General features: G+C 41.5%; 23 protein-coding genes, 3 long non-coding RNA genes, 1 other non-coding gene and 1 pseudogene across 44 annotated transcripts in view; 15 read left to right on the top strand and 13 right to left on the bottom strand.

The window, feature by feature from the left end:
* The window catches only part of nexn (nexilin (F actin binding protein)), an 18315-nt gene extending 4117 nt beyond the window's left edge, over positions 1 to 14198 (bottom strand). For both annotated transcript variants that reach the window (XM_061825158.1, XM_061825159.1), the window contains exons 1-9: positions 14173 to 14198; positions 12838 to 13167; positions 12553 to 12750; positions 10667 to 10751; positions 10445 to 10593; positions 3823 to 4023; positions 3563 to 3736; positions 2070 to 2261; positions 230 to 421 (exon numbers count right to left, since the gene is read on the bottom strand). In XM_061825158.1, the coding sequence (XP_061681142.1) occupies positions 230 to 421; positions 2070 to 2261; positions 3563 to 3736; positions 3823 to 4023; positions 10445 to 10593; positions 10667 to 10751; positions 12553 to 12750; positions 12838 to 13131 (1485 nt within the window). In that variant the 5' untranslated portion in view covers positions 13132 to 13167; positions 14173 to 14198. The remainder of the gene's footprint in view (positions 1 to 229; positions 422 to 2069; positions 2262 to 3562; positions 3737 to 3822; positions 4024 to 10444; positions 10594 to 10666; positions 10752 to 12552; positions 12751 to 12837; positions 13168 to 14172) is intronic.
* A 5917-nt stretch (positions 14199 to 20115) lies between these two features.
* On the top strand, positions 20116 to 31901 carry tab3 (TGF-beta activated kinase 1 (MAP3K7) binding protein 3). The gene is made up of 7 exons (XM_061825005.1): positions 20116 to 20325; positions 20900 to 21092; positions 22246 to 23491; positions 26692 to 26852; positions 26956 to 27049; positions 29585 to 29668; positions 31014 to 31901. Exons 2-7 carry the CDS (start codon positions 20991 to 20993, stop codon positions 31157 to 31159), a joined length of 1833 nt encoding a protein of 610 aa, XP_061680989.1. The 5' UTR covers positions 20116 to 20325; positions 20900 to 20990; the 3' UTR covers positions 31160 to 31901.
* A 2052-nt stretch (positions 31902 to 33953) lies between these two features.
* tmem47 (transmembrane protein 47) lies at positions 33954 to 47022 on the bottom strand. Its single transcript, XM_061825006.1, has 3 exons — positions 46631 to 47022; positions 36027 to 36167; positions 33954 to 35317 (listed from the first exon to the last, which is right to left on the bottom strand). Exons 1-3 carry the CDS (start codon positions 46854 to 46856, stop codon positions 35139 to 35141), a joined length of 546 nt encoding a protein of 181 aa, XP_061680990.1. The 5' UTR covers positions 46857 to 47022; the 3' UTR covers positions 33954 to 35138.
* Positions 47023 to 51027: 4005 nt separating this feature from the next.
* prrg1 (proline rich Gla (G-carboxyglutamic acid) 1) lies at positions 51028 to 59805 on the top strand. 2 transcript variants are annotated; one of them, XM_061825489.1, is made up of 5 exons: positions 51028 to 51322; positions 52016 to 52056; positions 52705 to 52865; positions 56488 to 56920; positions 56997 to 59805. In XM_061825489.1, exons 2-5 carry the CDS (start codon positions 52047 to 52049, stop codon positions 57149 to 57151), a joined length of 759 nt encoding a protein of 252 aa, XP_061681473.1. In that variant the 5' UTR covers positions 51028 to 51322; positions 52016 to 52046; the 3' UTR covers positions 57152 to 59805. The 2 variants fall into 2 exon arrangements, with proteins under 2 accessions (XP_061681473.1, XP_061681474.1); XM_061825490.1 differs by lacking the exons at positions 51028 to 51322; positions 52016 to 52056; positions 52705 to 52865 and adding an exon at positions 52874 to 54920.
* Positions 59806 to 62094: 2289 nt separating this feature from the next.
* cpox (coproporphyrinogen oxidase) lies at positions 62095 to 68259 on the bottom strand. Of its 2 annotated transcripts, XM_061826190.1 has the most exons (8): positions 67773 to 68259; positions 67547 to 67673; positions 66769 to 66912; positions 66166 to 66276; positions 65902 to 66043; positions 64987 to 65205; positions 63175 to 63279; positions 62095 to 63097 (listed from the first exon to the last, which is right to left on the bottom strand). In XM_061826190.1, exons 1-8 carry the CDS (start codon positions 68133 to 68135, stop codon positions 63013 to 63015), a joined length of 1296 nt encoding a protein of 431 aa, XP_061682174.1. In that variant the 5' UTR covers positions 68136 to 68259; the 3' UTR covers positions 62095 to 63012. The 2 variants fall into 2 exon arrangements, with proteins under 2 accessions (XP_061682174.1, XP_061682173.1); XM_061826189.1 differs by having other exon boundaries at positions 62109 to 63097; positions 67547 to 68259.
* Positions 68260 to 68698: 439 nt separating this feature from the next.
* On the top strand, positions 68699 to 75723 carry ccdc181 (coiled-coil domain containing 181). The gene is made up of 6 exons (XM_061825269.1): positions 68699 to 69048; positions 70052 to 70164; positions 70560 to 71420; positions 72328 to 72474; positions 73254 to 73411; positions 73485 to 75723. The coding sequence occupies exons 2-6, from the start codon at positions 70063 to 70065 to the stop codon at positions 73654 to 73656; spliced, it is 1440 nt and encodes a 479-aa protein (XP_061681253.1). The 5' UTR covers positions 68699 to 69048; positions 70052 to 70062; the 3' UTR covers positions 73657 to 75723.
* Positions 75724 to 75872: 149 nt separating this feature from the next.
* Positions 75873 to 145442, bottom strand: p3h2 (prolyl 3-hydroxylase 2). 2 transcript variants are annotated; one of them, XM_061826373.1, is made up of 16 exons: positions 144915 to 145442; positions 144127 to 144795; positions 97843 to 97995; positions 96144 to 96333; positions 93072 to 93203; positions 89237 to 89364; positions 85075 to 85164; positions 84678 to 84718; positions 83418 to 83503; positions 83222 to 83349; positions 82590 to 82685; positions 82345 to 82495; positions 80927 to 81044; positions 80700 to 80775; positions 77054 to 77194; positions 75873 to 76889 (listed from the first exon to the last, which is right to left on the bottom strand). In XM_061826373.1, exons 2-16 carry the CDS (start codon positions 144595 to 144597, stop codon positions 76797 to 76799), a joined length of 2094 nt encoding a protein of 697 aa, XP_061682357.1. In that variant the 5' UTR covers positions 144598 to 144795; positions 144915 to 145442; the 3' UTR covers positions 75873 to 76796. The 2 variants fall into 2 exon arrangements, with proteins under 2 accessions (XP_061682357.1, XP_061682356.1); XM_061826372.1 differs by having other exon boundaries at positions 144127 to 145442.
* A 478-nt stretch (positions 145443 to 145920) lies between these two features.
* On the bottom strand, positions 145921 to 168050 carry LOC133504150 (claudin-1-like). Of its 3 annotated transcripts, XM_061826382.1 has the most exons (10): positions 167993 to 168050; positions 164734 to 164791; positions 152900 to 153076; positions 152658 to 152798; positions 152492 to 152579; positions 151903 to 152324; positions 151413 to 151577; positions 149477 to 149555; positions 149216 to 149406; positions 145922 to 149120 (listed from the first exon to the last, which is right to left on the bottom strand). In XM_061826382.1, the coding sequence occupies exons 6-9, from the start codon at positions 152096 to 152098 to the stop codon at positions 149241 to 149243; spliced, it is 606 nt and encodes a 201-aa protein (XP_061682366.1). In that variant the 5' UTR covers positions 152099 to 152324; positions 152492 to 152579; positions 152658 to 152798; positions 152900 to 153076; positions 164734 to 164791; positions 167993 to 168050; the 3' UTR covers positions 145922 to 149120; positions 149216 to 149240. The 3 variants fall into 3 exon arrangements, with proteins under 3 accessions (XP_061682364.1, XP_061682365.1, XP_061682366.1); XM_061826380.1 differs by having other exon boundaries at positions 145921 to 149406; positions 167993 to 168043; XM_061826381.1 differs by lacking the exons at positions 164734 to 164791; positions 167993 to 168050 and having other exon boundaries at positions 145921 to 149406; positions 152900 to 155075.
* Positions 168051 to 168266: 216 nt separating this feature from the next.
* ccdc50a (coiled-coil domain containing 50a) lies at positions 168267 to 193919 on the bottom strand. 3 transcript variants are annotated; one of them, XM_061826376.1, is made up of 13 exons: positions 193575 to 193919; positions 187451 to 187513; positions 183982 to 184111; positions 178289 to 178382; positions 177647 to 177737; positions 174731 to 174911; positions 174048 to 174643; positions 173260 to 173408; positions 172195 to 172239; positions 171647 to 171817; positions 171078 to 171160; positions 170862 to 170971; positions 168267 to 170160 (listed from the first exon to the last, which is right to left on the bottom strand). In XM_061826376.1, the coding sequence occupies exons 1-13, from the start codon at positions 193627 to 193629 to the stop codon at positions 170141 to 170143; spliced, it is 1788 nt and encodes a 595-aa protein (XP_061682360.1). In that variant the 5' UTR covers positions 193630 to 193919; the 3' UTR covers positions 168267 to 170140. The 3 variants fall into 3 exon arrangements, with proteins under 3 accessions (XP_061682360.1, XP_061682358.1, XP_061682361.1); XM_061826374.1 differs by having other exon boundaries at positions 174048 to 174911; XM_061826377.1 differs by lacking the exons at positions 174048 to 174643; positions 174731 to 174911 and having other exon boundaries at positions 193575 to 193907.
* Positions 193920 to 196798: 2879 nt separating this feature from the next.
* Positions 196799 to 200083, bottom strand: LOC133504152 (uncharacterized). Its single transcript, XR_009795913.1, has 2 exons — positions 199950 to 200083; positions 196799 to 199835 (listed from the first exon to the last, which is right to left on the bottom strand). It is a non-coding gene; the product is annotated as an uncharacterized LOC133504152 (long non-coding RNA).
* Positions 200084 to 202230: 2147 nt separating this feature from the next.
* On the top strand, positions 202231 to 205220 carry LOC133503470 (platelet glycoprotein V). The gene is made up of 2 exons (XM_061825146.1): positions 202231 to 202365; positions 202983 to 205220. The coding sequence occupies exons 1-2, from the start codon at positions 202344 to 202346 to the stop codon at positions 204773 to 204775; spliced, it is 1815 nt and encodes a 604-aa protein (XP_061681130.1). The 5' UTR covers positions 202231 to 202343; the 3' UTR covers positions 204776 to 205220.
* A 1786-nt stretch (positions 205221 to 207006) lies between these two features.
* lrrc15 (leucine rich repeat containing 15) lies at positions 207007 to 218000 on the top strand. 2 transcript variants are annotated; one of them, XM_061826379.1, is made up of 3 exons: positions 207007 to 207259; positions 208533 to 208652; positions 213874 to 218000. In XM_061826379.1, the coding sequence occupies exon 3, from the start codon at positions 213881 to 213883 to the stop codon at positions 215579 to 215581; it is 1701 nt and encodes a 566-aa protein (XP_061682363.1). In that variant the 5' UTR covers positions 207007 to 207259; positions 208533 to 208652; positions 213874 to 213880; the 3' UTR covers positions 215582 to 218000. The 2 variants fall into 2 exon arrangements, with proteins under 2 accessions (XP_061682363.1, XP_061682362.1); XM_061826378.1 differs by lacking the exon at positions 208533 to 208652.
* Positions 218001 to 221138: 3138 nt separating this feature from the next.
* On the top strand, positions 221139 to 224419 carry LOC133503559 (carboxypeptidase N subunit 2-like). Its single transcript, XM_061825270.1, has 2 exons — positions 221139 to 221196; positions 221285 to 224419. Exon 2 carries the CDS (start codon positions 221294 to 221296, stop codon positions 223538 to 223540), a length of 2247 nt encoding a protein of 748 aa, XP_061681254.1. The 5' UTR covers positions 221139 to 221196; positions 221285 to 221293; the 3' UTR covers positions 223541 to 224419.
* Positions 224420 to 224613: 194 nt separating this feature from the next.
* On the top strand, positions 224614 to 228478 carry LOC133504081 (carboxypeptidase N subunit 2-like). Its single transcript, XM_061826266.1, has 2 exons — positions 224614 to 224757; positions 224848 to 228478. Exon 2 carries the CDS (start codon positions 224856 to 224858, stop codon positions 226392 to 226394), a length of 1539 nt encoding a protein of 512 aa, XP_061682250.1. The 5' UTR covers positions 224614 to 224757; positions 224848 to 224855; the 3' UTR covers positions 226395 to 228478.
* Positions 228479 to 233501: 5023 nt separating this feature from the next.
* On the top strand, positions 233502 to 236128 carry LOC133504083 (uncharacterized). The gene is made up of 3 exons (XR_009795896.1): positions 233502 to 233598; positions 235717 to 235893; positions 236015 to 236128. It is a non-coding gene; the product is annotated as an uncharacterized LOC133504083 (long non-coding RNA).
* An 18216-nt stretch (positions 236129 to 254344) lies between these two features.
* pex5la (peroxisomal biogenesis factor 5-like a) lies at positions 254345 to 380775 on the top strand. Of its 2 annotated transcripts, XM_061824991.1 has the most exons (15): positions 254687 to 254698; positions 320542 to 320646; positions 340552 to 340663; positions 345289 to 345486; positions 347956 to 348079; positions 351271 to 351364; positions 351593 to 351622; positions 354118 to 354213; positions 365277 to 365393; positions 368559 to 368702; positions 374252 to 374322; positions 376312 to 376530; positions 377589 to 377754; positions 379269 to 379426; positions 380542 to 380775. In XM_061824991.1, the coding sequence occupies exons 2-15, from the start codon at positions 320578 to 320580 to the stop codon at positions 380741 to 380743; spliced, it is 1800 nt and encodes a 599-aa protein (XP_061680975.1). In that variant the 5' UTR covers positions 254687 to 254698; positions 320542 to 320577; the 3' UTR covers positions 380744 to 380775. The 2 variants fall into 2 exon arrangements, with proteins under 2 accessions (XP_061680976.1, XP_061680975.1); XM_061824992.1 differs by lacking the exon at positions 320542 to 320646 and having other exon boundaries at positions 254345 to 254698.
* LOC133504179 (5S ribosomal RNA) lies at positions 315053 to 315171 on the bottom strand (annotated as a pseudogene).
* Positions 380776 to 386004: 5229 nt separating the features above from the next.
* Positions 386005 to 388863, bottom strand: LOC133503394 (uncharacterized). The gene is made up of 3 exons (XR_009795729.1): positions 388392 to 388863; positions 386830 to 386917; positions 386005 to 386091 (listed from the first exon to the last, which is right to left on the bottom strand). It is a non-coding gene; the product is annotated as an uncharacterized LOC133503394 (long non-coding RNA).
* A 540-nt stretch (positions 388864 to 389403) lies between these two features.
* On the bottom strand, positions 389404 to 449125 carry usp13 (ubiquitin specific peptidase 13). 3 transcript variants are annotated; one of them, XM_061824990.1, is made up of 21 exons: positions 448565 to 449125; positions 442989 to 443114; positions 440284 to 440344; positions 437569 to 437690; positions 435624 to 435766; positions 433656 to 433840; positions 431881 to 431978; positions 431611 to 431801; positions 427710 to 427781; positions 426887 to 426959; positions 423449 to 423574; positions 420026 to 420179; positions 416979 to 417153; positions 416824 to 416912; positions 415018 to 415140; positions 406922 to 406945; positions 406447 to 406590; positions 400165 to 400337; positions 395906 to 396095; positions 392701 to 392785; positions 389404 to 391805 (listed from the first exon to the last, which is right to left on the bottom strand). In XM_061824990.1, exons 1-21 carry the CDS (start codon positions 448673 to 448675, stop codon positions 391709 to 391711), a joined length of 2562 nt encoding a protein of 853 aa, XP_061680974.1. In that variant the 5' UTR covers positions 448676 to 449125; the 3' UTR covers positions 389404 to 391708. The 3 variants fall into 3 exon arrangements, with proteins under 3 accessions (XP_061680974.1, XP_061680972.1, XP_061680973.1); XM_061824988.1 differs by having other exon boundaries at positions 426854 to 426959; positions 448565 to 449124; XM_061824989.1 differs by having other exon boundaries at positions 426866 to 426959; positions 448565 to 449124.
* Positions 394064 to 394136, top strand: trnat-ugu (transfer RNA threonine (anticodon UGU)). Its single transcript has one exon. It is a non-coding gene; the product is annotated as a tRNA-Thr (tRNA).
* A 630-nt stretch (positions 449126 to 449755) lies between the features above and the next one.
* ndufb5 (NADH:ubiquinone oxidoreductase subunit B5) lies at positions 449756 to 456898 on the bottom strand. Of its 2 annotated transcripts, XM_061824650.1 has the most exons (8): positions 456357 to 456898; positions 455360 to 455442; positions 453806 to 453872; positions 453673 to 453734; positions 452363 to 452469; positions 451882 to 452034; positions 451722 to 451775; positions 449852 to 449965 (listed from the first exon to the last, which is right to left on the bottom strand). In XM_061824650.1, exons 1-7 carry the CDS (start codon positions 456658 to 456660, stop codon positions 451745 to 451747), a joined length of 807 nt encoding a protein of 268 aa, XP_061680634.1. In that variant the 5' UTR covers positions 456661 to 456898; the 3' UTR covers positions 449852 to 449965; positions 451722 to 451744. The 2 variants fall into 2 exon arrangements, with proteins under 2 accessions (XP_061680635.1, XP_061680634.1); XM_061824651.1 differs by lacking the exons at positions 451722 to 451775; positions 451882 to 452034 and having other exon boundaries at positions 449756 to 449965.
* Positions 456899 to 456982: 84 nt separating this feature from the next.
* On the top strand, positions 456983 to 460888 carry mrpl47 (mitochondrial ribosomal protein L47). Its single transcript, XM_061824649.1, has 7 exons — positions 456983 to 457308; positions 457608 to 457753; positions 457848 to 457908; positions 457987 to 458083; positions 458182 to 458312; positions 460047 to 460142; positions 460238 to 460888. Exons 1-7 carry the CDS (start codon positions 457139 to 457141, stop codon positions 460347 to 460349), a joined length of 813 nt encoding a protein of 270 aa, XP_061680633.1. The 5' UTR covers positions 456983 to 457138; the 3' UTR covers positions 460350 to 460888.
* Positions 460889 to 461229: 341 nt separating this feature from the next.
* On the bottom strand, positions 461230 to 479623 carry actl6a (actin-like 6A). 2 transcript variants are annotated; one of them, XM_061824647.1, is made up of 16 exons: positions 479484 to 479623; positions 476399 to 476475; positions 474807 to 474981; positions 464753 to 464853; positions 464581 to 464678; positions 464430 to 464462; positions 464208 to 464308; positions 464049 to 464120; positions 462952 to 463058; positions 462649 to 462738; positions 462500 to 462561; positions 462084 to 462198; positions 461917 to 461997; positions 461706 to 461801; positions 461545 to 461631; positions 461230 to 461457 (listed from the first exon to the last, which is right to left on the bottom strand). In XM_061824647.1, the coding sequence occupies exons 1-16, from the start codon at positions 479506 to 479508 to the stop codon at positions 461377 to 461379; spliced, it is 1401 nt and encodes a 466-aa protein (XP_061680631.1). In that variant the 5' UTR covers positions 479509 to 479623; the 3' UTR covers positions 461230 to 461376. The 2 variants fall into 2 exon arrangements, with proteins under 2 accessions (XP_061680631.1, XP_061680632.1); XM_061824648.1 differs by lacking the exons at positions 464208 to 464308; positions 464430 to 464462 and having other exon boundaries at positions 464049 to 464143.
* aldh7a1 (aldehyde dehydrogenase 7 family, member A1) lies at positions 479600 to 483783 on the top strand. Its single transcript, XM_061824646.1, has 2 exons — positions 479600 to 479739; positions 481835 to 483783. Exon 2 carries the CDS (start codon positions 481840 to 481842, stop codon positions 483460 to 483462), a length of 1623 nt encoding a protein of 540 aa, XP_061680630.1. The 5' UTR covers positions 479600 to 479739; positions 481835 to 481839; the 3' UTR covers positions 483463 to 483783.
* Positions 483784 to 490364: 6581 nt separating this feature from the next.
* Positions 490365 to 514436, top strand: LOC133503918 (guanine nucleotide-binding protein subunit beta-4). Of its 2 annotated transcripts, none has more exons than XM_061825917.1 (10): positions 490365 to 490587; positions 501838 to 501934; positions 502099 to 502137; positions 504547 to 504653; positions 505992 to 506055; positions 506185 to 506347; positions 507695 to 507761; positions 509868 to 510069; positions 511795 to 512011; positions 513809 to 514436. In XM_061825917.1, exons 2-10 carry the CDS (start codon positions 501878 to 501880, stop codon positions 513913 to 513915), a joined length of 1023 nt encoding a protein of 340 aa, XP_061681901.1. In that variant the 5' UTR covers positions 490365 to 490587; positions 501838 to 501877; the 3' UTR covers positions 513916 to 514436. The 2 variants fall into 2 exon arrangements, with proteins under 2 accessions (XP_061681901.1, XP_061681902.1); XM_061825918.1 differs by having other exon boundaries at positions 501740 to 501934.
* A 4579-nt stretch (positions 514437 to 519015) lies between these two features.
* Positions 519016 to 535047, bottom strand: mfn1b (mitofusin 1b). Its single transcript, XM_061825916.1, has 18 exons — positions 534912 to 535047; positions 534298 to 534450; positions 533116 to 533251; positions 532725 to 532887; positions 532297 to 532421; positions 531739 to 531847; positions 530773 to 530880; positions 530267 to 530420; positions 529146 to 529213; positions 527177 to 527298; positions 526903 to 527029; positions 525816 to 525920; positions 525110 to 525212; positions 524651 to 524877; positions 523037 to 523216; positions 522720 to 522916; positions 521269 to 521403; positions 519016 to 520791 (listed from the first exon to the last, which is right to left on the bottom strand). Exons 2-18 carry the CDS (start codon positions 534443 to 534445, stop codon positions 520722 to 520724), a joined length of 2277 nt encoding a protein of 758 aa, XP_061681900.1. The 5' UTR covers positions 534446 to 534450; positions 534912 to 535047; the 3' UTR covers positions 519016 to 520721.
* On the top strand, positions 534422 to 551944 carry plaat1 (phospholipase A and acyltransferase 1). Of its 3 annotated transcripts, none has more exons than XM_061825921.1 (5): positions 534422 to 534485; positions 544679 to 544728; positions 545115 to 545247; positions 549379 to 549647; positions 550545 to 551944. In XM_061825921.1, exons 2-5 carry the CDS (start codon positions 544702 to 544704, stop codon positions 550644 to 550646), a joined length of 531 nt encoding a protein of 176 aa, XP_061681905.1. In that variant the 5' UTR covers positions 534422 to 534485; positions 544679 to 544701; the 3' UTR covers positions 550647 to 551944. The 3 variants fall into 3 exon arrangements, with proteins under 3 accessions (XP_061681905.1, XP_061681903.1, XP_061681904.1); XM_061825919.1 differs by lacking the exon at positions 534422 to 534485 and adding an exon at positions 534631 to 534703; XM_061825920.1 differs by lacking the exon at positions 534422 to 534485 and adding an exon at positions 535313 to 535372.
* A 94-nt stretch (positions 551945 to 552038) lies between these two features.
* On the top strand, positions 552039 to 564878 carry ftsj3 (FtsJ RNA 2'-O-methyltransferase 3). Its single transcript, XM_061825914.1, has 21 exons — positions 552039 to 552172; positions 552299 to 552404; positions 553505 to 553551; positions 553629 to 553708; positions 554125 to 554224; positions 554679 to 554873; positions 554993 to 555108; positions 555788 to 555892; positions 556012 to 556112; positions 556199 to 556285; positions 556353 to 556502; positions 556732 to 556867; positions 559518 to 559705; positions 559833 to 559965; positions 560050 to 560131; positions 560384 to 560516; positions 561139 to 561236; positions 561343 to 561445; positions 563908 to 564091; positions 564182 to 564276; positions 564371 to 564878. The coding sequence occupies exons 1-21, from the start codon at positions 552106 to 552108 to the stop codon at positions 564627 to 564629; spliced, it is 2565 nt and encodes an 854-aa protein (XP_061681898.1). The 5' UTR covers positions 552039 to 552105; the 3' UTR covers positions 564630 to 564878.
* Positions 564879 to 576716: the final 11838 nt, after the last annotated feature.

Genomic DNA, 576716 nt, shown 5'->3' with positions numbered 1-576716 from the left:
GATGTAGAACAACACATCAAAACAAGGATGGACATAAAGTTAGATTGTACACTGTGAAAGCAAGCACAGAATTTACAGCTCTCCTAAATAGTGTTCAAAAGCTATTTTCATTTGATTTATGAGTGAACTATATGGTCCTCTGTATAAAAGTCCCTTTAAAGTGATTAAAGCGAAAGGAATGAGTGACTGATTCCAAACACAGCCGTAATCTTTGGGCGTGAGGACTTACCATGCTTTTGCGTGCCTCAGCAAAGAGTCTCTTCTCCTCTTCCAGTCTCTTCTTTGCCTCGTCCTCTGCCTTCTTCTGCTCTTCTTCTCTTCTCTGGCGCTCAAGCTCCTCAAAACTGGCACAGATCTTTCCGGGTTCGCTGCCCTCTAGGTTCAATAAGGCCATCAAAGCCTCGTCATCCTCGTCGACAAGCTGTGTGATGACAAAAAGGAAATTTGAACAGTCTAGTCTACAACATATGGACTAAAGTATTGAGACAAACCTCTTAATTGGTCACATACTCTAAAGGATCTGCTGTATCTTAATCCTTTATCTCACCATGATATATTTGACGGGCATACACACGACTGCAGTGAAGAGAGCCACAGACACCAATCAAACCCCTCAAGCACAATGGAATGAATGAATGAAATAGTTTGATCGCACCATACATTTTACTTGTACTTGAGCATTTATGTTAAAAAGAAAAAGATACTTTTACCCTTTTAATATGATTAACTTGCCACTTGCTACTGTTGTTTGCGCATTAATGCTTGTGTGATCTATTTTTAGACTTCATCTTCAACATCCATATAGAAAGTCCACGTATTTGCTCAGATCCAACATAACTTAGTCATTTGACTCCAATTTATCAATCAGACACTACAAGGCAGTCACATGACTGCACGCAAAGCCTTCATGAGCCAATCAAGATGACTACTTCCACCCATCCATTTTCTGAGCCATTTATCCTCACGAGGGTCACGGGAGTGCTGGAACCTATTCCGGCTATCATCAGACAGGAGGCGGGGTACACCCTGAACTGGTTGCCAGCCAATCGCAGGGCACATGGAGACAGGCAACAGTCGCGCTCAGAATCACACCTACAATTTAAAGTGTCCAATGAATGCATGTTTTTGGGGACGTGGGAGGAAACCGGAGTGCCCAGAGAAAACCCATGCAGGCACAGGGAGAACACGCAAACTCCATACAGGTGGGGCTGGGATTTGAACCCCAGTCCTCAGAACTGTGAGGCCAATGCTCTACAGCAGTGGCATCATGCAAATTTTTGTATGGATGAATTTGACTGGCTTTGTCCTGTCCTCAAATTGAAAGAACACCTTTGGATTGATTTTCGAGTACACAGTGAGACAGGCTTACTTGTCCGCCACCAGTGTGTGACCTCACAAATACAATATGCTTCTGGAAGAATGTGCAAAAATTCCCATTGACCTAAGCTTATACCTTGTTGAACCCCTTCCCACAAGAGATGAAGCTGTTATAACTCCAAAGGGTAGATGAACATAATATTAAATACATTCAGAATGCGATATAACTTCAAATTGTATGTGAGTTAAGACTGGTGAGTGAACACCTTTGTCAGTATACAAGTAATTAGTCTCTGTCTTCAATGAACGTGATGTGCATATTTTTGGAATATGTGAGGAAGCCAGAGTAGCCAGCAAAAACCCACAAAGGCAAGGAAAGAATATCCAGCAAAAACCCACAAAAGCAAGATCAAAGGAAAGTGGACCCAAACCCCACATAGAAATGTCTAAGCCAAGTTCAAACCTGGAGCCTCAAAACCGTGAGGCAGATGTGCTCGCCGTTATTCTACTGTGTTGCCCTGAAAGCATACAACAGTCCCTAATGTGAAAATAAATGATAAGATCCCAATTCAGAGGAAAGTAAGCAGTCCTGATGGATTCATGTATTGGTTAAGAAGTATGTCTCGAATATAAATTGTATTTTTAAAAACGTGGAATAAATGTTCTAAGGTGTTAGATAATACAAGACAGAATCAAATTCTCTTTGAACCCAGATGATACTTCAGTTGTATTCAATTCCAGCAAGTATTTACCATGCTCTTCCTGGCTTCTGCAAAAGCTCTTCTCTCCTCTTCCATTCGTTTCTTGGCCCCCTCTTCAGCTTTCTTGCGCTCCTCCTCAACCCGCTGCCTCTCAAGTTCTTCAAAGCTCAACCTCAATTTTCCAGGCCGAACGTTCTCCTTGTCGTCTGGGGGTGGTGCCTGAGGGCCTTCCTCATCTTCTTCCTGGAATGACACAAACAGGCTGCAAGCATGTATTAACCATGCAGAAATGATACTCTCACTGGCCACAACATTACGCACACCAACTTAATAAGGCCAAGTAGAAAAACTTCTGAACTGCGGTAACAGTCTGTTTTCTCAAGAAGTTAAAAGTGTGCGTGTGTGTGTAGTTCAGTTCTACACTATACTGCAACCACATTGATGACCCCGTTTTGCTCCTGTGTCCTGCCTGCCCCTCAGATCTTTTAAATGCATTATCAGAATCCGAATCAGCCTTAATCACCAAGTATGTAACAACACACAAGGAATTTGTTTCCAGCAATCGGTGGCGCCCGGGTACAACATTCACGTTGAGTATTGAGAAGAAGAGCAAACAAAGTAACAAGAACGAAGAACAGTAGACATTCAATTATTAGGTAAGTATACCTTATAAGATTCACACTTGTGCAAAGATGCAGTCTTCTAGCATTAAGAGCAGTCAGAGTGGGTCAACCCCTCACATTATGTTAACCTTATGCATTGTGCCCTTACCCGTTCGTGGTTCGCAGTTATAGCCCAGTGTAATGACTATTCTGCAAAGGGTGCAAGTTATACACACACACACAAACATTTTTTTCATCCACTGATCTATGTGGGGTGATGAGAGTTGGGTCAGGAAGGCATGGCTGTGGGGTAACAATGCTTGGCAGCCCTAACCTACCTACCATCCTCATGGGCCAGTCAAGATTTAACTGCACTTCACCACTCAGGGGCGAGTTATTCACAGAGTAAGATCATTGATTGCCAGTTGCCAGTGGTAGGGCACATCGAGCAATGAAATTTGGTCAGGTGCACATGAGGGTTTAGGCCCTTGTGCCCTGCTCCAGGTGGCCAATTTTGAGGAAGATCAGTGGGGCTGGTGGACCACCCTGAGTCCCTCATTGTGGATGGTGTCCATTGACCAGGGAAACCCTTTTTTCACAGAGTGTAGCACTACTGTCCCATACAACACACTATATTATATTATCTTTTCACTGTCTTCGCTTTTTATTTTTTGGGTCACTTCCCTATAAAACTTTGTTCGGTCCGACTGAATCTTCAATAAAAAGCCATCAGAATATAAGGAATCACAGTGGCATCTTAAAAACTCCACTGTGGCACAGTAAAACTGTTATTTAATGTGTTAAATTTCTCAGTTGATAAAACAATTGTAATTCTAAATGCAAAGTATGGAATGTTTGATAACTATATTTTGTCCAAGGTTATTTTGTCAGGTCTCTGGAACCCAAAAAAAAAAAAAGAGGCTGTATTAAATTTAGATTTACCAATCCCAATCGGGCCTCTTCAAAAGCTTTTTTCTCCTGCTCCAGGCGGCGCTTGGCTTCCTCCTCAGCTTGCTTTCTCTTCTGCTCCTGCCTTTCCCTCTCCAATTCTTCAAATGTCATCTTCAGCTTTCCTGGAGACATCTGCGCCTTCTCCACAGTCTTTTCCTCTTCCTCCTAACAGGGAAAAAAAGACAAGAAAGAAGATTTGAAGCTAGTTCTACTAGTGTAGCTTCGCTATTAATTTGCCTTTATGTCTTAACCTCTGGGACAATCGAGCGTCGCTTGGCCTCCCTGAAAGACCGTCTGTTTTCATCATAGCGTCTCTTCTTTTCTTCCTCAGCTGACTTCTTTAGCTCCTCTTCTCGACTCTTCTCCATGTCCTCAAAGTTCATCTTGATTCTGCCTGGAGCTCGGGATGCCTTAGCAGGAACCACCCGAACCAGGATGGTGTCATCTCCTTCCTATAATTTACAGTTTTTATCATTAGTCTGGTGCTACCCATGAGTCAAAAGCTTTATTAACTGAACATGGTACTATTTTACTAAATGACTTCATTTACTATAACGCTGTCATGCACATTGGCCTAGCAATTAACACGTCAACCCATAGTTCAAATCCCGATTATGTTCCATTGTGAATTTCCTTGAGATACTCTCGGGTCTTTCCACATTTCTAAAAATGTGTATGTTTTGAAAATGTTTAATTATAGACGTGAATGTGAGTGTCAATGTTTGTTTCTCAATATGTGCCCTCTGGCTGACAATCAATTCAGGCTGTATCACACCGCTTTCCCAAAATCAGTTGGGATAGGCTTCAGCTCACCCGTAATACTCACGAGGAGGCTGTCATATGTTTAAAATAAAAATCAAAGCATTTGACCCAACGGTAGCATATACAGGCTGAATGGGAGGGGTCCAGTAACTGATCCTTGTGGGACCCATAAGTGATTGCCATTCAATTAGATTAAACAATTCCAATGGTTACAAAATAACACCATTCCTCCAGGTCGGGCCTGAACCATTTAAGGCTTGTTCCATTCAGTCGTACCCACATTTCCAGCTTGTTCTGCAGTATGTTATGATCTGCAATATCAAAACCCGCACTGAGATCCAACAATACCAGAATTGACATCTTTCCTGATTTTGTATTCAAACTTATATTATTTAACAATTATATAAGAGTACAGTTCTTACTGTCTTCTTCTCTTCCTTTCGGCTTGTCCCGTTAGGGGTCGCCAAAGCATGTCATCTTTTTCCATCTAAGCCCATCTCATGCATCTTCTTCTCTAACACCCACTGTCCTCATGTCCTCCCTCACAACATCCATCAAGATTTTCTTTGGTCTTCCTCTCGCTCTTTTGCCTGGCAGCTCCATCCTCAGCACCCTTCTCCCAATATACTCATTCTCTCGCCTCTGAACATGTTCAAACCATTTAAATCTAACTCATCAGAGTTTGTACTGTGATGAGTTTTAAAAGCTAATTGAAATTTGGAAAACAAAAACTCTAGAACTCAAGAAATTGCGGAGTTGATTAAAATTACAACAATCTTGGCTATGAAAAGGTAGATTTGAGATTCTTCTATAGCTTGCTGACATGAAAGCAACCAGATTTTGTATTTTGTTTTTAGAAGTGGTTTGATGGCAGTTACTTTAAAAGCTTTAGGAAACTCGTCTGACTGAAGTGAGCATTTGATTATATGCTGCTGTAAATCAATGAGCGCAGAGTTCTCAACAATGTTAAAAAACAACACTCAGAACAAGAATTTAAACTAAGAGTCAGAATTACCACAGGTATGTGAGGACAAAAACTTAAAAAAATTTAAATACTAATGAATTAATAAAAATAGGCAGCACAGTGCAGCAGCTGTAGAGCATTGTCCTCTCAGTTCAAATCCCACCCCCACCCATGTGTGCATTTGCATGTCCTCCCTGTGCTGGAGTGGGTTTTTTGCAGCCACTCTGGTTTCCTCCCACATCCCAAACACATGCATTAATTGTTGACTCTAAATTGACCATAGGTGTGATTGTGAATGCGGCTGTTGTCCGTCTCCATTTGCCCTGCAATTGGGTGGGAACCAGTTCAGGGTGTACCCTGCCTTATGCCCAATGGAACCTGAGATAGGCTCCAGCACTTGACCCTTGTGAGGATAAGCAGTTCAGAAAATGGATCGATGAATAAAAATAGAAGTTGAGCTTGTGTTCTGGTACACAGGATTGCATCTGCAAATGTGCATATTTGCTTCACAGTTCATTTTGCAGATTTTGATAGGAGAATATGCAAAATGCAAAGATAAATTCAGCACCGATCAGGTTCATGAAAATGAATAAACTGTGAGGTGGCACGGTGGACCAGCTGGTAAAGTGTTGGCCTCACAGTTCTAAGGTCATGGGTTTGATCCTGGCCCCACCTGTGTGGAGTTTGCATGTTCTCCCCATGCCTGCGTGGGTTTCGTCCAGGCACTCCGGTTTCCTCCCACATCCCAAAAAACATACAACATTAATTGGACACTCTCAATTCCCCCTAAGTGTGATTGTGAGTGTGGCTGGTTTTTTTTTTTCTTTTTGAGGCTGAGTTCTACTTCGTGAGGACGGATTGTATAAAGGGCTACATGACAAGTTTGCGGCAAACTTCACAGTCAGAGTACATTATACATAAAATATTTTTGTTTAATTTTATGATTATATTAAACATTTCATGTAAGTCAGATTGAAAATTTAAAGCACAAATAATAATAATAATAATAATAATGATGACAATGAGAGGCCCCATGGCTCAGTGGTTAGAGCATTGGTTTGGTAAACCAGGGGTTGTGAGTTTGTATGCCACTGGGCCCTTCACTCCCCGAGAGCAGTTGCGTCAGGAAGGGCATCCGGTGTAAAAACTGTGCAAAAAAAATATGACCATTCATCTGAGATGTCACTCTCTGGCAACCCCTAACGGGACAAGCTGAAAGAAACATAATAACTAAATAGTAACTGTGCTGTTTTTTGGACATGCCTTGCAGACGCCTTAAGTGGCCCTTGCGAGCAACCATGCGACCCCTAGCATAGAGCCTTGAAACTTTGACATAGTTGTCATATCACCTTATTGCTACTTGACTACTAGTGGCACGATGGAGCAACTTGTGAGAGCGTCTGCTTTACATTTCTGAGGACAGGGATTTAAATCCCAGCCCCACCTGGGTGGGGTTTGCACGTTCTCCTCGTGCCTGCATGTTTTTTTTTTCCGGCACTCTGGTTTCCTCCCACATCCCAAATACATGCATTAATTGGAGACTCTAAATTGCCACTAGGTGTGATTGTGAGTGTGAATGGTTGTTTGTTTCTATGTGTCCTGTGATTGGCTGGCAACCAGTTCAGGGTGCACCCCGCCTCTCACCCAAAAATAGCTGGGATAGGCTCTAGCACTACCACGACCCTCCTGAGGATAAGCGGCTCGTAAAATGGATGCACCAACCATTAATTTAAGAAATGTCATGTCAGTTACATATAATACATAATTGTGTGGCTGAGCGTGTTAGGCTGAGAGGGTAACTGTTGACTTGGTGTGACCATTTGCAGTGTGTCAGTGTGATTGACAGTCAAAGATAAGACAGTCTAATTTGGTCACACGGGGAAAAGGTCCATCGCCACAGGGAGGTGTGGAAAAACTGTTGCCAGTCACATTCTGTCTACACCTCAAAGTTCTGGGAGTGTGCTATTTCACTTGTTTTCTATATGAACAGCTCAACTCTAAAACTTAGCAGGACACAAATGAGACAATAATAGGTCAAGGTAATATTGGAGGTAGAAAATGATCCCTTTGCAAGCACATAAAATCTCGCAAGCTTTTGCTTTCGCAGTATCGGCAAATTTTGGGAAACTTTTAAGAAAAATGAAAAAATGGAAGTGATAGTGAGAAGAACTTTTGAGTTCCTGATACCAAAAGGTTGCTGTGGCCCTTGTTTATGTTTTCATCGCACTCATCAGTTAAGGGCATGGTAAATGGCATTGATTGTGTTAATTATTGCCACAACTGCTTGTATTTCAAGCATCATTCATCCATCCATTTTTCTGAGTCGGTTATCCACACAATGGTCGCGGGAGTGTTGGAGCCTACCCCAGCAGGTACCTTCGGGCAAGAGGTGGGGTAAACCCTGAACTGGTTGTCAGCAAAATCACAGGGCACATAGAGACAAACCACGGACCGAGCATTCAATATTTTATTTTCTAATCTAAATTGAAAAATATTTTTGATACTTTTAAAAACCTAACCCTCCAGCCAGGTGAGGCAATTGAAAAATGATTTGTATTTGCAATGCCAACCTGGCTGCGGACAGCCTTTGAGGTACAGAGTTGTATTATATCCAGGTATATTTCAATAAATTAGAATATCCACCCATTCATTTCTTTTCTTCACGAGGGTCGCAGGCGTGCTCGATCCTATCCCAACTATCTTCATGCGAGATGCAGGGAACACCCTAAAATGGTCACCACCCAATCACAGAGCACATATAAATACTCAGTACACAAACTGAGCATACAGTATGTAAGTATACATAGTCAATGAACAAGATATTTAAATTGACACATTGATCTATTTTGTGATCGGATCAGAGATTATTATCTACTTTTAAACTATCTGATGGGTCGTGAAAATCCTAATCCTGTAAAGCCTATTATAGACAGGTACATTTTAATAAATTTGAGTATTCTATTTCCTGAAGCCATCTATCTATCTATCTATCTATCTATCTATCTATCTATCTATCTATCTATCTATATCTATCTATCTATCTATCTATCTATCTATCTATCTATCTATCTATCTATCTATCTATCTATCTATCTATCTATCTATCTATCTATCTATCTATCTATCTATCTATCTATCTATCTATTCACCATTTGCTAGGAATGTTGTATTATTTAACTCGTTGCTATTTCACATTGTAGAGTCTTATGTCCATTTGCTTCTGTTTTGCTTTGTTTTCCTCTGTTGTCTGCAGCCATGTGGGCATTGCAAATGTGTTAAGGTTCAACAAATGAATAAATTATGTGGCTCCATAGACTGCTCTTAAATTTAACAGGAGGAGGTGTGAAGTATTTGTGATATGGAGAAGTATTTTCATGGGAGGATAAAAAAAAAAGACTGTACATTGCAAACACTTATTTTTCAATGTAAGGTGTCTTGGCTTACAATTACTGGCTGCATGCTAACACAATACAGTATATACTTTTGATTCATCCATTACAGATACAAACCCAGATATTCTTATAAACACCTAAAGAGTATTTGCATTACACTTAATTGCACCGACACAACAAATGCACAACATATCAACATGGGCTCCATTGGGAAGTTCCCTCGAGACGTGCTCTCTGCACCCCCAAGCATTCGGTTAAGTCAGACCATTGTTGGTGTGTTTGTGTGCTACCCAATACAAGTAAAACGGCCACATTCAATATGGTGGATGTACTGACGTATCCCTATCAATAGTCAACACGTTTATAAATAAAGCTTCAGAAAATGGAGTACTGAATTTCTGAACAGACCCCAAATATCGAGACTAAAATAAGATTGGTTTAAGACAGCATGACGTCACCACAGGAAGCAGTTTTGGCCACAAAACATGGGGACGAAACTTGCTAACTCTTCTGCGTCCACGTTAAGGAGACCCCAGGAGAGCCCACCACCGAACTTTCACCAAACTTGTTGTTTGACTTTACATTTTTTAATAAATTGTTAATCTTTTTTTCTGGCCTAAGATATTGAAATAGTACCTCGACTAGAAAAAAAAAGGTTTGCACGGTCAGCAGATTAAACCTAGACCATGACTTTTTCCCTTTTTCCAGTTTCTAACAACCCATGCCTGCTTGGGCTCAGACCTCCACTCCTTAGCAGAACCCATTCGGTCAGCATGGTTTGCCCAGCCTGCTCATTGTCCACCTACTGCAACTTGGCAGGAAGCCTCACACCCCTCAACCTCAGCCAAAGATGATGCACATGCCTACTTGGGGGCAGACGTCTGCTCCATAGTGGAATTGAGTCAGTCAGCGGTGGAACTTGACTCCACAACAACAACAGATCTCGCTCGATCAGTGATTTACCATGTTGCATTTTGCGTATTTTTATCCTCTTGTTTTGAGCCATGTGTAAATGAATGAATGAAAAAGTACATGAATGCAGAGCCCTATCAACCAAACCCCGTTCATCAGCACAGCTCCCTCTCCCACGCTCAAAGCGTTCCTAGTCGCTTTAGGAGGACCCTATCAACCAGGAGGCACGAAATAATCCAGGGAGATCCTTTCATACTATGGTAGTTTTTTCAGTGGGGAATACAGGAACTCAAGGAACCAGAGTAGCTAGGGAAGTTCTTGCAAAGGTTCCTGTGGTGGGAAAGCTAATGGTTCTTAAATGTTGTTTTAACAGTTAAAAAAAAAAAAAAGAGTTTTAACAAAAACTACTGGACAGAAGTAGTCCTGTTTTCACTTAACAATGAGAATAAATCTTTTTTTGACACAGAACCTACCAGAGGTATTCTCTCAACTTGCTACAAATATGGTGCACTTTAGTTTAATAGAAGAAGAAATAAGGGTAAAGACGTAGCATGGTAACAGCTTGTAATCACCTGTCTGGCACTATTACATAACCATAGTAGACTGTCTGAAGGCAAGAAAACACACTTAGCTTGGTTTTGATGACAACGCATTTCCTTTTCAGTACACCATTTCTGTCTAAATATACAACAAAATAAAAAACAGCCCGAGCGAGAAATTTTAGTTTTGATCGTAAATGGTACTTTAGACTAGCTCATCCACTAAGCATCTGAGGCTTATATAAATTATTATGGATTTTACCTCCTAGCTTGGACAAGCTCCACTTTCTCAACTTGTACTTACCTCAGCTGCCTTCTTGGCCAATTCCCTTTTGATTTTGTCTTTTTCCATGTTGTCCTGGGTTTCCCTCCGCTTTCTCTCACCTTCCATCTTCTTCCTCTCCCCCTCTTGCCTTTGCTTTTCCATTTCAGCAAACTTCCCCTTTACACTACCTGAGGATTCAAGAGGATGATCTCACATTTTCAGATTTTGGATTCCAATTCTTTTGTCAATTAAGTGTCTCACCTGTGATTTTGGGGACGTAGGATTTCTCCACTTTTGCCGGCTTCACTTCTTCTTCCTCATCGCTGGAAGCAAGAAGTTCTTTTATCTGGTGGGGATCAGTGGGAAAAAGAGTGAGTGTTTACACTTTAGATGGGATCATCTCCTCGATCGCTCAGGAGCCATGCTGCTCTCTGCAAGAAGAGGTCTAATCCCTGATAATAACTGGGTCATGTGACCTGCAGGTAGGCTTTTGATTGGGCTGTTGCGGTGAGAGGAGATGAGCGTACTCTGTGTGTCCAGCCTGGCCAGTTAGTGAAGGGCAGGGGACATGGACATTTGTTCTGCTCGAGTATCACTGATAATCCGCTCTTATCGTCAGTGTATTAATGCTTTTATTTCATCACTGTCAATCTCAGACACAATAGTCTCAACAGGACATCCGCATCGCTACCATTTTAATTTGGAGCCTTGAAAATTGGTATTCATCATTACATGAGCGTCTATTTTGCCAATGACCAGAGCAAGCATCCTTTACCTCTCAGAAATCTTCATACCACTAGAATCTCCCTTTTTTCTGTGACCTAATAATGAATGATTAAACTTTTTTTTTAGAGTGGCTTCCTTGTGTTTTTTACATGGTTGCTATTATTCTGATTTTGACTCTCAGTCAGATGAGATAGGGTGCAGCTCACTTCCGATCCAAATGAGGATAAGCAGGATAGAATATGGATGGAGTGATGGAAAGAGGCACACTAGTGCTGTGGTTAGCACATCTGCCTAAAATTCAAGAGCTTTGGGATGTGCATGATGAGCATTATGGAAAATGGATGACTGAACAGATTATTTTAACAGCAAATTGGACATTAAAGCATATCATGTGTTAATCATGCACTCTCTGTGTTTAGGGATTCTACTGTGCAGGGTGTCCCAAATCATTAATTCTCCATAAAACAATGGGTTTATGTTCCAGACCAGACAGCCAAAACACTTAACAAGCAGTATAAAAAAGTAGAACAATTGTTATAACAATGATCTGCCGTACAGCAGGACTGTGAAGCCTGAACCAAAATATAACAAAGGACGACTATAAACACTTTAATTATATGGATTAGTGCTATCAAATTGCCTCCTGGCAAAATGATTTTCTGTCCCTTATGCAGTTCAGCGCTAGTTTGACAAGCTTTATGGTTGTCACACTACTCCAAGAATTAGTCAAATTTATGCAAACCATGGCAAATTTCTCATTGCAAGCTCTGTTCTTGACAAACCATGCAGTGGAAGTCCTGAACTTCTACAACAAGCGTTTTCACACAGCCAGGAAAAGTCTATTGAGATGGCTGCAATGCAACGCCATAAAGAAAAGACCAATTTGGTTGATGCTTCGGGAAGTGATAAAGCTTTTTTCAGGTTGTTCAGCATCATAATTTTACATAAGAAGAGAGAAAGTTGCTATGCATAGCATAAACCCCTGAAGGTGTGTGCCTGGCATAAAGCCTCTCAAAGGGACACTTGACTCCATCCGGGACAGAAAAAACTCTTTCCAGGGAGCAATCGTTGAATCCTGCTCCAATGTCAATTGTTGAGCCATGGGCAAGGGAATATGAAGATAAAAAAAAATGCAGATCATCAGCTATTCAAATGTTGATGACTTAATGTCTGTTCGTAAGATACCTGAAAGGAGACAGAAAACAGAAAGGGACGTGCAGAGATATATTCCCTTTCAGATTAGAAGTCAGAAATATGTGAATATATCACAAAATCACATACAATTATGTAAACAGAGGAAGCAATGTGTGTTATATGTCACAAGGTCTCACAGATAGTGGGGGCATGGTTGGCGGGCCTTGCTTCATCCATCATGCCATGTAAGACACACTCCCAGGTTAGTGGGCTTATCGGGCTTTGACCTGTTGCTTCCTGCGGTTCCACTCCCTCTCCTTGATGTACTGCTCTTTCCTCTTCTGCTGCTCGTCCCTGTTCCTCTGCCGGCTGCGCTCCTCCCTGGCCTTCTGCAGAGCCTCAAACTTTCCCGTCACATCGCCCTTGTCTTTGTTCGTGTTGGGTATGTAGCTTCTGGCCACGGGTTTTCTGGAACTGAGCAGTTTCTGCAGTAGTAAAATGGACTGATAAGAAACTTGTGAAGCTCAGTGATTGGTTAACATGAATGGTAATACATTTCATTGTTGTCTCACCTCCTTTTTAAGCATAACATCAGAAATATTTTTCTCAGTTGAGTCAGGTGGGGCTTCCTCTGACTCAGCAGCCTTAACAGTTTTCCTTCTTCTATTCTTATCACCACTATCCTTCTCCCTTCCCTTCTGTTCCGTGCCATTCATTTCTGGAACCCCAGTCTTTTTGTCCAGCACATTTGTCATCGCTTTGCTTTTTAGCCCATCATTCTTGGCGTCTGCATCACTCCCGTGTTCATTTTTACGTCGGACACCTTTCAAGCCGATCACAGCCTCAACTTGTGCCACCTCAGCCATTTTTGGACCACAGTGACAAGTTGGTTCTAATGTGGGCTGCAAAACAAAATGAGAACAGCACAAATCAAAAATAACTTTTTTCTCAACCTTTGAAAATATGATACAAAAAGCTTCCACCTTCTCCAGGATATGTTTTTCTTTTTCCAGTTTCTTTTGTGGGGCATGATTTTTCGTAGAAACGCCACAATTTCAATAAAGTGTCCCAACTAAGTCGGGGAAGACTTCAATGGTATCATGCTGTTAGCTGCTATCTTTAGCCCATTTTGGGGGCTGGGGTGACATGTGATCATTGCTATTTCTGTTTAGTGATAGGCAGTTGCACAGAGCTCATACTGGCACCCACATGTCGCTCCACAGGCCCTTGACAAAATGTCCAGACGAAGACCCAGACTACCAGATGACTGAGGACCAAAGGTCGGCCATCACTAAAACTGCCATTGTTTATTTGTGATCCAAGGTGGTGGGATGCAATTAATTAGTAAACAGCATATCATAAAAACAAAACTATTCTTACTGCATATTCAAATTCAGTCTTTGGGATATATATACATACATATAAAAAAAAATATATATATATATATAGATATATATATAGATATATATATATATATGTATATATATATCTATATATAAAACTAACACTTTCAACATCATCATTAGTGATTGGCTAGGATATTTCACATGATTTTGCGAATAGTGACCCCTGTGGAATCCATTCATGAGTTACTAAATATGATTTTCTTATATTAACTTTATATAACCTTTACACTTGTCTGCAATCAAATTTGTAGTTTCTAAGTGGAACAAAGCTTATTGTAGCAGAACAACTTTCCAAACACTACACTGACACACAGTCGCAATCATAAGTCATTCAAATCGACAATTTTTTTTAAACCAATTATTCACCTCAGTATAATAACACAAAGTATACTTGCATAAAATTTATATGTTACATTTAGTTTTAAAATTGGGTTTCTTTTGCCATTTACAATTACATGTAGCTTGGAACCTATTTGTGATAAGATAAAATTGTGAATTTACCTCTTAGCAACTGTTTTTGTTTTGTTTTGTTTTGTTTTTTTTCAAAAAGAAAAAAAATAATCCTCGAACACGTCCGTGTGGAGCCAAAGCAGACCAGTCCACTGGAGCACTGAAGAGTGGAGCGGCCGCTGTCGGTGACATGCACTTTCCATAAAAAAGTTGGTGACTTTCTCGTGTCCACTTCAGCTGTTGCCTTACGCGCGTGCACGCCCACAGACGCCCGTCCCGTTTGCCTGAAGTCGCAGCTGCAAAAATACCTGAAGCCTAAAATACAACATCCACATATCTGGACCCGTATGCTGTTTTGTTTTAATATTCACATTCTCATTATTTTGGATAACTGTATTACCAATGTTGTCATTCGTTTTATTTAAGCACAAGTTTAGTTTAATGTTAGCCATAATGCAGTATCTACAGTTAAAAGTTAATATGGATGAGAAAATCACCTATGTATCCATTTTCAACAACCCTTATCCTGGTTAGGGTTGAGCAACGCTGGAACCTATCCCAGCTGACTTTGGATGAATGGCCGACTACACCCTGAACTGGTCACCTGTTCGTCACAGGACAAAGGGACGCACGCCATCCCTGAGTGGGAACTAAACCCAGGCTGCTGCAACAGTCAGGGGAGTGTACCCACTACACCAGTGACCTGTGAGAAAATCATCCATCCATTTTCTGAGCCACTTATCCCCACGAGGGTCACGGAAATGCTGGAGTCAACTCTAGCTGTCATTGGGCAAGAGGCAGAGTACACCCTGAACTGTTTGCCAGCCAATTGCAGGGCACATGTAAACATATAACAGTCACACTCACAATCATACCGAGGGGCAATTTAGAATCTCCAATTAATGCATGTTTTGGGGATGCAGGAGGAGAACATGCAAACTTCTAACAGGCCGGGATTTGAACCCCAGTCCTGAGAATTGTGAAGCCAACGCTCTACAGCTGTGCCACCGTAATGCCTGGGGAAATCAAATCAAAATGATGAGTGCTGGAGCCTATCCCACCTGTCAACAGGCAGGCAGGAGGCAGAGTACACCCTGAACTGGTTGCCAGCCAATTACAGGGCACATGGAGACAGACAACAGTCGCAATCACACCTCGGGGCATTTAGAGTGTCCAATTAATGTTGCATGTTTTTGGCATGTGGGAGGAAACCAGAGCTCCCAGAGAAAACCCACGCAGGTGTTACGGGCCTCAGGTTTTGAGGCCAGCGTCACAAAATTGATTTTTTTTTGTTGTTGTTGCTTTGAACTGACCTCTCTTACCACTCCTCTTGAAACCCTGGAAAACAGAAGTGATGAGAAGGAGAGACAAAGTTGTTACTTCTTCCCCGGAAAGTATATTCTTTATTACAAGTATTGTACAATTTCAAACACATCACAAACACATTACCTTCTTTTAAAGTCAACTTTCCATCTCTAACAATTGTGCTTTGACCATGGCTTTTGACCAAAGCTGTTGTCACAAAGTGAAAGTTCTCTCCTCCAAAGACATCTCAATTCTACATTGGATTCATCTTCTTTAAACTGGCGAGTTACTTTTATTATAACTATTTATTAACTACTGCTGAGCACTCAACATTATACTATACTAGAACAGAACAAAAAGTCATATTAACGGGTTGCAACGCCACGACCCACACTTGCTCCATCCATTCGAGCGTCACTGCTGTGAATTGTCCGCTCCTTGGGTGTACATCGGCCATTCATCAATACAGTACAGAAACACATCATTCAAGGATAACTGTTTAGGACAGTGTTTCACACAACCACCTCTCCTGGAAAGCATAAATGATGAGAAGGAGAGAGCCAATTGTTACTTCTTCCCCGGAAAGCATTTTCTGGAGTAAGAAGGAAGATTCCCACCCCATTTATGCATTGCCGTGGACCAATCCCGGTCAACTCTTGTCCCCACCCCACCCCCTGCCATCACAGTAGTAGTTAGCTCAATATGATTGTGAAACCAAAACAGCAATTTGTATATCTTAAGCCTCGAGTCTGACGTCAGCTGAAGGTTCACATTCATGTATAGAGATCGTGCACCTACATCATAAAATCACGTGATTTTTGTTTATGTCACCATATTACGGTCAAAGAAAGCATTATTGAAAGTTAATTCTGTTGAGACGAAACGAAAATATGTCTGATATCACGACATCCAGAGTTTTGTCCGATACCGTTAAACATTTAGAACGTGATAACAACAAAAGGAGGAAAAATTAGGAATGGAAAAATTAGAGACACTTAAATGAACTTTTTTTCGGCTTGTCCCGTTAGGGGTCGCCACAGTGTGTCATCTCAGAGGAACACTCATATTTGTTTGGCGCAGTTTTAACTCCAGATGCCCTTCCTGACGCAAGCCCTCCTGGGGAGTGGAGGCCATAGTGAGAAACAAACTCACAACCTGCTTTGCCAAACCAATGCTCTAAACACTGAGCTATGGGGCCCCTAAACACTTGGCGTAGAGGATCCAAAAATTAATGCCAAAGTTGATGTTTTCGCTGATAAGAAATTTGACGGTTAATTCGCTTCCCAGTCTTGGACAACTGGATCTACACATGTATCTGGTGAGTAAGTGGTCAAGATTTTCACGGAAGAGTTTGAAAGCGTATAAATATCTGGACACATACAAATACTTTTTTGCTGGATCTGTTCTCAATCAGGAATAAATCCCACATAGTGATAGACCCACTCAGATTTTTTTTTAATACAAATACTGGTTTTACACAAACTCGCATTCATGAACTATGATTAGAAAAAAAAAAATTAGGATAAGGAGTCGTCTCCTCCGTACACTGAACCGTATTGCTGCTACATGTTAACCTTCGTAAATCTCTCCGTGACAGAGGGTGTATTGATTTTTTAAATACGCATTCTTCTCAAATGAGTCATTTTAGCATTATATATACTTTTTGATAATTTGAGATTGAGAAGAATAATTCCTACCTAAAATGAAATGATCGCTACACAGGTGTGTGTGTGTATTTTGGTTAGGCACAATCCATCATGTTTAATAGCTGAAATCCATTGATCTTTTCTGGTCTTTTTAGCTGGTATTCTACAGAATGATATCTTTGAAGAACTGTCTCGTCTATTGTGACAACCAACAGCACAACTGGTCTCGGGCATTGTGAAAAATATGCTCCGGTTCAGCGACTCCCGTACTGCCGAGCACCTTTGTTTGACCGGCAATCCATCAATCAAATTACACTACATTATTATTATAATTCAATAGTACTCAAGTTTAGTGCCGTCTGAGAGTCAGAAAGGTGACATTTTCCCCCAACGTCTGAAAGTTCATGCTTGGCTCCATCTTCTTTGCTGAGGGGCAGAAGGGACAACAAGGCTGCGGCTTTAAATAGCATCACAGCTGTGGAAGCTAATCAAGACAGTAGGACAGCTAAACTGAGTCAGATGGCCTCTTCCTCTCAGCTGCTGGAGGACACCAACAGGCGGCAGCCTCACATTGTCTTCTTCTTATAGTGGTACACCCCCACACCTACCCTCCCACACACACACACACACACACGCACACTGACTCAGTTTACAGAAGGGTCTTGGAGATGGACTTCACTTTGCACATAATGCACTATTCAACATGTTACATGTCCAGGATCACTAACTCCACAGCACTGGCTAAAAAGGCTCAACGGTGGCTCTGCTTCCTGTGGAGACGACAAAGAGCGAGTTTTTTGTTTTTTTTTGTGACAACCTAACCCTAACCCTCTTGCAAGTAGGTCTCCCAGTTCAAGAGGATTCTTACATTTCCATGAGATTCAAGATGCACCACGGAAAATAGAGCCCTCACTCATCAAATTTCACTGTCACGTCCCATCGGAAATGAGAGTAGGACCCAAATGCAGGAACTCGGAAGACACAAGGTAGTTCAAGAAGAGACACGTTTATTATACGAAGAGGTAGGGGATCGAGCAGGCAGTCCGGTGCAGCAGCGGTAGTTGGGACGTCGGGCGAAGAGAGCAGGTGAGCGGGCAGGCAGGAGTCGGTACACGGGAGAACGATCAAAGCAGGCAGAAGTATCAAAGGAGTCAGGCTTACGGGGTTTGTCGGAGAACAGGCGAAGGTCGGTACACACGGGTTGTCTATCTGGGATACGGGATTACTCGAAAGGGACATGAAGCTCAACAAACTGGCGCCGACCAGTCGTTATCGGGGTCATATAAATATGCCGGATGATCAGCCCGCATGAGGCGCAGGTGTGTGCCTCCCAATCAGCGCAACCGCACTGGCACCCGCACAGCCCGGGCTGGATCATGACATGATCCTGCCGCTTCAGCACGAGCTGTGCGGCTGCGCTGATTGGGAGGCACACACCTGTGCCTCATGCGGCCTGATCATCCCCCGTATATATAGGACCCGGTGACAACTGGTCCTCCGCCAGTTCGTTGAGCTTTATGTCCCGTTCCAGCACTCTCGTAATCCTGATTGATCCTGTGTGTACCGACCTTCGTCCGTTCTCCGACCAACCTTGCAAGCCTGACTCCTTGATCCTTCTGCCTGTGTGGATTGTTTCCCCGTGTACCGACTACTGCCTGTCCGCTCATCTGCTCTTCGCCCGACGTCACAACTACCACTGCTGCACCGGACTGCCTGCTCGATCCCCGACCCCTGCATACAATAAACGTGTCTCTTCTTGAACTACCTTGCGTCTTCCGAGTTCCTGCATTTGGGTCCTACCCCCGTTTCCGATGGGACGTGACAGATCATGACATTCACATGTCTATATGGAAGCCAAAGGACACATTCTGACTGCGCCCACACCACCCAGATTCGCGCAGACCGCTCTGCCCAGCAAGGTTTGTGCTGGGACGAAACTCAAGATGCCCATGTCACGTAGTAAACGCCTACACAGCCCACTATCTCCACAATTCAGCTTAGTTTATTTTCAATTTATGTTCGAACACACACATGCCTTTAGAAAAAAATCTCTAAATTCACTTTCCATGTTCTTTACACAAGTCACGACGAAACATTGCATTGCCCTCCAACATGGCAGTCGTTACCGTGCCCAGATGTGTAAGCCATCAAAACTGTCTGTTGTAGTTGAAACGTTCGAAAACAAATAATTCCTGTATGGCATTTGTGGGCACATGTGATTGTTATGGCCCTATGAAGACATCCAAAGAAACATCTCTGGATGGATCAAAATGGTTTGAGAACCACTGTTTTGATCCAAGCAAAGTTCTCATAATTACTAACCAAAGAAGCTTTGAGCTATATACCAATTCAATCATAGTCTCAGTAATCAACTAAAGTAGACATCTGTAAGAGGAATAAATAAACTTATTTTAAATTATTGTAACGAGACTGGTGATTATCCACCTAGGACCAAAAATAAGTATTTGATTACAAACGACATTAAAAATCTAACATAATTACTATCCTGCAAACCGTCACAAAACTACATTTAAAAGTGACATTGATGTAAATTGCTCTTTTTGCGGAAGCCACCCAGAAACAGTTCAACGCCTGTTCTGGATCTGCTCACACTCTGACTTTTAGGTTTTTCATTTAACCTAGCATGCGTGTTTTGGGGATGAAACTAGGGAGGAAGGAAGAACATGTAAACTCCACATATATGGGGCTGGGATTTGAACCCCAGCACTCAGAATTGTGAGGCAAATCCTCTAATTAGTCGGGGAACATTTCAATATATTTGTCAAAATTATTATTATTTTTACAAAGTTATTATTATTATTACGTATTTTTCATGACTAATGAGTAATTAAGGACAAAATATTGTATTCATAAATGGAAGTACAATTAGAAAGTTACTTTAATACAATGTATATACAATGATATACAAACAATATCAAAAAGGCTCTCATTACGAAATATGCCTGAAACTTGCTCACTTGAACTGTGTACGTAAAAGCACATCACGCATGCGCACATTTGGAGCGCAAGCATTTTGAACAACTTCCTAGTCCGGGAAAGCCAATTATCGCGAGAGGACAACATCCCCGAATGCAATGCAGTCCAGTGGCAGGGGCCTAGTGGAATGTGAAACTACAAGTTGTATTGCCTCTACTTATTTTTGACAACACCCTCTACACTATTTTTGAGACAGCACAACTCCCCCTCAGAACTCTGCTATGTTTCGACGCATTCAGGAAGCTCTTTAAAAATGGTACGTTTCACGATGTAGTCACGAACTAGCGCTTGCTAGTATTAGCATGAATCTTAGACAGTCTATCAACAAGCCGAGCATTTGACAGCTGAGCAACACACTGAGGTATCATTAGCATTCGATTCAAGTAGACACAGTAGTTAATCCCATTCGAGCTGGTAGACCACTTAGGGAAAACTTCACAATTCACATCTGTGGTTTGCGGTTGTTGGCTTGCTCGGGGCAGTTTTACAGCACTTTTATTTTCGGAGATATACGAAGGCGAGCTTGTAGTGATCCGGTTAGTTAGCTAGCTGTGGCATGTCGTAGTTGCTTGGTGCAACAAGGCAGTCTAACAATCAACAAGCTAATTTTAGATACACTTTGATGCAAATTAGAGATCAGTAGACTTGATAAACTGATCCTTTTGAGACTAAAAAATATAAGACGTGCCTTTCAACCTATAAATTGGTCTATTTGCTACCCAGTTTCAGATGACTCACTGTGTGCCACAACACTTGACAGCCAGCTCGTTTTAAGATCATTTCTGCACGCATTAGCAGTGACAGTGTTTGTCTCCTGTTCACCATGTCAGCCTCCTTAGGCGATGAGAGGACATCGGCCATTTGAGTTTCTGCGCCTGTGGGATCTTTGACTCGGTGGATTGGTGGGTGTGTTGGGTCAGGATGGCGCAAGGGGGATCTCAGATGGATTATCACATGCTGCAGGACCTCAAGCAGCGCTTCCCTGAGATCCCAGAAGGAGTGGTGTCCCAATACCTTCTGCAGGTACATGGAGAAACCGTAAACATGTAAAGAAATCATGTATCCATACCCAGTGTACTTTGAGAAGCATAAATTTACTGAACATGTTATATGGTGCACCTGCACAATTTCAGGCCGGATTTCCACTACAGGTCTGATTTCCCAATTCCAATGATCATGCCTATTTCCATTTTTGGAGTTTATAATTCCATATACATTTCAAGTGACGCATACCAGTTATAGCTGTGTTTACATTAGCAAAGCTTAAACAAGGGCCCTCATGCACGGATACCCAACTCACATGTAAATAACGCCGTGCGAGTCAATACTGAGCAGTGACAACATGGAAGTAAGTTTACAATCGGTTCCCGGTGGCTTCAACAGCCCAAGCTTGCCGGGAGAAAAATTGTTTTATCAGTTTTGTCCATGGGGCCCCAAAACAGCATTGGTGGGGCTACCTGAAATATAATGTAAATGTGGCTAAATCCACTGTCATTATCATATGTATTTTCAAGACTTTATACCAAATAGATTGGCCTGATCGGTATTGGTAAAAATTAGCATTTTATTTTTACGTTATCATAAGTTGCGTTAGAGGAGTGGGTAGAAAAAGACAGAAAAGCATAATGCTAATTGCTAAGGTAATGCGTCATGAAGTAGCAAAATGCCAAAACATAAGCGACTGCATGAAAAAAAAAAAAAGCAATTGCGTGATACAGCTTGTTACATAGCCCTGTTTGGAACCTCTTTATAGGGGAGCTTAACCAAGTTTGAACCACAAAATGACAAGCAATGGCAATAAAATAATTTACAGCCTCACAAGATGCACTCTGAACCAGAAATTACAATGTCACTGGAGACATTATCTGAAAAGACAGCCATCTTAAATATAGATTGCTTATATTAAATATTTGTAGTATAAAATAAGTTTATTAGTCCTGCAATGATTACATTTCCATCATTTCAGTAGCTATTTTGGATAAAGGAAATATAAGTAAATAACATTAAAGGGCATGCTGTAGCTGTGTTGTCTTGTCTCTTGGTCTCGGCTAACTAGTTGAGACATTGGTAGAGGCAATACTTTACCATGAGGGAAAGGATTTGGTACTGCCATGCTGTAGTAAATATTGCAACACTGACTTCCACTAAATTGTTGAGTTTGTGCCGTCTGTTTTAGAACAACAATAATCTGGATCTCTGCTGCCACCTTCTGGCCCAGGAGAGTAATCGATACCTTTACGGTGAGTTCCATCATAGCCCAGAAGAGGTGCGCCTTGGTCGAAATCACATGCTGCACATAAGTCTGGGCTACCCGGGCTCGGAATCATGCAAGCCAAATGGAGGAGCCACTGGGGCGGGGCGATCCATCGTTCACAGCACAAGTGACAGTCACATCGAACCCCAGAGACCCAGCTACCCTGAGCCACTGTCGGCCCCCGCCACCATGGCCCCTTCCCCAGGTTACAATCCTTTTTTCATCACTGACCAGAGCCGTTCAGCTAGCACTCCCACTCCTCCACCCACAGTTCAGGGTATGTCCCCCACGTTCTCCCCTATCACGCGCTATACCATGAACCCTATCACAGTTACGCTTTCACAAAGTATACCCAATGCGCCAAAAGCTCTGCAGATACCCCCCGGGCACTATGCCAACAGCAGCAACACAACTCTTTATATTCGACCCTCACCCTCCCAGAGCCCACAGCCTTCACCGTGGTCCTCCTCGGGCACCTCTGTTTATCACCATCCGCAGTCTCCATATAGTACCCCCACTTACGGCTCGCCTTACAGCTCCCCTCAGCATCAGCCCCAACCCCAGCAGGCATCCCAGCATCAGCAGTATGTTTTCCTCCCCATTACATCTCCAACCCTTCCCAATCTGCCCTACCATCACCAGCAACAACCCCAGCAGCAGCCCCCTGTTTACAGGCCCTATCACCAAAAAAGCTCCCATAAGAACCAGATAGAGATTACTCTGGAGGGCCCAAGGCCTCGGAGCAACTCCCCTGTTCATACCCCCCATGGGCAGGCAGCACTTTATATGGCTACCAGTCCGTCACCCGGCTCCCCTTCGAGGGGTGTCTCGATGACCGGACCTACGGGACCATCACCCTTCCACCCCGGAATTTACTTGCCTCAGCAGGTCCCCGTAAGACCTCGGCCCACCTCTTCACCTCAGCCGGGCCAGTCGGCCTACACGTTCAAAATCAAGGTGTCCCCTGGAGGGCAGGCCCAGAGACCACCCAGCTCGCCTCCTGTGGCAGAGGCGGAATCACTGCTCAACATCGTCGACCAGGGGGCAAGCAGCGCTGGCCCTCCACCCATCCTCCCAATCTCGGCTCTACCAGGGAACGTAGCCAGTCAGTTGCAACAGATACCCCGACGATCAAGCTCAGGATCTGATGACTATGCCTACACTCAAGGTATGGGACTGATTGTTTCATTTGTGAAACCGTTGATGTGTGCTGTTATTGGAATTGACTGGAAGTAATGGACGATTAACTTGAACATTGAGTGCAAAGAGGGTGTCTATAAATGCTTAAAATGAAGGCCTAAACATGACAATCCTTGATTCTGATCTGCACATTTTAAACACACTGCGGATGATATAAACATTTTCTTTAAAAATCTTTGTGTAATGTTTTGCAAATTAGGATTTTGTGTTTTAGTGTACCAAAGATCACAACCAGCTATATTTGTATAACTGATTATGATAGAATGTTCAAAATGCATAATTTGTAATAATATTTTAATTTCTACTTCTCCTAGGGAAATCAAATCAAGTAGGCTACGTATTGAAAACTAAAATACTAATAATTAAAATTCATACAACATGTTAAAAAGGGTTTTACACTCATTCATTCATTCATTTTCTGAGCCGCTGAGCTTCACAAGTGTGGCAGGGGTGCTGACACCTATCCCAGCCATCATCAAGCATGAACCCGTGTACACCCTGAACTGGTTGCCAGCCAATCGCATGGCACATAGAGACAGACAACACTTGGACTCACAATAACACCGAGAGCCAATTTAGAGTCTCGAATTCATGCATGTTTTTGGGGATGTGGGAGGAAACCGGAGTGCCCGGAGAAAACCCAAGCAGGCACCAGGAGAACATGCAAACTCCACACAGGCGGGGCAGGGATTTGAACCCCGGTCCTCAGAACCGTGAGGCCAAGAGTCTCACCAGTTGCTCCACCATGCCGCCAAGAATTTTACAAAGGTTCAGAAATGATCAATATGTGTACTGCCTGTGACACGGCTCAAGTTTTGCTTTTTGACTCCCCGTTTGAATTCATGACATGGCCAATCTGCTTTCCATTTTTTTTTTTTTTTCAATGACCTCAAATGCATGCAGAGTTCACACTTGTTGACAGTGTTCGAGCATAAATCTCAGTCCTCACCCTCAAAAGAAAAATAAATCATTAAAATAACACTTAACAAACATATTTAATATTAAACGTGTTTTTTACACATCTCAAATCTTTGAGCATGGCCAAGGTATCACACTATAGAATCACTTTTTTTTAATAGCGTGTGTTTAAGTGCTACATTTTTTTGGCGCAGATAGGAATTGAATTAATCAGTTTACATAAATACAACCTACAAGCTGTTAGTAACCTGTGTAAAAATACTGTCCAAAAATCATTTTTGAATTATTGGGGGGGGGGGGAATCTGATATAACTTTGACCCAACCCATGTGGCCCACTATTTATTCATGAGATTAAGAAGTTTTACATTTGTTCAGTATTACCTTTTAAAAGATCTTAAATTTGGCATTCTTAAACGTAGAAATTATGTAAAAGCAAGTAAATTGGAAAGCTCAGTTCATGTTAATTGGCTTCTGTTGTGATATTGGTAAAAGCAATACACTATATAGTGGTAGGTACTTTGAGATACAACTATAATTTGTCCTGTGACTGAGCTCTTACCTCAAGCTGCTCTTATGTCAAAGCGACTTTCCCCATTGAAATTTATTTAGATGCATTATTCCCTTGCAAGCCCCAAAATGCCACCCCATTTTTTATTTTTGAGTGTAGTGTATTTTTAAATAACAAATGTCGTATAAAGACATAAAAGAGAATGGAAACAACGTAACTGCTTTTATAAAATGCACTTACATTGGAGATGAGGCAACTTTTGGTGACATACTCTTGGAGGGTGGAGAAGGCAGATGGAGGATGTTTGTGGGGGAGGTGGTTGCTTTGTCACATTTGGTTACTTATTCTCTTCTTAATTGCAACACTCTTTCTGAACTTAATTTGTATCTCTTCATTTAGCTACACTAATGCTACTGTACACTAAATTAATTAACTTAATTGCTACTGTACCCGTGTCGAAGGAGGTTTGTTTCTGCCTTTATTTGACTGTTTCTGAAATGTGTAAGGCAATACATGACCAATTGCAATTTTTTCTGGATGTTTCTTCACCACAAACTCCAAAACTTTCTCCTACATTGCCAATACGTCCTTTATTCATCTTAGTGGTAGAGATAACCTCATCTGTCTCCTCGTCCCAACTCTCATTCTTACCCTGGTACATCCATAGCTCCTCTAATTCTGCCGTCGTCAGCGCCGTGACTTCGAAATAATTTTCACCCCCTTGCTGGAATTAACGACTTGGATTCCTTCTGCTTGATAATTGTACACATATCTGTAACTGTACCCATTTGGTTTAGGATTGTAGAGTGGATTGGGGTGGGGGCGGTATAAGGTAGACTAGGCGGGAGAGTGAGTGTGACCGAGCAGCAGGTTGTTGGTAGAAAGTTCGCTGTGGTGTTTTCACTTGTACTAAATGCAAAATAACAAAACGAGAGCAGAGCGGCACAAAGATGCTACCGAGCAGAGGTGCACACGTGGAAAGACCAAGTGAGGGTCGAAAAGCTGAGCGTAACATGTGGCAGTCCCTCATATTTGAAAAATATACGAGTGTGGTCAGTCATGCCCGCAGATATAAAGTCACGGGTGTGGTCCACCAGTCATGCCCGCAGATATAAAGTTGTGGGTTTTGTTTGTAACTATGAGTCTACCCCTTTAAGAGCGGAGGGGGGGCGGTGTCAGGTAAACTAGGAAGTAGAAGTTGGCTGAGCAGCGTGTGCTTCCGTGTTTAAAAAAAAAAAAAAAAGACGTCAGCCCGTGGTCCACTGCACAGGGTCGTTTTTCATGTACACTGAGAGTGCGCGACAATTGCACAGTGGCCCAGCTTAGAGGGAACATTGGTCAAAACTACACAAAATAAGCAACGTCTTTCAATAACTATGTATTTCTGCTCGTAACAAATTTTATATGTTTGATTTTTCATGCTCGACTGCAGATTTGCGAGTGCAATGGCGCGTGGGTGCATACGTAAGGTTGGTACCTTGACATATGTATTGTATTTAAGGAGAATGTTGTTGTGATTCTACAGCACAGGTGTACTATCCTAGGGTATCTTTTACAGTGTACTGGTAAGTGTAATTGTAGCTTGCAGTTATTACTTAGTTTAGCTTGACAAATGATTTAAACGAAAATAGATGATTAAACCGCGGGTGATGTGATGGTTATGTATCTTGTGCATTTTCATTTACGCTGTCTTTTTTTTCTCCCTTAATTATCACTTTCCCATCTAATTGTTTCCCTCCAGCTCTTCTGCTCCACCAGCGGGCCAGGATGGAGCGTCTTCTGAAGGAGTTGCTGCTCGAGAGGCAGAAACTGGAGCAGCTCAAGTCTGATGTCAACAACATGGAATACGATGCGCTTCAGAGACGCTTCCGAAGAGTCAGTTCCACCAACCTTATTCCGAGAGTGCGTGATTGAGAACCTTATTCCAGCCTTTTAAAGTAGCATCCCTAATGTAGACACTGAATAAGATTTGTCTGTGGTCGTGCCTTTGCATTATCCACTGCAGCCTGACGAGATGACTCGATTGCGAAGTCTTAACAGACAACTTCAGATTGATATCGACTGCACCTTGAAGGAAACAGATTTGCTGCAGTCCAGAGGTATACACACACATACGCACAAACAAAATATGCAACAGCACCCATAACCCTGAACAACAACTCTGAATTGTTTGTAAGTGATGGCATTTTAAACAGCCGACCCCAGACGCAGACACTTGTGTCCCAAGTGATGGATGAAGCTTCATCCTCAGACAGTTGGAGCATTCCAAAGTCTTCCGATGATCCGTAACGGGAATTAGTCTGGTCCACGGGTGATTGCTTACTGGGTCAATGACCACCATGTGGCTGCTGTGTATCACCGCTCTCACCATCGTCTCCTAACAGCGGCACATAGATCAACTGCAGCGTTTTTTGTGTAAGGAGCAGCCCATTTAAATATGATTAACGACATTCCAAAATGTATTCATTCAAATTAATTCTTTCAGATGTCGCAGCGTTTTTAATTTCAAGAGCATTTTTTTTTTCTTTGTGTGTTGAGGTGTCCAATTAAAACTGCTTTCAGCCGGGCTTAAGGAGATATTACCAACTTAATCTTCGACCTGCGGTCTGAGGAAAAAAAAATTATCCATCTCATCTTAAAATTCTAAAATCAATTCAAACCTCAGAAAATGTCATAATATATGGTCAACAACATTAGTGCATTCATGTAGTATGCCCTGGATAGGTCTCAAAATCTATTTAAATATTTATTTAAAATACCATAGACCAGGGGTGTCAAACTCATTCTAGCTCAGGCGCCACATGAAGGAAAATCTCTTACCAAGAGGGCCAAACCATTAAATCATGGCCTATATACTGTATACCAAGTTATTTATTTTATAGCTTAAAAAGAAAAAAAAACAATATTTTCCATGTATTAATACAGTCAAGTACAAGCCCAATATCCGTATTGATCATAAAACATTTCAAGTTTTCTTTTTATTCTTAGGGAAAAGAATACACAATCATACAATGCCTGTTATTCACAGAAGTTTACCAGGGTGTCATTTCTCAGGCAGAAATGTATATAAAAATAACAATTCTGTTTCCTAACCAAGTGCAAGAAGAGTTTGCTGTCATAATACTGCATAATAACTTTGTTGTGCCCTAGCACCTTTTTGTTCAAGTTAATCAGGGGCTCTTTGACGTCCACCATAAATGCCATGTCCTGCATCCATTCTGCGGAATGAAATCCTAACACTGGTTTGGCCTTTTCTTCCATAAACTGTCCAATTTCTTCTTGTAAATCAAAGAAATGCCTCAGCACAGCACCTAGGCTTAAGCACCTTACCTCAATGTGATATGGCAGGCCATAGATGTGGTCTTTTTCTCTGAGAAGGCTGTTAAACTGATGGTGATTCAGGTTTCTGGAAATTGGAACAGTTTTGATGACCATCTTATCCATCTTTAATGACTTCCAACACAAAGCCTCCTGTTGCAACATACAGTGAATGGTCAAAAAAATCCCGTCCTCCATTTGCTGATTGCACTTTCTCTCTGAATTTTGTCACAACACCCATTTTTTTCCCGATCATTGATGGCGCACCATCTGTAGGCAGACTGACAGCCCGGCACCCACACTATGACGAGTGCAGGGAAATTATCAGCTGCTGTTGTCGTAGCACCCTCTCCACAAAATCTCCAGTGACGGTCACTGTGTCATATACACCTTGGATTAAAATGGCCAGTTGTGCAACGTTTGTAATGTCTGTGCTTTCATCAATTGGAACTGAAAATGCAATAAATGTCTTGACTTTGTGCGGTAACTAGCTATACAAATCTGCTGAAAAATCGGAAATCCCAACTGCAGCCTGAAATCTGCTGCCTTCATCATTCGTGTTTTTCCAAATTCAGCCTCATTAAATGGTTTTGAAGCCGCTGCGATTTCGTGAGCAATGACGTAGCTTGTCTTCACAGCACCTATGTCTCTGCTGTGAGTAAACAATAGACCGCTGTTTCTTCGGACCCGCCAACAGTTCACCTTCTTTCTTCTCCGCTGTCCTTCAAAGTTGTCATATTAGGTGGCATGCAGACTCAAATAGTGGTGACGAAGGTTATATACTTTCAGCACTGCAACATGCTGTGAAGACATCACACAGCTTTCCCATTCACTTCCGTGAATAAATAGGGTAACCATTTTTCTTGGAACGCGGTGCACTCTAAGTCCACTTTTCTTGTTTTTTGACAGACATATTGGGACAATGAGGGTGCCAAAGCACAAATTAAAAGTACTGTACCATAGAAGCTGTAATAAATAGCGGGGCAAAACACATAGCAGCTCATCCAGACTGCGTGTTTGACCTACTTACTCTGCCCCGTTATAAATGGCTTGCTTACTGAACACAGTTGTTTTTATGCCCTCCATTTAATGCAATCAGTACAACAGTCGCTTTACTTGAAAAATTGCAGCTCATTTTGTTTCCATGTCCATCCCATCATTTTATACTTTGCAAAATCGCCTCCTGGGCCTGATTAAACCGGTTTGCAGACCGGATCTGGCCCATGGGCCGTACGCTTGACACCCCTGCCTTAGACTCATGTCAACATGTCACATGGCCTGACTACAAATGTCCCTGCAATCTTCTTTGTCCACAGGGAAGTTCGACCCACAAGCAATGAACAACTTTTATGACAACATTCAGCCTGGGCCAGTGGTGCCGCCCAAGCCAGGAAAGAAAGGTGAGTGGTGGTACCACTTGCAAGTTTTGGCTTCTTGCAGTCCTCCACAATTCACTGTCTTGCTCCGTCAGTGTACAGCGCTTTGATCCACACAACAGAGAGACTTATGGGAAAGATAACCATTTGTTGTGGTCACTAGCCCAGAAGTTAACTTGCGAGCTAACAAGTTAGCAAGTTAAGGAGCCTAACAGATCCCTCCATCGTAATGTCATGTACAATAGCAGCGCCTGTTATCATATATTCTTTATTTTCTAATATGGAATGGTAGAAAAGGCTTGATTAAGTGATATTATTCAAATAGAAAAAAATAATCACCAACAGCAGTTTTAGACAAAACTCCACCATTATTAACGAATGGGTTTCATAAAGTAACGTTAAAAATAAGAATGTACTACAGTTGAATGAAGTCATTGAAAATTGTTAGATGTCCTGAAAAATAGCCAAAATCTAACTACAAAAATAGATTTCCAATCGTCATTATTTTGAAAGATATAAGTGCGCAAGTTCAATGTAATATTTGTTAGCTTGTCTTGTCTTGTTTTTTTTCCCCCCTTTGTTTCAGCGTTGACCTGGCAATTGTGGAAAGAAATGAAGAAAGAAATAAAGGCTGTGATGTGTTTGAAAATGAAATAGATGTAATTCTATGTGAGTTTAGTTTGACAACGAACCTCAACTGGAGTGTCAATAAATGATTTTACGCAAGCAACATTCACTTTTACTCGTTGCTGTGTTAGCACCTTGGCAGCCTGTTGTGATCACATGGGCTTTGTTGCTGGGTAGAAGTGCTGAATGGACGTGAAATGGACCGCTTTAATAAGAGGTTAAATTCGGTAATATTTTTATTCCTCCGACATCTGACTAATTTACAATCTCAAAGATCGGATGGCAACACCCTCATTTCGCAATTTACTCCATTCATTTTTCCACTCTGGGTATGTAGTGAATTCAGTCTCCTCTTCTGCCATTGACTTCACACAAAGAGACAACTTCTACTCAGACGAAGAACAATTCAAATGCTCTTCCACTCGATGGCAGAATGCGCAATGTCGACAGGACCATGACAACTTTGGGGGGAAGAAAAAGCAGTTGAAAGATCTTTATGTGCGGCCGTTTTCAATTGGTGTGTGTTTTTCATTTTTGCGGTTGACTGAACAGGTCCACACCTTAGATATATTTGTCCTTGTAACTCATCAAGTTTTGTCTCTCATCCCAAAGCAAATAATTAAAATACTAAAGGCTTGGAACTTTGTAAACAACAAAAGTTGAGGGACTACTATTTGTTTTTCACATACAGTCTTGACTGGAAATACTCTTAATGGTGTGTTTCTCCCTGAATGTGTACCAGAAGGGGACCATTGCCCTAAGCCAGTGCCGGGGCCACAGAGGGACGAGGACTTTGAAGGCGCTCAGTGGAGCTGCGACAGCTGCACCTTCCTCAACCATCCTGCTCTCAACCGCTGTGAACAATGCGAGATGCCGCGCTACACCTGAGCTTAATGCCACACCGTCATGCGCCAGTACCTCCTAAGCCCATCACATCCCCTACTGGTCTTTGGCTACCGTAAGGTCCAACCCTCTTGAATCTCCAGGGTTTTTTTTATTTTTATTTTTATTTTTATTTTTTTGGCCCTACCCAGAGGACCTCACCTCAATCCTATTTAAGACCCTTTTACCTGCTGAGGAAGAGCCACAACGCATCCCCGTCCTTTCATCCTGCTCTTATATCTGCTACTCCTGTGCACTTTGATTTTAAAAACAGATTTTCAGGGGGGTTGGTGACTCCAATGGCAAATGAAATAAAAGGAGATACAAGCTAAGACTGTGACAGTGGCTGTCATCGGGCATCCAAAAGGTCAAAGCAAATTGGGACAGAGAAGAAATTGTGCTATACCGGAAAACATTCCACACAGAAAGAGGAGCTATTCTGTTTACGTGACCATATCCATTCCTGAACTCTAAATGCTCTTAAATCCAGGAATTGTCTGTTTCTCTCTTTCTGACATCGGAATAATGAAAACAAGGTTATTAAAGGTCTGATTAATGCAAATGTAGACTTTACACTGTATTTGGCTCTGTGTTAGAGCTGAAAAAAAGAACACTAAAAACATGCATATGAGTATATTACTTGTACTTTTATGCATGTCACCCTGTGTTACGTGCTAAAAAGATAATTTCCTGTGTGGATGCCTCAACTTGCTGTACTTAATAAAGGAGCGAATGCTATGTGACTTGACCATGATGAGCTGCCATGTCTGCATGGAGTTGTTTGAGTGACCGGGTGCTCGTTCCACACAAAGAACCACGTCATGTCCTGGCGCGTGTTTATTCTCTGTCTCTAAGGCAGTGATAACCAAAGGATGGTAGGAATGCACTACATTTTCTCATTTCCATTTACTCGTGTAGCTTACGCGGCACAATCATCTGTAGACCGCTTGCTACTTTCATAAAATAATTGCGTGCGTGTTCTATTGCGGGCTCTATTCTAACTTTCTAGTTCGACTTTTGCAATGGGCGCCGTGTGACTCCAATCGTACATTACCAAGTGATGTTTGACTCAAGTTCGCCAATCAAATGACACAAAGTCTTATGTCTGCACACAAAATCTTTTATTGGGCTTGCAGTAAATTACAGATATTTTGGCAACATTAAACCCGTTGTATTGTGACAAGTATCTAAGCCTCATTGGGTCTGTTGTTGGTTTTGGGCACTTGAAAATTGAAATGGTAGGGAGGTATGTGTGGACTTGTATTGAACATGAGTTTGATCTATATTTTCAACTCAATTAACAGATTCATTTTTACTTATTCTATTTAACCAGGTGAAAGACCAGTTAAAAACAGAACATCTCTTTTGCAATGGTGACCGGGGTAAGAAGGCAGGAAGTAAAACATCATGTCCAACTCAATCAGGTTCAAGTTTATCTCGGTTTATTTTCACCTCACCCTCTCAAAAAGATGCAAAAATAAATAAAATGATGTGTACAAATTTTACATCTTATTAAAGGTTCTGTATTTTGTCTATTTAGACTTCCACAGATTGACTGTCTGACATGGGCTTAATATAAAAGTGTCTTAATTTCATTTAAAAAGAAAAACATTGGTTTTGTCATAAGAGCTACTTCTGTTTGATCCCCTTTTGGATCTGATTAGTTGCCTCCATGTGGAAAAGCCCCTTGTGAAAGCCTGTTATGATGATTCGCTCAAGAGCAGAAAAGGAAGGCGATCTTCGCTAATGACGTAGATAAGTGGAAATGACCTGATTTCAGACCTCACGGCAGAAAAGCGTCTAACCCTCACAAATGTGTGGACAATTTTAATTCATATTTCACTTTTACCGAGGCACCATAGAGATATTACATCCCAAATAAATGTACACAAAAGGGGGGGGGGCAGTTTGACAAAATATCACCCCTTTAATAATATAGCAAGTTTTAAAATTCTTTTAAATCCACAAAATCGGACATCTGACCCACTGAAATCTTGTTTGTTTCTGTACTTAACAATTGAAAAAATGTACTATAGTCTAAAACCATTTCTTGGAGCTGAATTTATTTTACAAAATTTTCATTTGTTAGACTGTAATATTCAAGGATATATTTTTTCTCATTGATATTTTATATATTTTTTCATGTTCATGTTCTGAATTAATACATCAGAAGTTATTAGTCACTGAGTACTTTCTTATTTGAGTAATTATTTGGGTGGCTACTTTTTATTTTTATGTGGGTCATATTATTCTGAAGTAACAGTATTCTTGAGTACAATATTTAGCTCCTCTACTCAATGGCCATTGGAATTTAGGTATACTGTTGTCAAGGAGTTTACAATTGTGGGTTTTATTATTAAATGACTGATATTCTTGGCAACAAAATAGTTTAAAATATTGATGGCATGTAGACAACTGAAAATAAGTTGCATTCCACATAGATCAAAACAGTGCCGTTGAATACAATTTGTATAAATGTAAATACCAGACAAAGATACCCTAAGTTAACGTAGAATGAACTTTTTAATAATTCAATTTATTAAGGGGGGATCTATTCAAAGCTGTCCGACCTTTCGTCAAAAAGTAATGAGCATTTTTTTCACGTCGCTGTATTGTAATTTGTATCAACAACAGGAATAAACATTTCATTTGTATAGTGCAGTTTATGAAGGGAACTTAATCTCACAGAATGATTTTTGGATCGGCTACAGCTCAGTGATCAATCCCGTGAAGACCAGCGTGATAGAAAATAGATGAATTGATTCCCTGCATGTGTGCTTATAATGAAACATCTGGACTATTTTGTTTGTCATTACACTTTAATTCATTAATCCCCATGTATCAATATCCCATGTTCATTTCTTCCTTACAGTCCCTGTCAAAGTTATCCAGTTACTGCTTTATTACACAATCTTCATGCACCGGGCAATGTATTTGATACAACAGTGTATCATGCACCAACGACTATACACGGTACACTAGTACGGAAAACTACTAACTACAATGATTCTCTTTGACACTCACAAGGTGGCATCACATGAGGCGGTGTATAAGTGTGCAAGATGCAGCACACATGATCATCTACCAACTTCACCAGTTCCGATTTTAATATACAAAAATACAACACCATCATAACAAGTAGAGATATGCTGCTGCCGAACAGTTTGTGAGAAGACCACAAGTCATGTCGCATTTCCTTAGGTCTGAGGCTCCTTTTGCTTGTAACGTCCTCAGGATGTCATCTCAATGGGGCATTTTCCTTCCTGGAGCTATTCAATCCCCGATTAGGGGATTGAATTGATTTTCCGCTGTTATTTTCAATCTTCACTGTGAGTCGACCCATTCATATCCACATGGGGTCGATGGATCCATCTGTTTGGCCCAGATTGCCTGACTGTTAAGACCTACCAGAGCGCCACTTAAAGGGGAGGCCAACATACACAACCATGCTAGACACATTGATTACTCAGTTCATTAATCAACTCATTAAAAAAAAAAACTCAACTCCTTCAATTTGAATTATTCATTTAGCATCAAGATTTTTAACAGTTTTATACTTCCAGCTGTTTATCAGAATGTTGTGCACAAAAGGCCGACATCAAGCCACAAATGGAGGAATGGACACACGTGAACATTGTACAGAGTCTGCAGAGGAAAGTGAACGCTGTTACTTCGGGAATGTGGAAGTCAACCCCACTTCATTCAATTTTCACTTCCTGTAGGTGGACTGAACACATGACCGAATACTTTTGTCTACGTTGTGTAACTGAGTGATGCTGTTTGCTCAAAAATGTCTGATTTGGGATCCTTTTTTCCCCTCACCTGTTTTTCATTCAAAATCCCAAAGATGGAATGTGAGAGAGTCTACTGTTTGTAATAAGACTCATAGGAATGTCTTTCAAATAGTTTGTTTTGCTGAAATTCTGCCCCATGGTCATGCGGTGTGACTGAAAGTTCAAGATGCCGTTGTGTTCCCGTTCTGCGTTTAATAGTAGTCTTCGTAGTTCTTGGAATTGAGGCAATAGAGGATGGCGCCTCCAAAGGAGAAGATGGTGGATCCCCATCCCAGGCCATAGCCCCAGTTGAACTCGTGGTACACCCTCAGGGTGATCGCCTCGATGAACTTGATGGGGAACAAGACCAGGCTGCACGTTTGGAGCACCACTGGAAAGAAAAGTGGGAAAGGGGCATTGTTTACATGCACACTCGGCGGTACACTTGCACAATCTCACATTAGATAGAAGATCTGACTTTGTGCACTTTGGCTGGATATTAATGCTCATAGGTGTAGATTAATGACCGATGAGCACATCTGCCTTACAATTCTGAGGACCTGGGTTCAAACCCGGCCTTGCCTGTGTTGGTTTTCTCCAGGTACTTTTTCTTCTCAAAAACATGCATGCTTTGTTTACTAAAAAGTCTAAATTGTTTATTTATATGTGCCCTCTGATTGGCTGGCGACCAGTTCATGGTGTCCCTCCACACATGGAAGTCTTATATGTAATATAATTGATTTATTTGTTCAATATAGGCACTATTATTGGGATGGTGCTTTCCATTCATTTCGTTTTGACACAAAGTAATTCTCAATATATCTAAAGCTGTTTCTAATATATTTGGTTTGTCATACAATGCTACTAGAGGGTCTCAATATAAGAAAACCTTTCTACAAGACTTCTACAATAATCACAATATTGTTGAATAAACTATTTCAAACTGTACATTATTATCTTTTTTTTTTTTTGCCTCCTTGGAAGGATTACCTTAGCGTGTGTAAAGTTTACCTAATTAAGTGTCCTCCTGCAAAATGAGAGGGTTTTTTTTGTGTGTGTGCCTCTTTTTTCAGTTTTCACATTGTAGATGATTTGTCTACCTGCAGAGAAGAGCATGATGGCCACGGGCTTGTAGCAGCGACTCCTGGAATTGGAGCAGAGGGACAATAGGGCCACGAGGAAGGAGACCAGCGTGAGTACGGCACCTCCGAGCAGCAGGGCCAGCGTGGCGATCTGCCAGTCTACATGGCCACAGAGAAGCAGGTTGGATTGAGATAGGTAATGCCTGGATCAGACTACAGGATTTTAACCCCATTATTGGACCTATTAGCTGTCGCGAGTTTTTACCCGGATCGCACTTGAGATAATTTGCCGGGAATGACAAACTTTCTCCAGTGTGACATACAATAATCCAAGACCAACAATTTGGCCGTATTGTATTAAACGGTACGTAAACATACTTTAAGCAGACCTTGAATGGAGAGTCCAAAATGTCATCTTTTGACCACTTGCTCACACCACACATTTTTTTCACCCTCTTTTACGGTGGTATCGGAATACATGTCATGTTGTGCTGCCATTGCCTGACCAAGATAGCGCAGGATTTTGTGACAGTAGTCTGAAATAGTGCAATGGTGAAAGACCAACATTGTCTGTAGTCTGAGCCCGATATTAGGCGAAAGTATGTGATGGCTTGTAACATTTTGACACGCGCATGTGAACATGAGCACGCTGCTTTCACTGCTTCAGTGCAGGAGGCCAATCCGTGCCGGAAAGAAAGAGAAAACACGAAGCGTATCTGTGAGGTGACTCAGATCATGAGTAACCATCCCACCTGACAAATGCCAGCTCAGCAGCGTTCTCAGCATTTCATTAAGGGAGGGGGGGAGAGATCTGACAGATCACTACTGCTTCCCGTCCTTACTGGAAACTGAAATCAAACTAGGAAGCAAGCTCCTATATTCTCTCTGTCAGAGGTAGTATCAGAGTCACAACACAGCCTGGGCTGGGTGACTGCGGCAAGGTGGCTCAGCTGGTAAAGCGTTGGCCTCACAATTCTGAGGTCCCAGGTTCAATCCCGGACCCGCCTATGTTGAGTTTTCATGTTCTCTCCATGCCTGCGTGGGTTTTCTCCGTGCACTCCAGTTTCCTCCCACATTCCAAAATCATGCAACATTCATTGGACACTCTAAATTGCCCCTAGGTGTGATTGAGAGTGCGGCTATTTGTGTACCCTGCGATTGACTGGCAACCAGTTCAGGGTGTACCCCGCCTCCTGCCAGTTAACAGCTGGGATAGGCTCCAGCACTCTCTGCGACTCCCATGAGGATAACCGGCAAAGAAAATGGATGGACGGATGGATATATATAGATATAGATATATATATATATATAGAGAGAGAGAGAGAGAGAGAGAGACATATAACAGCACGTTGGATCAGGTGGTAAAGCGTTGGCTGTATGGAGTTTGCATGTTTTCCCCGTGCCTGCTTGGGTCACGATTAAGGATGCCAGTCCGAGCCCAACTAAAGACCATGCACTAAATTCCGAGTTTGCTCCCTGGAGGTGCTTTTCAAAGTCATAACTTTCACTTGCCACTTGTTTGTATTTAATAAGTGAAAGAAAACGGTTACAATAAAAATATATTTTTACCATTTAACATTATTTCAGTTCTTGTTGGATTGCGGTTGATACCGCAGGTGTTCCTAACGCTGTGACCAGTGAGTGTAAAGTACATTGGCCATGTATTGAAGCAAAGTGTCTGCGATGTGCTGCTTTACGGGCCTAATTATCCATGGCTTGTTAACTGTTGATATGTAGACCAGGTCTCCTCAGCCTGGACTGAAGAAAGAGGAGCGTTGCATGTAAACAGGTGCTGAAAGCCATTTAAAGAAAAATCTCTGCAAAGAAATCAACCACATAAAAACACTTGGGAGGCCAGGGAGTTGTTCCAGAGAATATTTCTGTTCTTTTGAGGCAGAAAATGATTTAAACCTCCGGCGGCAAATTGATGGAACGTAAGCCGCTTAAAGTATAGTTCCCACTCTTGTGGGAGGGAAACCAAGGGGCCTTGCGGCTGAAATATAAACAAACACTAACTGCTTTTGTCCAAATATGGTCCATGCTCAAGTGTTTATAATAGACCCTCTCACCACAGGATGTTAAGAGTAAGTCCTCAAAAAACAGAGCAATCTTTCCCTCCGGTTTACAATAACACGTAGCCTGCCCTATCATTGTAAAGGTCTGAGTGGCTTGACCCCGAGGGTGTTCCGACCCGCCGCTGGCGAATGACACTCGGAGTTGTGTAAACATAGTTGAGAAATTGTGTCACAAGAAAGGAGGCTGTAGAAAGCTAAATTATCCTTACACTTACACTTTGAATAGCCAACATTTCTAACAGACGACACTCGGAAACTGAATGGTCTTGTAGTACTTTGACGAAAAACTCAAACGACAGTATGGTACCAAAAACAAAAAAAAACCTATCCATCTGATGTCTGGATTTGTATAGAGCTTTTCATAATTTAATGTTTGGTGTACTACAGTAAAGAGACGGCATTGGCGGAGGTAGACTTGTTGAGGCGGGCCAGGTCTAAAATGGTGGAGCCGAGTGGCTGAATTCAGCTACCTGTGCGATATTCCCTCGCCAAGTGATGATTTTTCCATCACAACTTTCGATAAGCTATAACACTAACTACACCACCACAGTAAGCTAAATAATTTCAGACAATTGATCGCTCACCTCCCAGTTCCTACATGTCAAGAGTATACGACACTTTGTATTCTTTTGTTTAGCTTAATTGTGTGTCTATACCCTTTTGCAAATGTATTGCTTATACTGAGGACAATATTGCTAAAAGAGGCACAAAGTGTAACGTTTTTTTTTACTTTACTTTTTTGAGTTTTGAAGTCATTCACATGTTTTACTCTTAGAGATTATGTGCACAGGGCTTCCTCTTTTTACAATAGAACTCTGTTCTGATGGCCAGATGAATTTATGTCTGAACCAGCTGTAGTTTATCCCCAAAATACACAAACACAATAATAAAGTAATGATTTGTAGTTTATTGCAAGTTCTTCAAAAAACTGCAACTACTGTGCAATCACCTGAATTTGTGGTAAAAACTTCACATGGATGATTACTGCCAATGGCCAAAATGTCTTCTCGTTATCAATACTATGTTTGTAAAAGGGTATCGACACAGAATTAAGCTAAAGAAAACTCCAAAACAAATTTGAGATGGTGTCGCAAACATGAAGCTGGTTACCGATCATTTTCATTTGCTCAGGGACTGCCCACAGTTTGGAGTCTGCAGCCCAAAAAAAAAAAATGTCTGAGAAATATTTTTGGCAGAGATTTTGCTTCAAGTAAGAGTTTTTAGCCCCCCTACCATTGTGCTGGTATTCGTTTACTGTGGAATATCATCAAACATTTCTACCATGAGCTACACCAGAGATTGTGAACTTCACAAACTCCTGCAGAGTTTATACAAAAGAGGAACTGTAAAGTGTTAATTTCCCAATTCCTGCATGCGTCCTAATACTTTTTTCTCTCTCAAGTGTCCGCCTCTGTGGGTCAATTTGGTGCCTACAGCTCCATCGTGCTTCGAGACTGCGGCGTCAAGCTTAAGTCTTATCAGTGAGCAGGATGCAGCGAGTCCTCTCGTTTCAGATTTGGAACAGGCAAACACAGCAATCGCTTGCGCGCTTAAAGGCTTGACAAGCGAGAAAGTGCCAAACAATTAATCTCTAGCCGGTCTGATGACAGATGGAAAAGGAGATACCTAACTCAGTCAGTCTGAGCATTAACTTATTGGGGGGTGGGGGGAGTCCTCCTGGGCACCAATTTAGTGTTTCTTGCGCACAAAAAAAAGGCGTAAGATGTGTGACAATGAAGAGCCTCAAGTCGAACTGTCTCTTTCTCTCTCTCTCTCTCACACACACACCCACTGCAGTAAACAGGAAGACGTTCGGTTAAGCGAAGAAGCCCACACCGAAGCCTTAACCCCTTCCAGATTGCTGAGACAATCGCCCAAATGCAGAACCACTAGCGCTAACGATGGCACGATGGATCTTCTCGCACGCCGTCTTCACATTCACCCGATCATGTCACACCCGCTTGATATCCAGACATACTGCGCTCTTCTTACAGGAGCCTCACACATTCCTCCTTGATTCGGAAGGTGGCATGGGAAAACTTTAAGTGCTCAAGGGCCATGTTTGATTTAAAAAAAAAAATTGACACGTATATATATATAAAGAGAGAGAGAGAGAGAGAGAGAGAGAGAGAGAGAGAGAGAGAGAGAGAGAGAGAGAGAGAGAGAGAGAGAGAGAGAGAGAGAGAGAGGGCAGCACGGTGGTGCAGCTGGTAAAGCATTGGCCTCACAGTTCTGAGGACTCGGGGTTCGATCCCAGCCCCGCCTGTGTGGAGTTTGCATGTTGTCCCCGTCCCTGTGTGGGTTTTCTCCGGCCACTCTGGTTTCTTCCCACATCTCAAAAACATGCAACATTAATTGGACTCTCTAAATTGCCCCTAGGTGTGATTATGATTGTGATTGTTGTCTGTCTCTATGTGCCCTGCGATTGGCTGCCAACGAGTTTAGGGTGTACCCTGCCTCCTGCCCGGAGACAGCTGAGATTGGCTCCAGCACTCCCACGACCCTCGTGAGAATAAGATGCAGAGAAATTGGATGGATATATATTCACACATTCATGTGACAAAACGACTTGTTCTTGTTTTGTCATTTAAAACAAATTTGTTAACCAATATTTAATGACATAAATGAAGAAAAAACATTCTAAACAGTGTTACCTTGACTTCAGAGTGCCCCAAAATGTTGCGGAGACTATATTTGAGTTAGAAGTGAACTTGAGATATGCATTCATCACTGACACACTCCGAGCTATTTATTGAACAGGACAAACAGTCAAATGCAAAATGAGAAATTTGCAAGGTGCGGCTGCTTGCCACTACTCACACCCGGATGCTCACACACACACACTAATCGGCCAACCCGAGCTCAGATTCTGATGACGTTAACGATGGCATGCCCTTAAAGACGTGCATCCAACACATGAATACTACTGCATGTAGAATAATTGCACTTATAAAACAAGTTCACATTACAGTATACTACATGTTTATTATGTATAAAACAGTGCTATTTTCCCTAGACACTTGACAATTTTTTTGGGTGGGGGGCGAGAGCAGAGATTTTATCCAAGTCATTTTCACTGGGGAAAATGTATTTGCTATATGAATAAATTGAGTTAGGAACTTGGTCACAGATTATTATTTTTTTTTAAATCCACGTAGTAATTAAAGCACGAGCAATACCAAGCAAGCAGTCAGGAGCACTGTTAACAAGCCTCGATTAGCCACGGCTGCTAAATTGGGAGCATGACTCAAACGTAATGGAGTGTTACTACAACACTAAATGGTATCATTTTGTAAATTTACAATCAATCAAAATCAAAAAGTGGAGATAAATATACCGATAGAGCAGAAATGTTGCTAATTCCATGTCCCTTCTGAATCCTCTCAGCTGCCTGAGGTCCCTTCTCTCCACTTCTTTTTGCTAGTCTTATGACCAGTTGTTAGCAAATGAGGGATGGGCTTTTTTATTATTTATGTATTTTTACTTTCTGGTGGTGGATATTCCACTACAGTTTCAGCTAAGCACCTGAAACCCAAGGGAACAATTGAGCGTGAGGCTGTTCCCACGAGTAATCGAGAAACAATTGGCATCTGGTCAATCACAACCTTAAAGCAATTAAAAAAAAAAAAGAAGGGTGAATGCAACACATATTACAGGACTCTTGATATTGTAAATGCCCGATGGGCCGAGATATACAAGAATGCAGGCCCTCATTGGCCTATCGCTGTATCATCCATAAATCCAATTTCTTTCCTTTATATATGTGTGTGTGTGCCCTGTTGGGATGTTAGATCAAGCACAATGGAGAATCTGCATCCCCTTTATTGCGGAACAATTTTACCGTGTCACACTGGTGTTTGTAAGGTTTCTCTGTTTCTGTGATTTCTGAGTATCTTAATTCAAGTTTATTAAAGATCACACTCGATCAGTTGAACAGAAAATAGATTTTGGGGGGGGGCAAAGACAAAGCACTAAGTAGGAATAGAATGAGAAAAGTAAATCCTTCCATATCTACGACAAAGAAACATTAAAAATGGATGTTGCATGAGACTGTAAGCGCTACACCTTGTGAAGGAAGGACAGGACAAGATAGGACAGGACAAGGACAGGAGAAGAAGCATGCAAGACAAGGACCATGAACCCGGCTATACAGCTGAAATATGGTGGAACTGACAAAGTGAATTATAGAAGTTTGTGAACAAGTATATAAGTGTGTGTGGGGGGGGGGGAACATCAGCAATTCACATATACATCAGTTATTTGTTGTAATAAGTTAGTGGTCCCACAGCCAGTGTAAGAATCTCGGGGGTGTGCACCTACAGAGACCTGCAAGTGAATTCACACTGTTGTGCATGCAAAAAGATGGACAGAAATATCCTACAATCGTGCCTGCTATGCAAAAGCTAAGGACCCCACTCAATCCACCGAGGACAGGACCGGGAGAAGGGGTCCGCTCGAGAGCAACCCTGTGGACGGGACACGTCCCACGCCGAGGGACCCAGGACGGTCTGCCGGCTCCTCCATGGTGCCCTGACAACTGGCCTCTCTGGCGTGGCTGCAGGGACCCAATGCCGCCATCCCGCCTCCACCACCACCCCACACGCCCCACCGACCCAATTTCATTCTAAAAAGTCGCTTATGCTTTCTCCTTCATACTCATAGTTGATGAGTGAAAGGGAACATATTTAGCACAGCCAACTTTTTCAAGTATTTAGAATCTAAAAGCGTGTCCATGTTGCCTTAGTAAATGTGGAATATTAAGTCAAAATTGTCCATGCCTTCCAGGGTTCCAGAATTTTTTTCTGCCAAGAGGCCCAATATACTGTATTTTCCGCACTATAAGGCCCACCGCATTATAAGGTGTATAGAATAGACGCGACAGTAGAGGCTGCGGTTGCATTATGCATCCATTAAATGGAGCTCCACTAAAGGCTCAATATTGATCCATATATAAGGTGCCCCCGTTGGCTTTTGAGAAAAATTAAAGGCTTTTAGATGCAACTTATAGTGTGGAAAAGGCGGTATACAAGGTCATTCAAATTTCTCGACTTATCTATGTCATTAGCGAAAATCTATCCAGTGCTGTCAACAGAAGAAACACATGTGTGCTGACAAGTTGGCGTTCTCCACGGAGGCGACCAATCTTATCCAAATATGGACAAAGCAGATACAAAACTTGTACAATCATGAGCAGCTTTTAGTGAGCCCTATTGTTGTCACTCGTGAGACAAAATTTTCAATGACAGTTTTCTTCTAAATCCAAAGTTAGCGAGTCACTCTGTGGAGGTCTAAGAAGCCAAAATACATGAGCTTTAAACCGCTGAGTGGACAGCCAGTGGATCAAAGTAACAGGATTTGTTTAATGCCCAAAGCGTGACACCGAGGGGCGAATAACGGCGGGACACGAGGTATTGTTGGGTCTGATAGCTGCACTGGGATTCCAATCAATAAATCTCTCTGAGTTTGGGCACCCAGAGGAAATAGCTGCTTGACTGTTTGCTGTTGGTAAGCCGACACAAGAGGTTAGACATATTTATAGGGTACCACGGTGTACTTCTTCTCTGCAAGTTGGCGGCCTGCCTGACCCCCACTTAGTGAACTCTTAAAAGGGGAAGACAACAGTTTGTCAGACAAACAGAAACACTGTTCACGGCTCGGCACAAAAGCCCAAACATAAGCAGAAGTACTTGAAAGGAGAGGACTTCCAGATGAGGTTGGATACAGGACAACCTCCAAGGTCCAAAACATTGCATTCCACAACACTGGCCATTTGTTTGTATTGCCACTTTTTCCACGTCGGAAACAAAAGTAAAACTACAAAATGTCAATTCCAAGTTTTAACGGTCAACCCCAGAAAACCTGGAAAATGTTATTTGAACCATTATACAAATATTTAAAAAAGGCTATTCACTGAAGACTCAACTACACTAAAATAAAACCATTAAAATAAAAATGTTTTCAAACATTTAGGTGTGTTATTAAGAATGTTGTTCCTTTCCAGTTCAGGTTTCTATAAAGCCAAATAAATTATTTTTTTGTAGTCCATCAATTGAATGAATTGTATAGTAATAAATTAAAAAGTAATAAATAATCCCATCTAAAATGTGTTTTCAATTTATCTATTTAAAGATAAAGTTCATGAAATACATACTGTATTTTTTTTTTTTAATGTGGTTCTCATTCCTGCGGTGGGCTGGCGACCAGTTCAGGGTGTGCCCAGCCTCCTCCCCTATGTTAGCTGGGTTGAGATGGGACCCTTGTGAGGATAAGCCGATCAGAATATGGATGGATGGTTTTAATTAGTTTAACAGAGTCCACATTCTTTTTTCCTCATATTATTTTTGTATTTTATTATCGTCACGCAGCCAGAAAAAGATGCGTGTCCCACTTTCCAACATCACAATGAATTCCATTTAGTCTTTTATGGCCAAATAAATCTAATCCAAACCTCACTGGGTTTTTTTGTTTTTTTTCCCCCCATTGAGGCGTCCCATCCGTGGCACCATCCGAGCAAGCACCGCCACTGACCACACACATAAAAGCCAAAGAAAAAGCAAACCACACTTTTCCTAATCTTTCATCTACTCATTTTGAAAGTTTGTTTTATAACCTTTAAACTCTTGTTTCTTTTAAAGGTTTTATTGCATGTGTGTTATGTTTTGTTAGTCTTAGTCTGAGATATTTCCCAGATGGTACACAAGCAGTACAGTAGTGATCAAAATAGTCATTAGGCGTCTCACACAGGGCATCATTCAAGATAAAACTGACACTAACCAACCGCATAAACCCCCCAAAAAGCAAATCATACTTGTCTTTTTACTAATCCTTTTAAAGTTCAACTTTTCTGTCAAAAAATGACATGCAACATATTTGACATAAAACAGTTACAGAAAAACAGGAATACGTTTGGTTCTAAAAAATCGTGCAGGCTGCCTTAAAAGGAGCTATGGGGCTGAATGGTCCATAGTTCACTACTAGAGTCATTTGTTTTGTACTTTTTGCTCATTAAAATGAAGCTGCCAGTCATTTCCAGTCAGATCAAATGGTTTTGGAGCAATTGGTGAATAAGTCATTGCCCTTGGGACGCTACATTTTCATCGGCATGTCTCGGTGTCACGTCAGGGGCAGAAGTGGAGACCAAATTCACTGCATAGTCGCTATAATCAGAGGAATTTACTGGACTGTCACGTGGAAGTATTTATGGTAGATATGTTGTGGCTGTCGGGTGGAATGCCATCCATCCATTTTCTTAGCCGCTTATCCTCACAAGGATTGTGGGGAGTGCTGGAACCTATCTCAGCTGTCAACGGGCAGAAGGCGAGGTACATCCTGAACTGGTTGCCAGCCAATCGCGGGGAACATAGAGACAACCCAGCCGCACTCCCGAGGCTCCAATTAATGTTGCAAGCTTTTGAGATGTGGGAGGAAACCCGGGTGCCCGGAGAAAAGCCACACAGACAGGGGGAGAACATGCAAACTCCACACAGGGAGGGTTTGGATTGAACCCAGGACCTCAGAACTGTGAGGCCAACGCTTTCCAGCTGCGTCACCGTGCCGCCGGGTGCAATCCCCGAATTTCCAAAATGACAATTTTCAGGAAATATATATATTTTAAAAAACTATGACCATGTTCACCAATGAAAATGGTCAACAGAGCTGCTTATCATTGGCTTCTTACGCTGACATCACAGCCCAAGCAAGTTTTCGACTGCTATGTATGTAAATAATAAGCCTAAAATAAATACGGGGAGCGTGGGGGGATTGTTTCTGCAGACATCTTTTTGAAGTCCACATCTATAAGTGCCAATGTTCACACCGTGAGAGGGGATCTTATCAATAAGCAATTTTGTGTCCAGCTGCATTGTTGCTCCATTCTGTTAATTTCAATCATAACTACTAGAGTAACTACAATATAGTAACTTGTTACCACTTCGTTGTTCCATGCACCTGGATTACAATTGACAACTCCAGATCCTTAACAGTGAAAAATGAGCATTTCTGGAGTCTTGCACTTGTTTCCCAGGATACTAATCTCCAGGCATCTGGATCTCTGGGGGGAGTCCTCCGACTCCGAGTTGGCCTCGCTTGTGGGCCAGGGAGGGGACACACAAAAGGCTCATTTTGCCAGTAACAAAAGGCCGTAGGAAACCCCAGCTGGCCTCGATGAATTCCCACATCATTCCCTAGACAAATATTTCAAGAAAAGCTTAGAGCACATTTAAATAGAATGGTGTCCCAATCTCACCAGTCTTTGATTACACGCTCCCCCTACCCCCCCAAAAAATAAAAAATTAAGTTTATTTCCCACGTGAGCTGCCTATTGCTAACTCTTCTCTTTCAAGTGCAAACATTTAGCCAATTATTTCAAGTCATTTAGTAGCAGTCTCTTGTGGGTGATCTTCCATAATTGGAAAACCATCTGCACATTTTCGAGCACTTCTTCCACCCTTATAGTCATTTTAATATGAATAGAGATTTTACTTCACTCAATTATTAAAAAAAAAAAAAACAACAACAATACCGAAGCGTTTTCAATGCGCCCCTCACCTGTGGCCAGCGTGCTGTTGCAGGACCACTCCGCCGAGCTGACGGGCTTCCAGCAGGATTTCCACAAGGACAGGTAGTACTGGTCGTCCGCCGTGACCCACGCCGGACTCAGCACAGCACCCCAGTCCAGGCACAGGGCGAGGAAGACGCAAAGCAGCCCCACCAACTTCAGGGGCGTCAACGCCGACACGCGCACCTCCTCTGTCCCGCTCACGGATGAAGACATGTCGAAGGTGTTTTAGGCGTTCAAGAAACGCATCGGGGTGCACGCCGGCCTGACTTTTAGCACTTGGACGACTTCAAGTGGTGGCCTTCTGCTCTCTGGACAGCGTGTTGTGGTTCTCGGGATGGAGCTGCCCCGACTCCGGTGGACGTTCGCGCCGCTTCTGCTGCTGAGGAGGACAACGAGACTGCTGAAATAAGACGCGATGCTACCCCCTCCAGATCCTAGAGCCCACCATGTTCAGTGGATAGAAAATGTCTGCACACTCCTGTTAAAATGCGCGGGGGGGGGGGGGGGGGGTGTTTTTATCGTAAAAATGAGACGACAAATCAGTTAAAAATGTTTGCCATCACTAATGTGACATGAAACTTGCATGACTCAAATTTAGATCAAATACAGAGGGTAACTAAAAATAAGCAACCGAGATAAACTTGCACAAGTGTGCCCACCTTCTTATAACTGGGATCTTGCTGTGTTCACGATTAACCAATCGTGGTGAAACTTCTGATAAATGAGAGTCTGCGCAAAACCGACACAATTTAAAGATTAATTTCCAGCTCTTAAGAAAAAACTTCTTACCATTCATGCTAAACTGCCTGTATGACCTGACAGTAGAATAATTTTTAAATTAAAAAAAGACATTTAATTATTTTAAAACTGTGCACAGAGAGTCAAAAATAGCCAATCAGAGAGTGTTGTGACAACAGGCATGACTTTGCACACGCCCACCATGCATATGCAACATCACGGGGACATACTGCAGCCTCTCAGAGAGCAGACTATATCATTTCTTGGCTGGATTATTTAATTCCAGTTAGCAAGAACAGTTAAAAAGAAGGAATTGGACAGCTCTCAAGACATATCAAGGGTGAACATTTCTAACAAAGGTGTCCTATAAACAGACAGCTGCATGGTTGAGTTTAGAAACCTAATGCAGATTGTCACATCACAGTTCTCACAAACTCTTTGGATAAGATGATCACCTCTTGTATCTTTGATTTTACATTTTAAAAAAATACAACACCAAAGCAGAAACATGTCAGTTGTGGCCGACCGTGAGGCGCATTCTGAATCTGTCCCGGCTTGGGAGACGCAGTGTCCCTGACTCCACGTCAAATCCAGTGGTTCACTGATACACTCTCAGCCCTCCGAGTTGCACTCTGAGGCAGTCAGGTGAGTGCGGCAAACCGATCTCTTGATGGATCAATTTTGTTGTAATACTGCACAAGTTGATTGAGATGCGGGTGTTTCTTTGGGCAGACATGAGATGGAAGGGACGTGCGTTTGCATGGCGACCTAAATGAGGCTACATTCATGTCTTGCCAGCAATTCAAGAACCGTATACTTTATTGTCTCTTTGAAAGCCCTTTAATTAAGCATAAATGAATTCCATTTGTTACAGTTGGCTTTTCTTGACATTTTTGTAGGCACGTTACATGACAAGCCATGGTCCAGAGAGAGTTTCCACAGGTTTGTAGGGATCTACGCTAATGGTTGAAAAAAAAAAAAAAATCAAATCCAGAATCAACTTTAGTTGATACTGGTCAAAGTTAACCTTTAAAGGTTACTGTGTCTACATTTTGTTTAAATTTTGTTTTAGAAAAAGTCATTAAGTCAGTGAAATAATTATCTTTTTTTCGCTGTCAAATCTCAAAACAGTTCAAGTCTGCCTCAAACAGAACCCAAAGTGTAACAATTGTGTATGTTGATCCAACCATTTTCTGAGCAGTTTAGGGAGAGGGGGAAAGAAAATCCCTAACGCATCCCACACCATAATGTAATCAATTAGGATAATCCTTTAGAGTCATATGATAAGTGGGCTTTTGCTGAATTTACTTACAATCTGGGGACTCCTATTAATAAAAGGAAAATTGGAATCTACTGTAGAGCTCCACCACACATACGCATGATGCTAGCTTGGCTTCCGGTTTGTCGAAATTGTCACTACTGGGATGGCAATCTTTCCATTGCCTGATACAGAACAGTAAGCAAAAGCAAAATCGTCGGAATGTTAACTAGCAACCCCTATTTTTTTTCTTCCACAAATGTCAAAAAGCAGTGAAGCGTGTGAAGTGTAAAGCTCCTTAGTTCGGTCATAAGAGAGGGTGAAGGTGAAATGGGGGAGGGGAGGGGCAGTGTATAGCATACAACTGTAGTAGAGTGGTTTATGCCATCAGTAACACTCAAATAATACTCAGTAATACTCAAAACAATACTAAGTGAAATTGGTGACCTGGATAACGGCTTGGCTAATTTCCTAAAAGATGCTTTAAGGGGGAAATGTATTGACATTGAGCAAATGAAGCAATAAACTGGACTGACTATCACCGATTCAGACTGTGGTTGCTGGGGTAACCATATTTCAATTTACAGTATGTCCTTTTGGTCGCTAAAATTAAAAACAATTTAAATTAAGAGGACTTGAATGCTACAACTACCTACTTGATATGTCTGGTGTTTGTTATGGAGTAGATACCACCAAATACTTATACAGTGCTAATATTTTGATTGATCTGTTGTTGTGTTATGCCTACAGAAATCCATACATCTCTGTCAGTGGCGTAATGCCACATAAATTCACATAATATTGAAAGTTGAATTGAATCAACATTCGGTAAACCAGCCCAATTTAATTAACATATTTCACAGTATCATTTTCACAAAGTAAAAATAAATAGGACCACAGAAATAATACTAAAAAAAAAAAAGTGCCCGTACATTTTTATCCAAATGTGGTGCAAGAAGGACCCACTGCACATTGTTGAGGGTCTTGATTAAGATACAGATTTAAGAGTTCATGTTTACCATTTCAGTCATAATAATTAAATCGGGAAAGACGCTTGTCTTTTGTCATTTTAATGAAATCTTTGCAACGAGTGAGAGTCAATAGAGGAACCTGCAGTTGCTTTAAGTTTGGTCCCATCTCTGAAGAACATCGAAGAACACAGTTAAACTAAAACAATAGGGAGTCAAGAAAGAAAGGCCAATTTACAGTTATCTTGTCCTTGAGAGAAAAAAGAGGCTGGTAGGGCAACTGAGAAGGGGGGAACAATTCAGCTAATAGGTACATTTGAAAAAGTCACACAAGAACAAAGAACCCTTGAATTAAATCAAATCACACAAAAACTATGGGATGGAACATTTAACATAACCTGCTTCCTGTGGAACGTCTCGTGACCGTACGCAGAAAACATGTTTGCGGACTTCCTGTGATAAGTCCGCATACTTGACAAATCGACCCCACTCAGACACGTTCGTTTGTACATTCATACATGTATCTGCGTGCCAGCCAGTGGCGTAAAATAATGATCAATTAATTGCTTCTGATAATGACTCAGAGGGTGTCATGTCCACCTTTCACAAACTCGTGAATGCTAAATGTCCGTTCCACCCCACAGGTCCGTGGAGCTCGTGCGCCTTGCTCTGTTGAACTGAATGTAGAAGCGGTTTGTGCATAATCTCTATTGTCCAACAAATTAAAAAAAAAAAATGTTGCAGGTGAAAATGCCGAGTGGGTAGCAACTCTGGGAAACCACTAGTTCACAGTACACCAGGAGAGCAAAAATGAGAATGTAAAGCCCTAGAGACACCTGTTTTGTGTTTGGACTTCTGGACAATAGCATGCCAATCCAAACAAAAAGAACTTCAGACAGTTGTCAGTGTTGTGTGGATGAAAATATGGAAGACGAAAAGTGCTATGGGCATCAATCAGACCCTAACCCTATAGCAACGCTGTCATTAAATTCATTCTCTGGAACCTCAGAAGGAGAAGAAAAATGGACAAAACCTCTCCCTTGGCATATCTTGAGTTTCTGATCTGGTTTGATGAAATTATTCTACTCTTTTTCGATTTGGTTTAAAAATGAAAAGTATACTTTTTCTGAGAATGTTGTGTGGAATTTCTCAAATCCCTTCATCACTTTATGTCAATTGCTTGTATTTATCTGTTGTATATTTAAGTCAATATCTTTGGGGAAAGAAACACAGGCCAGTGCAGTTTTACGCGACTGCAACAGTGAAATATATCAACAAATGATTCCTTGTGGCACAGTTTCAATTGATTCAATACTCCTTTCAATAGTGCTTTTCCCCAATACTTTTCAATCGGTGTCTTTTCAGTCTCTGCAAAACATTTGATTCAAGTCTTGGATTGCTGCTCTTATTTGTTGCGATGACGTGCCTAAACGCGTCCGTTCGGTAGCTTCATGTATGTTATTAGCTGGGTAAATCCGGGAGGAGCTCGGGGGAGAGCCGCTACATGTTTTGCACGTTTTTAATTGATGTCCAATTGCTGTCGGCGGCCCGGCGCTCTGTCCTGTCCCTTTAATAAACCGAGGAGCGGTTCTTCTGACTCCCCGAGGACGCATGCGCGATGAACATAGCACCACTCGGTCAGTGGGGGGTGGTGGGGCCGAAGGGAGAGGGGACGACGATGCTGCCGTAAATGCACGTCCGGGGGAGCCGCGAAGGTACGTGATTTTACTTCAGTATTCTATTTACAGACACCGACTGATAAATGAACTACACCTCATCTCAACATTTCAATAACATTTGAGACGGAGTTCTGGCGCACCCTCCCAAAATCACCCCCTCGGTTGTCAAGCCTCAGCCCCGTTTTGCGACGTATAGTGACGGGGGAGGGAGCCAGCTAGCTGCGGCGCATCTTTTTCCGTACCAAAATCAAACCCAAACATCAAGTAGTTGTCGTTGTGTAACAGGGAGCGTTTTGCTTTTGATGTCCCTTGCCGCTGCTTGCCGTTTGGGTTTGTGCGGTTCTCCGAAGCCGCGGACGAGTCAGCTTGTCCAGCGGCCGCCATTGGTCACTCACACTGGGGCGACGGATGTCTCACCATTCTGACATTGACGCCACCTTTCTCGAAATGAAATTCATGTCGTCATTATTCACATCCCTTTTCTTGACGGAGTGTCCTCGTTCGGGTAGCGAGTGACTATAATTAGTAACCTAAATTTGTCATTTGTTGCAGCGATTCTAACAGTCTTCCTCGGGGCAGCTAACCCAGTTTAAACCAGTGTTCTTCTGCAGGGGAGAATTTGTGTGTGTGTGAAAGAGAGAGAGAGAGAGAGAGTGGGGGAGAGACGCAGTTAATTGTTGTCCTGAATTTTATCAGCAAATTCAAAAATGTTGTGTTTATCCTTCGTAGATAAATCACCCCAGGCAGACTCACAGGAAACATGGGGAGTGGTACGTTTGCATTTACACTCACTCAATTTACACTCACAATCCATCACCGATAATGTACTTACCACCCCACGTCGTCTCTGTTTCTTTTCTAATGTGTCAGTTTTCAACAGTATTTGTCAAACTCAGCTCGCTCTTTCTGGTTGTTGTTTTTTTTTTGTATGTTTTTGTTTTTCCAGCATTCAAGTCTCCTTCTAACTGTCACGAGTTTCCCGTTTTCCTGCATCATGTGTTTGTTTTTGGATCACATTTCTGAGTCACATGAATGTCATTACACATTATGAAAACAGCATGCCAGACAGTGCATGTCTCTTATCTAAATGTGAGAAACAGAGCTGATCTGTTATCAAGTTCATCTCCAACAGTTTGATGAGGGATGGCAGGATGCCAAAATTAAGAGCTTTTGTTAGTATGCAGAAAAAGTGGGCACCGGATAAGCTTTGTTTCCGTCAGCACCCCCTACCCCTTTTCCTCTTTTTGTTTGTATCGTTGTCCTCTTTTTGTTCTGAACAAACCACTCGGCGAAAACACTTTCTTTGCTCGATTTCTTCTTGTCCTCCTCCCCACTGTTTCCCCTTGCCGAGTCGCTTGTTTTCATACATTTCCTCACAATTTGCAAAATCTCCTGTCTCTGTCCCACCCCGACCCCAGTGTTCCTGCCGGCGGACGCGGCCCATTCGGTGCTGCGGCGGTTGCCCAGGGCCAACTTCCTGTTTGAGGAGATAAAGCAGGGCAACATCCAGAGGGAGTGCCGCGAGGAGACCTGCACCTACGAGGAGGCCCGCGAGGCTTTCGAAAACGACGATAAGACGGTGAGATGAGGATGAGGATGATGATGATGATGATGATGCTTTGCTGAAAACTGCAACGCTTCCGCTTTCAAAAGATTCACAAGTGGCAAAGTAGGACACAAATTACCTGACACACTTTTTGGATCACTACCTTAACGTGAACTGCCAACAAGTAACCATACACAAAATATGTCAGGGCTTTTGTCTCCTTTCCTATTTATAAATATGATAGGATAGGAAGCGAGGAGGCACCGTCCTATAACCACTATACTCAGCTATAGAAAAAAAATTGATCACTGTGAATTTTAGTTTCACTCGTTATCAATAACAATATCACATAACTGCCAAGGTATTTTTAGAACTGGCTTGTGGGTTACCCATGTGGTCCTTTGCAGCGACCAGTGGGCACCATGTTAGTGATCCTATTCCAAGTACTATGAACTACCGACAGCAACAATCCCAAATTCCACACATGAATATTGTCAATTAACACATGGATTAGCAGAAAATAAAAAATAAGCAAATAACAATACTTTTTTCCCCCCATTTTGATTTTTGCTTTCTTATTTAACCGGATGGATCAAGAACGGGATGTCACACAAATTAACTGCAATAAAGTGTGTATAAATAGTGTATATTGGCTACACTGGGCGACTGGTGAACACATTTTCCACAGTTCCGAGGACGTGGGTTCAAATCCGACCTCGCCCGTGCGGAGTTTGCGCATTCTTCCCGTGTGGATTTTCTACGGGTATTCAGTTTTTCCTCCCACATCTCAAAAACACACATGGTAGGTCAACTGAAGTCTCTAAATTGCCCACAGATTTGAGTGTGAATAGTTGTCTGTATGCGATTGGCTGCTACACACACTCAATAATAGGGTGTTACCCCACTTGAGTGAGGACTTGAGAAAATGGATGGATGGATGGATGGATGGATGGATGGATGGATGGTGGATGGATGGTATCCTTCAGTGGTAACATCACCAAAAAAGCCAAGACAAAGCAGAAGACTTATATCCTGTGCTTGGTGAGATGAAATCATCCAGGTCAATGGCATTGTTAACGATGTAATGTAGTGTTTAAGGTGGAATTTTGTATTTGCATTTTCACAGTAAATAGATATCAGGGTGACGACATCCAGTTGTTAGATGGAGCTAGCAGTGTGGAAAAAAATACTGTATTACTCAGCAAAGTTGACCACAAAAATTGGTTGATGCAAAGATTTCTTCCTCAGGGCAATAATAAGCATTCTTACAAACATATTTGCGCTGTCCGGAACAATTTGGCCACTGGCCATGTTTATCACACAGATATTCGTTGCACATGGACGCACTGTTGGGCCAGTGGAAAAACAGAAGTGATTTTTAAGACGCTATTAAACGTGTAATTTACAAATAAGATGTATGAATGAGCTCAATGGTAGTTGTTTTCTTTTTCTTTACTTAAAATGGTAATCACTAGTGCACTAATGCTAATTACGAACCCTTTATAACCGTTGGTACCACACACTCGGTACCAACATGCAGTTTAAGGATAGAGGTCCAGCCATCCTACAGTAAATATTACATTGCATGTTAGTAGTCCAAAAAAAAAAAAAAGAAATCCTTTAAATATTTGTTTTTGATGGGGGGTGGGGGGGTTACGCATACTTAATGAAATATCCATAGGATAATCAATTCTAAAAGATTCTGTGGTGACAGCCCTAGATGGACTAATTAAACAAACTTAGTTATTTTTTTCAATGAATTTGCATAATGGATAAACTGTGTTAAATGGGATAAAGCAAAATCACTATTTTTATTGCGAATTATGTCATATGAAGGTAATGGGTGTTGGAACATCTTAAAAATAGATTTTTTTTTTGTTAAGGTTCTTCAATTTGACCTTGCAATATATGAAAAAGCCTGATCTACATTATAAGTGCCTTGGGTCCAAATCACAATGTGAAATCCTACACTACCATTCATATGTGGAATGTGGCTGTTTTTTCAGGAAGTGATGATTATCAGCAGGAAGAAGAGCCAGGTGCATGATGCTGCTGCTTCTATTTGCTCTCTACTATTGTTGGCAGCTGGTGAGCTTTGTCATGTTGCTGAACGCACACAATCGCGTCGCTTACGTCATTTGAGGGCCTTTTTGGGGTGATTCAGGATGATTCAGGATAGAAGTATTTATGAAGCGGACACCCCCCTCCTCGAGCCATCACCTTATCATGGTGGAGGGGTTTAAGTATCTCAATGATACTAGGAGATAGGAGGTTTTATGTCCTAGGGTCATCCAACTATTCACGTTCACACCTACAGGCACTTTAGAGTCGTCATTTGGTAACATGGTTTAAATTACGTCAACCAGCACTGTTGATTCTGAAGGCCCTGGGCAGGTTTGATTGCCGTGGAAACATGCAGAGACGCTGAAATCTGTTTGAACATGAAATCTGATAATAACATACTGTGAGGCAACATGATTTGTGATGTGTTTTGAGTTGTGATCACGAATCTCAGAGCACAACTGTCTTATAATTTGGGTTCTAAATGTACATCAGTGGTTCTAATAGTGTTTAGGCCTGCAGAGAAGGCGTTGCTGGCCTTGATGGCTAGCAAAGCCTTAAAGGTCCACTATCATGAAATGCATGATTTTTAGTATTCATGGGGAAAAAAAGGCAGCCAGAATGAGCCCATCCATTTTTTCACCACAAAACATGATTTTGACGTATATGGCTTTTTTTAACTCCCGCCATAAAAATCCTCTCGAGGGATTTGTTTTTGAGAAGAAGCATGAAGTGACCTTAACAGCAGTTGCGCACTCAAGCCGTTTCATATGTTTATACTAGTTTTACCTGTTGGAAGGTAGCTCTTTGTTCCTTCGTGTTAGCCAAAAGGCCGGCTCGTTGTATTGCTGGATATTATTCGAACTCTCGGGAGGATGGATTTAGTCTTCATACTTTTAAAAAAGAGCCGGTTCGTCATGAAAAATGGATTGCACAGGTGCAAAGGACGAGAGCTTCATGGGTTACAAATGACAGGTAGGTGTGTATACAGCTACTAAAAAAATAAACAATAGTGGGAGGGGGGGGACGTAATCCTCTCATAACATAACAAAAAATGTTCTTCTGCGTCGTCTCGCTCGCGACAGCTTGTTCGCTGGCGACAACTTCCACGTTGACCCCGACGCTGAGGTGGCTTGGTCGAGTGCGGGAGGAGAAAGGAGCTCTCCTCCCCGGCCGGCACGGGTCCTCCTGAGTACGCTACATACTGTCGGGGACTCTATGGTTAGTTAGTACTGAGCCGGGTATCATCAAAATATGTCTCGAAATGATAGCGTAATATCGCCCAGGTCATGTCACTCAATTGTGAGACATTCTCTTCTTCGAAAATAACTTCCGTGTTGCATAGCAAGTTGCCACTACGTGTTTTCAATGGCGAGGAGCTGCTGATGATGTTGCAGGCAATATGGCGACCACTTAGATGTTGAATGAAACTTCCGCAACTTGGCACATGGATGACACGCTTTCCGCTCATATTTACATTTTCGTATGGACATTGAAGTGAATAATGTTACATGTATTTTTCAATACAATAGCTATTTTATAACGTTTATAGGCATGACAGTGGAGCCTTAATGTCTGCTGTGCTCGTCCACAGAGGCGCTTCTGGGAGGAATATGTGCGCGAAAGCAGCCCCTCAGGTGGTCTGGAGTCAGTGGTGGGCGGTGTACACTCCCTGTACCTGATCGTGCCGCTGCTCACAGTGGTGTTCATCGTAGTGGCTGTGGCCGTCGTCGTGTTTTGCTGCCACTCCCGCAAGCGCTCGCAGCGCAGCCCCGGCCTGGGTCACTCTCACCATGACCACGTCCTTTCGGTGGTCTCTGTGGACCGCTGGGGGGGTGATTATCACCACGGCGACCGATCAGAACTCAGCATCCACAGCAGCTCTGTGGGGTACCCGGGTTCAGAGGCCGCGTCCGGTCGGGGTAGCGCCGGCGACCATCCGCCGTCATACGAGGAGGCGGTGGGGCATGCCGATGTTCACTTGGAGACGGAGCCACCGCCGCCGTACGAGGACATCATCGACACCGGTAACACAGGCGGACCCGGAAACCGTGGGAAGTAAAACAGATTACCATTTTAACGTCACAATGTGGTTTCTGCCAGCACTCGACATTTGCACTAACCTTTGGAAGGAAGCACAAAGTGAATACAGCAACACCAAATCCAACAAACATCTGTGCTGTCACACGGAAGCAAGTGACTCAAGTCGAACCTCTGATGAGGATAAAATAGGAAAAAAAATGGGTGTGGCATACTGACGATTTAAGTCTATGCTACAGGACTCGCGCTTTACTCACGGTCAGTGCCAAGTAATTCATTCAACCTTGCTTGCACAGTTCAGAAACAGCATAACAGACGGCTTTATCTACTCAGTAATGCCGCTTTATTCAGGAAATCAGGATCTAAAGCTAACTTACAGCATGCACATTCCACATGGGTAAGTGTTGATAGAAAGTCATTTGAGCAATTCTTCAGAATCTCAAGCTTCACTATTCATCGTACAAGTGTATGTCGTCCCATTACTGCAGATAAAAATGTAAGAATCCTGTGCCAGATAGATATTTACAGTGGCGCGAAAAAGCATTGGCATACTTCTCAAATGCTTACATTTTTGCATAGTTTCTCCATTTTAAAAGATTATCAGACAAATACAACACAGATGAACTTAAAATGCTCTTTTTAAATGGTGATTCCATTTATTAAGGAAAAAAATATTCAAAATTACGTGGCCCCGTGCGGAAAGAGTAACGGTTCTCTAAACCTAATAATTGGTTGGGCCATCCTCAGAACGTGCAGAATTGTTTAAGTTCAACAAAAATGGAGGGTGTTCGTGCATGAACGGCCATTTCAAGCTCAAGCCACTGCTTTTCAATTAGATTCAAGTCTGGACTTTGACTTGGTCACTCCAAAACCTTCATTTTGTGTTTTAAGCCATTCAGAAGTTGACTTGCTGGTGTGTTTATTCTGCTGCTGAACTCAAGTGCGCTTCAACTTAAGATCACCAACAAATAGTTGAACATTATTTTTGAGGATTGTCTGTTAAAGGGCAAAATTCATGGTTCCATCAATCATAGCAAGTTGTCCAGGTCCAGAAGTTGGAAAGTACTACCACCACAATTTCTGACTGTTGGTTTTATGAAATGCTGTGGTACATTTACACCAGACGTAGAGAGACACACAGCTTCTAAAAAGATCTCAGCCTGTTTTGGCCTTCATTATAGATACTGTACTGCCTTGTCTTCATTATCCAGCAAGGTCCAGGACATGGTAGTTTGCTTTTTTTGTCCACGCTAGTAAGACAATCCAGTGTCCAGTACAACTACTAGGTTGTACAAACCCATGTTTTTCACACTACTGTATGACATTTCTAAACTAGCTGGGCATCTATAATACGAGTGAGGTAAAACCTCCCGAGTTCACAACTGAATGCTACTAGTACTACTAGTAACAGTAAGTAGTATTTGTATTAGCTAACATCCAGTGGTGCGCGGATGCCAATGGCTGCATATTTTTTCCTCCCTAATAATGTAGTTGTCCTACTAGTGAGCAGAAAATTAATTCAGTAGGAGAGAAAATGTGACGAATAAGACACAGTAGTCTTACTATTGAGGACAAAGATATTGAATAAATGCTCAAATGGCTTACCATACGGTTATCAGTAATCACAACTGTTGTGCAATTTGAAGGGAATCTAACTTGATAGACAATTGTAAAGAGGGTTCACGGTGGGGTGGGGTGTGTCATATCCATGTTTGTGTCTTATGTGAAGATGAACCATCTTGCAACTGTGAAAATCTTCCCTGTGCTCCAAAGCTTCACTGCTTTGACGCCATGCTGGATGACAGCGCCTCCATAAAGGTCTTTTTAGGAGGCGCTGCAAAGGAAAATGGGAAACGAGGCAACAGAGCCGGAAGCTTTGGGGAACACGTTCTCAGGGAAGATCGTGTATATTTAATGCCACAATGGACAAAGTCCATGTAAAGCATGTGTAATGTCTCAGTGTATATATAAATACTTTATGTATAGTCTGTTGAAAGTCAAATTACAGTGAGATTGCTTTTTACTGCTTTTGAATGTGTCAAAGCTAACAAAACTGTCATAGCTGATAACTTACTAAATGAAGGCACTTGTGTTGTAGCTCATAATGAGGCCGTTAGACAAAAACTCAGACCTAATTTGGACTTTGCCAGTTCTAATGGCCTTAAGAAAAGTCATAAAATGTTGTTTTTATTCTCACCGAGTGTAAGAGGGATTTGCCTTGAGGCTAATATGTGTGCCTGAATGTATCATTTGAAAACAGACTGGACTACGGGTGTCAAACTCAAGGCCGAGGGGCCAGCGCCTTATCCTGAGCGCTCCATCATTTTATGTGGCCAGCTAAAGCAGATCTTGTGGATAGTTCATTTTTATGGCTAAATGGATTTATTCTTTTCATTGTCCTAAAATTGCAAAATATATTAAAAGATATCCTAGAATGATAAACAAATCTATGTCATAATATGAGGTGTTTATACATTTTTATGGCTTTCTGTTTTCAGTCATCGTGGCCTTCTGAGGGAAACCTTAACATAAATGCAGTCCACAATAATTTTGACACCCGTGGTAGACTGAACAATAGTTGATGGACCTAGGCACACTTATGCAATATTGTTACATACATCAAATGCAATTTATTGTAATATAGAGATACACTGAGCACTATTTTTTTTTTTAAGCAAGTTGACGTGAATCTCAGCACTCACTACACAACCTTGAAGTGAGTTGTGTTGGTAGCCATTAAACTCAGAGCTCGCTGTTACAGGATGCATTACATATAATAATGCAAAGCAAAATGCAAGGGAACCTGTAGGAAAATCTTTATTAATATCTACAAAAGTGTGGATTGATTTGTAATAAAAACATTTCACGTCGTGTTTGTGTCATGTTTCTTCCACTCAATCATCAGACAGATGTAATTTAAGATACGTTGTTTTGAATGATAAATAAACTATTAACTCCAAGGATTTGGAACTACTGGTCACGGATCAATCCTGGAGTATACAAAATCCATGGTGGACTGTGTTGTTAAGATCTCAGCTACGTACTCACCCACCTTAACTATTGGTCATAATATCAGTGTAGAGCATCTTGAGAAGCACTATATGTTCAATGTATTATCATTATTATAATTAAAAACCTTTAATAATCACATTGGAGACAGAGGGATGATATGTGTATATATATCCATCAATTTTCCACAGCGCTTATCCTTACGTGGGGCACAGCCACGCTGGAGCCTATACCAGCTGACTGGTATTAATTAAAAAGTAATTTTTAATGTGCGTGCTCAATTTCATTTGCTTGACTGACTCATCAAGCAATTAGGTTTGACAAACGGACGCTAATGAAAGGGCCCTCCGGAGAAAATGGCAAAAATAACTCAAGTACATTCACTGCATAATACAGACCTTCTCCCAAAATTTAGAATAAAGTATCTTGGAAAAGTTCATTTCCATAATTCCTTTCAAAAGTTTTACTCTCATAGAATATAGATTAAGTGAACACAATTACAACAATTTCACGTATTTGTTTATTTTTGTATGATTTGGGCTTCCAGCTGATAAAACCCACAAAATCAGGCATTGAAAAAAATTTGAATATGGTGACGAAAACAGCCCAAATTGTACAGGTCATCTACTAAACTCCAAGCAACTGTCCAGTGCAGGTGTTGGGAAACTGCCTTTTTAAATCCAAGGTTACCCTAACAGTCTACCGGTATGTTATTGACAATTAACATATCACTTTGAACGTATTTTGAATGATTTAATATGACCCTAATTTCTTTCCTTTTTTTCTACAAAAACTGAAAACTTTTAAATTTTTTGGAATTCCCGATTTCATTGGTTTTATGAACGGGAAGCCCAAATTATGTGAAAAAATAAAATAAAATACTTGAAATTGTTTAAATTGCGGGCCCTGAATCTTTAAGCTATGAAAGTTTAACTTTCTTAATGGAATTATGAAAAAAAAGTTTCCATGATGTCCTAATTTTTTTTGGGAAAGAAAAAATTAGATCTAAAAAAAATTAGATGGTTAAAATTATGATAACTCTATATCATTCCTTGCGCGAACAAATAACAATCGTACTATTTGGCCGTGAATTTCCACACGAGTCAATCATAGCAGCTGAGTTCATTGCATAATCCTTGTTCTAATACATCTCTCCTTGGTGACTCACGAGCGAATTAGTTCAACGAACGAATAATTTGTTGCTGACAGCTGATGCTAGCTGCTGATTGGTCATTCACTGAAAATTCCAAGACTGAATGACGGTACACCGCATCTCTCCTTCGGCGCAGCTGAGCTCAATTGGTAAAAAATACAGTGAAGAAAATAAGTATTTGACCACCCTGTTATATTGCAAGCTCTCCCACTTAGAAATCATGGAGGGGTCTTAAATTTTCATTGTAGATGCATGTCCACTGTGAGTGAGATAATCTAAAAAGAAAAATCCATAAATCACAATGTACGATTTTTTAACGATTTATTTGTGTAATACAGCTGCAAATAAGTATTTGAACACCTGTCTATCAGCTAGAATTCTGATCCTCAAAGACCTGTTAGTCTGCCTTTAAAAGTCTACCTCCATTCCATGTATTATCCTAAATCAGATGCATCTCTGTGACGTTGTTAGCTGCATAAAGATACCTGTCCACCCCATACAATCAGTAAGACTCAAACTTGTAACATGGCCAACACCAAAGAGCTGTCCAAAGACACCAGGGACAAAATTGTACAACTCCACACGGTTGGAAAGGGCTACGGAGAAATTGCCAAGCAACTTGGTGAAAAAAAAGGTCGACTGTTGGCACAATCATTAGAAAATGTAAGAAGCTAAACATGACAGTCAATGTCAATCGGAGGGGAGCACCATGCAAGATATCACCTCCTGGGGTCTCACTAATCCTTAGAAAGGTGAGGAATCAGCCCATGACTACATGACAGGACTTGGTCAATGACCTGAAAAAGATCTGTGTGGAGGAGTGGGCCAGAATCCCTCCTGCAGTGTGTGCAAACCTGGTGAACAACTACAGGAAACGTTTGACCTCTATAATTGCAAACAAAGAGTACTGTACCAAATATTAACATTGGTTTTCTCAGGTGTTCAAATCTTTAATTCCAACTGTATCATACAAATAAATCATTAAAAAATCATACATACATTGTGATTTCTGGATTTTTCTTTTTAGATTATCTCTCTCACAGTGGACATGCACCTACGATGGCAACTTCAGACCCCTCCATTATATCTAAGTGGGAGAACTTGCAATGTAGCAGGGTGTTCAAATACTTATTTTCTTCATTGTAAAAGTCCCACCATCACAAATCACTTCCCTGTTCATATATAATGTTTTAAATACAATTGTATAGAATTCCTATACGATATATTCCGTTGTAGACCCGGTTGGCCTTGAAAATGCACGTCTGTCATATCCACAGTCGATGGGTGTTTTGAAATGAGTTTTGTCGCATTGCAATATAAACAATAATAAAACAACACTCAAAAAAGTATAATTTAATTGAAAATCGGGATAACAGTGACAATAATAAACAATACCAATTGTAGTAGACAGAGAAGAATGTGTGAATATATGTAATTTTAAATGTGCCCTACGATTGCCTGGCAACCAGTTCAGGTTGTTCCCCACCTCCTGCCCGAAGATAGATGGGATAGGCTCCAGCACTCCCGCGACCTTTGTGAGGATAAGTGGCTCAGAAAATGGACGGATAATTATTGCATACCGAAAAAAAATTGGTGGCAGAACACTGCAGCAGTCCCGTTTCCTCTCCCAGCTGAATTCCTCACAGTGGCAGACAAGCTACGGCGAGCTACATTTAGCCTCAAGATAAAGGGACACGTCAATGTGAGATAACCAACAGCAGGCACAATGGCCAAGAAGCAAATGTACATTTGGGTTTTTTTTTTTTTTTTGCCTTTTATTTATTTATTTTTTTTTTAAATTCAACTTAGCCATTCGGTGATTTACAACAGCAATTAGACAAAAAAAAAAAAAAAAAACGTCAAGGAACAACATGGATGTTCCGTTCACATTGCCATTTAAACATGTCTACACAGAGCTCACAGCCACTCCTTTGGGTTTCGTAACACCTCCAACATCTCGGCCTCCCTGGTACCGTGAGCGGGCTCGTGCATGTACTCCCACCTGAGTATGAAGCTCGACTCAGTTACTAAGCGACGCTCGCGGCTCCTCGAGGGCTTTGATGCTGCTGCGCGGCTTACCTTGCAGTGAGGGGCAGGGACATGAGGATGCTCTCGATTCGGGATCCCGGTGTGGCCAAACCGAACTTCACTCCCCGGTCGTAAACCAAGTTGAACTCCACGTACCTGAAGCAGGGGGCTCGTTTCAAGCACATTCCAACATTCTGCACATAAATGATAATTCAGTGGCACAACTAGAGCGGTACTAATTAAAGACTATTTGGAAACATGAAGATTGATGTACAAATACTACAATAATATCCTCTACTACTATAGTTAGAAAATATCTTTATACTTTTAAGTACTATAAATATCAGAATTTTGCGAAAGCAGGTATTACAAAAATATGCAATATAGTGGCGGTACATTGTACAGTACTTTGTTCACATTTGTGACTCCCAAATTTATGTGGTTGTTAATTGTGTGGTATAGATACATTTTTACACAATTGCTACAGCGTGCTCGCGACCCGCGTTTGGAGAAGCACTGCAGAAAATGGATGGATGCTTTAAAAGTTCCAAAACTGATAAGAATCTGATGGTGATGTGACAAAACACAGCATTTTATTTCAATCTCATAATATGATTTCAGCACAGTGGACTAAAAGTTCTGAGAACCGGGGATCAGATTCCGGCCCGGGCTGTGTGTAGTTTGCGTGTTCTCTCTGGGCCTGCCTGGCTTTTCTCCAGGCACATCCCAAAAACTTGATTTGTAGGTTGATTGAAGACTCTAAATTGCCCATAGGTATGATCGTGAGTGGGACTGTTGTCTGTCTCCATGTGCCCTGGCTGGCAACCAGTTCTGTGTGTACCCTGCCACCTACCCGCATAGAGCTGGGACCGGCTCCAGCACTCCTGCGACCCTTGTGAGGATAAGAGGCTCAAATAATGGAAGGATGAACAGGACTTCACTCTTGAAAATATAGAAATTTACTCTTTGAAAATTATGACAATCTTGAAAAAAAAGTCTTTATCGTAAAAATTCACCAATCTCAGAAATATTGCTATATTGTTGTAAATTTACATTATTAGTCAAAAATATGCCGATTCTTATTTAGACTGATTCTGATCTTGAAAATGTAATGTTTTGTAAATTTACAATGTTAATCTTGAATTTACACACTCATCTTCAAAATATGACTATTTTTGTAAAATTACGTTACCTTTGAAAATACTATAATTTTATCTTAATTAAAATGTTAATTGTGAAAATATGATTTGAAATTACATGAATCTTGACAACATACCACGTTTTTAACTTGTATGTAAAGTAAATGACTTTATTCTTGTAAAATACGACACTAAAGTTCAAAATATACAATTTTTATTTTATAAAACAGTATGACATTTTTTAAATGACGTTTAATTCAGCCATCCATCTATTTTCTGAGCCTCTTCAAAAAAATTTTATTTTTATGATTTAATTTAATTCTTGTAAAACTAAGACAAACTCACAATTTTATGACTTGTTCAAAATATTTCCCACTTTATTCTTGTAAAATTCTGACATTCTCAAAATGATTGGCGCTTTGGTTTAACTTCAAAATGAGAATTTATTCTTGTAAAATTATGCCATGAAACTCTAAAAGATCCTATTTAATCTTAAAATTATGACTTTGGGGTTGTTAAACATTGAAATTGTTTTCAAAAATATACAACCGCTGTATCTTGGGGAAAATGACTACACATAATGACAATGTTCATTTAAAAAAATGTGACTATTCTTATAAATCATTGAGTCGTTGAGATTATAAGAGTTTAACCTCAGACACCCCCCCCCCCACGACCCCCCTTCACCGCCTTTCAGGGTGGCCCTAATACGTGGAAGACTTACCTCCCTCGTCGCACCTGCTGCCAGTCCTTCTCCTGGTCAGTGAAAGCATCGTCGAGGTGTTTGTAGACGATGGGGAGGTAGCAGGGCACCACGGTGCGGGCACAGCTCTTGACGAAGCCGAACGCCTCCTCTTGACTGGGCCCGTCTAGGTCGTCGAAGAAGATGCCGCCGATGCCTCGAGTCTCTCCTCTGTGCCGGACGTAGAAGTATCTGTCACACCTGAAAGACACCACAAGTTGACACGATCATAATCACAACATGCATTTCGGAAATGTGAAGGGCTACAAAAATAATTGCCTGTGGCAACATTATTTATAGTTAAGCTTAACATCGACCATCTCGTGAAACTCAAAACAAGCCAATGCCATCCATTTTCTAAAGAGTGTAAAGTCCGAGATCACAGATCATTTTTTTGTGGATTCAGCGCATCACAGATTGTTGTGTTCTATTAGCTATATCGTCAGAATTTGCTGTGATTACTTATTGCAGATTCACATCGCGATAAGTGTGAGGCAGAAGAAAAAAGTGCTTCAAGCGAGAGAATGTCCAAAGTTTAGGATCATTTCAATCATCAATCTTTGTAATTCTATGCCTTTCTTACGTAGAAAACATGATACTAAGTACAACTGCAATAATAACCAAAATGTTAAATAATCCCATCAAAATTGGATGCCACTATCTTTGTAATTTTGACACAGCCATTTTATTTGATGTCATTATATTTAAGAGGTGCTCATAATAATCTTTGCAATAAATGCTGACTCGAAATTATTTGACAACAGAATCTTCCTTTTGATCGCTATAGTCGTAACGGTCCTTTCCTACACCACGGTGTTATCTACATAATGCAGCAAGGAAACACCCTCAGCCTCCCACGTGATGACATCACACCCACGGACGCGCATCTCCGTGTACCATTTCTTAAAGTCCGGGTAGTACTGCGGGTGGTGCTTGTCACAGGCCTCCTTAAGGGTGTTGTGGAAGTGAAAGGCGTCTTCTTTATTGACATACACAGGAGTCAGATCTGTGCCGCCACCAAACCACCACTGTTTGCGGCCTACAACACACACACACATGGGAGGAAGGAGACAATGGCTGGTGATTCTTTATGAGCTCAATGGAGTCAAGGATACCGAGACGCAGCTGCTGACGTCAGGGAGCAGACAACGGCACCCTCACCGTCTTCCTCCTCGATCTCAAAGTATCTGTAGTTGAAGTGCACTGTGGGGATGTGCGGGTTCTTGGGGTGGATTACGGAGCTCACGCCCATGGCACAAAATGGCAATTTCCCTAAGAGAAACAATTGAAATCTGATATTATTTTATTAAAAAAAAAAAAACCACCTAATAACAATTCTGACACAGCGACAGCAATGTAGTTGAATTGTTAGCAAAATAAATAGTGACATGGTGAACTGCTCATCGTTTGACGATATTTGGGCAAGCGATGGTTTCTGCAAGCAGCAGCATACGTGCTGAAAAGAACGAGACAGCCCGTCACAAAGAATGGAAGCCACCAACAACAAAAGCCTGTTAACGCTTGCTCAAACACCAGATTTTGTCATTAAAACACACGATAAAAGGCCCAGACGGCCAAAGTGTCATTAGGTGACAGTATCACTTGGCAAATACCGTCCACTTACCCAGTTCCTTTAGGATTCTTCAAGTAGTTTAACGTCATTTTAATGTTATTTTACCATAGTCACTGTCCATTTTGTTGTGTTTGGAAGTTAGAAATGGTAAACTCTCACTTCAAACGGTTTACAAAGCCAAAGATGCTTACCATCTTTCCCTTTGAGGACCTTGCCCCTGCTCTTCATCTGCCTGGCCGCCTCTTCAGTTAAGTTTCCAAACACCACCGACACGTTGACTCCAGCTTTCTCAAACACCTTTCCATCCTGCATCACGCAGCTGATCCCACCGCCACCTGAAACGCAACCCTACGCTGTTTTCATGCATGCAATAATCACTAAAATATTATTCAATAACTGCAGAACGTTTACATGAATGTTGAAATGCTGACGCTGAAATGAAATGCCATAGAGTTTAGTGAAATGTGGAACGTGAGAATTGGAAAACTGAAAATTCCTGAATTATAGCACAACTGCCTAACGAGAATCCCAAAAATCTATGCAATTGATGAGGATTTTACATCTTCTTCAGTCACTGTATGCTGTATGTGCAAGTTCGAAATCTTTTTTTTTGTTTTTGTTTTTTATGAGAATGACATACACTACTCACATAAAATTAGGGGTTTTAGCGTTGGGGTGAAATTTGAGGATGACCCCAAAGTGCACGACAGAATACCCTTTGCCGGTGATCTTAACCTCTAAGTTTTGGAATGGCCAACATTTTACTCTACATTTTGGTGTCTAACAAGAAGCTGAACTGAAAAATTCACAACAGCCGTTTGCTCCAAGAGTCGACCAATACATTTTGAAGGACGTACACTTGATTGCCTCTGTGTGACACCATGAGCTCAATGGCCACTTCCCTCCAAGAACACCGTGTTAGAACCCTGGAAACAGCTTCAAGCAAATGCATACGACAACGTCTCCTACCTTCTGTTCTTTCCCAGCGATCCACCTTGAACGTCCCACCGTCCACCTCCTGCAAAGCTTTGCAGAACTCGGCCTGCGTGTCCATGATGAGCATCTCCATCCTGGTGCACATCTCGCCTTTCCTGCCCTGCAGCACGGCGACGTCAGTGACGGGAGGAGACATAAATCCCCGGCATCTCGTCGAGATTTCTCCTTCCCCCTCGTCGTCGTCGACCGATCGGGGTACCAGAGTCGCCATCTCGGCCCGCTGGAAGTGGTTGACGTTGGCCACGAAGCCCACGACGGCTGCGGCTGCGCTGATCACCGCCGCTCCGCTCAGCGCTAGGACTCCCCGCCTGCTGCTTCGACCGCCGGCTGCCGACCTGCCTACGGTCCCTTGGGACGTGAACCGTACCCCCGCAGTCCTGGACGACCATGTTGTCAGTGGCAAAGTAATGCGAGAATACCGAGACGAATGACACTCTCCAGACTTTGACAGCCCCTTTAAATTGGAAATAAAAGATTGCCTCGTCGTAACCTGTGCTGCATTCTTAACGAGTACGATAGCGGCCATTTTTTTGTAAAGTAAAGCCACTCGTTGTATTAGCATCACTTGCTTCTTTGTCGCTAATGAGCGCAAACAAACTAGCAAAACATTACCAGAAGTTACAGGTTCAGATAACAGTTTGACGTCCAGGACTAGGAGGAACACGCACTTCCGTGATAGTGAGCGAGGCATCTTGGGAAATGTGTTTTTCACACCTAACTAGCATTTAGCCTTCCCCTGTATGCAAACTCAAAGTCCCACAATGCCCTGGGAAGAAAGCAACGTTACATTCAGGGACTCACGCGTGTACTGTACAAATGTCATGAAGAACGCCCACTAATGGTTAGATAGATAGATAGATAGATAGATAGATAGATAGATAGATAGATAGATAGATAGATAGATAGATAGATAGAGATAGATAGATAGATAGATAGATAGATAGATAGATAGATAGATAGATAGATAGATAGATAGATAGATAGATAGATAGATAGATGTCCAACGTGGCACTGGAAATGATTAATGACAAATATGCCTTTACAGTGAGATGCCTATTTTCGTTAAATTTTTGAGTGTATCCAATGAGTTGGGGCAAATTTGCTATTTTAACGCACAATACTATCAATGTAGGGACTTTGTAAATATTCACATTGTTTTGGTGTAGCTATTCGATGACATATCATAAAGTACAAAATGACAGCACGAACCAACCGAAAGGTTGCGATACTTTTCACCGTGTTTATTGTCCTCTGTGCGCATGCGCGAACGTAAGTGTTGTCAGTCTCTATGGCGACGGGACACTTAATGCTTTTAGGGTTGTAGACAGCGAGAGATTATGTGGACCGCACAGGTGTCGCTCCGCAGACGGACAGGCTTGGTGCATATGCGACTCACTTCCATGTTGGACAACAGCACGTTCGCATGTTTGCTTCCACCGTTTTTACTCTTCGGAATATTAACACAGCAAGTAGAGGTGAGGTGACAAACGTTTTCTTTTTCATTCATCGTCTTTCCCGTGAAATCCCTCCCTGGCCCGCTGTTGAACTTTTAATTATGGTATAATCCTGTAATTGTATTTATTTATTTTGAACCAAGCAAAGCAATAACATGTCATGAATAAGATGTCAAAAATTAAAGGCCCTTCAAAACTGTTTGCACAACGTTTCAACACGCTGTAAAAACACGCAATATCGCAAAGTTGTCAAATAACCTATTAACGTTGCATGTTTTTAAAAATAAAGATTTAACTCAACATATAACATGCAACATCGTTCTATGTTGCCCATAAGGTACTTGACAAGATAGAGTGGGTGCTTAGCAAAAAAAAAAGAAAGTAAAAAAGTGACGACAAAAATTGAAGTAATGAAAAATAGAACAGGAGCTGAATAAATAAATAATACGTTAACATTAAATCATATTGTGTGATTACAATATGCTGTAATTTCTTTGTGTTGGTGTTTCCTTTATTTCTTGATTTATACAAAACCATTTCTTGTCATCATACAGCTAACAAATACAGCATGTCACATTATAACACGCCTACAGTACTGCTACCAACAATAATAACTTGGGTTTGTATTTATTTTGATACTCATCTATTGATATGAACGTGTGTACACATATACAAGATGTAGAATGACCGCAACATAGTTTCATGGGATTTGCAGTATCTGGGAGTGTCTATGAAACTGAGCCTAAAGGCAACATTTCAGATGCATTGGTTACCATTTCTTTCCTTACATTCCAAAGTCTTTTTTTTTTTTTTTTTTTTTAAAAAGGAATAACATTACCAAGCGTGGGCTCAATTCCACATTGACTGGAGACGAGCGTTGTCTTTGTCTCGGCTTAAGTCTACCGGTTCAAGCCTTGCAATCCCAAACGGGATAAGCGCCATCGCAAATGGAAGACATATGAAACAACATTCACAAAAAGTTCGATGAAGTACATGATACAGTACAGCATTTGATCTTCTCTAGGCCCGTAGATCATGAGCGAGGCGGTGTGCACGAGACCCCAGGATGTTTACGAGGATGACTTTGAGAAGGATCTGGACTGGCTGATCAGTGAGGAAAGTCGCAGCGAGGAGCAAGTAAGTTAAGCAGCTGCAGCCGTGACATCCTTACACCGTACTGCAGTACGAATGAATATGCTCGACATACCAATCGTGGGGAACCAAGCAAAATGTTGACAGAAAATGAATGGACGAATTGAAATATTTTACATTAAAAAACATCTCAGCCTACGTCACAAAAGGTTGATACTTTATTCACCTTCGGCTGTCTTGTGGAAGAACGTTTCGTTGTTCTGCTCATCACGATACGACGCAGATGTACATTCGATACAGTGGATATGAAGAGTGGTTGAAAAGCAGCAGGTGCATGATTTATTAGTTTTCATTTTTCATTGTAACCCATTTGTGTTCCAAATCAGTCATGTGCCTTGAGCTCCAAATTTTTCTCACCTGTGTACTCCACACGTTTCCAGGGTCCTGACTACAAGGACATTGAGGCGGACATTGACAAAGAGCTGGCCGAGGGTGAGAAACGACATCAAGCCAACGAGAGACGCAACGATTCCGAGGAAAAGGAGGACAATGGAGACAGGTGGCCCTCACCGATGGAACCGCTCGAGTACGACTCAGACGGAGACGGTCCGAGTAAGTCCTTTCTCATGGCGGCGCCTCCCTTGGGCGCAGGTGAGCAGACCGATGAAGAGAAGAAGTACATTCTGGAGAAAATCCAACAAGCCAACCGGGAACTGCGGGATCAGGAAGCTCCAAATGTCAGCCGCAGGCGAAGGCTTCAGTTTAAAGAGACGGTGGTGACCTTGGTGGTGCCCCCGTTGCAGTTTGAGAGTGTCGCTGCAGAGGCAGAAGGGACGGAGATGGACATGTCAGGGAAGCTGTCTGAGCTGAAATTGTCTCCTCGAGAGGAGCATAGCGGGGGAAGGGGAGATGTAGGGCTGAAGGAGGGACAGGTCCTCGTGGAAAAAGATGGCAGGTTTGACCTCGTCAGCCTCAAAGAGGTGGAAAATCATGGCCTCCTACCTCCGCTTGCACAGGAGCAGCCGGGCGGCCCCAGGAGAAGCCCCGCCGCCGGCCCCTCGCCTCGTTCCCCCGCCGGAGCTTTTTCTCTCTTCCAGGGGTCCGATCACCAGCGGGCGCCCAGACCTCCGGGAAGGCCCAGCTCGGCCTGCCACGGCCAAAGAGGAGCCCAGAGGAGAGACACCAAGAGGCGGGTGCAGTCGGCCGCCGGGACGCCTTTGCAGGCCACCTTCAAGCTCTCGCCTCAGCAGAAGGAGCTGCTGCACAAGGCCCAGGAGAGGAAGGAGAAGTTAGCCAGAGAGGTAATGACGATCACTTGTTAAACAGTGAGATCATTTGTGGAAGACAGGGACCGAGCTCTGCCCTCAATAGATCCACAAGTCATTGATAACACCCCTAAAACTGCTTGTATTTCAAAACTGACACACACTTACCATAGCGCCACCTCCTTGAGTAATATACACATCTGTCTGTCTTACACTCCCCCCTAGTGGTTGACATGGGCACACCAGAAGGAGCAGCAAAATGGATGTTGTGACAAAAACTGCGTAATTCTTTAAAACTCCTATTCAATTACATTATTAGTGTACAATTTCATAAAGAACAATATTAGAGAGCGCTTAAGCCCGAAAACAGCAGGGATAGGCTCCAGCACGCCTGCAAACCTTGTGAGGCTAAGGGTTTCCGAGAATGGATGAATTTGATTTTCACTTCAGCAAGTGATCCACGAAACTGCTGTAAAAAAATAAAATAAAATAACATTTTAAAAAAATTATATATATATATATATATATATATATGTGTGTGTGTGTGTGTGGTGTGTGTGTGTGTGTACTACAGTGTACATGTGTTGCTCCACCCTTTGTGTTCAAATGTTATTTTTTTTTTTTAAAACTGATAAAACCACAACAGTGATATCATTCCTCATCCCGCCTTTGACATTTTGTCTTCTTTTTTAGCTGCCTAATAATTTTAAGGTACTTTTTAATTATTTTTGATTATCTGCCAAAATGCTGCTTGTGTAGTGAGTTGCGTACATTGCCACAATGCCACCATATAGCGCTCGCATCTGAGATTTTTCTAGTAAAAGAAAAATAAAAGTGGCTACATGACACCTTTTTTTTTTCAAGACTAAGGTGCCACCAGATGACGCCAAAGCAATTCTCATATGTCACACTGTCATTCAAATACTCCAATGTTTGGTGTCAGGCTGAGCAGAAGAAGCTCGAGGAAGAGGAGCAGAAGAAGCAAGAAAACGAGATGGCTTTCAAGGCCTGGCTGATGAGGAAGCGAGAGCAGCTGCACCAGGAGAGGAGAATCCGCAGAGCTCGGGAGATGGAGAGGATGACTCCTCAGGTAATTACAGTACCAAATACGGAAAGCTCTTATGAGTTCAGAATGTTCCTTTTTGGTGCTCATGCAACGCAAACATTTGCAGCTTTTAACAGTTTGCCGGTCTTTATTAAGCCAAGAAACCTTAGTTTCTATATTGGAAAATCTCACAGCAAACCACCAAACAAAAATGTCAAAATAAGTATACATTACGTATATAGCGTATCTGAGGGAGGACTGACTGACAGTGCCTCCAATTTACGTACTTGTATACAAGCAATGAAAAGGTCACCTTCTGGCTGAGCATTTTATAGTTGTTCCTGTTTATTCTTCTTTGAAATCACTGATTGCTTTATTGAAATCATGGTGGGACGGTGGTGCAGCAGTAGAGCGTTGGCCTCATAGTTGTGAGGACTGACGTTGAAATCCCAGTCCAGCCTGTGTGGAGTTTGCATGTTCTCCCCATGCCTGTATGGGTTTTGTCCAGGTACTCCAGTTTCCTCCCACATCACAAAAACATGCATTAATTGGAGGCTCTCAATTGCCCATAGGTGTGATTGTGAGTGTGACTGTTGTCTGTTCCATGTGCCCTGGAACCAATTCAGCTTCCCCGCGGCAATTGTGAGGATAAGTAGCAAAGAAAATTGCTGGCTGGATGGGCTTAACATGAGAATCAATCCTGAAAAATGTAGTTAACTAAAAATAATTTTCAACTCCATCATAAACTAGGGACTGAATATGAATGCTGATTTGAAGACAAAACACAACAAAATGTAGACATTTTGTTTTTGTTGTTGTTGCAGAAGGACTTGAGTGATCCCGAGGAGGCCTTCCGGCTGTGGCTGCGGAGGAAGCAGGAGCAGCAGCAGCGAGAGAAGCAGCTGGTGCAGCTGAGGAGGTTGGAGGAGGACAGCGGTTACTTTTTACGCAGCCGAGAGGAGTGCGAACGTGCCTTCAAGCTGTGAGAGCCTCCGCATTCTTTCTTTGGCTGCACCCGCAAACGTGCTGTGAACCTTGAGAGCGTCTTCCTTCAGGTGGCTGACCCGGAAGCAGGCGGAGAAGCGAGAGGAACAGCGGGCGGCTCGGGAGCGCGTGCGCAGGTTCGTCCTGGAGGAGCGGCGGGCACGACGGATGCGCGACCTGGCGTGCGCGGCCGGCGACGCCAGGACGTTCCGATTCACGGATCAGCTGACCTGTCACTTCTGAAACATGACATCCAGCACCCGTCAACTTTATTTCGTCCATCGTCCTTTTTTCTAGAATATTCACGTCCTCATTAGGCTTACAAGTCAACTGCAGCCAATCCAAGGTGACTTGGGTGAGAGGCTTGGTAGCACCTGGACTGGTTGCCAGTCAATCACAGCACATATTCACATGTATGGATCATTTAGAGCAGGGGTGTCATGGTCCAGATTGCAGTTCCGGTTTCCCTCCGAGGGCCGTTATTACTGTGAGACCATAAAATTGTTTAATCGTCTCATCATATATACACGTGAAATTTATGAAGTAGTTTTGGAATCAGAAATCAAGAGTGATGGGGTTTTCAACTATTGTTCGTGTTTGGTAACACCAACATGCTAGCAATATCTCAGTGTTATCATTTTATGATCTCATCATTTGAAATCTTAGTACAGAGTTTAGCAAGAATCGTGGAAGTTGACACGTGATCTGCCTTTGCGGGCCACATAAAATCATGTGGTGGGACGGATCTGGCCCCCAGGCCTTGTGTTTGACACCCGTGATTTAGAGTCATAAATTCACCTAACACAAATGTTTTGTCTGTAGTTTGATGTCAGACAAACAAGTCCAGATTTGGAAGAATCTAAACAATATTCCGGAAGAAGCCGGTGTCAAAGGTCATTCAGCAGCTTGTCTATTTATGACAATCATAATGGAATGCAGCGGCACGGTGGATCAACTGGTAAAGCGTTGGCCTCACAGTTCTGAGGACCCAGGTTCGATCCCCGCCCTGCCTGTGTGGAGTTTGCATGTTCTCCCTGTGCCTGTGTGGGTTTTCTCCGGGCACTCTGGTTTCCTCCCACATCCCAAAAACATGCAACATTAATTTCACACTCTACATTACCCACAGGTGTGGCTGTTTGTCTCTATGTGCCCTGCGATTGGCTGGCAACTAGTTCAGGGTGTACCCCGCCTCCTGCCCGATGACAGCTGGGATAGGCTCCAGCACTCCCCGTGACCCTCGTGAGGATAAGCGGCGAAGAAAATGGGTGGATGGATAATGGTATGCGTAGTTTCGAGTTTTTGAACAGTGCGGCGTGAACTACTTTGTACAAAAATACGTTTACTTATTTTATATTTGCTTTTTTTGTGTCCGTATATTCACTAATTATGCCTTTACCTCTATAAAACTGCATTCAAATGTGAATTCAATATCATTGATCTCCATCTTAAGCTAAATATACTAATACACACTTTCGTAGGACAACTTTGGCACGCTATTCCGTCCCCAACATGTTACTAGTCAAGCAAAAGTATGCACTAGTTGACAACCTTGTGCAATCAGTGCTCACAGTTGTTCTTGTAGTGTCTTCGTCCTCAATAGTAACAATCAGGGCACAAGTAGAACAACTAAGGTGCACTAAGTGAATGACGGTGGCTTAAAAGCTACTAGTGAGGCAAACATTTGCCCTTGTTGACATCTGTGCAGTTCTAGTACTATTAGTAAAGAGCTTAATGTTACACTAACTAGTAGAATTTTATGTCAGAAGCAGTACCAGTAGTGCATACAGTAGTTATCAACTTGTGCATAGTTTTGGCTCTTTTGTACAGTGAGTACAGCAGTTTACTAGTAAGGTTAAAATGCACACTAGTAGCCTGAATTATTGTTATGTTTTTTTTACAATGAGAGCCTTGAATTGTCTTTCCAGTGAACACAAATGTAGGTTTACATTTTTTTTCTTTGGAGCCAGACCCCTGTCATGTTCGGAAATGTATGTAGAGTATTTCTGTACTTTAGTATTATTGTGTTTTTATACATCTCCTTTGATTGCCAGTAATTTCTCACGAAAGATTACTTGGCTTCTTACAGCAAGTTCAATTCACATTTTTTTTTAGTTTCATGAATGACAAACATTTAAGAGAGCTCTCTCTCACTCTCTTATAAAGGGCTTTTTTTTTCAATGACTTCAGGTTTTTCTGAGCTGTTTTCTTAAAGCGCATTCACCACAGTGACCTCAGCATACGCACGTACATTAGAGTTCAATTATAAACTTCAAAAGAGCTGATGGATGTTGATGTGATAGTTACCCATGTAACTATACTGTATATACGTTTAAAATATAGAATACATCAAATCTGTCAGAGCAGTTTGTGAAAATATTCAAGGACAATTATGTATGTAAAATTACAGTCTGAAAGTGAAAACCAAATAAAAATGACATATCAATACTAACTGTCTATAATTTATTCAAGCCCGTAAACGTACAATTTTGTGCATTTCATCATTAAATATCAGTGAAGACAAAAGTGTTGCAATTCAGCCAACTGGCGTAAAGCTCTGAATCTCTGCTGCAGAACAACAAACAATATATACGACGAGTATTTCCCCATTGAATTTACAGTGCATGACTCTGTCCATCACCTGTATATCAACACACATTCAAAGTATCATATTTCTTGAAACAGAAATGATTGATCTTTTATGATAAAAAGCTTCCCATATTAAATCCAGACAGTCATGACAGCAGCTGTCTATGCATTAAAACATAAATTAAAAACAATGAAAAAAAACACATTTCCCCCCTAACTCGACTGACGGAAGTACCGAGTCCATGATTATTATAAATATATATAGGATATTCAGAACACATCTCTTTAAAATAGTGCTAGTACAAATCTAAATAAGGAGACAGTGCACCGTTTACTTTGAGGACAACAATTACTGGCATGGACATAATAAAAATAAACCAACTATTTTGGACATGCAAACTGCCTGCTTATCAAGTATTATTGACCTGTCCCTAATCATTGATGTAGTGATGTACTCTACATAGTGTTTTTCTCATAAAACTAATATCTTGAAGTCCAAAGTAACAACCTAAAGCGGGAAAAATACCCCCCCCTTAACATTTTCACAGATTGGTGAGACATAGAGGAACGCACACAAAAAAGAAAAAAAAAAACAGCAAACGCACACTCCAGCACTCGTGTGCAGACCCACAAACACACAAAAAACAAACAACCACCCCCCACACACACACATAAAAATTATCCCATTGTCATTGAACCTGCACTCAAAATCGTACAAAAATAGATTTGTTTTTGATTTAAAGACAAATCTCACAATAAATAAAGTCATCAACAAAGAGATGAGGTTGAAGCTACATCTACAGTTCATCTTTGGGGTTGATGTCGAGGCCGTGAGTCAGCACAGACTGTGTGACCCAGGTCTGGATCACCTCATCTGCCTGCAGTCTCTCCTGCACAAACAACAAATGCACAGTCAGCGTCTGGCTCTGTTTCGAAAGAAAGGTCAAGTAGAACTGCTTTCGTCTCGATTATGTCAAGTTCCTGACCAGCTTTCTTGAAAAAGCTGCGATCACATGTGCGTACAAGGATGGGACTTTCAAAAAGAAGGCCGTACCATTTCCCTGAATAGAGGGTCCAAGGTGAACCACAGAGCCACAGCACATCTCCGCCCATTGGTGACAGCCTTCACGCCGTGCGGATTCTCCCCGCCGGACGAGAACGCCACCACCCTGCCACACTTGGGCTTCACTGTTGCCTGGAGACCAAGGTTCACATTGAATATGTATTTCAAAGACTATTACATAGCATTCTTAGTAAATATTCTGTAAAAAAATGGAGTGAAAGTTATAATAATTTAATAACAATAATATACATCACAAACCGTACATATCTGAGTCAAGGCAGGTGAGCGGATACTTTAAGCAATGTACTAAATAGATATATAGTCTTCCTGCACTCTTCTTCTTCTTCTTCTTTTCCTTTCGGCTTGTCCCGTTAGGGGTCGCCACAGCGTGTCATCTTTTGCCATCTTAGCCTATCTCCTGCATCTTCCTCTCTAACCCCAACTGCCCTCATGTCTTCCCTCACCACATCCATAAACCTTCTCTTTGGTCTTCCTCTCGCTCTTTTGCCTGGGAGCTCCATCCTCAGCATCCTTCTACCAATATACTCACTCTCTCGCCTCTGAACATGTCCAAACCATCGAAGTCTGCTCTCTCGAATCTTGTCTCCAAAACATCCAGCTTTGGCTGTCCCTCGAATGAGCTCATTCTAATCCTATCCAACCTGGTCACTCCGAGCGAGAACCTCAACATCTTCATTTCTGCCACCTCCAGTTCAGATTCCTGTTGTTTCTTCAGTGCCACTGTCTCTAATCCGTACATCATGGCCGGCCTCACCACTGTGTTTTATAAACTTTGCCCTTCATCCTAGCAGACACTCTTCTGTCACATAACACACCAGACACCTTTCGCCAGCTGTTCCAACCTGCTTGGACCCGTTCTTCACTTCCTGACCACACTCTCCATTGCTCTGTATTGTTGACCCCAAGTATTTGAAGTCGTCCACCCTCGCTATCTCTTCTCCCTGTAGCCTCACTCTTCCCCCTCTACTTTTCTCATTCACGCACATATATTCTGTTTTACTTCGGCTAATCTTCATTCCTCTCCTTTCCAGTGCATGTCTCCATCTTTCCAATTGTTCCTCTGCATGCTCCCTGCTTTCACTGCATATGACAATATCATCTGCGAACATCATGGTCCAAGGGGATTCCAGTCTAACCTCATCTGTCAGCCTATCCATTACCACTGCAAACAGGAAGGGGCTCAGAGCTGATCCCTGATGCAGTCCCACCTCCACCTTAAATTCCTCTGTCACACCTAAGGCACACCTCACCATTGTTCTGCTGCCATCATACATGTCCTGTACTATTTTAACATACTTCTCTGCCACACCAGACTTACGCATGCAGTACCACAGTTCCTCTCTTGGTACTCTGTCATAGGCTTTCTCTAGATCCACAAAGACACAATGTAGCTCCTTCTGACCTTCTCTGTACTTTTCCACGAGCATCCTCAAGGCAAATAATGCATCTGTGGTACTCTTTCTAGGCATGAAACCATACTGTTGCTCGCAGATACTTACTTCTGTCCTGAGTCTAGCCTCCACTACTCTTTCCCATAACTTCATTGTGTGGCTCATCAACTTTATTCCTCTATAGTTCCCACAGCTCTGAACATCCCCTTTGTTCTTAAAAATGGGAACTAGAACACTTTTCCTCCATTCTTCAGGCATCTTTTCGCCCGCTAGTATTCTGTTGAATAAGTTGGTCAAAAACTCCACAGCCATCTCTCCAAATTGCTTCCATACCTCTACCGGTATGTCATCAGGACCAACTGCCTTCCCATTTTTCATCCTTTGTAATGCCTTTCTGATTTCCCCCTTAGTAATCATTTCCACTTCCTGGTCCTTCACTCTTGCCTCTTCAACTCTTCCTTCTCTCTCATTTTCTTCATTCATCAACTTCTCAAAGTATTCTTTCCATCTATTTAGCACACTACCGGCACCAGTCAACACATTTCCATCTCTATCCTTAATCACCCTAACCTTCTGCACATCCTTCCCATCTCTATCCCTCTGTCTGGCCAACCTGTAGAGATCCTTTTCTCCTTCTTTCGTGTCCAACCTGGTGTACATGTCTTCATATGGCTCTTGTTTAGCCTTTGCCATCTCTACCTTTGCCCTACGTCGCATTTCAAACCCTAACTCCTTTCGCCTCTCCTCAGTCCTCTCAGTATCCCACTTCTTCTTCGCTAATCTCTTTCCTTGTATGACTCCCTGTATTATGGGGTTCCACCACCAAGTCTCCTTCTCCCCTTTCCTACCAGATGACACACCAAGTACTCTCCTGCCTGTCTCTCTGATCACCTTGGCTGTCGTCGACCAGTCTTCCGGGAGCTTCGGTTGTCCATCGAGAGCCTGTCTCACCTCTTTCCGGAAGGCCGCACAACATTCTTCCTTTCTCAGCTTCCACCACATGGTTCTCTGCTCTACCTTTGTCTTCTTAATCTTCCTACCCACCACCAGAATCATCCTACATACTACAATCCTATGCTGTCGAGCTACACTCTCCCCTACCACTACTTTACAGTCAGTAATCTCCTTCTGATTACATCATCTGCACAAAATATAATCCACCTGCGTGCTCCTACCTCTGCTGTTGTAAATCTTCTGGAAATAAGTGTTCACCACAGCCATCTCCATCCTTTTTGCAAAGTCCACCACCATCTGCCCTTCAAAGTTCCTTTCCTGGATGCCGTACTTACCCATCACTTCTTCATCGCCCCTGTTTCCTTTACCAATATGTCCATTACAATCTGCACCAATCACAACTCTCTCGCTGTCTGGGATGCTCAGAACTACTTCATCTAGTTCCTTCCAGAATTTCTCTTTCAACTCTTGGTCACATCCTACCTGTGGTGCATAGCCGCTAACCACATTATACATAACACCCTCAATTTCAAATTTTAGTCTCATCACTCGATCTGATACTCTTTTCACCTCCAAGACATTCTTAGCCAGCTCTTCCTTTAAAATAACCCCTACTCCATTTCTCTTCCCATCTACTCCGTGGTAGAATAATTTAAACCCTGCTCCCAAACTTCTAGCCTTACTACCTTTCCACCTGCTCTCTTGGATGCACAGAATATCAACCTTTCTCCTAATCATCATGTCAACCAACTCCTGAGCTTTTCCTGTCATAGTCCCAACATTCAAAGTCCCTACACTCAGTTGTAGGCTCTGTGCATTCCTCTTTTTCTTCTGACGCTGGATCCGGTTTCCTCCTCTTCTTTGTCTTCGACCCACAGTAGCTGAATTTCCACCGACGCCCTGCAGGTTAGCAGTGCCGGGGGCGGGCGTTGTTAACCCGGGCCACGACCGATCCGGTATGGGATATTCTTTAGATGAACGCTCATATTTGTTTGGCACAGTTTTTACGCCGGATGCCCTTCCTGACGCAACCCTCTGCATTTATCCGGGCTTGGGACCGGCCTACAGATTGCACTGGTTTGTGCCCCCATAGGGCTGCATTATAGTCTTCCTGCACTAAGAATATTTTATTAGTAGCAGTATTAAATGTTTGCTGGGAAGAGATATCTTCACAGGACCTATATATTGCTATTTATTTAAGCTCTAAAAACATCATAGAAATAGTCTCACATTTTCAACCGTGATTCTTTCCGAAATGGAAAGCAACTTACTGTGACTGTTTTGGCGTCCATCTGCGTAAAGATGAACTCGCCCCCTTCAAAGTTTCCATTGAGGTATAGTAGTGCACTGAAAGAAACGGGCAGATGACCCTTGAGCTGGGTGAAGTATGTATACAAAATGTTGTACTGCTTTATGGCTGGACCCCAGTGATCATCACTCAGGCGCATTTCCACGCATGCCGGCATTGAGTGTACTAGTGGAGTGTACGACAGGATACCTGTAGTCCCTTTGAGTGTAGGCCGGGGGCTCCTTCCAGCATTCATTGGCCTCGGTGTCCAGCAGACAGTTGTCGGCGTGGATGGGATGGCTCAGGTCACTCCTGTGGTCCTGCTGGCCTGTCAATGTCCAACACACAAATAGCACACAAAGTACAGTACAGTATTTTCATATGTTTCAAGATGACGCTGGCTATTTTCCACAAGCTCTGTGGACCATGAAGTTCATTTAAAGTAGCCCATCATTTGCTGAATTTCTTGACTAAAAGTTCATTTTCATTCTTTAGATCAGAAACAGTGCTAGCGTTTAACTGGATATTCTAAATTGCCCTTAAGTGTGATTGTGAGTGCGGCTGTTTGTCTCTATGCGCCCTGCGCTTGCCCGCCAACCAGTTCAGGGTGTCCCCCGTCTCCTGCTCGTTGACAGCTGGGATATGCTCCAGCCCTCCTGCAACCCTTGTGAGGATCAGCACCTAAGAAAATGGATGGATGGATGGATGGACAGTGCTAGCGTTCTGCTCTCTTATTTCGTTACAGATTGCCATTACCATGAACAGTCTTTAATTTAGCTGCATAAAGAAAAGCCATGCAAGTACATGGCAGACATACAAACGCCATTCAGAAAGGTTAGTGTTGAGTTTCGAAACCAAAACTGAGAGGCACTGAGCTACCCATCCATCCATTCATTTTATTTGCCGCTTATCCTCACGAGGGTCGCGGGGAGTGCTGGAGCCTATCCCAGCTGTCAACGGGCAGGAGGCAGGGGACACCCTGAACTGGTTGCCAGCCAATCGCAGGGCAGATTGAGACAAACAGTCGCACTCACAATCACACCAACAATTTAGAGTCTCCAATGAACGCATGTTTTTGGGGACGTGGGAGGAAACCGGAGTGGACGGAGAAAACCCACGCAGGCACGGGGTGAACATGCAAACTCCACACAGGCAGGGCCAGGATTGAACCCGGGTCCTCAGAACTGTGAGGGCAATGCTTTACCAGCTGATCCACTTTTCCACCCCTGAGCTACCCATGTCACAAAAATATACGTACTCTAACTGTTTCCACACCACGTCTACACAACTGCCATAAAAAAAAGCCTCTAAATAATACATTATCTTGATGTACATTTATTTTACAAAAACTAAGCCCCTGAACTTTTCATAATGCAACATTTTTATTCCAGATTTTGTTTTTTTAATTATATACATTTTTATGAAGTGTCTATTGAGGATAAAGCACTAATGATGTACACCACTATAAACTACAACTACAAGAATAAATCTTTAATTGAATACCTTTCTGACAGTCTCAACCAATTATCATCATCGTAAAGAACATGTCTGGTGATTGGTCATTAATACACTTGTTATAGTGTCCTCATAAGGAGCACAAGTTAAAAATTGACAACACAAAGACTGACCCGTGATGGCCGTGCGGCACACTAGGTGCGTGTAGGAAAAGTGCAGGGTGGAGTTGAGCTGGAAATAAGACTCAACAATGCTTCTCACTTGCTCGCTGACGTCATAGAAGAGGCGGGCGCTTTTCATGGGCACCCTGCCCTCATAGCTGTACTGTGAAATGAAGACACACATTTAAGTGATGAGAAAGGCAGACGTTCGCTTGGAAAACAGAATGTGGTTTGGTCGTCATGTGCCATCTGCGTACCTGCAGGGCTTTGAGTACAGTTGCTCCTTCAAACTTCTCGTTGGGGGTGTGAGGAGACGTCCTGCCATTGTAGCCGTCTCCCGCCATTGTGACCGCCTGAGAGATATTAGGGTGATAACATGAAGCAATGAGCATCCATTCTCATTTATTCATCTATCTATTCATCCATCTATCCTCACAAGGGTCAGTGCTGGAGGCTACCCCAGCTATCTTCCGGCAAGAGCTGGGGTACACCCTGAACTGGTTGCCAGCCAATCATAGGGGACATATAAACAAACTCGCACTCACATTCACACCTACGGGCCATTTAGAGTCTTCAGTTAACCTACCGTGCATGTTTTGGGGATGTGGGAGGAAACCGGAGTACCCTGAGAAAACCCACACAGGCACGGGGTGAACATGCAAACTTTTGAACCCAGATCCTCACAACTGTGAGCCAGATGTGCTAACTAGTCAGCTACCGTGGCACCCCCAAGCAAATCAGAGTGAAAATATAAAACTAGAAACTTGAAGGCCCGAACTGAGATCCAAACTCAGCACGTATGAAATGTGAGATTGATATGCTAACCACTAATACACTGTGCTGTGTGCTATGTGCATGCCAACACTTGTTTTTCTTCTAAACCCCATACCTGTGCCAGCTGTCGGAGCTCTGCGCATTCATCCTCGGTTATGACTTGATCCAGCAGCACTCGCTGGGACCCGTTCATGTCTGCTGAGTTGTACACCAGCTGCACTCCGTCGTACAATAACGGTCCACCTACACAGAACACAAAGCTGCTCGCGTCAAAAGATCGCAGAGAAGCGATTGGAAGCAAGAAACATTACCTTCTTTGAGATGCTGTGAGGCACTGGTGTTCTTCTTCTCTGCGCTGGGAACGTACTCCATCCCGCCGTTTGTACCAGAGGGACTCCTGCAGAACAAACCCACATGCATGCCTTTGTCTAACCATGCTGAAAAAAACCCCCAAAACTCAACACCATGGCAGTAAAGTTACATTACGAGAATAAAAGGTGTAATTCTGTCAAAAAATCTAAAAAAAAAAAAAATTTAAAACCGCATGGAAAAATGTATAATTTTTCAAGATTTAAGTTGGTACAGAGAATTTTCAAAAATATACAGTATATTTTAGGGGGTGAAATCTGATATTCAAGAGAATAAAGTTGTAATTTTATGAGGGAAAAAAACTCATACTGTTATGAGTTGACTAAATAGTAATTTCAAATAAAAAAAAAGTTCAACTGTTCAGAGAATAAATGTGTAATTTAGGAGGAAATAACTGGTAACATGAAAGGAACGTTTATATCATAAGGAAATAAGTAATACAATTTCAAGAAAGCCTAGTTTAAGAAATTTAGAAAACCCATTTTTGAAAAGGTCGAAATAATACAGGCCTAAAAATAGGCCAACTGTTGAGGATCTTGTTTCAACATTACGCTTCAGCATAATTTAATGAGAGAAGATTAATTTTACAATGCTTTTCATATACTGTAAATGTTTTAGGATTTTCCCTACCCCCAGTGGCTGCAAAAAATAAAAATAAACCATTTGTTCAATTGATAACTTCCATTATCTTCTCCTAACCCTCTATCCAAGATGATGTTTTTGACCCAGCTCTCATACTGGAGCCTGTTAGATTGTGCAAGTTTACCCAATGTAGTGGTCCCAAAAGTTAATTATACAATATACAGTGAAAAAAATAAGTATTTGAACACCCTGCTATATTGGACAGGTGTCTTTATGCAGCTAACGACCTCACACAGGTGCCTCTGATTCAGGATAATACATGGAGTGGAGGTGGACTTTTAAAGGCGGACTAACAGGTCTTTGATGGTCAGAATTGTAGCTGATAGACAGGTGTTCAAATACTTATTTGGAGTTGTACACACAAATAAATCGTTAAAAAAAATCATATATTGGGATTTCTGGAGTTTTCTTTTTAGATTATCTCTATCACAGTGGACATGCACCTACGATGAAAATTTCAGACCCCTCCGTGATTTCAAAGTGGGAGAACTTGCAATATAACAGGGTGTTCAAATACTCATTTTCTTCACAGTACGTTGTATTGCAGTGTGAGCAAATACCTGGTGGAGTCGTCCCTCCCGCCCGTGCTGCTCCAGTAATTCTGCAATGACCAGACAATGTGTTTATTTTGAGACTGATATGAAGGAAACAGAAACTTCAGAAAAAAAACGGGAGAAAAAGAGACCTCAGTAAAAAGCAATATCACCATCAGGTGTCGCTCTTTACTAAAAAAAAAAAGAATCGCTTGCCCTGACTGTGCCACCTGCTTTTGAGTCAACGCCAGCAGAGGAATGCATGACTTCTAACAAACAGCCCAAGTCATACAAAAAACCTGCCTGTTCACTTTGAGGCCAAATCTCAACAACCAAAATAAACAAATGGACTACTTGTAGTTTTATTTGAAGTTTGACTTTGCTGTTGCAAGCGCTGCACACACCCCACACATTCAGTACTTACACCTTCAGTGAAGTCCACACCCATGATTTGACTTCCAATCAAGAGAAGCTCCAGCTCATGTTTGTGCCTCCTCAAGTACCTTGCAGCCTCCTGTAGATGTGCACAACAGTGGTGTAAGTTAAGGCCATGGAACCTTTAACCTAGCTGTTTTCAACAATCAAACAATCTTCATACACTAGTCACAAAAGGTTTGGGATTGGCTGGATGAACATAACCTGCACTATAACCTTTACAGAACTCAATTCGACCTCATTTAAATTTTTGGATGTACATGTCCAAATATTCAGTGTTTCGGTATCTGTTCCACAACTTTTAGAATTCCATGGGAGGCTGAAAAAAAATGTTCTTGAGGGGCCATATATGGCTCATGGGCCTCTGATGTGGGCTGGCATGAAATTTTGCATTTGCCTGCAAATCACTTTTCTCATCTCTGCCCACCACTGATTAAGTGCCATTTTCTGACGGGATTTCTCACTTATGCGCTTAAGAAGTGAACTCCTTGTGGACCGCGACAGATTGGAGATTGACAGAAAGAGTCTTTGCTTTGGCTTTTCACACACACGCTGCACCCGTAGGGAAGCCGACTGGTAACATTTGTGAAATTTTCAAATATGTTAGATAACGCTATTGCCTGGTTTTCATTTGATGACACACACACAGACCTTGATAGCTATCAGCTACACTTGACCTGACCATGAAGTGAACAGAGCAAAGCATTTTACACATGACATCTCATGTATTGAGTATTTTTTTCTCCAACATCCTTTAAATCTATCTAAGGCAATTTTGTAAATTTCAAACTTTCACATGGCTGTTGATAATATTCAACTGGTAGGAGTTATGGATGGACAAAATTTTCGCTGGGCAGAGGCGTTGTTATTTTGAAGGGTAAAGACAGACAACAGCTCTTGTATTAGATCGTTAAAGGTCAAGTGTCATCCCTATAAACATTTTAAAATAGATATTGTAATAAAAATACATATAACATTATTCACTTCAATGTCCATATGAAAAAAATAAATGTCAGCGGAGAGCGCGTCATCCATGTGCAAAGTTGCAGAATTCTACATTAATTCATTCTACAACATCCATGTGGTCGCCATATTGGCTGCATCCTCTGTCCGTGACGTCACCTGGACATTCGCCAATGAAAACACGCTGTGTATCCTTCTATGGGAGACGGACACGCCCCTTCTGAAACGGAAGCTCTTTTCGAAAAGGAGAACACCACACAACCAAGTGAAGTTACCGGGGCGCAGTCTTCGGCGAAGCCGCGGCGCCTTAGCCGGTGATGGCTTATAATGGAGCTGAGCTGTGCTGCTTTATGGGGTTGTTCATAGACGCTGCAGTATACGATGAACAACACCGTCGAGCCGGGGCACTTTACTGCATGCACGCGGCTGAGTGAGGCATTGTCACCTGGGTTCTTCAGAGTCGCCACCGTCCGCGAGCCCGAAGCACAACTTTCAGTGGTGAAGGGACGCAGCAGCCCGACTGCGTCCGACGCGCACATTGACCTTCGTACGCAGCTGTTTTGTTACGTTATGAGAGACCGATTACGTGGTCCACCCCAAACTATTATTTTTTTAAGTAGCTGTATACACACCTACCTGTCATTTGGAACCCACGAAGCTCTTGTCCTCTGCACCCATACAATCAATTTTTTACGATGAACCGAGTCTCTTGCAAACTTATGAAAGGGTAAATCCATTCTCCCGAGTGTTCAAGCAATGTCCAGCAACGCAACTGGCATTTTGGCTAACACGAAGGAACAACGAGCTACCTTCGCGGAGGTAAAACTAATGGAAACAAACGAGTCCACGAGGGGGCGCCACTGTCCTTTATGTCACTTTCTGCTTCTTCTCGACAACAAATTCCTGAGAGGATTTTCAGGGCGGGAGTTACAAAAAGCTGTATATGTCAAAATCATGTTTTGTGGTGAAAAAATGCATGGTCTCATATTGGCTGCCGTTTTTTCATTAATAATATACTAAAAATCATCCATTTCATGACAGTGGCCCTTTAAGGTGTAACATGACATGCAATGAAATACCACACCAAAAACAAATGCTTCAAGATTGAATTGTAAGGGCATCCAGTGATGTTTTATACCCCTTATCTTCATCAGAGTTGAGGGTGAGCTGAAACATGTTCCAGCTGACTTTGGGTGAAAAACTGGTGACATCCTGGACTGCTGGTCAGCCAACAAGACTGATATCGACTATCATCACACTTTTTGGTTGGCAACTGCTATGAAACGAGGAACCAGTAGCCTTTTCTTTGAAGCTATTTTAAATGTTGATAGAAACAGCACTCAAATTGTTCCAGAAATTTCTGTGGTTAAGTTTTCCCCTGATGGTAAGTGCCTGAAAGGCAGCATTATTTGACAGGGAGGCGATTCGGGCCTGGCACCGACATCCAGAGCTTTGAACGTGACCTCCCTGAGGCTGGAGAGGCAGACCTTTGGTTTGGACTGCAAACTTTTGGGACTGGAAAGACTTTAAAGGAGAGAAAAATGAAAGCTATGAGATGCATATGCACACACACTTATTCATTCACACACATATGCACACACTGTAATGAGAAGCAAGCTATCTACGAAAAGGAGGTTGCATAATTTGGATTTAAAGAAGGCATAGTTTGACTTTCCAAAGCAGCTCATCAATTTTGGGAAACGACAAATTATCAGTGCTTAGCTAACTAATACGACCAAGCTGAATGTACATATGTATGATGCTAGAACCGCTTGGCCTCTAAATACCAAAGAGTGAGGGCAAAGAATCGGCCTTTTCTCTGCCCAGAGCAAAAAATATGTTGTCCTAAAAATATTGACGTAGAAAACTGGCTTATTCTTCCAGCTGGTAGCAGACGCCATGGTGTAAGTGAAAAGCAAACTTTAACAAGGAAACTCCTGCCAGATGGTAACTACAAATCTTGTCCAAGAAATACAGCAAATGCACACCTGACTCCTGTCGTCCCCCTCGTCCTCAAATCCACACTTTTCCTTTGAGGACGCGCTCGCCCTGCTGAATATATTCTTTTGATCCCAAGACCCAGATCAGATGATCACACTGATATTTAATTTAAAACCTGAAGTACTTGTCTGAGCCTATAATTCAATTAGGCTACTATCAGGAATGAAGCACGTGGCTAAGCGCATGTTTGCCAACATTTAACTGTTGAACGACTTTCACAAGTGATGGGGAGTTCAGCTGTGTGGAGCCATCCAGTGTTGAACCTAATCGCTAAGTAAATCGAGCATAATTTCAGATCACATCTATCACTACAATGAGGATGACGGAATGTTGGGTCTTAGTTTGTTTCTGTGGTACATTAGGTCTACGTTGTGTCATAACTTCAAAATCAGATTCCCGCAAAAATTCTTATCCATAGTAATCAATGAGACCAAATACAAATTACAAGTATAAATTTAAATTTTACAAATAACACATTTAACTTTTTAATCACAGCCGATCAACAGACTGCCGTTTAATTGCGCTAACTTTTAGATCTACTACCAATGTGGTTGGTACTCTGGTAACTGATGGTAAAAAGTTGTCCAGCAGATCCAGCAGATTTCATTTTTTGTTTTCATTTGTTTCTTTCTGTGACCTGCTTTAAATATAATATAAAGTAAAGATGCAATAACAAAATGAATCTGCATGTCTGGCTGTCATTATAGTGTTATTTGGGGAGTAATTTCCTGAGTGTGTGTCTGTGTTACATCCTGTCCCTGCTGGCTCTGTGTTCAAGGGCAGCTCCTATTTTGTCATCAAATAACCTAGTGTAAGTCAACCTAGCAACAAGTAGTCGTAAATGTGGGATGCAACCCGTAATAAAACATCCATGTAAAATTGCTAATATACATTGCTGAGTTTTAAATTGAGAAAACCGTGTGACAGTTTAATTATTCATTATGAACGTTTTTGTTGTACACTTTAGTTCAGAGAAATTGGAATTTAAAGATAAAATCAGGCATTAAGAGAAAGTACAGTAATTTTCCTACAATCAAAGTTGTTTGTACCTCATAATATTTTTTTCATAATAACAAACATCATTGTGAACGGTACAATAGGTTGTATTATTATGATAGATACAAACAATAGTCGCAGTATTTAGTAGTGAACTGAACTGTGGCAACATTGACACAAGAGCATCTGACCTCTCGTGGTGCACTGTCGTGTCCCAGCATCTCTGTGTAGAAGTCAACATTCTCTGTCATGAACTCGTCTCCCTCATGGAATAAAAGGTAGGTGAGTGCACACTGCAAAGCCTCTTCAACTCTTTCCACTGCAGACAGAGAAACAGGAAGGACAAGAGGTGTTTTCACAGTTCTGGAAAAATCTCTGCTGGATCCCCACCAATACTGTATTTGCGTCCGGGGGTGGGGGGGGATATTGGGGTCCATCATGACTCCATCTGAATGAAATTTCCAAACCATCAGCGTAACGAAGCAAACGCTGCTTGAGAGAGTGAATAAAAGGGCACTTGACCACAGAGTCAAGTCACGCTGACGATAGCCCCCGCAGACGTGCACCTTCTGCTCAACAGTGCGCACACAATCACATTCCTTCCAAGCTTGTTAAGGCGCAGGGTTAACCAGACGCTTCCTGTCTAGCCTGAGATGCTGCATCTGCTGCGGTCCGCTGTGCCTTGTCACCTCAGTAACAGACGGGAGATATGAGCTCAGTCGGACAGAAACATTTCACAATGGGGCTCATTTAGGGAATTTAAGCAGTTAAACACAATGAGAGGCTGCTGAGTGATGGCAAACATGGAACCACTGTGGGGTGTTAGACAATCCAGAGAGTTGCTGAGGGACTTTATTGCTTGGGTAACAGAAAAAGTACAAGTTTAACTGTTGCATAGACCTGGTTGTAGCTTTCTGATTGCATTTGAAAATTGAAGAATGGTGCTGTAGACATATTTTGTGTTTCTGTGACATACGGTAATTTCCCCTTCAATGACCTCCTGTCCAAAAGCCTAATCAATTGCCATTGCCAGTGGTGTATCATACCGTGAATGTCTTTTTAACGTCCTTCATTTTTTTTCACGACTGAGGCAACCTAAATAGGTATCTAAATAAGGTAGCTAAATGACGTAAATGAGATATTAGAAACAACTCTTAAGGGCTCTATTTTCATGATTGGCGTAAATATGGTGTGACACACCAAAGCATTTAAAAGTGGGACATCTCCATTGTTGTGGGCATGCTAACAGCCAATGTCCATCCTCTTCAAGGAGCACCTCTAAACTGCATTTATTATTAGTATAATAAAGAGAATGTTTTGGTTTTTTTTGCTAAAATGCAGATGCCTGAATCATTAAGAACATAACTGTGCTTTGCTGTTTTGTCACTTGTTTAAATGCTCAGGCTGGATGAACTATTTAAACAGCAGGTAATGTCTTCCACTAATTAGATACAGCATGACTCCTTGTAAATGTCTGAGAGAGATTTCTTTGGTAATGGAAAATAATGTTTCACATGTTCTAAAAATACAAAACAGATTTGAGTTAATTAAAAAGGTTAAAACTGTGAATAGGAACGTCCATGCATTCTTTGTACCAGTTATCCTCATTAGAGTCGCATGTGTGCGAGCACCAATCGCAGACGACTTCGGACGAGAGGTGGGGTACTCCCTGAACCAGTCGTCAGCCAGTCACAGGGCGGAAAGAAACAAATAACCATTCAAAGGCTGACATTCACACCTACAAACAATATAGAGTCCGCACTTAACCTACCATGCAGGTTTTTGGATTGTGGGAGGAAACCAGACTACCCAGAAAAAAAAAAAAAGATCCAGAAGACGGAAGCTGGGTATGAACTGCTGCCCCATCAGAGTAGGTTTGGAGTGCACGGTGTTACCTTGTAACATACCATACATTTTTTATTTTAGATTGTTACTATTCAAAACAATTCAGTTCTTTGATATCCATTTGGTAGCTTTTTAGCCACAAATTGAACAACTGTGACTGTGGTATATTACTGCTTACTTGCCAAGCACATATCGATCCATTTGGATCACAGGAATACAAATTGATACATTTACATAATAAATGAATTGTTACAACATTATTATTTATATCATGAACCATTTTAAGTCTTTTTAAAATGATTATCTTATGTTAATATTCCCATTCATTAACCTTTATTAATAAATGATGGTTATTCAGTGAAGAAAATAAGTATTTGAACACCCAGCTAAATTGCAAGTTCTCTCGCTCAGAAATCATGGAGGGTTATGAAATTTTCATCGTGGGTGCATGTCCACTGTGAGAGACATACTCTAAAAACAAAAATCCAGAAATCACAATATATGAATTTTTTAATGATTTATTTGTGTGATACAGCTGCAAATAAGTATTTGAACACCTGTCTATCAGCTAGAATTCTGACCCTCAAAGACCTGTTAGTCCGCCTATAAAAGTCCACCTCCACTCCATGTATTATCCTGAATCAGATGCACCTGTGTGAGGTCGTTAGCTGCATAAAGACACCTGTCCACCCCATACCACCGGTAAGACTCAAACTTGTAAGATGGCCAAGGACAAAGAGCAGTCCAAAGACACCAGAGACAAAATTGTACAACTCCATACGGCTGGAAAGGGTTGGGGAGAAATTGCCTAGCAGCTTGGTGAAAAAAGCTCCACTGTTGGAAAAATCACAAGAAAATTGAAAAAGCTAAACATGAGGGTCAATCTCAATCGGAGTGGAGGCCCATGCAAGATGTCACCTTGTGGGGTCTCAATGATCCGTATAAAGGTGAGGAATCAGCCCAGGACTACATGACAGGACTTGGTCAATGACCTGAAAAGAGCTGGGACCACCGTTTCCAAGGTGACTGTTGGTAATACACTAAGACGTCATGGTTTGAAATTGTGCATGGCACGAAAGGGTCCCCTGCTTAAACCAGCACACGTCAAGACCCATCTTAAGTTTGCCAATGACTATTTGGATGATACAGAGGAATTTTGTGGTCAGATGAGACCAAAATGGAACTTTTTGGTCATAATTCCACTAACCGTGTTTAGAGGAAGACGAATGATGATTTCCATCCCAAGAACACCATCTCTGCTGTGAAGCATGGGGGTGGTAGCATCATTCTTTGGGGGTGTTTTTCTGCACATGGGAGAGGATGACTGCACTGTATTAAGGAGAGGATGACCGCAGCCATGTATTGTGAGATTTTGGGGAACAACCACTTTCCCTCAGTCAGAGCATTGAAGATGGGTCGTGGCTGGGTCTTTCAACATGACAATGACCCGAAGCACACAGCCAGGAAAGCCAAGAAGTGGCTCCGTAAGAAGCATATCAAGGTTCTGGTGTGGTCTACCTAGTCTCCAGACCTAAACCCAATAGAAAATCTTTGGAGGGAGCCGAAACTCCGTGTTTCTCAGCGATAGCCTGGAAACCTGTCTGATCTAGAGAAGATCTGTGTGGAGGAGTGGGCCAAAATCCCTCCTGTAGTGTGTGCAAACCTGGTGAACAACTACAGGAAATGTTTGAACTCTGTAATTGCAAGCAAAGGCTACTGTACCAAATATTAACATTGTTTTGATCAGGTGTTCAAATACTTATATGCAGCTGTATCACACAAATAAATCGTTAAAAAAAATCATACATTGTGATTCGTGGATTTTTCTTTTTAGATTATCTCTCTCACAGTGGACATTCACCTATGATAAAAATTTCAGACCCCTCCATGATTTCTAGGTGGGAGAACTTGCAATATAGCAGGGTGTTCAAATACTTATTTTCTTCACTGCACATTTTCAGATCGTGAGAAAAAAAATTATAAAGGCAATTAAATCTGTCTCACAACAATTTAGACTCGTCATACTGGGTGCACCTTTACTGGGAGTGTAAAGCTTCTATGGGTGTATCCACCTTCAATAAGGTCACCCTCATTGTCACATTGGTGTCAGGTGTGGGGTGTGGGAATTTTGTTTGATGAATTAAGGAATGACAAAATTTCAGCTAAACTGAATGGACTCACCCTGGAAGTAGCTGAATTGGAGGTAGTCATAATGCAGCGGCAAGTAGTTTTCCATGGGCGACAGGCGGCCCGGCCTGGTGGCGAGATCTCGGACGCACTCGTGCTCACAGTGTAGTACTTGAGTGAAGTGATCTATAACACCATAGGTTTTTAATCAGTGTGAAATAACTTCTTTTTAGGATAATGGGGGTCAAACAATGGTTCTGGAAAACAATGAAAATAATGGAACAATTACTATAAACAATTTTTTTTATTACACTTTTTTAAAAACAATATTAGTCATTGTCACACAAATTTAAAATGGAGTTAACCACTGTAAGACACAAACACACACAAAAAAAAAACACAACACAATCAAACTTGATGATGCAATGGGCCAAATGTATAATAATATGTAAAAGGTCTCAAGCATTCTCAAATTTAAATCAACACAACAAAGCAGATACTGTTGTGTCCTTTGTCCCCCCCATTACAGCTGCAGTGACACTGCCGGGTGGTCTGTGGCCAATTAGGTTTTCTACCACAGCCATTAACAATGCTGAGATCATCTGTGTGATGTCAGCAAATCTCATAACACACAGACTCAAAATGATTAGTTGCTTGTTTGCATATCACCGAGGACAACTGAGCCTGATGCTTTGAAAACAACACGGAGTCAGTGAAATGCGCTGATTGGCCAAGAGACATCCGATACCTTTGAGGAGTTTCAGGTGAAGATAAAACGTGGAAAACAGATATTAGCATGGGAATGAGACAAGTGCGTCATGTTACACGACATAGGATTACTTTTCACACATTTAGCGAAGACGTATTTAGTAGGCCACAGTATTAAACGTGTATCATCACATCATTCCCTGTTAGTGATCAAGCTTGAGCGAACAGCGTGAATTCAGCACTCCTTTGAGTTTTTGTGTCTTGGTAATGACAAACATGCTTGTTGACCTTTTTGGGAGGACAGCAAATATATCACTTCCTCAGGTCAAAACCGGAGAGGAAAACCAGCACAGTGGGTGATTGCTGCCTTGAGTGTTGCGAATGACCACTCAGTGCAGCTGCAGCCCTGATTCAGCCCCCCTTGTTGTGGTCTGTTCAGTCTCAGGAGCACACATAAACTGAACATAAATTGTGTCCAGAAACGTGCAGTGGTTGTGAAGCAACTAAATTTATGGCTCATACTGAAAAGAAAAACCAAAACAAAAGCAGGGGATGTTTTCCTCTCTTACTCAATAGCATTTTTTTTTTTTACAACATACTGCACATTAGTACACTCCAAGTCGCACAATAAAATAAATATTGCAACAATTTTATTCCTCAAGAATGGACTTAGAAATAATTCTATGATTGTTAATCAGAGAAACTCCATCGAACAATTAGCTACAGTATGTTCGGGATTCCCGTGTCCAAACAAGGAACACTCGTCAGTGATGAAGCTGCCGCTACGGCCTACAGCACACGAGCCACTCCCGTTTCTACTGATTACTATCAACACAAACAACACGCAGTGACTTTTCGTTCTGATTATAGATATTATAACCAGTGTGTTTTGTTTTGTGTTTCTAAATGCAGCTGTGTTGTATGCAGGGAGGGGATTGCTTTAGAATGTAAACTGCCAAAAAATGAGAGAATCAAACATCTACACACTTGAAAGAACAACAATTCTAATTATACAAAAATGTCTTTAAAGAGCTATTGATTTAAAAATATTTAATAATGATTTAAAAAATTTTTAGAATTGTGGAAGGGTAAAATGGCCCCGCATTATATGCCCACTCTAAGGTAATCAAAATATTCAAAATGATTCATATATGATTCTCCATTACTTGAACATTAATACACAATGCACGAAAAGAATAGTTACTGTCGTAGTAGTGTTTAAATGGAGTGTTTAAATGTGTCTGTAAGTGTACAATTTTGGATTCAATATTAATAAAGGGGAAACTTTGAAATGTAATTCTAATTCTGAAAATACAGTGTGCTGTGCTGTACAGTGAGATCACATTACTGTCTTTCAGCTTTTGACTCAGTGCCAAGTGACATCCAGAGCCAAGCCACTGCCAGGCAGATTTGATCACTAGTGAGCACAAAGAGCGTTGTTTGGCCTTGTCTGAGCCTCCCCGGGCTCTTTCAGCACAACAAAGCCTAGCTCAGGCTCCGGGCCAAGCAGAGCAGTCACGATAGGTTGGTAAAAAAAAAAAAAAAAAAAAAAAAGCTTCACACTTAAACTCAACAGTCTCATTGCTTTCATATTAGACAGATGAGGACTCATCAGAGTCATCACTATCCAAAGGACAAAAACACCCTACAAAACCACCCACAGTAAACACAAGCGACACGTACAATTTTTAAAAGATTCCAATAGGCTATCAAAATTGAAACATACAGTATTTCATGAAAGAAAGACTCTCAAAGTCATCTGTGGTGGAACACCTCAGAACTTGAATTGTTCAATAGATGAATATTTAAGAATAATCCTTAAAAATTTGAGGAAAATACCATGCAAAGAGGCAGAGTGCAAATCAGAATAGTAAGTAAATTAAATTAAATAAATAAGATTGGGAAGAGACGAAGCAGCACTGTATGAAAATGCCTCCCTTGCCTCTGAGTGCATGTATATCCTTTTTAAAGTGGTATCAATAAGCCAAAAGCAAATTTGGATTGCACTAATCAAAATGTTATTATTATTATTATTTTGTCATGTCATTGCAGAAAACGGTGGTCAAAAGTTTGGTAGATGTTTTATTTTAGCAAAAGTAAAGGGATTTTCTTATAATTCTATCCTGAAATGGAACTTAAAACATTACACTTACAGTATTCAAGTTTTTTGGTGGCCAAAGTTTTACCCAGTGAATGTTTAACAGTGATTTAATATTATTTCTTATGCAGAAAGTATAGTTCAACAAAATACCACAAAACTTGTATCTATTGACAAGGACTAGCTTCAATATTATGTGTCAGATTGGATTGACACTGCATGTGCAGAATTCAAACACACCACGGGGTGAATCATTACAGTCAATTCAATTCACGTTATTTTGAATGTGAATTTGAATTTGTGGATTTATTGGTTCTTACCTGAAATTATTTCATACAGACTGTATCGGTAGTGAATGTGATCGTGGCCTTCAAACCGCTGCGGCCCCTGACAGAGGGCCCTGCACTCCACATCGGCTTTGAAGTACTCCACCAGAGCCTGCTCGAAGAGAAGGCTGGCCCCCACGTAATCGGCTTGTTCGTATAAACTAATTGCCGCATTAAAGGAGCGCTGCAAAGGGGGTGTGGGGGGATTGGCGGGAAGAGTAAAACTTGTTACTGCAGGTATTAAAATAGCCTGTGTGTTAGTCTCTGTCAGTGTCAAAAAGAGAGCAATAAATGCACTCTACAACCATTTTATTATAAAACAAAAAATTACAAAGTCCTGTGGCACACGAGACAGTAGGAGAATTGATCCGTGTGTTTTATAAACATATGAACAGAAATAGATTTAGCGGAAGAGAGCCAAAGCAGACAGAAATGATTACCACATTTGAAATAATAACTTTCCATCAATATAAATGGTCAGAGAAGTTCTGAGACTTTACACTGACATTATAATATCAGTTTTACAATACAAGCCATTAAAACCAGCAGACTGAAAGGTCTCAAATGGCAGATTTTCTTCATGTGGGGTGGTAGCAACTCAGAGCTGCTTGGGGCAGCAGTAGAACATGGCAAGAGATACAAATGACGGAAGGAAGTGAGGGTGAAAAATTATTACTGAACCGGGACACAAAGAAGTCCTTTTCTTTTCGGTGCGCAAAACCTAACCACAAAATGCCCAAAGAACTTTCAAATCACTTCACCATAGTGCGATACGTCCACCGACTAGTTTTCCTCTTATGCAAAGCAGAGAAAAAAAAAACAATGATCAGAAATCACAGTGACGGATAGTGAAATGTTGCAGTAATCGAAATTGCCTGAAATTCGCTTCCATTAACATGTCTTGTCATTCGTTTCACTCCATCGTACCAACCCGACTTGACTTGGCTCAGCTCCTCGGTTTGGAGCGGTCAGTTTTGAACTTCCAAATTGTACCAAAACCACGTTTCATTGAACGCAACTGTAGGTATGAGACACGACGACAGACAACAACAATGGACCACAAGTAGCATCTCATGTATGTACTCCCCTACATGTGACTACTGGCCACAGGAAAAAGACAATGTATTCAAGAGGAGATTGAGTGCAGAAACATGGACTGCTACAGCAAAGTCGAGTCTGTGGAGTCTAATTTTGCAAAGATGTATAAATTCTGAATTCAGTTAGGTTGGCCATCTTGTGGCAAACTCTTAATACTGATGAGGGAACCCCTCCTCTTCGGAGAGGATAGGGACCGAAGCCTACCATAAGTAATGAAAATCTTCCAGTAATTTATGCTCTGCTGAAAAAGGCTTAGAATTGCCTGTAGATGGCACAATATGGCATCACCTTTGCAGCCATCTTGCTGATATTACCACTTCTGCCCAAATTAAGCCACTCATATCACTTCAATAGTTCATTGGCACTTGCAGGAGATGTCACCAAATGGTAGCAATGCAATAATGCCATTGCGTTGGCTTGAGCACAAGAACAAAAAAAAAAAAGGCTAATTCACATATATCAAAACTCAAATATTCATGGATTCACTGTACCGTACTCTAAAGGAAGAGGTCTTTGTTTCTGACAAAGTTTAAGTTGAAGTTGTTTCGCCACGAAGGGTGACGGAAAAAAAAATTCTAATTTTCTCCTCCCTTACCTGGTGAGGTCGAGCTTCTCGGTCCACAAAATGTTCGTCTGTGACCCCCTGTCCATCTTTGTACTGCTCCAGGTTCTGGCTCATCTCCACGTGTTCTGGATTGGCCTGGAAATAGGTGTGAGCTGCAGCTGCCGCTTTGTCTGGCTGTTTCAGCTAGAGGAGAACAGAGATGATAAATGTCATTACATTATCAAGATGGCTGTCTTCAGTAGACAGAAATGTACATTTTCATAAGATAGTTAGAAACAGATATAATGTCCATCTCATCAATGATTACCAACATCTTACCTTGCACTTTTTGGTACCATCCTGGTGACAAAATGGTACAGTTCTTTTTTCTCCCATTGTAATAGGAACACTCTTACTGTAGCGCTAAACTAATGTATTCTGCTCCCAGCAGAGAACAAATCTGTTTAAACAATTAACACTGGGTCTGAACTAAACATTTATTTGAACTGGAGCCAATCCTTCATCTCTTTCAGAATGTAAACAATTTGCATTCATCTCGAGCCAAACTTATTTTATTCATGCAAACTAGGTTTAGACCCAAAATTATTGTCCCAATATTTCCGCAACAACGAATAAAATCAGCGAAGCCTTTTTTCAAACAATTTTTCAAACACTAACAATTTGGGGATTACCATTTCCTGCTCCAACATGTCTGTGCACCAATATATAATGCAAGGTCTACAAATATGAACATCACTGGCCCGGACAGAGTCCCACCCTGACCCCAATAAAACACCTTTGAGTTGATTTTGAGTGGACAGATAGCCAGACCTTCTTGTCCAACATCAGTGTGTGATCTTACAAAATGCTCCTGGAAGAATGGGCAAAAAGTCCTATAAACTCACTCCTAAACCTTGTTGAAGGCCTTCCCACAAGAGGTGAAGCTGTTTAAGGTACAAAGACAAGACCACTATCACATTGAACTATAACGTCTTGGAATGGAATATCACTTTAAATCATATGTGAGTCAAGGCAGGTGAGTGAATACCTTTGGCAGTATAATTTATATAAGTTATTTGAAACAATATATGTCAGCTCATTTTAAAAGTTAATTTGAGGCCTAATTGACAAATCTGTTGATTAACATTAAGATAATAATACCCCCCCAAAGAATGTTTTGAGACTGTAAAACTAAAAGGTACAATATACATATATTTTTCCATCGTTATATGTTCATCATTGATTAGGGTTAGGGTTAATTTTCATGTGAAGCCCCATGCAAAGACCGTGACAGAATACAGATGGACAGAAGCAGACATGATTGGACACAAAGCAGCCACATTACTGGCTGCATTGCACAGACACATGACTCCATCTGTTGAAATCCTTCAACTGGATGACAGGTGCAAACCTAAAGCAGATTGCATATTTCCTCATACTCGTCTGACTGCTGAGCTTGTATCAAAATAATAGGATGGTTTACAATCATGTACTAGTGGAAAATGAGCAACAGTAGAACTTACACTAACTGAAAAAAGGAAGAGAGAGATCCGTATTTTCTGTGGAGTAGCAGTTGAGTAAAACTATTTATGATTCTCCCCACAAATAACCAGCTCATATTGCAGACCGACTCGAATTGCAAAACAGATCTGCAACAATGAGAAAAATACCCAACTGGATATGCTTGGTTGGCACTGAAAGGCACACAACTGAGATGGTTCCATTTCTTACCAGGTCGCATCAAAGCAAAGAAAGATCTCCAGACCACATTGAATAGATTAGTTGATCCTTTCTAACTGATGGCTTCACCTCAAGAAACCATCCTTTACTGTGTTCCTTCAAGTCTGTGCTCAAGATAATTCAACAACCTGACACCACTATCAACTCATCTGTTTATATGTTTTGTATGAAGTCATGGAGACAAAACAGGGATCTTTTTCATGAATGTGATGAAGACAACGGTGATGAGGTCACCCACATTCACTTTGTTCCTAAAGCCAACTCTTCAAAGACCACCTGGCTCAAGGCTCTGGGTCTAGCTCGGGGAAAAAGGTCTAATAGTCTAGTACAGCAAACTAGTACAAACACAGCTGCGGGCGTTCTGTGATATCTTCATAGGATATCACCAGGATAAACCAGGAACATAATGCATGATGGTCACAGTACAGTACCTAGTATTCATCAAATACATAATTCATCAAGTACATAAATGCAACTGCAGGCTAAATTGAGTGCCTGGTCGTTCCTTAGTAACTTGTGCAACAGCTACCAAATATCTACTGTGTAGCTCAATGGAAACGGAAACAGGTTTGGTGAATAGATTCATGCCCAATCAACACTGATAAGATATTTTGGAACAAGTGCCACAAAATGTGAAACATGCTGCTGAAAGTAAAAGTCTTAATCCAACATAACCCCCGGGTTGTGGTCACTGAATACTATCTTGCTGTAATAGTGACAGCCAAGGTTACAAAAAATAAAAAACATGAGGGGACCCTGACTTAAATATCCAGTGGTACACATGGCAGTGAACAATCCCTAAAGGTGTTATTGGAGTATGTATTTGAGATAAAATTGAGTTTGGAATGTATGGTATTCCAGGGACTTGCAATATGTTATGACAGCATTTCTGGAGGCTTACGGCGGTGTTACAATGGAGTTTTGGTTTGGCTATTTGTCTGTGCGTGTAGATTGTGCACATCAAACAGTACGTTTTCAAAGGAATGCCACATTGCTAAAATAACACCTCACATAGAGATGTTTATGAACCAAATCCGGCAAAGTGGAAAATCATTCCAAAATCAGGCGAACCTTAACCCTTCCTGCATTTGGGAAGCAGGACAATAACTTATTTACAACTTGCTTACAGCGCATGTAAGCTGGGGAAATAGCAACAGAAGTGGACTTGCTCTCTTTCCTCAAAACAAGACGTATACCTGACAGTGTAATATACCAACTAAAAGAAGATAGGTGAGAAGAAATGTAAACTTTCAACACATGACTATAGCAGTATAGGCTATAGAACAGCTGAGACATATTTGCTTCGTAGTGTGTGTGTGTGTGTGTGTGTGTAAACCAACCACAGATAAAAACACAGATAGATGTTTGTCATCCAAATGAGAAACTTTCTCGTTTCAATGAGAAACCTTCTTGTTCGGATGCGAAACATTTTCATTTAAATGACAAACTTGTTCGAATGAGGAACTCTCATTGTAACAAAAAACCCTTCTTATTCTAATGAGAAACTTTCCCATTTGAGGAGAAGCTTTCTTAGAATGAGAACTGCAAAACCTTCTCAGATCTCAGTTTGTCATTACAAAGAGAAACAAGTTTCTTTTTCACCCATCTCCCTATGGGGGCCCTGTGCCATTTCTCAGTTTTTGTTTAAAAAAAAAAGAAAGAAAGAAAAGAAAAAAGAATGAAATTAGGGTCCCATTAAATCAATCTAAATGTGGGACAGTACTTTCAAAATGATATGTTAATCTTTAATACTTGGCTGGGAATCCCTTTGCTTTTGTCACTGTGCTGATGCACTTTAGCATTGAGGGAATCAGCCCGTGGCAATGCCAAGGAGGTATGGAAACCCAGATCTCCTTGATGCTTGCAGTCAGTTCTTCTTTGTTTTAAGGTCTGGTGCTGCTCAACTTCCTCTTGATAATACTATTGATCCTTAGTTGGGTTTAGATCTGGCAAGCTGGCTGGTCAGTCAAGCACTGTGATGGTATGTGATGGGCATCAAACCAGGTTTTGATGCTTCTGGGGAAACCTGTTCAGATTTTAGGAGGTGATTAGCATATCACACTCAGTTTAAAAGATTTATGATGGGAAAAAGCTGGGCTCATTTCTTCACCATATTCTCATATTTTGAATTCCTAATCTTGTGTGTTTTATGACCTGGATGCCCCAATTATGTAAAAATAAAGAAATAATTGATATTGTTTAAATTGTGGGCTCTGAATCTATAATCTATGAAAAGTAATTTTTTTTGAATGGAACGATATTCTATTTTTTTGAAAAAAGTGCATTTATATACCGGAAGTATGTATCTACTGTATGTATTCTATGTACAAGGTGTATGCCTGTGATGTCTAACGCATCCAATAAATGTTTCTTATGTGAAGTTGCAGGGTTTTATATCTGCTGCAATAAATCAGAATCAGATGTGAAGATTAGACCACACCGCATTTACTCCTCAACAGTATCTCACACATCTTGGGACAGGTCTAAACAGATGAGCGCGCTCCAGGTACAATGCTTGTGTGATCGTCCCGCTTTGCCACAAGTCAAAACTGACAACAAGGTTATTTCACTTCAACCTATGAGGACTACTACATACAGTACTGTACATGTATTCCTAAATTTATGATTCCAGTACCTCATCCCTGATTGGAATAAGCTGTTGCCTGAGGGTGACGTTGGCTTGGAAAACCATGGACACTTTTGTATTTAGTCATAGTCAAACTAGTTCAGACATTACCTGTTGGGAATCATCACCTCCCTAAATTGTGTCTGCTGCTCTAGTTTTGTGGTTCAAATGATGTGACTTTTGTGTGGGTGCTCTGGTGTCGCGTCACACTCACTTCTCTTCACAGTTATACTGTAACTGACTAGTAACTATTCCAAGGTACAGTTCTTGTGTTGAGACAGTGACTTTTGCTGGAAGGAAACTAACTACAGGCCAATCAAATGTAGGGAAACGTCAACAACATACCTTTCAATGGTTCATTTAATTAACCCCCAATAAAGTTGCAGTCACTTATTACTGTCTAGGACGTAAATTATCATATGGAGTCAATGCATGGAACACAGCATAAAACATCTGCGAGCACAATACCCTTATGAAGGTTTATATGGACCGAGAGGGGGTTGATTCAGCACTTCAGGAATGTTCGACAGTCGAACATTCACATTACAACAAACCTACTTATTTGTGCAGATGTACACAACGGTGTTTTTATACTTTGTTACACAGAAGCATTTAAGTGATTAAAAGTTAAGTGTAGGCCATGATTCTGCTGGCAACATACAACATTGACTAAGAGTGAAGCATGCAACATTTGCTACCAAGTAGCAGCATTCTATTTTAAACAAACCCTTAAACCAAGTTACAAATCTTGCCAAAGATTTACCACTGGAAAAAAACATCTTTGTAGCTACTTAAGGTGTTGAAGTGGTACAGATATTGATTCTTTTATTTGTGAGTTACTGTGGTGATACTAATATTTGGGTCCTGAGAGGACCTCTTTCATGGGAATTCATCACCAAGAACTTACCTCCAAAATAGGCATGTAAACAACATAATACCAGTCTGTAGCTGAGAGCGGAAGTATGATTGCATATGTACAGTAATTAAAGTTCAGACATTCCAATGCTTTATAAACGTGAGATGCAATTTATGATAGGAGGCTGCAACAGGGGAAATTCTAGAGTTTAAAAATGTTTTAAATTAAAAATATATGATTATATCAGCAGTTACTGTGATTTGACAGGCGCGTATGTGCCCGCGCGCCATTGCACTCGCAAATCTGCACAGTTGAGCAGGAAAAATCACGCGCGTAAAATTTCTTACGAGAAGAAATACATAGGTATTGAAAGATGTTGCTTATTTTGTATAGTCTTGACATTATTTTACGTGTGTATTTCATAAACGTTGGTAACAAAACAAGCCTGATCCCAATCAATCAGTATTCACCCAGAAACAGGAAATGCAAGTTAACCATACTGAGCATGTTTGGACGTTATGCCAAAAGCACATGTTCCGAGCTTCTTCATGTACTGCGAGCGCATTTACGTCGAAAGTTATCAACATCGTGAGCCATGTCAAAGGAAATTCAGTTATACTGAAAACATTTCTGGAATATTACACAGGTAATGTTTCAGTGTTTAACTATAATAAGTATGAGATTGTGATTACTTTGACTTGATCTAACTTCTAATGTTAGCCTAAATGCGAACGGTCTATATTTAGTTTTGAAATTGAATGTCTATTGACCTCTTTAAAAATGTTTGTCTCAATCTGTGCAGTGTCAATAAATTATGATTCTGGTATTAGGTAAAAACTACATACTTGGGTATAACAACTCAGTAAGTTATTTTAAGGTCTTGAGATTCCATCCCTAATCACACCCAGAATTTTATATCTGCAGGCATTCCTGACCACACATGTACATTTTTCAAATGTGAGTGACTGTATCAGGAAAGGTTAAAAGGCTTCTTGTATTACACAGCAACAAATCACACAGGGGATAAAAAATTTGAATCAAAAATAGAAATTGAATTGTTCCATTTCTCATGTTGTGGACATAATTGTAATGAATAAATTATTGTTGTTTATTTGATCAATAAGAGGCTGAAGAGCGGCATGGCCAATGCTAGTCATGTGTTGAAAGTTTACAACGCATTAAATTTATTTTCTAACAAGAAAGTGCTTTAAAAAAGCCCAATATGAGAATTTATATTACATCTTCTTCTTCTTCTTTTCCTTTCGGCTTGTCCCGTTAGGGGTCGCCACAGCGTGTCATCTTTTGCCATCTTAGCCTATCTCCTGCATCTTCCTCTCTAACCCCAACTGCCCTCATGTCTTCCCTCACCACATCCATAAACCTTCTCTTTGGGCTTCCTCTCGCTCTTTTGCCTGGGAGCTCCATCCTCAGCATCCTTCTACCAATATACTCACTCTCTCGCCTCTGAACATGTCCAAACCATCGAAGTCTGCTCTCTCGAATCTTGTCTCCAAAACATCCAGCTTTGGCTGTCCCTCTAATGAGCTCATTTCTAATCCTATCCAACCTGGTCACTCCGAGCGAGAACCTCAACATCTTCATTTCTGCCACCTCCAGTTCAGATTCCTGTTGTTTCTTCAGTGCCACTGTCTCTAATCCGTACATCATGGCCGGCCTCACCACTGTTTTGTAAACTTTGCCCTTCATCCTAGCAGACACTCTTCTGTCACATAACACACCAGACACCTTTCGCCACCTGTTCCAACCTGCTTGGACCCGTTTCTTCACTTCCTGACCACACTCTCCATTGCTCTGTATTGTTGACCCCAAGTATTTGAAGTCGTCGACCCTCGCTATCTCTTCTCCCTGTAGCCTCACTCTTCCCCCTCCACTTTTCTCATTCACGCACATATATTCTGTTTTACTTTGGCTAATCTTCATTCCTCTCCTTTCCAGTGCATGTCTCCATCTTTCCAATTGTTCCTCTGCATGCTCCCTGCTTTCACTGCATATGACAATATCATCTGCGAACATCATGGTCCAAGGGGATTCCAGTCTAACCTCATCTGTCAGCCTATCCATTACCACTGCAAACAGGAAGGGGCTCAGAGCTGATCCCTGATGCAGTCCCACCTCCACCTTAAATTCCTCTGTCACACCTAAGGCACACCTCACCATTGTTCTGCTGCCATCATACATGTCCTGTACTATTTTAACATACTTCTCTGCCACACCAGACTTACGCATGCAGTACCACAGTTCCTCTCTTGGTACTCTGTCATAGGCTTTCTCTAGATCCACAAAGACACAATGTAGCTCCTGCTGACCTTCTCTGTACTTTTCCACGAGCATCCTCAAGGCAAATAATGCATCTGTGGTACTCTTTCTAGGCATGAAACCATACTGTTGCTCGCAGATACTTACTTCTGTCCTGAGTCTAGCCTCCACTACTCTTTCCCATAACTTCATTGTGTGGCTCATCAACTTTATTCCTCTATAGTTCCCACAGCTCTGAACATCCCCTTTGTTCTTAAAAATGGGAACTAGAACACTTTTCCTCCATTCTTCAGGCATCTTTTCGCCCGCTAGTATTCTGTTGAATAAGTTGGTCAAAAACTCCACAGCCATCTCTCCAAATTGCTTCCATACCTCTACCGGTATGTCATCAGGACCAACTGCCTTTCCAGTTTTCATCCTTTGTAGTGCCTTTCTGACTTCCCCCTTAGTAATCATTTCCACTTCCTGGTCCTTCACTCTTGCCTCTTCAACTCTTCCTTCTCTCTCATTTTCTTCATTCATCAACTTCTCAAAGTATTCTTTCCATCTATTTAGTACACTACCGGCACCAGTCAACACATTTCCATCTCTATCCTTAATCACCCTGACCTGCTGCACATCCTTCCCATCTCTATCCCTCTGTCTGGCCAACCTGTAGAGATCCTTTTCTCCTTCTTTCGTGTCCAACCTGGTGTACATGTCTTCATATGCCTCTTGTTTAGCCTTTGCCACCTCTACCTTTGCCCTACGTCGCATCTCGATGTACTCCTTTCGCCTCTCCTCAGTCCTCTCAGTATCCCACTTCTTCTTCGCTAATCTCTTTCCTTGTATGACTCCCTGTATTTTGGGGTTCCACCACCAAGTCTCCTTCTCCCCTTTCCTACCAGATGACACACCAAGTACTCTCCTGCCTGTCTCTCTGATCACCTTGGCTGTCGTCGTCCAGTCTTCCGGGAGCTTCGGTTGTCCATCGAGAGCCTGTCTCACCTCTTTCCGGAAGGCCGCACAACATTCTTCCTTTCTCAGCTTCCACCACATGGTTCTCTGCTCTACCTTTGTCTTCTTAATCTTCCTACCCACCACCAGAATCATCCTACATACTACCATCCTATGTTGTCGAGCTACACTCTCCCCTACCACTACTTTACAGTCAGTAACCTCCTTCAGATTACATCGTCTGCACAAAATATAATCTACCTGCGTGGTTCTACCTCCGCTCTTGTAGATCACTATATGTTCCTCCCTCTTCTGGAAATAAGTGTTCACCACAGCCATCTCCATCCTTTTTGCAAAGTCCACCACCATCTGCCCTTCAAAGTTCCTTTCCTGGATGCCGTACTTACCCATCACTTCTTCATCGCCCCTGTTTCCTTTACCAATATGTCCATTACAATCTGCACCAATCACAACTCTCTCGCTGTCTGGGATGCTCAGAACTACTTCATCTAGTTCCTTCCAGAATTTCTCTTTCAACTCTTGGTCACATCCTACCTGTGGTGCATAGCCGCTAACCACATTATACATAACACCCTCAATTTCAAATTTTAGTCTCATCACTCGATCTGATACTCTTTTCACCTCCAAGACATTCTTAGCCAGCTCTTCCTTTAAAATAACCCCTACTCCATTTCTCTTCCCATCTACTCCGTGGTAGAATAATTTAAACCCTGCTCCCAAACTTCTAGCCTTACTACCTTTCCACCTGCTCTCTTGGATGCACAGAATATCAACCTTTCTCCTAATCATCATGTCAACCAACTCCTGTGCTTTTCCTGTCATAGTCCCAACATTCAAAGTCCCTACACTCAGTTGTAGGCTCTGTGCATTCCTCTTTTTCTTCTGACGCTGGATCCGGTTTCCTCCTCTTCTTTGTCTTCGACCCACAGTAGCTGAATTTCCACCGACGCCCTGCAGGTTAGCAGTGCCGGGGGTGGGCGTTGTTAACCCGGGCCACGACCGATCCGGTATGGGATTCTTTAGATGAACGCTCATATTTGTTTGGCAGAGTTTTTACGCCGGATGCCCTTCCTGACGCAACCCTCTGCATTTATCCGGGCTTGGGACCGGCCTACAGATTGCACTGGTTTGTGCCCCCATAGGGCTGCATTAGAATTTATATTACATAATAACAATATTAAGAATTTTGGCCTGAAAAACCACACTTTTCCACCTTATAAGACTGGGGAAACTACAGTAACTTGTAAACACAGTACTTAAATGTTTTTCCATGTTCACATATACCAAAAGTGCAAGAATTACCCTGTTCAAACCTTTATGTGAATACTTACTCATAAAAAACATGTCTTCAAATAGAACAGAGATCCCAAGAACATTTTCTTTTCTCTTAGGTTTAAAAATTATAGCCCTCTCTATTTGGGTAAAGTTTGACTAGCACTGTTATTTCTCAAAGCAATGTATGAAATGATTGCTTAGGCCATGACTTGAATCACACTGCATATCTACTGTATATGAAACTCAATATAACACTGTTCAATGGAGTCGTATGGTTTCTAGCACTGAGGTCCAACTTTGACAGGCTGACTTAAATGTTTGCAAAAAATAAAAAATAAAAAAAATGAAAAAAGGTTTGACAAATCATTTGTTCAGGTATCCTCTACCCCATTTAGAATAATATAGGACAGCGCAGTAGCAGCTATGCTTGGCACCAACACCTGGCAACAGTTGGTGAAATGAATGAATGTCACACATGAAACATTAGTCTAAATGGCTGGTGGACACTTCTCCCATTTTGTATGCGCATAACAAGCACATTGGTGATTCATATAAATTTCTTAAAAAATGAAAAAAAAAACCTTTTTTCTATGTTGGAACCACCATCCTAAAATATTCCTGCTACTCCTGTCAAGATGATACATTTTCGTAAATGCAGCTTTATGTGTCAGTGTAAACAGAGATGTCAAGGGCAACACAATGAATTTGTCATGTGGACAGGCCAGGAAATGAATGAACATTTCCATCTATAACCTTTAACTTCATCAATTAAGCAGCTTTGACTGAAAAAAAAACCTGCTTCAGTGCATGCTTATTGTATTCAACTCATATCTTTATTATTTGCGCGTGATGAAACAGGTTGTACACACATGGGGGGAAAAAACATCTAAAGTGCTTATGTGATGTCATGGGGGAAAGTGCTCTGCCCACATGTCATCCCATCACACCACCCTTTCCTTTAATCTGGCCATTACCGCTGACAGCTCTGCACAGTGGCCTCTTTCTGTATGTCTTGTCCCCACCCTGGACCACAGTATTCCTCCTATAAGGTCATGCCTAAGGAATTTTTGGAAAAGGCCTCACCGCTGTCACCAGTAGAAAGCCTCTTTCATTAAACAGGGAAGACACATGAAGCATGACTAGCCCACGCTGCTTCCATGAGTGGGTTCAATCTTGATCCTTTCTTTAATTCCCTGGCTGGCAGACATAGGATGTAGGCTGTCCGATGAATGTTTCAGACAGTAGACAAAAAAATCTGAGAAGTATGGAACTGCTGTCTTTGAGTCAGGGGAAAGGGAATGTACATACATGGACTATATGGACAAAGGTATTGGGACTTAATTTTTACAGAATGTAGTCTAAGCCGGATTGATTTCATGACTGAATTAAGGTGGTATTGCCTTTGGCATTAGGAATCATTAGCAACAGACTAATATGCTCTCCTACTAGTAGAGCTTGTGTTACTCCCCCATTGTCTAGTCAACTAACAGAGAAACTTCAATCACACAACTCTTCAAACTTCCTGTCAGAGGCCAGGGGGGGCCATATTGCTCACAGACAGCATGTGAGCTTGTGTGGAACAAAAAAAAACCTACCAGCAAAAGGAATAAATCACTAACAAACAACTGAAGCAACTAAAAAACCCAAAGGCATCCTGGAGTTTCCGGTCAGGCGCAACTGGTAGGGAAAGGACTTGGATGCTAATTAGTTGATTTGTTTCATTTCAGCTGCAAGCTATGTTGTTTGTGTTTGTCTAACTTCTGAATCAATCTGAGGTATTCATGGAGACAAAGTGGATGCTTTTGTTTGGTTTATTCAATCAGTTATGGTGCTTATTTATTTTTTACTTTGTTACTTTTGAATACTTAAATGTATGTCATTAATTTTCTTCAAATGTGATTAGTAAGGTTAAAGTAATGCTTTGATTTTCTATTAATTTAAACTAAAAATAATGCAATGTGTTCAATGTGCTTCTTTGGTCAAGGTTTTCAACCTAATCAACCTCTAATCACACTCCAACCACCCTCTAACCACCTTAACCATCAATAAACTGTGAAAAGAGGAAGATTTGAGTTGTTCATGTGTTTGAAGACCAAGGCCCTTTTCAAGTTGCAGCAAAGAACTGAGGGAGTTAAAGACAACTTGACACCCATGATGCACTTACCATGAAAAGATCTCTACCAACTTCTCCACGAGTTCTTTACCATTCACACGAGGAGCTCAAACTACTCCTAGGTGCCTTACTGAAATAGTACAATACACAGTATTCAATTAAATAGGAGAATCAGTAAAGGGAATTGTCATTTAATTAAATTATTTATCTAAATCATTAAGTGGGAGTTAGCCTATGTCTTGAATGGAGATAACCCTGAATCTTTTTTTTTTTCTAAAAAATATTTTTTTAAATTTTAAACAGTATCCAGACTTCGATTGTTAGGGCATGTTCAGAGGAGAGAGAGTGAGTGTATTGGTAGAAGGATGCTGAGGATGGAGCTGCCAGACAAAAGAGCGAGAGGAAGACCAAAGAAAAGGTTGATGGATGTTGTGAGGGAGGACATGAGGACAGTTGGTGTTAGAGAGGAGGATGCACGAGATAGGCTTAGATGGAAAAAGATGACACGCTGTGGCGACCCCTAACGGGACAAGCCGAAAGAAAAAGATGATCCATCTATTTGGTGAAAGTGTCAGTTTCTATCCCAGTGTACAAAGCTAGGTAAATCCAAAGTTGAATGTATTTGGAGAGGAAGAACTTGAGAACTTTGATATCAACTGTATTAAACACATTCAAGAATTAAATAGGACAGCTTGTGAGCCAGGACCTCTGCCAAATATTCTTCAGGATGAATGCACACACACAGTAAAAAAGCCTCAGGTAAACTCTCCAAGAATAGTGGAAACTGTCAGTTGCTAAAGTGTCAACACTTTTTTCCATGTACTGTGGTATACTTGAGCGTGATCCCAGCTATTAGTTCACAACCATTGTAATCCAATCTCCACGAAGCCACTTAAAATAAGGTGATTGTTCCAACATCTGTAGCCGTGTCTGCCTTGTAGCTGACATCATTTGGTGTAAGGGGAAATGGTCGCTTCCTTTCTATCTCCAATGACATCTCATTTTAGCATCAATTGGATTCACACTCAGGAAGAATATGTCACTATTTCCAAAAGTAAACTGACACCACATTAGCTAATATAGCCTTAGTCAAGCATCAGAGTCTTTACCGTGTCTGATTGGGCTTCCTGCGCAGGTTGAGGGCCTTCAAGGGCAGCTTTGTGTTTGAAACCTCAAAAAGGTGTGGGAATGTTTAAAGAAATGCAGACAGGCTGGAAAATAGGCCACAATGTCTTCCTGCCCCTCTCCAACCCTCTCACGTTCTCTCCTGGAAAACAGTAACAAACGCTCTTTTCTCCCAAGCACTCAAAAAAGGATCAGTTAGCCTGGCATCTGATTTTGACGCTACTATTTGCTGATCCACAACTGTTTCCGTTCACGTAAGGGTGTCTGTTCCTGGACTGGAAGTGAAAACCTTCTGGCTCACAGTTGTGCTTTGTCTCTCTCACTTTGTGTTGGGTGAATGTATTTGTCAGAGGTGTATACAGAGTGGATAAGTGGCCCACACAACCAAACCCACAAACATTGGCAAACGACCGTCTACAGAGCTGAATACAAAGAACAGTTTGACATTTTGTGTGGTTCACATTTTCTCCTCTATGCTGAAATTTAATGGAAGTGCAAAAGGAACTAGGTTTGTATTTCCCAAACGGTCTTCAGAATACAAGCAAAAAGGCACAAATGTTACCACCATCAAGGGAGGTAACAGGAAACTCCGAGACTTGTTTTATTTTTCCAAAAGGCACCAGGGAAGATGAGGGGATTTCAGTTCTAGTAGGGACTGTCACTTTAGAGGGAAACATTTACAGGCTCTGATGTCAAAGGTCTCACATGAGTGCGGACTCACTAAGCCTCTTGGCCAGCCACACCAGCATGAGGTGGTGTGTAAATGCTAATCCTTAAGCAGACAAATGCACATAACAAGGACCAAAATGGCCACACTGTGAATGTGTGAGTCAGTCAATATGCAGACAATGCCACCATTCATACTGTTTCAGCTCTCACTCTCTGTGGCCCCCACTCACCCACCCATACCCCAGAGAAAAACAAAATGTATTTAATTGGTCCGGTGTGGTGCAGGATTTATAAGACAAAAGTTGATACACAGTGACTTTTCATGGTCAGAATTAGATTACTTGTTTTTAACATGGGATGAATAAATCTCACTACGCATGTAGACAAAAAAATCTTACTGGGTTTATTACAACGTGAATATACAGTACATTATATTGGTAAAAGTATTTGCACAACTGTCTTGACTCACACATGACTTTAAGTAATATCCTATACTAAATCCAAGTGGTTTAATATAATGTTGGGCTACCCTTTGCAGCTGTAACAACTTCACTCTTGTGGAAAGGTTTTTCAGAAGGTTTAGGAGTGGGTTTCTGGGAACTTTTGTCCATTATTTCGGAAGTATAAGGTATTCAGAATCAATACAAAGATGTTCTACTGTGTTGAGGGAATGACTGTGGAGGTCAGTCAAGTTCACCCATACCAAATTCTCTCATCCGTATCTTTATGGACCTTGCTTTGTGCACCAGTGCACAGACATGTTGGAACAGGTTGGTGTACTCACCAAACTGTTTTTGACTTGGCATGCTGAAGCATTCAGAGTTCCTTTCACCAGAGGTTAGGAGGTAATATTTTGGACATTTCCAACTTTGTGGGAAGAGTTTGGAGCTGGCCCCTTTCTTTTCCAACATAACTATGTATCAATGCATAAATCAAGGTTCATAAAGAGAAGGATGAGAGATTTTGATGGGAATGAACTTGACTAGCTTGCACAAACCTGACCTCAACCAGAAAGAACATCTTTGGACGAATTAGAGTGGAGACTGAGAGCCAGGCCTTCTCTTCGGACATCAGTGTGTAACTTCACAAATGCGCTTCTGGAAAAAACTTCATGAATTTCTATAAACAGACTCCTAAGCCTTGTGGAAAGCCACTCTATATTCAAATCATTAAAAAAAAGTAATAATTTATAATGTAGTGGTTAATCTCCTGACTTCCATGGAGTCAGCCTGGGTTCAGTTCCCACTCAGCGACAGTGAGAAAGTGAGTGTCACTAGTTGTCTGTCTCTCTCTATGTGCACTGCTGACTTGTGATTAACCCACAGTTCAGTCCACCTTACACACAAGCAATTGAGATAGGCTCCAGCTCACTGCGACTCTTAACGGGAGATAAGCACAGGAAATCGATGTCTGGAGATCACGTGTGGTGCACATCGAGGATGAGTGATGTGTTGTGGTGGCAGCAAACCTCTTAACATAAAGACTAAATGCAGCTCAGTGTGCGCTGAGCGGTCAGGGCAGGGATGCATTTACTGTGTTAATAAATTCCATTTAATCTCTTTAGAGATTCTTAATAGATGTTTTCTACTACTTGTACCATTCTGTGATGGGGTCATATAAAGGGTGAAGAAAAATGCGACCATTGCTGGTGTCAGCTGTTGGACATCTGAAGTTTTGTATGACTTTAATGGGATATTTTTTTCAGACACACCATCCATTTTCTACACCTGGTAATTGAGGGTTGCTGGGACCTGGAGTCCAAACCAGATGACTTTAAGTGAAACGCAGACTGTACCCTGGACTGGTTGGCTGTCAATCAAAGGCCATATTGAAACAAACACTCACATTCAGACCACTACTGAGGTATTGAACCAAAGCTCCCCGCACGAAAGTTAGGTGATTCAACCACTACACCGTATGTGACACGTTATTAGAAAATGGGCCGATTGTAAATTGCACAACTAAAGGGGCATTTGAAATTAAATATTACACTGTATATGGTGCAAAACACTGAACCATATAGCTGACTACTTAAGAGAAAATGCTAATACAAGAGAGAGTGAGTCAGCTTGTATGGCAGCTGCTCTCTTAAAATGATATACAGTACTTGTCAATTTTTCCACATCACATCATGGAACATTCAAGACTGCATATTTCCAGGTAAAAGTTGTCAAAGTGATGAGATCATGGCCCTTCTAGGCATGACTCGAACAATCAGATCATCAATAAATCCTGGAAGAATACACTATCTGAGTAAGGAAAAACATTTAAGTGTAAAAAGGAGATTACCTCAAGGAGAGAAGAATGGACCTCAAACCCTGCTGGTGGTATTTAAAATGAGATGAAGATACCCAGCATGAGGGAAACAATGACATACAGGGGGAGCAGAAGTCACCAGTAAAAGGAGTGGGTTTAAAGATAAAATAAAATTTCATGTCTTCCAAGTTAGCGGCACAGTGACACGACAGGTTAGAGCATCTGCCTCACAATTTTGAGGACCGGGGTTCAAATCCCGGTCCCGTTTGTGTGGAGTTTGCATATTCTCCCAGTGCCTGCGTGGGTTTACTCCAGGTACTCTGATTTCCTCCCACATCCCAAAAACATGTATTAATTGGAGACTGTAATTTGCCCTTAGGTGTGACTGTGGGTGCGAAGGGTTGCTTGGTTCTATGTGCCCTGTAATTGCCTGCCAACCTGTTCAGGGTGTAACCTGCTTCCTGCCCGAAGATAGGTGGGACAGATTCCAGCACTACCGTGACCTTTGTGAGGATAAGTGGCTCAGATAATGGATGGATGGGTGGCTCCCATGCTTAATCATGGTGCCTCATCTCCTCATGCACAAAAGCAATGTTTATTTGTTTATTTCACAAATGCTCACGGTGTTGAAATCTCTGGATAAACCCTCCAGATCAGTGGTCTCAAAAGGACAGGAGATACTCCCCTTGGTGGGGAACATTCTAGAGATTAACAGATGCAAGGAACCTAAACCTAAACATTTAACAGCAGGAGATGAAGTTTTTTTTTTTTCATTCATCCAAATTTAACATGCCTAGACAAAAACCTCCAATGTCAATACACATTATAGAGTATCTCTTGTGTTTTTGTCCTTTTGTAATCCATCAAATCCCCAATTAGAGCAACATAAAATATGCACGTTGTGTATTTTTCATTACTTTTTAATTCGCCCTTCAGACAGTGGAGGATGTTAGCGCTAGTCTATGAGCAAATGAGATTATTTTTCTTATTTCCTTATAACTACTGTTGATATTTTGAGATTGACCTCCACGTTCACTTAACACTATACAAATCATTGCACAATCAATTTAGAAATAACAGACTAATCTTAGTAAAAACTAAGACAAGTTTAAGGTCTTTGGATTGTTCTGAAGCTGTTACTGTGAACACACTATGAACTGACTATGAGGTCTTTTGCCACAGCTTGTTTGGCTGTGACGGTAAAGAAATAAATTTATTGTAACTGCATTTGAACAGTAAAAAACTGAAGTTACGATCTGGTTTGGAAATTTCCTTAGAGAGACGTGTTGTCCCTCTTGGATGCTTTTCGGAGAACCGCCTGTTGTGCAGCCATCTTTGGGGGATCAACATGTAACGGGCTTGCATCAGGTCTTTAACAAACTAGGAATCAGGGCGTGTGGCCTTCAAGTAAAATGTTTTTATTGGCAAGCAGGGATAAATATTCATAAACATACATTCAGACGGGAGGTGAACTGCTACTGCGAGGAAGTTAATTACGATGAAGAGGGAAACTGGCTTTAAACGTACAACAGCCGTGGGCCTTGCTTGACAACTTCTTTTGTCATACAGTATTTCCATTGTCACATGGAACTGATAACCTGAGTGAATGCTATATGAATTTGTGTTGTGTTGGTCTGTCTCTTCCTTGACTTCTCTGGCAAACCAATTGGCTTTGTTGTATTAGTGAGTTTCTTTATAGCAGAGTTTTTTGACAATGGAACAACAAATAGTCAGAGTTAGCAGGAAAAAAAAAGGAAAAATACAGAGCTGATAGCCGCAAAACTTTGTAAAGGGGTGGCACTTGGGCCACAGACAAACTCAATAATTTTGGTGAGGATCAAGACAAATTTGTAGGGTTAGTCACTATAACATCAATGGAAATGTACACCCCTAGAATCAGAATGGCACCTTCCATGAGCCATGATGTAGCTTGTCAACTAGCAAATGGAGAAACAAACAAATATAACAATCAGACAGTACTCTTCTGAATGACATTTGAGATACAGAATATATAGCATTGGTAAAAATAGTTACGAATTTAACTACCTGTCTATAAATCCCAGAGGACCGCCAGAGGCAGTGTCTCAAATATTGGATGGTCCCCCAGTGCACGCGCATGTCGAGATTTAAATAACGACAGTCACATCACGTAGCGATACCACCCCTTACCGTAAAGTACAATACATAACCGCATGGCACCGGAAGTTGGGCTCTACCTGGATTCCCTAGTCAGTCCATTCTCTGGTGAAGTCCAAATCTGAAAGGATTAACAAATGCTTGAGGCACAGCCTCTGGAGCTCAGGAACGATGAAATAATTTCATTTTGTTTTTAATTGTTTGCAGAGCACAGTAAAAGAAAGCAAAACCTCCCTTGGTAGAAAAAAAAAAATCTACAAAGAATCTAGTCAAAGTGTCACAATTGTCAAATGAGACAAATCATTTAAATGAGGTGCTGCAGCAACTAGACAGTGGAAAGCAACCAAGATATTTCAAATGCTTGACATATGGCTTTGCATCACCTACTGTAAGATCAGATCTGTAACGTACTCTGCCTGAACTGATATTGCTCTCATCCAATTGGTCTGAGGCCAAACGTTTAATGAGAACATGAAACAATGCAGCAGGGGAATCGGACAAAACTAGAAATTCCTGGAGACGTCACCACTGAACATCTGGAGTTTCTCAAGTATGCTAAAACCTAAGTGAAGTAAGTGGATGAAAACACAAAGTTTAAATGATCAACTGAATTAGACGGCAGATGAATTAGTTAAATTGACAGTTTAACTTTTTAAATATGGCTAGGAATTTATCTCATGGACTGAGACTCCAAATAGGAAGTTAACTCATGCTCTCCCCCCAAAAATTCCAATGGGATGTAAATAATGTCATATAATGTACTGTACATCCTGCAAACAGATGTTTGAGGTCAAGAAAGAAAAGTAAAACCCGCAAGATTTCATCATATATACAGACCCTTTAAAAAATTAATATCATGGAAAGGTTTATTTATTTCCATAATTCCATCCTAAAAGTAAATCTTTCATAGATTATAGATTCAGGAGCCACAATTTATTTTTACATAGTTTGGGCTCATAAAACGTCCGTCCATCCATCCGTCCATCCATCCATTTTCCAAGCCACTTATCCTCACACGGGTCACAGGAATGGTGGAGCCTATCCCAGCTAACAGTGGGGGAAAGGCAGACTACACCCTGAACTGGTCACCAGCCAAATAACATATTACCATACTAGAATACTCAGAAGAAATCAGCCTAAATTTTGCAGAGCATTCATTCATTAATTTCCAAGCCGCTTATCCTCATGAGGGTCGCAGAAGTGCTGGAGCCTATCCCTGCTATCAACGGGCAAGAGTGAGAGTTACACCACGAGATGGTTGTCAGCCAATTGCAGGGCACATAGAGCCACAATAACAATCACACCCATAGCAATTTAGAGTCCCCAATTAATGCATGTTTTTGGGATGTGGGAGGAAACTGGAGTGCCCAGAGAAAACCCCACGCAGGTACAGGGCGAACGTGCAAACTCCACACAGGCAGGGCTGGGGTTTGAATCCCGTTCCTCAGAACGGTGACTGTGACTCTAACCAGTTGCTCCACTATGCTGCCTTTTGCAGGGCATAAATGTTTTAATGTCATACACTAATTCTCTACAACACTCAAACCACCTGCACAATTTTCCAATGGTTTCATTCAGTTTGTCTCAGTTGGGTTCAATATGGGGAAGACAGCAGACTTGACAACTGGCCAGTCATTAAAACCCTCCATAGGATGCGTAAGCCACAAAACCATAAAGGAAAGGTACCCATATACTGTATTTATACACACACGCATACACATACGTACAGTAGAGTCACTGATGGTGTCGTGGTACACTCGCCTGACTTTGTTGCTGGCAGCGTAGGTTCAGTTCCCATTCACAGACGGTGTGAATGTGAGTGCAAATGGTGGTCCTTGTCTGTATGTGCCCTGCGACTGACTGGCAACCAGTTCAGGTTGTACCCTGCCTCCTGCCCGATGATACCTGCAATTGGCTCCAGCACTCCCATGACCCTCGTGAGGATAAGCTGCTCAGAAAAATGGATGTATGGATGGATATATATGTGTGTGTGCGCGTGTGTGTAAAGTAAGTGATTAACTGCTTGAGTTATTATTAATTTACCCAGTAGCCATCAAGGGACTATATATATATATATATAAAGAGGCTCCATCCAGCACTCCCGCAACCCTTGTGAGGATAAGCGGCTCAGAAAATTGATGTATTGAGAGAGAGAGAGAGACAGCCAGACAGACATATGTGGAGTGACTATCAAAATGTAAAAAATTGTTTGGTTTAAGCCTCATCAGTCCTGTAAAAGGGACTCAGGTCCTTTTGTGAATATGGCTCCTGTTGCTGCTGTCACATTACACAAATGTAGCATCCTTGACACACAGCATGCCATCAGGAATTTGAGACACACGCTTGTGCTCCCAAATACACACACTTAAGTATGCCATCCCCCAAGCAATGCAGTTGAACTTGTTTGAGCTGTCATGTAGCATGTGTGCAACTTAGCATCAGGCGCAAGTTTAGCTGTGATACAATCTGCCACAGCACAGTGCCGTTTGTAGTCTATATATTTATGGTGGACCTTGGTTTGCAACATTTGAAAGAGAAAAAAAAACTCACTTATGTGTTATGAATCAAATGAGAATGAAATACTGTAGTCCAACCATACTGTTTCAACAGTTTTCAAAAACTGTTCCACCCTAATATGTATATATATATATATATATATAAGTATGCATGCACATCCATTATAAGTAATATGTACTGTATGCATGTTTAGAGTAGAGAATTTATCCATAACATTGTGACCTCAGATGCAGATTGATTTTACGTTATGCATCCCTGCTGACGTCCCTGATGCACATCAAATGGCTGTGTTTATGAATATATGTATATTACAACAGATGTTTTGGGGATGGGGCAGGAAGCTCACACAGGCACAGGGAGAACATCCAATCTCCACATCAGTGGGGACGGGATTTGAACCCCAGTCCTCACAACTGTGTGGTAGATGTGGTAAGCAGTTGTCCACTGTGTATATGAGTGAGTGTGTGTGGATGTGTTTATCACGTATCAGCGGCAAGTGCTGTCTTGTGTTGTTTTGTTCCCAAGAACAAATCTCTTCAGAGAACGTAATGAACTAGATCGGTCTATGAAAGTATTGGTTCTTGGAGGTTGGCTGCTGCTAGTGATTCATCTGGGAGTGGAAACGGAACTGCTGGAGCATTCTGTGCAGTCTATATTTGTCAACTGAGATGCGCAGCTGTTGTGGCGGAGAGGATTCGATCAATTTTCCAAATAAAATACATTCGACACGCAAAACGGAATACAATGGAAATTATATAAATTGGTCATTCTTTCTATGTGGCCTGGTAACAAATGCCGCACAAACCGGTATGGGTCCAAGGACCGGAGGTTGGGGAACACTGTCCAATAGGGTTAAGGTCAGAACTGTGCAGCCAATCAGATTCGCTCACATCAAACTCTTATCATCCATTTCTTTATGAACTTTGATTTATGGTATGCACTGATGCACAAAGGAGAGACCATATCCAAACTGTTCCCAGAAAGGTGGGAATGTCCAAAATATTAGCCCCTGAGCTCCTGTGAAAAGAAATCTGCATGCTTCAGGATTTCAAGAGATTTTGGACAGTCAAACAGGTTGGTGATTACCCCTTCCTGTTCCAACATGTCTGTGTACCAGTACACAAAGCAAGGCCCATAAACATGAACTTGACTACCCTTGACCCATTCCAGACCACATCCCAGTAGAATACCTTCAGGGTTGATTTCGACTGGACAGTGATCCAGGCCTTCTCGTCCAACATCAGTGTGTGATCTCAGAAAATGCTCCTTGAAGAATGGGAAAAGACTCACATAAAGTCACTCCTAAAGCTTGTTGAAAGCCTTCCACAACAAATGGCGCTGTTACAGATGTAAAGGTCTTAAAATCATACGGGAGTCGAGGAAGGTGAAGTTTTTTTTTTTTCAAGATGGCCTGATCACTATGTTAATGGCTCACCAGGGCTATTCACCTTATCCGTGACTAACTGGCCATGATGTTTGTGGTTCAATAAAAAAAAAAAAAAAAAAAAAAAGGTTCTTTCACAATAAGAATAATTCTGTGCATCGACTTGATTATGTCTCAGTGGGTCAATCACCTGGTTTGCACACATTATCAACATTTTGCAGTCAAAACTGTCTATCTTGCTCACCACCAAATCCACAATTTCCTTCTTCTTTGATGTGGCTGACTTGTGAGAGTTTAAACACGAAAGGAATGCATGTGTGTGTAATGCGAAGGTTGAATGGGTCTTGGTAGGTGCTAGTTGGGTGACCCTTCAGTGAGACCATTCAGTACCTGAGATGCCTCACATACTCCAAACATCTCTCACAATAGACAACAATATTGTCTTATGTTAGGTAAGGCTCATCATACTCAGAGTCATGCGAAGAACAAAAGGCTTCTTGGATGTTTGATCCTGTTTGAATTATTAGTACACATGCTGCAGCCCCAGAATCATCACAACACACAAATTGTTTTATGAAAAAAAAAAAAAAAAAATCAAACAATAAATCCTCCCTTGCAGTCAGACATTCAGACCTGGCTGCACTTAATAAGATCTGTATGGCCTCAATCGGGGGTGCCCAAGACTTCAGCCTATCATCCATGTCGTCGCTTGATTCAGGTGTGGCCAATATGTCGTGTGTCAATTGACTGACAGTTGGTTTGACCAATCCTGGCCTCTTTTGACGTGGCCATAATGGTGTGTTCTAGCAACCTGGCTTCCCATTTACCGTCTGTCTCTTGCTTTCTCCACGGCAGTCACGGCAATGACCCACTCTCGTCTGACAAAAGATCGCGAGAGGTTGGCTGCTTGAAAAGTAGATAATTGGGCCAAAAAAGGCATGGGCATCTCTGGTCTAGATAATACGGGGCCACTTATACTTGTCCTGTATTTTGAGTGATGATAAGCAGCATGGAAAATGGATGGATAGATGGGTTGTGATGGTCTATGTTTGACTGGCGATGAGCTCAAGGTGTACACTGCCCATTGCCAGATCGGCTGGTATAAGCTCCAACATGCCTGTGACCTTAGTGAGGATAGGTGGGATGGAGAATGGATTGATGGGTTGTGATGGCCATTGTAACAGATGTCAAATCAGTAATATTTTACCACTTTCCTTGTCATAATTTTTACCCCACTGTCAAAATCTTTGCTGCGGCAAATATATAAGGTATAGAGATCATCACAAGTGGGTTGGATTGATATCCATGCAGTCTTGACCTACAGTACCTGCTGTGGGCAACATTAATCTGTACAGCACAAAGTTGTAATGGAAACAGGAGTTCAGAACACTTAGAAGGCATATTCCCACCGTTGGATGTAGCCCTACACATTGATGTCAATTGAATCCAGTGAAAGCACAAAACCATGCTAAATGTGAAAGCCAAGGTACCAAAGTGAGCAAATATTGACATAATATTAAAGGTTGATCCACACAAACCAATTAGTGAAACCTAAAGTAAATAATAATTAACTGCTCGAGTTATTATTAATTTTCCCCGTAGCCATCAGTGGACAAGAACCCCACTGATTTGGCTAAGTTGATGCATAGTCATAGTTGTATATATTTGGGGTATGAGGTTTTAGTTACAAATTTCAGTTTACCGGTACTTAGAAAAACATGACATATACTGTAGAGCAGGGGTGTCAAACTCATATTTTGTCACGGGCCACATTGTAATTACGATTTCTCTCAGAGGGCCGTTATTGTGAAACCATAGAAATCCAGAATCGTCTCATCATATTTACACAAGAAATTTATGAGCTAGTTTTGGATTCAGAAATCAACCGTAATGGGTTTTTCAACCATTGTTCATGATTGATAACACAAAAATGCTTATATATCAACATTATCATTTATGATATATGATCATTTGAAATGTTGGGACATCTTTTCACAAGAATCACAGATTTTGACACCGATGATTTGCCTTCGCGGGCCACATAAAATCATGTGGCGGGCCGGATCTGGCCCCCGGGCCTTGAGTTTGACATCTGTGCTGTAGAGCCTCAAATGATTCCCGAGTTAATGTTGAAGTGTTTCCAATGTTGTTTCCCATTTTTTTCTTTTCGTGTTATGTTACTGGTAGTTAATACTTGGGATCCGTGAAATTGAGTAGAGAAGGACTATTAAAGTCCAAAGCATGGCTTTAAAAGTCTGACATATTGAACAGACTACCAAGTGACTACATGATAGCGTGATTCTTTCTGATACCGTTTCAACCTCAAAACCACAACTCATAGAAAACTGCATGTGGAACAAATGTTTCTGCTTGCCATGTTTCTCTCACTGAAATACTGACAAAAAGTGTCATTCCTTACCACCAGCCAACCCTGAAACATTTGAAGAGATGGAGATATCCATCATCTTCTCTTAGCCAATAAGGCAAAAATCAGCCACCGAGCAATCGTTTCTCATGTGGTCATGCTGGGCCACGGGCAATAAAATCTACACACTTTCTACTATACTTTCAAAATACCAGCCCCCGCCTCTTCAGAGCTGCTTGAAAAATAAAAATATGCTGAGCTCTGTTGTTACGGTTACACGGGAGTCAGTATGAGATCAGCTCGAGCTGTAGTGAAGCAGGAAATGATGTGTGTGGTTCAAAGGACGAATGCTTAAACATTGCTTACTGTTGTGTCCCGCGTGCCACTGTGTAGAGCTCTGCACCTTGAGATTTTTTTATTTTTGTATCTTTGAAGACATACATGAATGTGTCTGCACATATTTCCCACGTGATTTAAGACACTCTTTGGGTTAACAGCATGAGAAAAATAAAAATTAACTTTTGGCTCTTGATGGTCCACAAACCTCAACAGTATTGCTCCACTTTGCACCACTGTCCTGCCTCTTGACAGCCAAATAACACAACACAAGCTACGTTATGTGGTCTGCTTTAGCTGCTCTTCCAAGAATCCTGAACATTCACAGTCTGGCAGCTCTGACACTTAGCTCCACTTAATGTCAAGGATGTGACTTTGGCAGGAACGAATGCCAGCTGCCACTAAAATCACTAATACGAAGGCTCTAAAACTACCCAAAATGCAATTTTGACTCACTATTCTGCTGTGAGAAAGTAGCTAAGCACAAAAAGACAGAATGGGTGAACCTAATACCCCTTTCTCAATGTATTTAATCCGGAGTAGTGATACTGGTCGGATGTGGTTCCAAGTATGCCAAGCAACAATTTATAGGTGACCAAACAAATTTACCATTGCCACGAAATTCTAACATTTGATTATCTATGTCGGGAATTGGCAAAGCTAAACACACATGCTGATATTAGCTTATATTAACACCATTGCACTGCCTTAGCTCTGGATGGTACAGTTTTATCGACAATCTTACATCTTACACAGTCACACTTTATTACAGCACTCCATCGTCACGCTGGTCTGAAGGGTAAAATTAATTACTTCACCATGACTGACATCCATATACCAAAATGTAAAAATCTGTTAGACCTTCACTCTTTTCCATTGTTGATGGTTAGTGTGTCCTGTTCAGACAGCAATTCATCTTCCCACTACATGGGCCACCCGTGACATTTTCAAATGCGTTCTGGACCATAAAAGGGCCATTCGTGTTACTGCATGTCTTGTCTTAATGGCGCAGTGACTTCAGCCCTTAGCACAATGCATAAATCTAAGATTTCTGTGAGTCTTTGGGGTCAAAGTGGTTACAACCTCAAGAAGACAAGTTAGATGGTGGTGACATAAAGGGTAATTCTTAGAATCATTCATCAATGTCTAATTCAGACAATAGGTTTCAAGGTTAGGATTATTTGCAGTCCAGATCATTCAAACATACAGTACGTTCAGTGGACAGAATCAACTGATGAAGCCAACCCGAAAGGGCTTTTGTCTCAGCAAACCTTTAGCTCTGCAATACAAAGACTATCACATGATACAAGCCCAATGAGGAGAAACAAAGAAAGGAAAATATGTGATACTAAACTTGAGTAAGATTCAAAATCTGAGTCATAAAGTCCTAAAATTCTTAATCTTGCAGACAGCTGTATTCTCCATCTTGTCACTGTGGATTTCATACAGCACTATGCTGAACTCACAGTCAATATTTCCTGACTATTTAGTGAATGAAATCCTCAGAACTTTCAGTGAATTACTGGTGTGATTTCACAACGAAGCTCCATTTTTTTATTATGCACAATCACTAACAAGACTTTCTAGGGAGGAGGAGAATGACAAATGCTAACAAAAGTGCAGGCCTGCGAGGCCAAAGTTCACCCCACCCAGCTGTTTAACAACAGAGCCTAAGGCCCAAATGTGAAGCCACAGATTCAAAATCTGAGTCATAGAGTCCCGAAATTCTTAATCTTGCAGACAGCTGTTTTCTCCATGTTATCACTGAGGATTTCAAACACCGCTCTGCTTAACTCACATTCAGTATTTCCTTCCCATTTACTGAGTGAAATCCTCAGCCGTTTTAGTGACTCACTGTCGTGATTTCACGACCAAGTTGTATTTTTATTGAGGACAATCACTAAACAGGCTTTCTAGGGAGGAGAAGAATGACAAATGTTAACAAAAGTGGAGGCCAGCAAGACCAAAGTTCACCCCACCCAGTTGTCTAACAACAGACCCTCAGGCACAATTGGCCTGTATTTCAATCAGTTGCCCTTGCTCAACTTCACAACGCATAATCATGTGGAGATCTCTTATGTGTGACATAACGAAGGAAACTGTTGCCATTAAATTGTAATTAAACCCAAAGGTGGATCTGAGGTGACAAAGGGCTTGTTTTTTAGTTTAGCTTGGAATTGTGAAGGAAAATTCTCAAAGATTGATTGGTGGTCTGAGATCATCTCAGAAAGGGGCAGTTTTTAACAGTTCACCTCAGCTGGAATATCTACATGGCCATTTATTCTCCACAAGCGCCTACAATTCTTTTTTCAGTTATTTGCCCCAATCCACAAAAACTCATAATGCGTTTTTACACACAAAAGGTATTTATTCCTATTTAGGCAGTTTAAAAAACAAATTCACACCATATTCACACTGCAATCAATGTCAGTGTGTCCAGCCACAGCACTTCAACCTCCACATATTGAGCTCGTGCACCTACAGTACGTCATAAAATCATGTGACTCGCCATATTGCCGGTTAAACAAAGCATTGTTGCAAGTTAATTTCATTGAGACGAAATGAAAATATGTCTCATAGCATGACATCCAGGGTTTGTCTGATACAGTTAAACATTTAGAAGGTGATAATAAATTAAGGTAAAAAATGAGAAAAATCAGAGATACTTGGCATAGAGGGCCGACATTTAATGCTGAAGTCAATGTTTTCACCGATAAGAAAGTGGACTGTTAATTCACTTCCGCTTGTCTTAGACAACTGGATATACACGTATCTGGTGACTAAGTCATCGAGATTTACACGGAAGAGTTTGAAAGCGTAGAAAAGTCTGGACGCATACAAATATATTTCGTTGTTGGATCTGTTCTCAATCAGGAATAAATCCCATAGAGAGATGGACCCAATCAGATTTTTTCAATACAAATACTAATATTGAAATAAATGACCCCTGGTTTTACTCAAACTCACGTTCTTTCACTATGATTGAAAAAAAAAAAAATCGGACAGGGAGTTGTCTCCTCCGTACACGGAAGCGTATTGCTGCCACACGTTAACCTCCGTAAACCTCTCCGTGACAAGAGGGTCTATTGATTTTTTTAAATACGCATTGTTCTCAAATGAGTCAGTTTGGCGTTATAAATACTTCTTGATACTTTGGGATTGAGAAGAATAATTCCTACCTAAAATGATCGCTACACAGGCGTGTGTATTTGGTTGGGCACCACGCATCACGTTTAACTGTCAAAATCCATCGATCTTTTCTGGTCTTTTCAGCTGGTATTCCAATGAATGATCTCTTTGAATATCTGTCTCGTCTGTTATGACAACCAACAGCACAACAGGTCTCGGGTATTGTAAATATTCTCCTCTAGTTGAATGTCTCCCACAATGCTGAGCAGCTTTGTTTGACCGTCAATATGGCCCCTTGAAAGTGGTGACGTCATGTGCACGAGCTCTATACGCCTAAACATGTTCAAGGTCTATGTACATATATCTTGAGGGACAACATACTACTACTTAATGACTGTGACGTGATTAAACAGGTTGATTTATTGTTTTAGCACTCATGATTTAGAAGAGCCTCTCCAAAGTTCAGTTTTCTCTGAAAGCCTCTCTTAAGTGGTTCTTAAAAAATTACTCTCTCTTCCCTCTTGCAATACAGACATCATCTTTATCAGAGTTGGTTAGCTTTTTCATCCCAGAGTAGGAGTCGTTATCTTAAAACACTATGGAGCCTAAGTCATCCAACAGCTGTTAGTTACAGTAGAGAATCACAGCTCAGTGCCTCATAATGGAGGCAGAACTTAAGCAGAGTTAGATAGGATTGTTTGCCAAAATCAACGAAATTATAATATGTGTGTGTGTGTGTGTGTGTGTATGTGTGTGTGCGCGCGTGTATGTAGGACATCTTTTTACTGAATGAGTAACAGCTTAGATAACAAAGAGTCTCCAGGGTAAGAGAGGAAATCCCCAACAATCTGACAAATAAAACCCCACCAGACCTGATAAAGAAAAATTACCACGACCAGTAGAAATAAAACCAGGTGGCCCGTAGTGTGATGGACTTCATTTCTTGGGCAATGTCGCCGTACTAGACTCAGATCGAGTCAAACTCCCCATTGACCTCATGTCTTCCATTTGCCCCCCACTGAGCCACCAAGACTAAAAGCCAACGTATCTTTCTCTATAGGGCAGTATCCAACCACAGCTTCCAGTCGCGACTACTGTCTCTAATAACTGCTGTTTTACCACAAACTGCAGATGGCTCTATTTGTTTGGGTTGTTAGTTGACGACGCTGCCAGGAAAAGTTGTCATATTTAACATGTGACACTGCATTTATAACGTAATAGTTGGAAACAGGCTGAAAATGACAAAACCCTCCTCATAAAAATTGAACTCTCCACAAGTGAGTGATGCTTCGCTTGGTATGTGGTATAACAACTCCATGACAATGTTCCAAAAGTATGAGAGTTCATAATGAACAATGGTTGTCCTTTCAAAGCACGCAAGGTCAAAGTCCTCAAAGATAGATTTTACATACACTACCTATGAATTTGACAACAGTAAAACGTGTTACCAAGAAAAAGTGATTAATCTCTCCTTAACAGCCATTAGTACCAAAATAATCCTGAGTCCAGAGCTGGATGTTGTGCATGGAAGCTTTTAATGAGTAAATTACTTGTGCGCACCAAATCTCACCCGAAGTCAGCTGAGAATGGCTTCAGTGCTGTTATAACCCTGAGGATAAGCAGTTCAGAAAACGGATTGATAGATGTATAGTTGTGAACACGGCGGCGGAATGGCTTTTGGAGTCGGGTCATTACTTGGGGGCTGTGCATTCTTTTGAGAAGTATATGAATGAGCCGTCATCAGTTGGCAGTTGTCACGTTTCGTACGTCTACTGCGTTTTCAACTGTTTCAGTATGCAAAATGACATTGCCCGTCATTGACAATTGATCCCTCTGGTTGGCTGTTAGCCAGCAAATAAGCAGAAAAGCAAAACAATGACAAAGAAAAAGGCACTAGATCATACAACAAGTTTAACTAAATGTTGATCATTACTTAGATTTGCTTCTGCTTGTATTATGTGTCAAACAAGGTTAGAAAGCAATATGTGTATTTTTATTTTATAACGCCCTGTCTCTGGAGTGTAAAGAAAGGAATGATTTCTAAGCCATCCTCAATAAAATATCATGGGAATTGTGGAAGTTGTCTATGGAGGCATTCCTTTGTTTGGCCAGTTGAATCTTTCCGTAAGTAAATCTTTTGAAACTGCACGTTGAAAGACTTGACAATGTGAAAATAACCAAACTTACATGAGTGAAATAAATTTGTTTTGATAAACCTGGGCATCTGTTCTTTTTTTTGTGCACAGAAATGATTTGCCTGGGTTTTACATTTCAATGCTACTGCAGAATTACACCAATGCTATTGTGTAAATGATGACTTAAAGTCCCACTGACATGCCTATAAACATTCTAATAGATATTGTAGTGAAAAATACATATAACATTATTCAATTCAATGCCTATGTGATAAAATCAATATGAGCAGAGAGCATGTCATCCATGCGCAAAGTTGCGGAAGTCTCACTCAACATCTAAGTGGTAGCCGTATTGCGTGCAACGTCATCAGCAGACGTCACACTGCGACATTCACCATTGAAAACACATAGTGGCACCTGCAATGGGAGAGGACCAACAGAGATTTTGGGATTTTTCCGTTGCGCTTTCTGACACGGAAGCTCTTTTCGAAGAAGAGAACATCTCATAATCGAGTGAAGTGACCGAGGTAATATAACCCAATCGTTTCAAGACATATTTTGATGATAACTAACAATAGACTCCCCGACAGTACGTATGATAGTATGGAGTGTACTCAGCCGTGAGCAACGACAGCGCCGTAAAACGGCCCGGCCCGGCCGCGATGAGCCAACCCAGCAGCAACGCGACGAGCCACCGCAGCCCAGCCGCGAGTGTTGTCGTTGCTCGCTGAAAGAAGGATTACGCCCCCCCAAACTATTATTTTTTTAATAGCTCTATACACACCTATCTGTAATTTCGAACCCACGAAGCTCTCATCCTTTGCACCTGTGCAATCCATTTTCATGACGAACCGGGTTTTTTTTTTTTAAAAAGTATGAAGAGCGAATCCATCCTCCTGAGTGTTTGAACAATATCCAGCAATTCAATAAGCCGGCATTTTGGCTAATGCGAAGGAAAAAAGTGCTATCTTCCTGGAGGTAAAACTGGTATAAACACACGAACCCGGCTGAGTGGGCGTCTGCTAAAACGTCACTTCCTGCTTCTTCTCCAAAACAAATCCCTGAAGAGGGCTTTCATGGCCGGAGTTACAGAAAACAATGTACGTCAAAATCATGTTGTGCGGTGAAAAAAACAGATGGGTCCATTCCGGCTGCCTTTTTTTTTTTTTTTTTTTTTTTAGTTATAAACAAACTAAAAATCATGCTTTTCGTTTCAGTTGGACTTTAAAGCAGCTGATAAAATCTGACTGTGGTTACCCAACATTTCAATTTTGTAATGGTAGATTAATGACATAACTGCTTCCTAAAATAATTCTCAATCTTTACACTGACTTAAAACTTTTTCAAATCTTCCTTTATGGTTTGTGTCCAAGCCTGATGGAAATGTTTAAGAGAGAGAGATCGGGTAGGTAAGCAGTTCGCTGACATGCTATAACAGAACATGGTGGGCTGATAGTTCTTTTTTTTTTCTTGAAATGATTCCATTAGAGAAATTAAAAAAAAAAACCCACTTACTATACACTGTATATAAAATTTTACATTTTTCCTCTTGCTCCAGAAACTTTGAGCTCATCCAACCATTAGAATGACACTAAGCCTGTGTCCCATTACAGAACCTCTTGACTATGCCTCTCGCACCACACGTGCAGTTTTAGCTGAGACCTCCAACATTCTGACAGAGTCCTAAAAAATGAATGTCTTCACCAGAACCCGCATCCAGGCTGTACTAGAAATAAGTAACCCATGGAAAACATGAAAGGGCGTACGACACGCCAGCACATAACAGAAAACCACACGGCACCCGGCAGTATGTTATTCTTGGCTGTGATGAGTGAAGACCCACATGAGAGTTTAAAAAAAAAAAAAATGTGAGGATGAAGTTCCCCCAATAGAAAAATTTACATTGAGGAAGTTTGTTACACTTACATGTGACACACATTGACAGTCCATTTGATTTTTATGTCTTTTTAAAAAAAATGTTTGGAAAAAAAAAATCAAAGCGAGTGTTGGTCTGAACATGACATTAAAGATTGACCAGTTGGTCAGATATACCATAGTACCTGTGATAATACCAATAAAAGTGGCACTTTAAATAATTCCTATCAATTATATTACCACATATTTACAGGAAAGTTATCTAATCTCCGATATTTACATGATGTCCCCATCTGGTCTCAAGCAAAGAGAATTTTGCAGTCTTTTCTGTAATAAACATGAATTGGAACTCAATCACATCTCAAGTTACGACAAAATTTGTAACAGATGAGGAGATTCTGTCAACCATAAATATCCGCATCCCTCTTATTAGCCTTGTTTGTGTCTCTGCTACTTGGTAACCAGCCCACAAGATGAGCCCCTTTCAAGGCTTTTGTTAATAAGTAGGTGTACCCATTAGTAATTTGTAATAAGAATATACCAGTCTTCCAAATCATTGCCCAGGGGATTTCTTTCTCAATAGGACTGTGGTTATGTTTATGTATAGGATTATTATATTTAAGTTCTGCCAAGAAGTCCCCCAGAAGCAAACATGTGCTACCAGTATGCAAGAGCTCTCACCATCACATCTATAATTAACTAAAAGCAACTTTAGCTACCATGTGGAGCTTTATTTAGACTGTTACAAACACAAAAAAGGCCCTGTTTACAAGAGCTTTGGTTTTTGGACTAAAGAAGCATGAAAGGAAATATTCAGATCTGGATTTTTCTTGCATTTCAATTTATACATGAAAAACTGTTGAGTCTGGTGAGGAGGTCAATTAAACCTGAAAATACTTCACTATTGACTTCATTCAGGACAAGTCGCTTTGCCAGTCATATATAGAGCAGCTATATTTGTAAGATCTGGGGGGAACGTTGAAACTGTTGGGTAAGCAGTTTTCAAAGAGGTTTTCCTCTCTCGGGGGTATTAGACGACTTAAAGCACGGCACAGCAGCCTGAGAAAAATAATCATCCTCAGCTAATGAATGGCAGATATTGACTATGCTTGACAGTTGTTGTTGGCAGTGAGGTAATAAAATCCACAAAAGGTTCACAAAAGTAAAATTTTAATGGTGAGTATTACATTGGGATGTATTGTAGGGTTGAACAGCTAGCATAAGATGGTACTGAGCTCCTCTTTTTAGTACATGTGTTATCTATGTTTGTTTATTTTTTGCTTTTTTTTACTTTGGCTTTGAATTGTAGGTATACACTGCCTTTTTTTTTTCCTCTCCAAGGAAGTAATGCTGGTTGCAAGAATTTCTTCAACGGGGTATGTCAAGCCATAACCGGGCTTTCCAACATCCACTTACAGCTTGACAAGCTTAATTTAATGCTTCTTTCAAGATTTCCAAGTGCAGTAATCATAGTGACTACAATCTCTCTCTCACGCACTCTTCTTTTTCTTTTTCTTTTTTTCGTAGAAATCCAGATAAACCAACCGGAACAAAAATATTATTGTCCTTTGACAATGGCATCCATAGAATTTAAAGCAAATTGAATTCCTAAAGGATGACATTTCAAACCAGCCAGTCACTAAGCTCTCTACAAGCCTCTAGCCTTGGGCATGACACACAAGTACTGTACTTGTGATAGCAACATGTGTTCAATGATTATTTCTTTAGGGTAAACACTACAGAAGAACGACGTCTTCCCTTCAGTAAACCCATGTGGGGCAACACATCGCCTTGTAGTGTCAAATCTGAGGTTACTTCCTTCAAAATATTTACTTTCTGTGACGGGCTCTTACATCACATCCAACTCTGAACTCCAATGTACACTTGCAAATACAATCGACCGTCAATAATAAAACAGGCCAAACTACAAGACAAATTGTTGTGAGCTGCTGTAACAACACATTTTTTTTGCAGATGGCAATTTACAGGAATTAGATCAGGCCACATTATTCATAGGCCTTTACTAATTTGTGTGTGAGGATGAATATTTGGGTTCAATTTTGTGCGTATTTCTTCTGAGGTAATGACAATCTATTTTCAATTATCGTAATTGATCATGACAATTTCATAGTCAGAGGTCCCTTGGGTTACATGATACGAGTGTCAGACAAACTGCAATGTTCAAACTGAACTGATGATCTAATGGACTGCAGCTGCAATACTATTACACACATCTGGTCATCCTGGGTAAAAAGCTCTTCATGGGATAAATGGTATCCTTCAGTAAAGGAGACTTGGTGGCAATCCATGTTGTTTAGTTGTTGAATATTTAGCTTCTATTCATTAAATGACTTTACAATGCAAATAAGCTAAGGTTGGCATTACATGTCAAGATAGTTCCAAGAGTTGTTTTGACTATTGGAACTGTTTTTATGTGGTATATGAAACAGCAGGACATGAGAAAATCATTTATTGCAGCCATGGTTCCAGCAAACATCACTAAAATTGTCATGATTAATATGTTTGGACCTCAAAAAAGGTAATGAACCAAAAACCTGTCAAGGATTTTCCATCTTGAGCAATTCGTCTGTCTCACTTTTCACTGTTAATCAGGTCAGTTTATCATTAAAATGAGCACACACCCTCAGTGGTAGAAACTGACTTCATTTTCTTCCTTGATATATGAAACTCCATCTGCACTGGTTGGAACATTCACTGCAATGACTCCTTGGCTTGGGTGCCCGACGATAGGTTAATTCTGTAATATATCTCACCATCTCTAGAGGCCATTAAATATAACGCCACGTCTTGGAGAGACTTTTAGTTTTCTCAGGGTGTTTAAGTGAGGTCGTTCGGAGATGTGATCATCATTTTAAACGCAGTAGGAGCATTTTGGACAATATAAGCTACTGTGTTGCGACTGGTACTCAATAAAAGTGAAGCGGTGCTGAGACTAGCATTTTTTTTAAAAACATTATGGTGTGACCTGACATGGAAGGATCGCCGATTTGCTGGAGATGACATGGGCTGTTGAAATAATTCCACTTTGTCTTCACTACTATACTGAAAGACAGGCTTTGTCGATGGCTCCTGGTGTCTAAGAGTATTGAGCAATGTGATTAGCTGCAATTCACAGAGATTTGAAGCAGATGTGGAGACATTGCGGGGTTAGTCATGGCTTGAGATCAGGTCAAGCACTCTCTCCTGTCCTCTAAGTAACTTGTCGTACTACCTGTTTTCCCCCGGGGAACTACCTCATGGGGTCAGGAGATATTTGCATCGAAAAGCGAACATAAAAAGGTCACACAGTGCAATAGTTGGAAATCCTAGCGTTCCAGAAAGCTGCTGGTGAATTACTCTGAAGATGCTTGCAAGATGATACCATATGATGCAATATAATTTATAGCAGTAAATTCTCCAAGCAGTTGGAAATTTTGATGCTTGACACTCCGATACACAGAACCACTTTATTCCATGTAAGGCATACATGGAAACGAAAACCAAAACACTAAACATAACATAAACACTCCAGAGAACTACCTTTATTCATTCTTTTTTTTTCAGGAAACAACTTTCTGGCCAAAAAGTCAAAACAAGCTGCTATCAGAAACTGATTGCCTGTCACTTCTGGGCAAACTGAATACATAGTCATCTTCAACATCAAAGATGTCTTGTATGAAAACAAGTACAAGTTTTGAGACCACGTTGAAAACAGTTGACCAATCAACCCAAAGAATGCACCTATGTGTGTGTTAAAATTGCACAGCATAGGATGCTTCTTATATGGAGTGTTTCTTTTACAAAGGATTTCCCAACTACAACTAAACAAGAACTGCTGTTTTTTCATCGGGTTACAGCAGGCGAGAAAGCCCACTGTACAAATTTTGTCACAGATAACTATACGAAATCCAACCTCCTGTGGAGAAGGAAGGTTGAGCGCTTTAAGGACTGGATTTTCAAAAAAGGTAAGAAAAGCCTTAACCTCATGCGAACATGTTCATCGCAAACTAAATGATGATGATTAAAAATGGTTTATTTTTCCTGTGTTTTCCTCCTTAATTAAAGATGAGCAAACTGTTGCAATTTCTGTGCTTTCGGATATGTTTTCAACAACCTTGAACTGCAAGTTAGTGAAAATACTGTAATATGCATGCAAGGCCAGTAGTTGGTGGTGCTGCTACGCACATGCTGCTGCTGCTTGAATATCATTTGAATACCTTTGACAAATGATGTCCTTCAAGATCCAACAGCCTGATGAGTTCAGTATATAACAAGACAGGTAAAGGTGCTTTCTCTGTCTACTTGTGGGAAGGCGCTAACAAATCACACAAGTCAGTAAGGAAACCAGATCAGATGCTTGGAAAAGGTTTTTAGCCTCCCACTCACATCTTCTCCCGGCAGTCTTTGGCCAGGCTGATTATTACCTTAACGTGGTGCAGAAAACCCTCAAGGAACATCTGTGTGTACAAAGAGTCACCCACACAAGGATATTTATATAAAGTAGTGTATATAAAATACCTGCTTGCCCAGGTGTTCTGTGTACTCAATTACAGGTCTCCCATCAAGTCCTGCTTTTCAGTTTGGACCTAAAAGCATTTTCATCACTTCAAAGAGACATTAAATCCAAAGTAGGCATCCTACTGAACATATTGGCTCAAATAATGCTTACCAACCCAACAGGCAGACTCCTCCTTATTACCTCATTAACAGGCAGGCGAATAAACAACATTGGTGTGCTGTGCCACAGTGGGTGCACACATTCCTACCGTGTGCTACACGCTCAAGTCCAGTCATGCAGGAGACCTTTGGCACGGCCAAGTACCACACTGTCTGGATGTCTGTGCAAAGCACAAACCATGAAGGCCTTCTGATGTAATCTAATCTGGTACTCCTTGTCTTTCATGCTCTGTCTCTTAGCAACAATCTTAACCCCTAAACGACCCATAGAACACACTAAACACATCCATCTTACTTGGTGACAAACAACCATCCTGTCCTTAAATGAAAAGCAGGAGTTCTTCTCTTTCAAATAATGCAAATGACAAGCTTTCTCACCTTGCCTTAACCTCTCTCCCTTTTTTCAACGAGAGATGAGATCCTCTTAGGTTCCATCTCACCCAGATCCCCCATAAACATTTTTTCCACTCAAATGTTTGCACAACATTCCAAGGTGTGGTCCAGGTTCATGTGGGGAACTAAAAGTGAACATGTCGACCTAACACTGCAGCTTTTCTCTTTGACTCATCAATTAACATCAATGTCATGGAGTAAGTGGCGAAAAAAAGATTATTGCACTATAACAAGAATGAAATACAGAAATCACCAACACTCCACACACATGGAGACTTCCTTTTTCCATGTTGCCATCTACTGCGAGAGCTTTACACAAGACTTAACGCCCTGCTGTGCTGTAGTCAAGTCAAAACATTCAACTTGAGCAGTCATGAATGAATCACATGAACACTTGAAATACCATCAAGCTTCAAGGGTAGCCTGCATGTGGATCAACTCATACATTCATCCAACAGGAGAGGCAAAAAAAAGTTTGAAAACCTCAAGCAGACTGAGCCATGTGCCCTGTTTACAAGTCATAAATTAAATGGATAAGTAACTAATTGATATTGTGACGTGTATCTGCAAACAATAAGGACATCAACTTTATTATGATGGAGCATCATCAAGTTACTAATTTGCTGGAACCACAATCCCACCTAACCTTGAACACGGGCATCTACCTGCTTTTCACGGTAGTTTAGCACTGACAAAATGGACAATATGTATTATAGCGGATTGGATAACCTTCTTTTCCATGGTCAAAGTGGGGGACAGTGTATCCCTTAGGGTGTCATCAATTATACCGTTTGTGATACTCTACATATACCATAAAAGGTAGATTAGGTTCCAATATAGCATCAGCTCGAATGAGAAGGTTGGAAAATTGAAGAGAAGAAATGAGATGTTATAAAAAAAAAAAAAAGGCATCAACTGTCTCATGCTCCTGTTCTTGGCCTGTCTGCTGTGTTTTTTCCTTTTGGTTTCCAGTAGCTTAGGTGATCGGTGGTGAGCGGAGTCACCTGCTGCATACCTGTTGGCTATGACAATCAGCTAGATATTTGGGAGTAGGAGAAGCAGAAAGACGATCTAAGGCATCATACGCCATCATCTTTGCTCTGTCCACCATTTTTAGTTTCATTTTTGTTCCATTTTTATATGGTTTCACTCAAATGTTCTGTTGATGTACTCTTTAGTTGTACCGTTTATCATTATTTTCAAGCGTATCATGGTTTTTATTTTTACTTTTGTGGTTACTTTCTCCTTTTGTTATTGAAAACTCATACCAATCCTAAATTGTGTTCAATTTGCTTTAGCGTCCAAATTCATTTTGTCAACATGCAACATTATGTGTTTGAACCTCAACTACTTCAATCATTATTGGTGGGACCACATTCAAAATGACTAGTTTTCCTGAATAAAAAACATTAATGCTGTGGTGTGACAAAACTGCAGAATGAATTATATCCCTTCAAACTCACTCACTTCAGGTATGTATCTTTTTTCACATGTGATTTAAAAGGGGTGGCACGGTGGATCAGCTGGAAAAGTGTTGGCCTCACAGTTCTGAGGATCCGGGTTCGAGCCCGGCCCTGCCTGTGTGGAGTTTGCATGTTCTACCCATGCATGCGTGGGTTTTCTCCGGGCACTCCGGTTTCCTCCCACATCCCAAAAACATCCAACATTAATTGAACACTCTAAATTCCCCCAAGGTGTGATTGTGAGTGCAAGTGTTGTCTGTCTCCATGTGCCCAGCAACTAGCTGGCAACCAGTTCAGGGTGCACCGCGCCTCCTCCCTGTTGACAGCTGGGATAGGCTCCAGCATTCCCGGCGACCCTGGTGAGAATAAGCGGCGAAACAAAAAAGGATGGATGGATGATTTAAAAGGAACATAGTTCTTATGCTGTCAAAGGACAAGCTCCCCGAAAAGATTGACTAAGATTAGCTCAACATTTAAACTGGTTGGACACTGACCAACAATTTTCTGACGCAACAGAGTGAAGTCACACAAAACACAGGGACGAGAGGTGCAGCGTTCTAAATCCCTCTGCCAAGATTGTGTTCACTAATTTTAGAGTAAATCGGCTGAAGGCCAGACCAAAAACGAAAACATACAGGAGATAAAATAAGTTAAGCATAATACCTACCCTATACAAAATCTATCTTGGTTTACATTAGTTGGGGTTTGTTTGGGGAAGAATGTTTGTTTTCACCTGTCTCACCACGGTCCAAACAAAACTGCAACTTGGCACTAATAAAGTAAAGACATTTCTACGGAAAAAAAAAAAACAAAACAAAACACTAACATAAATCCAGTTTTGATGGTACTCTGGTGGCCTGTTTTCTAATTTTCTATATAAACAATGGGAATGTTTACATTTTATAATCAGTATATCAATGACCAGAACAACACTGTGGCATGTAATCAGCAGCCACAGAAACATAGCTACATCATCACAATCCAATGACATTCAATACAAGAGCTAAATTTAAAAAAAACAAAAAAAAAAATGAAAACTGCCTTTCCAAAAACAAGAATGCTCTTTTGATTGACACATTCAGAGTTATACAGGCTTTACATGAGTGTGGCCCAACATTAAAAGCATAGCTCAGTATATTGCAGTGTAGTTTAGATAGATGGCCTTAAAAAGGAATGCTGTACAAGGAGTACAGTATGTTTATTTCTCACCCATCTTACAGTACACATACAGTACATTTGGATCAGATGAAACAGTTCAATTGCCGATCAGGCAAATCAGGCAAAGTAACGTTCGGCTTTTTGATCATTCTGTGGCCAGTTCCATAGGCCCCTTGGCAGCCACAAGGCCGAGCCCAGCTGGTGCTAAATCTGATGCTTTTTTTGTTGAAGAAACGCAAACAAACCACAACATGAAAATAAAATATTTGAGAGCACTAAATGATGGGCGAGGCAGGGACATATGCAATACTGAGCCAGCAGAACAGTTGGAGCCTTTGGGAGCTTCTTCTAACGGGCCCAAAGAGCCCCATTGTACTGATGTAAGACGTGCAAAGGCGGAATGGTAAACGCTGAAGGAATGTTATTTGTTTTCACAAACACCGCAAAGTGCCTCTGAAGAATATGTGAGCTTTAATGTGCATATCACATACTGTATAAACATGCAGAAGATAAAGACACCACATACTGTACACACTGACAGACTGACCAATAGAAACAGTCAAGCTCTGCCTCTCTTCATCTGATAAGACGATCAAATTCAGATCGCAGACTTAAATTTAACGCTCATGCATGGCAACTTCCTGCTTTGAATCTTTTGAAATCAGATGGCATTGTGGCCATTGTTTGAATCGCATGACCATTTACGGGAGGCTGCGAGAATTGAAAAACTGACGTCAAAGTGATCAGCACTTTAGGAATGAATCAGTTAAGTCTGCTGATTAAAAAGGAAATGTCAAAAACAGAAAGGTCAGGGTCAAACAACTGCCCACCACTTAAGAGCATGGAAGTTGTGTGTCATCAACAGATATGCAGAACTTCTCAGTCTGCAGCTGGTGGGAGTTTAGAATGACTCGCTCTCACTTCCTAGTGAGGGGCTGCTTCCAGCGTCCCGTATGAGCTCCAAATAGATGACAATGTGAAAAGCGGAGGGGCTGATCATCTCTGATTGCCACCCAATTGTGAATGATTAGTTACAAGAAAAAAAAAAAAAAACACATTCTGGACTAAGGATTTTGCATTGGACTACATTTTCTTATTAAAATAATAACAATTAAACCAATCCATAAGGTTTTGTTAACAGTTTTACGTTAATGTAGCCTCTGATCAATAGTATTTACACTATGCAGTGTCTGTGTGAACACTATGGTCAGTGACAGACCTCGAGAATCTTGGTGCTTGCTGGACGGCGCACCACTGCTCACGGGACCCGACGTCCATTGCCAACCTAAGAGGAGTTCTTCATCCGTTTTGCACAGCGTAATTTGCAGGGAGCTAATAAAGTTGATCTGCGTTGATTGTCTATGATTATATCAAAGTATCTCAACACAGCTGCTCCTCTTGCCCTGAGGTTATATATCAGGCTGGAAAAGTGGTATCAGTGTTAGAGTATAGAAGCATTTTTTCAAGTGTGAGTACAGATGTATGGTATCTACACAAATACCGATCTTATCAGCATCAGTGCATCCTTCCAAAATGTCTCTTTTCATGGGTTGGACCAAGTAGTGAAATCTATCCATCCATGAAATCCATGACTGATTTGAAAATAAGAAAATAGAAAGTAAAACAGTAGTCATTAGAATTATTGGTCATAAATTAATTGCTTACGCACAGTTTGTTTTTAGGTTTTTTTTTTCACACTTTTGACCCAAGGTGACCAAAAAAAGTTGTGTCAGGACTTGGTCATTTTCAGCTAACACAATTTTCAGCTCATATTTTTTCAGTAATAGCAGAGTTGCATTTATTAACAGTTGGATATTTCAGGGATTGCTTCATGGGGAATCCACATTAACGTCTTTGACACTTCTTTAGCTCAGGTTCCTTGTACAGCTACCCCCGTATTACTACACAATGATACAAAAGTCAGCTGGCCACAGTCAGTCAGACAGTATTTCCAGTCTCATAGACTGCATTACACTTTGTGGCTTGCTTCTCTTGTTTTTATCCATGTGTTGGATTGTTCCCACACGGAATGATCAACAACATCCCAGCCAAATAAGACGAATCTCATGGGAAAATAGTGCTCAGGAAATGTGAAGAATGCACAACAAATAACCTCAATGTCTAATGTGAAGACACAAGTAACGGGGAAACCCTAACCTCCGTACAAAAACACCTGCACATGTACACTTTGGCACTTCGGTGAACAGTATATATTTGGGATAAGTTACATGACGGAACAGAAAACAGCAGAAAAAAAACAAAATAATGTTGAAACAAGAAACAGACTGACAAGAAAGTGGAGGAAAATATTGTGGCATACACCTGTGCACCTACTTAGAAGTAACAGTTGACAGTATTGCTTTCCACATTTTCTTCATGAAAAATACAATCACAAATGTAATAACATACAATAGTTGGTCCACTGTAGTGAGACTCACTTACTGGTCATTCAGTTTACCAAGTTAAGGGTCACAACCCCAAATAAGTTGTTTTTCCTTAAAACAGTATGCTATTGTATTAAGTATCCTTTGCCACAGCTGGCCCTCACGCAGTCTAACTGCCCTGTGTTAACCATAGAGACGTTCAAGTTCCTGGGAATTACAGTCTCTCAGGACCTGTAGTGGGAGGCCAGCATCAATTGCATCCTCAAAAAGACCCAGTAGAGGATGTGCTTCCTGCGGCGTCAGGCTACCCTAACCCTGCCACACGAGCTTTTGTGGAAGCTCGACACAGCAGTCATCGAATCAGTTCCGTGTCCATCCATCACAGTCTGGTTTGGTGTTCCCACATAAAAGGACAAACGCAAACTGCGACGGACAATCAAAACTGCTGAGAAAATGATTGGTACCAACCTACCCATCCTTGAGGGCTTGCACGCTGCCGGAACTACAGTAAGACGAGCATGCAAATTCCTCTTAGATCCTCCACAACCTGATCAAATAGGGTCATCGTTCCACCCAATCAACGTGGGAATTCTTTCTAGACTGTAAGTTTTTGTATTGTGGTAAGACCTGCTGTGCTGCCCACAACGCAGCAAGCCATTGGTGGAACGGGGTTAGCTACACAACCACAACAGGAACCCATAAGGGAACGCTAACTGCTTATTACATTCGCAAAATCACTCAACCAAACATCAGCACTCTGAGTTGTGGTGTGTGTATGTGTGTGTGTGTGTGGGGGGGGTCCCCATATAATACACACCAACCTACAGATACACACAAACACAGATGGGAAAATTGACTCTTTATAAATCATAAAAGCACATTATTATGGAAGTAAATATGTGCCACCAAGATTTGAAAAATGCCACTGAAAATTTTGTTCTAAAATTCACATTGTTATTTCAAAGTGATCACATTTCCAAAAGCTGTATTTCAGTTTAACTTTTCAATGTTACCAAATTTGCAATATTTTCAGTATCCTGAGATTCAACTGGCTACAATTCGCTGTCTGAAGTTCACCGTTCAACCAGCCAATCCAGTTTCTTAGTCACATTATGTCACATACTACGAAAGTGTCACAATATTCATAAAATAAATATAAACAAAGACTAAAATATAAGCGATATTAAAAGTCACCTGTCATGAAATGCATGATTTTTAGTAAAAACTGCAGCCGGTATGGACCCATCCGTTTTTTCACCACAAAACATGATTTTGACCTATACGGCTTTTTGTAACTCCCGCCGTGAAAATCCTCTCGAGGGATTTGTTTTCGAGAAGAAGCAGGAAGTGACGTACATGGCGGGACCTCCCTCTAGTGGAGTCGATTGTTTTTATTAGTTTTACCTGCGGGAAGGTAGATCTTTGTTCCTTCGTGTTAGCCAAAATGCCAGCTCGTTGTATTGGTGGACATTGCTTGAACACTTGGGAAGATGCATTTACCCTTCATAAATTTGCAAGAGACCCGGTTCCTCGTGAAAACTGGATTGCACGGTGCAAAGGACGAGAGCTTTGTGGGTTCCAAATGACAGGTAGGTGTGTATACAGGTAAAAAAAAAAAATTGTTGGAGGGTGGGGCGTAATCCGTAAGTCAGGGGTGCTAAATGTGTCGATGTGCCACCCTGGCCGAAGCCGTGATTGGCGGACGGGGTGGCTCGTCGCGCCGTTGGGGCAAGGTGGCTCATCACTGCCGCCGAGGTGGATTGGATTGGGCGGTGGTTTGGCTGCACCATCGTTGTCGCTCGCGGGAGGCGTTGTTTATCACCGCCGTGGAAGTGGATCGAACGGAGTGATGGTTTGGCCGTGCTGTGGTCGTGGCTCATGGCCGCGGGCACCGTTGTTCATCGCCACCGCAGAGGTGGATCGGGTGGGAAGTTGGTTTGCCCGCATGCGGTTTGGCCATGATCCGCATATTATCTAAATATGGCTAAAAACGATAGGGTAATATTGCCCCGGTCACTTCACTCGGTTGTGAGATGTTCTCTTCTTCGAAAAGAGCTTCTGTGTCAAAAGGGGCGTGTTCGTCTCCCATCGTAGGTGGCACAGCGTGTTTTCAATGGCAAATGTCCCAGTGTGACGTCAGGGAAAGAACATGAAGCCAATATAGCTACCATTTGAATGTCAAATGAGACTTCCGCAACTTTGCACATGGATGACAGGCTCGCCACTCATATTTATTTTTTCGTACAGACATTGCAGGGGTTGTGGGTTCGTATCCCACTGGGGCCTCCACTCGCTGAGAAGGGTTGCGTCAGGAAGGGCATAAAAATTGTGCCAAACATATATGTGCATTCATCTGAGATGACACGCTGTGGCGACCCCGAAAGGGACAAGCTGAAAGAAACTTCCGTTTACATTGAAGTGAACAATGTTATATGTATTTTTCATTACAATATCTATTTTAGAGTGTTTATAAGCATGACACTTGACCTTTTAAAATGTATGATACCTGAATTAACAATGGTGACAAAGCCCAAAGACTTTTGAGTACATACATGGTGTGTGTGTAAGGTATTTTCGGGGTCTCTTTAGAGGGTTAAGGCTTTACACCTACTATATGTGCCAAATATTTAATATTTGTTGAAGCGCTGTTTTTCCGAACAGAGCCTGAGTCTGATTTATTTATATTGTTTAGTTATCCAAGATATTTTATTCATAGCTCTACATTAAAATGCCAATGTTCAATGTTCTTTATAATTGACATTTAATTGTTCTTAAAAAGGATACACTTGAATTCTTATGCACTATATCATTATTACATCAGCAGCATAAAACACATTAATACTATTGTTTAGCATGAGTTTTTGACAATTATATTGTCCTAAAAAATCTGCAACTGTGGCAGGTGAAACATTATGTATTGAGACAGGAAGAATAATGGATAAAACAAAAATACTGTACAAATGTAAAATTTAAAATTTTACTATATCGGGACCATGACACAAGATTACTGTATATGTATTCCGTGATGATACAATACACCAACTCATTATTCTAGGGCTGCAACTCAGTGTTTCCAAACGTGCATCCTGAGATTTAACTAGTCTCTAGTGTAAAATGATTTCTGCACTACTAGTCACTTTAAACTGATTAAATTGCTTGGAGTCTCTGCACCATTTGTTCAATTTGTCAAGGTACCAGATTATCCAGCTCTTTGACATTTCTAACTGCTATAAATTGCTAAAGGACTCTGCATCATTTTTCACAATTGACAAAAAAGTACTAGCCTTTTTTTCTATTGGGAGCCAATACAGTTCTTATAAAATCCCCCGAGAGCATTACAGACCTTATCAAGGTACTAGCTGTTCATTCTTTTTCAAATTGTGATTCATTATTAGGTTTGTGAGTGAGTTAGTGTCTGTCCCAGATGACTTTGACCGAAAATTGGAGTACATGCTGGATTGGTCACCTATCAATGAAAAGCCACATCTCCAACCATTACACTCACATCTGTACCTATGGTTAATTTAGAGTCTTCATTTAACCCCATACACGTGTTTTTGGGAACACGGGAAGAAGCCAGCGTACCAGGAGAAAACCAACGGCACCACGGGGAGAACATACTGTATGAGGGTAGTAAACCAGATTCAAACCTAGAATCCTATTAGAGCTCATTAAATTGAGGACGTACCCAGCAGTGTTTGCATGAACAAAGGTTTATTGTAAACCAGTGGCCAGCAGAACATTTAGTACTTGAGCCATCAGTAAGGATTTACATGACTTATTCTCCCTCTTAATGCCACTACTATCACATCCCAATTACACATTCATGCAAAATTAAAAAGCAATATAACAGCACGCAATTGTGCCACATACTCACCAAAGACGCTGATAGTTAAATATATTTATGTATGTGCAGGTCGCGCCAGGCTTGTTTTACCAATCAAAATTGCCTATAACAAGTTTAGCTCTGACCAACCAGTCAGAGGATGGGAAAACACTGATGACTGAGGGTGAATTGGAAATCTTAATGGGTAAAGAAAAATTCCCTTTGCTAGTTCAAGTTACATCAACCAGCAGTACTGATTCTAAAGGGCCTGTGCAGATTATATTGCGATTTCGAGGTTGAAATGAAAAAACAAACAAAAAAATCCAACATCTAAATACTAGAAGCAGTGCAACACTACGAAATGGAGCAAATAGTCTGTTGGGAGTAAATTTGTACAATTTCAACAATTGCATGTATCATTTTCAAATTTTGGTCGCCAAAGGAAAGGTCGGGGCTTCTGATTGTGTTTCAGAATGAATAAATGGCGTAAGAGCGTAAACTTCCCTCCAATCAGATGCCCTCATCTTTGCATCACGTTGCCTGGCAGCAACTGGTAAACAGCAGCAGCAGCAGCAGCAGAAGAAGAAGAAAGAGCAGACACACAAACGCGGACAACAATGGTGCCCATTGAAGGCTGCTTTACAACCCCCACCGAGATCCTACCTTGAGATAAGCCATCTGGAGATAGTTGTAGGGGATCCGCCTGCGGAAGTCCTGCACGACATCCTCGCTGACTTTATGCACTGACTGGACGCCGATGTCCTGCTCGATGCAGTCGTCCATGCACACCGCTCTGCGCAGAACCACGTCGAAGAAGGCCAGGTCGGAGACGACATCCCCGAACGGATGCTGGTCCTGGCACCTCAGCCGGCAGCGGACTCTGGAGCGCCGTACCCCGTCGTAGCTGCTGAGCGCCCGCTCCATGGTGCGCACCACGCCGCCGTAGTCGCCGCTGTAGAACGCCCGCACCGCGTCGTCGTACAACAGGTCATATGGCTCCAAGGTAGCCGAGGAAGGTGGGACGGAGGCGAGCAGGACAGCGGTGAACACGACTAAGAAGTTGGCGTCCATCGTGGAGCAGGGAGTGGAGTCGTGAGCGATGATGGCGGCTGTCAACCTCGACGTGCCCTCCATGTAAACATTCCGGAGGTGTCACGCAGCATGCCGAGGGCGGAGGACGACGCGATTTAAAGTTCCTTCAGTCCGGGATGCTCATTTTTGTCTCGGCCGGGCCCCACGTTTGGCTCCGTTGACTCCTCCTCCTCAAATGAATGGACAACAATCACTGGCCATTTTCTCTCCACTGGGGGTTCCTTGGGGAGTCTTGAGAGTCTGCTCCAATAAAGATGGCAGAATTTGTACATGTAAAACGCCACATATTAGTATTGTTTAGGTGACACACATACCAAGACCATTGACACATTCAATATTTAAGCATGGTGCGACACTACCTGACGCAGCCTTCTAGATTTCTAGGCAATTTCTTGGTTCTTCCATTTGAAGTGGACAGTTGCCCCCTGGCGGCAGCGTATCCTTATTACGCGAGTCTTTCCTTGACTCGTCGGCGTCTCCTTTGTTTCTCATTTTTTAAAAATCCCTTCTTATATTAAATAACATTGTGTATATTGACAAACTGGTGGTTGTCTTGCCGGTCGTGACAACCGACGCGCTCCTACAAGTTCCCTTCATCTCAGTTCGTTTTGAGATGTACGTACGTTAGTGTTTTTGCGTGTTTTTATCGAAGTTTACTACCAACGAACATGTGGCTAGGTTCCCAATTACGCCATCTTGTGTGTCATAGAGGTCAGAGAACAAAGGTGATATGTGAAGCGTGAAGTTTTTTTCTATCGTTAATTTATACGATTGGTCTAAGGGTGGTGGTGACGTCATTGGAAACCTTCCCATTGTGACTTGTTACACACCCCAATTCTGGAATGACGATAAATAATGGAGGAGTGGCGTGCGGGACCTTGCAGTTTTTTTTTTTTGGGGGGGGGGGCTGTAAAATTGCTTCTAAGTGAGGGATATCATATTCAGTCCCCCCCTCACCTTTTTTTCTTGCTCTGTTAGGACACTTCTTATTCTGGTGAAACCTCTGAGTAACTTTTATGTCTGTTATACGTGATTCTCACTCACGAATGAGTCCGAGGGGGCGAGCCCCTCAGTTTGAAAACCTTGGCTCACGGCCTTTCCCCTCTCACATGCACTTTCTTTTCAAACACAAGAAACTTGATTAATATCCCTGCAAAAAAAAAAAATTCTATAGAAATCTATAGAATTCTATATAATTTGTACAGAACAATAAAATTTCTATAGAAATTCTATAGGACTTGTGTCCTAAAGTTCTACAGTTCTTTAGAAATTATTTAGAAATGTTCTATAGAAATTTTTAGCAGGGTATTCATTTGTTAATAAATTATAACTTGGTATTTGACACAGTTACATTAGCTTTTATTGATGAAAGGAACCAGACAGGCTCACACACTCGCAAACACATGAAAAAAAAATTAAATGACAAAAGTTTTGTCATCAAGGGCAAAGGGTCAGGTGCTTAGGCACAACAACAAAACATTCATATCATCACTAACTGAATGGAAAATTAATCCATGTCGTTCATAGCTTTTCAAACTAATTTGTTGGTGTTCTAGTCATTTATCTATGTTAAGAACCTAACCTACCTTACTGTATCTATTTACCTCATAATCCTAATTTAGGGTTACATTTAGTCAATGTACTTCCTTTCAAGGGAGCTAAGGGCGCTTAGCTCTAGCTAATTTAATCAAAATATTTGGTCTATGTCAGTTTCACCTTTTGCGAACGTAAGCAATGAGCCATTATTTGTTCTGTCAATTACTGCTGAAAGGCCGGAGCACTTAAAAAAAAAAAAAAGAGTGGCCAATTAGGTTGCTTTGAGGTTTTCTATTTACATCCAAAATGTGGAAGATTTACCTGCTCTTTGGGAGAGCCAAGGCACATTGGCTAGACATGTTCAAATAATTAAAAGGAAAAGGAATGACTGCATCGCTGAGACATTTCTATGAAACATTTTTCATTCATAAGCCAGCAAGCAATAAAACAGACATGTGAAATTGATAAAAGAATAACATATCAAGCTATCTTTTGTTGCTGTTCAATTATTCAATGCTTCAATTTGCTAAAATATATGACATTGTCTAGAATAAAACATTTCCAAACGTAAAATATCCACAGTAAAAAAAATGACAACATGGGCTTAGCTGATAGATTCATACAGTATTTCCATCTGATGATATACCAGGAAGGAATATCACTTCACATACAAATCTATCATTGCACGAGAGATTAAACGAGAGATTGTGATGAATTTCCGGTCGGGAGTATCAACACAAACACACACACGCACGCTCCCCCCAGCATTGTCTAATTGCTCTGTCCAATCTGATTGTGTTTTGTCACATCTCTGTCTCATGTCTCATGTAATTGCTCTACTCTATCCCCAGAAGTGCAGGGACATCTTATCTGGAAACTGCCACTCCCTGTCCAAGAAGAGTTGCACTAGCCGCTCTGGAAGTAAAATCAAAGTAAAGATAAACTCAATGTTTTATTTCTTATACAATGCTGTACACAAACCTGTCCAAACCTAACAAAAAAAAAAAAAAACATGAAGAGAAATTTAGAGTTGAGTATTACATTTGTACATATAGAATCTCTAAAGTTGAACGTAATCTGTTGTGATGCCGGGTGATTTCTGAAGTGCTCTGATTTCAAAACAACAATTCCAATAGGAAAGTATTCTCAAATCAATAAACTCATAAATCCTTTATTGACTGAATAGGCGATGTATTCATGTTTTGGCAATAGTGATGAGAAATTACGCTGTTTATAATCAACTCATACTAAAGTCAAACTAGTCACCCATTGGAGACAGTTCAAGCGTTTCTATGATGATCACTTTGACTTCGCCCCTTTTGTCATTACACCCCTGCCCCCACCACCACAAAAGACATTTGTGGAGTTAATCATTGAAGTCTCTGTCAACATAAATATGTATGCAGAACTTGACACACCACAAAAAAAGTGTTAGCATCCTGCAAAATCTGAAAAAACAAAATCACCTACTATATAAAATTAGACTTTGAAATTGTGAAAAAATTAAGCAGTACTTTCTGCTCCCAAATGCTTTGGGCTTCTTCACCAAACCACGTCCTTCTCAACTTCAAAGTGTCAATCAAATATCACTTTTATAACCCTGAAAAATCAATGCTACCTCATCTTTCTTATGGCTACATAACTACAAATATATATCTGCTTAGCTGGCAATGAGGTGCATCAAAAATTACCAAACCAGCGCGAAACCCCGATCCATACACAAGTTGTCATCTCAGACTTATAAAAAAGACCTTTTCCTGCTTGATACACACTCACGGTTGACAATAAGGCGCTCCAAAGCAGCCACACCCACAGATGATCAGAAGGGAAGATTCATTTTTTGGGCTGTGGAGCAGTAGGTAGAGCAGATTGTGCAGTGATCAAAGGGTAACTGGTTCAAACCCCGGCTCCGACTGTCCACACGTCAAAGTGGGCAACTGGGCAAGACACTCAACTCTAATTTGCTTCCAGTGCCCCTGGCAGCGTCTTGCATGGCAGCAGCGGCCCATTGGCGTGTGAATGGGTGAATGTGAAGCTTTGTAAAGCATGTTGGGCAATGTAATAGTGGAGCTAAAACGCCATAGAAGTGCGGTTTTACCATTTGTAGGGATAGCGAGCTAACTAACTGCATGTCAGAACTGCGCCACAGGTACAACAGCTGATATGAACAAAGCCACTCAAGCTCTTCATTAGTAAGAGAGGGGCCAATCATGTCCAGCTCCAAAGAGTGTTTAGTGACACCATTTCATACCCCACCACCACCACACACACACCTTTCAGGTAAACTGAAATGACCAAAAACTGTTTAACGCTATATCTCAACAACTGAGTGAAGCATTTAAAAATCCCACCTCATTATATTGTTGCGATACACCAGAGGGATCTGTGAGGTTAAGTGCTAAAATGAGGCAGCCATTTTGCATTCACTCAATACCAGACAGCTATACACAGTATATCGTTTTAATTCTGAGATATGAATGACTAGGAATGATTTTGTGATAATGTCAGAACTATTGCATATTTATACCGTTACGACGATTGTATAGCGACAAAAGTGTTTAAGGTTTCTTTCGCAGTCAGGATCATTCACGTAAGGCATGTAAATATGCAACTCACTTGCATTTTATGAAGCTATGTCTTTGGGGTGATTCATGTTTGTCTTGACCCACATAAAAAGAAATTCATTTCCATGTGACACACCATCATTTGCTCTCAAAAAAAAAGGATTGACTTTACTGTTACTGTCTAAACTTTGAGCTCATCAATAACTTTTGAAACTAGGATTTTAAGACTTGCTCTCATCACGTGAGATTGTTTGCCATAAAAAAAAAACAAGGCGGCATAACAACATTGCTAAATTAGATTTTTGTTTTTTCCACAATGGTCTTTACTGTTGTTGATCAAATTATATGAACATGACCTATATAGTTCACGTGACCCTTGTCAGGATAAGCGGCCAAGAAATTGGATGGATGTCCGATATACTTCCAGCAAATTTAGCTTGAACTCGTTCGACTTTGGAGGTTCCACTGTAAATCAAAAACCCAGTGCAATGTAGGTAGGAGTCATTTTAAGACAATGTACTGATGATTAATAGCAATTCATCGGTAGTCATGACAACGACCATAATCGTGGATCCTTCCTGTAGACTACACGTAGTTGCTGTTGGCCTTGTTGGTTTGGACGAGGCGGTTGGAGCTTATAGACCTGGACGACGACGACCTCGAGCACCTCTGACAGGTCAGGAAGGCTCCGCCGAACATCGTGAGGAAGCCGCCTGCCCAGCTCACAAACACCGCCTTGCCAAACTCAAAGCTGCAAAAAAGAACAGGTAAAGACTCATTTCAAACCAGATGCTGTGTATGTGTGTGAGGGGTGGGTTTACCTGTGGAGATGATGGGAATGATGGAAGTCTGCAACTATCTTCTTCACATACCAGGAAGTTATGACGAACGTCATGACACCTGCACAAAGAAAGTACAAAGTATTGAGTCGTCATCACAACTGCATCTCCTGTTGAGCAAAAATTCAATATGCAGTGATGTTGACGTGAAAACAAGGTCAAATGGGAGGAAAGAATGGAAAGAGCAGGCAGATGAGTCCATAAACACATGTTTAACGCCAACGCTCTCACGAGTCGCCCCACCATGCCACCTAAAATTAAACTGGAAATACAATTATTTTTTTATTTCCAAAAATGTGTTTTTAAGTGAGCTATTGTGACATCACGTACGTAATACAGTTTCCCAGTCCCAGATTTGGCTGCAAGGCCAAGCAAAGGTCTGCCTTTTTCAGGAAACTACAGGGTAGCAATTTCACGTAAAAGCCAAAATGTAAACAAAGATGCAGAGTTAACACAGATTATCAGTGTTAGTTTCTGTTAACGGGCGCATGCTGAAAGGTTTGGTTAAGTGCTGATGCTGTCTTTGGCAATGTTTCCACAGTATGCGCCACATGTGTCTGTCCAGTGATTGACGACTGTAACAAAATAAGAGCTGCCTCTGTGAGTGAAAATATGAACTATGATTTCACTTCACCGTTATGTGGTTATGTGATTATGTGATTCCACCTCATCTTTTCCCTTCAGACTCCAGGTTGCTTGAAAACAAGTAGCATAGCTAACCGGCTAGTCGCAAAGTCCGAGCTCTGCCCCGAGTTGTCATGGTAATGGAGTAAGGGGTGGCTCATTTGGACTAGATGGAACCACTCTCCTACCAAAAACAGAGTAGTTCCATCCAGAGTGTAAGAAGTCAATACTGAGTGGTTATTGAGATATATTTGTCGTTCCTTCGAGTACGTTGACCAAATAATGCAAAAGATGTTTTTTTTTTATTATTTTATAAATCAAGACACCTGGAAACTTTAAAATGTATAAAACAAACCTAATTTACAGTGGTGGCACGGTGGATCAGCTGGAAAGCGTTGCCCTGATAGTTCTGAGGTTCTCTGTTCAATTACGGGCCCGCCTGTGTGGAGTATGCATGTTCTCCCCGTGCCTGAGTGGGTTTCCTCCGGGCACTCCGGTTTCCTCCCACATCCCAAAAACATGCAACATTAATTGGACACTCTGAATTGAACCCTACGTGTGATTGTGAGTACGGCGGTTTCTCTCCATGTGCCCTGCGATTGGCTGGCAACCAGTTCAGGGTGTGAGGATAAGTGGCTAAGAAAATGGATGGAAGGGTGGATAGTATGTAAGGAATTTAAATTGTCATGTAAGTTTTTAAGAGAAGTTAAGCACTGTACGATCACACTAAAATAGTTTACCTTTAAAGAACTAAAATACCTACTGCGGCTTTTATAGGTACCATATAGGTCGTCTGCCTTTCTGCAGGCTTTGTTCTTGCTTCATTCGTATGTACCGTACACGTGAGACTTCTTTTCATGAAACGAACTCTGCAACTGACTGGCGACTCTAGTCCCCTTTTTGCCCAAAGTTAGGTGGGATGGGCTCCAGCACTCCTGTGACTTGTGAGGATAAGCGGCTTGGGAAATGGATGGATGGATGAACTCTCATGCCTTTTAAACTAACATATGAGGGCGCGTGTTTGATTTTTGTAAACTCTAGGTCCGTGAAGACCTTTGAGATACTTTAGTGATTGAAGGCTTTCTAAATAAACCAGACTTCAAATAAACCTGACCTCATCTATGGTGGCATGACACAAAAGACAAAACACACCAGCAAAACACACTTAATTAGTTCTTCCTGATGTTCAGATGAACTCTGACAGGACTCGCATGAGGTCAAGCATGACGAAGTTTGAAAACTGCTTGAACTTCAATCATCACAATACAACAGTAAATTAACGTTGAAATCATACCTGCGGCCATGAACATAATCCCTCCAATCCTAGCCGCTGCGCCCTTGGCAGTGGTTCTGCCTTCCATAAAGCGGGTGCACTTCATTCCGATAGTGGAGACCATTAATGCCACGACTGACAGGAACACGCTCAAAAGCAGAATACCCCTGGTTATCTGCACCTGATCTGAGAGTGGGGAAAAAAGTAAAGAACGGAATCTCTTAGTCTGAGTCAACACTCAGGTGTTGGGTAAACCAGTGACTCCAATCATTATATGGTGCGTTAACAATAATAGCGTATACACCAGGTGTACTGTGGGAAATGATCCTATCTATGCCACTGACGCAATAGTGACAAAATGGCAGAAGTTATAAAATGAATCTCTCTATCCAGTCTTTGAGACAGTTTTTATCTTAGGTAAAATATGTGCTTTGGTTCATTAGAGCTAGGGAAACAGACCTAAAATATACATTTTTCAACATCATCATGTCAAAGTATCAGTCAAACTCACTTGACAGTTTTAGAAGAGAGTCGTGAACTTCACAGGTGGTCCTGTGACCGACGCTGCAGGTCATCCACAGGCCCTCGTAGATCCGATGCGAATGGCCGTGCATCTTCCACTCCACCATGATCGTAGCAGTCATTGTGGAAACCACGCCAATCAGTGACAGGAAGAACCCGAGAAGCTGCAGTGCTGAACTGGCCATAACATCCAGAGACAGAGGAGGGAGCAGGATGTGAGAAGCCCAATGAAAAAAAGAAAACAATGCTTTAAAAAGAAAAAAAAATGTTAATCGGGAGGCTTCGTGTGAAGAGATGTGGAAGCTTGTCCAGAGTGTCGGACGAGCTGCGTGCTGCAGCCTCTATTTATGCCGTGCGTGACGCACAAGAGGTCCCCACCAGTACCAACTGATGGGAAGTCCTTTTCTTTATCTGATAAGTCCACAAATAGACACAAACAACACATTTGAATGCAGTGAACTTTGACATACATTTTACCCAACATACAGTATTGTTTTACAGTGTAGTATTGATGTTTTCTATAATCGTGTTGTGATAGTGGTGTTATTCAGAGGTGGATAAAGGAGGCCATATTTTACCTTTGTCTAGTATTTTGGATGAAACACTGGCTCCATGGCCTCAATAATCATGTGACCGTCCTCACATTCCTGAGTTCCAGATGCTTTGCTGCAAAGGGGTAAAACCAGGTAATCCGAATTTCTCAAGATGATCTATCGTACATCCCTAGCAAAGAGTGCCACTTACCTCTGCTCCACGGTGCTCTACAGAGGAAAATTGCGCCTGACACAAAGAGGCACTCTTGAAAATTTCAGCCACCATCTTCACAAGGTATTTTCCTTTATTCTTAGGTTGATATGCACATTTCAGACCAAAGCATATTCATCTCTGCCACATAGAACCAATGACATTCTCAGGTGGTATGACGGCTGAACATTCCTATGCTGTTTATATGTGTGCAAAAGTGTTTCAACAGATGAAAGTGGCACCTTCAGATATATGGAAATTGCACTCAAGGATTATCTTCTCATCTCGTCTTGTCTCGTCTTTGTAGTACAGTTGATTTTTTTGTGGCACCAAGAAGGATTGTGTTTCATGTGCATCCAATATGAATACATCCAGAGGTCTGTCTCTAACTCAAATGTGGACAGGAAACCTGTCAGAAGCTTCCAAACAAATGTATCATTACATGGATTTTCCCAAATAGTTAAAAGCCATAGTAATATTCTTGTATACAATCACGTGATTTGAGAACAAAGTAATGAAAAATGGCCTTGAAAAATTATCCATCACTCACTCATTATTTTTGTATTTAGCAAATAGAAGCAATGATGGTTATCCTAATTGACCTGAAACAGGAGAGGTTTAGTCTGACTTCATATAACACTGACAAGATTTCTCAAAAGCGTATGTAAAGATCTGGTTTCAACTATATTTATACTAGACCCAATATGAACATTATGTTTAAGGAGGTTGCAGACAATATTTTTTTTCTTTGACATTTGTGTGTAAATTGAATAAGAGTGAAATTGTTTACTCATGTCAATATATCAGTGTACTCTAAGGGGGGTGTTCTGATCTACAATGTGGCTAAAGATTTACGCTTTTACCATTTGTACTGTAACATGTTGACAGACCACGGCATTGCAATACTTAAGAAAAAGACAGCACTGCATAGTACAAAAAAAAAAGTAGAAACGTGACCGTAGTACAGTCAGGAAGATCTGCACATACAGTGCTGGATGATTTATACTGCAGTCTTCCTGCACCGATCGTTTCTGGCTTTTGTACTACAAATTCGCATCCATATGACTTTAAATATCTTCTCTTGCGATTAAGAATTTTGGAAAATTGGTTGGTTTATTTGTTGATATACAGAAATTCTTCACACATTTGCCATTGTTAGACAGTCAAGATTCATCCGGTAAAACAGTCTCATGCAAAGTCTAATGGAAATATATAAAAATACATTTAACACACAGTATGACAACTTCTTGAACCTGTTTGCTTGTTAGGTTTATGTATACACTGATGTGAAGATTAAACCAGTGGTTTGGAGAACTTCACTTCTCATCTGAGAACAGTACCAAAGAGGCTGAGAAAAACTGTAAGATACAGTCTTTCTCGCTTTGAACAGCTAATAATGGTAATTGCTCCTTTTAAAAAATGCTTGTCCAGTTAGCAAAGGTGTTATTATGGTGACAATTTAAGATAAAAACAAATAATTTTATTTACATTATTTCCCATGATTGTATATTGATTCCAAAGTAATGTTGTTGCAATGTACTAACATTTGTGATGTTTGTGAAGGGATGGTGACAGAGCAAGATAGAGAAATGCAGTAATTTCAAAATATTTGCCACCATTAGTATGACCTCTGACCCGTACAGCAACACAATTACAACAAATAAATTGTTTCGAGAGAATATGTAAAAAAAAACAAAACCAAAAAAAATCCAAACAATATGTAAAAAAACAAAACAAAACTGATATCATGTGGTTTCACTAGAGTGCACAACCTCTTATAACTGGGATGTGGCTGTATTTGGAATTCACCAATCACATTCAAATGGGTGTCAGCAGTCATCTACCACCATCTAAAGTGCCTCTGACTAACATGAAGTAATGTTCAAATGTTCTCGTATTTTTTTCCAGAGATTTTTTTTTTCCCGAGATTTTTTTTTTTCAGTATTATTTGACATGGTCTGATATTTTTTCACAAAAACCTAACATAAGAACAGGGGTGTAGAGACGGTTCATATCCAGAGTAGGTAGATGGATATGTAGGTCAGTCAGTTTTGTATAAATTTCAAATACTGTCTAAATATTTTATGTATTGCAGTAACAGCTACCGCATTATTATATGTGGGGGGCTTATAAAATCAGCTTAATAAATGACGGTGAACCTGCTTACATCCTCCTTTTCCTCAGTAAAATACTGCAGTAAACGTGTTTACAGGAACAGACTTTGTCTTCATTTTACACAGACAATTAACACAAACCATTAGACCATATTTGGTGATAGGGGATGCCGGTTTATAAACAGGCAAAATTTGACAGATTGCATCAGCTTCCACCCTTTCCTGCAATAAGATGCAAACTAAAAGAAAACACATGTTTGTGTCACACACACAATTCATCATCATCACATCTGATTAAAATTAATTGATTTCTTGCTTGAGGAAATATAAATAAGATATATACTCAGCTTGGTTGCATAATATTATTGTAAAAGTGCACTCGGTGTGAGTCACTTAAGAGTATTGTATGTCGGCAGGGTGGAGGCACAACCAGATCGGAAATGGTCACATCAGGAAAAATATCGGATCCCCCAAAGTCTGAAATAATCAACGGTTAAATCAACTGTGCTGTTTTTATAGCATGGAAATCTACATTCTCACCCAATCCACAACATATATACGATATCAAAATTCTTAATCCTAATTTTTTCAAGAACAATAGGAATGAAACACTATGCATTTTAAGAGCTAAGATAAATGTTTGTTTACATGGAACCAAGAAAAAAAAAGTTCACAGAATAATGATAAGATCAGATATGAACTTTAACTACAGTGTCACTCAAAGGTCAAACCTCCACAAAAGTTTAATTGTTGGAGGAAAAAAGCCAAATTGAAAACCTTGTTTATATTATCAATATTATAATTAGTAGTAGAAGCAGTAGTAGTAGTATTATCCATCCATCCATTTTTTTTGCCACTTATCCTCATGAGGGTTGCGGGAGTGCTGGAGCTGTTCCTCGCTGTCAACGGGCAGGAGGCGGGTACACCCTGAACTGGTTGCCAGCCAATTGCAGGGCACGTAGAGACTGACAACAGTCAAACTCACAATCACACTGAGGGGCAATTTAGAGTGTCCAATTAATTAATTGATTGATTAATTAATTAATGTTGCAAGTTCCGGGGATGTGGAAGGAAACTGGAGTGCCCAGAGAAAACCCACGCCGGCACGGGGAGAACTGGCAAACTCCACACAGGCGGGGCCGAGATCAAACCCGGGTCCTCAGAACTGTGAGGCCGACACTTTACCAGCTGGTCCGCCATGCCACCAGTATTATTATTATATACTGTGCATATATATGTATATAAGAACAACAATTTGATGCCAGTGTATTCAGTGCGTTTGATAATTTCATCTATTGATCATCTACTTTTAGGTCCTCAACGTATATATACATACAAAGGGGGGGGGGGGTGAGAAAGAAGAAGCAGAACGGAAGATGAATTGATGAATATGAATATTGATGAATAGGGGTGCAGATCACCTTTACCTATTAAAAATGAATGTTCTGTCCCTGTCCGCCCCCAAAACAGAAATTGGTTTTTGTATTTTTAATCAGAAAAAATAGCACTCTTTTTACACCGTGCAATCAAAATAATGAAATAAAACAAGTGCCCAGCTTGGCCACCGGGAGGCACTACTGTATAATACAGTAGACCAATGACTGAATGCCAAATATCGTCATCATACGGAACTGTACAATGAAACTGGAGAGCCTCTCCTGCGTCAATGAAACCATAAAAGCAAGATTTAAAAAAACAATAAAAATAAAAACAGAAATAAATGGAAAATATGCGTAAAATGGAATGCACAAAAGCACTGGTCATCTTTGCATTAATACCGCAGTAAGAGGAAGGATGAGAGTTGAGGGTGATGATGGCTCTCAGAAGAAAAAAAACTGTTCCTCAGGCTCTTGGTCCTCGGTTTTGCGTATCTGTACCGCCTTCCAGATGACAGGAGCTCAAACAATTGAAAACCAAGTGTGCTGTGGGCAGTGCCAACTTTGTGTCCAAGTTTATTTTTTTCCCCTGAGGATTCTCAGGAAGTGGGGATGCTGTTGAACCTTCTTGATGTCTTGATGTTGCCTGCCCTGATGAGCTCCTCAGACATCAGGACTCCTCGGAGCCTGAATGCTCGAACTCTCTCCACACACTTGCTGTTGATGAAGAATGGAGACGATTCATTTCTGTTCCTCCTGAAGTCCACAATAATCTCCTTTGTGTTATGGTGTTTAGTGTCAGATTGTTGTCTTTGCACCAGGTTGTGAGCTTCTTGACCTCCTCTCTGTAGGGTGCCTCATCTCCCTTTCAGATCACACTGACTACTGTTGTCTCGTTAAAGATTTGATGATGATGTTATTTTAGGCGGACGGGATGGTGGTTCATCTGGTAAAGCGTTGGCCTCACTGCTCTGAGGACCCGGGTTTGATCCCGGCCCCGCCTGTGTGGAGTTTGCGTGTTCTCCCCATGCCTGCGTTGGTTTTCTCTGGGCACTCCGGTTTCCTCCCACATCCCAAAAACATGCAACATTAATTGGACACTCTAATTTGCCCCTAGGTGTGATTGTGAGTGTGAATGGTTGTTCATCTGTCTGTATGTGCCCTGCAATTGGCTGGCAACCAGTTCAGGGTGTACCCCGCCTCCTGCCCGTTGACAACTAGGATAGGCTCCAGCACGCGAGAAAGAAAGAAAATGGATGGATGTTTAAGAAGCTTGCAGACATTTTTTTTTACCTTTGTGTGTAAAATGGATGCCATAATGGTGTATGCCAGGGGAAACAACCATGACAAGAAACAGTATTCAGAATTTACATAGCAACTCCCACCACAGTTTAGTTGTGAAGCCTGTCCTACGTGCTTCCCCTCCGGCTCTTGTCCTGTCCAATACTGTCCTATACTTTCTTCACAGGGTGTAGCCCTATTGCCCTATCCAACACTGGAACTCTTGTTGTGTTAGGCAGATAATAATTTAACTCTCCTCATCTTTATTACAGCTAATGTCCTGCCTGCGATGTGATGTGAATGTGAGTGGTTGGTTGTTGATATGTGCCCTGCAATAGGCTGGCAACCAGTCCAAGGTGTACGCTGCCTCCTCCCCGAAGACAGGTGGGATGGGCCTATGATGATTCACGTGAAGCCTGAGACAGACTATATTGAATGAGCTTGATGATTTTTTTTTTAAGTCTGCTCCACCACTGAACAAATCCAACCTCTCCTACAAACAAGTTGAGCAAGAGAGTATGCCAGGCAGATGCCGTCTAGTGTTGGTTTCCAAAGTAAAATCCAGATAGTAGGGGGCTGAAGTCAGTGTCTATCATTGCTTCCTTTCTCACAATAACAACAAAAAATAATCATAATGAATATATATTGGGGAATATTTTTATATTTTCCTATTATGGCTCTTATTACATTGTACTTGCATGTTTAAAGAACCAGATGGTGGATATCAGTATTTGAAAAAAAAAAAAAATAGAAAACCTATAAAAGATTAAGAAATGGTATAAAAGAAAAAAAATTCAAAATCAAAACTTTGGGATCAATGGTGCTTGCTGTGCTTGGAACACATTCATGTGGGAGCCTCATGTGGTATCTTGGTTGGCAGAAAACTTATGGACGGATCAGGTTTTTCACACTTCATCAATTTATTCACTTTCCATCAGGCTTATCCTCACTAGAGTCACTGACATGCTGGAGCCTATACCGAGCCACGTACACCCTGAACTGGTTGCCAGCCAATTGCAGGGCACATGGAGACAGACAAAAGTCGCACTCACCTAGGGGCAATTTAGAGTCTTCATTCAACCTAACATGCATGTTTTAGGGCTGTGGGAGGAAACCGGAGTAGCCGGAGAAATACTATGCAGGCATGGAGTGAACATGTAAAAACCATACAGGCAAGGCCGGATTTGAACTGGGGTCCCCAGAACTGTGGGGCAGCTTACCAACACCTGCGGTGCCCGTGTTATTTCTGTTTATTGCCACTAATTAATAAATTGTGCTATTGTGTTGCATTTTGTGGTCTACATCCAGATTGTAAAAGAAGGACTCTTATAGATTTTATGCCATCTCAAAGACACATGACGGTGACAATGAACAACGGCGGCCCTGGCGACGATGAACAATGCCGGCCTGCGCACATTGGCACATTTAGCAGATACTTTATTAAGTTATTATGACGCGGATCTTTGGTTACATTCTGAGAGACGGATTACGCCCCCCCCAAACTATTATTTTTTTTAATAGCTCTATATCACACCTATCTATCATTTGGAACCCACGAAGCTCTTGTCCTTTGCACCTGTGCAATCCATTTTTCACGATGAAAAAGTATGAAGAGTGAATCCATCCTCCCATGTGTTCAAGCAAAATCCAGCAATACAACGAGACGGGATTTTGGCCAATACGCAGGAAAAAAACAGCACCTCTCTCGCCGGTAAAACTGGTATAAACACACGAACACGCCAGCATGGGCGTCTGTAAAAAACATCACTTCCAGCTTCTTCTCCAAAACAAATGCCTCGAGAGGATTTTCATGCAAAAATCCACATACGGCAACATTATGACGTGGTGAAAAAACGGATGGGTCCATTCAGGTTGGCTTTATTTTTTAAAATTAAAAACATACTAAAAATCATGCTTTATCTGTCAGTAGACCTTTAAGTGAAATAAGTGAAACCGTACTGACTCATGTTTGATTTTGGGGCTTTATATAGTAATGGGAAGACACTTAACTTTGTGAGAACTTGTTTAATAATATCATATTATGGTATTACAACCCCAATTCCAATGAAGTTGCGGCGGTGTTAAAAAGAAACAGAAGACATTGATTTGCAAATCATATTCAACCTATATTTAATTGAATGCATTGCAAACACAAGATATTTAATGTTCAAATTGATCAACTTTATTGTTTTTAGAAAATCAATCATTAACTTTTAATTTTATGGCTGCAACACGTTCCAAAAAAGCTGGACAGATGGGAAAAAGACTGAGAAAGTTAAGGAATGCTAAGGAATCAAAATCCTGTTTGAAACATCTCACAGGTTCGCTAGGAACAGGTGGGTACAATCATTGGCTATAAAAGGTGGATTCCTGAATTGCTCAGTCATTCACAAGCAAAGATGAGGCGAGGTTCACCTCTCTGTGAACAACTGAGAAAGTGATCTGAGAAGAAAATAGTCCAACAGGTTAAAGGCAATGTTCCTCAACGTACAATTGCAAGGAATTGGGGGTTTTTGTCATCTACGCGCTGTAATATCAAAAGTTTCAGAGAATTTGCATTGAAATTACATGTAAGCTGCAAAGCCGAAAACCAACATTGAATGCAGGTGATCTTCGATCCCTCAGGCAGTACTGCATCAAAAACTGACATCAATGTGTAAAGGATATCATCACATGGGCTCAGGAACACTTCAGAAAACCAGGGTCAGTAAATACAGTTTGGCGGTGCAACTTAAAACTCCCCCTTATCGTGGTGGGTTTGTAGAGGGGAGGGTTTGTGCTTCCTGATGATCCTAGGAGCTAAGTTGCCTGGTGCTTCATGCTCCTGGTAGGGTCACCCATGGCAAAAAGGTCCTAGGTGAGGGACCAGACAAAGTACGACTCCAAAACCCCTATGATGAGTACAAAAATTCGATGTTGGGTTCCCTTGCCCGGACGCGGGTCACCGGGGTCCCCCTCTGGAGCCAGGCCTGTAGGTGGGGCTTGAAGGCGAGCGCCTGGTGGCCGGACCTGCACCCATGGTTAGGGTTAGGGATGCTGTCAGGTTGAAGAAGGAGTCGTATCGGGCATTTCTGGCCTGTGGGACTGACTCCCGAGGCAGCTGATAGGTTGCGGCTGATCCAAGCGGAATGCAGCTTTGGTGGTCGCTGTGGCAAAAACCCGAGCGTGGGAGGAGTTGGGTGGGGCCATGGAGAAGGGCCCATGACCCTCGAGAGGATAAGCGGCTAAGAAAATGGATGGATGGATGGATGCCTTCCGGGCCAAAGAAAAAAAGCTGTTGAACAGCTGAATCTGTCCATCAAACAAGAATGAGAAAGAATTCCACCTGAAAAGCTTCGACAATTAGTGTCCTCAACTCCAAAACTTTTATTGAATGTCGTTAAAAGTAGGTGAAGCAACACAGTGGTAAACACGACCCTGTTACAGGTTTTTTGGAACATTTTGTATTCAAGGCTCATTCTGGTTGCCCAATTCTGGTCCAAACTTGCATGTTACGATAAAACAAGTTTTCTAAGCCAAAATTATATAGAGGTGAATTCGACTTCTACTAACCAAGCAACATCACGATAACGTTTTACAAACACCTCATACAGTGGAAATTTAAAAAGAAAGTCTCCACATCCCATTTCAAATGCAAGACTTTTGTAACATAAAAAATGTGTTTGAAATGAATAAGTTGTGACAACTAAGATAAAGTGTGCACACTTCAAACTGAAGATGTGGTGTGTTCAGAATTCAATTTCAAACTATGAAACTTTTTTTTAAACTATTAAAAACTATTTCAAACTAACTAAATTGGAGTCAGCACATATCTGCCATAATTTAAAGTGCGTCTCATTTCCCACATATAAAGTTTTGTAGCCTTTGCCTCATAAAATGTTTTTCTTTGATTCCCAACTGAGTTGGATGGGAGAGAAGGCACACAATGATGGGGAGAAAAATGTAAAATGTTACAAAAAGATGGCATTTTAACCTGTGGTGCTTAGGCTATAAATCCACTCAAGACATTGACAGAGCGTGAAACTAAACACTTTGATTTCTCTTCATCTCAATTAGGATTTGTTGACATAGTATTTGATAATAACTGTTATGATAATAAACTGATAATTCTGCAGTAGTCTATTAAATTATTGTCCCCAAAGTGGTATATCGCACACAAACCGTTTTAGCACTGTCCCTTTTGTTTAGTTTGGTGTCTTGTAGGAAAACAGTCCACGTTGCCAGAACATGTTTCGGAACCTGGGATTCCTGTTTGTCTGCCAGTCGTGGTGCTCCAAGAACATGTTCACAGAAATTGAAAACATAGCACACCATTTCATCATTTGAGGATTATCAATCCATCTAGCCGTCTGTTTGAAGTGTGAGTGGAACATCTCTTCGATAGGTGTAGAATTTTAAGGGGCTCTAAAATTGGATTAAAACCCCATGTTGAGAGTCATTAAAGTCTTTTTCCACTATTTTTAAATATTAACAGTGATTAATTTATTTTTACACTTGTGTGATTGTTAACCATGGTAGGAAAATTAGATGTTTACATTTTAATAATGTTGCTGCCCTTTTCTATACAAGCATGATAAAAAGAGACAATTCAGTCACATCTCATAAACAAAAGTGTTCAAAGATTATTTAGTTTTTTTTTTTTTTTTACATTTAATATGAACAGTGGCTACTTTTTACACTGGTATGAGCATTAAGAATGTTACAATGACACGTTAAAGATTATATTTATGGTTATAAAAAGGTTTTATGATCGAAGCATTATTATATTAACACCAGTGAACCTATTGTCTGAAAATTGAGACTGATCAAAATAACCAGACGTGATAAAACTCGGGTTAAAAGAGTGTTTTGTAAATTGTTTTGTAAATTAACATTTTAAGATGTACAAAGGTTAACCAATTTTTGCACTTGTGTGACAGTTGAGAATGTCAATAAAATAAGGTGTGTGACATTCACACACACACAAAAAAACCTTCAGGTACATCTGTCACATTGAACGTGTTCAAAAAGAGTTGTTTTTTCACATTTTAAAATTAACAGAGGCTAATCTTTACATTTTTATGACAAATGTTACGGTACAGTGAATTAAGTGTTGTGTGATGGCATTTACTTGAAATATAATGTTAGAAATTCGTTGCTACACATATTGAACTACTCAAAGTGTGTACTGGCACATAATTTCTTTAGTGTGATTGTTTTATGTAACAAAACGCCTAATTTGAAGGACAGGAATGAAAGTAAAAGGGCGTTTTATCTGTAAAATTAGCAACTACATGAAATGTAGGGTGGCACGGTGGTTCAGCTGGTAAAGCGTTGGCCTCACAGTTCTGAGGACCCATGTTTGAGCCCGGCCCCGCCTGTGTGGAGTTTGCATGTTCTCCCCGTGCCTGCTTGGGTTCTCTCCGGGCACTCTGGTTTCCTCCCACAACCCAAAAACACGCAACATTAATTGGACACTCTAAATTGCCCCGAGGTGTGACTGTCTGTCTCCGTGTGCCCTGTGATAGGTTGGCAACGAGTTCAGGATGTACGCTCCCTCCTACCTGTTGACAGCTGGGATAGGCTACAGCACTCCCTTGTGAGGATAGGCGGCAAAGAAAATGGATGGATGGATGAAATGTAGCCACATAGCATTCATACTAACAACCGGGTGATGCTATACAGATTGCAGGGCGTGATTCACCCCAAAATATATTTATAAAATAAATTAATTAATTAAAATGAAAAAGACTGAGCTGATATTTTTATTTTGCAGTCATAACTGAAATCCCATCAAAACAATAAATGAGTTGTTGTTGTCTTCCTTTCGGCTTGTCCCTTTCGGGGTCGCCACAGCGTATCATCTCAGATGAACGCATATATATCTTTAGCACAATTTTTATGCCCGATGCCCTTCCTGACGCAACCCTTCTCAGGGAGTGGAGGCCCCAGTGGGATATGAACCCACAACCCCTGGTTTCCCAATAAATGAGTGAACCTACTTTTGTCTTTCCCATGGCCTGCAGAGGATGTGAATGATGAAACTTCCTGTGGATCACGTGACTTGCGGAACATTTCAAATTATTCAGAGGGGGCAAAGCGTTACTCTAACAAGACTGATATGAAAACCCACAGACACGACTTCAGATTTTCAAGGGATTTATATAGTAATGGAGAGAGGCAACAGATGGGAATTTTCCAGTATTCGAGGTAGTTGAAATTAATCTTTTAAATGGACCACTTCACTGGAACTGTCCATTGGCATTACACGCTATTGGAACTTTTTTTATGTTTTATCACAGTTTCCACTGTAGGGGAAAACATCCATAGTCTATATTTTACTGTATCTTCCTCTGTTTATTCCTTTTGTACAAAAATTGGCTGTCTGTATTCATAATAGGAGAAAGACTGAAGCGAACATGATTTTATTGTCGTATGCAATCTTTTAGCACGTTTCGCACCGTAGCACGGCATCGATGGACTACTAATAGAAATAAATGCGGCTGTACTATGTCCTTTGTGCAAGCTTAAACAAAGCACTCATAATTGCCTTGTCATGCATCCAAGGTCGACTCCCTGTACATTTTGGCCTGGCTGCTGCTCCAACCAGTCAGATATCATTCCTGCATCAGGCACAGTGCGCAAGTGCCCCCTGGCCAAACGGCCCATCTCACTTTTGAAGACTCCCAAGGAGATTTTTGTGTGTTTGTGTGTGTGTGGGGGGGGGGTAGGCACTTCCTGTAGTGTCATGTTGGAACCTCTGCAAGGAGTAGTGTGAAAACATTAAAATGCTTCCTGGTTCAATGAGTTCTGCGAAGTGAACGAAAGTGAAGTGAACACAGGAATTAAAATGAATTTATGAGTAAGTGTGGAGCTCAATCTGATGGATTGTTTGTCACTGGAGGACAACTAACTTGTGTTGCGTTTGGATAAAAACTTGAGACTGTGCACATGTGTAAGCTGCTCACTGACATTTAAGGTGTAATTGGCTTCGATAATTTCCGAGTAGTTCCCCGGAGTGCTTACCGGTTATTCCGGAAGAAGCACTTTTAGCCTTTTTTTTATGGCTTCATAACTTAAAAAAACAATAGATCAAGTTCTATTTATTTGGCTGTGAAGAACACGGGGAGCTAGTTTTTTTATGTGTGTCCATTTACATAATGTCTGGATGGAGTGAAAGGCGAGGAGAGCGGTAGGGGATGTGGGTGTGCACCTCCAGTGGGTGTCACCCGTCATGTCTAAACACGGCGTGCTGGGCTTGATAGACAGCTGCACTCACACCTGAGCAGCCGAGGTGAGAAACGCACAGGAGTGAAAAACACTCACCTTTGACGCTCCACCGACGCGCTGGCTTCTTCTAGGTCTTCACTGGAGCAGGTGAGCGCTGTGACCGTGAGCGCAGGTGAATTGCAAGACCGAGTTATCCTCATAACACACAAACAGCAGTGATGATTTGACACTTGACTGTCCGTGTTACATTTTGTCTCTGCAGGTAACGTTCACAGCTGTTCTGTTGCCCGCACCGCTAGAAACTTTGCCTGGGAATTTTTCACCTCAAACATTTCAGTCATTGTTTCTGGTCGTGTGTGCAACGTGTATCCAATCCTGCAGGAAAAGTGGATTTTTTTTGTTTAAGTTTGGTTGTGAATCGACAAACTGAAGCGTTTCAGGCCAGGATACATGCAACTATTGCCAAGCGTATTTAAATGGACTGCTCTCACCGGAAACGCTCGAGTAAATCTTTATCGTTTTCAAGAATCTAACTTTGCAGTTTGGTGATGACATAAGAACACACTGTGTATGGTAGTGGTGTTGCCACACGTAGACTCTGAGAGAATATGTGTGGTATGTTGGTGAACCAGCTTCACTCAATGGTGAAGATGATGGGTGTAACCCTTTCCGTTGACAGAGGCCTGATTTACTGCGAATGCTGTCAATTAAAGAGAAGGATAAGACACCTTATGAGGAACACTTGCCATTGCTCATGTAAAATGGCAGTTTGGCATGGTAAGAGTGCGTGAGTTGTTCCCAACGTTTTCGAAACCAGCTCTTCATGCATCTCAGGATTGTGCAAGTGTGTTTAACGTGAATTCCAGTGTGCGTTTTTATTAGTCAGATATTACAGTAAAGCCCTGTCATATGGCAGTTCATCATTTACGTCCTCATTGTGTCACAGATTTGATGTGTTTTAGTATATAGACAAGTTTAAATTTAGAGTTACACACTTTCAATGTAATGCCATTTTTGTGCTGTCTGACTTGTCGGGCGGCACTGAGGTCCACACAAAGAGATGCACCGTAATTAACTGAAAAAAGAAGAGGATATCCATCCCCATTCAGTGTATTAGAGTGCCATATTTTTCTGCTTCAGTATGTTGTTCTCACAGAGCAAAGAAAATATACACTATACGCTTGTTTGTATGTGTTGATGCTCTGTGTGTTAAAGTAGTAGTTGTTTGAAGGTTTTTGAAATTTCCATCACCCCATCAATGGTGTTTCACATTATGGCAGCAATAAGATAGCAGATTTTTATTAGATAAAATTATATGGTTTGAATATACAATATTTTCTTTGAAGTTTTACTGTAAGCATCTGGAAGTAAAAAATAAACACCTTGAAGCAAGCACGCTTTCCTCTTATTTGGAGAACTGTGAGCAAGTCATTTTGAGCGATGTTAGAGTCTTGAAAGAGCGAGAACAGTACTGAACCAAAGTTTTAAAACTTGAACAATCACAGAAAATCTATTTCAGTACAGTTCAAAAAGAGAAACTTGTATATTATATAGTTTCATGAATGAACAATGAATGCTTTAAAACACTATATGCAGTGGGTATGTAAAGTATTCAGACTATACTGCACCCATTTGCTAAAATGTAATTTTTTTTCCCTTCAATGTACACACAGCACCCCACATTGGAAAAAAAAAAAAAATGATTTTTTTCTTGGAGATTTAGGAATGAAAAAACATCACACAGCCATGAGTATTCAGACCCTTTTGCTGTGACTCATTGAATTCAGGTGCTGTCCATTTCTTCTGATCATCTTCTAAACATTCATTGTAGTCATGTTGTATTTGATTATACTGATTGGACTTGATTGGGAAAAAAACAAGAAACTTACAGCTCACTGGGCATATCAGAGTATATGAGAATCATGAGGTCAAAGGAAAAGGCTGAACAGCTCAAAGAAAGAATTATGGCAAGGCTCAGGTCTGGCCAAGGTTACAAAAATATAAATATATTTAAAAAAAAAAAAAAGTACTTCATTTAAGGTTCCCAAGACCAGAGTGGCCTCCATAATCCTTCCCTGGAAGATATTTGGGATGATGAGAACCTTAGAACAGGCCTCCCAGCCAAACTGGACAGTCGAGGGAAAAGAGCCTTAGGGAAAGAGCCGAAGAAGAACCTAAAGATTATTGTGGCTGAGCTCCAGAGATGCGGTCAGGAAATGGGAGAAATTTCTTGTAAGTCAACCATCACTGTATACCTCCACCAGTCTGGGCTGCATGGCAGAGCGGCCCGACGTAAGTCTCTCCTCAGTGCAGGACATGTGAAAGCCTACATGAAGTTTGCTAAAACACAAATGGACTCCAAGATGGTGAGAAATAAAACTATATCGTATGATAAGACCAACATTGAACTTTTTTTTTTTTAAACCTTAATTCCAAGCGTATGTGTGGCAAAAAAAAAAAAAAAAAAAAGAAGGCACTCGTCATCACGTGTCCAACACAGTCCCAACAGTGAAGTATGGATTATTTTTTAGATACCGAATGACTTGTGGCGATCAAAGGGAAGCTGAATGCAGCCAACTACAAGGGTATCCTAGACCAAAACCTTTTCCAGAGTGCTCTGGAACTCAAACTGGGCCAGAGGTTCATTTACCAACACAATAATGACCCAACGCACACAGCTACACTAACAAAGGAGTGCTTCAGAACAAGTCTGTGACTGTTCTTGAATGGGCCAGTCAGAACCCTGACTTAAACCCAATTGAGCATCTCTGAAGGGACCTGAAAATGGCTGGTCAACCAAGGTTCAACCAACCTGACAGAACTGGTGAGAATCTGCAAGGAGGAATGGCAGAGGATACCCAAATCCAGGTGTGAAAAAACTTGTTGCATCATTCCCTAAAAGACTTAAATGGATTCTTCGACTAAATATTGAGCAAAGGGTCTTAATATTGTGATATTTCAGTTTTTCCTACTTAATAAATCTGTATAAAAATGTCAATTCAGTTATGTGTGTACATTGAGGGAAAATGGAACTTGAGTTGACTAATGTAATAGTGACAAATTTAAGGCGGTCTTAATACGTTCAGTACCCACTGTATATATTCCATACGTAATTATCAAAATGAGTAAAATACTAGTTTTGTCCTTCTTAAAAGCATTTTTCTGTTTAATAGAGCAACATTTTACTATTAAGAGTCAAACTATTGAAAAGATTAAGTTTTCAACAACGCTCTAATTTATTGAGGTGCTCCTTCAGCTCAGTTTCAATAAAAAACACCGTCATCATTGCCTTTCCTCGGTATAATTGGTGTTAATATTTGCATAGGCACACAGCTGAAGGTTAAAATGTACTTACAAACGGGTTTTTCCCACCAACTGGTTTTCCATTCGTGCAGACTAGGAGACAATCTGACAGACAATGGAGACACATTTAACATCGATAACGTAAAGGACACAGAATTCACCTCGAAAGCAAGTAACCTAATTCTTTTCACTTTTATTTAACATGCAGATTTTATTTCAGCTTGTCTTGAAGGAGAGGCTCGAATGAAACTAACACCTGCTGTGCAGGTTTAAAGTATGATACTTGTGGTTAAGTGAAGCCCTGGCATGAAAACTAAAACAGGTCGCCAACTTTGAAAGCTTCTTTATTACAATTTTTGATGCAATAAGTAAAAGCAATCACCTAACTGTTCCAGCACGTGTTGATTTAAGACGAGATTGCATATAAGCCCTGTTGAAAAAAAAAAGTAAAAAAAAGAAAACGATCTGTTCAATATTGGACATGAAGTGAATACACATCACAAACTAGTACACACATCCTGAGCAGTTCTGTCTATTTCCCAATGTCCATTATCAGAAAAGATCAACAAACACATACTCACAAGTGCTCATGCTTAATAACCCCACAAGGTGGCGCTCTTAAATTGATTTTGGAGGCCCAGTCTTTCATTCACGAGTGCTTAAAAAATGACAAATATGGCACAAATCCCATTTTGAGAATAGCTACGATACACATTACAAATGAACCATTGACTCATACATGACACGGCTGGAGATAGAGGCAGGAAGGTGATATATTTCATTTGAAAACCAATTTAAGGATTTAATTTTTCCTTACACGCTCACCTTATTCAATATGAACAGAATGGAACATGGAGTAAAAACAAACGTTTGAGGACTGGTGTGCATTTGAAGTCACTGTTCCAAGCAGATTCACTTGAATGCATTGCCTTCCTTCCAAATGAGCTTCTATTATGTTAAAAAAAAAATAATAATAAAAACAAATCAGAGGGAAGAGCAGAAAATTATAAAAATAAACATCTCCCTTTTTAAGCAGAGAAGTATGAAAGATTGTGACTGTTCCCTTTCTTGGTAAGTTTGGTAGCACATGAAAAAAAAAATCTCTCACTCACACAGCAATGAATAATCAGATATTCAGTCTCACGAGCACAAGCAATGATCTTGCACTTCTCATTTGCCAAAGCCTGACTGACTGAGCAGGGCAGAGCGAGAGACAACCATTTGCACTCACATTCACACCTATGGCCAATTTCCATTCTACTTGCATGAACCCAAACATGGTAGATGTGCTCATAACTATTTCACTATGATTAACAAAAACATGCCTATTGTTCTATTTTATGGCAATGTTGGTTTTGTAACAGCTCCAGTCCAATTTAATCCATTTTTAGACCTGTATGGTGTGCTACATCAAAAGCTCTGGCGGACCATGAATGGACCACAAGCCGTAGGTTCCCCACCCCTGCTTTTGTTTATTTTATATGACGTTGAAAGGCTTGTAGTTTTAAAATGTTCTGCCATAATGAAAGCAGGAACAGTGAGTCACACAGAATATAATCCATTCATTATCAAAAGCCTCTGGAGTGTGAAAAAAAGGTTATTCGACAAGTGAAGGATCAATTGCCAACATCTTGATTGATAGAATAAAATGAAATAAAAAAAGATGTCTCCTTTGCACTTTTGTTCATGGCACACCAATGACGACAGCTTTTAAGGTGGAAGAAGCAGCTGCCAAATGTGGAGGCCGCGCCGGACTGAGCAGGCACGTCCCGTGAAAACAAAGATGTCAAGGAATGTGAGCGGATGGGGCGGCGTGGGTCAGAGGCCCGGAGCCCTTGTGATGACGCATTGCAGTAAATGCAGCCTCTGTTTAGACCGCCAGGAACTTTGGGGATGACGGGATGAGATGAGGCTGGTCTTCGGGCTCTTTGACAGGTATGACAATCTAAATTTAAGAAATAAATACACTATTCCCCCCATGCCCAAAAAAGGGTTAAAAAGATGAGTGAGATTCCTGCACGGTTGTTTTCTCATAGTGGGGCTGGTATGGGAGATGATTAATAATTTAAAAAAAAAAAAAAACATCTATTGCCAACTCAGATTGTCCCAAGGCTTTTGGTCAGCAGAGTGTGAATGGACAAAGATGAGGATAAATAAGGGAGAAGACAGAGGAGGACTCACAGCCTGTCTGGAGCCTGAGTCACCGCTTGTAATAGGCACCTGTAAAAGTAGACGAGACATCCATCAGCAGGTTCACGCAACTAGAATTGAGGTTTTTCCTGAAATCACTTTTTTCTTTATTACAGCTGGCATCATTTATCCTGGCTTCTTTCTCTTAACGCGTTAGTGAAGAGTAGCTTGATTAAAGTGATTACTGTGATACCTCCAAGGTGAAACAATTACTTTCCTTATAGTTTGCAATTATCTTTCCCATACAAAATAATGGAAACAATATATATCACCATCCCTGGAACACTTGCCTGACACACCTGGGATGACATTTCAACATTACTAACCATCCCGCAGCACAAGAAAGTATGCTCATTTTCCAGCATCCTTACTGTTTTTCATTTTGTTTTACAACAGTAGCCCAAGAGTGTTTTTTTTAAACTTTCCCAACAACTTAGCATAGGTTAATGATAGACTATGATGCGTCTGACATTGTTTTGTTATTCTATTCTAAATCTAGGACCTCCTGTACAATAAATGATGTATAATCAAAATGGGGGGAGGGGGGGGGAACAGCCTTTGATATTGACTTCTTAAGGCAGTTCATACATTGCCTGTTAATATTTTTAACATACATAAACAACATTTACAGTGATCTATTAAAACGTTTCTTGCAAGTTGTCCAAATTGCACGAAGGGTGTTGGCCATGTCAAAAATCGACTATTTGCGTTCAGTGAGTAGAACCAATTACCTTTGTACGCGGCCTCAGGTCTGGCAGACACCCGCTGGGGAGCACCGTGGTCGGCATAGCCGTAACCAGGGTTCACATTCTCATACTCATGGGGGCGAGGATGAGATGGCCTGGTGAGTCAACATTGACACTCAATCAAAATATTACAAATGATACAAAATATAATTTGGACACTTAGGCTTCTTGGCTGAATGGAGAAGTGAAGAGTGTTGTTACTTGGTAGGCTTGTGGTGGTTCCTGTGCCTCTGCTGGTCATGGTCTTCTCGGGTTCGAGGTCGAACAACGTCATCCGAATTTGACTGAAAACCGATAAAGAAAACAAACACACTCAGTAGTCAAAACATTAGGTGTACCTCACCAAATGAGATCTAATGCAAGAAGCTGTGAGAGGAAAAAAATGTTAAATGCTCTGTTTCAGCTCACCAAAGAGCTTAATGAGAACAAGGGCTATGGAAAATGGATGGCCAAAGATCATTTTACACTTGAGACTATGAAAGTCCCAGGATGCAAATGTTTGGAAACAATGAGTCCAAGCCCAAGAACAACGAGTTCCCTGCAATTTATCATCACGGATGCAGATTGAAATTACTTCATCCGTCCCTGCTAATGTTTGGTTGTCTCAGACGCAGGACACACATCAAACGAGAGTCCTGGATGGATATACACTTCTAGTCTACAGCGGTTTGTAAATGCTAAGCATCATTCCTTTCCTTTCTGATATGTACCTTCTAAAAGTCCCAATAGAATTAGAACTACCAATGAACAACAAAACAATTGAAACACACCCGATGGTCTCCCTCCGGTCGCCTCTTTTCCAAAGCCATTTTCTCCATGGTCGAGCGCTCCCTGTCCTTTTCCCGTACCTTCTCCTCCCGTCCCCTCTCCCGCTCTTTCTCACGTTCTCGATGTTTTCTGTACTCCTTCTTCTCTTGTTCCATCAGCAGCCGGGCCATTTCCTGATTTAGGTAAAATAGCATTGATAGTATTATCAACGCTGTCAGACAGATTCCTCGTATCTCAAAAAAAAAAAAAAAAAAAAAAAAAAAAAAAAAAAAAAAAAAAAAAAATCAACCCACAGGGGGACAAAGGGATAGTATTAATTTATGAGAAAATCAAAAATTGACCAAATTTAGACACAGGAGTTTTACCACATGACAGTGATATGGAATGAAGGATTTTGTACCAACAATAACTCTTGTAAAATAACAATGACATGGAGGAACAAAAATACTATTTGTAGACAGTCACAGGGTCATCTTATTCATCATTGGATATGAAAACAGATGCTGAGCAATATCAAAAGAGTGTAGAAAAAAAGTTCTTGGCCAGGTACCTCATCTTGTGCAACTTGGGCTGCACGCACATGGCTCTTGCTTGCCTGAAACAAACAAAATCAATCACTTCTTTTGCGAGTTGTGTTTTTTCAACTGATTGAACACAATTTAGCATCTGTGAATGAGTATTAGAGTTTCTCAATAGAATCAGTAAAAGTTCAGACCTGCCACCCATTGAAAATGTGTGGCGCATTATGAATCATAAAATATGACAGCGTAGACTACGGATTGTTGAGCAACTGAAGTCGTACAGCAACAAGACTGGGAAAAAATATTCCACCAATAAAGCTTAAACAACTAGGATCCTTATTGAGTGTTGTTAAAAGAACAGTGGTAAACATGCCTATGCCTATTCCAGCTTTTAGAGGCCCACATTTTGGAATGTGCAGCAGCCGTTACAAAAAAAATAAAATAAAAAATAACGGATTAAAAACAATATTTGAACATTCAATATCTTTGTAGGGTATTCAACTGAATGTACGTTTAAAAGGATTTGCAAATGATGGTGTTCTGTTTTAAATTGCATATTACACAACAGTTCAAATTCATTGGGATTGGGGTTTGTATTCAAAATGGGTAAAATGCTGATGAGACAGTTTAACCTGATACAAAAACATCCAAATAGAACATTAAGCACACAGACTTTTAAGTTTATCCTCAGCAAGCTGGGTGATAAATTATTGTACATAAATTTTACAGATTGTAGTAAAATGTGTCAAATACTGAATCATTGGCATATGATGTCATTGTTCATCACGAACGGCACAAGTCTAGACAGGAGACAGTTTTAGGATCCCTCTGATTGGTGTGCAGTTTAATGGGAATGGATCACCACCCTAATGCTGCAGTGCCTACTTTGCTTACTAAGCTATGCTTAATTTAAGTTTACACTGATCGAACAACATTAACGACCAGTTGCACAATACACAGTTCCAATAACGCCAATTAATAAGATGCGCTCAGTGTGATGCAGAGCAGTTCTAAATTCATGCAAACTAAAAGTGCAAGTACACAACCAAAATCATGTGGCTGCTCTGTGTAAACACATTTATTCAGACATTCACCTTGACTTCTTCCTCCTGCATTCTTTTGGCCACCTCCAAGTCCTTGAGCTCCTGCACACGCAAATCCATCTTGGTCAGGTCCCTTGTGGCCTCGCCGAGTCCATACTCTGCTTCAACAACTGCTCCACTCTCTTTGTGCACAATTTGACCTGTGCAAATGCACATTATAGTACTGATTAGAATCAATGGAGTACTTGCTTGATGTAAGAAGCTGCAACATTAAACTTTGAACTTAAAAATTAACCTTCAGTTGAGCGTTTCTTTTAGTTACAAGAAAGCAGTGGAAATGTCTCAACAACTGATTATCACAGCCAAGACAATCACTTCAAATTTACAGGAATTTCTTCTTGATAATGGGAGATTATGAAGCGATGAAGGTACTTAAAAGGGCAGCGGGGGTATGCACTCTCACACTGTATTTAATCATTTGGAATACTTTTGTGATCAAGCAGAATAATAAGTTGCTGAGCAGCCCTGAGGTCCATTTTGAAAATCACAGACTTGCACTCCTACTAGACTAATACAGCAATACTTCTCCCAAAACATAACTTCACCCACTTAATTCTAAGCATTATAAATATGATCAGACTGAAAGAGAGTGAATACAACAGAAAAGCAGCAAGTACAATCACTTCAAGTCATTAAAATCAAGCTGACAAACCGTGAGCAGTCATGTGTTCATTAGAGCTTTTAGATCATTGCACCACCTGAGATTGGCAAAGCAACAGGCAACCACAACACACCAACGCAAACTTCCACAGAACTGAGACGGAGGCTCAGGGTGGTACCTGTCTCGTTGTTGGTGGGTGTACGACTCCTGGAAGATTCCCACAAATCTCTCCTGCCACCTCTCTTTTCGTTGTTCCTGTGCTCTTCAAACACCTCGTCGGGGCCGGATTGAACCCACTGGCGACCCCTGGCCATCCTCGCCCTCTCCGTGTCATCCTCCTCTTCCTCACGGGACACTCTGCCCCCCCTCAGCTCGCTGATATTATCACGCACCGTTTCCCTGCTCTTCGCCCTTGCTTGTTGTCCATCCTTGCCTCTGTGTGTGTGCTTCTCTATCACTTCATAGCCGTCCTCGCTATGTCCTCTATCTCTGGAGTGCTCCCCGTCTTTTCCTCCTCTCGCCATCCTCCTGTCCTGCTCCCTGTCTGACCTTTGATGTTTCCTCAAATGATAGTCATGTCCTACTTCCCTGCCACTCTCTCTGTCAGGTCTCCTATCCCGGTCTCTATCCCAGCCCTTGTCTCTTTCCTTGGGACTCTGTGGAGAATGAGCCGGCCTCTCTTTTCTTCTCACCGCTCTATCGGTGTCCTCTGCCTTTACGTCACGTGGTCTCCTAGTTTCTGCGGGTTCATAATTGGGATACCTGTCCCCATGCCTGCCTTTGGGGGAGAGCAAGTCATCTGGATATGGATCGGCATGTCTGGCCCGCCCTCCCTCTCCACCCACGAAATGCTCGGGATACCTGGAACGGCTGTGCAGAGCTGTTGGATCCTGTTTCGGATTCCTGCTCCTTTTTGACTCTACCAAACTAGAATCTGGTGAGTAATCACGTTGGGAATTCACTGGAGAATACAGATCGTGTGGGCCTGGGGAGCTCGATGTGTGACGTGTGGGCTTGTCAAGGTCGAGGGGTTGTCTCACAGCTGATCGTAAGTAGATGAAGGAGACATGTTGGGAAGAGGGTGACATTTAACAAAAAAGATGGTTCAATGGCACTTGAGAGGTGAAAAGTAACAACGACAAAATATGAACATCCGTGGTTAGTAAATTAGTGGGGGCACCTGCCAAGGAAGAAAGTAGCGGGCATAATATGGTACTAGTTAGTATCCTGAAATAATAGCCCATCAAGTCAGTGGAAATGTATTTAAATAAAAGAATGGAGGATCACAAGAATGTATGACTTCAAAAGGAACAAACTGGGAACTGACATGATGGGACGTGATATGAAGTGTAGAAAGAATAAAGATATTGCAGTAGCCAAAACTTTATGCTTTAGAGTGCAGTACCTAATAATTTATGATCATGTCTGACAGGTTAAAATCTAAAATGGACAATAATGCATTTCAACCTAGAGATGATCAGGCCCGGATAAATCCCTTCTTGCCCTATTTTGCCTGATCTAGGTCCATTTGTTATAGCAGGCACGGTTCGATGATCGCCATTGTTGTTGGTTTGTTCCTTGTTCCAGGGGAAAAAAAAAAAAAAAAAAAAACGCCGACCGGAATTGGCTCTAAAACACTCCATCCTGTGACGTCCAAATGCATGGTCTTCAAACTAAACAAGTTAGCTCAGTAAACAGTCAAACAGCTCATATTCGTTTATCATTGTCGACATTGTTTTACAGTCATCAAACACCATCCCACTCACTTATTTGTTGTCACAAAAAATAAAAATGAGCACATTAAAAAAAAAAAAAAAATTAAACAATTTCAGAAATGTTCTCAAATTCTCGATTGAATGACCTTCTTGGTATTTGGCTATACGATGTATCCATGCGATCAAAAATGTGAAAGATGGCCCGTTTTCATATCAATTGCTGACAATGGCTGCCCACTGTTGTAAGTTATCCTTTCATACTTCCTCCACTCAACAGGAGATTAAATGTTTTAGGTGAGGTTTTAGGTAACCATGTCTGACCAGAATAGTATGGCGTATGGGGGCATCCCCTGAGGCCCCGCAGGAATTTAAAATAATATATATTTTAACGTAAATTAAACAATCTGGAAGACTCTTAAGAGCACAATAAGGAAAATCTAAATTCTTCAGAGAGAAAAACATATTTACAACACTTATGCACATGTTGATGTACAATTTTAAGATTACAGTTCAAATGGCCTCACTTCTTTGCTTTATTGTTTTGGGCTCCAGCTTGAGCCAGGCCCATTTCCAATTGCATCCGATACCTGCTTCGATCTGTGCCGCATGAATAGCATACACCTCTTTATGTGCTCACATTCTGGAAAAATAGTGACAAATCACTGTTTCACCTCAGTTTTCATTATTAGCAATTTCAAAAGCTAATCCCAAATGAATCGACAATGAAAATTAAGTACAATGTTTTTCTGTTTTTATTGGCCCTTATTATCCTGTGTTGTGACAATCCTAAACAGCGCTCTGTTGCTTAATACATTTAACAACAGCATCAGTAAACTAATTGGCTAATCATAGCTGCGTTTCCTAATTAACGCAGAACATAGTAGCGGCTCAGCTCTCGTTACCGATGTTAGATGTGCTTTGCGTTATTACTTGGGACAACTACCAGGACCAAGGCCTGTAGAACCTCAAAGCAAAAATACAAAAGATCAGTGCAACAAATTTCACACAGGCTGATCTGAACAGCAAAAATGTTGCTTAAAATGTAAGAGTGGCAATAAAAGGATAGCCGTTCTAGAGGTGGGTTGACTAGCCAAACATTGTCCTCAAGTAAGAGCATTGTTAATTGACAATGTGACTCAAGTAAAAGTAAATAGTCCATCCAGCCATTAGCCAAGATGCCTTTCCTCACAAGGGCCTGACAAAAAAATTACTGAAGAGTAAAAAGTGGGCAGTGAAATTATTACTCATACTGAGTAAATGTAGTAACTTCGAATTTTTCAAAGCACAACATGAGCAATTAAAAAACATACAAAATAAAATGTGAATATACAAATTTTGATATTGCTTTGCATGTATGGACAGTCAAAACTACAAAAAAACATCTGCAATTATTTGCAGTGTTTTTTCAAGTTGTAAGTGAGCTAAAATGCCCATGTTTGGGCAGACTGCCAAATACAACAATACATGAAAGCTGTTGTTTATGTTTGTCTAAATGTAAACAAGTGTAGCAAACTAGAGCCTATGTGGGAGCCTAAGTCGTTCTCTCCCACACAAAATCATTGCAATAACAATATACAGTATAATAATAATTGATAAATAAAAGTAGTGAGCAACATTTGGATCATTGTAACGAGTAAAAGTACCACGACTTATTAACAGCAGAACCGGCTGAAGTTTGTTTTCCTGATCTGGTCAACGCCTGTGACTTTGAGCACAGGGGCAGAACCTCAGGGCGCATATCAGTCCGCCACGGAATAATATTCACAATTAAATCTGTGATGATGGTGGATGTGTGAAATTGATTTAGCAGCCAGCTTTAAAGGAGTATGAAACACCCGATTACACCAGCGATGGCAACTCTCTGGCCCAGGAAAAAGTCAGATCTATATGATGTACATAAATTGCTTACTTTCAGTTCAAAAGGAATTTTGCCGAAAGGCAACTGATTTGTATGTATGGCCAGGTAAGTTGGTTGATGAAAAACAATGCTGTTGACTTATTATTTCAGAATAGGCTCTAAATCATACCATAGTGGAATAGCCCCAGGCAGCACTATTCTCACCTTCTGGATTCTCATAGTACTCTTCATCCAGGTGTTTCTGTCGTCGTCTTTCCTCTTTCATCTCCTTTTCATAAAGCTTACGAGCAATAGCCTGCGCGCACACACACACACACACACACACACACACACACACACACACACACACACACATACACGCGCGCGCGCACACACACACGCACGACAAAGATACAGAGGACGAACTGTGACTGTGTTTTGAAAAGCAACAGCAAATGAAAATGAACAGTCCCACTTTTAATTTTATATAACCGATTCTTCACGTTTTAACGTTTGCTGATATATACTGTACATGGTAACAGCAAGTTTAACGAGAGCTAACGTAAACCTTTTTAAAAGGCGCCTCTCACCCCCTGTTCTGTCTCGTTCTCTGCCCATGATAGTTTAATTTAAAATTGTGTCATTTTTAAGATTAATTTTCAAAAATCCCATATTTCTTGCAGTTTTTAAGGATCCCTGCATATTAATAAGATGTCTGATGTCAGAGTGTAAGGGCAGTACAAGTTACACCCTAAAGCAGTTTAAAGATTTGGATTGGGGAGGAATTCCCTTTTTAACCAACGGGTGCGGCATTACAGTCATACTAAGTTGTGAGTGTAATGTGTGTTTGTGTACATCTCTCCTTACCGCATCTTTCTCCTCCTGCTGTCGTCGTTGTTGCTCAGCCTGTCGGACCAGTTGGTCCTGAATCTCCTGGGCCATCTCGTTATCTTGGCGCTCTCTGGAGTTTAACGTCAGTTGGTGTGTATGTGGGTGAGCGCAGGGAGGAGATAGAGGACAACACCACCTTATTAACTGAAATCAGACAATTGGCTCCTGGGTGAAGTCTTTCATCTTGCTTAACTGTTTAAATGACGGGAAAAAAATGCTGCCAGCTAGAGACACGTCCTCATTCATTTCAAATGGAAGGCCCTTATAAACAAGAAAATTCAACTGCATTGCACAAAGGAATTCAACTTTTTAAGATGCATTTCTTTCCTTGAAATTATGAAACTACATTGCTATCTGTGCACGAACTTATTCTTTAACTGTATTGCAAATGTAATGGAAAATTGTGTTCAATCATCAAATTAGTTTACATATGAATAATGTTAATATTATGCAACATTTTGTGGTATTAAACTGTTTTCAGTTTACTTGGTCTTTGCTGAATTTGTGATTGGTTCATGTCCGTGTGACCTTCAACACATCTAGAATTCTGCAGCCTATGGGCATGCACTGTTCCAATTGTAAATAAATTTTTTGTGCTAATGAGAGATTCATTTAGGGAGGTAGGTACCAAGTTCCTAGTACAAGAGATCAAACTCAAATGAGGACAACCTTGAAGGCAGAATGCGGTGCAGAATATTGCTCTTGTACATATGGTTTAGCATAAAAAAAGGAGAGAGCATGCGTGATCAGGCAGAAGCAGCAGATATACTTCACTAAGGCATGTCAGTCCATTGCCAAAGCCCAGTATTAAAGATCCCAATAGGACTCTTTCATGAGTTAAGGACATGTTTGTGACAACACTGAACTATGACTCAGTCGGTTCGTCCCATTAAAATCCAGAGCACAGAATGTGTTTCACACCTAATAGGTGGGGGCCATTGTTAAATAGCAATAGGCCAGATGTTGCAGTGGGCCATGCAAATGTCTGCACTGACACTATGATAAAAGGTGGGGCACTACCGCAAAATCTGAGGAAAAAGCTATTAGTACCTGCCATGTAGGGCCAGTTCTCTCACATCCACTTAGCCCAAGCAGCAAGTGCGGGAAACAAACGTGTTGTTAACTGACTGTAACAGTGAAATCTCCTGTTGACTGGCGCAAAAAATGGCAGCTTGGAGAGGAACCAAAATGTATAATGAATGCTTTAAGAGTTGAACAAATTCTAATTTAAATCATTATTGTGTGTAAACAATATGCCAACAGCAGGTAGGTTAGAATCTGGACAATTACCACCACAAATTCTTTTTGATACTTTTTTGTAACATTTGTGAAGCCACAACAAAATTCCAACATTGAAGCCACAGTAGTGATATCCAGAGAACGAGCTATAGATTAATTTTAAAAGGCACATGCCACGCACAAGCACACTGTCAAAATATGTTCTAAGCCAATACACAATTTCCAGCAATACCTAGAAAACAGCACTAGGTGACAGTATTTATGAAAACATCTTCCTTGTATGTCAATCTGGTATCTTTTATTTTAGTTTTATTTCTCATTATACTGTGTGGTTGATGTATTCATATACTTGGGTGACAGTAAAGAACTTTTAAATATTACTTTAACATTGCCTGGGAAAAAAAATGGCTCTGGAGGGCTGGAAGGGGGTCCCCAAGCCCCAACAAAGATTATTTTTATTTAACACTCAGCTGGTAAAGCATTGGCCTCAGTTCTGAGGACCCGGGTTCAAACCTGGCCCCGCCTGTGTGGATTTTGCATGTTCTCCCCGTGCCTGTCTGGCTTTTCTCTGGGCACTCCCATTTCCTCCCACATCACAAAAGCATGCAACATTACTTGGGCACGCTAAATTGCCCATAGGTGTGATTGTCAGTATGGCTGTTTTTCTGTATGTGCCCTGCGATTGGCTGGCAACCAGTTCAGGGTGTACCCCGCCTCCTGCTCGTTGACAGCTGGGATAGGCTCCAGCACTCCCTGCGACCCTCGTGAGGATAAGTGGCAAAGAAAATGGATGGATGGATGGATAATTTATGCAATCTGGAATATTCTGTAGAAAAAAAAGCGAATGTGCAAATTCTGATGTTATTTTGGAGGGTTATGTGTGAGTGCAGTCTAAACTTTTTTTTTTTTTAAACTGCACAGTGTTTTCTCAAGTTATAAGTGAGCTGAAATATCCACGTATGGGCAGAAAGTGCCAGACATACTACAATACATGAAAAATGCTGTGCCATGCCTCTTAGTCACTCACTTAAAAGGGTTGCAGAGCCTCCATTCTGCTTGCTCTAACAGCCCAATGGGACACACAAAAAAATGGTGCTGTTTTTGTTTGTGTAAATGTAAACAAGAGTAGAGTGCCATTGACTGCATTTTAACAACAAAGTTCCCAACATGGCCGCCACATACGCACATTGATTTGCGGGACAGGCTTATCTAATGTGAATAGCTGTGTCCAGGAAGCTCGGTGGAAGACATTGTGTGAGGTCATGTGACTTTGTTGTGTCGTTTGATTGGTAAACTAGATTTAAATGTCACAAACGCTTAAATTGGATAGAGGCAGCCAGTGCCCAATGCGGAAGGCGAAGCCTATCAACAAATGAGTTGATAACGAATAATTGACAAAAGTAGCAAGCGACATTTAGATCATTGCAACGGAGTAAAAGTACCGCTACTTAGATTTTTTTTTTTTTCCCCCTGGTGTTGTCAACTCCTCTGACTTACTCAAACCAAGTCCCAATGCACATGCAGAACCACAGGCCAATGCACTTGAATAGGAATTTGCTGCAAAATATTCAGGAATTACATCTGTGTGTGAATGGTGGACATGTGCAATAAATCTAGCTGCCAGCACTTAAGTAGTATGAAACAGCCAATGATGATGGCAACAGTGAAGGTGAACCCCCAACCCCGATCTATGAATCTATACGATTCACGTAAATTACCGATTTCAAGTTCAAAATTACGAGGTTTGCCGAAAGGCAACTGATTTGCATGTATGAATAATGTTTCTATGATGGCCAAAATTTGAATCTGGCATAAATCACTTCTGACATAATTTTGTACAGAGTGACTGATTTTGGAACAACTTGGAAGTTACCCAGTACCATGTTTAGACTTGAAAACTTCTTCATATTCTTATCAAGGCCCCTCAATATATGAGTAAGGTTTTACGCGATCAGGATTTTTGGGGCCCAGAGAAAGTTCCTAAATTACATGATAGAGCAGTACCAGAATACATGTGTAGTAAGTCTGTCTGATCAAGATATGCCCAAGATTTTATAGCATGGGCTGCAATTGTTAAAGACCAAATTTCTCGTAGTCTGTTCCAGGAATCAACTTAAAGTTATCATTGTTGTCATGTTATCATTAGCAGCTGCTAGATGGCTGTGTTGCATGAGCCGAATGCAAACAGTTTGACAGTTTGTCGTCCATTGCTTTCTGAGATAACTGTACCAGACAGCTAGACTTGCACAGTGTAGCTTTCCAAGAAGCCACCCATCCATTTCCCAAGGCAATCATCCTCACAAGGGTCACATGAGTGGTGGAGCCTATCCCAGCTAACTTCGTGCAAAATCCGGACTATAGAGCTCGTGAACCTACGTCATAAAATTACATGACTTTACCTCGCCATATTGCCAGTCAAGCGAAGCATTGTTCAATCCTAAGACGGTTGGAAACGACATGGAACTATGTCTTGTCGGACGATGCCCAGAGTCTTGTCCGATACCGTCAGACATTTAGAAGGTGAAAATAAACAACGGTACGTTGAAAAATTAGATAAACTCAGCATAGAGGACCCGTATTTAAGGCCAAAGTCAATGTTTACGCTGATAAGAAATTGGGCTGTTAATTCGCTTCCGCTTGTCTTGGACAACTGTATATACACATGGATCTGGTGAGTAAGCCGTTGAGATTTACAAGGAAAAGTTTGAAAGCGTATGAAAGTTTGGATGCGTACGAATACTTTGCTGCTGGATCTGTTCTCATCAGGAATAAATCCCACAGTGACAGTTTTGACGGCTTGTGAACGTGGAAGTTTGTTCGGCGACAGGTTAAATTTTGCTGGAATCCATCGATCTTTTCAGCTAGTGCTCAATACAAATACCAATATTTATATGAATGACCCCTGGTTTTACACGAACTCGCATTCATTAACTATGATTGAAAAAAAGACGACGGTTGACGGTTCGTGAATGCGGAAGTGTGTTTGACGGCACGTTGACCTTTGCCAGAATCCATCGAAGTTTTCCGCTAGTATTCAATACAAATGCCAATATTTAAATAAATGACCCCAGGTTTTACACAAACTCATTCATTAACTATGATTGAAAAAGAAAAGAGGACGGCATCGTCTCCCTGGAAAGTACATGGAAGTGATTGTGGCCAGAGTTAACCTCCGTAAACCTCTGCGACAGTTTTTTTCCAACACACATTGTTCTCAAATTTGCCAATTTAGCATTACAAATACTTTTTGGTAATTTGAGATTGAGAAGAATAATTCCTTCCTGAAATGAAGCAATTGCTACACAGGCGTGTGTGTATCTTGGTTGGGCACCATCCATCATGTTTAATTGTCAAAATCAATCGATATTTTCAGGTCTTTTCAGCTGGTATTCCATAAAATGATCTCTTTGAATATCTGTCTCGTCTGTTGTGACAACCAACAGCACAACAGGTCTTGGGTATTGTAAATATTCACCTCTGCTTCTAAGTCTCCCACAATGTCGAGCAGCTCTGTTTGACCGGCAATATGGCACAGTGAAAATGGTGACATCACGTGCACAAGCTCTATACCCTGAAGTGGTCACCAGTCAGTCACAGTGCCCACACACGCACACGCACACACACACGCACACACACACACACACACACACACACACACACACCACACACACACACACACACACACGATGTCACTGAGTGGGAAGTGAACCCATGCTGCCTCCACCAAAGTCAGGTGAACGTACCACTACACAATCAGCAACTCTTCATTCAGAGAAGCAGTCTTTTATTTACTTTGTTCATGGATATCCTCATACCCTCATAACCAAGACCTCAGATATGTGTTCCTCATAATGTCATCTTTATTCTTGAGGTCTTCCTGTTGCTTTCCAGCAGACTGGGATTTTTAAAGGCTTTGCTGCTACCGAATGATTAAGTAGTGAACAGCTACAACACAGCCAAACCCGATAAAACACATTCACATAAAAAATACTGAAGCCTTAATGTACAAACAATTACAAGTAATGTTTATGTTGCACAACCGAGTGGTATGCATTTTTATTTTTATCCTACCAAATATACTCAAAAAAAAGTCCTCTGGTAAATTTATTGTTTTTTTTTTTTTTAAACATAGCAGTTCATACAAACTGCTCTAGAAATTAGTTTCTATAGGTTGTCAACTCTGCAGTCATAGCCATAAATGCAATTTTACCAATAATTGTCATGATATTTGAGCATTTCAGTTTTCTAAACTATGTCAATGAATAAAGAACACCTAACCCCCCCTTATGGTGCTGGAAAACAAACTCAATACACTAATTATCAAATTGCAAGCTATGAATCTATGCTATCAAAGAATGTCACATTGGCTGATGCTGGGCCTGTTTTACATGTAAACAAGCAGAATGTGTCAGTGTGTTTGTGACACCCACATGGCAACATGTTGCTTCTTGATCACGACCTTGGCAATCTCATCCTCCTCCTCCTGCAACTTCTTGGCCACCTGCAGGTCCTGTTGCACCAGACGGCTCTTGTGGACGTTGGATGCCAAGTGGCTCTCAACTGCAACAAAGACAACACATTGCTCTACTCCACTCTGCCCTAATAAAGCAGTGTCTTCACACAATGGAATGGTAAACGACATTTACTGTTCCCGTAGTTTATGTTCATCTGCGTATATTGTTTGGACTGCCTGTTGAGAACAAGACGAATGCCAAGGACGTGGACTTGACACTCTCTGGTGATAAACTCAGAAGACACAATAAATGGATGTTTGTGGTCACAGTGCCATTCCAAGGTTAGCGAAATCCACTTTGTGCCCATAACAGAAGATAAATCCTGCTGTCTGATGCACTCTCAACGCTTGTTAAGGGCGGACAGCATCACTCACTTGTACGGGTAGATATGTTTCACCTGACTATCCATCTTCTAGCCCGCTTTCTTGTGAAGAGGCCCAAATTACGTCTCATAATTTACTACGGCAAGGCTACAAAACATTGCTCCTCTCGAGTTGCCGAGGTTAAACAAGGAGCATGGTGAGTCATTGCTGTTGAAAATTGAGGAAATAGTCATCGAGTATTGATTTTAGTTTTTTTTCTCCCCTCAGGAATCATTGTTTACAGCATATGATGCATGAAACATTTGAAGAACGAGCAACGGAGTCTATCACTCAACATTTCGCCACAAGCAGACTTTGAAGAGGTTTAACATAATTCAGAGGACAACTGACCAAATTTGTGAGGAATCAAGGTGAGGGACTGGATACTGGAATATTGTTTTGAATAACAGCAAGGACAATTGCACAGGAGACATGAACATACATTCATACATAGTTTCAATTCAACGATTGTAGTGAATAAAGTACTGCAATGTCCAGCCTATATTTTTCACACGCTTTCAACCCTGCAGCTTATGAGGTGATGCGGCTGATTTGTGCATTTCTTCTAGCGGCAGCAAGGGGGCACTCGAGCGGAAAAGGAAAAAGAGTGAGACCAGTGGAATATATGTGGCGAGGAAATGACTTTTACCAGTGTTTTGTTTTTTTTTTTTATCGGCCCTATTAACGCTAGGCTAGCGTTAGCGCTTTGCTAGCGTGTTGCTGCCACATCTCAGTGATTTTTACCAGTATGTTTTTTTTTAACCGGCCCTGTTAGCACCACGCTAGCGTGTGTATGCTGTGTTACTGCCGCAACTCAGTGAATTCTTTTTTTTTTTTTTTAAAGTGGCTGTTACTGCTTTGCTACTGTGTAGCTGCCACAGCTATTTTTTATTTATTTATTTATTTTAATCGGTATGTTTTTTTTAATTTCTTTTTTTTTTTTTTTCAAACCAGCTCTGTTCGAGCTACTGTGTTGTTGCAATGTTGCTCTGTGTAGAATCTGTCTTTGTAAATATCTCGTGTTTCAATGTGGGCACTTCAGGCTTTTACACAGGTGTGGCTTATGTATGTACCAAATGGTATTTCATTTACAAATGTACTGGGTGAGGCTTAGAATCCAGTGCGCTCGGTAGGCCAGTAATTATGGTATTTTAAAGAATTTCTGTTATGTAGACAACATCACGGAAGCAACTTTTGTGTTCAAAAGGTGAAGCAAACCTTTCAGGCTCAAATCAGAAGAGTCCTGGTCAGAGATCACTAACCTTAAATGGGTTGATTTAATTCAATTGTCTGAACACTACACAGACTTAAGACGCAGAAAAGTGTTATTTTAGGGTTGGGCCTTCAATTGAACTATAGTTTCTTCATTTAAAATTGTTCCCAGGTTTCATAATGTCTGTGACATGCTATCGTCAAAATACCCCAAACTACAGTAGCTCAACTTCCCAAAGCTGCCATCATGTACTCCTTGAACCGCTACTTTGCTGATTGCAGCCAATATGGCAGTTCTCGACATTTTGGACCAATAAACCAGCCCCGTGACACACTTTCAATTCCACCAGTAATCTATAGGATACTGTCTGGTGAACATCCCGCTCTAGTCATAAATAGCGTGAGAATGGACCAACAGAAAAGCTTGAGCACTTAAAATACCAGAAGAATTGGTAAATATAATGTGCAATACTTTTAACTTGCAGAAAATATTGGTGGGGGGCTCAAAGGAGCATTGGCGGAATTGAGTAGCTATAGGGGGAAAATTTGCTCTTTGCACCAAACACCATTGAGCTCTAATAACTAACATTCACAGCCACAGAGCGAAAACAGCCGAATTCAAGACAAGTAGATTTTTTTTGTTTCAAGCGACATCATATGCACTAATGTTCCAATGTGCACATTGTCATACACATTCTGGCTTATGAGTATTTTATTATGAAAGATTCATAGTCACAGCACATACTGACAAAAACAAACCTCAATTGACCTTGGACAGAAAGCACATAAATTGTGGGTATAAAGTTAAAACGTAACGTTCCGGTTAGCTGTGCAATGGTGAGCTAATGTACACTCACAATTCAAGGACCCAAAACTACTTGCTCAAACATGGAATCATCATCAATGGAGAGCGTGATGGTAGCACAGAGGACATTTATTCCACCTTATAGCATCAGTGAACATAGTGGCAGAAGTGAAACTGAGCTCTTTATAGCAGATGTCCTCTTTCTCAGTTAGCTTTGCCTTGCAGCAGTCATTAAGACACCACCGAAAAAGACCAACTCGAGCTTCTTCACGCCTGTCATTTTCATTCTCATATCAATTTTCATTGCTGCTTTGCTTTCTCTCGCCTGACGTCTTCGACACAGACTCGAACTGAAAAGGCTGAACAGTCTTCATCAGTGTCACTGGCACTACTTTTAGCTACTACTAAAATCACCGGTGAAACTGGGCGCAATTCCTTTTGATATTACTGCCCAGAATGCACTGTGACGCAAACAATCTTGACCTATGTTGAAATAAAGTTTTGTAAAAAAAAAAAAAAAAAAATGAAATGTGGAAATGATATTGAAAAGTTTTTATCTTATCACATAAACCAAACATGTCATTATGGTCAAAGTTCATTTTTATGTAAATAAACTACAGGAACTAAATCAAACCGAAATGGGCCCTGCAGTGTAAATACAGGGTACAATATTTTCATAGGGTTCAACTCATTGTGTCCATAAGCAATCACAGCTACAACAATCTTGAAGTAACGCAATCCCCACATACTGGGTTCGGCTTGACACTTTATCCAGAGAAAACCCTAGGGTTGTGCGGTTGTGTTTTAAAGACATTGCTCATAGTTACGTAAACATGCTGGCCCAGGACTGTTGCAAGCGACTCATCAAAAACAGTAAATAATGACGTAATATTTGTGATGGCAAGTGCAGGATTCTCATTTTTAAACAAAAGATTAGATCAAGGGAATGATTTCTTCTTCCCTTGTTCTCATCGGCAACAAGGAAACAAAGGAAACGCTTGCTTACTCTCTTGTTCCTGGAGGTTGTAGGCAAGGCAGTGGTCTTCCAGCACAGCAAAGTCTCGGCACACTGTCAGAAAAGAAACAACATTAAACAAGTATATACAGGCATGAGGATTTCGGCAAATATGGTAACCGATCTTTCGGTTCCGTTGATTTTTGTCCTGGGAAACGGTGGGAACCGATTTTTCAGTTCCCATTGATAATGCTCATGGGAACCGGTTTTTACATGTACTTCAAAATAAAACCTTCGCAGGCATGAGCATTTTGTCTTTTACGCTTAGCAACCGACATGTTTGACTAACGTTTGAGTGACCCGGATATGAATAACTCGACCTTGCGCATGCGTAGCGCAGAAGCAGAAACCGGTGCTGTTTGTTAACTGCACTGACAAAGCTGGGCGTTTTAATCATTAAAAATAAAGGGGTTCATGTAGGTTCGTTTTATACAGATTGTTGTATTTCGTTGAGAACTTGTTTTACATTCCACACATGGGCAAATTTTATTAAAAGTAAGCCAAGAGATCTGGGAAACGGACTTTCGGTTCCGTGTTTTCTCAGGCTGGGTAACGACACGGTAACGGAATGATCGTTTCCGTGAAATGCTCATGCCTGTATATACACGTTTTTTTCAAAAATTATTTTAAAATAGGGTCCTGTTGTGGACAGAGCTGTGTACCTAATGGATGAGATAACACAGAATGCCAGCAATTGTGATGTGAACAAATGTTAATGCTAAATCAGTGCTAGATGGGTGTGGTCTTTATTTGTTCTGTTCTTTTTCTGGTACAATCTGCGCAAATACTCAAGACACTAAAGAAATGAAATGGAATACTGTATAGTAAAACCACTGACTTAAAATCCACTAAAACATTTGTAAAATTTGGAATCCACACAAACGTTACTGAAAAATGTGCCTCAAAATTGAGTTATTTTGTGACAGATAGATGACAAAGAAGACCACATTATTGTTACATTGCAACTGACTAGAGTACAGCTGCAATCATGGATCTGTCCTGGCTCATCAGTACGATATGATTAAAGCAACAATAAGTTCGGATCAACACTAAAATAATGGCATTTACACCGCCAAGTCATTTGAGTGTTACCGTGAACAGATGTTCCTCCAAAACCGACAGATAATTGAGCAGCACGTTGATAGGTTTTTTTGGGGTTATTGTTTTTGTTGATGCTAAGGATAGATCATTTTGGGCCATTTCCATTCAGAAACAGGCATGCTTCACAATATTATCTAGAAAAATACCGATTTTAAGTGACTGATGGTATATTAAAAGAAAGGATCCCCATCTGAAAGTATCTGTAAATGTACTCATTAAAGCTGAAACACAGCTACACAATATTACCAAAACTATTTGTTCTACAACAGACACTCCCATGTGAATTTAACGGGGTACTGTCATCAAATGGATGATTTTTAGTATGTTGTTAATGAAAAAACGGCAGCCAATATGGGCCTATGTGTTTTCTCACCACAAAACATGATTTTCACGTATACAGCTTATTGTAACTCCCGCCATGAAAATCCTCTCGAGGGATTTGTTTTAGAGAAGAAGCAGGAAGTGACGTAAAGGAAAGAAGCACCCCCAACTGGACTCGTTTGTTTCCATTAGTTTTACCACCGGGAAGGTAGCTCGTTGTTCCTTCGTGTTAGTCAAAATGACGGCTCGTTGCATTGCTGGACATTGCTTGAACACTCGGGAGAATGGATTTACCCTTTATAAGTTTGCAAGAGACCCGGTTCGTCGTGAAAAATGGATTGCACGGGTGCAGAGGACGAGAGCTTTGTGGGTTCAAAAATAACAGCTAGGTGTGTATACAGCCACTAATAAAATAATAGTTTGGGGCGGACCACGTAATCTGTCTCTCATAACGTAACAAAAGATCAGCGTATGAAATATGTCAATGTGCACGTCGGACAGCTGCGTCGCTTCGCCAGCGAAGGCTCCACTTCAGGCTCGCGAACAGGGGCGGCTCTGAAGAACCCAGCCAAGAATGCCTCACTCACCCATGTGCGCGCAGTAAAGCGCCTCGGCTAAACGGTGTTTTCCATCGCGTACTGCGGTGGCGATGAACAACCCCCTAAAGCAGCACGGCTCGGCTCCATTATAAGCTACCACGGCGCCGAAAATGAGCCACACCGGCTGAGGTGCCGGATTCGGCGGTCACGGCTTCTGCAAAGGCTTGTCTTTATGGACCTTGCTTTTGTGCACTGGTGCACAGTGATTTTGGAAGAGGACAGAGCCAGCTCCAAACGGTTCCCACAATGCTGGGAGCAGGGAACTGTCCAAAATCTCACACGATAATCCCACCTCCACCAAAACTATACACTTGGCACACAATGCAGTGAGACAAATACTGTTCTCCTGGTAACCACCAAACCCAGGCTTCCCCACCAGATTGAGAAGCGTGATTCGTCTCTACAGAGAACGCATCTCCACTACTCTCGTGTCCGGTTGCGGGGTCCTTAACACTACTGCATCCAGCGCTTTGCATTGCACTTGGTGATCTATGGCTAAGATGCACCTGCTCAGGAATTGAAACCCATTCCATGAAGCTTTGTGCAAATTGTTCTTGAGCTAATCTGAATGCCACATAAAGTTTGGAGTCTGTAGCGATTGACTCAGCAGAAACTTGATCACCTCTTTGCAACTGGGCCTCAGCATCCGCTGAACTATTTTATGTGGCTTCACGCTTAGTGGAAGACTTGCTGTCGTTCCCAAATGCTTCCATATTCTAACAATACTGCTGTTGAATATATAGGAGTATGGAAAATTCACAAGTGGACTTGTTCCACAAGTAGTATCCTCTCACAAGTCAATGCTGGAATTCACTGAGCTCCTGAGCACAACCATTCCTTCACAAATATTTGCAAAAAAGGTCATGCCCAAGTGCTTGATTTTGTATATCTGTGGCCATGGAAGTGATTGGAACACCTGGTTCTGATTATTTGGAAGGCTGACCGAATATCAAAACATAGTGTATGTGTAAAAAAAGACAAACCAAGCTGACAACTGGCTAACTTTCCACTTTGCATATGCAGGTTAAAAAAAGTAACAGTGTGGTTTCCTCTCTGTGACTTCTTCATTTTACAAGCATACACTTAAAACAATTATGTTGCAACTAAAAACAGCAGAAGTTCAGTTTTCACTTCTGGCTTCAAAATTTGTGTTTTGGCTGGAAGTATTTACTGCAGAAATATTACATGGTGTTTCAATGCATTAATACTATAATGATTTTACAACAGAACAGCATGTAAGAATCTATCTGCACACACGCACACACACAGACACAATTGCTATGTGAATTAATACAGCATCAGGCATGGGAAAGCTCATTTTTTTTACCCAATGAGTTCAAACTTCAGTTCATCCATTCTTAAATGAACTGGTTCAGTTCATACCTCAAAATTCAGACCTCACTTCACAGGTCCAAAAACCAACTAGTTCCTATTGTTTTTTTTTTCCCCATCTCCACCCAATGATGCTGACGGGCTATTACTACACTTTATTGGCCTGATCAGATTCGGACAATAATTGCCATTTTACAACGATCGGCTAATCTGTTTTATCACTGTTTGTTGATCCAATCAATGCTGTCATTGATCTCTTCCGCAAAAGATTGGTCACACCGCATTATAATCATGCATGGTATAACTGTATCTAAAAGCTAGTTTATTTTTATATAGCAGCATTTATATTGGGGCTTTTTGACCTAGTACAGTAAATATCTAATGGCCAATACAGTTATTTAAAAAAAAAAAAAACATGACCCCTGGCAAGGGATAGATGCGTAATTCCTGGATCAGACAAGACAAATTTGCTTTTTCACAATTGCACTAGGTCAGACTGCAATAAACACTTTTTATTCCGATACCACCGCATCCCGCTTTTTACGATCATTTGGCTTTATCTCGTCAACTCAAATGTGACTGGATGGACTCATTATAGTGGCTACGCCAACAAGAGTGGATTGCGACGACTGTATTATAAGACGAAAATAGGGGTGTACGTGTGTTGGTGGTCACTGCTACTCAGGAGAGGCATGTTCATGTAATTTTTATACGATACGGCTGGTCTGTCAGCATGCTTAATTGGCATAAAGAGATGAACAAATATAGATTATTTCTTCCAGCTTGTCCCGTTATTGTTAATATATATTTGGGAACAATTAAGTACACAAGTGTATACAGCAAATGAACAGGTCATTTAAATAGACACATTGCTCCGCCATCCTGTAATCGAATCGGTGATTTATTTTTTTTAATTTAACTCATTGATAGGTGAATCGGCCCATAAAATCATGATTGTGTAAAGCCTAGCTATTACCCTTAAAATGCTGGCATTTTGTTTCCACATTGCTGCCACCCATTCAGTCCCTACTGCAATTTTCACCCTACAATCTCAAAAAGTTGCTTGAATGGTTTATTTTTGGGACAAATTAAAACAAAAAACAGGACTTCTGCCCTGAACGTGTAAACATAAACATGCAACGGTGTGACAGCAACAAATGTGAAAGGACATTGATAACTTCCCAATCCTGCAGCTCTGGCTGACTATAAAAAAAAAAAAAATTATATATATATATACATACATACACACACACTTATATTCTAGTAGGGAGTTCAGGGTGTACCCTGCCTCTTGCCCAGGATCAGTTGGGATAACTTTCTGGTTCTAAGGATGAAGTCTTTTCAGATGAGCTACTTGAAGAATTGGGCTTGTTTTAATCAGTTAATCTGTTGATTAACCTGAAAATGGAAAAACAGTCTATTTATTCAAAGTCAGTACATTATTTCAAAGTGACTGCAAAAAACGAATTATGATCAAGTTACTGATTTGGTCAGACAAAAGGGCAAAAATGCTTGTTGATTTACAAAGCAAAAAACTGCTTTGTGCAAATGTCTTATTTCAATGAAATATAACCAGTCCCGTTTAATGGATAATGAGAAATCTTGCAAATAGTGACTGTTGAGAAACTGAAATCCCGAGGATTTCGACAATTTTAAAAATTAAATGCGGTTCCAAATAATGAATGACTTATCACGACAGTTTTTAATTGATTTGATAATCAAAAACTGACAAAATACTGGTGTACTAGTTTAAGAGCTGTCTTTTCAAAACAAAACAGAGACATTCAAAATGCTTCAACAAAATAAGCAACCCAGCTTAAGTGGCTGACTGGTTGAACAGATGCTTGGACGATCAAAGCTCCGAGTGACTCACAGAGCATGCTGGGATTTGATTAACATGTCTCTACCATACGCTTAATCTTCTTAACTAGTAAAGCTACATTGCATTATGGTTGATAAATTCATATTGACCATAGCAACAGTTCCACAAATAGTACGTTTAGAAAAAAAAAAAAAAAAGCTAAGTACTCTTGTACTAAACTGGGATAACAAGTCACAGAATACAATTGTCTCTGCGAGTTTAAGTACAGTATGTCAGGCATGTCATGAACCTTTTTTAAACACATGAACAGCATCCTTCTCCATGCAGCTCTCCCGCCCCATCAGCACCAACATACCCTATTGCAGACTAGCCAAGATCGTTTCTGTGACCGGAATAACGAGCATCCAAGTGAACAGCTGTCGCCTTCCACATCTACAACATCCCATATTGCCATACATGCTCCCATCTTGATATGACACCTCACCTGTGTGGCGAGATGGAGAATGAGGCTGTGGGCGGTGCTGTATTTTCAAAACTCTTATTAGCAAGGCAAGGCGCCAATCATACAACAGTTGGACAAGTATATAGTTATAGCTGGATGCCAAGTTGTAGTAAAAATATGTTGGATCGAGCTCAGTACGTCTGCAGCACAATCGAAAACATACAAAACCCTTGTTTCAGAGATCTGTTTAACAGCCCAACACGCTTTCACCCATTCCACCCAACGTCCGTGCCAAGCAAATTCCTAATGATATATGAAGACTCTCCGGATAAAAGACTCTATTTAGAGCTCAGATTTTATCCAATCGTGCTAGCATTTGCGACCAACCTATGCTAACCGTGCGCGAGACGGGCAAACACCTGTGTTGGGCAACGTTTAGCATTAGTGCTACCCGTGCATACATGTTAAGACGTGAGTAAAGTGTGTTATGGACGTTACCCTCTTTCACTCCAGGTAGTTTCTCCTGGTCGATGCTAACGTTACACTCAGCCATGTTGTCACCAATAAGGAGCCGATGAGCGTAAATTACGTTTTGGGTTTTTTTTTTTTTGTTTGTTTTTTTTTCCCACCACCGGCCGCCAACTGAATGATCGCTTTAAGTAAAAAATCCGACGAATGGTTCAGGTGCTGGACGGAGTCTGATTGGTTTCGGTGGCCAACCCCTCTCGCTCTCTTTTCTTTTTTTTTTTCTTTTCTTCTCTTTCTCGACAGGAGCAAAGCTGCCCGTGCTAGGGTGTCGGATTTTGACAAGCGTCGCTTTCTTGTCTCACGTCTTCCAGACTAACATGTGCCATCACACACGGTTTCTGGTTTCACTTGTCAAAATAATAATACCCAAACGGGTCCTTGGGACGTATTAAAAGCGTATCAATCTTGGATTTTTTTCCATTTATTCTAAAAGAATATATATAGTTTTTCTATCCTTCCTGCTTCTACAGTCTAGACCTGTCTTTACAATAAAGAGTTGAAGAACTCCCATTATATTAATGTTGTTTTGAAGGGTTGCATTTGTACTTCCGCCCCAGCTCGAGCTAGATTTTGAAACTCGAAGTTGCTTTTTTTTCACTTGACCGCCTGCAGCAGCTGTGAGCATACCGTGAATAAGTCAATCGGAAGTAAACATGAATGAATGATATTTTTTAATGACTCCACAAATCCACTTGCTTCTAAATCAGGAATTGAACACACAGCTAGCCTGTCCCAGCGACAAAAGCCAGGTATTTGCAAAACAGACGAAGTGCTCCAGAAAATGGATAGCTGGACGAATCGCTTGACACAACACGGTGTAATGCTAATGAAACAACGCCCTCTAGTGTCAGGCATTACCCACACGTTTCTTGAACAACCCATCCATCAACTGTAATAATAATAATCGTTTGTCATTAACGGTCCATTTACAACATAAATCAAGAACACCATTCGAGTACTCGTCGAGATGGTGTCCATTCTTAATTATATGTAGCTCTAAATTATTTTAAGTTGACTTACTGCAAGGCCAGCATGACCTTTTTCATCAGTCCCACGGTAATTTGATTGAAACCCGATTGATGGCTGCACAGTTAACACATTCTCTGAGCCGTTACCGACGCTAAGTACTGTAATTTTAGAGTTTGGCACATCGGATACCAAAAAGGCAGCGGTGAAAAGGGGGCCAGCAGCTCTCCCCACTGGCCTAAACGCAATCAGAAACACTGACTGCTGCTGCCAGACTGTGTGTGCGTGTGTGTGGATGTGTGTGTGTGCGTGTATGGGGATGTCTGTGTGTGTGTATATTAGCTGTTTTTCAGAGTTCAACCTCTGTGTGCTGCCATGATAATTTAATCTGCCCAGCACCTTTGAAATCAGTAGTGCAGTAGCTGGCCCGAAATGCATCAGCATTTTCTTTCTTCTGCTTAGTTGGTCAGAGCAAATGTTGTGGCAACCAAGTTTGATGAGCAAAACATACAGTATGTGGCAAGTTTGTGAATGAATTTGAATTTAGTGCTCAGGAGGATTTTTGAATTGATGAAGTGGTTTAATTTAAAGCACATCCCCACTGATGTGCAATGCTTGCACTGTTGCCTGAACAACATGGCTGCGAACAGAGTTAAAGTGCTGTGAAATGCTTTCTCAAATTGTTCTTTTTTGCATTTCTGTGTTAGTGTCTTTTCCCACCCTTCCAGCCACAATTTTTTTTTTTTTTGTCAAAGTTGCAACTTGTAACATTAGTTTATCATTCAAGGTCTTTTTTCCTCTCCCTTCTGAGAAATTTGTCCTGTAGCAAGTGAAAGCTGCATGTAAAACAATCATACACTAACAACCAATAAACACCACATATGCCTAACATTAGTGCAAAACGCATTGGCCTCCTCATCCATCCACAGCTCTTCTTATTGGACACTCATGGTGACTGTTAATTAACATGAGAATGAATTCATTTACGGCACGATAACTGATTAGGGTGTCTGCTTCACAGTTCTGAGGAAGGAAGTTCAAATCCTGGCCTTGCCGGTGTGGAATTTGCATGTCTCCCCCTGCCTGTGTGGGTTTTCTCCTGGCACTTCAGTTTCCTCCCACATCCCCAAAACATGCTTTGATTGGAGACTAATTCGCCCTTAAGTGTGATAGTGCGCGCAAATGGTTGTTTGTTTCTCCGTGCGTTTCTGTGTGCCTTACAATTGCCTGGCGACCGGTTCAGGGTGTACCCCGCCTCCTGCCCGGAGTTAGCTGGGATAGGCTCCAGCACTCCCATGACCCTTGTGAGGAGTAGCAGTTCACATAATGGATGGGTGCCAAATGGACTATAAAAAAATAACCTCCAATCTAGCGTTTTCCCCTTTTGGGACAGGGGATGTGTTGGAGTCATATCACACACCCTCCCCCCATACCCTCTACCCGGAATTGGTGCCCTCTGCAATTGCATAATGTATTCATTCATTCATTTTCCAAGCCGCTTATCCTCACAAGAGTCGCTGGAAGTGCTGGAGCAAATCCAAGCTGTCATCAGGCAGGAGGTGGCGTAGACCTTGAACTGGTTGCCAGCCAATTGTAGGGCACATGGAGACAGACAGCAGTTGCACTCACAATCACACCTCGGGGCAATTTAGAGTCTACAATGAAGGCATCTTTTTGGGAGAAAAACGGAGTGCCAGGAGAAAACCCACGCAGGCAGCCCCGAGATTTGAACCCGGGTCCTCAGAACCGTGAGGCCAGCGCTCTAACCAGTTGTTTCACCGTGCCGCCTTGTACAGTTCACATATACCAAATACAGCCACTGTGCCGAACCAACCACCTGTTTCTTCATGTTCGTTTAGTAATCATTTTTTCAAATGCATTTGGTCATTTCAAGAAAATAAAAATGTCTGTGAGACACTCCAAATAGTTGAGAGCAAGAAGGAAATGGCCTTCATTTATGATGGTCTTTAGATCTGCAAACCTGTGGGGGAAAAAACAGTATTGATTATATTGGACTTCAATTTAGGGAGTTGGGGCTTCAATTTTAAAAACCGATTGCTAGTGCTAATGCTATGACCTACTTTTTCTCAGTTTTTTTCATTACATACATTAAATAGACATGTCACAGATAAGAGTTTGCATCTTATAGTGCCACAATAAGTAATTCCGTATTCTAATGATAAATAATAATCTGAATAATCAAGCATAAGGATAAAATACATCTTCGCTTGGTTTATTATTGCTTTAATAATTGCTAATTGTGAAAATACAAGCGGGAAGGAGACATTTCAGTAAATAGTGAATGACCAATAGCTTTCCATCCATCCATCCATACATTTTCCAAGCCGTTTATCCACACAAGGGTCGCGGGAGTCCAGGAGCCTATCCCAGCTAACACTAGGCGAAAGGCGGACTACTGTACACTCTTTTAGATAATTAACAGTGTTTTTCTCATTTTTAACTTCGATAGATTGCGTGGGTTCCTCAGCCTCCTGTAATTGAACAGTAATTACAGGACGCCTTTGTCTGTTTTAGTGCATGTGAAACGGTATCAATTCACCCTGGGACTCTTTCACTGGGCATAGGTCTACTCACTTTTTGCAGCAAATAACTCATGAATATGTGAATTGCTTCTGCATTCCCTTACTCACATTCTCGTCCTATAGACTTTTATAATTAATTTAGTCAATCCCATCACACTTCAATTGTACAGCCTGGTTCATGACCCTTGTCGTACATATTTCTCCTGTACTTGTCCTGTTCTGTCTTGTCCTCTCCTTCCCTCACAGGGTGTAGCGCTACAGCACCATGCACCACCCCCTATTTCATGTTTCATATATAATAATTTACTTATCTAATTCTGTTTATTAGTGCTTTGTCATTTGTCTTCATTTCGCTGTCCCCTCAAAAGCTTTGTTCTGTTCGACTGATTGTCTCTGATTCGCAATAAACTTCTGTTATAATACGAAGAAACCACGGCGGAAGCTTTAAAATGTCCAGTTAATTTCCTCAGGAGGCAGTTTATCTGAAGCGCACTTGTGACTCAATTTTTTCCGAAGAACAAAACGTTAAAAAAATCAACCAAGTGACAGCTCATAAAAATAAAAAAAAAATGTTGGGCATCTCTGAATTCTGAAGTCAAGATACCACTGCATGTTGCATGTGATAATGGTTACATGTTTTCTGAGTGATGGTGTCGGTTTTGGTGCTGAGTATGTTAAGGTTTGGTGGTGTGTACTGTCCATGCAACCCATGAGATAAGATGATTTTTTTTTTCCACCCTCTAAAATGCTTTTAATCCACACTCTGGGCAAGCAGCCATGAAAACACTTTGTGATGAAGGAGAGGTTCGTTGATTGGATGGGTGGTTTGGGCCCGTGCAGCAACCCCCTCATGGCTGGTTTTGGGGTGCCTTAGTGGAGCATAGTGGACCACACCGGGTCCCTCGGAAGGGGTAGTGTCCTGTCCACCTGGCCGCTCTTTGAGTGGGCTTCTGGCCATGACCCTGCCTCTCAGGTGGGTGGGGTGGGGTCCTCAGCTCTCACTGTGGAGGTGCAGCAATCACAGTTCACTTTTGAAGATTATTGTACATGCAAGACGGTGTGAATTCACCTGCATGTGTCCGGAGACACTCACTAATTGTGTTAAATAACTCATATCAATTTCAATCTCATGGACATCCCCTAACATTTCTAAAGATGTTTGGAATTTATACAGACGCCCCAACCACACTTCAGTTGTACAGCCAAATCCAAAACACAATGTCCTGCATGCCTCCCCTCCTGTCCCTTGTCCTGTCCCATCCTATCCTAAACTATCCTGTCCTTCCTTCAGCGAGTGTAGCACTACACACATATACAACACTTGAATCTAATCTGTCATTGTACTCAGCATAGAACGATTTACTTTACTCAGCTTTATTAGAGCTAATTTGCTGACTTTTATTGTCTTTTCTTCCTATATCCTTGTTCATCTTGGCTCTTTGTTTTTTTTGTGTTTGTCACTCCCCTTTAAAACTTTCTTCTAACTTATATTTTCACTAAAAATCAATCAGAATCCAAAGAACCACAGTAAAACTGTTCCACCATAAAAGGGGTACAGATCCTTCATTCTGTTGAACCAAACAGCAAAAAGGGAGAACACCCCCCCAAAAACAAAACATTTAAACAAAATAAAAACACTATTTTCAAGACCCCTACGGATCTCAACAACGACAACGATAGACACACAAGAATCAGTTCTGAATGTACAGAGCATCAGCTCCCCTGAGCCTTCAAACTAGAAAACTTGTTAAAAAAAAATGTATTCCTAGGATTTCAATTCCTTTAGTTTGTCACAACTGATTTTTTTTTTTAAACGACATAAACTTTAGTCATCCAATTCCAGAGAGCCTGCCCTGACCTTTAATTTATCTTAACATCACTTCACTCTGCATTGAGTCCAAGCGCTCAATTTAAGTTCAGCAGCAGGATAACTCAAGTGATAGATCCACAAAATGGTGTATGGACAGAGATGCAAGATGTCAACAGGCCCTTGACTGAAGCCTGGCGCCAAGCAGGAACATTTATGACACACTGACCGGCCAAATTCATCTGGCACCTGCCAGCTCATTTTCTTAACACCACGCCCGCGCGATACCTGCTCTTCTGGCAGCGCTTCATTGACGCAAAAAGTGTCGTGATATAGTGAGGCGCTGGTTAGTTGGCCTGGCCTGCGTGATAAATGTTCCCTACGTCTCCGAATGAGTCCTGCGGCCAAGACTGCGAAGCTCATCTCTTGCTATAATGCACTTTGGGAAAGAATCAATTTACTTAGCCCCACTGCCCATACCAACACAATCTTATGATGCTATTTAAGGAATTAATTAATATAAAAGAAAAATCCTTGCAAGAGCCAAAAAATGTGATTCAGTTCTGTCATAATCATCAAGCAGATAGATTACTTCCCCTCTCTGCCTGATTTGCTGGTGCCACGGTGATATAGAGTGCCTACAACGTCATATTTCCGTCAATGCAATATCATCCAAGTGAAATGCTTGACTATAGTGACGACACAAAAAGTGACATGGTATTGATTCAATACGCAAGTGGCTTAGTGGCTCCGCCTCCCTGCCTTACAAAAGGATACTTATATAGAAGGGATGGACACAAGGAGGAGAATCACAAGATTGCGGAGTTCGGACATCGCTGCATCTGGGTCCATACATTGAGTGTCATGGATAGGGTCAGAGTCTTCAACTACATCTTGGGACTCCTGGGATTGTTACTAGTGCAGGGTGTGATAGATGTGCAAGGGAGGAACTTATTCAACACAGGTATATGAATTCTTTTTCAGTATCCAGGGGTTGAAATGCGACAGGTAAGACGATGTTGGCCTCACTTCCTTTTCCATGTTGTATTGTTTGTCCGTCCAGGTAACCATGTTTTGAACCCAAAAGACGACATTGATTTCCAGAGCAAAATTCTGTCACTGCTTCTGCACAAAAGCTTAGTTCCTGTCGAAAAGAATGAGACGCCAGGTGAGACATTTGGAAATACAGAAATTAAATTGGAAATTGGTATGTGATTCGGATGTTGTTTTCTTCTGTTGACAGGTCTTGAACTGATCGACAAATTAGCTGATTTAGAAGAGGTGAATTATATACGAACGTATATTAACTTAATCCGAGATAGACAAGACATCATTTCAATTTGGACAGTTTTACAGGTCTAATACTCATCTCTTCTTTAAGTTGCAGGCACTGAAGGATGAGCTGGAATTGGAGAAGGAAATCGCAGTTAATTTAGTAGACAAACCCATAACAAGGAAGAGAGGGGAACGTAGGTCACCCTTATGATACAATCCCTGCATTTATTTGTACACATACCTCTGGATTTAATTTTACGGTTGTCCTGTACAAGATCAGAAATTCTTCTTGTTCTTCTTTTTTTTTGTCTGCAGCTTGTTTCTGGAAGTACTGTGTGTGACATGGAACTCTGGAGGATGAGGACCACTCTGAAATCTTGCTGCAAAGTCCAACCTAGCCTTAAGAACCCTTCAACAGCACCACTAATGTGGTGAACACGATTACTTTAAGCAATACAGACCATGGTTAATCAGCGTCACAGAGAAATTGTCGCTCCGTGGTGCTCTCCTCAAGCGACTGCCGTTGTAAGACTATAACGTGTACATCATATGCTACTCACCAAAAATACTTCACCAAGACAAACTCACCAGGACTCTTATTTGCCTCCCGCTTTTGTGTGTCTTTATGGTGCCCTCTTGTGGCAGAATGGAGCATAACAATTTTGTAACTTGCCACCAAGCACTACGTCTGTCTCCTTTAAAAAAATAATAAATAATAATGTGAATGTGAAGTTTTATTTGTATGATTTAATAGATCCTTGGTACACACACACACACACACACACACACACACACACATATATATATATATATATATATATATATATATATATATATATATATATATATATATTCAAGTGCAGTGAAGTTTAAGAGTAGTTTGACACAACTGAGTTACTGGACTTAGTCGCAATAATGGGGTCCTGAATCTCATCAAAACGGGCTGAATGTGACTGAATGTATAGGAGGCCCCTTAGCTCAGTGGTTCGAGCACTGTTTTGGTAAACCAGGGGTTGTGGGTTCGTATCCCACTGGGGCCTCCACACCCTGAGAAGAGTTGCGTCAGGAAGGACATCCAGCGTAAAAAAAAAAAAAAAAAAAAAAAATTGTGCTACGCTGTGGCGACCCTGAAAGGGACAAGCTGAAAGGAAAACTGCAACAACAGTATATCAGTTATGTTTAACAAGTAACTTTGTTGGCCAACATAATCAGAGTTGAAACACTTTAAAAAACATGTTACAGGTAATGACATTACCTTTAAGCAAAGCAGTTACAGGTAATGACATTTAGTTGTATATATTTCATAATTCAAGTCGAAATAGCTACCTCAACACAAGATGGAAAACTGTGGGATTTCTTCTGGCAAAGCACTGAAGAAGAAAACCCCCGCAGGCACGGGGAGAACATGTAAACTCCACCATGCCTCCCCAGATTGTTAAAATGATCAGTATAAAGATTTAGTGCTGAAAAATGTATGATTTTTTTTTCTTAGAAGCATTTTCTTAGTATAATGTGCTACAAACATATCGGGTGGAGGAAAGAGGTGACATTTCAGCAATCATGAAATATTTACAATACTGAGTTCCATATAGCAGGTTAGAAACATACTATATATACAGTATGTAGTCATTTTGTTGTGGAGTTGTAATAAATTGTTTGGCTACAGGCTATGTATTTCATTTAGGATGCATTTGTCTTTGGTAAACACTCTTGTGTAGGAAATAATGCTATAAAAACAAGGTAAGCTTAAAGGTAAACATATTGTAGACTCTTTTATCATGTGGCCAAAGATACAAGTCCTAAAGTAAAATAAAATAAAACATAACACAGTGCGACTCCAGTCGTTGTTACTGGCATTAGCAGCCCAATAGATAGTAGCATTACTTTTTTCTGTACCACCGACATACATAACTATGTCAACTCACATAACTGCCTGCCCTGCACTGTTACATTATGATGGATCATAAAACATCCGTCTATATAAGGATAAGGAAATGATCTGGCATTGCTGTGTGCCATTCTTAACTGGTTATCAGTGAAAACACATTGCGAGGGTTTCTACTTTTGATGAGTTTTGGACACTCATAACGGCGGCTGTCCAGCTCCAAGATCAGTCCAGAGCTTTGCAATCTAACCATAAAACATCGAATGATGGGTTCTCATTTAACAGGTCAGTAGAATATTTAATAATTGCAGTGATGTACAGTAATGAACAATTGAAATAAATTATGCATTCCATTAGACTTTTCAATTGTTTTTCTGCTCAAATATTATTATATATTGAGAATATATATTATATATATATATATTATAAATGTTATTACATTTATATCAGGGGTGTCAAACTAATTTTTGTCGCAGGCCCCATTGTAGTTACGGTTTCCCTCAGAGGGCCGTGAAAATAAAAAAAGTATTTAATCGCCTCTTCATATTACACAAAATGTATGAGCTAGTTTTGCAATCAGAAAATGAGGGTAATGGGTTTTCAACTATTCATGTTTGGTTGCCAAAAAAAAATGTACGCAATATCTCAATGTTATCATTCATGGTATATGATAATTTTACAATTTTTTATACAAATTTACACACGGATCATGGAAGTTGACACGCAAGATTTGCCTTTGAAAGGCCCAAAAAAAATCATGTGGCGGGCCGGATACGGCCCCCGGGTCTTCAGTTTGACACCTGTGGTTTATACGACTACTTATTACCTTAGCTAATGTTGACAATTATACTGAAAACCCACATCCAATGTATTGATAACTGGTTTAACATGATTTTGTGCAGTGAAGGTGCGGATGCTCGTCTTTTATATGCTGACCTTCTTCACCTGCAACGCAGCCTGCCCCAGCGTTTGCACGTGCTTCATCAAAGGCAACGTCATTTGCAACAATAGCGCCATCACCGATATGCCGAAACAACTGCCATTGCACACGTACACACTGAAGCTATCCAGCACAAGCATGCACGTCATCAATGAGGGAAGCCTGGAGAATAAGACATTTCTGACACGTTTTAGTCTCATTATTAGCCACCTCCACGATGTCCATCCCCGGGCTTTCCACGCCGCACCGCAGCTGAAGTCCATCCAGCTGTCATTCAATGATCTCTCCTCACTTCCTGAAAGAGTTTTTAGGCCACTTATTACTTTGGAGCAGCTCCATTTAAATAGGAACCAACTGGAGAGCATTCCTGCCCGCATGTTTGAAGGACTTGTTGCATTGCAGGATCTAGACTTGAGTTACAACAAATTATCCAGTGTTGCTTCAGGAGTTTTCACTGGACTGACGAACCTTGTGATATTGAACATTGGCAGTAACTACTTCAAAACGCTTCCACCAGCTAGCTTTCGCTCATTGATCAAACTTAACTTGCTCAACCTTCATAAAAACCAATTAGAGAGGTTAGAACCTGGGATCTTTGACGGACTAGTCAACCTTGAGTATCTACTTATCTACAACAACAAGATAGCCACTATTCCCCCCAAGGTGTTCTGGCCACTGAGGAAGTTGAAGAATCTCACCTTGTCTTCAAACCGACTTCAATTTGTACCTGAGAGGAGTTTCTATAACATGCCCAAGCTGATGAAGCTAACCCTTTACAAGAACCCACTCTTAGAACTCCCAGATGAACTGATGGGACACATGCCTGAGATGCCAGGATTTTACTTGCACGACACAAACCTCATCACATTGCCTGGAAATCTGTTTGCCAACATGTCAAGGCTGCAGGTCCTCAAACTGCATTTTAATGACAGGCTACGTGAGTTGCCGCCGGATCTGTTCTGCTGTCTTCCTGAACTGAAAATCCTCTCGCTGAAATCCAACAACCTCCAGCAGCTGCATCCACAGCTCTTTTCCAGGCTAACTAAATTGAACATGTTACTCCTCAATAACAATAGCCTCAAGAACCTACCTCAAAACATATTTGAGGACCTTGGACAACTTGCACATCTGGATTTGACAGAAAACCATCTCAAGAACCTTCCAAAAGATATTTTCAAGTCCAATACTCTTTTAACGGTTGTTTTGCGTTCCAACCCGTGGGACTGCACCTGCGGCATCAAAGGTTTTGCAATGTGGATAAGAAAAAACAAGCATGCCGTTCTTGATCATGAAAATGTGACATGTCACAGTCCAAAGCACCGAATATTCCGCACCCTTCATTCTCTAAATGATAAGGAGTTGAACACTTGCCACATTACCGTTACTCCGTGTTGCACTCAGACACAGGAACACACTACGACGTCGTCATCCACGACAAAACCTCCAGCTCTGGAAGAGGCTGTCTTACACCAACCTCGACCCAGTCTCAGACCAGATGAGACTTCCTCCACTTACGACATTTCAGCACCCTTTTACGATGTGCTGGTAATCGAACAGGGAATCGAATTCGTCCACCACAACTATCACAATGCTTGGGTGTATGTGTGGTTTTTGCCCTCCAATTCAGCCTTCACAGGCATCCTCATGTTTTCCCACATTCTTCTTGTGGCAACAGACATGATACTCGTTCTTTGTACCATGTATGGCATGTATCTTCTTAGCAAGCGGGTGGAGGAGATAAAGGCACAATTTTGAAGGATGACATGTTGTCAAGTGTTGTGCATAAGAAATGGCGTCACAGGATTTATTAATTCTATGTGCTTTATTGACTTTTTAAAATGCTGTAGCTTCAAACAAACACTGCAGTGATAAACGTGCACATTTCCTTGTGTTTGCAAAGCCTCACATTTTTATGCAATAGAACTTTTTCACATAGCTGAAAAAGGATCGAGCTTTCCGAAACCTTTTGTAATGTAAAGTAAACTCATTGTTACCTGGGATGTTTAACTATTTCATTTTGAATCTCGTGTTTTTACTACTGAATAACACCAGATGAATTTTTGAGAGGAGATACACTGTTCTTTCCAATAAAAACATTTTTCTGTCTGTTAACTTTAACGTTGCCTGAAATGATTGTGTACCAAATTGTCCTTTAGGTAAGTATAGTATAGTACATTAGGTATGTTTTGCTTCAACTCCTATGAGTTACTTTATGTTTGTGTATATAATAGTTACAGATATTAAAAAAAAATGTTGTTTACAATAATTTTCCAAGGCACTTGCGGTTGTGATATCATAAACTATTAAACTTCCTCTTCGAACAAGAAGGGCAGAGAATAGATATTTCCCAGTAGACACTCAGACACACACACCCAAAGCAAGCAGGACGTTCAAAGGCCATTTCTTTTTGACAAATTGGGCCGACAAAAACGGCTATGCTTTCCCATGAGATTGTCCCCAAGGCGACAGTCATCACAAAACTGTACTCATATAATAATTTTCCAGTACAGTATTTGTCACTTGGGGTGGTCTTTGAAGTTTTCAAACGGATTTCAACAATTACATCACCTCCAGATGCCACAAATTCCATAACTTGAAAACAAAGTGCAAACAATAGGAGGATGAATTTGTGAGCTTTTCCCAAGTTCATTGCCATGACAACAGGTGATTAGGACTTTCCAGTAGGCTGGCTTTACACAACAGGAGATATAAACCAGCTCCCACAGCACACGCACACACGCGTACACACACACAGAAATACACAATAGGGGAAATGTTGCAGTCGAAAACAAGTGGAAAGACAAAAAAGCACTGACTCATGGGGATGAAAATATTCACAAGTAGTTGTAAGCCCCGTGAGGATCACTGCTACACATTGAACTGCAGTTTTTTCCACAACTGAAACTTTAACTTTGAAATAAACATTTAAATATAACATTTTTGACAACAATTCTTCATGAATACCACTGGTAACTATTTTAATCACTTCTTCCATGTTTATTTCCCCAAAACATTAGGAGTGGAAATTGAAAGACTATACAAACACATGTACTCTACGTGTGTGTATGCAATGCTTCTACAAAGAAGTATTATGGCCACACTGAACACTGCCAAACAATCAGGAAAATGAAAAACCCTATTTCCGTCATAAGATATTATTTCAATGGAAACAGTTATGTTGATGAGATGATGTCCCACAACATTGTGTTTTTCCATGTCATATCAAGACATTTTCTAAAACTAAACTTGGAACTTTCATTCTTTTCTTGCTATCATATTTTCAGTGCGGCCTTAATACTCTTTTGTAGTGGTATTGAATATCAAAGCAACAGGATTACAGGACGCAAGGTAACACCACAGTATATACAGACTGTAGGAATATTTTCCCTTTCCGTCGTTAGTGGCTACGAAGTATTTGTACATTATTGTGGCCCCACCCTCACTATCTGGACTTTGTGGTACAGAAGGGGTCTGTTTCAGTTCAAACCCGCTGCCCAGCCTCTTGTGTTCATTCACTGCGGACTTGAAGTTTTATCTTTCATATTGCAACTAAATGCCGAAATCTCAGGGAGAAAAACATTTTTTTTAAGGATGTTATAAAAGAACTGATTAACTGAGTCTCAGTTAGCCACATGACATATACAATGGGCATTTCCTTGCATTGAAATTCAAAGCATTATTATGTGGACCAAGCGTCCATAGAGAGATTCACTGCATGAGATAACAATACATGCATGCAACGTCTGAAAAAAGAAAAAAATTACAACACTTCCTCTTCGCCTAACCTCAATTTCGAATACAACATCTGTTTCCTAGAAGAAAAGTGAACACGCAGAGTTGTTGCAAGCAACTAATTGCAAACACATGGATACTCCAAGAACTGAAAAGCCCAATATGTGCATTTAAAGCAGTTCAAACAGCAGAGAGGGTGGGGCTGCCCCCTCTTTAGCCAATCGCCCTCATATAACAAATGTGTGGCAGAAACACAGAGGACTGAAAGTGGGATGGTGATGATGACGAGGGTCACAAGCTCCACACATTTGATGAGTGGACACCCCCCACCCCAAAAAAAAAAAATGAAGCATGAAAGGATCCGTGCATGATGAAGACCAGGAAAATGTGATAGTGTGCGGGTAAAATTTTCAGCACACAATTTCCTAATCTTCAGAGGAAGGCAGGCTGCTCATTCGAGATAATACCAACTCCCTGTGTGTGTTCAATCATCAGCTAGCATTCAAGGTAAGCAATGCAGAATTGCTGTGTGTCCTTCAGTGTGTTTTTAGTAGATTTGTTGCAATATACTTGGCAGTAAGACAGCGATGATTTGATTCTTTCATTTTAGAAAGTAACTGATCTGAAAGGATGACATACCAACTCTAAATATAAGATGATCAATAGGTTTGGTTCTCTGTGACATACATGCTTAGATACATATATGCTTACATATATCCACACACACACACACACACACACACCACACACACACACACACACACAACACACACACACACACACACACTAATATGGGGGTTTAAAAGTGCATACCAAAGTTCTCTGTATGTAAATCATATGAGGACCAAAAATAAATAAATAAATCATAGCGATTCATGATGAAGTAGAAATGTTTAAACCACTTTACGGACACGCTTCTATTATGGAGGGTCACACCCAAGCAGCAGAGTCGTAATGCATACCAAAGCGTAACTTTTTTGTGCAACTGGCATGGTGATAAAAAAAATAGATTAAAAAAAAACAGATGAAAATATAGATATAAAACATAACTTTTTTTTATGTCACGTACAACCAGGCTTCTGCTCAAAAGAAAACAAGGAAACTACTATAGAAGTAAAAATGTGCTACCAGGATTTCAATTAATAGTGCCACAGAAACTTTTATGGTGTAAAATTCACATTGTTATTTCATAGTGATCACATTTTCAATAGCTGGATTTCAGTTTAACTTTTTAATGTTAACAAATTTGCCATATAAAAAATTAAATCTTCTTAATTCAAACGCAATATTGTCAGTCTCCTGAGATTCAACTGGCTACAATTCACTGTCTGAAATTCATCGTCTAAATTCAGTGTTCTGTGTTAAAGGAAGACTCTCCCCAAAATTCATATGTACAATAAACCCTCCAAATGTGAAGTAATATTATTATTACATATATTTTGGACATTCATTAAAAATAAAAATTCAAAATAAAGAACATATTTGAAATCCAAGCAAAATCTGGATATGTGCCAATCCCTGACTCCGCCCCTGTCATCTCTGGTGCTTAGCATTACAGGCCACTCGTTCTAGCTAAGGCAAGAGGCTGACTTGTTCTGCACCAAAACTGAGAAAACGCACCCAAATTTCTCCTTCTTTAACTTCCCATGGGGTTAACCTAACAGGATACGGTCACGATCCTGCCGCTCCAGCTCGGGCTTTGCGGGTGCCCGCGTGCTCGCGCTAATTGGGAGGCACACACCTGCACCTCATACGGTCTGATTATCCCATGTATATACAGGACCCCGATGACGACTGTTGCTCGGCCAGATTGTTGAGGTTCATGTCCCGTTTCAGCACTCTTGTATCCCTGATCGTCAACCCGTGTGTACCGACCTTCGCCCGTTCTCCGACCAACCTTGTAAGCCTGACTCCTTTTATACTTCTGCCTGCCTTGATCATTCTTCTGTGTACCGACTCCTGCCTGCCCGCTCACCTGGTCTCTTCGCCCGACGTCCCAACTACCGCTGCTGCACTTGACTGCCTGCTTGATCCCCGACCTTCTAATAATAAACGTTTTTCCCCCTACCTTGCATTTGGGTCCTACCTTCGTTCCGATGGGTCGTGACAGAACGATCTGGCCCAAAACAGGACCCAGCAGGAAAGACCCGGCGTCGCCGGGACCAACGCAAGGTAGACCGACTGCCGGAGGACCAAGCCTGTCCGATCCGGGCAGGCTCCACGGCGTCCCCCGCTTCCGTGTCATATGCTCCGCCGGCGAGCTACGAATACGTCCCGACCATGACCCGTCCGGCACTGCATATTCTTCTAGACTCTGACTTTTCGGACTATGAGTAGGACCTTGATTTGTATGACCGGCTGCCTGAGTAAGACTCTGATTATTTCGATTACGAATCTCTTCGCCCGATCTTCAATCCCGGCCAGTTTGTTTCACCTCCCCGCGTTTTCAGCACCCGAGCGTCTTTGCCCGGTAGGTCCGAGTACACCAACCTGTTTTTTGTGGGAACCCGCTTGGCCATCTACCCGGGACCTCTGTGTGGCGGCCAGAGGAGACGCCCCGGCCGGGCGCTCCCTTGTGACACCGTGCTCCCACTCCTCGCCGGCAACGGTGAAACTGGCAGACTGCAGCTGGTGGCGAAACTTCCAGCCCAGAGGGAGGAGGAGCCGCCAAATCACGAGGTGTTCTGCCGCGAAATGCAGGCGGAGATAGAGCGGCAGAGCGCCAAATCGGCGGCTCTCACGGCCCAGGTTCAGCAAGGATTGAAGAACCAGCCGAGCTACGCTGACGTCGCAACTACTACTGACTCGCTGCTGACGCAGATTCACGCTGCGGTGGGAACGGAAACGCCACTTTGCCAAGCGCACGTTACAGTTTCGACGGACTCGTTACTGACTTTTGCTCATGCGGCAGTGGCAACTGATCCACTACCAAGCCAAGTGCACGCTGCAGTGGGAACTCATCCGCCACCTCGACACGCACGCATTGCGGTTTCAACGGACTCGTTTCTGACTCATGCTCACGCGGCAGTTGGAACTGACCCGCTCCCGAGTCACGCCCACGTGGCAATTTCGACTGACTCTCTGCCTACTCTTGTTCACGTCGCCATGGAAACGGACCCGCCACCGCGCCACGCCAACATTGCTGTATCAACTAATGCACTGAAAGCACACGTGACAGTGGGAACGGATACGGCTCCTCACCATTCCCACGTAGCTGTGGGAACGGATCCGCCTCCTCGCCATTCCCACATCGAAGTTTTGGCTGTTCCGAGCAAAGCTCAGGTGGCAGTGAAGACCGATCCACCGCCGCCTCACGTTGCTGTCCAGGAGGTGGCGACGTCTCTGCAGCCGTTTCTCGTCCGTGCCCAGGAGTACCGGTGGTGACCGGCCCGGAGCCGCTCCACACTCCTCCTTCGTCAGCGACCGGTCCGCGGTCGCCCCCCGTTCCTGCTCCAACGGCGACGGGCACGCCCATACGTTCCCGTCCAGGAGGTGGCGATGGTGCTGCCACCTTCTCACGTTGCTGTCCAAAAGGAGGTGGTGATGCCACTGCCGCTGCCTTCTCACGTTCCCGTCCAGGAGGAGGTGGCGATGGTTGCGCTGCCGCCGCCTTCTCACATTCCCGTCCAGGAGGAGGTGGCGATGGCGATGCCGCCGCCTTCTCACGTTCCCGTCCAGGAGGAGGTGGTGATGGTGATGCCGTCTCACGTTCCTGTGCAGGAGGACCGGCGGCGACCGGTTCGCGGCCGCCTTGTAACGTCCCTGTCTCAACAACGACAGGAGCTGGGGAGTTCTGTTGAGCCACCCCGGAGCTGGAGAGAGTTTGGGATGACTGTGATGGTGATGGTGGCGGTCATGGCTCTGGTCCTTCTCTCCGTCATCCTCTTCGCTCCTGATGACCAATCCACGGCTGCCTCCTGACCAAGTCTGGGTGGCGACCAATCCCTGGTCGTCTCGCAACCACGGAGTGGGAGGTTCTCGTCCGGAGCAGTTGCCTGCCTTGGTCTGGAACCTGCTTCGCCGTTTGGTTCCTCACCAAGGTCGTCCACCCGAATCGCCCCGTGGAAGTGTGACCCAGATCGTCCTGACCTGTCCACCCGGACGCCTCGCGTTTGGTGGCCTGGATGGCCTTCTCAACACTGAATTCAGACTGAATTGTAGCTGGTTGAATCTCACGAGACTGAAAATACAGCATTTGAATTTTGAAGGTTGAATTTTTGTTACACGGAAAATTTATTAACATTGAAAAGTTCATCTGAAATACAGCTGTTGGAAATGTGAGCACTTTGAAATAACAATGTGAATTTTACAACATGAAATTTTCTGTGGCATTTTTAATTCAAATCCTGGTGACACACATTTCCTTTTACACATTACTTGGATAATGCACCAATCAGTGGAAATTTACCATTTAATTTCCTGGGGAGGTAGCTCCAACAAAAAAAAAAGTTCTCACGGGACAGAAATAGCACAGCGAATGAATGTAGTCATGAGAAAAAAAATCCCAGCCATGAATAATACTCTACATTTATTGGCTGGGGCTGGGAATCACACTCTATAATTCCGCTTTTGATATTGGCAAATCTAGATTGTACCATGTGAGACATCAATATCTTGTCCAACCACAAATATTTTTCAACCAAATGTGAGAACCATAACATGAATTTATGTGTTAAAATTTGTTATGGTGAACAATACAATTGGACACCTTCTGTCCCCAGATCATACAGCAGTGTCCCAGACTTAATGATTTGTAAGTCTGTCATTTTTAGGCATAATAACATTAACCCTATCCAACCAATTCTAATGATAATGGGCAATTTTCAGAACAACTCCAAAACCCACTGACCCAAGAAAAAATAAATTCATTACCAAAATATGGCCGAATCAAGTCAAATCATCAGTGGATTTAAATATGAGTCAAGGTCCGATTTATCAATACAAAAATAAGGTTAAATAGATTCAAACCTACATAGAGGAAAATTCTATCATAGATTTTGTATAAACGTGTGATTTCATTTCAAAAAGTAAAGCTTGGTTTTATCATACAAATGTCCAGACAAGGCCCCTCTGAAAGTTACTTCTGGTTGATCCACTCTTCTATCCATTTCATTCATGTTTGGCTAAGACCACCCACTTTCATCTGATTGGTTGACCCACTTGAGAGAGCACATGTTCGGTTGACAACGCTGGCTATGGACCGGAGAAGTAGGTGGAGCCCTTCGCTGGTGATGGAGATAAGCTTGATAAATAGGAGTTTAGGCCTCTTGGCAGAAAAACGTCAAGAACTCAGGAATGTGTGGATTAATTGAATTCATCAGGCACCACAGAGACAACATTACATTTCAAATACTAGAATAAGTTGGTTTGTCAAAATATGTCCTCTTAAAGGGGAAATCCAGTGGTTGGCATTATGATAAAGAAGTTATTACTATGTTTGTTATCATGATAAAAGAATATCATTACTACTATAGTTGCTGTTAGGATTGTTTTATCATGCGTTTGTTTCTGTTAGTCTTAGTCTGAATTGTTCTCTTTGTGAGCTGCGTGCGTGTCTTGAAGTGTGACCCAGTGACACATGGGAGGCAATGTCCCCCTGCCGACCTCAAAGCTGATGGCCCTGAACACTGGGAAGCGATGTCTCCATCCTGGCCTCAGCATGTTTCCTTTCTGATCTTAAGCAGATACTCCTCAACACTGGGAGGAGATAACGCCCTTCTACCGCAGGAGGATACCCCCAAATGCCATAAACATGTCTTTAAACATTGCCATGCTTTTTCTCTTGTGGGTTTATCAGGACTCTCTTGCGGCCTTGAGGAAACTTGTACCTTAGTGTTTGTGTGCTGTTGGTGTAGCCATCTGTGTCAGCATTTTCACTGTGTAACCATTGAACCCTTTGACCTGAGAATGCAATAAAAAAGAGCAGACAGGGACTACCACTTTGGCAGTCTGAGGTAGCGCACTCTCACAGTGTGTCCTCCGTCTGTCCCGTGCACGAAAAGACAATCTTGGTTGGTTTGCGTTCACTCTCTACAGTCGTCAGGCTTGTCTTAGTTGTTTTTCTAGGAACATCGCTGACACATTAACAATGTATCCAATCGGTCATGTAATATGTACTCTATCTTGACAATGTGATGTTAAATCCACTCTTATGTAATAGTGTTTTGAGAAGACACAATTTCGAATTTTCAGGGGCGCTGCCATTTTCACAAGTCACATGACCTACATGGGCGTATGCGACGTTACGTGTCGTTCCAAAAGCTCGATTACATGGGACACCATTATGCACAGCGGTCATTTCTCGGATTTATCCTCATCTGATGAAGAAATAGCAGTATCGGTTGATCGGGAAGACAGAGAAATAGTTCCATACACAGCCATGAGCAGCACGCCCGTGAGTGGCTCGGCTGCTCGGTTGATCAGGAAGACGGAGGAAAACTTCCATACAGATTTGAACCTGTGGCTCTAAATAATGCCGCTGAGCGGAAGAGCCATGAGCTGAGCTCCACCGAGTGGCGCAGCCATGAGCTCCCTCCCTCGCAAGTGAGCTCCCCCGCTCGGCTGTAAATAATGTTGAATATTCGCATGGTTCTTCGGGCGGAATGATGGGGAGTCTGATGAGCTCACTCCACCGAGTGGCGGAGCCAGGAGCTCGCTCGGCCAGGGAGCGAGCTCGCGCCTCCGTCGCTCTGTGTGGAAGTATTCCTCCGTCTTCCCAATCAACCGATACTGCTATTTCTTCATCAGATGAGAAAAAATCCGAGAAATCAGCGCTGGGCATAATGGTGTCCCATGTAATCGAGTGTTTGGAATGGCACGTAACATACGTCACAAACGTCACATACGCCCACGCAGGTCATGTGTCTCGCGAAATGGCAGCGCCCGTGAAAATTCGTAATTGTCGATAAAAATTTTCTCAAAACACTATTAAATGAGAGAGGATTTAACATCACATTGTCAAGATAGAGTACAAATTACTTGACCTATTGGATACATTGTTAATGCAGACCACTGCATTTCCCCTTTAAATGTGAAAATATGTATTGTGTGTTATACAATAGTGGATAGGTTCATTGGAATAAAAAAAATACAGATAATCCAACATTTGTGTCTTTTTCTAGGGACAAAATGGAGCATCCAATGATCTTCCGTATGCTCCTATTTCTCTGCTCTTTCAAAGTTGCTGTATGGGCGTGTCCGAATGGATGCCAATGTAAGGAAAACGCAATGCTATGCATCGGTCTTGCAAATGTTCCTCCTCTGACGTCGTCTACAATTGAAATCTACCTCTCCAAGTGCAACATCTATTCTTTGAAAGCAGATGACTTTACTTCTCTAACTAACGCATTAATAATTTCAATTGATGACACCGCTTTGAGGGAGATTCAACCTGGCACATTTGATTCCTCCATGAACCTAACGGCATTAAGAGTTACTGGAACAAAATTGCAAGATATACCAGAGGACTTGTTTCGGAATCTTCACAAGCTTGAGACTCTGAATCTAAACCAAAACAAGCTTATGGCCCTCCGTCAAAAATTGTTCTCCCCACTCAAAGTTCTTACGGTCCTCGATCTCACTCAGAACCAATTGATCTCGATACCCATGGAAACTTTCCATCCTCTTACTGAGTTACAGCACCTGTTGCTTGCAAGAAATTATATCAGTCAGTTATCAAGTGGTACATTCAAAGGGCTTTCGAAGCTGAAATACCTTCGACTAAATAAAAATGTGCTACAGGAAATACCCAGTGGAAGCTTTGATGACCTTGGAAACCTGGAGGAATTATCCCTACAGGAAAATCATATCACTCATTTGCAACATGACCTGTTCTCAAAGATGCCAAAACTCACAAAGCTGTTCCTCTCCAAAAACCAACTGAGGACTCTGCCTCAAGGACTCTTCTTGCACCTTCCCATGCTTGCCCAGATCTCCTTGTATAAAAACCAGCTGGAAAGCATTGATCCAGGGGTGTTTGGTCCTATGGCCCTGGAGGCGTTGTGGCTGTATGACAACAAACTGAGTCGTATAGACGATGACGCCTTTAAAAATCTGACTCAGTTGCGTCTCCTGGTGCTCAGCCGCAACCGGATTAGCTATGTATCTACAGGAGCCTTTCGAGGGTTGGAACAGCTAGGCGAAGTATCTCTTCACACCAATCTGTTAAAAACATTGCAAGCTGGGACATTCAAAGGTCTTCCGAGCCTAGTAAACATTTCTTTGGAGCATAATTTCATCAATCGTTTGCCCGTTGGCTTTCTGCAAGGCCTCAGTCACCTGGGACAGATCGACCTGAGAAATAACACACTTGCAAACTTGCCGCAGCAAGATCTAGATGCTATTTCTGTGGCAGACGAAATACTTCTTCAGCAGAACCTCTGGAGGTGTGACAAGGATATTCTGCCTCTTCGCAACTGGCTCAGAAAGCACCCATCCAAGGCCAACCAAACCCTAGTGGTGTGTGACACTCCCCAGAGTCTGAGCGGGGAGATGATTGCCCGGCTAACGGAAGAGGACTTGGGGCTGCAGAGTTCCACACGGCAAACACCGCTGACTTCAACGGAGAGGAGAAACAAGCCAAACACCCCCCCAGGGAAAAGAAGCACTTCTTCACCTGCTGTTGGCACATCTTCCTCAGAGTATGAAGTCACAAGCAGTGGGAAGGGCGAGGAGGGTCACGCTACTAACCGTACTTCCATCATCATCATCGTCATTGCAGTTATTGCCACAGTCATCTTAACTGCCACCATCATTAGCTGTTTGTACTGGAGGATGAAAAAAAGAGGACGGGGACATATAGCCCACACGAGCAGAAACTCTGTGCTGTAAACAAGACTGCTCAACATAAGATGGATTTACACGGCAGGTTAAAGTGCACTTTAAAAGTTAAAGTCCACTATTTTCCCCCAAAAACATTTCCATGTACTCTACATTCGAGTGACTATGTTCAATATTGCTGCATTTACATTTAGTCACGATACGCGCATGCACACGGATTAAAAAATACAGGAGTTGCTTGGTGTATGTTTGGAGTTCTCCTTCCTACGGCAAAAACGTAACCTGAATTTGAAGACTCAAATGATTAATTAACACAAACGCAGACGTGAAGTCATAAAAACAGCACATGTATGAAAATCAATTAGCATAGATAGAAAATATTGGCAAATGACAAAATGTGCCTTTTTGCGGCACATACTGTAACTTTGTACTCTTTTGCTGATACACCACCTAGTTAATTGCACGCATTCATAACCTCAAAACTTCATACATATATTATATTGTGAACCAAGAACCACCTGTACACAACAATTAACATCAGCGACATAAAAATGATTTACATTTATATAGAAAATACACGAAAATATTAAATGCATCATACCTTTTAGTTGCTTCTGCTGTTTTATTTGGTTGTTTGTTTAAGGTGAGTGTGTTGTTTGAATGCACACTGATGTGTATCTATCTTCAGTCAATTGATGCATCATCAATGATATCAGCCTGACATTGACTGCAAAGAATCAAAATCTCCAGTTACATTCTGTAGAATGACTGGAACCATGCAGTGTTTCTGATGTTCTTCAAGCAACTTGAAACACCCAAGAGAAATGGACGATGATTACTGTAGTTAACGGGGAAGATTCGGATCCCAGATTTGATCAAATTAATTTCAGTGTCTAGCAAGGGCACGTCTTCTTTGTAGTAGTTACAGTGCAAGTCTAAGTGACCAATTCCAATTTTAATGGCGATTTTTGCTGTATTTGCATGTATGTTTCAAATTACACATATAGCGTCAGATATGGCTGTGTTGACACAAACTGAACAGAAGTAATTCAGAGATCCACAATTACTTAAGTCAGCAACTTCCAAGCGGACAAACATACCAACCTTTTAGTTGGCCAGAACTGACTCTTTCTCAATTGGTTAATTCTTCAAGATAACCCTCACATTACTCTACTGACAGTCATTGGCGGCTATTTTACTTATTTAATGATGGACATCGGCCACATCTCTCGTGCAGCATATTTAGACCATAAGTGGGATAGTATAGGATAACATAAGGGAGGAATCTGGTGTATGCGCAACCTACATTTGGCCGACTGATTTAGATCAATGGCAAAGGGGGCCGTGACAAAGCAGCTGTGGATTTCAAATGGTTGCAATTTATTGCTTTGCCGCCAACTGTCCTCACACAGGCACCAAAAAATACAATATTTGATTTTTAGGCTGGGCAAGATGGTGGTGCAGCTGTAAAGTGTTGGCCTCACAGTTCTGAGATCCCGGGTTCAATCCCAGCCCTCCCTGTGCGGAGTTTGCATGTTCTCCCCGTGCCTGCGTGGGTTTTCTCTGGACACTCCGGTTTCCTTCCACATTCCAAAAACATGCAACATTAATTGGACACTCTAAATTGTCCATAGGTGTGATTGTGAGTGCGCCTGTTTGTCTCAATGTGCCCTGCAATTGGCTGGCAACCAGTTCAGGGTGGAGCTCGCCTCCTGCTCGTTGACTGCTGGGATAGGCTCCAGCACTCCCTGCAACCCTTGTGAGAATAAGCAGCTAAAAAAATGGATGGATGAATGGATGGGTGCAAAGACACCAACGATCCTGAAAACAACATTTTACCGCGTTTGACTTTAACCAATCATGTGATCAATCCGTAGTCATCTGAAATGTGCCACCTGAGAGAAAAAAAAAAAAAAAAAAAAAAAAAACTGAACTGGTGAGTGCATCAAATCTATTCTGAAAACACACACGCAAACACACGTTAAAAAGTGGCTTTAACTCACAGTACTACAGTATCCATAAACACTAAATCATTTTAAGAGTCCTAACAGTTTCGAAACATCAACATCATAAACATTGAAATGTATTTTGTGCGTTTTTTCCCCCACACAAACTGACCTATGAAGAGTTAAATTGAAGTTTGTGCTTTCTCGACGCTTTAACACGACACCTGGCTCACTTTGATAAACTTTTCCGATACTGACATCTGCTGGTGATACTTTATAACTACATCAATACCCAAGTGGGATACTCACGCATTATATACACTCAAGACATATTTAAACTCATCTAAAAAAAATACTTTTGGTTTCATTAGCTGTCAAAGCTCATTCATCATATTTTTAAGAAGTAAATCTTTCAATTTTTGAGGGAATGTTATGCAATGAAAGTATGTAAGCCACCACAAGCGTGTATAGCCCATTTTTCGGTGTTCTGAATCACCCTGAAAGGAATAAAAGTAACGAAAACATTTGAGAGTTCTTTACATTTTTTTTACTGTGTGTCCTCTTTATTTAACAAGCCACCCACGTGTTTTTAAAAAGACATGACTTAGTTGCAACGTAATATTTTAACAACAAATGTGCAAGTCACCCATCCTTTTAAGTATGGCTGACTTGTAGGGTGGTGCAAGCTTCATGTAAGAGTGCAATAGTAATACAAAGAATAATCTATTTCAAATTATGATGAAAATTTGATCAAATTATCAATTTACAGATACTTAAGACAGGCGTGCTCAATGCGTCGATCGCGATCGACCGGTCGATTACCAGGTAGTCTTGGGCGTGCCAAAAAAAAAGGAAAGAAAAAAAACGTCAGCCAGTGTTCCCTCTAAACAGCACACTTGCGCAAGGGACCTTTCCAACCTGTCAATCACCCGTACAATAATAGCCAATCAGATAGCCGCATTGTCTTAACCCCTGGTTTGACACACCCCTCTTGTCCTCATGTCCCACAAGCAATGCTGATTGGTGGTCGCGTGCGCTTGGAAAAGTTAATGCTACGAAGAAAATGGTCCCAAGATGCGCTTGAGGAACGTGCAATTCTGATGAAAGATATCCAGCTATGGTACAAGGGGCCTGGTTGATTCATTTTCCAAAGCCTAAAACACAGTTGACGAAGTGTCTACAATGGATTAAGGCTCACGGAAGAGCTCGCGTACAACTAAATGTGAACAATATCAACAAACACAAGGCTGTATGTTCGAAGGTAAGTCAGGGAGAAGTATCTTCTCGGAGTTTGATTTCATTATTATCAGTGCTTTATACCTTGCAGGAGAACAACTTTCACTTTGTTGGTGTATCACTGACCTACTGAATGAAGTGTTTAATGTATTATGCCACAGAGGGTTAGTGATACGTAAATGTGCGATGTCATGCAAGAGAAAAGTCTATGTGCCTATTTGTATCACATCGGACTTTTAAGACAGAGCACTGGGTTCGATTACGAGCCAAGTGAAATGACTACACCCACTCACTTAAAAAGACTACAATGATATCCTTCGTGATCTTTCCAAGTAAAAAGTACTCACCCTGCTTTACATGCGCAGTACGATTCCACTATTTTATCCTGTTGGATTTCAATATGAAGTTTGTGAGGCGTCAAACGTTTTTGCATCGATTGCCATTGTTTCGCTGTAATTCTGACTTTAGTTCACAACACAGTCTGGGCGACGTAGAGCAAAGAGGTAGGTCCCGAGAGGCTGGCTGCTTGAAAAGTAGATCTTGGGATAAAAAAGTCTGGGCACCCCAGTTTGGTTATCCCTGATTGGTCTTTTGGGTGACGGTATGGGGGATGGGTGGGGGGTATTTACACAATATCAAATATATTTTTAAAATTGTTTTAAGAATTTGCAAAGAGTCATCTAACTTCCTGTCAGTATACAGTACCAGATACACATTGCATGTTCATGCCAATTGAACATTGAAATTTTGCAGGTATCCACAACAATATAACAATATGTAAGAATAATTCTCCACTCTGAAAAATGCTTTATCAGACCACAGGTCCACAGCAACCCCCCCCCCAACCCCCCGAGAAAAAAAATGCCTGCTTGGTTTCAGAGCTGTGACCCAAAAATGCACAAGTGGAAGAACACTATTGAAAAAAAAAAGAAAACTGCACACGCACAAATTGAACTGTTGTAAAGCTAAGCCATCTTTGTTATTTGCCCATTGTCCTCCATGGAGTACTCTACCGGTGGAACGGTGATTCAGCTGGTAAAGCGTTGGCCTCACAGTTCTGAGGTCCCGGTTCAATCCCGGACCTGCCTGTGTGGAGTTTGCATGTTCTCCTCGTGCCTGCGTGGGTTTTCTCCAGGCACTCCGGTTTCCTTCCACATTGTAAAAAAACATGCAACATTAATTGGAGACTGTAAATTGCCCTTAGGTGTGATTGTGAGTGTGGCTGTTTGTCTCTATGTGCCCTGTGATTAGCTGGCACCCAGTTCAGGGTGTACTCTGCCACCTGCCCGTTGACTGCTGTGATAGGCTCCAGCACTCCCCGTGACCCTTATAAGGATAGGCAGCAAAGAAATGGATGGAGTACTGTACCTGTTTTCCAAGGCTTGTCATGTCCCCTGCGGGCTGTGGAGCCTGATTTTATCCCTGCCTAGTCTGCAGGGGGAGCCATAATCCCACACTCAGGGGCGGGTCATGAGTGCTGGGGGGGAAGGGGGGGGATCCTGGGGTGGCGCTACGGGTCCTGAAGTGGCCGCCCTCTTTGACAGTAATTGTCGAGCTGGATGGGCCTGACCTGCAGGAGCCGTGCCTCTTAATCACTCAGCACGCACCCACGCTATTGAGTGTACATATTTATTTCTCATCACATCTTGGCTCATAAAAATCTCAGTGTTCCTGGGGGGCTGATACAGGGCTTGAGGGGCTTTATGTGTCGAACCGGGCTTCAGCACGTTTGTGCTGTTTCCTGGTCCGGATGCCCTGCCGTTGGGCTCCCCCCGGATTTTAAATGCACTACACGCATTCACCCCCCTTTTCTGTTAATGCACCGCATATATCCGTCTCTGGGGGGAGTGGGTCGTGCGGGGAGTCTTTTAGGCAATCGTGCCTGGCACCCCTGTCTTCGTCACTCTCAGCTCTCTGGTCTTCAAGATTTTAAATGCACCATTCCACTCGGGGTGGGGGTGGGGGGTGGAGGGGCACTGATTCACGAGGGAGGACCAATGACTGCCAATCGGGGATCTGGGACTCAAAGTAACGGAAGGAAGGTGGATTTTACACTTAGCTCCAAGGCGGTGCTTCTGAGGACAGCCCCCCCCCCACATTCCCCCCCCCCCTGGATGTTCTACATTGCGTGGGCCCTCAACTCTCATGGTCGTGTCTGCTTTGTGGGTTCCACCAATGATCATTTTCTTGTCGGGTGCCCCTATCCGGCCCCCACCCCTCATTCCAACAACTTCTTCCGTCCTCAGGCTGAGCATAAGAGAACATACAGATTGTTACTTTGGAGCCACATTGCAGTCCTGTGCTGGAGTTGGTTTTTAAAAAAAAAACACTCTTCCCTTATCTCCATTCACACATACTTTTTGGGCCACACCCTGGAAGGTCGCTGGCAATGTTGATATTGACAGAACTTCTCTATTTGGTTGTGTGTATGTCATCACTGATGTAACAACTCTGTGCTGCATTTTTGGCACAGGAAACAATCAGGTAGGCAGTCTCCTTTGGCATTTTGCTTTTAAAACATTTCGGGTGTTTTTACAAGCATGTCAGGTTACAAAATATTTCTGTGTTTTAGTGAACAGGCATGCAGAGACAACACGCCATTCTTTTTTTGTTGACATCACTGTTGGAGTGCATTTTGACACAAAACCAACCGTGTGTAAACAAGACTCACTGTTCTTCAGAAAACCAAATTGTCTTTACTGGGACTACAGAAATCCCTCGTAGTCTGAGACCAGGCATTACTGAAGTCTACTTTTTGGACAGCCACATAGAAACAATTCCCAAAGCAGCCTTTGTTGAAATCCCCCATCTGGAAAAAGTGGAGTTCCTGAACACAAACACCTCCGTTATTGAGCCAGGAGCTTTTGAAGGTCTGGTCAACGTAAAGTACGTTGAGATCTCCAACACCCCGCTGACATCTGTGCCAGTAGGCGTCTTTACGGGCCTCATTAATCTGGAGAAAATTATTTTAAAATCGAACAAGATCCGGCATCTGGAACAAGGCTTGTTTGACGGTCTTAAAAAAGTAATCGAGCTCGAGTTACATGGGAATGAGATTGCATCCATTGAAAATGGGACTTTTGATGGCCTCGAAAACCTCACAAAACTCCATCTGGCTAAAAACCGTCTCACTGCTGTGACAACCACCTGGTTCTCAAAATTAAATAAACTGGCTGTGCTTCGGCTTTATGAAAACCAACTGACTTCTATACCACAGGACATTTTGACTAATTTACCAAATTTAAAAGAGTTTTCTTTGCGAAGCAACAAATTAACAGAGCTATCTGCTAATCAGTTTCCTCATAAAGACAAACTCACAAAAATTTTCTTGGATGACAATCTCTTGACAAATTTACCAGCAGAATTCTTTGTTGGCTTCCAAAATCTCAAAACTGTGACCTTGCACAAGAACAAACTATCAAGACTTCCGCCTCTACTTTTTGGTCAACATCCAGATATGACCGATTTAAGTTTCAGTGAAAACCAACTGAGCGAACTTCCAAAAGCGATATTCAGTCCTTTGAGTAGACTGACCAAGCTAGATCTATCCAAGAACCACTTTGCAACTATGTCATCTGACTACTTTGAAGGATTGCACAGGCTCACCGTTTTGAATCTCCGAAATAACAAGATAGACTCCTTGGGTCCAGATGTGTTTGAAAAGCTTCACTCGCTGAAATCCCTGGACCTGTCCAGCAACAATCTCCAAACGCTCCCTGAGAATATTTTTGAACCAGTGACACAGCTCTCTAAAGTTTATCTTAATGATAACCCCTGGAATTGTGACTGTAACCTTTTACATCTTCATCACTGGATAAAGGCAAATTCTAGGATTGTTCGTAAGCCAGTTGTCTGTTCCTATCCAGAAGATCTTAAAGAACAGGAGATCAAATCATTGGCAGAGGAGCAATTTATCTGCCCTACCGTTGGGTTCACAACCACCAAAATGCCTACAATGCCTCTCACAACCTTAGTACTAACCACCCCCCTCACAACAACAACGCCAACCACTACTTGGTCAACCACTCCGTCTATAAGAACTTCTACCACAATTGCAGCTGAGGAAACAACGACTGAAAGAAAAGCAACAACGCAGCAAACGACAACAATGACAATCCTGACTACACCGGTCGTCAGAACAACAGCAAAAGTAACGACCACAGAGACCACCATTTTAATATCAACCTCACCAGTCAGCACGCTTCCTCCACAAACAACCACAATAACAAATGGTTTACTCACATCCATTTTAACATCTACACTTACTTTCGCACTGGTAGCAACCACACCGATAGCAAATCCAACCTCAGCAGCCATCACTATGTCATTGACTCCACAAATAACCACAATGTCAACAGCTTCATCCACAACCATTTTCACAACAGCTGTACCCACTATTACACTGGGAAAAAACACAGTCACAACCTTTTTACCCAGCAAAAATAGCACAATTCGAATCACAACTACACAATCAACAATGCCCACAAAAACAGAAACCACCCACCTGACAACGAAAGCGACCCCCGCTCAGAGGACAACGGCCATTTCTGAACCAACAACTTTGGTCATTTTAACTTGTCCTATGCAACCACCTCGAGAGAAGTCACCTGGTATGATATCATACAAGGACACAAATCCAGCTAAACAGTGCAAATCCCAGGCACTCATGTACATCGGTCTACTGCTGGTGGAGGTCTCCTGTACTTTTGTGCTGGCTAAATTCACCTTGTCTCTTTACCGCCTGCTCCAGTGCAGCAAGAGGATTCAGCACGAGATCCAACTCACTCACTTCTCCTACAGGAAAGAAGTCATCTTAAGGCCTGTGTAGGAGAAAGAAACCTGAAGGCTTGAAAAACATAACCAATTCTTTGGTTGCTGCTATAGATAGGTAAATTGATAACCGAGACTTCACTAGAGATTTTAATAACATTGCCCTTATTCTAACATTTCTGTTATATGAAATAATCATCATAAATGTGCCTTGTGATTGGCTGCCATCCAGTCCAGGGTGTTGTGCTGAGAAAGTATGACTCACAGTTCTGAGGTTCTGGATTCCAGTCTCACTCCTGGCATTCCTGTGTGGATTTTGCATGTTCTCCCCGTGCTTGAGTGGATTTTGTCCAGGTAGTACGGCTTCCTACCACATTCCAAAAAACATGTATGTTAGGGGTTCTGAATTCTCCGTAGGTGTAAACATGAGTATAAATAGTTATTTGTTTATACATGCGCTTGTTGCATGAATGTAGGAAACCAGCTTGGATGAGAAACTAAATGTCTAACCAGATGTCCAGTTGCAATCGATTCAGTGCCGTGAGAATGAAATGACCTGGATGTAAGAGAATATTCCCAGGTACCTGACCCAAGTGACATGGGCAAAAAGATGAGTAGATGCTGGTCTGGTCACCGGCCAATCGCAGGGCACATGGAGACAGACAACACCCGCACTCACAATCACACCTAGGGGCAATTTAGAGTGTCCAATTAATGTTCCATATTTTTGGAATGTGGGAGAAAAGTGGAGTGCCTGGAAAAAACCCACACAGGCACTGGGAAAACACACAAACTCCACACACGCGGGCCCAGGATTTGAACCCTGGTCAATAGAACCGTGAGCCCAACACTCTACAGCTGTGTCACCGTGCTGTCCTGTTTTCTAATGAAATGTAATTGTTGCTTAATTGTAAAATCTGCATCAAAACAAATGAAACCATGGCAAATAAATTGTTTGAAAATAAAGTGATACTGTATTGTAATTTTTCTCACCAATTGATTTGGTCAAATTACAAATTACAAATGAAATTATGCAATAATTCACAAAAGAGCATACAGTTTGTTACTTTGGAGCCACATTGCAGTCCCGTGCTGGAGTTGGTTGAAAAAAAAAAACAACACTCTTCCCTTATCTCCACTCACACAAACTTGTTGGGTCACACCCTAGAGGGTCGGTGGGAATGTTGATATTGACAGAACTTCAATATTTGGTTTTGTGCATCTCATCACTGATGTAACAACTCTGTGCTGCATTTTGGCACAGGAAACAATCAGGTAGGCAGTCTCCTTTGGCATTTTGCTTTTAAAACTTTTTGGGTGTTTTTACAAGCATGTCAGGTTACAAAATATTTCTGTATGTTCTAGTGACAGGCATGCAGAGACAACACACCTTTTGTTTTTTCTTGATTTCACTGTTGGAGTGCTTTTTGACTCAAAGCCAACCATGTGAAAAGGAGACAGTCTTTTGTCGTTTCCAAAGACAAATTGTCTTTACTGGGACTACAGAAATCCCTCGTAGTCTGAGACCAGGCGTTACTGAAGTCTTCTTTTTGGACAGCCACATAGAAACAATTCCCAAAGCAGCCTTTGTTGAAATCCCCCATCTGGAAAAAGTGGAGTTCCTGAACACAAACACCTCTGTTATTGAGCCAGGAGCTTTTGAAGGTCTGGTCAACATAAAGTACGTTGAGATCTCCAACACCCCGCTGACATCTGTGCCTGTAGGCGTCTTTACGGGCCTCATTAATCTGGAGAAAATTATTTTAAAATTGAACAAGATCCGTCATCTGGAACAAGGCTTGTTTGACGGTCTCAAAAAGGTAATCGAGCTCGAGTTACATGGGAATGAGATTGCATCCATTGAAGATGGGACTTTTGATGGCCTTGAAAACCTCACAAAACTCCATCTGGCTAAAAACCGTCTCACTGCTGTGACAACCACCTGTTTCTCAAAATTAAATAAACTGGCTGTGCTTCGGCTTTATGAAAACCAACTGACTTCTATACCAGAGGACATTTTGTCTAATTTACCAAATTTAAAAGAGTTTTCTTTGCGAAGCAACAAATTAACAGAGCTATCTGCTAATCAGTTTCCTCATAAAGACAAACTCACAAAAATTTTCTTGGATGACAATCTCTTGACAAATTTACCAGCAGAATTCTTTGTTGGCTTCCAAAATCTCAAAACTGTGACCTTGCACAAGAACAAACTATCAAGACTTCCGCCTCTACTTTTTGGTCAACATACAGATATGACCGATTTAAGTTTCAGTGAAAACCAACTGAGCGAACTTCCAAAAGCGATATTCAGTCCTTTGAGTAGACTGACCAAGCTAGATCTATCCAAGAACCACTTTGCAACTATGTCATCTGACTACTTTGAAGGATTGCACAGGCTCACCGTTTTGAATCTCCGAAATAACAAGATAGACTCCTTGGGTCCAGATGTGTTTGAAAAGCTTCACTCGCTGAAAACCCTGGACCTGTCCAGCAACAATCTCCAAACGCTCCCTGAGAATATTTTTGAACCAGTGACACAGCTCTCTAAAGTTTATCTTAATGATAACCCCTGGAATTGTGACTGTAACCTTTTACATCTTCATCACTGGATAAAGGCAAATTCTAGGATTGTTCGTAAGCCAGTTGTCTGTTCCTATCCAGAAGATCTTAAAGAACAGGAGATCAAATCATTGGCAGAGGAGCGATTTATCTGCCCTACTGTAGGGTTCACAACCACCAAATTGCCTACAACGCCTCTCACAACCCTAGAACCAACCACCCCCCTCTCAACAACTATTCCAAAAACTACTTGGTCAACCACTCCAACATCTACTACACCTTCAGCTACAAGAGCTTCTACCACAATTGCAGCTGAAGAAAGAACAAATGACATGAAAGCAACAACACAGTAAACGATGACAACGACCATGCCCACTAGCCCAGTTGTCACAACAAGAACAAGTCACAACTAAACAATCAACATTAGCCACAAAAGCACAGACCACCCACCTGACAACACAAGCGAACGGCCATTTCTGAACCAACAATCTCGGTCATTTTAACTTGTCCTATGCAACCACCTCGAGAAACCTGCTTTGTTATCATACAAGGACACAAATCCAGCTAAGCAGAGCAAATGCCAGGTACTCATGTACATCGGTCTGCTGCTGGTGGAGGTCTCCTTTACTTTTGTGCCAGTTTAATTCACCGTGTCTGTACCGCCTGCTGCAGTGCAGCAAGAGGATGCAGCACGAGGTCCAACTCACCCAATTCTCCTTCAGCAAAGTAGTCCTCTTCAGGCCTGTGTAGGAGACAGAAACCTCAAGGCTTGATAAAACATCACCATTTCAGTAGAGACTTTACCTCATTTAAAATCCAATTTTAGAAAAGCACAAGAGTGTAATCTTGCAGCGACGGCCGTGGAAAAAAAAGCGAGACATAATTCGGAGGCCAACTGGCCGGCTTGCTGTAGATCTTTTTTTTTTCACATGCGGTCACGCTTTTGACCAAAAGTCACTCGCGATTGCAATGCGCACAACTGTACTTAATAAGTAAGTAATTTCATATGCTATTAACAATTCTAACAGATGATTAAGTCATCTGAGAAAATATATTTTTATTTGGTTAAAAAGTAATTGTGAATACACTGGAGAAAATAAGACATTTCACTCATTTAGGTTATAAAGTATTTATCTTAAATTCAGATTATGCATGAAGCAGGAAACTGTATTTCTTGTCCTCAAATATTTTAGTAAGGCAGTTTGAAACAAATATACAAATAAATAAAACACATATAAATAGTTGTTTAAACTTGCCAATTCTTTTATCAAAAACATACGTCATCATGATATAAAAAAGAGGAACACTAGTTTGTGATCATATTTTTAAGGCACAATTTTATTCAACTCTGGAAATTCATGGAAATTTGTAGAATTATGGATCTATTTGGCTTTGTGGTCAATGGTTCTCAAAAGAATGGACTAGCGCCTCAACAGTACACTGTCAAGTAAGCCCTCACCTGGATCGGATGGTGATGCAGTGGGAAGGTTGACAAAGAATTGTTAATCAGATACATATTCAGAAATTATGATGTCCAGAAACTGATAGTTGGCTTGACAGTGTCTTGATGTCAATACTTAGCGGTTGTCTAAAAGTGAGCACACTCATTTAAAAGTCAAGACATGTACCCGTAATACACAAATCTAACCACAAAATGAAAAAAAAGAAATATTACTCAATTGGAGGTCATACAATTTTCCAGTTAGCGCTTGCTTTAAATGTTTTTTTGCAAATATATAAGCAGTAACAGCTCCGTTTTTCATAAGACTTGATTTTCTGTTGATTTAAAGTATGAAAACCCACAAAGTCAATATGTGATTGTCAATGTTTTAGGAAGTTGAGTCATATAATGATTTGTGTGTGAAAATAATATAAAAAGACTCATCAAATAAGTCATCAAGGAGTAGCATAGTATAACAATATTATAAAAAGTTTGTTTGCTATTAGAATACAATAAAATGTTAACACTGAAAAATAACACTGAGAAGCAATGGAAACAGATAGGGAAGTGGGAACAGATGTTTAACAAGATAATAATGACTATCGATAATAAGTTAGTCTGTGTTGACATGAATGAGGTGATGGAGAAACTTGGGGAGAAATTCTGATCTTAAAAGGCACTGAAAATAACTCCAAGTTGACTTAATGCTGTGCAACGCAATATTATTTAAACAAAAACTGGGTTACAGTGGTCTGTGTTGTTCTGCACCCCCCCCCCCCTCCCCCCATTTGTATAACACACAGTGTGAATAGAAACAAAGCATTGAATTGGATAGAAAAATAATTAAGAATGGAGCTAACGACAATCAGAAGAATTTACCCTAGCCTTGAACTTGACCCATTGACCTCTCTGTCCTGGGTCCTTTAGCGATTCTCTAGTCAATTTAACATTTTAGACATGTTTGATCTGATCAAGCTAATATATATATATATATATATATATTAATCAGACTGATGATTATTTTTGAATCATTGATTTTACATTTTTGCAACTTGTTAAGATTTCAACTTTTGTAACAGTGATTGTGACAAAGTATGTTATATACTGTTTCAATCATCTGTGTTTTCCATTTCAAGGAAACAATTGTGAACTTTGAATTATATTAAGAGTATTCACATTTTCTCACCTAGTTCCTTTGTGTATAGTTTATTTTACTTTGATTTTTATTATGATTATTTGTTCCAATGTGCAAATTGCTTTGCCCTTGTTAAATATAATCAATTAAATTGTAATCTTAGACCATTTGAAATGTCTCTTCCCTTTTTTGGGGGGATAATTCGGACAGTGTTGTTAATGTAAGCAGATTTAATAACACATGCATGATTAATTATTCTAACTATTTACCTGGTGCCCCTGCTGAATTTCTCAAAAATACATAATGCAACCATCAAACTTTTCATAACATATACAGTATCATGTGCATCTGCAGGCTGGAATTTTTTTTTTATAAAATTTTTGAGGCTTTGTTCAAGTTTCTGAATTTCCTGGTGAGATGGATCAAGTACTCTCAAAATTAAGTTTATCATTGTTTTATCTTATTTTGGGGGTTATGTATCCTGGTAAGGCATCCAGATAGGCATAAAAAGGTGAACAATCTCTGATTTAAAGCTTGGTAGTGAATTTTTAAAAAAGTGCAAATATTATCATTTGTATGTGTCATGTTTTTTGTTGTTGTTGTTTCTCGAAATTATTACATGCCTGACTTTTTTTAATGAGGTTTCTGAAGTCGAGTAAAAGTTCTGAAGTGCACCACTTGGCTTCTAACAGCAAGGGGAGCCAGAGACCTACAGCGTTTTTACTTTGCGCCCATGCAGTAATTGGGCAGAATATACGATTATCAAACATAATATATATCGATGCTTATGTTTCTCCACGTAAAATTGCTGTTGTTTGAATAAATTGTGTTTCTTCTTCCAACCCAGTTTATCCTTTTGATATGCACAATATGGTCAGATCTGGTGAAGAGTGAGTGCAAGCGATCAGTCGTTGAGTATTTGTACAGTATTGACTGACATGATGGGGCTGAAAAACCGTCAAGTCTCAATTATCTGCCCATGAATCCGAATCACTACAAAAATGATCTTGGACGCGAAGAGGCAGAAGAAACCATGGAGAAACCAGAATGAATTACAATTGCTACACTTGGCTGAAAGACACCGGGAATTGCAGTTACTACCAAAGGTGCGCATCATTTGCTTATTTGTTAGCTGTTGTCCAATAATGACACAAAAAAGGAAGCGACAAAGAATTGAACTTCTTTTTGAATATAAATTAATATTTCATATTCTCAGATTTTTTTTGTCAAATTGGATTTCTTTCTCATTTCTGTAGTACTCTTTCAAACCACACAAATTATCTTTCTGTTTTGACCAAAAAGGGGATTCATGGACTCATGCAGAACTTCCTCATTGTCAGAATTTTTTTTTGTACTATATAGAGCTCGTGTATCTACGTCATAAAATCACGTGACTTTTGTTTACTTCGCCATATTGCTGGTCTAGCAAAGCATTATTCAATGCTAAATTGGTTGGAGACGACACGAAAATATGTCTTATAGCACGACGCCCAGAGTCTTGTTCAATTCTGTTAGACATTTAGACTTTGAAAATAAATAAAACTACGTGGACAAATTAGATAAAAATCCCATATTTAATGCCAAAGTCGATGTTTTTGCCGATAAGAAATTGGACTGTTAATTTGCTTCCGCTTGTCTTGGACAACTGGATATACACATGGATCTGGTGAGTAAGTCGTCGAGATTTACACGGAAATGTTTGAAAGCGTAGAAAAGTCTGGATGCATACAAATACTTCGTTGCTGGATCTGTTCTCATCAGGAATAGAGCTCGTGCACGTGACGTCACCATTTACACGGCGCCATATTCCCAGTCAAAAAGAGCTGCTCGACAGTGTGGGGGACATTGAACCGGAGAAGAATATACACAATGTCCGAGACTTGTTGTGCTGTTGGTTGTTACAACATAAAAGACAGATATTCAAAGAGGTCATTCTATGGAATATCAGATGAAAAGATCAACGGATTTCAGCAATTAAATATGATGGATAGTGCCCAACCAAGTACACATGACTGTGTCGCAATCACTTCATTTCAGGTAGGAATTATTCTTCTCAATCTCAAATTACCAAAAAGTATTTATAATGCCAAGTTGGCTCATTTGCGAACAATGTGTATTGAAAAAAAAAAAAAATGACAGGGAGTCATCTCCAACATACAGTCAAACAGAGCTGCTCGACATTGTGGGAGACATTGAACTGGAGGAGAATATTTATAATACCCGAGACCTGTTGTGCTTTTGGTTGTCAATCAGGGCAATTAAACATGATGGATGGTGCCCAGCCAAATTATACACACCTGTGTAGCGATCGCTTCATTTCAGGTAGGAATTATTCTTCTTATTCTCAAATTACCAAAAAGTATTTATAATGCCAAGTTGGCTCATTTGCGAACAATGTGTATGGAAAAAAAAAATAAAACGACAGGGAGTCATCTCCAACATACACGGAAGCGTGTTGCGGCCAACCTCTCCCCGACAGACTTTTTTTTTTTTAATATCCATTGTTCTCAAATGATTCCAATGCACATTTAAAAAAAGACAATAAACCATCAGTCACACAGAGGTTTACGTAGTTTAACGTGTGGCCGCAACACGCTTGGTATATGAAAGAGCCGACTCTGTCTTATTTTTTTTTTTAACGCATTGTTCTCAAATGAGCCAACTTGGCATTATAAGTATTTCTTGGAAAACGCTACGGAGGAGCCGACTCACTTGTCCTCGTTTTTTTTCCCCCAATCATAGTTAATGAATTTGAGTTTGTGTAAAACCAGTGGTCATTGATTTAAATATTGGTATTGTATTGAATACAAGCTGAAAAGATCGATGGATTTTAACAAGGTTAACGTGTAGCCGAACACACTTCCGCGTTTATGAGCCGTGTCCCCGTTGTGAACAGATCCAGCAATGAAGTATTAGTATGTGTCAAGACTTTTCTACGCTTTCAAACTCTTCTGTGTAAATCTCGACGACTTACTCACCAGATACATGTGTAGATCCAGTTGTCCAAGACAAGCGCAAGCGAGGTTATAGTCCAATTTCTTACTGGCGAAAACATCGACTTCGCCCTTAAATATGGGTCCTCTATGCAGAGTGTCTCTCATTTTTCCACGTACCTCTGTTTATTATCACCTATGTTTAACTGTATCGTACAAAACTCTGGCCGTCGTGCTATAAGACATATTTTCCTGTCTCCAATCGACTTAGCATTGACGAATGCATTGCATGACCGACACTTTTGGCCAGTGACGTGATTTGCTGACATAGGTGCGCAAGCTCTATAAACCCCACATAGTGACTCTTTTGACGGCTCGTGAACGCGGAAGTGTGTTCAGCTACAAGTTAACCTTTGCCGGAATCCATTGATCTTTTCAGCTAGCATTCAATACAAATACCAATATTTAAATAAATAACCCCTGGTTTTACACAAACTGTCATTCATTAACTATGATTGAAAAAAAAAAAGAAAATGGAGTCATCTCCACGGAACGTACACGGAAGCGATTGGGGCCATACTTAACCTCTGTAAACTTCTGTGACAGTATTTTTTAATACGCATTGTTCTGAAAATGAGCCAACTTGGCATTGTAAATACTTTTTGGTACTTTGAGATTGAGAAGAATAATTCCTACCTGAAATAAAGCGATCGCTACACAGGTGTGTGTATTTTGGCTGGGCACCATCCATCATGTTTAATTGCTGAAATACATTGATATTTTCTGGTATTTTCAGATGGTATTCCATAGAATGATTTCTTTGAAGATCTGTCTCGTCTGTTGTGACAACCAAAAGCACAACAGGTCTTGGGTTTTGTAAATATTCTCCTCCAGTTCAATGTCTCCCACAATGTCGAGCAGCTCTGTTTGACCGGCAATATGGCGCCATGAAAATGGTGACGTCACGTCCACGAGCTCTTTTGGCAGCCATTATGTCAGGGGCATGGCCAGGCAACTGCCCTGTGTGCAGTGTGTGGCAACAGCACCTTGCCTGTCCCTTATTGACGTTAATTAGGCCAGGCATATAAATCTTGTGTGTTCCATTTTCAGTTGCCGGTTCGTTGTGTTTGACGATCCAGCATTGTGTATAAGTTTGCGCCTCAGTTATTGGACCTTGTTTCTGGATTTTTGGACTTTGCATTTTTCCCATGTGTTTTTTGTGCTTCTGCCTTTTTTGATTACTCACCTGTGTATGAGCTCTGCCGTAATTAAACTACCCTCAAAAATCATGTCCCTGCCTCGGAGTCCTGCATTTGGGTCCTACCCCATGTCGCTTGCTCATGACACATTATGAGTAATTGATACCTTAAATAAGGCTGTATTGGCCCAATACTGATACCTGATACACTCTCTTGTTTGTAGTTTTAACAGTCTGAATTATGCGATAAAACTTTTTACTACCAGTCCGCAACCCACCCAAAATTAGGATGAGGTTGGAGGGGGGCCTCCAAATAAAATTTGACTTATGGCCCCACCTTGCTCAGCAGCAGCCCAACATATGTAACAGATCTGGTGGGACCCAAAATGGCAACAAATCCCAATTTTGGAGGTTGGCTTATTGTTATATTTAAAGGGTCATTGACAGCTAACACGTAACATTTTGTATGTTTTTAACTGAAAATAATGATCCAGAATGGTCCCGTCTGTTTTTTCAGGGCAAGTCTGAATGTTGGTGTATATCTTTTTTTTTTTCATCTCCTGCCAGGGAAAGTCTTTCTCGGACTTTGTCTTGAAGAAGAAGCAGGAAGTGACTTTTATTGCAGACACCTCCAGTGGCAGGGTCGCGTATTTACACCTATTATACCTGTGAGTTTTTTCTGCGTGTTGGCCAAAATTCTACTTTTTTATATATTTTTATTTTATTGCTGCATTTTGCTCGAACACGAGGATGGATTCATTCTTCATACATTTCCAAAAGAACCGGTTCATCGTGAAAAATGGATTGCACAGGTGCAAAGGACGAGAGCTTTGTGGATTCTAAATGACAGGTAGGTGTGTATAGATGTATTTAAAATATAATAGTTGGGAGGAAGACGTAATCCTTCAGAACGTAACAAAAAATCTACGTACGTAAGTCAGGGGTGCTAAATGTGTCGATGTGCATAGGCCGCCGCTGTCGGGGCCGGCATTGGTTGCCGCCGCCGCCAGGGCCAGCATTAGCCCTGAAGCGGAAGTGGATCAGGCAGGGAGGTGGTTTGGCCGCGTGCGGGAGGAGAAAGGAGATCCCACCCCCCACAGGCCACCAGTGTCTGGACACCCCTGAAGTAGTTACTTCATCCGGCATGGGTCCTCCTGAGTACGCTACATACTGTCATACATACTGTCAGGGAGTCTGTTGTCAGTTAGAAGTGATCCGCATATCTAAGTATGACTTGAAACAATAGGGTAATATTGCCCCAGTCACTTCATTCGATTGTGAGATGTTCTCTTCTTTGAAAAGAGCATCCACACGGAAAAATCCAAAAATCTCTCGTTCCTCTCCCAGGTACCGCTATGTGTTTTCACGAGCGAATGTCCCTGTGTAACATCTGCAAATGATGTTGCAGGCAATATGGCTGCCACTGGGATGTCGAGTGGCTTTGCACATTAATGAGATGCTCTGCTCTTTTTTTTTTTTTTATATTGACATTGAAGTGAATACATAATGTAAATGTGAAAATGTAGTTTTCATAAACAGATCTTTTTTAAAATGTATAGCGTCAGTGGCCCTTTAAGTAAATAATAAATTATGAAAAAAATGGGCACAATCAAAAATAGTTTTCTTAAGACACTTTTTTCTCAAATACTGACACTTTCAAGGATGGGGCCCCATAGCTCAGTGGTTAGAGCATTGGTTTGGTAAACCAGAGATTGTGAGTTAATTTCTCACTGGGGCCTCCACTCCCCAAGAGGGGTTGCGTCAGGCAGCTCATCCAGCATAAAAACTGCGGCAAACAAATATGAGCGTTCATCTGAGATGACACGCTGTGGCGACCCCTAATGGGACAAGCCAAATTAATGTTTTACTGATATTTTAATGGGCACCACAAACACCTTGTGGTGGGGTTTTTCACCTGGTACTAAGGTCTGTAATGGATGGAGATCTTAGTAATGGAAGCCAGCTAGACTATGTGGATGTATCCAGTGTTGGCATTATTGGGGGGTTACATGTGTAGGCTCCCCCCCAAATGATCAAAGTTTGGCGGTGGGGGGGTGGGGGGTGTTACTTTAATTGCAGTCCAACCAACTCCTATCATTGGGAATTGTTGTAGCCAATGTTAAAGGAATGGTCACTGTAGTATCAAAACCTAGAAACAGAATATGGAGAAAAAACAGACAGGTCATATCACCCAGTCTAGAACAGACTCCAGCTCACCCGTGAACCTAATGAGGACAAGAGCTATAGAAAATATATGGATGGGGTTATATAAATAGCCCAGGCAAACAAATTTTGCACAGAAGCAGCATAATTTGGAGACCGTTTGGACAGTAACAGATATGAGTTCAATGCCCTAATGAGAGGTTTCACCTTTGCTTTCCCCAAGATGATGATGAGGCATTCATCATTTTACATGGCACAAAAGAACATTCATGGACTAGCCATGTGGCAGCTAATTGGCCATTTGCAAATAGTGATTCCATCGTCCTTCTTCTCTTACCCCACAGGGCTAACGGCACTATGGGTCAAAAAATGGGGTTTAGTTGGAATTAAATTGACATTACTGGAATTGCTGAGGTGTCATGGTGCAGGAGTGTCTTGCACGTTTTCAGTTCTGGGTTAAAATCTTGGAAACTGAGGGCAGTACATGATGGGTAGGTAGCGCAGAAGACCAGCTGGAGGCTAATGCGAAGCCTTTCCCGAGGCAAAGACAGAGCAGGCTAAGTCGCACTGCCAACTGTCTTTAGCCAGACAGGGCCATCAGTACCATTGGTTGAGTAATTGCAAGGTTCCGGTGAGGCGGGAATGGCAGATGAACTTAGACCTGTGACCCCAGTAAAGCATTTGAGAATGGTAGAATTGGGCATGAAAAGACCGTCTGGTGGTGCAGTCTTGCAGTTTGGTTGGTCCCTTTGAGCCAAAATTAACCACTTGTTCGATCTCTTGCTTGATTGCCCCGAACAAACAGGAGAAGGGAAAGCTGGGTTTCAGGCTCCACAGAGATGAAGGGTGGTGAATCTATGGGAGAGACGGGATCTTGCTTGGTGTTGCAAGACCCAGGGAAAAAGGAGAGGCTGACATTACAACGGCTGAGGAACAATGAACCAACTAACTCGATGTGGGTACAGCCACTTTCTGTGTAGAGGTAGGCAAAGTTTTTGTGGTCAGTCCAGATGGTTCAGGGGGTAACAAATCCCTCCAACCAGTGCTTCCACTCCTACAAAACCAGCACTCCAACTAAGAGCTCTCTGTTTCCTACATTGTAGTTCCATTTAGAGGGTGAGGGCACCGAGTGAAGAAGGCACAGGAGTGGAGTTTCTTGGTTTTGTTCAGAAGAGAACTGCTCCAATAAAATTACTGCTGAAACCACCGAAAGACCCACTCATCCAGGTAATTAATGACCGCTGTCACTAATTAATACGGATGGATACTTTGCACATTGGGCACACTTGTATTTCATGCAGGCTCCCCTGGGGGACTGACAACAGGTATGGTGGAGAGAGCACTGGGTCGGGTGCAGACACATCTGTGATGATTTGTAGTGTGATCACACACCACCTCCCCCTTCACTGCTCTACTGGCCCTCCAGTTTTATTGCATTATACACCCGTGTGTTGGATTTGTGTTGGGGAGAACAGGTTGGAGGTTGGGGAGGACACTTGGTCGGATGTGGTTTGCTCTCTGGACCGCCATGCTTCATTTCCGCATATTTCCAATGCACGACATACATTTGCCTATTCTTTGTGGAGCCTGTGACCATATCACCTCACCCCCACTAGTTTCTCCAATTTTAATGCACTACACCCCACCATACACAATAATGGTGCAGGGATAGGGCAGTCAGGAACTTGGTAACCATAGTAAAAGTGTGGGTGGTGGGTTTTCACATCCCCGGAATACCTCATCAACAAAATGTCCAGGGTACATCATGACATAATGCCCAAGGCGCCTCATTTGGCTCCAATCTATGTGGAGGGACTGCGGCTCACCCTATTTCTAAGAGAGAGCCTGGACACCCTGAGGAGGAAACTCATTTCGGATGCTTGTATCAATGATCTTGTTCTTTCGATCAACAGCTCTTGACCATAAGTGAGGGTAGGAATGTAGATCTAGATACAGGTAAATTGAGATTTTTTAATTTTGGCTCAGTTCCTTCTTCTCTATGACAGACCGATCCACCCTGCACCGATCGGCCCGCCATTCTTCCCTCATTCGTTAAGCAAGACCCCAAGTGACTCGAACTCCTCCGCTTGGCGCAAGCGCTCTTCCCTGACATGATGGAGAGGGCACTCCAGACCATGGCCTCATATTTGGAGTTGGTGGTTTTCACCACAACCACTTCACTGTCTCCTCTAAAAATTCAATGTGTTTAGAAAAACAATAGTGCACACACTCTAACTGCAGCAGTCAATAGAAAATAATAAATGTGTGAACCGTTAATCTGAAGAATGCCACACTTTCGGGTCGAACAACATCTCAAACTAATTTGCAGCGCAAATGGCCTGTAACATTTACCACACTCCCAAACATCAATGTGAAACTAATGACTGGAGGACAGAGTGTTTTCTAGTTGAAAAAAAGCTTGCTGTAAAACAGAATAAATGATGTTACATATGTGCGATCTTTTTTTTTTGCAGGTGTACATTAATGTGTGTCTACTGTGATCGATGTTGACATGATGATGTAACTTTGTCCCGAGTGACAAACCTTGACACTGAGTCCATTGACTCCATGTGATTCATACCTGTCACTCAGCTCCTGTTCCAAAGGAAGAAATGATGAACCCGCACATTTCCTGACTCCAAGCGACCCCCGAGGTACGAACCTTGACAGGATTACGAGGCTTTCCCCAAATCAATGCCGTTAATTCTCGGAAGTCAGCTAAATGTGGCTTAAACTGACTGGCTGTCAAGGCTATATGCTGGAAATTCTAATTGTGGGTGGGGGCTTCGTACACAAAATCAGAGACATGGTTGACAGTTGGTGCCAGATGTTGTTTCTGTTCATTGGGTTTTGATGAATGTTTGAAAATATCTACAAAAACACCTTATTAGGGTTGATGCGGATGAGAAAAACAAGTTTGAAACCTGCCAAATTACGACATGATCATAATGTTTCATTCATATAGAGAACGATAAACAATGAACTATCCAGCAGCCGTCTCTAAGCTGCCCTGTTATGCTGCTGTCAAAGTTATATTCACCATGTGCTATGGTATAATGTAATGTTTTATAACTACAGTACAGTTTGCTGTACTGGATAGATATTTGTATCTACTTTTATTTTACACTTCTGCCTGCTGCCAGGTCGACATTGCAAATGAGGATCTGTTCTCATCTGTCTTACTTGGATAACTAGAGATTAATTAATTATCTTTTGTTCAGGGTAACTGGGAATCTAGATGATGTGCACACACCAGAATCAGCAGAACAGTGTGCGTTAAATAGAATAAGTGTGAGTATGACAAATACTGTACCATATATTGGTTTTGGATAAAAACACAACTTATTTTTGAAAAGAGATGCCAGAAGGAAACACCTGTGTTTACTTCTGGTGTTGTTCGGTTTATGCTTAACGTTACAATCAAACTACGTTTGTCTCCTAAACCAGCACCACACCTCTTTTTATATTCATAAACCTTTGGAAAAGTGACAAAAACCTGTTTTCAGTCTCTCTATTTTCAAAGGTTTGCTACATGATTGAAATAAGAATAAATTGCAGCGGTCTATTGTTGCACTCAAACACACAAAGCACACACAGGGAGTGGAATGTTACAGAAAATGTAATTAAATCCAAGGGAGAAAAGCACAGGGCAACAATGGAGAGGGACTGTACTACAAAGATTACAAGCAAACAGATAAAGAACAAACTGTAGGATGAATGACTGAACTTGTGACATGTAGAACTTCTGTGACCATTAAGTAAGCCCAATTATGCACCAGTTTGTACCTCGGAAACAGTACACTCTTCTCACGGTGCACTTCCCGGATGGACGGGCAGTGGTGCCGACAGGTGGATTTGAAAGAAAAAAAAAAGAGAAAAAGAAAGGGGGGAAAAAGTAATTCAAGATTGTTGGTGTCTGGAGCATTTGGGTGATGTTGGTTGCCATGTACTCAGCTAATTTGCCCACCACACACACACAAAAGTGTCATTTCAGGGTGCGGGCAGAGAGCTCCTGCGGTCCTTCAGTGCATCTCTGCCACCTCATAGTAAGAAAGGTTGGCAGGCAGGAGAGGCAATGAAAAAAAAATCCAAATCACCAATGTCATATATCATTTATTAAGTGTAATTCTCCAAAGGACTCAAACGAATACCTGTCATACGTGTGTGTGCCTGTAACACATTACCACATTACTGGTAACCTTTTATTGCTCAGTGAGTGTGCTTTTTATTATCTTTATGTCTTAAAGGTATTCTCTGTCAATTGACAGTTGTCTGTTGTTGTCCTAATGCGGCTCCAACTACCGGAGGCAAATACATGGCAAATAAAGATGATTCTGATGCTGGACATGTAACAGGAGAATGCTTGATTAGTTTTACATAAAATTGTCATTCATTCTGAAAATGCCTGTTGAAGAAGAATGGGATACACAGAGAGAGGAGAAATAATCCCGCACCTTGTGCACTGTAAGCCTATCGAACTCATTATGTTGCTGTGCTGTTGTTAAGAGAGAGGTCGCAGAGGGGTTATTGGCTGTCACCAGCGACAGCAAAGCAGCACTGAGAGATGATCGCACACACCATCTCTGTGCCACAGAGACACAGGAATTCAGCTTCCTTTGATAGAATTCATAGAGCAGGGAAAACATAATGAGTCACCTTTTATATGAACCAATTGTAACCAGTTTTTGTCATGCAGGTTAAATCTAAGAATGGCAGTGTATCATTTGCTTCTAATGCTTCTTCCATTGGGAAGCGCTTCATCTTGGAGCATCTCAGTGGCACGGTGACATACTTGAAAATTCTGTTTGTGGGCTTCGGCTCTGCATTCGACATTGTCATCCCTGAACTCTTCACTGCCAGGATTCTCCAGCTCAGCATCTATCCTGCCATCTGCCAGTAGATTTACAACTTCCTGACAGGCTGGACACAGCAGGCGAGGTTGGAAGGGGGTGGGGGAACTAACTCATCCACACGCACCGTTAACATCAGTTCCCCCCCAAGGATGTGTCATCTCTCCACTGCGTTCTTCTCCTTTTACACACCACTGCACCTCAAAGGATCCAGCTGACAAACTCCGGAAGTTTTCAGGCAACACAACAGTCACCACCTCATCAATGACAGCAATGAATTCAACAGAAAGTGAACCTGCTTGGTGTCCTCGTGCAGCCATCACAACATAGTGCTAAAAATACTCAAAACTGTACACCCTATAGTGGACTTCAGAAAACATCCTTTTCATCAAAAAGTGTTCTTCTATAGGGTTGAAGTCAGGATTTTGCAGGCCATTCAAGTTCATCATATCGGATTCTCTCACCCATGTCTTTATGGACTATGGACACCAGTGGACAGGATTTTATGTTTGATTTTGCCCGTTTTATAGAGTATTAGAGTTAAGTATTCATTCTCAACCGCTTTAGATACAATATGTGGGACAATTGCCTACTGGTCACAACCTCGTTTGTTGTTTTCTTGCCTATTGTCAATGTATACTCTGGCCCTTGTTACATGTTCTCCTAGTTCCTGCCAGTATTAGTACTTGCCTACATTTTTCTCTCTTAAGTATTATTGTGATTTTCTGTTGTTACTTTCGCCATGCCACATGTAAGTATTTGTTCATTTCTGTATCTTCCCCCTGGCTCTTCATCCACCTTCCTAGTTATTCGTAATGATTTTCTGTTTGTTTTTGGTGTCTGCCTTTTGTTGAGTAGCCGCTTTTTATTTAGAGCTATCCATGTTTGCGTGTGCTTTTTGTTGTGTGTATTGTCCTAGCTCTGGAACATGCTCCATTTGTTTCAGTTTGCTTCATGGAATCGACCATCTACGTTTAACAGACAGCGTGACTGTTGTAATGCCTTTTCGTAGTGATGTTTTCTATAATTGCAACGTGATAGCAGCACTACGAAGAGGTGGATAAAGTCGGGTAAACCCTGACAACCCAAGTACCAAACACTCGTCCTGCCAGTGGTCTAGAGCCAGCCCTCTCCCCATTGGTCCAGTAGTGAATGGAAGGGATGGTGGCTGTTTTATTTGCATTCAACAGTGTTGGCCCCTAAAAGCAGGATTTTAGAATGACAAGGAATAAGGGATTTAAATTATATAATTCTTGATCCTTCAACAAAAACATGTCCTAGGACAGATTGATAAGGATTTTACATGGTGCCCTGTGATAGGGAGCCATTTGTAAGTGAGATTAGTTTAAATGTTAACATACTAACAGTATGGTAACATCTAGCATGATATCACTCTGATTAGAGAAAGCGCAAAGTGAGATTGATAAGGATTTTACATTTTGTATTGCAGGAGATTATCTTAAATACTAATAGTTGGCATGCTAATATATAGCAAGATGTCAGTCTGGGTAGAGAAAGCACTAAAGCAGATTGATCGGGATTTTATATTTTGTGAACCACTTTTAAGGAGATTTGCTCAAACACTAACATACTAACAGGACAGGAAAAATAAGCATGTCACAGATATATGAATATACCCGGGAACTATTCATCCATCCATTTTCCAAGATGCTCATCCTCACAAGGGTTGGGGTAGTGCTGTATCCTATCCCAGATAACTTTGAGCAAAAGGTGGGCTAGGCCCTGAACTTGTCGCCAGTCTGTTCTATGGCATATATCAACACCATCACTGAGCAGGAATTGATCCCACGCTGCACGCACCAGAGTCACTTATGTGTACCACTATTTCATCAGTGACTCTTGCCTGGGAACTATTTCAGAAAATTATTATTCTGTCATAAAACCTGGTTCTTAATCAAACGTGTATCTTAAATCACCAGAAGCATGGACAACTGATTGATAGGAACAAATGACTCAATGACACTGGACTTTCAGTAGGGCCTTAACTCACCTAAACCACCTTTTAATACCACCACAATCATATTGCAATTACAGAATGCCACACTTCAGGTTCTCAGAGTGTGTAATTCCCAGGAACTTGAAGATCTCGACGTAGTTGGACCACATGAGGGGCAGCTGCGGTGAAGGATGCTTCCTGAAGTCCACAATCATCTCTACAGTGTTGAACGTGGTCAGCTCCAGGTGGTGTCGGGCACACCAAAAGGTGATCTAAAACAATGTAAGAACAGTCAAGAAATTAAAAGACATCTATCAGTCTGGAAAGGGTAATAAAGAGAGCCATTAAAACTTGGTGAAATACTTTTCAGAGGGAAAATAAATCCTGCCTAAATCCTAAAATAAAAATTAATTCCATTGTTTCATAATATATTGTCACATTCTATTCTTTTTTTCTAGAGATGCAAGTTTGGAGTTGCCTTGCTGTAAGCTATAATCATCAAAATTATACATATATAAAAAAAATCATGAAATATTTCTGCGTGTGTGATGCAACTCTAGTTCCACCGTTTGAATAGAACTATTTGATCTTCTTCATGGCGATCACAGCTGACTGGAACTTACAGTATCTCAGCTGATTCCAGGCGAAAGGCAAACTATGTACATCCTGAGCTGGTCGCTAGTCAACGTCACATAGACACCGTCACTGAGTGGGAACTGAACCCCTGTTGCCTGCAACAGTATCATGCAAGTCTACCACTACACCATCAGTGACTCCTTCCTATCCCTTTAAACTCTACTAACTCGTATTAACTCTAAAGTAAACCAAGAGTTGCTTGGGGTTTATATTGCTGGGTGAAAGTGTGACATTGCACCAAATGCTGAATCACTTCCTGAAGAAGTCACGTGGACGTCATCATTTTCGGCCCCTTCCCAAAATGAAGCCAGCCTCGAGATGCATTTTGCGAACACGCCCCCTTCATTGCTCGATACATGCGTCAGGGTCTCGGCACAACCTGTAACATCACTAATTGTAGGACTTTTGTTCAATTATGTTTTCATTCTTATCAATCTTGTGAAATTAAAGCATTTATATATATATATATATATATATAATATAGCTACAGCCCTGCCTTGCCTCCCTGCATCCGAGTATTTAGCTTATAAATACAGGTCTGTGCTTCTGATAGTGTTTAGCCGGGCTGAGGAAATCTAGGCACAAGATTGCCAAACTAAATGAATACACATTAACTGTCCTAGACCATGCTTTTACTTTTATAGTAAACCCAGTGTGCGCCAGTGTTACACACATTCCTAATATGTTTTCATTGCTGCAGGGCAACTGAATATCATCAAAATCTACTGTTACTGTTACTCATATTACATCTTTCCCCATCTGCCACTTTGATTTGTCCATTTGTGCCTGTCTTGTAATTTATCCTGATATTTGGTTATGGGTTATTCCCCCAAAGGAGGTCCTGTAGAGACTGTTCGAGAAGTGGGAGCCCTCCAGTGAACAGGATGTCTTATTTGGATCATTGTAAAATTTAGGTTATTATGAACACGTAAAACGTAACCACCCTCTTCCCAGCATTTTCCTGTCCCTTTGTCATGAAGATCCTACGTCTGCCAAATTGGGGAAGTAACTGATAAGAAAGTGAGAGAGGAACATGGTGAAGGATAAAATGACAGATGACTCATCACTGTTCACACTCATTGGAATGATGGACAATCCTTTTGGAACATTTGGGAAGAGAGAAGGGTGAGATACATTCAAATGGTCTGTTGGTCCATTAAGTAACCGTCTAATTAGTTTACCCGCCCTCATATTCTTTTGAAAGGATGAATGCAGAAATTCTGTGTTCCTATGTGTAAATCAACCAGATGCTGTAATATTGTATCAAGTTCCTTTAGATGTACTTTCATTAACAGAGGAGTACCAGAGACTGGAAACTGATCAACATTTCCATGTAGGTGAAAATGTAAATGTGAACAGTTGTAGGGCTATTTGCTCTGGCATTCACTCGTGACAAGGACAGGGTATACCTGACTTCTTGCCCAAAGTCATCTGGTATAGAGGTCGTGCACGTGGCGTCGCCATTTTCTTGCCGCCATATTGCCGGTCAAAAAAAGCTGCTCGACAGTGTGAGGGACATTGAACTGGAGCAGAATATTCACAATGCCCAAGACTTGTTGTGCCGTTGGTTATTACAGCAGACAAGACAGATATTCAAAGAGGTCATTCTATAAAATCCCAGCTGAAAAGACCAGAAAATATCGATGGATTTCGGCAACTAAACATGATCTATGGTGCCCAACCAAAATACGCACACACCTGTGTAACGATCACTTCATTTCAGGTAGGCATTATTCTTCTCAATCTCAAATTCCCAAGAAGTATTTATAATACCAAGTTGGCTCATTTGAGAACAATGTGTTTAACAAAAAAAACACAGGGAGTCGTCTTCAATGTACACGAAGCGTGTTGCGGCCACACGTTAATCTTCAGTAAACCTCTCCCCGACAGACTTTTTTTGCGGGGCTGAAGCCTATCCCAGGGGTTTATTTTCTTTGTTTAAATACGCATTGGACTCATTTGAGAAAAGTGCATATTTAAAAAAAAAAGTCTGTCACGGAGACGTTTACCGAAGTTGAACCTGTGGTCGCAATGCGCTTCCGTGTACGAGGAGCCGACTCCCTGTATTTTATTTTTTTTTTACAATAAAAGTTAATTAATGCGAGTTGGTGTAAAATCAGGGGTCCTTTATTTAAATATTGGTATTTGTATTGAAAAAAATTGAGTGTCTAAATCACTATGTGGGATTTAATCTTGATTGAGAACAGATCCAACAACGAAGTATTCCAATGTAAATCTGGATGACTTACTCACCATATACATGTGTAGGTCCAGTTTTCCAAGACAAGCGTAAGCGGGTTAACAGTCCAATTTCATGTCAGCGAAAACATCGACTTCAGCATTAAATATGGGTCCTCTTTGCCAAGTGTCTCTCATTTTTCCTCGTGCTTTTGTTTATTATCACCTTCTAAAAATATTTAACGGTATCAGACGAAACTCTGGGCGTCGTGCTAAAAGAGGTATTTTTGCGTCGTCCCTAACCAACTTAGCATTAAAGAATGGTTTGCTTGACCGGCACCAGTGATCTGATTTCATGACTTAGGTGCACGAGCTCACCTGTCACCCAAATGAGGACAAGCGTTACAGGAGACTGAGAAAATCAATACTGGCATCTCAGTTCTTGCTCCTCAGTACAATATACATATTGTAGCTATTTGAGGAAAAAAAAAAAAAGAGCTCTGTTTGTGCTTCGGTGAAGAGGCTGTTCACAGACTGTATTCAATCCCATCATGGTTGTTTGCAGGGCTAGTCATTACACAGCAAAGTGGCGCAGCGGAAGTGTGCTGGGCCCATAACACAGAGGTCGATGTATCGAAACCATCGAAATTGCTATGTTTCTCTTTTTGAGGCTGCTAACTGGTGAGAAAAGCACAGCTGGCACCTCAGTTCATACCCCCGAACCCTTGAGCACCATATACTGAAAGCCTTTAAGGGGAAACGATTTGAATTTTGGGAGGGAAAAAAACTACTCTGTCTCAATAAATACAAGTCACTATTGAAATCAACTGAAATGGCATTATATCATTGCAGCCCCCACAAAACTAACAAAAATGCTTTTTTAATTTTTTTCATCAAAATTCAGTAGTACTATATTGTATAAAACCATGACAAAAAATAATGTAATGGCTTTCAGGTGCACTTGTGACTATGACTCTACTTACCTACATACAAGGGCATTAAAAAGTCTTAAATGCTCCATTTTTTGTTGACTTTACTCAAGCTGTGGTGTACGTGAACTCTGAGTTAAACTCAAATTTTGCCTTGCAACACAAACCAGAACATCATGTAAATCACAGATGGTAACTTGAAAAACTCATAGATTGGCACACTCTCAAGTAAAGGTACCTCTTATGTATTGAGAGAATCCTTTATTTGATGTTTACTATCTTCGTGTTCCCTGGCACTAAGTGACCTTTCCACGTGCGATAAAGTGCACAGTTGTGCATCAGCATCAGTTGTGGAACTGCTGCCCTCACTGGGAAATGCACAAATGCTCGTGCATGTGATTAAATGCGATCTTGGTTGGTGCTGTTTGGTTAGCATTCGTATATCTGCAGTGGAAATGAACCAGATTTCTGTACACATCTGAGGGAATATTTCAGGAACATAAATTATATATCCCATACTGTGCACAAATAACAGTGATAATGAAGAAAGCAGAACAACAAGATACACTACATATTTAAACAGGCTGGTCCCTTTGTGGATACGCCATTCGGACACTGTGATTGCCAACGTGAGAGAAGACAGGCAGGGTAAGTGACTATTATCTGGACACTATTATGTGGATGTAGCTTGCAAGGAATCAGATCTGAACAGGGAAGGCTGAATTAATAAGAAGGTGTATGTAAGCATCATTGTGATGCCCACAATTTACAGAAGAGCCTGGCAGTACATCCATCCATCCATTTTCAACACATCTTATCCTGGTTGGAGTTTCATGCCACTGGAACCTATCCCAGCTGACTCCGGGCAAAAGGCGGACAGCACCAAGAACTGGTAAACAGTCAGGGCACATTTAGACGCCATCACTGAGGGGGAAGTGAACCCACGCTGCCTGCACCAAATTCAGACCACTACACCATTAGTGACCCCGGCAGTACATTTAAAAGTAATTTTAATCTCTACAACCAAAAAGACCATAATCTAATGTGTTGATGCAAAAGTAGACATTCACCGTGTGGGGCATTACATATTTAGCAAAAAAAAAAAAAGTGTTTCATGTGCAGTTAAATTTTACGGATGTGTATTGCTGCCACACCAAAAAAAAAAAAGAAAAGAAAAAAAAGAAAAAGGTCGTTATGCTTTCGTAACAAATGCAAAAAGCTTGTCGAATATGGAGGCACAGGAAGGGAATGTGTCTTGTTGGTTCAGTAGGTGGAACGATGAAATTATTGACTAAAATCAAAATGAAGCGAACGAGATAGCAAGTGAACATGTTATTTAATGGTTCTCTACTAATTGTTATGCCTGCCCACTCATCAAGTGTGAAATGAAACAACCAAGTAAAGGTTTTGCTTTCTACCTTTTTCTGAAAATGTCTCTGTGAGCAAGCTGTGCACTTCGGCCTCATCGTTACGAAAGAGCAATGATTACCAACCACCAGGTTGTGAAATATTATCATGTGTGGTAGTGGAAAATTATCTAATAACACTGACTTTGTTAGGAAATTATTCATTATATACTACAAATAATGTATCTTTGTTCAATTACTTACTGTATGACAGTAACAATTTATTAGGAATCCCACTCATGTTTGTTTGTCCCACTCACGCCTCACCACAATATGTTTGTCTCATGCATCATGGCAAAAGCAGGCTACGCAGAGGTAACGAGATGATCATAAAAAATGGCTTCAAATGAGTGAAAAACAAAAGCAATCAAGTTGGTTTCTTGGTTTATTATGGTCAGGGTTGGAATGTGTTTTGTAATGGTTTACGATTAGGGTAGGTTAGGGTTTGTGGGATTATAATAATGATGCCACACTGAAATCACATACTTTGGGTCTTTTCTCTTCTGAGAGCAGTAGGGCGTGTTCTCCCGGGTTGTAGGAACCAGTCACATATTGCGTTGCCATATGTCCTTGAGCTAATCATCACAACAATCAAATGCCCTTCTACAATAAACCATTTAACAGGAGATAAACACGGAAAAAGAATACCAACTTTGGGAAGGTGTCAGGGACAGAGATATAGTATTTGATTAGGTTAAAACAGCAACATGATGACCAACTGGTTAGCACATCTGTCTCGCAGTTCTGAGGACTGGGGTTCAAATCCCAGCCTCGCCTGTGTAGAGTTTGCATGTTCTCCCCGTGCCTGCATGTGTTTTCTCCGGGCACTCCGGTTTCCTCCCACATTCCAAAAATATGCAAGATTAATTGGACACTCTAAATTAGCCCTAGGTGTGATTGTGAGTGCAGCTGTTTGTCTCGATGTGCGCTGCGATTGGCTGGTAACCACTTCAGGGTGTAGTTCCACCTCCTCCCGATTGACAGCTCGGATAGGCTCCAGCACTCCCCGTGACCCTTGTGAGGATAACCGGCAAAGAAAATGTATGGATGGATAGATGGATGAATTGACAAGTGTATTTGGTGACTTGATGAAATGCTTCCTACACCAGCGGTAATGCAGTTTTATCCAGTTCACTGTAGTGTGTTTGTGGGGTTGACAATAGCAAATTCCCATTTTTTGAGAAAAGAAAATGGACTTTTATGACAATCAAATCAAATTAAATTTTTCTAGGAAAAAAAGCTGATGAAAATAAACTTGTTTTTAAAACAAAGTTACATTTGTAATACATGTAATGATAAAGTTCAATTAGGTTGGGATGTAATATGTTAGCAAGTCAATTTCATAAATATGATTCATAATATTTTCATAATATTAGGCCTCCTGCAAAATACACCTTTCTCCCCCACCCAAAAAAACTTAGAAGTACCAGCTTGTATTGTCAAACAAAACGATTTTGTCTCTGAAAAATATAGGCCTTCTTCTTTTTGCTAATTGTTTTGTTAATGTGTTTCTTTAGTATGTTTGCAGACCAAGTACTGTATATAGGTTTATGCTTTTTTAAAAATGATACTGTACTGTACAATAAAGCAAATCCTATGACGTTTTGGAAAGTTCTTAGCTATTTTCCATTGAAAGAAATGGAAATGCATGCTCTTCTTTACTGAATCACAGAGTTAAAGTCAGTCAGACAGCAGCGACTCTATTATGTCACTGAAAACATACGTTGTTGTACCTGTAAAGCGGATTAAATTGTAGTGAAAATGTACGAGATGACATCACATTCAGACAGTTTTAGTTATAGCGGTGAGAATCAGCAGCTTGAGAGGTGACTGATGCTCTGTGTGTCATTTTGATGAATTCCTCTCTTAGTTTAGTAACAGATCAAGCGTTTCCAAAATTGGAATACTGTATTCACCCTTGACTGGCTGTAGTATAACAACATCATAGAGGTTCAATTATGGTGCTTTAGTTTCGGTCGGCAAGCTCAAATCGTCCAGTTTTGGAAAAACAAAAACATGTCTGGAGATGAATCCATGCTGTGCTTCACATCATTGTGAACCAAGGCGCATTAATCAAAGTCTGAGGTGGACTTGGATCCCTGCAGACACTGATACTACATTGAAAGTTTCGCTTGGCACTAAATCATTCAAACTATCTGTCAACCTTTCGCCAAGTCAGCTTTCAGATACACTTGAGCACATCTCACGGGTAAAGTGAGGTCAGGCCTGGCTGTCCATCAAATATCCAGCAAATTGTGAGATCAAGTAAACATTCATTGTTAAAATGAATTCTACGTCGGGACTTTGCTGGGTAATTTTTTCAAGTCGGGTACACATGATAATTAGGCATTTTCAGCCCTTTCAATCAAAGCCGAGAATGCTCTGATTTTTCGATGTCTCAAAAAGATTATCTTGCCCAATAATCTTTAAGTGAGGGGTACATTAAGAGTAGGAAATGGGCAGCGGATAAGAATGTAATGATTCCGATTACATTATCGATACTGCTTATTGATCTGATACATTACTGATTCACTTGTCTGTTCCCCTTGGTTGAGGGATTGAAATAATACAATTGATATCATATACCATTATATAATAAGATAATACAAAAATATGTTTCTACAAACTGATCTGCGACACAGACAAAATTGTATATCCCACTATAAACAAAGCAAAGCAAATCAAATGTATTTATATACCGCATTTCATAAACAAACTCAATGTGCTTTACATGATTGAAAGCGTTTGAAAACAAACAAAGAAAAGAAAGCTCATAAATATTTAAAACAGAAATAAAAATAAAATAAAAGTACAATTAATACAGTATACAGTGCAAGAAATAGTTTTAAAAGTGGAAATTGCCTAAAAAGCATGAGGGGGAAAAAGTTTTTAACCTGGAGTTTAAAATATTCACACTTGGGGCTGGCGTCACTTCTGTTACCACATTGTTCACTTTGTCTGTAGCATCATAACTAAATTCTGCTTCAGCATATATTCTTTGGCCTCTGCGCGCCATTATTTGACCCGAGTCAGTCAATCTCAGAGCCCTACTGGGTTTATTTCCCATTAGTATTTCTTTCATGATTTAGAGATCAGTAGCAGAACTTTAAAATCTCTTCTAAATTTGACTGAGAAAGAGTTTAAATAAATTAGAATTGAGTAACTTTGTATATTAATAGATAAAGTGAAGAAAATAAGTATTTGAACACCCTGCTATAATGCAAGTTCTCCCACTGAGAGGATGGAGGGGTCTGTAATTTTCACCGCAGGTGCATGTCCACTGTGAGAGGGATAATCTAAAAAGAAAAATCATAAATCACAATGTATGATTTTTTTAACGATTTATTTGTGTGATACAGCCGCAAATAAGTATTTGTATTAGAAAACCAATGTTAACCCATTCGAGGGCAGCGTCCCATTTTTGGGACATCTTGATTTTCACGCATTATATCCTTCAGTATATCAAAATATTTAAGTGTTTTAATCTTATTCTGATTCTGTTTTTTGGGACGATCCACTAAGAAAACCCAAGTACGCTCTCGCGGGCAGTGTCCCATTTTTGGGACGAGATTATAAAGTTGTAAAGTTGTCATATAACTTAACCATAAATGAAAAACAAGTGTTATTTCCTTGATTGTGGCTTGTTAGAAGACTTTTATCTCAATAAAGCAAAAAATGGCCACCCTGCCCATGAATGGGTTAATATTTGGTACAGTAGCCTTTGTTTGCAATTACAGAGTTCAAAGATTTCCTATAGCTGTTCACCAGGTTTGCACACACTGCAGGAGATCTTTTGGCTCACTCCTCCACACAGATCTTCTCTTGATCAAACAGGTTTCTGGGCTGTCGCCAAGAAATACGGCGTTTCAGCCCCCTCCAAAGATTTTCTATTGGGTTTCTGTCTGGAGACTGGCTAGGCCACACCAGAACCTTGATATGCTTCTTATGGAGCCACTCCTTGGTTTTCCTGGCTGTGTGCTTCGGGTCATTGTCATGTTGAAAGACCCAGCCACGACCCATCATCAATGCTCTGACTGAGGGAAAGAGGTTGTTCCCCAAAATCTCACAATACATGGCCGCGGTCATTCCTGTGATTTCAAATTTTAAACCTGTTCATTATTCCCAGTCGAAAATGCTTATGTGTGTTGTCAAGGTTGCTAAAGTACAGAAGCGACCCTTTTTTTTTTTGGGGGGGGGGGTGTGGCAGCAATACGCTTCCGTACTAAAGTGTGGTTGTTGGCGAATATAAAAGCAATTCCCTTCGATTCTCCATTCATTTGAACATCCACAGTGTGTACAATAGTTCGTGTACATTCTGGCCACAAGCTTCCCGTTATCATACCCAGCCACAGTATACACTAAAAATAGTGTTAAGTATTGATGTGAAACACAATATTTGATGCTTTACATGTAACCAAAAATGTTTATTTTGATGGAATGTAAACGACAGTAAGATGGTGATTCATTTTGCACTACTGTAGTAAACCTGGCCATTGAAACCAATGTACATGCTGAACCATGAGTCTTTCTGTTACAATTACAGGGGAAAACGACAACAAAAAGGGATACCAGAAGAGTCTGAAAGTTGTGCCACCAGGTGAACACTAGCTGAAACTGGCATAGTCCTTCAGCACTACAAAACACATCCGCACCCTCCCACACACACGCACACCTGCACAGACACCTTATGGTAATAGAAAATTGCAATTTCTAGTCAGTGGTGAATGCTTAATGAGACGCCGCCTGACCAATTGCTGAAGACGAATGTTACATGGAAATAACTGAAAAAAATGAACACACGCGCAACGTGTTTAACGAGAACGTAGATGCATTCAGCACTGATTTTCCCATTGTCATATGATAATGCTTCACAAAATACATTATCTTTCTGAGAAGCATGTGTCGGTTAATTTTTAAACATCGGGTCCCATTTTAGCCAGGAGAAACGACATGACAAAATTGAAATCTTAATTTTTAATCGCACGCTTTGTCAGACAGACATGCAATTTAAGTTGTCCCATTAATGGCCTTGCCGAATGTTCCATCCCCTATTTTGGACCCTTAAATTCATTCATCATTTTCACTCTGTCCTATTTGTGTTCTCCGATGTTCACAGATTTGCCTCAGAAAATCTATTTCACTAATGGGCACAGCCACCTGCCAACTAAATGAATTGAATGATGTGGTGGTGTGTCATGAATACATAAAGCATATTGCCAATATGCTTATTTGCGAGTCTCACACCTAATTATTAGACATTTATCATAATTATCATAAATCCCACCTCTTGTTGCAAGTAATTAAATGGAGTTATGTACAACTAATCACATGGACATGACATTGCTATGCCATATTTTCCTCATGTTGAAATGAGAATCACTCGTCAACATATCGATAATGAGCTTCTTTTACAAGTTTTCCCCCTTGCAACATTGCACAGACCTGTGGGAGGTGATATACTGAAACAACTCAGATGTTTCCTAATAAAACGCCAGCTGGTAAAAACTGAATTGTTTAGCTCCTCTATAATTGAATTGGTGAAGTACAATTGTTATTGTAAAGCTCACTAAGGCTCTTTCTTCCTTGCATTTAAGTATTTTTTTCAACTGAATTCCAAACTTGAGTTGAACCTTGACACACAAATGGAGAGTTTTTTGGATTTACACTGTTTTCTTGACACACTTTATTTAGATAATCACCGACAAACTTGAGGAAGGTTTTTACAATTGCATTTTTGAACAGGCGGAGCTTGCAGGCAATGGAATATTTCAATCGGTTACACCGCGGTGTGGTACTAGTGTGTTCTTGGTGACAAATTTCCCAATTGCTTTCAGAGCTTTTACAAGTTCCTGATGTGTTCTTTGAGGCTGTTCTGTTTAGCCATTTTTAAACAATATCAAAATTGTTCTGAAAACAATGCAACACTAGGAGTCTTTTATTAAGAGGCGATGGAACCAGCTGCACCCCAAGCTTTTCCTTGGGTATTGGGAGTCATTTTGATACAGCGTAATGCATTTTTTTTTTCTTTCTGGGGCATACCAGTCCTGGTCGTGAGTACAAAAAAATTAGCTTGGACTTTTATTTGAAATGCAATGGACAACATGTAAAACACGTGAATAAAAAAATGTGTTTTGTCAATTCTTTGAATACTAATTAATATGTGTGTAATATTAATATGGATATTAATATATATTTTTTTTGCTCTTGTCTCCATGCGTCCTGCAAAGGAGTAAAAGTCTCAGTTGGCTTCTAGTTAGTAAGTTATTCAGTGTCACCTTGGGTACAACATCACTTGCACATGACAGAATAATTCACTTCTGTCACTCCCCTTTAAACAGAAGACTTGTCTCTGACCATATCCTACCTAGAAAAAAAAAATCAGCTGCTACTTACCTAATTACGTGAACTTGTGCTGAAATGCAAACAAAAAAAAAAGAGGACTGGTAATGATTATAGTGCATTAGTATAAATTTTTTTAAGTTAAGAGATGCACACTATTGTCTTCCTCTGTGATGTTAGAGCTCAGTCAGGGAGACATAATTGGGTGGAGCAAACCATCTTTGAGGCAATAGGGTGATGCTATATTTTCATAGTAAAAATATTTTGTTTCAACCAAGTTGGACAGTTTTACATTTTTCTGGGTTGTTTAAAAAGGACCTACAGTTGAAACATTTTCTCTTTCAAATTTTAAAGATGGCGGCATGGTGGCTCAGTTGGTAAAGCGTTGGCCCCACAGTTCTGAGGTCCCAAGTTCAATCCTGAACCTGCCTGTGTGGAGTTTGCATGTTCTCCCCTGCCTGTGTGGGTTTTCCTCCAGGCAGGCTAAGAGCCTATCCCAGCTGTCAATGGGCAGGAGGCAGGGTACACCCTGAACTGGTTGCCAGCCAGTCACAGGGCACATACTGTAGAGACAAACAGCCACACTCACAATCAAACCTAGGGGCAATTTAGAGTGTCCAATTAATGTTGCATGTTTTTGGGATGTGGGAGGAAACCGGAGTGCCCGAAGAAACCCCACACAGGCGGGGGAGAACATGGAAACTCCACACAGGCAGGTCCAGGATTGAACTTGGGACCTCAGAACTGTGAGGCCAACACTTTACCAGCTGAGGCCCTGTGCCGCCAGTTTATGCATTAATATCATTAATTTGATCAAATACAGAACTATTAAAAAAATATTTGTGGGGGGCCGGAATATTTTCATTTTATTTCAGAGAGGAAAACTGATTTGTATACAAGTTAACCGAGTGACGAGCCCGATGAGTGAGCCAATCAAACTCGTAAGTCGAAGCACGTCTCGAGGCGCTCGCTGCGAGTTACGTCACCACCCGCGCACACCCACTGGGCACCCGCCCGCCACGGAGGGGGCGCGGCGGCCGAACGAGTAGGACGAGCGCGCTAGAAGAAGAGATGCGCCCCCGGGAGAGCCTTCACACTGTCCAGACACGATGCCGACCAAGAGGAGGGGGGAGAGCGAGCGAGCAAGGAGAGCAAGCAAGCAGGGATGGGTGAACCACACTTGTTTTAGTCCCGTTCAGGCTGCGGAGTGAGCGAGCGCCCACTGCGAGAGGGAGGGACGACCCGGCCGGCCGGCGAGTTTCAAGTGGCCGAGCGGAGCTGCGCTGCTGCTGTTGCTGCTGCTGCTCGTAGTGCTGAAGTGGCTCATTGAGCACCTGAGCGTTCTGTTTCCTGCCTCTTCACCCTCCTCACACAGTCGCTCAATGTCACCACTTCTACTTTGACTTTGACCCTCGACAAGTGTGGAACAAGTCCCGGGAGCCTTCGACGGAGACATCTGCGACGCCTCAATATGTACCAGGGGCATTTGCAGGTAAGACCCGCTTTTAGCACTGTATTTCTTACTCTTGGCGTTATTTGCTTCACATTAATTTTGGAATCCACCGTGGACCACGTAAAATGTTCCGTGGAGAACACATAAGTCATCGTCTGTAGTCAGGTATAGAGAGGGAACTCAGGTTACGATAAAGTTCCGAATGTGTACGTAACCAGGAACGCGATGGAGTCTATCACTAACGTCATAATGACACTTCATATTGTCTTCAATAAACACTTCTAGGTCACCAACATAAAACAAACCCGTTTGTAAACCTGAAACCGAGTTTATTTTTAATGTCGTGCCCTTTTACGCGTTTATGATTTTTAATCCACCACTTAATGCGGAAGGAGTAAAACGAAACCTACACACACAAGCACACAAGGAGCATGGAAGTGCATCTCGCAGAGAAACACTTCTGTCAAGGGGGAATTACACTTCATGATTTTCCCCCAACATGCACACTCCTCTTTTGACGTCACCTAATCGGACATCAATCTGCAGAAACCAGAATAATTTCTGTTACATCACCAGTGCAGAGTGAATATGTAAACTTACTTTAGGTCACAACCGCAGGGGGAAATAATGCAGAATTTTAGCCCATTTTCACGTCAGCGATATATCTATCTTTTTCTGAAAATCCAGCTTCCGGTGGTGTTATCTTTATTTTGGATGCAAGTTTGCAGACTGAAAGAGATACTTTGCGCTCTCATTACATAATAAAACACTCCAGAGTCAGTAGTCAAGAGCATTAAAGACCAAACTTGAATTTTTCATGACGTATTACCCAAGCATGCGGTATTCATTGAAAATGCATGAAAAGGCGGTCGACATCTCTTGTCTGATTTTGTACGTTAGGGCACACTGAAAGCCTCTTTTGTGATGGGATCAAATTAGATGCTACGCATATCCATCTGATGTTTCAATGTTGTTTTGATGTTTTCGTGCCAATGGCGGATGTTTTTACATTTGCTTTCCCATGCCATGAACATAAAGTGCATTTTGCAGGATGGATCTTCTTTCATAATGCTTGAAAAGACAGTTGAGGCATTAAATTGGATACTCTCATCACTGTTCCCTTGGAAGAGGAACCTGTGTAAATATAAGGAATGGGCATTATAATAACCCCCCCCCCCCCGGCCACCCAAATTCTGTGGAATTCTTTGTAATCACATTTTTAAGCAACTGGGGCAAAAGGACAAGTGCGCTGCTGCTGATGTAGTCTCAACTAGTTTACTGTCTAAGGATGTGGCTGGCTTTGGGAAGTGGAAGTACACTCTGGGCAACATTATTGAGCTCAAAAAGACACTTGCTTCACAACAAAAGCTCTGAACAATCACAAAATGATTGTATTATCACTTAAATAATATTTTACAGGCGGTCTCGGTTGAGTTCTGTTTCATCAACAGCAACATAACCTCGACATAGTCTCCATCATTATCCATCCACTTTCTGTACCGCTTGTCCTAGCTAAGGTCACAGGGGTGACCCTGTAGCCTTATTCCAGCCTATCCCAGCTATCTTTGGGTTAGAGTTATATAATATTAAAGTTAAGGTTTCCCTTAGAGGGCTGTCATAAGTGAAACTTTTTACGCTTCATCGACTCATCACAGTATTACATATACAAAACAAACTGACGGATAACTAGGATTTAAATCAGACATCTAAGATAAAAGTTGGTTCAACATTTGGGCACGCTCCAGTAAAAAAAGACTGGTACCCTCCCCCCCACCCAAAAAAAAAACGCTTGCAATTGGTCACTATTATTTTTTTCATTATTTATGATATATAATGGCTGAAATTTTCATGATATATTTTAGCTAGACTCATGGAAGTTGACACAAATGATTTGCTTTGCGGGCCACATAAAATGGTGTGTCGGGCCAGATGTGGCCACTGAGCCTTCTGTTTTGACACGTGTGGTAGAATCAATTCCTTACTTTTTTCCTTAGCTAATCAAGGAGATTTTTTTTCCAACTGTCGTCAACACTAACTAAAGGCCACGCTTTTCCAATCCCCTGAAGCTACGCAATCTAAACAGCACATACACTGAATTGGGGGACTCAGTTGTCCCATTAATTCCACCTTTAGAGATAATAGGGAGCCAGAGAGGAGCTACAATGCCCATTCATAGGGAATACGCACTTCTCTTGCCCAGTTGGAATTCTCTGACAAGTATGTCATATATCACATCCGACGATGCTGTTAATGCACATCTACATACCTGACTGTGAAATGCTCTGTTCCTGTAAAAACGCAGGCAATATCCTGCTGGTTTGAGACCTGTGTAAAAAAAAAAAAAAAAAAAAAGCAATCGCAGCAGATAATGTTGGAACTTCTCTTATGGCGGTAATGCGTCACTTTTGCTAGACATCCGTGTAATAGAGGCTGCATCTAAACAGCCATCCATTCATAATCTGAGCCACTTATCCTCACAAGGGTCGCGGGATTCCTGGAGCCTAGCCCAACTATCTTCGGTTAAGGAGCGAAGGAGGGTATACCCTTAACTGGTTGCCAGCTAGTTTATCACAACATTGCTCCTGTCTTTAATTTTGCAACCCTTACTCGCACTTTTGTTGAACATAAATCTCGACAGTGCTAAACCGTATTGGGTAGGGTGCAACAAGACAGGATTATTCCTTGTAATGCATACTTCCTCTTCTTCAATATCAGTCAATTACTCCTAACAAGAGCTATCACATTTCCTTCTTGACATGGAAATACTTCTCACCATCACTAGTCTGTTTTATTGCATTCCATAAGTTAGCCGACCAGGTCAGGGTGTACCCCGTCTCTGGCCCAGAGTCACCTGAGTTAGGTGCCAGCCCACCCAGGGTCTTATTGAGGATATACTCTAGACAAAATGAACGGATGGTGTAACTAAGGCAGTCCTTCTCATTTTATTTATTTTTTGACCTTGTAATCCTGAATGTCTGCTCAATGATGGGGGATGCTTACATATACTGAACACAATTATGGTTTCCGTGTCTCTGTGACTCCACACATACAATACCTACTGGATTGAATGTCTTGACATGAGTCGGGTTTCAGGAACGTTGCAAAAATCTTGTTTGAGTCATGACGACTTGGCAAGCTTTCGATAGAGCAGAGCAGAGGTTGCTCGGAAAACAATTGTAGACTGCAGTCTTCTATTTCTCTCATCTTTTCTCAGGTGTAAAAGTATCCCAGACAAAATATACAAGTGTCAGAGCATACCTTTAATGTTCTAACTGTTATAAAATCAACAGCACAGCCGTAAGAACATTTCAGGCAATCTGCAGTAGATATGGGTCAATGTATACCACCATTATTTTATTTTGTGTACAGGCCAAGGTGCTTGTACCCTTCCTCCTCCCATTGTTGGTAAAAGCAGTCAATGAGGGTATTGCATCTTGGTAGAGGAAGGATATCACATTTACAAGTGTGGCACCCATTACTCTTTGACAAATTCAAGTTACACTACAACTTCAGTTCTCGACCACAATCCATTCCAGAAGGTGGTTTGAGAAGTGATTTTTTTCAAAAACAGAATCTATATTTCCCATTATAATTAATGGAAAAAGAAATAATGCGTTCCAAGTCTAAAAATTGGGCTTTTTAAAGCATTTTTTAGGTTTTCCTGATAATACAGGGTTCGCACGCGGCCCTAAAAGTCCCTAAAAACCCCTAAATATTTGAAGATGCATTTAGGGGCTCCTAAAAGTCCTTAAAATCCGCAAAAACTGGTCAAGCCCCTAAAAAGGCCTTAAATAAAAAAAAATAAAAAAAATCAAAGGGAGGACCCAACCGCCAAAATTCCTACCGCCATAATTCTCCCTAAAAAATAAATTAATCTTTTATTTAAAAAAAAATGGCGATCCGTCTGGCGTCCAAAACTGCCGGAAATTGTCAACGGAAGTCACCGTGTTGACAACTAGTCGCCATCTTGTCGATATTCCATTGTTTGTTTCCGTGAGTAGGCATTTCACTTCGTCTTCGTTACGACGTAGCGTAGTTCTTTCATCGATCCAACTTGTATCATGGAGAAGTGCATTTTTCAAGAAGCTTGGGTTGAAAGTAATGAGTTTGGGAGGTGGGTTTGTCAAGCACGTTTTACTGCCATCTGTGCAAGCAAAGTTACCAGCTTGAAAAGATGGGCGTCAAAGCGCTGGAGTCGCACCAGAAAAACAGGAGACAGGCTGATTTGGCGAATGCTCTCTCATCTTCCGTTGGTATGAATCTGTTTCTAAAATATCAAGATAGTGAAGCAACTTCAGGCAGTGGTACTAGCAGTGCATGCGCACTTGGGATCGCAAAAAAACGCTTACTTTCATAACCGGTTTTAACCGAACAGCTGTAGCAAAAAAACGATTAACCGGTTTTAAAACCGGTACCATTGTGGTGTTTACATAATTCACCCGCGGGACCTCGAGTTGGGGTGCGGGGTTCCACACGGACTGTTTTTGTTGTTGCTCTTCCGGAGTGACAAGTTCACAGAGTTCCCCCCGTTATGCGAGTAGTGTTTTGATGTCTGCCAATAAAACAAGTTTACTCCCATACTTTGGAGCGTTTCCTCGATGCCATGTTTGATGTTTCTTTGATTTAACTGAATGTTCTTTTGAGTCCAACTTTATTCTAACAGCGAAACTTGAAAAAAGTGGAAATGATGTTGAAAAAATAGCGCAATGTGGAGTACCGGAACCGGAAGAAATGATTGGAAATTTTAACCGATTTCGAAAGTCCGATTACGGTTCCGGTTTAAAAAAAAAAAACGAAAACCGGTTATAACCAGTTATTTGAAACCGGTTGCGATCCCTAATGCGCACCAACAGTTGTCCAGCCAGAAGTCAGGCTTTATGAACGTAGTTCAATACACAAAGACGGACTCGTTAAAGGCAGAGATCGTGTGGACTTTAAAAGTGATCTGCAGCCATTACAGTTACAAATCTTGTGAAAATAATTCTAAAGTGTTTGCAGTCATGTTCCCAGACAGTAACATTGCTAAAAACTACCACTGTGCAGAAAGGAAGACTTCGTACCTGGCTACATTTGGCATCGCTGCCCACTTTTCATCTCTACTGCCTCAAAGCCAAAAGAGCCAGAATAGAGACTGACGTATCAACGCTTATTGAGAAGGCTAACAGGCTATGTGAGGAGGCAGAAGAAAAGGGGAATCTGAGGTTTATCACCGAGGCCAATGCACTCAGAGGCAGAGCAAAGGACAAGAGAGCCACTTTGGCACCTCTCCAGCAACAAATAGAGGAGGCTCAAGGAGCTCGAGTAGGGGTGCTGAGACAGACATCAGTAAAAGACATTTGTGTATATAGTTGAAATTGTAGTTAGAATCAGTTTTTCTGTATACTGTTATGTGAAGACGTTGACAATGGTCATATCAATGAGAACTACCACAAAGGGCGACAGGTGATCACTGTCACAGGTACTGAGGTACTGGAACATTTGACGAACCAAGAACGGTTGATGGCACCATTGGGTGAGTCTTTTTTCCTTACTCTTGATTTCCCATGATGGCCCTAAATTTTTCGTGTCGGCCCTAAATTTTTTCCGTGTCGGCCCTAAATTTTTTGTGTCAGCCCCTAAGAATGCCCCTGAAAAGCCCAAAAAATTTTTGGGTCAGACTGAGTATGAACCCTGTAATAAACTGCATAGTAGAAAAACATGTATAGTTTAAATACTTTACATAATAAACTAACAAATATATTTATTTTTGCTTAAAATGTATGCTTTAGTAGTAGAGTAGGCTAGGCTGGGTGTGCATTTCTGCATGCCCATGCATCTCTAGCGACTCAGTCCCCAGCCTTTTTTTTAAATTAACAAAAGTGCAGAATAACTTTAAAGATCAAATGGCATCCCTATAAACATTCTAAACATTCAGATAACATTATTCACTTCAATATCTGTAGGAAAAAATAAATATGAGCGGAGAGCGCGTCATCCATGGGCAACTTTGCGGAAGTGTCATTTGACATCCAAGTGGTCGCCATATTGGGTGCATCTACTGTCCGTGACGTCATTCCGGACATTCGCCATTGAAAACACGCGGTGGACCCTACTATGGAAGATGAACACACCCCTTCTGACACGGTAGCTCTTTTCGTAGAAGAGAACACCTCACAAACGACTGAAGTCTCCGGGGCAATAATACCCTGTTGTTTCGAGACATATTTAGATGATGGGCGGATTACTTCTAATTAACAACAAACTCCTAGAGAGTATGTATGAGCCAGCCCGGCCGAAGCCGTGCTTGGCCAGCGCCTCGTCCGCCCATCTACTATGAGACACGGAAGCTCTTTTCAAAGAAGAGAACACCTCACAATCGAGTGAAGTGTCCAGGGCAATATCACCCTATTGTTTCGAGCCATATTTATATGATATGCGTATCACTTCTAACAAAGATACTGTTTGTATGTATGAGCCAGCCCGGCTGAAGTCATGCTCGTCTGCGAGGTACGACGCGGAAGCTTTTGCCGCGGAGCCCGACGCAGAAGCCTTCGCCATCGAGCCTGACGCGGAAGCCGTCCGACGGGCACATCAACAAATTTAGCACCCCTGTCATACGTACGTGGATCTTTTGTTACGTTATGAGAGATGGATTACGTGATCTATCCCCAAACTATAATTTTTTTTCGTAGCTGTATATGAAGCTCACGTACTTTGCACCCGTGCAATCCATTTTTCACGATGAACCGGGTCTCTTGGAAACTTATGACAGGGTAAATCCATCGTCCCGAGTATTTGAGAAATATCCAGCAATGCAACGAGCCGGGATTTTGGCTAACATGAAGGAACAACGAGGTATCTTCCCGCAGGTAAAACGAATAGAAAGAAACGAGTTGGCTTGAGCGCGCTACTGCCTCAAACTCCACTTCCTGCTTCTTGTTTTTCATGGTGGGAGTTACAAAAAGCCATATATGTCAAAATCATGTTTTGTGGTGAAAAAAACGGATGGGTCCATACCGGCTGCCTTTTTTTCAGTCATAACATACTAAAAATTATCCATTTCATGTCTCGTGACCTTTAAACATTTAATAATGACGGGGGTGGAAAAGCAACTTTTTTTTTTTATTTTTACAAAAACTCAACACACAAAAACAATAACTCGTAACTCGAATTAGTGAAATCTTTATCCCCAGCTCGCTGTTGTATGTTTATGAAAATTAAACACAACTTTTCAACTTCCTCTAAGATCTTGCTCAACACGCTTGCTCCTGTAGGAACAGCACTTGCTTTAAGGGCATCCTTGTGTTTCAGAATGGTCCTTAGCGTCGATTTCGCCATGCCATACTCCTTCGATAGCTCAGAAACACGCGCACTAGATTCATATTTGGCTAGCAATTCTTCCCTCAAGTCGACAGTTTTATGCACAACTTTCCTTTTTTCAGCACCAGCACCCTTACTACTTTCCCTTGCCTTCTTTGGAGCCATGATTGGGTGTTAATAGGCCGAGATAGGAAGAAAAAAACAGTCACTACTGGGATACATCTGTGTACAGAGGCTGCGTTATACAAAAAGTGTGTAGTGGGTGGGTCAGCTGCTTGAGCTGCGCGCGTTATGTCATTTTTGGATTTTTTTTCGGGCGGTGTTCGAATTCACAATAACAAAGTGCGTTGTGCAATGGCATAGAATAAAAACTGGACTCCGCACAGCCCCCTTTCACGTGGTCAACTCCCGGTCAGGGCAAAACATTGCTTTGGGTACCATTTCATGTGAAAGTTGACATCCTTTGACATCCTTACGATTGTATATTGCAAAATAATAACATTGAATTTAATTGGAATACGTTAGGTTTAGGTTTTTTGTGGCGGTGTTGGCTGTCAAAACCGTGCATGGGGTCACAAAGAAGTAACTTTTCACCGCTAAGTGTGTTTCAGCTTTACCTTCATCATTATATATATGTATATATCTCATCATTTTTCATAACAATGTGTGTATGTTCACCATACTTTTTTCCCTGACCAGAAGTCAAAGCCTGTTGACAATAGCGGAACCATTAATGGATGCAGAGTGCGCAGTCCAGTTTTTATTCCAAGTCACTAGCGTTGTGGGTCAGCTCGTTGGGCCGTGTGCGTTATGTTATTTCCGGGTTTTTTCACGGGGTGTTTGAATTTACAATAACAAAGCATGTCGTGTGTCAGCTGGTTGGGCTCCATGCATTATGTTATTTCCAGGTATTTTCGGGGCGTTCGTGATTTTCATTTGAAAACCAATTTGTTCAAGAACCGGTATGTTCGAGAACCGTGTGTAACTCAAATGTAGTATTGTGCATCTAATGCTGTCTTGAAATGAATATTTGTAACTAGCTATGACAGCGTGTCTACAGCTGTTGAAATGAATACCATGAACTCGCAGAAAACTAGCTAAGTAGCATGACTAACATCTATTTGTTTCTAGTCTGATGTTAGTTCACAAAGCAGAGAAGAGCATACAAGGAAGTACTAATTTAGTGAGAAATTGGTACCGATACTGATTGGTATCGGCCAGTAATTAGCATTTTATGCTGATCAGGAGATTGGCTTTAGTCTCATAACTTGTTGATCTGAACAATGATGTCATTGATAAGCTCCACAAAAGACATTACTCCGCATTGTCATCGTCCACCATCTGTCCATTTTCTTCCGTTTGTCTAAGGTTGGGTTGGGGAGCCAGTATCTTTAACACTGAGGCCCAGACTTCCCTCTCCTCAGCTACTTCATCCAACTTTTCCGAGGGGATCTCGAAGCGATCCCAGCTCAGCTGAAAGACTTAGTCGGATTTTCCAGTAACCCTTCAACAGCGAAGCGTTCAGGGGACTTACTAAACAAATGCACAATCCACCTGTCTTCTCAATGCAGAGGAGCAGAGGCTCTAGTCTGAGCTTCTCCCGGATGACCAAGCTTCTCACCCTATCTCTGAGGGAGAGCCCGGTCACCCTGCTGAGGAAACTCATTTTGGCTGCTTGATCCTGTTCTTTCAGTTCATGACCAAAGGTGGGGGTAGGAATTCAGATCGACTAGAAAATTGAGAGCTATGTCTTTCTGCTTAGGTCCTTCCTCACCATATCAGATACAGATACAAAGTCCGCATTACTGCAGATGCTCCACCGATCCGCCCGTCAATCACCCGCTCCATTATTCCCTCACTTGTGAACAAGACCCGAGGATATTTGAAAATCCTCTATTTGGGGAAGAATCCTATCCGCGACCCAGAGAGGGCACTCCAGCCTCTTCCGACTGATGACCATGGTCTCAAATTTGGATGGGTTGATTCTCATCGCAGCCGTTTCACACTGCTATGAACCGCTCCAGTGAGAGTTGGAGATCACAGCTTGATGAAGGCACCAGAACCACTTGTCTTCAAAAAACAGACATTCAATACTGTACGCTGCCATTGTTTACGGAATACTGTATTCAAATCCAAAAGCTAGTTTATTTTTAGCCTTGTCGCATGTCTTTGGACAAAGTACTGCAAACAACCATCAATACAGTTTTTCTAAAAAACTGTCGGCACTATGCGACACATAACATGTTTTAGACAGACTACAAAGTAATGCCTGGATTAGACTCCAAGACAAATTTGCTGTTTCATGATTGCAGACTACTGCAATAAAATCTTGTATGGTGGTATCACCGTATTCCATCTTTTCCAATCACTCATCTAGCCAACTCAAATGCAACCCGATACACTTGTTCCCATGGTGATGACAACAACAATAGATGGCGCAGTGTATTCTAAGATGTTGTTAGGGTCAAACGTCTGATGGCAGTCTCTGGTGCTCGGGAGAGGATGTTAATTTTAAGATTGCTTAAGGTACATTTAAGAGAATACGGCTTGCAAGCAGGCAAGAAAACGTTATGTAGCCAAGCAAACTAGTGCTACTAGAACTATGTAAACATGCAGGCATTGCGTCGAATCAGACTCAAACGTTTCAGTGTGTGTGTGTGTGTGTGTGTGTGTGTGTGTGTGTGGTGTGTGTGTGTGTGTGTGTGTTGTGTGTGTGTGTGTGTGTGTGTGTGTGTGAAGTAATTTAATTACAGTTAATTAGCACCCTATGTTTGACATAGAATCAATGAAGGAACTTTTTATTTACACAAACATTTCAAAATAATATAGTTTAGAGCTGCAGTAACAATACCATGACACTGCAAAATATTTTTACATTTTATATTGATGGAGAATATCTGTTCTTATGTTTTCATATGGTCAGAATATGATGCTTAATCTATACTACTTTTGTAGTTAAGGAAATACTAGACTACCCCGTCATTCCACATCTCACGTTCCCGAAATCCTGACATTATCGAGTGCGGTCTAATTTTTGTCATAGGTTTCCTCCTCTACTCTCTATATTTATAGTAAATGTAATTACGGGATTGGTTCTATTATGGGCACAAACTAGATCTTGGATTAATGGAAGAGATACACAAGGCCTTTGGTTGTTTGCTCTGTTAAGCACAGCGTGATTACATAATTTGATTATCATAATGTATAGCGTGTCCCCTAAGAGAAGAGCTGTGTGGAGTTTATTGCTGATCAGAAGTGGATCAAGTCTGCAAAGACTTTAAGGCAATGTGTTGTTGAAAATAAAAAAGTCTATTTGGATATGTAAATGGGAAAATGCACATGAGACAAGGATTCATCCGTCAGAAAGAAATTGGCATTTGCTGGTTTTGAAAATGTCCAAAAGACGTCAATAGTCTTCTGTAGTTAAAACTGAATATTAACAAGGACAAGATTTTTTGATTTTGATATTTTCACAGTCCATAGCCCTTAATGGTCATGTTCCTTCACACTTGATGGATTTGGTGTCATTTTATTGTCCTCGTAGGTGACTGCGGTCTGCTGCCTTTTACCAACTGTCCCTCACACCAGATTTAAAACTAAAGGTGATTGAGCCTTGTTGTCTCTCGCTCCCAAATTATGAAATGCACTTCCTTTTGGTCTAAAAGTTGCCTCTTCAGTGGATATTTTTTTAAAGCTATTCAAAACATAACTGTTTAGGCAGGTATTCGAGTAAAAACATGATTGCTCTTGATTTGATTCAAAATGACTGGATTTGGTTTTGATATATCTGTGTTGGTCTGAGTCTGAGTACTCTGTGTAAAAAAACAAACGAAAAAAAGTGTTCCAAGTACAGTCTTCTTCTTCTTCTTTTCCTTTCGGCTTGTCCCGTTAGGGGTCGCCACAGCGTGTCATCTTTTTCCATCTTAGCCTATCTCCTGCATCTTCCTCTCTAACCCCAACTGCCCTCATGTCTTCCCTCACCACATCCATAAACCTTCTCTTTGGTCTTCCTCTCGCTCTTTTGCCTGGGAGCTCCATCCTCAGCATCCTTCTACCAATATACTCACTCTCTCGCCTCTGAACATGTCCAAACCATCGAAGTCTGCTCTCTCGAATCTTGTCTCCAAAACATCCAGCTTTGGCTGTACCTCGAATGAGCTCATTTCTAATCCTATCCAACCTGGTCACTCCGAGCGAGAACCTCAACATCTTCATTTCTGCCACCTCCAGTTCAGATTCCTGTTGTTTCTTCAGTGCCACTGTCTCTAATCCGTACATCATGGCCGGCCTCACCACTGTTTTATAAACTTTGCCCTTCATCCTAGCAGACACTCTTCTGTCACATAACACACCAGACACCTTTCGCCAGCTGTTCCAACCTGCTTGGACCCGTTTCTTCACTTCCTGACCACACTCTCCATTGCTCTGTATTGTTGACCCCAAGTATTTGAAGTCGTCGACCCTCGCTATCTCTTCTCCCTGTAGCCTCACTCTTCCCCCTCCACTTTTCTCATTCACGCACATATATTCTGTTTTACTTCGGCTAATCTTCATTCCTCTCCTTTCCAGTGCATGTCTCCATCTTTCCAATTGTTCCTCTGCATGCTCCCTGCTTTCACTGCACATGACAATATCATCTGCGAACATCATGGTCCAAGGGGATTCCAGTCTAACCTCATCTGTCAGCCTATCCATTACCACTGCAAACAGGAAGGGGCTCAGAGCTGATCCCTGATGCAGTCCCACCTCCACCTTAAATTCCTCTGTCACACCTAAGGCACACCTCACCATTGTTCTGCTGCCATCATACATGTCCTGTACTATTTTAACATACTTCTCTGCCACACCAGACTTACGCATGCAGTACCACAGTTCCTCTCTTGGTACTCTGTCATAGGCTTTCTCTAGATCCACAAAGACGCAATGTAGCTCCTTCTGACCTTCTCTGTACTTTTCCACGAGCATCCTCAAGGCAAATAATGCATCTGTGGTACTCTTTCTAGGCATGAAACCATACTGTTGCTCGCAGATACTTACTTCTGTCCTGAGTCTAGCCTCCACTACTCTTTCCCATAACTTCATTGTGTGGCTCATCAACTTTATTCCTCTATAGTTCCCACAGCTCTGAACATCCCCTTTGTTCTTAAAAATGGGAACTAGAACACTTTTCCTCCATTCTTCAGGCATCTTTTCGCCCGCTAGTATTCTGTTGAATAAGTGGTCAAAAACTCCACAGCCATCTCTCCAAATTGCTTCCATACCTCTACCGGTATGTCATCAGGACCAACTGCCTTTCCAGTTTTCATCCTTTGTAGTGCCTTTCTGACTTCCCCCTTAGTAATCATTTCCACTTCCTGGTCCTTCACTCTTGCCTCTTCAACTCTTCCTTCTCTCTCATTTTCTTCATTCATCAACTTCTCAAAGTATTCTTTCCATCTATTTAGTACACTACCGGCACCAGTCAACACATTTCCATCTCTATCCTTAATCACCCTGACCTGCTGCACATCCTTCCCATCTCTATCCCTCTGTCTGGCCAACCTGTAGAGATCCTTTTCTCCTTCTTTCGTGTCCAACCTGGTGTACATGTCTTCATATGCCTCTTGTTTAGCCTTTGCCACCGCTACCTTTGCCCTACGTCGCATCTCGATGTACTCCTTTCGCCTCTCCTCAGTCCTCTCAGTATCCCACTTCTTCTTCGCTAATCTCTTTCCTTGTATGACTCCCTGTATTTTGGGGTTCCACCACCAAGTCTCCTTCTCCCCTTTCCTACCAGATGACACACCAAGTACTCTCCTGCCTGTCTCTCTGATCACCTTGGCTGTCGTCGTCCAGTCTTCCGGGAGCTTCGGTTGTCCATCGAGAGCCTGTCTCACCTCTTTCCGGAAGGCCGCACAAAATTCTTCCTTTTTCAGCTTCCACCACATGGTTCTCTGCTCTACCTTTGTCTTCTTAATCTTCCTACCCACCACCAGAATCATCGTACATACTACCATCCTATGCTGACGAGCTACACTCTCCCCTACCACTACTTTACAGTCAGTAACCTCCTTCAGATTACATCGTCTGCACAAAATATAATCTACCTGCGTGGTTCTACCTCCGCTCTTGTAGGTCACTATATGTTCCTCCCTCTTCTGGAAATAAGTGTTCACTACAGCCATCTCCATCCTTTTTGCAAAGTCCACCACCATCTGCCCTTCAAAGTTCCTTTCCTGGATGCCGTACTTACCCATCACTTCTTCATCGCCCCTGTTTCCTTTACCAATATGTCCATTACAATCTGCACCAATCACAACTCTCTCGCTGTCTGGGATGCTCAGAACTACTTCATCTAGTTCCTTCCAGAATTTCTCTTTCAACTCTAGGTCACATCCTACCTGTGGTGCATAGCCGCTAACCACATTATACATAACACCCTCAATTTCAAATTTTAGTCTCATCACTCGATCTGATACTCTTTTCACCTCCAAGACATTCTTAGCCAGCTCTTCCTTTAAAATAACCCCTACTCCATTTCTCTTCCCATCTACTCTGTGGTAGAATAATTTAAACCCTGCTCCCAAACTTCTAGCCTTACTACCTTTCCACCTGCTCTCTTGGATGCACAGAATATCAACCTTTCTCCTAATCATCATGTCAACCAACTCCTGTGCTTTTCCTGTCATAGTCCCAACATTCAAAGTCCCTACACTCAGTTGTAGGCTCTGTGCATTCCTCTTTTTCTTCTGACGCTGGATCCGGTTTCCTCCTCTTCTTTGTCTTCGACCCACAGTAGCTGAATTTCCACCGACGCCCTGCAGGTTAGCAGTGCCGGGGGCGGGCGTTGTTAACCCGGGCCACGACCGATCCGGTATGGGATTCTTTAGATGAACGCTCATATTTGTTTGGCACAGTTTTTACGCTGGATGCCCTTCCTGACGCAACCCTCTGCATTTATCCGGGCTTGGGACCGGCCTACAGATTGCACTGGTTTGTGCCCCCATAGGGCTGCATTGTTCCAAGTACAGTATATGAATAAAAAAAAAAAATAACTTACTATGTGACCCTAATGGTTATAGTCATGCTTGAGGCTGGCATAGTAAAACATTAGCATATTGGCAAAGTGACATACAGCACTGGTGTGGTTCCGTCAGTGCAATGTTTGTGTTTATTCCTTTGCGGTTAGCAGGCTACCTCTGGGGTCATTGGGAATGACGAATTGGTACCTTCAGTTTTGTTTTGTTTTTTATCCTGGATAGTGGATGGTTCCATTGATGCCTGAGACCAGTGGTAGGAAATCTTTTTTTCTAGCAGTGGCCATTTCAGTTTTTAGAAAAATCTACTGAGAACCTCAGTAGCTTTATGAAAAATAATGGCCCCAATAAACTAACACATGGGTATTTATTATGCATTATCAGCATTTCTGGGTTAAATGCTTTTCTGCTTTTTAGAACACATCTACTGAGGAATTATTTCTTTTGAGAATTGCACAGCAGGTTGCATCAAATGGTTTTTCAGGTGGATATGTCCCATGGGCCTTAGTTTATCTATTTTTCACAAGTTTATACTCATGTTGATAGTTTTTTTTTCTTCCTATATGTTTTCCATCGACATAATGAAAAAAAAACGTGATGCCCAATTTACAAAAAAATGTGAGCAACACATTTATTGGTTACATTCTGTTTTTTTTGGCTGTGATTTTGTCAAATTGTCACATCTTGTTCCTGATAGCAACCTACACTTCTTCAATGGCAAGAAACTTAAACACAGACACACTTTGGTCGGTGGTCACCGCTACGATGAGGTGCAGAAAGCCCAACGTGAACACTTTCCAGTGTTTCCCATTTGAGTGGAATCTATTTGTGGTGGTGGGTATCCGGTGCCTGTCAGAGGCTTTTGTGGGGTGGGGCAGGGTTTAAAGTTCGATGACTACTTACCAAATAACTTCTAGTAGATTCAAATATTCAAATTTAAAAACATAGTCTCTTATACAGTAAATATAAAAAGAATAAATACAAAACAATTAAGACAAAATCTTAAACCAAACGCAGGGCTCTGCACTTACCTTTGCATTGATAGCACAGGGCCATTCATGATGTAGTGTAGTCTTTCTTAATTAATATTCAATACCTTTGTACACAATAATGATTGACTGTGACTCAAGGTATAATTAATTGTATCGTCAGTTGTTTGGGTTTGTAGCGACAGACGTGGAATATGTAACTGCACGCTGCAAAGTCTGTAAAAGCTCATTGCAGAAAAAGACAGCAGCACAGCGAACTTCAGTCGAGTGGGACGAAAACCAATCTTTGCAAGAGGAATGGGACAACCTTCAACCAACAAATTCCAGCTGAAAAGCAGCTTACATTAGCTTGAATCATTTGTCAAAGGAATCGATCCATCCATCTTTTACTGCTTATCCAAAGTTGGGTCGGGGGTGCAGTAGTTTAAGCAACGACACCCAGACTCCCTTTCCCACCCACATCATCGAGCTCTTTCGGGGAGATCCCAAGGCACCCAGGAGGCATCCAAATCAGATGCCCCAGCCACCTCATCTGGCTCCTCTCAATACGTAGGAGCAGTGGCTCGACTCTTGACCTCTCCCGGATGACCGAGCTTCTCACCCTTGTCAAAGGAATCACATGTAATAAGAAAATGGACGCAATGTAGAGGAGTCAGGGAAGTGGCTGCTTTGCTAAATTTCTGGCCCACAGGTACAGCAGAAAGTGTGTTTATCCACTTGCTCAAAACTGTAGACCTCAGGTATCACTAAAAACGTCATTTTCATAGGAAAAACTAAATTCTATAGGGGGTAAAAAGTAAAATTCAGACAAAATCATGAATCCATTTTTTTGTGATGAAATGAGAGCTTTTATATTTAGGCAATTTCGCCCATCCCTAGTTCAAACCTATGTTCTTGTACCCCCACAAATACTATCTTGCACCCCCTGGCCTAGTACTGGTTCACACTGCACTCGAGCAACTCATTTGTTGTGTATGTGCTGCTGTGGCGCAACGGTGCATGAGATGGGCACCCGGCTCTGTGGCTGATGCGCTCATAGATAAATGTCCAATTTAGATGGCAGCATGGTGTGATGAAATCTCGGCGCATCCAAAAGGAGAGATGGTGGCGGAATTGTAGCTCTGGAGCCCATTTATACGATAGCCTCCTCATTTTCAGGCAGTCGTGCTGATTAGAGAAATAGTAGAACAGCTGATTGGCCAGGTCACCTCTTTCTGTTGAAGGAGTCAGGAGTGAAACACTAAATTATGTTTTATAATATACTTGATTGTAGTAAATGACATAAAAGCTTTCCTTTCTGTAAATAAAATCAAAACCCTTATTTGAACTGAAAACATCTCTGTGAGTGCATATTTTTCATGGCGTTGCGTCGTTCTTGTCCCGTACACTAATCCTCTACAAAGTTTTGTGGATATTTGAAAATGGTTGTGTATTGCTCGGATAATTCTGTTCACTTTTCTGTTGTGCTCTTGTCAGTTTATCTACATCAAAACGAGTCAAACAACAGAGCCACTATTGGCATAATAAGTTGGCACATTATTGTAGTGAAAATAATAGCCAGTTACCTAATGCTTGACGCAAATGGTGATAAAGTGTTTCCTCTACAGTGGGGGATTTAGCAAGCATGTGCCTTTCAGTATTAAAAATTATTCATTTGCATAGTCCACTAAGCTGCCATTCTTTACTGATACCCCATCACCGACTGTCATAGGCAGGCACTTCCATCAAGTATTCTGCCACGGGTGAGCTCGTCAACCACAGGAGCGTGGACGTAGGTCTTGCATGCTATTTTTACCGAGACAGCTTAAAGTCTCCTTGATGTAATGAACCATGGTCTTGATTAAAAGGTATTTATTAGGCCTGCCTAGTTCAGGAGCCAGAATAATGAGAGAAATCAGGTGCGCCCTGACTGGAACGAAAGCTTCACTCCTCTCAGAGATGGCAACAGGGCAGGAAGTGAAATGTCTTCATCTGTGAGTGATAATAAACCTAAAAGGGGCTCTGGAGGAGGCTGTACAATATTTGTGCTGTGCAAAGCAAACACAAAATAGATCATGCCACACCTCTTAATTAATTAAAAATAAATGCACTAGAGTAAAAAAAATCTATGCTTTAGACAAACCTTTGTCTGGATGATTGGACAAGAAAATGTCAAATATGAACGTCTGGTTAGCAAATGTGGCTCACAGTTCTGAGGACCTGGATTCAAATCCAGTCTCACCTGTGTGGAGCTTACATCTTCTCGCCGTGTCTGCGGGTATTTTTTTTTTCCGGGTACTCTGGTTTCCTCCCACTTCCCAAAAACATGCAATCTTGGTTAATTGCAGACTAAATTGTCTGTAGGTGTGAATGTGAGTGTGAATAGTTGTTTGTTTGTACATACTTTGTGATTGGGTGGTGAAGAGTGTGCCCTAGCACGAAGATGGTGATTGCGACAATATTTTAAGTATTTTTTTTTTCTTGCAGTCAATGCTGGATTTAAAGAATATAGACTTGAGCTGACTTGAACTGGGTCTAAGTTCACTTGCAAACGTAACATGACCACGTTTTCAGGTGTTGTCATTGTGCTAATTTGGTTTCCATCGGGGTTCTAAAAATTCTATTTTCCCAAATGTACAGAAGTAGCTGGATGGTCTCACCGAAGTTGAACTGAAACAAATGAAAATCTTGATTTCAAGATCTAAATTATGGCAAAATCCACATTTTTGTCCTTAAGAATGGAAATCAAAGTTGAATTAGAAAGGGAGGGGGGGACGTTTGATGCCCGTACCCATTGTTCATTACTCATTTTAAATATAGGCTAGAACTAGAACCGCTCTGTATATTTGTTGACTAATCAGGTCAGTTTACGTATTTTCTCTGCTGTCATTCATGAATCAGACACAAAACATGTCTGAATAGCTGTTGTTATGATGTAGAAAAGCTTGATCAGTAAGTAGGAAGTATGAAAAGGTGAGACATCTTTGTGAACTGTTTACTGACTTTAGTCTCAGTGTCACGTCCCATCGGAGTGGGAGTAGGACCGAAATGCAGGACTAGGACGATGCAAGGTAGTTCAAGGAGAAACGTTTATTATATGCCGAGGTCGGGGATCGAGCAGGCAGTCCAGTGCAGCAGCGGTAGTTGGGACGTTGGGCGAAGAGAGCAGGTGAGCGGGCAGGCAGGAGTCGGTACACAGGAGAACGATGAAGGCAGGCAGAAGTATCAAAGGAGTCAGGCTTTACAAGGGTGGTCGGCGAACAGGCGAAGGTCGGTACACACGGGTTGTCGATCAGGGATACCGGAGCACTCAACATGAAGCTCAACGAACCCGAGTGGTACGGCCGCGGACCGGTCGCCGCTGGTACTCCTGGACAGGAACGTGAGGCGGCTGCGTCCCCCTCACCATCGCCAACTCCTGGACAGCAGCGTGAGAAGGCGGCGACACCATCGCCATAAGCACCTCCTCCTGGACAGCAACGTGAGAAGGTGGTGACACCATCGCCCCCTCCTGGACAGGAACATATGGACGTGCCCATCGCAGACGAAGCAGGAACGTGGAGCGACCGCGGGCCGGCCGCCTACGAAGCAGGAGTGTCGAGCGTCTGCGGGCCGGTCGCCGACGAACCAGGAGTGTGGAGCGTCCGCGGGCCGGTCGCCACTGGTACTCCAGAGCACGGCCGGGAAGCGGCTGAGGAGACGTTGACACCTCCTGGACAGCAACGTGAGGCGGCATCGGGTCGGTCCGCACTGCCACGTGAGCTTGCGGTGAATTCGTTGAGACAGCAACGTGGGCGTGGCGGCGAATCCGTTTCCAGGGCAACGTGAACAAGAGTCGGCAGAGAGTCAGTCGAAACTGACACGTGGGCGTGTCTCGGGAGCGGGTCAGTTCCAACTGCCGCGTGAGCTCTGCTCGGAACAGCCAAAACCTCGACGTGGGAATGGAGGAGGAGGCGAGTCAGTTTCCACAGCTACGTGCGCTTGGCGAGGTGGCGAGTCCGTTCCCACTGCGACGTGCACTTGACAAGGTGGCGAGTCCGTTCCCACTGCAGCGTGCGCTTGGCGAGGGGTCGGGTCGGTTTCCACGGCAACGTGAACGAGAGTAGGCAGAGAGTCAGTCGAAACTGACATGTGGGCGTGTCTCAGGAGCGGGTCAGTTCCAACTGCCATGTGAACCTGCCTCAGCAGCGAGCAGTTGTGACGTCAGCGTAGCTCGCCTGGTTCGCCAATCCTTGCCGGACCTGGGCCGTGAGAGCCGCCAATTCGGCGGTCTGCCGCTCTATCTCCGCCCACATTTCACGGTAGAATGCATCGCGATTTGGCGGCTCCTCCTCCCTCTGGGCTGGAAGCTTCGCCACCAGCTGCGGGTCTGCCGGTCTCACCATTGCCGGCGAGGAGTGGGAGGACGGTGTCTTCGTTGGCACGCAGCGGGAGACACCAAGGGAGCGCCCGGCCGGGGCGTCTCCTCTGGCCGCCACGCGGAGGTCCTGGGTAGATGGCCAAGCGGGTTCCCTCAAACGGATTGGTGTATTTGTATCCACTGGGCGAAGACGTGGGGAGGTGGAGCAAACTGACTGGGATGAAAAGCCGGGCAAAGAGATTCAAAACCAAAGTCATCGGAGTCATACTCAGGCAGCCGGTCATACAAATCACAGTCCTCCTCATATTCCGAAAAGTCAGAGTCCAGAAGAATATGAGGAGCCGGATGGGTCGTGTTCGGGACGTATTCATACCTCGCTGGCGGAGCGTAAGACACGGAAGTGGGGGACGTCAAGGAGCCTACCCGGATCGGACAGGCTTGGTCCTGCGGCAGACGGTCTACCTTGCGTCGGTCCCGGTGACGCCGGGTCTTTCCTGCTGGGTCCTGTTGTGGCCAGTTCGTTCTGTCCCGTCCCATCGGAGCGGGAGTAGGACCCAAATGCAGGACGATGCAAGGTAGTTCAAGGAGAAACGTTTATTATATGCCGAGGTCGGGGATCGAGCAGGCAGTCCGGTGCAGCAGCGGTAGTTGGGACGTCGGGCGAAGAGAGCAGGTGAGCGGGCAGGCAGGAGTCAGTACACGGAAGAACGATCAAAACAGGCAGAAGTGTGAAAGGAGTCAGGCTTACGGGGTTGGTCGGAGAACAGGCGAACGTCGGTACACACGGGTTGTCGATCAGGGATACCGGAGCACTCAAACGGGACATGAAGCTCAACGAACTGGAGCCCACCACTCGTCATCGGGGTGATATAAATACACGGACTAATCAGCCCGCATGAGACGCAGGTGTGCGCCTCAATCAGCGCACCCGCGCGGTCACCCACGCGGGCACCCGCACAGCTCGTGCTGGAGCGGCAGGATCATGACACTCAGCTGTGGCCTTCCTTCCTTGTGTACGAAGTTTGAATTTTCTCTTCCCACATTAAAAAAATGTTCAGTGGATTGAACACTTATTATCCAAAGATGTTAATGAGAAAATGTGTTTGTCTTTTTTTGATAAGCTCCAGCTCACACACACACCTAATGAGTACACACACATTTGAAAATGGATGGCTAGATAGTTTCTTGGCTGTTTGCGTGGCTGTAATTGATAGCCCAACACGTTAACACCTCATCTCCTTCCTACAGCCTGCATCAGCAATGCCATATAATAAATTTGAACGACCAGAATGTACATGCTTCATGGTCAAACTGTACTTCAGTTTGACCCTCAGTAGATTCCCTCTGTCTTGCTTCCCAGCGTGTAAACACAGTAGCCCTGTGAGCTCCACATGAAAAGTCCCCAGAGCTACTGTACAAAACCACATTTTTTCCCCATCACAAAAGTAGGACACACCTCAGCATCTTTCTAACTCAGAGCAGAGGGCCGTGCAAAAGAATAAGTGGCTCATCCATCCCTCTCTTTCACCCAAGCCATTCATAACAGTCATTCTCCAGCAGGGAATTAATTTGCTCTAGAAACCAGGAGTCTCAGTGCTTGAGTTGCGGTAACGTGTACTGTATTTGGTCCTCGGGGAAGTATGAGCTATACTGCTGACGAGAACACTTGATAAACAAATATGTGGTTCAGTGTGGCAGTCGTGAACAGGTTCATCATACTGTACTACGCTGTATATACCTCGTGGGGAAATGCTTCTGTCTAAAATGCTGCAAAAACATGTCGCACCTTGTTATGAAACTGCCTATCAGAGTTACTCAGATGTCCTATTACACATTGATGGTTTCAAAAATACAATAATTTTGTGACAGAGTCAGGCTTTCAAATATCTAGTTTGAAGACGCCACCTTTTGTCTTCATGCCAGCTCAGGTCGGCTCAGCTCAGCTGTTTTAGTGAGAGAATCTGCTTTATGCGCCTTGAGCAAGGGATGCTGATTTTTTTTTTTTTTTGGTGTGTCAACTCCTAACATTGCACCACCAACTCCAAGCTCACGGGCTCAGTCTTAGCCCTCGGTCCGACACAATAGGCCTTTGTGAGCATACAGTATATCTTTTGTCATACAAATGGAAGGGAATTTTCCTGCAGCGTATATTGGGGCTCTGGATAACGCAATTTATTTCAGCCACATGGCCGGCTTTTTTGAGGTGTGCGTTCATGAATGTGGTGACGCCGGAGGAAAACGGAAGGGAAATGATGGGAGGTGGGGGTGGGGGGGGTCTTGTTTGGCTCACCCAGAACAAGCTAGAAGAAATAGAAAACCGAAGGGAGCCTGGGAGAGGCGGCTGTCAGAGGATAAACACCCTGTAGGCGTGTCCAAGATCATGGAGGAAACTGTAGGGAAACCACACCCATCAGATTGACTCTAGTCTACAATTTTGCCATAAAAGTTGTGCAAAAATCATATCCTATTATATAATAGTCCCAACTTTGTATTCTTACCCATAGATCAAGCATGTAGAATGATTTCTTAAACTTTAGTCTCGGCCAAGCAACTGCTTCTGGTCATATTTCGTGTTCTTTGGGCTTTAAATGAAGAAAAGCAGTTCTCGAAGTCTCACAGCCGCAACTGTAAAGTTGACACACTGACAGAAATCAAGACTCGGGCATCATTTCTAATATTTCTGTAGAGTTAGTGAAATATCAAAATGAACATTTTACCTTCAGATAAAAACAACTCTGAATGGAAGCCCATGGGTTACAGTAGTCTCAAACACCATTGGGTGATGCCTTGTACGCGTGTTTGAATATAAAGAAAATGAGTCGTTGCTATATTTGCATTCCGTTATTGATCTGTCCCAGCTTGGTCTTCTCAGAGAGTGGATCCCTTACCTTTTGGCTGACATCAGTTGAGAGGGAGAAAATTAGTCTTTGCTGACTGTTAATCCAATATTTCGAGGGACCTGCTAAATAATTTAGGGTCCACTTTACATACGACAGGCGTTTATCAAGTTGTGGGAGATATTTTGGCAACTGGGTCAGTGTCACTACACTGTTAAAAAAATGAGAAAAAAGTGTATGCATTTTAACCCACTTACATCTTGCTTGTGAGCACTGCTAATGCCTAGGTCAACGCTCACCATACTCACACCCTACTTTGAAATTCAAGCCAACAAAAGGCAGCTTTCATAGAATTAAGACACAAAATTAAAAGATTTTGGGCTGAGTTGCTTGTAGTGGAAATATTGTTCACTTGGATATGGGACATATGCAGAATAACACTTCAGCTAAATCATTCTGCCAATCCGCTCTGTTTTGCAATGGCAGATTTTCAACAGCTGTTGTTCCAATCAGGGATGTTCAACTGTCAGTCACATCTCCCCAGCGGGGGCGTGGGAGATTTGGACAGGAAGCGCAGAGCCATACTGCATGGGTGGGGGGTGGGGGGTAAATGGATGATTGCTATCTGGTCAACTAATTGAACAGAGTAAACAACTGATGTTGTGAGGCAGTAGAAACCAATGCTTGAATTTTGTACTAGAGTTTGTCATTTGAATGGAAAATACTCCATTTTACAGGTGGCAACACAAACTGGTAAAAGAATCTTTGATGCTCTAGGGTCACACAAGGATTGAGTCCAAACTGTCACTGGGATTGCAAAAGACATTTTGTGGTTTTGAACCAGTTGCAATGTAATGGCCCCGTCACCCCATGACGTTCTGGTCAGCGTTCTCTCGCGTTTGAGGAAACGTTGGTAGTCGCCCATGGTCGCCGGGATAGGTCCAGAAAAGCGTTGTTTGAACGCTAGTGAACGTCAATAATCGCTGGGAATCGGCGAAGAACGCTGGTCCGGAAAAAAAGTTTTGAACATGCACAAAAGTTCTCACCGAGACCAGCGTTTATCAACATTTAATTTTAAACGCTGCAGAACATTCAAGAACATCCGTGAAACGTTTTACTAAGGTTCACCGAGCGTTGCACGCGTTTGGCTATCGTTAGTCAGTCATAACTCTAGCTTTACTTGGTTGTTACTTAATCGTTTGCTTTGCAGTGAACAACTCACTGGCGACCTGTCAACGACCACTGAACAATCCCGTAGCGCACAGAGCGTGTAACTAAAGTCAAACAAACGTCGTTTGGAGTATATTGAGCGTCATTCATGCGTTTCCCGAACGTCCATGCATATGGGTATATAAACCGAGGTAAAGGTCCATTTAATATTAAGCTACGGTAGAGAGCACCTACTATGGAAGATCCAGAAATCAGCAGTTCGTTTTCGTGGAAAAACTCCACCAGACTATCCTCAACAGCCCGGTCCAGGATCCTGCAATCCTTTCTCAGCTTCTTTTGTCTCTTTGTCGGACCGTCCTCACTGGGGTTTGCAAGGTGTCTAGGGTCCCCAGGGGGTGTCACATGGTGCGTGACTTCGCGGACGTGCTCTTCCTCCTGGTGTTGTTTTTCCTCCAAGCACATTGCTCGTGATGAAAGAGGCTTGGCTTTCTTACTAGCAGCGCTAGTTCCTGAAGTCCGCACCCTAACTTTTTTTTCTTCTCGGCGGCATGATGCTCACTGTTCTAACTCACGACAACAGCTGAAGTGACTATGAACTTTCCAACGTTTTAGTGCCGGTTCTATTGTAAAAATTCCACACCAGCAAAACGCTTTTCTGTCGTTATTCACCCATTGGTCACACGCTCAACACACTCGTCTTATGTTGACAAATCGCTCGTCACACCCCAATGACGCGTTTTCACATGCTAATGGTTTTTAGGGGTATCTTATTTGGTCACTGTTACACACTTTTCGTGCGTTAGACACACTTTAAGTCATGCGTTAGACACACGTTAATCACACGCCACATGTGTCATCCATGTTTGAGAACGCTGAAAAATAGAATGATTAAAATGTTCAGAAGACGTTGACCAGAACGTCATGGTGTGACGGAGGCTTTAATTAACTGCTGCAACTTTTCCAGTAGACCTCAGTTCAGCCTGCCAGGTTGTGAAAACAAGTCGGTACGATACTTTAAATTCTGACTTGCCTCAATACTGTAAAAACCCAAAAAGGTTGCTTAAAAATCTTTGGTATAGTTGGGGAGCAAATGTTAAACCGAGATATAGTAGAAAAAACACTGCATAATTCATGCTGCAGCTTTCTTATATTTCTATGCAAAGTATATGTCAGCACCCTTCATGATGTTTGCTAACGTGCATCGCTCTGCAGGTGACAGGCGGATGCCTCGTGAATCCAAATAACATACGGCTAGTGCATTCATTCCCTGGCAAAACCAGAGGGCTGAGGTGTGGACTGGATCGTTGCGTGCAGATGGTATGTATGCTGAGTTCAAGGGTACACCAGCTGAGCGGTCAAAAAGGCAGGCAGGTTTCTCAACCAGGACACGATTGCTTGCTTGGAGGCGTCCCACAGGGTGTGATCCCACATACAGTTTACTTTCTGTGTGTGTATGTGTGTGTGTGTGTGTGTGTGTGTGTGTGTGGTGTGTGTGTGTGTGTGTGTGTGTGTGTGTGTGCGTGTATTGGGATTGGTCACACCAATTGAGCTCACATTTTCTAAATGCAGCACCTGAATTTCTGTGCATCTTTCTGCTCATAACCAGTCATGCTCACGCAAGTAGAACTAATGAAAGAAGACAGATTTGTGATTCATATTTGCCTATACGACAGAGGCTGGTCAACAGCTTGCTGTTGACAGGGTCAAAGGGCTTCCATGTCACGCACACTAAGACTAAACAGTACTATTGGGGAAACGTGAAGGTGGTTGTGTGCAGCTTCTGCTATAACAAACAAGTGTGCACAAATTAGCAAAACAGCAGCTCAACAGAAGTTAGATTCTTGAAACAAATTCTTGTTGACACATATAAGCAATGCTTAAAAACTGCAAAACAAAATCCATTCGTCATATGTGAGTGATGTCTTGTTTAATTCTGACATTAACAAGGAGCTAATTCATCTCACGTTATGTTAAGTATGACTCAGTATCTCATGATCATGCAAGATACTCTATGTAGGAAATGTATTAGATGTTAACAGGGGACATATTATGGAAATGGGAAACTGTGAGTTTGAATGAACCACACAAAGTATTCAAACAAGAATGTCAATATACAGGCAGCACGGTGCTGCAGCTGAAGCGTGTTGGCCTCACAGTTCGGAGGACTTGGGTTCAAATCCCAGCCTGTTCTGTGTGGAGTTTGCATGTTCTCCCGTGCCTGCTTGAGATTTCTCCGGGCACTCCGGTTTCCTCCCACATCCCAAAAACATGCATTCATTGGAGAGTCTAATTTGCCCCTTGGTGTAATTGTGAGTGCGACTCCGTGTCCTGCAATTGGCTGGCAACCAGTTCAACCCGCCCGTTGATGGCTGTGATGGGCTCCATCACTCCTGCGACCCTCATGAGGATAAGGAGCTTACAAAATGGATGGATAGAAGGATGTCTATATACAGACAATATGAGGATATCTTTTCTTATTTGCTCACAGTGTGACAAGATTGCTGTGATCACAGAAGAGAGAAAAACACAGATCCATCACATTGTTTAAAGATGTGACAAGCCAAACATTGGTCTGTTGTATCTTCCAATTCATTCCCTTCTATGTGTAATCCATCATTGACAGAGGCAACGTGTCTCTGTGTGTCCATGACACTGTCTGTATCACTCCACTGAGGGCTGCGTGCCATTCAGGGTTTTGCTGGCAAAGTCAATGTCTCAGTTGAATAACATATACCACAGTTTGTTGCTATTTTTGGCTCTTGAAGCTTTTTATCTGTACTGTATTTGTGTTTGTGTGGTTGGTGATGATGGTGAGGGCTGGGCTGTATATACGTGTAGAGAGAACACTTGAGAAAGTCCAAGTGACTCTTAAATGCTGCTAGGTGACAGTCCAAGCAAAAACAAAATTTGCGAGAAAAGAAAAAAAAAATGCCTGGACCAGCCTACCAAAACAGATTAAATGTATTTGGGGTTAATCGGTGGCACTTTAAATAGTGCCAGCTGTGTGCTGACTCTCATTCAGCATGATTTTCAATCATGATTGTTCATGTTCCAGTTATAAGAGAAGGTGCATTCCTCTGTAACCACATTAATCACAGTATGTACTTTAATTACATGACATTTTTATTGTAAATGATTATGTGAAAGGAAAGTCAAGCCAAAATCAACTAGTCGATCTTGTCAATCATATTTTAGCAGTATATGCTGTATATAGGCACACATGTGCATACATACACACAGTCCATAATGGATAAAGCATGTCTGGATTAGTTCGGTGTGCTGTTGTAGAACTTGAGGGCCCTGATCTAAATTTGATCAAATACTTTTCCACTGAACTACAACCGGTGCGGTGGACTCCCATATTTTATCCATCCATCCATCCATCCATCCATCCATCCATCCATCCATCCATCTCCTGAGCCTCACAAGGGGTGCAGGAGTGCAGGAGCCTATCCCCGCTATATTCAGGATGGAGGCAGGATGGAGCCTTAACTGGTTTCCACCCAGTCCACATAGAGACAAATAACCATTCACACCTATGGACAAATTAGAGTCTCCAAATAATGCATGTTTTTGGGTTGTGGGATGAAATCAGAGTGCCCGTAGAAAACCCATGCAGGCACGGGGAGAAAATGCAAACTCCATGCAGGCAAGGCCAGTACTTGAACACCGGTCCTCAGAACTATGAGGCAGATGTGCTCTAACCAGTCGTTCCGTCTACCAAAATTTATTCATGTCCATATTCTCTCGGTGAAATTGTAGTACTGGCACTGTCAAAACACTTTAATACAATACTTGGATCTTTTCTGGTAAATGCCAAGAAACAATGAAATATGGGTCGATATTTTGCTGTGGATACTTTTCCACCATAAAATCATGTGGTCCTGATGGTTATGGGTATACACTGTTTACAGGTAAAACAAGAGATAAGAACTACACGTTTAAGGCAAATAATAATTTCCAAAATGCTACGGTTTCTACCACTGTGTTTCCATGATGGCATGTCCCCTAAAAAATCTACAGGCTCTTGAAAAGGTCATGAAAAAGAACAGTGTACAGTCAGGAAAACACAACTCATTCAAAGTTGTCAGGACATCTCAAGTCAGCAGTGCTCACCTTCAACCATTTTTAGCATCATTCCAGACTGGCAATGTTGAGGGAAGAAAAAGAGGGATGTATCCATCTCCTCTCTCATTGTTGTCATTCAAACTAGTGAAGAGGCATGTTCAACCTTGAGCAGACGAACTCAAGTGCACAGCCTTTCTACTTTTAACATTTCACTTGCCGCTCCTCGCTCTCACCCGCCGCTAACCTTAGGAATGCTCACATGTCAATTAAACCCTATCTCGGAGACATCATATACCCCAGGGTGGGGAGATAGACTGCCATAGAAAAGGTCAGGGACTGCGTTAATGATGGTGCAAGAAGAAATAAAGATATAGACAGGAATGTTGTTGGGAGTGACAGGCATGTTTGAAGTACAAACAACATACAATTGATGAAATAATCACACTAATTTTAATTTTTGTTCTCACAATCTCTTGTAGTTCTCCCCACAGGTCAGAAGTGTATGGTTGTGCAACACTAAATTCATCCAAGCGCAGGAATATATCTTGCTTTGTGGCCTGGGGCACAGTTATGCTTGATGAGAAGGGCCTTCCTAAAACTGTGGAGAATTGTATAGGTAAAATGTAGCATTCAGGGGGAATTAGGGACTGTCCTGTGACCTTTGTCCACATAGTGTACAACTGTTCTCAAGCTTTGTGTAATGACTGCAAAATTGATTCCTTTCACGCTACAGTGCCTCGCCTTTGGAGAGTGAAAAACTTGAGAGGAAAATTGGAGTGTGATCTATGGCTCCTTTACGCTTCAGTGGCAGAATCGTCTCTTTAGATTCAAAGTGGAAGTATGCCATGAGATGCACGGATGCTGGCTTGCTGAAGTGCTTTTTTTAAGTGTTTTTGAGTGTGTTTATGTAGTGCAGGGCATGCAAAGCTAAACTTTCATCGGAATTAGAATCTTGACTGGTCATTTATGTTTAAAACACACAAGGATTTGGTCTCTGGTAGTGGGAGCCACTCTAGTACAGCAAACAAACCACGCTCATAAAATCAAAAAACAAGTATTGAGAGTCACTGACCAGTGCAAGGTTACCAGAAATGTGGTAATGCTGATGCAGTGACGATTGTCCAAATGATGCTGCATGACACTTTTCAAATGGACCTCTTCAACTTACTCAGTAGACGTACAACGTAAGTTTTAAATGACAATTATATTGGCATAACAACGACAATGGCATCTTTAATGTTGATCTAATTTGTATTACGAATTAATGTTAACCGATAGGAAATACTGTAATAGAAATGGAATTCAACTATGCCACTGTCAAACTGCCACGACAGTTCATGATTTGTATGACATTTTAACATTCTTAAGTGTCATGCCAGTACAATTCAAACCAAAAAAAAAAAATGTTTTGGCAACCGTTGAAACAACAAGGTAAGTAAAAAAAATGGCTAGCTGAACGAGAATTTAGTTCAAGCATCTGCATTGTGCTTTTTAACGTTCGGGATGCACAATGTTAACTCCTGTATTTAGCTTTCAAGCAGAATAGCTGAAGTGACACACTAATGAATGATTAGTGGGAGAATTCTCGTTTAACCCAAGGAGGAGAGTATCATCACATTAAGACAATGCGCAGTTTACAATCCATAATCATAATCTATTGAACACCCATGACAGGGACCATTTCCCTTTGCTGACTATTGTATGTTTAAGCAAGATCGCACGAGTATGTGTGATATTGTACAGTATATCCCCACAGGTGTGATTCTACCATAGTCACCAGGCTTGAGTTGTGATGATGATATACAATAATCTATCTTTATACAATCGGAATTTTTGGGGCCGATTACCCACCAAAAAAAAAAAAAAAACGATAACAAATCACAGATCTGATCATAAGATGTTTATTTAAATAACTTGTTCTTTTACTGAATATTCTTGTGTACTGTAGATTGGGTATCTTCAAAAGTATTCTCAATTCAGGTCATATATTTTAATCAGTCAGCTCAAACCAACATTACTTCACAACAAAATAATGGATGCTAACTTACTGTAATTAAATTACTTCACACATATCAAAATGTTAGAGCATGATTAGACAGAACACCAGGATGTTTACATACAACAGTCGGTGCTAGCACTAGCTTTCTAAGCTACAGTACATAATATTTTGGTGCCTGCTTTGTGAACAATATGGTTTTCAAAAAACGTGAACATAACTCAAGCAAGCTTTAAGGGAACGTCCTCTTCCAAGCACCAGTGACCACCACCAAACGTTTTTTTCCCATTTTGTTCTTAGAATACACACGACGCGATCCTTTGTAATTGTCGGCACCATAGTGATAACTGTGTTTGGCCGTGTTTGAATTCACCAGATAACGCACAATGATTGGAAAAAACGAGATGTGGTAGTATAATTTTACTGAGCTCATGAAAACAATTGAACATCAATTCAATTTATTGGACACACTTCATCAAAAAGGAAAATTGTATCAAATCCATATTTTGTATGCATGTGCTCGTGTAGAGTGTGTGGATTGCAATTCTAAGGGGGCAAATAAAATACCAGCACTCGTCTAAAGTATCTGTTGACCCTGAAATATATGAAAAAAAGGATTTACTGTACAGTCCAACATCATGACTGTATCACACACTGAATAACTCTTGTTCAGTCATATTGCTTCGCCAGAACTAATTTATTCTTGTCACTTTAAGACTAAACACAGCCCACTTTCCAGTCCACATTATATCATTTTATAGTGCTGAATGGGCAGGAAAAAGACCACTTTCGTTTGTCAGAAAATAAGTTCAATATTCGATTCTCCGTGTCACAATCTTATATTAACAAGACCCAGAAGCAAGCAGAGGCTGAAAGGATTGTGGTGAAAGGTTTATTGAAGTGGATATTTAGGATGGATCCTTGGGGCGTATTAGCACGTCGTCCAGTCAGAGAATGTGTAGCAGGCGGTGGCATGAGCGGGTGGATGGTTGAACAGTGTGGCGGCGAAGGTCAGATCGGTGAGGAACACGGAAGGAGTATTGAGGAGATGGAAGAACACGGGGGTCAACAGGGAATCTGAGACTGGCGTATCATATATCCAAGTGGGCAGCCGTTGAATCGCAGGAGAAATGCCAATACTCTGGCGAGGATTCTTGGGATCTGGTGGGGTTTAATACAGGTGGTAATGAAGGCTGATTGGTCACAGGTGCATGGCCAAGGAGATGCTGATTATTGCGAAGAGAGACAGAGGGTGAGAGAGAGAGAGAGAGAGGAGAGAGAGAGAGAGAGAGAGAGAGTGAGAGTGAGATGGGGCCAAAGTGCCACCTGAGCTCCAACAGAGGTACGATAGCATTAGCTCATGACACTTTGGGCATTACTGTGTTCAGCTGCCTAGTATATCCGCCTCACAGTTTTGAGGACCTGGGTTCAAACCTGGCCTCTCCTGCGTGTAGTCTGCATGTTCTCACCGTGGGTTTTCTCTAACTACTCTGGTTTTCTCCCATATCCCCAAAACGTGCATGGTAGGTTAATGAAGTCTTTAAATTACCCAGAAGTGTGAATATGAGTGTGAATGATTGTTCATATGTGCCCTGGAATAGGTTGGGTATACCCCACCTCTCGCCCTCAGTTACCTGGCATCGACTAGAGCATTCCCGTGACCTTAGTGGCGATAATCGCTGTAGAAAAGGGATCCGGTTCTTTGGACAATGTCACAGTTTTGGCTTTGCCATCAACTCTAAATGTGGTTTATCTGTCAACTTCTTTTCAAACTATTCCACAGAGACAATTGTCACTCATCTATTTAACGAGAAAGACTGCAGAGTCACTTATGTAAATTTACAGTATAATTGAGTTCCCATCTGCAACTCATACATGCATAATGTAAGTCAAATGAGCAACATGTTCCAACTTCACACACCCTCAGTCACTGTTCCATAGCATCATCTTCATTCTAGAAATGGAAATCAAGAAGGCTCCATTCTTTGAAGTGAGAGATAATGCATTGTATTCGTACTTATAATTGTATTCTACTGCCACCATTTCCATGATTGTTTAGTATCCCTCTCATCACGTTTTTTTTTTTTTTGCCTCATGAAGTTTTCAAAAGGCACAAAGTCCCAGAATGGCAGTGCTGACAGATGCTAATAAACTTAGCTGGATGACGTGACTGTGTGCCTCGCAAGCTCCTTGTGTAATCAGCGCCACCACTTGGATCTCATCATGAATGAGGGCTACCCATGAAACATACCCATAGAGGCACCATAACCACTCTTGGGATGATCAGTGGAGAAATTACACTTCGATGGCTCCTCAATATGGAGATTTTTTCTGAAAATGAGACATCGATGTGTGCGCTGCGTGAGACTCATGTGACCAAGCGTGAGGAAATGCTCATGCTGAATTTTGTTCACACAGACGAACCTTTGTCTTTTGTTGAGTTGCTCACATGCTGTTCACTATCTTCTGTTGAATAAAGTGCCACGTTGCACAGATCTCACAAGCATAACAGACTCAAATATGCAGCATGAACCTTATGACAAATAGATAGCGTTCAATCAGATCTGCTTTGAACGTCTGGTTTTGACATCACAACATTAGAATGTTGAAATGAGGACCCTCTCAGAGGATATGAGCCTCCATTCAGAAAACAACAAAGCAAGATGGAATAGATTAAATCTTAATGACAGCAGATTAGACAAATGTGACATTAATAGGAATAGCAGCAGTGTCCGGATTGGCAAATGCTTTATCATGGACTGTGACAACATGACAGGTTTTTAGAGCAATTCAGCACTATAATGACAAATGAGGTGTTTCTCATTGTAGCTTCCTGGTCTGTCAGAAAACTGTTGGAGTGGTGCTTGGCTTAGTGGGAGCACTCCTATCAGCACATCAGTCTTCCTCAGATAAATGGCTCAGGGAGAAAATCCTGGCACTGATACTTTTTGATCCTCGTTTTTTACATGCAGTATAATACCGGTATATCAGGAAAGGCTAACCCATTGTAAGTTACGATTGATTACCTGACACATTATAAGAAAATTTATTGAGCTCAGAGCAACTAGATTGGAACTCCTTCACCCCAGTACACATCTTGTTACGTTATTTATTCATGTACAGTGATCCATCGTTTATCACAGTAGGTAGGTTCTCTACTGTACCTGCAAAAGGTGAAATCTGTGATGAGGCAGCTGCATTTTTGTTTTACATACAATTAAGATGCATGAATCGTATTAACCACTACCATACTCCTAAAAATTTCCTGTGCGCCAAACAAATAATATTAACAATGTATAAAGTTACTCAACATTGAAGTTGTTGCCCATTTTGAATGTATTGCACAGCTGAGAAGAGCATTTCATCTGTCAAAATTATATTATTTTTGTCCTTCTTTCTGTTTCAGACTGAATATTAATTTATGCCATAACAGGAGCAAACGGGTTATTTTCTTTCCAATTTTTTTACCTTGGATTTTAGTCATGTGCATTTAGCGGAGGACCACCAAAATTGTGTTTTCTCATTATATCGCACAAGGTAGTAGTTCTTTTCAGATCCCGTTGTTGGGAAATCTTTTTTAAAAATGTTACAATTTTGAATTTGGTTGATGTTGTCTGTGGTTCTGACAAAGGTGAAAATGTTTGTCGAGTTTGTCAAACATTACAGTTTCTGGATGCTTCATTATTTATTTTTTAAAACTGCATCTGGTTTTCTGTCTGATTTTTCAAAGTCACTAACTTGTGACTGTGAAATTTAGTCCCTTTTGGAAATTCCAGGTCGAATTCCAGGTCGATGTTCGCATGGAATGAGCTGATGTGTGAATTTTTGAAATGTGATAAAGACGTCTGACACAAAAGGCAGAGAGAGTGGCTTGCTATTGGTTTCCAGAAAAAAATATGAGATCATCCACTCTGGTAAAAACGTCCTGTGTAGATCCGCATAGTTTTGCTTAACAATGCATTTTTTTCTCTGCCATTTTGAGAACTAAGTTGGTAAATTATTTTCGCCTAAGATCATGATCAGACTGTGAAACTTCATTCTATGTGCATGGCAGTTTTGCAAAAATATCGTAATAAACTCAAGCAAAGTGCATACGCAGGTAACATAACAAACTCGAGCTAAGTGCGGTTGTACACATTAAAAAAACAAAACTTCGAGATGCTTTCACGCCTTCATAAGAGCCGCATGAAAACCAGTATTACGTCTCTGCTCTTTACAGATTATGTCGTTGTATTGGCTCCATCAAGCCACAATCATGAACTCTTGGTGGAGCAGTTCACAGCCAAGTGCAAAGCTGTTGGAAATCAGCAGCTTCAAATCTACGACCAGGGATCCAATCCGAAAAGAGTGGAATGCTCTTTCCATGTCAGGGATGAGATCTTGCCCCAAGTCGATGAATTCAAACGTCTTGAGATCTTGTGCATGCATGAGGAAAGAATGGAACAGGAGATGGACAGGGGGATGGGTGCAGCACCTGCATTCATAGGGGTAAATTATGTGAGTTACGGGGGAAATATGTCCCCTACACTTTTTCAGAATCCTTATATACCCTGAACTGATTGCCATTCAATCACAGGGAACATACAAACAAATAACCACTCTCACTCACTTTCACACTTACAGGAAATTTAGACTCTTCAATTAACCGACCAGGCATGTTTTGGGGATGTGGGAGGAAACCGGAATACCCGGAGAAAACACGGGCAGGTACAGGGAGAACATACAAACTCTACACAGGCGAGGCTGGGATTTGTCCCCTAGTCCTCAGAACTGTGAGTTAGATGTGCTAACCAGTCGTCCACCATGCTGCCCTTTCTATCACAGATTTTCAAGTAAATATTTTTGGTACAGAGTTGTTGAGGGAAAATAGCCTGACATTTATGAGCCCCTCAGGACAAATAATCACGTTCAACTTTAAACGACGATCCTTATGACTACAGTTGGTTGTGGCGTATTTAGCAACCATCCCAAACTGTCCTGTCTCATCTAAAATAGAACAAAGTCACAAAGCCTATTGAGGGCCATTTTGGATCTCTTGCACTTATTACTAATTGAAAAGAGAGTGAAACATAAAATTTCCAAATTCACCAAGTGATTTAGACCATAGAGCGCACTTAGCATGTGAAAATATTTTAAGAACTCTAAAAAGTGGCATACAGACAAAACGGTCAACACTGGTTCCCTCATTAAAAAAAAAGTCAATCATCACTTGTTGGGTTAGTGTTTTTCAGATTGATTTTGTCGTTAATCCATCTATTCATCCATTTTCCAAACTGCTGATCCTGCTCACGGTTGACAGCATCTGGAGCCTATCCCTGCTGACTTTAGGTAAAAGGCAGACTACACCCTGGACTGGTTGACAGTCATTCACATGGCACATTTTAGGGTTAAACATTCACACTCTCATTCAGTGTCTGAGTGAGAAACTGAAGTCATGCTGAAATCAGGTAAGTGAACTGATACACACCATCATCATCGTCGTCATCATCATACTCAAAAATAAAAACACAGACACATTTCAACACCTTGGTTTGGTACAAATCACACAAATGATGTCCAGTTGTGACCTTTGTCATTCACAGCAAGAATCAGGCTGTATGTCTTTTTGTTGTAGTTATAATTCCATATGTAATTTTATCTTCATTACCAGGTACACATCATAGTCAAACGGACAAACACACGAGGTCCGCCCCCCAAAAAATTGACTGATATGCCTATCTTTTTCCATGCATTGACTTCCTTACTGCTGTGGGTAAACAGACACACAACCAAATGTGAATCCTATCATTAAGGAAGAGAATTTTTGAGCTCAGGTATTAAAAATAATAACAGACTGAAAGTAAAAGTTGGATAACAAGTGAGATGGAAAATTGTTGGTGAAGCCAACATCAACTGTAGTAACATTTCATAGATGTATAAACAGAGATGCGATATGAAGGTTCTGTAGACTTGCTGTGGACTAGCACACTGACAATGTTGTTTTTTTGCTTTACAATAAATTCATGTGTGAGAAAAGGAGCTTGTCAGCATACTTATGGGAAGGGAGTTAGTCTCAATCAACTAAAACGCTCGCTCTGACTGGTTTCGTCCAGGAAAAGCTTTTAAAACATCAGCAAGCACAAATGATTTGCTAAGTGCATGATTGGTTCATAATGCTCCCCCGGGAAAGTGACGCTGTAAAGTATGTGTGTTTTTTTCAGAACTTTGAGATCTTCTTGGACCTTTTGCGGAAGGAAACATTTATTACAAATGATACTCAGTGCAGTTATGCCAGCAAATAGACTGAACATGTCGTCTTCTTCTTCTTTTCCTTTCGGCTTGTCCCATTAGGGGTCGCCACAGTGTGTCATCTTTTTCCATTTTAGCCTATCTCCTGCATCTTCCTCTCTAACCCCAACTCCCCTCATGTCTTCCCTCACCACATCCATAAACCTTCTCTTTGGTCTTCCTCTCACATGTCCAAACCATCGAAGTCTGCTCTCTCGAATCCTGTCTCCAAAACATCCAACTTTGGCTGTCTGTCTAATGAGCTCATTTCTAATCCTATCCAAACTGCTCATTCTGAGCGAGAACCTCAACATCTTCATTTCTGCCACCTCCAGTTCTGCTTCCTGTTGTTTCTTCAGTGCCACCGTCTCTAATCCGTACATCCTCACCACTGTTTTGTAAACTTTGCCCTTCATCCGAGCAGAGACTCTTTTGTCACATAACACACTAGACACCTTCCACCAGCTGTTCCAACCTGCTTGGACCCGTTTCTTCACTTCCTTACCACACTCACCGTTGCTCTGCATTGTTGACCATAAATATTTGAAGTCCTCCACCCTCGCTATCCTCCCTGTAGCCTCACTTTTGCCTCTGCACTTTTCTCATTCACGCACATATATTCTGTTTTACTTCGGCTAATCTTCATTCCTCTCCTTTCCAGTGCATGTCTCCATCTTTTTAATTGTTCCACTGCATGCTCTCTGTTTTCACTGCATATCACAATATCATCTGTGAACATCATGATCCAAGAAGATTCAGGTCTAACCTCATCTGTCAGCCTATCCATTACCACTGCAAACAGGAAGGGGCTCAGAGCTGATTCCTGATGCAGTCCCACCTCCGCCTTAAATTCCTCTGTCACACCAAAGGCACACCTCACCATTGTTCTACTGCCATCATACATGTCCTGTACTATTTTAACAGACTTCTCTGCCACACCAGACTTACGCATGCAGTACCACAGTTCCTCTCTTGGTACTCTGTCATGGGCTTTCTCAAGATCCACAAAAACACAATGTAGCTCCGTCTGACCTTCTCTGTACTTTTCCAGTTGCATCCTCAAGGCAAATAATGCATCTGTGGTACTCTTTCTAGGCATGAAACCATACTGTTGCTCGCAGATACTTCTGTCCTGAGTCTAGCCTCCACTACTCTTTCCCATAACTTCATTGTGTGGCTCATTAACTTTATTCCTCTAGTATTCCCACAGCTCTGAACATTTCCTTTGTTCTTAAAAATGGGAACTCGAACACTTTCGCTCCATTCTTCAGGCATCTTTTACCCGCTAGTATTCTGTTGAATAAGTTGGTCAAAAATTCCGCAGCCATCTTTCCAAATTGCTTCCATACCTCCACCGGTATGTCATCAGGACCAACTGCCTTTCCATTTTTCATCCTGTTCAGTGCCTTTCTAACTTTCCCCTGACTAATCAATGCCACTTCCTGGTCCTTCACACTTGCCTCTTCAACTCTTCCTTCTCTCTCATTTTCTTCATCCATCAACTTCTCAAAGTATTCTTTCCATCTATTTAGCACACTACTGGCATCAGTCAACACATTTCCATCTCTATCCTTAATCACCCTTACCTGCTGCACATCCTTCCCATCTCTGTCCCTCTGTCTGGCCAACCTGTAGAGATCCTTTTCTCCTTTTTCGTGTCCAACCTAGTGTACATGTCTTCATATGCCTCTTGTTTAGCCTTTGCCACCTTTACTTTTGCCCAACGTTCCATCTCGATGTACTCCTTTCGCCTCTCCTCAGTCCTCTCAGTCTCCCACTTCTTCTTCGCTAATCTCTTTCCTTGGATGACTCCCTGTATTTTGGGGTTCCACCACCAAGTCTCCTTCTCCCCTTTCCTACCAGAAGACACACCAAGTACTCTCCTGCCTGTCTCTCTGTTTACCTTGGCTGCCGTAGTCCAGTCTTCCGGGAGCTTCTGCTGTCCATCGAGAGCCTGTCTCACCTCTTTCCGAAAGGCCGCACAACATTCTTCCTTTCTCTGCTTCCACCACATGGTTCTCTGCTCTACCTTTGTCTTCTCAATCTTCCTAACCACCACCAGAGTCATCCTACACACCACCATCCTATGCTATCGAGCTACACTCTCCACTGCCACTATTTTACAGTCAGTAATCTCCTTCAGATTACATCGTCTGCACAAAACATAATCCACCTGCGTGCTTCTACCTCCGCTCTTGTAGGTCACTATATGTTCCTCCCTCTTCAAGAAAAAAAGTGTTCACTACAGCCATCTCCATCCTTTTTGCAAAGTCCACCACCATCTGTCCCTCAAAGTTCCTTTCCTGGATGCCGTACTTACCCATCACTTCTTCATCGCCCCTGTTTCCTCCAATATGTCCATTACAATCTGCACCAATCACAACTCTCTCGCTGTCTGGGATGCTCAGAACTACTTCATCTAGTTCCTTCCAGAATTTCTCTTTCAACTCTAGGTCACATCCTACCTGTGGGGCATAGGCGCTAACCACATTATACATAACACCCTCAATTTCAAATTTTAGTCTCATCACTCGATCTGATACTCTTTTCACCTCTAAGACATTCTTAGCCAGCTCTTCCTTTAAAATAACCCCTACTCCATTTCTCTTCCCATCTACTCTGTAGTAGAATAATTTAAACCCTGCTCCTAAACTTCTAGCCTTACTACCTTTCCACCTGCTCTCTTGGATGCACAGTATATCAACTTTTCTCCTATTCATCATGTCAACCAACTCCTGAGCCTTTCCTGTCATAGTCCCAACATTCAAAGTCCCTACACTCAGTTGTAGGCTCTGTGCATTCCTCTTTTTCTTCTGACGCTGGATCCGGTTTCCTCCTCTTCTTTGTATTCGACCCACAGTAGCTGAATTTCCACCGACGCCCCGCAGGTTAGCAGTGCCGGGGGCGGGCCTTGTTAACCCGGGCCACGACTGATCCGGTATGGGATTCTTTAGATGAACGCTCATATTTGTTTGGCACAGTTTTTACGCCGGATGCCCTTCCTGACGCAACCCTCTGCATTTATCCGGGCTTGAGACCGGCCTACAGATTGCAGTGGTTTGTGCCCCCATAGGGCTGCATTAAATGCATTTCATGCAACTCCACTCAAATTCCTTTCCATTATTTGATCTACTTCATTCATTCATGCCGCTTACACTTACTAGCAATTTAGAGTCATCAGTTAACCGACCATGTATGTTTTTGGAATGTGGGAAGAAACTTGAGTACCCAGAGAAATCCCACACAGGCATGGGGAGAACGTGCAACCTCCATATAGGTGAGGCTGGATTTGAACCCGGGTCCTCACAACTGTGAAGCAGATGTGCTAACCAATAGCCTCAAAGTCACATTATTTTCATTAATATCTGTGGCAGATTCTGATATCTTTCGATATCTTTACCTTTTATTTCAAGGAGTTGAATCAATACTTCTAGTTTTGCCAAAGTATTTCTTACACAAGCAGTTTATAGGTACATTATGTTTCCAAAAGTATTTTTTCCTCTCCCTAGACTCAGATATGAAGTTAAGTGACATCCTAGTTTTAATCCATAGGATTTAATATGACTTTGATCCACCCTCTGCAGTTATAACATCTTAAACTCTTGTGGGAAGGCTTTCCACAAGGTTTATATGTGTGTTTATGGGAATTTATGCCCATTTTTACAAAAGCATATTTGTGAGGTTACACACTGATGTTGGACGATAAGACTGGCTCTCAGTCTCTGGTCTAATTCATCTAAAAGTCTTCCGTAGGGTCGAGGTCAGGATTGTGAATGCCAATCAAGTTCATCCACATCAAAGGCTCTCATCCATGTCATTCTAAATCTTTTGTTCTGCACTGCTCCACAGCATGTTGTAACAGGGAAGGGCCATCTCCAAACTGTTCCCACAAAGTTGGGAATCTCCAAAATATTAACCCCTGAGCTCCAGTGAAAGGAAATCTTAGAGCCTCAGCATACCAACAGATTTAGAAGGGGCAAACAGTTTGGAGACCACCCCTTCCTATTCCAACATGTCTGTGCATCAGTGCACAAAGCAAGGCCAATAATGACATGGAGGAGAGAATTTGGTATGGATGACCTGCACTGAATCATAGAACACCTTGGGTTTGATTTTGAGTGCACACTGAACCACGCCTTCTCATCCAGCATTAGTGTGTGACCTCACAAATACGCTGCTGGAAGAATGGTCTTAAAAAATACCATAAACTTTATTGAAAGTCATGCCACAAGGATTGACGCTGTTACAGTTAAAAAGGGTAGGCCAAAAATGTATTAAAACGTATGGATTTAGAATCAGGCGGGGTCCAATCTGAACTGGTTGCCAGCCAATCGCAGAGCACATATAAACAAACAACCGTTCACTTTCACATTCACACTTGTGGGCAATCTAGGTAATAGGTTTTCTTCAGGAAAAGGTGCAAATCCTTGTATTTCATTTTTCAAAGAAAAAATATTAGGGGAACACAAAAGTCAGAATGTAATGATAATTCTTGCATTTACTGGTGGCGCCTAAGAATCAAACACAATCACAATCTGTGGGGCACCTGGTTACCTTTTGATCATAGAAAGAAAGGAAAACTAAATCAATAATCTGTGGGGGTTTTTTAATTAGGCTCCACTGCTTTTCATCATTTTCGATACACATATGTGTACATCCAGCTCGTGAGCAGTCGTATTCTCCTCTGCTCGCAGCTCTTGTTGATGCTGGCCCATCTTTTGTGAATGTTTTTGACACAAAAAAGACACAGAAATTGAAAGAGACTATCAAAAACACCATTGCACGTTAGTCAGCCATTGGACTCTGACCGATCAGAGCTCAGATGAGGTATACTGATGTTTTGAGGTACGATGATAGTTCGACCTCAGTTCACATTTGGAGGTTGCACTGTAATTGCGTTTGCCAAAAGTGTTGCCGTCTCCAGCCTTTTTGCGACATGTAAATGAATCGGGAGAGAGTGTTAATTTCCTCTCTCAACATGGGAGAGGATCGCTTGGTCAATAAGCCCTCTCAAGCGGACCATATCGTCAGGCCTGTGGGGCCTCAATCCCCCTCAGCGAAGGACTGGTGAACAAGAGGCAGGCCGGGGTGACAGCATGAAAGAGTTGAGTGTCAATGCTTCAACAGAGGCAGTGTACATGCTTTTAATCAAGGTGGGTGGGTGGAACATCATTTCAGGAGACCTACACTTGACCTAGGATTTGTAGTGATATGAGTAACATTATATCCCAAAAAAACATCATACTCATTAAACTGCCCTCCCAGCTTTTCTAAAATGATAATCAAACCTCTGCCTAAAATATATTTAAAATGTATTAGTTTATTATAGGGACTTCGACCAAGATATGTTCCTTCACTCGCAACATAACCTGAATTTCGGATTTCACCGTTGAAGTCAAAATTTACGAAGATGGGTGTCACGAACGAGGCTCGAGGGCGGACCCAAGTGCACAACTCCAGAGGCAAGCAGGTAGTGTACAGGAAGCCTTTATTCGGTCCGTGGCCAATGATCAGCGAGTCAGTCAGGAAAATTAGCAGTATCAGAAGAGGCAGGCTTACTAGGATGGTCAGGGAGCAGGCGAGGGTCGGTACGCGGTAGGTCAGGTATACGGGAGTGCGGGAACGAGGCATGGGGATCAACGATCTGGCAGAGGACTAGTTGTCCTCCGAGTCCTATAAGTACCGTTTGTAATCAGCCGAAACAGGGTGCAGGTGTGTGCCGACTAATTGGCTGACCACACCCAGCCTGGGGAGGATGCCAGGGGCATGACAATGGGTGGGTGTTGGTACTTCTTATAAAAAACTAAAATACATTAAAATTATAAAAAATAAGATGCTGTACTTACCATTACTGTGAGAGGTGGATGACGAAGAATGAAGGGAGGCTGTGCTTAGCTATTACTAAGGAAGCAAGTGCAGGTATTCGTTGCTAGCAGTAAATTCCTTCGCAGCATGCTATTTCAAAGTTAGGAAAATATGTTATGCCTTTTCCCTTAATGAACGATAGGCTGTTATTAAGCCTACTCTGATTCTGATCCTCGATCCATAACATAAGTAATCTTTCCATTTTGGCAACAATCGAAAAATGTTGTTTTTTTTTCGTCACGAAAAATGGTGGTTCGTGATCACTGTATCCCCCATAGGAGCAAAACCCTTCATGTCCGCTAAAATATGGCCTTTGTCCTTAATAATAATCACCACGGTCGACCAACTGAAGCCCAATTCTTTACCGATGTATGTCGGTGTTACTCCTTTCCCTGATCTTTTTATAATATTTAGCTTCGTTTCCATGGTAATTGCTTTACTTTCAGCTCCACCAACATTGCTAGAAAAAAAAAAAAGTTTTTTTTTTTTCTTTGGGGCCATAATGTGTAAAAAGGTGAGTGAAAAAAGCAAATATACTCCCGGCCCACAAACACAGATCAGCAATATGCGTGAGCTAAGCATATACACTATAGTGCTGGGGCCAAAATGGAGGACAAGACACGGGCGTCGTGAAGTCGAAACATTTTAGGTCGAGACCGTTTTAATCCTAGGACTCACTGTATTTATGTACTATATATGCATAAAGTGTGTGGCTGGCAACCAGTTCAGGGTGTGCCCAACCTTTTGCCCGAAAATAGCCCCGCCTCTTGCCTGAAGATTTCTAACAAACACGCTTACTCAAATGTATCCAGCCTGATTACTTTCACTCAGTATTGTCTAAAAAAAAATATCCAGACTTTAAATTTTGAGGCAGCATAATGCAGACTGCTCCTGCAGAGTGAGGGAAGAGGCTGACTTTAACAACACCTCTCAGACATTTGAATGTACAAGAGAGTTAATAGCTCTGTTCTCAAGCTATTTTCAGCCCGTTAAATGAGTTGATAATGTGTAAAACGACGTGGGGAAAGAGCAATAGTGTCAAGTATTGAAAAAGTATGAAATTTACCATGTGTGGACATACAACATTTCTGCCCGAATGACGATATGGTATTTGTTTGGCGCACTGGGAGCCCCAGCTGATCAGATACTAGAATTAGTACCTCTTAGTAGCTGCTTTTCCAATGGAAAAGTACAGTCACAAGGAAGGCCTTGGAAAAGTGTTCCCTAAATAAATATAACATTTTCCTTTCACTTGTGTGTATGTGAAAGCACAACTTAAAACAGAACACTTGAAAGCGTACAAACAATTTACCTTGCCAAAAACTGATGAATGTGTCTTGACATAAGCAGCGCTTTGATCAAAATTGCAATAAAACACAGGCAAACGATGTTCTATTTCACAGTTTTACAAAACGTGAGACATTTGCCATTTTGGCATCTTGTCATGATGTGCAGGTTTGGCATGCATGTGACGTTTTTTGTTTTGTTTTCATATGAATGACATACTGATATCCAAATGCATCCACTTCTGGAATCTTTCACCATTTTTGAGTAAGAAATGAAGCGACTGATGTATAGGTCGTTCTTATTAACAATTCTGATCATCTCAACAAAAATGCGGTTGGCTGCAGTGGCAATCATCGGGCATTTATACAGTAGATTCACTCTGATGCTCACAGTAACTTGACAACTCTCTTCCTCATCCTGCTCCTATTTCTCTCTCCCTGTAGTCTCTATCCCTGCTGCTTCCAAAGCTTTTAATTGACCAGAGTCACCCAAGGAAGAAAAAAAAAAGAGAGCGAGCCTGATGGGCTGGTGTCTGAGAAACCTGATTTGCGTGTGTGTATGTGTGAGACCAAAGTCACCAGTGGCTTAAGACGGGAAAAAAAAACACAAAAATAAAAGATATATTGGTTTTCAATAGTAATCTGTCATAAAATGCTTGTCCGAGTGCATTCAAGCTTCAGGGTGTCTTATAATTGTAGATGTTCATCTATATAAAGCAAGCCTGTTAAAAAAAAAAAAAAAACACTGACAGCAGAGTTTTTTTATTCTTGGGTGTCAACAAGACTCCATCACTTTTTTTTCCCCCTGTGTCCTGCCATAAATAGCTCACAATCTATTTCAGTACCACAGGACACTTGAGACCCAACAAACGACAAAATATTGGAGTGAATTTTATGCATCCAAATGATAAAAGGCACATTTTCTGCTTGAAGTCAACCCATCCAAAAGATCGCTTTGAGACAAGCTCGCAGCTCCGCAGTTGCATAATAGTGTCTGGTGTTTAAATGGTGAGTGCTGTCCACTTGTCAGTTATAATCCCCGGCTGCAAACTGCGCTAATGTCTTCGTAATTGAAAGGAGGCTAGATCCGCATCCCTTGGTGCGAGAGGGTGATTAAATCAAAACGAAAGAAGTAACGCAGGAGGAGAAAGAAAGCTGTAATATGTCACGGCTGCTTACCAAGCACAATGATAAAGTCATCTCGAGAAGACGATAGCTTTCTGTATGGAGGACAGCAGCAGGAAGCCGGCAGTGAGAAAGGAGTGAAAATGTAATGGCGTTTTCAGAGCAAGTCGCTAGTAATCAGGTTACAGTCGCCTCGCACTCTGAAGAGCTCTTCTTGGTTTTGCTGCCATCCCTCATCATTAGCGGCTCCAGGCCAAGCTGCGAGCAGCACAGCGAAAGTATAAATAATGACTTGGGCTGGCTGCAAGAGGTCCTTCGTGTCCTTGCTTGCCATAGTTTTCCTTAATGGGAAGGTAATGGGCAAAGAGGAAATTGGCCACGGGAGCCAGGAGACGGCTTTTGTTCGGACAAGAGATGAGGAGTTATCAAAGAGGAAGGTGGCTAAAGTGAAAGCCAAGAAAAGAATTCAGCCTTAGTGTTATGGGCCATCCTCCATTACTTTTCTTGGCTTTCATTCTCTCTCTGCCATGCCGTCATGCCCCCCCATCCCTTAAAGTTATTAAAGTCACCCCTACTGTACAACTGTGTTTGTTACCAGGGAAAAAGGAAGACAAGATTTGCCTTACACACAGTAAGTTAATGGGGAAAATTAAACAATGTCTCTACTAAAAATCTGATGCAATGTGACAAGAGGATCCTCCATCGTACTCCAATTTAGATTCTCAATTTAGTGAACATATTATGGATTGTGTTTAGCTTTTTTTGAGTTTTATAAAGTTACTTTGCCTGCACAGTAAATAAAGCTTGTATAACTGCAACAATATGAGTTTTCAATTTGGACCTGCACATGGGTAGGTAGCACTTAATTACTCTGGGCTAAAAATCCTGGCTTAAGTGTTCTTGAGCCCACGTGGCAATATCCTTTACACAATGATGCCAGTTTTCGATGCAGTGCCGCCTGAGCGATTGAAGATCCCGGGCAATCAATAATGGTCTATGGCCTTGGCACTTAGGTACACAGATTTCTCCAAATTCTCTGAATCCTTTGATGATATTATGGACAGTCGATGATGAAATCTCTCAATTCCCTGCAGGTGTACTTTTAGACACTCAAACTGTTGGACTACTGGCTCATGCAGTTGCTTATTAAGTGTTGTATTTCACTCCATCCTTCCTTGTGACTAATTGTGGGATGCTTCTTTTATGCCTAATCATGACTCTCACCTGTTTCTCATTAACTTATTCAAGTACGGAATGTTCTTAATAGTTGTTGTTTTTTTTCAGTTTTCCCGAACTTTCCCAGTACTATGTTGTCCCTGTCCGAGATTTTTGGGAATGTGTCGACGGTATCAAATTCCAAATAAGGAAGAAAAAAAACCGGTAATGTTCATCGGTTTTAACATTAAATGTCTTTTCTTTGTAGGTTGAAAATAATTTGCAAATCATTGTATTCTGTCTATTTTTACATTTTACACTATTCCCAAATACATAGTAATTAGGGTTTGTACATATTGGAAAGTATTGGTGTCATTGGGTTTGTAATTCATCAGTCTTGAATATTTCTAATTCTTCAATTTAAACTATGTGCCTTTGAACTTGCTTTCATTTCATTCACTGCTTTCATGTTAGGACGTCTGGGCTGTTCAATCATTCAAAAAAGGCGGGTGGCAACATGGGCTCGACCAATCTTCAAAACAAATGAATGTTGATATTACTACCAATATTCCCTCGAATTGTTTACCTGTCCGAGCAAACACACTAAGGCCGTGAGCACTCCCTTTGACCACTGTGAGCAACATCAGATGTATGCACTGTGGTCAATCAATTTAATCCATTGAAGTTACATGGCTCCTGAAAAGGTTCAGATTACATTCCCATCAGAACATTTTTAAGAACAATTTTGTGTTTTTCCAAACTTACACTGTAAATGTCAACAAACAAAAAAATACATAAAACAAATGCATACGAAGCAAACTTTTAACTATAATTTTGAAATGTCACTTCCAACTTTGTTTCGTTTTGTTTTTTAACCCACAATTTTCTTGGTGTAAAACTGAATCATTGCTTGCAGAATATCCTTCGCAATGCATGTTGAAAGCTCTAATGATGCTCCCAAACAGTTTTAGGGTTAATGTCATGTTGCCTTCTATATTTAAAATACAGAATGAGCTTTTTGGGCACTGTATCGTCTGTGCTTTCATACTCAGTCAGACTGTGCCAAGGTAGAATTTTAACATTACACACCATCTCATCCTGCACATTCTACTTTGGCTTCAGACCAGACCTTTTTTACTCAAAAAATAGAAAATCTCATCCAGTTTCACCACTTTTTCTTCTAATATTAACATACCCCGGTGTTTGTAATTATGAGTGTACCCCTTTAGAATGGAGGGGGCGGTGTCAGGTAAACTAGGAAGTAGAGTGTTTGGCCTGGTGTGGCCAAGAAGCAGCTTTTTGTGAGAGGCAGTGTGCTGCCTTGTTTAAAAAAAAAAAAGACACTGGATTTGTTTTCCTCTGCGCTGAGAGTGTGCGACAAGTGCGCAAATGCGCAGTTGCGCATCTTAGAGGGAACATTGATTACTACACTACTTTACTTCAGCAAATTTGGATATTTCTGCTAAGACATACATCTTCGGGCTTTTACATACTCCACATGCCCTATTTACCAATATTAATATTTGCAATAAAGCTGGATTTATACATTCTTTTCGATGTCACTGTAAATAGTACAGGAACCTCTTAATGGACTCCAGCCATCAACCCATCCTTCCCTCTTCCCATCCATCCATTTTCCAAATCCCCCCCTTTTAATCTGCTTTCAATTCCATCAACAGTAAATAGCATTTCCACACTAATGGGATGTCTGGAGGTCTTTGGAGGCACTGATGGGGTAAATATGGTATTTGGTCCCTAATGGAAGTAATAATCATCCGTCCACTTGCTACACTGCATATCCTCACTAGGGTCACCGTATGCTGTCACTATCTTCAAGCTAGAGGAAGGGTACACTGTGAACTGGTTGCCAGCCAATTGCAGGGCACATATAAACAAACAATCGTTCACACTCACATTCATATCTACTGACAATGTAGAGTTTGATCAACCTATCATGCATGGTTTTGGGATGTGTGAGGAAACTAGGGTACCCAGAGGAAACCCACACAGGCACCAGGAGAACATGCATTCTCCATACAGATGAAGCTGGAGTTGAAGCCAGTTCCTCAGAACCCCCTGTGCCGTCGAAACAAGGATCAATGAAATATATTTGTAATAGAAGAGGTCATGAGGTGTCTCCCCATTAAAAATGCGTCCCCTTGATTAAACGGGAGCTGCAGGGTGTAATACTGGATTTAATTGGCTTTGGCTTCCCTTGTAATTCTCCCCGTGAATTATTTACAAAACCCTGAAAGCAATAATACCTGAAATAATCACTGTCGTGTCAAAGAAACGTTACCATTATCTCCATGCCTCAACAGACAGTTATGGTCTAATTTACTTTCAGAGTAAAGTTTTATTCTCTAAATTGACATTTCTTGGCAAATTCAGCAAAGTTGCGGATTTATGACAGATATTTGACATATATAGACTTTACACCGATTTGATCAGACGATAATTGGCATTTTTTGCTGATCGCCTGAACGGTTTTGATGTCATAATTCGCAGAACCGATCAATGACGTCTTTGATCGGCTCCGAGAAAGACATTTTCGCCGCGATGTCGTCATGCACAGTATATCTGAATCTTCTTCTTTTCCTTTCGACTTGTCCCGTTAGGGGTCGCCACAGCGTGTCATCTTTTTCCATCTTAGCCTATCTTCTGCAGCTCCCTCTCTAACCCCAACTGCCCTCTTGTCTTCCCTCACCACATCCATAAACCTTCTCTTTAGTCTTCCTCTCGCTCTTTTGCCTGGCAGCTCCATCCTCAGCAGCCTTCCACCAATATACTCACTCTCTCGCCTCTGAACATGTCGAAACCATCGAAGTCTGCTCTCTGGAATCCTGTCTCCAAAACATTCAACTTTGGCTGTCCCTCTAATGAGCTCATTTCTAATCCTATCCAACCTGCTCATTCCGAGCAAGAACCTCAACATCTTCATTTCTGCTACCTCCAGTTCTGCTTCCTGTTGTTTCTTCAGTGCCACTGTCTCTAATCCGTACATCATGGCCGGCCTCACCACTGTTTTGTAAACTTTGCCCTTCATCCTAGCAGAGACTCTTCTGTCACATAACACACCAGTCACCTTCCGCCAGCTGTTCCAACCTGCTTGGAACCGTTTCTTCACTTCCTTACCACACTCACCGTTGCTCTGGATTGTTGACCCTAAATATTTGAAGTCCTTCACCCTCGCTATCTCTTCTCCCTGTACCCTCACTCTTCACCCTCCACCTTTCTCAATCACGCACATATATTCTGTTTTACTTCGGCTAATCTTCATTCCTCTCCTTTCCAGTGCATGTCTCCATCTTTCTAATTGTTCCTCTGCATGCTCTCTGCTTTCACTGCATATCACAATATCATCTGTGAACATCATGGTCCAAGGGGTTTCCAGTCTAACCTCATCTGTCAGCCTATCCATTACCACTGCAAACAGGGCTCAGAGCTGATCCCTGATGCAATCCCACCTCCACCTTCAATTCTTCTGTCACACCTAAGGCACACCTCACCATTGTTCTACTGCCATCATACATGTCCTGTACTATTTTAACATACTTCTCTGCCACACCAGACTTACGCATGCAGTACCACAGTTCCTCTCTTGGTACTCTGTCATAGGCTTTCTCTAGCTCCACAAAGACACAATGTAGCTCCTTCTGACCTTCTCTGTACTTTTCCAGTAGCATCCTCAAGGCAAATAATGCATCTGTGGTACTCTTTCTAGGCATGAAACCATACTGTTGCTCGCAGATACTTCTGTCCTGAGTCTAGCCTCCACTACTCTTTCCCATAACTTCATTGTGTGGCTAATCAACTTTATTCCTCTATAATTCCCATAGCTCTGAACATCTCCTTTGTTCTTAAAAATGGGAACTACAATACTTTTCCTCCATTCTTCACGCTAGTATTCTGTTGAATAAGTTGGTCAAAAACTTCACAGCCATCTCTCCAAATTGCTTCCATACCTCCACTGGTATGTCATCAGGACCAACTGCCTTTCCATTTTCATCCTTTGTAATGCCTTTCTGACTTCCCCCTTACTAATCATTGCCACTTCCTGGTCCTTCACAAATGCCCCTTTAACTCTCCCATCTCTATCCCTCTGTCTGGCCAACCTGGAAAGATCCTTTTCTCCTTCTTTCGTGTCCAACCTGGTGTACAGCTCTTCATATGCCTCTTGTTTAGCCTTTGCCACCTCTACCTTTTCCCTACACCGCATCTCGATATACTCCTTTCGCCTCTCCTCAGTCCTCTCAGTGTCCCACTTCTTCTTCGCTAATCTCTTTCCTTGTATGGCTCCCTGTATTTTGAGGTTCCACCACCAAGTCTCCTTCTCCCGTTTCCTACCAGAAGACACACCAAGTACTCTCCTGCCTGTCTCTCTGATTACCTTGGCTGTCGTAGTCCAGTCTTCCGGGAGCTTCTGCTGTCCATCGAGAGCCTGTCTCACCTCTTTACGAAAGGCCGCACAACATTCTTCCTTTCTCTGCTTCCACCACATGGTTCTCTGCTCTACCTTTGTCTTCTTAATTTTCCTACCCACCACCAGAGTCATCCTACACACTACCATCCAATGCTGTCGAGCTACACTCTCCCCTACCACTACTTTACAGTCAGTAACCTCCTTCAGATTACATCGTCTGCACAAAATATAATCCACCTGCGTGCTTCTACCTCCGCTCTTGTAGGTCACTATATGTTCCTCCCTCTGCTGGAAATAAGTGTTCACTACAGCCATCTCCATCCTTTTTGCAAAGTCCACCACCATCTGTCCCTCAAAGTTCCTTTCCTGGATGACGTACTAACCCATCACTTCTTCTTCGCCCCTGTTTCCTCCAATATGTCCATTACAATCTGCACCAATCACAACTCTCTCGCTGTCTGGGATACTCTGAACTACTTCATCTAGTTCCTTCCAAAATTTCTCTTTCAACTCTAGGTCACATCCTACCTGTGGGGCATAGGCGCTAACCACATTATACATAACACCCTCAATTTCAAATTTTAGTCTCATCACTCGATCTGATACTCTTTTCACCTCCAAGACATTCTTAGCCAGCTCTTCCTTTAAAATAACCCCTACTCCATTTCTCTTCCCATCTACTCTGTAGTAGAATAATTTAAACCCTGCTCCTAAACTTCTAGCCTTACTACCTTTCCACCTGCTCTCTTGGATGCAGAGAATATCAAACTTTCTTCTAATCATCATGTCAACCAACTCCTGAGCTTTTCCTGTCATAGTCCCAACATTCAAAGTCCCTACACTCAGTTGTAGGCTCTGTGCATTCCTCTTTTTCTTCTGACGATGGATCCGGTTTCCTTCTCTTCTTTGTCTTTGACAGTATATCTGAATACGAAAGCTAATTTATTTTTACATAATACTATTTATATAGTTCTTTTGTGTTTTTTGACATACTACTGCAAATGTCTGATGGGTTATTTAAAAAAATGGCAATGCAATGGGAGAGAAAAGATGGCTGAGATAACGCATCATGCGCAGCTTAGACTACAAATGTTCTCACCGCTACTCCAGACAGGAGAGGACTTCGTGTAAGGCTGTGTAAGGTATGTTCACGTACTTTTAATACAATACGGCTAGCAAACAAGCAACAAAACTTTGTCTATCCTAGCAAGCGAATGCGACCGCTCTTGGTTGTGTCTAAACATGCTGCTATTCTGTTGAACACATTGTTTGACCAGAGCAGTGAATTCCAACCTTTTTGGAGCCAAGCCACATACTTTAGGATTGAAAAATCTCACAGAACAACAAAACAAAAATGTCACAAAAAGTAGATACATTATTTGCTGCATGCACTTACTTCCATTTAATAAAAGACCATTCATTTGTTCTGTCTGTCACTATGTCTCACTGGCATAAATAGATGAAAAAAGTGAAATATTAATTAAAAAAAATAAGTAAGTAAAATAAATACATAAATTTTATAGATACATTTATTTATTTATACGTGTGCGTGTGTGTGTGTGTGTAATTAAGTACCCAATTATATACAGTAAATGAACAGGTAGTTTAAATGGACTCATTGCTCCATCTTATAAATGGATTGGTGATCAGTTACCATGTTTTTAATCTTGTTGATTGATGATCAGCCCCAAAAATCCTGATTGTGTAAATCCTCAATATCCATCCATTTTCTATGCTGCTTATCCTCACAAGGGTCACGGGAGTGCCGTAGCCTATTCCAGCTATCATTGAGCTGGAGGTGGGGTGCACTTTGAACTGGTTGCCACCCAATTGCAGGGCACATAGAGAAACAGGGGCAATTTAGAGTGTCCAATTAAGGTTGCATGTTTTTGGGATGTGGGAGGAAATCAGAATTCCCGGAGAAAACCCACACAGGCATGGGGAGAATATGGAAACTCCACACAGGGAGGGCTAGGATTGAACCCAGGTCCTCAGAACTGTGGGGCCAACGATTTCCAGATCCGCTACTGTGCCGCTAAATCCTCCATATATTTTTCTGATTGTTTTCTGGCATTTGTCTATTTTTGGGGAGGAGATCTCGTACATAAATTGCATTTGTTCTTACATACTACATGTACTGTAACAGGGTTCGCACACGGCCCTAAAAGTCCCTAAAAACCCCTAAATTTTCGAAGGTGCATTTAGGGGCTCCTAAAAGTCCTTAAAATCCGCGAAAACCGGTCAAGCCCCTAAAAAGGCCTTAAATAAAAAAAAAATCAAAGGGAGGACCTCTACCGCCAAAATTCTCCCTAAAAAATAAATTAATCTTTTATTTAAAAAAAAATAGTGATCCATCTGGCGTCCAAAACAGCGGGAAATTGTCAACGGAAGTCACCGCGTTGACAACTCGTCGCCATCTTTTCGATATTCCATTGTTTGTTTCCGTGAGTAGGCATTTCACTTCGTCTTCGTTACGACGTAGCGTAGTTCTTTCATCGATCCAACTTGTATCACGGGGAAGAGCATTTTTCAAGAAGCTTGGGTTGAAAGTAAGGAGTTTGGGAGCTGGGTTCGTCGAGATCCAAAAGATCGGCACATGTTTTACTGCCATCTGTGCAAGCAGAGTTACCAGCTTGAAAAGATGGGCGTCAAAGCGCTGGAGTCGCACCAGAAAAACAGGAGACAGGCTGATTTGGCGAATGCTCTCTCATCTTCCGTTGGTATGAATCTGTTTCTAAAATATCAAGATAGTGAAGCAACTTCAGGCAGTGGTACTAGCAGTGCATGCGCACTTGGAATCGCAAAAAAACGCTTACTTTCATAACCGGTTTTAACCGAACAGCTGTAGCAAAAAAACGATTAACCGGTTTTAAAACCGGTACCATTGTGGTGTTTACATAATTCACCCGCGGCACCTCAAGTTGGGGTGCGGGGTTCCGCACGGACTGTTTTTGTTGTTGCTCTTCCGGAGTGACAAGTTCACAGAGTCCCCCCCATTATGCGAGTAGTGTTTTGATGTCTGCCAATAAAACAAGTTTACTCCCATACTTTGGAGCGTTTCCTCGATGCCATGTTTGATGTTTCTTTGATTTAACTGAATGTTCTTTTGAGTCCAACTTTATTCTAACAGCGAAACTTGAAAAAAGTGGAAATGATGTTGAAAAAATAGCGCAATGTGGAGTGCCGGAACTGGAAGAAATGATTGGAAATTTTAACCGATTTCGAAAGTCCGATTACGGTTCCGGTTTAAAAAAAAAAACGAAAACCGGTTATAACCAGTTATTTGAAACCGGTTGCGATCCCTAATGCGCACCTACAGTTGTCCAGCCAGAAGTCAGGCTTTATGAACGTAGTTCAATACACAAAGACGGACTCGTTAAAGGCGGAGATCGTGTGGACTTTAAAAGTGATCTGCAGCCATTACAGTTACAAATCTTGTGAAAATAATTCTAAAGTGTTTGCAGTCATGTTCCCAGACAGTAACATTGCTAAAAACTACCACTGTGCAGAAAGGAAGACTTCGTACCTGGCTACATTTGGCATCGCTGCCCACTTTTCATCTCTACTGCCTCAAAGCCAAAAGAGCCAGAATAGAGACTGACGTATCAACGCTTATTGAGAAGGCTAACAGGCTATGTGAGGAGGCAGAAGAAAAGGGGAATCTGAGGTTTATCACCGAGGCCAATGCACTCAGAGGCAGAGCAAAGGACAAGAGAGCCACTTTGGCACCTCTCCAGCAACAAATAGAGGAGGCTCAAGGAGCTCGAGTAGGGGTGCTGAGACAGACATCAGTAAAAGACATTTGTGTATATAGTTGAAATTGTAGTTAGAATCTGTTTTTCTGTATACTGTTATGTGAAGACGTTGACAATGGTCTTATCAATGAGAACTACCACAAGGGGTGACAGGTGATCACTGTCACAGGTAGGTAACATTTGATGAACCAAGAACGGTTGATGGCACCATTGGGTGAGTCTTTTTTCCTTACTCTTGATTTCCCATGATGGCCCTAAATTTTTCGTGTCGGCCCTAAATTTTTTCCGTGTCAGCCCTAAATTTTTCATGTCAGCCCCTAAGTATGCCCCTGAAAAGCCCAAAAAATTTTTGGGTCAGAGTGAGCATGAACCCTGTGTAATTCTTCCCTACACTGTATAATTTTCCATTCTTGTATATGGTGATGCTGTGGTTGGTCTCCTGCTGTGCATTACATGCAATTGCAAATAGGGTGAGCACATAAAATGAAAGAGTAGAGGGCAAAAAAGTCCAGAGTCCACATTTTTTTCTGTACCGTGATTGTTGAGGGGTTTCACACACTGCCAATGCAATCGATGCACAAGTCAAATATTATAACAGCACCACTAATTGGTACAAGTTTGAAGTGGTTACTGAAACAACATGCTTAAGAAACAGACTTGAAAATCTGCTTATTTGGACAAACTTGCTGCTAAATACATCCAGCATGTTTATTTACCTTGTATTCAACACCCTTTCACTGTTGCAATTGCTACAGAAAAGTAGACCAGACAAGGAAAGCGAACGGGAAAAGCAAGGTTATCATTTGGTGCCATGTTACCTAATAGCGCAGAAGTCCCGAGAGGCACCATACAACTTGAGAGGAAGCGAGGCGAGAGGAGAAGCTTTTGAAAGAACAGCGCATATGGCATCGTCGACCCTTTGAGAGGCTGCGAGAGTGTCTTGACTGCTGCCTCGTACGTGTGGATAACATGTCACTAATGCAGTCCGCACAATTAGTGACACGGCCGGCATGAAATGCAACTCAAACATGCAAATTGAAGCCATATGGCCTCTCTCACATAAGCAGATGTTTCTCCTACACTTATTGAAAACGTAATATGTGTGTCTGACATGGATTGCCTGTCAAAACCGACATCAATGATGACAAAATATACCTCGAGCTGACTTTATCCCATTAATTTCTCCATCCCCACTCTGCATGAGGACAGACACATGGATGCACTTTGAATTTGTAACCTGGAAAACACAAGACACAAAAATACATGGTCATAATTTGAAATAAATTATGCACTGCAAATTGCACAAGTAAGCACCGTGGAAACATCAGCCCAATCCTGCCAAATAACAACCTCATTAATGAAAAACTCATTAGCCAAAAGCAAACTACATGGAGTAACACAAGCGGGAGGGGGCAACAATGTGTTTAACAGTCTGGGCTATATCCTGCATTGATGTCAACACTTTCTGTCAGTAGTCCACCACTTGTTTTCAGCAACTGGATACACTATTCAGTGCTTCCATATTCATGAGTAAAATGGGTACCAACTGGTGTGGGATATCAGTTGCCCAGAAGGCAAACGTGTGTTTGTGTGTGTCCAGTACAAGTTCAAACTGACATGCTTTTTACATGCTCTGTGATCCCATGTTAATATTTGATAAGAAGTGGCTTGTTTTTTTTTGCATTTTATCATATGTCTAGGCCATCTGCAGGGATTCCACACACAATGTTCCCATTGAGGTCGGAAGGATCTTTATCAGTATTGCACAAGAGTAGCAGACCTCCTCCCACTGGGTGGGACTCACTCGTTATTATCTTACAATATCTTTTTGAGCTCTTCAGCGAAACCAGAGATCTTCGTTTTACAATACTGCCAAAATATGAGGGTTCAAGGCTCTGAATGTTTAACTCTAATTAATTTAATAAGTTTGTACACCGACGTTTAAGAATGTCTTCATGTGGCACAAAGCAGGCATGCTCACTTACTTGTATACAGTATGTTTATCTTTCGTTTAATACAAATACTTACTGGGAAAATGACTGTACTACAACATTAGTTAATGGAAGTTACTTAAATCGTATGGCATGTTCAAATGAAATGTCAATTATAGTAGGAACAGAACATTGTAAAATGAGGACCCCCTAGTGGCAATAAAAATACAAATGTGACACAAGTCAAGAGATGAACCTATTACATTGTTCCCTTGATCAGAAATGGCAAACGCCGTCAAAAACTTTTTAGAAATAGTTGACAATTGTTAATGTGGCTCTGTTATGTAGTTTGAAAGTTAGCTACTGTATCTAGCTAGTTAGAAAGCGGGATTACGTTTAACTACATCACTGATTTCAACAAAACCTGATAAAGATGTGGTACATGGGTTAAGGAAGAGTTCATTACATTTTGATTGAGATTCACAAGCCCGAAAAACATGTGGATGTCGTCTTGGTTCACTAGTCTCCAGTTGGGTAGTTTGTCTGTTTGTTAGTTAACTAGTTTGTAAGAATGATTACAAAAACCAGAATACTCGGGGTCCTCAGTTTATGATAGTCCAAAGACAGTTTCTAGGTTATGAATAGCATGTTACCAGCCTCCGACCTAGGGAAATCTGAGTCGGCACAAGCGATACACAAGCGGTAGGCACTGTGGATCTGTTAACTGTGAGGAACAGACAAATTAGTCTGTGTGTCTTGTTCTGCCACTCCAGTTTTTATTAACTGCATATCATCAAAAATATTGATATCTACAACATATCACCAAAACAATATAATAAAGTATTTACATTTAATTCAGATGGCTCAAAATACAGAAATAGTTTACTCACAATCATTCAAAAATATTCTTTAGCGAAACCAAGATACAATAAAGTGCCAAGTCATAACCGTTAGCTAGATGTCTGTGGGTGTGTGTGTTCAAAGTTAATACTTAATACAAAGTCTTAAAAAAAACAATGAACAGAGCAAATTTGTACCTTTTATCATCAGCTCCAACAAGTAACATCAACACTATGCTCTCATTCGCAAATGCATGCCAACGTGCTCGAACATACACATCAGCACTCCACATGCGTTCTCTGCTCTAACACAATGGAAAACTAGTGGCGTCCGCCATTACTCAACTCACTGAAACAGCAAAACTACTTTTCTCAATCACATCGGAAACACACAAAATGTCAAGCATATAACTAATAGGTCAATCAACAATTGTTTTACATTTTATAGAAACATTTAGAGATTACTTCCAGAAACCTGTGAACAGTGAGGAACAGATTAATTAGTCTGTGTGTTTTGTTCTGCCACTCGAGTTTTTATTAACTGCACATGTACAGAAGCTGTCTCTTCCTCGTGCTTCAATTCACAGGGAGCGGCGCGGGAGTGCCATCCACTGACTACTCAGCCAAATAACTAAAATCACAGTCACTTTCATAAAGTAGTTATTATCGTAAAAAAATGAGGGGGGTCTGTTTATTATAAACATTTCACTAGAGGTGGCTTCTGAACCCTCTACACACACAATGAACTGTTTTGTGCGGCAACCATGTGTGGCATGCTCAGTTTATTCTTTGATCATTTTTAAAGCATAGCCAAGAAGTGTACAAGTAGTCAAATATTCACTGTAATTATGACTTTACTATTGCATTGAAGTAGATTAGTGATAGACTACGACTAACATATCTATTTTGGTAGAAATGCAACTCCAGACTTATCCAAAGACCCCCTGTAACATAAACAAATAAGGTCGCAATAGGTCTTACTGAGGTTTGAATTAAGGTTACATAAGATGGCCAACAAAAGAAAAATCAAAGTTCGGTTCGATTAAAGATTAAGTTTAAATGCAAACAAAAACTCACACTCACACTCATACCTACAGACAATTTAGTATTCACTTTCCTAAGAAGAATATTGGGAGCACGGGGAGAACATGAAAAGTGATAAGCGCCTCCATTTTCAGTGTTGAAAAATGTTGTTAAAATGTTGGTATTTTCAGGCGCCAAAAAGTAATCATCTTGTAATTGGGTGCTGAAAATGCATCTTTCCGGCTTTCAGTATTGTTTAAATGGCCCCCGAGTGTCATGCAGGATGCGTTTGCCAATGACGACAGTGACAACATCATTTGGAAACAGCTGCCCAGCGAGTTGTTGCTGGGAACCCAGAGGCTTGTGGGTGTTTGGCCATTTAGTTTGTAGGGCAATTTTTTCTGATATCTGTTTGTACTTATTTGCTCAGCTGTCCCACAGAGCAGCAGCCTGAACACCACAACGGTTCCCTTGTCACCATCGATCCAAATCACAAACTCTTTTGGAGCATTAGTCTGAACTAAGACTTGAGAAATTGTGTGTGTACTTTTTTCCTTCTAATTCTAATAGGGTACAAATAGAGCATGCGTTGTGGATGAAATTGTGTTTAATTATGTAATGCTTAATTAATGTAGGCTCAATATAAAGATGAGCGGCATAAGCTCTATGTTGGAAAAACACACCATCCCCACTGTCAAACATGGTGGTGGCAGCGTCATGGTTTGGGTCTGCTTTTCTTCAGCAGGGACAGGGAAGATGGTTCAAATTCATGGGAAGATGTGATGGAGCCAAATACAGGACCATTCTGGAAGAAAACCTGTTGGGAGTCTGCAAAAGACCTGAGACTGGGACGTAGATTTGTCTTCCAACCGGACAATGATCCAAAACATAAAGCCAAATCTACAATGGAATGGTTCACAAATAAACATATCCAGGTGTTAGACTGGCCAAGTCCAAGTCGACACCTGAATCCAATCGAGAATCTGTGGGCAGAGCTGAAGACTGCTGTCCACATACGCTCTCCATCAACCCTTATATATATATGTGTGTGTGCGTGTGCGTGTGTTTGTGTGTGTGTGTGTTGTGTGTGTGTGTGTGTGTGTGTGTGTGTGTGTGGTGTGTGTGTGTGTGTGTGTGTGGTGTGTGTGTGTGTGGTGTGTGTGTGTGTGAGATACTTGTCCATTGTTTTCTGTTAAATGCGTCTGCAACCATATGACTGCTTCCAGCCATCAGGATGATTTCAATTCTCTACTCTTTATTCAAATGCATTCTTTGGGTTATCTGAAATATAAACAAACATATACAGCATATACTGTAACTATGAACTTCAATCCAAACAGATACTTGTTAGAGGAAAACATGAAAGCCCCCTGACAGTCAAACACCTGGTGACCACACTGGTCACCAGAAGATAAGTGCAGTGCTGGAGTCCACACAATTTTATGGGTAGAGTGATTCACTGGAATGCAACCCTAGGGGATGAGAAAGGAAAGAAATTAAAACATAGTGAGAAAGCCGATTAGTTTTTATTTGTGGATTCACAAATGTGACATCCTTATTAAGCACACTGCTGTGACTGTCATTTAATGTATTTTTAATTACCAGGCCATCAGATACAGTGGTAAGAATGTATTTTTTGATGAGTCACTGGTACATGCTTTCTGAATAGAAAGTCAATTTTGAAAGACAATGGGCAATATATTCTGGGACTTTATATATTTGATCATTTTTAAACTACAAAATATTACCAGGTGTAAACCAGTCTACTGGATTAATCCCCTAACAATAAAACAAAACACTCTTGACTTAATCAAGAATGAATAAACATTGCTCATGTGCCTCATACATCTTCATTTTATAACATTTTATAACTCACCAGTGCAACACAAACTTGAGCATTCATGTAATGTAAAACTTTAAAACAAAATACACACATAAAACACAAGCTAGCTATATCATGCCAGAAGCTAACATAACATAACACTCTCTATTTTAACTCAATTGTCAAAGAGCCCAACAGACAAATTGAAATGCAGAAATAAAATTAGAAATCACAGTAATTTGTTTACAAAAAGTGCCTTAATAAGAGGCCTTCCAAGCCAACAAGTTGAAACCCCAGCAAAACAAAATAAGTAACAGCATTAACAGAACTACTTGCAAAGTGCTGGAGTCTTTTCTGAGTCCCCATTACTTACCACCAATGTGATCATATATTTTGTCAATACGTCACGGACCGGTTTCACGTGCAGACATTTTTTGACAAACATAAAAACAAATGATTAAAAAAATCAATTTGCTATTACGCTGAGTGGAATTGTCCTTATTATTGAGTTGAGCCTGCATATTTCTGTTAAACGAAGGCAAATGTGCATTTTATTTTCCATAGTGTTGTCTGACGGGATATTGTTGCCAGGCTACAAAAGCGAGGACTTCTCAGTTTTATGGTTTCTCTTTCACTTATGCTTTTGCTTTAGTTGCATATTTTGCAACTCACGAGTCTCGTTTTTGGTTAAATATTTCTTGACACTTGTAATATACCTATGCCAGTGACAGTTTTTACTTTCAGCGACGTGACGTTGGTGGGTGTTCTATCAAACAGCTATGATGAATAAAATTCTTGTTAGCACACAATTGTTGTTTGCGCATTAATGGACATAACATTTTGCCAACCAAGATGGCTGCGATCCTTGTTCCTCGCTGCTTGACCCGTGGTCCGGCTGCCGCTGGTAGGAATAATTTAAGACTAGCAGCAATCAGAATGGCTGATTGAAGGAAGAAATTGCCACAATGTGATTACCGACGCGTCAGCTTCAAACCTCTAACATATTGTGATAACCACTACGAACTTGGGCCATAGTGTTCACAAGTATCCTCTTCTTCTTTTCCTTTCGGCTTGTCCCTTTAGGGGTCGCCACAGCGTTCCATCTCAGATGACCGCATATTTGTTTGGCACAGTTTTACACTGGATGCCCTTCCTGACGCAACCCCTCTACATTTAGCTGGGGAGAGAAGCTTACAGCACCTCCTATTCCCAGGTCGTCTCCCATCCAAGTACTAACCAGGGACAAACCCGCTTAGCTTCCGAGATCTGACGAGATCGGGCGTTCTCAGGGCAGCATGGCCATAAGCCTTTGTTCACTAGTATTTGGGGCAAAATTTCAAACATTTCAAACAAACGTTTGGGGTATTGGAACTTGAAGGTACCCAATCTAAATGAAGGAGATTTTGCATCGGCGTACATATTTTATTAACATTGTGGCTCAGATGTCAGGATAAAACCAATGCAAATGGGAGACGATTTACCACCAGAGAGTCTCTTATTCGTTCAGTGGTGTGAGTTCCACTTTTGTTGCAGATTAAATAAAATTCAAAAGGAAGTGATTAGGGGAAAGCAATGAAGCCACCATGCTGTAAGTCACGCTTGCAAACAGACGGAATGATCACAATGAAATGATCAAATGTTCTCATTGAAATCTGGTCATTTGTGCTTTAAGTACAAATGAATGTTGCTTCATGACAAAAACAGGTGGGATCATGAATAATGTGAGCTTTTCTCAAGCTGCCAAAGTATTCAATTCAGTCAGCATAAGCAAGTATGAAACTGTAGCCAGCCAATGCCTGATGCGCATGCTTGTTTTAGTGAGCGACTACAGCAGTCTGCTACAACACATGACTTGCGTTTGCCACGACTGGCAAGGAAATCACTTGTCTCTGTCACCAGCCTCCTTCGAAGTTCGTCCAGGCCAAGCCTCTGTGACAGTGATGTATGAGCAGTGCCGCAAACGCAGCAAATTCTCATTATATTACTCCTCCGCAATTGATGAGGGTGTAACATTCAATCACACATAACGCGTGCCACCAGGATTCTCCATTCATTAGAAGATGCAATCCACGTCAAGTTCATGAAAGGCGATAAACAGTGGCATAAAATGTCACACCGAGGAAGAAAAAACATCTCATTAAGGGTTTCAGTGGAAATGAAATGACGGCAATAAAATTACCACAACATTTATAAGAAACAGTGAGGCTTATGCTGAAGCCTTGCTGGAATTCCCTCGCTGACTCTAATACAGTATAGGACTCTCACAACGTGTGTGTGTGTGTGTGTGTGTGTGTGTGTGTGTGTGTGTGTGTGTGTGTGTGTGTGTGTGTGTGTGTGTGGTGTGTGTGTGTGTGTGTGTGTGTGTGTGTAATTGAAAACAACTTTGAGTGCTGCTCTTCTGGGATAAAACAAATCCAAATCATGTTTTACTGGGCAAGTATGTTAGAACACAGAAGAAATTTGTTTCCTTTCGTCTGAATCACTAAATTATACAAGATAACAAAGTCTACATTTGGGACACACTGTACATCTATACACAAATGTACAAAGTGCAGAGAGCCATTTGGAGTATCACGGGTTCAATAATACAGGTTTACTGAACAACAACAGAATTGGGTAAATGATGCAGAGTGACACAGTTAAAAAAGATGAATAAAGTAATAAAGGCACTATCTAGATGTATAAATTGGTAAAGTGTGGCTAGGTCAACTCTTTCACGAACATTTACATTTTTTATCACTGGTCTTGTGTTTGTTTCCACTTTTAAATGATAGTTTTTGCACTTCGTGCTATTTTAATTGTACTTTTTTGGTTGAAATGTTTAGAAGCTGTTTTTTCCTTTTTAAAAATGCTTTTAATCAAGGTTAAGCACATTGAGTCACCTTGAGTATGAAATGTGCTATATAAATAAATTTACTTTGCTTTACTTAGTGAGGATAAGCAGTACAGAAAACGAATGGATGCGTGTGATATTGATACTGGTTCTAAAGAATGCTGAGTCAAATGTGTAGGGTGCAAAGAAAATAGATGTTTATAATTTGCACACCCAGCTTCAAAATGAAGATTTGAGAATCATTCGGAGCCAGAATCGAAATGAAAAACTGAATCGGGACCGGAATCGCTCAAATTCAGACGACGCCCAATCGTACTCACAAGCTCCCGAGTTGAGGTTAGTAGCACCACATCTTCACTATATATCGCGTTGATAGTACACTGCATCCCCTTCTTCTTTACGTAGCACATGACGCTGCACTAGTGTTGTGTGCAGAGCACATCGGACCAGGACGAGGGCCCCGGGATGATCCCGGCTGCCCTATGAAGGTTTCGGGATCACCTGGAATAGCTGGCCAGCACTCTTGATTCTCAAGGCCTCGGGCAGATTAGAGGGACATGACATAAATCTGATTCGACAAAATAATATAATGTGAGCAGTGGAACCAGAAATAAAACTATGAAATAAAGGAAATGGCCTGTCGGGAACCATTTCATGGAACAAAGTATCCAAAGAATTTGTTGTAAATGTCATTGATTCTGATAGCGTCGATTGCTCTGACCACTCACCACAAAAGTGATGCTGTCGTATTCTCAGAAACTAGAATGAATTTGTGTATATTATTTCCAAAAAAACTGGATGTGTTCGTCATGGAAAGAAATAGGAACAAATGTTGCCCACACTCTACATCAAATGCTGGAATAATGTAATGAGCGTGTTTTGATGGCTGTCCCTGTACTGCTGGCAGAGCTCTCGCTGCTCACCTCCTGCATTTCCTCTTGGCTTCAGAGAGCGAGGTCACAAACAGTGGCAGGGAAGCCTCTGCACAGATGGCACACTGATCACAGGAACATGGATGAGAAAATATATCAATACTGTATATACACAGCAAGCAGATGACTGCAGCTGTGCCTGCCTTTGGTTGCAGAGGTTGCATGAATAAGTCACTATGAAGCACAGCGAGTAGCTCAAGAGACGCAACCTTTACGCACGTCAAAGTCAATAAGATTTTGCTTTGAATTTTCAAAGGACTTTAACTGAATAATATTTCCAACTGTGCTCTTTGTTGGAGCTTATTCAAACATAATATATGCTTTTTAGGCATTTAGTGTTGGCCTTTGACTTGAAATACAGTGTTCCCCTTATATGCGCAAATCTACCCATTGGAAGATGTCTTTTCCATTATGGGAAATTAATTTGATTTTCTCAGCCACATATCCTCACGAGGGTTGTGGGAGTGCTCTGACAGAATGGTCGCACTCACAATCACACTTTGGGGGAATTTAGAGTCTCCAATTAACGTTGCATTTTTTGAGGATCTGGGAGGAAACTGGAGTGCCCGGAGAAAACCCACGCAGGCACGGAAAGAACATGCAAACTCCAACACAGGGGTGGGGGCGGGATTTGAACCCCGGTGTGACAGTCTGAGCGCTCCCAGTGCTGAAAAGTCTTCTTGTGATTAACGCACATGGACATATATGTTGTAAACGTCTGGGCAGTCTGAAACATCCCCATCCATGCTTCAACATCTGCCATTCGACAACTTGTCACCGAGTGTGCATGTTTGCTACGGATGTCTCAGAAAGAAGAACCCAGCGAACGTACATATATGTGTATATCTTTTTTTATCAACTTTTGTTTTAAAATTAGGTTAGGGTTAGGGTTAGGTTATACTGTACGTTAGTTCCCTCTATGTAGAAGAAGGGGAACTATGAGACCAGGGGATTTCCCACGAAGCGTCTGCTACGTACCCAGAGTTCCCTTGTTCGTAACGCATGCGCATTAATCACAAGGAGACTTTTCAGCACGGGGGAGCACTCAGACCATCACACCGGCCCTCAGAACTGTGTGGCTACAACCGTGCTGCTGGGAAAAGAGATGTGAAGGTCAAAGTATATTAAATATTATTGTTAGCCATTGTAACATTACACTAAAAGCAGATGACTTTGAGTACCTCTGTTTATTTCCAACTGCTTCTTATTGAGGGTTGTTTTTCAATTTCTTTTAATAAAGGGTACCAGTGAGTAGTCCTCCAGAGAACTTTAAATCCATTCGGCTAACAAGGTTGGGGGGAGGCATCGTTGGAAGCGATGAGTCATAGAAATGATCAAAGAAACAGTCATGTATCACTTCTAATAGGTTGTGAAGGTCAAAGGGCAAAATACTTTTAGCGCCCACAACTTAAAAAGTACAACAGCCCCATAGCTCAGTGGTTAGAGCATTGGTTTTGTAAACCAGGGGTTATGAGTTTGTTTCTCACAGGTGGCCGTCACTCCCCAAGAGGGCTTGCGTCAGGAAGGCATCTGGTGTTAAACACTGTACCAAACAAATATGAGGGTTCATCTGAGATGACACGCTGTGGCGACCCCTAACGGGAAAAGCCGAAAGAAAGATTGACATGAAATGTTCACCTGGAGTTACTCTATATTGTCTAACAGACGTACAGTTCAGAACAGCCTCAGTTTATGATGGAGTTCCATTCTTACAGCACCAATACAACCCAAATTTGTCAGAATGCTCTGTGTGTGCATATTTATATATATATATGTATCAAATGTATTCTCTTCCATCATAGTGGTGTCAAGTACTGCTGTGAATGATATGTATGTGTGCCTGCATGGGTATTCTCCGGGTACAGGTTTTCTCCCACATCCCGAAAACATGCATGGTGAGTTAATAGAACACTCTAAATTAAATTAATTAATTTAACTCTAAATTGCCCGTATGTGTGACACTGAGTGTGAGTGTGTGCGATAACTGGTGACCAGTTCAGGGTGTACATCGGCTCTTGTTCAGAGTCCGCTGAGATGGGCTACAACACACCCGTGGCCCTAGTGAGGATAGGCGATACATAAAATGGAAGGATGGATGAATTACTCTGCATTCAACTCCCTTGTCATAGAACATTTATTAACAATGCAGTAACATTAAAAAGTTTATATTTTAAAAAACATTAATTGGACACCCTAATTTTCCCCTTGGTGTGATTGTGTGTGCAGCTGTTTGTCTCCATCTGCCCTACGATTGGCTGGCAACCAGTTCGGGGTGTACCCTGCCTCCTGCCCGTTGACAGCTGGGATAGGCTCCAGCACTCCCTGTCACCCTTGTGAGGATAAGCGGCGAAGAAAATGGATTGATGTATATTTTAAAAACTTAAACCAGTACTTCACTACTCACTCTTTCAACACGCCTGACAGACATAGTGGAGAACAAGAATGTGTTCTGGTGTACTAGTGCTGTTTTAAAGGTATTGCTTACATTAAGCATGTATTGCGGAAGTAATTGTTGAATTGTTGGGGCCCTTTTTTTTATGAATCCATCAGTCAATCAGGGGTTGGACTCGACTTGTTAGTACCCCTGAATCTTAATTTAGATATTTGGTACAATTATCTGCTTCAAATTTTGTGTGAGCAGGTTTTGGGATAGCCCTATTCTCTTCCATCATAGTGGTGTTAAGTACTGCTGTGAATGATCATGCTTATCAACTTCAGGCCAACACATTGTTCATTGACTTTTCATCGTCATAGTCTTGTGGATGTCTTGTTACCGTTGAGAGCCTCACATACTCAATTACAGTATTTCCATGCCTTGAAGTCTTATATGTAAGATGCCCCGGATTAGGGCAAAGCATTGAGTTGTCAATGAACTGTCCTGACGCAAGTCATTGTTGATTTCACTGTTGTAGGGCAAAGACTCTAGGGCTGCAGATAAGACCGTTGCCATGGTCCTGAAGGAGATACCAAGTAAGGCGTCATCAGAAGGGAAGCCCCTCCTCACGGTGACTACCAAGGTGGGCAGAACCATTTCAGAACACCTGCTGCCTCCAAGTGTGTTGGTTGTACAGATAAAATAACAACGCTTTTATTTTTGTTTTGCGTATGACTGTTGAATATACGGAAGCAGCCACCAAAATTAAATACAGAAAATCATTATTTTTAATAGTACTTTTTAATAGTACAGAATCAATACACCAACCTCAAATTCTTCAGGTATTGTTGCTAAGGCAATAGCATAGCAACTTTGAATTTGAGATTCAATTGTGGTGTTCTCCTCCATGTAGTCAGGGTTGAGCAACTTCAGATTTGTTGTGGTCAACGTGAAAGTGATGATAATCAAGTTGATCTACATTAATAAATTGTGTTCTTTTTAAGTTGTTTTTTTTCTCCCGCTGCATATGCTGCCAAACATACTGCTCACTCACTTGCTCTGTCTGTCAACACTGGTTGCACAAGCCCCGCGCCGATTTATTCATCACATTCAGATACTCAGTCATCCGTTCACATTTCAATACCTTCATTGCCTAGTGAGAAATTGTAAAACTCTAACATTGATTCATGTAACACAATTGCAACTCCCCACAGTATATTTAAAAAAAATAATACAAGAGGAAGTAATGCTTTGCAATAATGTTTTGTAGCAAGGCTACAATTGTGTAACTTGAGGTTCCTATGAAGGCATAAAGGTATCTGTGATTTGTGACTAGATGAGTGAATCAGGTGGTGGGGTCAGTTGGAAGGAGGAAGAGGGAGGACGGGCGTGCCTGTGTCAGATTCAGGCTGTCAGGTGACAGAATCTCAACTTGGATGTTTTGGTGACGTTAAATATTCATCCTCACAATTAATAGGTTTTTGATCCACCACCGCTTGTCGTCTAAATTTTGTGTTTCACTGTTACAGGAGGGCATTTGGTGAATTTGTTAATAGCTGATATGCAGATTTAAAGCTCTTTGTCAGCTTACGTTAGCAGGGGGCTTCTCAGATGGACATGCATTTATTATATTTGAAGACAGACTTGCACTTTTTACAAATGACCATGCTCCCCATCTCACTTTTTATTGAAATATTTTCATACACTTGGGGCACCGCTCTTAGTTTGCTGCGCAAAGCTACCACCTGTTAATTTAGTAAGACATTCGTGTAGTTAGAACGCCAGACCATACAACTAGCAATTAGTCGACTTCAAGCTTAAACTATCATTGCGGAGTCGTAAAATTTGTTCATCAACTTATCGATTTTTTACGTTTTGTCCATTTTTTTAACAAAAATGATCCTCCACTACTTATCTAACTTGGATTAGATGAAGAGCTAAGAGCCAAAACGAAATGAATATTTATTATTATTTTTCATAAATACATTATATAAAGAAATCGCTTACCACCTTGAATACAGCCATCAATCTATTTTCTAAGCCACTTATCCTCACAAGGGTCTCTGGAGTGCTGGAGCCAATTTCAGCTGTCATCGGGCAGGAGGCAGGTTCCACCCTGAATTGGTCGCCGGCCAGGCCCAGGGTACATAGAAACAAACAGCCACACTCAGAATCCCACCTGGGGGCAGTTTAGAGTGTCCAATTAGTGTTGCATGTTTTGTGGATGTGGAAGGAAACCAGAGTGCCCGGAGAAAACCCACGCAGGCACGGGGAGAAAAGGCAAACTCCATACTGGTAGTGCCAGGATTGAACCAGGGTCCTCAGAACTGTGAGTCCGACGCTTTACAGATGCACCACCCTGCTACAACCTTGAATACAATGACTGGGAAAACATGTTGAACAGTGTCAAATACAAGTAGTATATTCATCATAAAGTTTTTGAATAATACTAATAATATTTCAACTAAAAAGACATTGATTCATTGATACCCTCATTGTGTGGAAGCATGTACCATAATTTCTCATGTATAATGTAAAGTTGACCAAAGAATTCAGGAAAACTTCTACCTATATACTGTATACTGCATTTTTACAATGTGTGCTTTTGCTTTTATCCATACGATGAGAACTATTATCTGTATTTTATTTTTTGCCCAAAAATTATTCTAGTTAATCATTCTATTTAAACATGTAGTATTTCCTTTTTATTTACTTGCTCTTATTTTAAATTTGCAGCCCTACTTTTATTTAGCCAGCGAAAATGTGTAAGATGGGTACCACTCTTGAAAGAAAACATGAAGGGCCAAAAGAAATACATTTATTTTATGGTATTCAAATCAAAGTGTCAGGCATTTCACACAAGCATAATCATTAAACAAAACATAACTATAAAGAAATCAAAGATCAGTTGTATTTGAAAAACAAAATCACAAATTCTGCCAGGGGATGTAAACTTGTGATCACAACTGTACATTTTGCAGTCATACGTACGCCTAGTTTATTGGAATGAAAGTGTAGGCTAAACTTTATAATAACCATTTAGTGGCATATCAGAATGAAAGTGTACACCATTCTCATAATATTATACAAGAAATTATGGTAGTTTGACTTCAATTCTAGTTTAAAAATGAGCAAAATAGCTCAGATTCCTAATCCATAAACTTATGGATCACCAGGTTGTTCATTTTTGTTCATTGCTTATTTAAGAGGCCCCATAGCTCAGTGGTTAGAGCATTGGTTTGGTAAACCAGGGATTGTGAGTTTGTATCTCCACTTTTGGGAGTAGAGGCCCCTACTCTCCAAAAGTGATTCTGTCAGGAAGGGCATCTGAAAAAAAAAACTGTGCCAAACAAATATGAGCATTCATCTGAGATGTCACGCTGTGGCAACCCCCTAATGGGACAAGCTGAAAGAAACTTGTCTACTTCAATTATATTTGCAAAATGCCTAAGAATCTTGGATTCCATAAATTTATGCATCACCAGGTTGTTCATTTAACATTGGACTAGAAATGTATTTTGAAAATAATGGAATTATTATTTTACCACACCTAGTTTAGATTGCGCACATTGCGCCACTCTTATGACCGATTCAAATATTTGATGTGTGCAGGTTAATGGAAAAATGTTAACATTTAAAATGAAAAATTATCAATCCATCCATTTTCTGAGCTGCTTACACTCACGAGGTTTGCGGGAGTGCTGGCGCCCATCCCAGCTAACTTCGGCAGGAGGCGAGGTACGCCCTGAACTAATTGCCAGCCAATCGCAACGCAAATAGAAACAAATAACCATACACACAATCACACCAGAGGGCAATTTAGAATCCCAAATTAATGCATGTTTTGGAATGTAGAAAAAAAACGGAGTGCTCAGAGAAAACTCACGCAGGCACAGGTTGAACATGAAAACTCCACACAGGGAGGACCACGATTTGAACTCCAGTCCTCAGAAATGTGAGGCAGACCCTGTAACGTGTTGTTCTACCGTGCCGCCCATTAAAAATTAATAAAAAGTAAATACATTTTTGGAAAATTCTGGAATATCTATAAATAAGCCACATCTCTGTGAAAGACACAGGAGTTCAAGCTCCTGGGAAAAGTCTCAGCTTCCAAGCATATTTTATCAAATTTACAGAACTAAACTTTGACATCTTTCTCTCGCTCTCTCTCTCTCTCTCTCTCTCTCTCTCTCTCTCTCTCTCTCTCTCTCTCACACACACACACCCGCACATGCACACACCATTAGAACTATGCCTCTTCCATGTACAACGCGAGGCGGAATGCTGCAGTTCTCCACATCAATATTTATCTTCTTCGCATTGTTCTTGGAAGGATTGGAATGGGGTCAATAAACATGTCATCTTGCTGATCAAATCTCATAAACTCCTTATTAACTTCTAACACCTCATAAAACAACACATTAAAACATACGTTTCCAAATGCCACACAGAGACACTAGTATTGACTGAGCTATTTGCTTTTTGCTGGTTCACACCCTGCTTACTTTTGTAAAACTAAAAATAATGTGGTGCGCTACTTCACTTCATTTCATCTTTTATTTCTGTCTGATTCAGTAAGATGCAGTACCCTTTATATTCAATTGATTTCTTAGTGCGATGTCTTATTTGATAAACTGTCACAATACCCAGAGAATGGTTCTATTTGAGGGAAAGAGACTGCATTGCCGCTGACAGACAGCAGTTTGTACATTAATACAGTGACTAAAATAAGTATTTTAACACCCTGATATATTGCAAGTTCTCCCACTTAGAAATCATGGAGGGGTCTGAAATTTTCATCATAGGTGCATGTCCCTTGTGAGAGAGATAATCTAAAAAGAAAAATCCAGAAATCACAATGTATGATTTCTTAATGATTTATTTGCGTGATAGGCAGCACGGTGGCTCAGCTGGTAAAGCATTGGCCTCACAGTTCTGAGGTCCTGGGTTCTATCCTGGACCCGCCTGTGTGGAGTTTGCTTATTCTCCCCGTACCTGCATAGGGTTTCCTCCGGACACCCCGGTTTCCTCCCACATTCCAAAAACATTCAACATTGATTGGACACTCTAAATTGCCTCCAGGTGTGCTTGTGAGTCTCTATGTCCCCTGGGATTGGTTGGCGACCAAATCGGGGTGTAACCTGCCTCCTGCCCAATGACAGCTGAAATTGGCTCCAGGACTGCAGTGACCCTTGTGAGGATAAGTGGCTAAGAAAATGAATGGATGGATGTATTCAAGTTGTTTACAAGATGTGTACAATTTTGTCTCTGGTGTCTTTGGACAGCTCTTTTGTCTTGGCCATCTTACTGATTGAATGGGGTGGACAGGTGTCTTTATGCAGCTAACGACCTCACATAGATGCATCTGATTCAGCATAATACATGGAGTGGAGGTAGACTTTTAAAGGCAGACTAACAGTTACTGTCTACTGTTCTGTTTGTTACCGCCTTGCGACTAACTGCTGACCATTTTAGTGTGTAGTCTGCCTCTCGCCCAGAGATAGCCGGGATAGGCTCCAGCTCTCTTGTGACGCCTGTGAGGATAAGCGGCTTGGAAAATGTAATGGAATGTTATTGAAGACGCTGGAGCTGGGCCAACCTCAGTGTTGCGCGCACACACAAAAGAATTTGCGATCATCAATGTTGAGGAGTTTCAATATTTCCAATGACTCAAGATGATCTTTTACAGATATCCAACAATTTCGATCAGAAGAGAGGACAAATGCTCAATTACAACAAAAGTTCTTTGACATCGCCTTCTGTTTGTTTACATTACTGTAACTTCTAGTTCCTTTAACACTGTGTCACGTCCCAGCGGAACGAGAGTAGGACCCAAATGCAGGACTCGGAAGATGCAAGGTAGTTCAAGGAGACACGTTTATTATATGCAGAGGTAGGGGATCGAGCAGGCAGTCCGGTGCAGCAGCGGTAGTTGGGACGTCGGGCGAAGAGAGCAGGCAGAAATAACGAAGGAGTCAGGCTTACAAGGTTGGTCGGAGAACGGACGAAGGTCGGTACACACAGGTTCAATCAGGGATACCGGAGCACACAAACGGGACATGAAGATCAACGAACTGGCACCGGCCAGTTGTCATCGCGGTCATATAAATCCACAGCATAATCAGGCTGCATGAGGCGCAGGTGTGCACCTTCCAATCAGCGCACCTGGGCGGACACCCGCAGAAGCTCGTGCTGGTGCGGCAGGATCATGACACACTGGCAGAAATTCTCTCTCTTAAGGCCCACTAATGTGCATGCATTATGATGGGTCAATGTCCAAAATATGTACAATATTTTAAGCATTTTTTTCCTCAAAATAAATTCCCTGATTTCTACAAGCTTTAAAGCATTGTAGACTTGGGTGCATTGCGCATATCAATAATATATGAACTAAGCCAAGAGACATCTAAAAAGGTCACTGCAGCGGATGTCTGGGTCGCCAGCTGAGCTGCGCTGCTACTCGGGCAATTTCAGTCTAAAAAAAACCTGATAATTGGTTTGAATGCTAGTTACGAAAAATATTAAAAACGTGTTTAAAATGAGGGATCAGTTATGTTACGTTGTATAAAAGGGGAAAATGGATACTTAGGATGGCTACAACCCACTGGAGTTTAAATAAAGACTGAATTATTAAATACAAGCTGAAGATAAAACGACTGAATCAAACTGGCTGCAAAAGCCTCCAGGTCGCACCCAATAACTTTACTTCTATACTTAAGTTTTCCTTGATGTAACCTATTCCAAGATCACCTTGGAGTTTCTGACCAATTTATAACATTCCCTTGACAGTAACATCTGAAAGATCACCTCAGTAAAGCCCAAGTGACACAATTAGTAGAAGGTTTCTATTGCATAATTTACTAGATTACTCCTTAAAGCGGTTATTGAAGGTGCTTTGGAACAGCGACACAAAAAGATGGTGTGCTATAGTATTTTATTATCCATCCTCAATATGTATGGAACATATTTTGTAAATGCATCAATAGTAAATGCTAATCTCCTTGTAATGATAGTGAAGTGTTTCCAATATATAGTTCGCGTTTGTATGTTACCCGCCAGTAACTAGTGCACAAAACAACTCCCCAGATTGATACGGACAATCCTCTATCAGCATTTCCCAGATGTTTAGGAGGAGGCAAAGTCATGTCTGTAAATACCTTTTAAAATTGGCCATACATTAAAAATTGAAACATAACAAAAAGATTTAAGCCACGTTTGTCACCAAGAGTTACATTTGAGTCAAGGTCACTTTGGTTTCACTTAGAGCAGCAAAGCATGATCTGGTTTAAGTTTCCATGAAATACATGACTAGTATGGACATCATGTGGAACATTATATAAACCAGAGGTGTGAAACTCATTTTAGTTTTCCAGCCACATTCTTTAAAATTTAATACATGTTGTGGCGGAGGTTCTTTAGGGACATACTGTAAACCAGACACGGCACCCTTGGAACTTGCGAGTTTTATTTTATTTTATTTTTTTAAATTCCGTGGGGGAAGGTCCTGCCTCCAACCCCTAAGCAGCAGTGTTCCAGTCTCCATTGAGACCATCGGTTTTATATACAGGATATAGATTTCTGCGCTATAAGACATATTTTCGTGTCATCTCCAACTGACTTAGCATTGGACAATGCTTTGTTAGACCGGCAATATGGCGACATAAACACAAGTCATGTGATTTTATGATGTAGGTGCACGAGCTCTATAATGGATGGAGCGAGGGCCTATCTACACGTGAATCTTCTCAAGTTGAAAACTGTGTTACATTTGTCAAACATAAAAGTGTGTGCCTGCCGATCCACAAAAAAACCAACAATTCACTTGCAAAATTTAACATTTACAACTAATAAGTTGTGGTAAATGGACAGACATGAAAAAAAAACGAAAAAAAATCTCACATATTTTGGGGATTTGAAATACGTTTGAATCGCGGCTACATTTGAAAGGCACATGCAAATAATTTTGAGGCATATCTCTTCCACAAGCAAATGAGATTGCTCGAGTGCATGCCACCACTTAACTCGACGGCCAGCCAGAGAGTTTGATATTCATCTGACATTCGGTTTTCTCACACTTTTACTTCGCTTCATTGCTACATTTTCGACTATATCACATGTGTAGTATGGGCTGGACAATTTTGAAAACTCTCTACAAAAGGGAAAAAAATTGATTGTTGTCACTACAAATGTATAGGTAATAATGATGCTTGATATGACATGCTACTGCCTGTGTTAGGGACCGTCTATTTAGAATGAAATTTAGAAATTAGAATGATAAACATGTAACAAATCACCATCCAGCAAATAAAAGATGGTTTCATTCTGTTTACTGTTGTAGTTGCTAATGGGATTCAACAACTTTCTACAGGTAAGGATGCTGATGATTTAGTGGTACAATTTCCTGACTTTGGTGCAGGCAGCGTGTGTTCACTTCCCACTCAGTGAACGTGTCGATATGCGCCCTGTGACTGACTAACGACCAGTTCAGGGTTTAGTCCGCCTTTCGCTCGTACTTAGCTAGGATAGGCTTCAGCAGTCCTATGACTCTTGTGAGAATAAGTAACTTGGCAAAGGGATGGATGGGTACTTACTACACTTCAAACTTCACTGATATCTTGCATTTTGGTTAAACTGTGAAATAAATCATCAAAAATATTTGCTAAAAATAAACACAAATTTTTTTTTTATCATTCTGATTGCTGTAGTAGGTCTCAATTCCTGTCCACCATTTACTGTCAAACTTGGGTGATGTCTTGCATTATGGTTTGACTCTGTGCAATTAATTGTCAAAAATATTTACCAACAAGCAATAATTATCAAAGATATTTGTCAAAAATAAATAAAAAGGCCTTTTTTCTTATTCTTATTGGTGTTGTAGGTGGCACAGTGGAGCAGCTGTAGAGCGTTGGCCTCACAATTCTGAGGACCAGGGTTCGATCCTGGCCCTCCCTGCGTGGAGTTTGCATGTTCTCCCCATGCCTGTGTGGATTTTCTCCAGACACTCCGGTTTCCTCCCACAACCCAAAAACATGCATTAGATGGAGACTCTAAATTGCCCTTAGGTGTGATTGTGAGTAGAAAGGTTGTATGTATCTATGTGCCCTGCGATTGGCTGGAAACCAGTTCAGGGTCGGGATAATTTCCAGCACTCCCGCGATCCTCATGAGGATAAGTGGTTCAGAAAATGGGTGGATGTATAATTGACCGCTCCGTGGATATTGCGCAATCCGCGTCACTGACCAATCAGAGGCCAGAGATCTGCATAAACCAAAGCCCGTTTTTGCTCCCGCCATTTTCTCAGACAACATTGCAAGGTCCAGTATAGGTTTAGTTAGCGTTTTATCGCGTATTTGGGTTATTTAACAAATAATATGGTTAAGAGGTGTAGTCACGGACTTTGTAATAGTGACGACAAGAATCCTGAAAGGCTAGTTGGTGGAGTTCGATTCGTACCCTTTCCAAAACCGAAGACCCAGTACGAAAAAGGCCTTCGATGCATCAAACTTTGTGGAAGACCGCATCATCAACTAAATCCATCTAATATCAACCGGAACAGATATGTTTTCACGAAGGTATGCCCTATATTTGATTTTCAATACATGTCTCGTGTAAATGAATTCGAAGTTCTTCGCTAGCATAACACTGCTGCGTGTGAACGGTTGACACACTTATTCTTTGTTGAGCGATATTTAGCGATGATCGGACTGCACAAACGTATTGATTTCTTGCTGGCTCGCGGCCGAAAGTTAACCAGACTGTGTTTGCACGAAGATATGCCCTAAATTTGATTTTTAATACACGTCTTGTATAAATGAATGAGACGTTTTCCGCTAGCATAACACCGCTACGTGTGAACGATTGACACACTTATTCTTTGTTGAGCGATATTTAGCGATGATCGGACTGCACAAACATATCAATTTCTTGCTGGCTCGTGGCCGAAAGTTAACCAGACTGTGTTTGCACGAAGATATGCCCTAAATTTGATTTTTAATACACGTCTCTTATAAATGAATGAGACGTTCTCCGCTAGCATAACATTGCTACCTGTGAATGTCAATCAGAAGCATGGCGTCTCTCTCAGTTAAGAATGTATTTTATTTAGAATCTATAATATATCGTTGATTTGAATGAAATCCGAAGCATGGAGTCTGTCTCAGTTCAGAATGTATTGTATTGTATTTGCCATTTTTACTGTTTGTCTTACGTCAGCGCACGTGGCGTGACGTCAGTTCAGGAGGCGTGGTTAAGTGCCCTGTACAGAGGGGTCAATTAGTGTACTTGCTGGGAATGGGACTCCACGACTTACTACAGGTCAAACTGTGCAGATATTTCGCATTTTGGTTAAACTTTGTGCAGTTAGTTATTAAAAATATTCACCAAAAAGCAATAAAAATGCTTTCTTTGTCATTCTGAATGTTTGGAGTCCACTACTTACTACAAGTCTTTGCATTTTGCTTCAACTGTTTGCCGTTGACTGTCAAAAATATTCAAGAATCAATAAAAACACTTTCCCATGCTCATTGCTGTACTACTTACTTCCTACAGGACAAACTTTGCAGGTATCTTGCATTGTTGAGAAACAGTGTGCAATTAATTAACTAAAATACTGACAATATTTAGCATTTCTAAACACCCGTAAGAACCTGTGAGTTAATATCTTAATAGAACTTGTGTTACTATCAATTGTCCCAGCACAAACAATTGAAGGAGCCAGCTGCCACTAAAAAAAAGGTCACAGTCCGGCTAAAGAGAGGCCCATGTCAAGCGTTAGTTGGGGGGAATGTCGGGTGAGTGCTCCTGGAGAGGGGAGAGGAAGGCGGGGGAGCCAAGTGAGGGAGAGGAGGAACCTCCATCTCAACTGGGCCGACAACCAAAAGGGGGAGGCACAAATCCAATGAGTTAAGCCAAGAGAAATGTGAATAACCACCATCCACCGAGTTACTACGTTTACCAGGTCCTTGACTGGCAATCATTGTCGCTGTACTGTGATCGTGTGAGGTGGGGTTTTGTGCATTGAAATTGGCGGGACTGGTGGGGATGAAGTAAGACGGTTACGGAGCAATGATAACCCACAACCGTCACCACCACCCAAACCAACCAGCTCCCCAAAGAATTTGAGAATGTATGTTGTGCATTAAAAATCCATGGGGGAAAAATATGGCAGGCCAGAGAGCAAGCTGAACGTTGGATCACCTGGCCAAGTGTCTTCTTGTCCACAGGCCTTCCCCTGACCGACAGGTGTGTGATGGATCAAAACTGTGGGACTGGCAGGGCAGAGAAGTGGGGGGGGGGGGGGGGTGAGCGGACCAGAAATAAGCACAGATCTGCCAGTACCCAGCGTGGCGTTCCAATCGTCATGCCTTTTGCCAGCCCCCCAGGGGACCCTTAATGAGATGTAAATGTGCCCAATGTGCAAAATATGTACAATGTGAGGAATAAAATTGTGCTGACTGTGTAAAGTAAGAGTCTAGACTCCGACTGGCTGAAATACCCACTGAAAATGGGGGCAGTAACAAAGCACAGAATGCAGGCTTGTCAAAGGAGGGAGGTGCTGCGGACACCCTACCATAAGCCCCAAAGTCAGCTGGAGTTGTCACACAGCTCCAGTGAAAGAGGGGCAATGACCATAGTGGTGGACAGGGAAGAGGAGGACACAGGCCTCCAGGGCCCAAGATGAGGCCACCGAAGTGGGGCCAGCGGGCACCTCCACGTCTCCAAGTTTGCTTAGCTGTGGTGATTCCATCCATCCATCCATCCATCCATCCATCCATCCATCCATCCATCCATCCATCCATCCATCCATTTTCTCTGCCGCTTATCCTCACGAGGAACTTGAACAAAGGTTGAACAAGTTATCCTTGAAATCCTGTTTTTTTCTAACAGGATTAGGTAGTTAGCCATCATTTTCTTGTGTATGTATAATACTATGATTAGACGATGAAACATTTATATAGTTTGACTGTAAAAACGGCCTTCTGAAGGAAACTCTACCAATAATATGGCCCGTGGAAAAAAATTGTTTGACAGCCTTGCTGCAGGCACTCAAACAGGCAGGCAGACAGATGCATATAGTCGACAGTGATGCTGAAATGGAAAAGTCTGCATGCGGCGTTGTTGACAGCGCTGACCTTCAGTCAGTCGCAACACTGTAAACAATGCAAACATCACGCAGCAGGGAATGACAACACACCGACGGGCATACACAGCCATACTGTATTTACATTCCTCGTGACAAAAAGAAGGCGAATAACCTCCTAGCTTGTCCATCGTTCCAGGCCATTTTCACCCAAACTAAAAGGTTACATAAAAATGGGCCCAGGTTTAACATTTATGTACATGTCCCAAAAAGACCGTTTTCAAGCAGCACAAAAATTGGTATTCACTGACAGATGTTTCTCTGGTTATCATTTACACTTCTACTGCAAAAATGTGCATTTATGAATAGTATTTGCATTGTTAATAAATCTTTCTCTTCACCCTGAAGACCCAATACATTTTTCTATTACATACATACACTGGTAGACACTTCAAAAAGTGAAACATTTGAACTTATTTCTTTGACTTTTGTATGTCTGAGCAATCAAAATTATTTACATATAGATTTGTTTTTGACGGCGTTGGGAAACGTACTGCCAGAGGCATCGCTCAGAGCAATATGCAGGTGTTCCTAATCCCGGAGTACCGCCGCAACCTATGACGAGTCGCGTTGCATGTACAGCGTATGAATGTAGAAACTTGTTTGAGTTTAAATGTAAATGTTGACTTTCTTTTGCACTTGTATGACTGTTAATGATGCATACATTTTGACTTGAAAGAGTCTTCCTCCTCTGTTTCTTCCAAGCCTGTACATTTAGAACAGGGGTCTCAAACTCAATTTACCTTGGGACCGCTGGAGACAGAGTCTGGCTGAGCCTCTGCGCACATGGACGTCCGCGCAATTTAAATTGGAAAGTTTTAAAACTCCAGTTTTTCTCAAATGTCTTTTATTTTTTTAATACAAAATAAAATAAACAAGGAAGCTGGTGTCAACAAGTTGGGTGCAAAACTACAAAAATCTCCATTGGGAACACTGCTGTAACTTTCACAGAATGAAAAATGTCTCTCTGCTTGCATAAAGGCCTCTTGATGTCACGCTCCTGAGAGCCATACACCCCACTGTGATCGGTACATTCATCAGCCCAGCACAGAACACTGTAAAAGTGCCATTCCACAAATGGCTTGCAGGCCACCAGTTTGAGACCCCTGATTTAGAGAGATTGCAATGAAAAAAAAAAAAACAACAACACTTTTTGTCATATTCAGTATTTTAGAACTGTCAAAATGACCTGATAGTCGATTGTTATTAAAATCCATCCATCCATCCATTTTCTTAGCCGCTTATCCTCACAATGGAGTGCTGGCGCCTATCCCAGCTGTCAACGGGCGGGAAGCAAGGGACACCCTGAACTGGTTGCCAGCCAATCGCAGGGCACATAGAAACAAACAGTCGCACTAAGGGGCAATTTAGAGTGTCCAATTAATGTTGCATGTTTTGGGGATGTGGGAGGAAACCGGAGTCCCTGGAGAAAACCCACACAGGCACAGGGAGAACATGCAAACTCCACACAGACAGGGCTCGGATCGAACCCTGGACCTCAGAACTGTGAGGCCAACATTTTACAGATGAGACAACCCTATTAAAATGATCCTTGGAAAAAAAAAGTCACCCCTGCCTGGTCCGATCTACTGCGTTTATTTTACTTATTATTTAACAAATGAATAGACTAGCCAGAGAGTGTAGTGACAGAAGGCATTACAAATACTGTACAGATTTCTGCTTCAAAGCATGGGTAAAAAAAAAAATGTATTACAGTGGTGTGTGTCATATAACACGGATACCTATGCTTAGAAAAACCTTGCTTTTGTCGTATATTCACCAAGTCGGCAGGTAAGTTGATCTACAGTGTCTGATACTTTTAATTGATTTACATTCCAAAAAATACCAGCTGGTAACATTTGATGTTATAATCTTTGCCAACATCGAGGTTCACCCCCTTCATGGATCATTTTTGCTGTCCTAGTAAGTGATGGAGGGGCCTTTCTTTGGGCAGAGACGCAAGGTTCCGGGGACTAAAATGAGTCTGCATTTAAATATGACTAACATTTGGGGAAAAAACTGCATCTTGTCCCTTGATAGGTATTCATTGGGGTTGTTTTTAACTCGGAACTGATCGCTTCCAATTGAATTATTTGTGTTGATTATTGGGGAACAAATAAGAACACATCTGAATTCATGGGTAGTACTAAAGGAAGAAATCTTTCCTAAAACCTTAAAAGCGATGGAGAGTGCAGCAAAAGTGCATAAACAACATATCTTTGTCACGTCCCATCGGAAAGGGAGTAGGACCCAAATGCAGGACTCGGACTATGCTAGGTAGTTCGGGGAGAAACGTTTATTATATGCCGAGGTCGGGGATCGAGCAGGCAGTCAGGTGCAGCAGCGGTAGTTGGGACATCGGGCGAAAAAAGCAGGTGAGCGGGCAGGCAGGAGTCGGTACACGGGAGAACGATCAAAACAGGCAGAAGTGTCAAAGGAGTCAGGCTTACAGGGTTGGTCAGAGAACAGGCGAAGGTCGGTACACACAGGTTGTCGATCAGGGATACCGGAGCACTCGAACGGGACATGAAGCTCAACGAACTGGTGCCGGCCAGTCGTCATCGGGAGTCATATAAATACACAGCATAATCAGGCTGCATGAGGCGCAGGTGTGCGCCTACCAATCAGCGCAACCGCACTGGCACCCGCACAGCCCGGGCTGGAGCGGCAGGATCATGACAGTACCCCCCCCCCCAAAGGCACGGCTCCCAGTCGTGCCTAAACGAAAGAAATAGACAATAATTAACAAAAGCAGCGGTGGGCAGAAGGGGGGTCCAGAGGAGGGCACCCCCCCCCCGAACCCCAGTCTGGTGGCCATCCAGGCCACTAAACGCAAGGCGCCCGGGTGGACAGGTCAGGAGGACGACCCGGACGCCAATCACAAGGGTCCCCATGGGGCGATTTGGGAGGACGACCTCTGTGAGGAACCAAACGGCGAAGCAGGAACCAGGCCGAGGCAGGCAACTGCTCCGGACCAGAACCTCCCACGCCATGGTTGCGAGATGACCAGGGCCTGGTCGCCACCGAGGCTTGGTCAGGAGGCAGCCGTGGATTGGTCACCAACGAGGCCAGGTCCTGAAGTGGCTGGGAGCCCTCAGGAGCAAAGAGGGTGATGGAGAGAAGGACCAGCTCCTCCTGGACAGCAACATGAGAAGGCGGCGACACCATCGCCATCACCACCTCCTCCTGGACAGCAACGTGAGAAGGTGGTGGCACCATCGCCGCGTCCTGGGAACACATGGACGTGCCCGTCGCCGTCGGAGCAGGAACAGGGGACGACCGCGGACCGGTCACCGACAGAGCAAGAACGGGGAGCGACCGCGGGCCGGTCGCCACTGGTACTCCAGGACGAGAAGTGGCTGTGGAGACGTCGCCACATCCTGGACAGCAACGTGAAGCAGGATCAGGTCGGTCCCCTCTGCCACGTGAGCTTGCAGTGCATTCGTTGAAACAGCAAGGTAGGCGTGGCGCGGTGGCGAATACGTTTCCAGGGCAACGTGAACGAGAGTCGGCAGAAACTCAGTCGAAACAGACACGTGGGCATGTCTCGGGAGCGGGTCAGTTCCAACTGCCGCGTGAGCTCTGCTCGGAACAGCCAAAACCTCGACGTGGGAATGGCGAGGAGGCAGGTCAGTTTCCACAGCTACGTGCGTTTGGCGAGGTGGCGAGTCCGTTCCCACTGCAACGTGCACTTGGCAAGGTGGCGAGTCCGTTCCCACAGCAGCGTGCGCTTGGCGAGACGGCGGGTCTGTTTCCACGGTGACATGAACGAGAGTCGGCAGAGAGTCAGCCGAAACTGACACGTGGGCGTGTCTCGGGAGAGGGTCAGTTCCAACTGCCACGTGAACCTGCGTCAGCAGCGATTCCGTCGCGGTTGTGACGTCAGCGTAGCTCGGCTTGTTTGTCAATCCTTGCCGGACCTGGGCCGTGAGAGCCGCCAATTCGGCGCTCTGCCACTCTATCTCTGCCCGCATTTTGCGGCGGAAGGCCTCGTGATTTGGCGGCTCCTCCTCCCTCTGGGCTGGAACCTTTGCCACCAGCTGCGGGTCTGCCGGTTTCGCCGTTGCCAGCGAGGAGTGGGAGGACGGTTTCTTAGTTGTCGCGCAGCGGGAGGTACAAGGGAGCGCCCGACCTGGACGTCTCCTCTGGCCGCCATGCGGAGGTCCCGGGTAGATGGCCAAGCGGGTTCCCTCAAACGAATTGGTGTACTTGTACCCACCGGGAGAAAACGCTCGGGTGCTGGAAACGCGGGGAGGTGAAACAAACTGACAGGAGATCGGACGAGCAGATTCATAATCAAAATCATCGGAGTCATACTCGGGCAGCTGGTCAAACAAATCAAGGTCCTCCTCATATTCCGAAAACTCAGAGTCTAGAAGAATATGAGGAGCTGGACGGGTCGTGGTCGGGACGTATTCATACCTCGCTGGCGGAGCGTAAGACACGGAAGCGGAGGACGTCAAGGAGCCTACCCGGATCGGACAGGCTTGGTCCTCCGACAGACGGTCCACCTTGCGTCAGTCCCAGCGACGCCGGATCTTTGCTACTGGGTCCTGTGTTGGCCAGTTGGTTCTGTCGCGTCCCATCGGAACGGGAGTAGGACCCAAATGCAGGACTCGGACGATGCAAGGTAGTTCGGGGAGAAACGCTTATTATATGCCGAGGTCGGGGATCGAGCAGGCAGTCAGGTGCAGCAGCGGTAGTTGGGACGTCGGGCGAAGAGAGCAGGTGAGCGGGCAGGCAGGAGTCAGTACACGGGAGAACGATCAAAACAGGCAGAAGTGTCAAAGGAGTCAGGCTTACGGGGTTGGTCGGAGAACAGGCGAAGGTCGGTACACACAGGTTGTCGATCAGGGATACTGGAGCACTCAATCGCTCAACGAACTGGCGCCGGCCAGTCGTCATGGGGGGTCATATAAATCCACAGCATAATCAGGCTGCATGAGGCGCAGGTGTGCGCCTACCAATCAGCGCAACCGCACTGGCACCCGCACAGCCCGGGCTGGAGCGGCAGGATCATGACAATCTTATTAAGTTGTTTATTTGCAGCTGCTTTTTTCACCCATGCTTACTCTCAAGAAGCCAACTAGCATTTTAGATTCAGAGGGAGTTTAAATTAACCAGAATAAAAAAAACTGCAGCTTGGGGAGCTGTGCTATTACAACAACACATAAAGACAATTACAATTTTACTGATGCTCCTCCCCCCCTGTGTTTAATTTTCCTTAACGAAAAAGCTGGGAAGAGTTGGAGTGGCACATTACTACCACCCCACTATTGTTATGTGGTTGTTGGTTTATTCGAGATAAAACAACAATCCTGATTCGCTTTGGAATCACTCATTGCCTCAGTGAAATGTTAATATTTAATCATTAACTGCATAACCTGCAGCTATGTTCAATTAAACAAGGCCAAACGAACTTTTAATCAGTCAGAACACAAACACAAAGCCCCTTTGTAAATGTATTTCATTACAACGTGTTGGCAGCATGTGTGATACAGAGTAGTTTTATTCTAACATTGGCAAAAGCCAAATCACGTGTGCCACATGGTCTTTTGGCAGTACAACAAAAACCCATATGGAAAATAGTAATGACAAATTCTCTCAATTGATTTGAATTTGAATTTGGTTTGTCAAGTATGAAAATCTCTCTCCACAAAGGCACATAAAAGCATCCTATTGTCAGATTGAGGCTTTTATGCACCATGTAAAATGGCTATGGCTTTTTTTTCCCATTCAAATTCCACATGCAAATACAGCTCTCAAAGCCACAATAGCAAATATCAAGTTTCCTTTGCGTCAAACCCACAAGCCGACTCCAGCGTTTACCTTTCCTCCACGACACAATTGACCCCTCCGTACAGGGCACTTAACCACCCCTCCTGAAGTTACGTCACCCCACACTTGCTAACCTCAGACAAACAATTGGCAAAAATGGCGGCGCAGGAAGAAAAGCCGAGAGCGAAATTGTCCGATTTACCAGCTGATTTTTCACTCGCATTCTTACCGAATAGTGAAATATCGTTGAAGAGCAGACAGCAGGGCTTCAAGTATTTCAGCGAGGGGTATTTCAATGGTATTTCCATGCATATCGACGGAGAAACCATCAATATTAGCGCAAGATCTTTCCGGAGTCAGAGGAAGACCGAGAAGCCACATAATATAATATATTATAACCCAAAGACGAATTCGTCATTGACAGTTTCCTATTTTCGTGTTACCTATCAAACTTGTGTGCAAAATCTGTATATGTATCTGTATAGCCGTTTGTGAACCACCGTATGAAGGAAAAGAAGAAGGCGAGGCTTGATTTACGAGTTGTTTCTCTCGTTTTCTTTGTGTAACGTCACGCGCTCCCCTCAATAATTATTCTTGAATTAGTGCCGAACCTACGTAAGTCTCAACCGAGTACGACAATCACTACTTTAGTGTCCTCAAACATCCTTCCTTCAGTCTTGGTGTCTCGGTGCACGTCGAAGGCTTTTAGGACTGCTAGTCTGGTTTAGCTTAGCTCACTAGGCGCCAACAAAGAGACAGGTTTGTGGAGTCAGGTCCTCGCAAAGTATCGCTCAACACAGATCAAGTGTGTCAATCATTCACACGTAGCTATGTTATGCAAGCAAAGAACTGCTAATTCATTTATATGAGACATGTATTGAAAATCAAATATAGGGCATACCTTCGTGCAAACATAGTCCGGTTTACCGTAGCTCGGTAGCCACCGAACAGAGACACGTTTGTGCAGTCAGATCATCGCAAAATATCGCTCAACACAGATCAAGTGTGTCAATCATTCACACATAGCTATGTTATGCAAGCGAAGAACTGCTAATTAATTTATATGAGCCATGTATTGAAAATCAAATATAGGGCTTACCTTTGTGCAAACATATCTGTTCCGGTTGATTTTAGATGGATTCAGTTGATCATGCGATCTTCCACAAAGTTTGATCCATCGAAGACATTTTTCATACTCGGTCTTCTGTTCCGGTTGATTTTAGATGGATTTAGTTGATCATGCCGTCTTCAAAAAAGTTTGATCCATCGAAGACATTTTTCGTACTCGGTCTTCGGTTCTGGAAATGTTACGAATTGAACTCCACCAACTAGCCTATCAGGATACCTGTCGTCAATATTACAAAGTCCGTGACTACGCTTCTTAACCATATCTATTGTTAAGGAACCCAAATACGTGATAATACGCTAACAAAAGCTATACTGGACCATGCGACTTTGTCAGAGGTAATAAATTAAAACATTTATGCAGATCTCTGGCCTCTGATTGGTCAGCGATGCGGATGATGCAATTTCTACGGAGGGGTCAATTGCCTCTTTGCTCCAAAATTATGGAGCACTGATGGAGTCTTAGCGCGTGTGAGCTTCAAGACAGAAGCAACCAATCGGAAGCATTCTACATTGGCACGGGAAGATTGTTGTATCGCAAGGAAAGAAATGATTAGCATTTTTGCGGTATGGGAAGGGAAATAAGAAATGTTGGGTGATTGTTGGGTCATAGCCGTCAGATCTGACTCATTCGGCTCTCAGGGGTGACGAGTGAAGGCAAGAACATGTCATTGTCACCTAATTGTGAAATGATGATTTTTCCCCAGGGTCTTTTTGTGAATTTCAACCAAGGTTGAAAGTTACCCATCGAACTTCTGTCTCAGTCTTCATTGTGACTTTATTCAAGAGTGATATTTATCATTGTTATGGTGTATGTCTTCCTTCCATGTTGTAACTTACTCTTTCCCTTTTATTTCTTCTTCTTCCTCTTTCAAACTGTGATTTTTATGCAAACAATTAAGTGGTGAAACATTAGTGTCGTGAGTCATAATTAAATGTATTATTTCTCTCACAGTAGTGTAGATAACTTTTGAGCTGTTGTATGTGAAGTGAGATAAAAGTTTCAGAATCTGCTTCTTGAAAATGTTTGCAATTTAATGTGTAGCAATTCATAAAAATGAACATAAATTGGTCAACCTGAATAAATTGATATTAATTTTCCAACATTAAGAGTATTTAGGCCTTGCTACGGCATTTCAATCCACAGACCACATCCAGTAAAATGAGTTTTGAAGATAGTGAAAGTTATTTGGGCCAAATATGGTGTTAACATTAAAGTTGGAAATAATCATCATAGACCCTAAAAATTGTGATTATTTGATTCAATATTTATATATGTATTTCTCAATGAAATCGGCTGATTTATTTGTGAACCATAGTAGTAAAGACAAAACAGTACACATCTACTGAATATGGTTTTTATTCTTTTTCTATGCATTCATTCTCTACACCAAAGGATTAGCTAGCAATTTTATCTTGTAAAATTGTGTTGCATTTCAACTTCTCGAGGATCCAGCCTTGCAGATTTTCGACTTTGAAATCCTATTTTCCATTTTGCTTTTTCAGCTGGTGAGTGAGCAACAAGAGAGTCGCCCGCTTCTGAGCCCATCAATTGACGATTTTCTCTGTGAGACCAAGTGTGATGGGCTTTCCCGCCCAGTGACCTCCAACACAGCAGGTACAACAAACAAGAATCATTTTTATTTTAGTGTTTCACAAGGAAATCTGACAAAACTGCTTCTTTACTTAATTTCCTTTAACAAATGATGTCCACAGATGCAGTGTGAAATGGATCAAGTGCTGAATGTGACTCAGACTTTTGTACTGTAGTTCTCCAATCTTGTATCTTACATACCACATGATGCGTGTATTCAAATTAACCACTAATTACATTGATGATACTGTACTCTTTTGTTAGAACTTTGGGACTAATGCCAACAGTGCTCATGGAAAGTTCAGCAGATTGTCTTTCTTCTTGTAGGGAAAAAAGCAAAAAAACATTTGGCTCGAAACTGTAAAGGTTTGCTCTATGAAATGTATCCTGGACTTATCCTATTATACAAAGGTGGTTTCCTCCCATACCACAGTTTGAATATGTGCCAGTGCACTGGCATGAGGTGTGATCCTTTGCCAGCCTGTCATAAAATGTTATTGACTGAAGAAGCAGCAACAAATACTAAGCAGGAGTAAGCAAGCAAAGAAAATCAATGCAGGATTTTAATTACAAGGTCAACTATATGCAAATCCACAAGTGGATCTCTGGCATACAGTTTTATTTATTTTTTTGCTGCTTGAGAAATTTCAAGTTCAGTTTCATGGATATGTGAGTGTTTAAAATATGTCAAAATAAAATACCCTTTTCCAAGTGTTTGTGCACAACAAAATTCAAATACGGGGCGGACCAACTACAGATGGCCACAGAACATTCCGTCTAAAGCCTCTTGCCAGCGCGCTGGGTGGAAATAATTTAATTTCCAATTCCACTCACTTACTATAGTATATAGAAAAGGGCAGTGAAGAAAGTTCTTGATTGTCTACGGGGTCACATGGGTTCACTTTTATGCTCCAGGAGTATACGTATGAATATGAGTACCTGTGTGCAACCAATACAGGGTGTAGTCAGCCTTTTCGGACCTATTTGGATGGGATAGACTACAGTTTAACAAAGACCATGAACAAGACTGAATGGATGGATGGATGGATGGATGGATGGATGGATGGATGGATGGATGGATGGATGGATGGATGGTGTCATGTAATCATCTTGTCCTGGGAGGGTGAAGTCATGGAGACAATGTTTGTCAACATTGTGGTTGTCTGTGTCATTTGTGCCTCGATGTCTGCTTAAACTCATCTATTCGAGAGAAGCTACTCATCACCCCCCCCCTTCTTTTCCCCCGATCTCCTCTCCATGATATTCACCCTCATATTTTGTTCTGTTTCCAGCCCTTTCCTCGAAGATACTGGTGCAGTTTCATGGGGATGCAGTCTTAGTGTAAGAACAGTTGAGAGAATTCTGACATTAAAACTAACAGTTCGCAATCATGTCAAGACTTGTGTTGCTGTTGGATTAAAGACCTTAATTTTTCTCCACAGGTCTCAGTACTGTTAAGGTAATTTTGCTATAATTGGTAGTAGTCTGTCCACGCAATTTATTCTTCATATCCAAATCTGGGATTGTAAATCTAAGCAGAGATCTCCAGACTTCTGCTATCTTCCTGCAACCTCCCTTTATTCTACTCCCTTAGGTCACGCCCCTCATGTGTGTCTTAGATCTGCTCTGAGATCTCCTCCCTTGTTTGACATGCCCAGAATGCCTCACCAGGGAAAAATGATTGTCTGAAAGGCATACAAAAGAGATGCCAGAGACACCACGACTCCCTCCTTTCAAGAGGGAAGGTACAGTGGTTTATGTCTTTCTGGTTGATGGAGCTGTCGACCATTGTTGAAGTTGAGGATGTAGGGTAAATCCCAGAAACTCCATTACTGTGGACACCACATTGATATCCTCACGAGGGTCGCGGGAGTGCTTGAGCAATCCCAGCTGTCATCGGGTAGGAGGGAGGGTACACCTTCAACTGGTTGCCTGCCAATTGCAGGGCACATGGAGACAGATAACAGTCGCTATCACAATCGCACCTAGAGGCAATTTAGAATGTCCAATTACTGTTGCATGTTTTTGGGATGTGAGAGGATACCGGAGTGCCAGGATAAAAACCCACGCGGGAACAGGGAGAACATGCAAACTCCACACAGGCGGGGCCGGGATTGAAGCCCGGTCCTCAGAACTCCGGGACCAACGCCACCGTGCCTATTGATATTACAATTCATCTATCCCCTCTGAACAAAATCCAGAGATACTTAAACTCCCATAGATTTCACTCCTAACCTGAACGAGGCAATCCACGCAATTCCCCAATGAGACCCATAGCCTTTGTTTTGGAGGTGTATACGCAATCACAATCAGTGGTGAACTGTCCCAGCAAGCAGGGAAAGTCAGTTTCGTGAAGATCCTTCACAAATAAGCAGAAGTCCTTGGGCCACAAAACAAGGCACCCTCAATACCCTGGCTGTGCCTGAATATTTTATTCCAAAAGAGCATAACAACAGTCTAATGTCCACAGTGAACAAGTATGACTTAATGTCAGTGATGCGAACGAAGCTCCTATTCCGATTCTAGGGGCAAGTCAACAGTACAATTTTTTTACATGATGGTCATAATTTTGTCAGTACAGTATTTATCCATGAAGTGAGCAATTCATTAATTCTGAGCGGACACTACAATAATTTTTAGTGGTACCGCATAAAAAAAGAGAGGAAAGCAATTGCATAGCAACACTATTTTTCTAAATCTCATGATCGTTTAAAAACAGCCATATTCATGCTCAATTGACATCGCAGTCACATAAACTATGGATGCGTTTGATTTGGGACCAACCACGTAGCATTCTTCCAATGAGTATAAGAAGTGAGGAAAAGCCATTGGCTTTATAAATCAAACCTTACTGTCTGAGCAATTGTCTTGCCAGTCTCATTAATTTAAACGCAAGGCTGTCAAAACATTTTGAAAGTCCTGCTCGGTAATGAATACCTTTGTTTCCTTTTGATGTTAAAATCCCTCCAGGCAACCTCTTCCCCATGAGAGCATCTCCCACATATTTGTAATTGTGCTTGTCATCTAAATAGCACAAGTCACGGGCGACACACAAACACTGATTACCCCCAGATTTCAGTCAACAAACCCTCTCAGCTGGTTATCATGAAACAGCAGCACATCAATTATCCCGTCATCATTCTGCGGCTTTGAGCTCCCATTGCACGGGACAAACAAGGAATTTGACCGAGATTCTATACATGTGAGTTTAAGCATTACCACCCACTGTATAGACATGTATGCATAAAAATTAACAGCGATCAGAAGAAACCATTAAGAGACAGTACAGTACATGTGAATGGCACTGATGATACAAAACAGTAGTCTTGTCTGAGGAAAATTGGAAAAGAGATGAATAACTGGCAACATGTGACTTTTATTCCTTTTTTCTGTCAGGTATTGGCAGCCAAAATGTATGTGATGGTCCTATTTCACAAAAAAAGTGAAAGAAAAGAAGAAAAGAAATCACACACAGGAGGTATCAGTCTTTAATGCTGGGGTCATAAAACGCATCATGAAAGTCAATTAAATAGAAAGATGGTCCTCATTATAAGCCTGACATCGATTTCGATTATTTCAAAGAACAGCTCCAAACTATTGGCTGGTGAATCACCTACATTTGATTTCAGGACAATATAGTCTGTCATCTCAAAACTCATTTCATCATATGAATAATATTAAAACAAAAGAGTGAATTTCTTGTGTGAGAGAATATGTAAATTACCCCACATACTTTTTTTCCCCATTTAAGGTTTGTTATAGTGATAATAAAAATGTGTTCAGTGAAAATTAGATTAGATTAGTGTGACTGAGTACATCAGAAAATATTTTATATTTCAAATTACTTGCACAGTTTTAAGAATGCAAATATTATGAGGTTGTTTATGACACGGGTGGCACGGTTGAGCAACTGGTTAGAGCCTTGGCCTCACAGTTCTAAGGACTGGGGTTCAATCCCGGACCCACCTGTGTTGAGTTTGCATGTTCTCCCCGTGCCTGCCTGGGTTTTCTCCAGGGACTCTGGTTTCCTTCCACATCCCAAAAACATGCAACATTAATTGGGCACTCTAAATTGCCTCCAGGTGTGATTGAAAGTGCGGGTGTTGTCTGTCTCCATGTGCCCTGCGATTGGCTGGCAACCAGTTCGGGGTGTGCCCTCTGCCTCCTGCTCGATGACAGCTGGGAATGGCTACAGCATTCACCCTTGTGAGGATAGGCGGCTCAGAAAATGGATAGATGAATGGGTTTATGACACTGGTACTGTCCTTTCAGGACATTTCTTTCCAATCTTGGACGAGGCAGTTTGTTGTTTAGTTTTTTTTTTACTTGGGAAGGTTCATAAAGAATCTATATTTTTTTTCAGCCTGTGCAACTTTTTTTCTGATAAAATGCAACTGCTTTCCAGATGGGAAGAGCACTTTTCATAAACTCAATTTAACAGTGACAATATATTGCAGTCTACATTTGGCAATTCATGCGTGTCCTGGGAAAATACAAAATTATTTGTGCTTTTTTTCCCCATCTGGGCATCACTTTCCCATCAAAGCCTGGTTGGGAATCATAAAACAGCCAAAACAAATCTAGATTTGCACAGTGTGAACGCGCCAATAAAGGGTTTTTTTTTTGTTTGTTTGTTTGTTTTTTGGCAGTTTTATCATCAACATTGGACCTACTGGACCTCAGTGAGCCAAGCGAGCAGAGAAACAACAAAGAGAGGAAGAGTCCTCGTTCATCCAGGAAAGACGAGCAGAACAGTCCGCACAGGAAAAAGACTCCCGAGACAGAACTGATCCAGGTGGAGGTGGAACAGAGCATGAGGACACCAGAGAGGGCAACATTAGACTCCGGTATGGACGCCGTGCAAACAATATCAGGAATCAGCCAAACCTTTTTCAGAGAAACGTCGTGTACACTAGGAACTGATTAGGCAATGTTAAACAGCAGTGGAGTGAATAATTCATAGCAGCAAATCATAACCAACATGTTCAGAAGAAAAAAACTCTGTTTGAACTGTCGATAAACGTTATTTTTAGAGCTGTTATTTTTAGGTTTTTATTTTTTGTACCTTGTTTGATCTTTTGGACCATTAGTGATTTCACAGTCCAAAATTAAATTTAGTGTGGAAAAAATCGCTCCACCTGGGGGGGTTATAATTACATTGACACTAACGCTATTTTTTTATACTCTTTGTACACTGATTTTGTTGCACATGCCTCTTCCTCGGTCTCCATATAGTCGATTTGTTTAAATGCGTTTGTATTGTTTTATGTGTATTCGTAGACCTTTCAAAACATTGAAGTGCTGTGAATGCAACAAAAAACATGCCTCGGTTGTATTTAAATAAGGTATTTCTATGTCGCGGATTTAAATTTTCACAGAGGTGGATGCGAATGCAAACCCTACAATGGAAGGATAGTCAGTATATGAATGGAGAACCAATTTATTATCATACAAATAACTTTATGTACCAGCTGATGCAAAAATAACCTGCTTATTCATAGTTTTATATAAAACAACTTTAGGTACTTTATTGAACTCGGGAAATACAATCATTTTCTCAAATCCACCTTTTTTAGTCAACCCAGATCGGCCGATAATTGTATTTTTTGGTAATTGGGCGATTGGCTTTGATGTCATAATTCCCCGATCCAATCAGTAGCGTCATTGATCAGTTCCCAGAAAGTAATTTACTGCGCGTCGCTGTCGTGCACTGTATATCTTATTCTAAAAGCTAGTTTATTTTTGTATGGCCGTGTTTATATTGTTTTTTTTTTTTTGCGTGTTTTTGACGTAGTATAAATATTAGACAGCCAATAAAAAAAACTTTGGCACAATGGGAGAGACAAGGCTTGCTGAACATAATGCCCGGATCATACTACAAAAAAAAATTGCTCTTTTATGATTGCACTATGTCAGACTACTGCAAAAAAATACCAGTGCTTCCTGTGTTTTACGATCACCTGACTTTATATTTTCAACTCAAATGCGACCGGATGAACTTGTTACTGTGGGGCTGAAAACACAAGTGGATCGTTCCGACTGTATTATGGGAAGAAAATAGGGAACTCGGAGCTCGGGACAGGAGAGGACTCCGTGTAAGGCTTGCTTGAGGAACGTTCACGTACTTTTAATACGGCTCGCAAGCCATCAAAACATTAAGTAGGCTAGCAAGCAAGTGGTACCGCTCGTGGTTGTGTTTAAATGTGCTGCCCTTTTGTTGAACACATGATATTCACCGGAGCAGTGAATTCCAACTTTTGTGAAGCCAAGGCTCACAGATTACAGTTAAAAAAACTCACGACACACCAACAAACAAAATGTCACAACACGCAGACACATTAATTCCTGTATGTTCCTACTGCCCTCTCCACTGACCTGGAATCAATCCCACGCTGCCAACACCAAAGTCAGGCGTGTGTACCACTACACTATCAGTGACCCTGCCATCTAACAGAAAATCATTAATTTGTTCTGTTTGTCGCAATCCCCCGCTGAGAAATATTTTTGAACAATTAAGTAAACAAGTATGTATAGTGAACGTGCAGGTCATTTAAATAGATTCATTGCTTCATCCTGTGATCAGATCTTTGAGTCGTTATCATTTTTTTAAACTCGCTGATTGGCAATCGGCCCCAAAAATCCTGATCGTGTGAGGCCTACTTTTTATTTGATTACATTAATATCAAAGATTTTGGTCGGTTAATATTATTTAATGGACAGGGGGAGGATATAAAAATGATAAATGTGGGCTGTGATACAATGTTTACAGATTTAAAAAGCATTTTGAAATTCAGCCTAAATGACATACAATACTCCCCCTTTGTCAAAATTGAACTGAAGTACAATACTTAAATTAATCCGGATGTGAAAGACCCGATACGACTCTGTTTGCCTTTGTAAAGGTACGTTGCGGTAATAGATGAAAACCTGCGGACTAGGTTAGACCACCCCACCCCACCCCGCCTTCTGCAGCGTTACTTGTGGTTGCTCGGCTCCTGGTCAGCATCAGCGTCTCCTCTTTTGGAGGAAAAACCCAAGTGAACTACACTGCCTCAGAAGCAGCAAGAGCGGGCTATAACCATACAATTACAAGGAGTATGAAAGTTGTTTTTCACTGCCTACGTACACCTCTATCTGCCTCACTCAATTGCATGCTGTGAGTTTTCTTAGCAAACTCATACACCAGATTTCCAGCACAACAGCGGCATACTTTAAGCCACTCAGTGAATTCATTTTAACAAAAACTTTACTTTGGTTGCCTCTCATGCCAGTTTAATCCGCTTTGTAGTTTTAATGATGCTTATCTTTGTGTGCAGCTATCAGTGGTTCACCGTTGGATAAATGGGAAGAGTTGAACCCCAACCCTGAGAGAAACGGTAACCGGAAGTGGAAACTGGAGAGGCGGCGTTCATCAAAAAACTCTTCAAATGAATTTCTGTGGTAAGCATTGTCCTTGACTCTGATATGTGACAGAGTAATACAAAAGGAAGAAACATCCATGTGCTATATAAAGTTAGTGTCATGGTCCTGCCGGTCCAGCCCTGGCTGTGCGGGTTCCCGCATTGCCGCGCTGATTGGGAGGCGCACACCTGCGCCTCATGCTGGCTGATTCGCCCCAGTGTATATAGGACCATGGGGACGACTGGTCCGGTGCCAGATCGTTGCGGTTCATGCCGTGTTCCAGCACTCCCACATCTGTGATCGTTTTCCCGTGTGTAGTGACCTCCGCCTGTTCTCCGACCGACCCCGTAAGCCTGACTCCTTTGATATTCCTGCCTGCTTTGATCGATCTCCCGTTTACCGACTCCTGCCTGCCCGCGGACCTGCTCTCCACGCCCGACATCCTGACTACCGCTGCTGCACCTGAGTGCCTGCCCGATCCCCGACTTTGGAATAATAAACGTTTTTCCAGAATTACCTCTGCGTCTCCCGACTCTAGCATTTGGGTCCTACCTCTGTTTCGATGGGTCGTGACAGTTAGGTCCACAATTATGTGCGCAATGACAGTCTTTGTGTACCACAATGGATTTGAAAGATGTGTGAAATTGGTGGAACAAGTTTAATCCTGTGGCTGTAGTATAGGGTTACTCACGGAACTCACTGCTTAGTGTTTCAAGGGTCAGAGACTGTCTCGCTTTTGTGGGGTGTTCTCAAGGGTCAGTTTTAGGCCCTGTACATTTTGCGCTCTATGGGCCACATTCTCCTGTTCATGTTTAAGTCATCATGTTTTTTTTACACGACTGGCATGTGCACATTAAAGGTCCACACATTATCATTCTGACACCCCCATCATGCAGACATGCCAAATGTGCACGCAAAAGTCTATGAGGCGTGAATCAGTGAAGTCTGAGGCTGCCTGTGATTCCCGGAGACGGAAGTTTTCCTGAGGCATGTGAATGTCATAGATTTGTTCTTTGATGATGTGAATGTGGGTGAAGGGATGTTTGTGGCCTGATTGTGTACTTCTGGGACCTCCTGATTTGCTACATTAACTTGATTGCCACCAGGTCGTTGACCAGAGGAGGGACCAAAAGGTCTTTTGAACCAGCAGATGGTTGCAGTACAGCAGCTTCCTCATCTTCCCCTTCCAATTTATCCAGTCACTGATTTTGTAGCTGTTCGTTCCATAGTCTGTTATCTTGTTGATCCTCTTTTCTCCTGTGTTATAATAATAAGTGATTTAAGGATACAATGCACTTGTCACATAGGTCTCGCTGGACCCGTGTTTTCGCAGGGAGTAACCAACTTTGAACAACAAAGTAACAGGCCAATGAATACATGTTTTGAGATATGAATAATAATAATAAAATAATATGTCCGTACAAGACAGTCTCTGTCCTGGAAATTAATTAGTACTTCAAGTCAAATGGAGAAGCCCTGTAGCTCAGTGGTTAGAGCACTGGTTTGGTAAACCAGGGGTTGTGGGTTTGTATCCCACTGGGGCCCCCACTCTCTGAGAAGGGTTGCATCATCCGGTGTAAAAATTGTGCCAAACATGTATATGCGTTCATCTGAGATGACACGGTGTGGCAAGCCCGAAAGGGACAAGCCGAAAGAAACACACACTTCAAGTCACACGTACTTTAGAACATCTGTCATTTTCCATCAACGCGTGTACAAGAAATGCATTGCTCAAAATGGACAGGAAAAATATTCTTATTATTAATCTACCTATGCAGTTAAAACTATCCAATCCATTCTATCATAAATGTTATTTGCAAAATAGTGTGCTGAGTTTCAGTTATGACATTTGAGATGTGATTGATGTGCTTTATCAGACTTGCATTTTTTTCATTTTTTTTCACCAGTGTTGAAAGCAGAATTGGCAAAGGTTAATTAATCCATTCATTTTTGATAATGCAATGCCAAAATCTCATATCCGGTATTTGGGTGATTTGGGCTTCAACTGTGCCAATTACAAGGAATAAATTATGAAGGATTATGATTATGACTGGGGGCACAGTGCTTGGCTGGTTAGCACATCTGCCTCATAGTTCTGAGGACCCGGGTTCAAATCCAACCCCACCTGTGTGAAGTTTCCATGCGCACCCTAAGTTTACGTGGGTTTTCTCCAGGTATTCTCGATCCCTCACACATCTCATAAACCTCCACAGTAGGTTAAGTGAAGTCTCTAGATTGTCCCTCGGTATGAATGTGAGTGCGAAATGTTGCCTATTGTTGCGTGCCCTGTGATTATCGGACTACCAATTCAGGATGTACCTTACCTCCTGCCAGGAGTTATCTGGGATAGGCTCTCGCATGTTTGTGACCCTAGTGAGGATAAGCGATGGAGAAAATGAATGGATGGATTATGACTCTCGCCTGGAAATAATCTTGACAAAATTTTGAAAAATGAAAGGCCAATTGTCCAGGCTGTCAGCACAAGGAGGCAGTGAAGTGGATGAAGATGTGAAATATGATGTATTACTTTAATAGAGTATGGAAGAGGAAAAGTGGTTAGGCCCACAGGAGAATCATGCAAAGATCCAGTGAATGCCCACATCTTGGGTTGTTCCACCTGGAGTGTGTTGCTAGAATGAGGATTTGTAAAGGACATGCTGCCTTAGGCAGCTGCTCGTATCATCCATACCAGAAAGTGCCCCTACGAACGTGAAGGTCCAACACAAGCTGTTTTTAAATTGTATTGGACCAGTGAAAATATTTTGTCTGGCCAACCTTTATATATCGAGGGCCTAGAAGAATTTTTCAAAATATTTAAATGCCAAAACGACTCCTTTCAATTGCATTGCGCTGAATGGATTTATCTCTCTCTTGTATTACTTTTAAATTTATACTTGAAATAGTTTTTAAAACATTACTTTTATACTTTTACTTCTGTAAAAAGCTTGACTTTACAGAAGGCTTCTTAAACCCTATCTATATTTTAACTTAAATAATGAATGTGAAGACTTGACACTTACGGTGACCGCAAAGGAATTTAATTTAAAAAAATGTTTACCTCCAAATACTATAGCAGTTACTGTTATGTTTTATATTGGGTACTTATACCGTATGTTTGAAGACATAACCACACGCGGTCCTTTGTGTAGTAGAAACAGACTATTTTATGTCAACCGCTAACATGGATTGTAAGTACTTATTTCAGTACTTCTTCTTCTGCACCACTTTAGGTCCATTGACTGTAAAACCCAATTAGAGCCATTGAATAAGAACTGCGTGGACGCAAACACCAAAGTGGAGCCTGAGTCTGCCCTAGCGTCTCAAGTAAGTGCTCAGTGTGATTAGGATTTGTCAGTAATCATCTTTATTGTTGACGCTCTCAGCATTTGAGGTCATCATCCATTAAAAAGTGATACAGCATGGAAATATGAAATGTTGTATTAACAGACATTGAGACCCTGGAACATGCCACTGCTGCATGTTATCCCTTTAAGTTTGTATGTGATAGTTTCGCCGTCATTTGTCCTAACACCTCCAATTCTTCCATTTCAGCTCAACAGGCAGTATATTAGTGGAAGACATGTAAGCCTCCCTATGCATCCTTTCATTTCATATGGAAAGACTGAAACATTTGCACCGCAACAAGACCATTGCACCATGGCGTGAAATTTAATTTCCAAAACAAGCAGCTTGGCTTGAAGCTGAGAGTCGCGTTTGGGGATTTCCAGATTGCTCTGTGGTGATGCTTCATGGTCCAAATGTGAAGAGCTTTCATTGCTGGATGGATGTCTGTGCAGGTCTGCGTAAGGGGTCTTATTTCCGATGCCATTATTAGATTATTAGCCTATGAATTATTAAGCCATCTTACTCTGAGCCCATTAGTGTGGATCTCACTGAGGTAGCTATGCATACGTCACCTTTTCCACGCCTGCATTAATAATTGATTTGGTATTAAAGATAGCTGTGCAAGATGGATGGGAGTTATTCTCAAACACGCACATCAAATTTGTTGCACTCAAGAGTTGAACACTTCTGAGACGAGGTATAGTCTCCAAATATTTGGTATGCATCCAAAATAAACGTATAGACTGCTTACGCTACTCAAGTTGTGTTTTGATGGAGTTTGCAAACTGACTCTATGGAAACAGTGACGCCCTTTGTAATCATGTAGCGCTGGCATTTTGAGTGTTTTCCACACGTGATGAAGGATCATTTTTTGATCTCCCCTCAAATGGACTGCGATGATTTTTGTCTGCTCTCAAATACATAGAGTGATTCACAAAATGCGAAAAACGGAATAGACTAATGAAATAGACAATAAGACACACCACAAATGCAATATAATATACAAATACTCTATTGTGTGAACAGACATTATATTTGCTTCCTTTCAACAGACTTGCAGTGTGGTAAACTCGACGCCTTATCCTTCCACTTTCATCTGGAGTATGCAAAAAAAAAAGGCAATTCTAGAATTTGCTTGTTTTGTGGGTGTCACTCCATACTTTCAAGTAAGGGCACCACATCTTATCAATGTTTGTTTTCTTAAATGCCAAAAGTGGGCAAACAGTCAGCTAATAATAAAATACATGTAGACAACAGAAGACATCACAGACAGAATCCTCTTTTAATTTCGTCCGTCCATTTTTGACAGCGCTTATCCTTTTATCCCAAGTGAGCGAGAAGTAGATTCGAACCCAATAACTGGGAGGCTCACACACCGACCACAAGGCCAATGTGCAAACTTCTGTTCCATTCAGAAATGAACACATAATCATTTTGAGAATGTAATAAAGTTAGTCTTCTTCTGCATTTAAGTAAAATCCTTATCTTCGTCACCGTTTCAAGTGGTCCTAATACTGTATAATGTGGACTAATACATGTAATTCTGATTCTTAAATTTTCTGAAAATTATAATCCTTCTTCTGCGCCTTATTTATGAATTCACATTGTGCTGAGTGACCCTGAACCAATTTTTTCTGGGACACGGCACTCCAAATTCTGTCAAAATCTTTTAGTAAGCTACGAAGTTGGATTGTCGGAGCTATACAGCTGCCGAAGTGAAGGAGCCTCGCGGAGTAATACTTACTGTGCTTCAATGTAATATTATTGTCTGTGTATAAGTGACTTACGTATGTGACTGTTTTGTTTCGCTTAATGCTTAATGCTTAATTCGGTGCAATTTATCATCCAAAAAACATGGTACTTGATTCACATCTTTAGAATTGGTTGCATCCCTTTACCAGTAATTGTGAGCGGAAGCTGATGGGAATAAAAAAAAATTTGTAATATTCTGTTCAGTTTAAATATTGTAAAATGTGTTTATTGGGTTTTGGGGTGGATTTTCTTGACAAATTTGACATACACATTATGTCTGTGATAGTTTTATAAATGAAAGCTTCAAATGAAAAAAGGCATGTTAGAGTCAACTCTCATCCATCCATCAGTACAGAGATTCTACAACCCGTTCCAGGGGACACCACTAACTCCACGCAGACCTGTTAGTTCTTTAACGTCTGGACTAGATTTGGAGACCTCATCTTTTACTATGTACAGTCTGCATCATTATTGTAATAAATCACACACTTAAATGTGAAATTGCTTGAACGTCATTATACTGTAAATATAACCGCATGTTTCCTGACGTGGTCTATTATACATTTAAATATTAGATGTTTGAAGTTACTGCCAGGAAGCCGTCAGCGTATTCCGGGGTGTAGAATTGCATGTGCAGGTGCACAAGCGTGGATGGCGAGAAGCGATTCAACACCAGAGAGGTTGTCTGAGTGTAGCATGGCGTTCAGATGAGGGTTGGGGTGAGCTGCTGACATGAATGATTGAGCTGAGCATGTCAGGGGCTGTGTTGAGGGGGAGATATTCGCTCGTCCCTGGGAAACCAGAGAAGGCTGACCCCTGCACACTCTCCCTGCCTGTCTCCCACTGGCTGATTGTTTGTGTGTAAGTGTGTGTGCATGATGGGCTGTATATGGATGAATAATGGAGTGTGTTCCTGCCGATACGTATATACTATGAATTGTCCGCGTGCTTGTATGTGTGTGTGTGTGTATATGTGATAGGCTCGTCTAACCAAGGATCAGCGGTGGGGCAGCGCTCTCCTTTCCAGACATCAGTCCCTTGAAGAGGAGTTTGAGCGAGCCAAGGCTGCTGTGGAGGTAGGCAGATTTGCGGTTGGCTTTGGGAGAGGTAGGCAGAGTACTTCTACATGACTGGGTTTTTAGCTGTTCTGCTGGTTTATCATTGACACGACACTTAAATGTACACATTTGCAAGTGAATCACTATAATTGTTAACTTATATGAAGCTGGAGAGGGTCACCAAAGTATCTCTAAAGGTCTTTATGTTCACCAGCCCAGGATAAGACATACCTGGAGAAAGTTCTCCATTGTTGCAGCTCACCGTAGGAGTGGCTGACCTCAATTAAAACAGTGTAAGCACAACAAGTACTTGACTTGCTTTTGGGAGTTTTCACTAATCTTTAAGACAAGTCAATGAAGAAAGTTTGAAGGACTATGGAGATAATCTTAAAAAAGTTTCGCGTTCGGAAGCATGTTTTCACTGCTTGTAAAGCAACAGGGAAGGAGTTTCATGAAGGTTAACAACGTTACGTTCACAAGTAAAAATCAATTAAAATGATGGAATCGAACTGATGTACTGTATGCATTTGCTTACGGTTTAAGTAATCATTATAAACCTAAAATAGAATATATTATTTGTAAAAATGAGGATACAGGAGGGTGGAACAACAAAACTAAGAGAAATCAGACCACAATCAGTACCGAACTTAACATTTGTGTGGATCTGCACAAAAACAAGTAGATGTCATAATGTAATCTTCACAGCAGGAGAGCTAAATCAGAGACCATATTTCTGATAACATAGCAATATGAGCCAGATGATCAGTGGTGCGATATGAATCTCTACCTGAAGTCCCGCGGAGACCTATTTCCCATTAAATTGAGTCCCTTTTTCTGCCTTTGTTGAATCATCTCCACCGTTACTTAGCCCCAACTCTGACACTCGACAACCTAATGAAGCCATGTGAAATCCACACAAGTTCAAGGTGTGTTTGACCCAGAAAGAAATATAGTCAACAACTTCCATCTTGTGAACAACGACACAGTAATTAGGTCAATCATTTTCCAACTTGACAGATCACATATCGTACAGGCCACGTTACAGTAATCAGTGAAGATGTATTTTAATGCATCTGCTTCCTCCACCCATGAACATTAATTATACCCGAAAAGTGGAGCACCAATCAATTTTTTTTTACTACTTGTCCCCCGATTGTGAACTTCACCACTTAACGCCTTGTGAGAAGCACGGTACCCACAACCTGGACTGGCCATCAGTCAATTGCAGGGCAAACAACAACAATTCACACTTTTTTTTGTAACTCCATCCATCCATCCATTTTCCGAGCCACTTATCCTCACAAAGATTATGGGACTGCTGGAGCCTATCGCAAATTTAGAGTCATCAATGAATGCATGTTTTTTTGGATGTGGGAGGAAACCAGAGTGCCCCGAGAAAAGCCACACACGCACGTGGAAAACATGTAAACGCTACATAGGCAGGGCCAAGACCTGAGCAGCAGCCCTCAGAACTGAGGCAAACTCTAACCAGTTGCTCCACCGGCGCCTTTTGTAATTGCATTCAATTCAAAAAGAAGAGCCACGGTAGCATGTTGAGAAATCCACACAGGAAGTCCAGAACAGTTTCATACCCAAACCTCAGACTTGTGAGGCAGATGTGTTAACCACAAGTGCACCCCTCGGAATTAATCAATTCATTTATGTCACTTACGCCTTGGGCCTCGCACATTGCACTTTGACTTTTTGGCATGTCTAGTACAAGGTCATGTCGATAATATTATCTGAGTCATCCAAATTCTTTTCAGAATTATTGTACTAACTTAAATACCCTCTTTTCCTGAAAACAGCAGTGAATCCTACTCTATTAAGTTACTTGACATGGACTGAAGACTACAGTACACACTGTTATATACTCCCTTAATGAATAATAGAGCAGAGACTGGAAAGATGGCCAGAAAGGGAGAGAAGCAGTAGACGAGCAATGCATTCGGCCACTTGGGGGATCCCGTCCTAAAATTAGCACTGATGTCACAGGTTGTGTAAGCGGTAAGACCTCAAAATATTTGTCTTTGGATCACCTGCAGGGCAGGTCAAAGAAGGCATTTAGAAACGGCGGTGAGCATCAGAGAATGCATCATCGATTGGTGACATTAGCTCCAAACTTGGAATGACCACAGGCTTCCACTGTGGATGAAGCTTTGTGCCGGGGGTCAGCCATTTGGGTTTCAGGTTTCCTCAATATCCTTAATGGGATCATTTAAAGCTGCCCTGCAAAAACAACATGGACAAAGTATTGTGAGACCTGGCCATAACACCAACAGATTGTGAAAATAGAAGAAAACTGGAGCTGGTCCCATCCTTTTCTGCTGTTTGACAAAGAGCACTCGATGAAGATGTAGATGGCAACGTTAGCCTCAAATACTTGTGGTGATGAGTTAAGTGGGTTACACACATACCGATAGAATGGCATCTGTCTACCTATTGCTCAAACAGTGTGGCAATACTCGAGATGACACAGCACCTCACACACTTAACGATCGCTCTACAAGTAATAGTAACTGTCTTCTCCCAGACCAGATGTGTGTCCTTGTAACAACACTGACCGATGAGAGAAAGCCTGGTGAAAAACATGTAAAATCAGATTTAGAATCTGAATCAGCTCTATTGGCCAAGTATATAACAACACATAAGGACTTTGTCTCCAGTAATTGGTGCCGCCTTAGTGAAACATACATGTTGGGTACCAAGAACAATAGACAGTCAACAGTCATTGACAGGGAACTTTTTTTTTTTAATAAGAACCCACAGTTGTGCAAAGTTGTCCAAGGACCCAAGGTCTGCTAGCATTTAGCAACAGTCCAGTGTAATGACAATTGTGGCAAGGTCACCAGTATATGCAGTTTAAAGTGACGAGTCGTGCAGTAGTCTTTGTTGTATAATCCTAATACTGATTTGGCCAGCTGGGTATGAAAACAACAACTCAAGGCAGAAAAGTGTCAGTATGTGGAATTGGAACTGTATGTTAGCTGATCAAGAATTTGATAACTTATTTGCAAGAGGGAAGAAGCTGATGGAATGCCTGCTTTTGTTTGCATAAATCGGTAGCATCTACTCGATGGAAGGAGCTGCAAGAGCTGGTGGCCAGAACGTGGAGGGTCCAATAGGATCCTGCCCACTCTTGTCTGAATTTGGGTAGCGTCCAAGTCCTCAAGGGTAGATAGGGTGGGACCCACAATCCATTCAGTAGTTTTGATTGTCTATTGCATTCGGAGTTTGTCATTTTTTTGTGGCAGACCCATACCAGACTCCAGCAACCGGATATATAACAATATAAATGATAATATGTTATCATAAAAGGTAGATGTTTTTGCATTGCACTATGCTATACTGTATACTGTATATCATTATAGCTCAGCGCTCTAATTCATGTAGTAGAAGAAGTGAGACTGTTATCTGGTAACAGGTGCAATAGCAAACTTTTCTTCCCATTTATAATGTGGTAAATGACTCACAAGTCGTTATCTGCACACAGAACTCAAGGCACTCAGTTGCCTCTATATATGTTTCCATGGAGCTTCAGGTCACCAACTAATTCGCTATTGTTCAATTTCACGTCACAATCGAGCAGTCCCTGTCTTGGCCTAACTCAGTGGTGACCACACACATAAGGAGTTGCCATTGTAAATATAAGAACAGGTTTAACATTTACCTTTCTTGGCTCTGACTATTTTCCGAGACGATTCACTAGGGAAAGAAAACCTCCCCACAACACAGAATAATCTTTTAGAGCCAAAAGTAGAGACTGTTTTCTAGTTTTCATGGATCTTTTTATCACAACATCAAAGCTGAAGTAGACAGTAAATCGTATCCCTGGAAAATACAAGATGTTTATTTTACACCTAATGAAAAGTGGTGTTTTAATCCATATTTGGCCGCATTTTGAATAATTTGGGGCTAAGATACATGTCCCAGGTGTTTCGCCTCAGGGAGTGTATCAATTTAGCACACTGCCTTCCTTTCATATCATTCAATGAGATGAAGCAGACAAAATGTAAGAAAAGTAGAACCCACAGAAGGAGTCTATGAGAAAACGCTCCCAAATATCATCCATTTTACAAAATTGCCACTGATGATAGTACATGTAGCTTTTGTGGCTTTAAAGATAAGAATAAAAGGATGAAATGAGGACTGGAGAATTGGCTTTAAATTAATACAAGATGGCTGGGTGATGAAACATTTTCTCCGTGGATTAGTGACTTTTCATTCTACATTAGGACCGTTTCAAATATCTTGGCCATATGGTATTGTTCCGCTTCACTTGGATGAGGTCGGATAAATTGTGACTTGTTTTGTCTGCAGTACTGTATTGATTTTATCAGATACTGAGTTGTTTGTCAGATTATGCTCTCAATCCACATATTAATGGGGAGATGTCAATAATAATAATAATGCATTTAGCCCCTTCAGCGGCATCCATCAATTTGGGCAACGCCACGATCAGTTCACCAGAATGCGAGCAAAGTTGGAAGCAGTTTGGTGGTCAGCTTTTGTGCACAAAAGCGCAGATATTAGTGCGCTCTTAAATTTTAATGATTTGTTCCTTTGCCCACCCACTTCCCCTCTAAAAAAATGATGACTATCTCTGTGGATAGCCTAACCTAATTTGATTGCCCCACAAATTATAGTCTCCAAGAAGTTACACCTGCCTCAGAGATGGACATGATATGCTTCATTTTTATTGCAAGGCTGGAATTTTTTACTGCCGTAATTCCTCGAACAATTTACAACAAAATAATAGACCTGCTGTATGTGCCTAACTGTGCTTAGTAATTTCCCATCAAAGAAACTCAGTACAAGCGCTAAGATTGAAAACAATATATGATTTCATTTGACTTCCAAGTTGTTGTAATTTCAAACCAATTTTTCTAATGGGAAGCAATTAATCTGACGGTGTAGCGGTACACTCAGCTGACATCTCTGGACTCAATGTGGATTCAGTTCCCACTCAGCAACGTTGTGATTGCGAATGTGAATTGTTGTCTATGTGACCTGTGATGGACCGGTGACGAGCCCGTGGTCTAGTTTGCCTTTCTCCCCAAATTGCTCAGCTTGTCTCCAGCTCATCCGTGACCCTAACGATAAGATGTGTAGAAATTGGATGTTTCCGGGGTTAAAGGTCACCGTCATTAACCTGTAACTAATTGTACATGCATACATGAGGAGCATTGTAAGATTTGTTGGTGTCAAAAAAAAAAAAAAAAAAAGGACACTAACTACAGGTTGTGTTTGGACTAAATGCAGCTCGATTTGTATTATTATTAGCAACTTACTGTTACATGATCCATAATATACTGAGCAGCCAGGACAGAGACATGTTCTACTTTTCTGTGGTGAAAGAAGTTCTGCGATGAACATCATATTTCTTGTTGTTGCTATCACCTTCTATGTTGGTGTCACAACCCCTCAAAAATCAGAAAAAGCAAAACTGTTCAGACTCAGAGATTTTGTGTAACTTTATAGGCATGATTTACCTTGGACTTTTGGTCGAACTTCAAATCGGCCTCCTTCGACGTGCTTTTAAACAAACAAATTCAAGTGGTCTATTATCTGCGATGCTATCAGCCTGGTATTGTAAAACCATGACGTTTCTATCGTGCTTGTCATCATTAGGGTCACTTGTGAGCTGGAGTCTGTCCCAGGTGACCTTAGGTGAGAGACGGGATCCCCCCAGGACTGGTTGCTAACCACTCACGAGGCATATGTAGAGAACCGTGCTCCCTCATGTACCATACATGTGGACAACTTTGAATCTTAAATGCACCTAACGTGTATGTGGGAAGAAGCCAGCGTACAGTCCGTAGAGAAAACCCAGGCAATAAAGCGGAGAGCATGAAAGCGTCAAGCAGAAAAGCCCAAGCCGAGATTCAAACCCTGAACCTCATATGAAGTTGATGTTTTTAGTATACAATATTTGTTTAGAACATCCATCTCGGAGTCCTAGCTGTAAATCCAATGGAGTATTGTAATATCAGCTTTTGTTGACAAACTGTAGTTGGCGCCATTAATAAGTACCGGTAGCCCTTTACTTGTGCCGACAGAGCAGAAAACTGCATGTGCTGAACTCTACGTTATCACAGACATTCACATCTTGGGTAACTGCATCATCTAACAAAACACAACCGGTGCACTTTGTCCGATAAATGTGTGTTATTCCATTATCGGGTCGCCGGCTTTCTATTTTGGTCTGGCTGACCGAGGAATGTCCACGCTTGTAGCATTGAAAGGCCAGACCAGCTCTGCTCCGGAGACTCTGGAGGTGTAGCTCTCCTGTCACTTATACGTAATTAAACTTTTTGTGAATTAGGACCAAGATGGATGACACCCGTCTTTCCATAGTTGTAACCCCTTTCATTTCTTAGTCCTTGAGAACCTCAAGCGCATCAGTAAAATGGGAATCCTTTAAAAAAAAAAAAAAAAGTGGATGAATGTTTAATGCTTCTGCCTCAATTTTAGGAAGGTTTGGTCTTGAAATCTCCGCTCACCTTCCTATGTGAGGATTGCACATTCTGCTTGTGTTTGAATGCCTTTTCTCCAGGTACTCTGACTTCCCACCGCATTCTCATAATATGCACGTTAGGTTAATTGAAGACTAAATTGTCCGGAGATTACACTTTTTTCTGTTAATCGTTTTCTGTCTATGTGCCCTGCAATTGATTGACTGGTGTCAACAACCAAATTCAACTGGGATCGGCTCCAGCTCCCCCACAACCTGAGGGAGAACAAGTCTTATTAAAAATGGATACACAGAGATATTCAATGTAGAACACATAATGTGCCTTCTTCATCTGTGAAAAATATTCCACCATATTATAAAATATGGTGACTATTGTTTGACACATAAACCCATTCCTAAATCCCAAATACAACAAAATAAAATGCCATTCATTAATGTGTTGTGTTCACTTCAGTTGCTTAAATGTCATAGTAAAGACATTTAGTCACTCGGCTGAAACTGGTTGTTCTCAGTAGACATTTCCATGTTTATTCTTCTGCTTATTTGCTGTTTATTCTTCTGTTTATTCTTCTGCACAAGACCAGGATTACTAGGATTAGAACAGATTTTCATACACGCTTGAATGTGTTTTGAATGAATTAAATTGAAGCAATGATTTGAATTTGCAATCTGTCATTGTCAGTAAATGGAAAAAAAACAAAGTTTACCGGATTGCAATTTTGAGCTCAAAATTAATGAATATGCTCATATGTACAGTATGTTTCTTATTCTAGCAGGAATTTATAGCTGACGTACAAAGTGAGACAGATTGTACCTGATGCCTTCAATAAAATTATGAGCAGCTGAGTCTAAATTAGCCTTCAGGCTGGCATTTGTTGGGGTTTGCATAAGCTCTGTTGATTTTGGCATCGTTTCCTGTGTTGTCAACACGCATCCACGGAGAAGCCCGTACATTTGGATACTGTATGTGCATCCTGTTGTTCATTCCCAAGCAACAGTGGTGTTAATAACGTCTCGCTTCAGCGCTACAGTACATGGCTTTGTAAATTACCTTGCCTTGTTCCACATAATTAAAGTGCCAAACTTCACTATTATTATTTTTTAGTGTAGAAATATGACTATATTTCAGACTACATTCATGCATTTGTTAGTCAGGATTTTCCAATTTCCAAGCCACTAATCCTCACGAGGGTCGCAGGAGTGCTATCCCACCTCACTTCGGGCAAAAGGTGGACTACACCTGACCTGGCCGCCAGTTAGTCGCTAGGCTAGGAAGTATTTTGATTATTTATACTCTCGTAGGTTAATATTCATCCATCCATCCATCCATCCATTTTCTTATCCACTTATCCTCACACGGGTCATGGGGAGTGCCGGAGCCAATCCCAGCTGTCAACAGGCAAGAGGTAGGATATACCCAGAACTTTTTGCCAGCCAAACGCAGGGCACATAGAAACAATCAGTCGCACTCACAATTACACCTAGGGGCAATTTAGAGTGCCAACTAATGTTGCATGTTTTGGAGATGTTGGAGGAAATCGGAGTGCCCAGAGAAAACCCATGCAGGCATGGGTAGAACATGCAAACTACACACAGGTGAGGCCGGGATTGAACCCGGGACCCCAGAACTGTGAGGCCAACGTTTTACAGCTGACCCACCATCCAGCGTAGGTTAATAGATATTATTTAATTCCAACAAGAGACTTCGGGCTATATTTGTAAGCGTATCTGCAGCACGGAACAAAGGCCAGCGAATCCTGATTTTTTTTTTCTGTTTTGTTTTTCTGTCGCTGTTCGCCAATTTGGCAGAGCACTCTGCACTTTTTTTCAATTTGTAGAAATGATAGCTTTGCAATATCTGAACAAAGTAGCTTCACTAAGCTCATATTTGATGTGACACCATACTTGAGAGGGCCCTCCGGAAGTGGCACCTATGAAAAGTCACCTTCATGCAATTGTCTAGGCGTGTCAGCAGCTGCCAATTACCTGCCAGGCGTGCTTGTCAAGAGTAACAATGGCCTCCGTGTCATTCAGCAGCCTCTGAAGAGAGGAGATGAAAAGACCCATGACACCAACACACTCGTTCACTGTGGATCTCGGCCGTGATCCCGTTTAGAATGTCGGTAGACACACTTGCTGTGCATGCTAACAGACATGAAAGAAAAGACTTTGGCCCTGTCTTTTCACTCGTGTGTTTCTAACAATGGAGGAGTTCATAAGTGAGGCGCAGAAGGTTGTTCCTCTCCGTTTGCCATCATTCAGCAATGGTGGGCCAAGAATCATGGACGCTGTGATGAATGGAGGAACGTGCTCCTAAAATTGGGACATGACGCTCCTGTGAGGACGGCGCAAATGAACAGCTATTAATGTACTGTGACTTGTAAAAAGAAACAAACGCAATCCTGTGTCAACAAATCTAATTTTGGAATGAAGCGGAAACACACATACACACACTCTGAATTATCTCTTTATATCTTTGATATAAAGATTTAACTTGCGTTTGGATTTCAATGATTGACTCCCTCCTTAAGAAAATTACAATATTCTATTTATTTGATTTTAAGACTAATTGCACTAGTACTCTTGAGATTTTATGTCGTAATTTAATCCAAGACACAATATTTCCATCCATTTTCTATAGTCAAGGTTGTGCTCGCAAGCGGCAACGTACACCCGAGGCCAGTCGACATTCAATCGCTGGGCACATATGGAAAAACACTCACATTCTCATCTATGGACAAGAAAACGTATTCAAATACCATCACACGCAATTTTTCAGATTATGGAAGGAAGTTGCCGTATCGGCAGAATCAGCAAACTCCGCACAAGAGAGAGGACAGTTAAGATTTGATCCCAGTATCTCAGAGATGTGCGGCAGACATACTCGCCACTAGGCAATTATGCTGCCGGTTGTAATCTGCAACATACCCATTACATAAATAAAGAAATAAGATTGTTTTCCCACGATATTGGCACTGTAGTTCATAAATGCAATAAAGTACCTTCCATGTAAAATGCAGCATCTTTCATGCATATTTCATCTATTTCAACCTTTCAACACATGGTTAGTTAAAGCCCAAGTGTCATCCCTATAAAATAGATATTGTAATGAAAAATACATATAACATTATTCACGTCAATATATGTACAAAAAAATGTGAGCGGAGAGGGCATCATCCATGCGCAAAGTTGCAGAAGTGTCATTCTACGATCTCCAAGTGGTCGCCATATTGGCTGCATCCTCCGTCTGTGATGTCACCCGGACATTCGCCAATGAAAACATGCGGTGCACCCTACTATGGGAAACGAACACGCCCATTCTGACACGGAAGCTCTTTTCGAAAAGGAGAACACCACACAACAGAGTGAAGTTACCGAGGCAATATTACACTATTGTTTCGAGCCCTCGGGGCAATATTTCACTATTGTTTCAAGCCATATTCAGATGATATGCGATCACGGCCAAACCCCATCCCCGTGCGATCCACTTTCGCGGCAGTGATGAGCCATCGCGGCTCCTCGCAGCCGGCCAGTGTGGCTTATGACAGAGCCGAGCGATGCTGCTTTTTGGGGGTTGTTCATAGACGCCGCAGTAGCGATGAACAACACAATCGAGCCGGGGCGCTTAACTGCGCACACGCAGATGAGTGAGGCATTCTTGGCTGGGTTCTGCAGAGCCGCCCCCGTCCGCAAAGCCCACGCGCAGCTTTCGCAGAAGCCGTAACGCCGAACGCGGCGCCTCGGCCGGTGTGGCTGATTTTTGGCGCCATGGTGGCTTATAATGGAGCCGAGCCGTGGTGCTTTTAGGGGGGTTTTCATAGCCGCCGCAGTACTCAATGAACGCCGTCGAGCCGGGGCGCATTACTGCACGCACGCGGCTGAATGAGGCATTCTTGGCTGGGTTCTTCAGGTTCAGATTCAGATTCAGATTCAGCGCCGTCCGCGCAGCAGCCCGACACCGTCTGACGCGCACATCGACATATTTCGCACACGGACCTTTTGTTATGTTATGAGAGACCGATTACATGGTCCGCCCCAAACTATTGTTTTTTTTTTTGTAGCTGTATACACACCTAGCTGTTATTTGGAACCCGAGAATCTCTTGTCCTCTGCACGCGTGCAATCCATTTTTCACAACGAACCGGGTCTCTTGCAAACTTATGAAGGGTAAATCCATTCTCCCAAGTGTTCAAGCAATGTCCAGCAATGCAATGAGGCAGCATTTTGGCTAACATGAAGGAACAACGAGCTACCTTCCTGGAGGTAAAACTAATGGAAACAAACGAGTCCACTTGAGGGCGGTCCCGCCATGTGCGTCACGTCCTGCTTCTTCTCGAAAACAAATCCCTCGAGAGGATTTTCATGGCGAAAGTTACAAAAAACTGTATACGTCAAAATCATGTTTTGTGGTGAAAAAACACATGGGCACATATAGGCTGACGTTTTTTCACTAATAACATACTAAAAATCATTTTTCATTTCATGACAGTGGCCCTTTAAGTGAGATATAAATGAAATTTGATGAAATGTGCACCAGTCATTCATTCACCTCTCTTTTTCCTCTCCATTCCTTGACTCCTCCCCCTTTTTCCTCTGTTGTCTGCAGTCAGATACAGAATTCTGGGATAAGATGCAAGCAGAGTGGGAGGAATTGGCTCGGCGAAACTGGCTGACGGAGAATGAGCAAACCCAGATTCCCTCCACTGTCTCTCCACATGAGAAGGTCATTATCATATCTGTGTATTGAATGGAAAAAACAAATTCTGAGAGGGGACCAGGGGCCTCATGTACAAAGACTTGCGTCGATTTCCCGACTGAAACATGGCATACGCTCACATTCAGAAAATGTCGGAAGCATGTATAAATCTGTGCGTACGCTTGAATCCAAGCACATTTTATTCGTGCATCACAATCAACGTAGAATCGAGCGCACATTGCAGTAACTCCTTCCTGTCCAAGGCTAATTTGAATATGGAAATCATATTTAAAGGGGAAATCCAGTGGTTTGCAGGAACAATGTATCCAATAGGTCATGTAATATGTACTCTATTTTGACAATGTGATGTTAAATCTGATCTCATTTAAGAGTGTTTTGAGAAAATTTTTATCAACAAAATTACGAATTTTCAGGGGCACTGCCATTTTCGCGAGTCACATGACCTACATGCGTGGATGTGACGTTTACCGTGCCGCAGCAAAGGCTCAATTACATGGGACACCGTTTATGCCCAGCGCTGATTTCTTGGATTTATCCTCATCTGATGGAGAATAGCAGTATCGGTTGATCGGGAAGACGGAGGAATACTTCCATACACAGCCATGAGCAGTGTCACTCACGCCGCCCCGGGCCGCGTAACTAGTTAGAAGTCTCGTTCATTATTGGAATTAACCAGGGCCCGGCACGCCGGTGGCTGCGGGACGGCGCTCTGCAAGATTGAGCTCTCCACCAGCAGCCCTGTCCCGAGGCCTTGCGCGCGCGGGATGGAGGATGTCCGAGTGTGGGTTTCAAGTGGGAGGTGTCAGAAAAGTTACCACAGGGATGACTGGTTTGTGGCAGACAAGCATTCATAGTGAAGGCCCCTTTTGATCCTTCAATCTCGGCTCTTCACCAATAATGCGGAAAAAGGCGTGAGTGACACGTGTTATGCGGGGGACAGACATCCCCAAGCTGGCATCGCTCACGCTCCTCCTTCTTCCTGATCAACCGAGCGGCCGAACCGCTCACGGCTGTATAAACCGATACTGCTATTTCTTCAACAGATGAGGATAAATCTGAGAAATCAGCCCTGGGCATAGATGGTGTCCCATGTAATCACGTGTTTGTTGCGGCACGGTACACGTCACACCCTCACACATAAGTCATGTGCCCCTGAAAATGTGTAATTGTTGATGAAAATCCTCTCAAAACACTATTAAATGAGAGAGGATTTAACATAACATTGTCAAAATAGAGTACATATTACATGACCTATTGGATACATTTTTCATGCAAACCACCGGAATTCCCCTTTAAATGAGCGACTGCAATCCCAAGGTCTGCTTGATCAGGCGAAAAAAAAGAAAATGAGCAAAATAATGAAGAAAAAAATCTGCAGGTGAAGTTGAGACGCAGCTCAATGATGTGCTGTGCACAAAAATCCTCTTTGGCACGCCATCCTCCAGCCTTAACAACAAACGAGAGAGGAACAAATGGGACAGAGTGCGTGCGGCTGTCAATGCTGTGGGGTCGGAATGGCGCGCAAATGCTGAACTAAAAAAGAGGCGGTCAGAAGAAGCGACGGACAGCTGCCCACCACCAAAGTGTTGCCAAAACAGGCACAAGAAATATTGGAGGAGAGAGTTGTTGCAATCAGGGGTGCTGCCGCTCTATCAGGGGTGGTGGGAGCACATGTGGGTGACTCTGATCACCCCACAAGGTAAATACTGCACTACATATTTTTTGAAATCACAACAAATGTGTTTATACAATAATCAACGCTCATCCCTGTGAGGTAAAGGTTCATGCAAAATGTTGTTTGTATGCTATTTGTAATAAATCTTTTGAATTTGAAAAGAAGCAGGTCAACACATTAAAGAGGATTCAAGTTCTTATTTTAATACACAGGAGAGGACACGCAGTCCTTTCAATCGACTTCATTCGAACATGTACATCAGATGCACATGATTAAAATGTGTTATCAAGAATTATTATTAAGAGATTTTAACTGCTGTAGAAATGTATGTATGCCAACCATGACGTTGGCGTCAAGCACCGCACATTTCCACACTCATTTCACCCTTGATATATCAGAACGTTGCAGTGAAAAAGAAACACAAAATTACAATAAAAATATATTTTACACGGTACTGTATCGGCAGTATACTTTTTTTTTTCTGAGGTAAAACAGCCCTATGCAGTGAGTACCAATAATGAACCTAGGACTTGTTTTTTGGCACCTTCATTTGAAATGCAATGCACAAACTCATTAAAATAAATACGTAGATATTTAGATATTGAGTTTTGTTAAAATTTTGAATACTAATATGTGTACTCCTCTTCATGTTTCTCCTGTCTTTGTTCAAATCGGAGTTGTAATGTTCCAGTCACTAGGGTGTTCAATTGAACCTTGAACTAATATTATCACATCTGTGCGACAACAGCTAACTTCTCTCATTCCAATTTCAACAGAAGACAGTGGCACTGTACTGTCTGACCACCTGGGTGGTTTCTTAGGCAACAGCAACAATATAAACGGTTAACTACAAATAAATGCAGAATCAATGAGGACTGCTAATGAGTGTGTTGGGATTGAGCATTTACAATTAAGTGATGTGCCACTTCCCGTGGCCTCAGTGCACAATTTGACATCATTTTGAAAAAAAAAAATGCTAATGTAAAATATGTCATGTACGTACTGCAGATAAGCAGTGTCTGTGGGGTAAACATCTTCAATATTTCAATGAGTACCCTATAAAGGTTGAGACATTCGGTTGACATGTTGCTCAAACTAAGTAATATGGCGTACGTTTGAAGAAGATGTGATGTAGCGGCCAACTGAGCATCTAGCGGGAAGTGACTATGTTTGAAGGGAGAGCCCACGAGATGACCTTCCTGTACGAGGAAGATTTAAGAAGCAGACTCGCGGGCCTCCTGATTGATCCCAGTGCAGAGCAAGTTCATTCAAAGTCATCTTGCTCAGAGGCACCCGTAAACACACTTGGGTAATCACAGTTGGAAAATTCAAAGTTTAACATTTAAAGAGAACGGAAAACCCCCGGGGAGCCCAGTCCAGGGTTTATGTGATGCGCTAACGATCGACTCTATGCTGCAGTTTTGCATCCGAGGGGCACTGACGACGTCACCACTGAACTTGTTTTCTGTTGTTGTTGTTTTTGTTTTTGCTGACAGGGTTACTACTTCCACACAGATAATCCCTATAAGGACTTGCCTAATGCGTTTGAGGAGGGGCTGAAGAAGTCTCGAGAAGGAGACTTGCCAAATGCGGTGCTGATGCTTGAAGCGGCAGTCTTGCAGGATCCTCACGATTCAGAGGTGAATCCACTCATCAAAGTTTATACATAGATACGCGCACAGAAAAATATATACTGTACAATTTGTGGCTAATTCTTATTGAAAGCTCAACTGACATCCATATATATATTTTAAAATTGACATTGTGAAATATTGTGAAAACTACATATAATGTTATTCACTTCGATGTCTACACGGGGGGAAAAAATGAGCAGAGAGCGTGTCATTCATGCGCAAAGTTGAGGAAGTCTCACTCAACATCCCAGTGGCAGCCATAGTGTCTGCAGCGTCATTTGCAGATGTCACACTGGGACAGTCGCCATTGAGAAGACTTTATGCCACCTGTTAAGGCAGATGAACAAGAGAGATTTTTGGGTTTTTCTGACCCCCCTTTTGAGACTGAAGCTCTTGTTTGAAGAAGAGAATATCTCAGAAGGAAGTGACATGACCGGGGCAATATTACCCTATCGTTTGGACCCGTATTAGACGATATGCAGATAATTTCTAACGGACAACAGACTCCCCAACAGACGGACAAGGAACCCGATCAAATATTCAAAAAGACTTGTGTATGTAGCGTACTTAGGAGGACCTATCCCGGATGAAGTCACTACTTTAGGGGTGCCCAGACACCAGAGGCTGGGTGGGGGGGGGGGTGCTTTCTCTTCCCTGCCAGCGGTGTGACAGCACAGTCCACCCAGCCTCGGACACGGATGGATCTTTTTATTCATCCTACTGCTATCGGACAAGTACATGGATATTACCGATATGATGCGGATCATTTGTTACTTCTGAGAGGATTACGTCGTCGTCCCCAACTATTATTTATTTTAATAGCTCTATACACAACTACCCGTCATTTAGAACCCACAAAGCTCTCGTCCTTTGCACCTGTTCAATCCATTTTTCACGAAGAGAGTGAATCCATCCTCCCGAATGTTTGAGTAAAATCCAGCAATTTAACGAGCCAGCATTTTGGGTAACACGCCGGTACAATAGGCATAAACCAATATAAACACTCGACATCGCTACTACAAAAACCATCACTTCCTGGTTCTTCTCCAACACAAATACCTCAATAGGATTTTCATAGCGGGAAATGCAAAATTCCATATACGACAACATCATGACGTGTGCCTTTTTTTTTTTAATAAACATACTCAAAATCATGCTTTACGTGTTAGTAGACCTTTAATGTTACAATTGTTATGTAACAGACTGAGGGATCTACCATCACAACTGAAAATCTCGAGATACAAATTTAATTTGTTCCGTGATGAATGAGTAACTCAAAACACTCAAATCATCTTTTCTCATTGTCACGAATGGAAATGCTATTAATCTGTTAATCTCCCTATAAAAATCAACAATAACTTTTGCAATGTGCATTTGTAGAAAGAAAAAAATATCAGTCTTTCATTTATAATTCAGAGGTCCACCGGTCACATATCTCCTTTTTTTGTTATCTTTACTGACTAACTCCTAAATAATGATGAGCTTGTCTTAATCTACTCAGTTTCGATTTCGTGCAGTCAGTTATTCTGTTGTAACGGGAGGGTACTCTTGTTAATTTTCTTCTTCTTAAAGGTTGGGTTATCCAGGCCAAAAAAAAAAAAATGCCACATTGCCAAATACCGACGAAAATATTTGATCCATTACATTTAAAAGTGCTTTTCCAGTAAAGTACCTGTAATCAAGCAGGTTGGCCACAGCAACACAACTTGAGATGAGTTTTCCAGAATGCGCGAAGCCTTCAAGCTCGCACAGGTCAACTTGAGTGTAGCAAGTGCGAGCAGAAAGCTGCATCGTCGCCACCTCGTCCTGAGAGAAACCGTCCAAAAAGAATGCCTCAGTGATTGCCAGGTGTGCAAGGCAGATTTTGTCCTCAGAGCAGACGGCCTGAACGCTGATTGCCTAGAATTTCTTCCGCCTTCTTGAGTTGTTTACTGTAACAAAAAGGGCCAACTTGCTCATACACTTGATGAAAATTTCCATTTAACCTGTGAGTTGAATCTTCACTCATTTCATTCCCCTTCCCTCCTTTTTCTTAGTCACGAGTGACCTCTTTGCAGGTTGAAAGAGCAAGGCCTTTGCATAAAGTGCTTCTGGTATCCCCGAGAATATACAGAAATGTGCCAGTTTTTGCAGGGGAAGGATAATCCCTCAGTGTATGGAACTAATACGATCCCAAAATTCCACCTGGGGCGCTTGCTCAGTGGCCTCACTCCGAAGACCTCTGAGAACTCATTTCTCTCCTTATTTAAGAAAGAGGAAGAAAAAAAAAGAGATTATAACAGAGTTTTAAACATGGATTTAAAATTAGTTGTTCTGTCCTCTACTGCCTATTTGGGGAACTTGCTCTACTGCTGATTATTCATATTTATGTGTTGGGGCAGCACAGTGTCACGTCCCATCGGAACGAGAGTAGGACCCAAATGCAGGACTCGGACGATGCAAGGTAGTTCAAGGAGAAACGTTTATTATATGCCGAGGTCGGGGATCGAGCAGGCAGTCCGGTGCAGCAGTGGTAGTTGGGACGTCGGGCGAAGAGAGCAGGTGAGCGGGCAGGCAGGAGTCGGTACACAGGAGAACGATCAAGGATCATGACAGTACCCCCCCCCCCAAAGGCACAGCTCCCAGACGTGCCAAAACGAAAGAAACAGAATAATTAACAAAGGCAGGGGTGGGCGGAAGGGGGATCCGGAGGAGGGCATGCCCCCCCCGAACCCCAGTCTGGTGGCCATCCAGGCCATCAAATGCAAGGCGTCCAGGTGGACAGGTCAGGAGGACGACCCGAACGCCAAGCACCAGGGTCCCCAGGGAGCGATTCGGGGGACGGCCTCTGTGAGGAACCAAACGGCGAAGCAGGAACAAGACCGAGGCAGGCAACTGCTTCAGACGAGAACCTCCCATGCCGTGGTTGCGAGACGACCAGGGACTGGTCGAGACCAAGGCTTGGTCAGGAGGCAGCCGTGGATTGGTCACCAACGAGGCCAGGTCCTGAAGCGGCTGGGAGGCCTCAGGAGCGAAGAGGATGATTGAGAGAAGGACCAGAGCCATCCCGAAGTCTCTCCCGCTCCGGGGTGGCTCCACAGAACTCCCCAGCTCCTCCTGGACAGGAACATGAGAAGGCGGCGACACCATCGCCATCACCACCTCCTCCTGGACAGCAGCGTGAGAAGGCGGTGACACCACGACCGCCTCCTCCTGCACAGGAACGTGAGAAGGCGACGCCAGTGCCACCTCCTCTTGGACAGGAATGTGAGAAGGTGGTGGCACCATCGCCATCTCCTGGACGGGAACATATGGACGTGCCCATCGCCGCAGGAACAGGGGACGACCGCGGACCGGTTGCCGACAGAGCAAGAACGGGGAGCGACCGCAGAGCGGTCGCAAACTGGTACTCCAGGGCACGGACGAGAAGTGGCTGTGGAGACGTCGCCACCTCCTGGACAGCAACGTGAGGCGGCATCGCGTCAGTCCCCACTGCCACGTGAGCTTGCAGTCCATTCGTTGAAACAGCAACGTGAGCGTGGCGCGATGGCGAATCCGTTTCCAGGGCTACGTGAACGAGAGTCGGCAGAGTGTCAGTCGAAATTGACACGTGGGCGTGTCTCGGGAGCGGGTCAGTTCCAACTGCCGCGTGAGCTCTGCTCGGAACAGCCAAAACCTCGACATGGGAATGGCGAGGAGGCGGGTCAGTTTCCACAGCTACGTGCGCTTGGCAAGGTGGCGAGTCTGTTGCCACTGCAGCGTGCGCTTGGCGAGGGGGCGGGTCTGTTTCCACGGCAACGTGAACGAGAGTAGGCAGAGAGTCAGTCAAAACTGACACATGGGCGTGTCTCGGGAGCGGGTCAGTTCCAACTGCCACGTGAACCTGCGTCAGCAGCGAGTCCGTCGCAGTTGTGACGTCAGCGTAGCTCGGTTGGTTCACCAATCCTTGCCGGACCTGGGCCGTGAGAGCTGCCAATTCGGCGCTCTGCTGCTCTATCTCCGCCCGCATTTCGCGGCGGAACACCTCGTGATTTGGCGGCTCCTCCTCCCTCTGGGCTGGAAGCTTCACCACCAGCTGCGGGTCTGCCAGTTTCGCTGTTGCCGGCGAGGAGTGGGAGGACGGTGTCTTAGTTGCCGCGCAGCGGGAGGGACAAGGGAGCGCCCGGCCGGGGCGTCTCCTCTGGCCGCCACGCGGAGGTCCTGGGTGGATGGCCAAGCGGGTTCCCTCAAACAGATTGGTGTACTTGTACCCACCGGGAGAAGACGCTCGGGTGCTGGAAACGCGGGGAGGTGAAACAAACTGACTGGGATGAAAGATCGGACGAGCAGATTCATAATCAGAATAATCGGAGTCGTACTCCGGCAGCCGGTCATACAAATCACGGTCCTCCTCATATTCCGAAAAGTCAGAGTCCAGAAGAATATGAGGAGCCGGACGCGTTGTGGTCGGGACGTATTCATACCTCTCTGGCGGAGCGTAAGACACGGAAGCGGAGGACCTCAAGGAGCCTACCCGGATCGGACAGGCTTGGTCCTCCGACAGACGGTCTACCTTGCGTCGGTCCCGGCCACGCCGGGTCCTTCTTGCTGGGTCCTGTGTTGGCCAGTTCGTTCTGACGCGTCCCATCAGAACGGGAGTAGAACCCAAATGCAGGACTCGGACGATGCAAGGTAGTTCAGGGAGAAACGTTTATTATATGCCGAGGTCGGGGATCGAGCAGGCAGTCCGGTGCAGCAGCGGTAGTTGGGACGTCGGGCGAAGAGAACAGGTGAGCGGGCAGGCAGGAGTCGGTACACAGGAGAACGATCAAGGCAGGCAGAAGTATAAAATGAGTCAGGCTTACAAGGTTGGTCGGAGAACGGGCGAAGGTCGGTACACACAGGTTGTCGATCAGGGATACGAGAGTGCTGGAACGGGACATGAAGCTCAGCGAACTGGCCAGGACCAGTCGTCATCGGGGACATATAAATACACAGGCGAATCAGCCCGCATGAGGCGCAGGTGTGCGCCTCCCAATCAGCGCAACCGCGAGGGCACCCGCACAGCCCGGGCTGGAGCGGCAGGATCATGACACACAGTAGTATAGTGGGTTGCATGTCTGCCTCAGAGAAGCTGCGAAGTTCTCGATATTATGGTCGCATTCTAAAAGCATTGACACATCTTACAGCATCGGTAATAATTCACGTGCGCATTCTCATTTGTTTGTATGTGCTCTGTGATTGGCTGTCGACCACTGCAGGGTGGGTGTACACCGCCTACCGCCCAAAGTCACCTGGACTCGGGGCTCCAGCTCATTCACAACCCTCGAGAGGACGAAAGCTATAAAACAGCAATGGGTGGCTGGTTAGTGTAGGATTGAAAATAAAGTATGTGCTATTTTTATTGGAGGAGAAAATAGAAGTGGTTCCAGCTATTTGATTGTTGGATTGGCAATGGATAAGACAACTTTTTAAAGACAAGAGGAAACAAACAACCCTATACATGATGCTGTATGCCGAATTGTGATGGGTAACAAATCAAGAAAACACCCATGTCTGGCTTCTCCTCACACTGCCTCCTTATTGCTTCTCGACAGGCTTGGCAAGTGCTGGGGACCACCCAGGCCGAAAATGAGAATGAGCAGGCAGCAATTGTCTCCCTCCAGAGGTAAAGAAATAAATGATGCATTGGATAACAACTTAAGAGATACAGTGGTGGGGGGGAGGGGGGGCGGGGCAATGTATAAGAAGCTTATATAAACTGTCAGGCCTATTACGTTACTATCATCAAGTCATCTTTTGCAGGTGCAAAGCCATAATTGAGAAAAATGCAGTTTTGAATTATTTAACAATATTCCAATTCAGGCCACGGTGGAGCAGCTGGGAAGCGTTGGCCTCACATTTCTGAGGTCCCGGGTTCGATCCTAGATCCGCCTATGTGGAGTTTGCATGTTCTCCCCATGCCTGCGTGGGTTTCTTCCCACATCCCAAAAACATGTAACATTCATTGGAAACTCTAAATTGCCCCTAGGTGCGATTGTGACTGCAACTGTTGTCTGTGTCCATGTGCCCTGCGATTGGCTGGCAACCAGCTCAGGGTGTACCCTTCCTCCTTCCCGTTGACAGCTGGCATAGGCTCCAGCACTCTCCACGACTCTTGTGAGGATAAGCGGCTAAGAAGATGGATGGATGGATGGATGGATGGATGGATGGATGGATGGATGGATGATGGATGGATGGATGGATGGATGGATGGATGATGGATGGATGGATGGATGGATGGATGGATGAATTCCAATTCAGGTCACATGAAGCTGATTTAAAACAAAATAAGTTGTTGCTTTCTAAGTTGCTGTTTTGGAGTGCTAAATTGACATTGAAATCACATAGTAGGGGAAAGCTGGTAGTCTGCACATAACACAAGCGCTTCAATGATACGACTTCACAGTTTAATCTTTGTTATCTCTGTGACGTTGTCCAAGTGCAGATAATAGCATCCATGAGCAGTCATGATTACAGCTACATTGATGATGTGCAAAAGGGAGGAATCTTTTTGAGGAAAGATGTTTTTTTTTTTTTTTTTGCATGGATGACGCACCCATTAGGAGGATGGCCACAATGTCGAGAAATACAGTTCAATTAGAAAGCAAAATTATATTTTACAATTATTGGGGAAATAATATAATTCTCATGGATGGTATACGATAGACACTTTGATATTTCCAAAAGAATCTTTAAACATACCAAAGAAAGTTTCAAAATGATTAAAAAGAACACTGGAAATGTGGCACCCTTTTGGCGTCTTACTGTGAATGGACTCTCTATTTTTCCTGTTCCCCAACCATAAAAAAGTGACCTCATCCACACAAGCAAAGTACAAACAAGGCAATTTAAACCGCCATTTTGTAAGCAGAAATTGCTTTTATATTGCTCCAAACCACAGACATCAACCAGACGACAATTCCAAGTCTTTCATTCAATCTAGACTGTTCTGTGAAATTGAATGTATAAAAAATAAATAATAATAATTGCTTTTCCAAGTACATGTTATTATTGGAGAGAACATTTCTGCACTTAATCCTCCAGACAGTCACCAGTCAAGTATGAGGCGCTTGAGTCTACACGGCGTTGTTATGTAACAGCTGCCATCTGTGTGCACAATGTTTTCAAGTCAGATTGGATGTCTACCTGGCTTTCGTCCTGTTGGAGCTGTACTGGCAACACTTTGAATAGGATGCATGCCACTGTTTCTTTTGCTGTCAGGATACCTTTAAATAAAATCTTAACATTTGCTTTGGACTTCAAAGATGGTGTATGTGATTGGGTGTTATGAACAAAGAACAGCGTCATTTGGTCGCAGTGGATTTGACTGTTCCGACTTTATGTAACTGTCACTTTCAATACGCAGGGTGAAATAATTCACTTTAAGATTAAGAGAGATTAAGTGTTTGGCACATGAGTTTATCTTGCTAGATCTTGTTTTTGGCCCCTCTTATAGTCTTTAAACTAATCCAAGACGTTCATCCAAAATTCATCTGTTACCTAGTGGTAAACAACAACAACGCTTTCTATGCACGCTAATCCAAGGACAATCCATCCAGAATGTAATCCTGCACGCGAATGCGTGCAACCTCACCCGCTTCCCGTCTTCATTCAGGTGCTTGGAGCTCCACCCCAACAACCTCCCAGCCCTCATGGCCTTGGCGGTGAGCCTGACCAACACGGGCATGCGTTACGACGCATGCGAGGCGCTGCTCCGCTGGTTGCGACACAGTCCCAAATACAAACACCTCCTGAAGGGCAAAAACCATCTTGTGGGATCCCCAAACTCCCAGCGCAGGATGTCTCATGCGCCCAACATCGGCAGGCATGAAAGGTATTCGACAAAATGGCTCTATTAATGTTTTGTCACGTAGATATATATGTTTTTCTTCACTTCTTGAAGGTTGGTAAATTTGATTTGTCACCTCTTTGCTACTCATTTTTCACTACTGGCCCGATTATAACAAAAGCGAATGTGCATCTCAGTTCAAATAGATTTAAAAAAAAGAAATCCATGCTGTAGTCGTGTAATTGCTTGTCCTGATTAGGGTGACGAATCAGCTGGAGAATCTATGCGGGACACGAGGTGACCTCTGGACTGGTTGCCGACTTGGCTTATTTATCATGGCCCCAATTCTCACTTTCAGTGTCATTTCCTCCAAAGTCATCAGTGCAAAACCTGACAGCAAAGTGTGCTTGTAAAACTGTCAAATCATTCAAAGGAGCTTGCCAAAATACATGTATTTTATCTCAAAAATGCTGAGCAACAGAGTACATTGTCATGTGGTCAACAAGCTCATTTGTTATACCCTAACTTCCATTAACCGCATCAAAGCACTAGAACTGGCCGGCTCTGTGAACCGTGGCTGGTGCCGGCGTGCTTTCACTATCTTGACCGCCGCGTCGTCCTCTCTAAAGCACTCTCAATCCCTGCTTTACGAAGAGACGCTTCTATCTTAAGCCTTTAAAATTGAGGCTTTAAGCCTTGAACATCAGATAGAAGAAGCTTAATTCTCCTCCCGAGGTAAAGACGAACTCTATCAAATCATTAATCGCCGAGTCAAAGTGAAGAGATACAGGTACATCCCAATTACTGCGATGTTCCCGTTAATCCATGTAGGATCTTCCTTATTCTATTCTTTCTACTGCTCACCCCGTCCCCTTTCCTTTAGCCCTGCTGGTTAACTGTTCTCTGCAATTACCCACTGTATCTTTCACCCCCATCTTCCATGCATATGTAATGCCTAACCTCATGGGGAGGAGGGGGAACCAATGACTTCATGGAAAAACCTGAACATTTGTTTTCTTCCTTCCTTTGAAGAGAGACAAACAACAGCGAGTGTCACTCAGCAAGGTGGCGTCCCATTAATCCCCATGTGACCATGTCCCCAGCTCCATGCTACCCGACATCAAGGAGCTCTTCCTGGAAGCTGTCCAGCACAACTCGGACACCGTTGACCCAGACTTGCAGACGGGCCTCGGGGTCCTTTACAACCTCAGTGGCGAGTTCAACAAGGCAGTGGATGCTTTCAACACAGCTTTGTCAGTGCGGCCCGAGGTAAAGCAGGCCGATGAACTGTAGTCACCCACTCGGGGAAAGACAGAACCGTACTGTAAACTAGACTGTAGATTGATGCATGAGATGTGATACGAATAATGTGCTTGGAGTATTCTAAGGTTCTACTTAATCAGGAATGTTTGTCAGACGCGTTAAAATGACAAAATTCCATTTATTGGCAGGGGCACTTGTGTGAACATTTCCCATTCCTCTCATAAATGCTTGCCCCAATTAGTTGTCGTCCATCTGAGAACTAAATGTCTCCCTTAAATGGCCCTAGCTAAGAAAAAAAATCAGGGAGGAGTATCAGTTCTTACCTGCTGTTTTTCATACGAACATTCCCCTTTCAGTCCATTTCCACTCTGTTGCTAACCAAAATAGCTACACAGAAGCACATCAAAAGTCTCTCCTGCGGATGACGGTTTGAAAACTTACCGCATGTGGTAAACAGGTTCCCCTCTCCATGACGCAGTCCCTGTAGTGTAAAAATATGTCCTGTAAAAGTGCCACAACATAGAGTGCTGTTAACAACCCTGCCATTCTTTTTATTTCAATATATTTGAAAGACTTTAAAAATGTCCCTACTATATAAAATGAAGCTTTCAAATCATTAAATATCAGACCGTTTCTGTTCTGTAAGGCTGTGGGTGGCCTTGTCGGTGGAATGCCCTGCAACGACGTCCTGCTCAACTCTCAGCTGTCAATCGCGTACCACTCCATCTAAAATCTTGTGTGATTGACTTGCACTCATGAGCATGAGTGACTGAGTTGTGTTCATGTGAGCAAGTCGTGCAAATGAGTCAGTCGTATGTATGAGAACATTTCACTCGTGTTTATGAGAGTATTTGACAAGTGTTTATGAGCCAAAACATTTCAGTATTGTGTATGACAGCCTCTCAGTAGTGTGTATGAAATCATTAGAATAGCAAGTGTGAGAGCTAATTGAGAATAATGTCCCTAATGGCCTCTCGTGCAGATGTGCTCAGCACTCATTCACACAAAACAGAAAATGTCAATATGCCCGGGCATACAGAACATTTTTGGGGTGTCTCTCTATCCCCTTGATGCAAATGAGCATCTGTTCTCCTCCACGATGTCCCAGGTCAGCATGGTCATTACTCACTGTTAAATCCCGCCCTCCCACATTTGACTTGGTAATATGTGCCGCCTGCTGCAAAACCAGCTCAGAACACAAAGGACGATAATTATATCCCCACTGCAATGCTCAACCTTAGTTAAAGGCCCTCTGTCTTGTCGTAGACCATGACCTCTGTGGGCATGTGTGTTTGTGTGTGCGTGTGTGTGTGTGTGTGTGTGTGCCTGCAGGTGGCAAACAAGCACAAGGACACCCTGAGTGATGCAACTGAGCTCTCCTTAAATTACCCTTGTTAGTTTAGCAATGAGCTGACGTTGACGTTCTTGTCACTTTTTCGCTGCAAAAATTGAGGTGCTTGTTTTTTTCGCAAAACATATAATTCAGATCTAAGGACTTAAAAAATCAATGTTTCACCCAGGATTACTTGCTGTGGAACCGGCTAGGGGCCACGCTGGCAAACGGAGACCGGAGCGAGGAGGCGGTGGAGGCATACACGCGAGCTTTGGAGCTGCAGCCGGGATTTATCAGGTCCCGCTACAACCTGGGAATAAGCTGCATTAACCTCGGAGCACACAGGTGAGCGAGTGCAATTGCTTAAGGTGGGGGAGGGGGAATTACGAAAAAGGTTTGAGTGTGACAAAGTTGAATCTATAGCGCGATATGCAAGTCATCATCACCGCCACACAACTTTTACAGAACCAATGAAATGTGACCACACTTTCACAGGCTTCTTTATACCCGCGTGGGTGGTGACTGTGCTGACATCACTGTGGCTATTCTGCACACAGTTTGTCTTTATATTGGAGTGCAACCCATGTGCATTGTTTTGAAAGTGTTCTGCAGTTGTCCTTCAAATTGGAGGTGTCGCCACTGCTGGTATTGGCTAGATCACCACAGGATTTTTTTACTTTTGTTCCACAACATGTCTGCCACCACAGTGACCTCACATTTCTGAGTACTGGGGTTCAAATCCCGGTCCCACCTGTGCGGAGTTTGCATGTTCGCGTGAGTTTTCTCCGGCTACTGCAGTTTCCACTCACATCCCATAAACAGGCATTTATTGGAGACTCTAAATTGCCCCTGGGTGTGATTGGTTGATTGTTTCTATGTGCCCTGCGATTGGCCGGCAACCAGTTCAGGGTCTACTCTACCTCCTACCTGATGATAGCTGGGATAGGCTTCAGCACTCCCGTGACCCTTGTGAGGATAAGCAGCTCACAAAATGGATGGATGGAACAGTGTTTGCTAGAACAAATGGACCTACATGACTAGATGATTTAATTATAGACTGCAAAATCGATCAAGAAGGCGGCGGCGTAGGTGGTATGTGGAACCAATGGGAAAGCCAAGTATGTCATCTCTAGTGTTGGGGATTATTCGAATTTGAGCGATTCCAGTTCCAAATGATTCTCCATTATGAGTCTTTAAACGGGTTGGGTCAGAAAAGTTTGCAAAGTTTAAATAAAGCATGTCGAAGTTATGAATATCCATTTTCTTGGGCACAGACTAAAATGGGACTTGAGGGTGTTCATAACCATTATCAACATCAAGCCTATGTGTGAAAAGTTTTTTAAAAAATCCAAACAGCCAACATTAAAGAAGGGTTTGTGTTTAACCTTTGAGGTTCTCAGTGTGTTTTATCATAATGAGGCAGCCCAATTAAACGTGAGCGTTTGTGCTCGTTTCCCCAGAGAGGCGGCCAGCAACTTCCTGACGGCCCTCAGCCTTCAGCGGAAAAGCCAGAGTCGGCAGCAGTCCCACCAAGTCATGTCTGGAAACATTTGGGCCGCTCTCAGGATAGCTTTGTCCATGATGGACCAGCCTGAGCTCTTTCAGGCTGCAAACATCGGTGATCTGGATCTTCTCATGCGAGCCTTTAACTTAGACATATGAGTTATAATAGCGTAGGGTCGAGCAGATTTCCTCCTCTTTCTTCTAGCCAGTAGCTGAAAGCCCAAAGTGGACACATCAGGATGCTTCGGAGGCCATGCTGGAGAGATTAGATTTCTTTTTTTTTTTCCCTTTTTATGCACGTCGTCCACCCCAGTTACCTTGGAGCAATTCTGAGGACAAGTTCTTCCAAGTGACTGCTTTGTGAGAGATTTGCACTCAATTTGTAGGAATCCCGAAGAGCACAAGGACAAGTGAAGATTGTACGAGCAACGCCTTAGAGAATACATCAATTAAAAACGGGCTCACTCATTGGAGCAGAGGTTGAACCAGGAGAGATCTGGCAGAGGGAACGTCACGTTCAATTTGCTGGCGGCACACAAGTGCTGACGCTTTGCAAAAACAAACCTTTCCAAACTCAAATACTCAGAAAGACAAACGACGGAATGAGCGGGCAAACAAAAACGACTGCACCGCAGAACCTGAAGTTCACGTCGCTGTTCCTGGCTTGGAATAACGCTCCCGCATAACTTTTCAAAAGTTTCAATTTTGCACTTGAAACAAACCAGTAACCTCCTCCATCCGAGTGGAATGTGCAAGCCAGGTTGTGTAAGCCTTACTCAAAAGCATGCCAACAAGATTTATTATTGATACTATTTTTATGGCACCACAAAAACACAAAGCCATTGCATCCTACAAATTATATTACCAGACTTGTTTCACTTTTTTTTTTTTAAATTTACTGCCATCTTCCAAGCTTGAAAACTTTCTGAGCCATTAATTTGTTGTTGTTTTCTCATTTGACTCACTCAGTTTGACTTATTTTAAAATCTTTGTTCGCTCTAAGTTAATGGTCCTGAGAACTTTTTTTTTTTGCAGCTGGGCAACATATTTGGAGAAGAAAAACATCCCTTTGTACTGTGTTAAATCTTTTAAACCTTCAAATAGGCCTCTATCAGCAGGCATCATCATTTGAATGATGATTTTTCGCCAGTACATCACGTTCATGTTTTAATCGGGATCTATCGTCGCCGACGTTTTCAACAAGCAGTGCAGTTCAGGTTAAGGTTTGGATATGGTAGGATAAAAAGATTTTACAGAGGAAATGTAGATGTTTATATATCAAATCACACTGTTCTACTTGGTGGAAGTAAGAGTTCGGCCACAAATAAATGATTGTAAGAAGCCAGAAAAGTCAAATACCTGAAAAAGTTGTTGTTCATGTCTTCTACAGAGCCATTGTCTAAAAGTCACTCTGCCAAATCAGCAACAACCTTTCCATTTCAGTAGAATGGAGTAAATGATAGCTCATCTGCTTTGCTTAACATTTAGCTCAGCATGGCCACAGCCCTGCCAGGCTGAGGGATGGGGTGAGCGTGGGAGGGGTGCTGTTTGTTTCTGATCCTATGCAAAAGGTCATGTTTTATGTTAAAAAAAAATAAATAAACTTGCTGAGAATGCTATCAGGAGAAGCCAGAGCCGAGCGCTTGAGCCATTCATCTTTCCAGTCGTGCGGCTGTGTGGTCACAGTTTGAATAAGGACAAGGATTTCATTAGGAAAGCATTGTTTGAGACAAAAACAGCCGATAAAGCCAAATCTGAAGATGTGAGACAAAAACAGCTGATAAAGACAAATCTGAAGATACACGCGACACGATCTGTACCTTGTAGTGAGACGTTGTGTAATGCCGTACTCTTGTTTTTGGCCTTGTTTCCATCTAAAACGCCAGATTTATATCACCGCTCCTCTGCATATCTGATTAACATCCACATACAGTATGAAAGGTGATACTTGGATCAGATATGGAAAAAAAATGGCAAAAAAAAAAAGTTGAACTGACCTGGGATGGGTTCTAATATTTATGGTCACATCATTTTTACGTTTACGACGGTCCCGACATGTCACTTTGAGGTTATGAACAACACACAGTTAACGCTTTACTTCAAGTTTTTCATTGGGCATTTTTATTTATGGCAGGGCAAGTGTTTTCATAGATTTACTGTAATTATGACTTTACTACTGCGTTAAGCTGTGATTTATAAACTGAGGCCCTTCTGTATGCCCATGCAGCTCCGGCCAATACAAGGCATCGTGGAAATAGTCTGTGAGACCAGCAGAAAGAGTTTGATGGTGTCCCTAAACCATGTGTAACTGCTCCCCCGCCTCCCCCCTATTATTGTCCTTGTTATTTCAGTGTGATACTTAAACGTGGCCAGATAGAAATGGCTTTGGATGAGTCATTTTGTGCCTGTGTGTGCCACAGCTGGCCAACACATCTGTTTGCTTTCAGCAGCCCCACCCAACCCCCACACTGTCCTACATGGTGACTTTGCAAAGGTAGCCACACAGAGGCTAAGCCTCAGCGGGACCAATACAACAAGCCTCCATGCATTTTTCTTTTTGTTTTCATAGATATACGCAATAGTCATTTACACACATGTTGTTTTTCAGCTCTGGATCCAAACTGATACGATGTCTCCTTCAAAAATTTAATATTTTTTTTTTTGTGTGATGGAGGCTTGCTTGAAATGAAGAAGTTATTTTTTTAACGCAACTGCATTGCATCGAGTGTCGGTAGAAGTGACTTGTTGAAACCTCTCAGGTGAATATCATAACGCATGCTCCTGAGGAACAAAACCAGCTTGATCGCATGCCAGATCCTTTACATTGAGTTCGTATGCATGAATAACGAGGAACTGCTTTCTTTTATTCACACTTGCGTATCATAACATACAATATTGCATTTCATTGTAATGTGTTTGCAATTAAAAGCTTCATCCTAGAAGGGAAAACATTGCATATACATAGATCTATATTCTGTAAAATGCTTTGGTTACGAGCAACTGCGTGAGGCAGACATAGATTAAAACACAAACTATGAAGCTCACTAGTAAGTTACTACAACGCAGCGATATTGCTAGGAATTTTCAAATTCTGACGTGTGCAAAACTACTGATAACATTTTTTAATAACCCAACTATTGGAATGAGACAGTTCCACGAATGTTCTCCTTGTTGCCATTAATCATCATTATTTGATCAGTAAATCCATCAAATTCACTTATTTGCTGTGTCATAAACACTTAATGAGTGCAAGAATTTTGTGACAGAAATACTGGGATGACCATTATTTCATATTTACAGGATTGTATTGTATTACAATACTTCTAATGGTATCAAGATCATGAAATGTGTGACGCAGTATTGGGCCAAAACTGAATATAAAAGTGACAAGACAAGAATAAAGCCGTAGACTTGCACGAAGAAAGTTCAATCATCTGAAAATTATGATTGATATCCTGTAAGAATGCATTCGTAATATTGCTCAAAAAGTTTGACTTACATATGAATCCATTTCATTGGTTGGGGGAATTTAGTTAGACTGGCCATAAATCAGGAATGGACTTAAATCTTAATTTTATGGGAATAAAGTCATACTTTTGAAAGAAAAAGCTAGTAATAATGAGATTTTTTTGACTATGTTGACATATTGGGAAAATCTATCATTTTTGGATTAATTTGCTATGTTATGATGAAATGAAAAATGAATGAAAAATAAACATTTTATTCGAGAGAAAAATAACTTGTAGAAAAAAGTATTGTACAACAAAGTCCTCCAATTACAATGGCTGAATAGTACAGAGAAAAGAATGCTTTATTGTGAGCAAAGTAAAAGTGAAAAAAAATGCAATTTGATTTAAAAAAATAATAAAATAAAAAAAAAATTTTTTTACATTTTTACATGGGAAAAGTCATGTTGCTGTAATACAGCACAAACTTTAACTTGCATGAAGATAAGGTGCAGCCCAAATTACTCCTTCATCTGACAAAAATTAAACAAGAGACTTTTTAGTCCTTTCTTTGCCGTTGAATGTGCAATGATATTTTTGCAAAAACTCACAGTACAGCATAAGTAAATTATGCTCTTAAAAATAACATTCCCTGTCCTTTTCATCCACATGATGAATTAAGTCACTGAATTCAAAACCTTGGCTCAATTTATTTTAAAAATCATCTTCTTGCCTGATGATCATCAAAAGAAATCTAAAAATGTGCCTCGTCATTTTCTGTGACCTGTTAAGTTCTTACACTCATTTCAATGTTGGCAAAGTGCATAAATGGTTGGGATTTATCAGAGTTATCAGTATTTTTGTCTACATACAAGTGTACAAAAGCTATTTTGCGCTTTTGTTTAGCCACGTATGAGGCAAGTGATATTTTCGTGGGACAACATTGAAAAAATACACTTTATACAGTATACATCAATTCATGTAGTTGGACACTATAATGCATATTACCCTGTATAATCATAATGAACGCATTAGAACCTTTAAAATGAACAAGATGAAAGTAATCTTTTCAAAAGAAAATAAAGTTGTAATACATACAAATTCTGTGCATATGTCTTTGTGTTGTTCAAGAAGAAAAGGCTGTATGTGCCTATTACAGAAAAAAATTATCATTTGCATCGCTCACTTCACCAGTTTCATATTGGACTGCACTTTGTATCTGGATCTAGAAGTAGAATCCTCCATGTCGTCGTTTCAGTGAGAACTCAAGTGACGTAGTAGTGCTGCTTCTGTACTTGGAGCACCCTAACCATATTTTGTAAATTGTCTTTGACGTCCTAATTGCATTCTTTCCTGATGAAATCAAAATGGACATCAGACTGCAGTTCTCCAGGACGTACGTAAAAGGATTGGGGCCCTTCTCAAATTGTTATATTTTTGCAGTTTCCTCACTATGTCCAATATCATCAAACAAATGTAAATATCACACAAACAAAACCCAAGTTAACATAAAATGCTGCTTTTAAATGGTAATTTATTTGTAAAGGGCAAACCATAATCAAACCTAAATTGTCTATGTAGAAAAAGGAAGACCCCCTCCTTACATAAATCATGAACTGTGGCTAATCCCATTTTTTAAAGTTAATTTTCACTGATTAAGACCAGAGCTGTTCAATCAAGAAATCACTACATAGAACTAAATTGATTCAATTATGTCAGCCAAAGAAACTCAAGAACTCGTGAGAAATCAAGCCATTAACATTTATCAGGCTTAGGATGCTATTTGTAATGCTTGAAGATTCCTGCAAACCACAGTGAGAGTATTTATTCTAAAATGGAGAAACATGGAACAGCAGTGAACCCTCCCAGGAGTGGCCGGTCTACCAAAATCACCCCAAGAGGACAATGATGACTCATCCCGGAGGTCACAAAGAAACTCTGGACAACTTCTATAGAACTGCAGGCCTCCCTTGCCTCAGTTAAATCAGGAGAAGACTGAACAACAACAACAACAACAAAAAAAGCCATCCGTGGTAGAGTTGCAATGAAGTTGCCATCAGACTGGAAGAGGAACACAAAGGCATCAAAATGAACAACTTTGGGTATAGTCATGGATCAAACGTCTATTTTGCCATTCTGCTCCTAGTTGCAGATCAGTAACTTGTGTGCACACAAATACAGAAACATTGAGTTAAACATAAATGTTTACCTGTAAGTGTACATTTGTACAAAAAAAAGAAATCAGGAAAACCCTTCTACATTTGCGCAATACCAATTTGCTACTACCCATATGCTCAAAATATTAGGAATGATCTGAATTTATATTTTGTTAGATCTGTACCTGTATTGTATTTTCAAAAAATTGTCCGTACAACAATCATTAATAATAATCATTGTACATGTGCTGATGTAGCGGTAATATAATCTCGGGACAGGCCACAGGACACGTCTTGTCCTGGTCCCTGTGATTGTCAGAACAGAATCCCTCAACCAATTAAAATAAATGCTCAATGATGGTATGACTTTTGTCAATACTGTTGATAACACGTATTGCAATCTTAAATAAATAAACTATTTAACCAGCCATTGTGATTTGACGGGCGCAATTGCGCCCGTGTGCCTTCACACTCGCAAATCTGCACAGTTGAGCATGAAAAATCACTCACGTAAAATTAGTTACAAATAGAAATACATAGACATTCTCAGCACATATGAAAATCAATCCAGCGCAGTGAACCACAGCCTGACTTTTTTTTTTTTTTTTTTTACATGGAAGCAATTGGTCTCCTGCGAGCTTACCTGACTCCGCCCACCTCTGGCTCTTAAAGGGGTACATCCATAATTATAAGCACCGTCCACCCACCAGCGTTTTAGTTAGCGACACAGTCTGGGCAACATAGAGCAAAGAGAGTTAGAAAGTCTGTTTGTGTTTACTCTCGATAATAATGTTAAAAGTTAAAAATAATAATAATAATAAGTCCTGTTGCTTTAATGAATGCCAGGGTACGTGAATAATAGAAGAAAAAGTGGTGAAACTGGATGAGATTTTCTCTTTTTTGAGGAAAAAAAAAGGTCTGGTCTGAAGCCAAAGTAGAAAGTACAGAATGAGATGGTGTATAATGTTAAAATTACACCTTGGCACAGCCTGATTGAGGATGCAAGCACAGACAATACAGTGCATAAATAGCTAATTCTGTATTTTAATTTTTGGAGGCAACATAACATGAACCTTAAAACTGTTTGGGAGCATCATTCATCTTTCAACATGCATTGCTAATGATATTCTGCGAGCATTAATTCAGTTTTACACCAAGAAAAACAGACGGGGATATCATTGTGGGTTAAAAAAAAAATTCTAATTCAAATTTATAGTTCAGAAATGGCTTGGTTTAGTGTATATTTTTGTTTGTTGACATTTTCATTGTAAGTTTGCAAAAACACAAAAATGTTGTGAAAAAATATTCTGATGGGAATGTAAATGCTGTAATGTGAATCTATGATTGAGCCATGTAGCTTCAATGGATGACACTCATCTGACCACAATGCACACGTCTCATGTTGCTCACAGTAGTCAAAGGGGGCGCTCAAGGTCTTAGTGTGTTTGCTCAGACACGTAAAAAATTAGAGGGAACATTGGTCTTGACATTAATTTAAGAACCAGTTAACAAAAGCCTGATGCTAAACAATCAGTAATCACCGGAAACAGGTAATGCAAGTTAACCGTATTGAGCATGTTCGGAAGTGACGCCAAAAGCTGCTTCACGTACTGCGAGCGGATTTACGTCGAAAGTCATCAACATTATGAGCCATGTCAAAGGAAATTCAGTTATACTGAAAACATGTCTGGGACATAACGCAGGTAATGTTTCAGTATTTAACTATAATGAGTATGATTTACTTTGACTATAATGAGATTGTGATTTACTTTTACTTGATCTAAGTTCTAACATGAGACTAGTCTATCCATGTATCTAAATGTGTACGGTCATTTTCTCCCGTGGTAGCGCGTTATCTTGAAGTTGAAAACTTTTCCCCTCCCCATGCTTTAGTAAGATATGGGTCATCTATTGCTAGCTTTCATTAATGGATTGCCAATAGATACCGCTGTAAATTACGCTAGATTATAACAATACATCATGATGAAATAAAATGATGATTATTATATGAAAATTTAGTTTTGAAAATGTCTGTCTCAGTCCAATGTCAATAAATTATGATTATAGTATTAGGTAACTTCAAATTTTTTTGCATTAGATATTTGTGCATAGTGCAGTTTATCCTCTACATTGCACATCCTTGGCCAAGACTTCAAAAGAAGCATTTGATTCATCTCCAATGTGAAAAATATCCATCGTAGCTACCTTTGGTGCATCACTGTCGAACTCATCATTGATGACTTGGTCCAGTTCCGGTGCCTCCTGCATTGCATTATGAACATCCCATCTTTCTCCCACAGCATGTCATCCTCTGTGCCATCCATGGCGTTTGTCAGGAAATATGTTATGAATCCCAAGAGTTTTGGTTCAGCAGCGCACCCTCTCGCCCTCCATTCGACTAACAATCTGGAGCAGCTTTGCTTCGGCATCCAAAGGATATCACAACGTGAGCTCAAACGACGTAGAAACGAGCATCATGGGCACGTTTTTTAAAAAACGAGCATTTCATTTGTGTGCGCTCTCCTGTTTTTTTTTTTATTTTATTTTTTAATGTGCCCATGACGCTTCTATTGCGTAGTTTGAGCTCACGTTGTTTTGATACCCACGTGAAGCCACTGATGCAAGCTATCATTTTTTCAGACTGCGGCGCTACTTCCGGGTCATTGGCAGGAGTGAGATAAGGCACATTTCTTTTAATGGCGGCTGCACAACTAGCTATTGTAGTCGACATTCTTTGTCTTAGTTTAAGTTAAAACAAAGTTACGGGCAGTCGTTTCTGATGTTTGGTGCACCAGCAACAAATATGCTATACTAACGATTGTAAAATGGAAATCTCCCATGAGGAGGTCAGACTTCAGGTTGGTAGCGCACATTACCGTAATAAATATAAATGTGTAACATAAGACATCGAATATCATACCGAAATGTATATGTATACATTTTCTACCACTCTATGTACCTATATACAACTATGCAATGTGATTTTATTTTTCATACATCCATATATATTGTTTTCCCATTCCATTTTCCAAGCTGCTTGCCCTCACAAGGTTCGCGGATCCCAGATACAATTCTTAAATTTTAATTACCCTTTAGTTGGTTTGAAACCATTTGCATTGACAGAGATCTGAGTCACGTTTTTTTCCGCCATAAACAATTACGATTACTTTTTCCAAAAGACTCAGTAACAAAAGGCAAGATTGGACAAAAGGTTGTTTATTAAATTACCCAAATATTAGAAGTAAACAGGGCCAGCGAGCATACCTGCACGTTTCTAGTCCACACGTTTCTAGTCATATACGGCCAAGCCATATTTGAATGAACGCATACATTTCAAAAGTCACCGTAAGGCAAAACTAAAATCAGTTGCACAAAATCTGTTTCCACAAAGGCAACAAAGAACCGCTTGAACATGTGAGTTACATAAAAATAAAGCCCAGCAAAAGTACAATCTTGCAATCCAAATAACTAACATGTCAACATTTAGTGCACATGCTAATAGTGGCGACTGATTGAACCACATCTTGAACAACAGCTGAAAGGGAAAAGCGCAAACGAAACATACACGCACGATAGTATTGGAGATTAACTGATCTACATGACGTACACCACTCGACACCGTTGAGATGATTTTACCAGGCGGCCACTCATCACACGAGAAGCTCCCGTTTGACACGGCGGATGCAAAAAGCCAGCCAGGACTTGCATAGAGATGTTTGATCATTTCCTCACTGCCTCGGGAATTTGAGATATACTGCACTGAAACCAGCTTGAGGACCTTGTAGGCACGGCGTTGCTGAAATATTATTACACTGGCCCTCAAGGAGAGACACATCCGAAACCTGAGATACTACACTAACCGGTTTTGCGATATGTTGGTGTCTATTTCCACTTTGGAAATATGAATCTCAAGTCCTGAATATGAGTGCAGGCTAAAATCAGCAGAACTCCCCTGAAGGGAAGTACTTTAACGCACTTACCCAGAATTTTTATTATTATTATTTACGCAACTATAGGGAGCTCTCGTGTTTAGCGTGAGAAGACAAGTTTTATTTTACAACAGCACGACATCCCACAGACACGTGATGACATACGTCAGCGCAATATTTGCTGCAAAATTGAAAAACCCTGACCAGACATCGTTGCGCCTCCATTTTGGTTTTAATGCGGCCTCCAAAGATGAATTGAACCACCACCAGGCGGAATTGGAACATTTACCTCCCAACACATTGCTTCGCTTGCTTTCCCTTTAAACTTCAGCTTTACAGATGCCATGTGTGACTACTACTGTAGGTATTTACAGCTGCCTGCTCTGATTTTTGTTTCTTTGAGGTAAACAAAGGAATTGTGTATTTGAAATGTTTATTTACCTAGATGGATGCACCGGGTGAATATTCGGGATATGACATCTTGTAGCCACCATTTACCGAAATACGGTACATGTACAGTGAATTACCACATAACCAGAGTTCAACATTTACCAAAGGATTTCAAAGTCAGTTGAGGAGTTTCCTTTGGCGTGAGTTATGCTTTGCTGCTATCTTGAGGCACTGATATGTAATGACAAACTTTTGGGAGGGGAGGGTCAATTACCTAATGATTTTCAGATTTAATGTTACAAGAAAAATCTGTTCTGAGTTGTTTTTGTTTTTTTAGTTTACACATTCAGAGCAAATCTGTACAATGCAGTAGCTTTGCTTGTAGTGTATATTGCTTTAGACATGAACATGGACATAAATGCATAGATGGACTAAATAAAAATTAGTTGCACCTAAAATAAAACATTTTTTTTTTTTTTTTTACTGCTGAGACATTGGATTTCTGTAATAAAATACCCAACGAATAGTAGCAAGGACCTCAATATCATTGAGATGTTCTCTCACAGATTCACAGCAGTAATGTGGTTGACATTTACATCACAATCACATTCACGTCTGTGTAGTTTTTTCTTGGGCATGGGCTGCAAAATATTATTGTTTGAAGGGGGGGGGAGTGCTTTCAGTGAGGAAAATACTTTAATTTTGAAAACAAAAAAAGTTTTGGTTGCTAAAAGTGACAAACTGGCAAATTCAATTGCGCCATATTTGAGCTACTATGCAACTGCAAAAAGTTATGCTAATTGCACATTTTTGACAGGTGTCAAGCACCGGCAGTACCTTGATATAACTGCAATACATTTACAAAATGTACCTTTTAGAAAATACTGACACGTTTTGCAAAGGCATCAAACGGGTACCAGTGAGATATGAGATGAGATATGCACTTCTTTGGGTGTAGAGTACGCCAGCCATTGCACACGTCCCGCTGTCCCGACTGTAGACGATGACGACGACGACAACAACAAACACATTCGACTCATCATAACGAAAAAGACAAAAAGAGCATGTCGCTTTCCCTTTGTGAACACAGCTGCTCGTCACTGGGCCTCGTGGTTAAGGCAGGTTAACAGGCGAGGTTGTCGCTACTGTTGGGAGCCGTTCTCCCAGGTGGGTGTTGGTTGGCTGGGGGTGGGGGCGCGAACTTTAACTGCTTGACAGTCGATGGTAAAAGTAGATGTAGCCCAAGTCCTTTGGAGGCCTTTCTGATAAACACACTTTGTGGTCATTGTAGATCACCCACCTGGACAAAAAGGGACACGTCACATCACCATTTTGAAAGAGAGATATTATGGAACTTGGCATTCTATTGTGTGTTTACAAGTATACAACCAACGACAGTAGCACCTTGAATAATATTTATGACTTTGTCGTTGCAGTGTAGCTTTTCATGAGGGAAGTCTGTTTGGGTAGTGCCGGTGAACAACGCAAAATTCCATTGGAACAAATATCATGGAATGCTCATGCGTTGGCGTTTGAAACCCAGGCTGCAGGACAACTTAGGTGCAGCCACATAATACGCAGTTACTCATGAGCATATATTCTTTATTCTACCTGAGGATTAGACCAGAAAAGATTACTTTATACCTGAAGAACTAAACTGTGGGACAAATGGATAACATTTGCAGTAACAACATAACATCCTTTAACTGTTTCATTAAATTAATTGCATGATAAAGCCAAGGAAAACAGAATACAAGGCAAGTTGTGGGGTTATCAGGTGAGCAACTGACTTTCCCAAATTTTGTTTGGTTGTTGTTCTTTTGTGAGAGATGGAACTGGTTTCTCCATTAAAGTTTCTCCTATAATGACTACTTAGCTGACTATAAATTTGTAGCATGTTGACCTTTTATAAAGATGGCAAATCAGTTTGGCCACTGAAGCAGTCTTCTATATCAATTTTAGAGTTTGATACATGCATAAAGTCCCCCTTCCATTATAGAAATCAGACTAAGATATTAAACATTGAGAAATAAAAGTGTCTCCTAATTAAGAAGCCATCATTGCAGCAGAATAGTGACAAAACATTTAGTTGGCACACATTTTCAACATCAATACAAATTTGTCTGTTTTGTAAACGAAAAAAATAATGACTCAATCCAAGTATGTTTGAAAGAATGCTGGGTTTGTCAACTCACCTTCCTTCCTTTTTAATGTGACAAACATAGTGCCCGGACATTGTCGATGCTCCCATGTGACTGATGATGGCGAAGAGCTCATAACCTGGGGTAAAAAATGTTGACAGAATTAAGAATAAGGGCAATAAAAATACATTTGTTTATTACAGCTCATTTAGAAGAAATAATACTGACTTTACAATGCCCTCTAATAAATTATCTACAATGAAAAAAAAAAAACAACTTTTGAACCATTCTCTTCAACTTTTTTTTTTGTTTTGTTTAAATATGTTTTCAAGACTTTCACTGTTGGGATAAATTATTAAATATTTAGATTATATTGGAAATATTTAGATTATACAGTATTTCTTTTTTTTATTTTAAAAGGTCAAAAATTTTATTGTGTGTGTTGCACAGTGTAGAGAGAAAAGCAACACCCAAAAGCATGAAAAAAGTGACCAAAACAAAAAAAGCATTGTACAGCGGACTTGGGGGAGGGGGGGGGGTCCAAGACCCGGAATATTTTTTTTTTAATATAAATTATGCAATCTGGAATATTGAAGAGCATAATAAGGCGAAATAAAAAAATCTTTGCATAGAAAAAACAGGATGTACACATTTTAGATTAAAATGAAATTTTTGCTTTGCTTTTTTTTTTTGTTTTGAGCAAGGCCCATCTCCACTTGCACCTGATGCCTGCTTCAAGCTGTGCCACATGAATAGCATCTTACTCTTTAAGCATCCTCATTCTAGAAAGGTGTCCCCTCCAGAGGTGGGTGGAGTAGCCAAATATTGTATTTAAGTAAGATTACTTTTACTTCAAAATTATGTGACTCCAATAAAAGTAAAAAGTAGCAACTAATACAGCTGAGAGAGTACAGGGTAACTTGTAATATTGTGAATGTGAGCGTAAAACAACATTTTAGCATGCAATTCAATTCATGTTGAAGTCACTGGTAGACTTGCCTTACTTGCAGGCAGAGTGGGGTCAGTTCCCACTCAGTGACGGCGTGACTGTGAGTGTGAATCGTTGTCTGGCTCTATATGTGCCGTTCGACTGACTGGCGACCAGTCCAGGGTGTTTTCAAAGTTAGGTCAGATAGGCTCCAGCGCCCTAACCATGATAAGTGTTATTGAAAATGGATGGATGGGTTCATGTTGATGTCTGCAACTCGTGGTTTAGTGTATTTCTAAGGAATGTGTCCAATTAAGGGCACAATGGAGCCGCTGGTAAGAATGTGGGCTTCATAGTTCTGAGGTCCAGGGTTCAAATCCCAGCCCCGCCTGTGTGTAGTTTTCATGTTCTCCCCACGGCTACACAAGTCTTCTCCGGGCACTCCGGTTTCCTCAAATATCCCAAAATCATGCATCAAGAGACTCTGGTGGCCCCATAGCTCAGTGGTTAGAGCATTGGTTTTGTAAACCAGGGGTCATGAGTTCATTTCTCACTGGGGCCTTCACCCCCCAAAGAGGGGTTGGGTCAGGAAGGGCAACCGGTGTAAAATCTGCGCTAAACAAATATGAGCGTTCATCTGCGATGACACGCTGTGGTGAACCCTAACGGGACAAGCCAAAAGAAAGTTGTAATTGGAGAGACTCTAAATTGCCCCTAGGTGTGATTGTGAGTGCGGCTGTTTGTCTCTATGTACCCTGGGATTGTGTACCCTGCCACCTGCCTGATGATAGCTGGGATAGACCCAAGCACTCCTGAGACCCTTGTGAGGATAAGCAGCTCAGAAAATGGATGGACGGATGGGTAAAATGAAGCAGTCTGAGGTTTTCATCAGGAAAATATTTTAGGAATCATGTTAATAATACATATACCGCTAAATAAATGAACGAACCTGCTATTTGTAGCACAAACGTGAGCCTGAAACATTCTCACTAGCCTCCTCCTCATCTGCCATTCACCAGACAAAAACCAAACAAAAAACAGCACACACACACACACATACCGTGGTGTTTCATCCAAACACTAGGGGCACCACAGAAAGGAGTGACTAAATTTGGGGTGAAAAAAAATAAATGAAGAAAAAAGTAGACTAACTGGAAAAAAAAAGAAGAAAAAAAATCAAGCAAATTAAGAAGAATTCCAAGCATTTGTGTTGGAACTACAACAATTACATTTATATAAAGCCTGCCTCTCTTAAATCCAGTGTGTTATCTCCCACTATCAATGCAATCGATTGAACCTTTTGAAACAATTTCAGAAGGCTAATTTGCCAAGCACAAATCAATCCAGGTGGATCATAGGAAGATAATTTGATGCATATAAATATGGAAAGAATCTGAACCTGAAAAAAGCCAGTTGGGCCCCACCTCACTCATGACCCTAATAAGGATAAGAGCAATGATGGATGGATGGGTGAATAAACTATGTGCTCTATATAAATATCTTAACGCGTGTAAGAAATAAAAATATAATAGGACCTGGCAGTAGCCACACTGATTGTGTAGTGGTATACACGCCTGACATGGCAGCGTGGGATCGTTTCCCCACTCAGTGATGGTGTCGATATTTGCGACTGACTGGCGACCAGTTCACGGTGTAGTCTGCCTTTCGCCCGAAGCTTTCCCGTGACCCTTGTGAGGGACCGGCTTGGAATGATTGATGTAGCCACTGGAGGTGGCAAAATAGTGTCAGTCCTCTGTTGGCAGCCATAATGTAAAGAGGTGGCACAGTGACAAAGCTGGTAAAGTGTTGGTTTCACAGTTCTGAGGACCCGGGTTCGATCCCGGCCCCGCCTGTGTGGAGTTTACATGTTCTCTCCACGCCTGCATGGGTTTTCTCCGGGCACTTCGGTTTTCTCCCACATCCAAAAAACATACATTATTAATTGGACACTATAAATTGTCCCTAGGTGTGATTGTGAGTGCGGCTGTTTGTCTCAATGTGCCCTGCGATTGGCTAGCAACCAGCTCAGGGTGTACCCCGCTTCCTGCCTGTTGACAGCTAGGATAGGGTCCAGTCCTCCCCACGGCCCTTGTGAGGATAAGCGGCAAAGAAAATGGATGGAAGGATAGAGCCTGGCACGCATTAGTTTGGCAAGATACATAAATGTGAAGATCTGCTGAGTTGGCTTAGTGTGCACACTACATCTTGGTTAAGATCAGTAATCCTCCTTTCAAATACTAAAACGAGACTCAAATGTTTCTTGCAGTCGTTGCATTCGTACAAAATCAATGGAGATGTAATAGCGCCGACAAAACAAAGTCATTCACTCACGTCCCGGTCCATCTTTGACGCGCGGCCCCGACATGTCCCTGTCTGGGGACAATGTGGAGTCACTGTGTGAGTTGGCATTGGACAAAGCGTTGTCATTGGGCTCCGTGTCGGCCATGCTGGAAAGGGCGTCGCTCGCCTCCTCCTCCGGGTGGGTGAAGATCCAGTCGAGCGCTCTCTCAAGGTTATTGTTCTTGAAGATGAAAACACACAAAAAAAATATTTCAACTCTTTAAATTACTTTAAGTCCCATACATCTATCCACCAACCAATTTTCTCAACCATTTATCCATTTTTATGAAATATACAGTAATGTGTCAAATCACTGCCAGAAAAAAAATAATAAACCTGGACAATCTAATTAAATCCAGATCAAGAGCTTGCTCAAAAATTCAACCTTTTCAAAGATAATGCAATCTTAAGAGCTATTCGTTTAAAGGCATGTTCAGTCTTTTGCTTGTACTTTCCAGTTGTGTGCAATTTCAGTGCATAAAACTGTGAGGAACGGCTAGTGGTGGAAAGGTCGTCTTTCACCTTGAAAGTTGCAGGTTCAATTCTGAGCCTTTGCGAACTGTACACGGACGGGAAGGACAAAGCCAAGATTCGAGGCCGGAAGATCGGAAATCAAAGGCAGATGTGGTGAATCATACTGAAATGTGCTTGTAGTATTTTAGTGCAATGTTTATCAGGCTTTTCCAGCACATGATGAGGCACTGCTGTTTCTCACCCAGTTAAACAAGAGTATGACCACAATAACAATAACAAAAAACATGACTAAAATAATAATCATTAACAATATCAGGCATTGTAAGATATTTTCGCATTGAATTGAATTAAATTATGCATATTGACAGTCACTGATAGTGTAGTGGTACACACGTCTGACTTTGGCGCGGGCAGTGTGGGATCGATTCCCGCTCAGTGATGGTGCCGGTATCTGCCCTGTGACTGACTGGCGACCAGTTCAGCTTGTAGTCAGTCTTTCGCTCGAAGCTAGCTTGGAAGGGCTCCAGCTTTCCAGTGACCCTTGTGAGCGGCTTGGATAATGGATGGATAATGCATATTGACCTAATAAAGTGTTTTTTGCTGATAGCCCGAGATTAGCGAAGAAGAAGTGGGACATTGAGTTGACCGAGAAGCAACAGGAATACATTGAGATGCGACACAGGATAAAGGTAGAGGTGGCGAAGGCTAAACAGGAGGCATAGCACAACATGTACACCAGGTTACACACAAGGCCAGACAGAGGGATAGAGATGGGAAGAATGTGCAGCAGGTAAGGGTGATCAAGGATGGAGGTGGAAATGTGTTGACTGGTGCCAGTGGTGTGCTAAATAGATGGAAATAACACTTTGAGAAGTTGATGAATGAAGAAAATGAGACAGAATGTAAGAGAAAAGTGTGATGGACCAGGAAATGCCAACGATTAGTAAGGGGGAAATTTGAGAGGCACTACAAAGGCAGTTGGTCCTAATGACATACCGGTGGAGGTATGGAAGCAATTTGGCGGGATGGCTGTGGAGTTTTTTACCAACTTATTCAACAGAATACTAGCGGGTGAGAAGATACATGAAGAATGGAGGAAAGGCTAGAGATAGGATAGGAGTAAGTATCTGCGAGCAACAGTATGGTTTCATGCCTAGAAAGAGTACACAAATGCATTATTTGCCTTGAGGATGCTAGTGGAAAAGTACAGAGAAGGTCAGAAGGAGCTATATTGTGTGGATCAAAAGAAAGCATATGACAGCGTAACAAGAGAGGAACTGTGGTACCGCATGCGTGAGTCTTGTGGCAAAGAAATGTTAGACAAGTAGAATTTAAGGTGGAGTTGGCCCTTCATCAGGCAACTACAGGCTCTGAGGCCCTTCCTGTCTGCAGTGGAAATGGACAGGCTGACAGAGGAGGTTAGACTGGAATCCCCTTGGACCATGATGTTCGCAGATGATATTGTGATCTGCAGTGAAAGCAGGGAGCAGTTGGAGGAACAATTAGAAAGATGGAGGCATGCACTGGAAAGGAGAGGAATGAAGATTAGCCGAAGTAAAACAGAAGACGTGCCATGATGTACGGATTAGAGATGGTGGCACTGAAGGACAACAGGAAGCCGAACTGGAGGTGACAGAAATGAAGATGCTGAGGTTCTCTCTAGGGATTTGAAATGAGCTCATTAGAGGGACAGCCAAAGTTGGATTTTTTTTGAGACAAGGTCCAAGACAGCAGACTTTGATGGGTTGGACATGTCCAGAGGTGTGAGAGTGAGTATATTTGTAGGAGGGTAGAAAGGAAAAGAAGCCCCAGATCTATTTTTTGGTAGCCCCTCATAAAATCATCTTATTCTCAGTACATTTGCGGTGACACATGTCCACCTCCACTTACAGTAAGCACCTCCAGGGGATATTTTTTAGGGGGATTGTAAATAGACATGTGACTCCTGGAGAATGTGCATCCAAATACAACACAGCGGTCATATTTTGGTGGCTGATTTTGGCTCTCAGTCAGATCACTAAGATCAGAAAAAATACCTCCTCTTATTTTGGGCTAATAATAAATTCAGTGTTGAGTGCCAACCTCCAGCTTCACATTAATTAAAAGAAATATGTGTTTATTTGTGTACTCATACTGGGAGCACTAGATGACAAATACTCTCTGGCGCTATTTCCGGGCCTTAATGACAAACCAATTGTTATTATGTATTGATATTAAAGTGGAACTATTGTTATGTTATAATTATAATTATTATAACTTTTGCTGTTGTAGTTATCATCGACCTCCCACAGGAGCTACACACCCTATTTATGAAATCCTCTTAATTGTTAGCACTCGCTCCAGTCAGCCACTGAAAACATCTATTATATTTTTAAAAATAGACATCCCCATTACGTTGTGCCGTAGCAGTTTGCTAATCTTCCTAGGGTCCACATATAATCAATAGGTCAGAGGACAAAAATGTTATGGGGTCAGTTATAATTCATGTTTGCATTATTTATAGCTTATGTAATACAAGCACATTATTTCCAGGAAGTTGTCAACAGGAATTTAGGTTAAAAATTGGGTTTTTATTACAGGGATTGAACATTCATGAAGCTCAAGACACGGGGTTGCAGTTACTCTATCCACCGCAAACACGATTGGAAGTGATGTTGCAATTGACAAACACAGAGCGCTACACTCTCTACGCAATGGAGAGCATTGTGTTGGAATATGGGGGGAAGATTTCGACGTACAGGAGCTGCCAGCTGAACTTGCCACCGTCAAATCGTAGGTTTGAGCAGATCACGAGGTCGAAACAGACTGGTATGATTCTGCATCCCATAAATACATAATTTCCTTGCTCCAGCATCCTCCCTTGTCAATAGAAACAGAGTCATGAATAAAATATAACAGGCATCCCCATGGGATCAGACAGTTGAGGGTTAAGGGTCTTTTTATACAGTCGTGGCGAGAAATATTGGCACCCTATATGTATTATACTGTATATTTAGATGTTTCAGTCACACGACAAGCTTTTACGAAGTGTGCAGTTTTCCTGTATATTGTGTGCCCTTATATTTATTGATTTAACTGCTTTATATCTGCTATATAATCACTTTGGTTTGTAAAGGGGTTCTCCAGTTATTAAGAAACTTTTAGAATTTTTGTCCTCTGACCCTTACGCCAAAAGAAACCAATTAATAATTTGAAAAGCTGTGAAATCAAAAAAGTACTGCTAAAACCTCAAAAAATGTTTTAATCATCAAGCAACACCTCTTCGATGAAGACTATCAAGTGGATGTATATATAAAAACATAAAAATAAAACACCCTAGGGGCCCCATCCGGCCCGCCACTCCATTTTATGCAGCCAGCAAAAGCAAATCTACTTCCATGATTGTTGCCAAAAATCTGTACCAAAATTTCACAATGTAACAGGTAATAAACAATGTTGAGATATTGCAAGCATTTTTTTGGTTGCCAAAACAACTTTTGAGAGTAACTTGAACAGCAGTTCAACAAACTACTATTCTTTATTTCTGGTTTGAAAAGTATTTTCCCATTATTTTGATGTGTATATAAAATACAATCATCAGGAGATGCAACATTTATATTGATCCACGGTCATACCGATGTGGCCAGTGACAAAAATGAAAGAATGAGCTTGAACCCCCTGGTTTTGATGATATAAATCCATGTGTAAATATTTCTCACATTTTGGATATCACAAAATTGCCCAGTGAGTGAATGAGTGAGTCAATAATACGATGAGAAAGTGGGCGCCACACTGACCGTGGCTTTGAGCGCCTGGACGGTGTGAGTGCGAGGGAAGCCCATCGAAGTAAGGATGGCGATGCTCTCTTCGGGGGGCGAGTTATCCAGCGGGGTGGCGCCCATGAGGCTGTGTGCACTGCTGGAAAGGCCCGGGTCAAACATAGAGGGCAGCATGAGAGGCTCTGCAAAGTCTGGAGACAATGAAATGGAAATCATTCATCACCACGGTTACTTGATTGAAATGAATGTAAATTCCATGACCTACCCTAACCAACCTCCCAAAAAACAATGCCATGCTTTTAAATGTTGTTCATAAATATCAACAAGAAGGGAAATGTAGACAAATAAGATGATGTTATCAAGCATAATTACTGCACATTGTGACAAGGGTCCGAATGATCCATCCATTTTCCATACCGCTTATCCTCACTAAGGTGGCAGGTGTGCTGGAACAAATCCCAGGTGACTCTGGGCGGGAGGTGGGTTACATCCCCAACTGGTTGCCAGCCAATTGCAGGGCACATAGAAACAAACGAGCATTCGCACTCACATTCATACCTACGGGCAATTTAGTGTCTTGAAACAAACTACTATGCATGTTTTTTGGGATGTGGGAGAAAACCCATGCAGTTGATTTTCTGCAAAAACATGTAGCAACATTTTAAAGTCATTGTTAAAAAATAATGTTCAGATATTGGCAGGCATTTTTATTTATTTATTTTTTGCTACCAAACCTCTTTACAGTGGCTGACAGTAGTAATAGTAACAGGTGAACAAAATATTTTAATCAAGTTCTGATTTCATAACTAGTTATCACATCAATTTGCTGTATATTTGTAATAATGTGATGATTAAACATTTACATAGGGCTAAAGGAAACTGTGGCAATGACAAAAAAAATGTTGACACCCCTGCTTTATGGTCTTCTTCGTTTTAGGTGCTTTTCCATCATTTTTGCCATCGATATGAAATTACGTATAGTTTTTGTGGGTATGTCAATTATTTGTGCATTTTTGCTCTTCAAACCAGGGATTGTGTCATGATCCTGCCGCTCCAGCCCGGGCTGTGCGGGTGCCCGCGCGGCCGCGCTAATTGGGAGGCACACACCTGCGCCTCATGCGGGCTGATTATCCCCTGTATATATAGGACCCCGATAACGACTGGTTCTCCGCCAGATCGTTGAGGTTCATGTCCCGTTCCAGCACTCTCGTATCCCTGATCGTCAACCCGTGTGTACCGACCTTCGCCTGTTCTCCGATCGACCCCGTGAGCCTGACTCCTTTGACACTTCTGCCTGCTTTGATCGTTCTCCCGTGTACCGACTCCTGCCTGCCCGCTCACCTGCTCTCTTCGCCCAACATCCCAACTACCGCTGCTGCACGTGACTACCTGCCCGATCCCCGACCATTGAATAATAAAAGTTTTTCCCCGAACTACCTTGCATCTCCCGAGTCCTGCATTTGGGTCCTACCTCCGTTCCGATGGGTCGTGACAGATTGTCTTTATTCCCCACTGTATAACCAAGTCCTGAATTGACAATTTTAAATTGTGAATCAAGGTACCATTGTGCACTGTATAAGCCTCACTATTAAGCACAAATTTCAGCAATTAACTGTCAAATTGCCTGAGACAAAGGAATTAATTCCACAAAAAATAAAAATCTGGGATAAGCGGGGGTATGGTAGCGAGAGTGGGGGAATAATTGAGTACAGTATGTACATTTATGAACTTGTAAATGAATCACATTTAAATGTGACAATGAATTATTGTTTCATGAATCTGGCATCTCTGCAAGACTAAATCAAAGTGAAGTGGCCCTTCGGCAAGGACACTGTGGCTGTAATTACGGACGGTCATAAACAGCTTTCATTAATCTCGTTGCCATAAAAGAAATAATGCAAACTCCTTATCTACCCACTAATGCCTTTATCGCCTTTTTTTGCGTGCTTTCGATTGCCACTCAATGTGTTGTCCAGCCACCAGAAAACTAAGGAGGTGAATAAATAAACGGCATGTTTGCAAGAGCAGTTAAAAGGCTGTTAAACTGCTCGTTTCCACTTGACTACTAATGGAGCCCTTCTCCATTAATGCGCATATCTCATCACATTGATGACTGTGTATATTGCATCAAATCAAAGGTCCTGATGAGGGTTTTCTTTTGACTTTTCCAATATACACTCAGAGGATGACAATGACCAAAAATTTAGCCAATCCTTTTATTATTAGGCAATTGGTCACAGCAACAAACAGTTACATAATCAAAGTACCTTAATAACTCAGATTAATGGGTTAGTTTGTCATTATATCTAAGTCTGATGTGATTTAATGACCATTCAATCCTTGTTTTTTAATACTTTGTGGGTGATAGCCACTTTTTTTAGGCAGTTGAGACAAATACGGAGCAAAGGTGGGTACTAACACATTACATTTACTCTGTGACATTTAATCAAGTAACATTTTTGATAAACTGTACTTGGCACCATACTTTTGACATTTACTTGAGTATTTATGTGGAGAATGATTGATAATACTTTTATTAAAGGATCAATGACCAAGATACCGTTCCCTACTTTTATTTCTCCATTTTTGCATGTGCTGTGTGCTTCTGCCCCTGGTATTATAAATCGCCCAATGTTCCTACCTCTTCCAGGTATACAATAAAGCTGATTCTGATTCTGTAAGAACGTGTTCAATAGAGCCAGTTAGGGTTTCAGGTGCGCTGGCGCCTATTTCGGCAGCGCACACCCTAATCTGCTCGCCAGCCAATCACAGGGCACATATAGACAAACAACCATTCTCATGGAAGGATAAATTTGAGTCTTCAATTAACCCACCTTGCATGTTTTTGGAACTTGGGAGGAAATTGGAGTACCCAGGGAAAAAACAAATTGTGTCATATTAAAGCCCTTTTTAATGAGGGCTGTCCTATGTCATTATTTTGTCCATCGTCTGATGATGCATTGGAAACGTCACCAACTCCACTGCTTCTTAACCCCCCCCAAAAAAAACATGATATGGCACCACTTTTGCATCGCCCTCTTTCAAACTGACAAGCAAGAGGCTGCTCTCGTTTCCGTGCACTCTTGAGGCCTTTTACCTCACACCAAGGGAATAAAAGTGACACAACTTAGGGCCTCGCTGGAACATCTTGACTGCGACGCGCTGACAGACTTGATGGTGTTGTCACGGACACATGCTCCGATAAACGACCAGAGTAAACAAAAGCTGTCCTGCCTGATCCGGCAAAGGTTTGACTCGTCTCTCACTTTAAATTACCTTTGAGTTTAAAAGGCCCCATACCAATAAAGGTGTCTTGTCATTATGTGTTACTTCCTCACGCCAGTATCCTCGAGGAGGAAAATGTGGTGACACAGTTGCTGCACAAGTACTTTTGGCAATATTGTGGAGAGGGAGCAGGGGGCATAAAAGAAACTGATGTATAGAAAAACTATGAAAATATAACATGTGACCTCTTAAATTCAAATAAATTCAAGGCAACTTCAGAAACCATATTGGCATTCTTGTAGCGGATTGCCAGTACGAAAAAAATGATTGCAGCAGTTTTGTGACATGATGCTTTGAAGACAAACAACTTCTGTCAAAATTGCGCAGGTCAAATCATGTCAATTCACTAGTACATGATCGCAGGCACACATCCCTTGGACTTTTTAGCTGGAAGTGGGGCCTCTCACTTTTTGTAACATAAATATGAAATTTTGTTGGATATTTATGTAGCCACTCCCACCAGAATTCAGTTGTACAGCCGGCTAGGTTCACAACCCTTGTTCTGCATGCTTCCCCTCTTGTCCTTGTTCTGTACCATCTTGTCATGTTCTTCCTCACAGGATCTAGCACTACTGCCCCATAGAACACACATATCTAAGGTGCCATTGTTCTTGTTTACAGTACTCCATTCTGCTTGACCTAACAGCCGAACAGGACTATACATAAATAAATAAAACATCTTTTAACTTGCAACCACTGTGCCCAGGTGTGCTATGAGAGATCAACATTTGTGCATAGGAAACATCTAAGGCTTTTTGGCACTAGCGAACCACACGGAGGGAAGATTGAACAGTGGTCCACCATCCCAGGAGTGGCCACCTGAGAAAGATTAGCCCAAAAGAACATCAATGGCTCATCCAGAAGGCCAGAAAGGAACTCCGGACATCTGCAAAAGAACTGCAGGCGTCCCTTGCTTCAGTTCACGTCATCACAATTTAATCTGCTCCAGCCCCCACCCAACACTTTTTGGAATAGGATTTTAATAAGGAAACTAGCTCCCTAATATTGGGCATCAAACACTTTGTGTATCATGTTGTAATGCTTCAATTCAACTCAATTCATAATGCTGCTCTTTCTGGTTGTATCCGCCTTGGCCAGGCATGCAGACATAAAGAAGTTTCATCACTACTGTGAATTCGTAGGTTGCTGTGATATTATTTAATATTTATATTTTGTATTTATACAAATATATACATTTTTTTCAAATAAATAAAATGCCTGTGAGTATAGTGGAACCTTTACTTACATTAGTTCTTGACAGGGTGTGTAAATAGGAAAGTTTGTAAATTGGACATCATTCTCACAAGAAATAGCATAAAGTTGAATATTTGGTTCCAACTTTGACAAAAGTCATTCTATTAGTAAAGGTTTGTAGATAATATAACAGTATAGAGTACTGTATATCAAACGTGACAAAACTCTCTTTCAAAATCAATTCGACAACAACAAACAGACACGTCCTCCTCATTCATATTCAGCCACGCTGTTGACAGGCACCCAAACTGTGTCACGGTGTCAACAGTCCCTCTGGTGTGTTCACAGCCTGCTGGAAATCTAAAAAAACCCCTTCACCTTAACAACCAGGTTGCGACACTTATGAAGAATAAAAAATTAAATCCACTTCATTGGCTTGCAGCAGGGCGGCCCGGTGGCACAGCTGTAAAGCGTTGGTACTCACTTCTGAGGTCCAGAGTTCAATTCTGGACCCGCCTGTGTGGAGTTTGCACGTTCTCCTCGTGCCTGTGTGGGATTTCTCCGGACACTCTGGTTTCCTCCCATATCCCAAAAACATGCAACATTGGACACTCTAAATTGCCCCTAGGTGTGATTGCAAGTGTGGCTGTTTGTCTCCATGTGCCCTGCGATTGGCTGGCAACTAGTTCAGAGTGTACCCTGCCTCCTGCTCGTTGACAAGTGGGATAGGCTCCAGGACTCCCGCAACTCTCGTGAGGATAAGCGGCTAAGAAAATGGATGGCTGGATGGCTTGCAGCAGGTTCTCTTGACAACGAGTCGGCATGTAAGAACCTCACCTTCTTTCCAATGTTAGTCTTGGAAATGTTATATGCTCGCTGTTTTTCATTTAAAAAAAAAAAACGTACAGCTTTTACAATTGGCCCAGAAGTTTCTCTTGGTTCCACCAAACATACTTGGTTCACTTGGCTAAGTCAGCGGCAACGAAGATTTTTTTTGTGGATTTGTTTATTCCACACTATACTGTAAGAAAGGTTTTGCAGTGCGTGCACCATGGTCTTTTTTAAGTCCAAAGTGAGTGCTTCCCTATTTCTTGGACCCACAAAGCTAGCAAAACGTGGAAAAAAAAAACCAAAAAGGCACACAAAGACGCACTAAGCAAAGTACCAACTGTGAAACCAGAGATACTGAGAGCGATCCACCTCCTGGGAGAAAAGGAATTTATGAAAGGTTCACCCACTACAACTAGGTTTGACCATTGGTGAATATTTTTGTTTGGTCTGTCGTTTGTAAATTGAACAGGTCTTTGTAAATTAGAGTTCCAAAGTATTGTAATATTGTCAGTCTACGTGTGTTGCTCCATCATTTGTGTTCAAATATCAGTTTCATGAAAAGTTTTAACACAATATTAAATGTTAGCCCATCAAAGGAACTTATCGCGTAAGAAGCAGTAAGCTAGTGGGACATTCTTTTGACAAGGCCATTTTCAATGTGGGATTTTCCTTGTTTTGTGTTTAGTTTGACAGTAAACCTCAACTGGGATTGAAACATTTTAACCTTAGAGAACCCAAGACATCCAAATCCTCTTTTAAAATTGTGACCCCATGGGTTCTCCAGGGTTAAAGTCTCTTTTGAAGAACTGTTAGTTATCTTCCAACCGGCTGCTTATTGTGAGGAGGTTTAAACGGAGTTCACTAGCACCATACAACGCTTGTATTTCAAGTCAAAGTACAAAATCGGTCAAATGTTACCTCATATGTTGAAAAACACGCAAGTTGGGTCACTCATATGTCAAAGTAGGACCGTATTCAAAAGTTGCTTACCAGGCTCCTCCATGTGAGCTATGATCCAGTTGAAGGCCATCTCGGGGCCCATGTTTCCAGTATAGTAGACGGCCTTCCTGCAGGCCTCGAGGGGGAAGCCCATCTCTGCCAGCTGCATAACTGCTGCCTCATCTATTTCCGGAGCTAAGGGGCACAATGGAGAGGCAGCATCAATAACTTAAAACAAACACACACATACACACAGCTGCTCATTCACATGTGCTGGTGTCATAGCAACCACCCTCTCCATCTCTCTCTCTCTCTCTCTCTCTCTCATTCTCTCTCTCTCTTTGGGCCTCATTAAGCAAAGAGACCAGAAGACAATGAGCCCTGGGGATGATGCTTCATCGCACAATGATCTATCATGGAGTACATACGCAAACAAGAAAGTGTTGTGCACCTGCTCAAGCATGCGTGCTCAGTGCTTTGGCTCAATGTGTCATCGTGTTAATGAGAGCAGAGGCAAAATACTCACAGTCTAAGGAGCTCATGGAGCTATCTGGAACAGAGGAGAAAGAGATGAATCACACACTTCTCTCATATATGCGCTTCTATGCTTTTGGTATCAAGTGATTACACATACATGAATGGAATAAATGAATATGAAACCAATACTCCACAGCCTCCAACGCTAATATTAAAGCTGAAAGAACCCCCCCTTAACACTGATTGGAAGCTGTTGAATTCAAATATTCATGTTAACATGGAGGATTGGCAGTGAATGAGCCGATATTAAAATGCTTTGGTTTTAACTTGGGTTTGACTTATCATAATACAATGGAAACTTCAAAGTCATATGCCACTAGTCACACAATTTGGAATTCAACTTTAAAACTTTAAAAACATGCTAAACAAAAAGCCGCATCCAACCATCATCATGTCTATATATAGAGATCCTTTTCAAAAAATTTGTATATCGTGGGAAAGTTAGTTAGTTAGTTAAATTTATTTTCTTAATTCCATTTTAAAAGTTACATTTTCATAGATTTTAGATTCAGGGCCCACAATTTAAACAATTTCAAGTATTCATTTGTTTATTTTGACATAATGTGGGCTTCCAGCTCATAAAACCCATAAAATCATCTATATCCATCCATCCATTTTCTTAGCCACTTATCCTCACGAGGGTTTCTGGGAGTGCTGAAGCCTATCCCAGCTGTCGACGGGCGGGAGGCAGGGTACACCATGAACTGGTTGCCAGCCAATTGCAGGGCACATGGAGACAGACAACAGTCACACCTTGGGGCAATTTAGAGTGTCCAATTAATGTTGCATGTTTTTGGGATGTGGGAAGAAACTGGAGTGCCCTGAGAAAACCCACGCAGTTACGGGGAGAACATGCAAACTCCACACAGGTGGGTCCAGGATTGAACCTGGGACCTCAGAACTGTGAGGCCAACGCTTTACAGCTGTTCGACCGTGCCGCCCTGCTAATAGGTGTAAAATACAATTGTTCATCACTGCCTGGTGACCGCCATCATATGGTATCTTACGTACACGCTAAAGCACGTGCTGGCATGCATGCTAACAGTGTAACCAGTGTGTTTAGGGCTAACTTTTTGTTATACTATATTATCGTTATTATTTGTAATTATTGCAAGTTACTTCCCCTCACTGCTAGTTTCAAGTGGCCATTACCAGGAACAAATGTGTATAAGGGCAAACATTTGTGCTCAATGAGGCGCGGGAGTCTTTGGTAGCGAGAGTGGCAAGGGGGTCAACATGATTAATCACTGCGCATGGCAGCCGGAGGACGATGGGGCCACTGGATTATTTGCAATAGCCAAAACTCATAATACAAACAAGGATTAAAAAAATACTGACTGAAAGAGAACATTTTGTTTTTCCTAACCTCTTTTTGTCCCTCTGCTTAAACCACAATAAAAAATGGTTTGTGGAGAGAGGAAGGGAGTGAGGGTCTAATAGAGGATCCATTTTATAAGGCATCTTTATGATTGTTTAATGGTGAGAATTCTCAGGTCCAAGTCAATAATAACTAAAAGAATGAAAGAAACTGCTCGATAACTCAAAATTTTAAGTGACTTTTCTGCTTCTATACTTTTCTATCAAGCTGATTTTCTATATTTCATAAGCAACTTGGGAGCCAGCTGTCAGCTGATCACCACCTGGTGGTGAGTTGGCTCCGATGGTGGGGCAAGATGCCTCTCTGTTGTGGCATGCCCAAATGTATTGTGTGGGTCTTCTGGGACCATCTGGCAGATATATAGACACACACACACACATATATCCATCCATTTTCTGAGCCACTTATCCTCACAAGGGTCACGGGTCTGTGAGGTCAACACTCTAGAGCTGCACCATATATATCAAATCAAATCAATGAAAACTGGTTAGAGCATTGGCCTCACAGTTCTGAGGACTGGGGTTCAAATCCCAGTGCCGCCTGTGTGGAGTTTGCATGTTCTCCCCATGGCTGTGTAGGTTTTCTCCGGGCACGCCAGTTTCCCACCACATCCCAAAAATATTGATTAATTCTAGACACTAAATTGCCCCCAAGTGTGGTTGTGAGTGCGACTGTTGTCTGTCTCCATGTGCCCTGCGATTGGCTGCCAACCAGTTCAGGGTGTAACCTGCCTCCTGCCCGAATATACCTGGGGGAGGCTCCAGCACTCCTGCGACCCTCATGAGGATAAGCGGCTCAGAAAATAGATTGATGGAACAGTGTCTACTTGAACAAGTCGACCTCCATGACAAGATGATTTAATTATAGACTGCAAAATCAATCAAGAAAGCGGCGGCGTAGGTGGTATGCGGAACCAATGGGAAAGCCAAGTAGGTCATCACTAGTGTTAGGGATTATTCGAATTTGAGCGATTCCAGTTCCAAACGATTCTCCATTAGGATTCTTTAAACGGGTTGGTTCAGAAAAGTTTGCAAAGTTTAAATAAAGCATGTCGAAATTATGAATATCCATTTTCTTGGGCATAGACTAAAATGGGACTTGAGGGTGTTCATAACCATTATCAACATCAAGCCTATGTGTGAAAAGTTTTTTAAAAAATCCAAACAGCCAACATTAAAGAAAGGGTTGTCTTTAACATTTGAGGTATATTTGGAAATCTGATATAGAAAACCATTTTTTATACTTATAGATCTACCCAAATGACATGATTTAAGCACATTTTTACAGTATTAAACACACATTTTGTGTAAACATAACTGTTCAAAACAGTCGCTTTACAAAAAAAAAATATATAGCAGGGGCTTGAACAATGAACCAGTATATGCTGTGGTGAGGGAACACTGTAGCATGTGTATACAATAGAAAAATAGCATTGATGAAAAGACACTACCATTTAAATGTAAATACGTAGAAAAGTTGCAGCCTCAATATTTGTCAAATCGGGCATACTTTCATTGTAAATTGAAAAGTGAAAAACATAAGTTTACTTAAAGTTAAAAATAGAAGCGAATCCAGGTATTTTCATGCATTGGTCCTTTTAAGTACGTCCCGCTGTCAGACAGATATGCAACTGCACTGGCATGCCATGTCACATCAAGGTACCTTTAAATGTGCGCATGGAACTGGATATAGCAACCATTGCACTCATCCATCCCTCAGACAAAAGATGAAGGTGAGCTTCTGGGTGCAATGTCAGTGCATAGGCAGCACATGATTTTGTACACAAAAGACATGAAGCTGTGAGTTTCTTTTTTGGAGATAGTGTTCAGCGGGTCAGGCCATTCTGAACACGCTGTGCTTTCTAAAATATTAATGTGGACGCTGAACAGTAGCTGGAGCGGAACCTTTCGAGTGACACGAGGAACAGCACTGTTATTAAAATCACAAGCCGTGGAAAGTACCTGGGACAAATTTGCAAGTAGAGAATGTGACGTCACACTTTAGACAGTGTGCCAACATATCACCTACAAAGTCTGATTATATAGCAATGTCAGCAATTATGCCTTCTAGGAGATTATACAAGTGGCAGAAAACACGACAGAACAAGGTTAACCAAAATTTTCTGGAAACTATGCTTTAAAAGTCTAATAATGTTCAAACAATCATGCGAGGGTTTCAAATCTCGTGACAATTCAACTAAATGATCATCTGGAGTGCATGAAAGGAGACATCCATTTATTTTCTGTACCGGTTATCCTCACTAGGGTCGCAGGCGTGCTGGATCCTATCCCAGCTAACTGTGGGAGAGAGGCGGGATACACCCAAAGTGGTCACCAGCCAATTCACCCCTCCGTACAGGGCACTTAACCAGGCCTCCTGAAGTGACGTCACGCCATGTGCGCTGACGTCAGACAAACAATTGGGAAAAATATCGGCGCAGCAAGAAACGAATAGAGCAAAACTATCCGATTTACCGGCATTCATAGCTAACAGTGAAATATCGTTGAAAAGCAGACAGCAGGGTTCAAGTATTTCAGCGAGGGGTATTTCAATGGTATTTACATGCATATCGACGGAGAAACCATTGATATTAGCGCGAGATCTTTCCAGAGTCAGAGGAAGACCGAGAAGCCACATAATATAATAGATTATAACTCAAAGACGAATTCGTCATTGACAGTTTCCTATTTTCGTGTTACATATCACACTTGTGTGCAGATTCTGTATAGCCGTTTGTGCACCACCGTTTGAAGGAAAAGAAGGCGAAGGCTTGATTTATGAGTTGTTTCTCTCGTTTTCTTTCTGTAACGTCACGCGCTCCCCTCAATAATTATTCTTGTATCGCTCAACACAGATCAAGTGTGACAATCATTCACACGTAGCTATATTATGCAAGCGAAGAACAGCTAATTCATTTATATGAGACATGTATTGAAAATCAAATATAAGGCATACCTTTGTACTAACAAACAAAGTCCGGTTTAGCTTCGCTCGGGAGCGCCGAACAGAGACACGTTTGTGCAGTCAGATCATCACAAAATATCGCTCAACACAGATCAAGTGTGTCAATCATTCACACTTAGCTATGTTATGCAAGCGAAGAACTGCTAATTTATTTATATGACATGTACTGAAAATCAAATTTAGCGTTTACCTTCGTGCAAACATATCTGTTCCGGTTGATGGATTCAGTTGATCATGCGGTCTTCCTCAAAGTTTTATCCATCAAAGACATTTTTCGTACTGGGTCTTCGGTTTTGGAAAGGGTACGAATTGAACTCCACCAACTAGTCTTTCAGGATACCTGTCGTCACTATTATAAAGTCCGTGACTACACCTCTTAACCATATCTATTGTTAAAGAACCCAAATACGCGATAAAACGCCAACAGAAGCTATACTGGACCATCCAGCCGGCGTTGTCTGAGATTTGAGTCCGAGATTATGCAGATCTCTGGCCTCTGATTGGTCAGTGACGCGGATTGCGCAACATCCACGGAGGGGTCAATTGGAGGGGACATTGAAACAAACATCCATTCATACTTTCGTTCAGAACGACAGACAATTTAGTATTCTATCAATAGACAATGCATCTTTTTGGGATTTGGGAGGAAAACGCATAAACCGGAGAAAACCCTCACAGGCACAGGAAGAATATGCAAAGTCCACACAGGCGAAGCCGGATTTGAACCCGGTTCCTCAGAACTGTGAGGCAGATGTGGTGACCAGTCAGCCCGCATGACACTTTTTCCCAATTTGAGAAGGTCTTTTCCCAAGTCTATTTTTCAAAGGTCGGCAAACGTCAGTCAAAATACCCAAAAGATAAAGAATTACAGAACATTGTCATGAGCAATACGTGGCCATGCCACTGTTCTGGGCAGTGACACCTGTCACCGCTCACAGCTGTTTCACATTGAGACTGTAATAAGACAGGCATTCAAGTTGGAGTTTTTATCACTGGCATTTGCCAGTTCATTGCTTTGTGTTAGTGAGTTGGATATACCTGTGGGACTCTCCGCTCTACATGTAAGTTAGAGTAACCCTAGTCACAGCGATTCTGTGCCATTTTGTTTGTTCCTGTCCCAAGGAGTTGTTAGTTTGCCCCATAGTCATTGGACCTTGCTGGGTGTCTTTTGGATCCCGCCTAGCGTTTCTGTACCTCTGCCTTGTCGGACTGCTACACCGTGTATGACCCAGTTTCCGGAATAAACTACATTGAACATTATGGCCTCTGCCTCGAAGCCCTGCATTTGGGTCCACTCCTGTATCGGAGGTTCGTGACAAAAATTTAATATCCATTTGTCTCAACATCCATCCATCCATTTTCCTGGCCGCTTATCCTCACCAGGGTCGCGGAGAGTGCTGCAGCCTATACCAGCTGTCAACGGGCAGGAGGCAGGGTACACCCTGAACTGGTTGCCAGCCAATCACAGGGCTCATAGAGCATTTGTCTCACACTTGTTTAAATCACGTGCAGTTCTTTGTCAAATAAATGCTGCGTCATGCTTTTGTTACAATGACAAGCAAAGGCAGAGCCAGTCTATTCACCAAACCAAGCGGCTACTCAGTAATGAAAACTTTTGTTGTTTTTTCGTTTGTTTATCCCAATCCCACTTGCACATATTTTTCCCAAAATGTGACACGCAAAAGATCTAGCAAATTTTTGTGGTGTTTTTTGGAGATTTTTGTGAGACACTGAGACTCCATCCAGAGCATACATTCACTTCTCCGGGTCAAGACTGAAAAGAAATGACACTGCACAAAGCCTTCACTGCCGAATACAGGACAACTAAAGGCGTCCACCCAGCTTTGATTATGTGAGGCCGAGCCATCGCTGGTCAATGGCAGATCAAGTCGCCGCTCTCCAGTCACGGATGAGAAACTTTTTGTGGAGGCGGCTATTATGTAAGATTTACAATGACTTGCTCACTGATACATTTTCAGATTCAGACAGATAAGTGATTTAAACAGTTTTATAATTTTACACTTGATGGGTGAGCAAGCACTCCAGAGACCCAAGTATTTGTACAAAAACAAGCATTTTGTTTCCCTTAATATCCCCTTACTAGCATAAAGATGTGGTTTAGTAAACCAATATGAAGACGTGGTTGTCTGAGGGAAAAGAGCTTAAGCAATATTCAAGGAAACTATTGCCCTTTGTAATATTAAAATAATACAGTAAATAGGGATAAATAGATGAGGGTGTTTTCAAGAGTGCTAGCTTACTTTTTAGTATTAATGAACAAAATGCAAATTGTGCTTGTAATCACTGCGGTTGAGTGGCTGGAGCGTTTCTAAAAGAATAAAATGGACATTTTCTGATCCCAAAATGAACATTTCAAAAACAGCATACAATCTTGCAGCTCACTTTTCAACTTGAAAATGGGGAAGCTATCAAAGCCATAATTTTTTAGGTCACGTGGACCTTTTAAACTAGGGCTGCACAATGTTTTGATTGAGCATCACCATGGGGATGCATGTGTGCGCAAGAGTGACATCGCATGGTCTGCTGCCAGTAATGTTGATGTCCAGTAACATGCAGTGCATTAACTGTAATATTAAAAGTGACCACGAGAGCAAACATCCCCCCATCCCTCAATTTTCTGAGAGGGAACATCCCTCCATCCCTCATTTTTCCAAGGCACTTATCCTCACAAGTGTTGCAGGTGTGCTGGACTACAACAGTTTGAACTTATTTCGCTTTTCACAATGAAACTCGGGAGGCACGTGGCAGCTCTGTGAGGGCATAAGATGTATTCGGGGACACTGCGGAAATGGGAGTGAATGTGTTCTTTTATAATACATGACATAACGGTAAAAATGGATAATGAAGAACATTATTTTTTGTCATGGAATGCTTTTGTTAAAACTCTTTAGGATCACACCGTGATAATATAGAAATTATTTTGTTTTTTTGTATATGAATAGATTATTAAATTATTTTGTCAATAAAGTCATCCAGAGCTCCCAAGAGTGTCAAGCTATTAATGTCCTTTCGCATACTGTCACGTTTTTGTTTTTCCATATAGGACAAAAGTCCTGTTTTTGTTTTAATTCCTCACTTAAAATAACATAATTCTAGGAATAAGATTTTCCTCATGTTTTTGACATTGTAGGGTGAAAGCTGCAGCTGGCCGTGGAATGGAACAGGTGGCAAAAATAGGGAAATGCTACGCCAGTATTATAAGGCTAGTAGCACATCAGCAACTATGAACTAGTTCATTTTTGGACTGGTGAACACAATTTAGATTTTTTTGATTATTCGTATTCAGTATGAACAGCGTTAGTCCATTTTTGGAATGATGAACTGAACTTTGAACTCGTTTGCAAAGGAAATAAACTTTCCCAACACTAATGCTGTATTACTTCAAACTCCAATATAGATACGTTAAAAAAAAATCCACCAAATTAGAGGAGAATGAAGATCCCTTTTATTCACTTTTTTGGCAGAGGCATGTTGCAGCAATGTGGAGACTATGGTGGAGAATAATGTAACGTTGTACAAGCAATCCAAAGCAACAACATTAAGCTCACGTTGATGTGTGTTTATTTGTATAATTTCTAGCCGTGTATCCTAAAATGTAGAACTAGAGCCACGTAAAGCAGAGTAGGTGCCGTGCAGTGCGGCAATAAAACATAACTTGTGTAGTCACAAAAACTCTGGTACGTTAGAGCTATATTAAGATTTGTGCATGTATATTTTAATACCTCTGGTGTCTTCAGGTAACACAATGGGTGGCATCAGGTCAGGGAGCTCCTCTTCACCTGACTGCAGCCCTGTAGCCCGAAGACGGCTCAAATCCAGGAAGTCAGGAACATCTATGCCCAAATCTATACACAAACATGGAAATTTTTTTACTTGTACTGTATGTAGAACTACCTTCTTGTTGCTGATGCCAAATGTATAGAAAATGTTTTATTCATTATTAGTTAGCCATGCATACATTTTCTATAATGCTTGTCCTTATTAGTCAGAGGTGACTTTGGGAGATAGGCGAAGTACACCCTGGACTGGTCGCTAGTCAATAGCAGGACAAATATAGACTAACAAGAATTTACACTCATATTAACCTACCTGTATGGACAATTTACTCTTCAATTGACCTAACGTGTGTTTTGGGGATGTGAGAGAAGCTGAAATACCTGGAGAAAACTCACACGAGCTCAAGAAGTACTTGCAAATTGCACACACAAATGCCAGAGCCATGATTCAAATCCAGAACCTTTGGGCTGCGAGACAGATGTGGGAATTAATGCTCACTCTGCTGCCATTTCTGTGATTCATTTTTTAAGTTTAAAAAAAAATGTGTTCTGAAATTAAATTTACAAATGGAAATAAATAAACCCGAATTTCCACAGTATGTGTGATGAAGTAAACCACATGAAACATAGCCCAATGCTCCCCTCTGTTGGACGTTTGAAACAAATGCACGGGTTTTCTCCGAGTACTCTGGCTTCCGCCCACATTCTAAAGTTATATTATAAATTCTCCTTTGGTCTGAATGGTTGTTCGTCTATGTGTGGCCTGTAATTGGCTGGTGACCAGGCCAGGGTGTAACTCGCCTCTCACCCAAGGTCAGCTAGGTTAGGCTCCAGTTTACTCACAAATCTAATAAAAATATGCACTATGCAAAATTTATTGATTGATATTATAGTACAGGGGGTTCCTTCAGAGGCATTTCTGACTAAACTATAAAAATCTTTAATTGGCTCATCATCATATTTACACATGAAATTTATGTATAATGGTTTTTGAATCAGAAATCAAGGGTGGTGGGTTTTTCAACCATTGTTCATGTTTGTTAAGTCAAAATGTTTATCTCAACATTATTTATGACATATGACAATTTGAAATTTTGGTACAGATTTTCACAAGAATCGTGAAAGTTGACAGATTTGCCTTCGTGGGCCACATAAAATTATGTGGCGGGCCGGATCCGGCTCCTGGGCCTTGAGTTTGACGGTGTTATAGTGTGTCATAGCAGCTATGAACCAAATATCAGAATAGCGGAATAACGATTGTGTCATTGAACTTACTACTGTGACTGTTAAAATGAGCAAGACAAATCAAGCACCGCACTCAATTCCCAACCATTACAAGGCCAAGCCACATATTTTACATTTGAGAAAATCTCGAGTCACACCACCAGACAAATGCCCAAGAGAGTGGAGACGAGACAGATTAATCATGGCATCTGTAGAAGGTGCATTTAAATACTATACGGTCCCGGCATTATTTGGAGTGGATAAATAATTTGGGGGACCAATTTAGCGACGTTAGATAATTTCCCACGGTACACTGGTTAGGAAACGGTGCATGAGAACATAGCTATTGTACACGCATTTTTACATAGAACAGTGAAGATCAAAAGACTTCAATGAGAGTTCATTCTCGCATATAAGACGCTTGTGCTCCTCAGCAATAAGAGTCCCAACTTCCTGGTCACAAATGAAGGTAACGGCCCACAGAAGTATCTAAATATGAAAAAGCAGATAAAGCCCCCAACAGTTTACCTAGTTTCTTTGGCACCCAGTCAACTCCAAATGTGAATTTCTTGATTTGGAGCACCAGATATTCTGGAAACGACGCAAAGCGAGATGTTCTGAGGAGAAAAGGGATGATAAATTAAAGCATGCTAATTTGTGGATTTAATATGCAAGTAGCTTACTTTACTCCAGCAGACTTGGCCTGCAGCGCAGAACTCCAGAAGTCTGGAACGTTCTCAGGCTCAGTGAAGGCCTGCAGGCAGGCTGTGAAAGGGATCCGAGCCCTCACCGGCTCTGGGGGGGGTCTCATGTTCTCCTCTGCTTCCCTGCGCTTGGATTCGTAAGCCAACAGCTCCTCTGATGTGAAGAAAGAGCAACTTTCAAACTGTATGAATGCAGAAAGTACCAGTTGGTTTATGAGGTCTTTTAAATCACATTATTTTGGTGGTTAGGGTTAGGTTTGTTGGGATTAGACATAAGTGATGAACGAACACATTTGCACAAAATTTGTGGGAACGTAGCATGTGCCTAAAACAAACCTGTTACAAGGATACACAAATGTTTCCCCTCAATTTTGCCTTTGTGGAAGTCAACCTTACCACTTGCTGGGAAATGGTAGAATTTGTAGAGTAGGAACTGTTAAAACTTTAGTCACTTATTGACTTCTTTTTTTTTGTTGTAACATACACTACTCAGAGAAAATGTGTACTGGGCTTTCAAGATTACCTAAAATTCACTATCACCTCAAGGGTTATATAATGTTTGTTTTTTAATGCACATGTCCAACATCCAAGATTTCAGGTTATTCTGCACAACTCGCTGTTGCCTCTTAAAGAACAGAACAGCAAAAATCAAAACAGGTGTTTGATACATGAATGACTAATACATTTTCATCATGAGACCGATCAAGTGAGCAACAGTACCTGTCTGGTGCGAGGCTTCAAAACAGAATGTTTTCAGATTGAAGCAGCCAATGAGCCATCAGTAGGTTACAAGTGAATTACAGAGAGACTGGAAGAGTAACAGACTAGCTTGGAAGTGGAAATCTATTGATTGATTCATGGATCAAAGGCCTGTTGTGAATTTTGTCATTCAGCTCCTTGTTAGATAAGAGCAAATAAAAAGTACTGACACAATGACAGTGTTGGGAAGATTACTTGAAGCCCGGTTGTCAGAACTGTGAGGCCAACGCTCTACAACAGTGGCACCGCGCCGCCCATATATATACTGTATCAACTGTATGTAGATGGATAGATAGATACAGAGAAGAAAATGAGTATTTGAACACCCTGCTAAATTGCAAGTTCTCGCAGAAATCATGGAGGGGTCTGAAATTTTCATCCTAGGTGCATTTCCACCGTGAGAGAGATATTCTAAAGAGAAAAATCCAGAAATCACAATGTATGATTTTTTTAACGATTTATTTGTGTGATACAGCTGCAAATAAGTATTTGAACACCTGTCTATCAGCTAGAATTCTGACCCTCAAAGACCTGTTAGTCCGCCTTTAAAAGTCCACCTCCACTCCATGTATTATCCTGAATCAGATGCACATGTGTGATGTCGTTAGCTGCATAAAGACACCTGTCCACCCCAAACAATCAGTAAGAATCAAACGTGTAACATGGCCGAGACCAAAGAGCTGTCCAAAGACACCAGAGACAAAATTGTACAACTCCACACGGCTGGAAAGGGCTACAGAGAAATTGCCAAGCAGCTTGGTGAAAAAAGGTCCACTGTTGGAGCAATCTTTATAAAATGGAAGAAGCTAAACATGACGGTCAATCTCAATCGGAGTGGAGCCCCATGCAAGATATCACCTCGTGGGATCTCAATGATTCTGAGCATCAGCCCAGGACTACACGACAGGACTTGGTCAATGACCTGAAAAGAGCTCGGACCACCGTTTCCAAGGTGACTGTTGGTAATACACTAAGACGTCATGGTTATAAATCATGCATGGCACGGAAGGTTCCCCTGCTTAAACCAGCACATGTAAAGGCCCGTCTTAAGTTTGACAATGACCATTTGGATGATACAGAGGAGTCATGGGAGAAGGTTTTGTGGTCAGATGAGACCAAAATTGAACTTTTTGGTGTTAATTCTACTATCCGTGTTTGGAGGAAGACAAATGATGAGTTCCATCCCAAGAACACCATCTCTGCTGTGAAGCATGGGGGTGGTAGCATCATTCTTTGGGGGTGTTTTGCTGCACATGGGACAGGACGACTGCACTGTATTAAGGGGAGGATGACCGCAGCCAGGCATTGTGATATTTTGGAGAACAACCTCTTTCCCTCAGCCAGAGCATTGAAGATGGGTCATGGCTGGGTCTTTCAACATGATAATGACCCGAAGCACACAGCCAGGAAAACCAAGGAGTGGGTCCGTAAGAAGTATATCAAGGTTCTGGCGTGGCCTAGCCAGTCTCCAGACTTAAACCCAAAAGAAAATCTTTGGAGGGAGCTGAAACTCCATGTTTCTCAGCGACAGCCCAGAAACTTGTCTGATCTAGAGAAGATCTATGTGGATGAGTGGGCCAAAATCCCTCCTGCAGTGTGTGCAAACTTGGTGGACAACTACAGGAAACATTTGACCTCTGTAATTGCAAACAAAAGCTACAGTACCAAATATTAACATTGGTTTTCTCAAGTGTTCAAATACTTATTTGCAGCTGTATCACGCAAATCGTTTAAAAAAAAAAAAAAAAAAAAAAAAATCATACATTGTGATTTCTGGATTTTTCTTTTTAGATTATCTCTCTCATAGTGGACGTGCACCTACAATGAAAATTTCGGAGAACTTGCAATATAGCAGGGTGTTCAAATACTTATTTTCTTCACTGTAGATAGATAGATAGATAGATAGATAGATAGATAGATAGATAGATAGATAGATAGATAGATAGATAGATAGATAGATAGATAGATAGATAGATAGATAGATAGATAGATAGATAGATAGATAGATAGATAGATAGATAGAGTGCTATTTTTTTACATTAGAAAACATCAGATGCAGCCTCTTATGTGGATTATTGGCTTTCTTTTTGGGTGGAGGGGGCTGTAACAGATTGTTGGCATTTCCATTCCTTTCAATTATGATGATTTTGAGTTAATGAGCATTAAATTTATATCTCAGGGCACCCCTCTAGTTCTGTCATCTGCCCCCTATGGATCTTGGATCAGTATGTATGGTTTCTGTCATCAAGTACACGCGTCTCCTTTACCTCGGTTGGTTGCGGCCTCAATGGGGGCTGGCAGCTGGATGCAGTAGTCCACCCGCTGAGTGTATCGAACCCGCCGTGTCTGGCAGCACTGGACTCGCTCCTCCACCAGGAAGCGGAAGGCATCACTCGGATTCTCTGAACTCGCACTGTTCCTCTGCAGATATATACGGTAGAGGGTTTTATATGTGCACTGTACACAGATGTGGTGTGTGCTGTATTATTTACAGCACATCTGTGTGCCTTCCTGACATCAGTTACTGGCACTGCCGTCATTCTGTCAACAAAGTGGTGCAAATAATGATCTGGAACATCCTGTGGTAATGTTGGGAGTATTTTTCATCAGTTCAACAGACCAATAGAATCCATAATCATGTATTTTTCATTATACTTATTCATGAGATTAACTTCCCTTGATGGATGACAGTTACTACATTGCATAATACAGACTGGTAGATTATCATTCTAGTTATTGATGGTAATTGCACAAAGTGTCCTTGTTCGACCATGTGTACAACTGGAGTAAAATCATTTAAGGAATAATTATATTTTTTTGGCAGCAACACAGTGTTCTACATCAGGGTATGACTCTTGGCTCAGTCAGCCCTGTGTGGCATTTGTGCCGCATTCCTCACACACTCCAAAATATGTACATTCGGTACATGAAAGAATGGACATTTGTCAGTTCTGGAATTGGATGGCGACCAATCCAGAGTGTAGCCCGTGCATCCATCAATCTATTTTCTTCTATTTATTTGAGGTCAGGTCGCAGGGACAACCTCTTAAACAATTAAGCCCTGAATTCCCTCTCCCTAGCCACTTCGTCCAGCTCTTCCAAGGAGATCCCAAGGCGTTCCCAGGCCAGCCGAGAAATGTAGTCTCTCCAGCATGCCATGGGTCAGCCAGAGGGGCCTCCTCTCAACAATTCAGCTAACTCCTCTCGATGCATAGGAGGACCGGCTCGACTTCCTTCCGTCCTTCCGGATGACCAAGCATCTTACCATATCTTTAAGAGAGAACCCAGACATCCTGCGGGGGAAACATATTTAGACCGCTTGTATCCTTGACTTTGTTCTTTTGGTGACGACCCACCGCTCATGACCATAGCTGAGGGTAGGACTGTAGATCAACCGGTAAATAGAGAACTGTGTCTTTTGACTCGGCTCCTTCTTGACCACAACAGACTGATACATACTCCCCAACTCTGCACAGATCTGGCTGTCAATCTCCCAATCTATTCTTCGCTGGCTTCTGAACAAGACCCTGAGATTCTGAAACTTTTAAACAACAAAAGGGGAAAATAAAAGGTTTTCTTAAAGAAAAACATTTTAACTTGAGACTTGGGCCAGGATCTTGTCCGTGACATGAAAAGGGCACACCACCCTTTTCCAATTGAGGATCATGACCTCAAATTTGAAGGTGCTGATTTTCATCCCAACAACTTCACACTCAGCTGCGACCTGCTCCTGGTGAGAGTTGAAAATCGTGGCTTGATTATGCCAACAGAGCACAACATCATCGCCAGAAACCAGTGACGCAATGCTGAGGTCACAAAACCAGAACTGATAAGGAATTTATTACTAAGTTTGTTATCATGATAAAAAATCTATCATTACTACTATAATTGCTGTCAAGATTGTTTTACCATGTGTTTGTTTCTGTTTGTCTTAGTCTGAATTGTTCTCTTTGTGAGCTGTGTGCCTGTCTTGAAGTGTGACCCAGTGACACCTGGGAGGCGATGCCCCCCTGCCGACCTCAAGCTGATACTCCTGAACACTGGGAAGCGATGTCTCCATCCTGACCTCAGCCTGTTTCCCTTCTGATCTTAAGCAGATACTCCTCAACACTTGGAGGAGATAACCCCTTTCTACCACATGATGATACCCCCAAATGCCATAAATATGTCTTTAAACAATGCCCTGCTTTTTCTCTTGTGTGTTTATCAGGACACTCTTGCAGCCTTGAAGAAACATGTACCTTGGTGTTTATGTGCTGTTGGTTTAGCCATCTGTGTCAGCATTTTCACTGTGTAACCATGTAACCCTTTGACCTGAGAATGCAATAAAAAAGAGCAGACAGGGACTACCATTTTGGCAGTCTGAGGGAGCGCACTCACACAGTGTTTCTTCCTATCTGTCCCTCGCGAGAAAGACAATCTTGGTTGGTTTGAGTTCACTCTCTACAGTCCTCACGCTTGTCTTAGCTCTTTTTCTAGGAACATCTCTGGCAAGAACCCATCCGTACCTCATCGGTACTTGGACATTCTGTCCATAAAGGTAATGAACAGAATCAATGACCAACCCTCACCGGAAACAAATTTGGCTTACAGCAGGTGACGCGGCCCAAACTCTGACAGTGGTTGTCCAGTGACCAAACAGCCAGTATTAAGGTATCTGGTACTCTGTACTCCTAAACCACCCGCTGCAGGACACCCTGGGTGACACACTCAAATGCCTTCTCCAAGTCCACAAAGTATCAACCAAACCATGTAGACAGGTTGGGTGAACTCCCTTGCACCCACAAGGACTCTGCTGTGGGTGAAGAGTTAGTCCACCAATCCATGTACATAAACCAAACTGCTTCCCCAGAATCTGAGATTTGACTTCCCGATGGATCCTCTTCTCCTGAACCCCTGAATAGACCCCCTATAGTTGGCACACACCATCTGGCCCCACTTCTTAAAAAGAGGCACCAATACCCCAGTCTGCCACTCCAGGGGCACTGTCTCCGTTCCTCATAGTCCCGCCTTTCTAGGTCTTATTGTCAATGCCCATGTGAGCCATGAAGTCCCTGAGGAGAATAAATTGTACCCAACCTCCTTTGCTCTTTCCACAGGTGGTGAGACCATGGGAAGGGGTGTACCCCAGCTACTGCCTAAAGAGAGCTGGTATAGCCTACCACATACCCACAACCCTAGCGAGGAAAAGCTGGATGGATAGTTATCGTATTGGGATGGGAAAATCATCTCTAGGTTTTGAACTCCTTAATCATTGGCGGAGGCATACCTATCAGAATAATGCTGCCAATGTTGCTCCTCATCTCATACCTGATGTCATGTTGCCCTTCTTTAGACAGCAAACTCGATGAGATTGAATCAGCAGCAGTAGGCACTCCATTTTGTCACAATTGCTTCAAAGACATGATTAACTACCAGTCATTCCTCACAACCCAGTATTACGCCATAGTTCTATAATGATTGTATCTTACAGTCAATGTGAGAGGGTAATTGAACTTACACGACCGTTAATTCCATCCCACAAAATGTTGGCAGGTATCCACAAAGGAGAGTTTTTTGTTGTCTTTACAACAGAACGCATTAACTGAATCTAGAATCAGGTACAGCTAGACGACGGTCTCAAATTCTAGTCAGGATAAGGCCACAAGAGAATGGTTTCTAGGTGGACGTGGATGTTAAGTCCAACTCACCTCCACCAAGTTGATCATATGCAGGAAGAACTCCTGTGCATCTTGTTGCCTGTTGGAGGAAAACTCCGGATGTCCTCGGCCGACCAGGGCCTTCAACATCCGTGCGGAGATGCCTTTTTGTTGGTGCTGGAAGAAAAACATCAGCATTACACACATTGACTGTGCATAAAGCAATACCCCACCAGATCTAACTGGTTCCTCTAAGGAAAATAATACTGTTACATATAAAACCAAAAGCGATAACCCAGGAACAACATATTGAATGCAGGAATGGGCAATTATGTATCCTCCATTAATAGCACAAGAGGTAAATAAAGGATAGGAATAAAACCTTACTGTTAATAGACCGTATATAAGAATCAATTTCTGGGATTGATACAAGCTGTTCAAAAGAGTTGAATCCTAATTTTACATTTGAATGACCAAGGCTGACAGCCACAGCCTTTCTCCCTGAGCTGTCATTCGTTAGATGTCCAGGCCTAATATATACCCTTACATATGGAGAATGACCCCCACTCTGAGCCATCAATTACTGAGGCTGATGAGGCTTAACGCAAATTCACTTCCTCGCTCAGCGGCTTCCATAATGCTTTAATAGCTTTTCGCATCCACAACAGTTTGGGAAGATAATGATTTTTTAAAGTGTGTAAAAGTAGTTGGGAGACACAAAACAAGTGTTTTGAATGAAATTGGGATTGTATCTTGATGCCTGTTTGGGGCCATTCATTTTCCATGTCAACATAGTACCGCAGGAAACTGCAAAAACCATGCTATGTTGAACTTACCAGGTGGGACAAGACACATGTATCATTAAATTTTACAAGGGAAGGTCTATTGTATAGCGGTACTTTAACTTACAAGGTTAATTTATTAATGACCAACCTTGTAACTCTATTTTGCACATAGAAATTAATTGACCTGCATTAAGATGTTCTTACGGCCTTTAGGGGCACCGTATGTTGTAGCCCACCGAAAAAAAAATTAATGTTTTATGATGTTTTTAAATTGAGGAAAACAGCAGTGTTTTGTACAAAAACAGTAAAACTAAAGAGAATGTACAGGAATAACTGGTTTTATAAAGTGTTATACTGTTAGGAATGCAATATATGTGTGTTACGAGTGTACCTTTAAGGGGTGTGGCTTGCTGAAAAATGTCAGGAGCTGGCGTTTTGCTGCCCAGTTTGAGAAAAGTGTGAGCGTCTTGATGTGAGATAGCAGCTTCTTGGGGGTGTTTTCATTTTTCATTTGTGCGTTTGACTGTTGCTGTTGTTAAAAAAAATGGCTGAAAGTGCGTATGTGACCGTGACTCCTCACTCTTATCTGAAAATTTTGGCTTAAAACACAAAAACAAAAATCAACCAAGCAGCACCTTGTGACTCAAAAAAAATCTTAGTTGGGGAACTTCTAAGTACCACACAGTGAATATGTGTACGTGTGTGGGAGGGGGGGGGGGCGACTTCATGACACAGGTGAGAGAGAGCACGAGGGAAGTAGGGACCTGGCAGGCACATAGAGAGAAGGTAGAAGATGGTGCACTGTGAACAACAGCGAAAGAAACATCTGAGGAGCAAAATAAAGAAAGAGGAAAGAAAAAAAAGACAGCAATGGTGCAAGAGAAACCATGACAGCTGTCTTTGGAAGAGCTTTGAGCTGCAAATGTGGCATTGCAGCCAACAGCTATTTTCAGAGCGAGTGAAAGATGGTCCAACCACATTCTAAAAAGCAAGCATTGGTTTGTGTCACTCAGCCTCTGTGTCACAAACACCAAACTGAATGAAAGCGAGAAAGACTTGTACCTACATACGCAATGTTGGCAAGATTAATTTGGCAATATAATTGTTTAAAGTTAGAGGCTACCCTGTTGAAAATGTGGTACCTCTACTTACAAATGTCTCCAGTAAAGAAAAATCCAGGTTACGAAACACCTCCTCGGAAAAATATCGTCTCTAGTTATGAAGGAAATTCAGGATACGAAGGGAGAAAAATGCCCACTGGGGTCGCAGCTCCCAAAATCCACCGAACGTAAACATTCTGTTTGTGTGGCGTGGTAGAGCCGCTCTCCCATTAGCAATCACTGTAGCATCTTCCTGGTATCCCATTGGTTAGGAGGGACGTCAATCTTTACCAATGATGCACTTGCTGCTTTTTGATTCCCTTGGACACTCGACTGTCACCAAATCATGTTAGAGCTGTTACAAGCTAACACACATTGGAAAAGTACAACTTTTTCCTTTGTGTTTTTTGCAAGTTTATTTATCTTTCTTCACCATGGGCCCCAAGAAACTTTGGTGCAATTTAAGTTGTGTGTGTGCATATGTCCGTACGTATGTTTTCTCTCAGCTGTCAAAGTTTACCTCCTCCTCCGTCCCCCACGGTGCCTTTTGCATGTCACTCCCTCTTCTCTTTGCATACTCACACAACGCCAAAGGTAAATGAACATAATTTTTTATCATTACATTATGTACTTTGAATGGTGGCAGGGGGAGGGGGGCGGCTTGGAACGAATTATTACGCTATTTACATGTAAAATGCGCTTCTATATAGATAAAATTCACATTACAAAACATCTTCCGGAAGAGATTAATTTCATAAGTAATATAACTATAGTAATATAACTAGCTCTATAGTGATATAACTAGCTAACTAGCATGGTCGATGATTAGATTAAATCAACTTTTTTCAACTTTTGAATATTTCTTTTAAAATGGTGGAATGAAGCATATTATTTTGGAATTAAGCAAATATTTGGTCTTTTGACAAATAACAACCTGATAACAAAATGTGATGAAATATAAATAATTTAAAAAAATGTTTATTGTATGAGTCTGTATGTGTACAGGATGTGGAAAAAAATTGTGTCATGTTGCACTAACAACAAATGAACACAATTTAAACACTATTGGTTCATATGACAGACGAAAAGATCTATAAAAAGTAAAAAATTATAAAGATGAAACTGTCCATAACTCAGTGTTCTTTTTTGTGTTCACAAGTGTAACAATGAATCTAACATTATCAAAATCTCATACAAACTGATAAATTGCACAACATGAGCAAAGACAACCAATTAGAAGGGTCAGCATAAGCAGGAGGAAGTGAAATAAAAAATAAATTGAGCCTATAGGGCTATTTTTCAAATAGTAACTAAAACCAATCACGGAAATTTCCAAAAGCAACTATAATTTAATTACCACTGTACATTTTCTCCCAGTAAAGCAATGTAATGGATTGGCTCGATGGATATTGTAGTTACACAATGAAATTAGCTACTACTCCCCAACACTGCACATACATAACATACAGTAGCATTTGAGTAAAACTGTTTGTTTTTTTTCGTTTATTTGGTGGCCCTGACTACTAGCATGCTTGTGTGTTCTACCCAGCCAGTTGAGGATCTGAACATACCCAGTTTAATACCTTGTATTCTTCTTTCATCACCTGTTCAATGAGCTCAGATTTCATGGGCGGTTTGGAGTACTGCCCTGAGAGGAGCCCATGGCCCACTTTAGCCCTGTTGGACAAAACACAGTTAAAAATAAGACAGCAAGCATAAATTACACATTGTTCTATTTTTACATGAAGTCTTCACTGATCGGAGAATGACTTTAAGGTAAATAGTTGTTTGAAGACATCTTAACTCAATTGATCCAGTGTCATTGGCCATTTCTGAATGAATACATGTCAGACGGGTTTGTTTTTATTAGTCTAATACAGGAACTGTACTATTGGGACATTTACAACGCACTTGTTATTCATTTTTTGATTCATCCATTCTTTTTCTATACCGCTTATTCCCACTTGGGTTATGGGTGATCTGAAGCCTATCCCAGCTGACTTTGGGTGAGAGGCGCCCCACCCTGGACTGGTCACCCGCCAGTCGCACACCAACCAGCCAGTCACACGCACACTGATGACTCAGCATTAAGCTTTTTCTACTGCAAATCTTATCTACTTATTTCTGGGCGGTGAATGACAACAACATGAAACCTACATATAAAAAAAAAAAAAAACACTTGATCTATCCTGAAATAAAAATTGTGATGATGGGTTTACCGATTAAATTTAAATGGCTCTGACAGAACTCAGCTTTGAGCTTCACACTCACAGTGTTCCCAACACACTGGCTAACTGTACGTCATAAAAGTACAGCAAGACTTACACACTGTAGGAAAATCCTTGAGTCTAAATCATACATCTACATTATTGCATATTACAAAATTACCAAGTCTTACCAGTATTGAGTAACACCGGAGTCACTTACATTTGTGTGGCAAAGTCCTGTGTGGGATCAAGAGGTGAATAGTCAAATATCCTCTGAAGGTTCCCCACGTACCTACACACAGAAATACCTGTTATACACACACCTCAAGACATCTTTTTGTTGGAAAATTACTCGTTTCCAAGTTCACATTTTGAATGCAATGGCATCTGCACCCAAGTCCCTGTCTGGGTGTGCTGCATTGTGTATTGTAAATCCCACCAATGAGGTCTTTTGGAGAATATCTGAATATTAGTCTATCATCGCTAAACCAATTTAATAGCTTCTATGTTTTTGATTCAGCAATTTCTAGCAAGCAATATAAAAGACTGTCTAAAATAGAAGTTAAATGTCCACATTTCAGGAAAGTGAAATAAAACACATTGTAAATCCATTAGTCAATGGGGACAAGAGTAGCAGCCAATTAATTTAAAAAAAGGGGGGGTTCACACACAATTTAATTATCAGGTGTTTTACAGAGAAAATCATTTTTGAATGATGAAACAAGCACAAAGGTGATTTTTTGTTGTCGTTCTTATTTAACAAAATCCATCCATCCATTTTATGTACTGCTGTGGGAGAAAACCGGAGTACCCGGAGAAAACCCAAACGGGCACAGGGAGAATATACAAACTCCACACGGGCAGGCACGATGTGAACCCGGGTCCACAGAACTGTGAGGCAGTGCACTACCCAGTTGTGCACTGTGAAACAGTCAATGAAACATATATAAAATATATTTAAATCAAGGCATGTTCTTATACTGCTTGCTAAACCTACAAAACATACATTCATTACAGCAATATATACTAAAGAGCACTGGATTAAAGTAGGAAATACAGTGGTACCTTGAGAAGCAAGTGACCCAATTTACAAATGAGCTGTTTTTCTTCTTAGGTTTTTTCTTTGATTTGTATGCAAAATTTTGAAATACAAACAGTGAACTTTGCATGTTCTCCCCGTGCCTGCGTGGGTTTTCTCTGTGGCCTCCGATTTTCTCCCACATCCCAAGAACATGCATTCATTGGAGTCTAAATTGCCCCTAGGTGTGATTGAGAGTGTGACTGTTGTCTGTCTCCATGTGCCCTGCGACTGGCTGCCAACCAGTTCAGGGTGTACCCTACCTCCTGCCCAATGATAGCTGGGGGAGGCTCCAGCACTCCCACGACCCTTGTGAGGATAAGGGGCTCAGAAAATGGATGGATAATTACATGCTGTATATTTAAAATTGATTTGCGTTCATGAAGTCATCCATCCATCCATCCATCCATCCATCCATTTTCTACCGCTTTTCTGGGTCGGGTCGTGAGAGGAGTAGCTTCAGGAGGGACACCCAGACTTCCCTTTCCCCAACTACTTCTTCCGGAGGGATCCCGAGGTGTTCCCAAGCCGAGAGACATAGTCTCTCCAGCGTGTCCTGCGTCGTCCTCGGGGTCTCCTTCCGATGGGACATTCCTGGAATACCTCACCAGGTAGGCATCCGCGAGGCATCTGAATCAGATACCCCATCCACTTCATCTGGCTCCTCTCAATGAGGAGGAGCAGTGGCTCGACACTGAGCCCCTCCTGGATGACCGAGCTTCTCACCCTATCTCTAAGGGAGAGCCCGGACACCCTGCGGAGGAAACTCATTTCAGCCGCTTGTATCCGGGTTCTTGTTCTTTCGGTCCCGACTCACAGCTCATGCCCATAGGGGAGGGTAGGAATGTAGATTAACTAGTAAACCGAGATCTTAGCCTCCCTCTTTCCCACAACGGACTGATACAAAGTCCGCAACACAGCGATTCGTCTGTCGAACTCCCGCTGCATTCTTCCCTCGTGAACAAGACCCCAAGATACTTGAACTCCTCTACTTGGGGCAGAATCTCATCCCCGACCTGGAGAGGGCACACCACCCTTTTCCGACTGAGGACCATGGTCTCAGATTTGGAGGTGATACTCATCCCAGCCGCTTCACAGTCAGCTGCGAACCACTCCAGTGAGAGCTGGAGATTACGCCTTGATGAAGCCAACAGAACCACATCATCTACAAAGAGCAAAGATGCGATGCTGAGGCCACCAAACCGGACACCCTCTATGCCTCAGCTGCGCGGCTGAGACTTTGTCCATTAAAGTTATGAACAAAATCGATGAAAAGGGGCAGCCTTGGCGCAGTCCAACTCACACCAGAAACGAGTCCCACATATTGCCGGCAATGCGGACCAAACTCTGACAGCGGTCGTACAGAGATTGAACAGCTCATATCAGGGGGTTCGGTACCCCATGCCCCCAAAGAACCCCCGAAATGACTATCCAAGGGACACGGTAGAAGGCCTTCTCCAAGTCCACAAAACACAGGTTAGACTGGTTGGGCAAACTCCCATGCACTCTCGAGGATCCTGGTGAGGGTGTAGAGCTGGTTCACTGTTCCACGCCCAGGACAAAAACCACATTACTCCTCCTGAATCTGAGATTCGACTTCCCGACGGACCCTCGTCTCCAGTACCCCTGAATAGACCTTACCAGGGAGGCTAAGGAGTGTGGTCCCTCTATAGTTGGAACACACCATCTGATCACCCTTCTTGAAAAGGGGAACCACCACCCCAGTTGGCCAATCCAAAGGCAATGTCACCAATGTCGACGCGATGTTGCAGAGGCATGTCAACCAGGACGGCCCCACAACCTTCAGAGCCTTTAGGAAATCCGATCGAATCTCAGCCACCCCTGGGGCCCTGACACCAAGGAGCTTTTTAACCACTTCGGTGACCTCAACCCCAGAGATAGAAGATTCGGAGGTGGGAGTTGAAATTCCTTCTGACGGGAATCTGCTAGCCGTTCCCAGCAGACCCTCACAATACGTTTGGGTCTGCCACGTCGGAGCGGCATCTTCCCCCACCCTCGGAGCCAACTCACCACCAGGTTGTGATCAATTCACAGCTCCGCCCCTCTCTTCACCTGGGTGTCCAAGACATGCGGTCGCAAGTCCGATGACACGACCACAAAATCGATCATCGAACTGCGACCTAGGGTGTCCTGGTGGTCCCAGGTGGAGATGTGGACACCCTTATGCCTGAACATGGTGTTCGTTATGGACAATCTGTCCAGTAACAGTACACCACTCAGGTTCTGATCGGGGGGGCAAATTTATGAAGTCAGTTTAGCTTAATGCCAGCAAACAATGCAAAACACCTTTCACAGGTAAACAAATAGCATCTATTAGACACATTGTTATAACCCTTCAACCAATAGATGTTCAAACAGAAACAGTGAAGTAATACATGTACACCGACAATACAGCAACACATACAGGCATATATTTATCCTTTGCAAAAAATAAAGTAATATTACTCCAGCTTACTGAGTAAATTGTGAAACATTTCTTCATGTGTGTCTCTGTCTGTATTATATTGCCCTCATGTGGCCAAGGAGAAGCATATTGTTCCGAGTTGAAGAAAACGTGGCAAAAAGTTTTATATTCTTTACATTCTATTCAATTATATCATTACTACATGTTTTTACATACAAAATTATACTGGTATTTTTCTCATTAAAACATTAACATATTAAAAACTGTGTTGTTCATATGAATTAATGGCATTTCCACTCATTTCAATGGGAAATGATTATTTGAACTTTGAGTTAATAGGGTGGTCACACGTTCAAAGGAACTCATATCTTAAAGCACCACTGTTCTGTCTTACAGGTCTGTAAAGCATGAATTGTTTTACTTTATTGTTTATGATTGTGTGCCAGTTACGAATGATTTCAACACTTTGCTGTGCAGTTAAGAAAAGGTTTTAGAATGTGATAGTTTGCGACCAAAAAGAAGCATATTCACATTAGTTCCTATGAGAAAAAAAATACATGAATAACGTTAATAACCCATTCAATAATGTCTTGTAGTGAAGTTTATGTGTCTACTCACATCCTCTGGAAGTCTGGGATGCTGAAGAGGACCTGCAAGACCGTGCTGAGGTAGCAGCTGTTGCCGAGGTTTTTGATGCCCGTGTAACCGGAACCGTACACGGCTTTCAGTTTCATGCCTGACTCCTGGATCACCTCCCACTCGCTGACCCGTGGCCGGGCATTGTTGTCTGTGTGGTGGCCATTTTCTGTCTGAGGATGGAGCGAAGGCCGCCATTCAATGCTTTTCATCTGTGGACAGATTGTGTGTATCAAAGCCAGGTTGACTTACTTTTTTCTGCATCTGTAGCATGTCTATTCCAAAGTGAGACAGGTGTTCTGATATGTGTGGGTCCAACACAGGTTCATCTTCCTCAAACGAATAGACATCTGAAACCAGGCGTTCCGTTAGTCTTTTTCAGGCAGTGTGAAATGGCCTTTTGCATGAAGTAACTCAAGCAATAAGCTCCCTCAGGCTTGATGATGTTACCTCGTCCATGAATCATCATCGAAATTGAGAACACAACTTAATGCTTCTAGAGCTTCAAATATATATATAAAATTATTTTCACATTTGTAAGAATTTTCAAATGTTACTTGAAACATAACTGTACAGATGATAAATGTTTTTGGGACAGTTTGACCTTAAAATGGGTTAGTTCATTCACGATTTTCTCCTCAGGGAGAAAATGATTCTAAATGCGAAGATCAGCCAATGTCTGAAAATGGGCCATATTATGGAAAATGGACTAATATAAAAATTGTTTTGACAGAAATAGTTGCATCTCTGGACTGTAAGCCCACACGTAAATTGTGAAATGAACAACCAAGTACTGTACTTCTTTTGTTATCTGCCTACCTCTTAAAATGTGTCTATGACAGACCCATTCTTTATTCCACGGGTATGAAGAGTGGGACTAATTAACATATTATCAAGGAGTTTGCATTACCAATTTTATCAGTATGTGCTTCTAATAATTGGCACATACTCGAATGTTCAGCAAGGTGCCGATGTGGGGGTGTGGGCTATTTGATTTTTAGCGATGTCGTGCACTACACTGCTACACTTTTTGTAATTCAAAAGCTCAGTAATGAAACACTGCCTCCACGGTGTCTTTAAGTACACTATAATTCTTTATTCTTGGGGTATAATGATGTAAGTATATCAAGGAAATGTTTTTTAAGAAGTGGGAACTCACTGGGGAAAAAATACATGCCTCCTGTGAAAAACAAATTTAATTCAAATTGAAAGGTTTCACTGTATTGTCTGCAATACGATGGATGACTTGTAAGGAGATTTGCCTCACAGTTCTGAGGACCAGTGTTCAAATATGGCCTCACCTGATTTTTTTCTGAGGACTTCAAAAACATGGATGAAGAAACTAAATCTCCCTTAGGTGTGAATGTGAGTGCAAATTAATGTTTGTTTGCATCTTCCCTGAGATTGCCCGGCGACTACTTCAGGATGTACTGCTCAGTCTGCTGGGATATGCTCCAGCACGCCTGTGACCTTAGTGAGGATCAGCAGTATAGACAATGAATGAGTTATTGGAGTTATCTGAAGCCTCACTCTAGTGGTACTTGAAGTACCACTGAAAGAATACACTTTGGTAGTAAGTACAGTACATACATGTGCATATAATGTTTATAAAATGGCGGTTTTCAAACCTTTATTTAGGTAAGATTTATGCGCAATTCTTGAGAGTTGAATAGTTTTTTCCCCTATATGTACACTATGTGCAGAGTTAATGTCCATACGCTGCATATAGTGGCTGCATTATAGTGGTTTACAAGAATATTTAATATATTTTTTTTGGGGGGGGGGGCAGGCTTGTTCTTGATGAAGACTTGGGCCTACTATCCTACAATATTGTTATTAATTAATGTTGGTCATGATGATGGTTCTTGAAGAGCTAAATCCTTTTTAGGGGACCTAACAACCCCTGCACTCAGACATAAACAATGTTGATTTGATGAAGTTTGCCAGTTTATCTCAAATTAGAAGACAGACGAGAGACTCTCTTGTATTGGATGAGAGCTCAAACCAAGACCTCAGCGATATCAGACCTGCTCCATCTGGAGTGATGGTGCCCAGTTTAACAGCCAGCGGGTGTTTGGTCTCTTTGTAGTGGTCCAGAGCGTGTCCGTTCCCCCCACTGCCATCAAAGAACCACTTGCCGCAGAGTATGGTGCCATCAGTCAGGTTCAGCCACAGATTCTCTCTCATCTCACACTTTTGACACTTCCAGCCACTGTTGATAGGAATGAGACCGGTGTCATTTTATTTTTATCAATGAATTAGCCGGACAGCTGTTTGTTAACACTCTCTGGTAATGAAGTCATCAATTATTGTAAAAAAACGGGATAGTAAAAAAATCTGTAATGAGAAATACAAGAATGTTGAGTTGCTGAGTCACATTACAAGTCCCGCTTTACAGCTTTTTTGAGATACATGCCGACAGTCCAATTACATTTTTTGCTGAAACCAGCAAGCGCAAACAATACTGTATTTGAATGCTGCGTGATGGGAGGTGACTTATCTAACTTCGCAACAAGAAATTTTGCAGATAAAATTGCTGGATGTTACTGTCAAACGAAACATAATGCAAAGAGAATTACAGAGGAACCTCAATATAATGGACTTAAAGGGGTGGGGATAGTCCATGACAGCCGATTGTCCATTATAGTCAAGCACTTTTTTTGTGGCCATATGCACCCATATCACTGTACAGTACAAAATTATAGTTTTGTAGGTTTTTTTCCATGGCCTATACAACCAAAACAGTACAAAGTTATTGTAAACAAATATAAAACAAAAAAGAAAGAATAGTGTTTGACTTTATCCACACTTAACACATGGTTGTGCTTTATCATGGTGACATTGTTGAGATAGAGTATCCATAGGTGAGTCTTTTTCATGAGTTGTGAGGTATTAGTATACCTCCGAGTTCCACATCTGTTGGCAAAGGCGAACGGCTTGACAAAAAAAAGGTTAATGAACCAAAAATAGCATGTTTCAGACTACAAACACTTGTCTTTTGTATTGCAAAGAGTTAACACCGCTGCTATGGCACTAACTCTTTTTACGCAGCATTCTATGCACAATACAAAATAGATACATCCATCATCAACCTGACTGCTAAGTCAATGCGCTACATTCAACATGGCCATGTCTTATGCAATTGTATCTAGCCATATTGTTTATCTATGACCTGGAAATACATCAGTCCTATTCTCTCACTGCAGCGCCCCACGCCACCAACGACAGCGGCCAATTCTGGAAGTGACATTCTTGTCAGCAGTTCAAATGACAAATGCCAGCTACTTTTGAAAAAAATTGTTCCACCCAGATCCACCAATCATCTGAGCCGCTTATCCTCACAAGGGTCAGAGGAGCGTTGGAGCCTACCCCAGCCAATTGCAGGGCATGTTCCTTCCCAATGATCCGTGTCATCTGATGTCCACTCTATCGGAGTCTGTTATATGGAGGTTCCACTGTACATGTTTATTTGAAACAACCACTTAGCCGTTGTTAGCATACAATGGGAAACATCCATCCATGCGTTTTCGGTAGCGCTTAGCTTCACTAGGGTTACAGGCATGCTGGAGCCTATCCAGCTATCTTTGGGCAAGAGGGAGGGTACACCCTGAACCAGTTGCTCGCCAACTGCAGGGCACAAAAAAAAACAACCATTTGCACTCACATTCACACTTAGCGGGCAATTTAGCGTTGTCAATCAACCTCCCAAGAATGTTTTTGGCATGTGGGAAGAAACCTGGAAAAAACAAAGCAGGCACGCGGAGAACATGCAAACTCCACAGGGGTGGGGCTGGGATTTCAACCGTAGTCCTCAGTACTGTGAGGCAGATGTTCTAACCAGTTGTCTGCTGTGCCGCCAAATGGGAAACATTATTACGTACATTTACATTGGCCCAATTAAAAAAAGGACAACATTTTAGAAAATATGACGGTACCAATGAAGATGTATAAGGCCCCATCAGTCTCTTTATATGGCTGGTTGGTGGTTGTCCTACCTTGGGGGGATTCTGACTCCGTTGTCCAATTGTCTGAGACTTCTTGCATGTCTGGACACCTGAATCTCCTCTTCCCAGGATTCAGGTTCCTGCTTTTTGTAGGCCGACGGCGCGTTGAGCACTGCATCACAGGCGATGGTTACCTGGATGGGGCAGAGGAAAACGTTAAGACACATTCTATCACATAAACTACATAACACTTTGTTTCTTGATGTGACATTTTGTTGCTGTGACCAATAGTAAAACAATCAAGTTACACAAAAAATAAGCTGTACAAAGAGATATGTTGAATGATGTTGCAGCATTCTAACAGTAAATTGTCTATCCTGACAATAAAAACATGCAAGATATTCGAATAGAAATACATTTAAATGCATTCTCCATCCATGCAAAAAACAAAACAGGCCACTTCATTAGGTACACCTACACAATTGACCCCTATGTGGATATTGCGCAATCCGCGTCACTGACCAAGCAGAGGCCAGAGATCTGCATAAACCAAAGCCCCTTTTTGCTCCCACCATTTTCTCAGACAACATTGCATGGTCCAGTATAGGTTTTGTTAGCGTTTTATCGCGTATTTGGGTTATTTAACAAAAAATATGGTTAAGAGGTGTAGTCACGGACTTTGTAATAGTGACGACAGGTATCCTGAAAGGCTAGTTGGTGGAGTTCGATTCGTACCCTTTCCAAAACCCAAGACCCAGTACGAAAAATGCCTTCGATGGATCAAACTTTGTGGAAGACCCGATCATCAACTAAAACCATCTAATATCAACCAGAACAGATATGTTTGCACGAAGGTATGCCTTATACTTGATTTTCAATACATGTCTCGTATAAATGAATTTGAAGTTCTTCGCTAGCATAACATTGCTACGTGTGAACGATTGACACACTTATTCTTTGTTGAGCGATATTTAGCGATGATTGGACTGCACAAACGTGTCGTTTTCTTGCCGGCTCGCGGCCGTAGCTTAACCAGACTGTGTTTGCACGAAGATATGCCCCATGTTTGATTTTTAATACACGTCTCATATAAATGAATGAGACGTTCTTCGCTAGCATAACATTGCTACGTGTGAACGATTGACACACTTATCCTTTGTTGAGCGATATTTTGCGATGATCGGACTGCACAAACGTGTCGCTTTCTTGCCGGCTCGCGGGCGAAGCTTAACCAGACTGTGTTTGTATGAAGATATGCCCTATATTTGATTTTTAATACACGTCTCGTATAAATGAATGAGACGTTCTTCGCTAGCATAACATTGCTACCTGTGAATGATTGAATGAAATCAGAAGCATGGCGTCTCTCTCAGTTAAGAATGTATTGTATTTAGAATCGATAATATATCGTTGATTTGAATGAAATCAGAAGCATGGCGTCTGTCTCAGTTAAGAATGTATTGTATTGTATTGTATTTGCCATTTTTACTAATTGTTTGTCTTACGTCAGCGCACGTGGCGTGACTTCACTTCAGGTTAAGTGCCCTGTACAGAGGGGTCAATTTAGTGCGATCAATAAAGAGCAATCAAAATGATGCTTTTACATTGTTTTAACGGTTTCATAATTACGGTATGAACGGATGTCCATATATGTAGTGGAGTAGTACACCTCTGTGAAAACAGCCACAACAATAAACTTGTTAATACTGCTCACCTAAAACCTTGCATCTGTGAAGGCAGAATTATTGGTCCAGCTTTTGTATTAGACGCAGTTAGATAGATAAGATGTACCTAATGTTGTGGCCAGTGAGGATATTTGCTGTGCACTCAGGAGTTCCAACAGTGCTTGTGTTCACAGAACACAAACTGACCTACAGAGCCTGTAATGGAGTGACACCGTGTAGATATTAGGCCCACTTTGAGTGGAACAAAGGTGAAAGCCACTGAGTGCACCCTTAGAGGTTGACATGCATGAAAACACATCGGATCCACTGACCAGAGCGGGTAACTCCTCAATATTTGGTAAGGGGATCTCGAAGTGGTCTGGAAATATAACAAGCTTGGCCTCGTCCTCGTACTCATAGTCCTCACCGTTAAAATCACGGTTTAGTTCTAAATCTTCAAAGGAAGGAAGCAAATATTCAGTCATTCCTGTTAAAGACACAGTTTTACATTGGTCTTTTTACATCATACTTTCTCCTTATTATTCATACACATTGTTGAAAAAAAACGACCTCAAAACTCAGTTTAAACAAACTAACAATAAAAGCATGTTTTTTTTAATGTTCAGTCTCTTGCTACCTTGCTATAATCGTGATGACTGCTTCTATTTGGAGTGCAAGCTGTATATTTAGCCCTCATTGTCAACCAGTAAAGGGTTACGGATGGTTGACTCAAATCCTTCCAACCAGGAAGATGGAGTGATGTTTCACCACATTTTTACCAAAAGTACAGTGGGGATTTTTTTGTGTAATACTTGACTCAGCATTTGGTGGTTCAAGGGCATCTCATCAAAAAGACCCCAACCACAGCCCTTTATAGGGCAATGAAAAATGTTCAGTAAATTTAAGGTGTACCCCTCATTATAATAGAGTGGAACCATGGGATTTCACCCAAACTATCACCCCAGACATGATAACAGTAAAGTCATAATTACAAAGAATATTTGTATGAAAAACCCTTTGAGGCTCTAAATACAAAACAGTCAGTGAAAAACAGTAAGGTTTGTCAGTGAATGAGCAAGCCTACTCGTGCCGCTGCACAACTACATCGTTCCACTCATTTCACAACCTCAAAACTCTGTACTGCATGTCGGGAACCTCGAAAAATGAGGACCCACTATATTATGACTCTAAAGAGGAGCTTGGTCATATATTGTTGTTATTGAGCAGCCTTGTTGTACAATGACACACAGCCAACAGGATCATGGAAACATCTCAGAGAGGCAACAAAAGGATAGACTGGCTCATAGGCATGGTATGGGGCCGACCATTACCCTACATACATAAATAACATGGATGAAAACATTAATAATTAAAGATGAATGTGCTAACAACTACTTTTTATGAGGGTACTGCTAAACTGATGTGTATGTGTGTGAATGAGAGAGAAGCAAAAACTCGAGATGTTGGTCACAATCGAGGCCTAAGGGGTAAAGTGGAAGGAATTCCTCCTCCGCTGGGCCAAAGGTGAGAGGAGGGGGGCGAGATTGCTGGTCCTTGCCAAGCAGCGTCATAGCAGCAATAGAAGTGTGTTAGACTCAGTGGGGGGTGGGGGAGGTGACTGGTGGCAGCAGCTGAAGGACCGGCGAGAGACACGAGGCAGCCCCGCTGTAAACCAAGCACCCTGTGGGCCATGGTTGTGCATGTGGCGCTTTGATTTAGTACAGTTACTAACCTGACATACACATAAACGGCCTATATTTAGAATGCAGGAGGAAGAGGAGGAGTCTGATTAGTCCAAATATCTGACACTGTCAGGAACAAACAATGACGGTAGTGGTGTTTCTATAACCACGAAAATAAGTCAAAATGTATAGAATGCATCGACAGTTTTAAGTTACATGCACTGGTATTGCATTTTAGTAAAAACCATACAATAATTTTATGTGCTCAACCTTGTGCTGGTGATTTTCATTCATCTTTCACTGTGATGCAAGACGAGGCAGAATGGTATATTATTGGTTAGCACGTCTGCCTCAAAATTCTGAAGTTCAGGGTTCAAATCTCAGCTTTGTGTGGAGTTTGCTTGTCCTCCCCGGACTTGTGTGGGTTTTGTCTTGTTTGTTTCAATCATTGAATACTTTAGGAGTGAATGTGAGTCTGGATGGTTTCTTGACTGTACAGTACTTTAAGTGCCCTGCAACTACAGAAACTGGTGACCCAGTCAAATGCAACAAAAGAACATTGTCACATAAGTACTTTGTCCCTATATTTCACACAATGTGACCAAAAGTAGTGGGTCCTTTGGCTGTTACAGGAAGTAAAATTAGAGATGAGTATCCATCAATTTTTGATTGAGCAAATTAAGGTCGCAGGTGATCTTCAGGCCATCGTCAGATAACTTTGGGTGAGAAACAGGGTACACCCTGGACTGGTCACCAGTCAATGTTTTGAATCTTTTTTTGACTTAATCACACAATTTGTTCTTCGATTAACTTAACATGTATTTTTCTGGAATGAAGGAGGCAGGCCTGAGCCGAGATTCGAACATGAACCCCTTGACTGCGAGGAAGATATGCAAACCACTAGTCAGAAGGTCAACTGACTCAATTTGAATAAATGGTCTTTAGGTTGATTAGTTCTTCAATCTATTCTATTATTCATCTCTTGATATTTCAGATTATGGACAAAAAGGAAACGTTTAATTTCATGAACAATGATGACACTGATGCTATTAACAACCAATGAAATGACTAATTGATTATTATGGCTGTCTTTGGCAAAAATGAAGGAAAATATTAACTTGGTCAACCTCTTTGCAAAAATAAATTTGATCAAACTGTCTGAAAACATGTTTTGACTTTGCCATTATGGAGTATTTTATGTCAATTTTTTCATGAAAATTATATTTATAATTAACTCAGCTTTAGGATAGAATTCTGTAACAGCAAAATGTGGGAAAAGTGAAGGGTGTTAATACTTTCTGCTGGTACAGTACATACTATAAATTCTCCACCTTAAACACAGTTTGTGACACAAATATAGCTTACCCAAAAACACTTTTCCGTTCCGTCGCCTTGGGATGGCGCCTCCTGCAGCTCCTGTGGCTTTCTGCGGGAGAAAGGGACCCAAAGAAAAGAAAAAAATAAGTATTCATCATTAAATCAATCCATGACATCGTACAGTTTTCAGAAATATGTTAGCATTTGTTTTACACTTGCCACTTCAAATAGGTCGTTAGAAATAGATGCTGGCTGGTCTCGTACTGAGGTCAGCTTACAAGTTCACGGGAAAACCCCAACCACCAACTCACAGGGTCACTGTCAGAAAGTATGTACAGCGTTTGTTCCACTAACTATATCGCAGTTCATCGGTTGCGCCCCTGCTATGTGGCACATTTTTAATGGGATTTTACAGAATACTGAACTTTTTGTAATGTCCTTGCATGTAGGAATGGAGAGCCACAGACACTGATGCACATTCAGCCAAATGTTAAAGTGGGAGAACACAAAAACCAAATAAGTGCACTAATACAGAAGCTGCAGTTGACCACAGCTCTCAACCAGACACTCAAAAGTAGTCTTGCCAACGTAACATTCCACCCCACTAGGCGCCAACTCTTCAAAGCACATGCCTATCTATCACAATACACCAATGTGTACAATATTTTCTGTCTGTCCCAAAGATCCTGTTGTCTGGGGCTTCATGTCCCTGGTCCGGTCACCCGTGGAAAACAGATCTGAGGTGAGGGACCAGACTTGAGACAACCATTTTTACTCACTCACGTTCACACTATCACTGAATGGGAACTTGAACAAATGCAACCTGAAGAGAAGTCAGGGGCATGTTCCATGACACATCACTGACCAATTTTGCTCTATTTCAGCATTTACTGTACAGTCAGTATCCGGGTTACGACCACCCGTACTTACGACCACGTCCAGCAGATGCCTATTAGGTATGAATTCACTGGCAGTGCAATGTGTTGTAAGCATTTCACATTTTAGACTGTATTTCAGTTATTGCTTTTGGAGAAGCATTCATTTTTTTGTTCTGTTGTCATTTAGTAGACATTCTTTTGTTCATACACACATTGAAAAAACACACAAGCGAAATATAGTGGGGAAAACACAATAAGTTCAGACTGAGGGGCCAGACATTTGTGAGTTAGGGAAATCAACTATCTTTCAATTCAATTCTAGGACCATATTTTCCTTGCAATTTAAGTCAACTTTTCAATTATTCCACTGAAAGGCACGCCAATTGTTTTTGAATATTTGGAGAGTAAGTGGTCCACTGTTTCTGTCTCATTTTATTGGTTAATAAGTCTGAGTCTTCATGTGTAAATTACCAATTACAAAATCAACAAGAGTGAGGAAACAAAATGTTACACATCATAGACTGAGAGAATGCTGAACTACTCGAGAGCAGAAAGTACTCATGGGAAAGAAAAAAAAAAACAGCAGACATGGGAGCCTGTAGAATGTGAACAGCTGTTTCTGTTTTCAGAACCGGGCATGGAAATAGCAGCTCTTTACAAAGCACAGCTTATCTGGGAGCAATTAGAGCCAGTGAGAAAATACAGCGGAAGCTGAGGCCTCTAGTGCTCACTCAAGGTTCACTTTGGGTCCAGGACCAATTGGATTTTTGATTTTTCAACCACAGACACAACTCCACAAATTTCAACTAATTTTCAGGTCAAATGGGACACATTTATAAAAGTTAATTCCCACCCCCCAAAAAGAGGTCAAAGTAAACTTGCTCCATTTTCAGTTTCACCGATATAACCCAAAATGTCAAAATACATTATGAGAAATACTGGAAAAAGACAGATTGTTATGAATTTATCTGGGATGGAATAGCAACACAACTAAAAAAAAAGAATCTTTTTAAAAATAATAATGCGGAGTACTGTACTGTAGAATGTAAATATTCTGTTTCAGGTGTACTGCTTTATATTACATTATAGCTCAGTGCAATAACACAACATACTGTATCCAAAGAGAACCAACATAAGAACCAACAGAAGGATTTCAAAACATCTACAAAGGGCATCTGTATTTATTTATTTTTTTTTTTTTTTTTTTTACACAGAATTCTTGGTCAAAACAAAGCAACATACTTAAGTGATATTATTTGTAATATTTTCTGCTGTCCATTTTTATTTTCAATAACATTTTGTTGATGTTTTTAATCGACATGTATTAAAAATAATTAGTGACACAAGAAGCAAAAGGAGGGCATTTTTGGATGCTTAAACATGCAGCAGGGATTATACCAGGTGTGTCAAAGAGCCGGACCACTATAATTTTACCATACTTACTTTAATACTAAATAACTGAGTTCTTCCTTTTGTTTTAAAACAAAATGACATAAGTGCATTTTTAAAATGTTTACATTACTTTAAGCGTTTTATAAAACGACCTCCGATTGAAAATTTTTCTTCAGTTTGTCACCTGGATGTGCACATAACTCATCACTTTAATTATATTTCAAGGCACAAAACTTGAAGTCAAAGGTATTTGGAATTAAAAATGGTAATCCTCCACTTTAAATAAAATCAATTTATGAAGACCTTGGAATTATTACACCTCCATTTCATTTTTTATTTGAGCATAATAATTCTCAAAATTATCCTTACTCCAGATTTTACCGCCTCACGGGCTGGTTTGGGCCAGTGGGCCATATGTCTGACATTTTTACACTACTGAATGACAATGGCTAACCTCTGAGCTACAAGGAATAAGGTACTTACTTCTTTGACGTGTCGCTTGAGGTGCATGTAAACACTCTGGCCCGTTTTGCGATAGTGTCTCTCCACATGTTCTCGCCCGAAGCCCAGGAATGTGTTCATGCACACATATAGGCCTCCCTCAGATTCCTACACACGTGCACACAGACACACATGTATACATATACACAAAAGGGAGGGTAAAAGTAATGACACAACGGGGGTCAAAATTAGGGACGTTTGATTAAATTTCCTCGACTGACTGTAGGCGGAAAATAATCAATGAACTGTTTAAAGAAGTGTTGCATGTAAATCTCTTTGGATCTTCTGAACAGCTGTTTCAATGGCAGTGTTATCAAACTCCCCATTGCTGATATCAACGGCGAGACTAGGTCGAGTACTTTGAATGAGCGGAGCCCATTACCTCATTTTGGAAAGTACTGATCTGAAATTTGATCAAACTTTTTAATACATTCAAAATGACCATTTGCCAGGCAAACCAAATGAGAGCCAGCCTCAGCATTAATAGATGCTAAGAAGAACAATGAGAATGAGAAAAAGGAGGAGAAGATATTCTCATTAGTACTGTGTAATTATTATTATTAAACATTTACTCAAGACATCATAGAAGATTTATTATCAGAAAAGCACAGAACCTTTGTGAAATTATGAGTACAGTAAGAATATTTAATCGCAGGAAAAATATATTAAAAAACATTTGGCTTGTCTGTAGTTCTGTTAAAGAAGAAAGGTTGTTTATAAGGTCTCCTTTTGATTTGAGTAAAAAACAACACTGTTGGAAATGTAGTGTCAGTACATACAGTTTAAAAATGACACAAAAAAGAAACAAAAGACATTTTATTGAAAAGCTGACATTTCTAAAAAGTGTTTCATAAGGTGTCTTGTGCTCAACGAGCATCCGTCTATTTTTAACACTGCTTATTTTGCTTTGGGTCAGGGAACTCTGGAGCCTATCCCAGCAGACAAGGGGCGAAATGCGGGCTACAGCCTGAACTGGTCGCCAGTCAGTCGCAGGGCACATACAGATACCGTCACTGAGAGAGCACTAAACCCATGCTACCTGAACCAAGTCAGCCAAGTGTACCACTACACCATCAGTGAGCCCTAAGCAAGGATTTAACTCAATTTAGCACATTTAGTTATGGCAATTCAATTTTTCCAACCCAAAAATACATACGAACACAGCAAAAAATACAAAAAATATGACTCATCGCTTTGTTTCAAGATAATTTTTACTTGAAATAGAAAGACAAAAAGTTTGCCAGGGGAGTAATTTATTGATTTTTTTATACAAAAGTGGCGATTATTTTATTTTTAATTTATTTTGCGTGGTGCATCTAATTTATTAGTTTTGACGGGAAATAAAATAAAGTAGGATTTTGAGTTTTTGCATGGCTTTCACATCGTTTCAGATATACTGGGTGAAAAAAGTCTTTGCTATTCAATTACTGGAGGGAGCACTAAGAGCAAAATTGTCTTATTAGCGACACAATATGCACCATTACAAGGCCCTGCTGAGTCAATGTTTACATTCTTCTGTCCCAAAGGGTGTGCTCTCACCACAAAACCCATCCATCCATCCATCCATCCATTTTCTTAGCCCTTTATCCTCACAAGGGTCATGGGACTGCTGGAGCCTATCCCATCTGTCATCGGGCAGGAGGCGGCGTACACCCTGAACTGGTTGCTAAACAATCACAGGGCACATGGAGACAGACAACAGTCACACTCACAATCACATCTAGGGGCAATTTAGAGTGTCCAATTAAAAAAAGTAAAGTCAAAAGTTAAGGCGGCACGGTGGTGCAGCTGGAAAGTGTTGGCCTCACAGTTCTGAGGTCCAGGGTTCGATCCCACCCTTTCCTGTGTGGAGTTTGGATGTTCTCCCCATGATGAGGATAAGTGTGAGCAACTGAAAGAACAGTTCCCCTAGTTTCTATTTGTTCTTCTACAACAGTTTTTTCTTGTTTTTGGACTTTTTGGGCCCTGTAGCATCCTGGTGCCTCACAAAGGCCCATTTTTATACTACTATTACTATTTTTATAGTACAGTATGACTGTTTTGAGGGAAGAAACTAGTCATTAGGGTTGGCCATCGAGAATTGAGAGGCGATTAGCTAACTAACTAACTAACGTTCCCGTTCTCTTAAAATCCATCCATCCATTATTTGAGCTGCTCATCATCACAGGGGTTACAGCAGTGCTGGAGCCTATCCCAGCTAAATTTGAGCAGGAGGCGGGGTACACCCTGAACTGGTTGCACATATAAATAAACAACCATTCACAATCACACCTACGGGCAATTTAGAGTCTCCAATTAATGCATGTTTTGGGGATGTGGGAGGAAATCGGACTGCCTGAAAAAAAAAAACACACAAGCACGGGGAGAACATGCAAACTCCACATACTGTAGGTAGAGCTGGGATTTGAACCCCGGTCCTTAGAACTGTGAGGCAGATACTTTAACAAGTTTCCCCACTGTGTCGCCAAAAATATACATGGTAAGTTAATTGAAGGCTCTAATTTGCCCATAGGTAAGTGAGTGTGAATGGTTGTTTGTTTATATGTGCCTTTGTGTCATCAAATAATTGCTTAATTATTAACGAAAATGAAATGATTATTTAATTGTTTTATACAGATACAGCATTTTAACTTTTTTGGTTTGTATTTTTCTTTTTTTTCTCCCTCCGACCAAGCCCATCTATCTGTTTTAAAAATGAATTGCGGCCCATCAGCACAAATGATTCCTCACCTCTGGTCTTGTCGAAAAAGAAAAGTGAAATTCATTGCATGAACTGTTTGGAATTTTGGTCTAATTTTTTAAACAGTGCAAAATGGAAATGAAAATAATATTGATTTTTAAAATAAAACAAAAAAAGAAAAACAAATGATACTATCAATTTACATAAAAATAAAGCTCTCTTTCTCCAAAGAGCTTCTAGATTATCATGTCAAATACTGTATAGTGGTGAAAAAAAAAAAATTCTAATTGTAGTATGTTGTACTATTTCTAATCAATGAAATGTCTCCATAACAAGTGCAGGATGACTTAAGTGGCCTAATAAAAAGGTGTCAGTGCAGTCTAAAAAGTTGTGGCCAATCAGATGATGATGATAATAGCTTCAATTGCAACTGCCATAGCAATGCAAGCACTCACATATCACGAAAGGGTCCAAAATCAGCAGTGTAGTAGCATGGTTAAAAAAAGGGTGCCTAATATGAAAAAAAGAAAAGGTGTGCTCACAAAGAAGTACAGATCTTCTAGCTGATTTTTATAGAACTTTTCCTTTTGCAAAAGGAGGCACCTACAAAAACTGGGGACATTTGCTTATGTGGGATACACACACATACCTGTACTCATCTTTAACATTTTAATCGATTGAACAGCTTTAATGTTTCTGATTCATCCCAACTGTTTTTCGCTCATTTTTAAGACACTCCACACCACAAGATCATTACTTCAACACATGTTTAAGGATACAGTCAGCTTCAATTCAACAGGGCCACTCATATTGAAATATTTAAAACACTACAAATCATTCTCAGCCTGCTTTTTTCTGGGGGGGGGGAATGCAATATCCTTCGTGTGCCATATCTAAAAATTAAAAAAATAAAATAAAATGCAATATCCTACTTGTGCCACATCTAAAGAGCCAGTGTGATAAACTTTTAAGTGGCCCAGAGTGACATATGAGCTAGAACAGCACAAGGCTAAAAATAAAAGCCATCCTCAAGCTAACATGATGAACTCCAGACAGCTGAGTCACTTTTAAAACAGTTGAGTGAGTTTTGAATGTGTTTATTCAGAGTACAGGTTATATGCAGGAGTCATTTGACAATTATTAGCAGTATAACAAAGAAATACAAAGTTAACTGAAGAGGCACTGGGCTCTAAGACACTACTCTAAAATAGAGTGTAGGCAATCTAGAGCCTAATGCTAAGTGATTTTTATTTTAAACAAGTAAACTGTTTTAAAATATAAGCTTAACGCAAAATATCCTTCCACACGGATGAGGTACATTCTGCGCATGGTAGAAGTCATTCGTACGGCACAAATGGGCGTCAAAAATTCACACACATTCAAATAACCTGCATGTTCTAGGTATGTGGGAGAAAGCAAGAGCCTGAGCTGGGATTCAAACTTGGGGAGCTCTCAACTATGAGGATATGCGAACCACAACATCACCGTGATGCGTAGCCCGTCATATGTAATTAAAAAGGAAAACTCGCAATGTTTATTCTGACTTACATAATAATTTGGGTTAAATCATGACCAGAAGTACAGAGCTCTGTCATAAAATGGGGACACCCCTGTAGATAAATAGTTATGGTGTTCCACAACCCTCTATCCTAGGTCCACAGGTTTGTTCATTAAACAGAGAAATTGATAAAGAAGGTCATCAGTTTACAATGGTCTGATCATATAACATTAAGAGGTTATGCATGTTACACGATCAACTAGTTTGCACAGTGGCATAAGAATATGTTATCACCCGGCACAAGAGGGCATGCTGAGTTACGATCGCACTTATTGTTTTTGATTTTTTTTTTTTTATATTTATAGCCTTGAAGTGATGGTTGTTTTCTTTGTATCAATAGTCACTGTAATTAAGACTGTGTGATTGACCCATGTGTCCTAAACTTTATTAAGCCAAGGCACATCAGTATTTTATATCAGTGAAATCTAATGGCAGACTACAGGCCAAAATGGCACAAAAGGTGCATACATATTGTAATGATGATGATTACCTACTTTTCTCTGGGAGGGTATCACATTGTTTTTTTCTGCCACGATACATCTGGGATAAATGGATGAACGAGTCCTTGTCCATTCAATCCTATTTTTCAGGCCAATGAATTGAAATTATACAATATCCTGCTGCAACAGCACAGTACTGTGCATCAACAAGCGGCACAGAGGTTGGGAATCGCTGTGACAGACTACATCTTTACGGGATTTAGATTAAATTCAGGTTCGACACATGTTATAGCAACTGAACTATGTCGTGAACTGAGGAGCCTCTGTAGATAGTTGCTGTTAGTCTTCCATAACTCTCTATTCATATGGTACACAGCTTTCTACATTACACTGATGATTGAAAGAAGAGGACTAACAGCTCGGATTGAAGTACTACTCCAGTTAAGTGCTAGTCTGCACAAAGACGTTTGAATATGTCGTTACACAGCACAATATAGCACGCTCAGTTACCAGCCTACTCTAAAGTTCTTCATTTTATTGTTTTATACACGTTTTTTGTAAATAAATATTTTCAGGAATTGAGACTTTTTGTAGCAGACTGCGGCTCGTCCCATTTTACATTAAGTTTGAGTCAACGTTGTACATCGTGAACTCGGTCGTCAATGAAGGACCTAATTCAAACGGCAACCAGGAAGGTAGTAGCTAGTAGCCCAAGTCCGCATCCCGGATGCAGGCGCCCATGTGTGGCCTGAGCTTGTCAAGGAAAGCCCGTCCATCTATTCAGCATCCCCCAACTCCTCACATGTATTCAACAATGAAGATGTTGCAGGTTCACCTTGCCCCCACCCTCCCCATCCTCGGGAATAAAGCGCGCACTTACCGGGGAGTCGAAGGAGAAGGCGCACTCGCTCTTAAACACCCTGTCTCCGGTTTTGGGCACTCTGACGGTGGGCATGTAGGGCACCAGCAGCTCGCCGAGGTCTGTAGCCATGTTGGCATTCCCGCTCCTCTTCGCACAGTGCAGGGCGGCCACCAGAGCCGCGCGCTCTCAGAGGTGAGGGGTGTTATTTTTAAAGTGGCAAAGCAACACTACTACATTCCTCCGGCCATTGGAGGCAGGGCGGAAAGAAGGAAGGTGGAGGACGGCGTCGGGGGCGTGCCAATGGGAAACATCCAAGTACTGTCAAACGAATCAATCAGAAGACGTGCACGAGGCGGGATGCTATGATATGCTATGCTTAAAAAAAAAAAAAAAACACAGAGGCTCTCGTGTTTGTTTTCCAGCGTCACTTGACATCGCGTGGAAATATTTCTGCACGGGAGCCACTCCCACGTCTTGAAAATGACTCGGGCAGACGCCCACGCTTACTACTACACTGGCGTGACGACACCTGCAAGGAAACATGCAGGCATGTATTTCACACGATGCAACGGAACAAAACACTATGTTACTCCATCCGAGGAATCTGAACCTTTGTCTATCGCAGTGCGCAATACTGTACTGTACTGTACAATGATGCACGGCATACTATCGGCTCTGACCACTGATCTTTTTTTTTTTTTTTAAGATTAGTGGCTCTGACCTGTCCTCTTGTGGCCATCCGTGTTACTACAAGAGTAGATGGGCAGGAGCAGCTGTCACCTCCGAACCTTGACTGAACCAAGACATATTTTATATTAAAAAAATAAAAATAAAATATATATATATATATATATAATTCACTGGGGAAACTTAAATACTTTGAATTACAAAGTTAAAAGTGGGCAATCTTATTGAGAAAGTTATTCATAATATACAATTTTATACTGTAAACATTGGACAGTAATTTAGTTTACGTTCAATAATTCCTGGGTAACTAAGAATGCTTGTCAGAAATGTACCAGGACTGGTGTCAACAGCAGATATTGCTCAAAATGTTAGACAAAAGATTGTCAAATGATTACATTTTATTAGGTTTAATGACCAATATAGTTCTTACCCAGTGGTAATGTTGTGATCTAGTTGTTTTTGTCCTCATAAATCACTGACTTTATAAAGAATCTTCCCTTTCATATACACAAACACAAAAGGTACACATAGATATTTTATTTAAGCACGAAGGGTTGGAGAATGTACAAATTGCAAGTCAGACCAGCTCAAAATACTGACAACGGTCTGATTTAGTTATCAGGTGTTGCCTTGTGGCTGGAGTCGATGAGCTCCTTGTTGAGGGTTTCCAACTGGAACCAGGGGCCGTCTCCTCTCTGCCTCATGTGTCTGCGTACTTCCAGTTCTGTCAGCCTATCAACCACAGACAGACAGACCATCCACTAAATGAACAGTGACAAGACAGTGAAACCTTCCTCAATGTGCTGGCTCAGGAACTCCGTACACCTGTTGATCAACATGCATGTAACAGGATGTTTATTCACTAATAAGTTCCATAGAAACAATAGAGACTTTAATTACTTGTGCTGGGCTCACTACTAACAATGCAGGTTACATGTCACCTCAGTTTCTTTCTAGTGTTAATAAGAGACTACAAAAATAATCCTACCACAGCACTCAACAGTACAACTGGCTTGCTCATTTTCCCGACATCCCGTCCTGCCCTTTTGTTTCCCCTCTTACCGAGTTAGTTATTTCATGTCCTCAGAGTGTGTGTTTATGTCCCTCCAATCTACAAATAACCGTTGTATTGTTACTGCTGTTCTAATGTCCTAACTATCTTACTATTGTTCTACTGTAGTTCTCACCCGTTAGTCCCCTTGTCAAATCTTTCCCTGTCTGTCCCCGAAAACCTTTTTTTGTCCAGCTGCTTTTCAATAGCCATCAGAATAACCATCCATCCATTTTCTTTTGCCGCTTATCCTCACAAGATTGCAGGGAGTGCTGGCGCTTATCCCAGCTGTCAACGGGCAGGAGTGAACTGGTTGCCAGCCAATTGCAGGGCACATCAAGACAAACAGTTGCACTCACAATGACACCTAGGGACAATTTAGAGTGTCCAATTAATCTTGCATGTTTTTCGGATGTGGGAGGAAACCGGAGTGCCCAGAGAAAAAAAAGAAAACACACGCAGGCACGGGGGAGAACATGCAAACTCCACACAGGCGTGGGCGGGATTGAACCCGGGTCCTTAGAACTGTGAGGCCAACTCTTTACCATGCCGCCCCTCACAGGGATTGCGGGAAAGCTGGAGCTTATCCCAGCTAGCTTCGGGCGAAAGGCTGACTACACCCTGAACATGTCGCCAGTCAGTCACAGATAGACAACCACCACTCAGCGGGAATCGATCCCACGCTGCCCGCACCAAAGGCAGGCGTGTGGACCACTACACCATCAGCGACTCCCATCAGAATAACTAAAAAAATTAAAAATAAGCAGAGGAAGTATTTAAAACTCTCTTGTTTCCCAGCAAAAGTGTTTCCGCACAAAAGGGATACAGATCCACTCAATTGTGGAAGGCCATGTAATTGAACAGGACTGGTTTAAAATAAATAAATACATACATAAAAAGGAATGGTTGTTCTTATATTGCTTAAAATACATTATTTAAAATTGTGTATCATTTGAATATCTTGGTAATGACTGCAGGTACATTTATACATCTCAATCTTGTATTAGAGTTCATTGACAAAAAACTTTCCATTTTAGATTTATTACAAAACAATTATATAGAGTAGGGGATCCCTGCTCCAGTTTTCCATCAGTTTAGGAGTTCTTGGTCTGGAAATTGTTAAAGACCCCTGGTATAAACCACTGAAAAAATATTGCTTTTTAGTATTAGATTGGAGAAGCAGCAAGTTATCAGTTACTAGTATTCATGGGCAAAAACAATTATCTTGCAACACTGCAGATAACTCACAGTGCATATGAATAATAATAATATCGTAGAAAACTTAATTTAATGCATGCTTTGTGGTTCGATTTAAAAATGTAAATTACTAGCAGAGTTGTTACACGCAGATCATAATATTGCATGATTTTAATTATATCTTACGAGCTATAAAAAAAAAAATTCCATCCATCCGTTTTCTGAGGCGCTTATCCTCACCAGGGTCACGTGTGTGCTGGAGTCTATCCCAGGCTGCAAGAGGTAGGGTATACCCTGGACCAGTCGCCAGACGATCGCCGTGCATGCAGAAACAAACAACCACTCACACTCACACTCATATTCACAATTTTGGGCAATTTAGAGTCTTCAATTAACCTACCACACACGTTTTAGCGAAGTGGGAGGAAACCGGAGTGCCTGGACAAACCCACACCGGCACGAGGAGACAAATGCCACACGGGCGGGGCCGGGATTTGAACCCCAGTCCTCAGAACTGAGAGGCGCATGTGCTAACCAGTTGTCCACCATTCCACTTATCAAAAAATAAAAATGAAAATTTGAAGAAATTGCAAAATTACTTCAACAGAAGTTGAATTAAAAGTAAAAATTTGGTTGAAATTAGCCTTCTGGAAAATATTTTTAAAGAATCTGGGGAAAATACAAGTTTCACCTTTTTTTCCAAATTGAACTAAAAAAAGATTACATTTTACAATACATTCTCATTTATTCAGACACCAGGCCATATAGTGTATAGTGTGACGTTCTTTTTCAGAAAGACATTTCACCAATAACTAATTGTAAAAGAGCAGAATATAGACATTGAGAAACAATTAAAAGGACACAATAGTGCTTTCACCCACCTCATGTCTGCCTTCTCTTTTTCTATTTGGATCGCAGCCATCATCTTTTCATAGTCCTTCACTGGAGAGTCATAGAAGGTCCGACAAATCCACCTCGTGATAGGGTGCTGCAATAATAGTAAGGGGGAAGAGGGCATACAGGACATTTCAATTAAATGGTGTCCTTCACATAATTGGAGCATTTGACTACAATAAATTCTTGATCGTAATCACAGTGATACTCCACTATATTTTGGTGACAGGGACAGAGTCCTGCTACGAATAGTACAAATCATTTAATTGATGCCTCCCCTCCCTATATTATCATTTAAATTTCAAGCAAAAAAAATGTATCACAAACTATGATCCCAAAAGACTCTTACATGAATCTTTTACTCCATTGTGGTACATTTATTGTAGATTCATTCATTAAATTTGTTAGAGTTATCGGTAATAAATTTATTACGGACTTGAAACAAAGCCAAAGTATCATCCTTGCTTCGAAGAGTCTTGTTTACAGGACGAACTCCTTACCCACAGATGCAATAGTATCTTTCTAGAAGTGGCCAAAAACAACTCCATCATAACCAAAGGATGTGCCACATCATCACCAAAACTGTACCTTGTTCATTTCATCTGCTCACCCCTCCTTTTGACCTTGTGTTTTCGCTAATAAAAAAAAATAAATAAAATGATAGATAGATGAATAAATAAATAAAGAGTACGTGAGAGGCTGGTTCAGAACGTGTTTGGAGACTGTAACTGGCCTGTCTCTCACATCCTCCTGATCAGAAGAAAGACTACTTCTTGTCCGTTATTTGTGCAACTATTCCAGCAAGTTAGGTGATAAACCTAACAAAATTAATAAGGAACAGAATTGCGATTTGCACGTTGGCATGGCACTTGACCAATGTTCCACTTTGTCATGTGGCTTCTTCAAAAAATGTATTGTCCACCCTTGATCGAAAGCATTAACTCCTCAAGTGTGTTTGTCTTATTTTGATGTCACAACAGAGGTGTAACCGAAAAAAATCGGGTAATTCACCTCACTGCAATATCATCCCCGCTATTATGACAATAAGACGTCATCAGCACAGAATATACTTTGCAAAGTCAACTATGCGTCAAAATGTGAAGAGCGTGACCTTCCAGACACAGGCAAATTATAGTTAAAAACAATGCTTGTGCAGTAAATAGCAAACGTTTTTTTTTTTTAATAGTGACACTTTGAATTGATTGATTCATCAAATTTTCCATTGTTTCAAATTTTGAGGAAATTCTACACACAACAGCCTCCTATGATTGTTTGTGTTGGGGAAGATGCTGCATACCTTGTAGTATTCCCAGTGTTCAGGTTCATAACCCTCGGGGGTTTCCACCAGCTCCGCTTCACCTTCGCAACACAATCATGCTCGATTACAGTCTAAAATTAAAGAGTTGAATTCGACGTGTCAGATCACTCACCAATGAAGAGATTCACAGATGTGACAATTACAGCCATTGGAATACCGGTCAGCAGGATGTAGTATTGCTAAGAGAGAAAAGGAAAAATGGTGACTTATTGTCTCCTCTATGAATCCAATCAATTTTGCAAGGATTTAAACAGGGACATTGTAAAATGTAATTTGTTCTTTTACAAATAGTAGCATCCCTGGTGTGCCTGCTCATTAGTGATGGAATGCAAACAGTTCTCATCTCAACTATCATCACCACAATTGGTGATTGTGAAGGTATTACAAAATGAAGTCTAAACAGACAAAAAACTGATCCACCCTCAGAGGGCATTGCAAAACATTATTTTGAATGCAAAAAAAAAAAAAAAAACATAAAAATCAGCAACCCTGTGCACTTTTTGTCACTATAAATAAAACAGAAACAACCAAAGTAAATTCTCACAGAAGGAAATTGCCATAAAATTTACTTAAAATTAATAACATGGTAGTGATACATTAAACACTGGTTGGATAATAACATGGTAGTGATATATTAAACACTGGTTGGACACCAATCTAAAACTAAAAAAAAAAAAAAAAATTGTAGAGTGATGGTCGATTTCCGTGGAAAACATGATCAGCGGTCGTCAATCAAACCCTTTCATTCCCAATCACATTAAACAGTCACCCACAGCTCACACTTTGAGACAAAATGTACAGTGTAACGGGAGGCTGGGCAATTAATCCAAATTGGAGCATGCTTTAAGATGTTTATTGACACCTCAGTTGGAGTTTACTGTTTAATTAAACATACAATAAAAATAACTACCCTAATTTTTCATTCAAATACAAGACGTTTTTGAAATTGCCACCTTATGCTCAACGGAAAACCCTTTTGACAGACTACCTAATATTATCATTTATCATCAAAAATAAATGCCAAAGTAAGGCATAGAAAGTTAATATAATAGTACTGACAGGTACTTACAGTATTCTTCTTAATCTCTGATAAACAAGGTTAAATTATCACATGACTTTCTTCATATACTCTTTTTTTTTTTTTTTCATCTAACAGTAAACAAGTAGCTCCATGCGCTCCACTACACCACACTGCCCCTAAAAGGCAGGGACATCCCAAGCCAACTTTTTCACTTCAGGTCCGATATCAGCACTGTACAATCACATGCAATCACTTTTTGGTATGGAATGTTAGAAAAAGTTTGATGGAATAATATTACTCAAGCACAGAAAAATAATCAGCAACAATAGGTATGAGGAAAAAAAAAACAACCCAATTATTGATAAGCAATGGGTTACATGAAGTAAAAAAGTAAGTTTCTTTCGGCTTGTCCCTTTCGGGGTCGTCACAGCGTGTCATCTCAGATGAACGCACATATTTGTCTTTGAAAATGAAAAAAATTCTAGATAATTTTGGGGGGGTTAAAAAGAGTGTGTACCACATTTATTTGAAGTGAACTGTTGTTCTTTATGCTCTCTGTATTTTGATGCAGCAATGTCTGTGACCTTTTTCATCAATAAATCCATTTTTAAATGGTGAATAATTGCATGTCTTCTTTACACTTACCAGGAGACGCAAAAATCTCTTGTCATAGAACTCAGTGGGTTTGATGACAAACATTTTCTTTCCATGGCCCCAACGGACAGCCACTGAAAAACAAGCATTTAACTACTGAGCATGGACCGAAATGTTCCAAATTAAACTGGGTGAGAATAGGCAGGAGGTATGACCGCCTCGCAGTTCTGAGGACTGGGGCTAAAAACCCAGCCTTGCCTTTGTGGAGTTTGCATGTTCTCCCCGTGTCTGCATGGATTTTCTCCAGGTACTCTGGTTTCCTCCCATAGCCCAAAAACATACATATAAGTTTCATAGCCCATAGACAGGAATGCAAGTGTGATTGGTTCTTTGTTTACATGTATGTGCCCTACAAGTGCCCTGCCTCTGGCCCCAAGATATTGTTGTTGTAGCCAAGTACGATGGTCGTTATTCCGTATCAAGGTCCAGAAAGTGAGCCACATCGGCCGGGGCGCCCTAAAATAACTGGGATAAGCTTCAACACGCCCCCGACCCCTGTGGGGATAAGCGGTAATGTAAATGGATGGATCTTAATTGTAGTGTAGCTTTTGCATTTCCATGCTTTTAGCCCATGTACACCGACATGACCTCACATCCCTAGTGACTAATTGAGCTTTATTCCCAACTTCAATAAAGAAAAACAGATGGCAGTGTGGCAATAGTATAGTGTGCTCAAAAAATGCAATGACGTTCTGATTATAAAGTCCGAACAAGTTACAATTTAAAGTAATTTGTCCAGAATTAAAAAAAAAACTTGAGCATTTAAGTCATATGTTTAAATCATTACGAGCATAAAGGGGTCGCTGGTGCATTTAATTAAGTCATTAGATGAAGTTGATACATAGTGTTACTTCTCCGCAACACTGGAAGGCATATGTACCACGTAGCTATCATTAGCATGCTAAGAAACCCTGCCGCAAGGTCACAGGAAGAAAACTAGCTTCTGTCACGAAATTACAATAGTCGCCGCAATCGTCGTGTCACGTACCTTTTTCCGTACGCGGTATTGTTCGAGACAGTAAATTTGTCACCGCATTGGCAGATTTCAGCGGACTTAGTCTGGCAGCGACGGCTGCAGAAGCCCTGAGCAGACCGATACCCACCATGGCTACTGTGGGATGGCACTCCAACAAAACAGACTGTGATTTGCTGTCGAAGCGTCCGAAGCGGAAGCCGCCATAGTTGGTAGGGGCAAATAAAAAGCTATGTACGCAGAGATAAATACAACAAATCAAGTGGGAGCCCAGTTCCCAAAGTGAAGCCAAACTAGGACGGTCAAAGTCACACTCCATGGCAAGAAAATAAAATTTAAAAGAAAACAGAATGTCGGTACATCGTACTGCATACTGATGGGTAAAATGTCATAGAATCATAACGACAAAATTGAAGCTCCCCTTTCCATGTTTTTTCCAACGTTTTCACTTTTAGCATACAATTTGGCCTACATAAAAGAGTAGGTTTTGTAAAAATCCGTAAAAATATGGTGAAGTTACGGCTTAATTTCAATGTGCATGCATTGCCTATGATGAGATGGTCTACCTTTCCAACATGGCCGCCCCGCAGGCATGTCAATTAAAGAGGGCTGTATGCCGAGTTGACTTCTCCTCCATGCATGTATGCACATGATACTTTTAAATAGTTCTTAGTAATTGTTTTAATTTTACGATATTTTAAGTACCTATAAACGTATAAAGTCTGGTTTATTGCAATATTTTGCTGTACATACAAATAAGTAAAATTTGTTAAAATATTATCTGACCGATATGCATTATGGGTCACGTGGTGGCGGATGACAAATGCATTGTAAAGATGGCGACGTCTTGTTCAATGGGACGTATTTTGAGTCTTTGCAAGCAGTTGCAGGATGTTTGTCGAATATCTTCGCAGATAAATATTCAACGAGCTGCTAGTTTTACAAACCTCAACCCTTACATTTCCAGGTAAGAGCCGGTTGTGCGTACCGGGATACGAATTGGATGTAGTGTCCCATTAGCTTCGCGCTAACACAGACTTTCCCCCCTGACCTCTATACACATTACAGGTTGCAAGGGTGTAATGTTTCAAGTAGATAGAGCAAAGTTAAACTTTATAATCAAACCGCCCGGCAATGGTTTTCATGGTGTTATTGTAGCCTTGTTCGCATTTGTTAAGGTAAACGTGTCTATAGCAGGAATTACTGTGTATGTTCTGTGGATAATAGATTAAAAGGAACACTCGACATATTTTGCCCCCCTTCCAGGGAAAAGTTACATGTTCCCCAGTGCTGGTTCACTCGCAGCATTCCTCTGGTTCAATGTCGCAGCTTGCACACAAGCATCCACAGAAGGGGGCTGGATGAGTTCTTTGATCTTCCTGAGAACTGGGGAGAAAGCAAAGTGAAATCAGGTAAAACTCAAACATTCATATGGTAAATAGTTTGCAACATGTAGTTCACACCACTATGTGTATCTGATTTTTTTGGGGGGTTTTCAATTTGCAGGTGCACCATGGACTGCCAAACAACTGAGAACAAAGAGCAATGAGGATTTGCACAAACTCTGGTATAATTGTTTGGGTTACATTTTAATGTAATAAATCCATATATTTTAGCAGTGTTTAAAAATTTTGTCTTCTTTCAGGTATGTGCTGTTGAAAGAAAAGAACATGCTGCTCACCCTGGAGCAGGAAGCGAAAAGACAAAGAGTTCAAATGCCAAGTCCAGAGAGAATACGGAAGGTTGGTCCCATTTTTGGAGGACTTCTTCACCATACAGACAGGTTTGGCCATTGCCACAGCCATGATTATTTTTTTCAAGTTTGTCTTTTTCCTTTTAGGTGCAGCGATCCATGATCAGGCTGGAGACAGTGGTGAGTGAGAGAGAGACTTCATTGCGTCTACTCCAAACAGGCCAGGAAAAGGGCAGGCCAGGGGCCTGGAGGAGGAACGTGTTTGGATATATCTATTGGTGAGAGATAGTACACCAACACATTTGAACCATAGCTAACATTTTCTGCGAAAATGTACAACAAAAAATGAATTTGACCAAGCTGATGTAAATGGCATGTATAGTCGTCTTCTGCATATTAGCGGTTTTGTATTTGCTTGTCTGTGGAGTTTTGCTCTCTGTATGGTAGTAATAGACATGTTTTGTTCAAGACTGATACAGATTTTTAGTAATCAAAGAAGCGGATAACCAATATTTGGAGCTGATATTCATTTACAGTACAATGTAAAATATTTTCATCAAAATTTTGCGTAAGTTTCTATAAAACGGCAACACTTCATTGAAATCAATTTATACACACACAGTAATTGTCTCAAATAAGCAAGCAATGAACGAACAGTCTGTGGCGGGGGGCACTATTGCTTGGGTAAGAATACATGTCACACCACATAGTACCCAGAATGCCAAGCGATAATGCAAGAATTTAACTCCCTATTTCATTACATTTTGTTTGTGTAATTGTTAGCAGTAGTTCATTGAATGTGCCTTATTGTGTACCTTAATGAACCTTATTTATCTCACATTAATGGTTGATTTATCTTGCTTTTTTGTACTTCATAGTTTGTATGTGGAAAATTGACTTGGCAGTCTATTCTGCTGAAGAGAAGATCCTGACGCGGGATTCATCTTAAAGCAGCCCTCAGAAAGTCTTGAGTATAAATATATTTGCTAAAAACCTAGGTCTGTTAGCATTTGAGAACAGTGATGCCATTATGGGGCAATTTGTAATTCCCTGTAATGTTTTTGGAAGAGTAGTCATGCTGTAAAACTAGACCCACTTTGACCAACTTCTAACATAACAGATAATCTGCTGTGAAAAGACACCTGCCCATATTGGCCCCAATAATCATCTTGGACAATAATTTGTCACTATCATATGCATTATTTTGACTTGTGGCTTTTGTGTACTAATAATATAAATTCTAATATAAATTAAATACTTGGGGTCAAAAATCCAACAGTGAGTGTGGTCAGGAAGTGAAGAAACAGGTCCAAGCGGGATTGAACAGTTGGCGGAAGATGTCTGGCGTTCTATGTGACAGAACAATATTTGCTAGGATGAAGGGAGAAGTTTATAAAACAGTGGTGAGGTCAGCCATGATGTACAGATTAGAGACGGTGGCACTAAAGAAACAACAGGAAGCAGAACTGGAGGTTGAAGAAATAAAGATGCTGAGGTTCTCTCTAGGAGTGACCAGGTTGGATAGGATTAGAAATTAGCTTGTTAGAGGGACAGCCAAAGTTGGATGTTTTGGAGACAAGGTTCAAGAGAGCAGACTTCGATGGTTTGGACATGTCCAGAGGCGAGAGAGTTAGTATATTGGTAGAAGGGTGCTGAGGATGGAGCTGCCTTGCAAAAGAGGGAGAGGAAGACCAAAGAGAAGGTTGATAGATGTGAGGGAAGACAGGAGGACAGTGGGTGTTAGAGAAGATGCACGTGATAGGCTAAGATGGAAAAAGATGACACGCTAACGGGACAAGCTGAAAGGAAAAGAACATGGGAAATTTCAAACTTTTCTTGGTGGTGTCAATTACTTCATATTTTTACAAATTATGGATGGGTGACTATAACCTCCAGGAATTCTGGGGTTTTAACTGTAAATAAAATAGCTAATGAGCAAAAATTATGAGACTCGCTTTCCAAAAAAAATGTTCCTGTCCCTTAATTGAGGTCATTATTTTTTCTTCATCCAGGTATCGATTCAAAGAGTATGCCATTCCTTGGTATATGAATAAAAGATACAAACGTAAGAGGTTTTACACACCCAAGTTTGTTGAACCACACATCAGGTAGGATACAGCGCACAGGTAGCATTCCCATCTTGTTCTAAAATCCATATGTTGTACTATAAATGTCCCTTTTATTTCTGCTCTTTGTCTTGTAGGTTACGTATTGAGAAGTTCATGCGGGCGAAGAACAGGAAAGAAAACCTGGAAAAGAAAAAGCTGGCCAAACTTCAAGAAATGTTCCCCCAGATGAAGGTTCCAGCATCATGAAAACCATGTTATGTGTACTGTACAAGTCAGTGTCACCACACCTCATTGATGATGGACTTTCAATTGAGTAAACTGAAGTAACTTTTGTGATTATGTACCATAAACTATTACCTAACAATGTTGAATGAGTTTTTATGGGTTTCTAAGCGTGACCATAAGGTGAATGCAGTGAAAAATGTACAATGAAAATTTTCAGTTGAAACTCCCAGAGGCAACAAGGCCTATGTCAATGATGTGTTGGTACACCGTTTATGTACCACAGCGTATCACTTCAACAAAAGCAGTGCTTCTCAATTATTTCCTGTTAACCCCCCTTAGTAAGAAGAAAACAATTTGTGCCCCCCACATGACTATAGATATCATTTGTCTATAAAATTCTTATAAATACAGCTCTGCATAACATTGTATCCTTATTAACAAACGAAAAAATAAATTGGAAAAATATAGTTCAACTTACAAAAATAACTATTAACATTGGGTGACTTTCTTTTGTCTCATTGTCTTCATCTCTCTGCCTTTCTTTTCATCCCTGTTAAAAAAAATTCATGTCATGGGTATGTTTTCTGGACTTCAGATTACCTGCTCGGTGCAATAAAAAAAAAAAAAACTACGCGGCCAACTATTTGAGAAGCACTGAACTAAAGGGTCTTTAAAAAAAAAAGTTATTGAAAGTGAACTTCCAAAAGTACATATCAATATTGTGTGCGGGAAAAAAGTTTTATTTATACTAAGTTTGAGCCAGGTTTGTCTTTTTGTTGGGTGCCATACTGATCAAAAGTAATGAAAGGCAAATGGAGGAAAATATTGTTCATATGTGAAATTGAGTTGCTGAAATTTCCATAAACCACTTGTCAATCAGAAGATACAGCAGCACGCACACTGAACATTATAACAAAGAAATTTAATCTCACTTGAACAAAGTGATGTGAATGTTGCTACACCACATCCACAAACACGGTACGTAGACAGCTTAACAAAAAAAGGTCTGTTTTCTGTATGAAAGTATGGTGATATGCTGGGTGTAAAATTAAGGGCATTTTCTGTCCACACACTGCTTTCCACCCTCCTCGTACTCCTGTTTGGAGATCCACATTTGCTGGAAAGTTCCCTAAAAGACAAGGAAATCATTTGATGCATCTCTACTTGGACACAGTACTAGATATCAAAATATCAGAAGCACATCCTGTGTACTTACAAGTGATGCGAGGATGGAGCCTCCGATCCAAGCACTGAACCTCCGCTCCACTGTGGTATTATTGGCTATCAACTTGAGTCGCATACTCTGTCACAACACACACATTTATTGTTTTTTTTTTTTTTAAGACAAAAAAGGAGGCAGTGGTTGAGATCACACACCGGGGGTGTTTTCTGGGAGAGTTCTCTGTTGAGTCGGTCGGTGAAGCCCTGAATCAGGGTGTTTCCTCCTGTCACCACGACGCTGCCATACAGACCCTGATACACAAGTCATAGAGGTGCCTCAGATAGTGATTTCTAACAATAAAATATCTTGGGATTTCAGAGGAATAATAATTATGATCACGCTGAGCGCATGACTGTCGATATTCACCGGCCGAATGTCGATGTCGCACATCCCTACGCTGGTTGTCACCACATGGCCGACTCCTAACATTGTGTTTCCAGACAAGCCCTGACCGTGGATCATGAAACATCGTTAGTCCACCAAAAGATACCAATGTACCTGGTCCATGCACCATAAAATGAGGCAAAGCTCACCTTGGCATTAGAGGGGTCAAAAAGGCCCTCGGGGATTTTCAACCTCTCTGCACCAAAGTCACAGTTGTACCCGTTGGGAAGCTCATAGTGCACTGTGGGCATCTGAGCAGCAACCCTGAACGAAGAGGATAGCATTCACAGTTGGTTGAATCTTCTTGGAAGCGGATCGAACCTCCACAAAAGCGAAGAGGATAGCGCAAAACAGACGCTATGACCACCTATTTAATCCACCTATAATATGATTTTAGAATACATTAACATAGTTCTAATAATGACAGAAGTCACAGTTGAGAACTCTTGGTTTCAAATCTCTTTTCTCCAGTTACTCGACATATAACTTAATCATACATAGTATTTGACATGATCTGAGCATGGCAAACATGGGACCGCTTTATGGCCACATTATATTTTCTTACTGTTCGTCGTATGGCGAGTCGGACACCTGCAGGACAGATGCCTGAAAGTCTTGGATGACACACTGTAATCACAAAGACAAAACACAATGTGTAAGTATAAATTTGGACTATAAAACTAAGTATTACCAATGCTAGATTGTATTACTGACATTGCACATGTAGTTGTGCCACGAGCGTGTGACTTGAGGTAGTTTCTCCTTTTTCTTCCAGCTAGCCGGCGATCCCTCTCGCACTGGATCCTGGCATAATTAACAGTGATGTAAATATTCTACTTAACATTGGAGGTACATGTCACCCAGATAATTTCAGAATATACATTTCAAGTGACAAAAAGTCAACTCGTTAAGAATATTACTGTCATCTCAATGCGCCCATCAGCAAAATAACGGTGTGTTTGACAAAATTACTTCAAATGCATCACTCCCCATATGAATGATAAAAAGGGGTTTCACCTTTGATGCAATCATGTAGGGTGGAATTATTTCAACATTTATCTCTTGGAACAGTTCTCGACACTGCATGCTCATGAATTCTCCAGCCAGGGGTGACTTGACAATGCCTGTCAAAGAAAATAAAAATTGCAGTGACTCAGATAAAACACGCACATTGGGGAACCTTCAAAGAGAAACACCAAGACTTTATGGAAAAATGGGTCCAAGAAGCCTATTTTTTTAATGTGGAAAGCAACCGGAGTATTACAGACGCGAGCATAGCCAAACAGATTGCACATAGAAAGCCAAAGCAGATATTCCAACCCAAACCTCTTATACCTTCCCCAATCAGGTCCAATCAATATAATTAAAAACACCTGGACTCCAATGAACGTGTAGAATGTAGAAAAATTACAAGTGAAATGAAACAGAAGCAAAGGTTCTGAATTCTTAGGGCCATGTAATAATACAGTTTTTCTTTAATTTGCAAAAATCTTTTTTTTTTTTTTTTACTGACAATATGGGGTGCTGTGTGTACATTCATAAAGAAAAAAAAGATATGATTTTAGTAAATGGCTGCAATATGATAAAGAGTGAAACATTTTAGGAGGATCTGGACACTTTCCGTACACACTGTTAATGAAACAACAACATAGCTCAGAACAAGTTCCAAAGATGCCTGAACACAGCAGTAACTATAAAGCAACACTTGGTGACAGTATTGCACTGTAAAGACCTTCATTTTCCTTCTAAGTATTTCATTTTGAAACTACAGTATGTGGTTTTATAGTGATGGCATGAGACAGGTGCTTCGATTTATGTTTTTAACTTTCCGAGCAATTACATGCAGAATTTTGAGTTTCAAGTGTGCTTCAGACCCCCACAGCGAGATAGCAGCACCAACGTTTACAACATCAGGCTACCATTATATTTTTTAGAAGTTTGGATCAATTTGGTTTCTTTGCAGTGAACCAACAGTATCAGTATCATCTTTTTAAATTAGAACTACAACACTGGTCAACCAGCACTGGAAAACGATGGTGTTCACATTTAGAGGTGCCATTGCCTTCTTCAAGGAAGAATGTGTACATATAAAAAAGGAAATGATTATGCGTTACCTTGCTGTAGGACGTAGCCATCGTGCACCGGTATGGCTGTGGTGTGTGTGGCTCCGCTGTCCAGGACCAAGCCTGTAGACCGTCCGTTGGCGAAGCTTCTCTCAGTAAAGGAATTGTAGCAACATATACGACACGCATATAACCATTACGGAACATCACCTTTTTCTCTAGCCCTTGTCCTCATTAGGGTTGAGCATGGTTTGGAGTCTATCCCAGTGGATTTGGGCCAAGGGCGTACACAACCCATCACAAGGGACATACTGAAAAAAAAAAAAGCCATTCACATTCACACCTATGGACAATTTAGAGTAACTAACAAACCTAATACATGTTTGTTTGTTTGTTTTTTAATTTGGGAGGAAGTCGGAGTAGGGTTCGTACAGGCAGATCTGAGCCAAGATGCAAACCTCAGAACTGTGAGTAAGACAAACAAAATCATGAAATGACTCGTTAAGGCAACGCTTGACGGAAAAGCCGAAGGTCGCTTCTTCTTCCATAAGACAAAGGGAGCATTGAAGGGTGTAAAGGATACGCAGACAGCACAGCTGACTTGCAGAGGAAGAAAGCGGGAATGTTATAGTGCTCGAACATCAGTTCAGTCAGTTTCTCTCGTTTTGCTCGCGTGTTCCACTGCAAAGCCAAAACATCATATGAGACAGATTCCCATTTGCACTCAAAATTCCAGCTCACAGAAAATAACTCACAGATGCTTCCGACATAAGTACAGGATGCAGGCTTGGTTCTGATTTGAAGTGCATCCTGTAGGTGTGATCCAAAATGGCTTGGAAGCTGTCCCAGTCTTCAACTATTATGGGGGGATAAAAAAAAAAAGATATATTAAAACAAAATACATTTTGATGTCTTTGATGGGCACAAATGTATGAGAAATCTTTATCTGAATATATCCCAGATAATGTTACTCCAGTTTAAGGTAGAATCCTCAGACAGCGGCTGAAATAAGTATTTACAGTGTCACAATATTTTTCGCTAAATATATTTCCAAAGGTGCGACTAACATGAGATTTTCACCAGATGTTGGGAACAACCCGAGTAATCCATACATAAAAAGAAACAAGAAGAAATAAGATCAGAAATTAAGTTGTGTGTAATAATCTGAAATGACACAGGGAAAAAGTATAGAACGCATGGAGAAATAGAGCTGCAAAAAAGAATGGAAAGCCAAGACTACACATAAAATCTCTCAATAATAAAACGGGAATCCAGACCCTTGTCAGCACAAATGAATATCAGTTGTTTCAGTCCTAATTGATGGCCTACAGTACAAAAAGGTCAGATTGCCAAGGTGTGAGTCAAGATACATTTCATGATGGGTACAAGCAAAGAGCTGTCTCAAGACCATTGCAAACTAGTTGTTGCAAAACATAATGACGGCATTGATTACAGGTGCATATCTAAGCTTCTGAACGATTCCATGAGCATGGTTGGGCCATAGTACACAAGTGGAAAGCCAAACATAGCATCATAAATTTACTTCAATCAGGTGCTCCTCGCAAGATTTCTGTCAGAGGAGTACAAAAATAATCAGAACAGTTGTCCAAGAGTCAAGGACCACATATCGAAAGCTTTGAAAAGACCTGGAATTAGGAGGTACTGTTGTCACAAGGAAAAGAGTGAGGAACAAACTCCGCCGTCATGGCCTTGTATGCACGCTTATCATGCAAGACCACATTGCTAATTAAAAGAAAAAGCAAGTCAAAGCTCATTTAAAGTTTGGTGACCAACATTTGGACAAGCCAGTTAAATACTGCCAAAACAGTCTGGTCAGCTGAGACCAAAATTGAATTATTTGGATGCAATAATGCACACTGTTTGGCTTTCCATAGCACCCTAAAAACACCAGACTAACTGTGGAGTTCGGAGGTGTGGGGCTGCTTTTCAGCATATCGTACTGGTAAACTTCACATTATTGAAGGAAGGATGAATGGAAAAATGTACTGGACATTCTTGACAAAAATTTGCCACCATCTTCGAGAATGCTGAAAATGAAACAAGGGTGGACAGTTTACAATTTCAACATACTGCCAAGGAAACACTCAATTACTTTCAAAGAAAGAAAACAAAGATACTAGAATGGCTTGGCCAATCACCTGACTTGAATACAATTGAAAATCTATGGAAAGAACTGAAACTCAAGGCCCATAAAAATGGGCCCACTTACACCTTCAGGATTTAAAAACTTCTTGTATGGAGGAATGGGCCGGAGTCACACAACAGCAATGCATGACATTAGTTTCTTCATACAGGAGGCGTCTTCAACATGTCATTACAAAAGCTTTTGTACAGAATATTAAAGTGTTAAATATTAAGGCGTAAAAAAAAAAAAAAAAAAGTTGTGATTCCGATTTCCCAAACAACCCTAAAAATCCCGCCAACCTTAACATTTTTACACCACGTAATAAAATGTGTCAGGGGCGTGGTTCTCCACGACCTCGTGCGCTGCAGGCTAACGTGCCTGTAAAATACACGCTGTGCAAAAGCCCACTGCTGCGGAAGAACACAGTTAAGTCGGCTGTTTGACAGCAGCCGCAGCAGGAGGGGGCGTAGCCATGCCACTTCCTCGTGCGCGCTGATGCACCACGTTGCGCCCTGATTACGTCGCGTATTTAAGCCTTGTTTTTGACAGCACTTATTGCTAGATCGTTGTGTATATATGCAAGTGTGTTCACGAGCGTCAGCTGGCTTAACTGCCTCGTCCCATGTAATAGTGTGACTGATTTTCATGTTTTGCCATGTCTGAATTTTGGCAGCATCCTTGTGGACCCTGCACATCCTGGCCACCAGCTCTTTCAGCTCTTTCCGTCAGATAAGCGCTACCGATCAATGCAAGTCGAGAGTAACAGGCATTTAAACAGCTTTTTCGTATCTGGCAATTAAGTCATTAAATTCTTGATCAGCAAATCTACTATTTTCTGGATTGTGCCATTGTTGGGACACACCCTCACATCCTGCTGGTCTAATCAGTATTAGAATTAGTAATAAATTATGTAAACTATCGCACGATTTGTCACTTCAAACTGCTCCCTTTGCTCTATTGTCATTGCGCTGGTCTATAACAGGAACCGTGAGTGGGTAAGGGCACTCTGTACAAACTTAACAAAGTGGGGCGTTGACACACTTATCTCTTACCTGTTCTAAATTAAGAAGTCTCTGCATCTTGCACATCTGTGACTCTTATAAGGAATAGTTCCTATTAACAGAATGCCTCTTGTTTCCTTGTTCTCGTTATTTTGTACTGTGTTCTGAATATCATACCAGGGCAGCAACATCTGCCGGAGACAAATTCCTTGTGTGTTTTTGCACATTTGGCCAATAAAACTGATTCTGACGACCTCTGCTTGGTAATAAATCTTCGTAAAAGCCACGTTTCTTGACTTCCTACGTCTGGGTCCTACACTCCGCCTCAATTGTGACAAAATGAAGTTTATTTCTCATCTGTGCTAATATTCCGGTGTTTCGTAATGCGAGACGCCATCATGAATTTTGATCTCATTATGCACGACAGAATGTGAATTAACAAGAATTGACAAGAAAATGGCAACACCATGTGCTGGAGATGGAGTAAAAAGTATTTAGTAACAAAAACCAATCCTAGTTCTAAAATCTTGGATATCAGAACCACATTTGGGGTGGGGGGCGTGGGGGCAAAGTAAATATCTCTTACCTATTTTATCCTGTTGGAGGCCCCGTAGCTCAGTGGTTAGAGCACTGGTTTGGTAAACCAGGGATTGTGGGTTCGTATCCACTGGGGCCTCCACTTCACTCATCCTGTTGGATTTCACTATGAAGTTTGTGAGGCGTCAAACTTTTTTGCATCGACCACCAAGTCTGACATTGCGTCCTGCTCCATCCAAAATCTTAATTCTGTTTACATATCCTTGCGTGGAATAGTTGAGACCTCTCTGTAGAATTCTCTTGGACAAGTCCGTCGCATTTGGCAAAAAAACTTACCCCAATATTATATGGAATATGCGATAGAGGACCCAGTTCAAACCTATTATGTTCAGTCGCCATTTTGGAAGATTGTGGGGCATGGCAACTGGAGCTAAGGGGGGACGGAGCTGAAGATCACCAATCGGAAAGGTCCATTATCATGTCTATAACACCTTTGAAAATATATATAGTGGAAAAATTGTGACGTGTGAAATACGTTTTTCAGCTGCTCTATATAGAGGGTAGGTGTCAGGACCTTCTTCTCCTTTTATATGGCTGCAAAGGTTTGGCACATTTTTTTTTTTAGTTCTGTTTAAAACTAGTCACAAAATGATGATATTAATACAAGGGAAATTATGTAATATGATAGTGGGATTGTTAGAGTTCCTCACAAAATCTAAAGTTAAGGACAAGAATGATACCTGCCTTGCACTCTAGTCGCATGTCTAATCCGGAAACAAACAAACAGTACAACGCAAATTCTAGCCAGTTGTCATGGCTAGCCATATGTTGAAAAAGAACTATCATGGAACTTGCAGCAACATTTAAAAACACACTGATGGAGCCAAAACAATGTTCTATAGTATCTTAATTCATAGTTAAAATGTTAGTATTGCAATTGTCTACACCATTCATTACCTAAAAAGAAGATGAACAATTGATGTTGCACTTTTGTCAAAATTTAAGAAGTTGTTTCACTGAAAATTAAGTCATTAAGTCTGTCCCTGTCAAAGACAAGTACAGTAGTTTGTTTTTCTTTGTTCCCTTCCAATACCGATTGTCAATTGTACTGTAAAATTAACACCTTTCGTGTGGAAAAAAATCATAAAATTACCCGCTACAAAATAAAGGAGATACCATGATCTAAAAGTGTTCAAGGTTTTGCTGCATTTGTGTGTCACAAGAACAAAAAAGATTCTTTCATCATCAGCACTAGGTCAGTGTCGTTATGATAAATAGAGCATTGGTGATTTTTTTTTTTTTTTTTTTTAAGATTGTAATTTAAGGTGCATGCGCCAATGTTCTAGGTCAGTTCTCTAAGGGAAGTTGTAATCTGACACTGCCGCTCTGCTGCAATTAAAATTAGTGTCACAATGGCCTTAAAATAGTCACATTTCCATGGGTTCTCATCATGAAGAGCATAATCAGCTAGGCCATCTTACTTCACATTTGCAAGTTCTATGCAGTGGTGTGAAAAAGTGTTTTCCCCCCTTCCTGATTTTTTTGATTGTCATATTTAAATGTTTCTCATTATCATGGAAATTTAAATATTGGTCAATGTTTGTTTAATGTTAAAACATAACCGTGGTTTATTCAATTTCAGTTTGTTCAATTTCTCTCGTCACACCCAAGCCTGACACTGCCACACCTGTCCTCAAATACGAAACCACTGAAATAAGGCCTGACTAACATGGTGAAGTAGACCAAAAGATTGTCCAAAGCTAGACATCATGCCACGATCTAAAAAAATTTGGATGAATGAGAAAAAATAATTGTGATCTATCCATATGGAAAAAAATAGACACCTATTTCTAAAGCTTTGGGACGCAGCGGACCACAGTGAGAGTCACTATTCACGAATAAAGCTGAACGGTGGTGAATCTACCCAATAGTGGTTGACTGGCCAAAATTACCCCAGCAACAATTGACCCCTCTGTGGATATTGCGCAATCCACGTCACTGACCAATCAGAGGCCAGAGATCTGCATAAACCAAAGCCCGTTTTTGTTCCCGCCATTTTCTCAGACACACGCTAACATTGCATGGTCCAGTATAGGTTTAGTTAGCGTTTTATCGCGTATTTGGGTTATTTAACAAAAAATATGGTTAAGAGGTGTAGTCATTGACTTTGTAATAGTGACGACAGGTATCCTGAAAGGCTAGTTGGCTGAGTTCGATTCGTACCCTTTCCAAAACCGAAGACCCAGTACGAAAAATGCCTTCGATGGATCAAACTTTGTGGAAGACCGCATCAACAACTAAATCCATCTAATATCAACCGGAACAGATATGTTTGCACGAAGGTATGCCCTATATTTGATTTTCAATACACGTCTCGTATAAATGAATGAGACGTTCTTCGCTAGCATAACATTGCTACGTGTGAATGATTGAATGAAATCAGAAGCATGGCGTCTCTCTCAGTTCAGAATGTATTGTACTTAGAATCTATAATATATCGTTGATTTGAATGAAATCAGAAGCATGGCATCTGTCTCAGTTAACAATGTATTGTATTGTATTGTATTTGCCATTTTTTATGAATTGTTTGTCTTACGTCAGCGCACGTGGCGTGACGTCACTTCAGGAGGCGCTGACGTAAGACAAACAGCAAAAATGGCAAATACAATACAATACATTCTGAATTTTGTTACTGTGAACATTTTGTTACTGTGACCAATAGTAAAACAATCAAGTTACACAAAAAATAAGCTGTACAAAGAGATATGTTGAATGATGTTGCAGCATTCTAACAGTAAATTGTCTATCCTGACAATAAAAACATGCAAGATATTCGAATAGAAATACATTTAAATGCATTCTCCATCCATGCAAAAAACAAAACAGGCCACTTCATTAGGTACACCTACACAATTGACCCCTATGTGGATATTGCGCAATCCGCGTCACTGACCAAGCAGAGGCCAGAGATCTGCATAAACCAAAGCCCCTTTTTGCTCCCACCATTTTCTCAGACAACATTGCATGGTCCAGTATAGGTTTTGTTAGCGTTTTATCGCGTATTTGGGTTATTTAACAAAAAATATGGTTAAGAGGTGTAGTCACGGACTTTGTAATAGTGACGACAGGTATCCTGAAAGGCTAGTTGGTGGAGTTCGATTCGTACCCTTTCCAAAACCCAAGACCCAGTACGAAAAATGCCTTCGATGGATCAAACTTTGTGGAAGACCCGATCATCAACTAAAACCATCTAATATCAACCAGAACAGATATGTTTGCACGAAGGTATGCCTTATACTTGATTTTCAATACATGTCTCGTATAAATGAATTTGAAGTTCTTCGCTAGCATAACATTGCTACGTGTGAACGATTGACACACTTATTCTTTGTTGAGCGATATTTAGCGATGATTGGACTGCACAAACGTGTCGTTTTCTTGCCGGCTCGCGGCCGTAGCTTAACCAGACTGTGTTTGCACGAAGATATGCCCCATGTTTGATTTTTAATACACGTCTCATATAAATGAATGAGACGTTCTTCGCTAGCATAACATTGCTACGTGTGAACGATTGACACACTTATCCTTTGTTGAGCGATATTTTGCGATGATCGGACTGCACAAACGTGTCGCTTTCTTGCCGGCTCGCGGCCGAAGCTTAACCAGACTGGGTTTGTATGAAGATATGCTCTATATTTGATTTTTAATACACGTCTCGTATAAATCAATGAGACGTTCTTCGCTAGCATAACATTGCTACCTGTGAATGATTGAATGAAATCAGAAGCATGGCATCTCTCTCAGTTAAGAATGTATTGTATTTAGAATCGATAATATATCGTTGATTTGAATGAAATCAGAAGCATGGCGTCTGTCTCAGTTAAGAATGTATTGTATTGTATTGTATTTGCCATTTTTACTAATTGTTTGTGTTACGTCAGCGCACGTGGCGTGACGTCACTTCAGGAGGCGCTGACGTAAGACAAACAGCAAAAATGGCAAATACAATACAATACATTCTGAACTGAGACAGACTCTATGCTTCTGATTTCATTCAAATCAACGATATATTATAGATTTTAAATACAATACATTCTTAACTGAGAGAGACGCCATGCTTCTGATTTCATTCATATCATTCACACGTAGCAATGTTATGCTAGCGGAGAACGCCAAATTAATTTATACGAGACGTGTATTAAAAATCAAATTTTGGGCATATCTTCGTGCAAACACCGTCTGGTTAAGCTTCTGGCCGCGAGCCAGAAAGAAATCAATACGTTTGTGCAGTCCGATCATCGCTAAATATCGCTCAACAAAGAATAAGTGTGTCAATCGTTCACACGTAGCAGTGTTATGCTAGCAGAGAACGTCTCATTCATTTATACGAGACGTGTATTAAAAATCAAATTTAGGGCATATCTTCGTGCAAACACCATCTGGTTAAGCTTCTGGACGCGAGCCAGCAAGAAATCAATACGTTTGTGCAGTTTGATTATCGCTAAATATCGCTCAAAAAAGAATAAGTGTGTCAATCGTTCACACGTAGCAGTGTTATGCTAGCGGAGAACGTCTTATTCATTTATACGAGACATGTATTGAAAATCAAATATAGGGCATACCTTCGTGCAAACATATCTGTTCCGGTTGATATTAGATGGATTTAGTTGATGATGCGGTCTTCCAAAAAGTTTGATCCATCGAAGGCATTTTTCGTACTGGGTCTTCGGTTTTGGAAAGGGTACGAATCAAACTCCACCAACTAGCCTTTCAGGATACCTGTCGTCACTATTACAAAGTCCGTGACTACACCTCTTAACCATATTTTTTGTTAAATAACCCAAATACGCGATAAAACGCTAACTAACCCTATACTGGACCATGCAATGTTGTCAGAGAAAATGGCGGGAGCAAAAACGGGCTTAGGTTTATGCAGCTCTCTGGCCTCTGATTGGTCAGTGACGCGGATTACGCAATATCCACGGAGGGGTCAATTCACCGAATAGGTCACAAGAGACCCCACAACCCCCTCCTTGCGCAGTCACCTTATTGTGGTGGAGGGGTTTGTGTGTCTTGATGATCCCAGGAGCTAACTTGTCTGGGGCTTTACGCCCCTGTGACGGTCACCCATGGCAAAAAGGTCCTAGGTGAGAGGCAGTACGACTCTAAAACTCCTATGACGAGTGAAAATGTTGGATCTTGGTTTCCCTTGCCCAGACGTGGGTCACCGGGGACCCCTCTGGAGCCAGGCCTGGAGGTGGGGGTCGAAGGCGAGCGCCTGGTGGTTGGGCCTGCACTCATGGGGCTCAGCCAGGCTCACCACCTGTGAGAGGGGCCGTAGGAGTCGGGTGCAATGTGAGCTGGGCGGTGGCCAAAGGCGGGGACCTTGGCAATCTGATCCTCGGCTACAGAAACTAGCTGTAGGGACATGGAATGTCACCTCTTTGGGAGGGAAGGAGCTCGAGTTGGTGCATGAGGTGGAGAAGTTCTGACTAGATGTAGTCGGACTCACGTCTACGCACCGCTTGGGCTCTGGCACCACTCCTCTTGAGAGGGGTTGGACTTTGTTCCTCTTTAGAGTTGCCCACGGTGAGAAACGCAGACCAGGTGTGGGTATACTTATTGCCCCCTGGCTCGGGGCCTGTAAGTTGGGGTTTACACCTATGGATAAGATGGTAGTCTCCCTCCACCTTCAGGTCGGCGGACAGGTCCTGACTTGTTTGTGCTTATGCACCAAACAGGAGTTCAGAGTACCCACCAATTTTGGAGTCCTTTGAGAGAGTGCGAGAGAGCGCTCCCTATGGGAACTCAATCATTCTGCTGGGGGACTTCAATGCTCACGTGGGCAATGACAGTGAAACATGGAAGGGTGTGATTGGGAACCCCAGAACACGTTGGTGGACACCAACAGTGAGGGATGCTGTCAAGCTGAAGACTGATCTGGCATTTTTACCCTGTGGGACTTCCGAGGCAGCAAAAAGTGAGACATGCGATAAAATAAATCGGGGGATGGACACTTTTTCACACCACTTTAATTGAGGTTACCGATGCAGCTCAGCTGGATTTATGCCATATCATGCATCTGTATTACAGAGCAGACAATAAAGTCACATTTCCAATAAGATAACTGGTACAATTTGGGATAAGGAACTCTGAACTTGTAAGGCTAAGCATGGCTGCCTTTGCTGGATGAATACAGTACAATGTGGCAAGAGCCAGTGAATTCAAGAAGGAAGACAGAGCCGCTATGCCACAATGTCGGGCCAACACCTCCTTTTTTTACTTTTGGAGCACAAGTACAAGGTACAATTCTACAATATGTGTAGTAAATAGAGTGAACTGATATTATGATACTCAATGGCCCAAGGTTTGACAGAAAAAAAAATTGTGAAAAAAAAACTATAAATAATATCATATAAATGTGTATTTATATATAATAAAATCTAACTAAATAAAACTATGGTATATACTGCATAAAAAATATAAATTTAATCTGCAAATAAGATTAGGAGATGTGCAACATAGTCAAAGTCCATGTTCCAAGGCACAATAAAGATATTTAGAAAATAAAACAGAGTGAGGGGTCGTCTGCGCGCCTGCATGAACACGGGGGTTCAGAGTTCAGGTGGGCAAAGAACAAGAGAGGTAGAGGGGGCAGAGCAGGTACAATAGTGTCCTGAAATGCTGATGAATAGAGCTGCTTAAAGTCAGCTGGTCCTGGCTTGCAGACTCCGCAGTCTCCTCCCTGATGTCGACAGACTGAAGAGACTGCGTGTGCGTGCGTGTATAATTATTTCATAATTTAATAAGTGAGCAATTACTTTTTCAAATAGGGCCATGTAACTTTGAATGTTTTTTTTTCCTCCAAAAATTAAATCACCATTTAAAAAACACCACTCTAAGTGCACTTGGGTTATATTTGGATGATATTTACCTTTGTTTGATGATTTTAAATAAAGTGGGGTAACTGTGCAAAAATCTAAGAATCAGAGGAGCGGGGCAGTACTTTTCCACGACACTGTATAGAACAAATGTAATGCAACTTCAGAGGTACTTTATACTTTTCCATCATTTGGCTTTGGGGCACTGTACTTTGTATGGTAAAAAGGTGACAGAAATACTTACTCATGCCGTTCTTGAGGGGAGACATGACCTCCATGGTTTCCCTCGGGACCTTTAGCTGGTTGGTGTCAATGTAGTAAATTGTGCCACTCTGCTTGCCTTTGTCACCATCCGTCTCCATTGGAGTGGTGCCATCCTCACGGTCAAGGGTCACACCGATCACCGTGGGGAAGTCAGCCTTGGGGGCAGGGGACATACACTCCTTCAGTATTTTAAGATTTCAATTTACTGACACTGATACTAGCGCCTTTCACACTGCCTATAAAAGGGTTTTTCTTGTGTGGTACTGACATGTAATGCAAAAATATAAAAAAATAAAACCTACAACCTGGCCTTATTTTCATTTTATTTTTTAAACTATACATTCTTTTCCCCAAAAAATTGTATTGTCTTTTTATAGTATTGAACATGAAACAGATTACAATGACCTATGAACATTTTGGGTTTTCCAAAGAGGCAAGTGTAACATGAGGGTTAAAGGCCTTTTCACACTGCACTAGCTCAAGTGTGATAGGTACACACGGCAGTGTGCAGAGATAATGGCACTCCAATGCGACCAAAACCAACCATGGCCATTTTTCCAAGTGCTGATGTAGCAAGCTACAATGAAGTCGGGAGGCTTTGCTTCCTGTTAGACAAGTAGTCTGCACCATGGCAATTAAATATGACACTGTTGCAAAAGAAAGCCCTTGCTTTGCTTAGAAAGGAAGAAGGATGAGGTGTGAAGTAGAAGTCAAAAAGGGATTTGTGCATCGTATACTAATTTCACGGAAGGATATTACAGTTTAAGAATGTTTGTGACCTTCGGTTCCATGAAGAGCGCCCCGAGCCATAGTTCAGTCTGAGCAGATAGTAGTTTAAAAAAGTCTCAGTATATCATTTTGCTATCATCTCAAAAATTGGGATAGTGAGACACCGCATTTATTATAACTTCCTTAGTTTCACTATTGCCATTTACAGTACAAGTCATCCAAAAAAATCAGTCAGAAGTCATTCTGCTAGCCCCTTTCCTCATATGGGGTGGCTACCGGAGAGGGTATGTGAGCACACCAACACTCACAAATAAATATAATTTAGTATTATTTTTTTTAATTTCAGGGTGCAGTGCGTCAAATGCCATCTGCACATGGCATTTCATGGTTCAGCCTGTGTGACAGTTGAGCATATTTTAAGTATTACTTAAAAGACTACAATTATTCATTTATAGTAAATTATTCAGGCGAGAAACTGTTTCACCCCAGATTATTTCTGATTCAATGATTATCTTGAGAGAATGGGAAATCTTTCCGCAATTCTGAACAGATTGGAGATTGCGTAGCTGTGTCTCCACCTCAAAGGTTCCCCTCTAACTGGTGGAACAACTGTAATTTCATTTATTTTCATTTTAATTATTTTTTAAATTTAATTTAGAGGCAGCAGTAGCTCTAACTTCAGCAAGTCATACACAATGATCTGAACTCATTTATGTTGTCTGTCTCCTGGGTGACTGACCTCATTTCTTGACATCATCGGCATAGCCCCAGAGAGAAGACGAAGTCACAGAGAAAAAAAAAAACAAGGACATGTTGAATAAGGTTATTGAGTGATCCTTTTACCTTAGGACAGTCTTCTCCAGCGTAACCAGCTCTCACCGTGTACGAGCCAATGTCGAACACCAGAGCGCCCACCTCATCTGGAGAATATGACATAGTTTCCTTTCACAATCAATATTTTCTGTCCTTTCTTGCTAGAAAATACTCTACCAAATGTGAACGAATGAGTGTAAACAGACAAATCAATTCATTTTTTCAATTAAATTATTTTTCTATAAGGAATATATATGAGCCGGACCCTATTACAGCTCCTTTCAGACAAAAGACTGATTACACCCTGACCTAGACTGAACACCACTTAATCTCAGGATCAGTGAGACAAATCGGTCATACCATCACAGAGTTGAAACAGAACCCAGTGTTACACATGCTCACTACAATTTACTCAGGTGAAGGAACCAATTATGCAAAAAAAAAAAAAATCATTTCTGAGACTCACTATTATGTAAATAAGCATACACCAAAAAAGTCCAATGAAGATGTTTCAAAACTGGTGTATTAATTTAGGCTCCAGTGTACATCGAATCAAATGTTTGATTTCTAATCTGTTAGTTCGTTATTATAACAATTTTGGTCAGACGTCTGCAAGATTATTAAGACCAATATTATCATTTTCCAATGAAAAAGGACATGTAAAGCTTCTTCAACTACCAAATATTCATAGTCATAAAAATGCAAACACAACATTAACAACATATTTCTACTACTTCAGCTGATACAAGTAAAAAAATGTGTATTATAAATAAATTCCTTTTCACGTGGAACAGTAGGGCAACTGTAAAGCGTTGCCTTCACAGTTCTGAGGACCGAGGTTCAACCCCAGCCCCGCCTGTGTGAAGTTTGCCTGCATTAATTGGAGACTCTAAATTGTCCCTAGGTGAGATTGTGAGCGCGACTGTTGTCTGTCTCCACGTGCCCTGCGATTGGCTGTCAACCAGTTCATGGTGTACCCCGCCTCCTGCCCAATGACAGCTGGGATTGGCTCCAGCACTCCCATGAGAATAAGCAGGTTAAAAAAAAAATGAATGGATGAAATTCCTTTTCACAAGAATCCAAGAAAATATTGCATGGAATTATTAGAGCTCATAGCATTTCTCACAGAAGGGGTAATAGGAGTGTTATAATAATACAGTACCCTTCAAAAGTATTATAATAGAAAGGTCAATTCCTCTGTTGTTGTTGTTTACTGAAAACATTTGGGATGCAGATCAAAAGATTAATATGAGACAAGTTTAGAATTTCATCTTTTATTTCTTGCTATATAACATCAGGATGTGTTAAACAACTCAGTAGAGCACCTTTTGTTTAAATCCACACACTTTAAAGTGAGCAAAAGAATTGGCACAGACATGATTGGATGAACATCAAAGTGACTAAAATTTAATATTTGGTGGCATAATCCTTACTTGCACTGTCTTCGTCAAGCCTGCCATTGCCTTCACTAGACTATTGGATCCATTATTTGCAATGAGTTTACGGGCTTTGACTATAGCCCATTTCAGTTCTTGTTTGTTTCTGGGGGTGTCTAACTTCAGTCTCTTCTTCAAGAGGTGAAATGCATGCTCCGGTGGGTTAGACAGTGACTGACCTGGACAGTCTAAGAAGGGTGTCACCATTGTTTTGAAGCTGAGGCCTACTTTGTGAGCACCGATCGTATGAGGGGCTACATGACATGTTTGCGGCAAACTTACAAAATGAAAAATGTTCTTACACTTGACAAATATCTAAATACTTTATATTATACAACACAATTTTTTAAAATAATTTATGCAAGTCAGATTCAAAATTTAAAGCACAAATACTAATAATTTGTGACCTGTGCTATTTTTAGAACATGCCTTGCAGGCACCTTAAGCGGTCCTCTCAGGCAACCATGCGCCTGCGGGGACCACGTTGGTGACTGATTTGTTTTGTTAAACGGTTTCAACCTTGCTGTATGGCCTGTATAGCCTGGCCTGTGGCGCTTGCCACTGATGTCACTGACCGTTGTCTGTGTGTGTTTCGTCACAGCTCTCACAAAGTTTGTCATCAGCTGCTATTGATTCCTTTGACCGACCTGTTTGATGTCTGTTACACAGCACTTCAGTGGTTTCTTTTTCAGAGTATTCCAAATTGTTGTAGTGGCAATGCCCAATATTTCTGTAATAGCTCTGATCGATTTTCCCTCTTCTCTCAACTTCAAAATGGTTTGATTTTCTCCCATAGACCAGTCTTGGATGTTCATATTTGCTTAACAGTAATTGCAGTTTTCACGTGAAACAAAAAAGAAAACCAAGCACTATCTAATGTTTAAGCAATCAATCTAGAAGGCAACACCTGCGCAACTGGAAACACCCACCAGGCATGTTTTCCAACTCTTCTGTTCACTTGAAAAGTGGGTGGCTTCGAATAAAAGGTGCCCTGTCCTGAGTTTTTAAATACATCTAGATAAATAAATAACATGAAATAAAAGCTGGAATTCCGTATTTCTGTCTCATACTAATCTTTTGATCTTAAACCCAAATGTATTCAGTGCTGAATGGCTGAGTGGCTTTGCAGTTCTAATACTTTTGACTGTATTATAAAGTTGGGACTGTATGTTTGCAATTCTGCTGATTTCAAGATTGTGCATTTGGAGAAATACGAGGTTACAATATACGGCTATCCCTCCATTTTCTCTAGACCACTTATCCTGATATGTGTGTATGCATATATATCTCAAAGCATTCAAAACGGCACTGATTTTATATAACGCTTAATCCATTTGGGGTTTTACAATTTTAGACGCTTTGCACAGCAAACGGACATGATTCTTAATTTCGTCCTGCCCACTTTCATTCCTTTCATCCAACTAAAACGGTAGCTATACAGGACAGCGGAACTGAACAGACTTGAAACGATGGAAAAAATACGCACTTTGGCATGAACCCTTTATTGTAAATATAGATTTTCAAGGCTGTGCGTATCAAAGACTGTGAAAAATAAACATTCCAATCGTGGAGCTAACCGGTAGCATGGCTAGCGCAGTTAGATTGCCATGCACAAGGCTACGGAGAGGAACAACACACAGGAAAGCCATTAATTTCTGCAACCATTAAATACCACTCACCGCCCCCGTACACTCCACCGCTCATTTCGGAAATGTTCACAGCAGTGCGTTTACGTGATAATGTGGATTATTATTGCTGAATGAAAACAAAGGGCCTGAGGTAGCTCGCATGGGTACGCGACGAAGCGGGCGCTACTTTCGCGTCACAGCGGCTCTCCAATCAGAGCGCACAAAGGGCGTGGTGACGCATGAAACAGGGGACGACAGTACGCTCCATGCTCTTCAGTGGACGTGGCCCGACGGACCATACAGCAAAGTAAGCGAAAAGACTTCACCGAATTTCGTTTAAAAACCTATTTGAAAATGATGCTGAAATGAAACGAGTTGCTGTTTTGTAGCTGCACGATGATAGCAGTGACTCAGAATTAAACTCGAGACCTTGAGCCACGGTCGTTTTGACAATGTGTCCCGAATCTTGGCGACCATGACACTGGTTAAAAATAAATAAAGATAGGCGTCACATCACCAGCCCGCACAATTGGAAGTTCAGAAGTCGTCAAAGTTTTAAAATATTGGCAGAATTGCCCAGTAAGACGAAGACATAAGAATTCAGAACGCCACTTTGGCTTCACAGTTTGGGGTTAAATGAGCAGATGCAGCGGGACAAAGTTTTCAAGTGGTATAATAAATGTAGTTGGAAAGTTAATTAGATATTTGTTGTGTATATATAGCATGTAATCTATGATTTATTTTTGCGTAGCAATGCAATAAACAAAAGAAGTGAATAACTAATGAGCTGCTACTTGTGTAAATATAGTTTGACAAATACAGTATATTGAGAAGACTGCATTACATTCGGTCTACTTTTACATTACATTTAATTGTTAGAGAAAAAGGTAATTTCCTTTTGTACATGCACTGGCCACAACATTATCAACTGGACAATTGAATGTGTTTAAAGGTAACACCTCTTTTTGTTACAGACATCCTTTTTTTCTGGCTAAAAACAAAACTGAGTTTTACCATTCTGATCATTTGAGATTTAAGGAGTAACTTTTGATGTCCAACTGTTTAAGGTACTTAAAATAGTCCTACTGAAATTGCAATTTAAAGTGCCACTGACATCCCTATCTACACTGTAAAATAGACATTATGAAACTTACCTACAATATTATTCACTTCAATTTCTATACGAAAAAATACATTTGAGCGGAGAGCGTGTCATTCAGGCACAAAGTCTCACTCAACATCCAAGTGGTAGCCATATTGCCTGCTACGTCATTTACAGCTGTCACACTGGGACAGTCGGTATTGAGAAGACACTGTGCCACCTGCTACGGGAGACAGAGTTTTTCAGATTTTTCAGATGCCCCTTCTGACACAGAAGCTCTTTTCAAAGAAGAGAACATCTCACAATCGACTGAAGTTTCGAGCCATATTTAGATGATAAGCGGATCACTTCTAGCTAACAGCAGACTCCCCGACAGTATTTATGACAGTATGTAGCGTAGTCAGGAGGACCCATGCCGGGCGAAACACCGGTGGCCGGTACGGAGGGCGAGGCTTCTTTCTCCTCTTGCACGCGACCAAACCGCACGGGGCCAAGCCACCTCCCCGCCTGATCCACCTCCATGGTGGTGAACTACAACACCACTCGCGGCCGCTCACATCGACACATTTAGCACCCCTGACTTACATACTTTATTAAATTATTATGACGTAGATCTTTTGTTACTTCTGAGAAGATTACGTCGTCCCCCAAACTATTATTTTTTTAATAGCTCTATGCACACCTACCTGTCATTTGGAACTCACGAAGCTCTCGTCCTTTGCACCTGTGCAATCAATTTTTCACGACAAAGCGGGTATTTTGGAAACGTGTGAAGAGTGAAGCCATCCTCCCAAGTAATTGAGCAATATGCAGCGATACAACGAGACGGCATTTTGGCTAACACGCAGGAAAAACAGCTACTTTTGCACTGGTAAAATAAGTATAAACACACGAAACCGCCAGTGTGGGCTTCTAGAAAAAATGTCACTTCCTGCTTCTTCTCCAAAACGAATGCCTCATGAGAATTTTCATGGCAGGAGATACAAAAATCCATATACAACAACATCATGACGTGTGGTGGAAAAAATGGATGGGTCCATTCCGGCTGCCTTTTTTTCCATTAAAAACTGACTAAAAATTATGATTTATGTGTCTGTGGCACTTTAATATGCCACCCTGTTTAGATATCAGGCTTCATTACGTTACGTTTTAGAGCCACAAGTGGCCCCGAAAATTTCAATAGGCAAAAACCCTGGCTACAGTGTAAGTTGTGTACCACTACAAAAGATGACATTAATGAGAGTGCAATTTGTTCAAAAGTTGTGGTTGTTCACAAATCATTTTTTTTCATTGTTTGCAGGACTCATGCAGCAGTGCCTCAATTTGACCATTGCCCGACACAGCAGGCTCCTCTTGAAGTATAAATTGCCATCTCTTCACCAGTCAGCCGCCATGTCAACTCTTCTCATTAGCCAGCCCAAATATGCTTGGCTGAAGGAGCTGGGTCTCTCTGAGGACAACCCTGGTGTTTACAATGGCACTTGGGGAGGGAGCGGGGAGGTTATCACCTCCTATTGCCCCGCCAACAATGAGCCAATTGCCAGAGTAACCCAAGCTACAATGGCAGAGTATGAAGAAACTGTTCAGAAAACAAAGGAAGCCTGGAAGATATGGGCGGATATTCCTGCTCCGAAAAGAGGAGAGATCGTCAGGCAGATTGGAGATGGGCTGAGAAAGAAAATCAAAGTTCTGGGAAGTTTGGTGTCTCTAGAAATGGGAAAGATCTATGTTGAAGGAGTGGGAGAAGTTCAGGAATATGTTGATGTGTGTGATTATGCTGTCGGCCTGTCAAGAATGATTGGTGGGCCTGTCCTGCCTTCAGAAAGACCGGGCCATGCTCTAATCGAACAGTGGAACCCAGTTGGTCTTGTCGGGATCATCACCGCCTTTAACTTCCCTGTGGCAGTCTACGGCTGGAACAATGCCCTCGCTCTTACGTGTGGAAATGTCTGCCTGTGGAAAGGAGCACCAACAACACCACTTACAAGCGTGGCTGTTTCAAAGATTGTAGCTGAGGTGCTGGAGGAGAACAACCTTCCAGGTGCCATCTGTGCTATGACATGTGGAGGAGCTGATATTGGCACAGCCATGGCCAAGGATGAGCGGGTGGATCTGTTGTCTTTCACTGGCAGCACTCATGTTGGCAAGATGGTGGGCATGATGGTCCAAGAAAGGTTCGGCCGCAAGCTGCTGGAGCTCGGTGGGAACAACGCCATCATTGTCTTTGAGGATGCCGACCTTAATCTCGTGGTCCCCTCTGCAGTGTTTGCATCTGTCGGAACCGCTGGCCAACGCTGCACTACCACGAGAAGGTTAATGCTGCATGAGAGTGTCCATGACACAGTGATTGAGAGGATCACCAAGGCCTATAAGCAAGTCCGCATTGGAGATCCCTGGGATCCCAGCACCCTGTATGGGCCTCTGCACACCAAACAAGCAGTGGAGCAGTACCTATCTGCAATTGAGAAGGCCAAGCAGCAAGGCGGCACTGTCATCTGTGGAGGAAAAATGATGGACCGTCCTGGAAATTATGTGGAGCCCACCATCATCACCGGGCTGGCTCACGATGCTCCAGTTGTCCACACAGAAACATTTGTCCCCATCCTCTACGTCCTCAAGTTTAAAAGCGAGGAGGAAGCATTCGCGTGGAACAACGAGGTGAAACAGGGCCTGTCCAGCAGTATCTTCACCAAGGATCTGGGACGGGTTTTCCGCTGGCTCGGACCTAAAGGGTCTGACTGTGGCATTGTGAACGTCAACATTCCAACAAGCGGTGCTGAAATCGGAGGGGCCTTCGGTGGAGAGAAACACACAGGAGGAGGCAGAGAGTCTGGAAGTGACTCTTGGAAGCAGTATATGAGGCGCTCAACCTGCACCATCAACTACAGCAAGGATCTTCCTCTTGCACAGGGAATCAAATTTGAGTGACACCTGTGGCTGCTCGTTGTTTGGTCAGGCAACGGATATCATGACAAATTTGGGCTATGCTTCTATCAATTAGAAAAGGTTAACATTTTGGGGGGGGGGGGGAGTAAGTCATGTACTATGGAGCGCTCGGGGTTAGATGTGAATCAGGAATTTGAAGTATGCAGACACCAAGCAAATCTGGAAATGATAGATTTTGAATGCATCTATGATTGTTGATTTAGCTGTTGGGATGGATGTACGTAGAATTTGAGTTTCTGTGCTAAATGACTGTACCAGATACTATATTCTCTTAAAATAAACATTTCATTCTGTCATAAACTGCAATCGACAATATTGGTTTATTATTGTATATATTAAATGAAAATGTACAGTACATTGGCTTCATCACTGTAGTTCTTGACAATTCACTCCTAAAATGTCAAGTTAATATTTTTCTATCATACCGTTGCACATAGTTCTAGTTTGTTAGTTAAGTCAACCTTGGGTAAACATTAAATTTGCCTGTTGTTGGGGTGGTAATCGTACCTGGACAGGGACTACATAGTTGAGTAAAATCCATTCATTTTCTGTATCGCTTGTCCTCACTGGAGTTACGGGCGAGCTGAAGCCTATCCGAGCTATATTTGGGTGAGAGGTGAGGTACACTCTTAAGTGGTCATTAGCCGGTTAGAGGTTTACTAAAATATCAAATGATGTTGAAGGCAACTAGCAGGCTGAAAAAGTAATGAAAATAACATATAATTTATTTTTCTATTCACTGTTTCTCATTTATCTGTCTGGATTATGAACACGTTTTGATGTTTTGGGTTCCCTTGAATATGTCAAGGGAAAGGGTGCTTCCTGATGGACATGCCAGAGAAAGGACAGGGAGACTCAGCAGGAACAAAGTCAACATTTATTACAGAACATTATTCTCCAAAATGCTCTGCAAAGTACAAAGTTTATGTTTACGTACGCATTCTGCACCAGTCATTGTATGAAAAAAGTTAACTTTTGTAACTACCACGGCACCATCTGCTGCACATTTGCTGCATTGCCATCCTGCCATCCTTCCACAGGGCTCTCGTGAAAAACAAAAACACTTCCAACAGAAAGAAAAATAGTATGAATTGCTAATTGTTCAATTAATATACTTAACAGAATCTATATACATTGATAAACAAGGGGTCAAATGCAACTTACCCATTTAAATTGGAACAGAAGACAACTCTTCACCACATACCAGAAAAAGCAGAGGAAGACCTGGCATTTACCATTTATCCACCCATTTTCTGAGTCGCTCATCCTCACGAGGGTGGCGGGAGTGCTGGAGTCAATCCCAGCTGTCATCAGGCAGGAGGCAGGGTGCACCTTGAAATGGTTGCCAGCCAATTGCAGGGCACATCGAGACAGACAACAGTCCCACTCATAATCATACGTAGGGCCACTTTAGAGTTTCCAATGAATGCATGTTTTTGGCATGCGGGAAGAAACCGTTGTGCCTGGAGAAAATGCAAACTCTACACAGGCGGGGCCAGCATTTGAACCCTGGTCATCAGAGCTGTGAGGCCAAGGCTCTACAGCTGCCTCACCATGCCAGACCTGGTATTTATTCATATGAATTTCACAATCAAGTATTTTTTTTTTTTTTTTCAAAACGGCATTATCTGCTGTGTCCGGTTCTGAATGACCTCATTGCATGGCTGAAGAATTAACAGGAACATTTAATCCATAAAGACATTAAACAAATGTGTTATGTAGTTGCATGGTTGTTTAGAAATAGACTATGACTTAAATGTAATAACCCCTGCTAAGAAATTTCTCCATGCTTGCCATAATGCAAAAGCACCACACAAGCAGTTTTATTTCAGATTCCTTTTTACTAATGCATAGAATTTTAGTCCAGAATATAATTTAAATCATCCCCTCCGAGCATTCAAGTTTCTGTTCAAATTAAAGCCAACCACTCAGGTAAAAACTCAGGGAAGTATTCATTTTTGACCTGGAGTTACCTTGAGTCATTAGCACTCCCATGCGACATGAAAATACAAGTATCCACAGTTGAATTTGTTTGGAATGAATCGTAATTTGCATGACAGTTTGCAACAGTATGTCATCCATTGATAACTTCACTCTTATGAATGCCCAACACTGTCCCTTTAACAACAAAATACTACGTTGTCTTCCATATCCTCACTCTCCCACTCAACAGGCTCATACTCCAGCTCTACGTCCTCTCTCTCCATTGACTGCTCCCTAAAGCCTCCACACGTCAGCAAAAGAGAGAACCAAAACCACTGCACTCTTTCAAGTCCACACCAGGAAGGACCTACCAAGAAAACACTCACAGCCAGTGCTGGTCTTCTTGCAATCGGTAGGAATGCTCACAATTATTTTTTTCTTGTTAAATCACTGCCTCAATTTTGGGTGATTGCGTACATTCCTTAAATAGCTTCTTGGAAAACAGAGATGATTATTCCTAGTCAGAAAATGATCTTTCTATGGCATGAACCTCTAACTGTCTAATAATATAAACAAGATGGATGGCTAACTTTCCTTAAAACCTACAGTATATCTGTTGGTGCTTATGTCATGTTTTGAACCTTTGCTGCACTCAGAGATCAAGTTAAAATAGTGAGATCACATTCATAAATGAAGCATCATCTGTTACCATTGTGTTAGAGCTACGGCAAGAGCAATTTGAAGTGGGTGACATTATTACATCTATGTTGCTCAATGGTTCCTTTAAAACTGTTCCTGATGTGTGATTCATTTAAGTGGAAATGTAAGAGCACGTTGGTTCATGTTTCATGTTGTTTGTTGCAAGTCAGATAGCAGAAGTGTTGGAAATTCCCCACTAAGAGCTCACTTCACTGCACATTCTTTTGAAACAATCCTTTAGGGCTCCATTATTGACATTAATGATTTAGTAAAGACAGAAGAGTTTCTTTGAATATTTCTGCCGCCCCCCACCCCCCCTCCCTGGATAGTTCCCCGTGCCAAACCATGTTGTCTACATGATCGGTCGAGTAACTTAAAGATATTTATTGTTGGCTAATATCACTATTGTGTTAAACATCCGCAATGCATTGTCTTTACCACATGTCAATTCCAGCTGAGTCTGGACAAGAGCTGGGGTTTACTCTGGAGTGGTCGCCAGCCAATTGCAGGGCACATTTAGACAAACGTGCTTTTTCCTACAGTTGTAATTTGAGGCACAGAGCATTTGGCCTTCTGCGAATACTGACCGTGACACCACAATCGGCATCCACCTTGCCAGTCTGGTAATTCCAACACATCACAAGAGGCATTATCACAGAAATGATGAGGACACTTCACCAAACCTTTGCTTGGACAGTCTCGTGTGCCAACAATAGAACTGAGATTAGACAAGAAGCTGTCAAAAGGGGATAACGTACAATAAACTGTCATAAGCTGTCCAACGGGATCACTTCTCTAAAACTGAATCAATGGCATTGTGGACTCATTACAGAGTAAGTCATGAATTTTTGTTTGTTTGACCACAGTCTGCCGAGTTAGTTGGTTCTGCAATCAACAGGATGTATTTGGATGTTAACAAGTAAGTTGATGGGAATGGAGGGTTAGGGTTAGGGTTCTTGGTAGGATCTTGGTGCGGTTTTAACAAAGGGACCCAGCCCCACTGGTCCACTTGTCCTTTACTGCACTTTAGCCAAGTTACCCAATAATGCGCAGCAGTCATCCGTACTCAAGCATGCTTTGCGTACTCCAAGGGCCACCAACATGGTGTCCGGTGGCACCAGGTAGCCCCGAAGGACCACATGAGTAGCCCATGAGCCTGTTCTAAATACCTTATACGTCACCAGTAATGGGACATTGTGATTTCCTGGAAATGTTCTAGAAGTGACTATTTGAAAATATAAGCACCTGCAAGTATTTTGAGAAATCATTAACATGATCAGTGTCTTCTTCACATATATGAATATAATTCATTATCAGTAAAAATAAATATGATCCTGATGTCGAGATTTTGTGCACCTCCACTATAGTTACATTTCTTGAAATTCCTCCATGCATCCATTCTCCGTACCACCTATCCTCACCAGTGCCACAGATATATGCTGAAGCCTATCCTTTCGGACTTTGGGGAAGATATGAGTACACCTTGAAATAGTCACAGAACAGAAATACAGGAAACAAATAACAATTCACACCTAAGGACAACTTAGAGTCTTTAATTAACCTACCATACATGTTTTGGAATGTGCGAGGGAACCAGAATACCCAGAGAAAACCCACACATACACTGGGAGGCCACGCAAACTCCATGAAGGAAGGCCAGAGCCCAGATTAGAACCCACAACCTCAGAAATTTGAGTGAGACGTCTTAACAAGTCAGCTGCTTTGCCTTGCTGCAAATACATGTTGCACAGAAACACCAGTGTTCACAAGTATACATATTTTCCCCGCTTGAAGAATTTCCTTTTCTAGGAAATACAACGTCCACGAGATACAGTACAATGAATGAAGATAGTTATTTTCATGTTTGCTAGCTAACAAGTTAACACTTTAAACTGTCAGCCTTAATTTACCCTAGAAAGTCAAGCGCAACTCGCATATCTTAAATCACTTCGCACTCTTCAAGTCAGTTCTTTTTTTTTCGATAATCCATTATGCATAGAAGTTCTTCCTCTCCCTGGTATTTCTCCTACCTTCTTGACGTCAGTAGCCATTTGTGAAGGTTGCCTTGGCAACGGCCAGCCTCCCGAGCGATGTCTGGTGGATAAGACAGCCCTGATAAAGCCTTTTAAGGTCCTGCTGTTGCAACACCTTTTAATTGCCTTTGATAGAGAGAAAATATTACATGGTGGTCATTTGGGCCTTGTGCTGTATCTTGGACAAATATAAATTAAAATTGTTAAAAAATCATAGCTCATGCAAAAAACTTGGTTCAGCCACCCATGCATTTGTACATGCATTTGTATTATTATTATTTTATCAGTTTATTCACTTAACTGAATAATAGAAATGTTAGCTGTAATATACACTTATTTACACATTGATTGTTGTTGTTTTTTTAACCATTCAAATTCGTTGCTGTACTCTCTGCCAAAGTTCAGACAAACCACTATCAAGAATATAATGTGGAAGCTGGAAGATGTATACAGTATACTATACACACTCACACACAACATTTCTCAGTTTTTCTTAATAAATGTGATTTGTTGTAATGTCAGCTCAAGTTATTTCAACCAGAGCCATAAAACTGCCACAAATTTAAATATGACTGTTACTCTGTTGGATTTTGCATAGAGGCAAAATTCTGCCATCCATTATGTGCTGCAGGTGACAATAGAATTGACCTACTCCCTGATTCTATTTATAGCCTAACCACCCTGTGTCTTTCTTTTGTTCTTTTTTTTTTTCAAACAGAGCTATTGATGTTCTCTTTTTATAGTATCAATCTGCACCCTCCCCTTTTGGTTGCCAAGCAATGGACTGGGGGTGATTGGACAAAGATGTGCTTTTAGACACTAACTCTGAATCTCAGCAAGCTAATGCATTTAGCGGCTTTTCAGGGGAAATAAAAATAAAATAAATAAATAAGAAGAGGAGTTCAACACTGGAACATTTTCTGGTGAAAAATATATTCAAGGTTGTTGTGCCACAATAAGTGAATTACCTGTACTGGCAAACCGTGATTGCATCATATACATTATTCTTTCACTGAACAATTTCAGGCCTAATCTGGCACTATCTTCTAAGGTTTCTGCTTGGTCTTGTTTTTTTTTTATCGTAATGTATACCTGCAGGCCTGGCATTGATGAGGACTAATATTTAATGATAACATCCTCTTTTTAATTGGTCTTGAATTTCACAATTTTTTTTGTTACTTTGGTGATAATAGCAAGTGATTATTAATGATGATTGTGGAATTAGAAAAATCAGAGATGCCAAAATGACAAACCAACAACACGGTATCACACTTGTCCTCATGATCTGTTTGGAGGAAAGTCAATTTGACAATTTGACTCACCTAAACTACTGCTGAGTGTGAATTCAATTAGAATTAATCTGACCCCATGCCACTTTGAAAGGAAACCAAGCACTGGGCAACTTTCATCTTCCCTCTATTGATTATACCTCATGCAGAGATATGGGAAAGCCTACCCCACTGCTCTCTTTCATTGCCCCCATTAAAAATTCATCCCAACTTAATGGAACGGTATCCCTTTCAATGAATTAGATGCAGTCCTGCCGTGATGTGCCATTGTGAGACGTGGCTCAGCTGTCTCCCTCAACAGTTCAAACCTTCTATTTGGCCACAGATTTTGAATTAAAATATCTTGGGGATTACAGATTGTGCTAACAAATACATTTTTTTTTAAACGAGTAACATGTTTTGGTGGTTCCAGCTCCACAAACCATACACGACACTATATTGCGGCATCATAGGTCTTTCTTTTTTAAGGTCATCTATCTATTTTAGTTTTGAAAGTGTTATTGGGAAATGTAAGTAATAACAGGGCAAATATAAGCTTTCACACTTTCTTTAGTTCTGGTTGATTCATTGACTTTAGCAGCCTGCCCGTATTTGAATAAATCGGTGCTTAAATTTGCCTCGATATTGTAACCAGTTTTGTAAATTTAATAGTTGCTTCCTGTATCCTGGTTGCTTCCCTTTTCACTGGGGGAGCGAACAGACTGTACCATTTGCGTAAAGGGTACACAATATTTTTTTAACTATCATCCTGCGTTAAAGGAAATGATTTTACTGGAAAATACCCGAGCTAAGAGGCTATTTATATTGTTTAATTGTGAGAAATGGCGGTTTATTGTACATGGTTTGTTTTGTTCTGAAACTCCGAACACAATTCAAACCAGGACACCCCTTTAGCGTAGGCTGTTGCCATGATCCCACTTTCATGGGTGTGGTGATTAGCTTGCTTGGAGAAATTTTTTGACAAATCTGGCCACAGTGGCGCCAGCCCCGAAGCCTGGAAACCTCCAAAACTCACTTCAAACGACCTTCTTTGCCATCTCCCCTGCCACAAAGCCGTGACTATGGTCATCTTGTGAAAACGGACTAGCGTGACACGGACTATCGGACTCTAAGGACGGGGAAGGCAGAGAGACGACGAGACGGACAAAAAGGCTGTTTTTCAGGTGAGGACGTGCTGTCTCGTATCTCAACGCCGCGCTCTTGCCCTGCGCATGTTTCCTGCTTTTTGGTCGCACTGCTTTCATTGTAAAGACACACAAATTTATTTATTTTTGTTTGTTTGTTTGTTTTTTTGCGCTGGTATATTACCATCCGTGAACACTTGACGTCAATGTCCCCAGGCTACCACTATCTTATTACTCTGTATAACATGTTTCTTTACGAATTGGCAGTCTACAACGATCCAGGCGGGCCGGTAGACCCATATTGATGAATTATCTCTCAAACAAACAAACACACACACACACACACACACACCACACACACACACACAAACACACACACACACAAACACACACACACACACACACTAATTCTTAGTCGAGGCCGCCTTTATGAATTGGAGCCGCCACTGCCAATTTGCCGGTTCTTTATATATACACACAGTGTGTATATGTTTGTGTGTCTACAGTCGCTGAAATATTTAACGTTACCATTTTTGGAACTGTACTCTATTTCCAAAGACGCTATTAACATGAAGATTTCACCAGATGTTGGGAACAACCCAAGTAATTGATTGTTACATTCAAATGAGCTCAGAAATGTAGTTTAATAATGTGCAATGACACAAGGGAAAAGGTATTGAACACACCGGCTGATACGTAATACTTTGTACAAAAGCCTGTTTGCAATGACACCTTCAAGATGGAGAAACTAGTCTGATGCATTGCTCTGGTATGATTTTGCCCATTCCAGTACAAAAGTAATCTTAAAATCTTAAAGGTTCCTGTGGGCTTCTTTTATGGATCTCAAATTTCATTTCTTTCCATACATTTTCAATTGGACTCAGGCCAGGTGATTGGATGGGCCATTTTATCAGCTTCATTTTATTTTATTGTAAACCAATGGAGTGTTCCCTTGGCAATATAATTTCGATCATTATCCTGCAGAAATGTGCACCCTGGTTTCAGTCCTTTCCATAGAGTATTTATTTATTTATTTATTTATTTCATTTTAAATTAGATTCAAGTCAGGTGGTTGGCTGGGCATTTAGTGGTCAACCTCGTAGATGGCGTCAGATTTTTGTAAAGAATGTCTTGGAGCATTTGTCCATTCTTCCATCCTTTGATATTATGAAGTTTATGAATACGATTTTCTGAAGAGCAGCCCCATACCATGTTTCCACCTCCGAACTTCACTCTTGGTATGGTGTTTTTAGGATTATGTTCAGTGCCGTTTATCCTCCAAACACGGTGTGGCATCCTAACAGTTCAATTTTGCTCTCACCTTACAAGACTAAATTGTCCAAGTATTTAACTGGCTTGTCCAAATGTTGTTCAGCAAACCTTAAATGAGCTTTGACATGTTTTTTTTTTCAGCAATGAGGTCTTGCGTGGTGAGGGTACTTACAGGCCATGTGGGCGGAGTACATTACTCACCATTTTCCTTGTGACAACAATACCTGCTGAATGCAGCTCTCCACAGGTGGTCCTTGGCTTTTCTTTGCCCTTCTCTGTCAGATGTCTTTTATATATACAGTGGTACCTCTACTCTTATGAAATTAATTTGTTCCAGAAGTCGTTCCATAACGTGAATTTTTCACAAGTGTTTATATGAATGTTCCTTGATTCAGGAATTTCAAGAGACTTGTTTTACATAATACATTAGGACAGTATCATCGTTTAATTACATGCTGTTTGTGGTTGCCTGGATCAGCAGCTTTCAAACTTCTTGCTCAAGAGGGAAATTGAAAATAACATGTAATTTGATATTTTGAATTGTTTTATGTAGCACAGTCATTCTCAACAAGTGGTTTGTGGAGAGCTAGTAAAGAAATGCACATGCATTGCCTTGAGATACGTTTGCTTTTACAAGACCACCCTCGTTGAACAAAACACTTATTGCAAATAATTTTTCTTATTGAAATTAAGGGGAATGCCATTAACCCCTTCCAGCCCCACATTAAGTTTCCTTACGTGTGTGCCATGGCCACCAGCGGCCGTATAAGACACAGAGAGACGTGGATGAAGAAGAGTGTCAAAAATGACTTTGTAAACTACAATATCAGTTATTTTCACAGAAGACAATGATTATATGCCTGTGCGTGTTGCGTCTTTCTAGATGTGCTGCTTCATTGTTTGTGTTCAAATATCCAAAGGCTTTTTATATAATATGTTAGCGAAGATTCCTTAGCCAAAGTTGTATGGTTCTTTACATGCATGTGATTCTCTTTGCTTTATTTAGTTTTTAGATTGTATGCTCCAACTGATGATAAACAGTTTGAAGCTCCTTTAAAAAAAACAGTTGAGTAACTCAGAAGTTAAGGGACCACCCCTCATGGCAGTTTTGGGTACAGTATAGAAGCGTACTGATTTTCAACATAGACCTTTAGGTAAAAGTGTACATTAGGAATTCACAATAAGAGTGTGTTATTTACTGAAAAACTGCACTGTTTTTGTGCTCAGGCTAAATCAGTCCGTTATAATTGCTTTGGCACCATCTTGTGGCATATTGGTGCCAAAGAACTATGTTGAAGTGAGGTGATGTGCTCAATATAGTGCTTCACTGCTATCTGTGGCACATCTTTGCTATTTACACTACCTTCTTAGGCCAAGCCACAAGCAAATGCTTCCATTTCGGGGGGGAAAAAGTTTGTAGTGTTAATACTTAGATTTACTTATAATGGGAACTGTGTTGTTTTGTTGATCGCTTTTTTTTTTTTTTTTTTTTTTTTGCCAGTCCATCAAATTCTGGTGTTTGGTTTTGGAGCAATTCTCAGAACAGCAGCTGCCGAGTGGCAGGAATATCCTTTGTCCACTACAAAAAAACAAAACAAAAAAAAAAAAAACATTAGCTTAGCTGAACCCATTACTTGGTAATGTACGGCCACACAAGTTACAGTTACATCAACATGATTAAAGCAAATTTGTGCAGAATTGACAACACTGTCCAGTAAGTATCAAAACATAATCACACTATTCCCAGTGCACTTCTCTATAGACTTATTTGACAGATAGATGTATAGATACAGAAGATGGATGCCGATTGTGTTCCTTGAAGGCACCTTTTTGTGTGTGCAATTGTGAAGTGAAATTGTGCATTTCTTTACTTGTAAGGCATTGCACGGTCATTGTGCATTGTAGATTCACCAATCACATCCCAATTCCTGTCCTTCCACTACCTTTATAACTGCAAGTTGTGTGGATTGTTAAGTCTGCAACTATTAAAGCGACAAACCTTCAAATTATGCTTTGCTGAGAAACGTTGTAAACCCGTCAATAATTGCAGTCTGGTTAGTCACTACAAAGAAATTCTTTAGCAGAATCAGTATTCAGCATTCACTGTTGACTTTCTTTTTTTGGGTCTACCCTAGGCAGTTGAAGTATTCAGAGCTGAACTAGAGTACAGACACCCTTCCTTTTTTGGAGTCACTTATCCTCACAAGAGTCACGGGAGTGCTGGAGCCTATCCCAGCTGTCATCGGGTAGGGGGGTGGGGACACCCTGGACTGGTTGCCAGCCAATCGCAGGCCACACATAGACAGACAACAATTGCACTTAAGGGCAATTTAGAGTCTCCAATGAATGCATGTTTTTGGGATGTTGGAGGAAACTGGAGTGCCTGGAGAAAAGCCACACAGGCATGGGGACAACATGCAAACTCCACACAGGCGGTTTATGACTTTGCAATCATAGGGATTTGCAGGCCTCAGACTGACAACAGTTGTGAACCACTGCTGTAGTGTAAGGTTTCCCAAACATTTTTATCTGAAGTCCTTAATTAGAAATGTGCTTTCATCTTGGGACATAGATTTGCAATGTAGATTTACAGTTGTTCCCAAACATGGACTCAGAAAACTTAATTTGTAACAGCATTAATACGAATGCCATTAGTCCAGAAATTGTCTGGCATTAATCGAAAAGAGATTTGCCAAGAAATTGTGGTCCTGCTTGGCAATCAGGCTATATCCAAGCATCTTAATCTGACAATCAACAACCCATTATAAAAACTAATTCACAAACCCAGGTGGTTAATCACCCTAAGTTTTGGAAACTGTTTTGCTGGTTAAGATGTAGATGTAGTCTTATAATGTTTACTCAATCCTTGTAGGTGTGTCATCTACCCACAGCCTTAGATTAGAAAAAGATTGATGATGGATATTTGTATGATAGTGCTGTCATTAACGCTTTCCGGGCAGGCGTTGCAAATTTGCAACGGGTTTAATATAATCGAAAATTTTAAGTTCACAGTATAATTTTGTGAAAGTATCAGATTTTTCTCTCTGCAAAATTTTATTTGGTCCAGAGAGGGTTAAGGATAATGATATTGGAGTAGCGATTACCTGCTGTGGTTATTAGAGATAGTGACTATCAATAGAATATGATGATCCACCTATCCACTCTTGCCATTTTTCTTTGCGGCTATGCTGGAACCTAGCCAAGCTGATTCTGGGCGAGAGGCACCCTAAAAAGGTTACTAGACAGACCAGTCCAGGGTTTCGTTTGTCTCGAGCCCAATGCCAACTGGTATATGCTTCAATTGCGTGGTAAAGTGAGAGAGAGAGTGCATGGAATTGAATGGAATTTGAGTTATCTCTTTTCATATACTGCATGCAGTTACAAAATGAAATGCCAGAAAACAGTCATTCACCCTTTCATTTTGGATTTACAGACAATCTTTCAAGTAACATTTAACATTGTTTGCACTGCCAAATTTTGTTGAACAGCATTATGCGGCATTGAAATTTCAAGGTTCTGGCGTACGCTTACAATATGCAAATAGATTTGGCATACAAATGTAGGAAAATATTTGTACAGTCCTGTATTTCCAACAGTGAAACTATTAAGAAATACAGAAAGTAAATGAAAGTAGTGTCACATGTCAAGCAATTGTTTTATTTAGATTTCTGCTTACTTGAACTTGTGCCTAGTGCAATGTATGTGGGGTAATAGATCCATACTACCAACCTTTTATTGTTCAGTGACTTATTGCAATGTCTTTGTCTCAATTGTATTCTCGGTCAATTGACTGTTGCCGTACTAGAGCGACTCCAACTACCTGAGACAAATTCCTTGTGTGTCTTTGACATCCATAGATCCATTTTCTTAGCCGCTTATCCTCACTAGGGTCGTGGCTGTGGTGAAGCCTATACCAACTATCTTTAGGCACGAGGCGCGGTAGACCCTGAACTGGTTGCCAGGCAATCGAAGGGCAAATATAAACAAACATTTGCACTCTCATTCGCACCTACGGGCAATTTTAGAGTCTTCGATTAACCTACCATGCATGTTTATGGGATGTGCGAGGAAACCGGAGTGCCAGAGAGAGCCCACGCAGGCACAGAGAGAAGAAGCAAACTGTAAAGGGCGTGGACCAGGTTTGAAGCCCAGCCCTCCGAACTGTTAAGCAGAGACACTAACCAATCACCACGTGCCACCCTCTTTTTTACATACTTTACAAAGTAAAGGTGATTATGCATTGCATTACTGTTTGGAGTGATGAAACAAAAAAAAAAGATTTGTATGGTTTGTTTCCCAAGCAGATGTACGGTATGTTGACTTTAAGAACCATAAATTACACAGGCATATAATGACTGAAGTGGCAACCTGCCTTACTGGAAAATTTACATATTGAAAGCACACCAAGCATTTCTTCCATTCCCTGGATGTTTGAACTAGTCATGAACAGGTTATCTGAGCAAGTCTTCAGGTGGTTGATATGCCAGTCTCTCTTGAGGTACTCCGCCTTTGTGATTTGTGAAAATTCTCATTTGGGAATCTTGGACAGACTCACAGGTCCTAATGTTTGTTCTCAGTAGGGGTGGCCCAAACCAATCTATGACACCGGAAATCAGTCCTATATCAGCAAAAAAATTAGTGTTGGTTCGGATTGTATCCCTCCAAGCGAAAAATGCACTGTGCAATGAAATGAGTCTCTTGGAACCAGAAACACTGTGCGTGTGTGCCATGCTGCTTCTAAGAGAGGCAAATTTCCCAATTCCTGCAAAAAAATCCCTGATATGTTTGTAATGCAGCCACCGCCACCTCTAAAGATTCCCCATAGTCCTGAGTCAGTGACTGAAAAATAGGTGGTATAGTAGCAAAGAGGAGGAAGAGGCAGTGACAGATAGGGAGCGTCTGCACGGGGGAAGCTGAAGAAATGGCAAGTTGGAGTTCTTAAGCAATATGTTCATGAACAGGCACTTACCGTACATCTGTGAAATACTGTATCTGGCTATGAACTCTTTAAGAGGATCTACTGTATGCTAGCCATTCCCAAACTTTTTACCTACCCAAATACCACCCCAAATAATGCTTGAAAACCCAAGTACCTCCATAAAAAACCACCATTAATTAAAAGTGTTGTATGTCCAAGTTTTAATTGAAATGAGGCACAGGTTTCATTCCCAATGTTTTTCGCATTTTTGTTAGCTACTGTAGCCATACATGCTTTCAACACAAACACTGTGGTTCAATATAGAAAATTAGAAAACTGTAGTTAGTGATTCAAGTAAATGGATTAAATCCTAAATGTAGTGTGCCTCAAATGTTTAAATGCAAATGTACTTAAATGTTACAACAGCTGCTCTTAAATGTATGGCACAAGATTTTTTTTTCTTTCTTTCCTAACATTGAAGTCACTGCATCTTTGTGCAAAATATGTAATTCTTTCACTTACCACTGGAGCTGGATGTCGAGCTCAATTCCTCAGGATGGGATCTGAGCCACTGACGCAATTAAAGTCTAGTGTCTAGTGCATTTCTTTCTTAATAGATTAGTTTTCAGGGTAATTGTGTATGTAAACTAATACGGTGACGTTACCAGTGGGTACAGTAGATTCTCAGAAAACCTACAAAATTCGATGCAACTTATCGGATAAACATTTAGTAGGCAACTTCGAAACCTTTTTAGTTTTCATGTAAACCAATCAGAAGTTGACTTTGTGGTGTCTTTTGGATCATTATCCTGCTGCAGAACACGAGTGCACTTCAGCTTGAGGTCACGAGCTGATGGCTGAACATTCTTCTTCAGTATTTTCTTTTAAAGATCAGAATGTTTGGTTCCATCAATCACATCAAGTTGTCCAGGTCCTAAAGGAGCAAAGCAGCGCAATCGAAATCAGAATCGCAATCAGCTTTGATGGCCGACTGTGTAAAAACACACACGGAATTTTCCTCTGGCAGTCAGTGCTGGCCTGGTACGACATTCAGAACAAAGAACAAGGCACAACATAGCAACAAGAAGAAAGAACAAGAGACATTTCTGTTTATCGGAACTATTCTTTATAAGACCCGGAAGATGTAAAATCTATATAGATAAGTGTTTTAACAATGTCAATTGTGGTAAGGGAGCAGTTTAAAGTGACAAATTGTTCAGTCAACAAAGTATAAAGTATATAAAATATACTGATGTGGAGCGTCCGAAAGGATCCTGCCTGCTCTGGACCTAGTTCGGTTGCGTGCAAGTCCTCAATAGTGGATCGCGTGATGCCGACAATCCGTTCAGCGGTTTTGATTGCCTGTTGCAGTCTGAGTTTGTCCTTTTTTTTGTGGTGGCCCCAAACCAGACTGTGATAGAGGTACACAGTACCGATTCGATGACCGCTGTGTAGAACTGTCTCAGCAGCGATCAGGGATGAGAATTTTTGTGGAATTCTGTTTTTTTTCAGCTGAAATTGTAATTTTTGTAAAATGTGTGAATCCGTTGAGAAAATTTGTGTGTGTGGGGGGTGGGTTTGGGTACAGCTTGAGGTGGGGCGAGGCTGTGATCAAGACCGACCGCCAGCATCTATGGCAACGCTCGTGGTGAAATTAGTCACACCTGTGCTCTTGGAAAACGGCATTGCTATCTTGTGATTATAATGACAACATTCCATTTTCCGGCAGTATTTTGGCGATATTTCGTCAGTATTTTCACTCTGATGTTAACATTTCATAGAGAACCATTCTGTTTACTACGACATGTTTATAACTTATAGACCTATGTACGCATATGTTATCGAGCGGTCTGCACATTTGCCAGTATGGGAAAAGTCTTGGAGATAAAAGATGAAGATCGTGCCAGGGAAATTGATAAAAACCACGGGGCAAAAAACAGTTTGAGATGGGCATGGCTTGAAAAAAGTGTAACCGTGCAGATAGGACCGAAAACTGTATCAACACGTCAAACCGAACACATACAAAAAGTGGACGTTCCCAGCAAAGAGCTGTGCACTCTGTGTTCTGATAGGAGCAAAAAAATAACCAGGACCATATCCAAACCAGGAAACGCAAAGGTAAGTTGGACGTAAATTTCTCAAATATTATATTATTGACAACTGTTTATACGATTAGGCCTATCTGTAGCACTGGCCCTGTAGATCACGCATTTTATTGCTCACTTTTATATTTCATGATCTCTCTCTCTTTTATAAACAAATTACTTTTGTACTTATTTCTGAAGTATAACTTGTAAGTGCAGTCGCCTATTTGATATAAATTTCACTGACTACATTTTTATGTCTGACGTTTGGCAAAATTATTTTGGTTGTTTGGATTCAGATTTAAATTTTTCAAAATATTATGATTACCCTGTCGTTACACTGTTAGACGTAACCAGAGGTCACCATTTACCAGTGTGTTTTATAAAACAATGTTCTGCTCTCCCTTTGAACCCCCCCGAAGGCAGACATTTTCAGTATTTTTCCAAATTGATCATTCTCATCCCTAAGCTCTTGTGACAGGCCATGCTTCCTCAGAAGCCGCAAGAAGTACATCCTTTGCTGGGCTTTTTTGAGGATTGAGTTGATGTTCATCCCCCACTTCAGGTCCTCTGAGACTGTAATTCCCAAGAACTTGACGGTCCCGACTGTTGACACAAGACAGTTGGACAGCGTCAGGGGCAGCTGTGGTGAAGGATGCCTCCCGACGTCCACAATCATCTCCACAATCCTTAGTGTTCAACACCAGGTTGTGTTGATCACACCAAAGCTCCAGTCTCGCCACTTCCTGTCGATATGCAGACTCGTCACCGTGTTTGATGAGGCCGATGACCATGTTGTCATCTGCGAATTTCAGGAGTTTGACAGTCGGACGCCACGAGGTGCAGTCATTCTGTAGAGCAAGAAAAGCAGAGGGGATAGGACAAAGCGTTGGTGTGCCCCAGTGCTGATAGTACGTGTGGATGAGGTGGTGTTCCCCAGCCTCAGTTGTAGATCCACCAGGAGATGGCAGGCGAGACGCTGAGCTGAAGTAGAATACCATCATTATTAGTCTGATTCTGTGTGAGACTTGAATGAATTATTTATAGAACTGCATTTTGACAAATCTACCAAAGAACTTTGTGCACATTAGAGAAATTATTTAATTAGTCTCACAGAGTGTCTGGTTGGTCGACCTTCCACTCGCCACACAATCGTAGGGCAGAGAAGACATTACAGATCTCTCTCTGAAAGTTCTGCCAAGCACCACTACTTATTCCTGTGGCTGGCATCTACTTTGTTATAAACAATGGGGAGTTTCAAACAAGCACACCACTGTAAAAAACCTCTCCCAAGATGGTTGATTTGTTTGCAAGTCTCTATTACTTGTACTAATTTCATCTGTATTGAATTTCATGGCTGGTCATTCCATATGACTACAAGGTCCCAGGAATGACTCAATACTCAAAGCAAAATCTAAATTAAAAATAATGTTCACTGAAGCATTGTATGTTGCAGAGGAGACAGTGGCAAGAGCCTCTCTCCAGGAGATTTGCGTAAACCAGAGGAGAGTGACGTCTTTCCTGGGGCAGCTGAAACACTTTCATTTCTTGGTTATACAGATGCGTCATTCCAGTCGAATACCTCTTGGGCCGAGAAAAATCAGGCCATGTGTTCAAATAAGTTGTGAAACTTGAAATACACCTTGTGTGGCAGTAACTTGGCTCTGTTAACAACTAACAGGGATTTTAATCCAAAGCACAAATGTTCCCCTCACTCTGGTGAGTCTTGAGATGTTTGTCGTGATGAACAGAAGGGAAGGGGTCGACTGTAATTGTTGAATTATAGAAGTGAAATTTTAATCTCTCTGTCGACGTGAAGTGGGTGGGGAACTTTCTAAGTGCTGCCTCACCCAAATTCATGCTCCCTAAGGTGAAGAAAGGGGGCTACATGCACACAAATAGACACACATTGACATTATGGTGACTAGTCTTACACTATACAGTTATACTTGAATGACTTGCCTGGACCACCACATTGACTCAGAACTATCCTCATTCAAACTAACTCCACTTCTACACTCCTAATTCAATAGCTGCTTCTTTAGCCCACATTTTGCCCCAAAGGTTTCCTGGAAATCATTGAAGTAGTGTTTGGATAATTCTGCTCGAGATTGTCATTCTCCATGGGGCAAATGGTATATAAGATCCCATATTCTTTGAGCATAGACACAGTGTATGGCAAAAACCCAAGTTTTTAAAAACTGGGAATTATTGTTGTCCTCTGTCCTAAATGTGTTGTGATCCTAGCCTCTTTTACTCAGATATCCTGTAAACTTGCAAATTGTTGCCTTTTAGGCAGAACCTACCGAAGAAGGGTATTTCCACAACAGTGTGTACTTTCACACAGCGACAGAACATCCCTCTACCAGTTAATTTGATGAGTGACAATGTAAAGGCCGGCATCTTTTATGACTTATACCAGTCTGATGTGCATATTTCTTTCAAAAACCCATTTATCACCCTTGTCCCAGCATTTAGGAATTCATTTTAACACAGGAATTGCCTCTGCTGTCTTTCAACTCCAAGACGACCACTGGAAAAACTGCCAAGTCAGCTTCCTCCCGCCATTCCATGTTAGTCTTGTTTATACAGAACAGTGACACAGAAAACAGGTAGAAAAAATGCCTGCCTCTATGAACTTTGTGAAAGGGGCGACAGTGTTGCAAGATTCAAATTCATGCTATGATACAATGTAACAACGCAAAGTCTTTATAGAGGGAGTTAAAGGTCAGAGTGTGTCTCAGGTGGCCTTTTCAAGCCATGCTGGGGGTGTTTGAAGAGCCAGACCTCCTGCAGGCCTCTGCCCTGCTCTACCCTTTGCTGCTTCCTGAACAGGATACAGTACATTTTGTTTGATGGATGTATTAGTAACCAACCTTCTGCTAAATATAATTGTTTCTCTCCCCTTTTCTTGCAGGTAACCGCTAGCAAGAGACTGAGGAGCACCTGTCTGTCTGTGGGTTTGTGTACAAAAGCCAGTGCATTCAGTCACGTGCATTTTCCTCCCTCACTCAGCATTTGGTTTGGAGTGTGACCTAAACACATCTGAGGAGCAATGAGTGAGCTGGAACAGTTGCGGCAGGAGGCCGATCAGCTACGGAATCAGATTCGGGTACGGCAACATTGTGTGTAATTGAGCGTGATTATCCCATGAACGAACGACTGCTCACTGTAAGATGTGACGCAAACACTTTCGGATGAGACGGTGACGGATGCCACAAATGTTTATTTCCCGATTTCTGTGATTTACTGTAATACAATGTTTATTCAATGCAGGATGCCAGGAAAGCCTGCAGCGACTCTACTTTGTCGCAGGTAAGAGGCAGTATGTAGAAGAATATCTCTTTATGGACCTTAACTCTGGACATTTAATCAGAATAATCATTTTCTTGATTTGAATTAGACAAGTTCTGTGTTATCAACCAATATAATGAAATAGGGTTTCATTGTATATTGGTACTGGAAAAGTATTGCGATATCTTGCCATTAGTGTTTACTTGATACCACTAGTTTTTAATAGTTGTACTTTACTGTAACAGTGACAGAGCCAGTTTTGTACAGCAGTGTGTAAGTCTGTGGCCATAGAAAGCATCATTACCTAAAACGTGTTCTGCATGAGAGAGAAAAGTGCACAAGCTTTCATACTTGTCTGCACTCCGTGGAGGGGGACACAGAGTGAAATGTACACATTTAGCTGACATGGCTCTCAGGGCATGTGTATAAAACCTGATATAAAGTCACTCAGACCAGAGGTGGGAAGACCTCCATTACAGTATGCCCAAACACCTCACAGTGTGCCACCCTTAAAGAGTTCAAAGGGCAACGGGTTAGCAATTATAATTTACCTTCAAATAGAAGTCTGTGTGACATGTTTTATGACAAGTAAGGATGCCGTTTTTTCCACCAACACCAATCCTTTAATTTGCTGCTACTGAAAACTGATTTGATACTGATGATATAAAATTTATACCAGGGGGCTTTCACAATTTCCAGACAAAGGACACCAAAACTGATTGAAAGCTAAATCAGGGTCCTGTATATATGTGTAGGGTTTATATACCTGGTAATTGTTTAATATTAAACTGATGCCATCAGAGAATGCCTTTCTATTGTTGCTATATTGAAGTACAATGAGATTGAGACGAGATGTACCTTATTGTGGAATCGCTACTAAGGTTTTCAAATAATACAGATTCAAATAAAAAGTAAGTTTCTTTCGGCTTTTCCCGTCAGGGGTCGCCACAGTGTGACGTCTCAGATGAACGCTCATATCTGTTTGGCACAGTTTTTCCGCCGGATGCCATTCCTGACGCAACCCCTCTCGGGGCATGGAGGCCCCAGTGGGATACGAACTCACGACCCCTGGTTTACCAAACGAATTCTGCCTCACAGTTCCGAGGTCCTGGATTCAAATCCAGCCTTGCCTGTCTGGAGTTTGAATGTTCTCCACTTGTCTGTGTGGGTTTTCTGTGGGTACTGTGGCTTCCTCCTGCTTTCCAAAAACATGCATGGTAGATCATCTGAAGACTATCAATTGCCCTTAGGTGTGATTGTGAATGGTTGGTTGTTTATATGTGTGGCTTGTGATTGGCTAGCAACCAGTGAGGGTGCACCCTCCATCTCTTGACCAGAGTTACCTACTTTAGGAGCCAGCACGGCCATGACCCTAGTGAGGATAAGGGGTTCAGAAAATGAATGGATTCAAGGATAGGAACAGGCACTCATCCATGTTAATATTTATTTAAAGACATTTGAATTTGTGGGTGGATGAAGAGGGGCGGGGGTAGGGGATAGTGTTAGTGTTGAGTGAAGCCGGCAAACAGTGCAGACTCTTGCACTGGCCCCTTGGACCGAAGGAGGGCCCTTGTGTGTATCAGGGATGAGAATTTTCCGCCGATTGCCAGATTTCCGACCTTTTTCAGACCAAAATGACCATTCTCGAGCTAAGCGCAAATCCGTTGAGAGAAAATTTCAGGGGGGTATCGTGCGACTGCCTCTCGGTGGTGGGCTCCGAGCTGGAAGTTCAGCTTAGTGCTAGCACAAGCACGACTATCATATGCTGTTCTAACTTGCTCGGTAGTGTAAACATTTGCATTTTGCGACAAAAACATTAAAACTTGTTTGAGGCAGATTACTCAATTGGACAACAGAGTTATAAAGTATAACGATGCAATCGTGTTAGTGGTTAATCGAATTTCACCATTGCCATGTACATGTGTTCTCGGTTCTCAGAAATCGCAGTGTAACTTATTTAGCCAAGTAATGGCACGTGGGACTTAGCGCGGAGTGAGCGACGGTGTGTTCAAAGTTATACAATGGTGAAAATGTTAGAAAAAAGGATTAAGATCAAGTGAGGGCAATTGACAAGGATGCTGGAATCAAAAATCAGACGGGCATGGCTTGAAAAAAGTGTAACTGTACAGATAGGACCGAAAACGGTATCAACATGTTTAATCGAACACATACAAAAAGTGGACATTCCCGGCAAAGTGGTGTGCACTCTGTGTTCCGATAGGAGCAAAAAATATCCAGGAGGAATCATTTCATCATTTTGTAATTTTATGTATTATAACTTCATGATTAGAATCTGTGTTTCCTGATTTGCTCTTCACCTCATTTTTGACAGATGACGTTTTAAACCCAGAATACGGTAGTATCCAGTGGTGAGTGGTTACAGTAAATGTGTGTATGTAACCACTGACACTCCTTCCTGTGTTTTGGCAGATCACAGCTGGTCTGGACTCGGTGGGCCGGATACAGATGCGGACACGACGCACTCTCAGGGGCCACCTGGCCAAGATCTATGCAATGCATTGGGGGAGTGACTCCAGGTAGGACAGTTATTCCTGAGACCCCCCTCCCCCTCAAAAATGGCAGCTCTATTAAACGTTTGCTTATTCTCGCATATGAACTTAAGTACATAATGCGGATAATATAAGCGCTAACTCCAGTGTAAGTTTTGATACAGTATGTGTGTCAGTATCTTATGTCTCTCTAAGTATATGACTTACATTTTACTCTCTGTCCATCTGTCTCCCAATGCAATGCACTGGGCCAGTGACGGCAGTCCCAGGTGTGGGGCTATACACAGCTATTACTGCTACTACCACCACTTCTACTAATATGACTAATACCACCATCAGTGAATGACACTGGCACCTCCACTTCTACTTACCATGTGTTTGGAGAGAATTACATTTCATAACTACCACACGGATTATGTTTGTTGTGCACTGATGGCAGCATTGAACAAAGCTTGTTTAAAATCACCTTAAAGATGCAGTTTGAGAGCTTTTTGAATACTTGAAGGTTTCAGAAATGTTCGGTCTTCACCAGTAGTCAAACTATGGCTGCACACATTTCCACATCATAGAAAAAAACAATACAAACTGCGTTTTTAACTGTTGCACTAAGTAATTATTTCTACATGGTGTGCATGAAGTCCCTGCGGGGGCTTTATCTTTGTATGATGTGCATTCTCTTTGGATTCCACAACATTAACTTTTTTTGTTTTTTTTCTTAATCTCAGGCAAATTTACAGACTATTTTTAGCATCATTTGAATGGTTGCAATAACAGTTTATCCAGCATGCTTATGCCCTCTGTATGATCCACCAGGGACCTTATTTTGTACATAGCTACTGACATTTGTGCTCGGTACCTTCCTGCTTGATTGTAGCACAGCCCCATCAAGCCACTTCCTGTCCCTAGAGAGCAGGAAACATGCGGTCAGTGTTTCGGCATTTGCACTATTTCGGCATCCCTGTCTCCTCTAGTTCTCTATTCAGCCTCTGCATTTTCTTCCTCCTCTCCAGTAAATTTCTCATATTTTCAGTGTCTTTGTTTTCTCCACACCCCTCAAGGTTCCCATCTCTGTGACAATCGATATTTCCATGCTGAATAATATTACATTAAGAAGGACATTACAGTACTGAGCAACAATGAAGCACAAGATAGATGTCTTCTGTCTGTGCACCTGAACTTTTGTCTACATTTTGGTTTTGGTACACTTTGCTACAGCTGCGGCTGTTGTGAAAGTTGAGTTGGGTACACAGTGTGCACGGTGGCTGCCTGTTATTGCTTTGAAAGCACCACATGCCTGCACTGTAGATCATGGTCATTTGTAAAATGCATGCACACCATGTGTCATCTTATTTTTTTGTTTTTCAGGCTTCTTGTCAGTGCCTCGCAAGATGGAAAGCTAATTATCTGGGACAGTTACACCACAAATAAGGTCCGAAAACCCACCAGCAGTAGTTAATTTCTAATTTACTGGAGAACACTCTTAAACTACCTTTTACAGTTCAAATCTCAATTAATTTCTGTACAGTGTTAATAATAAAACGGCAATTGGTATCCACAGATGCATGCCATTCCTCTGCGCTCTTCCTGGGTAATGACGTGTGCCTATGCCCCTTCCGGGAACTATGTAGCCTGTGGTGGCCTGGACAACATCTGCTCCATATACAGCTTGAAGACCCGTGAGGGCAGTGTGCGTGTCACCCGAGAACTGCCGGGACATACAGGTGAGCACAACAATTGACCCCTCCATACAGGGCACTTAACCACGCCTCCTGAAGTGACGTCACGCCACGTGCGCTGACGTAAGACAAACAATTAGTAAAAATGGCAAATACAATACAATACAATACAATACATTCTTAACTGAGACAGACGCCATGCTTCTGATTTTGTTCAAATCAACGATATATTATAGATTCTAAATACAATACATTCTTAACTGAGAGAGACGCCATGCTTCTGATTTCATTCAATCATTCACACGTAGCAATGTTATGCTAGCGAAGAACGTCTCATTGATTTATCCGAGACGTGTATTAAAAATCAAATATAGGGCATATCTTCGTGCAAACACAGTCTGGTTAAGCTTCGGCCGCGAGCCGGCAAGAAAGCGACACGTTTGTGCAGTCCGATCATCGCTAAATGACGCTCAACAAAGAATAAGTGTGTCAATCGTTCACACGTCGCGGTGTTATGCTAGCGAAGAACGTCTCATTCATTTATACGAGACGTGAATTAAAAATCAAATATAGGGCATATCTTCGTGCAAACACTGTCTGGTTCAGCTTCGGCCGCGAGCCAGCAACAAAGCGACACGGTTGTGCAGTCCGATCATCGCTAAATGACGCTCAACAAAGAACAAGTGTGTCAATCGTTCACACGTAGCAATGTTATGATAGCGAAGAACTTCAAATTCATTTATACTAGACATGTATTAAAAATCAAATACAAGGCATACCTTCGTGCAAACATATCTGTTCCGGTTGATATTAGATGGATTTAGTTGTTGATGCGGTCTTCCACAAAGTTTGATCCATCGAAGGCATTTTTCGTACTGGGTCTTGGGTTTTGGAAAGGGTACGGATCGAACTCCTCCAACTAGCCTTTCAGGATACCTGTCGTCACTATTACAAAGTCAGTGACTACACCTCTTAACCATATTTTTTCTTAAATAACCAAAATACGCAATAAAACGCTAACAAAACCTATACTGAACCATGCAACGTTGTCTGAGAAAATGGCGGGAGCAAAAAGGGGCGTGGTTCATGCAGATCTCTGGCCTCTGATTGGTCAGGGACGCGGATTGCGCAATATCCACGGAGGGGTCTATTGTCTTGCACTGTTGAAGAAATCAGTCCACATAAGACCAATCACGGGTTTGAAAAAAATAATGTTCTGATTTTGAAGTCACGGAAAAAGACTTCCTGAATTGCTGATACATTGTCTGATGAGATAAATAAATTAGTGTAAACATAATGTGATGGATGAGGTCCCATTAGTGTAGACAAAGCAATGTCATCTTGAGTAAAACATTGCCTATAATTAATTCATGACTCTGTCTCTTCTTTCAGGTTATTTGTCCTGTTGTCGTTTCTTGGATGACAACCAGATACTTACCAGCTCTGGAGACACCACTTGGTGAGTGTGCATATTCTTTGGAGAGTTCAACTCTCAAATCTACAATTGATGGAAGGTCTCACAAAACAGCAAAGTATGCGGTGCCATTCCACAATGTACATTACAAAGTGGTTGTTAACTGCATAACAGCATGTGGAGGTGGACTTGCCATGTCTGTTGCTTTCCATCAGCGATAGATGGATGAAAGGAATAATGACAATGATAAAATAAAACTAGTGATGGAAATTAAAATGATAAACTACAAGACCAAAGAAATGGAATGGGAAAATGCACAAGATATCCTTAAAGGTCCCATATTGTGGAGATGTAGACCTCCCTGGAGTGAGTCTAACATGCACTTAGTATAAAAGTGTCAATATTGTTAAAAGAAACTCGATTTCTATACAAACTTGATTTAGGGGTTTTCATATTTAGGAATGAATGTCCAGCTGCAACCAAGAACCCAAAGTATATACACACAACATATATGTATTAATTTTGTTATTATATAAGTCACCAAATGTTCACCCTCCACAAGATGGACAGCTGTCTCAAAAATGAATAGTGAGCGGTATGAAAGATGAAATTCAATTTTACAGATGAAAATAAGATAGCAAATTATGGAAGTAAATATGTGCCACTAGGATTTGAATTAAAGCTAAGCAAACTGTTCCTTCCAAGTTGGAAAAAGAACTGTCCAAATGTCTTGGAATAAAGACTTTAGATCCAACTGACAGGCCTATAAACATTTGAAAATAGATATTGTAATGAAAAATGCATAAAACGTTATTCACTTCAATGTCTATACGGGAAAAAAAAATATGAGCAGAGAGCATGTCATCCAAGCGCAAAGTTGCGGAAGTCTCATTTGACATCCAAGTGGCCGCCATATTGGCTGCAAGATGTTACACCGGGACCTTCGCCAATGAAAACACGTAGTGGTAACTTGTTATGGAACACGGAAGCTCTTTTTGAAGAAGAGAACCTCTCACAATCAAGTGAAATACGCGGATCACTTCTCATTAACAACAGACTCCCTGTCAGTATGTAGCGTACTCAGGAGGACCCATGCCGGGCGGGAGGGAGAGCTCCTTTCTCCTCCCGCATGCGGCCATACCACTTCCGTGTCGGGGTCGACGCGGAAGCCGTCGCCGGCAAGCAAGCCGTCGTTGGCAGGCGAACCGTGGCGACCGAGCCGACGCGCGAAGTGGGGTGCTCTGACACCGGTGGATGGTGCAAGGAGAGCCCGGCTAAACCACCTCTCCGCCCAATTCACCTCCGCGTCCTTACAGCGATCCACAAGGCAAGCCCGGCCTTGTCAACAAGGCCGGTGGTGATCCAAGATTACGTACGTTTTTTTAGTATCTCTATACAAAAAGTTCAAACAATATCCAGTAATACAACGAGTCGGCATTTTGACTAACTCAAAGGAACAACGAGCTACCTTCCAGCAGGTAAAACTAGTATAAACAGACGAGCCAGCCTGAGTGCGCTGCTGCAGTTGACGTCACTTCCTGCTTCTTCTCCAAACCAAATCTCTCCAGAGGATTTTCATGGCGGGAGTTACAAAAAGCCAAATACGTCAAAATCACGTTTTGTGGTGAAAAAACTGATAGGTCCACTCCGGCTGCCTTTTTTTCATTAATAACAAACTAAAAATCATGCATTTCATGACAGTGGACATTTGTAAATACCACTGAAAAGGTTGTATTTTTGTATACATATTTTGACTACCTATTAAAAAAAACATTATTTCAAAGTGATTACATTTTTGATAGCTGTATTTCAGTTTAACTTTTCAATGTTAACAAATTTGACATATCAAAAAAAAAACAACCTTTCAAAATTTAAACGCAAAATTTTCAGTCTCCTGAGATTTAACTGGCTAAAATTTGCTGTGTGAAATTCAATTGGCTAAAAATCGCTGTCTGAAATTCAATGTGTAAATTCAGTGGAAAACAGGCAGGGTTACTTCAGATCACAGACATTAGCAAAGGATGTCAGAACCCAACACCCAGCCAATCCAGTTACACTTTCTTAGTATGTGACATCACGTGACTAAATGACATAATTAAAGAATATACAATTGTACCATTTTGCACATTACTTGAGTACTTCTTCTTCCAGCGCATTATGGGACATCGAGACAGGCCAGCAGGCCACATCCTTCTCTGGCCACACTGGGGATGTGATGAGCTTGTCACTCAGCCCGGATTACAAGACCTTTGTGTCTGGAGCATGTGATGCCACCTCAAAGCTGTGGGACATCCGTGATGGCATGTGCAGGCAGTCTTTCACTGGGCACGTGTCTGACATCAACGCTGTCACTGTAAGTCTTACAAGTAGACACACACACACACACATACACAAGTGGGTGTTAGAAAGTGGTAACTAAAATGGTTCATATGCGGTTTCTTTTGATTGCCTTAGATTTTCTTTTGGTTCAAGAGTAATAAACTCTACATAGCTCTCTCTTATAGTTCTATACTTGCTATATAAGGGTGACCAGATTTTTCTCTAACATATCTACTTTTTGAAGCCTAAAATGTTTTAAAAACAGGAGTTTCATTATCATCCATTGATCAATTTTCCAAGCCACTTATTCTCACGAGGGTTGTGGGAGAGCTGGAGAGCATCCAAGCTAACTTTATACAAAAGTCAAATCATCTTTCCCCATTGAAATGAGTGAAAATTTCTTTATTTTGTTCCAGTACTCTGTAAAACACCAAAGAAAATTTTGTAATGTTTAATATAATAATCGCAGACTTCAATGGTTTGGACATGTCCAGAGGCGTGAGAGTAAGTGTATTGGTAGAAGAGTGCTGAGGATGGAGCTGCCAGGCAAAAGAGTGAGAGAAAGACCAAAGACAAGGTTGATGGATGTTGTGAGGGAAGACATGAGGGCAGTTAGTGTGAGAGAGAAAGATGCAGGAGATGGGCTTGGATGGAAAAAGATGACGCGCTGTGGCGACCCCTGACAAGACAAGCCGAAAGGAAAAGAATAATAATGGTTTTAGAAAGCAGTACTCAACAATATTACACTTTATGAAAACATAGTTATAATATAATTAAAGAGAATGTAAAGAATAAAACAGTTTGTGCATCATGATGACATTGGGCTTCACTTTCTGGGGTCTGGTGCCAGTGCCCCTCCCTTTGGGACTGGTCTGGGCACTTTGGTTAGGCTTGGGTCCGAGGTGCTCGGTGGCGTCCCCCTGGTTGAGACCCCTGCTGGTTGGACTCGCTGCCCCAGCCCCTTTTGGGCTCACCCTTCCTTGATGTGCCAGTTCAGCAAATCTGTACACCAGTTGATCAACATGCATGTGCTATCGTGTTCATTCACTAAGAAGTTTGATTGACACACTATAGGCTTTAATTACTTGTGCTGGGATCAGTAATAACACAAGCTATACTAACACATCAACTCACAAGTTCTTACAGGTGTTTAGACACTAAAAAAGAATCCCACCACACGTCAGAAGCATCATCTTGCTCTTATATCTTGTTCTCCTGGTTAGGTTTTGTACGTCCTCACTAAGTGACCCTCCCCCATGTACAAATGACTGTAAAGGTACAGTATTAGTATTGTTCTGCTGTGATACTTGCCCCCAGTCTCCTTGACCCTTCTATCCCACTCTCTGTCTGAAAACCTTTTTCTGTCCAGCTGCAGTTTCAACAAGCATCAAAATAATATTTTTTTTTTTTCAAAATAAGCAGAAGTAATATTTGAAACTTCCCTGTTGGACAGCAAAACTACTCCATCACAAACGCATACAGATCCACCATTTCGCAAGTCCTTGCAACTGAATAGGACAGTTTTAATAGAAAAAAAAATTCAGCTTGTTGTAAAGTTCGTCACCACCATAGTTGTGAAGGAGTCCCTGCATGTCGCTAAATGAAATAGTTCCAAAAGGTGCACATTAAGCCTCAAGTTTCAGGATTACACAAATACAATGGCATTATGCATTAAAATTTCCTTTAAAACAGAACTTTGACAGCTAATTGTTTTCTAAAAATCTTTGTCATTAAATTTCAGTCTCCTTCCTTCCTACAGTTTTTCCCCAATGGAAATGCCTTTGGCACAGGCTCAGACGACGCCACCTGCAGGTTGTTTGACTTGCGAGCTGACCAGGAGTTGATGATGTACAGCCACGACAACATCATCTGCGGTATTACATCCGTGGCTTTCTCCAAAAGTGGCCGTCTGCTATTGGCCGGCTACGACGACTTCAACTGCAACGTCTGGGACACTCTGAAAGGCGAACGGGCAGGTACGTTAGGCTTTTTCATGGGCCGGACCCGTAGAATGGAAAAATCTCTTCAATATGACACATGATATTTACAGTGACTGATATCTATTGTATACATTTTGGATACTGTTAAATGCACTTCCTGGTATTATTGGAGAGGTTTGGGAGAAAGTTTTCAGTCAACCTCTGAGTACTATCACGATGTAGTCACAAGATGGCAGCAAATGAACATAAAATGATTTTCTTTACTGCGGTTTGAATCAGGACTTTTTTTTTTGTACATGTAATCGTTGTACCTTACTTCACTGCTGGACTTTGTATACAATTTCAACTTTAAAGTAAATAACATATAGCAGACAGCAAAGGAATGACTTTATAAAATTTTAAACTTAATGGTTGGCCACGTAGATGTGAATTGCCTGATACTCCCCACACATTTTGAGCTCTACAGGGTGTAGTCTGCCTTTCGCCTCAAGTTAGCTGAGATAAACTCCGGAACTCCCGTGACCTTTGTGAGAATAATTCGCTTAGAGGATGGATGGATGGATGCTGACTGCGACACTAAACGAGGGAGGTCAAATTAATCTGTATTCACTGTGTGTGCAAAGCAAGAAAACCAAAAGACTAATGAAGCCACTACGTTGTGCAGCACATGTTGCGTGAAACGTACAATCTCGACAAAAAGGAGCTGGGACTCCCTTGCACATTAAAAATATATTAACATATTATTATATCCATACGCTTTGGCATTGACAAAACAGTAACCCAAATAGAAATGGATTGAAGAAGCAAGTTATGACTTCATTTCAGTCTACATACATTGCCTTCTATGGGAACACTGACCTCCCCAGCATAGCTACTGTGAATTGCCACTTCTGGTAGCTGGGCTGGTCTTATCCACCCAGTCATCCATTGTTGAGCATGTACAATAGGGGTCCAAGTACCTGTATACAAGCAATTAATAAGTTAAGGCTGTCACTGTCAAATATTTTTATAATCAATAGTCTTATTAACTATTAATCAAAGAATAGAATAATAATCCCCCTCTATCACAAAAAGAGGCAGCTTTGATAGGTTCCAGGACAGTTGCAACCCTAGACTGAATAAACATGACTGAAGACGAATGCATGGCCGGCATTCAATTCCTAAACTGCATATTTTGGTACTGAGTGTATGGTTTAAATTTGAAACTGAGGTGGCATGGTGGTGCAACTGGTTAGAGCATTGGGCTCACGGTTCTGAGGACTGGGGTTCAAATCCCACCCTCCCAGTGTGGAGTTTGCATGTTCTCCCCGTGCCTGTGTGGGTTTTCTCCAGGCACTCTGGTTTCCTCCCACATCCCAAAAACATGCATTAGAGACTCTAAAGTGCCCCTAGATGTGACTGTGAGTGCGACTGTTTGTCTCCATGTGTCCTGCGCTTGGCTGTTAATCAGTTCAGGGTGTACCCCGCCTCACACCTGTTGATAGCTGGGTGAGGTTCCAGCACTTCTGATAGGCATTAGCAATTTTTTGGTTATTATTTTTTCATTTTTTACAAATATAATGTGATATGAACACAAATGAAGCCTTAAAAAAACTCTTTGGTGGCTCCATGGTGACATCTAGTGGTAAAATATGGGCATTATCAAGATTTAAAGTTGCTGTTTCATGCAGTCCCCTTCAGCAAGCGTGTAAAAGTTTTTTGCCAAATGCGGACGTAGGTTGGGCGTTTACGGGATTACCAGGAACTGTGCAACCCTCAGAGTAGTAAAACTCAACATGCTGCAACCAAGTGGCGAGTAATATACGGGTTGTTGTTTGTCTTGATGTCATGCAGGCGTGCTGGCAGGCCACGACAATAGGGTGAGCTGCTTGGGTGTGACTGAGGACGGCATGGCCGTGGGCACCGGCTCCTGGGACAGTTTCCTGCGGATCTGGAACTAAAATCCTCTTGGGCTGTCTTTCATCAGCGCCTGCTGCCACCCCCCCCCCCCCATCATAAACACACACACTAACACCTCCTCCCCCAAACCCCCACATCTTTACCCCCCACTCAACATAACGTGATTCATGCGAGGCTGGTGCTGAAGAGTGTACAGTGTCAGCCCTCTAAATAATCTTTGTACTTTTTGAATCCCCTACAAAAACCTGAATGAATACGTCGAAGCAGTCCAATCAAAAAGTTGAGGGATAAACCAAAAAAAAAACCCCAACTTTATTTTATTCTATAATTACGTGTCATTTGTAAATTTATATATAAAAAGACAGTATATATGTATAGCATTATGTGTGTGTTTATATACGTATGCATAATATATGCATATATAATGTTTCTATTTTTAATTTCCACTTTTTTTTCTTAATCATTTTCAGGGTTCGTGTTTTCTTTCTGCTTACTCCTGTCATACAGCCAAATGGCCAAAAAAAAAAAAAAAAACCTCTGGGCAGAAGTGCTCCACAGAGAACGTTAATAATGTGCATCTGGACGTGACACGTGTCCCTGCAAACATTTAGCGGAAGAGGACCACGGGAAGGAGCTCACCACGCGCGTTTAGCGGGAGTCTGCCCTCTAGTCAATGGAGAGCTGAGTTGGATAAGAATTTAGGCATCAAGACTCAAAGACGGGCTTTCATGACATGGCCATAGGCTATACATGGGGTGGGAATTCTGAACAAACCAGGTGGAAATTGATGGATTTACTACCATTTTGTACCTTTGGCTGATGCTGGCAAATGCTGCGATCATATTAAGTGTCGAGTACTTCGGACAAGCTACAATATTAGTATTTGACAAGTCTGTGTCAAACTAGAGTTTCAGTAATATAAAAAAAAAGTCATATTGCAATAGTCACGTTATTTACAGAGCGCTTAAAAAAACTGAAAGTGGTGTACATCAATTAAAATTGAACCGAAAATGATCATAAATAAATCAACCAAATAACCGGGACATGTATCAGTGACCAAAATAGTCTCGGTTGCTCGAATAAATGCAAACAAAAATGACAAATACATGAACCTAAAACACTTGGTGGTTTATCACTATCATCGATAATTACAATAGAATCTAAGGTGCTAATACCAATGTTTGAAAATGGATCATCGTGGGTTATTGTGAAACGTTTACCTGAAGCGATAGCAATATCACATTATATAATATTTGGCCTCACTGATGAAAATAAACTTCACAATAGTTTGTAACAACACATCATAGTGTTGAGAGAATTTACTGGACCGAAACCCAATTAAAAAAAAACGTGCCTCTTAGAGCATTTGCTGTCCTGAGTCAATCAAAATGGAACCGTGGTCCATTTTATGGTTGACAACCAGTTCAGGGTGTACCCCGCCTCCTGCCCGAAGTTAGCTGGGTTAGGCTCCAGCACTCCTGCGACCCTTGTGAGGATAAGCAGGTAGGGGAAAAAAATGGTTGGATGGGTTAAAAAAAAAAAAAAACCTGCTCCAGGAGATGGTGCTTTTGCAACTTGGCTTCATCAGAATCAGCAACCTGGACAGGTTATCCTAGTATAAGGGTGTGTGTGTGTGTGTGTTTGTGCATGTGTGTGGAAAGCTTTGACCACGGAGCCTCTGGAGCACACAGTGGTGTGGACCACCACCACCACCGAGGACTACAGCGATTCTAGTCAGCAGGCATCTTATTGATTTACAAAGAAAACCAATGAAGGAACAACAAGTCCTGGTGTGAACTGTGTGGACCTCAAGTCATGTGCCACAAAAAAAAAAAAAAAAAAATCCTTGAACACGTTCAGTGTATTGTTTGGTTTCTTCACCAAAAAGAACTTTGTGAACTGTTAAAACTACAAGTGGACAACATGTAGAAGAGAAAGATGAGCAATGCACTCACAAACTGCAGTTCAACAACTGAGCACATGTGACTTCACTTCCAAACAAGGGTGGGGAACCTATCTGACGACAAAATGTTGGGAGAACTATAATTGAAAACAACAACAAAAAACATTGAACCCACCCACAAATGCTAAAAATAACCATAATTTTTAATAGTTTTGGTATGGTCCTCAGAGAACTCTATAATGGGCAAGAGGTTCCCCACCCTTGTCTTACACAATTTGCCCCCCCCCTTTATTATTATTGTTATTATTTGCTTCCACTGTCGCTCTCCCAAAAGCAGAGCTTCTCAACTGGTCTCCCCTGTCACCCCAGTTTTTACATGGCCACTAAATTTGATACGCACTTTTATACGATTCAATTCCAGCATTTATATCTATCCATTTCCCCCAAAGCATATTTTTGTACTTGGTATCTCATGACAACCCCCCAGAAAAAAAAATGTCACAGACTGTGTAATGTTACAGGGGTGTCAAACACCTTTTTGTCCACAGGCCACACTGTGGTCCCTGCGCAGAGGGCCATCATGATTGTGAAACCAAATTCAGTATAAATGTAATGACCTCAAATTAGTACATATTACTTTTTTTTTAATTAATAACTGGTTTTGAAAAATATGTTCAACTAATTTCTTGTAAATAAGTAGTTTGGTCACAACACGTTTGTAATCTCATTAATTCTGAAATTGCTTTTGGCGAGAAAGATGAAGTAGATGGCCATGAATTGTTTTCACTGGCCACAGAAAATGACGGAGCGGGCCACATCTGGCCCCCGGGCCTTGAGTTTGACACCGGCGAAGACACTGAGATAATGATGGTCTTGTCCCGATTTCCTCACGGATGCTCCGAGTGAAATTCGTTCCTGCTGAGTTGATCACAAGGCTCTTTTTCTGTTGTATGAATGACAAGTATTAATTGTACCTCAACCGTCTCGTGGAAGAGCATTTTATTGATCCGTGTGATAGGCAGCCACATATAAATGAACAAACACGCAGTATTTGTAGTAAATCATTTTTGGACCAATTACGTGAAATTGGATAATATCCCACAACCAACCTGAGTGATCTGTCGCTTCCAACACAAGGCATGACTTCTGTCAGTAGCTGTATCATAATGTACATTTTTAACTACTCCGCCAGTTGAGAAGCACTGCTCTTTAAGAAAAAAGAAAGAAAGAAAAAAGGCTGAACACATTAAGTTGTTAGACCTAACGTGTCATCTCAGGTGCCCGTGTCCAAACATCGGACACACTCTGCCTTACATCCGCCTTCATCGTCACCACCAAGCAAAGTCTTGACTAAGTGAGGCTCCGACTTTTCCACTGGGCCACTTGAAGCACACGGTTAAACTCGTGAACACCAACTCAAACTTCTAGTCGGCAAACGCGAGCCTGTGCGGAATCATTTGACGTCTTGAACTTCTTTGCTACAATATTTTGCTTGATGTTTTGTGACAATTCGTCATGGTTCATTCCATGAACATGCCAGGACTTTATAGCGATCTTTGTGTTTCTTTGCATTATAATGCAGTGGTTCTCAAACTATATATCTAGACCAAGTATTGTACCACCTTGAAACAGAAGAACCCTAGGTGGGTACCAATTTTAAAATACAGTCGCATAGTAGGCCTAAATGTTAATGACAATGAAGGCACAGGCTTTGCTCCGAAACGGCATTTAACACCGCTTAAATATAGGAAATTTAAAAAAAGAATGTACTGATCCAGTTAAAAGGCGTGCACAGAAGTCATTCGTAAATCTTGGGGGGGGTTAAAGATAACAGTATAAGCCAACGTATGGAGTTAAAAAGTGAAATACAACCAAGCTCGACTTTGAAAAAGATTATTTTTGTGTTCCACTCGAGGGGGCCCGTTCACTACTGCCACACATTGAGGATCACTGCATTAATGTTTATTTGAACGGAATAACCAAATAGTTCTCCTGGCAATTTCTCACATGGGGGTGATGAATGTGTGACCGCGCTAAAGTTTTTGACTGACTCATTTGTGCCAATGTCATTCATGGACCCCGTGGTATTTGCTACAGATTGCTAACATTCAATGCTTTCAAGCAGCGTTTCCCAGCCTTTATTGAGTCAAGGCACATATTTTACAAAATCAGCCCCAACAAAAATGTCAGCCTCACTTCACCTTCTGCCACTTTGTGGAAAAGTTGTTATTCTGCCTGTCACTATACATCCCTGACAGTTAACAAACATCCATTTGTATTTAAAAACAAAACAAAACCGCTCAGTGGTGGGGAATCATTGCTTTCAAAAATGTTTTTGTGAAAACAGTCTGTACTGCTATTAGCTTGTAGCCAGTTAGCCTAGCTTAGCACAAAACAGCCTTTCACCCCAGCGCCTCTAACTTAAACAAACGAATGTCTTATGGTGAAACCTCCAAAGTCGCTGAAGTTGTTGCCATTACTTTTATAATAAAACTAAAAGCAAAATGGTTAATCTTTTGAATATGTAACTCGGGTGGTACAGGAAGAGCTGCTTCATTGCTAAGCTGCTTTGCTAAATACTGTAGTCGGACCCTTTCCGATCTCCCAATCACAATGTTACGCTTTCTAGTTAGCATATTAGTGGCTGTCGGACTTTGGAGGTTCATAGTTTCTTTGGTTGTAATGAGTGATAACTAGTTTACTAGCACTGGTTGCTAGCTAAGCTAACCGGCTCACTTACAGCCGCGTCAACAACTCCAAAACACTATTCGGCACGCCAGGTGTTTTCCCAGTTGACTTTCTTTACGGATTTACTTTTGCTTGACCTTTGACCTCTCTCTGGAATGAAATTGGACCTTCCGAACAGTGCGCCAGTGTTTATTCAGCAAGCCGACGACCATCAGAGTACACAAATTGTGCTTAGTTTGATTTCATTTCACACCATTGTATGTTGTCAATGTTCCATTGCAGATTGAGACAACGGAGCTCGTTTGGGCCGCGGGTACCACAGCCTAAATAACAATATTTTATTATTATTATTTTTTTGTCGACACGTCGCAACCTCAGTGCCAACATAAAAGTCGTAACTTTCGAGTTATTCAACATGAGAAAGACGTGCAGTGCCATTAGCCACAATCCCCACGGCCAACACACTATCACAAATAATGTACTGCCTTTTTGACTCTCCGTTGCTTGATTATCAGCTATTTATTGGTTCATGTTCTAAGCCAGTAATGACCAGGGACTTGGTGCCATGATAATTCTCCTACAGTGCTAGTATGTGAAATAATCACCTACTCGATAATTTTTATAGTCTTTTTCACACCAGATTTTTTTTTGTTTGTTTTTTTTGTATTTGTACAGTGGCTTGGTGATACTGATATGTTGCCATGAGTTATTGTAATCAATAAAATAAAAGAGCTTTTGACAAAAGAAATCAGTACGTACTTGGAAAATGGGACTTTGTGACTGATATTGTGGCAAATAGAACCAAATGTCTCGAGGAATGTGAAGAAAAAGACAAATAATGGGAGATTTTATGTAGTGGTGGCTTGAGATGTTTCGTTCCTTGAACGCGTTAATAATGCAAAAACTTATCTCAAAATATTTTTCTCCATTGGATGAATGGTATTACTTTCAATTCGTTACACCCCCCCCCATTTGTTTTTTTTTCAATTGCACGGTATAAGACTACAAAAACCTAATATTAATACAAAGTAAAGTCACATGTTTAACAGTTTGTATAGTTACTTATTGCAATATAGAAATAATTTCATCTCCAAAAGGGGGCATTGCAAAAAATAAAAAATCCAGGAACTGCTGGTCTAATGGGACATGCAAAAAAGGAAAAGAATAAATTCAACATTTGCCAAAATTCAGCTTGTGAAATTAGTTTTCAGTACCAGCAAAGTGATCATAACTTAGATTTTGGAACGTTTTCATGGGAATTCCTCTCAGGGGAAAAGTTGATTTTTCAGATACCAGTGATTTTAGTTATGAACATGGTCACAGAGCAAATGAAACTCATATCAAGGTACAATGAGGCACGACTGATTCCGACCACAGCCATTATTTTTCAACCTAAACTGAAATAAATCACAGGGGTTTTTTTCTTTTTTTTGTGTGGATTTATTCCAAACATTCAGACACAAACACAGGGGAGGTGGGAGCAATTTAAAAAGAGCATATTGAATATTAGTTGTCAATATTGTTCTTTAACTCTACAAATTAAATATTGGTTAAGAAAATGATTTTTTTTTTTTTTTTTTTTTACATCTTCAATGTCTGAACCCCAATTGATGCAGTACTGTATCTGCTTGAACACATCCTACACGCGGTGTCATAAAAATCACAACTGCTGAGTAAACCCAGCATCTGTAAAGCTGAGGATTAGTGTAGTTTAAAGCAAAAGCATCGCTGTATTGGGCGGGAAGCATTCAGGCTTAAAAATATTATATAAAAAAATGCATTTGTACAGAGAGACTCCTATTTTACTTGTTAGATGCCAGGTATTCTCTACAGTTGATTTTCTAAGCACCCTCAGCTACGATTTGAGGAAATGCTTTTTTTTTCCATCAAGTCATGTGTTTATACAATAGATTTACACTAGATCCCAAATTATCTCTCAAAAGGAAATGTTTGGTCGTCAACAGATGTACAGTCTGACAGACACGTAAAGAATTTATTTCACAAAAGTTTGTCAAAAAAAGGCATATTCACAGTCTGAAGCATATTAGTGTACTAATATAGCACCCCGATAGTTAGTAGTCGTTATGATACTACTTTTACCTAGTGGACAAGTCCAGGACTTGAACCGCCAGTTTATTCTGAAACTGTAGTAAAAACCTATTCCTAATGGAGCCAAAAAGAATCTTTATGGCTGTGAAGTTGTGGGGTGAAAATGCTTTCGTCGATGATATTTTTGTGCCTTTTTGAAGAGCGACTTCAGTGTTGAGGCTGCAGGTACTGCTTCGTAAATGTCTCCAACTGCTTCTCCAGCTCGCTGGCTTTGTGCCTGTAGACCGCAAACGCACAGATTAGCGAAAAGTGCTACAAGAATTTTGAAGAGAAAAAAGATGACACACTGCGGAAAAGTTTAAGGTTAATGTCAACGTGTTCAAAGATCATTTTGCAATCTTATGAGAATAAAGTTGTCATAGCGCAATGAGGTTAAATATTACAAGAGCAGTCAAACTAAAAGGAGCAGAAAAGTTCCAATACAAGATTGCAGTTTTAATTTTAGCAGACTAAAATGCATTCGAAGTGGGACTCGCATTCGGGTTCCCTTAAAATCATTCAAATTAAAAAAAATTTGGTTGCCAGTTTTGCCGATCCCAAAAAAGAAAGTGGGGGAGAAGAAGAACGCACCCAAAGTCGTGCTTGTGCCTGACGGCAGAGGTGAAGTGTTTCATGACTTTGATAAAATAAACAACTAGTCACCTCAATGAAACACTTTATCACATGTAGGATAAATATATTGTCATGAATTTACCGCAGACTCTTGGAGCGCGTCTGGACGCTCTCCAGCTGACTGACGTTTGCACTCAGTCGCCGGATTTCTGCTTCGAGCTCCACCTGCGTCTGCTCCACTTGATTACACAGCCGAGCGAAGGTGGTCGCCATCTCCCTGGGAATGGAGACGATGATGATTAGTTCTACTGGAGGACTCAAACATTTAGCTCAGTGGTTCATTCAACATTTAGGTCATTTGTTTCAATTTGAGTTGTACAGGTTAAGAAAAGTACAAGTACAAGGTACTTGGCAATTGTGTGCATGTGCGTGGGGGTTCAGGTGGGCAGAAGACAAAAGACGTAGAGGGGGAGGGCAGGCAGAGTTCACCTTCCTGACTGCCTGATGACAAACTGGTTTGAAGTTAGGTGGTCCTCGCCCACAGACTCTATAGTCTCCTACCTGATGGCAGCCGACTGAAGAGGCTGCGTGATGGATGGGTGACATCCACTGCTATGCAGAGGGCTTTTTAGGTGCTGTAAATGTTCCCTAGGGAGGGACGAGAGGTTCCGATGATCTTCTCGGATGCCCTCGCTATGTGATGGAGTATCTTGTCTCATACTATACAGTGAAGTGTCAGAAGTGTTGAAGTGCCGAGTCCCAGCTGATTCAGTTAATCAGTTCTTGGGGGATGATGGTATTGACGGGAGTCCTTAGAGTCCAGGTGTGTGAGGGCTGTGAGGATGGCATCATTGGTTGACCAGTTGCACCTATATGCAAACTGGAAAGGGGGTATGGGGGGAATTTGATGTGGTGGACGACTGGTCGAAGTACTTCATCAGGATAGGAGGGAAATCGACCGGACAGTTTCCATCGAAGCACGTAGGTGCTCTCTGAAAACAGCAGTAGTTGAATGTAATGCATCTTTTTTTCCACACAGCCGGTTAACATGAAGGCGGGAATTGCCGGTTTGTGCGGTTTAGCCAATAGTCGTGCTTGTAGATCTCCACGCTTGCCAGCTTCTGCTACCTGCTCTGCCGTTCATGGCGCCTCCAGTCTGGGTGCAATCTAGGATTGTGGGTGGGTGGGGGGTGTTTGAACGGGGGAGATTTTGAACAACCACTGTGTGCAGTTGCGGCAGCACAGTGGTGCTGATGTGGAGCGTTGGCCTCAGAGTTCTGAGGACCGGGGTTCCGGATCCGCCTGTGTGGAGTTTGCATGTTCTTCCTGTGCCTGCGTGGATTTTCTCCGGGCACTCCGGTTTCCTCCCACATTCCAAAAAGATGCATTCATTGGACACTCTAAATTGTCCCGAGGTGTGATTGTGAGTGTGACTGTTGTCTTGTCTCTGTGCCCTGCGATTGGCTGGCAACGAGATCAGGTTGTACCCTGCCTCCTGCCCGTTGACAGCTGGGATCGGCTCCAGCAATCCAGCGACCCTCGTGAGGGTAAGCGGCTCAGAAAACGGATGTATGGATGTGTGCAGTTGCTTACTGCTGCACTTGATGGCTACAGTTGGCGCTGGTGAAACTGACAATGAGCTGTAGCTTGTCTGTGGCGTAGTCCACAAACTGACGCTTCAGGCTGCGCTCCTTAGCCTTGGTGGTCCACGTGAGCCGCTCGTACAGGTACACCAAACCGTACAGGGAGGCCATCATCCCGATCAGTCTCCAGCCCAACGTCCTCCAGACCTATACACACACACACACACCGCAACTGCATTATGAGAATTCATACTTGGGGGGGGGGGGGGGATGGCTCACTGGTAAATATAATATGCCATGTGTGGCAAACAAGTTCCAAGTTCATACCACTCCTCCGACGACAATGGCACTCATTGATGTGCGGGAGGTGATGGATGCGGCGTTTGTTGCCATGGCAACCATGATGTCTTCCTGACTCATGAGGGCCGTCTCACGGTTAGCTGGTGCGACGGTGGCCGGGGGTCCTGAGGAGGGTGTTGTGGCCGTAGGCAGGGCTGGTAGAGAAGCCTGATGGCAACATAAGTGATGTTGACATACAGTTTTCGTGGTCATTAACGTCAGATCAAGTTTTAATACTGTAGTATATCCTTGGGTATTTAATGATTTCCATGAACCTTTTCAGAGCATGAAATATTTAATCGTTGCAGTGATTTGAAAAAAAAAAAAGAATAAGAATAAATCTACAATCTCTACCATCGCCTGTGGCTGTGAATAGTCTCATTTATCCAACTAATTTTGTTCTGAGGGCAATGAATCGATTTTTTTTTTCCCCAGACGTTTCGCCTCTCATCAGAGCAGCCTCCCTCAGGTTCATGAAACAAGTCTTAGTTTGAGCACATGAGCCAGTGTTTGTGTGAAAAACTCAACTATTTATGCTCCAACTTAGAGCACCACGTGTGGCAATGACATCATTGAGGTATGTTCATGTACTTTTAAAGCCATACAGCTACCAAACCTTCAAAACGTCATCTAGTCCAGCAAACTAGTGCTACCGCTCGTGGTTGTTTATGAACATGCTGCCGTTCTGTTGAACACATGATATTGGAGGGTGTGTTCCAACTACAGGGGGATCACATTCCTCAGACTCCCCGGTCAGGTCTATTTGGGGTTTCTGGAGAGGAGGGTCCGGAGCAATTCAAATCTCAGATTCTGGAGGAGCAGTGTGGGTTTTGCATCGCCATGGAACATTGGGCCAGCTCTTCATTGTCGGCAGGGTCCTTGAGGGTGGATGGGATTTGTGTTTTGTGGACTTGGAGAAGTATGGGGTACCGAATTCCCTGATACAGACTGTTCAGTCCCTGTACAACCGGTTTGGCCCACATTGCCGACAATAAATCGGATTTGTTTCCAGTGAGAGTTGGACTTGGCTAAGGCAGCCCATTGTCACTGATTCTGTTCATAACGTTTATGCACAGAATTTCTCATTGCAGTCGAAGCATAGAGGGGGTCTGGTTCAGTTGCCTCAGTATCTCTGCTTTATGCAGATTATTTGGTTCTGTTAGCTTCATCAAGCCGTGATGTCCAACTCTTACTGGAGCAGTCCGCAGCTGAGTGTGAAGCGGCTCGGAGGAGAATCACCATCTCTAAGTCTGAGACCCTGGTGCTCAGTCGGAAAAGGGTGGAGTGCGCTCTCCAGGTCGGTGATGAGACCCTTCCCCAAGTGGAGGAGTACTATTATCTTGGGGTCTTGTTCATGAGTGAAGGAAGAATGAAGCGTGAGATCGGCAGATTGTTGCATGAACCGATGAAGCCTGTGAAACATCTACTAAGACAAACAGAACAGTCCAGCTGCGACGGGTTCAATGCCCTGAGAATGTAATTCTCCTACACAAAATAAATAGGATGAGGGAATAGGAGTATATATAAACGTCTGTATGTATTTCAGCCAATACTGTTTATTTTCCTACGACAAGTTCAAAATGACATAGCTCCAGGCCATACCTGCAGTTTCTGGTCCACCAGTTTCAGGGCTCTCTCGCCATGAATGGATCCCAGGAAGCGGTGCACTAATGCCGTCCAGCCGAAAGAAAAGCGAAACTCGATGTCCTCCTGGAAATCGTTGCACAGCGAGGCGCAGTTGAGGTCGTAACTCAGGTCCAGTTTCCGGTTGGGCACCAGCACGTGGATTTGGTTCTGGCTTACGGAGGGCAGCAATGGGAACATGCTCTCTGTAGATGTGAGAGAAGACAAAGGGGAGGTCACTATTTTTCGAGCCTCATTGTGAAAAGCGACAAGCAATTGTAACAATTGTACATTGTAAAATGAGCAACTGTAGCCCCAAATAAAACTTTTATTGGTTTGGCCGCCTTACCATAAAAACAGCAAATGGGTGGTTTTTCAGAAGGTAACGGATGATGGGCTCCATCCCAAAAAAAGCCACTATCCAGTGGTTCACTGTACCTGTCATGAATCTCTGAATAGACTGGACAGAGGCGTTGACAGCATCTGAGCAACGGAACGCCAGATTCTTGCCCATCCCTTCTTCTACATGAGAAAGCAGCTCCTGGTTGGAGAGAGAGGGAAAAAAAATAATAAAATAAACATCAGATCTCGAAGCTGTTGTCATTTAATAAAAACTGAATATTGCATCCTAATCTGTGGTTAAAATGACAGAAAGGAGGCTTGGATTTGTTTTCCCATCCATCAATTTTCAGGAGCACTTGTTCTCTTCAGGATGACGGGTGAGCTGGAGCCTATCCCAACTGACTTTGGGCAGGAGGCAGGTTAAACCCAGGAAAGGTCGCCAGGTGATCGCAGGTCACATATAGAGAAACACCCACTCACACTCACATCGATTGAATATTCCGTCTTGAAAATACTTAATGTCCATGAATCTGGGAGAAGGCAGAGTACCCAGAAAAAACACAAGATTTAAGAATTCAAAGGAAGAAAAAGGAAACCTCAGAGAAAAAAAACCCACCAAAATATTGATTCCACAAATGCTGTTCATGCAGTACAGTATATATAAAAAAAGAAAATTGGTTGAATTTTTCATTTTTGCACAGTGCTCAGAGGACTCAAACGCCACCTGATAGTAAAAGGTTTCAGCATTCCTGCTGAGGAAGAAAAATACATTGAATGGTTACGAGTTTGGGTTTCTACTTACAGACTTGTAGAGCTTGAGGACCTGGGGCGAGGGGTGGAAGTCCGCATGGAACTCGTCCACAATCACATGCAGACGGCAGATCTCCTCACTCATGGCGTCAGACACCTCAAGTAAGAAGAAAGTCAGCACAAAACATCTGATGGACGACAATGGATCTTTTCTTGTTTTGAAACAGGATGTGCCGTGGTACTTCCAAGTGGCTGAAATGTCTCTGACTAGCGCTGACCTCAACTAAAACTTGCTGTTGGAAGATCTGCGACCGGATATGCCCCTAAAGGTTTATGTCATTGTTGATTTCTTACTAAATGCTGTAATCCAAAGTAATACAGCAGAACCTGTTGTGTTGCAAATTGTCACCACGTTGGTCGGGTGACACCCGGGGCCAAGTGCAAGACCAGGCTCTCGTCCACCCTCGTTTTCACCTCAGGCTTCTTCTTGGAGGCGGCGGTCGATCAGCTGACTTGGATTTGGATGCAGTTTACCAAGTTTTGAGAAGTCAATTTTAGGCTAGGTTTTAGGAGACAAACCAGCAGACAAAAGCTAGAGCTGAACACTGGATGTTTATTGGAGGCCTCCAACAAACATGCGCTTAAATACACTTCAGTTTGGGACTTGCCCACCTTTTTTCAAACCCCATCTCTTAGCTGTGATTGGGCTTCTCCCAAGCTGCCAACGGTTCTAATCATGTCTCAGCATTTGTATTCATGTTTTCATCCATAGCTGATTCATGCAGTACAATTATTTCATTATCCAGTTATTAATGGTATTTGGTGTTCTCCCATCATTGGGTCTAATTAGTCAATCAGGATCTATTATTTTCCTAATGGTGTTGTGTTGTGTTTTACCTCCCGGTGGGGGGCACATAAAGCCATTTTCCACCACAAAATAGATTTACCAGTTAAAACTAAAATTACGACCACTGTTCCATTCCATCAAACAATTAAAAAAAAAAAATTAAAGTGGCTTTGGAAAAAGCCCGCCACTGAAGATTGCTCAAGCTTGTCCCACCCGAAAGTATGTGACGCGTCATGGTGAACAGGTCTATAAAGGCATGGTTATGGTGGCACCAAATTTTGACTCAAATTACCTTTGACTCCACATCCTCGCTGATGGTCTTGATCTTCTTATTGATGTCCTCAATCAGTAGTCTGAGCTGATTCCTCACAAAATCCAGTCGGTCTATTTGGTATTCCCTGTCCTCCAGTGCTGCTACTCTAAATTCCCACAACAACAGACAGCCATTTTAGACACTCATATCACAGTCAAACAACACGATCCGACAGCTCCTACCTCGTCCTGAATATCATATTCACATCTCTCCCAAGCCACAGCGACAAGATCAAAGTGTCCACGTGACTCACCTCTTCTCTGCCGCCTCGATGTTGATGGCGTCCATGATGCATTGGACTTTTTCTGTGATCTGCTTGGCCCTGATAGTGTGCTGCTCAAACTTTGTTTTCACTGCTGACTGCGAGATACACTCCTGCGAGGCCATAACACACACACGCTCGTTACTGTGACGTTTGTTGGGGCTGATTACGGCGGGCGAAAAGGGTTAGACACACACACACAGCTGCTGCTTCATAAGTTAAAGAAAGACAAAATGAAAGTGTGTAAATGACAGCAGCAGAGTGCGCATCTCACATCGCGTGGCCCCCAAATAGTCCAAAGTCACAGTAACGTGGTGGTGAAGCATCAGCAAAAAAAAAAAAAAAAAAAAAGAATACATACAATTAAACTTACAATGAAAAGGAACATAAAAACTGATAAATAAAATACAATGCAGCCTCCAAGTCGAATTATGGGTGTGATGGCAGTTGATTATTTACATTACGTAAGTAATGTAACTACAGTATAATAAAACTAACGCTCCCAAAAAGTTAACCTACTCAGTCTGTAAGGACGCCACACAAACACGTAGAGCGTAATAGACAGTTGATATGCATCTTTTTTTTGTCATTTTTGCTTTTCTTGTTAGCTATTATGCTTTTAGCAACATGCTATTTACAGTCGGGGCTGAAGTGACTAGCCAATTAGTCGACACATCAAGTTTACCACCCCGTAAAGATGGCTAGAACCGGTGAAGGGGGGGGGTGGAAGCATAGATAAATATACAAGATATGCCAGCGAACTCCAGCAACCTGGCTAACCGACGGGTTTACGTAAGCACCCGTGTTGGGGAGGTTGGCGTTTCCTTCTACCGCGATACATGGACACAGTCGTTTAGTCAGATTAGTCAGAACTTTCCCATTTCTATTCATGTCTACTTTGTTGACATGAAAGTGTGTGCTATCAATACGAAACATTTGAAACTCCAAAGATATCAGCAAAATATCAGTGACATCATCAATTAATCAATGTCCACTCGATAACAAAACATTTGCGTCGACTACATAAACAAAAATCTATCGTTGTTCAACCCCAAATAATAAAGAATAATTTTCCTGAAAAACAAAATGGGGTTGATTGATCTAAATATTCAATTGTGTGTATTTTATTGAACAGCCAAATACTTTCTTATAGTAAGTTCCATTTCAAGTTCAATTTCTGGTTCTATTTTTGTAATTACATTTTCCCACGATCAATGGTAACCTTTTTCTATTGGATTCACAAAAAAAAAAAAAAAAAAGCCAAAGGAAAAACAATACATGTAACAGTATTTGCCTGTACTCGCTGAGCTGAAATCACACAAGACGTTTGAAATCAAGCATGGTGTTCATGTGTTCTTACATATTGTTTGATTTGTGAAACTTTTGTACAAAAATGTTGTGCTGAACCCCTATTTGTAGCTTCAACATTACATGGTATAAACTTATTAAAATGTGCTGTCTTTCTTTATGCAAAACATCTTAAGGAAGGGCAAAAAGAACATAAATATAAAGATAATCATATCAAAAATCAAAAGTAAATCAACAGATGCCCTCGCCTTAGTGAATCTAGACTTCAACAATGAAGACGCAGGTTGATTCCAAGAAAAAAAGCACAGTGACTGGTCTGGAAGATCATCACGAGAGCCTATTTGAAGAGGCGCTTGCAGGGAGAAGCTAACAGTGACTAACATTAGTATGCTGGGAAAGGCCACAGGTTGTGTCACTAGTCCTACGAGAGGACATCTTCTACTCAACTAGCATTGCTGGTCTAGTTGTGAGACAACTACAGCTTTCTACTTAGGACTTTGATTTGTCACAGTGATTTTAGGACAGAAACAAACAAATGGGTTTGTTTTTCTAGAATCAAACATCTGCTCAATGGCTTTTGCAGCAACCTGTTAAGAGATTCAGAACAAGAATAGTACAAGACACACATCCACACACACAGTCACGTACACACCTCAAACCGCCTTTCAAAGCTCTGGAACTCTTTAAGTCTCTCCTGGAAGCCCTCGGCCAGGGCACCACCTGGTGAACGGAATGAACATGTTCATGTCTTGATTTTTGACTCTAAATTGGCAGTTGGTGTGAATGTGAGTGTGCAACCTTGTTTTTCTGTAATATTCCCCTGAGATTGGCTGGCAACTAGTCTAAATCTCTCTCACCCAAATTGAGATAGAATAGGATTCAGGTCACTCATGACCTTAATGAATGTCTGTATTTTCCACATGCAAAACTTGGTTGGACTTTTTTTCAAAAATCCCATGACTACTTGGGGTCCTTGGTTATTTGCCGTAAAACTTCTTGGTGCAGTGGTTCACATGGCTGACTACAGCTGCCATAGGATAATTTCCAAATCACACTCGCCCTGTGATTGAGTGGCCACCAGTCTGACTTTCGCCTTAAATTAACATGTTTTGTAAACATGATATGCGTTTTTTATAAAGACATTAATGCATGGATTGGTGGATAAAAAAAATCACATTTTTGTGAACCTACCCTCTGTTATTCAATGACAAATGTTTTTTTTTTATTGTTTTGAGGCATATTTTTGTACTCTTTCCACGAGATGGCATCAAAATCCTAGATTACAGGAAATATGCAATTGGTGTGAAGGAGGTAAGGTATGTTGCAGTTGTTCATCTCGACAGTTTAAAATTTGTTACGTCAAGGAGTTAAACCTAAATTGTTTCTGGACATTCGGGAGAGTTTTCACTTCAAGTTTATTTTTCAAATCTGTAATGTATTTATTTTTAAGGGTAATACTGAGTTAGAAATTATATTAAAGTGTTTTGGGAGTCTGTAGTATATTTTTTGTTGTTGAACCATGAATATTAGTAGTTCTTAAAACATTTTTTGGGGGTTCCTCAATTACTCAGTATCAAACATATGTGCGTTCATCTGAGATGACACGCTGTGGCGACCCCGAAAGGGACAAGCCGAAAGAAACTTACTTAATACTATAGTTACTCTAGTTACTGTTTGTTTTTTTGTTGTTGTTGTTTTTTTTGCTGCGATCCAGTTTTTTATTCTCACCTCCAATAATACACATTTTAAGCAGAGATTATAAGACCGTCTCACCTGTCTCGGGCATGCCCTGTGCCCGCTGCATTCGCGAGTTGAGCACCTCTTTGGCAGAGACGAAGAAAATACGGTTGGGTGCCTGTTCACGGTCCACGACCTTCAGCTCTTCCACCAGGAAATTAACACAACGATCTGTGTGCTGCTTTCTCACCTAGAGTAGGAGAGGAGGGAAACGATTAAAATATTCAGTAGTACAGTGTTTAAAAAAAAAAACAACACTGTACTGCGTCAGATCCATCCATCCATCCATCTTCTATCTATACCGTTTATCCTCACCTGCATCACAGGTATGCTGAAACCTATCTCAGCTGACCTTAAGAGGCGAGGGACAGCCTGGACCTGGGGCCGGCCAATCACAGATCACATATAGACAAACAACCATTCACACTCACATTCACACATGTGAGGGGGCTGTGCTAACCACTCAATCACTGTTCCACCCATGTCAGATGACCTGAAAAGGTTTTAAATGTGCATCTTCTAAATGACATGACGTAACTCACATCTTCCATGTATTCCGGTTCATTTGCTGAGGCGTCCCATCGATTATTGAGGATGAAGATGTTGGGCTTTGACAACCGTTCGTTGACTTTGTGGAAAAAATGCTTTTCCTAGGTGGTGACAGAGTAAACAAGGGAAACTCGTCACTTTTAAAACTGGTATTTATTCTTTCCATCTTTCTTGATAGCGCTATAAAATAACTCAAAGTAACATCTGACAGAGACACGATTGCAAGAATCTGCATGCTCTTTTTAAGAGGCCACAAGAATAAAGACTGACAAAGCAACAAAGCTTTTACCAGACGCTTCTTTAAAAGGCCTTCTCAGTGGAGCTTCTTAATTCCATGGAAAAACCATGAGAGGAATATGTGTGCTTTCCCTTGAAGCAGCTCTGTAACCCTTTACATTCCATGAATTCCTGATCTGCAACCAGTTTCAAATCAAGCACGCTTCCCTATTTGTGATAAATTAGTTTACGTGGAGAGCTAACTAAAAGTTATCTTTCAAAGTCATCAACATCAACAGATAGCAAGTTTTATTTCAGATGGTCGTTCATAATATTGAAGACAACTGCTGTTTTTCCTTATTTTGAATGTTTGTTTAATAATTCTCAGAGATTACCAAGCATCTCATTAGGGGTTAGGTAAAAAAAATAAACATCATACCCTATATGGGAAGTGATACATTCCTGTTTACTTAGTCAAGTGAATGAGGCACCCAGTAATTAAATGGCCAAGCATCATTTAGAATGTCAGAATATTTTTTGGGGGAATTTTTTTTTTTTTTGCTATTATTTTCATTTTGCTTTGCGTGATATTAACTACAAAATTTGCTGTTGTCCTTACAATCAGTGTAATGGTATGTGAGTTTATTCTGAGGCTCACCCTACTCACAGGATGACAAGAAGAGTAGGGTCAAAATTTAACTGAAGCTCATAGACGTGAACCTGAACACAGCAACTGTCATTACCGTATTCATGAGCGTGGATTCAGAGTTGGCAACCAGCACGAAGACATCAGCATCCAGACAAAACTTGTCTATCCAGCTGTCCAACTCTGACGTGACATCTGTCCCGGGGCTGGTAAACGTCATCATAGTTATTTAACAAGCCATAGATGCAATTTATAAAACATGAACTTTTTTTTTTTACATTACATTTCTCAACTATAAAAGTGGCCCAAGCCTTTATTATTTATTAACCTTCTATCATCTAGTGGAAGTGTGTTTAATTGTTTTACTGAAAGAGAAAGTTAAACAAGGTACACGGTTTGTTGTAAATAAATTATTTTTAAATGTTATTCCCTCCATTTTCTGAGAGGCTTACCCTCGCAAGGGTCACGCGAGTGCTGGAGCCAATCCCAGCTGCCCTCGTGCAGGAGGCGGGGTACCCAGTTAATCGCACGGCACATATAAACAACTAAACATTCACACTCAAATTCACACCAATGGGCAATTTAGAGTCTCCAATGAACGCACGTTTTGGGGATGTGGGAGGAGACTGAAGTAAAGCAAGAATATATTATATACCTGTCTACAAGCACCAGGTCGTCCCGAAGTAGGGCACACTTGGTCTTTGGCCAAAATACACGAACGAGACAGCCAGCATCCAAACTCTCATCCATGTGGAGGGCATGAGCCAGCTGGTTGACAGTCTGCAGGGATTTTAAACATGTAATACATCAACTGTTGGCACTGGGATCCTCTTAGTGTCATTAAAATTATATTGAGGAAATGTTTCAACATATTTCGGACATGAATGCTTTTGGAATGTGTTGGGAAACCAAAGACTTTAACTTTTGACCAGTTTCTAAACATCCTGTATAAGAATCCAGAAACAAAAGATATGTAACTCAGAAAAAACAAATATTATTATTATTAATATTGACATTTATGCATGTCATTGTAGGACAAAATGTATTTAAATGATTGGGAATAAAATATAAGACACTGCTAACCTTTATGCTCTTCTCCTCCTCTGAGCCCTCAGTCTTGAGGTAGGCCTTGTCCTCATCGGTCCCCTCCACACTCAGGAAGCAGTTGGTGGTGTGACCGATACCGCTGGGCAGCACACGGTCCCTCAGCATGGCGTTGACCACAGTGCTTTTACCGTTACTTGTCCTACGAGCACACAATCGAGGGGGACAACAAATTGACAATGTTCAAGCTACTGATCTGTAAACAGTACAAGATGGCTTCTAAAACAAAGACGTGAAAGTTGGCGCTGGAAAGTCACAATCTGGATTTATAGTTAACTGAAATGGAACTCTCCATGTAAGATGAACCAAAAAAAAACTTTGAGAGAATACCTTAAGCAGACAAGTCAAGTTTTATGGTCAAAAAGTTTACCGTCCAAAAAAGGCCACCTTCATGTGTCGGCGAGCCAGCACCTCCTTGATGACAGCAAGTTTATCTGCATATGCCTGGATCTCTAACTTTTGATCCAGACTCGCAATTTTCTCCATCGCTTTATCCTCACATGTTTCTGTTAAACAAACATAGTTATACAACAACACAATGAATCTTCCTGAAATGTACACTTATTTGGCAAAAGTATTCGCTGACCCATCCAAATAATCAGAATCAGGTCTCCAAAATCACTCCCATGGCCACAGGTGTATAAATTTAAGTTTATACAAACTTTTGTGATCAAACGAGTCGCTCTCAGGAGTTCAGTGAATTCCAGCGTGGAATTGTGATAGGATGCTACTTGTTGTTGTTAAATTTTACCAAAAATGGACAGTTCTTTTTTTTACCCATCATGAAAAGGGATGGTACCAGAGAATGACTGATAAAAGGTACTCAAAGCACTTTCACACTCAACCAGGGGTTCAATATCTTGCTCAAGGACACTCAAGGCATTTCAGATTCGATTGATTGAAATTTACATCCTAGAAGTGGTTTTTCATACAAACTGTAATTATGACTTTATTACAATGTTTGCAGTGTTAGTGATAACGTATTGTTAAACCGTACTCTACTACGTGGGAAAAGTGAGCACACTCAATTCCCACAGTACGTACTTCATTTCATTTGTCTGTTTGTTTTATATTTAAGGCCAAAAGTATTTGTCATTCAAATAATTATGTAATTAAGACTTTACTATCACCAAATGTCAGTGGCAGCTGCTGCAGCAATGGAACTTTGTTGTACATTGATGACCCCATTTAGATATTAGTACTGTTCCACAAGGCTCTATACTGAGGGCCTGTTTGTATCTTGTGCTTTCTATAAATGTCCCAATTGGTTGCCATTACACTAGGAAGCTGGTAGCCTCGAGCAAGGCTCACTATGTAGGCCACAGATTTTTACACTACTTTCTATATGTTAATCTCAAATCTACCGGTGTTCCACCAAAACTCAAAGTGGGTGATAATCATCAGCATAAAGTAAAACTTCAGGTCAAATCACCGTCTGAGGAATTGAACTATCCCTCAAACTGGGAATCGCTAAATATGCTAACATTGAACTGTTTACATGGTTTGTAGCGACACGAAAACTGCCGGATGAACAGTAAACAATCCATCCTACCTTGCACAAACTCAGAGGTCTCTGTCACGTAACCGAGAAGCTGCTCAAACAGGTCACTTATGGTCTTTTTGGCCACAACAAAGTGTTTCAGGGGGGAAAACTCCCCCCTGGATGAATCAGTGCGTAGAAGTTGGGGAGGCTCGGCCATGGCGACTAGAAATACATAACAGTGGCCACAAAATGTCATAGTAAGTACAATGCACAATAACAATGGAATGGAACTACATGGCAGCGTGAGAGGCATTGCGCGATGTGTGTAATCCAATGCTTTTAAATTTTAGGAGCACTATATTGAATGCACGAACGAAGCTTAACCCACACGTGACGTTGAATGTCCAGGCAAACTGTTCTTTATTTAGATCCGTTACTGTATAGGACCCACAGAATGTAAACAAAAGCAGCTCAGGTAAACTCGATTATTTTATTTCAGACCATTTACCCGCAAAACCCGTACGCGTTAAGATACAATGAATTTAATAAACGAATTAAAAACACGTTTAAGCGAGCTGACCTACGTACTTGTGCTAGCTTGCCGGAAAATCGTTAGCTAGCCGCTGGAGGCGAGCATTAGTCAAAACATTGTTTATATATATATATATATTTATTTTTTTTACCACAGTCCTAAAACTGCCAGTGTCCTCTTCTCATAACATAAACACAAATTGTTCCTCTGCGACGATGCTGTTAATCTCTGTGTGCGTTCAACGATGAATTGCTGTCAATCTCGTCAACCTTGTTATCTTCACGGAATGTTGGTTGATGTATGTACAGGAAATAGGGAAGTAACATATTCAAAATAAAAGATTTAATCTTCAGGTGCATCCTGATATCGCAAAAATAATAAAATTAACATTGTATCAAAATTAGATATTGATCTATAATATACTACTTTATGGAACAAGTTCTCGCTGCAACCTCAAAAGCGTACTTTAGATGGATAATATTTGAAATCTAAATTAACCTGAAACACTAAAAACTTCCGGTTTTGGAAATGGTTAAATGAGCTTGACGCAGTCTTTCAACGACAGCAGCCAATCAGAGAGCAAAGAATGTATCCGACCCCCTCTTCTGTAACGTGAGTAACGGCGTTGTTGAGAGTCTCAGTTTGTGCCCCTACTGTAACAGGATTGTCTCCTGCGTCGCGGGAGTGTGGGCTACAGAGGGTTAACCGGATCACAAACAAGTGTCACATTTGTACGAAGTAAAAAAAAAAAAAAAGTTCGTGTTGGTTAGATTTAGGCCGGAGGTTTGGTTTTAACGCTATTTAAAATGGCAAAAGGTTAGGATTGGAGGGTAGTGGGAAAGTACTACTGAAGTGAAACAGCCAATCACAGTGAAGCGTTGCAGCATTTGAGAGCCAGTGATATTGGAGCAGGGCGTGTCCCGCCTAAAAATTTTGTGTGGGCATCCTCATAACGTGGCGTAGATGAGCCAGAGGTTATTACAACACATCCCACAACACACTCCAAACGATGAAGTGTCACCTCTGTAATGTTTTGCTATGGTTATTGTTTGAACTTTTATTTTTACGGTCCTCGTTAGTCCTTTGACAAACGAACCCTGTAACTGAAGGTGATAGATGCATTTGTGCTAGAGTGAGAAATAGACATAGAAATAGCCACATGTGAAACTCACAAGCAAGTATCATCCCGCCATCCTTAGATTGAGCTATAGTACTTCACCTATAAAGCAAAATCATAATAACCTCTCTAAGTAATACAGTTTTTTTGTGTGTTTAATATTTGCGCTTTATCCCTGACTGTAGGACTACTACTACTACTAACTGTATATGTACAAATAAATAGGGCTCCATATTTAAGTCCGGATGTTGAATTAACAATGTATTAGATATGTCATATATGTACTATACCTAGAAAATTTGAGGTTAATCCGATATCATTTAATGGTGTTTTGAGAAGATTTTTATCGGCAATTAGGAATTTTCACAGGCGCCGCTATTTTGGCAAGTCACATGACCTACGTGCTCAGATGTGACGTATTACGTGCACAAAGTCACGTTGTGAAACAATTCATTAATTAATTCAACAACCGGACTTCTCCTTTAATACTACAATACACAAAGTACTTAAAGTGTATGTAATGTGTAATTTCTAACGCAAATTATCTTATCTAGATGAAGATATATGTCCAACTGTTCCATAAAATGCATATCCTGTTAAATGTTTTTACCCAAAAATACAAGTGTTTATGAATTAAAATAGCAAACTTCGACCTAGTTTCTCTTACCTGCAAAACGGCTCATTTAGTGGGCGGACCTCTGACGTCATAAAATCTGAGATGGGGTGTTTTGGAATGACGATAAGATGGGAGTCTTTTGTATTCACGCTGAAGAAGAAAAATATTCGTTTTGAGAATTTCTCTGTGATTGTAAATTGACACCAATCCGTAAAAATGATGAAGACGTGTGTGGTTCAGTTTTGTAGCAATGCAAATTATACTGGTCACAGTTTACATTATTTTCCCAAAGACCCAAGCCTCAAAAGTCAGTGGGTAAGGTTTGTGCAAATGAAGAGAGCTAATTTTTCCAAACCCGGTCAGCAGTTTGCCATATGCAGTGAACATTTTACCCCGGACTCCTTGACTGGCGGACTCATGTCTGAGATGGGTTTTAAATGTAAAAAACGATTAAAACCCGGAGCAGTGCCTACGATACAGCCAGTTCAGACACCAGATCAGATCGCTGTTGCTCAGGGGAGAAAACGTGAACTTGGATCGGACGCTAAACCTGGACACACTTCGACAAGCTCAACACACACACACACACACACACACACACACACACACACACAAAGCACCAAAAATACGGAGAGCTTTTGTTAAAAGACAAGTTGCGGAGGGATGTATTTTTTTTTCCCTAAAATCGTTGAACACTGTTTACATGGTTGAATGCTAGAAGGACAAAGTTTTTGTGCAATAATAAGCATTTTACACGCAAAGTAGTTGTCGTGGTTGTCATGTAGCAAATCACTAAATACACAGCATTTACATAATTTCAAAACAAGACCGAAAACTTCTTATATACATTCAGGATATCGAAGCCTTTACTATTTATCAGTTTATGGCTCACTAAACCAAACAAGAACTTCAGAAACGCTTACCAGTTGATATTTCCAACACGAGGCATCTCCTCCACTATGGGTCTGACTGCTCTGTCGGCTTCTTTATCGCCAGCGACTTTGTCTTTATTCGAACGTGTGTGCTGTCTAACTGGCTCAAATTGATAACCTTTAACGCCTTCATAAAGCTTGTATTCTTCAACGTCTTCGTGGGACCCTTCAAAATAATGTTCATTGCTCGAATTATTGGAAAATTGATCGGCGTTCTTACAGAGTATTCCTACGGGATCCATGTTGTTGTCACAACGTCCTACATAACGCCCCTGATCGGCTTTTTCCACAACGTTTCCGTCCTTTTCTGGCGGGTGCAGCAATATGTGATCATTTGTTTCAGATCATCGAAAAATAAAAATGTTTCCTTCATGACAGATTTAAGATTAATATTCATCATAAAAATTCTATAATATTAGCAAAAAGGTGCATTGGGGTCTTGACATACTCTTTAAAGCTGCCGATTGGTTGGTATGCCATAACTGTCATAAGCAAGCCTGGACCACTGGCGAGAGGGCCGTGGCCAGGCCACTGCTCTGGGTGGTGTCACCTCTGACACCTGTCACTGGCCAGAGCTGTTTTCCATGTGGACCTGAATTGACCATGTATTTAAGTTTGTAGTTTTGCCACTGGCGTTACCAGTTCGTTGCCTTGTGTCAGTGTGTTGCGTTCACTGCCAGTTGGATTCTCCACGACTGAGAGTAAGTGTAGTTTGAGCTATCCTTGTCACAGCGATTCTGTGCCATCTTAGTCCAGTCTAGTTTTGCTAATGTTTTCAAGTTTTGCCTCATAGTTATCAGACCCCATTTCATGTTTCTGGATCCTGCCTTTGGTTTGTGATTTTGTGCCTCAGCTTTGTCGGACTGCTACACTGTGTATGACCTTGATCTTGAATAAAACCGTCTTGGAGTCCTGCATTTGGGTCCAGCCCCGTGTCTCTTACCCCTGACAATAACATCAACTACACCTTCTACAACTTTTTACTCCGATTTAGCTCTCCCAGTACCACCACAATGACCATCATTACAATACAGTAGCATAGTACACCTTGATGTTCATCAAAAACACAAGACAGATTTTTCAAAAAAATTCCTATAAACTACATTTCATGTAATAGGACACTGTACGATTACGCACAGATTGAAGATTAACAATGTCCACCCACCCATTCTCTTTGCCGCTTATCCTCAGGAGGGTCGCAGGGAGAGCTGGAGCCTATCCCAGCTGTTAAAGGGCAGGAGGCGAGGTACACCCTGAACTGGTTGCCAGCCAATTGCAGAGCACATGGAGACAGACAACAGGCAGACTCACAATCACACCTAGGGGCAAATTAGAGTGTCCAATTAATGTTGCATGTTTTTGGGATGTGGGAGGAAACTGGAGTGCCTGGAGAAAACCCACGCAGGCACGGGAAGAACATGCAAACTCCACACAGGCGCGTCCAGGATTGAACCTGGGACCTCAGAACTGTGAGGCCAATGCTTTCCCAGCTGATCCACTGTGCCGCCATTAACAATGTCTTGGAATACAAAAAGAAAATCTGACAAAATGAGATGGCACGGTGCATGATTGGTTAGCAAATTGGTCTCACAGTTCTGATGACCCAGGTTCAAATCCGACATCACCTGTGTGGAGTTTGCATGTTCTCCCCGTGACTGTGGGTTTTCTCCGGGTAATCCGCTTTCCTCTCACATCGCAAAATCATGCATCGTAGGTTAATCGAACACTCTAAATTGTCCATTGGTATGAATGTTAGTGCGAACAGGTGTTTATGTGCAGCTAGTACAGGGTGTACCCCGCCTCCTGGCTGCCAATCACACCTACGACCCTAGTGAGGATAAGTGGTTTAGAAATTGGATGGATGGATGTACTAAAATGATTCCATTAAAATGCTTTGGATATAAAATTAAATACATTTGTGCATCAGTTATTCCAAGATCAAATGTAAATACATTGCACTAAAATGTGAAATACAAGTAAAATGATATTGAATCTGGCTTGCCATCAGAGGAAGTTAGCATGCCTCGAGTCGAGTGGTACAAGTACCAGAGTTTGAGAATCACTGGTCGACACCAGTGTTTACCAACCAGGGATACATAAGCATATTGCATGGGGTACCTGGAAGTGGGTTTGGACAGGTGTCAGTATTTAGTATTAAGTATACAAGATTTTTTTTAATGTAACTGTAATTTCTTACAGTTACTGAAAAAAATGTATTCTGATTATAGGTACATTTGTTAAATAATGTAGATTATTAACCAGAATCATATTTAAAGGTGGAGAGAGAGATGCCATTTGTTGATTTGACCACTAGCCCACTTTCCCGCTTGTTGGCCGAGCAACAAGTGCAGTAAATGGCGACAAAATAAAATGCCCCGCAGCGATCACAGCTACAGGCAGCTGGCTCTGTTGCCTTCGAAAAAGTTGCCTGTTTTAAAAGGCAAAGGATGGAAAGTGATTCACTGGACGACTTATTCATTTGGGATTTATTGGTTATTTACAGGCGGCACGGTGGAGTAGGTGGGAAGCGTTGGCCTCACAGTTCTGAGGTCCTGCGTTCGATCCCGGTCCCGCTTGTGTGGAGTTTGCATGTTCTCACCCATGCCTTTGTGAGTTTTCTCCGGGCACTCCAGTTTCCTCCTACATCCCCAAAACATGCAACATTAATTGGACACTCTAAATTGCCCCTAGGTGTGATTGTGAGTCCGACTGTTGTCTGTCTCCATGTGCCCTGCAGTTGGCTGGCAACCAGTTCAGGGTGTATCCTGCCTCCTGCCCGTTGACAGCTGGGATTGGCTCCGGCACTCCCGCGAATCTCGTGAGGATAAGCGGCTCAGAAAATGGATGGATGGATGTTCATTTACAAACAAACCTGAGCTCGCAAAGTAATTCAGACTGCTCGTGTATTGTCATGTATCCTAGATACGACTGTGCATGTGTTTAGTGTGCGCATATGTTTGTGAGCGCGTGGGTCATTAGTCCATGACTGTCAGCAGCCAGAGACACTGGACACATCCACAGCGACCTCCAGCTTCTGGTTTGGCTTTGGGACTCTTGAAACTTGTCTTCACAGAAACTGGAAAATATTCTTTGTGTTACCTCTCTCTGTTTTGTTTTTATTTTATGCTTGTTCGTGGACTTATTATGGAGAATTAAAATGGTGAGAAAGAAAAAACTGCATGCGTTTGAGTAAGTATTGCTCCTGTTGTGTTTTTCTATGCCTTTAACATTGGGGTTTTCCAAACATTTCCTATTCAGAAGACTACAATTAAAAAAAAAATGTTCATCAGCACATAAATTATTCATAAGTAATACAGAAACAATTTATCACAACAAACACCATTGAAAAAGCGACTTGTCAAGAAAATGTGTGCCTCATAGCCGACCCCTGAAGAATTGAGAACTCCACTGTTGAGGCTCATTTATATTTGATCATTTTTTAAAGGCTTTTGTTATTGTCATTTGTGATGCGAAAAAATTATTACAAGGTGTTTTGATGGCACTATTATGAAACCTTGCAATTTTAACAGCTTCATTACAATGTCTTTCTCCTTTCTTCGTGGCTTTCTCATCACATATTCAATATTAATGACACTGTTCCCCTGGAAAGATGTCACGATTATCCACTCTTCAGTGTTTTTTTTTTTTTGGTGGGGAAAGGGAAATGAAGTTAATGTTGTTTGCGAGTGGAAGTGTTTTTCATGTAACATTAAATGGACTCAAAGTATTTTTCTGTCGGCTTCCCCATTGTGTCAGTTCTCTTGTGACAGCAAAAAGTGTGTGTATTGTGTGTCCGTTTGTGTGTGTGAGAACTGAGTGGTATTGTGTGGTGCATACGTATGAGTAACCTTTACATAGTTTCCAATCCCATCGAGCATTATCTGTCCGCTATTTCTTGGAAGCTCACTCTTATACACCGTGCAAGTGTCTTTGTCTTATAACCCATGCAAGAGTCTTGGGCCAGCGATAGATTTGTTCCTTAAATACATTTTAGTGATGCTCTGGTTAAAGTTGCAGGCACGCTTTTGTATTTGCTTTTACCATTTGAGTCATTATGGTATCAGTGGACACCCTACTCCACTAAGAATACTCATAGTCACTCCCGTTTGTTCATTATCCTCTTTAAAGCACGAAATAGCTTGCTAACTACTCAATAGATCTTCTTTTTAGCCTCGGTGAATGGCTTCACTGTAGTGAGGCATTTTAGTTATGAGTTTCGTTATGGGATTAGTATGAAAAGCACAGCTAGGCCATGAATATCAAACAATCAAATGAAAAACAGTAAGGACAGTGGTAACTTAGTTTGCCATCTTTTGCTGCATGACTTTGTATTTTTACACCCAATTCGGAGTAGTTCATTGAATGGCATTCATAATAACCTCAGACCACATCCAATGTGTAAAAAAAGTCTACACCACCCACACCCCCATTCAAATACCACTTTTTTGTTATAAACAAATTAGACCATGCTAAATCATTTTAAAGCTTTTCCACAAATAATGTGAACTTTGAGAAAGAATCTATGATGGTGAGGATGACAGTTTTCCCTTCAGAGGGGGATAGGCCATTGACAAAGTCCAAAGAAATCTGGGACCAGGGGTGGCTCGGAATGGGTAAAGGATGCAACAGACCAGCAGGGGCTTCAAATAAGGCTTTATCTCGGGCACAGACAGAGCAGGCTAGGATGAACTCACAGGTGTTTTTGACCAAGGTGGGGCACCAGAAGTGTTGTTGAATCAAGTTAATGGTTTGTGTGATTCTGGAATGTTTTTTGTTTGAATTGTGGGCCTATTGAAGTACTTCTGAGTGGGCGGAGTCAAGCATGAAGAAAGTGTGAGAGGGTCTGGTCTTGGGATTGGATTGTTCTCTGTGCTTTCCTAACTATTTTTCCCTCTTCCATACGCCACCCCAATGAAGCAAGAGAAAAGAAGAATGGTTTCTGTTCCACTGGACTGCAGGGGGTTGAAAAAAACGGCAAGATCGGGAGTTTGTGGTATTCCTTAGGAAATCCGGGAGAGATTGACCAGTGTGCCTAGTGGCGGAGGTTTACTGGTGGGAAGAACGGCCGACAAAAGAACAATGGGAATGACAAAATGGACTCCAACTGGTGATAGACAGATGAGTCCTATCAATGTCAGGCTTCTGTTTTTCTGCCACAAGGGGATACGTAGGACTAACGGACTCTCTGAGGACAGTATAACAAATAACTGGATGGTTTTGCGGTGATTTCCGGAAATGAGCAGGGTGAATGGTGCAGTTTAGTAGGTAGCAAGGGGGATGAGGCAAGGCAGTGACCTTCTCAGGGAGCGGGAGAGAATTAAAGGGAAGCTGACATGCCAGGTTCTCCTGAATAAAAATGTCATCAGCACCAGAGTCAATGACGATGGTGTCAGGGGTGTTGCAAGTGGGACCAAGAATACACGAAGGAGGATATGGTATTTGATCGAGGCAGAATTGGCAGTACAGTATTGTGTTGCTCTGGAATAAATGAAAGGATGGCATTGTACAGTAAGTGGGGAGATTAACAGAGGCACCTTCTCTGTCAACTTGGTGTGTAAAGGCCACTTTATCCTTCAGAAATAGCGTGGTCGACAATACCCGCATTGCGTCACGTGACCTACACATTGCCTCGCCCAATACTGCTACGTAGCTTGTGAATTGGGTGAGCCGCGGAGTTCATCTCTCGTGTTTGGCCCGTTTTAGTCACATGCTGTGATGACGTGCTCACCGTTCCTCCCAGCTCCACATACCACCTACGCCACCGCCTTCTCGATCGATTTTGCAGTGTAATTAAACATATTATCCGGTTTAGGTCCATTTCTTCAAACAGACAATCTTCCACGGTCGCTGTTGTTGTTGTTGTGTTCCTTGTTATGGAAAGGAAAGTAAAAACGGCTTCTGTAAATGATTTGTGGAAAGTTCACGCTAGGTCATCCAGCCAATAGACTGTTTTCGACTGATGTCACACACCTTCCGATTTAGGGCGCCATCTTGGTTTGGTGAATGCACGTAAACACACGTAACTAACCTGGAATCATTTCAGAAAGGCGTATGAATGGGGGCGCACTGCTAGGTTATTGGTTGCTCAAATGGGCGTTGTCTTTCTTTTGACTGCCAGCTGTGATCAAGAACCAGTGTGAGAAAACAGAGCAGTTATCAACCAAATGGCGACAACTGTGGCTGTCTCGTATTAGCAGAGCTGATCTAGCAGCCAAGCACAATACTTGTGTGTGAATGCAATGCATGTCTCGAAAATCTGTATTTTCTATTTCATTATAATAACTTTGCAAAAACGAGTTACCGCACCGCTAGCTGTTTTGTGAGTTGAGTTAAAAATGTAGCCGTGGAAGTGGAAAAAAAAATGGTGCGGGCTCCACTTGGGACTCGTCCCGGTCGAACCTCTCTCTCTCTCTCCCTCTCGGTAACAAAAATGAAAACAATAATATGCACCTCAACACAATATAACACAACGCTGACTACAATCATGCGGTATATATTTAAATTGCAAACTAACCTTAGTAGTGTGCTTACAGTGGATACGGCCGCATGACGAACCCAGCCATTGACGAATTGGTTGTAGGCCTCCAGACCTTTGTAATTCTTTAGTTGATCCACTGTATAAGCGCTTGTCGAGAAGAGGAGATAGTGGACGATGACTGGACAGGTTACAGTTGTGTGCTCCATTTGTGTTTCTCCAAGGCATATGGGTCGATATTGTCGATCAACGCACACTTCTTGTCGTAACAGTTTCTTGAAACAACATCTAATGAGCACCGATAACTTTCCAAAGTCTTTTTAGCCATCATGCGTCACTTTTAACAGTCGTATGAATGTTTGTGTAACTCCGGTCTGTATGCAAAAGCGATAGAGTGAATGGCGCGTCAGTTTTGTGAACCCATCCAACATGGCCAGGTGCCCCAGATGAAGTCACGTGGTTGAAAACAGTCTATACCAGCTGTTGGGACACCTCTGAGTTGAAGACGAACTGCAGCACATTTTAAAAACTGCACAAGTGGCTAGCGCTGGGGTATGAAGGCAAACTACACACGGGCGATGTCACTGCGGTCGCCGCATCTGCAAGTATATAGAGGCCTTAAATAGTTGCTTTTTTTAACACACCAATTCAGGTTAATCAGGCCTTTTTGCATGAAGCGATGGAACATGGAAATAATGTATTTTCTCATGTGGACTCAAGTGTATTTTTCAGTATCAAATGTCAGACATTTAACATTCTGTTTTAATTTCTTCATTAGAACTTGTGGAAGAATGTTGTGGGATGGATAAACAACAACAAAACTCTAGTGTAAGTTGCAATTAATGTCTTTGAATGTGGTGTAAATGAAAATAGTTGCCAGTTCCTAATTTCTAATTTCTTGAAATATTGACTTTGAGGCATTATTAGTTATAATCATGAAAAATATGAAATGATACATAAAATCATGAAATTGCTCTGTGTGTAGTGAATCCACATAAAATTTTTAAATTGTGAATCCATATTATATGAGTAAATTGTAAACTGTTGGAATCAAACCTTTTCTACAGTATTTATATGTAGTGAGATGAACCTGTATTTGAATAACTGTCATTGGTATCAAAAGACTACTCGTTGCTCTTTTAGAGTTTTTAAAGTAATGTGTTTTATGTCCACTTGTGGAATGAAAACATGCAAGTGTCTAATTGTGTATATAGATGGCCTCTAATGACCCTGCTGAGCTCTCTGGTGAACCCCACCCTGGAGACCTCATTGAGATCTTCAGACCGGCCTATCAGCATTGGGCACTCTACCTGGGCGATGGTTATATCATCAACTTAACTCCTGTTGGTAAGTACCAGTCCATGACCGCACACGCTCAGCACACACATTATAATTACTTGCACAGTGTAAGTCGATCAAACACAAGAATTGTATGGACAATTCAGCCTACACAAAAGGGAGTGGTTGGCTAGGGGCAATTTAGTGTGTCCAATTAATGTTGCATGTTTTTGGAATGTGGGAGGAAACTGGAGTGCCCGGAGGAGACCCACGCAGGTACGGGGAGAACATCCAAACTCCACACAGGCGGGTCCGGGATTGAACCCGGGACCTCAGGACTGTGAGCCCAATGCTTTACCACCTGATCCACCGTCCCGCCCTAAGAGGAATAACCCAAGATATTACCAAATAATTACATGTGGTAGTGGCATTGGACATCTCGAGAATAGTCAGAGCGATGGCCAACAGCTTGCAGCAGGTATGATGTGATGAGGCCAACCTGTTGATTCTTGGAACCGTCCTAACTTGAGAAGCCAGGCCGCCTGCTGTCCCTCGCCAACCTCAGTGACAGGAAAGCTTCTGAGATGCTGGAAAGGATGATTGCTGTGTAGGACTCGGCTAATCCTGCAGAGCTGACTGTCAGCTAAGTATCTTTTCATGCTCACAGTTCTGCAACAGGGGCCCTTATGTGTTGCGGTGGAAGGTGCTGAGAGATTCATGGTAGCATGGAAGGTAAACCAGAGAGGGTCACAATGGTTCATCTCAAGCCATCTTACCTGGTTATGATGTGGCATTGCAGCTGGCCCCACCCACACAGCGAGGGCACAAGCCCTCAGCTGTCTTCAACCCAAGTTCCGACCGGGACTCCAGACCCACCAAGTGCCCCTGACCCCGCTCCTGGTATGCAGAGCCATTTTTCTTTATGGTGACCCACAAGAGGGAGACATTCACCTGGGCCGTGTATCATGGGAGGGGCAGGAGATGAAAATCAAAGGGAGTTGTTGGCTTTAAAGGGAGTGGTTTGCTGTGCATCCATACATTTTTTTCTGTACTACTTATCCTCACTAGGGTCGTGGGCATGCTTGAGCCTATCCCAGCTATCTTCGAGTGAGAGCAGGGGCGTGGGTATATCCTGAACTGGTTGCCAATCCATCACAGGGCACATATAAACAAACAACCATTCGCAGTCCGTAGGGATTTGCGAGTTTGGACCCTACGCATGTTCACTGATCGAGGAAGGGATGACCAATGATTAGACAAGTAAATTGATTTATTACAAAGGAATGTGCAATACAGACGTCCGGGTCTCATGTAGGTATCTGCCGCACACGAGACGTGTGTCTTCTGGGAGGACAAGAGCTGCCCGGTAACACAAGGTTTTTATATGTATGGATACATGGTAAAAGTGGCTGCCCTCCCGCAGTCTGGTCCTGGGCCGGGATGGTAACTTTCCGCTCCTTATCTGGTGTCGTTCGTCTCCATGGCAACGCCTGGGAGAGAAGGCTGCCGCCAGCCGGTTTTCTGTGGACAAAGATCAAGGACAGCCACCGCGCTCCACAACACATCCTTGTCTGATTGGCAAATGGACAACACTTTATCGGTTGATTAAATATATAAGGTCATATCATAGCAAATAATGAAAGTGCATCCATCCATCCATTTTCTTTGCCGTTTATCCTCATGAGGGTCACGGGGAGTGCTGGAGCCTATCCCAGCTGTCAATGGGCAGGAGACAGGGTACACCCTGAACTGGTTGCCAGCCAATCGCAGGGGACATAGAGACAAACAACAGTCGCACTCACAATCACACCTAAGGGCAATTTAGAGTGTCCAATTAATGTTGCATGTTTTTTAGATGTGGGAGGAAACCAGAGTGCCCGGAGGAAACCCGCATAGGCATTGGAGAACATGCAAACTCCACACAGGCCTCCCTAGGATTTGAACCCACAACGTTGGAACTGTGAGGGAGATGTGCTAAACAGTCATTCACCGAATCGCATACTCTGTGTACTTGGGCCAAATTTTCCATCGTATCTAACAGCTTAAAGTGCGGGTGACATCCCTATAAACATTCTAAAATAGATATTGGAATGAAAAACACAAATCCATTCACAAAGTTGCGCAATTGAGTGTCCCTCAACATCCAAGTGGTCGCCATATTAGTCGCGTCATCTGACCATGTATCGTCACTTCTGCCGTTGAAAACGTGCAGTGCCTGCTACTATGGAAGCCGAACAACAGAGATATTCGGATTTTTCCAACGCCCCTTCTGACATCGAAGCTCTTTTCGAAAAGGACAACACCACACAACCGAGTGAAGTTACCGGGGCAATATTACACTATTGTTTCGAGCCCTCAGGGCAATATTACACTGTTTCGAGCCATATTCAGACGATATCCGATCACGGCCAAACCGCATCCCGTCCGATCCACTTCCACGGCGGAGGTGAGCCATCGGGGCTCATCGCAGCCGGCCGGTGTGGCTTATGACAGAGCCGAGCGGTGCTGCTTTGTGTTCACAGTCGAGCCGGCGCGCTTCATGCTCGCACGTGACTGGGTAACACATTCTCGGCTGGGTTCTTCAGAGCCGCCCCCGTCGCAAAGCCCGACGCGCAGCCTTCGCGCAAGATGTGACCGCCGAACGCGGGGGCTAAGCCGGTGTGGCTGAGTTTCGGCCCGCCGTGCTATATAAGGAGGGGGTGGAGCCGAGCTATGTTGCAGGCTGAGTGAGACATTGTTGGCTGGGCGACGCGCACATCGACACATTTCATACGCGGATCTTTTGTTACGTTATGAGAGAGACCGATTGCGTGGTCCGCCCCAAACTATTTTTTTTTTTTGTAGCTGTATGCGCACATCAACACATTTCATACGCGGATCTTTTGCTATGATATGAGAGAGACCGATTACGTGGTCCCCCCCAAACTATTTTTTTTTTCTTGGAGCTGTATACACACCTACCTGTTATTTGGAACCCACGAAGCTCTCGTCCTTTGCACACGTACAATCCATTTTTCACAATGAACAAGGTCTCTTTCAAACTTATGAAGGGTAATTCCATTCTCCTGAGTGTTCAAGCAATGTCCAGCAACGCAACTGGCATTTTGGCTAACACGAAGGAACAACGAGCTACCTTCGCGGAGGTAAAACTAATGGAAACAAACGAGTCCACGAGGGGGTGCCACTGTCCTTTACGCCACTTCCTGCTTCTTCTCGACAACAAATTCCTGAGGATTTTCATGGCGGGAGTTACAAAAAGCTGTATACGTCAAAATTATGTTTTATGGTGAAAAAACACATGGGACCATATTGACTGTGGGTTTTTCATTAATAATATACCAAAAATCATCCGTTTGACGACACTTGAGCTTTAAGTTACTGTACAAAATCATTTTATTTTCTGCATTATGTAAATGTTTACAACCCCAAATTTTGAGTGGTAATGTACTAAAACGTGTAAATTTGAGAAAATGTTCCTATTTCCTGAGCTCAACATTTGAGCTCTGTACTTTAAATCCAATCTGTCCATTTTCTGAGACACTTATCTTCAAAAGAGTCACGGGACTGCTGGAGCTTATCGCAGTTATCGTCGTGCAGGAGGTGAGGTACACCCTGCAGTGGGTGTCAGCCAATCGCAGGCCACTCACAATCACTCCTTAATGTTGCACCTTTTTGGGATGTGGGAGGAAACCGGAGTGCCCGGAGAAAACCTACGGAGGCACGGGGGGAACATGCAAACTCCACACTGGCGGGTCCGGGATTGAACCCGGGACCTCAGAACTGTGGGGTCAACGCTTTCCAGCTGAGTCACTGTGCCAGTGCGAACATATCATTATAATAAATTTTATTTTGTGGCAGGCCAGAACACATGTATTTAGAGAGCAAGAGTAGCTGACAACACCAAAAAATACTGTACAAAGAGTATCCAGTAAAATGAAAAAATGTTAAGATGCACCGAAACATTGTTACCTAACTCATGAGACTCATTCTCTCCATGACATGTGCATCCCGGGATTCACATAGCCTCAAATGTAAAATGATCTATACATTATAAATAGTAATGTTTATTTTTGCGTTTTACTATTAAACATATAAATGGAAAATGGTAAATGAAATGCACTCATAGTATGTATGATTGGAACCGCATGAAGATGTTGTCTTCTATTTCTAATGTCATCACCTCTTTGTTCTTGTTTCTAGATGAGAGACAAGCGGCTGCCATGTCCAGCGTGAAGTCCGTCTTCAGCCGGAAGGCGGTGGTGCGCATGCAATTGCTGAAGGATGTAGTGGGAAGCGACTCGTACCGTGTCAACAACAAATACGACCACAACCATACGCCTTTGCCCATCTATGAGATCATCCAGCGAGCACAAGTCCTGATTGGCCAGGAGGTGTCCTATGACCTCCTGGGAAGTAACTGCGAGCACTTTGTCACCTTGCTGCGCTACGGGGAGGGAGTATCTGAACAGGTGTCGTATGTTCATCAATATTATTCTCAATCCATTGATCTCGATCTTGTCCTCATTTGGGGGTCGCGAGTGATCTGTAGCCCATAGCAACTATATTTTGGCAAAAGGGACTCTGCACCCAGGACTGGTCGCCAGTTAATCGCAGGGCACATATTAACAATTTACCTTTCACACTCACACCTACGGACAATTTGTAGACTTTATTGAACCTAACATGCATGTGTTAAGAATGTGGGACGAAGCTGCAGTACCAACGTAGAGAAAAACTTAAGACAAACAAGAGGGGAACATGCAAACCCCACACAGGAGGGCCTGTGCCGAGAGTCAAATCCAGTACCACTTAACAGTCAAGCAAACGTTCTGACCATTAGTCCACCATGCTGCAGTATTACTTTTTTGGGGGCCTAAATAACCTTTCATGATATGGATAAGAATTGGGACGTGAGATGTGAAAATATCATGTTACTGATGTTTGATATGAGAACACTCCTGGCTCACCGTCTCTGAAAAACGGTGATGGGTTTATGGTCGGGATTCTCAGGTTTTTCCACACTACGTACATCCAACCATGCCTTTCTGACTCTGATGCAAAATCTTGTTGGAATAGGACATTTCTAAAAAGTAGGATGTACAGATGTGAACATTTTGAAATTAAATTGGGTGGCACAGTGGTCAACTGGTTAGCACATCTACCTTACAGTTCTGAGGCTTCGGGTTCAAATCTCGGACACTCCTCTGTGTATAACTGAAAATAACAACCAAGGTTCGAATTTGGGCCATGTTTGTCTGATTCTTGTTTTTTTTTTCGTCACTGCTTTATAACAATATTTATATATTTATATATATATATTGTGTCATAGGTGCTTTTCTTAAACTATCTGCTTCCTTTCTTGACAGGCTACAAGGGCCATTGGGGCCATCAGTTTGGTCACGGCAGCAGCAAGTGCCTTCTCTGTCCTTGGACTAATTAACACTCGATCCAGAAACAGGCCCTTCTGACAGCTCCTGCAGACTTGGTTTAGTTCAAGATATCTGCTATTGAAAGTTAGTGGCCATGATGGGTTTGTTGGAAAATGGAATCATGAATAAAAAGAAACATATCATATTACAGTGGTGCTTGTGAAATCTTTTAAACCAAGTGTGGGGGTGAATTTGTTATTATTCTGTTATACACCTTTTTAAAGTAGCTTTTGGGGGCAAGTATCTTATCTCTGAAGAGTTGGGCTGTGCAACTGATGGGTCATAGTTCGACTCCTGATCAAGATAAATGTAAAACTAGTAGCTGGAGAGATGGTAGTCCACTTCCTGACTACTGTAGTGGTGGTTTGTCCCAGCTGTCAACGGCAGGAGGCAGCGTACACCCTGAACTGGTCGCCAGCTAATTGGAGGGCACATGACAACATGCAACTATTCACACTCACATGAAAACCTACAGGCCATTTAGAGTTTTCAATGAACCCACAATGTATCTTTTTGGGACAAAAACAGAGTACCTGGAAAAAAACCTACACAGGAATAAGGAGAACATGCAAACACCACACAGGGATGGGTGGGTTTCAAACACCGGTCTTCAGGACTGTGAGAGAGAGGTGCTAACCAGTCATTCAACTTTCTAGTATGCATGGGTAGAACTGTTCCTGTTGCACACTTCTGACATCACACCAAGATTGCCATTGGGGCATTCAAAATGCGATTCTTAACCAATTGTTCTGAAACGGATTGAGATTATTGTAAATGACTGCCAGTTTCATTTTCTTGAGCAAAAATACATAGAATCGATTTGTCAGGGAAATATGAACTATTAAGACCACATATCCCCTTTAGGAATTATTTGTGGTGATTGCTTTGTGTCTTGTTCTACTCTAAGAAAAATCTCTAATTTGAAAAAAAAATCCTCTTTAGCATTTTTTGGATTGTCAGTTTAATAGTAAAGCTATGGTTACACGTTCCTTTGATTGCATCAAAGCATGAATCTTACCTTTTTTTCCTTCTATTTACTGTTGAGGAGAGAAAGTTAAAAGGGAAAGCATTTTGTGTGTGCAGAATTTGTCTCCCTTGTGCTAAGTTAGTAAATATCTAATACAACAGTAAAAGTATGATGAGTAAAAATTAATGAATTATACTTTGTGGCGACCCCTAACGGGAAAAGCCGAAAGAAAAAGAAGAAGTACTCAAGTACATTTAAATGTGCTCAATCAATCAATCCCTTATTTATATAGCATATTTCATCCCTAAAAAGCTATACAAATTGCTTCAAAAGGCAAATGATAGTTTTGAAAGTGTTGACGCGATCAGCGATGCTGGCCTGCAAGTGGCGCAAGTACCTCAAACCGAGTTGACGAAGAAGACTACGTGCGTGACGTATAATGTATGCGACCCTTGTCTCACACGTGTTGTTTATCTAATACTGTGTATAAATTGTGTTAAAGTCAACCTTTCTGCCGCCACCGACCCAACTATGGGGAAGAAGCTCAAAGTTGGAAAGACCAGAAAAGATAAATTCTACCACTTAGCCAAAGAAACAGGTAAGGAAACAACTTTACAAAAATATTTCAATTGTTTTAATTAGTATCACTGCAGCCTTGTTAGCCAGCGACCACGATTTCAGTATCTAATGTTTCCTGATTTCTTAATTGTCGTGTTCTTTTCAGGTTATCGGTCTCGATCATCATTCAAACTCATCCAGCTTAACCGAAAATATCAGTTTCTGCAGAAAGCTAGAGCTTTGTTGGACCTGTGCGCTGCACCTGGAGGATGGTTAGTTATCTGTCCATATATGGAAAGCGACCCCTAACGTGACAAGCCAAAATAAAGTATATATATATTATAAGTCGTATGGGGAAGAAAAAAAAAAAAAACACGCACCGGTAGCACAAAGCGATGAGATTCTTATTTTGCTAGTATCCTTCCGCTTATATAAGAATCTAAATGTTAAAAGAAGGACAATTTATTTATATTCCCCCAAAAGTTAAAACCACTTGTAATATCAAACTACAGAATATCACAGTCGGATTAAGCATGCCTCTTTTATGGCACAAATCATACCAAATTTACTTGTCCGTAAATGAATAGGAAATGTGTGATCAAAACCTCGACTCTTGAATAGAAAAATGCTGGTATGTTTCATATTAGTCGAGATGAAAATGTGATGTTTAAACAGCCCATTTTCAGATTTTTCAATAGGAGTGTCCCATTGACCCATCTCATGCCGGGTCACAACGAATGCATACGAATCGTCATATTTACTTTAGTCCATCCATTTTCATAGCCACTTATCCTCACAAGGGTCACTGGGAGTGCTGGAGCTTATCCCAGCTGTGAATGGGCAGGAGGCAGGGGACGCCCTGAACTGGTTGCCAGCCAATCGCAGGGCACCTCGAGACAAAACACCACACTCACAATCACACCTAGGAGGAATTTAGTGCGCAATTAATCTTGCATGTTTTTGGGATGTGGGAGGAAACCGGAGTGCCTGGAGAAAACCCACACAGGCACGGGGAGAACATGCAAACTCCAGACCTCAGAGCTGTGAGGCCAACGCTTTACCAGCTGCTTCACTGTGCCGCCTTTACTTTAACCTTCATAGAAAAATAATCTAATAATCACATCAGTAGTTTTCAATTGTGTCTGAATTCCATGAATGTGGATTTTTGATCTTTGTCAGTACTACAAAATCTCATCTGAATTGGGGGGGGGGGGAGACAAGGTGGTATTTCCCAGCAATTTTCATTAGCAAAGAATAAGAATTACCTTGTGTGAAACATTGAGAAAATCTTTGGTGGACCATGGCAGTTAAAAAAAAAAAAAAGACGGTCTGATTTATAGTATTCCCTTTTTTTCTGACTCACGCTTGTCAGGTTGCAGGTGGCGTCCAAGTTTATGCCTGTTTCAAGCCTTGTTATTGGTGAGTGCACATTTATTCTGACTCACGATATTTGAATTTTTTTTTTTTTTTTTCAAGTGTATGTTTTCTCTTTGCAGGCGTTGACCTGGTGCCCATCAAGCCCATCCCTAATGTAGTGACCCTTCAAGAAGACATCACCACTGAGAAATGTAGACAGGTAAGTTTTGCTTAGAGGGGGAGTGCTCAACGATAAGTTTTTCAACTCACAAAAACAACAGTTCTGATTATTATTTGATCTGCATTTCACACACGCCCTTCACTTAAAGAAAAAGCAAATGAAAGTGACATGGTCGTTTTCTTGGAATTTTGAAATTTGCTTCATATTTCTTGATACAAGCCTTTTCTTTTGTTTCTCGTATCAACTTTCCCCAGAAAAATAATTGAAATATTGTGTACTTGAAAACCCAACTACATATGTATTAAACACTTAAAAAATGTCTCGTGCAATAATGTTAAATTAATCTGTAAAGCAGATTCCTCACACATACCAGGTAGAGGGCTGAGAGGAAAATATCTTGGCCAATTGGATGGTTTGATCTTGTTTTAAATTAGGTTTTTATACTCCACATGCAGGCTCTCAGAAAGGAGCTACAGACATGGAAGGTTGACGTTGTGCTAAATGATGGCGCACCAAATGTTGGAGCCAACTGGCAGCATGATGCTTTTACACAGGGTATGTGGCACAAAATCAAGTGTTTGGTAGAATTACTAGTTAACGTCATATTTATTACACGCCAATCCACAGCTGTAGTTTTACTGTAGGCCGCTAATTCAAGTATTTCCTTTACTACCAGGAGTTTGAACAATACAAAGGGATTTCTAATTATAATGCCAAAAAAATGTATTGAGTGACACACAGCTTTTGAAATTGATAACCCGTTACTGGAAGTCTAAAAGTAACTGTAAATGCCGTGATATAGTACTGTTATTCTCAATGCAGAAAAGCCGTTTTCTGTATTAGTTTGTAATCATTTTGTGCACATAACTTTGTCTGTCCATTTTTCAGGACCTCATAGTGTATGAATGTGGCAACTGTGGGATTCCTCACTAGCCATTTTTCAATGTGTGTAAATCATGTTATGTTGACCATAAGCCTACCTCTCAGATAATATTTCTTTTACTATCAGCCCACCTGACCCTCATGGCCTTGAAACTGGCCACTGAGTTCTTGACAAAAGGGGGCACTTTTGTCACAAAGGTGTTCCGCTCTAAAGACTACCAGCCACTGCTCTGGATCTTCCAGCAGTTCTTCAAGAAGGTTCAAGCCACCAAGCCCCAAGCGTCTAGGAATGAGTCAGCTGAGATATTTGTTATTTGCCAGGGTTAGTAGCACATTTCAATATATGTTAATCATTTAGTCCAAATTCTTCTGTAAATTCCACATCACAATAATGTTTACCTTTTTAATGCTGAATTAATTGTTCTATCCATTTCTAAACAGGTTTCCTTGCTCCAGACAAAATTGACGCAAAGTTCTTTGACCCCAAATATGCATTTAAAGAAGTGGAGGTGCAGGCCAAAACTGTGAAAGAACTGGTCCCAGAGAAGAAGCCAAAGGTACAGTATGTATGGGTCCTTTCAGTTCAAGAAGAATTAGTTAATATCTGCACAGAATGAGCATTTGCATTGTGTCCGCATTGAACTGACGTTTTGAAAGCCTGAATATGCTAATATTTTAAACGGTCTCAGAGTGCAAAAAATTTGGAAACCCTGCCCAAACATTTACCTCTTCACAAGACATATGCGTCTTTCCTAAGATAATGCAATCGTCTCAGTTCTTGCATAACTGTGTGCGTGCGCACAACACATCAACAACCACGTCTTTTAATGGCATGATAGATAATCCCTGTGTGCTCACTATTTACTGTCGTGTTCCTTCTGTTATTTTTTTGCAGTACAAGTGAACTTTTTTGGGGGGGGGGTGTTGGGGTGTGAGGAAAATTTTGTGATTTGAGTGTTGTATGGTAGCACATTAGCAGTGAACTCAACTTCATAATAAGTAGCAGGTTGAACAATTCTTCAAGAAAATGGCTCCAAGCTGTGTATTGCCACTCCAAGTCAGTTTACTGTAAAATTAAACACAAATCAAAGAGAATCACTTGTTGGCTATTTAAAACAAGCACAAAAAATTACCGGTAATTCAAGTCAGATTAATGCAAACAAACCACGTAAAACTCTATGGGTCTAATACCTGTAGAGATGTGCTACTGACCCAAATGGTTCTCTTGTCCCTTAGGCAGAGGGATACTCTGATGGCGACTTGACACTTTTCCACAGTTACACTGTTACGAACTTCATCAAAGCTGAAAATCCTGTGGACTTTCTGGGCAAAGCCAGTGAGGTGAGGAATCATGTTACACAGTATCCATTTAGCTGCACACATTAGTCTTTTCAATGAACTGCATAATAAAGTTAAGCATTCTTTGTAGGATTGTTATATTCCACCTAATTTATTTCTAGATCACCTTTGACAGCCCAAGCCTGGAGGCTCACAGCACCACGACTGATGAAATAAAGGAGTGTTGTCGTGACATTAAAGTTTTAGGCCGGAAAGAACTGCGGTAAAAACTTTATCCCCTTGTACCACTCTTCACAACCTTACAGTTTACTCTGAACATATTGTGTTCCTTCAATTCTTCAAACATAGCATGTTGCTGAACTGGAGGACCAAGCTGAGAAGATACCTGGCCAAGAAGCTGAAAGAGGAGGCCAAGGAGCTTGACCAGGAGATCAGGTACAAACTGCTGGGATGATATACTGTCTCTGCTAAAGTGTATTAAATGTCTCTCTTCACTCCTTAGGCTAAGTTCTGATGATGAGGGAGATGATTCAGATGGCGGGTCAAAGAAGAAGAAGAAGAAGAAAGAGGTTGAGGAAGAGAGTGATGACGAAGAAAAAATGGAGAAGAAACTGGCCGAGCTGAAAGCAGAGGAAGTGGCTGATCTCAAGCGGTATGACACTACTGTTTAAAAACCAACAAACAGGATGTTTACTTTTGGTGGAATTTGGGGTCTGCGAATCCAACGGCCATTTTTTTCCTTTTGTATCCTGAATTTTTCTTTGTAACAAGAGAAAATATTTTTCCGGGAAGGCGTTTCCTAACCTGAATTTTTCGTCACGAGAGACGTTCGTAAATGGAGGTACTGCTGTAGTATATTATTTTTGTGTTGGTGCTGTCAGGAAGAAAAGGAAGCTGCTGAAAGAGCGCAGGAAGCAGAGGGAGAGGGTGGAGCTCAAAATGGACCTGCCAGGTGTCTCCATTGCTGACAACGATGACGTCTGCTTGTTCTCCCTCAACGCCATCAAGAAAAAACAGGTGAGGCCAGCAAGCACACACATGAACGGTAGTGACTCCAGGCCATTTGTTGAGAAATTATTTGACAATTCTTGTATAGCGCTCATGCACCTACGTCACCGAAATCACATGACTGGCTATATTGCCTGTCAAACAAAGCATTGTTCAATGGTAAGTCCATTGAGACGAAATGAAAATATATCTTGTAGCACAACGCCCAGAGTTTTGTCCGATACCGTTAAACATTTAGAAGGTAATAATTAACAAAAGTTCCTGGAAAAATGAGAGACACTTGGCATAGAGAACCCATATTTAATGCCGAAGTCAATGTTTTCGGCGATAACAGGGTTCGCATGCAGCCCTAAAAGTCCCTAAAAACCCCTAAATTTTCTAATGTACATTTAGGGGCTCCTGAAAGTTCTTAAAAATCTGCGAAAACTGGTCAAGACCTTAAATCAAAGGGAGGACCTCTACCGGCAAAATTCTCCCTTTAAAAAAAAAAAAAGCGATCTGTCTGGCGTCAAAACAGCCGGAAATTGTCAACGGATGTCACCGTGTTGACAACTTGTCGATATTACATTGTTTCCGTGAGTAGGCATTTCACTTCCTCTTCGTTACGATGTAGCGTAGTTCTTTCATCGATCCAACTTGTATCATGGGGGAGTGCATTTTTCAATATGCTTGGGTTGAAAGTAAGGAGTTCGGGAGCTGGGTTCATCGAGATCCAAAAGATCGGCACATGTTCTACTGCCATCTGTGCAAGCAGAGTTACCAGCTTGAAAAGATGGGCGTCAAAGCGCTGGAGTCGCACCGGGAAAAACAGGAGACACGCTGATTTGGCGAATGCTCTCTCATCTTCCGTTGGTATGAATCTGTTTCTAAAATATCAAGATAGTGAAGCATCAACTTCAGGCAGTGGTACTAGCAGTGCATGCGCACCTACAGTTGTCCAGTCATCGACTTCAACCAGCCGGAAGTGAGGCTTTATGAACGTAGTTCAATACACGAAGACGGACTCGTTAAAGGCAGAGATCGTGTGGACTTAAAGTGATCTGCAACCATTACAGTTACAAATCTTGTGAAAATAATTCAAAAGTGTTTGCAGTCATGTTCTCAGACATTGCTAAAAACCTACCACTGTGGGGAAAAGAAGACTTCGTACCTGGCTACATTTGGCATCGCTGCCCACTTTTCATCCCTACTGCCTCAAAGCCAGAATAGAGACTGACATATCTACGCTTATTGAGAAGGCTGACAGGCTGTGTGAGGAGGCAGAAGAAAAGAGGAATCTGAGGTTTATCACCGAGGCCAATGCACTGAGAGGCAGAGCAAAGGACAAGAGAGCCACTTTGGCACCTCTGCAGCAACAAATAGAGGAGGTACTGGGTAGGCTCAAGGAGCTAGAGTAGGGGTGCTGAGACAGACATCAGTAAAAGACATTTGTGTATATAGTTGCAATTGTGGTTAGAATCTGTTTTTCTGTAGACTATGTGAAGACATTGACAATGGTCATATCAATGAGAACTACCCCAAGGGGCGACAGGTGATCACTGTCACAGGTACTGAGGTACTGGAACATTTGACGAACCAAGAACGGTTGATGGCACCATTGGGTGAGTCCTATTTCCCACGATGGCCCTAAATTTTTTCCGTGTCGGCCCTAAATTTTTTGTGTCAGCCCCTAAAAAGCCCTTAAATTTTTTTGGGTCAGACGGAATATGAACCCTGGATAAGAAATTGGACTGTTTTAATTCACTTCCGCTTGTCTTGGACAACTGGATCTACGCATGTATCTGGTGAGTAAGTCATCGAGATTTACACAGAAAAGTTTCAAAGCGTAAAAATGTCTGGATGCATACAAATACTTCGTTGCTGGATCTGGTCTCAACGGGGAGACGGCTCGTGAACGCGGAAGGTAAACCTCTCAGGGACAGACGTTTTTTTAAAAATATGCATTGTTCTCAAATGAGTCCAATGCATATTTAAAAAAAGAAATAAACTGCTGGGATAGGCTTCAGCCCACGTACACTGAAGCGTGTTGTGGCCACACGTTAACCTACATAAACCTCTCTGCGACAGACGATTTATTTTTTTTAAATACGCATTGGACTCGTTTGAGAACAATCCATATTTTTAAAAAAAGTCTGTCGGGGAGAGCTTCATGAAAGTTTGACGTGTGGCCGCAACACCCTTCCATGTACGTTGGGGGCGACAATCCCTTTTTTTTTTTTTTTTTTTTTTTTTTTTTTTTGTTCTCAAATGAGCCAACTTGGCATTATAAATACTTGGGAATTTGAGATTGAGAAGAATAATTCCTACCTGAAATGAAGTGATCACCACACAGTCGTGTGTATTTGGTTGGGCACCATCCATCACATTTAATTGCCGAAATCCATTGATCTTTTCAGCTTGTATTGTATGGAATGACCTCTTTGAATATTTGGCTCGTCTGTTGTAACAACCAACAGCACAACAAGTCTCGGGCATTGTGCATATTCTGCTCCAGTTCAATGTCCCCCACACTGTCGAGCAGTTCTTTTGGACTGGCAATATGGCACCTTGAAAATGGTGACGTCACGTGCACGAGCTCTATAGCCATCATTTTGGGGCTGGTTGTTGCAGACAATGTTTATGGGTGGTAATTTGACGTTTTCTGTCAATCCCAAAACAGGTGCTGGCTGATCTTTCCAAAGGGGACATGCAGGCAGCAGACTCCCTAGCAGAAGGCGAAGATGACATCCGTATGTCTGATGATGAGGTTGACCAAGCAGACGACATGTCCCTGGCCTCTGACTTGGATGATGATGAGCTTGAGGAGGTGGATCACAGACAGAAGCAGCTGGAGAAGAAAGAGAAGAAGTGAGTGATTTGAGCAAATAGACACATGAAGTACTGAAATCTCCGAATTCTGCCTTTGGTGCATTTTATGCTGAGAAAAAAAGTTGAAAAACCGACCTACACTAATGCATCATCTACCCGTCTTCAGAGTGACGTTCACAGAGGAGGCGGAAGTTGATGATGATGATGATGATGAAGAAGAAGAAGAGGGTGGCTTACTGGTGGAACTCGAAGGGAAAGATGAGAAGCGAGAGCATGAAACTGACTTGTGGTTCAGCAAGGTTTCTCTATGCATTCCCATTAAGACCCTTTCTTTCCCACCCTCTAGATGGTCCGTATATTTTGTGAATTGTTTGGTTTTGTAGGGTATCTTTTCTGAGATTGAGTTGGAAGGAGATGCAGAGAGTGAGCTCAGACAGACTCAGTGGCTACAAAGCCAGCAATCAGGTAAACATCGCTGCTGATTTTTAAGAGGAAATCAAGAATAAACCATTTTTAGGGTTTGGAAAGTGCTTGACTTTTGGATAAAGTCCATAAAGTTGAAACTATCAGACATGGGAGGTTCATGTGAAAAAACTTTGAAATTCAATTGAATCATTGATTAATTAACCATTCTTACTTTTGACCCTACCAAAACAGTTATGATCAGTTTCAGAGATGTCATTGTAAGGTTTTTTTTTTTTTTTTTTTTTTTGTAAGGACAAGGCAAAAAAAGGAAAGCTGAAGAAGTAGAAAAGAATGAGCCTGCCCCAACTGAAAAGGAAGAGGCGGGGCCTTCAAAGCAAGCCTTGGAGGACAATGATGGCGACTCAGATGACAGCGACGACGAAGAGTAATTCACTTTTTTTCAGTATTATTTAACTTGCGCTAAGGTTGCAAAGGACTGGAATGTTTACAATAATTTCTGTATAATGTTCACACTAAATTTCCTTTGGAAGTTAACGAGGAAACTTTTGAAAAGTATTTTAGGTTTATAATCAGTAAAACCTTAGTTTTAACACTCCTGTCAATCATTCCCCCATGTCTACAACTTTCTCATTGAAAGTAAAACTCCGGGTGCCCCAACTTGATTTTGAGTTTACCTCCACATCAAAGCATGGTTACAGAATTCGTTCAGCATAGCAAAAACAGTAAGCAACATAGGGGGGAAAAATTTCAAAGTAATGACAGATCGTCAAGGAAAGAGATCAATTACTTCCCGGTAATCACACATATTCTTCCAGATGAAAGGCAATTAAATTGGTACATGCAATATATAAATCAGAAAGCCATGACATTCTTCAGTACATTGAAAGCTTTGTACTTACCCATTTTAAATCCAAACATTAACTGAAATCGTATTTAGGCTCCTACAAGAAAATATAAACTTTTTGTTTTGTCAAATGCAACATCCATGCAAAATATTAAAATATTTCAATTGAATTACAACTTTTTCATATTCAAAATATTACCAGATACATTTCCAAGTTGAAGCAGGCCAGTGGCGGCAACGGAACAGGTCCGGGTGATGACGACGACGATAACTTCCAGGTCGTTCCAGTTGAAAGCACTAGTGAGTTTATTTTAGCTGTAGAAAACAACAGGTGTGAAACAATCTCCTTCTGATTCATCAGTTTCATGTTGGAGGTAAAAGCATGTTATTGTGCTCTGCTCGCTAGGTAAGAAAGCCCGCATCCTTGATGCTGAGGGGCTTGCTCTTGGTTGCCAGATAGCCACATCCAAGAAGAAAGCCAGAGACCTGGTGGACGACTCCTTCCACAGGTGTGATTGTACACATTTTGACCTCAAAATACAATATTTATAAAATATAGCAAAGGGTCGAAACCTTGGCAGAAATGGCACAAATCTGAGGTGTTGACGCCACCCTCAAGAGGTTTCTAATTGCTTATAGATGCCACATAAATCCTTAATTTTCTTTTATTACAGAGGGGCCATTCAGAGACTTCTCTACTGTCCTAAACCTCAGTAAAAGCATTGAAATTCATTTACATTTTCTAAAAAATAATTTTTCCCAACAATCTCTTGTATTCATTTCATAGTTTGTCTTGGTTGAGCATCCTTCGGTCATTGAAGTTTTTTTTTTTTGTTGGTCCAATTAGAATTCATCTTCTATCTTTATCTATATGAATGGAATCTTTCCTGGGCCTTCATTTATTAAATTGTTTTGGCAGATGCCAAATACACAATAGAAATGACAGTTGTTTTCTTTTACACACCAATCTGGACCAGTCAGATTTCAGAGTCAATAAACAGCCCCATAGAGTAACCCCCTGTTAGAATTTTCCCATCCTCTGATTGATTTATAGCTACTAATGTGGATTATTCCTACAAATTACGTGAAGCTGGTGCCTGAGCAAGATGACAAATGTAGTGGGGATTATGGTTGAGAATTAAGAGTCAGATATACAGTGAAAACTCGGTTCTCGAACGACCCTTTCTCAAACAAATATTGGTTTTCGAATTAAAAGTTCAAGATTTTTTTGCTTCTGTTTTCGAATGGAAATCTGGTACTTGAACACCCTGAAAAATTCCAGAAATAACAAACACGGGCGACCCGACCACTTGACCCACAACGCGCTTAGTTATTGTGAATTTGAACGCCCCATGAAAAAACCTGGAAATAACAAGGTGCGCGGCCTGACGAGCTGACCCACCCACTACACACTTTATTTTGTATAACGCAGCCTCTGTACACGGATGTATCCCGGTAGTGACTGTTTCTTTTTTTTCTTCCGACATTGGACTTTTAACCCCCAATCAGGGCTCCAAAGAAGGCAAGTGGAAGTAGTAAGGGTCCTGGTGCTGGAAAAAGAAACGTTGTGCGTGAAACTGTCGACTTTGAGAAAGCATTGATAGCCAAAGACGAATCTGGTGAGCATTATTCTGGACTATCAAAGGAATATGGGATGGCAAAATCGACAATAAGCACCATTCTGAAACAAGGACGCCCTTAAAGCAAGTGATGTTGCTGAAGGAGCAACCGTGTTGACCAAGCAGAGGCCACAGAACTTGGAGGAAGTTGAAAATTTGCTTTTAATTTTCATAAACAAACAACAGTTATCTGGGGATTGTTAATTCGATTTCGTTAATTCGAGTTACAAGTTAGTGTTTTTGTACGTTACTTTTTAAAAAAATAAAATAAAAATTTGCTCCCCCCAACTCAATATTGCTTGTTTAAAATTATTTAGCACTTTTGTTGCTTAAAAAAAAAAAAAAAAAGGCTGGGGTCTGAGTTGGTACAGATACGGCAATGCACGGCTAGCCTACTCTACTACTAAAGCATACATCGTAAGCAAAAAAATAAATATATTTTAAAAATTATTTTATTATATAAAGTATTTAAACTATACATGTATTTCTACTATGCTGTTATTATCAGGAAAAGCTAATAAAAATGCTTTCAAAAGCCCAATTTTTTTAGGGCTGGAACGCATTTTGTTTTCATTCATTGTAATGGGAAATATCGATTTCGGTTTTCGAACAAATCACTTCTCGAACCCCATTCTGGAACAGATTGTGGTCGAGAACCAAGGTTGTACTGTATACCCAATTAGGGGAAATGGGGGAGCAACTGGTTAGAGTGTTGGCCTCACAATTCTGTGGACCAGGGTTCAAATCTGTGCCCCGCCTGTGTTAAGTTTGCATGTTCTCCCTGTTCCTGTGTGGGCTTCTTCCAGGCACTCCAATTTCCTCCCACATCCCTAAAACATGCATCAATTGGAGACTCTAAATTGCCCCTGGGTGTGATTGTGAGTGCGACTGTTTATCTCCATGTGGCCTGCGATTGGCTGGCAACCAGTTCAGGGTGTACCTTGCCACCTGCCCGATAGTGGCTGGGATGGGCTCTAGCACTCCCACAACCGTTGTGAGGATAAACGTTTCAGAAAATGGATGACTGTACCTAATTATGTAATATTGAGACTATTTCCTCATTAAATGTGATTTTCTAATGTATATTACAATACAGTAATGTGGCTCACCCTCCCTAATAAATGTCTTGCCTGTTTTAGATTCCTCATACATTCAAGTAAATAAACGCCCACCTGCCTTTTTAACTAAAGGCACAAATGGCATCTAACGATAAGGAATGGAACTGTTATGAATCCTATAAAAGTAACAAATCAAAACTTTTCCTGTAACCAATAGAAGCTAGTCCAGGAGCCAAATATTTGTGACAATCTGCTGTAGATGTAAGGAGGGGTAAAAAATGTATTCTTTTTCAGATTTACATCATCTGACCAGCCTTGGGAAGTACCCGAGTGGTTCTGGAATGACGAGGTGAAACACAGGAAGAAGCCAGTGCCGGTAACCAAAGAGATGGTGGAGGAATATAAAGAGAAATGGAAGGAAATCAATGCCCGTCCTATTAAGAGAGTCGCTGAAGCCAAGGCCAGGAAGAAGAGAAGGGTCAGATCATTGGAATTGGTTCTTTTTACATAACTGCACGGTTTTGTTTTTTTATATTGTGCAAGAATTAAATCTTTAGTTTCTCACTAGATGTTGAAAAAGATGGAGCAAGCTAAGAAGAAAGCAGAGGCAGTTGTGAACACAGTGGACATTTCTGAGAGAGAGAAGATGGCTCAGCTCAAGAGGTTTGGCTTGGCACCACAGGAAAAAAAAAATGCAACATTGCCCATGTGACTAAAGTGTTAGTAATGGTCTTCTCGTTGCTACTAATTTTGTCAGTATCTACAAGAAAGCCGGCGTGGGAAAAGAAAAGCGAGAGGTGACATATGTTGTTGCCAAAAAGGGAGCCGGGAGGAAAGTGAGGCGGCCTGCTGGCGTCAAAGGCGTCTTCAAAGTGGTAGATGGTCGCATGAAGAAAGATGCGCGTGGAATGCAAAGGAAAGAACAAAAAGGAAAGGGTGGCAAAGGAAAAGGACGACAGGCAAAAGGTGGCAAGAAAGGAGTCAAGACTGGTAGTGGGCGAAAGGGTAAAAAATGAGAAACAGGTCCATGGACAGTTTGGCTTCACTCATATTGGGAAAAAAAACCTTAATAAAATTTTTCATTTTTAAACAATATTTTGTTTACAGGGACTTGAGACAGATAAAACTGAATAGTAATTGTTTTACTTTAAAAAAAAAAAAAAAAGTCTGAACTCTCATTTGCAGAAAGTTAAGTCTATCATCCTGTCATTTATTTTTGTAAATACAATACAAACATTTTTCAATAAATGTTTTGGAGTGCTTAAGTTTGGAACAGTTCACAAATGTTTTGTCTCATGTGCTGAGAAGAAATGCCAGCGAGTAAACGGTACTGTTTCATTCCAAAAAATGGCGTAATGAGCGTAAGCGTGTCCTCGATTTACATTGAGTCGCCACCTGTCCCGTAAAATACATTGCATACAAAACACACTCTCTACTAGCCTGAATGGAATGTGTGAAGACTATTGTCAATGTTGGACTCCAGGCCACACCATGCCAAGATCCTCCTCTCATCCCCCCTCACCTGAAACCACAGTCCACTGAGATGTGAAAGGCCCTTCCGCCACCCATAAATAATCTCATCTGTGAGTATGACTGACATATGCAGGGTCTTTTCCAGAATATCTCAGACCCTTATTGAGATCTGGCAATTTTCATCCTTGTAGTTATGAGGAATAGCAAGTTCATGAAACAGATATGGGATAAAAGAAAAAATGGAACTTCAAACTTCGTGTAGATAAAATGTGAATCCATCAAACCATTGTCCCCGGTTATCTCCGTGAGACGAGCTCTTTTTAATGTCAGGTCACTGGGTAATAAATATAGGTCGATTAATGACATTACAATTTATGAACTGTTTTTTTTCTTTTTATTCAATGAAACATGGTTAAGTAACTGTAGTAGCATTTCAAGTGAGCTAACACTATCAAATTGTTATTTTATGAGCAAGTGTCAAATAGGCAATAATGGCAGTGGTATTGCTATTTTGAACTTTATTTCAGTGTGAAGAATTCATAGTGGCTCAGCTGGAAAGTGTTGGCCTCACAGTTCTGAGGTCCCGGGTTCAATTCCGGACCCACCTCTGCGGAGTTTGCATGTTGGGAAAGTATATCATTACTACTATAGTTGCTGTTAAGAGTTGTTTTATCATGCGTTTGTTTCTGTTAGTTTGAATTGTTCTCCTGTGAGCTGCATGCGTGTCTTGAAGTGTGACCCAGTGACACCTGGGAGGCGATGCCCCCCTGCCTACCTTAAGCTGATACTCCTGAACACTGGGAAGTGATGTCTCCATCCTGACCTCAGCATGTTTCCCTTCTGATCTTAAGCAGATACTCCTCAACACTTGGGAGGAGATAACGCCTTTCTACCAAAAGATGATACCCTCAATTGCCATAAACATGTCTTTAAACAATGCCCTGCTTTTTCTCTTGTGGGTTTATCAGGACACTCTTACAGCCTTGAAGATGTACCTTAGTGTTTATGTGCTGTTTGTGTAGCCATCTGTGTCAGCATTTTCACTGTGTAAGCTTGCAACCCTTTAACCTGAGAAAGCAATAAAAAAGAGCAGACAGGGGCTACCACTTTGGCAGTCTGATGGAGCGCACTCACAGTGTTTCTCCCTATCTGTCCCTCATGAGAAAGACAATCTTGGTTGGTTTGAGTTCACTCTCTACAGTCCTCAGGCTTGTGTTAGCTGTTTTTCTAGGAACATCTCTGGCATTCTAAAACTTGGTCCTTCGAGCCAGATGACAACAATTTCTTTTCGGCGGATTATCGACGACAACTGAAATCGCTGCACCGTCTGAGTCCTCCAGGAGACCCGGAAAGTCCTCCTTTCCACGAGTCCAGCCCTCGGACATCCTCCGCCAGGAGAACACAAACGTCATCCTATGAATTGCATGTGTCTCAACCAACGGAGATGGTCAAAAGTCATTGTTTTTGTAACACTAGGAAAAATAGTGCAGAATATCTAGTTGAAAGACTAGAAATGTCCTATTTTTCAAAGGTCAGTGTTTTGTAACACTTGGAAAGATAGTCCAGAATATCTAGTGGAACGACTAGTATATTTCGTATGTTTTAAAGGTCAGTGTTTTCATAACACTTGGAAAAATAGTACACAATATCTGATCGAAAGACTAGTATATTTCCTATTTTTCATGGGTCAGTGTTTGTACAACACTTGGAAAAAAACTTTTAGCTTCAAGACACAGAAATTGATCAGTCTGTGAGAGTGAATGTCCAAAGTTTGAGAAATCTAAAACTGACTGGGTCGTGAGTAAAAATACCCAGGTAATACCGCTCCGAATTTGGAGTAGAAGCTTTGTATTCAACCTGAAGTCAGGCACTTTGAATTTTTCTCAAAACTGAAGAACCATATCTAGACGCTTTTAAGAAATGACTGTCAGAAATGGCAGCAATGTCGACCAAAAATTCCAACTGTACACTTTCTGATGCTGAAGTAAAGGAAAAATGTCATTTAGCTGCAATTGATTACAAGGGAACAACAAAATTTGACAAAAAGTGGCAGAAAAAGTATGGATTTTCTGGAAATGTAGACAACTGTGAAGAATTGGACAAACTTCTCAGCAAATTATCTATTAAAGACGGCAGAAGAGAAAAGACAATACCCACGGTAAACAGTGGTTTTACTGTAAGGCCCTTCTTGATAGGGCCAGAGAAATTCAAAGTCATAAAACTGGAAAAAAAAAAAAAATGGACGACGACTTGACCATAACCACACAATCTGGCAATATGATATCAAAGACACCCAAGCAAAAATTATATCCGTCTTTGCCATCATGTTCTCAGGTGACAGGTAAACTGACTGACAAGCAAGTAGAACAGAATAAACCATGTGAGCCAAATTGTAACACTAGCCCTTATCAGACCCGATCTAAGGGATCAGTGGGCAAGTGGAGACATTCCCTTAATTCAAATGGCCCACTAGTCCCAGACATGAGTCATCACCCCTATTCAAATTATGAAGTTCAGGCCTACCCTATGGTAGAAATGCCTGTCCAGGGTGATGATCCCTTCTTTGTGTACAGACCATGGACCCGAAGCGAATACAGAGACATTGCGAGATCACTCCCGAATCCAAATAACGACTCGGATGCATTCGTTAATGAAATGACAGACATGGTTCACAGCCACCGCCTAAATGCAGGGGAATTTTTGAAACTATTGGCATTAACAACAGGGTCAAAATATGGTGCTATTGTGCAACAGTTTAATCCAAGACGAAATGACGGACAGTTCATTCCTTATGAAGAACTGACACATCAGGACAGCGGACATTTACGCCGAATCATGGAAAGATGTGCTAATGCATTCAGAAAAAGTGCTGATCCAAAGGAAATTGTGAAATGCACCCAGAAACTAGAGGAGTCTACACCATTTTCAAGGTGCACGGCGGAATTCCAGAGGATCAAAGGGAATTATTTAACTCCCATTTAAAACAATACTTTCTAAATCAAGTTCGATCAGAAATTTGTAATTATGTGAAGAAGCATAATTTGAATTGGCTGACTTGTCCAATGGAGGAAATCCTAAATTATGCAAGAAATTATGAACGGGTTGAGCAGAAAAAGATAAAAGCGGAGCGGCCTGGAGTGAACATTAACTTTACAGGAAAGCTTCATGACACAAAAGGGGGACCACGTGACGGGAGTAACAAAAAACTTCCATTTGACGTGTCCAAATTATCACCCAAAAAGCAAATGTGGTTTAGATAAGGCAAGTGTCTTAACTGCGGCAAAGATGGTCATCCTGCTCGCTATTGTAAAGCCAAGGCCAAGCCGATTCATCTGATGATGAATGACTAGGCCGGGACTCCAGAGGGGCCGCGGACCGCTGTGAAGCACTGGACCCGCTGATGTTGGACTCATGACAAACACACCACCAGTAATTATACAGGGAAAATCGGAACATCAACCGATAATTCGACAATACCTTCTGAAAAAAGACGCTGAAATAGGCATCAAACCTGTAGTTGACGCATTAAAAAAAGGCAGGAATTTTATGCGCGCGCCCAGACTTGCCATGGAATACACCTATATTCCCAGTCCGAAAAGCACAAACTAACAAATGGAGATTAATTCAGAATTTGCGTGCGGTAAACCAAGCAGTACAATCGCGTGCGCCAAATGTTCCTAATCCACACACTCTTTTGTTTTGAACTCATTACATCCCGGAACCATGTGGTTTTCAGTGGTGTACCTGAGTAATGCCTTTTGCAGTATCCCTGTCCACCCTGACAGTCAATATTGGTTCATGTTTACATTCAAAGGTGAGAAATTAATGTTCATAAGGTTATCCCAGGGATTTTGTGACTCCCCAACAATTTTCAACGAAAGACCACACTTGGAGAGAGGGTTTTCCGTGGCAAACACATCCCTCTCGGGAAGATGGAGCGGACCACCAGCCAGAGGCTGACCGCAGTCCTGTCCACCAAATATGCCTTTTACTTTTTTGCAGGGCTGTGCCTGATGGCAGGTGGTTCTCACGTACCTGTTTATGTAGCCGTATTGGTTAGGAAGCTTCTCCAGAAGAATCCAGATGCGCTAGTGCAGTGTTTTTCAACCTTTTTTGAGCCACGGCACATTTTTTTACATTGGAAAAATTTTGTGGCACACCACTAACCAAAAATGTTACAAAATGACACTCTGTATAGTATATTTAATTACAATATAATTTCTCAATTTATTTATACTCAATCAGTGTGAAACCTGGGCCTGTTTAGATGAACACGAAGGCGATATCCTGGCAGGAATAGAAGAAAGACACAAACGAAGCTCTTCTTCAACAGGTTTCAGTCTCTCTCTGTTTTTAGTTTTTATAGCAGTTAGGCTTGAAAAGCTCAGCTCACACAGATATGTTGTGGAAAATGGGAGCAATGTCAGGACAGCTTTGTTGGCCAGAATGGGGAACTCCTTGGCAGCAGTCAACCAAAAACTGTCCAAAGGAAGATCAGCAAATCTTAGTTTTAAACCATGATCCTGTTTAAATTCAGTTAGTTCCTCCTGCTCTTGTAAAGTCATGTCCTTTCCAACAACTGATGCCGAGCTGTATAGGTCCCTAACCCAGTCAAAGCATTCAGTGGAGGCTGAAGAGAAATAAAATGACAACTTCTCCTCAAGACTTTTCAAATGTTTACCTATTACCTCAGACAGTGCAGCAGTGTTGCTTTGCCGTTTGTATGTGAGTGGGAACATCTCCAGCTTGGCACGTTGCACATGTTGTTGCCAGAGGTGCACCTTTAAACGGAATCCATTTATTTTATCTGTGCTTGTAAGCAGGTTTTCATTTAGGCCCTGCATCCTTGTGTTCAGTTCATTAAGATGAAATATATCAGCCAGGTATGCCATCTTTGCGCACCACTCGTCACTTGCAAACAGATTTGAGTAATCAGACCTCTCATTTGTCAGAAACATTTTAAGTTCTTCTTGCACCTCATACACACGGGTCAGCACCTTACCGCACGACAACCATCGGACCGTATGGAGCAATAAGGCTTTATGCTCCTCTCCCATTTCCTCACACAGAGATGCGAATATACTACTTTTCAGAGGTCATGTTTTTACAAAGTTCACTATGCCCACCACATCATCCAACACAGGAACCAGTTCTGCTGGTAAAGTCTTAGCAACGAGGGCCTCACGGTGCAAAAAACAGTGCGTAACAATCAGATCTGGGTTTCTTTCCTTCACTCTACTCACGAAGCCTTTGTTGCGCCCGACCATGGCTGCAGCTCCATCAGTGCACACACTTGTGCAGTTTTCCCACGTAAGTCCTCCCTGGTCAAGATATTCCGATGTGACCCGAAAAATTTCCTCTCCAGTTGTTTTTTCTGGCAGTGCCTTGCAAAATAGGAAGTTTTCTCTAATGGCATCTCCATCCACAGAACACATATTGGCCAAGAGCTGAGAATGTCTACTAATATCCGTAGACTCGTCAACTTGCAACCCAAATTTCCTACTGATGCGTATCTTTTCCAAAACATGGCTTTCGATGTCTGTAGACATGTCATCAATACGCCTGGCAATTGTGTTATCAGAGAGCGGGACTTTAGCCGCATCAGGGCCGAGCATCTCGTTGACAATGGCTTTACAGGCAGGTAGTATTAATGTCTCTGCCACAGTGTGCGGCTTTTTTGATTTAGCAACTAGTTTGGCAACTAGGTAACTAGCTTTGAGCGCTTTCTCATTTAGCTTTGTGGTTTTTCTCATAAACGTTGCCTGTTTCTCTTGTGTTTACACGCAGGCGAACAAAATAGTCTATCGGCTTGTTTTGAAGCGACGGGTGTGTCGTTTGGAGATGGCGTTTAAGCTTGCTTGGCACCATGGCGCTGTTGGATAGCTTCTCGCCACACACCAGGCATAACGGAATAGGTGTCGTCTCATCCCCGGTGAAAGTAAATCCAAACGAAAGATAGCTTTCACTATATTGCATTGAGCTCACCGTCTTTGCTTTCTTTTTCCCACCACTCATACTAGGGCCTTCATCCGGGTCAGAATCTTGTCCAGGGCCCAGTTCGGAGTTTGCAGTTGTCCTTTTTAAAAACTTCTCCATGACTGTCACCACGGCCTCTCAGGTGCATCACTAATTCTCTTGGAGGAACGAGGCAATCAGCTACGTGTTGCCACACGGACAAATATTACATTACTCTGCCAGCCTTTACAGCATGGACACTGGACAATGACATAATATTTGCAGAAAATTATTAATACATGTCAATTTAAAAAAAAACGTGATATTGGATAATTTCTCACGGCACACCTGACGATCTCTCACGGCACACTAGTGTGCCGCGGGTGTGGTTGAAAATCACTGCGCTAGTGTAAGTTTTGGTTGTTTTTGTATGGTTTCTTTTTTTTTTTTTATCCCACATAATGGAGAGCACAAGTGAATGCCGTGATGAATTTTCTTCGTCTGATAACACCAAACATCTGGATCAGCAGTCATATAGGCCCGTATGTCAACAAAATCAAGTCAATAGGGAGCGATCCATACAGACGACCCATATAGATGTTTTCTTCTGTTATAAGTGCTGTCAATTATCCAAACATCTGTTATCTGGACATATAACTGTACATATTATACATAAAAGCCTACAAAAGTCTGGATGCATGCAAATACTTCACCGCGGGTTTTATAAACAAGTTCATAGTCACCTTTATACAAGAAACTGGATCCTTTGTTTTTTCCACCCTTATGTATACATTGTCTTGATTCCAGGTTGAAGATAGATCTGCATGTGTTACAATTTTCATTTTTAAAAGCCACAAACATGCACTGTAAAAATGATTACATTTAATTACATATAGATTTGTAAGCTAAATCCACAAATATTTGATATGCATCTAACTGTAATTTTGAAAAAGCGAACAAAATCAGAAAAATTTAGTTTCATTTTCAGGTACGTCATTCTCAAGCAATGAATGAGGTGCCTCTGAAAGTGTAGGTTATAGCAAAACCCGGATAGTATTATTTTGTCATCACACTGTACTTGTAAGGCAGGCCTCAGTGAAGTTTGTTCACGTGTCACAGCAGTTTTCTTTGCCATGGAAGCTTGTGGCAAACTCAAAGATAGTACCATATGTACACAAGTAGCTTGATCATGGCTCCATCCAGCGTCAACCCGAGCAAATACCGAGAATGAAAAACTTGGAGCTATTGATTTTACCAGAAAGCATAACAAGAAAAAGTCAATGAAAACAAACCAGCTATCAAGCCAAACCTCATTTAGAAAACCTTTTTCTCCAGCGCCAACTGAACAGGAGAGGAATATGTTTTAGTCTTTTGTAGCTTGGCAAACCAGTGAGGATGGTAACTTTCTTGTCATCATCCTTCAAGGCTGCCTGAATCAGTGAAATTTTACACAAATGTTCTTTCATAACATTTATTCCTCAGGGACTGACATTCTCTGTCCATGCTATCTAGCTCATTCATATTAATGTCAGTTTGTGTGGTAGATTCACAAGTACGTGTCAACTGGAGGACTAACAGTAGGCTCACTCCGTTTCATTTTGTTCTTCCGTGTTCCCTGTGGACAAAGATTGTAGAATCAAGTGTCTCAGCTGCTTCTGTTCTTGATCCTCCTGAAAACAGATACATAAAGCTGTCAATATTTTATTTACTCTTGTCATCCATATTCTAATGATTATGTGCATTATGTGCTGATTACACATGACTGTGTTAAATAAAAGAAAACTATATAGGCTACTGCCTACTGGTATTGGCCAAATTTGTGAAAAAGCAAACTGTGTTGTGATTTATGTTTTTCAACACTGATCTTTTTTTCTTTCCTTTCATTAATAATATTATACAATGTAAATTGTTTCAGCTAGTGTGTGCTGCACAGTAGGCCACTGTTGGAGGACGCTTTTTCCCCCACGTGTTCGTTTAATTTCGGGTAGTGAGAATGTTGGTTATCCAAATACAGGCTGGAGATGATGAACAGTTTCTTCGAAGCTTTTACTTACAGAATATTCTGGGCACAAATGAGTGACAGACAATGGCTGTAGCAGATCACAAGTGCAAAGATACAGAGGACATGCAGCATTCTTATACTATCAGAAGGATCCATAACACAAAAGTATGAAAGGAAAATAAAGAGCATCACAAGAGAATCCCATCCTAAAATGAAGAGCATCACAATATATCTGCATCATAATGACTAAACCAAATCTATCTGGTAATAACGGGCACATTCCTACGTCCTGGTCTCTAGTAAACATTTCAGCAAGATTCACTTAAGGTTAACTGATGAGTTGGCATGCTTCAAACATGAGTTATACAGTCATGACTAAATTTGAGGACAAGACACACTTCAATCCCCCTTTCGGACTCTTTCGAGTCCGACACCTGAAATAAATAAAGGTACCAGCAGCGTCAACGTCCGGTAGGGGCTGATGCATTGGGCCTGAATGGGAGCAATTCATCCATTCAAGGAGACATGTGGGTGACAAGGAGGCATAGAAGCATCCAGAGGATCCGCCATCTTATACCATCCGAGTTGTTCAGGAGTCAAGAACACCGAAAAGGCAACACCTGGTTTGCCCACAAACAAATCACCCATGTTCAAATCCCATATGTTGTTATCAATCTCCTGAAATGCCTCGATTTAGATCTCTTCTCCTGATCTGCATAGGTATGTTGTATCAATGTCCTGAAATGCCTTGATTTAGATCTCTTCTCCTGATCTGTTATAGTACAGAGTGCAATGCATACAATCAGTTACCATATCATAAGATCTGAGATTACGGACCCAAGGTGACCAGATATTCCAAAAGTGCTCAGCCTCGAGGCAACCACTGGAGTCAATATCCACTCTTGCTCAATAGATGTCGGCAGTGGCGCATGCCAAAGGGCGTTGTTCAACAAGCAGAAACTGGGAGGTGCCACCGGAGGCAGAGGCGGCAGAGCAGCAGTAGGTGTTACCATCCGGGAATTCCAGGGTAAGTCCATCAGGGCTGCATTTGATGAGAGGGCACGTGGCGATGAGGAGATCTCTGCCCAAAAGATTGACTGGACAGTTAGGTGCAAACACAAAAGAATGCAAAAATGTCTATGAAAAACATTGAACAGTCACTGGAGTTGTCAATTGCAGGTCAATTTCTTCACCCTTGAATCCAACAAGTGAGATGGTTTTCCTGGTAAGAGAGGTATCAGGTGGAAGGGCTGTGATAGTAGAATGCTAAGGTCCTGTGTCGACCATAAATGATAAAGTTAATCCTCCTACCGTCAAGATTCTCTCAAGTTGATCGCTAATATTTTGTGGAACCTCTTGGTGTCTATCTAATTCCGCCTTGTACATTCCTAGCTGATTCAAACGTGTGAATGGCTCGGCTCTCAAATCTACAACTTTGTCCAATTTTCCTTCTAATTCTTTAATGGCGGCGGTCACTCCAGAAGCCAGAGTTACTGCAACCGTATTCATGTTTGATGTTTGTTGTGAGCGAGTGAGAGACGTTTGATCATCTACATCTACTTCAAGTCGACCGGCAGTTACATTCAACACTGGAGCCTGAAATTCACCTGAACCTTTGCTGACTCCATGGTAAGGTGACGGTACACATGGGTTATTTGGAGACAATGCCGAAAGATGTTTCACCTCCAAGTAAGGAGGCGCCGCGGAGGGGACTTTGGGTGTTGATGGTACCAGACCAACACTCTCTTCATTAATGCCACAAAACACGCAGTTGAAGACATTGGAGGAAACCATCCATTCTCACAGTTTTTCCTCATCCATTCTTTCAATTGCTCTTTCTCATTCTCTCGTTCTTTTTCAGGTATGCTTTGATGCCTTGATGCCAAAATATGCCATGTACGCCATCAGAACTATATACAAAATAAAACACAGATAAATGACAAAACACACATAACATACATTCCTCACGCGTTCACTTAGCACCACTTGTTAAGAATGGTTTGGTATTTGCCGCAAATCAAACCATTCACTTTCCCTATCAAACTCTCCCTGCATTTTGGTTTAGATCGTCTTTCATCTAAAGTGCTCGTACCTCTTTATTTTCTCAAAAGTATTCGATACCACACAAACAAAAGTACTCAAACCTTAATTTAGCAAAAGTGCTTCATTTTTTGTTTTATTTTTTTCCTCAAAAGTACTCTTAAAATCTAATTTTATTTGAGAAATTCTAGTTTCTAGGATTCTTGAAAGAACGAAAAAACCTCTCCTAAAATAAAATTACAATTGCGCAATTCACTGTTCATCCGGGTAATTCTTCTCAACCTCTGTTGATTCGGGTTATTCTTCTCAACTTTTTATAGTGCACACTTCGTCCTTTGATTTTGAATGAGGAATTCTAGTCTCTAGGATTCTCCGAAAAGAACAAGACAACCTCTCGTTTCAGAAAGTTTTGGACTGGCTTCAACCCAATGGTCTGTCTGCCAGTCACGGGATTTACAACCTTTTTGTGTCGGCACAACCTCCGATCACAGGGCACTTCTAAACCCTTTTTAGAGTGGTAAGCCCACACACTCTACGGCTTTTCAACCATTTAGGTGGGATGCGACAGTGTCCCACCAGAGCCTCTAACCCAGGACTATACCACCCAAAATCTCCCCACTATTCAACCAGCCAGAAACTAATTTCAGACTGACACAAATTCAAACATGACATGGACCTCAACACCAGTTAACAAACACAAGATCACTTTTGGAGGGTTGATGTCCTCTCGCCTTGTCAATTGTTGGCCGGCCGATGTTCTGTCTATCAACCAACACCTCAGTCCGAAATCACGTCGGGTTCACCAATTGTTGGAGGACGCATTTTCACCCCGCGTGTTCGTTTAATTTTGGGAAGTGAGAATGTGGTTATCCAAATACAGGCTGGAGATAATGAACAGTTTCTTCGAAGCTTTTACTTCCAAAATATTCTGGGCACAAATGAGTGACAGACAATGGCTGTAGCAGATCATAGTGCAAAGATACAGAGGACTTGCAGTCCACATCACAAAAGTATGAAAGGAAAATAAAGAGCATCACAAAAGAATCGCATCATAATGACTAAACCAAATCTATCTGGTAATAACGGGCACATTCCTACGTCCTGGTCTCTAGTAAACATTTCAGCAAGATTCACTTAAGGTTAACTGATGAGTTGCCATGCTTCAAACATGAGTTATACAGTCATGACTAAATATGAGCAGAAGACACACTTCACCACACATCATGATCATGTGATAAGCATACAGTCACTTATAGATACACCAATACAGATCTACCATACAGGTTTTAGATTTATTTTAATATATTTATTGTCACAGTCTTTAGATACACCAATACAGATCTACCATACAGGTTGTAGATTTATTTTAATATATTTAGTGTCAGAGTCTTATCTTTCCTCTAGGACTACATAAAATGTAAACAAACTCTACTCACTCTTGCCTCGATGTACTTTGTCTACAAAGTGATCACTCCAAACATGGCTAGTAATGGAACGCTGCGAATCCTCCCATTTCATGGCTTTAATCGATATCTGTTTTCTTTGTCGTTGAGAAGACGTTTTTGTTATTTTATCCTGTCTATTATGACAGCCCACTGCCACGCAAGTGGTAACCATTATTATATTGGTTATT

Source organism: Syngnathoides biaculeatus, chromosome 7 (assembly GCF_019802595.1).
Source record: "Syngnathoides biaculeatus isolate LvHL_M chromosome 7, ASM1980259v1, whole genome shotgun sequence".
In the NCBI taxonomy this organism is placed as follows: domain Eukaryota; kingdom Metazoa; phylum Chordata; class Actinopteri; order Syngnathiformes; family Syngnathidae; genus Syngnathoides; species Syngnathoides biaculeatus.
Note: the sequence above shows the minus strand (reverse complement) of the source record. Positions and strands in the feature narration are given on the sequence as shown.

What these genes read in the sequence shown, in the direction of transcription:
- LOC133504081 (XM_061826266.1), top strand. Translation starts at nt 224,856, where the DNA reads ATGCAGAGACAACACACCTTTTGTTTTTTCTTGATTTCACTGTTGGAG.
- tab3 (XM_061825005.1), top strand. Translation starts at nt 20,991, where the DNA reads ATGGCGCAAGGGGGATCTCAGATGGATTATCACATGCTGCAGGACCTC. An exon ending in CCACCAACCTTATTCCGAGA is followed by an intron (nt 26,853 to 26,955) that starts GTGCGTGATTGA and finishes TATCCACTGCAG; the next exon opens with CCTGACGAGATGACTCGATT. An exon ending in GCCCAAGCCAGGAAAGAAAG is followed by an intron (nt 29,669 to 31,013) that starts GTGAGTGGTGGT and finishes AATGTGTACCAG; the next exon opens with AAGGGGACCATTGCCCTAAG.
- ftsj3 (XM_061825914.1), top strand. Translation starts at nt 552,106, where the DNA reads ATGGGGAAGAAGCTCAAAGTTGGAAAGACCAGAAAAGATAAATTCTAC. An exon ending in GCATGATGCTTTTACACAGG is followed by an intron (nt 554,225 to 554,678) that starts GTATGTGGCACA and finishes TTTTACTATCAG; the next exon opens with CCCACCTGACCCTCATGGCC. An exon ending in TCCCAGAGAAGAAGCCAAAG is followed by an intron (nt 555,109 to 555,787) that starts GTACAGTATGTA and finishes CTTGTCCCTTAG; the next exon opens with GCAGAGGGATACTCTGATGG.
- tmem47 (XM_061825006.1), bottom strand. Translation starts at nt 46,856, where the DNA reads ATGTCTTCATCCGTGAGCGGGACAGAGGAGGTGCGCGTGTCGGCGTTG. An exon ending in CAACAGCACGCTGGCCACAG is followed by an intron (nt 36,168 to 46,630) that starts GTGAGGGGCGCA and finishes GTGGCCATGTAG; the next exon opens with ACTGGCAGATCGCCACGCTG. An exon ending in CATCATGCTCTTCTCTGCAG is followed by an intron (nt 35,318 to 36,026) that starts GTAGACAAATCA and finishes TTTTCTTTCCAG; the next exon opens with TGGTGCTCCAAACGTGCAGC.
- LOC133504150 (XM_061826382.1), bottom strand. Translation starts at nt 152,098, where the DNA reads ATGGCCAGTTCAGCACTGCAGCTTCTCGGGTTCTTCCTGTCACTGATT. An exon ending in CTCTCTTCTAAAACTGTCAA is followed by an intron (nt 151,578 to 151,902) that starts GTGAGTTTGACT and finishes CCCCACTCTCAG; the next exon opens with ATCAGGTGCAGATAACCAGG. An exon ending in CATTCCCATCATCTCCACAG is followed by an intron (nt 149,407 to 149,476) that starts GTAAACCCACCC and finishes TCTTTTTTGCAG; the next exon opens with CTTTGAGTTTGGCAAGGCGG.
- pex5la (XM_061824991.1), top strand. Translation starts at nt 320,578, where the DNA reads ATGGTCCTGAAGGAGATACCAAGTAAGGCGTCATCAGAAGGGAAGCCC. An exon ending in CTTTGTCAGTGCGGCCCGAG is followed by an intron (nt 377,755 to 379,268) that starts GTAAAGCAGGCC and finishes TGTTTCACCCAG; the next exon opens with GATTACTTGCTGTGGAACCG. An exon ending in ATTAACCTCGGAGCACACAG is followed by an intron (nt 379,427 to 380,541) that starts GTGAGCGAGTGC and finishes TCGTTTCCCCAG; the next exon opens with AGAGGCGGCCAGCAACTTCC.
- mrpl47 (XM_061824649.1), top strand. Translation starts at nt 457,139, where the DNA reads ATGGGTCACGTGGTGGCGGATGACAAATGCATTGTAAAGATGGCGACG. An exon ending in GTGTTTGGATATATCTATTG is followed by an intron (nt 458,313 to 460,046) that starts GTGAGAGATAGT and finishes TTCTTCATCCAG; the next exon opens with GTATCGATTCAAAGAGTATG. An exon ending in TTTGTTGAACCACACATCAG is followed by an intron (nt 460,143 to 460,237) that starts GTAGGATACAGC and finishes TTTGTCTTGTAG; the next exon opens with GTTACGTATTGAGAAGTTCA.
- mfn1b (XM_061825916.1), bottom strand. Translation starts at nt 534,445, where the DNA reads ATGGCCGAGCCTCCCCAACTTCTACGCACTGATTCATCCAGGGGGGAG. An exon ending in AATCCACGCTCATGAATACG is followed by an intron (nt 530,881 to 531,738) that starts GTAATGACAGTT and finishes GTCACCACCTAG; the next exon opens with GAAAAGCATTTTTTCCACAA. An exon ending in GCTTTGAAAGGCGGTTTGAG is followed by an intron (nt 527,299 to 529,145) that starts GTGTGTACGTGA and finishes ATGGCCTCGCAG; the next exon opens with GAGTGTATCTCGCAGTCAGC.
- actl6a (XM_061824647.1), bottom strand. Translation starts at nt 479,508, where the DNA reads ATGAGCGGTGGAGTGTACGGGGGCG. An exon ending in CCTACATGATTGCATCAAAG is followed by an intron (nt 462,739 to 462,951) that starts GTGAAACCCCTT and finishes TAATTATGCCAG; the next exon opens with GATCCAGTGCGAGAGGGATC. An exon ending in GCGACATCGACATTCGGCCG is followed by an intron (nt 461,802 to 461,916) that starts GTGAATATCGAC and finishes CTTGTGTATCAG; the next exon opens with GGTCTGTATGGCAGCGTCGT.
- usp13 (XM_061824988.1), bottom strand. Translation starts at nt 448,675, where the DNA reads ATGGCTACAGACCTCGGCGAGCTGCTGGTGCCCTACATGCCCACCGTC. An exon ending in AATACAAGGTATTAAACTGG is followed by an intron (nt 423,575 to 426,853) that starts GTATGTTCAGAT and finishes TTTTTCTTCCAG; the next exon opens with CACCAACAAAAAGGCATCTC. An exon ending in CGTCAAAGATGGACCGGGAC is followed by an intron (nt 392,786 to 395,905) that starts GTGAGTGAATGA and finishes TTTTTACCCCAG; the next exon opens with GTTATGAGCTCTTCGCCATC.
- ccdc181 (XM_061825269.1), top strand. Translation starts at nt 70,063, where the DNA reads ATGAGCGAGGCGGTGTGCACGAGACCCCAGGATGTTTACGAGGATGAC. An exon ending in AAAGTCGCAGCGAGGAGCAA is followed by an intron (nt 70,165 to 70,559) that starts GTAAGTTAAGCA and finishes ACACGTTTCCAG; the next exon opens with GGTCCTGACTACAAGGACAT. An exon ending in AGGAGAAGTTAGCCAGAGAG is followed by an intron (nt 71,421 to 72,327) that starts GTAATGACGATC and finishes GTTTGGTGTCAG; the next exon opens with GCTGAGCAGAAGAAGCTCGA.
- LOC133503918 (XM_061825917.1), top strand. Translation starts at nt 501,878, where the DNA reads ATGAGTGAGCTGGAACAGTTGCGGCAGGAGGCCGATCAGCTACGGAAT. An exon ending in CATTGGGGGAGTGACTCCAG is followed by an intron (nt 504,654 to 505,991) that starts GTAGGACAGTTA and finishes TTTGTTTTTCAG; the next exon opens with GCTTCTTGTCAGTGCCTCGC. An exon ending in AGAACTGCCGGGACATACAG is followed by an intron (nt 506,348 to 507,694) that starts GTGAGCACAACA and finishes CTCTTCTTTCAG; the next exon opens with GTTATTTGTCCTGTTGTCGT.
- prrg1 (XM_061825489.1), top strand. An exon ending in TCGAAAACGACGATAAGACG is followed by an intron (nt 52,866 to 56,487) that starts GTGAGATGAGGA and finishes GCTCGTCCACAG; the next exon opens with AGGCGCTTCTGGGAGGAATA. An exon ending in CGAGGACATCATCGACACCG is followed by an intron (nt 56,921 to 56,996) that starts GTAACACAGGCG and finishes GGTTTCTGCCAG; the next exon opens with CACTCGACATTTGCACTAAC.
- ccdc50a (XM_061826374.1), bottom strand. Translation starts at nt 193,629, where the DNA reads ATGGCTGAGTGTAACGTTAGCATCGACCAGGAGAAACTACCTGGAGTG. An exon ending in GTACTATGAGAATCCAGAAG is followed by an intron (nt 174,912 to 177,646) that starts GTGAGAATAGTG and finishes ACTTACGATCAG; the next exon opens with CTGTGAGACAACCCCTCGAC. An exon ending in GACCGGAGGGAGACCATCGG is followed by an intron (nt 171,161 to 171,646) that starts GTGTGTTTCAAT and finishes ATCGGTTTTCAG; the next exon opens with TCAAATTCGGATGACGTTGT.
- LOC133503559 (XM_061825270.1), top strand. Translation starts at nt 221,294, where the DNA reads ATGCAGAGACAACACGCCATTCTTTTTTTGTTGACATCACTGTTGGAG.
- lrrc15 (XM_061826378.1), top strand. Translation starts at nt 213,881, where the DNA reads ATGGAGCATCCAATGATCTTCCGTATGCTCCTATTTCTCTGCTCTTTC.
- cpox (XM_061826189.1), bottom strand. Translation starts at nt 68,135, where the DNA reads ATGCTAATACAACGAGTGGCTTTACTTTACAAAAAAATGGCCGCTATC. An exon ending in TGAGATCGAGGAGGAAGACG is followed by an intron (nt 66,044 to 66,165) that starts GTGAGGGTGCCG and finishes TGTGTGTTGTAG; the next exon opens with GCCGCAAACAGTGGTGGTTT. An exon ending in CAGCAGGTGCGACGAGGGAG is followed by an intron (nt 63,280 to 64,986) that starts GTAAGTCTTCCA and finishes CCCCTGCTTCAG; the next exon opens with GTACGTGGAGTTCAACTTGG.
- aldh7a1 (XM_061824646.1), top strand. Translation starts at nt 481,840, where the DNA reads ATGCAGCAGTGCCTCAATTTGACCATTGCCCGACACAGCAGGCTCCTC.
- LOC133503470 (XM_061825146.1), top strand. Translation starts at nt 202,344, where the DNA reads ATGATGGGTTCTCATTTAACAG. An exon ending in GATGGGTTCTCATTTAACAG is followed by an intron (nt 202,366 to 202,982) that starts GTCAGTAGAATA and finishes GATTTTGTGCAG; the next exon opens with TGAAGGTGCGGATGCTCGTC.
- p3h2 (XM_061826372.1), bottom strand. Translation starts at nt 144,597, where the DNA reads ATGGAGGGCACGTCGAGGTTGACAGCCGCCATCATCGCTCACGACTCC. An exon ending in TCCAGATGGCTTATCTCAAG is followed by an intron (nt 97,996 to 144,126) that starts GTAGGATCTCGG and finishes GTTCTCCTCTAG; the next exon opens with CTGAAACAGCCAGACAAAGC. An exon ending in CTGTACTCAAAGCCCTGCAG is followed by an intron (nt 82,496 to 82,589) that starts GTACGCAGATGG and finishes TTCATTTCACAG; the next exon opens with TACAGCTATGAGGGCAGGGT.
- ndufb5 (XM_061824650.1), bottom strand. Translation starts at nt 456,660, where the DNA reads ATGGAGTGTGACTTTGACCGTCCTAGTTTGGCTTCACTTTGGGAACTG. An exon ending in AACACTGGGAATACTACAAG is followed by an intron (nt 452,470 to 453,672) that starts GTATGCAGCATC and finishes CTATTATTGCAG; the next exon opens with CACCCTATCACGAGGTGGAT. An exon ending in ACTTCGCTAAAACGTGTGTG is followed by an intron (nt 451,776 to 451,881) that starts GTAGGTTAATTG and finishes CGACTGGTCCAG; the next exon opens with GGTATACCCTACCTCTTGCA.
- plaat1 (XM_061825921.1), top strand. Translation starts at nt 544,702, where the DNA reads ATGGATAAACAACAACAAAACTCTAGT. An exon ending in AACAACAACAAAACTCTAGT is followed by an intron (nt 544,729 to 545,114) that starts GTAAGTTGCAAT and finishes TTGTGTATATAG; the next exon opens with ATGGCCTCTAATGACCCTGC. An exon ending in GGGAGGGAGTATCTGAACAG is followed by an intron (nt 549,648 to 550,544) that starts GTGTCGTATGTT and finishes CTTTCTTGACAG; the next exon opens with GCTACAAGGGCCATTGGGGC.